This window comes from Lutra lutra, chromosome 6 (assembly GCF_902655055.1).
Source record: "Lutra lutra chromosome 6, mLutLut1.2, whole genome shotgun sequence".
Classification (NCBI taxonomy): Eukaryota; Metazoa; Chordata; class Mammalia; order Carnivora; family Mustelidae; genus Lutra; species Lutra lutra.
The window spans coordinates 98,380,840-98,903,343 of NC_062283.1; the positions used below are offsets into that span (position 1 = coordinate 98,380,840).

At 42.3% G+C, this 522,504-nt stretch overlaps 1 protein-coding gene, 2 long non-coding RNA genes and 1 pseudogene across 8 annotated transcripts; 2 read left to right on the forward strand and 2 right to left on the reverse strand.

The window, feature by feature from the left end:
• Window positions 1–49,589: 49,589 nt before the first annotated feature.
• On the forward strand, window positions 49,590–364,797 carry SASH1 (SAM and SH3 domain containing 1). 6 transcript variants are annotated; one of them, XM_047732173.1, is made up of 21 exons: window positions 49,590–49,711; window positions 217,366–217,494; window positions 260,657–260,707; window positions 260,834–260,883; window positions 287,095–287,135; window positions 289,415–289,501; window positions 291,835–291,888; window positions 292,234–292,346; window positions 299,162–299,263; window positions 324,646–324,778; window positions 329,785–330,131; window positions 335,409–335,483; window positions 336,954–337,097; window positions 340,055–340,190; window positions 341,171–341,340; window positions 342,072–342,281; window positions 343,039–343,189; window positions 347,040–347,153; window positions 357,833–358,944; window positions 360,153–360,284; window positions 361,410–364,797. In XM_047732173.1, the coding sequence occupies exons 1-21, from the start codon at window positions 49,700–49,702 to the stop codon at window positions 361,671–361,673; spliced, it is 3,627 nt and encodes a 1,208-aa protein (XP_047588129.1). In that variant the 5' UTR covers window positions 49,590–49,699; the 3' UTR covers window positions 361,674–364,797. The 6 variants fall into 6 exon arrangements, with proteins under 6 accessions (XP_047588129.1, XP_047588128.1, XP_047588126.1 ...); XM_047732172.1 differs by lacking the exon at window positions 49,590–49,711 and adding an exon at window positions 106,577–106,648; XM_047732170.1 differs by lacking the exon at window positions 49,590–49,711 and adding an exon at window positions 165,776–166,746.
• Window positions 131,168–132,994, reverse strand: LOC125101766 (uncharacterized). The gene is made up of 2 exons (XR_007127917.1): window positions 132,746–132,994; window positions 131,168–131,375 (listed from the first exon to the last, which is right to left on the reverse strand). It is a non-coding gene; the product is annotated as an uncharacterized LOC125101766 (long non-coding RNA).
• On the forward strand, window positions 293,823–295,174 carry LOC125102546 (lanosterol 14-alpha demethylase-like; annotated as a pseudogene).
• A 148,913-nt stretch (window positions 364,798–513,710) lies between the features above and the next one.
• LOC125102567 (uncharacterized) lies at window positions 513,711–517,648 on the reverse strand. Its single transcript, XR_007128152.1, has 3 exons — window positions 517,561–517,648; window positions 514,404–514,472; window positions 513,711–514,128 (listed from the first exon to the last, which is right to left on the reverse strand). It is a non-coding gene; the product is annotated as an uncharacterized LOC125102567 (long non-coding RNA).
• Window positions 517,649–522,504: the final 4,856 nt, after the last annotated feature.

Here is a 522,504-nt window from a genome sequence, read left to right on the forward strand (position 1 = left end):
CTGCAATGGGAAAGAGCCTTTCTGATGGGGACATCCAAATCCAATTCCTCAACTCTGCCACAGGGACAGGGAAAGACCTGTCATTTGAATATGCACCTTGCACCTCACAAAGGTCCTGCCAACATTCTTCAGAGCACTTTTGGGAACCCAGAATTCTATCATGGAAAGAACGATATTGCAAAGAGAAGGAGCACCAGGGTGCAGGAAGTGGAAGGTGTTCGGATATTTAAATCATAGGCTATTAATAAAGCTGTTTGTCTTGCCCTGTGATTACAGTGTGATGATTATGTTTCCAGAGTAAAAGAGAATCATTTTAAAAATTGTATTTGCAAAAAAAGTAAAAAGCGGCTGATTCCCAGTAAAATCAAAAACACTTAAATATCTCATGTTTTCCTTATTCATGAAATATCTATGGTCCTTTTTTAATGATTGCTGTTACATTTTAAAAGTGCACTGACATCCTGTAGGAATTAATTAAATAGTCATTGCCTTTGCCTTAGATATAAACTTCAGACATGATGTGTGAATATCATCCCCAGCTTCAGGCTTGGAACTAATCAGTGTCGTGCGGTGGGTACAACACATTATAAGCTGTAATATGTGTGGTAGTTACTGCAAATCCAGGTCAGCTCTCATTGTGGCAAGCACTAAGGCAATGCAGGTTGCCTTGTGCTGCAGGAATTTAAGAGTGCCCATATTGTTTGTCATGAGCAACCCATCAGCTGAGGATTATAAATCCTTTTCCTATATGCTGTTATTTACCCTGGGATATATTGACTCAAATGAGATTTGACTTATATTGCTGAGAGAGGTGAAACCAGAAAACATGAAGGTGTATTTGTAGACTGACCACATTTCCATCCATCACACTAAAGTTCAGACTTACTCCTAACCGAACCACTGAAAAGGCAAAATGTTATGCAAAGAGAGAGGAGGAAACCTCTTGAGAACTCTTGTTCGGTGCTCTCCCCTCAACTCAGCCTTTTGCTCCCAGTTTAGCTGCTAAGAAGTACAAGAGTGCTAGAGTGCTCTGGTATCAGATAACAATGAGTCATATTTAAATTTGACGCTTGTTTGGAGGGTGTGACAAGCAGAGGGAGCAGGGGGCATCTTGTGGATGACTTCCCCAGCAATTCCAGTGAGATTTAGTGCTTGGTGCTCGGTGATCCTACAGCACATTGCTCACCGTTCCAAAAGAGCACCTCCTACCTCCCATCACAAGTATATCTTTATACATGTCCGCAGCCCATCCTGTGAGCTCCAGTGGTGGCAGACCTGGGGCTCCTGCATCAGTGCTTCCTCAGTGTTGGAATGGGTCCCTGCTCCCCAACAGGGATCTCTGGGAGGGGACAGGATGCTAAGCCTCCCACACACTGTCTCACCTGGGATCCAACTAGCCTGTCAAGGGTTGAATGCTATCCCCCAAACAGCAGCTGTTGAATCTGTACTCCCTGGTATCATAGAACACGATCTTATTTGGAAACAGGGTTGCAGACATAATTCATTAGTTAGAATGAAGTCATACTCGAGCATTAGGGGATGGTCTCCTAATCTAGTATGACTGGTGTCCTTACAGAAAAGAAACATTTGGGCACAGACACATAGGCAATGAGAATGTCATGTGAACGTGAAGGCTGAGATCAGGGTAATGCATTTACAAACTAAAAGTGCCAAGGATTGCCAGAAAACTCCCAGAAGCCAGGGAGAACTCCTAGATTCTTCTTCACAGCCCTCATACTCCTGCTGACCTTGATCTCAGACTTCTGGCCTCCAGAACTATGAGACAATAAATCTCTTGTTGCTAAAGCCACCCAGGCTGTGGTACTTTGTTATGGCAGCCCTCGCAAATTCATACAAAGCCCATAGCCTAGAAAAGAAGGAGTGGAATGACAAGGTTTATTATTATCAGTTCATAAGAACAGAAATGACAGCTTTCTAATGGCAAAATTAATCATTTTTAGATTATTCACTTTATAGCCTTCTGATTCTTAAACTTGTAATTGCCATATGTGGTAATAGAAAGTGGAGTGAGAAAAGGTGTGATGGAAATGTGTTCTTAAATGAGGGATGTATATTACACTGATGGATGGTTGATGGATATATTTGAGAGAATGAGGCCCTATTACAGTAAAACGGGCTCAGAGCTATACATAATCTAAACATATTGGTACCAAGGGCCCAATACATAAAGCTTCTGCTTTGATATTAAACCGATGCATGTGTTAAAAAGATACTAAAGACAAATGTGCCAAAATCATCAGAGACCAGATTTCTATGAGTAAAGAGGAGACCCTTGAACTCACACATTTTGCTTCTGTATCACTGTGACCAGAATTGAATATGGAAAATCAATAATGCTGAAAGGTAGAATTGACAATAAAATGCTCTGTTCTGGAGATTCAGGGGAGAGGATGGGAAGAACACAAGATTGGGTGTCAAATAGAGCTGGGTCCTATTCTTGATTCTTCTGCCTCCTAGTCATATGACCTTCTCCAAGTTATTTAACTCTCAAAGACTCTGTCTCATTACCTGGAAAACAGGGATAATAATACATCCCTCAGAGAACCAACCTGAGGATCAAGGGAGACAGCATTGGTACAGTGAGCCCCAAAATGCTCACTAATGATGTTTAGTGAGTAGCCACTGATAATTTGGTATTTGTCCTTGTTATGACCACAGGCATCAGTTCTGCACTGAGACACCAACCATTCTGGCCATTCCAGACCAGGAGGTCCGTTTATGAGCGTCTAAATGGCAATGACCCTGTAAAGCCTAGCAGGATCATTGAAGTGGCTACCAGACTTTCCCTTCTTCTTTTCCTCCTTCTTTTCTTAACCACAGAGTAGATCCAGATTGTGAGCTAGAGCCCTCAAGGACCCTGGCACAGCATACAGTTGCCTTTGAATGGTTTGAATGAATCCAGGTAAACCCTCAGTTAAAAAAAAACTTCCCATTATAAAGGACCAATGAAAAATAAAAGACTCAGGGCCCTGGGTGGCTCAGTCAGTTAAGCATCTGCCTTTGGCCCAGGTCATGATCTCAGGGTCCTGGAATTGAGCCCTGTGTCTATCCGACTCCCCACTCAGCAGGGAGTCTGCTTCTCCCTCTGTCCCTCCCCACCCCCACTTGTGTGCACTCTCTCTCTCAAATAAATAATAAAAGGTTCTATGATCAGGAAAAGATGATTAAGAGATAAAGTTTTAGAAATTGGGACTGTACGATAGGCTGTTCTTAATTTCAAGGCAGTCTTTAACTCACTGAAATAGAGGCCATGATTTTAAACTTGATTCTAGCCACTGTGGCGTTTGCATGTAGTATCTGAAGAAGGTGGGCCCTGAGTACTGGAAATACAAAATAGGGAGAAGGCCTCAAGGAGCAAAGTAGTTTTCCTAACTATCTCTGCTGCATCCCTGGGCAGACTTTGTCTGCAAGGAAAATAATCGGGCTCCGCTTTGATTTCCATTTAGCAAGCTGGGAACAACCCCAGGTAGTCTGAGGCTGAACACAGTGATTTTGTGCAGAAGGAACGAGCCAACTGACTCATCGGATGTCAAGGCGCCGCTCGCTGAAGGGCTGTGTGGTTTTGAAGCTTCCATCACAAATGCTCCCGTCATCCCGAACCCCATTTTTCCGGCCCCTTGGTATTTGAACTCTGTAAGTTCAGCCCTGCCATGTGTTTTCCTGAGAAGAGGTTAATATTTTCTTATTTGAATTTAGTGAATTACTCCAGGTAATATTCACCCATCCCCTCCTGCTGACCCTTTCTACTTCTATGTTCCCCGTTCTAATTGCCCATTAATCAGCCTCAAGCTTGCCAATAGGAAAACTCATCCACAGGGCTATGAACTTGATGGGATTAGGACAAATGAGCCGGGTGACGTGCAGTGACAGGCTCAGGTTGTGTGACAAGCCTGGAATGCACAATTTGGTGGGCGGGAGGATATCTTTTAGCAGAGGGCTACAGCCAAGCTGCTGATGGGAAATGTCCATTCGTCTTGTGCAGAGAGAAGGTGACATCTTAGCAGCTTCTTAACTGATAGAGAAAACACAATTTGGATCACTTTTACATTTAGTACCCCCAAACCAAAGAAATGTAGACAATTTAAGAGGTAGATGAGACCTTACGCATATCTAATCTAAGTCCCTAGTTTCATAGATGAATAATGGGAAAGGTGTTATGTATAAAGTCACACAGGACTAAAGCCCAAGCCTCCCCTTTCCTAACTTAAGAAATCGATCCAGGTGTAGGAAGCAGATCATTTGAAATACAGTGTGTCTAGATTCCAGGGTTATCCATCCACTCACCCAGAGAGAAAGGGAATCCTTGCCACAGGAAGTACAGACGTAATGGAAAACCAAGGCTCTGCCTTAGTTTCTCCCTTCCCTCTTCTGGAACAGGGCACTTGCTCAGTCCCGAAGAGCTTTAAAGTCTTCCGTTCCCCTAAATAAGGACTTCAGACTCTATCTTCACAAGCTGGGATCTGAGCTCCAACCATCCCCAGCACTGAGCACACCCTGAAGACGGACACTAGAGACTCTTAGAAAATCTGCTGGTTACTGGTGGATGTTTCTCTCTTTTCACAATAAGTGGTTAATTTGACTGAAATGAACAAAGAGAAAGGAACTTCAAACAACAGAGTCACGTGACACAAATGAAGAGTCCACTGATAAGCACCTGTCTTAGTTTGGGCTCCTAGAACAGAGTATAGTAGCCTGGCTGGCTTACTTTTTTTTTTTTTTTTTTTTTAAGACATTTGTTTCTCTCAGTTCTGGAACCTGGAAGTCTGAGATCAGGATGCCAGCACAGTCAGGCTCTTAGTGGAAGGTCTTCTTTCTGAGTCACAGATAGCCATCTTCTGGTCATATCTTCATGTGGTGGAGAGAAAAGTCATCTCTCTCATCTCTTAGTCTCTTCTTATCATGGGGCTCCACCCTCATGACCTCATCAAAACCTAATCATTCCCAAAGTCCCCACCTCCAAATACCATCACGTTGGCAGCTAGAATTTCAGCAAATGACTTTGAAGGGGACACAGAGATGCAGTCTGGAATAGCAACTTACAGGCACCCCTGTGAAACCTTCCTTGGAGACCTTCAAAAATATCTTCTGGCTAGCACTTCTTTGTCTTGGTTATGAAGGTGAAGTTCTACCTCGCGTCCAGGGAGGGAACAGAGGAATCCTTCTTGTTGCTGCCAAACTTGAGACTGGATTTCTTTCCTGTGAAAGAGTGAGAAAGTTAGGGGGAGCCGTGGCTTCTCCAGGCCACCAGCTGCTGTGGAGAAAGGCGTGGCGGCTGGTGAACAGCATTGCCAAGTCTGGTCTCTCCCTGTCATTCCTCTTTTTTTTTTTTTTTTAATTTTATTTTTTATAAACATATAATACATTTTTATCCCCAGGGGTACAGGTCTGTGAATCGCCAGGTTTACACACTTCACAGCACTCACCATAGCACATACCCTCCCCAATGTCCATAATCCCACCCCCCCTCTCCCAACCCCCCTCCCCCCATCAACCCTCAGTTTGTTTTGTGAGATTAAGAGTCACTTATGATCTGTCATTCCTCTTTATCTGGAATGTCCAGCTGCCAATTTCAGACTTCTCAGAGGTAGGAGCAATAACTCTTAAATAAATGTACTTGAAGCACAAGATCATTAACATATATGTGGAGCATAGGACCCCTCCGTGCTCCATATCAGCACGGCAGTCGGTCAGTAGTCCTGTTACTGGACCTCTCTGTTCAGTATCTTCTGTGATGCAGTATCACTTATTTACATGCTGGTCTCCTAGGCGACAGGAAAGCTTTTGAGGATGGAAATGATATGAAAATAGTTCATGGATCTCAACCTGTACTTAGTACAACCTGCCATCCTTTGTGCGATCTCACTTACCCTGGAAAAGACATTCAGTGTTCATATTTTCAGGATTTGAATGAAACCTGAAAATCGACTCTTGTACATTTTGATATTAAATGTTTATTAGAACGCCACCCTGCTCTAACGTTACCCAAAATTTCACAGGATTTTTTTTTGCAGGGGAGATTGTGAAACACTTACAACTGGAAGAGGTAGTCACCGGGATGGTGGAGGAATGAGGAACCCTCCGAGCCTGGAGGGCCAACATTCTACCTACCACGGAGGCCACATTTCAGCATGAAAACTAATCCAGCCAGCAGCTCGCATGGCCCAGGCTTGCTTGCAACTGGCTCTTCCTGTGCATGGCCCTGAACTTACAGAGGCTCTGGGAATGAGCACCTGTCTTGCATATTGCTCCCTAGGCAGGCACTGGTACTAGGCGCATCACCCTAGTCTCAGGCCTGACCTGTGTGACTTACAGTCAACATCGAGTCTTTGGTTCCTCCCTGGTAGTGCATCTCAGCTTCAATTCATTGTCTAAGCCATGGTTCTCCAGGATGGTCCTGGACCAGCGGCCCTGGCATCACGTGGGCACTGGTTAAGGACGCAGGTTCTCAGGGCTTGGTTTAGACCTGCTGAATCAGAAGCTCTGGGGAGACAGGACCTATTACAGTGTTCCCTTTCAGCTGATTTTGGTGTAAGCTTAAGTTTGAAAACCACAAGTCTGGAGATGGGGGAGGTGGGTATTGATTCTTTTTTTGGAAAGTCTGTCCATTTTCTGAAAATGAATCTCTTGGAGCTGCAGCCACACACCCCCTTAAGTATTTCACAAACCATAATCTGCAGATAGCTGGGAACAGTGTCCCCTCCCCAAGCCTGTTCACGTTTCTGGAATGTGAGAACCCCATCACCAGCATCCTCTATCTGGGAGGGAGGTCCAGATAGATAAAGAATGATGAGAAAAAACAAAGGAGTTTAGACTAAAAAAAAGAGAAGATGAAGGATGGACATGATATGTGACTTCACATATTTTAAGGACCATGATGTGGAGGACTTAGAATTATTCCTTATTTATAGGTTAGAAGTGGGACCAATAAAATAGGAGTCACAGAGACCCAGATTTGCCCCAAATGATAAGGAGGAGTAGCCTGATACTCACAGGTTTACGTATAGAACAGGAGATCTAGAGGGGTAATGCATTCCTCATCACTACTCATGTTCAGCCAGAAGTCATAAGATTCTTATCAAGAATATGATAGAATAAGGGCACCTGGGTGGCTCAGGGGGTTAAGCGTCTGAATCTTGATTTCAGCTCAGGTCATGATCTCAGGGTCATGAGATGGAGCCCCATGTTGGGCTCCATGCTGGGTGTGGAGTCTCCTTAAGATTCTCTCCCTCTCCCTCAACCCCTCTCCACCCCCACTCTCTTTCTTTAAAAACTGGGGGTGGGGGGTAGCAGAACACAGGGCACCTGGGTGGCTCAGTTGGTTAAGCATCTGCCTTCGGCTCAGGTCATGATCCCAGGGTTCTGGGATCAAGTCCTGTGTAGGGTTCCCTGCTCAGCAGGGAGCTTCTTCTCCCTCTTCCTCTGCCCCTCCTCCCTGCCTGTGTTCTCTCTCAAATAAATAAATAAAATCTAAGAAAAATAAGAAGGGGGATAAAAAGAATATGGTAGAACAACTTCATTATAAGGCAAGGGCTGTTCTTGATTACCTTAAGGTTTCTTCTATCATTCAGCAATCTTCATACCTTCCAGATAATAAATACCAGCACATATAGGAAGGAAGGAAAGGAGGAAGGGAAGAAGGAATAGTGAGAATAATCTCCAAATCATTTATATCATTTTTATGTTTGGTTCTCATTTATATTGACTATGTAACATCAAGTTTAACTTCCTACAATGTGTTGTGTTGCTACAATGTTACTTTTTTATGGTTAATATGCATCTGTGAACCCATGTAAACTAAGAGGGAGAGAAGCAAAGGGGTGATTCATTGATTTATTCAGCATGTGCAAATGTGTGCTGTCACCAGGTGCTGGTAGAGTAGGTGTTGTTGGGGAGGAAAGAATTAAGTAATGGTTTCTGCACTGAGCTGCTCAAGCTGGCTTGAGTCAGACCACGAAGACAGATCCCTAAAAAGGAAGGCCCCAAATGAATGAGACCTAAGCTATAATGGTTAATATCAAGGCAAAAAATTAATTTCACTAACATGAGTCCTGTTTTCTTCATCTCCCTTTTCAAAAATTACTTTAGCCCTTGATTCCTTCCTTTACAGGTTTTTTTCTTTTCCTTAAATCTCCTACCTTCAGTAATCTTATGGGCTTATCTTGTACCAACTCCAGTCACACTGTAAAAAACATTGTTTTAATTGTTAATTAACATTTTCAAAAGAAGAGGGAAATGTAGATTTCAAAAAAAAAATAGAAATTTGGATAGTACTTTCTTAGTATTGGTTTAAACCAAGAGTTAACATGTTTATCGTTAGCAACTGAGGAAGTTAACTTGTGGTCTCTAAAAGCTGTCATTTGTCTTCAGATTATCTCCCCAGTCCCTGACAAGTGAGCCACTCCAGACTCTCAGGAAAAGTGTTTTTTTAGATTTTTAGGAAGTTTGGAAATCACATTCAGATTCACAGGCCTCAAACAGACTCTGATTTCTGATGATCTGGTGGCCCATCCCCGTCCCTCCCTCCCACCCATCCACCCTTCTAGATGTCACTTGTCACCATATAGTGTTGCGGTCCAGGAGATTAGGCTGGGTGTCTGATTTCATCCTGTGACAGCCCTAGAAATTGCACTATTTGAATCACTCCCTGATAACTATTGTTGACTTCACATTTGTCCTTTTTGCACACACACACACAAAAGTGTAGTCAGAATTGGGTGGGGAGAAAACCTCACTTGGTGGCGTATGCTCTTTAAGTAACATTAGACTAAGGACAGTCTTCCTGCGGACTCAGCCTGTGCTTCCTCTATGCTTTCCTTTGTTTGCTTGTCACTCCCTGAATGCACAGGGGCAGCGTGAGCCTGGTGCTGCACCACAGCAGGAAAGCAGCATGGAGCCCAGCTCCCAGGAGACGGCTCCCCAGTGCCATCTTTGTATATGAAGGACTGCCTGTGTTTCATCTGTTCCAATATTACATATAAAAGTCTCTCTGCCTTCTCTGATGATGCTGTCTGTGCTGAACTCTGTATTTATTAAGAGGGGAAGAATGGAAACACCCATGACAGTTGCTGTGCTATCTATTCAGATCATTTATGCAAATACTCGGAATCACGTAAGCCATCCTTGTGTCCATGATCTAAATGCTACAAATATTGCCAGTGTACCAGTATGTGCAAAGCTGAAAATATATTCTGCACAAGGCTGGGGTTGCTATTTTCTACTTATGCCCCCATTATCTTTCCAGCTGCATAAAAGTTCTTCTCCCTTTCTCTGCCTTCCCCTTTCTGCCAGCATGCCCTCACCATGTCCCTCTTTTCACTTTTCACTCAGAGACCAGGGGCTGCTCTGCCTGCCTTGCTACCCTCTCTTGTATCCATTCCCCTGTCTCTGTTATCCTAGCCACACCTATGGGTTTTGGAGCTGAAAAGAACCACCTGGTCCAACCTTTTAGTTATTATCCATTTTAGGAAAAATGACCTAAAGAAATGAAGCTAATGGTCCTGGCTTTAGGATCATCGTTTGGATATGACCCTACAGCTGCCTCTCTCCAGAACTACCCACAAGGGCACAGTGAGTTTCTCTTCATTTCTATTTCCATCCATCCTGCGCGCACATTCCAGGCTGTTCTTTCTGAAGACCTGCTGCAAGGCTTACTCCTCAGCTCAAAAACCTTCAGGAGCTCTCCACTGCCTCCTGCATAATATCTACACCCCAGCATCACTTAGAACTCCTGTATGTAGCATTCAGTCATCTAGGATTCAAAAGCAAACTGATTCCTTCGCATACGGTGGACCCTTGAGCAGCGTGGATCTCAGCAGTGCTGGTCCACTTACTGTGGATTTTTTTTCAATAGATATATTGGGAAATATTTGGAGACTCACAGCAATTTGAGAAAACTTACAAATGAACTGCATAGCCTAAAATATAAAAAAACTTTTTTTTTTAAGGAAAGGTAGGTATTATTGTGGGACTATAGTATACAGTACATGTAACATACAAAACATGTTGACTGCTTGTTTATGTTATTGGTAAGGCATCCAGTCAGGATTAGGCTATTAGTAGTTAAGTTTCAGGAGAACCAAAAGTTATGCATGAATTTTCAACTGCATGGGTGCCAGCACCCCCAACACCCCATATAGTAAAGGTAAGGGTAAACTGTATTTTCAAATTATTAGTCAGCATAGTTAAAATGCTATAATTTCTCTAATCCACATGTTAATTTTTGTTTATCTTCTTTTGTCATATACAATTATATTCTGTTATGATACACAGCTTAACTGTTATGGTAAGCCATGTAACTGTCACCCACTTGAAAGCAGTTTAATTACATACTAATTTTTATTTGACACAAAAATATAAAACAAAATAAAAATCAAATAAAACTTTCTTCTAGAGCAAGTCTTACTCCCCTTTCTCCTACCCACCCCCCCCACACACACAAAAGATGAAAATTATCATAGACTCATCAAACATTTACTGCCATCTTGTGGACAGGGACACATTATCCCAGCACCTAAATGGAGTGGAGTAGTCCCTTAGCTTTCTTAGCTAAGCAGCCTCTGTGTGAAGGCTGCATGATTCAACCCAAGGAATCATCCTCTTTATTAATTAAACCATTTATCCAGAAAGTGGTTCGTCAAAGCCAGAGAAACCGTTGTTAAAAATTGTTCTTTATCATTACAGAACACTAAACTGGTTGTCAGAAATGTGCACACAAATTATCTTCATTTTCTCATTCCTAATATCTAGGAAGGGGATGAGGGCACTATGTCAAAAAAAAAGGCAACTGGGTGATTTTTATAGGCTTTGCTTCTTGAAGCAAAAAAAAAAAAGCCCAAGTTGTTTTAATTAATGCATTAGCAATTAGAGGTTTGCATCCCAAAGAACACAATTTACTGCTGATGATTCAATAGTCTCCCTGCTAAGTTGCTCCCAGACAAGTAATGTTGAAGCTAAAGAAATGTGTATTTCTCCGTGCGAATTATAAAATCAGTATTTCACAGAAGGAAAGACCAGAAGCCCATATAACAGCCACCCACATATTGGAATTCAAATTAATTCATAAGCAATGGGCATGAAATAGGAAGAATGAAATAAAACATTAAATAAAAACCATTTCACTTTCTGTGGGAGGAGGAGACCCCATCCCTACAAATCTTTCATTCCTTTTATTTGTCTGGCCAATCAATGATCTCCTATTTCAAATGGCAGAGGTGCTCAGAATATTGGCCTTCTGTAGTAAATACAGTCCTTATTCAAATACTGAGCCAGACCATATCTACAAATGTGTTCATGCCATTATTATGTCTCCAGGAAGCTTTATTGTCTCCTATTCGGCCTGTAATCAAAGTCCTATGCGGCATTGAACTTGTCTTAAAGAAATGATTTCTTATATGCACAAAATTAGACCTGACAGAGAACCAGGGCACCTGCAGCAGAGCTGAGCCAGTGGGCAGCACTCTCCCTAACGTGTGCTGCCTCTCTCCTCCCCCTTCCCCGCTCAGCCTCCCCTGGGCTCAGAATCACTTGTGGTTCAAATTTCTTTCTTTCATCCTTGCCTGCCTGTGTTAATTACTCTCCAAAAGTTGTTTACATATTAGCTATTAGATAAGGCCATGCCCATCAGTCAGAAGAGAATTGCATATTAATGTATTTCTTCACTGAATCAAAATTTATTGACCACTTACTATATTGCCAGATTCTATGATAGGCATAGGGATATGAAGACACAAAAGCACTCTCCTCCATCAGTCCAGGCTGAGAGGAATAAAATAGTAAATTGTGACTGAACCACCTGAAAAGCACAATGACAGAAGTAAATACGTGGGCTTAGTAGGAGCTTGTAGTTGCTTAGATACAAGGTGCATGGGGAAGTAAGTAGGGGTGATTATCATGGAAAAGCAGAGGGAAGCCATGTGGTAGAGGAGCTTCATTCCATATTGGGGAGTAATAGAGAAGATAAAATGTGAGGGGATCAAGACTGGAATCAGACTAATTATGAAAACTTCCATGATTCTCAGCAACAGTGATCAAACCCCAAGCCAAGCAGTGGAAATGGACAAGAGTCTCCAGATAGATACTTAGGTTTTAAGAGGTAGAGATAGCAGGACATGGTGACAGGTGGAATATGGAATCTGAAGGCACAATGTTGATCATGAGGCCTTGGTTTCCACCTCAGGTGACTCTGTGAAGCGTGGCGCCATGTTAATGAGTGAGGAAATGGAACTTCTGGGAACAGCTGTGGAAGTCAGTCAGGGCACTGGAACCACATGCCCAGAGACCAGCGGTAGAAATTTTTCAGGAAGGAAATAGAGAAGATCTGAAAAAGACTGATGGAACCTCGTCATAAGACCATGGATTGACTTAGCAAGACAAATCTGAGAGAAGTGTAGTGATCATAAACCAGAAGAGAAAGTGTTGGAGGAGTTAACAGACACCAGGATAAACTAGCGCATCTCTAGCTTGGCTCCCTGTGAAAATCCCATGAAGATTAAAAGCTACCAGTGGTCAGACTACATCCCAGATCAGTGAAAGCTCCCCAGGATCCCACGGTGCCGCTGAGGTGAGGCCACTGATACAGAGGCCTCTTTCCAGAAGCTGGAATGGAAAAGAAATGAGGAAGATTAAAGAGTGCCACCATGGAGGGTTATTTTCAAGACGGGAGTTACCTGAAACTGAAATAAAGGGGCAAAATACTAGTTGAGAAGGAAAAAACAAAACAGGGAAGGAACTAATTGATGGTAAAAATCTAAAGGAAAGCAAGAAGAATGGGAAAGGATTTTGAATTTGCTTTGAATGGAAGGAAAGCTATCTGGAAGTGAGCCTGATGAGAGAAGATGGGGTATACATACAATTAAGTTTGTGGGTGGAAGAGGGAGAAGATTCTTCATTATCAACATGACAGTAATTAAATGCATCTTCAAACAGATCTGTTTGAAATGTGTCCTGCTGTGAATAAACAAACTTGTTAACAAACATTTCAGGAAACTCATTGCAGGAAACCTGGGTGTATAGATTCCTTCCTGGTTTTGCTCTGTCTTCAGTTCCCGATTCCTCACCCCGCCCCCACTGTTACTCTGTTCTCCAAGCAGAGTGGATCTTGCCAAGATAGGTGTGGTTCTCTTTCTCTGTCCATTACTATTCTGCCTTCTTCACCATCTTCACTAATACAAATGATCATGAGCATGTCATCGGGTTAGATTTCAGGAGAAATGGGACACCTGGGTGGCTCAGTCGGTTAAGCCGCTGCCTTTGGCTCAGGCCATGATCCCACGGTCCTGGGATTGAGTCCCGCATCGGGCTCCTTGCCCCAAAGGGAGCCTGCTTCTCTCTCTGCCCCTGCCTGCCACTCTGCCTGCTTATGTGTGCTCTCTGTCTCTCTCTCTCTCTCTCTCTCTCTCACAAATAAATAAATAAATAATCTTAAAAAAATTTTTTTTTTCGGAGAAATCACTTCTGTCATGTGCTGAGCTTGGGACATTTGGGATCAGACAGGACGGAGATATAATGGTGGAGAAGTGAAATATCTAACACGTGACCGTGCTTGCAGATGATAGGCTCAGTCCATTTACTCTCCTTATGGATTTTGCACTGTGTGTGTATGCATTCACATAATATGTTTGCAGAGCTGTATTTGTCTCTACCTTGGTCCCATAACAGTTTTGCCCAGACTGACCCACAGTAGCTCCTTTTAAGATAGGGTGCCTATTACCTAGAAACCAGTAGTTCTGTTGCCGTGCTTCATGCTGCCTCCACATTGTTCTTATAGCATCCTCTGCTGTGAAAATATTTCTGGCTGACTCTGCCAAAAGGGGAGTGTGTTGGACAGGATGCTGTCCTCAGTCACCTTCACCCCTCAGACCAGTATAACTAAGCCGTGCAACACACGGGATGTCAGGTCAATAGGCATGAGAGGTCTAGGACTTTGGGATGAATGGCCAGCCTGGCGACCTCATAAACTGGCTTCCCCACCCTCAACCATCCCCTGATTGTTTCTGCTCTGTTCACCCTGAGCTTGAGAAGTTCAAAGAAGAGCAAAGAGGAGCATTTTGCATTTGATATGTTGAAATTTAGACTCTTAACAAGGTCTATTTTAGGCTTCTGTCTCATGAAATAAACATGATGCACAATAAACTTTTATGATACCACACATGATCTGTTAACAAGATTATTATCTCGTTTTCCTGATAGAATCATCAGAAGCAACCTGGGCCTTTGGGAAAATGCTTTAGGGAAATAGAAACCAATAGAAGCTACCTAAAGATGTTTTCTTAGCTATCTTGAAGACGCTTCTTTAAAAGCTGTGTTTTGCAACAGATAAGGACAGAAACTTCTGGGGTCTGACAGATCCACTAACCACTGACTATGTCACTCTGGCCCCAAGCCTGTCTTCATCTGTGAATGGGCAATATTATTTGCTACCACATCACAAGTTTGTTGCCCTGTGTACCGAAATATTGTAAGTAGAGTAATTACCACAATGTTTGCCTCACGGTAAGGGCTTAGTAAATAACAACTATGATTGTTTTTATTATTATCAGGAAAATAAGGGAAGACAAAAGGAAGAAGTGGGATAGTGGTCTTACAAAGTGAAGAGCAGAGTCTCGTGTTCTCTGTATCCTTGAAATGCCACTATATGGAAGGAAAATTCCTCCCTAGTGTCCGCATCAGGCAATGTTGTTCTTTCTCTGAACTAAGGGGGTTTTGTTTCCGTGTTTGTTTGTGTTTATAGAGACTGATTCTTGGAACTGATCAAGTTTTCCTCTTCATATTTCATGTGAGAAAGCCAACCACAAGAAAATATCTAGGACTGTAGGACATGCTTTCTTAATACTAGGCTCCCTCCTGGCACCATCTGATTATCATAGATTTTATTTTCTCCTTGCCTTGTTTTTTTTTTTTTTTATATTTAAATCTATATTAGGGAGCTGTATTATTATGTATCTCTATGGAAGCTGTTCTAAATCATTTTTTTGGATAAAAGTATCCTTGGTCAAAAATAAATAATGGATAACCATATTTTTTTCCTCTTGAGATTCTAGTTTTGAAAAATCCATTATTTATCCCAGAATTCAGCAAATCAGAACCTTGCTTCAAACCAGCCAAATCATCCAGGAGTGTGCCCAGAATTACTGCAGGGGTCACCTTTAGGCGTGAATGGACCATGCATTTAAAATGGCCCATTCATTCTCCCCTTAGCACAGATGCTGTGGTGGTTGGTTAATTATTTTGATGCTAATATGTGTGTATATCTTTTTTAATGTGGATGCCAGACCGAAGATTTGGATTGAAACCAGTAATCAACAGATGGCAATCACTCGGGGTCATGGTTGTCCTGGGCCAGGTTTTCACCACTGACTCTTAATAGAAGTCCCAATCTGGCCTGGTAGCAAATCCCCCAGTGTCTGTACGCCTGCTCGGAGCCATCCCACCAAGAAAGTCTGGGGCTGCTCTCCTTCCCTAAGAAAACTTTCTTGTATGCACCTGTGCAAGCATCCCAAAGTGGCAATTATAGAAATGTTTTGACCATCTGTGTCCTTGAGAGGACCTGTATTTTTTATTTCTTAGTGTTAAAGTGATGTTTCTAAAGGTTTCCTTTCTTACAAGTATCTGTCTCATGGAGTATCGTTTGGGAATAGCATGAAGAAAACATCAGAGATCATTGCAAACAGATTTGACCTGTGTCAGTAATATTTGAGTGATTCAACTTAATTTCACACTTCTCTATTGAAAACGTATTCTTTTCAAGTCACTGCCTGTGCGGCAAGATGACTTTTCTGGAAAAGCTCACAGTCCATGTGAGTTCAACCTTTTATAATTGTGACATATAATAATGTGGAACATAATGACGAGGATTTTTTCCAGACTTCCTTTTATTGTTTTGAACCAGTTTCATGCAATAATAGGTATGAACCGACGGCAGCTCTCACCGCATTGGTAGCTCAGTCATGCCCCACATCCACTCTTAGGTGCTAAGTGTATTGGGTGGGACTTTTTCAATGAAATAGCTACAGGATTGATAAAATACCCATTTCAACTGGAGCCAGCAAAAGGATCTCATTGGCCAGTGTAACTGAAAATTCAAGGTCAGGAAGCTATTTCAAATGTTTTAATCCTGTGCCTTAATGTCATCAGGAGCACATCTCTCTCACGATCTCTGCTCTACCCTGGTGGGCTGGCATCAGGATCTAGAAGATTCTGTCCACTTGGCAGTCCCAGAGTCTGAGTCTGACTTTCTCACAGTTATAAAAGAAAAGAGATAATCTCTTTCCCAATTGCTTCATAAAAATCCCAAGATTCCTTGGGATTTGCTGGGCTTAAATCACATGACCATTTCTATATTCTTTAGCTAGGGCTGCCGTCACAAAGGACCATAGACTGGGTGGCTTAAACAACAGAAACATATCTTCTCACTGTTCTGGAGACCAGGTGTCCAAAATCAGCAGGGTTCGCTCCTTCCGCGGACTATGAGGGAAAATCTATTCCGTGCCTCTGTCCCAGTTTCCGGAAGCCTTGGCTTACGGATTGCGTTCTGCCTGTGCCTTCTCTGTCTTCCCTCTATCCGTATTTCAGTGTCCAAATTTCCCCCTTTCATAGGCAGGAACCCCCATCATCTTGAATTGGCACCCTGATGACCTCATTTTACATTGATTTTCTCTGAAGAGATTCTATCTCCAAATAAGACCACATTTTGAAGTACTAACGGCTAGGATTTCAAATAATCTTTTTTGAGGGAGTGAACAATCCAACTCCTAACAATCCCTTAAGCACACACTATGTTAAAGGGATCAAAAGCACTGATTTGTCAGGTCTGCATCACATGAACACTCCTAGAGCAAAAGCATCCTTACCTCCATAAACATAAGTGGTAAGAGTAGGAAAGGGCTGGCTTTCCAGGGAAGAATCCATCTATTCCGCCAAAAGAGAGAATCCATAGTGGGCACACAAAAACAGTATTTATCACGCTAAGTATCATTAAATCAAAATAAAAGCCAAAACCTCATACACGTGCCTACATATCACCTACACGTGGCCTTTATACAAACAGCCAAATCAATTACCAAATGAGGGCAGGTACTGGGATATTATTCACATGGAATTAGAGCTGTCACATTTCTCTCTAGTAGGAGGAATCTCACATCCTAGCATCATTCTAATAAAGGGAAATCTCATTTGGCTCTTTAGATGCCGGCATGGGGGAGAGTAAATCTAACAGAAAGAAGATAATATTGATGACCCACTCCCATCAGTCTCCATAGAACAAAGACTCAGCAGGTGTGGAGCCAGGAACATGGTACCTCTTTTTGGCCAGTGTTTGGAGAGGGATGAAGGGAGAAAGGAATGCCCATAAGGGCAGGGATGCCAAATTCATACCAGATGTCTTCCTATCTTCTCCTCTCTCGTCGCAGGAAATATTATGAATCAGTCAAGGCATTTATTCTCACTGAGCCTTGCTGGGGCTTGGTAGAATCAAGGTTGTAGTCTGTGTGTGTGTGTGTGCATGTGTGTGTGTGTCTAGCTGTGTGACTGACACACCCGGGAGTTATTACGTAGTACACATCTTCATGCCCACAACTGGAAGCCCCATGCAAGTCCTTCTCCCATCAAGGTCCAGCAGCCTCCATCAGAATGGGCTCAGGATGTTCAAGACACTTGTCCTCCCACTGAGGCTTCTGCCCTTAAAAGAGTTTCCTGACCTTACCTGTCTTATGCCCATCTTTGCTCCTGGAAGCTCATTTTATATGCATCCAAAGATGCACAAGCTACGTATTGACTATTATGTAGAGTGATATTTTTAATATTATATAACAAATTCCTTGGCTTGGTACACCTCTTGTCTAAATGAGAAACAGTCTTCTTTATGTCAGGAAACGTCACCTCATATTTCTAAGTTTCCAGAGGCTCCGGAATGCATTTTTTCTGACAATGGCTTAGGATACAGGCTGGTGTTTTGCCAGCTTGCTTGCTGTTACTTCATTTCTTTAATAGCATCGTGGTGAGAGTCTTTTCAGAACCCAGAGACTCCAGCCTCAACCCTTTCTATTAACTAAAAAACCCTGAATAACCCTCCATATGGTGCTGCCATGGTATTTGATAAATACCTTGCTGATTATTTATGTGGCTTTATGCTTATTTTGACAGATTGACCACGTTAGTCTGTATTGCCACCAAACTTTTGTCACTGGGTTAAGTGATCTCCTGAATTTCTGCCATGGAAACTTGGGGGAAAATGAGAATCAGGAATGTACAATCTAAAAACAAAAGCAGACAGAAGCCATTCCGAAAAGCAAGAAAAGGGACAAAACTCTATTAGAGCTCCCGGTGAATGTATTTGTACCTTCTGTCAGCAAGGTTCTTAACTGTAAGCTGCTTCCACTACCAGGATCAATAAAGGGCAAGGCCTGGAGATAGTAATTATGCTAATTGGTACTGACTAGAAAACAGGCAGGCTGCAGGATAAGCAGACAGCGTGTCTCCAGAGAAACAGACACATTTGTTAGGGAGGGCAAGACCTGGTACCCTCTGTGAGGTTTCTCCTATAACCGGTTCACTAAGATATACCAAGCGCCCCAGTGAACATCATTTAGGCTCTTGCCTCAGTACATTAAACCAGGCCCTTCTGAACGGTATCAAAGAAATAAAAGACTCAGTACCTGTCTTCGGGAAGCTTACAGCTTAACTTACGCTACAGCATTGCACAAGCACGTGTGTGGGTACGCACATGCACACGCGCACACACACATAAACTGAGAGGTGTTTTCACTGTAAAAGGTAAGAACTGAGAACATAAATCCCAGGGTGCTATCAAGAGAAGAGACCAAAGTCAGGTGGGACGAATCACAGAAAGCCTCTTGTAGGCACCATGCGTAGGAAGGGGCTTCGACTAGAGAGAAGATGAAGGCATCTCAAGGCCTTTTTCTTGATAAGAATTCTAACACAGAAGCTGTGTTATAGTTGTAGAAAAACATCTTATTAGATGTGGAAGTGTAAAAGCTCTCAAATTTCATCTCCATGAATGTAGCATGGATGCCATCTTGGAACTAGTAACTAAACGAGTTAATCAAAATGTATCGATAGGTATCAAAAGAACAGATGAGGGGTTAAATTTTTTGTTTAATGTCCTGCCAGGCTGCTGTGAGATTCTAAACTTCCTAATAAACCTTGACCAGTAAAACTGTACACACAATTTTCTTTGACCCCTTGAATTATATTGAAGTCTCAAGTATTAATGAAGTCTTTAAAAAAATTAGCTAAATGCATGAAAATTTAGAGACTGTTGGAACTATCTGGCCCTGTAAATATCAAATTCATTTCTCTTAATTCCACCTTCCACTCATTAGCTCATTATGAAAGAATCCTTTCTCCAGAAATTAGACTACAGAATAGGAGGTAAAATTTTTCTATTATTTTTATTCCATGAAAGAGAAGTAGGGAACCACAAATTCTACCTATACCCCACGAATCATATTTTGGTATTTAAGGAAAATTCTGACAGTTCTAAGTTAAATGGGTCAGATCCCAAGGCTAAGATTCGTCATAGAACCCCGAACTTCCATACATATATTTTTAAAAAAAAACACATAAGAAGCACAGTGATGTAGAACACGGTCTCTTTCCGAACTGTGAATTCTGTGCACTGGGTATCCCAGGAAATGGGTGGTATGTAGAAACCGATTTTAACTGAAAGCTGTGTTAATGAACCAGTCATCTCCCCTCCAAGGGCTGACTGCAGCTTCCACTATGCAGAAGAGGTGGGGTGGGTAGGCCTAGTATGACCCGGATTATCGCCCAGAGTTTTAGTTCTAAACACTTCCCAGCAGATACTGGAAACGGGGAAATAGGAAACATCGGTCTTCAGGGTTGCATAACTGCTACCAGCAGGGGGCAGCACTGCTTAGATAATCACTATTTTTGCCCGCACTTCTTTCAGAAAACCCACAGGGAAAAAAAGGAATTTCTTCCCTCAACTCTTAGCAGCTCAATCACATGCTAGTGGGCTAAAGCCAAGAATACCCTTGGCCCAGAAGATTTCCATTTTCAAAGGACCAACCCTCCCCAGTAGGTGTGCGCACAACTCAACATTTCCTGCCCACACTTAAGGGTGATACTACTTATGGTCGATTTACCTCTTTATCTTTGCCTTCTCCTTGTTTCCTACTTGTTCCTCATCAGGGGAAGAACCATTTTATAAGAAAACTGAAAACTTAAGACACATAGGAAGCTTCTGTCAATCTTTCTTTCCCCAAAATAAAGTCTCCTGTTTGAAGTAACGCTTCAAATAGGGACTGGGGAAGCACTCCTCAAGAAGGCCACATGTCACCCAATGAAGAGCAGAGATGAAAACATGTCATGGAAGGAAATGTCTCTTCTTTTGGAAAAGCCATTAATTGACCAGTGCTGCCTCCTGCCGCTGAAAGGAAATGAGGCAAAAACAATGGCGTTCCTTGTTCTCTGAATCGTGTTTTATTTTAATGATGTTAACATTTATTGAAAAAATTCAACTTGCTTAGAACATAATAGCAAACCACATCTTCTGATTAACTCTTAAAGCTCAGATTTGGTAGTAAGATTAATTTTAGCCTTATTTTCAAAATAATTTAAAAATCACTAGAAAATTTTGGTTCCATTTTGTAAGAATATATTACTTGACAATAAATTTTAATTCCGATTACATGATGGGCTTTCATTCTGGTAAATTATGTACCCTTAAAATGTTTAATTTAAAATTAGAGACCATTTTCCATAAAGCAAGAATGTTTGGGAATTTGAACACCTAAATATATTACCTAAAAAGAAACAGGGGCTCGTCATCGGAGAGCGATAGTATAGTCACTTATATGAAAGCATCTCTATTCACTTCCTTCTTTTTTTGCACCTTTCCTTTTCTTAGGCACCATTCTTGTATGTCATAATCTCAGACAGGGTGGCATGATGTGAAAAACCTGTGCTTTGAACTAGCTATACCAGGATTTAAAACCCAACTCTGTCACTTATAATTTGCTTGACCTTGAATATGTTACATAACCATACTGAGCCTTTTTTTGTCATCTCTAATATAGGAACAAATTTGATACCTATCTTAGGAGGTCATTAAGAAAGTTAGTAGGGAAAACATGTAAAGCTGCAGAGTAAACACTCCATAATGATAGCTGGGGAGTTTCCTTGAGAAAGCCCATGATAGAAGGTTTCTAAGATGTCTGCCATTAATTCTTTCCCTCCTTATATGCACATGCTATTCCTTACATCAAGAGTCAGAGCCTAATTCCGCTCTTTTGAATCTGGACTGGACTCACTTACCGGTTTGACTGGTAGAAATCAGTAGATGTGACATTCTAGGACTTCCAAAGCAAGGTCATAAGGAGTCTTGAGTTTTGAAAATGGCAAGTCTCTTGGATGCTTGCTCCCATGATGCTCTTTCTCAGAACCCAGCCACCAGGCCAGGAAGCCCAGGCTACATGGGGAGGCCAAATGTAGACATTCCAGCTGACAACCTAGCTGAGCTCTCAGCCAATAGCCAGCATCAACTTTAGGCCACATGAGTGGGCCATCTTGGACATCTAGCCCATGGGGCCCTTTAGGTCTCCCCAACTTCAGTCCTTATCTGACTGCAGCCATATGACAGAACCTGGACAAGAACTATGTAACTGAGCCCAGCAAATCCACTGAACTATGAAGGACAATCATAAATTTTATTTCAAGCCACAAAATTTGGGGATGGTTTGTTACGCATGCAATGATAGATAACTGGAAGAAAGCTACAGGGAATATTCCTATTTGAAAGAGCCACTAGCCAAAACCCAGAGAAACAGCTGGGAGGGAGGAAATCATATTATAAATATTTATCTGTAATTCACAGTTGTGTTCCTCAAGTCACTGATTCACAACTTCTGGAAAAGCTCAATTCAGTTTTTGAAGGGACATATGGGAGTTCAATAAATATTGGTTGGATGAATGAGGAAATGAGTGAAGGAATTTTTTCTATCAGTCCTCTAACAGAAAAACCTAATGACTAGCAGTCAATCAAGAAGTTTCACTAGGAATATCTATTATCTCAAAGCCATTTGGGGATATAAGCCACATTCTAAGGAAGTTCAAGTCTTATAAATATCAAATAAAAGAACATTAGAAATAGTGATCATGTGCAAACCTGTTCCACAACAATGGGCAGACAGAACATGGATTCCAGATGAAAAAATGCACTTGGGTCAGTAGAGTAAGGAAAAGTCTTTTTCTAGATTTGGGATCGACACTGAACCCAGAAATTTGGGTGGACAACAGAAAGGACATTTTGAGTGGGAAGATGTCTTGGAACCAGGGCCAAGAAGGGGAAGTACAGTGGGTAAGGAATAGAGATTTTGTGTTGAAATTAATACTTTGAATGTGAATAAGTGCCCAATATACAGAACCAACACCAATCAATAAGAGGCGCAAACCCTAGCAGGACCAGTTGCCCCATCAGGACCATGAGAGACCAGGAGGTCCCTTTATTGGAAACTCAATGTGGACTGAAGAGAAGAAGGAGGTCAGGGAGTGAGCTGGGATGTGGGCTGAGAAGCCTGTCCCTTGAACTTGGAAGTGTGTGGGATGTCTTACATCTTGTTCCCTTGACCTAAATCTGTACCTGAGGGAACTGGAATGGGGAGGGGGGGCGGCACTCACTCATGGCAGGGAGTGTCTCATAGTATGAGAATAGGGAACCACCATCCGTGTGTATTGCCATGGGCATTTCAGAGGATCGTCATGATCATTGTTATCTCGTTAAACCCTGTAAAGCAGTAGACTAGAAAGCACCAGTGTGGGTGTGGCCTGTCCGAGGTCACCTGACCATTTGGTGGCCAGCCCAGACTCAGATCTTCTGCCTGCAGGACAGGTTCACACCAAACCCTCTGCCTTCCCCAGATTTTACTGTGCCTGGAGCCCACCAGTGTCTCCAAATGACCTTGTTTACAGCCCAAACTAATGCTATAAGGCTGCTCTTTAAAGCTCTCTGAGAAATGGCATATCACTCTTTGTTAGAAATAATGATACTGATTGCTAGACCAAAAGAGTGGATGTCTATCACTGAAATAATTCAAAAAGCTATTTTTGTGGGTCACATTCTATGTGATAAAAACTGTCATTTTAGTTGACTTTAAAGGACACATCCCTCTGTAAATCCATACAGCGTGCAGTATTCTTGGCTGAATGTGACACGTTCCACAAAGAGTGTATAAATGACTCTGATTCAGAGTGGAGGGAGCACAGATAAATAAAGTTGACAGTTCACAGAAGAGGTCTTCATTACTAAATTATTTTGGGAGGTTTTGTAAGTCAGGAAAACTAATCTGCAACTAATGCCCCTTCTGTGTCACTTATCCTATATTCATCTCCCCACACCGACTGTGAAAGAACAAGAACACAGAGTTTTACCTCCCCATCATCAATTACGAATATGTCCTTTTTTTTCCTTGGTGTGTGAAATTGCATTTCTTATAAATTGCCCCGTGCTGGTGCCTTGTGAAGTAAACATCCCAGTTCCCAAGGTATCTGTCTGCCTTAGACAATGAAGGACACGTACCCTGTGGGTGCTCTTAGAACCAGGCTGGCCCTGTGTGTGGCTGCACATAGTTGGGAGGGCAGAGGATCTGGGAAGCCGTGTGCCTGGCTGTGAAACTGTCCTTCTACCTTCCATGCTATTGATCTGTACTGGCTGCTTGGCTTGCAAGCAGCTGATGGCCATGGACACAAATCAAACCAGGCTCTCTTCTGCCTGGCCTCTGGAAAAACATCTTTATGAGCCTCTGTAGCAGTAAGGGTCAGGGGTCTGCTGCAGCCTGAGTGGCAGGAGGACTGGCATGCACAGCAAAGCAAAGCAGGGGGTAAGGCAGGAGCCATCTCTGCATGCCTCCTGGGGACTAGTTGCCGGTGAGAAGAAGCTTCATGCTTGGGGCCAGCAGCTCCGAACCTAGTCACTGCACCTGACCCGAAGATCTGAAAGGATTGTGTCTTTCTTGTCCACCATTTGCCAGATGACACAGAAAGTTGATGTTTATGGAGAAATTTTTATTGTGAAATCTAAGAGACCATCCCACAATAATGCTTGCAACAAAATGGACTTAAACATAACCACTTAAACTGATTTTGAACATTGGTAGCTGCATAGTTGGATGATCTGGAAGAAAGGCACAGCCTATAAAGCCAATCTGTATTTTCTCTTTTTTTCTTCACACATGGCACCTCGTAGGTACCGTTGATAGGGAAACCTATGCAATTTGCTTCCCTTTATAAGTTGTGTATGCAGAGTAGAAATGGTTTGATGGAGTACAAATCAGATCATTCCTGCCCTGTGTAACTAATTGCATTCGGTTTCATTGTGTTTCCATAACTCCAGAAAGGGCATAGCTAACACTTGATGGAACATTTTCATGTAACACTTGTGCTTCCTCAACCAAAATGAGTCTTTTGAATTTACTAGGAATTAAAAACATTATCAGCTATTTGATCAGGTTATGTTTAAAAGAACATGAATTCACCAACATTCAGATGACTCAAAGTCCTAGATTTCTGGGAGATCAATATAGAAGTATTTTTAGGCTGAGTGCATAGGAATGACTTAACTTTTACACTCTTTTCTAGTGTTACAAGAAAAAATGTAGCTGGATTTCTTAGTGTTCCCTAAACTGGGGACTCCCATTAAAGAGATAGAGTATACGTCTTGGTAGATGTTAGCTATTGAATATGAAAGGTGGTGGTGGTGTCCTCTCCTGAGAGTTGAAGTCAGGGGCAGACCTGGTATTCTGCTTCTGAGGTGCAGGGGGAGGACTTCCTGTTACCTCCTTTGTCAGGTGACTGCAGGTGTTGCCATGACTCTAAATCATGCTATGACTTCCCAAATCAAGCCCCAGCCTTACCCTAGACATAGAGGGAGCAATGGAATATGGCATTAACCTTATGCTCATGGAGCTCCAACCTTGACTAGATGGTCTCCCAGATGCATCACATGCCCTGTGTCAGAAGCCATTCCCTTCCTTCTCTTGCCTTCAATTAGGACTGGACTTAGCACATCCTTTTATGTTATTTTTTTTTCCTTTTTTTCTTTTTTTTTTAACATCTTAATTTTATTTTATTTTTTTCAGTGTTCCAAGGTTCATTGTTTATGCACCACACCCAGTGCTCCATGCAATATGTGCCCTCCTTAATACCCACCACCAGGCTCACCCATCCCCTCCACCGCCCTCCCCTCCAAAACCCTGTTTGTTTCTCAGAGTCCACAGTCTCTCATGCTTTGTCTCCCTCTCTGATTTACCCCAATTCACTTTCCCTTTCCTTCTCCTAATGTCCTCCATGTTATTCCTTATGCTCAACAAGTAAGTGAAACCATATAATTGACTTTCTCTTCTTGACTTATTTTACTAAACATAATCTCCAGTCCTGTCCATGTTTATACAAAGTTGGGTATTCATCCTTTCTGATGGCTGCATAATATTCCATTGTATATATGTACCATATTTTCTTTATCCATTCATCTGTTGAAGGGCATCTTGGCTCTTTCCATAGTTTGGCAATTGTGGCCATTGCTGCTATGAACATTAGGGTGCATATGACCTGTCTTTTCACTACATTTGGGGTAAATACCCAGTAGTGCAATTGCAGGGTCATAGGGTAGCTCTACTTTTAATTTCTCAAGGAATCTCCACACTGGTTTCCAAAGTGGCTGCACCAACTTGCATTCCCACCAACAGTGTAAGAGGGTTCCCCTTTCTCCACATCCTCTCCAACACTTCTTGTTTACTGGCCTGTTAATTTTTGCCATTCTAACTGGTGTAAAGTGGTATCTCAATGTGGTTTTGATTTGAATTTCCCTGAAGGCTATGATGATGAACATTTTTCATGTGTCTGTTAGCCATTTGTATGTCTTCTTTGGAAAAGTGTCTGTTCATGTCTTTTGCACATTTTTTGACATGATTATCTGTTTTTTGGGTTTTGAGTTTGAGGAATTCTTTATGGATCTTGGATATCAGCCCTTTGTCTGTAGTGTCATTTGAGAATATCTTCTCCCATTCCGTGGGTTGCCTCTTTGCTTTGTTCACTTTTTCCTTTGCTGTGCAGAAGCTTTTTATATTGATGAAGTCCCAGAAGTTCATTTTCGCTTTTGTTTCCTTTGCCTTTGGAGACATGTCTTGGGAGAAGTTGTTGTGGCCGATCAAGGAGATTACTGCCTATGTTCTCCTCTAGGATTTGATAGATTCCTGTCTCACATTGAGGTCTTTAACACAAAAAGATGAAAAAGCATTCTATATTCATGGATCAGAAGAATAAACATTGTTAAAATGTCTATACTGCCCAGAGCCATCTATACTTTCAATGTCATCCCGATCAAAAATCCACTGGCATTTTTCAAAATGCTGGAACAAACCATCCTAAAATTTGTTTGGAACAAGAAAAGACCCCGAATCTCTAAGGAATTGTTGAAAAAGAAAAACAAAGCTGGGCGCATCACATTTCCTGATTTCAAGCTTTACTACAAAGCCTGGTACCGGCACTGGTACATGGTACTGGTACAAAAACAGACATATAGACCAGTGGAACAGAGTAGAGAGCCCAGATATGGATCCTCAACTCTATGGTCAAATAATCTTCAACAAAGCAGGAAAATATACCCAGTGGAAAAAATACAATCTCTTCAATAAATGGTGCTGGGAAAATTGGACAGCTATGTATAAAAGAACAAAACTCGACCGTTCTCTCATACCATACACAATGATAAACTCGAAAGCACATCTTTTTAAATATTGCCTTGCACCTTATATGGGAAAGAGACATGGCTCTCTTTTTCAGATAGCTCAATTTAAATATGTATGTACTAATGCCTCCAGGGACAATGGTCAAGTTTCATACACTGGGCTCAACAGAGTTGGAGATTGCAAATCCCACTGGTTTGCATGATTTTTATTTTAACTACCAAAAAGGCATTTTTTTCCCTTGAATATTACCAGGGAAATATTTAATTTTCCTTGAATATTACCAGTCTATACTGGGTTAGACTCGATATATTCAAGAAAACTGTAGCATTAGAATTTTCCAACCATGAATGCTAATATCTGATAAAAGCAATATTTCCCATCCTCTCCCCAAGAATGATCTTTGGTGGTGGCAAGATGATCAAGTTAAGGGGTTCTCTTTGTTATGGTTTAACTCCCCCCACACACTCCATCTTAATTGCCTCTGCAGTATGTCCTTCAGGTATCTATGGTACTTTAGCATGAAGTAAATAATAGAAGGCCAAATAGAAACCAGAGTGAAGCTCAGATGAAGATAAGATGGAATGCTAAAGCCTGATTTTAGTGTAGACTTCACCGGAGAGATAAATGATGTCTTTGTGGCCCAAATATTTTGAAATTTTAATAGGCTAAGAAAACACACTGGGAACTGGAATGACATAATGGACTATTATTCTGCCTTAAATGTGCTGTGAGAAGGTTCTGGAAAAGATAGGATATCTACATGGGAAAGAGGAGGGAACTAGAGACTTCAAATCCTGACCACACCTATCTTTGACCCTCAGAAACAGGGTGAGGGTGCAATGCAAGAAAAAGCACAAGGATTGTATCAGCACAAAATGAAACCAAATGTACATTTTAAGATTCTATAAAATCGCTAAGAGTGGGTCATAAATTTGATGTTGATCCATTTATCAACTATGGCCAAGAAATTTAGACCCTGTTGCTGCTGCACATTTTATACTGCAGTTTGCTTAACTTCTCATAGGGGTAGCTTTGATTCCACCAAAATATTGTGAGGTCATTAGAAGCAAAAAGGCTTTTGAAACAAAACGTAACTTAATTGAGTGATCATATTTAACCTCTTCTTTAATGGAGGGGTTAAAGAGAGAGAACAAGACAGTTGAGAGATCCTACCTGAAGGAGTGCAGAACAAGGACAGGCTCTGGTGCATCCAGGCCTGGCAGGAGTGGCCCAGGAGACTGGCTTTGGGCTGCTGTGTTTGTCAGAGGGCATCATCCACATAGAGATGGGAGTTGTCAAGTTCCAGAAACCTATTCTGCTCTTGACACTGTGTAGTTTAGGTAAACTGCCATGGATGGGCCGTGGTGCTCAGGACCCAGCATCCTGATATGCTGATTTTTTTAGTCATGAACAACTGAGAGAGATCGTCTTCTCAATTTTCCTTTTTCAGAGTCTTGAAACGAATCCACCACTATTTTTTCTATCTCAAATAGTGAGGTAGAATTCAGGGTAAAATATAAAGAAATATTAATTACTAAGGAAAGAAATGTCTGCCAGATAGTATTAGATATCCATTCTCTTCTGGCCTTCCACCATTGTCAGTCACTCTTCATTTAACTTTTGCAAAATTTCTGGGCTCCTGTAAAATTAACCGATTAGATTTTCTAACCTAGAGGCAGTCAGGCCTTGTCTGTATCTTCTCAATAGCTCTAACACACAGCAACTTTTAGTTGCTTTAGTACTTTTAATCCAAGGGGTCTCTTAGGTATGCTCTATTTAGATACTTTTGTACCTTCTTATGAAAAAAAAAATGTGGTTGTTTACAACTTAGAAAAGAACTTCATGATGTAATGTAAAGGGCATGGACTTTGAACCAAATCAAATCAAACCAAACCAAATCTTCATTGAATATTTAAATGATCATGACTACGTTGTTGAGACTTTCTGAGATTCTTTTTTCTTTTAAAGATTTTATTTATTTATTTATTTATTTATTTATTTGACAGAGAGAGGGAGAGAGAGCGAGCACACAAATGGGGGAGGGGGCAGAGGGAGAGGGAGAACCTGGGGCTCAATCCCAGGACCCTGAAATCATGACCTGAGTCAAAGGCAGACACTTGACCAACTGAGCCACCCAGGTGCCCACTTTCTGAGATTCTTAATCTGTTAAAATGATATGAGACCAAGCTTGGTATTCAGACAATTAAATGAAATAAGTAGTATATAAAACTCCCAGCAGCTAGAGATGCTGTGGTCTTCACTACCACCACATCAACCATCTCTGCTCATTTCATTAGTACAACCACTGCCAACTGAGTGACCATGGGAAATCCAGGTAATGCTCTGGACCTCAGCTTTCACTTCTGCAAAACAAAGATAACAGTATCTACCCCACAAGGGTAGGGCTCTGAGGATAATGAAATAGTATCATGTGTAGAGGTCTAGGAACATGGCATATAATTCAAAAATTGTCCCTCTTTTCCCCTCTTGTTTAGCAATAGCAGGGAACTCTTCAAGCACTTGTCGGTTCCCAAGCTAATAGTTCACTCTGATTCTGAGGTTAGATGAGAGCCTGCAAGGTCACTGTAGATGTACTGTAAGTTGGACCTAATGTCCAGATTTGTGTCCAGGAAAGATGCACACTCTACTACCAGTCTTACAGGGTCTGAATCAGTCTTAAGGCCATAGAGGAAGCAAGAAATACATGCAGTACATGGATATTCCCCTGAGCAAGGCTCTCTCTTCCTTCAGGGACCCCTCCTGGTCAATGCCCAATACAATGTATGCCCCCACACCTTTCCTTCACCAGTGCTTCTTCTCTGTTCAGTGCTGAGAGGATCTTCCCTCCTACTGCTGTTTGTCTCCTGGCCTTGCTCACCATTTCCCACTGATGGAGACAAGGAAACAGACTACCTTCCCATGCATACTGGGATCCTGTAGCGACCCCCAAGGGCAGCCTGATGCAGGACGAAATGCCCCTGACCACAGCAACTTGACAATTGTCATGTCCTTATACTTCCTGGGGAAACAATAGATTAAAATGAAGACACAGTCTTAAGCACATACATTTTCTTCACCAACAATGGAGACCATTCATTATCCTTCTCTTGCTCCTGTGTTCTATGTACCTTCCTTCTGAAAAGTACGGAGGGTTCCTCGTCTCTGTGCTTGTGTGGCTTTCTAGGGTGGGGAGTAAATGCTTCCTACCAGCTTTTGGTATGTTCACTTAAGGTTCAGTGTGTTTACTATATTCACCCAGCAATGGATCATTTAGGGAAAATTGAGGAGTGTCCCATTTTATCTTGTCAGATAGGCTCCAATATGCATGGCAAGGCCTTTGTCTATTTTTCCATTTTTATTTTTTAGCTGCATCTGTCAATGGCCCCAGAAACTACTTGGAAATGAACATAGGCATTATGTACAATAAATTTCAAGAATGGATACACTTGATATTGGGAGGAAAAGGCCAGTTTGAGTTATGGGGTGAGTGTGTCATGCTCATCAACTTAGGGGGTCTCTGATAATTGATCCTAAATGGATCTTTATCTCTGCCATAGAATTTTATTTGGTCAGATGTGCTGTCTATCTTTTATGGTCCAAAAGCTAAAATTGCAACGGACATGATAATTACTTGTAATTCAGAAATCTCACTATCTGTTGTTTCAACCAATGTCACTTAACCCTGCTGAGTCAGAAAACAACAGCAGTAGACTGAGCATCCTGGAGCCCAACCGTGAGGGTCAAAGTGATTCCCAGGGTGCAAAGGCTTCTGGTTGACCTTGAGTCCAGGAGTAAAGTTACGCACAACACTATCTCATTGTCTACCTATAACTCCAGGGACATGACTCTACCTGCTTATATAGAAAAAAAAAATTGATGAGTTGATGTTTGCCATCAGAAAGAGTAGCTGATGTGACTCTGCATCCTCAAACTCAAGTGAGAACTGAATGTAACTTGATTTCTATTTCCTTTATAGCAACTCTGAGCCCATTTTATTTTTGTCATTATTAGACTCGACTCTCCTACCCGGGACTACACCAGATTCACAAAGGGTTTTATGGTGTCCAGAAAGATGAGGGATCTTGGCTGTGAGGTCTGTAATGGTCTCACCAACACCCCACCGCCCAAGCCCCCAGCGTTTTTCTGACAGCCTGCAGTTCTCAGCTCCTCCCACACCCTCTGGAGGCATGGGGATCTTTGTGGAAGCTCTGAGACCCAGTCTTGGAGGTTGTCCTCCCTGGACACACCACAACTCTTCCTCTGGGGGAGTCCTCTGCCTCCCCAGGGCAAAACCAGGGAGCACCCTTCCCTGAGACCTTGGGAGTTATACCTGCCTCCAGATTAAGAGAAGCCCTTCCTCATATGCATGCACCACCACACCTCACCATGACCCATTTCTCAAAGACATTCTGCTACTCTCTTCAAATTCTGTCTTCCTTTTAGGAATCAGACTTTCAGAAAACAAAAGCCAGGAAATCTTGCTGGTGAGTTCCAGCTTCTGCTGCCCAAGGCAAGAAGGCACAGAGGCATAGAGGGAAAGAGGAAAGATACAGAAAGGGAGAAGGAAGAAAACCCTAAATTAAAACCACCAGGCATTTGTTGGTAACGTGGATGGTAGCACTCAGCCCAACACTGCATTCCTTAAGAGGGTCTAATCTTTTCTTCCAGAACTAGAGGGAACATTGTACGGAAAGAAGGAAACTGGGTCCTGGACTTCCTGTGTTTGTGCAAGGGAGTGTGGGGGATTGAAGTTGTATTTCCAAGGCGTCACTGGTTCCTCCTTTACAGATTACCCTTAATTTCATTTTAATTTGTTGGAAAAGGTAAACCAATTCTGCCTCTTCTTTTTCTTCTTGTAAATCATTTGTGAATGAGTAAAAAAATCACGAAAACCCAAGAAGACTCCCATAACTGCTCTCCATGAGAAAGATGACCAGAGTTTGCCTGTGGTGTCAGTTTTGTGATCCAGTGACTTTAGATGAGTTGGTCAGAGGCCAAAAGGGGCTGAACTTGTGTCCCTCAATTTAAGAAAACACAGTCTGTAAAACCTCACACTTGCAAAACATTGATGTGGCAGATGGCTTTAAGGCAAAAGCTGTTTTCCCCTTCAGAAGTCGAGGTGCCAGGAATTCCTTTAAGTATCAAGATGTCCTTGAAATTTTTTTTAAAAATATGATCTAATTTAGAATCATGGGTTCATGTAGTTTTTCAAAATCCTATCTATTTCATAAAGATACATACACCCATCCTCAGTGAAATGAATGGTAAGCCAGAGAAAACATGAGATTTCACCAATGGGGAAAAAAAGACTCCCTGCCAGATTCTAATAGTTGTTTCAGATGTTTAGGACAGTTGCACAATACTCAAATGACTCACCCCATCCACAAACAAAGTTAGAGATGGACAGGACCATGAGGCAGGACCTGCAAAACGGGTTTTCATGGCGCGGTGGCATATGGGGCGGTTACACCAAGGGTAGCCCTCCTCGGCTTCCAGAGACGAAAAGTAAACAAGCACTCCTACATGTCGCCCCAATAGAACCCTCTTTCTCCTTCTGAATAGCTCCTATTCTGTGGCCAATTTCCCCAGGTCTCTTGGTTTGTAAATATTTGTTTTTGTAAATTTAAGCAGTTACTCTGACAAGGTTGATCCTAATCTGGGGCACTAAGGAAATGGAGAAAATATACCAGATGTAAATAACTGCTTTCCTGGGTCAACTGATATAAATCTAAGCATTTTAGAAAACTCTGCCCATATTAAAATGAGGGGGGAAAACATCTCTGGGCAAAAGAAGAAGTAGAAAAGTGGTGTATTTTGTGTTGGAACAACATGGTGTTGGTTTCTGATGTTCCATACCTGGGGAGTGGACCCAGGAGTGAAACGCCAGGCTTTGGAGGTAAAGCTCCTCTTCTGACCACAGTTATGTTTTACTGTAAAGGGCCACCGCTCACTAAGTCCTATGTAATTAGAAACTCACAGAGAAGGAAATGTCATTAGAATACCCAGGGGAAGGTTTATCAAAGGATACACGGTTTGTGCATTTGAGTTTTGCTTTTCATCATAAGCTGTGACAGCTTCCTTGGATCTAAATATCTGGTATCTTGAATGCGTAAAGGTCATAAGACCACAGAAAGAAATGACCAGACTTCTTCTTGGTCTCTACTGTCAGGTTTTATTTGGACCCTACTTTTCCTTTTCCCTTTAGCTTGCAGGCATGGTAGGCGTGGGGTGTTGGACTTGTCTCCTTACGAATATGTTTCCTTTGCATGGTCCCTTAATGAAGATGGGAACCTTCGATGTCTGAGTTATGCCCACAATGATAACCACAGATCCAGTGCTCTCAGATATTTTAAGGAAGTTATTTCTTCTTCTGTCTCTTGTAAGAAAAAAGAAAAAATTTGAAGATATATATATATGTATAAAATATTTATGAGATTTTCTTTCTTTATTTATTTTTTCAGTGTTCCAAGATTCATTGTTTATAAAGCCTATATATCTTTGTGCAGTAGTTTAAGATCAAAGTTTACCCGTTCCAACAGAGCACACAGAGGATGGATTATTTGGTAGCCGGCTTTGGTTAATATCACCCACAAGAATGCCAAAAGTTGTCTCGCTGAACCTGCAACCTCATACTTGCATTCCAGATGTCCAGTCTTGTGTTACTGTGCACACCTTAAAGTGAGCTGGAAGATTTATAATTACCTGAGTCTTCCATGAAAGAAAAAGGCCAGAAGTTACCTACACCACCCACTGCAGGATTGTTCTTGGCATGGGGACTGAGGCGTGGTGAATTTGTGCGTGGCAGTGTGAGTTGTCATGTCTTAAGTGGCAGTAATGCTAGGGGGTACTTTTCTTCTTGGAGTTATATTATTAACTCCTTGGATGAAACATATCTTGGTTTTGAATCATAACCATGGGAAATGCCCACACCCATCTGGCCTTAACATATGTAAATTCCATTTCTCCCAAGACTCTCAGCTATGAGAAAATGCAACCATCAGTATTATGAAAGCTCAGCTGAAATGTTTGCTTTCCTGTGCTCTGTCACTTGAGCAGTTCAAGTGACACCTTTGACAAGGCAGAACAAGAAATTTATCCCGTCAATATGGAGCCTTTTGCCAGGGAGGCTGAGTTTTGGAGCAAACTAATGGTGAGTTGAATGAAGTATTTAAATATCAAGGGCATTGTACTGAGTATTTTCCTTGTAGCTTTTCATAAAATTAGGAGGAATTTGTAATCAAAGGATTGTAGTCTTGTTCATTGTTTTAGAGTGAAACATGCCTTCTACATACCAAACAGTGTTAGTGATAAATGACTTTGGGTGAATTGTTTGGGTATGAATGTTTCTAATTTTATTGATGAACCGTACTGAACAGCCTATAGGCATACAAGACATGACCTTTGAAGCAATACAACTCACTGACAAAAAGGAACTGTAAAGTCAAGCCAGGTCTATAACACAAATGAAGAATTTCTTGGAACTCTGTTTTGGGTTGTTATTTTCAATTTTCTTTAAATGTTCCTCTTCTGGATTTTATATAAACACATGTATGTGAATATATATATAATAATTATGATATATATTATGATCAGAAGAGCATGATAAAGGAGCAGGCTAGTGTCTAACACAAATTTTTATGATTTTTGACCTGGGCATATTCAGACCTGCTGTTTCCCTTTATGTCATAAAGAACTTCTGAGTTTACGCCACATGAAGTGGTCAAGTCCTGAGAGCCCCAAAGAATGGTCCAGATTCCCTGGCCTCAGTGACACTGGCTGATCATCTTATTTTAAAGTTGAATAAATTGAAGTTCCCCTTACTTGAACAACCCAGAGTGGGGATGTAAGATCACAGACTCCAATGCCAGCCCAATGCTTTTTCAGTTAGTATATCTCCTTTCCCATGGTATAACTTTTCAGTTTGTCTTCTCCTTTCTAATGCAAACTTGAACTTCATTGGAAATAAAAGATTCTGCCACAATCATAGGTGATTTATAGATTGGATGGTATAAGAAATTACCTTCTGGTGGCAACAGTGGGACCCATTGGTCTTCTCTGTGGAAGTATGACCCATGTTACCTTCTTTGATGGCATGAAGTTGACTTTAAGAGCAAATTAAAACACTGGATTCTAAAGTAATCACTTCTATTTAATAAAGAATGCTCATCATCCCTGATGGTCTTAGCCTTTAATGTTATATCTAAGATGGCAAGTCATATTGTATACTTTTGGAGAAAAGAGGGTAGAAAATATTGCACTATCCCCAGGCCTAACTAAAAAAGCATAATTTTCAGATGAATGTTCAAGGTTTTCAGACATTGACCTTTGTTTATCCAAGTCATTCATTCATTTACTTAGCGAGCACACCACCAGTTGTATTCTGGAAATTGAACCATTTCTATGCTCTTGTAATATTTAGATTTTTAAAAATTCATTTGTTTTTAATAGGAGCTCATTTTTGACAAACTAAGGAAAAATAAAAGGAGTTTTTTCCTGCATGCCCTCTGAGCAAAAAGGAAGGTCTCTGCTTCTAGGGGCTGAGAGCTGATGTCACACAGGTCTGATTGGCTCCAGCGTCCTAAGACAACCCGCAGGGCATCAGCAGATGCCGGAGGGCAGGAAGTACACCAGGAGATGAGATCAAGACATTGGTCCTCACCCCTTAGACACCTCCAGCCCCCTGCTCAAGCAGATTCCCAGTTACATGGGAGAAGGTCAGAACTGTAAGGTACACAGCTATCACGCAAATTCAAGCTAGCTTGTTGTTCTGTTAAACCTTGATTACCTGAACTGCCATTTTTAAAATTTTCTCCTCGTTTGGAATTTCTTTGGTCCCTGTCTCTGTCTCTGACATTACACGTTGTTACCCATTCTCTTGGCAGGCTCGTGGCCACTTACGTGCAGGACAGTAGCCTCAGAGATGCCATAGTTGCTGGCAGCAACTCAGCAATCTCTCATGGGCTCCTTCCAGCCTGTGCAGTGGAAAAAAAAACCCACCCAGGAGTGGCCCCAGCCCAGGGCAGGAGGAACTGAAATTCACTGTAGTCCAGAGCTGCTCTGGAGATGGAGTGAATCAAAAGAAATGGAGTTTTGAAAGTCTGGTTTATTTTCAGGGTCTTTGTATCATAATTAATACACCCAACCTCTCTTGTGGTCAGCAGGTTGTTATCTTAACTGCATAGATGGTGAGACACAGAGATTTAATGATGGGCCTGGTGCTCTCTAGTTAGTGAGCCTGGTGGAAGTGAGACGTATACGCCTCTGCTGGCAGAAGCTGGCAACTTCACACATAATGTGGGATGTTCTGTCCCTGCCTTCTCTGTTTAGAGGACCAGAGTAGTTCCTCCATCCAGAATTCATTGGTTGTTCTTTATTCTTGGTGCATTTGAGTTCTGGCATGTCTTCCCTCTTGCAGACTGCTTGTGTGGCTTAGAAGTTCACTTCCATGCTGGATATAACTAGATGATGTTTCCCTTCAGTTCCAATTTAGGAAGTTCAAATTCAGAAGTTGCCTCCAAGTACAGCTTCAAATACCCAAGGCTGTGTGCTGTTCAAGGACAGCGGATGGATTAAGTCCCTGCCCAGCACACAACCTAGCACATAAGCTAACCATTACACAGGCTCATTTCAACAAGGACGGATGACATAAGAGGATGCACTTGGCTGTGGATGTAAAGTACGGTGGGCAGCAGCCAGCAGTGGACATGATTTGGGGGAAGTGGATAGTGGTAACTGGCTAGGTAGTCCTGAGTGATTATCACCACCCAAAAGACCCAAACCATCTTTTTTTTTTCTTTTCCCAAGCCTAAAACCCTCATTTGCCTCCATTCTCTCTCACCACATGCGCTCATCTGAACAAGGCATCAAGCAAGTGCTCACGGAGTTCAGCCTCTGTACTAACTCCACTGTTTTTGCAGAGAACACAGAGGAAGAAGACATGCTCTTGATTCCTGAAGGTCAAAATATAGTGAAGAGACAAGATAGACATACATGAAACGATTAGAGGACAAAAGAATATGTGATTGAGTGGCAGGGTGCATGGTTCAGACATTGAATGGAATAGTGCTTCTGATGATTCTGATAATTGTCAAAGAAGGTTTCATTAGGGAAATGATCAAGAAAGACAGTTGGATTTGAATAGGAAAGGGGCATCCAGTTGAAGGAGATGTGTTCAGTAAATGCAAGGAGACAAAAACAGCCATGGGGGTGGAGCAGAACTGAGTTTTGAAGAGGAAATGCATGTGAGGGACTGAGGCGGGAGAAAGTTGAGCAGATCCTAGAGAGACGGGAAGGCCAAGCTGAGGAGTTTAGACTGGGAGGAAATGGAAGCCATGGAAGGTGTTGGAATAGTGGAACACAAAAGCAGCATGTGAGGATAATTATTCTTTCCAGGTACATCGGATTCTGAAGATTCTGCAGGCCAGTTAGGAAGCTATTGTTACTGAATGTAAGCAGGAGATGACAGTGGTCCCAGGTTAGAGTGGTATAAGCAGAATAGGGGCAAAGAAGCACATTTCTAAGAGAAACTATGAAACACTCATTGATGAATGGAATCCTCTACGGTGCAAACTATGGTTATCTTGTGTAGGTGACAGTCTGTCTTTGCTCAGAATAAAAGAGAAGTCCAAGTCTTCTCCTTAGATCTACTCCTAAAGCCTCCGAACCTTTCTCACACCTCCTTCCCTGTTCCCTGAGTTAACCAAATGCTCTATAGAAAATTTGCCAAACATCAGTACCTATCCTGAATGTTCAGGCCAAAGCTTCTCTTCCAAGCAACACTCCTGCCACAGAGAACATCCTCCTCCCTCAAAGCTACCCATCTCTCACAGCTGGGTTCATGACATGGAGGTAGGTGTTCTCGGTTCTCCTTAGCTGTTATCGAACATGAAACACCCTTCTTCTTTCTCCCTCACTGTCTTAGTTTTATCTCTAGTTAGTTTAGTCCTCGCATCTGTCCCCTCTCTGGCTTTATTCACATCAATTTTCCCAGTGATATCTGGTTCCTTGGCCATCTACTTCAGTGTGAGATGATCAATTTTCCCCTGCAGAGACATAGTTGTATTTGAACTAAAGTCTCTCCTACCTACAGGGAAAACAGGTCCACAGTTCACCTGATAGTATGAAAGAGGAAACAAGCTAGAAAGGCGAAGAAAATCAAAGGGTTGCATGTTTTGTCTGGCAAATTCCAGATAGATTTCAAGGGAAATTTTGAATCATAGAAGGTAAAGAACTTTAAGAGATCCAGGCACGTATTCTATTTGACCTGCAGAGTATTTTTTAATGACTTTCTTTGTTTTCATCTTTGAGCCAACACTTCAAATTCAGAAGATTTGACAGAACTATCCAGAAACACATTTCCTTAAGAAAAGAATCAGAGGGGGATGGGAATAATCAGGTAGAGCTGAATATCGCTCTCCCGTGTAGATGGGGCACGCACTCTCTTCCTCAGCTACATTTGTGCGTACTTATTAAGACCTGAGGGCATTTGAGTTTTGAGTTCGTGACCCAACTGATTTCTTGTTTTATAGAAAAGAGAAACTGAGGCACAGAGAGGTTGATGAACTTTTCCAATATTACTAAAGAGATTGGTAGAAGCATAGAATTAGAACTGAACTTTGCTAGGATTCCTTAACCCTCTTTTTTCTGTCTTTTGGGACTGTAGTTGTTTCCTGAACACAAGACCAGAACGCCTGACAAACTAGAGGAAGGCAAAGGCTTGCAGGTGGGAATATCCTGATAGCTGAAAGAGACACTGAACAGGAGTTCCTGAGAGGAGGAATCGGGGGAAATCAAGAATAATAGTATTTCTCCACCATGACCTGGGATATAATTTTATTTTACTCTATCATACTTACTACTTATAATTCCAAGAAGTAACATATTTCATGATTAGCTTTTTCCCTTTATTACAATTTCTTTACTTAAAAAGAGTGTGGTTGAAAACATGCCAGTTGTGATTTAACGCTGAAGTGTTCGTATTGAAAATGTCCCAAATTTCTAAATGAACCTTACTGATAAAAATGATTGGTGTGTGTCGTCTTGTCCACTTTGCTCTCCTGAGTTCACTGCATTTCCTTAGACCTCTGGCCTGCCCCGTGAGAGTCTCCGTCTTGAATATGTTAGAATGACATTGGCACTTGGCGAGAAGCTGGCAGGCTCCCGCAGACTCAGCCGGGCTGTGATCTCCGCAGGCTCACAGAGCCGGCGGGAGGGGGCTGCGATCATCCTGCTTATCATTATTGATGCGGCTTCAGCGACCTCTGATGCGTTTCTGTCCAGTGCGATTCTGGATGCCATTCAGAAAACACCTGCTGTAATCCTTGCGAGAAATCCGTGTGTGTGCCAAGGCCAGGGGATTGGTGTCGCTCTTGAACAACGTGAAGGTCAACCTCTTGGCTTTCCTTTGGTAGTTAGTTTCATGAAAGTCAGAATTCTTTATTGAGTGAATTTTAATACAGACCCAGCACAGGCTGGCATTTCTACTTCTTGCAGAGTCACATTTTAAATTGCCTTTTATCTAAAATGGCAGATGAGTGGAGATTTTGCAGGGCGTTTGGAATTGGAAGATACATAGGAAACAGAGATGCTTTGTGTTCTCTGAAATACAGGAAAGCTTACAATTAATGTTGGGTCCCTACTTTGACTACTTCACATTCCTCCTCTTCAAAGGAACTGTACCCTTGTGATGGTTTCCTTTTCTTTTAGGGGAGGGCCTTTTTTCCTCCCCTCACCCCCAAACCCTTGAAGCCTTTGGCTGAGGTAACAAGATCACTTCCCTACATGGGCGAGGATGTTTTCACCCTATCATTTATGCTACTGTTTTCAATACAGGTCCTACATTTCTCTCTACCACGTGCGTACGTGAGTCATAAATGAGAGACATAAAGTCTGTAGAGGTATTTGACACCGAGCCCACCGTAGAAGTTTCCATACATAGGAGTTCATCTGATCCGAGGCCACCTTGATAAAATGTGATATAATTGATACAATAAATTAATTGATGATGGTAATAACTAACTAATTACAAGTTTCCTAGGTGTTAGGAACTATGCTATGTATTTCACGGGTTTTATCTAATTTAATCTTCATAGCTGCCCCCATATTCTGCTAAATGAATGATAATAGTCTGTGTGAGTAAAGGTTGAGTTTTAGGCACACAGTTTAAGAGGGATCCCAGCAAACTGAAGAATGCCACCATATGGGAGTGGGGCCATTTAGGGAGAGCAGAAGTCCTTGAACCTGAGCCTGCGGCCGAGTCTCCCTGAAGGCCAGTGAAAGGACAGATGGCTGGACCCACCACTGTGTGCCTCCTCGAGAGTTTCCAATCCAGGGGTCTAAGGTGGGACCCTAAAACCTGCCTTTGTAATAAGTTGCCAGGTGATGCCAAGGGCTGCTCGTCCAGGGAGCACAGCTGGAGCACAGCTGGCCTAGAGCTCAAAACCGTACCTTGCACCGGGAGAGTGGGTCACGTCCCCCGCAGTGTTTTACCCTGGGGGAGACACTGCTCTGGCTTGCACAAATGCCTCTTGCAGCCAGTTCAAGGGCTATAGGACGTAAGCGACGCTGGCTGGGACCTGGCTAATGGTGTGGGTTGAGACAAACATAGGTGGAGAGTGAGGGAGAACAGAAGAACAGATGGAGGGGGCTGCCTGCAGAGGCAGCAAATCAAGGACTCTGGGAGGTGCCCAAGCAAAGAGGGATGAAGGGTTTCTGATTAAGGATTACAAACTGGGGGCCTAAGGCTGAATGCAGCCTGCAGACATGTCCGCAGCAAGTGTCTGGGGCCAGCAAGTGTTTCCTTTGAATGTGACGGAAGGCAGATACCCTCTAGTCCCCCCAGTCTCTACCCTCTCTCAGTCCCCCTGAGCCGTCCACTTGCCCTCACTGGCCTGGCAGCTGGTGGCCCGGATCTGAAGGCCCGTGGCAGTGAAGTACTGGATTAGGTATTTTATTGTAAATAATCTGTCGTATAACTCTAAAGAATGAGAGGAACATCACTAGGTACGCTGATCCCTGTGTGCCCCCATGTAGGCCCTGCACATGGAGACGGAGGCCCCATGCCAAACTGTACCACATGGAAGCCAGTTCTCACATCCCCCCACAAGGCAGTGTTCCTTCCTGGGGCTCTCTCAGTCCCTACCCCATGCTCTCTTCTCATTTGCTCCCTCCAGTGGCTTCCTCTGCTTCCATCTTATAGAGCTGACCACAGTGGTCAAAGAACCTCAATGGGAAAACACACAAGAACTCTGACCGAGCCCACCCGTCTCTCCCCACCCACCCCTGCCCCCATCCCTGCAAATGGTACCCGAGGTCTGTCCACCCTGAGTCCCATGAGCTGTTCCCCAGCTGGGAGGCAAGCGAGCCTCCCAGAGCCTGGGAAATACACAATGGGAAGATGTGGAAAGACCGAGCCATTGAAGGAAGAGAAAGGAGACGGAAGAGTTCTGGGCTGATTACAAAACAACCAGCACCAAAAAGGGTGGATTCTCAGGAGGGAAAGCTTCTATAAGAAGTTGTAGGGCAGGCGCCTGGGTGGCTCCGTCGGTTAAGCCTCTGCCTTCAACTCAGTTCATGTTTCCAGGGTCCTGGGATCCAGTCCTGCTTCAGGTTCCCTGTTCAGCAGACAGCCTCCTTCTCCTCTTCCTCTGCTACACCCCCTGCCTGTGCTCTCTCACTCTCTCTGTCAAATAGACAAATAAAATCTTAAAAAAAAAAAAAAAATTCCAGGGCAAAACTGAGTGAAGAAAAAGGGCCAAAGCAAAGAGAAATAATAAGACCAAATTAAGAAATGGAAGAGCTAGATAAACCCTTAGAATAAATTCTCAGTGACGGACATGTTGCCCTTTGAAACAAAACCAGAGAGAGCCAAAAGTATGGAAAGGCAGTCTTTTCCACCTCTGTCTCTGGTTTGGGATGCTGAATTATTGGCTTTGATTCCCCAGGCAAGCACGTTGCTTTCCTAGTGAGGAGAGTTTAAGGTAGTAGCAGAGGTAACAGCCTATCCCCCTTTCCTTGGGTCATCTTTCCATTCTCTTTTCTCTCTCTCACTTTCCTCCCTCCCAGACTTCCTACAAATAAGAAAGAAGCACTTGGGGAGACCTCTGGTGCAAGTTCCAGTAACAACGTTGGCAGGTGAATTGTCCACTTACAAAGTGAGTCATTTTCTCATAACTGAGATCAGGGGCTGTATCCCTCCCAGGAGAAAAAACACTTATATTGACGTGTTTATGTTTTGGAATAATAATATTTGTCCATGTGAAAATATGTGCGATTCCTTTCTGCCACACCATATGGCTGATTACTATTCATAATCCAAACAGTAGCAGCTGCTGCGGAATTTTGAGAACGACTTTTCTTGAAGTAAAAACAGGCAAACTAGCGGACGTCATATATGGTCTCCACGGTGTCACTAGTGATTCACCAGAAATCTACAATTAATCCAGTACGGTCTTTATGAATAGCTCAGCAGTTCATTTTTCTAGCCACTTTCATTCTCTCCCTCTCATCCAACCCTACCCCCTCTCAACCTGTGCCCTCCAGGGCCAGGCTACCTTGGGAACGCAGATACGCGGTCGCCCAAACCGTTGACCACAGAAGTTCTCAGTATGGTTGTTGTTGACGGATGACAGCTGCCAGAAAAACAAATTGCAGGTCATTTATGCCCTGGTTCACCCTGTGGCTTCCTACGCTGCTGAACCACATTCTATATTTGTGGTTAATCAGACACATGGAGGCATTGAGGCAGTTAACGAACCCCTCTCGGGCCTACTTGGCCCAACTCTGAGGTAATGGAAAATGTAGAGTAGCACTTTCTCCGGACCATTTGAATGTGGTTAGCAGAAACCCTCGAGGTTTAAGAAGGGAGTGATTTTCAGAAGAGGCGCTGGTAGAAACCACCACAATCCACATCACAAAACAGCCTAATTTCATAGAGAAGTATCTGCAAGTCTTCCTTCCATCATGCCATCTCATCATTCTGAGTCCCCCTCAGAGCTGAGAGCTTTAGAAAATCAAAACACTCTTTTTTTCTTTTTCCATTCATGTATCCAAAACATTCCTTATGCTGATTCTACGCATCACAGTGGTAAACATCCAGACTATTTAGCAAAAAAAAAAAAAAGTCCTGACCCAATGTACCAAAACTTAAGCCAACGATGAAAGTATATTTAGATAATTTTCCATTCCGTTAGTTTAATCTTCTTTAATACCCTGTGTTTGCATGATGTATCATGGTTTTCAGGGTGTTTTTCAGGGCGTTTTTGTATATATTATTAGTAATTGAGATTTCTTGTCCCCCTCCCCCGCCTCCAACGACTATCAGGTGACCCAAATCCATGGACGATCGTGAGACTGGGATATTATCTCCGGCCTGGATGCACTGTCCTGTTCTCCCCACAATGGGTATCACTAATTTCCAAAGTGTTTCCGTTGTCTTCCTGCAGCCATCTGTCTTTTTCAGGTGTCTACTGGTCAATTCTCTAAGTACCTGCTGCTTTTATCACAAGTTATAATAGGGTGATTTATCAATGTCATTCTCCTCACTCGCCACAAGAGAGCAACTACAAGATATTATGGAATTGGTCTGCATACTTGGCCTTTAACAACAGTCTCTGATTTGAAATGGCATTTATGCCTCTGTGGTCCCAGAGCTTGTCAAAAGGTCTCTGAGTCAGCCTTAACTTTGCCAGCCTCTGCCTTCAGGGGGCATTAGGTGATTGTTTCATAAACTTCCCTTTCCCAAAAGGAATATCTGACATTTCCAAGTCACTTCTCGTGCTTAGGAGCTGTGTGTGAATGCGTGTGTCTGCTCCTCATTTCTGTGTTTCTTATCGTCATAATCAGCCTGACTCCGGCTAACTGGGTGGTTGCCCTACAGCCCTATAATGTGATTTCAGGACTGAGTAGTCCGAATAGGTTGTTCTAATAGCAGATGCCTGAAAGCCTCTACTTGTCCATCCTCACCTTTCCCCAGTTCCCAGGAAATCTTTGCCCCAAAAGCTCAGTCCTGCCTATTCTCAGAATCCATCCTGACCCACAGGTAGTCATTACTTGAACAGGAATCAGTCCTGCTCTCTGAAGCCCTGGGCAAGCTGTCCTGCACCTGAACTCCGCCCATGCTAAGCTGCTGGGCATGCCTGGGAGGCTGCCACTGCTTTCTGATTTATGCTTGTATCCCCCTGCTGAGATGCAGCTGCCCTACTCCTGCCCACTGGTGGCGCTGCTGAGCAAGCACTTCCCCTTTCGTCTTCCAGTGACTCAGGTGCCTTCCAGGTGTGCCTAGAAACAGAATCACGTGATGATGTTCAAGGGCTGCAGACAGGTTTACCTTTATGGCCCTTCCTTCATTGAAAAATATTAAAAATTGTATTTTTTAACTTAGTTGGATTAAAGACAAATATATTGATAGTATACACGAAAACATTTCTTTGACTTGAAAGTATATTCTTTGCTTCTGACTTTAATTTCTTGAAAAGGAATTAATACATTTACATGGATTCCTAAAAGGACTGTCAGCCCTAGGCACTGTGTTCAATGCACCTGATGGATGAGCTAGCCCTAGCTAGAAATGGACGTTTGGGACAAACCCTTTAGCCTTAGATCAGTGTTTCAAAGTTCAGTCCTTTGCAAACCACATTTAGAGATATAACCACGTTGTTCTTCCCAATACAAGTTTTCACCTAATATTTCTCTTTAAATGTATTTTCTTTGAAATTTTAGCAACTATATTTCATGAGAAAGTTTATGTCACTAGCATAAAACCAGTATAACTTGCTGTAGGAACTGCATGTTTGCATTCCCTCAGAATTTGTGTGTTGAAACCCTAATCCTCAGTGTGATAGTATTTGGTAGTGGGAACTTTGAGAGGTAATTAGGTCGTGAAGGTAGAGTCCTCAAGATAGGATTAGTGCCCTCATAAGAAGAGACACAAGGGAGCTTGCTTTTCTCCCTGTTCTTTGTGAGTCCCCCTTGGGAGGAGGACACAATGAAAAGACAGCTGTCTGCAAAGCAGAGAGTAGGTGTTCACCAAGAACTGAATCCACGGGCAGGTTGATCTCAGCCTTCCCAGGCTCTAGAACTATGAAAAACAAGTGCTGTTGTTCATGCCACCTAGTCATGCTAATTTGGTATTAGCAGCCCAAACAGATTAACACACTTTTCATAAATAGAAAATACTCATTAATACAAATTAACATAAATACATTATGTATTTATTTAAGTTTGCTCAAATTCAGCCCAACTCTAGCGTGCTGAGTTCCTCAGCATCCCTTGTCTTCTACTAGTCCTCATGCAGTCAGTGGTTGGACTAATGACCAGCCCGAAGGCATCCACCCTGGTTACAGTTTTCAATGTATTCCCTGTTCAACCACCATCGAGGTTCCTGCTCCAAACTAAATGAGCCAACTCGACCTCCCCAACTCAATTTAAAAATTGACAGATCATCCCCACCCATCAGGCTGGATTTTCCTGGGAAACATCACTGGCTCTCACAATCTGACTCACCATTTCTCTCTGAAATGGCACTGTCCAATAGAACTTTCTCAGATGATGGAAATGTACTATGTCTGCAATTGCCAGTACAGTACCCACTAGACACATGTAACTACTGAGCGTTTGAAATGTGGCTAGTGTGACTGAGAAATTGAATTGTTACTTTTATTTAATTTTAATTAATTTACGTGTAAACTCTTGAGCCACATATGTCTATTGGCTACCATATTGCACAGGTCAGCAGGAGAGTGTATGATTTTTGACTGTGGCCATTCTTTTTAGGGGTCTAGATATCCATCTCAGAAGTGGTTAGTTCTAAAATTCTTTCCCTTTCCATGAGGCCTATCATGCTACACAGCCAAGCTGAGTAGTGAAATGGATAATACTTAAGCTATTCGATATTAACATCCTAGTGTGAAAGAAGGCTTTGGGAGAAGGTATCATGGAAGGAAGCAGGACTAGGATATGAGAACCCTGTGTGCCACTGGGAGTCATGAGGAGTGGGGAGGGGGTGGTGTTGAGGGAGAACAGAATGGAGAGATTGAAGTATCAAAGATGAACTTCCCCCGACTTTTCAGTCATGTAAAGCTAACATAACCAAGATACAAACTGTATTAATATCATTTTATTTCCTGATCATTCTTCTCTTTTTTCCTTTTAAAATAATTGTCAGTTGGAGTCAAAGGTTTAGCTTCAGACTAAGCAGTCTGCCCAATAGTTTCTCATTGATCTGGTAAACCTGGAAACTACAGCTTTACTGGCCTCAAGCCCCAGGCTCTAGTGTTCAAATCTTGGGACCAACTCTACTGAATCAGATTCAGGACAAAAGCTGGTGCTCCCTCAGATTCCAATGGGGCCCCAGGGGTCCATGACTACATTTAAGTTGACTTTTGAGGAACCCTGTAATGGCACTCACTGGTGTAGCACACACACAGATGACTGTCTGTCCATACCCCCTCACCAACACCCCTTGCCTCCTTACCCTTGGAGCCCTCCAGCCCATGTGGTTTACAACTTCTTCTGGGAGACCACGAGTTCACAGACAATGACCCCATCTGGAACTCATGGAACGGAACAGCAAATTGATCACCTAAGCCAATCATAGAATTCTGTTTCTCTCTTATGGAATTGATTGTGGGAGACTATGTGACCTACGGCTGGCTGCTGAGGGACTCCTGGAAAAACTTGCCTACCAACAAAAAGAGATGCATAGAAGGTGATCTTCCTTCCTCCACTGGCATTGTTGGGTCTGCAACTGAGGCCAGAATCTGGAGCTGTATCACTTACTCACCTGTGACGTACCAAGATGACCTGCTGGCTGGTGGAGGGGCTAGGTGGCCAGAGGCCTTGATAGCGAAGAAGAACAAGCAAGTTAACCCTGAAATGAGTTGCTCTTCCTCTTTGTGACATAATCAACCTGCTAATAAGTTAAGACATTTGGAATTGGGTCTTCTGTGATTACCGGCCAAAAGCATCATCGCTGATGCAATGATGACACAGTGTGGAGTTCTTATTGCCTCTGATTTGACTTAAAACTCCTTTCCACCAGAATATGAGCAGGCTGAAGCCTTAGCTGTCTCTTCTTTTGTGGATTGAAAAACTGATCTTTCCTGACAGTTTATTCTTTTACTTCTGGGATGCCTCTCTGTATAAAATCCTTACTAAACTTGGTTTATTTCTTCCTCTTTGACATGGGAATAAAGAACCAGGAAACCATTCTCTTTCACTAATCAATGATTAACCATAGCTGATAATAAAAAATAAATTCTAAATAGCAATTGGTAAATAATAAAAATAAGACATGGCCATTTGCTACAATGCTTTTAATTACAAATATAAAATATAGTTTTATCTGTGTCATTAGGAGTGAGCCCTTTTTCTGCTAAGCATGGAATGTTGAACACTTACTTAATGGGCATCATTCTATTTCCATCGTGGAGAAGGGACAAATAATAGCAGCTTTAGCCCCAAAGCAAAAACCCTTTGAGGAGTCTGTCTCCACTAATGCATACATTGATATACATGCATATTTCCCATTAATACTAATAGAACCTAATGCGACTGTATAAATCACCTGAATTTTGATGCAGCGTGAATGTGATGTTGGATGATTCAAGATGAACTCACAAAATACATTTGTCTGGGAGCTATTTCTTAATATGCCTTTATCGTGTAGCTGGATTCCTCCCCTGTGACTGAAATATTAATCAAAGGCTGTTTCCCACCGGCTCCCATCTTGGGCCCCCGCCCCGACCTCCTCATGCAAAGAGATGAAGTAGGCTCATCTGTGTCACCGTGTCCCTCTACCCAGGTATCCTTTAAGATTCTACTGGAAGAAAGAAAAAGGGAATGGATGGAAAAGAGAAATTAAGACGAATTTTCCTTTTCGTGGGAAGTAGTGAGCAGGGCTGGGCTGCATTAAGTGTATGCATGTTCTTGAATCTTGGCCAAGGATGAGGAATTGACACATCTTTATTCCCCACTTTGTCCTCACCCATTGTCAGCCATATCGAGCATCATACGCCCAGGCCTCCCGAACAACATTTTTTACCTCCCCTGTCACTGTGCTCTCTGGGAGAAATGCATCATATGTGCCTTCCACTCAGAGCCATGAGAACCCATTCCAGCCAGCTGGCCTGGCTCTTCTGTGCTCTCTCAGATCTCTCTCCTCTCCTACCTGGATTCTCAGCAGAGCAATTGCTCACAGAGACTTGCGTCTCCCCCATCACAGGCAAAAAAGAACAAGCGTACCCTTAAGAATCAGACAGAAAGAAAAACGTGGATTCTAAGCAAAAACGTACATAGTCTGCATTTACTGCTAGACCCCATAATCTTGGGATTACAAAAAATAAGCGCTGGAAAGGATTTCTGGCAATATAACAAAATCAGTTTCCATCTAGCAGCTGCTGCTTTGCGTAGCTGGCAGAGCCCTGGGTGTTCCCACGCGTGTTTCACAGGGCCTGAAAACACCGACACTGCCCCCTCTTATAGGTAAAAATACTGAGGACTATTCGAAGATGCTGCGAACCAGCATCCGTGATTTCTGTTAATAAGTTTGAAATCATTTTGTTACTTCTCTATTCCAAGAGAGTGGTGGACTAATTAAATATAGAGCTGCTGAAATAGGTTTTTAAAATTTACAGTGCCTTCTAATTCCCCAAAGCTACATAGAGCCCTCAATGAATCTCGGGGTCTACTGAAACATTGCAGGATTCGAGTGGTCATTATAATCTGCCTGCACCCAAGGGAACACTAGGATTAAGCGAAGCTTTAATTAATACTAGTTGAGGGTTAGAGGAAAAGGGATGGAGTTGTAGCAGATCTTCAAATCTTACTCAAAATTGAGACATCTTTTTAAAAATGCAACCTTTTTCACACTAGCTATCTGGAGGTATTATTCTGTCTATAAAATTAAAAGTTCCATTTTTAAAAGAAAACATGATCCCAGAATAAAAGAGCTTGTGCGGTGTAACTCTGTTATCTCTGTTGGAAGCAAATACGCTTATTTGGACCATAAAGCGTTGGCTTGGGCATCTTCACCCTGGTGGCATCTTGTCAAATTGTGAACATCAGACTTCGGAGGAACCAAAGGTGGGCCACCACCCACAAAAACAATTGTATTCATTCATCCATTCATTCATTCATTCAGTATTTGGTCCTGTGCCTACAGCAGGAATAAACAGAAGGAGAAGACATGTTCTTGCCCTTCCAAGGTTTCCTGAACTGGGAAGAGGAAACCAGCGAAAAGGCACTGAAAGAAGGGACTGGAAATCTATTGGCACACTTACTTAGGTTGTCTCACATACTCTTAATTATAGCCCAGGTCGCATAGGTAATACTATCCCCATTTTACAGCTTGGAGCACAGAGACTTTAATTAACTGAACCAAGGTCACACAGCATGTGAATGAAGTAGAAATCAAACTCCCATATGTCTGATCGTGCTCTTTGCACGGCACTATTGTTAAACTCAGTGACCCCTGCAAGGCCATCCGGTATCATGCAGGTGGACTTCGACACTTGCCACCTGCCGCTGATTGACTCTGGAAGTATTGCCCTCACCTGTGATGGTGATGGTGGAATCCACATTCCTTCTCTGGAGACACTCTGGAATGGAGAAGAGAATCCAGGAGTGCCGTCCCTAAGGGGATTTGCGATGGCATCATTCTTGAGCAGCCTGGAAGCAGCCCTCAGGCATACCTGAATGAAACTGAGGAATGTCCCCTCTCATCTCCAGGGGAAGAGTGTTCTTCTGACCAGTGAACAAACCAACGTCACTAGGAGTACTTGGAGAGCTCCTTGAGAATTTATTAGGCAGCAGACAGTCCTTGGAATGCTGGAGCTGTGGCAAGAGAGACTGCCTCAGGAACTGGGAGAGTTTAAGACAAAGCCCAGAGAAGTGAGGAATCTTCTTCACCCAGTGCATTAGGAAGAGAAAGGAGCCATCGTGTTCATCAGGGCGCAGTTCAAATGAGCGTGAAGGTAAGATATATATATATATATATATATATATGCTGGGTAGCTTGTTCGGCCATGGGCCCCACACTATTGTCAAAGGAGAATAAATAAGAGGACAAGCCAAGGTTGGTGACTCAACAATGACATGAGAATGAGGACCTTGGGAACCGGAGAAAGTAAGATTTAACTGACAGTTCTTGCGAGAAGACAGGTCTGTAATTGCTTATTCTTGATCCCAGAACCCAAGTGCTCTGAACACTGAAGTTTTTGGTGCCAAACTTGCCTCGAAGTGACGTAAGATGGTAATCTTGATTCATCACTCGGACTGGGAATGCTCACCGTTTTGCTGTAGGAACATCCACATATTTACCCTGGGTGATGGTGGTGGCATTAGGGAATATAGAGGACAGAAATGTATTACATTTCTAAGAAAACCAGAGTCTGAATTCCAAAGCACACCTGTCCCCAAGGAATACAGATAGGCAGCTGTGTTGTGCACTTACATCTATATGATCTCACTTAATCCTCACAAAACTCCCGAGAGGCTGGTATTATTTCCCCCCACCCCCCATTTTATAGGCAAAAAAAAAAAAAATAGACTAAGGAGGCATTTATTTGACCAATTCCAACCAGTAGAAAGTAACAGATTAAGGATTGACCCCCCCCCCCAAAATAAACATCTCAGCCATGTCCCTGTGCCCCAAGCCTGTGCCATGCATCATGCCATGCTGTTGGCAGGGACAGTGGCTTAGCCAGCATGGCTCCAGGGGACTTAGACACTGCCAGCTCCTCCGGATAAATCCAGCCCCTGACCCCAACACCTCCCACAGTTGTCTTGGTTTTCATAACAAGGATGCAATGGCTAGGCTAGAACCTCCTTTTGGCACAAAGTTCTAGAAAGTGTTGCATTAGAGTGAAACAGGATTCCTTTTAAAACTCTGATGTCTCGGGGTGCCTGGGTGGCTCAGTTGTTAAGCCTTTGCCTCTGGCTTGGGTCATGATCCCAGCTTCTGGGAATCGAGCCCCACATCAGGCTCCCTGCTCAGTGGGAATCCTGCTTCTCCCTCTCTACCTTCCCTGTGCTTGTGTTCCCTTTCTTGCTATCTTTCTCTGTCATAAATAAATAAAATTCTTTAAAAAATAAAAGATAAAACTCTGATATCTCTCAGCCTCTTAGAGAGGACACTGTCCTCGAGGACATTGGTCTTAAAGCTTGAAGGGAACTCAGAGTCCTTTGAGAATTTGATTAAAGCTATGAGCCATACAAATGACTCCACAGAGTAAATTATTCATCCTGTTTCAAGGGAACCTATTTATGAACTCCAGGTTAAGAATCTCTGTTCTTAGCTTTCAGGGGATTAGCAAATTGTCCATAACAAAATTCATAGCGAAGTTCAACTTTAAAGAGTGAAGATCATTTCAACTAATATAATTCAATGAATCAGTCAAGATGCAGTTGCCATTAAAGCCTAGAATTTCCTGCACAAAAAAAAGTGTGTGTGTGTGTGTGTGTGTGTGTCTGTGTGTGTGTCTGTGTGTCTGTGTGTGGTGTGGGGTATTGGGAGGAAAGATTGGACAGGAACTGAGATTCTTCTGACTTCTCAAGAAATTTACCCATATAGGTATTGTTAAATCTTTACATTTCTGTTGATCTCTCTGCTCTTACAAGCAATGAAAGGGTCAGTCCTGAAAGCTGGGATTGCATGAGAAGTCACTTTCGGCCCAGGATCTCGTAATGATCTTCTATATGTACATGCTGGGAGACTCTGGTTCTCCTAGGCAGATTCCTTATTATCATCGTCAATAGTAAAACTTGCAAACCACAGTAAAGGCCCAATTATCAAGATTCTCCAGCTGGCACTGTAACTGTATTGTTTACTTTCCCCTCGCTCTTTTGATTTACTGGGGTTCTAAGCCATTATTTTCTAAAACTAAATGTTTCCCAGTCTTTTTATATCTCTGAATTGATAGTTATGATGACCTACTCCCATGGGAATAAAACTGGAAATGATGAATAAAAGTATGTTCATCATTAGCCAGTACAGAAAATAACTCCTTCTCGGAAATTCAGAAACTTAATAATGGCAGATTTTGTTTTTTACATGATTACCTTTATGACAGTTCTGTCACTCCACACCAAGTGCAGTATATTTGGGTGGCTCTTTCCCTGATGAGAGTATCCATGGCTCATGACACTGGGCTGAACTATATTCCTGATTTGTGTGTGTGGTAGTTGATAGAAACTGATGGTGCGTGCATTGCGATGTGAAGTCAAAAAAAAATAAGCATGTTCAGATGAGTACAATGCTCGTATGCCCCTCATTTCCCACATGTTAATAAATAAGATTAAATGACAAATGCAGTGTAGCAAAACTGGCTAAGTTCTTGGCCTCTGGAGTTAATCCAACCTGGGTTGGGATCTTGAATCTATCACTTACCAGCCGAACAACTGTTGACAAGTTACTTCATCTCTCAATGCCTCATTCTCCATAAAATGGTATTAAAAATAGTATTTCCCCATAGAGTTGTTTTAAGGATTAGTTGAGATGATGCATGTAAAGCCCTCAGCACAAGGTAATATTTTCTCTCAGGATGATAATCAAGTCCCAGCTCCGTTCTCCGGTAAGGCCTCTCTCCGTTGTTGTTTGGGCTTAAATACAACCAAGTCTTTAGATGTGCCAAAGTGTGTATTTATTTGGTATTTCTCTCAGCTCTGGATAGCAGAGAATGAGTACATGGAGAACAGGGAAGGCAAATCTCATACTACCCTAGCACTTTGCATGCGAGGAAGATGGAAGCTTCCATGGCAAACGGCTTTTTTTGCAAACAGTATGGCAGCCTAACAGGAACTCAGTGTTCTTCCACTGAACGGAGCTGAATGGGTGAGACAAAGAGAAAAACTGTCCCCTTTTCCACCTGCTTCCTCCCTGGCATCTTGTCCCCCTCAGCTGCGGTTCTGTGGTTGTCACAGGTGAATGGCTCAGATTTGTTCCAGACCAAAATTTCCTAGGGAGGCAGGTGGGTCTGTCCAAGTCACCCCTGGTCCCCAGGAGCCCAGAGATGCCAGGTTCCTCTGAGATCAGCATGGGGATCACCTGTCACCCTGTCACCTTTCTCTGCAGAGTTGGACTGAAGACCCTGCCAGTACTGGGACAGGTTCTCAGTAGCAAAGCCTGCTGGCCCGGCATTATTTTTCTATCAGCCTTGAGTAGCTTTGAGCCTAAAACCACCTGTCTCATTCCATCTGAAATCCAGCAAATATCTGGAAGAAAACAACCCCATTTGGAAATCGGTGGGCGTGTACAGATCCTAGTTTCTTGGAAATTAATGAAATTTCAAAATGCGCATCCTAACAAGGCAGAGGTTCTAAAAGAGGAAAGGGTTATAAGACTTAGCATGTTTAAATAATGGTAAATGGGCCCTCCATCACTTGGTTTGGCAGAAGCTAATGCTTATGATCTTGTGCTCCCTGGAGAGGAGAGGGGCTGTCTTTAGGACAGGTCCAGAGACTTGGCCGGGCTGCCTTTCATCGTGGCTCGTTGCCGGGAAACTTGCAATAGGTTAAAACATTTGAAAATGAGAGTCTCTGTAATAAAGAGCCCTGTATGAGATGCCATAGAAAGCAACATTTTAATGACTATCCTATTACTGGTGATAAAGTAGGGTGTCATTTCATCATATCCCCAGGTGTAAGGTTCAAGTGTAAAATCAGTTAGAATCACTTTACAAAGAGACCTTGCCTGGACTTTTCTGCAGTACTAAAATTTTGTTATGGTAAATAGTGTGCAGAACTAGCAGAAAATACCTAATTCAAAAAAATAATATTAATAACCTTTTCCTGGCAGAGCTATCACTGCCAATACCTTCTAATAAGTAACTATGAATGGAAATTTTCCAGAATATGGATGACATGAAGGAATTTTGCAGTATTATTTTCCCACATCTACTTTTACCACGTTTTAGCTTGTTTCTTTTTCCTACTATTTTTATTTTCTGAAGAAAAGTGCCCAGATTTCTTGTTTACTTGGCCCTCTGGACTTCCTCCTGCTTGTGCAAATCAGGTCTTTAATATTTATTCATTTTTAGAATCTCTTTATTATTATAAGACTTGGGGCCAGAGGAAAAAAAAACACAAAGTATATTGAATTACTTACAGTGGCCGCTAATATTGTTAGTGTAATACCACGAACAAAAACAAAACAATGGGCTGGAGTCAGGACATGTGGGCTTCAACCCATTCGTCTCCTGGAAGCCTGCTGGCATTCTGGGGACGTTTATCTGAGGTGACCAATTGGCTCCACACAGCTCTGAAGGGTCCGGGGGCACTGCCCAGCAGGGTGTTAGAAAAAAGTGTGGGGCACCATTTCTGGAGGCAGCCCCTCTCAGCAATGTATGTCCCCTGTGACCTCGTTTGATCTCTCTGACCTCCCTCACCTCTATCAAGAAGATCGTAATGGCGTCCCCCGGACTATGGTAAGAGAGTTAGGTTAAGGACTTAAAAAAGTCTTGTGCTATGGAGTGCTTTACCCCTGGTGCCTAAAATAGGGTGTGCACTGGTTCCTATGTACCTCCCAGCCCCACTTAGCACCCAACGGCACCAAATAGACTCTGGAGCCAGACTGCCCTGCCACTTACTGGCTGTGCCATCTTGGACAAGTGACTTCATCTCTCTGTTCCTCAGCTTCCCCATCTGTGAGTCACTGATCATACGACTAGCCACCAACCTCACAGAAATACCGTGAGATTTTTTTTTTTAAATCAAGATAGAAATCATGCCCCTATTGTGGCATGAACAGAGTGCTTACTCTGTGTCATCGACCCATCATGCTTTACGTACCTTATCCCTTTTCACCTGCGTGGCAGCCTGTGAGGTGCTGTTCATTTGTAGCCCCGTTTTACAGACAAGAGACAGAGCTTTGCTCATGTTCACACAGTCAGCAGGCAAATGGAGGCAAGGTTCAAATATAGGTCCCCCCAATATAAAGCGTGTGCTTCCCAGCCCTACAGTCTGAGCAGGACCTGTGTCCCCGCTTCCCCCGGAAATGGCATGTGCAGGTCCGAAAGGCTAAGATGCTTCCAAGACAGGTCCAGGCACTCACATCCCTGTGGAAAGCCCTCAAAGATCTTGAGCCCTGGGTGCTCAGGAAGCTTTTTCAGGCTGACTGACTCGCCCACCAGCCCCCTCATTTGCAAACCAGATTCTGGGTTGAGTGTAGCCTCCCTGTCAAGAGGGCACTGTATACTCTGCTTAAAAGTCAAGCACTTTTTAAAACATCTGCTTGAGATTGTGTGGCCCTGATTGAAATGAAAAACAAACTCAGCTTCCAAGCTCGGTGGAAAGAGGACAGGAGAAGAGAACTAGTGACAAACAACTAGTTAGCACATCCCAACAGATGGTTATAATAAGAGCCCAATGAAAAAATAACCCAACAAGTAAAATTATTGAGGTCTTGGCCAAAAGTTATTTTACATTCCAATATGTAAAATATAAAACTTTTTTTTTCTATCAAATGATACAGATCTATAGACCTAGTTGTTGCTAATGGGAAATGATTTTAATTTGTTGGGTCTGTCATGATTCTGCTGTCCCAATGCATCTGACTGCAGCAGAAAGCTCCCAGGCCTTTGTCCTCAGCCCTCCATGCGGCAGGAGGAGGAATAGCTTCCTCTCCACTCCCAGCACCCATGTCAGGACAGAAAACACTCATGCTAGCACGACTTTGGAAAAAAAGTTCTGGTCCAGATGTTCTAGGTCACACAGCTGGTAAGAGGCCATCAGGAGTCAAACCCAGGCAGTTTGGAGGCCACATCCCCCTGCCAGCTCTTCTGCTTCTTGGGGATGATCATTCAATCTTCTTGGACCATAACTTGGGTGCCTGTCTCAGGATGGACTTGTTTACCCTTTCCTAAAAGAACCCTACACGTTTATAATCTCTAAAACCTGCCCTCCCGGGACGCCTGGGTGGCTCAGTGGGTTAAGCCGCTGCCTTCGGCTCAGGTCATGATCTCAGGATCCTGGGATCGAGTCCCATGTCGGGCTCTCTGCTCAGCAGGGAGCCTGCTTCCCTCTCTCTCTCTCTGCCTGCCTCTGTCTACTGTGATCTCTCTCTGTCAAATAAATAAATAAAATCTTTAAAAACAAACAAACAAACAAACAAACAAAAAACCTGCCCTCCCAAAGTGAGCTAACTTAGAGCTCACAGCTAACACTGCACTTCTGGGCTCAGCCAGATGGTGGATGCGGAAGCAGAGCTGGGGAAACGAGCTCACTTGAAGAGACTTTGATGGGAAGGCCAGGTTTATAGGAGCTGTGAGAAGTCAGGCTTGGCATCGGTTATAGGAATGGTGTGCAAAGCATACCCACACCTCCCTTGCCTTCTCAGAGAGAGAGAAGCCTTGCTTAAAGTCTTAGCTCAAGCTACCATACGAAAATACCATAGACAGGGTGGCTTCCACCCATAAAAACAATCATTTATTTTTCACGGCTCTGGAGGCTGGGAAGTCTAAGATCAAGACTCTGGCAGATCCTGACTGATAGATAACTCTTTCTCCTTATCTCCTCCTGTACCAGAGAGGGGAAGAGAGGCCTAGCTCTTTCCTCTTCTTAGACACCAGTGCCATCGTGGGGCCCCACACTCCTGATCTCATTACCTCCCAAAGGCTCCACCTCCAAATACCATCACATTAGGGCTTTAGCCTATGACTTTGGAGGGGACACCAACATCCAGTCGACAGCACTGGGAATAAAACAGCTGCCATATTTACTCTCCCAAAACCATCTTTGACCCCGTTTTTCCATCTCTCTCAGCCCCTACATGTCATTGGTTGTCTCTTCTTAGAAATTACACCAACTCCTTTCTCTCTGCTTTCCGTTCTTATCACTTCTAGTTCCGAACCTCTCAGTCCAGTTCTGCTGATCTCACTGTCCTTCTGCTTTCTCATCCACTTTGCACATAAATGTCTAATCATTTCCTCTTCTGCTTAAGAGTTTGAATCCCCCATTGCCTGTATGATCAAAGTTCTTTATCCCCAAATTCTTGTTCCCTCTAGGATCTGATCTTCACTCGGCTATATGAATTCTCTGCTCCAAACAAACTAGTCTTTCTCTATTCATTAATATGCCTCACGGTTCCCACCTATTACCCCATCAGTCAGCACTGCCCATAGATCCAAGTAAGATGGGTTTTGCTCCAGCTTCACACTCTAGTGGACGCTGCTCTGACCTTATCTTTCTTCTGGGGGTGGAAAATTGTCAGGGATGAGGGGATGTATTCACCCTGAGCCCAAGTCCTTCTGCCTAATCTATGCTGTGGATACCTGAGATCCAAGCTTCCTTGTTTCCGTAGTGCAATGGCAGCTTCTGTGGCCTGACTACACAGGGGTAAGGATTGGGGGTCAGCAGACTGAGCTTAGACTTATAGGTCAGAGTGTTTACACATGTGAATATGAGGAACCTGGGATGGGCAGGGAGGGGACATGCCTCATACCAGGGCCAGGGCCTGGCTCTCCCATCCCACTCCCAAATTCCAGAACCTGATGATTATACAAATTATTTGTCAAGATAAAAGGACAGAGCATGTTTTATTTAACAGTTTGTTATCTTGATTTATAACTTTAAGATAGATAGAACACATTTTATTTAACAGTCTATTAGTTTGACTTATGACTTTAAATATTAAGACATGAGGTACATAGATTCCATTTGTATTTCTGTCCCAGGATCAAATATGTTAGAGACACACATTTCCTCTACTTCCATTTCTACCAGTCAAGAGTTGACCACCTTTACAATTATAGGTCAATTCTCACATTAACCATCAAGTCTTTGCTGACTGCCCCAGCTGCAATGTACTTTTCCCGTTGCTTCATTCACAAAACAGTTTTAGTGACCTGTTAGGTGTTCGGTGTTAGGTTCCATTGGGAACCTGATCCAGCTCCAGACCCTCAATGTGAAAGATAACAAGCTGAAGGAGCTTCCAGACACCGTGGGGGAACTTCGAAGCTTACGTATTCTTGACATCAGTGAGAACGACATTCAGAAGTTGCCGCAGCTGCTGGCGCACGTTCGAACCCTGGAAACTCTGAGCCTCGACGCCTCGTCCATGGTCTACCCGCCCCAGGAGGTGTGCAGTGCTGGCACCCAGGCCATTCAGCAGTTCCTCTGCAAAGAGATCACAAGTAGGCAGAGAGAGAGAGGAGGAAGCAGGCTCCCCGTGGAGCAGAGAGCCCGATGCGGGGCTCAGTCCCAGGACCTGGGATCAAGACCTGAGCCGAAGGTAGAGGCTTTAACTCATTGAGCCACCCAGGTGCCCATGAGGACTTAATTCTGTACGTGACTCCATCCTCATGACTGTAACGGAGCTTCTAAATCCCCTTCACCTTTCCCACCCATCCCCCCACCCAAACCCTTTATCTTCCTTAAAAAGTTTTCAGCTATGCAATTTCTAGGTATACAGAAAACAAAGAATAAAGCAGTGAACGTGTGTATACCTACAAAAAAAAAAAAAACTAAACTAAAAATACAGATATGAAGAAACAGGCCCTTTCCCCAAAGAGTTTACTTGCTACGAAAAGAGGCACAGACATAAACCCCTCCCACACACAATCTGTCAACACTTTCTATGGGCAATACATATGAATTATATTCCAAATAGGACTCTTTCTGCAACCTCCCTGCTAAAACTCCACTTCAAGACATTATGACTTTGATTCTAGACTATGCCACTGCTCTTGGCCTGAGTGTGATCCTACCAGCTGCCATAAGGACCTTCTACCCTGCATAAAACCCTCCAGTAACTTTCCACTGCAATTAAAATAAAACCCAGACCCCTACCTGGCCTCCATGAACCTCTCCAGCCCATCTCCTGTATCTCTCCCTCTCATCTTCAACTAGAGTGACTTCTCGAGCCTTCCCTGGCTTCTTTCTATCTCACACCCCTCTTGTTCCAATCTCAGGGGCCTTTCAACTTGCTGTGCTGTGTCCTATACTGGGAACCCAGTTCCCCTAGATCTTCAGACAGCCTCTTTTTTGTCATCACTCATCTGTTCACTAATAGGAGGCTCTCCAAGTCCCTTACTATCCATTATTCTATGTTAGTTTCCTAAATTTGTGTTTACTATATGTTTCTCCTTCTAGAATTGGATTCCATAGTTTACCCAGAACTGTCTCCTTGGTACACAAAATGCTTCTGGCATATATTTGGCACTCTACATTTTTGTTGAATGAATAAGTGATTGCAATAAAGTGTGATACATTCTGGGTACTGTAGAAGTCACAGGTGGAGCCTAATTTCACCTGAGGTTGGTTTTTACTACAGTTTGGGCTTGGAGAGGTAGGGCTAGTGGAAAATGTGAAGGCATGGACAGGGATGACAATCCATTCGGTCATGCTAATGAGTTTAAACTTTAATCTGAAATGCACAGGAGCTGTTGAAAGCTTTGAGCAGAAGCATATGATCAGACTTCCATCTTAGAAATATTTGGGGCAGGCAGGAGAAGGGGCTAGAGAAGGCAAAGCTACAGGCAGGGATTTAACCCAAAGTAAAGCTTACTATATAGAAGAAGGAAGAAGATCCCTATCAGGAAAACAAGTAGAGCTTTAGGCAGCAAATCTACACATGGCATTCCCCACTCCCCCAGGTGTAGTCAGGGTGAAAAATAGGGTCAAGAGGACAATTGCATGGAGGAAAGAAGGAGATAGAAGTTGGCTCTGGTGACTGCTGGGTTTCCATTAGATACAACCTTTGTCAACCTGGATCCCTGGAGATAATCACACTCTCATGTCCAGAGGCATGTCCTGTATATAATGAACTAACTTCCCTCCTGAGCATCTGGAATGGTCCTAGATGTGGGGTCCTGGTGGAAGAATTGAGGAAACAGTCACTCAATTCATTTCCTGTTTTCTGCAGGTCAGATGAGGACTCCTGTTGAGAGTTGATTAGATGGTGGTATCACTGAGGAATACAGAGATAGAAGCATATTTAGGAGAAAGATGGTGATTTCAATTATAATCACACAGAGTTTGAGGTGAGGAGTGAGTGATGAGCTGTGAAAAAGAAAGAGAAATCAACATAGAATAGTTAGCTGATGCCAAGGGAATAAAGGTGGTTGCCCAGGAAAAGGGTAATCAAAGGAAAGACCAGGGCAGAGCCCAGTGAAGCCTCATTATTTAAAACTTACTTTAAAGCTGCCTGTCTAAAAAGTTGGCTGAATCAGAGGATCCCAGGAGGAAGAACTAGAAGGAGAAGATAGCAGCTTGCAGAGAAACAGTAAACAATTGTGTGTGGTATTAACCAAAGGAGTTTCAAGATCAAAGAGATGGTCAGCAAAGGCAACCATAACAAAGGTGAAACAGGAAATGTATGGAAACATACATGTGGATTTGGCAATATGGAAGTCACTTCATCTAATGGTGGGAAATCACCCCAGTGAGTCTTCTCATTTTGAAGCCAAGTGTACTTATATTTATTATTATTATTAATTAGTAATTATTACCATTTCTACTAGTAGTAGTAGTGGTCATAGTAGTTTCAACAGTTGGATGGGAAAAGCAGGCATGAATTACCCTAATCATGTTCAAAATAATTTTTCAAAGTCTCAGAAGGTATAGTTACAAGATAGATTATGATGGATCCTTCACTCATCAGAGCTACAGCGATCCATTCTATGAGCTAGCTTCTTAAAAGTGGCCAATAGATCCTACATGCAATAAATGATTTCTGTGTAGTTCACCATTAAAACAAAATCCATCTTTTTTTTTTCCCCCAGTGATGTGAATTTAATTTATTCCCATTTATTAAAGCTACTTTCTGGGACTTGAAAATGCTTTCTAAATGTTCATTCCATTTTTACATTCACAATCCATTTCATTCAACACGCCTTACTGCAGATTGAATTGCTGGCTAAATTTGAAAGGGATCAATAAATAGCAGCAAAACTACAGGAGGTCATTTAATTTTTTTTTTTTTTATTAACTGACCCAATAAATCTGAGCCTATTTTCTTCAAATACATCAGCTGGAAATAAAAAATTGCTCTGGGGCAATTTATGAGGTGAAATCTAAAAATAAAATTTTACTTTCATTTGTGGCTATATTAACATGACAAAGCTTCAACAGAGCTTGCTTAGTGTGGAATTTATGGCCCCCATTTGCACAAATATCTTGTATATAACTGTAGAGGAGTAAATGACTAGATTTGAAACAGAAGACAGTGAAACTAAAAACGCAGTTGGTAAGGAAGAAATTCTCTATGTTTAAAGGTTTCAAGCTAGATGTTCAAATTCTGATTTTTAGTCAAAAATTTCGCAGGACTCTTTCATTTTGAAAATCAGCTGCGTCTCCTAGAATTTACTAAGTCTACTTAAGGCAGGAGGAGGGAATTGTTAACCTCCAAGACTGGTTTTCCTTGAGTTCATCTAGACACGGGCTGATTTCGCTTTGGCTACAAGGAGCATCATCTTGTGAGCTGCGGGGGCTGTGAACAGTGATTAATTGGCTAATTAGGATTTCAAAGGGCAGTGATAACAGTGGTGAACAGCCAAAAGTGATGGGAGAAGTTCAAGTCCATTAAAGCGCTTTGCAGTGATGGAGCCTTCCCTTCCTGGGTCTTTCCAAGTCTGCCTTTCCCTCCACCTCCCCCTGTTCACCAGTCCCCTCTGCCCTCAGACTCCAAACCTGCCTCTTACCCTCACCCTCCCCACAGGATCCCTTCCAGTTTTCTTTATCCACTTTTTCAGCCTCTTTTTTTTTTTTAAGATTTTTATTTATTTATTTATTTGACAGTTAGAGATAGCAAGTAAGCAGAGAAGCAGGCAGAGAGAGAGGAGGAAGCAGGCTCCCTGCTGAGCAGAGAGCCTGATGTGGGGCTCGATCCCAGAACCCTGGGATCATGAACTGAGCCGAAGGCAGAGGCTTTAACCCACTGAGCCACCCAGGCGCCCCTTCAGCCTCTTGTTTATAGGTTTCTTTACCACCCACAAAACCAAAACGAAAAAAAGGGAGTCTTTTCCTTTAAAAATTTGTATCTTCCCTCTTTTTAAAAAATTTTTTTAATTTAAATTCAATTAGCCAACATAGAGTACATCATTAGTTTTTGGTGAAGTGTTCAATGATTCACGAGTTGTGTATTAACACCCCTCTTTTTGAATCCAAAAGCACGTTGAGCTTATTCTCTTTTCCCCCAACCTTTGATTGTTCTTATTTGACTGGGGCACCTAGATTTTGTCTTATCTGCTCTGCACCAGTGAGCCACCATATCACATGGGTTCTCAAACTACCAGGACCCTAAGTAGCTTAGGAATAGTGAATTTGGCAGGTAAATCAACAATTAGCATTTTTTCCCCAGAAACTACTTCACAAACTTTCCTTCATTCCCAAATTAAAAACCAAGAATCAAGCAAGTGAATCAAACTCTTCTTTAATTAGGGAACATACCAGCACAGAGCCCACCTGGTGTGACTTGTCTCACTTCAGGTACTTGGACTGGAAAGGAAAATGGGGACACGTCCTCCAAAACCCCTTATACTCAGTGCCCTCCAACTCACTTTGGCCTGCGGTGAGGCTAGATCTTGAACCAAGTGACGCTGTAAGAGCATCTTTTTTTTTTTAAGTATAGTTGACACACAATGTTACATTATGCATTAATTTCAGGCACACAACATAGTGATTCCATAAGTTTCCACATTATGCTGTGCTCACCGCAAGGGCAGCAAACATCTGTCGCCCTACAACACATTATGATACCACTGACTATATAGCCTATGCTGTACCTTTCATCCCTATAACTTACTTATTCTATAACTAGAAGACTGTACCAGCCACACCCCTTTACCCATTGTGCCCAGCCCGCCACCACCTTCCTCTTTGGCAACCATCAGTCTGATCTCTGTGTTTATGGATCTGACTCTGCTTTTTGTTTGTTTATTCATTGGTTTTACTTTTTGGATTCCACATGTAAGGGAAATCATGTGGCATTTGTCTTTTCCTGTCTGGCCTATTTCACCCAGTGTAATACCCTCTAGGTCCATTCGTATTATTGCAATGGTAAAAGCTTTTTTTTTTTTTTTTTTTTTTTTTTTGTAATTGAGAGCCGGGGGAGTAGGAAGGGGCAGAGGGAGAGAGAAAATCTCAAGCATACTCCACACTGAGCAGGAAGCCCGATACCAGGCTTGATCTCATGACGCTGAGATCATGACCCGAGCTGAAATCAAGAGTCAGATGCTTAATTGCTTCATCCGGGTGCCGCAAACTCTCATTCTTTTTTATATACCACTTCTTTATCCATTCATCTATTGATGGACACCTAGGTTGACTATTATAAATAATGCTGCAATAAACGTAAGGACAAACATATATGTTTTCAAAATAGTGCTTTTTACTTTTCATTTGTGTAAATACTATGTAGTGGACTTATTGGATTGTATGGTATTTCTATTTTTATTTTTTTAAGGAACCACCATACTATTTTCCACAGCTGCACCAATTTACATTTCCACCAAACAGTGCGTGAGGGTCCCGTTCTCTTCACATCACCCTCGCCAACACTATTGATCCTTGTGTTTTTTATTTTAGCCATTCCAACAGGTATGAGGTGATACCTCATTGCAGTTTTGATTTATGTTTCTCTGCTGATGAGTAATGTTGAGCATCTTTTCATGTGTCTGTTAGGCATCTGTATGTCTTCATTGGAAAAATGTCTATCAAGCTCCTCTGATAGTTGGGGTTTTTTTGGTGTTGAGTTGTACAAGTTCTTTGTGTATTTGGGGCATTAACCCTTTACCACATATGTCATTTGCAAATATCTTCTCCAAATATCGATTGCCTTCCTTGTTATTGATGGTTTCCTTTGCAAAAGCTTACTTCTTAAAAGATTCACAACTGGTTTACCAAGTTAATACCCAGGGCATTATAATTATGACATATATATGTGATAATACATTTTTCCCCACATAGGAAATATTGAATAAATATGTAAAATCATTTTGCTTCCGTTACCCTATAAATTTGATTATTGCAGGAAAGGGGTTTACATTTCAGATTTTCACTCCCTACATCCCCCTCAATGACATTCACTCTCTCTCACCAAATCTGTTCACTAAACGACTCATGGGAATGGAAGCTTCTCTTATGATTAGATCACCAGTCTGGGGGCTTCTATTTCCAACTTTGGCTCAGTTACACTTACCTGACCCGTTGTTCCTCCTTTCCTTATCTCTATAATGAGAATAATAATACTCTGCAGGGGAAATGATTCTCAGATGAAAGCTAACTGAGTGTTGCTAAATCTTTTCATCGTCATCCTTAAATAGTGCAAGTTTTCTGGGCTTAGCCAAGGTGAGAAGGGAATCATCCTGAGAATTCCCTAAGAAGACCCAAGAACTAAAAATGTTTCTAGAGAGGCAGCTGCAGCAGAGTGATTAAAAGTAAAGACCAAGAGAACCAGACAGACTGGATATGAATGCCAGTTTTGCAACTGACTAAATGGGGGCGTAACAGTGACCCCCTTGGGACTGTAATTAGGATTACACAAATTAATATTTATAAAGCTCTTAGAACAGTGCTTTCAATGTCAAAGTGCTGTACTAATAAAAATTTAGCATTTCTGATTATGCTGGAGTAGGGCCCCTCTTTGTCTGAAAAGATGCAGTTCTGCTCATAGTCGCTCAAGAGCAAAAACCGAGTTCAAACAAAGGGGCTTCAGCTCATGAGAGGCAGAAGTGGCTGATGGAGACCAGAAGAATCCATCAATTGCTGGTCTTTAAACTATTTTGCGTCTCTACCTCCTAAAAAAAATGTTTGCTCATGTAACTCACACAGTTTAAATTTGATATCTGAAATTGTATTATAACTTTAAGTAAATTTATTTTTGTTATTAGGAGGTAGAAAATATGAAATGAGAGAAGATGAGGATTGACTGTAATTGCAAAAAATATATCCTGATTTGATTTGAAAAATAGATTTTTACCTGCCTTATTAAATAAACTGTGACAAATCTGAAAGGAATTATATAAAATGTTGACGTGTGGTTTATCAAATATATCACTAAAATTTTTGGTAGACCCACAAATACATTCCAGTTGCATTTAAAAAGATCACCTTCCATAACCTATACCACTTTGGCTGTTTTAAATTGAGAGCATCTAGGAGTGCCCTCGTGGCTCTGTAGATTAAGTGTCTGACTCTTGATTTCAGTTCAGGTCATGATCTCAGTATCGTGGGATCAAGCCCCACGTCAGGCTCTGCCCTCAATGCAGAGTCCTTAAGATTCTCTCCTTCTGTCCATCCTCATCCTGCTCACACTCTCCCTTTCTTTCTAAAAAAATAAAATAAATAAATAAATAAATAAATAAATAAATAATAATAATGAATAAAAGATAAATTGAGCATCTCTTCCTCCAAGATTGAAAATATCACTTTACCAGCTCCTAGATTTTATAAAATTAGGTATTAGACAGGGAAAGGCAACAAGCCTGGTGTGTTTAAGTTGCCTTAATAAGTCAGTAAAAAGAAACTTCCTCAAACCATTATTTCTCTTTATTTCTTTGCTTGGCTCTCCAAAAAAGGTTACACCCATGAGCAAAGTGCCATAGTAAGATTTGGGACAAGTGATGGGTATGTTTTTATTCTTTCTAAACTGATAGGAACAAATTTACTAAAATCTTTTCTAAAAACATGTGAACCAAGCTCTCTCAAGTAAATCATCCTCAGAAAAAATATAGATGGAAGTTGAAGATATGGAAACTGACTCCTTTTAAAAAGTTGAGCATGTGTAGATATGACTCATAATGGCTCCATAGCTTCTCTCTTCCTCCCAGGAAGATGGAGGGAAGTGGGGGACTCTCTTTATTCCTCAAGGGCTACTGAGATTTGCTGGTTATAGGAAGCAAACAGGAAGATATGTTATGGTTGCTTGTTACATGTCGGTACGATAGACGAACACAACAGAAGATGAGCAGAGCAAGAGGTACTGTTAGTTGTAGGTGGAGAGAAGACTTGTGATGGTTTTGAATGTGAAAGGCTATCTTCAATGAAATTCCATCTATCCCAACCCTTCCCCACCCTCCCCCTGCCTCACTGACAAGTTAAACTCTGTTCCAAGTTGCAATACACCAAGATTGTTGATAGAATTACAGTGACAGAAGTAACTTTCGGAAGGCTATATATGCAGATTTTTCACAAATACAATTCCTTACCATTTGTCGTTTAGATAGAAAGGCTGAATTGCTAAATAACAACCCAATGAGGTGGTTATTGCCTTCTGGTCTTTCTCAAAAAAATTACGGAACTTTATAAATATTCAGAAGCTTTGACTATATCAAAGTGACCAGTAGAACATTGCAAATGAGAAATAGAAAATATTTGCAAGACAATTGGCATTTCATTTTTATAGAAAGCTGTGTTCTGGCAGTAATCGTTTAGCATTTTTGCTTTCATTTTATTTAAAAGTAGACCCAATGGAGAAACTATAGTTTAGAAGAAAAGGCAGTATGAAAAGGAACCCAGTCCCCCCACTACCCTCATCTCCATACATAATGTATGCTTGTGGGAGAGCTCTCTGGGAGAACAAACAGGCAATTGATGGCAATGACTGTTCTCTGTTTGTTCCAGTGATAAAATGAAAGACCCGACTTAACATCAGATTTTTTTTTATTAAGGAACGTAAAGAAAAATTGGCTTATTTGATGTCTTACTGCATCTTAGGCAGTTAACAGATTTGTAAGCATCTATTTTATTTTAGTTTAATCCCAGGAAATATTGAATCGATTTTTTTTTAATTGTAGTAAATTTCAGACATATCTCTCCAACTCTAAAATTTTCTATTTCTACTGTTGCTTTTGCCTGAGGTAAAAATAAATGTGACAATCATAAATGGAGTTAGAGAGGTAATTTATGCCTACATATACATTTAATCAATCAGTCAGAATGCTCATTATTTATGTGCATTTATATCTACTTTTATCTGTTAAAATGCTTTAGGCTTCTGGTAAGAGAAAAAGCGTATCTCACAGAGCAAAAAGACTCAAAATGGGATGCCTGCGGGGTTGGACAATTCCACGGCTCAATTGCGCCATCAAAAATATAGTCTCTTTCTTTCTTCTGTGCTTTCTTGGGCATGTTGGCTGTATATCCATGCTGTCTTCTTTAGGGTTGCAAGATGATTGTCGTATGTATAGGTGTCTCATGAAGGACCTCATCTGATTTTCAGTTGTAGAAAAGACCACCTCTTCTTCCCACATCTTTGTTCTGGATGAGCCAGGAAACCTTCCTCACCAGTCTCCTGTCAGACCTCAAGTCCCATTAGCAAGGCTTGGGTCAGATGCCTCCCCCTAAAACAATCACAGCCAAAGAGAGTAGGATTACTCTGATTGGCTTAGAGAGTTCAGATTAACTTCAAATTCCTTGGGAGGAATGTAAACCCAGCAAAATTTTGGATTAGTGAGCAGGGAAGTTTGGGGGTGGGGGTGGTCTGAGGTGGCAGCTGGCTGTTGAGGAGGCAATGGTACTGAACACATCTTGCCATATATATAAATCAAGGAAGTCTGAATTATTAGTTTGGGAATGTTTGTGGTAGTCCTAGGGATTCTAGCCTTTAAAATGAAAACCCTGGAATTCAGACACCAATTCATTTTATTTTCTTAGTAACTGTCAGGAAGGATTTTACATACAAAGTTGTTTTTGGTCTCTCTCCTCCACTGGAATGTAAATTCCTTGAGAGCGGAGACTGTATCTGTCTTGTTCAGAACTGTACCTCCACCACTGAGAGTAGGGTAATCAAGCCACGTGGTAGGCACTCGGGAAGTATTTGTTGAATAAATGATGAACATTACAAGAAGGATATTGTAATCCCTCTCCAGTCACAATGTGGGAATCATGATTTAGAAATTATATGGCTTAATATTACAAATCAAAAATGTAAAGCCCTCCATCTTTTTATATACATGTGGCTGGGTTCCCGCCCCTGAAATGGGAGACTAGCATGACAGTTATTGTCCACCCTCTCATTAACATGAGTCTGTGACATGGTGCATAGATAAAAGATTTGATTGGTCTATGCTCCATGAGAACCTTAGGGATGGAAGAATACAACTCGAACAACACATCCATAAGCATGAGAGCAACATAAAAAGGCACAGCAGGAGGACCAAGACTGACAGAACTAAAACAAGAAGTACGACTGTAAGAAACATGGCATTCGAATCTGTTTTGATTCGGACTGCTTTGAAAACTCTAATGTAATACATCCCTAAACTCTAAATATATAGATTGTGATGTTCCTGCAAATTATGTTATGAATCACTGAAGAAGACTGGGGAAAGGTACCTATTCTAGCAAAGTTTTTGATATGAACTATTTCAACTTATTGAAATTCTAGCCACTGGACTAACTCATACTTGAGTTAGTTAGATAGTTAGAGCCATCAACCAAATCAGTCTTCAAGCAAGTGTTTGGTGTTCCACCAGTCTTTGATTTTGGTTCTCTCCTATTCAATGTTATTATCAGCATCTTGGAGAAAGACTTCTACATCTTTAATAATCAGCTTAGAAGTCTTTAATAATAAGTGTGCTTATTCAGATTTATTTGTGATAAAAAGCAGATGAAAAGAGAAGAAATGATGGAGAAAAGATCTAAGGAAATCTTAACTGGCTGGAATGACTGATGGTATCTAAGATAAAATCTAACAAATAAATGCAAAGCTCTTAACTTTGATTAAAAAAAGAAGAAGAAGTATTGCCAAAGCACAAGACACAATTGCTCTGGCTTAGCAACAATCTACAAAAGAGACTTGAGGAGGATTGGTTGATTAGATGAGAAATGTCTTCCCTAAATCTAATGCAAGATACATTGATTTAGCCTAAAATGTATCCATTCAACAAACCATTTTTTAATAAAGCACTCTGCACAAGTACTAGCAAGAAAATTGAGGTATAACAGTTAATAAAAATAATCCCTATCCTTAGGGATATCCAGTTTATGATAGAGATGAACAAATTCAAACTACAATGTAGGGCTATAAATGCAAACATGTAAAATAAAGTCTAGGCCTCAAAAATCACAAATAATCCCCGTGAACAAAGACTGGTCAGATCACAGTAGAGTTTTGTAATTAGAGGGGGAGACGAACCATGAGAGACTGTGGACTCTGAGAAACAAACTGAGGGTTTTGGAGGGGAGGGGAGGTGGGAGGATGGGTGAGCCTAGTGGTGGCATGTATTGCAGGGAGCACTGGGTGTGGTGCATAAACAATGAATCTTGGAACACTGAAAAAATAAAATTTTTTAAAAATAGCTATAAAAGAAAAAGATCGCAGTAGAGTTTTATACTAAATTTTCATCACACTTTTTATTTAATAGCTTCATTGAGATATAATTAATATACATATAGTTCACCAATTTAAAGTGTATACTTCGGGCCACCTGGGTGGCTCAGTCGGTTAAACATCTGTCTCTTGAATTCAGCTCGGGTCGTGATCTCAGGATCCTGAGATCAGGTCCCATGTTTGGTTCCATGCTGAGCTTGGAGCATGCTTAATATTCTCTCTTTCTCCCTCTCCCTCTGCCCCTCCTCACCCTCCTGTATGTGCGTTCACTCTCTCTCTCTCTAAAATAAAAGTAAAATAAAGTGTATACTTCAGTTGTTTTTAATATATTCACGAAGTCGTGCAACCAACACCACCACCTAATATTAGGACATTTTATCTCCCATAAAAGAGACCCTGTAACTGTTAACAGTAATTGTCTATTCCCTCTGAACACCAACACTACCACCACAGCCCTATGCAAACTCTCATCTCCATTCCATCTTTATAGATTTGCCTGCTCTGGATATTTCATATGAATGGAATCATACAACATGGGCTTCTTTGTGATTAGGTTCTTTGACTTATCACAATGCTTGGGGATTGATCCACTTTGTACCACAGATCAGTATTTCACTTTTTTTTTTTAATTGTTGAGTAATATCCCGTGGTGTGGACATACCATATGCCATTTATCCATTTATCACTTGATGGACATTTAGGTTGTTTTTGCCTTTTGGCTATTATGAATAATGGTCCATTTTTTAGTTTTTGTGCCAACCTATGTTTCATTTCTTTTGGGTATATACCTAGAGGTAGAATTGTTACGTCATAGGACAGCTCTACATATAACATGTTAAGGAACCATCATAGAGTTTTTTCAAAGTTGCTGAGCCATTTTACATTCCCACCAGCAATGTATGAGTTTTCTCCACAAGCTTTTCAACCCTTGTTATTGCCATCTTTTTGATGTTAGCACTTATAGTGGGTGTGAAGGGGTATCTCATTGTGGTTTTGACTTGCATTTCCTTAATGACTAATGATTTTATGCATCTTTTCATATAATTATTGTCCATTTGTATGTCTTACTGAGAAAAATATCTACCTGAACCTTTTGCCTGTTTTTAATAGAGTTATATTTTTATTATTAAGTTTTAAGAGTTTTCTATATATTCGGAGTACAAGTCTCACATCAGCTATATGGTTTTCAAATATTTTCTCCCAGTCTGTGGGTTATCTTTTCACTTTCTTATTGATAAAATTTACAACACAGAGTTTTTAATTTTGTAAAATCTAATCATTATTGCTGTTTGTGCTTTGGTGTCCTGTCTAAGAAACTATTACCTAATCCAAGATCATAAAATTTACTTCTGTTTTCTTCTAGAAGTTTGATTTAACTCTTAGATTCAAGTGGATCAAGTGTATGATCCCTATTGAATTAACTTCTTTATATGCTGTGAGGAAGGGGTCCAATTTCTGTTACATGTGGATATCCACTTATTCTAGGATCATTGGTGGAATTATTATTCTTTCCTCATTTAATTATCTTGACACCCTTGTCAAAAATCAATTGACAACATGTTAGGGTTTATTTCTATACTCTCAGTTCTATTCTATATGTCTATCCTTATGCCAGTACCACACTGTCTGGATTATTGTATCTTTGTACCAAGTTTGAAATGGAGAAGTGTGACTCCTCCAACTTTGTTCCTTTTCAAGATTATTTTACCCATCCTCAGCCCATTTCATTTCCATGATCAGCTTAGGACAAAATATTTTTAGAAGAATATTGATAAAGAGGAGCAAACCAGAGGACATGAGAAAATTTTCAAAAAATTTGTGCTGTTTAATATGCAAGGTGAAGGATAAAAGTGGAGCATGAGAGATGATTTCATGAACTCAAAAGGTTGTTGTAATGGAAAATAATTCCAGCAAGTTCTTTGTACTCCAGATGGTGAAAATTACTGAAAGGAGAACCTCAGTTCAAGGATGAACTTTATAACCACTAAACTTAGTCATAAGTAAATCAGATTTTCTCATACTCTCATCTACCTATCCCTAAAAAGTCGAGCCAAAGCCATATGATCTATTAATCAGTAATGTTGTGGAAGAAATTTCAGCATTGAATAGAGGATATTATGACTCTATGCTATGTGGATATGAATAGCAGTGAGAATGTAGACATTGTCACTGGGCACTATCTCAATTAATCCCCCCAAACCGTATGAGATGGGTACTGTTATTATCTCTTTTATTAGATAAGGATAGAGGCTTATCCAGGTATAGCAACTTGCCCAATGACACACAGTTAAAAAAGGACTGAGTGTACCCTCAAACCCAGTTCTGTTTCACACCCAAAGCCCATGAGTAATAGATCATGTAAAAGGAGAACAGGAGCTGTTTCATTTGCAAGTCTGGTCATTGAGGAGGAGCGTGTTGTCAAGGCTGAGTTTGAGGTTCTAAGTATTAATAACTGCAGAGAGATATGCTCCCATATTCTCACAGAAATATGGAAGTCCACAGGTGCTAGTAGCTATAAACAGCAAGCTCACTCATTCAACAGCGGTAAGCATCATGTTCAGATGTGGGCTCAAGGTTACTTGCTCAAGACACTGTGGTTTGATCCCTTTTTGAGGTGAGTCAGAGGTAGCTGACTCCAAGGCTTTGAGTCTGGATTACCAGAGAACAGAATTGAAATTAACAGAGAGGAAACCTGACAGGAGACACTAACTTGGGATTCTTTGCTTGGTGTGTCAGATATGTTAAACAGGAGCATATAAAAAGTACTTTTCAAAAAGCATACAGTAGAACATCCAACTGTGCAGAAGACAATTGAAATGTGGGAATTGAGCCTCAGATCACTAGATAGGATTGGCCTTCAAGAGATGGCTGGAGAAAAGAAAATACTAAATCTCTAGTCCAAACACTATAAGGAAGGAAAATCAGAGGACTTGGCATTTAGCTTTGTGTCCTTCAGCCCTCCTCTGCATCACCTAGAATTTGCAGCTCATATGCCTAAAATTTCCTCAGGTCAATGCCCCTTGGAAGGAATTTAGCTAATGTCTCCTTAGGTGGGACTCTGCGCTTGGCACCAAGCTAAGAGCTTTTGTGGAGAGAATATTACTGGTGTTTAGAACAAAGTCCGTTGCAGATGGTACTCTCTTCAGATGAGGAAACTGAGACTCCAGGAGGTTAAATAAGCTGCAGGTGAGAACACAGCAAAGATGGAAACTTCGTCCATCTGACACCAAGCCCACGCTGCCTGAGATGCTTGAAGGTGCCTCACTGCAGCCAGGACACTGCTCTTTCTGAGCCTCCAGAGAAGAAGACCAAGGTCTCTTGACAGGCTGGAGCCCTCACCCACCCAACTCCCAACTTTGTTCCTTCCTTCTTTCCTTCCTTTAATTCTTCCAACCATCTGAATATCCATCCATATTCTTTTAAAAACATGTCGTCGTGTAAGTGCTAGGTACCAGTTACTGACAATACAGGGAGGAACAAGATTCGGTTCTTACCCTCCTGGTGCTTACATACAAGAGAGAGATAAAGAAATTAAGTGACTAATTGCACATTGATTTAAATTAGCCAAATGCAGGTACCTGGGTGGCTCAGCCAGTTAAGTGTTGGCCTTCCACTCAGGTCACAATCTTAGGGTCCTGACGTCAAGTCCTGCCTGGAGCTCCCTGCTTAGTGGGAAGTCTGCTTCTCCTTCTCCCTCTGCCCCTCTCCCACCCCAGCTCATGCTGTCGCTCTCTCTCAACTAAATAAAATCTTTTCAACAAACAAGTAATCTAAATGCTCCTCCACTTACTGATTTCACAGAGAAAGAGAAGAGAGTTCACTTAATAACATTTGCTACAATATAAGAACCACTAAGGTTAATTAAAGGGTCCTAAATTTAGGTTTAAAGCAAGACCAGATTCAATAAGAGTTCCTTATTTCTTTTGGAATGTGCATTCTGCATTGCAGTCTTTCTAGAATACCTTAACCAAAAAACTAGCAAACTTAGCAAATCTTTTCTTTAATGGATTCAAGTGGTTTGTAAGTTTGAAGGTGTGTGTGTGTGTGTGTGTGTGTGTGTGTGTGTGTGTGTGTTTATACTGAATATCCATATTTGGCTACTGCCAGTGAGGTTTTTGCAAGGCAGCTGGGGTTTGGCATGACCCTGACCATCACTGTAGGCGTGTCTAGCCTTGGCTGTGGTTAGAAGGTAAGAACAAGAAGAAGGTAGAGGTGGAGCTGGACCCAAGGCCAAGTAGGAAAAAAAGAAGCAGGTCCTTGCAGGACCTGAAAATCCTCTTTTTAAAGTGTTTTGAAAGTATCTGAAATATTCTCTAAAATTCACCCTTATTGGGTTCATGGGTTATTTTTGGCCCAAGAATAGAATTCGTTTTGGAGGATGTGTTAAGGGACTCCTGAAAATGCATGGGCTCTCCATCTTCCTCCCTCAGCACCACCTCCATATGATTTAGACTCAGGCTTCAAGCAAAAATGATGGACCACGCCTCAGCCACTTGCGTCACAACTATATGTGTCAATTTTAATCATGTAACTAAACTCAGTTCTGCAAAATCGCAATTTTTGAAAGGCAGTGGGTGGGTGAGAGGGGAGACAAGGAGGTTATAGGTAAATTAACACATCCTGATTGCTGACCTTACATAATCGTATGCTTAGTCTGGTCAAATGTAATCAACTCACTGAAAAGAAAGACAAAATCAGAAAAATAAAATCTCTAATCAAAAAGGTATTTTTCTGTTACTATAACCCCTTATTGTCCCTTTTGACCTACTCAGTTATGGAGGGATAACTAATGTATTGTTTTTTTCAGCATGAAAATCTTCCACAGAACATGCTAAACTGATTAGAAGCTGCATAATTTTTAAAATATGTATTTGTGCTTGGTTTTATAAGCCTAAGTTATACACTAACTCCTCAGTTTCCAGGCTGTAATAGCACATCCAGGAGCCCTATAGTTGACTCTCGTATATTATGATGAGTCAAACCCACAACTCCTTATTTCTGCCCACTTATCTGAAGCGACCAGTACAAACATGTTTCTAGCAATTATAATCAGTAGTAATAGTAAATGCAATAGTAAGAGAAAACTCATGAGCCAAGGCTTTGCATCTCAGAAGATCCCCTATTCATTCCAAAATGGCCCTGAATATTTTTTTCTTGACTAGTTACATGATATTTCTAGATCTTATGTTTTTCTTTTAAGCCTACAGGTGGATAAGTCAAGATTTGAAATGTCTCTCACAATTAATAAAAATATAAGATACTTGCTGAGACACAGAAAGCTCATTCTCTTCTTTTTATATTTTAAGATTATTTCTTTCCATACAATGACGCTGAAGGATGTTGTTCATTCATTGTGAATGTCAGGATTCAGGAAATAATAACCTAATATAAGAACTATTAAGAACTTCACAGCACCTTGAACTTTGCATCAAGATTGTAAGGGTATGGTGAAATGGTGAGGAAATTGTAAGGAAATGGTGGTGTGAGGAAAATTATCCCAAGATGTCCTAGAAGTCATGGACTAGGAACGCACATAGATAAAATTAAGATACAGGAATCATTCCATTTATTAAATTGATTTAAAATACAAAAACAGAGGTGCCTGGGTGGCTCAGTGGGTTAAAGCCTCTGCCTTCAGCTCAGGTCATGATCCCAGGGTCCTGGGATCGAGCGACACATAGGGCTCTCTGCTCGGTGGGAAGCCGGCTTCCTCCTCTCTCTCTGCCTGCCTCTCAGCCTACTTGTGATCTCTGACCATCAAATGAATAAATAAAAAAATTTAAAAAATCTTAAAAAAAAATAAAATACAAAAGCAACCAAACAAGGGGAAAGAGATGGAGTTAGTCCATGAGGCTAGGATACAAGCAGATGACAGACAGCACCCCCTACCCAAATCCTGGATTATGAAGGTCCATAGGTCTTGTTCTCTGCACTGATGGGGTGCTTTGGGGCCAGAGCTGAGGCATGAGCAAGAGAGGCTGCAGACAGAAGTACCTTCTGGGCCAATGGCACATACTTGCTCTATCATGGAGATACAGAGAAAAGGATCCTGGCCAATATCTGCAGCTTGCCAATTATCTTGCTGAACAGCCATAGATTTTATTTGCATTTTTTGAGCACACCTGCTGTGGGGCCAGAATGGGACCATATAGAGGGTCACCAATGAGTGGTTAATAATGTAGGGGTAGCATAGCTGTCAGCCCAGAGGCAGCATGATCAAGATTTATGATCTGATATTCCTATCCATTTCTATCTATAGGTAACATTCTTATTTGTTTCATTATACAGCTCATTTTTCTATTTATATGTCTTAACATATTTTAAATTACTTTCTATCTGTACTTAACACATGCTGTGAATTTTGCCTGTAGCACATAAGGAACTAGCTTACTTATTATCTATGCCTAAGGATTTCATCATTCGTCTTGTTTTCTTGTCTTCTGTAGCAGAATTGAATGTTCCAAATAATATAGTAATCTCCCATCATAAGTGGTGTTGATTTTCAAGGCAACTTTCATTCCCAAGTTCAGCAGGACGCTGGAGAATTGAAAGGCCACCATGCAAACAAAAACATTTCACTTTTATTTCATGGAGTTCACTTATTTACTATAAAACCCAAGATTCCTAGGCATAATCCAACATTTTTAGAAACTGTGGTATAATGAGAAATGAGGCTCTCTAAAATTTCTTTGTGTAGTCAACTTGCCTCCCTATAGTTACTCAAGAGAACCTGAAAATACTCACAAGAGCCTGAAAATACATGGCCCTCCTTTTCTCTCTGATTCCCCCTTGTTCTGGCTTTCTGGCTCTTCCCAGAATCCTACTTCATGATGGGTCTGCCATGTTTCCTACCTCATATTGTTCATAACACAATTCCTGTGGACACCATTGACATAGGATACCATGAGAATGACACACCCTAAAACTGGGCATGATGGGGCTTTGGCTGAGACCTTCTACCTGCTATTCCTGGGTCTGAGAACTTCCCTACATGGCCTTAGGGGTTGCTATTTTTTTCTTTATGTTTTTGCTAAAATGTTACCTTTCACTGAGCTTTCTGTTATCACCTTATTTAAAGTGCACCCATCACTTCCCCCGAAACACTTCCTATCCTCTTTTTCTTTATTCCTTTTTTAAAAGATTGTATTTTTTTAGCAATCTCTATACCCAATGTGGAGCTCGAACTCAAAACCTCAAGATCAAGAGTCCCATGCTCCACCAACTGAGCCAGCCAGGCATTTCCCCCACTTTTTCTAGTTTGACTCCACAGCACTTTATTGCTCTCTAATATACAATTAAAATTCTCCACTGATTTGGCCATTTGTCATACACATTCCTATCCCAGTTACACACACACACACACACACTAGTAAATTCGATAAGAGAAGAGATTTATGAATTTTGATCACTGCTCTATTTCCAGGACTAGAAAAGTATCTGGCATATGGTGGGTTCTCAGTTCATATTGGTTTAATACATCTTCTCCACCCCATTATCACAACTATAGATCTTTCTCTTCTAACTCCATTTCCATGCCAGGTTAGTTAGAGGAAAAATCAATGTGGGTCACTTAAAAAATAGCTCCAGAAAATTACTCTGGAAAACATTGTCACTCTATGACCAAATTTGCAGGCAGATTACAGGAAGCTGGGCAGGGTTAAGAGTCAATTGAAAGCAGAGAAACAAATCGTGGAATACAGCCAAGTACCAAGTATCCACTTACCTATGAGTTTGCCATGCCAGAGGGTTGGCTCAACCAAAGATTTTAGAATTATATTAAGCTCTATCACTGGATCCCCCTCTGAGGGGCTCCACAACATATTTGAGGCAGGGCTTTCTGTTCACTGATTCCAACCATATTTGTTTGAATGAGAAAGTTATTTCCTTGGTGTAAGGTAAAGGTGGTTGTTCTGTAGAAACTTGTGATGGCTAAGTAGCTTAAGGGTGTTGGCGCTTCCTCAAGGAAAGGATAGCATTGTGTGGTGCTTCTGATAGGAAAATCACACCGACCCACTCTCACCATGACATGGCCTGGGGATATTCCGCTAGAGAGGGCTGGCTCTGCGCTGACACTCCCACATGCTCCTAGACCAGCGCTCATCACCACCTAGGATGTGGATCTGAAGAAGTCCAACCAGTTGAACCACTGCGGAAGGGAAGCTTGCTGACTCTTTTAACCTTCTTCCTTTCTAAAATCTGGACTCCCTTTCCCTGTCAGAGCTCAGAAGCAGGTCTCAGATATTTTGAATGCTGCTCCAGGTCCTGCTCTGACTTGTTCATCAATCTCAAGCTCGTCTTTCTACCTCCAGCTTTGTCCTTTCTCACTGGAGGTCTTTCATCTGGAAAAGTGGGAACTTGCTAATCAGTCTCTCAACGAGGACACAGAAATCAGCTCAAAAATGCTTAACCAAAACAACTTTGGGCAATGTTGTCTGTAACGGTGCTTTTTTTTTTTCTTTTTCGAACTTTATTCTCTCTTCTGTCTCCCTCCTAAACGGAATGCCTAGATAGCCAGAGAACGCCCCCCCCCACCATGTCTTGACTTCACATGATACCTCAGGCATGCACCACATGGGAAGCAATGGATGTCAGGCCCTCGGCAAGTGCTTGTGCACCTGCCACCAGCCCTCACGCTGTCTCTCTGGAAGCTGCGTCACTTCAATCTCCCGTGACATTTACATGTTACAGTAAGAGAGTTGGCTTGTCCTGTGGGTCATTCTTTCCCATAGAAAAACACAGGGTTAATGTCAGAGAAATATCATTCAAAGGTTTTAAACTAAGCAATTCCTGTGTCCAGCTGGAGGAGTGTTTTTGTTGCCTTGTTTTCTTTTTCTACCCTGAACCAACATCTCATTGACGAAGAGAGTCACTTGTATGTTCACAGGCTGGGATGGAATATTCTAACAGTGTCCATCAACATTTGGCCCGAGGCTGCACTGCAGTGTTAGTTGTCTAAGTGTTAGTTAAATGTAGAGTAAATTCAAATCTTCGCTATTTTCATAGAATAATCACTAATGAATATAATCATGTTCCAATGTAATTTGTTTCATTTGCAAGCTGGCAGGAACGAAGAAGGCAGCTTTCTTTAAAGATGATTAGACTATGGTTATTAGGGTGAGGTCATTGGTTTACAATTAAGTCATTTTTTTTCCCTACGGTTATAATAATAGTGATGGAACCCAGAATCTTGTAGCTTGCTCTTTGGCAAAGGAAGGAGATCAAATTTTCTGAGTTTGGGCTGCCTTCCCTGGGCTGAGGAATAGTTTCCCACACCCAAGGCTGCTGGTGGGTAACGGCCCCCTCATACCACAGGCATTACTCAGTGTCAGGCCTCTGTGGGCCCCAGCAGCTCACAGTGCTCTCCAACTTGGAGCAGAAGCCTCTACAACATCATTGAGAGGAAGATATTTTAAATTTAAGTCCCAGATTGGACTTATTGTCACCTGATCTACCCTGTGCTAATAGGTGGAAGAGATAGTCTTCAAAGGAAGAATAAAAGCACAGCCAAGGATTTTGTGCTCCCCATGAAAGGAAAAAAATCTTCCCACTGGGGTCAGGAAAAGTTATCAGCCTCAGACCTCTAGGCATGGGACTTAATTTCCCATATCATTATTTTTGCCTGCATAGTCACCATTTTTTTAAAGTTGTGTTTTTATCTCTTTTCCTCTCTTACAAACAAAACATTTCATGGCCTCCACAGACCTATTTTTGGCAAGCTCTAAAAAAATCTGAAATACTTAAAGCCCATCATAGGGGAAAATAACCACTGGAACCAAAACCAGTACATTCGAGGTACTAATTGTACTAATTGAAATTCTGCTGCTCCATCAAAGAATTCTCCATTCTGTTCTTGGGGTTTAGATGAATAAATAGTTTGGGGAAAGTCCTGAAACAAGAATTGAGACTCGTGTCTTCATCCCGTCCATGTTGTTAACTAGTTGTCATGCCCTGAAACAGTCACTTAACCCAGCTGAAAATCTAGATTTTGTGTGTACTAAGACCTCCACCTGCCAAAACCTGTCTAAATGCCTGCATATAGATAAGGGCTAAAATCATACATTTTGCGGTTGCACTTCTAGACTTTTCCAAAAATACATCCTTTGAGATGAGAGCTATCAGGCACATGACATCTCCTCCTGCATTTAAAACTTGAGATTTACGGACACTGAATTTTGTCTAAAAATTTCATAGTAGTATACCCATTGTTGACTCTCAGGGTACTGTTTATATTCTGCATAAATATTTAAACAGAGAATTCTGAGCACCAGATTGTCATCAAAGAAAGAGTTAGCTGTAATATCAGATAGCTTTACAAAGCAGTAAAGTTTCATGATCAAGAGTGTGGGTTTTGGAGTCAAATGGTTGGGATTCAAATCCCTCTCCTGCCGCCTGTTTGCTCTGTGACCTTGGGAAGTTGACTTAACTTTTTCGTGCCTCCAGCTTATCTATACATGGAACTAATTCCATTACCTCTCTTCTAGAACTCTTGTAAGGATTCACATAAATACGGCTTTTATAGCAATCAACTCCACTGTTGGCATACAATAAGCATTCAATAGACATTAGAAACTGTTTTTACAACCTGAGAATTAGGTCCAAAATGATGAATATGACACCCTCATTATTTTCAATTTTTTAATGACTTCAAATCTAATAGAAAGAATTAAATAAAGCAGCAAAGAGTGGCCTTTGTTAGTCTCTTGGTTCCTTAGTTGTTTCTAAAGGTAGATGTTTTTAAAATTATTTTTAGAAATATGTATTTATTTACATATTTGAGAGGAAAACAGAGCACAAGTGGGGAGACGGGGAAAGGGCAAGAGACAAGGAGACCCCTCATTGAGCAGGGAACCCAGCACAGAGCTCGATCCCAGGACCTTGAGATCATGACCTGAGCTGAAGTCAGATGCTTACCCAACTGAACCATCCAGGGACCCATAAGTGTAGACATTTTAAAATAATGTAATACTATTCAGGATTAACTATAGTCATCTGGGCTCTTGCTATGCAGTTTGCAAAAAGCAAATGGCAAGGACTGACTAGTAGAACTAAATGGTAATTGAAAAGGGACATTTTTCTTTTTTTCTTTTTTTTTTTTTATAAACATATAATATATTTTTATCCCCAGGGGTACAGGTCTGTGAATCGCCAGGTTTACACACTTCACAGCACTCACCATAGCACATACCCTCCCTAATGTCCATAACCCCACCCCCCTTCTCCCAACCCCCCTCCCCGCAGCAACCCTCAGTTTGTTTTGTGAGATTAAGAGTCACTTATGGTTTGTCTCCCTCCCAATCCCATCTTGTTTCATTTATTCTTCTCCTACCCCCTTAACCCCCCATGTTGCATCTCCACTTCCGCATATCAGGGAGATCATATGATAGTTGTCTTTCTCCGATTGACTTATAAATATTGTGAAAATGTCTATGCTACCTAAAGCAATCTACACATTTAATGCAATTCCTATCAAAATACCATCCATTTTTTTCAAAGAAATGGAACAAATAATCCTAAAATTTATATGGAACCAGAAAAGACCTCGAATAGCCAAAGGAATATTGAAAAAGAAAGCCAAAGTTGGTGGCATCACAATTCCAGACTTCAAGCTCTATTACAAAGCTGTCATCGAAAAGGAACATTTTTCTTTATGGATTTAGTTTTAAATAAGATTTGGGGGAAGGTAAGTTTTATCTATTCATCAAATAAAGCACCTTCATTATAGAAAACATGCTTATTTGATTCCATTAGACAACCGCCTTTAACATTTTTATGTTATTTACATAACACAATTTTTGTTCCACTATTATAGTCATGCATTACATCCTTCTATTTTTATTAACCTTCTTTTTTTACCTGAAGACTGGTCTTTGGCCTAATTTTAAGGGACCATTTTCCTTCTGTAAATAACCAACTAAAATCAAGTCCTTGTGATTCAGAGAGACCAAAAAGGGTGGGAAAATATGTGAATGACTTCTCCATTCCAGTGGGAACCTGGATGGAAACCCTCTTTTTAGAAGCCAAGAAGGCAAAGTTCCATTTTTTCTTGGCAAGACACTTTATGAGATTCTGAGTGTCTTTGGACTCTGCACTTTGGTAGCTTGGAATTAGCCTGAGAACACTTTCATGCCCCAGTGATCTCAGAATCTCTCCCCTAACAACAAAGACCCTGATTTCCAGTGTTCAGTTGAATTTCTCAAGGCCCAATAAAGTGTTGGTTTGTATCCATCTCGAGTTCTCTTTTCCTTGTCCCTCACACACTGATGTTTATTGTAACTTTCACAGAAAGAGGGTTTATTACTCACAAGATAGTTTACGGGTTAAGGGATGACCTTAATATCCTGTTAGTGTTTCTCTTAGAGAAAGTAGCTGCCGCTCTACAAAATATGTACCATATTTTATTCTGAACTCTTCTTTTTATACTCTTTTTTTTTTCCTGATACTCTTTGGTTGTTTCAAGATCCCACATTCCATGGTAAATACAATTTTCTTTTCAGGATAACTACCCAAAGTCGTAAAATAGTTTTATTTTACCCAAAGAGGTAAAATAGTTTCTTCCTTAAAGACTGGGGACTGGGGCCAACTGTTATATAAACCCGTGTTCTCTAGTGTATTGGCTCTCAAATGTGCTAAATTGATCCCTTACTGATGGTATAAACCCTGTCTGTTGGCCACCCTTGCAAACAAGATATTACAGCTGGCAGATTATATGGAAAACTTGGAAGTGATTAGAAAACTGGAAATCCTACTTTAAAGCTGGATGTAACTGTTAGTTCTCTGAACGATCGTGACTGCCATTGTTGAACTTTATTGATGTGTTGCCTACTGGGCAGGTTATGGGAATAAATGGTGAGAAGTGATCCAGGGTGGCCCATCATTTAGTTCAATCAAACCTGATCCTCTGACTTAGGTGACGCAGAGAGACCTGCCCCCTGGGTGGCTTGTGTGTTGCCTTGGCTACAATGTGGGGTCTCCCTTGGAATGTCCAGGCCCATCTCAGGGGTACACCCTCTCTCTAATGCTACTCTCAACAGCTGATACAAGACCATCCTCTGAATTCCCCAAAGCACTTGGAGACTGGGATGGACCATTTAAAGAGGGTCTTACTAGATGACTGAGCCCAGCAAAAGGAATAGGGGAGCACAGAGCTCTAGGGTACATCCTCGGCATAGAGCTTACTCATCTGCCTCCATTCCCAGCGGTAGGCCCACATCCATGCAACAAAGTCATCCTTCCCTTCCTCCCCTGCAAGGCCTGGAAGCATGCTTCAAGGCCTGGAAGCATGCTTCAACCTCTGGAAGCCCAGATCTAACTACTTACTAAGTTCTGGTTTCCTGTCCTGGAACCCAGGTTTTCTCTGCATGCCTGACCTGGAATAGGTCTTCTCTTCCTGCAGAAGAGATCATCTTTGATTCCTAGGGCATGGCCTCTCCCGTGGCCTCAACAGGACAACCACGGCATAATGCCACAGTCAGGTGTTGACAGAGGAACACACCCAGGGGCAGGAAGCTGTTTTATTGCAAATGGTTATGACGGTCATGCCAGTGTCAAAGATACACCCCAAGAGGGGGCCATTGTTGGTGGGTGCCCAGGAGCTACTTGTAGCTCTAGTAGGAGGAGGCAGACAACAGTACGTGAGCAGAATGATATGTAAGGTACATGCCATTGGCCTCCACTTTCTTCAACAGGGAGGAAGGACTCTTGAGTCTATCATGTGACAGTTGCGAGAAGGATTTGTGGCTGCTGCCATTGCTGTTGTTCTCCTGGCTGGGGTTTCCAGAGGCTGCTGCTTCAAAGGCAGCTGGGCCACTATTGTGCTTCTTGTCACAGCATTCCTCTGAGCATGGGCCCCCGGAGGGTGACCTGAGAAAAGTCACTCCCCTGGACAGAGGAGAAGCTGGATTCTTGTTCAGCCTGGCTGTTGGGGGAGAAGGGGAAGAGCTTCATTGAGCTTGCTCACAGGTTCTGGGACCTGGTGTGTGTGTGTGTGTGTGTGTGTGTGTTTGACGACAAGCTGGATCTCAGCATTCCATTTTTTTCAAGTCCACATTCCATTACCCCATGTTCAACTCAGTTGGCTTCCAGGAGCCCTCCCAAGAGAAACAGCTGTTTGATGCCTTACAGAGGAAATTTTAAAAGCTCTTGAGGTTTAGAATTTTAGAATCTGCAGGGTTGATAACTTCCTCTCTGCTTGTGAAAACAAACAGCATTAACTTCTCTCTCAATACAAACACAATTCCAAAATGCATGGCTTCTCTTCCAAATGCGGTTCTATCAAAGAAGCAAAGATGATCCTGGGTAGCTTATAATGAAGCTGTAGACGCCACTAATAAGATCAGTTCTTGATATGATAGCATGGGTATTGTTCATGACACTATAATTGACAAGTGATAGGAAGATGGAGACCACATGATTGCTGCTTGAGACAAGAAAGTTTCCTATCTCACCCCTGAAGCACAAAGCACCCATCTAACAGAAGGGACAAGGGATTTGGAAATACTGTTCACTTAGAGTAATTAATTCACCCACAGGAAATACCTTGTTGGTTGTTTCTGCTAGAGTTCTTTAGTAAGCCAAGTTACAGCACCAGAAATATAGTTCATAATAATTGAAGGATATTTTTTCTTTCTTTTGGAAGATGTTTGCTAGAGGGATAGTGTTTTATTCTGAATTTTTTTCCAGTTTGAGAAAAATAAGAACTAAGCTTTAAAGTATCTGCTTGTCCCTAACAAACATGTGCACGCACACATACACACACACACACACACTCACACTCATAATTTATTCTGGTTCAATTTCTTTCTCTCTATTTCTCTCTCTCTCTCTCTCTCTCTCCTTTCCTTTCCTTTCCTTCCTTTCTGTTCCTCTCCCTTTCTCTCTTAGATCACCCATATCCTTGAGGGTTGACAAGCCAGTAGAATCAGAAATGAGAAAGAGCTAGAATGTAGACCAATGGATAAATAGAAGTATTTACATTTTTATTTCTTTTATCATCCAGCCCATTCATCTTCTTCTGGATGTGCTTCTTTTTGAAAAGGCTATTTCCAATAGACTTGTTTATCTTCCCGCAACTTCTGCCCCCAGATTTGAACAGTGAGATAATGTTTTGGGGAGGTACTTCAAAACAATGGGTAGATTTTTCTGGGTGATGAAAATGATCTGTATTAGCATGAATACCATTCATTTGTGTTATTTTGAAGATTCTTCAATAAAGGGACTCATCTATATCAAGACTGCTTTATTCTTGATATAACTAGTTTCTCATCACTAGCCCTTAGTGCCAAGAACAAAATGATTTCCAACACTCCTAAATATTCACAGAGCTGATAGACATAAAACAATACAGGAAGAATTCTGTAGTGACAAAATAAAACATATTACAGACAAGATTACTTTATATCAACCACTATCAGGGTTGCAATATATTTGTTGTAACCTGTAAACAAACAGATGAAAGATCTTCAACCTCCAAGGCATTATGAATATTTTGTAATGAAAAAATAAACTAGTTGAAAACAAAATGATTGGTAAGTTTAGCTAAAAGCTTGCATTGCTACTAGTTTACTAGCATCCAGAGTATCGCACACTTTTTCTTATTCCTTTCAGTAAATATTTATTGAGTTTTTACTCTGTACTATGCATTCGTACTAAGTGTTTGGAATATAGATGGCCCCAGTTCTCGGGGAGTTTACAATCTACAAGGGAGACAAATAAACATTTCCAACAAAAGTAAAACTGAAAATAAAGGAGAAAGGCCAAGAGCAATACAGTGGAATATCTGTCCCTAGAGACAGGATGTTTATTTTAGTCAGTTTGCCATGGTCTAAAATTTGGCTTCATAGGCTCAGATACCTTAGCATAAATCGTTTCTCAGTAATAAGTAATGGGCCAAGTAACTAGAATTGTTACTAGCAAACTAGAATGCCAGTTTATTAATTTGTCCTGGGAACTAGAACTCCCCAAGGAACCAGACCCTAAGTCCAATAGCCAGCACACCACAGGCTGCCACAGCAAGAGTAAAGTTCTAATCAGAAGGTTTCTTGGTAAGCATGAAATAGAAGAAATTAATATTTGATGCAAGATCAAACATTTATGATTTATAAGAAATTATAATGATAGCCTCATGAATTTATCTCCTAAAGTGTGGGTAGACCTGACACTATGGATGGCACAAGGCAAAACTTTGAGCAAGAGCTCACAGTGGGCAGTAGTGGCAACATAGCTATGGCCAAAGTTGGCCCACCCAGCATCCCTTTTTGAATGGGTGTGGCCAAAGTTGGCCCACCCAACATCCCTTTTTGAATGGGCGTGGCCAATCTTAGCCCATCCCATGCCCCTTTGCTCTCCAGGCCTGCTGACTGGCTGATAGCCACCATGTACACAGTTGTAGCCATACCAGAAGTCTGGTCTTGTAAGGATCTGAAAGAAATAATATATCTTTATGAGTAAAAAATTAGGTATAAAAGTGAAGATTGATTTGGAAGAGTCAGGGTCTATTCACTTAGAAAATCCACCTCTGCAAACCAATCATTAAGTGAGGAACATGATTTTATACTAGTCCATAATGCACTGCTGTCCTGACTCCTCTCGTGCTGGCCATACTCACTTCTCTCTCCCTGGGAAATCCTAGACCTTACCACATTCCAGCCATGAGAAGACTCAAGTCTGAGACTGTAGCATCTGTTCTGATCGTGGTGATTGGTAAATATTATCAACAGGGCTTTCTTTTTAAGGCACTTTTGATATAACTCTGATCTAATGAGTTATGTATTTCTTCTGCCATTTAACTCTCAATGCTAATCCCTTTTTCTCGAATTTTTGGCAGAAACCTCATGATAACCCCTAAATAGTGACAATTGATACCAGCCAGAAACAATTAAAGTTCCTTTTACAATGCTCTATATATTACCAAATAATGAAGCTGAACAGAAGCCTTTCTCTCTTTAGCAATACAGCCATCTAGGGCATTCCCAGAAAGAAGCTCTAAGGAAGAAACCCAGTAAGGACAGTAATGAGCAACTGTCACAGCACAAATCCCCAAAAGACTGGAAGAGAAGGCAATCAAGGGATTTTCTCGTTTGGTTATTTTATGTTTTGTTTGGTTTGGTGTGGTTTGGTTTTGTTTTGTTTTTTTTTTTTAAAGATTTTATTTATTTATTTGACAGAGAGAGATCACAAGTAGACGGAGAGGAAGGCAGAGAGAGAGAGAGAGGGAAGCAGGCTTCTTGCTGAGCAGAGAGCCCAATGCGGGACTCGATCCCAGGACCCTGAGATCATGACCTGAGCCGAAGGCAGCGGCTTAACCCACTGAGCCACCCAGGCGCCCCTGGTTTGGTTTTTTAATCAAGAGCCTATACAAGCCTTTCCCCAGGGAAGAGTTGAAATATTATTAAAAGGAGAAAGAATGGATACTCAGTGAACAACAAACAACAAATGCATCCTCAAAACTTATAGCTCATTGAGGGCATTAAAATTGAGAATTCATGCCATACAGGGATAGCTCCTCAAAATCTCCTCGCTCCTGATTTAGGTACATTTGAGGGGGGAAAATCTGTTCTTGTATTGTTTTTAAAGAAGCAATAGCATATTTGACTATGGAACTCAGTTTTCCATTAATTCATTATCAGCTGGTATGATGTTGCCCTCTAGAACATTTGCAACATTTTCAATTTCATCAAGCCAAAAAGACAGTTTATTAAGGCAGTCACTTTCCCCCATGAGTCTCAGAAGGAGATTCATTTGGCTTTAAACCATCTTCATATAATTTGTAGCTGTGGGCTTCCCAGGGGGAAGATATACAAAGGACACTGTGAGAAAATATGCTTCTTATTTAAGCTGTGAAGTGTCAATAGAACTATCTTCAGCTGACAGTCAATGACAACCACTGGGGATGTGAAAAGCAAACAAACAGTGTCTTTGGTCGCATTCTGTCCTTTTAAACTAATTTGTACAAGATCTACAATTAGGATTCAATATTTTGTATACTGAGAAACATAGCGTGTGGTTAATAAAAATTTAAGAATTTTTCTCAGACCAGCCCTTGCTCGCAGTGACTGTTTGATGAATGACAGATGACAGAATGAATGAATGCGTGAATGATGAAACGAGCAAGCCAGCAAAACAAGAAAGCTCACAGATTGAAAAACTAAATTTACCTTTTTAAGTTATCGCCTAGCAAAAAGTAAGCAGGTTCTAGAGCAGCAAATGCCATCTTTGCTGAATGCATAACTGACAGTATAATTACCCTGAGAGAAGCCATTGCTCTGAATGAATACTAAGTGCAAAGACTATAGATGTGTGTATGTGTGTGTGTGTGTGTGTGTGTTTGCGCGCCTGCGCGCGCATGCGTCTGTATGTGCTCGTGCTCGCTCACCTATGGGCGCAGTAACAGAGAAACCAGAGGAACTGGGGAGTGGCACTTCAGAGCTAAAAAGGAGTTCCTGCATAAACAGTCTGTGTGATCTCAAGCGGAACAATCCGTGTATCCAGGAGGAACCAAGGTGCGGGGGGAAAAGCAGAGACAGGCTTTGGGTCCAGGCAGATAGGGGTACCAATCTGCAGCTTAGCCGCTTACCCGCCCTTTGACCTTGGCCAATGTATCTTGCCTCCCTGAGTCTTGATTAACTCACTCTTCAAGTGCTGATAATAACACTCCCTCTCCCCGTTGTTACTGAGAAACTGAGGTAATAATACAAACATTTGTAAAGCGTGTATTATACGCTGAGCAGCATTCTGAGCATTTCATGTACATGGCCTCATTTAAACCTCACAAGAACCCCCTTGAGACAAGAATTTCCCTTCCCAGATGAGGAAAACTGAGGCAAGGGTTAGGGAATTGCCCCAAGTATATGGCATAGGGTCTGCACACAGTTGGTTCTCAATAGGTAATAGCAGCCATTATTTATTGCTAAGAGCTTTACATTTATTCTCTCATTGGATCTTCTGGACAACTGTATGTGTTTATCGTGTGCCTGGAGGATAGCGGGCATGTAATGAGTATTTGCTGGATGAAAGTGAGAATCCTCCCTGCACAGAATTAGCTGAGGCTTACATAAGTAACCTCCTCAAGGTCATAAAGCCAGAATGTGCACCCCACACACCAACCCTGTGTGTGTGTGCTCTTAAACATGCCAGTTGTTTATGGTCTGTGTGTCCATCTCCCTGGGATCAGAGAGAAGAAAGACCCGGGTAGTGGAAGGGACATATCAAAACCATCGGGAGCTACTAAGAAGGAACACCTCCGGTGTGCTTAGAAAACATGGAATCTGTGGTTTTTCCTTTCTCTCACTCTTTTTCACTCCACTCTTGATCTCTGTCTCAGCCCCTAAAAAATCTGTGCTCTGCAGCCTCTGATTTCTAATTCTGGCAGGCAAAGGGAAAAATATTAGAAATTGTACTCTGAACTATCCATCATTTAGCTAAGACTTCTTAAGGGTTCTTAAGTAATCAGGCATTTGAGGTTTTGGATTGTATTTGAGGGGAAGAGGGCTTTAATGAGGTGAGTGAAGAAGTATGTGATCTGTTTTAATATACAATTCCCACATGCTACAAACAGCAAGGTCCCAAAAACCCAAGTCTTAAAAGAAAATTGAATAATATTTTACTCAAACTGTTACATGCTGACCTGTAAATGAATGTTAATATTAAATTAATTGCCTTTACATGCATCATTTCTATCATATAGATAAGTGGACAGAGCTCCCAAAAATGGTTTCTTTGATTTAGAATGAAAGAATAATGGGTATTTGCTTCTAGCTTGGCGGACTAATTATTGAATGCTGTCATTCTTTCTGTTTCAGTACCTTGAAGTGATTAAGCAGGGATAAAAGCTAAAATTAAAAAGAAAAGCCCATTACCAAATACTAAACAGCTTCAGTAACTTCTTGCCACTCTCTGAAGGACATTCCTGCCTTGTTATGACAAGGAATTATTCATAATGTGTGCCTAGCATATAGATTGCATCCTTTATTTGAAACAATAAGAGAGTCATCCTCAGTAGTTGATGGAAATAAATAGGCAGGCAAAATTTAAAGGGAAAAAAAAATAGACCAACCGGGAGGCCTCGATAATAATTGCTTGTCACCGTAACATCAAGTAGTCCATCCTTTTAGGAACTCGTTACGTGGCTAGGCCATTATGTTCTCTGAGTGGAAAAAAAAAAAAAAAAGTGCAGTAATTCACAGAAAAGCAATGACAGTGTTCTGCTGGTTTACCTAATAGTATTGACTAGACAGGAGAATGGTGGCTTGAAAGCAAAGAGTGATTCTATATTTGAAATTGTTTTGCTGTCTTTTTCACCCAATCAGAATTTTTCTCATTTAAAAAATATCAATACCTTTGAAAAATATCAAAGAGACCTCCACCCGCGTTTTGATCTGACTATAGAGTGCACAGCTTCCAGATTCCTGCCCAATCACTCGCTTAGTGAAACGTCTGCTGTTGCTGGGAGGAAACAGGGAAGAGATGCTATGCTTTAGTGCCCCTTGCTGGTAAACCTGAAGAAAATCTGAGCGATATGATTGCCAGAGCCCAGGTTGCTATTAGTGATGTGCCCCATCCCACTCACATGCCCAGGAAACCTAGTTGATTTGACCTAAACATATGGAGCCAGTCTTAAAAATAATTATAAGGATGAGATGATGTATCTGCAATGCACATATCCTCTTAGGAAAAAAGCTCAATATAAAGACAAACTACATGTTAAATCTTAGCTTCACTTCAAAATAAATCCAGGCAAATACATTCCTATGAATGCACCCTTATGACATAAGAAACTTTCCTAGGCCCAAAGCCTGATTTGTGCCTGATGTGTCTCCAAAAATGTGTATGGTCTTTCAAACCATAGCAAAAACAATAGGTACCAAAATAATACCAAATGGAATTCTCAGTTCCAATTAACTCCCAAAAATGATACAAAAACTTACTTCTATTGGAGAAAAAAGGGCATATCTATAGTAATGCATTAGATCATTGATAATTACATTATAATTTTAACAAGCAGGTTCTGATTTTGGTGAATTTCTTATCCATTTGCCGTTTTCTTAAGGATGTAATAATACTACTTTTATAATTTAAAAACAATAGCCATAACATGGCTACACTGACCAGTTGGCTACCAAAGCTAATTTCATTCTTAGGATTCCATAGTGAGCCACCAGACCTAACACCCCAATCTATTTGAAACACCATTAGGGGTGGGCTTAGAATTAGATCTCCTCCCCTACAAGGTACCCATCAAGAGACGAGATTCAGAAGATCCAGTCCTGGGGGCTTGACAAAGACTGTTCAGGCAGACTAAATAATACAGAGATGTATAGTGACCAGCCCGTGTGGTAATCTTGCAGATGTACAGACTAAACTCATATCGATTGCATTGGCATAAACATAGATGTATAAATCATTGGAATAGAAATGAGAGTCCAGAATTTTAGACTCTTTAATTTTGGTCAGTTTAGTGATGTTCATTAACAATTCCAAAACAATTCAGTGGGGAAATGAATGATCTTTTCAAAAAATAATGTTGAGATAACTGGATAGTCACATGCAAAAGAATGAAACCAAACACCTGCCTCACACCATATATAAAAAATTAACTCAAAAGTGACAAAGGATCTTAAATGTAAAATCTAAAACTATAAAACTAGCAGAAGAAAATGAAGGAGTAAATGTTTGTGATCTTAGATTTGACAATAGTTTCTTAGATAAAACATCAAAAGAACAAGCAACAAAAGAAAAGGTAGGTAAATTAGACATCAACAAAATTAAAACTTCCATGCTTCAAAGGACACCATCAAGAAAGTGAAAAGACAAAACACAGAATGGGGCAATGTTTTGCAAATTATGTGTCTCATAAGGAACTTGTATCTAGAATATATAAAGAATGATTGCAACTCAGTCATTGAAAAGTTTAAAATTATTTGCTAATATAAAAAAAATAAGCAAAGAATCCAAATAAACATTTCTCCAATGAAGATATACAAATCACCAATAAGCACATGAAAATTTGTTAGTTATTAGAGTTATTAGTTATTAGATAAATCAAAAAACCACAGTGAGAAGTATTTAACATCCACTAGCATGGTTATAATCAAATAGATAATTACAAATGTTGATGAGGATGTAGAGAAATTGGAATCCTCAGTCATTGCTAGTAAGAATATAAAATGGTATAGCCATTTCAGAAGAGAGTTTGGCAGTTTCCCAAAGGTTATATATGGAGTTCCTATATGACCCATAAAATCTACTCCTAGATATGTATACACACACAAGATACATATGACAAGAGAAATAAAAACATATGTCTACAACTTGTACATGAATCTTTATAGCAGCATTTTTAATAATAGCCAAAAGATGGAAACAACCCACGTGTTCATTAACGGATGGATAAACAAAATGTTATATGAATGTACATTCATATAATAGAAAATTATTTGTCATCAAAAAGAATGAAGTACTGCTATGTGTTACAACATGAATTAAACCTTGACAGCATTATGTTAAATGAAAGAAGCCAGACAGAAAAGGCACATATTGTATGAATCTACTATATTAAACTGCTAGGCCTGTCATAACAAAATACCATGGACTGGGTGGTTTACACAAGAGAACTTTGTTTTCTCATAGTTCTGGAGGCTAGAAGTCCAAGATCAAGGTGTTGTTGGCAGGTTTGTTTTCTCCTGAGGTCTGTCTCCTTGGCTTTCAGTTGGTTGTCTTCTCACTCATGTGGCCTCTTCTCTATACACAGATATCCCTGGTATCATCTTCTTATAAAGGTACCAATCCTATTGGATCAGGTCCCTTATGACCTCATGTAGCCTTAATTACCTCTTTCAAAGCCCTCCAAATACAGTCACATTGAGGGTTAGGGCTTCAACAAATGAATTTAGCAGAATATAATTCAATCCACAATATCTACTTATATGAAATGTCCAGAATAGGCAAATCTATAATGACAGACAGTAGATATTGGTTGTCAGGGGTTGGGGGGCAGGGTTGGGGGCGATAGGAGGATTGGAGTGATAGCTGAGGAATGCAAAAGTTTCTTTTCGTGGTGATGAGAATATTTTGAAGTTGATTGTGCTGTAGTAGAACAAGTGTGTGAATACACTAAAAGTCATTGAATTATACATTTTTTAATTATACATTTTATTTACTTATTTATTTATTTTACAGGAGGGAAGGGGCATAGGGAGAGGGAGGGAAAGAGAGAGAATTGTAAGCAAACTCCATACCTAGCATGGAGCCCAACCCGGGCTGATATCATGGCCTGCGCTGAAATCAAGAGTCAGATGTTTAAACAACTGAGCCACCCAGCACTCCTTAATTATACATTTTAAATGAGTGAATTGTATGCTATGTGAATTGTATTTCAATAAAGTTATTACTAAACACACACACACACACACACACACACACACACTCCAAGGGGGCTAGAAGGGCCATCAGTAAAGTCTTTAAGAGGTAGCAGGAGTCCACTCATAAGGATGAAGTTCAGAGCCAGGACTAAAGTCCTTAAATGTAGACAAAGAAGAAAAAGCTCACTTCTGATCCTAAACATTAAATATTCAAGGCACTTGGGGCAGAAGAGCAGGTATCAATCAGATCGGGGGCCTGTGGTCAAGGCTGCCCTGGCTACAAACTTGGCATGAACTTGATTGAATCCCAAAGTGTTGGCCTAGAGCTCCTTGAGCTCCTGCCAAGGCCTGCATTCACCTTAGAGACCAAAGAATGATGTCACCACCTGGGGAGAAGAGAGCCCTAAAGTTGGGAACTGGGCGGATTGTGAAGCAGGGCCTGAGGTAATCTCTCTTGTGTTCCCGACTTCCCTCCTCCATTTCTTTGAATTGGAATGTTCAACTTCAGTGAGCATGTAATCCTTCTGGTATTCTTCTCTCACGAATTCTGTGTTTTCCAAGCGGAAGTCTGCCAAACTGCATTTCTTAAACACAAATGCTACCCTGTCATTGTCAGCTTGCTTACTGATCTTTTCCACTGGACTTCAAGATCCTAGAAGACGGGGACTGTTACTTTTATCTCTACACCCCCAATAGCTCACCCTTAGCTGAGCACTTAGAAAATGATCCATAGAAATTTGTTACATGAATGAGTAAATGAGTACTTGGCTTTCCCATTTTTAACTTGCTAGAATGCACATTAACTTCTTGCTTATGCTAGCCTGAGTCATTGTCAGAACCAGTAAAACTCAGGAATCCTAACCAAAGCGCTGATTTATTTTTTACCATAGAGTTAATATAATTTTTTAAGGTTTTTTAAAAATTTTATTTATTTGACAGACAGAGACCACAAGTAGGCAGAGAGGCAGGCAGAGAGAGAGGGAGAAGCAGGCTCCCCGCTGAGCAGAAAGCCCGACGCGGGGCTCCATCCCAGGACCCTGGGATCATGACCTGAGCCAAAGGCAGAGGCTTTAACCCACTGCGCCACCCAGGTGCCCCTAGAGTTGACATAATTATCAATAATAATGGTTTAACATTTATTAAACATGTCTGGACGGGGCCCTATGCTAAGCAGTGTGTGATCATTATCTCACTAAAGCCTCACTAGAAGCCCTTGAGTAGTTATTTTTATTCCCCCCATTTTATAGATGTGGAAACTGCAATTCACAGAGGTTAACGGACTTGTCCAAAGTCACAGCATTAGTAGTATTGGGGCCATGATTCAACCTCAGAACTCCGAAGTGTATGCACATATCCTCTATGTAATTATGACTTCTCCAAGTTTTATTTTGCTAACACACTCCTCGCAGAGGTAAGAGGAAAAAAGAAGCAAGAATTGAGGCTTAAGATTATTCACACTTTTCAGGCCCTGTCAGAAGGCTTCCTGGTCTCTCCAGGTTAGCGCATCCCTGCTTGGGTTCAGGATCACGTACAGCTTCTCCGCAGACTCAGGCCACAGTGTTCTCAGACCACCTTACTTCATAGGCAAAAATCACTTGCCCCAATCCAAGCAGCTCCGTGCACTAAGGAGACCATAAAAAGAAGGCATGCATAGAAGGTCTGGGTGGGCTTCTCTCCCTGGATCGTAAATTCAGTCTATAATCAACCAAACCCAGAAAGGCTCTCAGATTCTTTTCACTGTGTACTGACTCAGAGCTTCCAACTTTCATTGTATCCTCTTTCTTTTCCCTTATGCGTTTTAGCTGCACTTCACAGAGTTCTGCACAGAAGGAAAACTCAATATAAGTCTGATGCTTACCAGAATGGAACATTCTGACATTTCAAAGCAACAAGCTCAGCTTGAGGTGGTTCAAAAAGACATGCATCAAATGTCCCGAAAGTTGTTATAAGAGATTCAACAGCTTTCACATTGACCTCAATAAACAAAAGTGTTTATTTCATGGTTACTATGTCCCAATGCAAACAGCCTGCTGTTTTTCCTATTTTCCATTCACTTCTGTTACCTTGGCCGTGTGTATGTCATGACTGGACAGCACTCAAGGATCGTCGTCTGCAAGAGTGAAGGTGGTGTTCATGCCCATAATGGGGCAACTCCTGTTCCAGGAGAAGTTGGAGTCATTAAAGACCAAGGTCTATGATTAGGAAAGTTAAAACAGAACCGAGGTTAATCTCCAACAGTCAGGGAGATCATTGTATCTCACACTAAGCCAAAATTCTAAGAAGGAACAGGGTTGCTGATGATAATTGTGTAAAATGTCCTCAGATTCAAATGAACCTTGTGGACAGAGAGAAAGGAAGTCTAGGCATCTCTCTGAGATTCTTCTCTCAGAGCAAAGGCAAAATGCCCAGCTCTCCTACTATCCTTACCAATGAACGCGGGTCGGTGAGCTGATCCTGTCAGAGACCGGGTAAGTAATGAGGCAGGGCTAGGTCTGTCCTACTCATTATTGTGCCTCCAGAACCCAGCACACACCTGACTTAATACATTTTTATTAACTTCATAAATGAACTACAAGGTCAATGGAAAAGAAGAGATGCCTGGAAAAATATGGCTAGGAATGAACTCCCCTGGCACAGAGAAGACCTTGGATCTCACAGAGAGTGCCCTTTACTCTAAGAATGAGCCAGACCTTATCTGCTGGGGAAGGCTTTTGCTGGATGATAAGATCTTTTAAAGACTAATCATTTTAACTTGCTTTAAAAGCACTATAAAGCTTGGCTTTTTAAATGATTCCTAGTTTTTGATTTCTGAACAAAATAGCATATCTAAGAACCAACACTTTTCTTTAGTCCATGATTAAATATAATATGTGTATCTACTTGAAATACACATTTTGAAAATAGCAGGAGAGGGGCACCTGGTTGGCTCAGTCGGTTGGGCCTCTGCCATTAGCTCAGGTCATGATCCCAGGGTCAGAGTCTCAGCTCAGCAGGGAGTCTGCTTCTCCCTCTGCCTGCCACTCCCCCTGCTGGTGTTCTCTCTCTCTCTCTGTCTCTCTCTTCGTCAAATAAATAAAATAAAATCTTAAAAAAAAAAAAAAGATGAAAATACCAGAAGAATTGAGGTTAGAGGATACCATTTCCATGATGTTTCTTTTACTTCTCATGACATTTGAAGAAGCTTTTTTGTTTTTCAATTATGTGAAATTCATTGGAAAGGATTTATAAATTTGAATCTAAATTATTATTAAATATCACTTATCACATTAATCATCTTATAGTTGCCTCCCATCTTCCCCCCAAAATCTTAGGATACGTATTGCACATAAAAGTATAATAACATTAATCAGCTCCTTCCAGGCCTTTTCTTGGATCTGCAATAATAGTTGTTAAAGCTCCTAAAAGAGTTTTGTAAATATTAATGTATTATTTCAATGTTCTACCACTGAGGTAATCAGCAGGAAGATTTCCACCTGGTTTTGACAATGGAAAATCGAGGGTAAATCACTAGCCAGAAAGGCAGCCTGCCCATTCCTGAATTTCACCCAAACTCAGACTCCCATCAGAGGGACCGGCCTTGGCCCTCGGGTCTTCCTGAGTCAGAAGCACAGCAGATAGACTCTTACTTTCTCTTATCCTCTGCTGGGTCCCTTAAGTCCTTGCCTTCCTCCCACTTTTAAAACGGGTGCTTATCTGCCTAGGAGAAAGCAGAGGTGAGCAGAAGATTTCAAGCACCCGATGGAAACGCAAACGGGGCAATGTACAGTAAGCAGAAGCAAGCATGTCGAGAACGCGAAGCCTGGGAGAAGGGAGGGGACTGGGTGCATTTCGCAGTCTTAGCAGAGCATTGCTAGATACAGGTGGCCGCAGCAAATTGCCTGTCAAGAGATCCGCTTCGTAACGAGGCCAGCCATGTAGAACAGCCACCATGCCATGAGGACACTGTTGCCGGCTGGATCTTGGAGGCGTCCAACCGCTGCGGGAATGACAGTCCTGTGCTCCCCAGCAACAGCCATGTCCCTGGGGGGGTGCGGAGACAGACAACAGGGTTCGTGCCACCAGCGATCCCTTCATACTGCCGCTGCCAAACCATCAGTCAAACAAGGAACGGGAATAAGGGAAGGGGGGCAGGGAATGAAGTCAGGCATGGGGTGCGGGGTGGGGGTGCGTAGGAAATGGAGAAGAAGAGCACCCATTTATCTTCAGGATCCTTCTGCCATCTTGGGTTAACAGTGGGGGGTGGGGGGCGGTGTATACAGCAAGCTAAAGAACAGAAGGATTGTATAATGCTAGGTCCTGATTGTGCTGTTCTCATGTTTTCCTTGGCTAGGTGCTCTCAGATGTCCCCCAAAACACTGTCCTCTTTTCCAAGCTCGCTCTCTCTCTCTCTCTCTCACACACACACACACACACACACACACAGTATGTTACTTGTGTCTCTTCATCTCTGGGTTTAAAACTGAAATGACGGTAGGGGGGACAGTGTTGTGGTCAGTGTACTGACCTCCTTTCTCGCCATTTCGCTCCCGTGCAAGAGATGAACGTTCCAGATGGCAAGGCAATTTCACTCTCAAAGTCAAGGTCAATTTGCAACACGCTGCCTGACACAGAGGAGAACCCCTTTTGCCTCCTGGAGCCACTATTCTACCCGCGACGGGGTGACTTCACACTGAGAACATAGGCAGGTGCAGGGGCACGTTGGTGGAGGCTCCTTGGGGCCTCAAGGCTGGTTCTCAGCACCCAGGCACCCATGTGGGCTGGGCAGTGCTGAAGTAGGATGCGAGGCTAACTGCGGGGCTGGCCGCTGCAACTTTTGGGGGAAATCTGGTTGCAAATCAGATTGATCCCAAAGACCACACTGAATAATGAAAAGGTCAATGAAAGGAGATTTCAAGCTTCAGAAAAAGGAGATTCTGAGCATATAAAATGAGGTAAACAACCAACTCTGTAGAAAAATGCCATGATGTTAGGACTCGAGCTTCAGAGAAAGGCAGTGGAGACGTGGATCCTGAGAGAAAATTCTTAAGTGGGAAGAGATCAGAAACAGGAGAGATCACTGCAGGGCACTTGAAGGCAGATTCCTTGGCAGGTTCATCTTCAACGTCTTCAGGGTACTTGGTCCAGGGCGGATGCCCAGGGAGACCCTGATGAGTCCAAGAATGAATTCACAGTGGCTGAAGCCCTCACTAAAAAGGCAAAAGGTTGTAGGCTACGTCGTGTTTCTCTTTAAAAAAGCTTATACCTGCCTTTGGAGAGCCCAGCCTTCTTGCATTCTTAGGCATGTTTTCTAAACTCATGTCCTGGGGAAGCAGAAGGCAGTTCTCAGGTTCACTGAGCTAGAACAGCATTTTGATACAAACAGACCTGGGCCCGCTAAAAGAGTTATGCACTTGGCAGGACTACCACCTTGAGCTCAGACAGAAAGCACATCTGTGCCTCATTGATAATGTAATAACCTACATTACATTTTTGGCCAAGAGCACCTGTGCACAGCCCCGAAAGTCAGCCCAGGGCAACCATTCCGATGGAGGTGATATTAACAGCTCTCATTAAAACTGACGACTCGCGCGGTGCCCAGTAGTGCAGCCGCCGTGCAGCTGCCGGGAGGCGTCTGTCTGCATTTCCATAACCAGCCTCCATTTTCGGAGTTCATAACTCAACCATCGAAACAGGCCTTGCATTGAACTGAAACCTGAAAAGAAAATGATCTCTGGGTTAAAGAGAATTGGACTTTCAGAGCCGTAAAGGTATGTCAGTTGTCCCATTTCTACGTGTTCCACTCTGCGTTATACGAGACGTTACCGTTTTCCTGCCTCTGTCTGCACAATGGAATGAGAAGATGGCATAAGGACGCAGAGGTGAATTCTGAGATGGTTCAGGGACAGCGTGAATGTGTTAACTGTTATGAACAGGATTTGGGGATGCTACAAGGTCTGGTGTGAGGGGCACTGACACTGGCATGCCAGCCAATTATCCTAGGTGGGCACCTGCGTGTTTTGTGTCCGGTTACCTTCCCAGAATGAGGAAGTGTGGAAGTCTCGTCCCAGTCCCTCATCCCAGTCCCGGTCTCCACCGGGGACTTTAATGAGGTCGCATGTGGCTGGATCTTTTTCACTTTCAACACAGCACCGCTCCCTGATGAAAGAGGGAGCCGAAGACATACACTTCACTGACGGCGATTTGAAAGGACTCTGTTATCTTTTATTTTGACACAAAGCGTGGCGAGGTGCCATCCTGTCCTCAGCTGGGCAGGTTCACGCTCAGTTGTCGACATACCCCTAGAGCTGTCCCACTGAGAGGGCAAGAACTACCATTCCTACAGAAGTATGAAGGATTATGTCCATGTAAGATCACTTTAAAATTACAGGCAGATTACTTCATAAGTTCTGCCTTTTTAACAAGGATTGGCTTGGTAAGAAAAAGGTCATCACTGTCTGCGATCTCCTTTCTCCACACACAATAGGAATTACATTAAGGCAAGAATCAGATCATGCAGCTTCTCTGCCTCAAATTCCTCAACGGCTTCCTACTGGACTTAAAATGAAATCCATACCCCTTATCATCTCCCAAGAGGGCCCGTGGGAAGAGCCTTGTGACTCAGGTCATACCCCCACTCTCATGCTCTCCACACACCAATTACACTTGACCTTTCCAGTTTCTTAAGTGCACCAACCATCTCCCCCCGCCCTGAGACTTTGCATTTATGACTCTCTTTGCCTGTAATGCCTTTCTTCCCATATTCAGAATACCGGCTTCTTCACATTCTTCCAGCTTACATGTCCCCTCCTCCCAACTGCTCTGTCTGAAATGGGTACCTGTTCCAGCAGTCACTAGCTTGGCTGGCTGTTGGTTTCTTTTTTGAAACTTAGCCCAGTGATTGTTTACTGATCTGCTCGTGTACTTGTCCTTTGTCTGTGTGCTGTCTAAAAAGTATGCTTCATAAGGGTCATCACTGTATTCCCAGCGTCCAGCCTGTAGTAACTGCTCAGTTAACATTTGTTGACTAAGTCGAGACTTATATAAAAGGTGATGGATAGATTAAGCTTCTGTTGGTTGACTCAGCAGCCTTACTCTCTCTGTAGTACACACAAAAGAGTTTTTACATACTCTCTTTACATAACCACACGTTTTACAAAGTTAGCTAGGATTCCCACCCCAGAGGACAGTCTTCAAAGTTGAAGGAATCAAGAGATTCTGTTCTTTTACATCTTTCTCTGCTTTATGGCATCATAAAATAGTACCTAGTTTCTATAAAGACTTTATGTAGCTAAACAGAAGGCACATGCCTCTTGAACGTCTAGGAACCAGACTCTTGACTTGATTTGCTTTGAGCTCCGGATACTGAAATAATAAAAGCAAGTTCTGTACATGTCAAGGATTAAGTGCACAGTTAGGGCCACTTATTAATAATTCTGTAAGTTTTTCCTGCACTATTAGTGATTAATTATGATCTAACAGGTAATAAGTTTAATGATGATGATGGTGGTGATGATGTCTAGAATTATGTGCTTACTCTGTACCAGGCACTCTATGAAGCATTTTATTTATAAGTAAAATGATCTACAATGTAGTGTTTCATTTTCATGGATAGTATGATATAACTTATCTCTGTAGTAGTAATAGAAATGGTGACCAGAACAGCACTAACAACAGACATAGCTGGGGAAAAAATAAGTTCAATATTGTGGAAACCTTAAAAAAATAGATTGGAGAATATTGATTGATGTTCTAGCTGGGCCTGATCCTCTCAGACCATCCTGGATGGGATTGACTGAAGCTGCCAAAGCTGAAGAAGGAGAAGGAGAAGGGAAAGGAGAAGAAGAAGGAAGAAGGGGAGAAGGAGGAGGAGGGGGAGGGGGAAGAGAATAAGAAGAAGGAGGAGGAGGAGGAGGAGAAGAGGAAGAAGAAGGAGGAGGAGGAGAAGAGGAGGAAAAGAAAAAAAGAATCTTGGACACAGACCCAAGCTTTCTGATGCCAAGTCAGTGTCTATGACTATATCTGGGAAATCAGGGTTAACCTTAGGCATAGACAAAGTGGGTAGTAAAGAATTAAAAATCCATGGGGTGCCTGGGTGACTCAAGTTGGTTAAGCATCCAACTCTTGGTTTTAGTTCAGGTCATGATCTCAGGGTTGTGAGATTGAGCCCCACATTCGGCTCCCCACTGAACCTGGAGGCTGCCTGGGATTTCCTTTCTCCCTCTCACTCTGGCCCTTCCCACTGCTCAAGCTCGATCTCTCGCTCTCTCTCTCTCTCTCTCAAAAAAAAAAAAAAAATTTAACAATCCATGATTTCTCCAACTGAACTTATCGAGTGCTAGATACTCATGTTTTTGAATGGCTCTAGAAGTTTCTTAAAAGATTTAATCCCCATATTAGGAGTGGCCGTACAAGCTATAATTATCCGTAATAGCTTTCTCTGGATTACTTTATCAGATTCTTTCCTCTCTGCCACTTGCTGAAATTTGGTTGGCTGCAAGGAAAAGAAGAGATTTAGATAAAATAAGAAGAGTATTGCATAGTTGGCAAGTTACTTACTCTCAGTTTTCTCACCTGTAAAATTGGGATAATAACCTACCTTATGGCATCTTTGAGGCAATTAAGATTGTGTATGCAGAGCATTTGGCACCATGTCTAGAAAGGACCCGATGTTAGCCACTGCTTTGCTTGTTGTTAGTGTTATCATTCCTAACAGTGCTCCAGTAAGAGAAGTTCTGGGCACCAAAAGTCTTGTTTTGGTTGTTTTGAAAGGGAGACTGTAACAGCTAGGAGCAAGCAAGGAGCAGAGAAACACAGGTGAGGTAGTGGAAGACTTCAGACAAATCTCACCAGTTCAGTAATTCTTCCAGTAGGACCTCCATCTGGCCACTTACCTCACTGAGCTTCCTGGTCTGTAAAAGAAAGATAATGTTCACTCTTCCCATCTCAACAGGTTGTCATGGATTCAAATGATACACTTCGAATATCTTAATAAATATTACTTTCACACATGTTTCCCTGGATTGACTGTCACTTCCATCAGATCAGTGATTCTCAACCCTACCTGCACATTAGTACCAACTAGAAGCTTCTAAAAATCCCAATGTCCTGGCCACACCCTAGACTAATACATTTGGAATCTCTAGGAGTCAAACCCAGGCTCAGTACTGTTTTGTTTTATTTTTTTCCCCTCCAATGTGATTCTAATATCTGGTCAAGGTTAAGAGCGAGAGAATCAAGTATTTTTCAGACTAGCACAGTGATAAGGAGTCCCAGAGTCCCTCCATTCCCACAGAATCAGCTTCCAAGAGAAGGGTCTGGGAGTCTGTATTTTCAACAAGCACCCCTAGCTGTCTCTTCTCAGCAGGCAAGTATGAGAAACACTATGTTGGATCAGAGTCTGAGAATTGGAAGGAATATTGTTTAAAGTCTTCACACTTGATTCATCTCTAAACCATGTGAAACTTTATGAATCCCATGAACAAAACAAAAGGCAAACGTGTGTTAACCAACTATGTCAAGAGTAAATAATACAACTACTAGCTCTCTTATTGCCAGAATCATCACTGACCCCTTTCTAGAGTTTCAGGAAATCTTAACGGACAGACAAGATTTTCAGTTTTTCAAAACTTTCCTTGATTAAGACATTTGGAATGGCAAGACATGCGTTGAAAGAATTCTTTGATTTGAGAACAAATACTTGAATATTGTGAGATAAAATAATAAACTCAAGTTTTGGTGTGACAATGGGAATGGGACAGACGTAACCAAGTATTTATTTTGTCCCTCAAAAAGGATATATTGCACAGCTCTGTAAAGCCTACGTTATTACTTTTCACTCTCCTGGGAAAGCTAGGTAGGTCAGGTTTAATGTAAATAACATTCAGACAAGCTACTATGGCAAATATGAAGGAAGAAAAGTTAATTAACTGCTGATGTCCAAGTTGCCAAACTCAGCTCAACTGTGTGCACGGCAAGAGGTATTTCCACTCCTCCTCACTATTTTGAAAGCATCAAACTCTGCCAGAATCCCTGGTCTATTAGTTTCCGCTGGACATTCTAGCACTGTCTTTGAAAAGTTAAGTCTTGCAGAATCCCGTTTTCTCTGGGGCCACATCCACTTGCCTGGCCTACGTAATGAACTTGAAAATCTTTCTTCCTTCCTATTTCCTGCACTGTTTGAGTCCAGCCTTTGTCTCGGCTTTGTATGAGCCATAAATACTGTCAGTATGTTGAGACTGTGTTTAATTCTAAGCTTGTTAAGAAGAAAGATAATGGAGATTGATTTTAATGAATATCTAAGTTCCGAACATTTGCATTTCCTTTAAAATGGCTTTGTAAAATTTGCTCTCTTACAAACTTTGCCAGACAAGGCATTTGGGAAAAATGATGCTGGATCCAGTCTGAATTTTATCTTTGGAAACCATATCAGCTTGCTCATGGAATACTGCTTGTTTTAGTGTGCATTCCCCATCCCCATTCCTTAGCCTCTCCTTCTGTTTCTGAAAAAGTGCTCTCACTGAGAGAACCAATGGAGCCTAACTTTTTATGATATGAAATAACAGTACATTCTTGCTGTGTTTGTTTGTATTCGGGAAAAAGTCCTTCTAACTCCTAAAAGGGTGTATTATCCATGCTTGGAGTGAGTGGTTCAGCCACTAGAGGCGTGGCCCCAACTCTTATGTTGAGTCAGTGTACATGATGCCCAGACTGAGAAGGGGGCCATGGGTATTCCCAAGGGTGTGCCCCCACACCACGCTTCTTTAGGTTTTTGTTATTGTTGTTGTTTTAAAGATTTATTTACTTATTCGAGAGTGAGAGAGAGCAGGGGGAAGGGGAGGAGGGGAAAGGAGGAGAGGGTGTCTTAAGCAGACTCCATGCTGAGCGCAGAGCCTGACATGGGGCTCAATCCCAGAATCCTGAGATCATGACGCGAGCTGAAACTAAGAGTTGGACGCTTAAGCAACTGCGCCACCCAGGCATGCCTAGCTTCTTTGGGTTTAACATGTGTTTGTATTTTGTTTGCTTTGTTGAATCATTTCTGTGTTATATTGTATGTTGGATTCAGGGTTTGGGGGGGTGGCAGAGAGCAGAAAGATAGTAGGAATTTTTTTTTTTAAGATTTTATTTATTTATTTGACAGAGAATGAGAGAGAATAAGTAGGGGGAGCTCCAGAGGGAGAGGGAGAAGCAGGATCCCCACTGAACAGGGAGCCCAATACAGGGCTCGATCCCAGGACTCTGGGATCATGACCTGAGCCAAAGGCAGACGCTTAGCTGACTGAGCAACCCAGGCACCCCAGATAGTAGGAATTTTTTTTAAGCTAAAATTGTATTGCCACTAATGGCCTTTCCCCATTGTGAACCATTAATGGCCTCTCCCCATTGTCATGCCATTCCCAATGCCCATTTCTTCCAGCTCTCACATTCTTCATCTCTACAGTAGTTGATTTGTTTATGTGAGCATTTGATACACTGTAGGACGCAAGACATAACGCTCCATCATTGTTCAGAGGATGCCAATGTGTTAGTCTGCTGGGGCTGCTATAACAAACTACCACAGAGGATGGACTAAACCAACAGAAATGTATTGTCTCACAGTACTGGAGGCTGGAAGTCCAAAGTCAGGTGCCAGCAGGGTTCATTCCTTCTGAGGGCTAGGAGGAGGCATCTGTTGTAGGCATCTCTCCTTGGCTTATAGAGGGGCTATCTTTCAAACCACATGGTGTTCCCCCTGTATGCTTACCTCTGTGTCCAAGTTTTCCCTTTTTATAGTCAGATTAATGCCCACCCTAATGACCCCATTTTAATTTCATTACCTCTGTAGAGATCCTATCTCCAAATAAGATCACATTCAGAGGTACTAGGGTTAGGACTTCAACATATGAATTTGGGGGAGACACAATTCAGCCCACAAAACCCATATTAAACATAACTTCTAAAAAAATGTTCATATATTAGGAGCACCTTGGTGGCTCAGTCAGTTGAGCGTCCAAGTCTTGATCTCAGCTCAGGTCTTGATCCCAGGGTCGTGAGTTCAAGCCCCACATTGGGCTCCACACTGGGCGTGGAGCCTAGTTTTAAAAAAATGTTCATATATTACCAAATCATAGCTGGGAAGGTTTATGGAAAGAAAACCCTCATTATTATAACGTTCTCTGTAACAGGACTATACTGGTATTCCTGAGCTCCTTTCTATAGGTAGGTAGGGACTTCCCACAGTTGTGAAAAGGAAAATATCACAGGTTAACTCTAGATCTTTGCCTAGTCTACAATTATTATCCGGTGCGTACAGAATTTCTGATTTATAGTCATAGCTTCAGTGCTCCTGGGAGTCAAACTCCAAAATCCAAGAGACATTTCATGGGGCAGAATTTCTCCTTTGATCATTTAGGCAGGTAAGAGGATACAGAAACCAATGCCTTCCTTGTAAGGACAAGGATTCAGAGGCCTAGGAAAGAGAAGCACCCAGTAGCAGCCCTGGAACTAGCATTTGGACTCCACAGATGAACTCCATATTCCTTTACCACATTATATCACCTACCCCCTGCACCAGACATCCCCACCTTTGCATCTATCAAAGTTACCCATGCCTCACTGACAACATCTGACTTCCCTTACCCATTTAATTTTTTTAATTAACTAATCATAATAAATATGCTAAGTACATTACTGATGCCCATGAGGAGGATCAGAATTCTGGAGTATCACTTAGATCATTGTTTCCCAGGAAGCCTATGAAACCAAAGGAAAACAAAAATCTAGGGGTCTCATTTGTATAAGGTAGTAGGTTTCTTTACCCTTCAGATCCAACTGCTTAGCTAAAACTTGGCTTTGCCATGAAAATAAATACATGCTTCAAAGTAGAAAACAGATTTTAGCTGTGTGGCAATTAGGATTTACTCTTGAAAATGAAAGAAAGGCAAGGCCTTTACCTCTGCTCTACCAGGTCTTGGTTAACGCATCGGAACTGATGGTTGAGGTGTGTATTTTAGAAGCCACCTTCCTAATTCAGTCTCTTTGCAAAGAAGCTGTGGTCTGGGCCGTGGCTTGCTCAGAGGTCCCCAGTTAAAGAGATCTGGGGACACGTCTCTTTAGGTCCCATCCAGAATACTTAACACCCCCTTGTAATGCTGCTTATGGTTATTTAGCACACATATGAGCTACTGGAGGCTTAATTCCTCCTGCTCCACAAAGATAAGAGAAAGAGTAGCCCCAGCGTTCATTGGTGGGTGACTTAATATTTTATGATATAGTTTTGCTAAGGCACTCTCATAATATTAATTTTAAGGAACAGACTGTGTTTTCTAAATATATAATTTAATGTGACTATTTTCTGACACCTCGCTAATGTTCCTTATACCTAAACTCCTCTGTTTGTGCTCTATGGGGAAATGCCAGGCACCCTAACTTTTAATATTTTAAAGTTCTATGTAAGACTTCTTTAATTAAAAGTCAGGTTTTCTTTTAAAATCCTAAGATTTTCTTTTAGAGTCCTTACAAGTTAGGGGGGGGGTTTTCTTGCCTCTTCTCAGGGTTATTAAATTGGGCTAAAGTATAAACCCTAGCTGTGTTTTTTTGCATCTACAATCCTGGCATGTGGGCCAAGCCCACAGAGTGGTCTCAGAACAGAGGGTGCTCCAAGAGACAAGCAGTTTGTGCGGCATGGATACTAATTCTAGAACATTAAACTTATCATGTTAAATTGATTTCTGGATGTTTCTCTGTGGAAGTCTTGGAATAGTCCTCCCCTTCCCTTCCTTGAGCCAAGAAAATTCTGAACCAGAACAATTTAATTTCAACGTGTGGAAAAACTAGACTCAATGAACCAAACACAGTGCTGAGAGAGTTTGCGGGGGGAGGGGGGACAGGGACATTCTGATCACTTTTGTGTGTTATTAAAATGTCCGAATTTCTGTGTAAAAGTCCTGTGACGTAGACACACGCTTTGTTGCTGAGGATCATTTGCGAGCTTTGTCTTAAAGTCTGAGAGCCTTGAGAGCAAAACCTGCTTTTTGTGACATAGTTATTGTGTTATATGTTAAGCATCTGGAAGGAGCCCCAAGGAGGCCTCAGGAAACAGTTACTGCCTCTTGACTTATCATCCTGAAGGCGATTTGTTTTAAAGTTGATAATCCCTAGAGCTACAAGAGTGTCCCACATCTGCCCTGAATTGAAAACAGATTCCCATTAAGAGCCTTACATCAGTGCTGCGGATTCATTCGATCTGAGTCAGAAAGGAAGTCGGAGAACATTCGAACGTATGGCCTGATAGCAACACAGCAGCTCCCTTCATGGAGAACCAGGACTGCAGGGTATGTAGGATGTGCATTTTCAAATTTTAAAACTGTTTTTCGGTGTGGAAGTGGGCTTCAGACCCTTAGGTGGGACGATTCGGGAGGGGATGACGGTAGCTACCAGGTAAAAAGTAACTGTCAGCATCTGGGCGGCTCCGGGCTTCCGAGGAATTGCTCAAAATTCCAGGAGAGGCCAGAAAGCCTCCGCTGTTTCAGAGCTCTTCTGCCAGATTTTGCCGGGTTTCCATGACTTATCGTTTATATAAGATATATACCTAGAATTATGTAGATATTTATATAAAAGATCCCACCCCCGCCCCCGCCATCGCCACGACATCAAGACTCTAACACGGTTTTGTGAGCCAAGAAAAGTTTTTACTGCTAAAAAGCCAGCGCTTTTCCAACCTCTGCTTATCTATGCAATTATTTTAAAATCTTTCCAGTCATGCTAAGAATGAAGGATGTAACTATGTACTCCCTGTTATAAGCCTCAGGGGACTGGGACCATCTGATGAACGATGTAGCATTTAATAGCCTCCTGCTGTTTTCTTCTCCACTTTGTTTGGGTCTTCTCGGTTACAGCAGTATATTATAGTGTGAAGTTGATTTCCTTTTGAATGAGAAAGGAGGTTAGGCTTGTCCATTAAAGATGATGAAAGGAAAGAGAAGCCTACGGTGGTGATGAGCAAGGGTCTGAGGGCCTGGCAGCCTGAGTAGGCTGAGCCCTCCAGCCTGGCTCCTTAAGGCTGTTCTGGCTCCTTCTCCAACTCTGGACTGGGCTTTCATGCGTGGAGGCCCGGCAGGTTATTTCCAGAAGTCTATTCTGCTTACCATCTTCTCTGAGAAGCTCCGGACAGTGCCTGGCACCGCAGATCCCCGATGCACGCTTGTTGAAGGACAACAGAATAATGAAAAGGAATCCTAGAAGAAATAGCAGTCTGAACATAGTGACCTGGTCCACCTCGTTAAGTTTGCCCTCAGCTTTTTTGGTAAGATTGATGCCCAGAGTGAAGCAGAGAAGGTGATGGGGGACTGAGGGCATAGCGCTAGCATGCCAGTCTGATTCGGGGTTGTGGTATTAACAAAGAGAGGAAATCTGAAATAGGAGTCTTGAGAGGTAACAATCGTGCCTAGGAGAGTGTTCGGGAAGCCGAGGACAGCTGGTATGGGAGGAAAGGGGCAGACGCGGCCGCTTGTTGGTGCTCCTCACAACCGTTCTGACCGTACAAAGCCTGCCCTTGTTACATGTGCTTCCCCTGGTTTCAGAAACAATAGGTTACGAGCAGCCCAGTTGGCAGGTAAGATTCTCCACACAAATGCCAAAACACTCTTCCCTCTTGACTGGTCACCCACAGTTCTTAAAAGGAAAGGGTTTTTCAGATGCCAAAAACTGAGTGCAAACTGTGTCATGGGACTCTGTCCTCTGAATCCCAGCAAGACAGAGGCTTCCTTTTAGAAAAGGAAGCACATTTGGGTTTTTGTGCTGGAGGATGCAAAAAGATGTATTGATTAACTTGGACAGAAAGGGGGATTATTAGGCTTAGAAACATCGCTTCTGTCCTATCTAAGGAGAATGGTAAATGAGCCTTGGAATCTATAGAAATGCTTCTAGTTTACACCAGCTGCCTCTTTAGGAGATAATTATATATATAATTAAGATATTATATATTAATTAAGATATATATATTAAGATATAGATATCTTAATTCACTAACCTACTTAATCTCAACCACAAAGGTTTGGGAAGAAAATAAAAGCAGTGTTGCAGATGCTTCCCAGGTGAAACCTGTATCATAAATTTAACTCCCATTACCATTACGTAATACATATTTCCAAAAAGCTCCCTGCCACTTTTTGAGTAAAAAAATAAACAAATGTTCATATCCCCTTTCCCTGGCCCATATTTGAGCATCAGACGTGTCACTAAGGGGCTATGCCACTGAGCCAATTTCACGGCCTCATTTCTCTCTAGAAGTTTTGTAAGCCATTGTTTGGAATTCAGAACACATTATTCCCCAGAAACAAGCTCCTAGCTCGACTCCTGAATGCAAATTTACCCCCAAAGATGGAGAATGTGTTACAAGTTTCTGGAAATGGACCGTAAGGACCTTTACCTTTTTGTTTAATGACACTAGGGAATAAATTTTATGATGAACTATAATACTGCTTTTGAAAACATTTTTAACTTCCTTGAAAATTAATTCTTGGCCTCATACTCTGCTCCTTTCTTTATCTGAACCCTAACCACCTGTCCTAGGTGCTTTGTCTCCTGTTACTTCCTCAAATGGCACTCTAGGTTGGAATCTTAGCAAATTATTTGTCTGTAGTTTTGCTCTTATAGTTTCTTCTCATTTTTATTATGTTCAGTCAGCCAGCACATAGTACATCATAAGGTTTTGATGTAGTGTTCAATGACTCATTAGTTGCATATAATACCGAGGGCTCATCACAACACATGTCCTCCATAAAGTTTCTTTTGCTTATAATGTCTTACTCCCCTTCTGATTCCTGGCAAACTCTTCATCAGCTCAGACATTAACACAGTTAAAACTCCTCTGTGAGGCCTCCAACTCTTACCTCTCTGCTTCCTTGGTCACAAACCCCTCTAAAAAGACTTTGCACATAGCTCTTGACCTTCTAAATCACCAAGGATCACAGTTTGAAAATATGCCCTATGAAAAGTTAGAAATTCCCTCCCACCTCTCCTGAATTTTGAGAACACCTTGTAAGGACCACAATATGCTAACATTCACCACATTATATTGCAATTTTTAATTTGTATGTCATCCTCTTGCCTAAGCTGAGACCTCCTTAAAGACAGGGATTTTCTCAGTACTTGCTACAATGCCTGAAACATAGTAGATAATTAGCAAAAGAATGGATGGATGGATGGATAGATAGATAGATAGATAGATGGATAATTAGATGGACAAATATGTGATTAGATAGTGGCACTTGGGTGGCCCAGTCGTTTGGGCATCCAACTCTTGATTTTGGCTCATGATCTCAGGGTCCTGGGATCAAGCTTGCATTTGGGTTCCATGCTCAGTGGACAGTCTGCTTGAGGATTCTCTCTCTCCCTCTCCCTCTTCCCCTCCTTCCTCCCTCTCTCTAATAAATAAAAATAAACCTAAAAATTAAAATAAAACAAAAAATATGTGATCAGATGGATAAATGGATGGTATGACTGGATCAATAGATAGATGAGAGAATGGATAGATGTATGGTTGGATGGATGGATGGATGGATAGATGGGTGGATGGATGGATGGATGGAGTACTAGAGAAAAAGCTGGTTTATTTAAAGGAGGGTGGAGAGATATACAAAAATGCCTATGGAATTATGGATCTTTTAGACAGTTTCAAGGGAACGATATTGGTGGGATTTGTCCATTATTATTTTATTCATACTGTTTTATAAGGTAGGGATTATGAGTAGTGGGAAGAGAATGGAGCTTAGAGTAAGAATAAACAGGTTCCATCTCTAGCTCTCTACTTCCTAGTTATGTGGACTTGAGCAGGTAGTTTACCTCGCTATTCTCACTTTTATTCATCCATAAGATGGGAGTAATACCTACCTTTGAAGAGTTTTTGTAAAGATTAAATGATAATCCATCTGAAAGCTCTAGTCTAGTCCTTAATCCATACCAGGTTGAAGACAGGTGCTAGTAAAATATCACTCTAAATCTGAAATGGCAGACAGAGAACTTGAAACCAGAAGAAACCTGGCCCGTGTCTAGCCTTGTCCAAATTAAAAGCTGTGATGGAGGGAGAGGTAACACTTCTATCTTCAAAACCAGTGAAGGTGGGGGGCAGGGATTATGAGAAAGCTGTTTTAGTTGCAAAGGAAAAGGAAGAGAAATTGCACCGTTGAGAAACTATACTTCCAGGATTAGAAAAAGGCATTATTGTGTATGTATGTGTAAGTGTGTACACACTACAGATATACTTCTATGCAATTGCAACCCCAAAAAGTGCCTTGTATATTTCACATACTTTACATAAATACTAATGATAGTGATACATTCCTAACTAACACTTAACTATACCACTTACCAGGTACCAGGCACCCTTTTTACACATTTTAACTTATTTTATCCTCAAAACAGCCCTGTGAAGTAGTCACATAAAATCCTTACTTTACTGATAAGAGGGCACACAACTGGTCACATAAGCATCATCTGCAGGAGCCAGTGTGTGGACCCAAGCAGTCTGACCCCAGAGTCTACACGCTTCACACAGGAATGTCCTCACAGCTGATGTGACTCTTGGCACAGATCAGACGGCCAACTCAGCTGTCATAGTCAACAACGCTTTGAAGTCCCCTTTGGTGGACATCCCTGTGGATATACTTTCCAAAATACAATTTAAACACCTGAAAAGTTAGAGTGGCAGAATTTTATAACATGGAAGGACATTTGGTTTGTTATGCCCAGACCAGCCAGCTGTGAGTTTTCAGAGAAAGTCAGCTTCAGAGTCACGGGTCAGAATCTATGCGGACAGACTGGTGACAAGGATCAGATGATCTTGGTGGCCCACAAAGCACTGTGGCAGCAAAAGGACTTCGCCTTTATTCCAGATAATGTCAGAGGAATTCTAAAAAAAGTTCTTGCTGGAAGTTTGTAGACACTGTGTTGACACTCCGATAGTTTTCCAAATATGGAAATAAAGCTAATCATACTTTACTCATTTTTTTTTTACCAATAATCATCTGTTTATCTTTTTTTTTAAAAGCAACAAAATATAGTCTTTGAACACTCTCTTTCTGAACTTTAGGATTTTATTTATTTGTTTATTTAGAGAGGAGTGTGCATGAGCTTGAGCAGGAGGAGGGGCAGAGGAAGAGGAGGTGAGAGAGACCCCCAAGCAGACTCTGCACCAAGTGTGGGGCTTAATGGGGGACTTAATCCCACAACCCTGAGATCATGACCTGAGCCTAAATCAAGAGTCAGACGCTTACCTGACTGAGCCACCCAGGCGCCCCTGACATATTCAGCTACTCTTGCGTCATCCTTGAATGCTTACCTCTCCCCCAAATCTCTCAGAACAATTTTGATTCCATTTTTCCCTATCAAAAATAGAGACTTGCTCAAATAGTTAACACATTTAACAAAGTCCACAAATTCTGATCCAAAGACATGTTAGGTAGGCAGAAAGAATGTAAGTTCTCCCCTCTTCTACTTGTTTGAACTATTATAAGTGTTGCCATAATTAATATAATCACTATGCAGGTGCTGTAAAGTTATCTAATTCTCTTGGTATTTTAGTCATTCCATTTGAAGCCATTCACATGCCCCACTGATGTTTTGAGGCATGGTTTTTTGATAAATAGGAGGTAGGCTTGTTAGAGAGGTGGCCAGAAGTTTAGCCTCCCTCCAAGACATCCAGTGAATGACCCACTTGAATCCACACCTGTGACTCAGAAGAACTGGAAAAATACCATTTAACACTTAGAATCATGAAAATCAGGAGCCAGGAGGAATCCAGTCTCCTCCCTGGATTACAGTGAGGGGAGAGGAAGAAGAAGAGGGAGGGAGAGAAGGGCAGTGAGTTGATTCCCTAGGTCTTTGTCTTCATTTTTTTTTTCTCATCACAGTCTGACTGGAGAACATCTTACCCAAAAACCCATTCGTGTAAAATCCGGTCCCCTTTGGAGTTTTTTGCATCTGTTCAGGTGTCCTGGAAATAAATATTAAATTAAATTAAGTTTTAATTTCATTTAAATTCTGAATAAAAGGCTTTGCATCAATGGACCAAAAGAAGTCTACTCTCCAAAAGTAGGTCAAATAGAATAAGGCACTTTCAAGTATCCGGAACAATCCCATCATTTAAAAAAAAACCCTGCAAGTTCAGTAAATACCTAATAGAAATACAAAATCAAGCTAGAAGTGGCCTTAAAGGAGCAGATTGTTTTAAACCATTTAACTCTTCCAAAATGCCAAGGAAATATAGGACACTAAAATGAAGTCCAGATTCTCAAACGGAGGTTGAATTTTAAGCAAACTCTTCATTGGACAAATGGATATTTTGGAAATGGTTTTAGGCCAACGAGTTCTCTGGCAGGGCTATTGTAGACATGGGAGGAGAGTTAATGAATATAAATCTCGCAGCCCAGTAATACACAGTGGATACTCACTAATACTTTGTTGAATGAATGCTAAATAATTCTGGACTAACTTAGCCAAGCCAACTCAGCAGTCTCCTTCAGCCCCTGTGGGCACCTTAACATGGGTTATTTCATGGATATGAAAACAACACTTTCTGGAAAGAGTGATCCTCTAGAAAAGACTGTCCCAAATTTTTAAGACTTGTTTCCTAACCTTTTACAAAAGGTTGATATCAGATATATTAACTCTAATATTAGAGTTATGACTGATTAGGTTGCTCTGAGAGTTAAATGAAGTCATTTTCATTCATTCATTCATTCATTCATTCATTCATTCAAGAAATATTGATTGTGTATTTTCAGTACGGCAAGTATCGTTCTGTGCTTGGGAGATGGAAGTAAGCCAGCAGATGAGGGCTTTGGCTCATGGAATTCATGTTTTCCACAAAACACTTGGCATTCAAGTACTGCAGCCACCTAGCACAAGCACCCTCTTCAGGGTGGGCAGCAAAGTGCCCAGGAAAGAGCAGCCGGCTTAGAAGTAAGACTAAGGATTCAAGCAGGGCACTGTGGTGGCTCAGTTGGTTAAGCGTGCAACTCTTGATATCAGCTCAGGTCATGATCTCAGGGTGCTAAGCATGGAGCCTGCTCAAGATTCTCTCTCTCCCTCTCCTTCTTCCACTCCCCCTCAGCCCTTCTACCCCTGAAAAAAGAAAAAGAGAGAGAAAGAGAGAAATGAAAGCAGACCCCACTTGAGCCCAGACTCCATTTCTTACTAGCTGAATTTCCTGAGAAATATTTCCAAAACCATAGTTCTTGTCTGTTAAATGGATATAATAATACCTACCTGGCAAGGATTCTATGAAGGTAGAATGAGACTTATTGTGTATAAAGTACCACAGGATCAGACAGTAAAGGTAATCCTTCAGTACCTTCATGAAGAAGTTGATCAAGAAAGAGTCAAAGAAGAAAAATATCTGGGAATAAGAAGAGTTGAGAGCAGTTGCTACCTCTGAGCACATTCCACAAAGGAGGTGTTTTTCATCCATTTTTGAGGCAGACTGTTGACCTGGAGGGCGTTGAAAATGTAATAATAGAACACAGGAGAAGCATGATGTCTCATTATACGTAGCAGATTGAACATATGCTCTTTTTCCCACTCTCTCCTCAAACCCTGGTAAAATGGAAATAAGGAGAAAAAAAAAAAATGAAGCCACCAGAACAACAGTGATTGGGTGGGGAGGGTGGATAATAGAAATGAGAAATGCCAACGGAAGTTGGAAAGATTGAGGATAGGTTGAAGGAAACCATAGCAACCAACATAGTATACAATGAGGAAAACAGAATTAATTACTTGGGGTGTACAGTCTAGAGAATAGCCATAGGAACAAGCTCATTGGAGTCACTCAATCTAGGAAGATTCTGGGAGAGAAGACAGGGCTGTCTTGTCCTCTACAAGGCCAGGAGGTAGGGAAGGGCTGAACATAGGAGGATTGTTTAGAAGCCTATATGTATAGGGAGTAATGAGAACCCTGTGTTCCCCAGCCCCTACCATCCCAGGCCTGTCTGGGCAGCCACAAAGCTGCACCACTGCACTCCCCATCATAGCAGAAGACTAGAGAAGGTCTGGTCTCAAAAATGGCTGAGGGAGGGATTCAGTCACTACTCTAAAAACAAGGGAATTAAGAAAATCTACGTGCTGAGAGGCAAGATTTTTCCAGTTACTTTCCCAAATTTAGCCCCAATATGCTGGCAGCCAGGGCTGTAAACAGCCTCCCCCCACCCCAATGACCACCACCAAGAGAGGAAATGGGAGGATTCCTCTGCATTGAAACCGTCACTGCCCAACAGCAAAGATTTATAAATACTGACATTTGGGGATCCCCAACAAGAATCTGGGCCCTCTATCAAATCAATCACAGTAAAGCCTACAGCAAAAAGTCCCACAACACAGGGCTTACAATCTGATTTCTGGTGCCCCAGTCCTAAGTGAGAACAAAGGATCATCAAACAATAGGAGAAAGTAGATGAGTGGGGAGAATGAACTCAGAGGTGACAGAGACAATGTGGGAAGCAGAACTGAATCAAAAATATACAATGAGTGGCCTCAGTGAGGCAACAGAAACAAAACCAAGAACAGATACAATAAAAAAGGAACGTTCTGGTGACAAAAACAATATGTAGAAGGCTTAGAAGATAAAGTTTAGAAAATCTGTCAGCACCAGATAGGAAGCAGGACAGAGTCTAAGGAAATTGGATGATAGTCCAATGGGGTCAAATGTCCAAATAATAAAAGTTCTAGGGGGCACTTCAGTGGCTCAGTTGGTTAAGTGTCTGACTCTTGATCTCAGCTCAGGTCTTAATCTCAAGGTCATGAGTTCAAGTGAGCCCCGTGTTGGGCTCCATATTGGGGGACCCTACGTTTAAAAAAAAAAAAGTTGTAGAGAGCACTGGAAAAAACAAAATAGAAGAAATCGACAAAACAATACAAAAATTTCCTAGAAGTGAAAGACATGAGTTTCCTGATTAGAAAGACCCACCCACCACCCAGCATAGAGACTAAGATGCATCATTATGAAATTTAGAACACCAGGAATAAATAGGAGGTCCTAAAAGCTGCCAGAAAGGAGGGGGGAATCCACATAAACATCAGGAATCTGAATGACATCAACTTCTCAGCAGAAATGCTAGAAGCCAGGAAAGAATAATTTCCAAATTCTGAGGCACCAATGATTTCTGACCTAGAAACTTACAAACATGTGAGTAAACTAAAAGTATATAAGGGATCAAAACACTCACATCACTTAGGCACCCTTTCAGCAGACCCCTGGAAGACATGCTCCACCGAAATGAGGGAATAAGCAAAGCACAACCAACCCAGAATGGGGTTCCACACGGAACATCTCCAAAAAAGAAAGGAAAATGACTGGTACACAAATGGGTTCTACCGTGTCGCAGGGTGTTTTATATTCTGTCAGAAAGTTTGGAGCAGAATAGTGGATACATATAGAGCACAGCAAACAAATTAAAAAAGAAACCTCCAAGGAAAAATAATTAATGAGAAAAGAAATATGATTAGAGTATAATATGACTCAGTTGTTAGCAGTATTTACTGACAACAAGGGAAGCACTGAACGTTAATAGAACCGTAAAGCAGAATATAAATGTGGTGACCTTGACAATGCTCAGCTCAGACCTTCCTTCAAAGGCTGATCTGCTTTGGGGAGTGTGTCCCCTCTTTGGGACCCAGGGTTGTCTTCACCAGGAAAGGTGGCATGGCCAGCTTCCCAACCATCACCTGAGCACAGCAAGGGGACCAGTGCCAGCCACTGCTGCCCAGGGCTGGACTTCTCCAATGGCCACTCAGTCTTTATACCTGGCCTTGAATTTCTCAAACTACTCTGAAGTCTAAGGCTCTACCCACCTGCCTCTGCTTCCTTGACCCTCTCCATGGGGTCAGGTTAGCCAGAGAGCTACCCCTTTATCCTCACGGGCACCTGTGCCAGGGGACCTTGTGCGTTTCTAATTCTACCTTGGTTTCTGCTTCTCAGAGGACCCAAACTAACACAATCACCATATTGGGAGCACAAAAGAAAGAAAAAAATGGGGTGGGGGTAAAGGTGGGGCTACGGGTGGGGGATAGGATGGATGGAATGTTAAATCATTATTTTTTCATTTTGGAAAGTCAACACATAATGTCTACATGCCTATAATGGGGGAAAAAAAGAATTAGCTGGATAAGTACATGAGTTAGAAATGAGGAAGATGGGTGCCTGGGTGGCTCAGACGTTAAGCATCTGCCTTCGGCTCAGGTCATGATCCCAGGGCCCCAGGATGGAGCCTTGCATCAGGCTCCCTGCTTGCTGGGAAGCCTGCTTCTCCCTTTCCCACTCCTCCTGCTTGTGTTCCTTCTCTTGCTGTGTCTCTCTCTGTCAAATAAATAAATAAAATCTTTTAAAAAAAAATGAGGAAGGCAATACCAGAAAGGAACACAAATAAAATAATTAAAAGTGCTAGGAGTGGCTGTGTCAGGAAAGGAGGGTTGACGTGGGGAACTCTAGGCGTGGGGGAGAAAGAGGAGTCCTGACTTGAGTACTGTTTGGCTTCCTAACGGATGCTTACTGAAGCACCTGGCTGGTTCAGCAGGGGGAGTGTGCAGCTCTTGATCTCAGGGTCATGACTTCGAGCTCCATGGTGAGTGTAGAGATGACTTAAAAAAAAAAAAAAAGAAAAAAGAAAAGAAAAGAAAAGAAAAAGAACTGAACATTCCCTCATAAATAAATAAATAAATAGATAGATAGATAGATAGATAGATAGATAAATATCTATTGCTTGCTAAGCTTTGCCTAATATTAGGATGATGAAAAGCACATAGATATCATAGATATGTATAAATATATCAAACATTTAAAATCTGTATTTAAATGTATTTAAGTATATATAAAAATGTCCATCAAACATCTTTAAATATATATTTTCTATTTTCAACATACATTAGAGGTATACAGTATCTAAGGACGCTTGATGCAGATCGTGGCAAGCTATAACTAGCCCTGCTGTTCTTGTTTGCACGCTCTCTCCCCAGCTCACTGCCCCGGGAATCAGAAGCCGGCCGCAGCCCCTGCCTTTAAGCAAAGTGCATTTCTCTGAAGAGAGGACACAAGGACAGGAGTGTCCAGGGTACCCCAGGAGGCAGGGAGGGACTCCCAAGAAGGAGACCTTACAAGATCCAGGCCAGCTGCATTCCACCTTGTCCGGGGACCCCACTCCAGAAGGTTTCCAGTACGCTTACAGCTGAGCCCCGGGTTTAGTTCCCTTTCTGCCGGCTATGACCCCCCAGATAGCGAGTGCCATACTTTTCTCTTGGTGGAGTGGCGGGACTGAGGAGGGGACAGGAAGGAGAAAGAGATAAGTGCAGAGCACCCCCTTCCTCCTCCTGGTGGCCCCACAGCCCCACAGCTGTGACTGCTGCCCTGCGGCCACCTGGGCCTAAGACAGCTGCTACCGAGGCCCCTGGACCCCTGCCACATACTCACATACTTTCCTCCTGTGGAGCTCAGGCCAGGGGGAGTGTGTGTGTGTGCGTGTGTGTGTGTGTGTGTAGCTCAGGCCAGGGGGGAGCGTGTGCGTGTGTGTGTGTGTGTGTGTGTGTGTGTGTGAGAAAGAGAGAGAGAGAGGGAGATAACACCTCACATGTCCATAGCTCTTCCCTGCGTAGTCAGAAGCACACATATTCACTCGGGTCTCAGAGTGGCCTCTCCTCACCTCTCTCCAGTCTTGGAACACATGAGGCAGCGCAGGAAACACTGACTTGTCTGGAGGAGGAATTGTTCTTGATATTTTTGTAAAAAAATGCAGTCAAGAGCGGGGATGAGGCCGCACCGTGACCCCCGAAGTGCCTGCCCAGAGCCCAAAGAGTTAGCCACAGTCTGTCAGCAGCAGGCACAGGATCTATTTCAGGACAAGGGACAAAAGCCTTCCCAGTTGCAGATGCACGAATCTGCCAGAATAGTTTTGATGGGGAGAACCATTTTTTCAATTATATAAAAGTAATACATGCTCAATTGTATGAAATTAAGACTTGGAAACAAGTACAAAAGGGCCATGGTTACACAATCCAGAGGCACTCACTGTGGGCCTTGTTTTCTTTCAGTCTCTTTTTTTTTTTTAGGTCCTTTCCAGAGCTTTGAAATTTTATTTTATGCATAATTTCATATCCTGCTTTTCCACATACAACTTCATCAAATGCATTTCCTCATACCAATAAAAACTCTCTGTAAGCATCTTTTTTTGAAGTCTGTGTAATATTCCAGCTCACAAATGTAGCCTGATTAGTCCAATCATTCTTTGTGAGGCTCTTTAAATTATTTCAAGATTTTCTAATTAGAAATAATGTTGGGATGGACTTTTGGCATATACATCCTTGTCCTCAATTCAGATTATTTCCTCAGAACAGATTCCCAGAAATGGAGCTGCTCAGTCAATTGGTATGAACTTTTTTTAAGGCTAAGTAAATCTTTTTTTTTTTTTTAAGACAGATTGTGAAAAAATTCATTTATGATTTAATGATATTCAGATTTTTTCAGAGAAAAATGTATAAACCAACAAGCACAGGCTCATGGTCCAGCTTAAGAAAATGTATACTTATACAACTAAAGCCACTCAGTATCTTTCCCCTATCACATCCCCTCCTCACCCCCAAAGGTAGCCATTATTCTCAATCTGTTTTCTCATAGATTTTTTAAGGAGCAGAACTCCAAGGATATGGGCTCTTTCTGTTAGAGAATAAGAGAAAACAAGTTGGGGGTGAGGGTTGAGGAGAGAGAGAAAGAGAGAGAGAGAGAGAGGTGGAGGGAGAGAGGGAGAGAGAGGGAGAGGAGAAGGGCTGGAGGGAGAGAGGGAGAGCAGGGAGGGAGAGAGAGAGATTTGTTTTGCCTTGAACCATATTATCCTGAAGTGAATTTTCTGAGGAAATTGTTGGGAGATAAAATTTAAGCAGCTTTGTATTCAATCCATATTGTATTTATGGGGTGCCCATATCAGAAAGGACATTTGCGGGACGCCTGGGTGGCTCAGTTGGTTAAGCGGCTGCCTTCGGCTCAGGTCATGATCCCAGCGTCCTGGGATCGAGTCCCACATCGGGCTCCTTGCTCAGCGGGGAGCCTGCTTCTCCCTCTGCCTCTACCTACCACTCTGTCTGCCTGTGCTCATGCTCGCTCCCTCTCTCTCTCTCTCTCTTTCTAACAAATAAATAAATAAAATCTTTAAAAAAAAAAAAAAAAGACATTTGCTCACACTGAACATATGTGACGCTACCTCCTTCTCCTCACCCCCAGCCTGCTCACCTCCTGTCCCCACTCACAGGAATCAGACACAAATGCTGAGCCACACAGCAAGGTCTTAAGTAGGGCTGCCTGCGTTTGAATAACTTCCAAGTACTCCCCATCTGTAGCCTTAGAAAAGTTGCCTCACCATGTCTAAAGTCCCATTTCTTCATCTGGAAAAGGAGGGTGAAGCTAATATTATCCACCTACTACAGTTGTAGCATGGCTTAAACGAGATAAGCACCTAGCACACCACGGGGTATATAATATTACTTTATAGGGTGGCCCTGGGAAAGGTTTGGGGGCCAAAGGAAAGCTGTTTGCCAGAGTGGTAGCCAGTAAACCTTTTACAAGCTTTTGCTGAGGGAGTGATATTGACATTACAGTTGATGCTTTTCCAAAAGCGGTGAAAGGCTATGTATTTTTCTCTTTTCCAAAATTCTTCTTGGGTTCGAAGATTTCAGAGTAGGGTCTCATACAGGGGATTCCGGTAGAAGTTTCTCCCCCTTTTATTGACTTTCCAAGTGAAAAGTGAAATGGTCTAGACATGTTATCAGACCGGGAACCCTGGACTTACTTTTCCCGTGTTCTAACCAACTGAGCACAGGGCCTCCGACCATTTTCATTCTGAACACATCCAATCAAGGTGATCCGAGGTCTGGATTGTAGATTTGGTGACTTGTGATGATCAGGTGCCTCAGGTGCCTTCTCTAGGACCAGCCCTCTGGTTACTTATGCGGGTTAGAGATTCAAGAGATTATATGGGTGAGGGATTAAAGTTTAGCTCAAGAGCAAACCTTACCAATAATCTAGCAATGGTCAATGGTTGTTCACTTTTTTGCATGAGGACCGTCTGTAAAAATATGATTCCTTCCTAAAGAAGATGTCCTTCCTCTAAGAAGTGCACATATGCCCATTCACAGAAAATAGTGGAAAACGTCGAGGGATTTTAAGGCTTCCCTGAAGCCAATTCATGGATTCTCCTGGAAGGAATTCTGATCTTACAGGGAACTGAAACCCAGGGAGGTCCAAGACAAGCCCACGGTCACACAAACATTTAGCAGCAGAGGCAGAATTACAACCCAGGTGTCCCATCAACCAGTCTCCTCTCCCCCTCTGCCTTTTCTCCAGGTGCTCTGCCAGCCCCGTGCTGTACTGAGAGCCTATACAGAGGGGAAGCCCAGAAGGTCACATTCAGGGATAGGACATGAGTCCACGGGCTGTACTTGTCCTGGGTCTCTGATGCCATCATGATGGAACTCAAGATCTAGACTGTACTCCTTTTTTCTCAAGATGTCAGTGCAACAGCCAGCATGATAGCTTAAGGGGTCCGCTCCTAATGGCCTCTCAAGAATCAGTGGGTGGTTGTGGGTGCCAACATGGTCCAGTGTGATCCTTCCTCCACGCTCAAGATCCACGGTGCGGTCTGGGTCAATGACTCCTGTGAATTAGAGGTGCTCTAGGAACAAACATTAAGGACGTGGCAGCATATTACACTCAAGCGTTCTTCAATCATGCATCTGTCTCTGTTGGTGTCCAGTGACCCCTGCTCTCTCTCCTTCTGAGCGTCTCAGATCTTTTCCAGGATTCCCTGTGGCTGCGCATACCCCCTGCCGCATGGGCACAGACTCCCCTCCTGCCACCTGCAGCGTCCCTATGACATTCATCAGAGACTGCGACTTGTTCTTCTCAGGTTGTTGCCTAATTCCATATTCAATCTATGCTAATGTTTTCTTTAAACACCTGCCTTTAAAATTATTTTATCTTCTATCTGTTTTCCAAGCTGTTACTTCACTTCCTGTTTGGTGTGAGCGTGTGTATGTAATTTGTGTGTGTGTGTGTGTGTGTGTGTGTATGCCTCTGTTGTTTACAACACCTCCCAGTTGGGGATCATTTGTAAATTTAGTTAATGAGCATTTAACACATCCCCTTTGATGAAGCTGTTAAGTCTGGCTTCACACTGGCACCCCACCAGACAGCTCTCTTCTCCTGAGCCATTTGTGTTTACCTATTCTTATCTACTTAGTTACGGTTTCTTGTTTATTGGCGCCATATCAGACTAACCTTTCGTTCTGTCTGGAAAAAGTAGGGCTTCATTTTTGTGAGAAAATGCTTCCTTCTGTATTCAAAGCAAGTTTACTTGCCTGGTGGGCTTTCATTTTCGCCGAGCAAAACATACTGTAGACAGAACAAATATTTCATGATCACCTAGGTGGTCATGCCCATGGCAGGAACATAGGACACTATGGCTGTGGGCTTTTGCAAAAACAAATACCCAACTCAGAACCTGTGGGCTCCAGCTGGCAGAGTTTTCCTGGATTTAATTATAACTTGATCTCTGAAGAGGGAGTGTGTGTCAAGTGTCCTTTTCAATCACTTAGAGAAAGCAAAGTCAGTGGCCACGCAAGTCCAGGGATTTGCCTGTGAGATGAGCCCTCATGGCTGTCCCCTTGAGAAGAGGATCACAGAAGTCATAGTCCTGTCACTCACAGAAACACAGAGCTGTCTCCTCTGCTATGGGCCTAAAAAGAAACAGCACACAGATGTCTCAAAGATCAACTCATTAAAACTCAATGCAATCAAAAATGATACAATAAACTGAGGGAGGGGAATGAACAAGATATTCCTCTTTACCTAAAGCAGGAGTAATCTCCCAGCTTAGAAAAATCCTCCCGGGGGCACCTGGGTGGCTCAGTGGGTTAAGCCTCTGCCTTTGGCTCAGGTCATGATCTCAGGGTCCTGGGATCGAGCCCCGCATCGGGCTCTCCGCTCAGCAGGGAGCTTGCTTCCCTCCTCTCTCTCTGCCTGCCTCTCTGCCTACTTGTGATCTCTCTCTCTCCGTCAAATAAATAAATAAAGTCTTTTTAAAAAAAGAAAGAAAGAAAGAAAAAAGAAAAAGAAAAATCCTCCCAATGCTTTGTTTCTGATCTACCACCCACGAGTTCCTCCCTCACCTTTCCATGACTTCGGGAATAACATCATGTTCTACAGTTTCCTACCTCACAGCCAATCCTGCCAACCCCAGACACAGACACACAGAGAATACACCCCCCCACACACACAGGCACACACTCACCAATGTGGGGCCATCAGAAAAATGACCCAGTCACAGTTAGGTGAAAATCTCTAAAATCTCTCTGGTTCTCAGCTGCTTCTAAATGCAAACACAGCGCAAACACAGCATGTTGCCCCCATCATTGACATCAAAGCCCAGGCTCCCCAAGCAAGCTGGACCAGGGAGAGCTCACCTTCCAGCCTTTAGGTTACTGGGGAGGCTGGATTTCACCCAGTGTGCAATTTCTCTCTCCTACTCTGCAAACACAATCCAGAACACAAGGTCAGTTTCAAGGGATTGATTGGGCTCATTCCCACTCCAGATCACCTGACAGGCTCCATAATTTAAGAAGCACTTTATACTTTGAGTTCCTAGTAGGCAAGAAAAGAAGAGGGAGGGAAGCTGCTCGTGTTGACTCAGGGTTGGGGAACCGTGGTGAACCTTGTGTAGACAGGGCCATTGGCTCATTCAGGTGTAAAGACAGCATTGGTCTCCCTCCTAGAGCTCTATCCTCCTCTTTGTTTTCCTTTCCTGTTGACTTGTGGGTAAAAGGCAGTGAAGTGGTGAAGTGGTTAGACTTGGGGGGAGTAGAGTGGGGATGGGGGTGGCCCAGGAGTCTCCAGACTTGTCCAGTAGATTTGGGTGAAGGCATCCCAGGCTCTTCACAGGAGCCCATGGTAAAATGGTAACCTTGGCCATTGTCCAGAACAAGCTTAACGAGAAGGCTTTTATGCAAAGATTTCTTTTTATGCCCAATTAGCTTCAGAGACTTGTTAACAGTTATCAGAGATAATTGTTACTGATAATCTGAAAAGCAGGAACCTAAATATAAGCACAATGAGGATTATATGTTGGGCAGGGGCGGGTGGGAGATGCTACTTCGCTCAATATATTTTATATATATATATATGTGTGTGTGTGTGTGTGTGTGTGTGTGTGTGTATGTATACACATACATATATATATTGTGTATATATATGTATATACAAATATATTTGTCCTGCCTGCACACACTTGTTAGAGAGCAACTGTGAATGAAAACAAAAGCCATAAATTCTGTGAAGAAAGTCCACATTTTAATACAATGTTCAGTTTTTTCTTCTTTAAGATTTTATTTGAGAATTTGAGAAAGAAAGCGTTAGCATGAGTGGGAGGGGGGCAGAGGGAGAGGGAGAAACAGGCTCTCCGCTGAGCAGGGAGCCCCACCATGGGGGCTCGATCCCAGCGTCCTGGGATCATGACCTGAGTCGAAGGCAGATGCTTAACTGACTGAGCCACCCAGGCACCCCCAATGTCCAGTTTTGATCGGTGATTACAACCAACACCCTGAGCTTCTAAGTCTCTGATTTCTAGATGGATGGGTAAGAATTTCCCTTCTCTCTCCCAGCTAAGAACTAGTAATTAACTAAAAAGTTGTTACTATAGATTTTAATGTTTTATGAAAGGGGATAAGGCGTCTGATCTTCCAGACTGCTTTTTTCTCTACATGATCCTATCCCTCCACCATCCCAGACGTTTTCCTGTTGTTCAACATGTGGTGTCAGAGCCAGAGGGTCCAGAAATGACCATAATAATATCACTTCTTCTTATATAAGTATAGGGGAATTAATTTTGTGCGAGTGTGGTGCTGATTCTCTTTATGGACATTTAAAAATATTGTTCATGACCTTTCATGTATTTTTCATATCATAAAAACACTTGCGAACATGATGGCACTTACTTTGCTGTCACATTACTGGCCCCCCTTGGGAGACCACCAGAATATCATGAAGTGTTCTGACCCACATGGTCAAGCCTGGAGCCAAGTCATCAGAAGGATTGGCCCCCAAACACTCTTTCATTCACAGAAAGTGCAATTAAGGTGACGTCACACTGAAGAGGCATGATGTACCATTTTTCAATGTCTTTTAAATATCAACTAAACCCAAATTCCTGCAATTTCTGAACCTTAAAGGGTTATCAAAACTTGGACTATTTGCTTTTCTGGAATAAGGCTTAAGGTAGTGTAAGTTCTATTTACCAAAATGCAAATGACATCAGAAGAGGAAAACAAAAAATGTTTAACTTTATGAAGAAATGCCAAGGCTGGGGCACCTGGGTGGCTCAGTGGGTTAAAGCCTCTCCCTTCGGCTCAGGTCATGATCCCAGGGACCTGGGATCAAGTCCTTCATCGGGCTCTCTGCTCAGCGAGGAGCCTGCTTCCCCCTCTCTCTGCCTGCCTCTCTGCCTACTTGTGATCTCTCTCTCTCTCTCTGTCAAATAAATAAATAAAATCTTAAAAAAAAAAAAAAAGAAAGAAAGAAATGCCAAGGCTCTTAATTTGGCTGAGAGTCAGTGAATTTCTCCCCTAGCATATTTTATCTCACATTCCTTTCGCTGGCTTGCTTTATGGCTTAAATGGATCAAGATTGTCCAGGCTACTGAGATTTCTCAATCCAGAACAAATATGGAATGTTTGTTTCTTATCAATAAACTGAGAAGCTTTCAAAGTAAAAGGGTCAATAGCAAACACATGCTATGTAATAGCATTTCCACTCCGGCGAGTTTTGTGGCCACTGTTCGTGTTCAACCAGCTGGGTTGATGTTGACAGATCTGGGAAGTCAGTGTCAACTCTCTCCTGCCCTTAATCACCTAAAGTTCTTCTTTCGTCTGGGAATGCCATCCTCTTGAGCCTGCTGCTTTTTCATTCTTTTTCCTTCTCAAAAGAGAACATGCTGTAATATTTTCCTTTCTACTGTGGCTACAGCTCATCTGTAGCTCGTATCACCTTTCCTAGTACGTTGGTACCTCAACCCCTCTTCTCCATTTCTAGAGGAAAGGATTGTCCATGGTTAAAGAAATTTCAAATAACATCATGCAGTTGAGGGAGATGTTTTAAGGGATAGGAAAGTAAAACTGCTCAGCTTAAGTGTTGAAAGATCCACTCAGTAGGTAGACTGGGTCACTGAGATCAGATCTACTCCCATCTCTTCTGTTTCCCAGAATCCTAACCCTCCCTGTTCTCTGAGCCAAACTCCAGATATGGGGACTCTGAGGCCATTTTGCAGGTGCCTTCTGCCCTCCTTTTCACCAACTCAGGTGGACATCTGTAATTTCCACTTCCCTGCTCTATTCTCCCTTTTTTGGTAACAGCATCTGATTATCCTTTGCTGCCCACTATTGCCCATTATCAGTCTATGTGGTCAAATGGAACTAAATCCATCTTCAGCTCTAAGATGCCCGCAGGATGGAGGTCTGGTGGTCCATTAGACCATCATATTCCCACGGCCTTTCTACTTGGTTCAGGGAAGGGCCCAGCAGATTGGAGCTGATCTCAGGAATTTTGCTGGAACTCCTGAAGAAGAAGTTCTTTCTAGTTTCTAAGATGGTTGATTGAATCCTGGAGCTACTGATGACTATCTTCCCACCACTGCCTGCCTACGATTAAAGCAGCACAGAGGAAAGCAGAGCTTAGGTAAGGAGAGACACACAGATCCCCCAAGGACATCCCCAAGCACTGGACTGCTCTTGATATTTCAGTTATGGGGTCCAATAAATTCCCCTTGATTTAAACCAACTGGGTAGGGTGACTTGCGACACGGAAATCCCACACTCAGCTGGCAGTCCAGACACAAGCCTTGCCTTCCCCTTCCTGCAGCTCTGTTTCATGGTCTCTCACACTAACCCCAGCACCTCTCCCATCCACAACATCAGAGGGAGCCCAGGAATTAGTGACTTCAAGCCTTCGGCATCCAGGACATCCAAGGGGAAAGGAAATCACCACTTCAGCAGCTGCTGAAGGAGCCCTTCCAAGCATGAGGGTGGGAGAAGCCCAGAAGCTGAGAGGTACAAGGAGCATGGCCCCAACCCAAGAAGCAGCTACCCCAGGCTAGGGTTCAGAGAAGGAGGGGACAAGGAGACCCTAAACGTTGAAGGAAGGAGTATAAAAGCCACACCTGTGCTGGTCAGTGCACGTGATGATGGTGACAGTTGTGATGACAATGACACATGGCACTGGGGACAGTGTCCCACACCAACTCCTTGTCTAAATCTGACAAAACTAAGTGTGGTAAGAGAAAAACCTAAAAATTTGGCTTGACAGTGTACCATCAAGCCAATTACAGTCACTTATGTGGAATGCATTCCATTTATTCCTTAATTACCATGAAACATAATAATGATTATGTACTTCGTTAAGTATGTCAGATTAATTTAATTTCTTAGATCTTATTTGATGGCGTCTGTGAACACGATACATTTGTGCTCTGGCTTCCCAGTCCATTTATACACATACAAATGGGTCTTCTGTCTACAACTTTAAAAAATTCATCATTGTTGAAGCATTTCTACTTGAAGAAATGAGGGACCATCAGTTGATAAATAAATGGCACTTCCTACAGTTTCCTTATCAGCAGAGAGGCATCATGGCCATATCTTGGGCAATTAGGGTCCAGTGAGGATCACGGTGTAGACCATTTGCCTATACTTATTTGAGACAAAGTCAGGTGAAGAGGAATATTATGAAGAGCTTTTGTGGGTTTTTTTGTTTGTTTGCTTGTTTTTTAAGATTTATTTGACAGAAAACAAGGGAACACATAAACAGGGACTCGATCCCATGTTCCTGGGATTGTGACCTGAGTTGAAGGCATACACTTAACCATTTAACTGACTGAGCCACCCTGGTGCCCCAGGAAGAGCTTTAAAAAAGAGCAAGAGGTTAGTGCAAACAGGAGGCTGGCTAGTAGAACAGAAAAGTCAAGAGCGTTGAACAGGCAGGCCTACCTTTACTCAGCCTCTCTGAGCCTCACTATTCCAATATGTGAAATGGGAGTCCTAATTCCCACCTCATGGAACTGAAGCGAGGGTTACAGAAGAGGAGGCAGGACTGTCCAGTAAATGCTAGCAATTATCATCTTTAGAAAAATATGCTATTTAGCCCCAACATAGCCTGCCAAAGAGGGAAGACCATCTTATTCTTTCCCCCTGAATGGTGCTTACAGGAGAATTATGGTTCCCTGTATGACTATGAGCCTCAAACCCCAAATTTTAGTTTAAACCATATGAATTTATTTGTATAGGTCAAAAATGGTCCTATAGGCAATTCCGTGGGCTTCAACCTGATATGAGTAATAGAAGTTCCTTGCGTGCATCTGTCCATCTGTCCATCCTCAGTGCCTCCGAATCGTAAGAACCATTCACCTTCTGTGATGACGTAGGCTAAGCTGTCTCCAAGAATGCTAAGCAAAGCTGACTCTTGGGGTGGGGGTGGGGGGACACATGAAATGGAGGGAGAGGCAAGACGTGACCAGTCTAGCGAGTATGAAATGCTCTTTAAAATCAAATGAAAGCCAAAAATAAGGGCTAAGAATAAGAAAGCCGCGGCTTGGGGCATACACTATTTATTGTAATTCTTATCCTTGTCTGCCGGTTTTCCAGGGGGCTGTTGGGGATAGTAAAAGGAAAAGAACTGAAAAATCTGTGGCATAGAACAAAGTTTAGAACCAAGAAAAATAAATGCCAGTATTGAAAGGAATTCGGTTATTTTAAGTTCCTCCTGAAATAGACCAATCAGTGTCTGAAACGTTGGTAACAAAATCAGGCAAAGAAAAAAAAAGGCACTGAATAGGGAGCAGGAAGGAACTACCTTTGTAAAATGTACTTAATGAAGTGTTTTTAAGTGTTACTTGAGATTAGAAGGTAGATAGAGCTCTTCTCTGATGATCTTTTCATAGACTCATGCAGCTGGAAGAAACAGTTTATTCTTATTTCCTGCCTCAGGGAGCTATATAAATAAGCCATCCAATTTGAATGATTATCTAATTCATTTTTTTTTTTTAAGTTTTAAACTACATTCTGCCCTGAGTTCTGAGCTCATCTGTCTCCCCTGCCACAAGCAGAGGGTGACACGTAGTCCCCGACCCTGCTTCATCCTGGAATATGACTAAGGAGCTATCTGCAAAATGGGATTTTTATTGGTGCATGGGTATTACTACAGGTATCAGCAAAACTCAGCCTTCCGTCTCCCCTGAGTGCACTGGCAGGTAGGCTCTAGAACTCCAAGGAAGTCTCTAGATGTCCCCTGCACCTGGGAGAGGCCTGTGAAGGACTCTAGCATTGAGTTTCATGGGCCCCAGTCACTCTGGATGTAGCTATAGCCAAAGCTAAGTTTTGGCTCCTTTCTCCAGCAAATTAGCCTCAGGGCTGAGCAACAAAGGCGACTGATAGTGAGTTCAATCAACCACAGGCTCTAGACCAGGCTGTAGAAGGTCTACTCAAACCAACAGCCATCCAGGGAGGTGGATTACATCTTCCGTGATCTTTAAGAACCTAGAAGCATGCACTGACCCTGGGTATAGGTTCTAACAGAGTGGCCACAGAGCACCTTGCAAACCCTAGAGGACCCAAACCCTACAGGTGGTCAGTGGTGCTAGCGATGACCCTTCAGGGGTGTTCAGAACCAAATCGCCCTGGGGCTAGTAGTGGAGAGGAGAGAAGCCCATTTTTTCTTTTGCTGTGGCCCCTTGCATGCAGCGGGTACTCTGTAACCTCTGACATGGCCCCCGGTTGGCTTACATGCCTCTGTTGGCTAAATGCCCAGTTTGAGGAAGAGTACTAGGACCGTCTGTTTTCTTCCTTTCAGAATGAAGTGCAGTGATTGCCTTGCAAGGGTTTTAGGGGAGTCTTGGGACTCCACTCGCTTGGAGTGGACACCGGGCAGCACCATGAGCAGCTGCTGTCCCCTGCACCGGGAACCTCAGCCCTTCTCTACAGCTGCTCTCTCCCAGGCTGCACGGCAGATGCTGGAGCCAGAGAGCTGGCTAGCCGTGGAGGGGGAGGGAAGGGAGAGGGGAATTTGAAAAATCTCATTTATGCCACTGATGCTAGTATCCAAACTTCCTGAAATGTGCATGCCAGCGCCCTTGGCCTGCCTAAAAGGCACAGCAAGTTAGAAACCCAGAGGAAGCCATCAGCCAGAGCTCGCCACAGGTCACAAAACACTGTGCTCCCCATTCTCTGCCCGCTGTGCTGTTGGTCTTGACCTTAGGATGGCCATACCACTCACCTGGGGAGGAGGAAAAGGGAAGGTCTAGTCCTTACCTGAACTTTGGAAATACTTGCTATTCTTACACACTCAGAGAGCATTAAGATTCATCACGGAGCAAGGGAAACCTGAGACATAGACATTAGCCCAATTTGGATGGCTGAATGTTTCTAGGAAAATCTTGTGACTTCTAATAGGGTTCTTGGAATGAATGGCTCTGGGAAGGCCAAGTGGGACTCTCTTCCCCGGAAAGTGTGATATGCCTTCGTCTACCACACCTAGGCTGACTGTCAAGCAAAGATACCCACGTGGTGCTGGACATTCGCTTATACGTGGGGTGGTACACTCAGATTTCGCAAGGAGACATGCAGTTCCAGGACCACAAATTCCTTCGTGGAAGTGTTGGCCATGTGAGAAGGCAGACAGGAATTTGAATGAGGCCACGCAGCCAGGAAACTGTCATAGCGCTGGTGATCTAACAGAGATCAGTGGCAGAATCCAGGAATGGTTGCAAGTGCAAACTTCAGTGTCAGAATTGTACAAATCTTGGATCCTTCCCTTACTGGGAGAAGTTCTGAGATGCTGGGGTCCTTTCTCACTGGGTGAAGTCCAAACAGAGATATAGTATATTGGTCCTTTCTCACCAAGATGTAGGATGATTGAGTTACAACTGGTAAAATAGTTACTTAGAACCCGTCCCAGAACATAACCAAGTACTGAATACATGGTGGTTGCTGTTATTTTTATATTTGTATATATACAGAAAGATTGCATGAAGCATGGAATTGCTAATGCTCACCTTTAAATAATAACCTGATAACTAGCAGTGGCATCCTGTGACCCCCAGCTTGCCTAATTAAACCCCAAGTCCCTATTGATAATGGAGAAAGGGTAGAGCAAAGAAATTGGCTTGAAAATTAGAATTGCCCTTATATCTTATGGGGGGGGGAGGTGGAACACCTGGAAAAAGCACCAACTTTCTTTCTAAATAGGTCCAGTGACTCAAAAGGGTATTCAAGCTTCTAGCCTCTGCTCTCTGTGCTACACATTGCTACACATTAGCTGACATTTACCTTTCCCAAAAAAATGGGATTTAAAACCAACCAGCACAGCCATAGAATCTGGTTCCTACTTTTGAAATAGGCAAAGAAAAATCTCATAAATGCCTAGTAAGTCCTTTGTACTAAGAAGACATTTTCACGCACACAGGGCTGCCTTTTCTTTGATTATGGGACATTCTAGTCCACAGTCCCTGTTTCAATAACATAATAAGAGCATTCTTAGATCTGGAAAAATCTGGGATTGTGTCTCATCCAATGTCTTCATATAGATGAACAAAGTAAGTCCCTGGATAATGAAGTAAATGAGGACCCACATTCCCAGCTAGCCACTTTGATGGTGGCGTAAGTTAGCTTTGGGGAAAAAGTAACCCTCAGCCGGGTGAGCAGGCTCATTACTGGGGCATTTTGAACCCTTTGGAGAAAAGAGCTCTCTGTTTGCACACATGCAGGCACGTTTCTTCCTCTCTCTCTCTCTCTCTCTCTCTCTCTCTCTATTTTTCTCTCTCCCTCCTTGCTCCCAATTTTGCTTTGTCCCCAAAATTCTGATACTCTCCTTCAGAAAAGGAGCTGAAGTAAACAAATCAACAATTGAGGCATTTTTTGAGCAGAATAGATCCATTATTCTTGGGTGAGCAGATTCCAGACACTGATTTCTGTCCTTAACTCAGCTTCTTCTCCCTTGGAGACAGGAAAAAATGGAGAAAACGTGAAACTAACAATAGCACTAAGTCTTTTGACTTCTTTTTGACTTCAGTCCTGATTGACTAGGTAACAGTCCCACGGGGGAGAGAGGCATCTTCTCAGTGGCACATTCAAATTAAGCAAATGGTCAGCACACAGGTGGAGACAAGTCAAAGTGCACTTTCCCCTACTTAAAGAAGAATGCCAGGAGAGTAGTACAAAACTCTTCCCGGCCTGGCTTTCTCCCACAGACCCCAATGCAGGTGAGGGCAGGCTGATCACAGCAGCACCTCACCTGTAACCGCCCCCCACCCTGCCTCTTTGTGAAATCACTACCCTCTGACATCCTAACACACTGTGTTCCATCCTCTGCGCTAAGGCAACAGAGACAACAACACTGCAGGGCTGGTCATCATTTTGTAAGCATTGGGAAGCCAACAGCTGAGAGTTCTTTAAAAAAAAAATGAAATTTAAATTTCTGTATTACTCTAATACCACTTCCTATATGTGTTGACTTGATTAAGCCTTTATTGAATTCCCATGAAAAACTGTTGGAGATCCTCGCTACTTTAAGAGAGAGACTATTGGTTCAAAAGCAAATTTCTATGAATATTTGTATATCCTTAAATACATATTTTTATATTAATAATAGTAACATTTGGGGTGCCTGGGTGGCTCAGTGGGTTAAAGCCTCCGCTTTTGGCTCAGGTCATGATCCCAGGGTCCTGGTATCGAGCCCCGCATCCGGCTCTCTGCTCCGCGGGAAGCCTGCTTCCCCCTCTCTCTCTGCCTGCCTCTCTGCCTACTTGTGATCTCTGTCAAATAAATAAATAAAATCTTAAAAATAATAATAATAGTAACATTTAATTAGCATTTACATCTTGGGCACTTTACACCAATATCTCACATGACCCCATGGACTCCATGGTACTTCTAGCCCCCCTTGACTGATGGGAAGACTGAAGTTCAGTGCTGTTGAGTAACTGACCTGAAGACCATCAGCTTTGACTATTGCTCTGTCCGGTTCTAAAAGTAGCACTCTGGGACCCCCAGAATTCCCCCTATTTATCCAAAGTTAACACAACATTCAGTGTCCATTTGGGGTCAGTTTGGAGAAAGGAGATAAGAGCAGGGGAAAGAATCATGCTGAGAATGGGAGTCCTTGCATAGAGGTTCTGCCTTTGCCTCTTGTTTAAAGAATTTGGAGAATTTAGCAAAATATTGAAGGCACCCATTTCCATCCTTGTGAAGACAAAGATCAAAGAGCCAAAGGTCTGCAGCTGCAGAGGCTTTAACCTCTGGGTAGGGTTAACCTGAGGGAAGAAGGCTCTTGGAGAAGAGAATTTTCCTTGTTGCTGCATTCTTACAATTTCTAGTATTTCCACATGATCAGGACCACACTTCCTAAGTGAGAAGAAACTTCTGGAAGAACACACTGATGAGAGCCTGTAACGTGAATAGGGTTCATTCTGCACAGAGAAATGATTCTGGGCCCTGGTGCGACCCTGTCCCCAGGAGCCACTGACCTTGCAGAACTACAAAGGAGAGGCCCTGTGGAGAGTCACTCCACTGCTGTCACTGGGGGAGCCATTTTCTTCCTTACTTTGTTTATGTTCCTGAGGAATGATGATGATAAATACCATGGACTAAAAACATTATGTTTGAAGATAGTCCATTATGGGTTTATATATTAAGCAACAGTATTTGACTGTGACACACTTTAAGATGAGAGCAATGATACTTACTTTGAAGATACGGTGGTCAAATTTAAAAGAAAGAGGGGTGCCTGGGTGGCTCAGTGGGTTAAAACCTCTGCCTTCGGCTCAGATCATGGTCCTTGGATGCTGGGATCGAGCCCCACATTGGACTCTCTGCTCAGCAGGGAGCCTGCTTCCCTCTCTCTCTCTCTCTCCCTCTGCGGCCTCTCTTGCCTGCTTGTGATCTCTGTCAAATAAATAAGATCTTTAAAAAAATTTTAAAAGAAAGAAAATACAGGATTTCCAGTTAAATTTGAGTTTCAGATAGCAATGAATATTTTTTTTAGTATACATAGGTCCCATAAAATATTTGAGACATATACATACTAAAAAATTATTCATATTTTATCCAGTAACCCTGTTGAAACATCAGTGTAGGGGCACCTGGGTGATTCAGTGGGTTAAGCATCTGCCTTGGGCTCAGGTCGTGATCCCAGGGGCCTGGGATTGAGCATCCCTGGACCACTGGGTTCCCTGCTCAGCAGGGAGTCTGTTTCTTCCTTTCCCTCTGCCGCCCCTGCTTGTGCTCTGTTGCTCTCTCTCTCTGTCAAATAAATAAATAAAATCTGTAAAAAAAAAAAAAAAAGAGAGAGAGAGAGAAGTCTACTTAAAAAAAAAAAGAAAGAACGAAACATCAATGTAACACTTCCTTCAGGAAAACTAGTACATGGCTATAATTTATAGTTTTTAAGGACCATAACAATCATTAAAAGAAAATAAAATGACTTACTGACCTGAAACAAATTTTACCATAATTTCTTATTTGGCAATTTCCCACTTTGTTATTTTTTAAGTTGTATTTATTTAAAGTGATCTCTACACCGAACATGGAGCTCGAACTCACATCCCCAAGAACAAGTCTCACAGGCTCTTCCGAACTGAGCCAGCCGAGTACCTGACAATTTCTGACTTCAAATCAGTCTATATATTTGCTATGAGAACCAGCAGATAATCATATTTTCTTCTGAGTTGAAATATGATTAACTAATTCATAAATAAAGCACACAGAAGTTTTTGTGAGCATTTGAACTATTCTGTATATAAATGTTCACGTGTTAAAGGAAGGAATTCCTTCAACAATTGCTCACGGGGCACTCACTTTATGCTAGACTCTGCTGGAGGTGTTTGGGGGGCATCAGGGAAGTAAATGAACTCCTCTGTCCTCTTGGACTTTACATTCTGGAGAATGTTTTTATGAGGATGTGTGTGAGTTTTAAACTATAGCAAATTCCAGGAGGCTTAGTAATATGTTAGGGAGCGATCTGACATTGTAAAAGTTTCTTTTTCAGGGTACCTGGCTGGCTTAGTCGGAAGACCATACGACTTTGATCTCAGAGTCATGAGTTCGAGCCCCACGCTGAGCATGGGGATTACTTGAAAAAAAGGATTTCTTTTTCATAATTTAGACTTGAGAGATGGATATGTATTTTTTCAGCATTGATTGGTGCTATAAGAATTATACCTCCATCATTTAAGTCCTTTGAAAAGCTCTGTGGGGTTTTATGCCTGAAAATTGTATCCATTTAAGAAGCCTTTGAGGTGAGAGGTCCAACTGCACTGGGAGAGCAGAAAAAGCAGTACAGTCATTCAGGATGTTTAGTTACAAAGTCTCAAATCTTAAATCAGAATAAATTTACAGGTGCCTTTCCCCACCCCACCCCACCCCACTTTTGGGTTGAGGTTTTCAGGAGCAGAGAATTGTCAAGAAGTTCGAGAGGAAATGAAATTTTAAGTTTCTGGGGCCCATTTTCATTGATGCATGGATATCTGCTTAGCAACACATTGTAGTTCTTACTCACACTTGAGAGGTAGTAAATTGCTTTTGGGTAGAAATGAATTAACTCTTTCCTATGACTACATTACCATAGCATGCTGTCAGAAGTGATTTAGTAAATGGAATATAGAAGGCTTAAAACTTTAATATCGTTCCAAGAAATAAATTGATTAATGTGTCCCTTTTTCATTAGTATGATCAGATTCACAAGATAATTTTATGCTGATACTCATTTTCATAACCTCTATTGCCTATCTCTGCAAGCTCAAGGTTGGAAAGACATTTACATTTACTAGTCTGACCTTCGGCATCCATGAGATGCTTATTCCCCTCTATAACATCCTCACCAAATGGTACAACATTTTTGGGTGTCCTAGACTAAGTTTCAGGGGCTCAGGGGTCTGGCTAAAAAAATACAAAACAAAACGGGTGCCTGGCTTGCTCAGTCACTGGAACATCTAAGTTCGAGCCCTATGTTGGGTGTAGAGATTGCTTAAAAATAAACAAACAAACCAACCAACAAAAAGCTTTAAAACAACAACAACAACAAAAACTCTCTTTGTCTCCCAGAACTAAAATATTCTGTTCCTTTTAGTTAGAACAAGGAAATAAGGCCAAAGTTTTAAAAAACCTGCAGCTTTGTAAAGAAGAATTTCTTGTACTTTTTACCTGAGGGAAGAAAAAGACCTTTATTACTGGTAATCGCAATTTCTATATCTAAGATAAACTAACATTCTGTATCTAAATAACATCTGTATCTAAACATAGCTGACCTAAGGGCGCCTAGCTGGCTCAGTTGGTGGAGCATAGGAGTCTTGATCTCAGGGTCATAAGTTCAAGCCCCATGCTGGGTGTAGAGATTACTTAAAAATAAAATCATTATGGGTGTCTGGCTACTCTCTTGGTTTTAGCTCAGGTCATCATCTTAGGTTCCTGAGATCTAGCCCAGTGTTGGGCTCTGCCCAGAGCACAATCTGCTTAAGACTCTCTCTCCCTCTCCCTCTGCCCCTCCAGCCCTCCTTTTCTCTCTGTCTCACTCTTTCTTTCTCTCTCAAATGAAATAAACAAATCTTCAAGAAATAAGATAAAATTATTTAAAAATGAAATAAATAAAAATAAATAAACAACTGACATAATTATTATGTGCCTAACACTGGCTATATCATTTTTATCTCTTTTCTTAACCCAAACATTTGTCATTTAACTTTCCCAAGACCCTTAAGCACCTAGTACTATTATGATCTTAATTAACAGAAAGGATCAAAGAGAAAAGCAGAGATGTTAAGTAATTTGCCTACTATTTTAACATCAGAGAGGATATTCAGAATAGTAGAATCCATTCCTAATTTTCTAGAATTTGCCTCTATGTTTTTGTCAGAAAGTTGGAGTTGGAAATCTTAGATCCACGGTGTTTTTATTACTTCAGGCTTCCTCATTCTCAAATTTATGTGTCTCCACACTGCATAAAATAGTCTATATTTACATACAACTATGTATCTGTATATAGATAGTAACAAATGATTGCAACTAGTCTTCTCCCAGTTTGACCATGGATAAGGTGAAGAAGATAAAAATGTGTTTGATTCCAGGCACCTTTGTACTTTAAACTTGAATAACAACTAAAAGCATGGCTCCATCCAACAGCAACAGAATACGTATTTATCTCATGCACAAATGGAACATTCTCTAGGATGGGCCATATATTAAGCCATATAAAAAGACCCAATTAAAAGAATTGAAATCATACAAATACATTTTCTGACCATGATGGAATTGAATTAGAAATCAACTGCAGAAGAAAATTTGGGAGATAGATTCACGTATATGGGAAAAATAAACAGCACGCTTATAAAAACAAAACAAAACAAAAAAACCAATGGATTAAAGAGGAAATCACAAGGAAAACTTGAAAATGTCTTGAGATGAAATAAAACAATACAGCATACCAAAACTTATGTGATGCAGCTAAAACAGTGCTTAAAATGCAATTTAGAGCTACAAATGTCTAATTGAAAAAAGAAGAGGGACACGGTGTGGCTCAGTTAAGCATCTGCCTTCAGCTCAGGTCATGATCCCAGGGTCTGGGATTGAGTCCTGTATTGGGCTCGCTTCTCCCCCAGCCCACTGCTCCCCCTGCTTTGTGCTTGCTCTCTCTCTCTCAAATAAATAAATAAAATCTCAAAAATTTAAAAAAAAAAAAGAGGAGAGATCTCAAGTCCACAAGAAAATCTCCCACTTTAAGAATTTAGAAAAAGAGCAAACTAAACCCAAAGCAATCAGAAGGGATGAAATGTAAGACTAGAGCAGAAATAAATAAAATAGAGAATAGAAAAACAATAAAGAAAACCAATTAAATCTAAAGTTGGTTCTTTGATGACATCAACAAAGCTGACAAAATTTTAGCTAGCCTGACCAAGCTAAAAAAGGAGAGAAGAATTAAATAATTAAAACTAAAAATGAAAGGAAGGCCATCACTACCCACCTTACTGAGATAAGAATTATAAAGGAACAGGGGCACCTGGGTGGCTCAGTGGTTAAGCCGCTGCCTTCTGCTCAGGTCATGATCTCAGAGTCCTGGGATCGAGCCCCGCATCGGGCTCTCTGCTCAGCAGGGAGCCTGCTTCCTCCTCTCTCTCTGCCTGCCTCTCTGCCTACTTGTGATCTCTCTGTCAAATAAATAAATAAAATCTTTAAAAAAAAAAAAAGAATTATAAAGGAACATTGTGAACAACTATTCACCCAAAATTAGATAAATGAAATGACAAATTCCTAGAAAGATACAAGTTACTAAAAAAGACTCAAGAAGAAATAGAAAACATGAATAGTCTTGTAATAAGTAAGATATTAAAATAGTGATTTTAAAACTTTTCACAAAGATCCAAGGCCAGGTGGATCTACTGGTGAATTCAACAAAACATTCAAAGAATGAATACCTATCCTTCCCAAACTCTTTCAAAAAACAGAAGAGGAAAAACACTGCTCAACTCATTCTAAGGTCATACAATAAAGCCAGTGTTACCCTGATATCAAAACCAAAGACACTGTAAAAAAACCTACAACCAGTGTTTCTTACATTCATGTTTTCTATATGAATATAGACACACATCCAATATTCATATCATATATGAATAAAATCATAAAAATCCTCAACAAAATTTTAACAAACTGAATCCAGCACCTGGTTTTCAGTGAGGATCCCAGGACAATTCAGTGGGAGAAGAGAGAGATGTTATAATACACCAATATCCACATGCAAGAGGATAAAACTGGACTTCTTCCACACATCATACACAAAAATTTACACAAAATGGATCATAATCCTAAATGTTAATTATAAAACTCTTAGGAGAAAACATAGATATAAATCTTTGCAACCTGGGGTTAGGCAATAGCTTCTTAGATATGACATCGAAAATTCAAGTGACGAAAGAAAATACAGATAAATTGAACTACGCCAAAATTCAAAACTTTCATGGTGTAAGCAATACCATCAGGAAAGAAAAAAGACAAGCCACAAAATGGGAGAAAATATCGGCAAAACATATATCTGATAAGGGACCTACATCCGGAATAGATTAAGAACTATTGCAGTTCAGTAAGAAAAAGACAAGCCAATTAAAAACTAGGCAAAAGATCGAACCAGTAATTCTCCAAATAAGATGTCTAAATGGCCAAATAAATGAACAACAAGATGCTCAATGACATTTTTCATAAAGGAAATACAATTCAAAACCACAACGAGATACTACTTCACACCCTCTATGGTAGCTCTTATCAAAGAGAGGGATGCCTGGCTGGCTCTGTCAGGAGAGCATACGACTTTCAATCTCAGGGTTATGAGTTGGAACCCCATGTTGGGTGTAGAGATTACTTAAAAAAATAAAATCTTTTGAGAGAGAGAGAGAAAGAGAGAGAGGAATGCCTGAGTGGCTCAGTGGGTTAAGTGTCTGTCTTTAGCTCAGGTCATGATCCTAGGGTCTTGGGATAGAGTCACGCGTAGGTTCTCCTGGCTCAGAGGGGAGTCCGCTTGTCCCTCTCCCTCTGTTTGCCACTCTGCCTACTTATGCACTCGTGCTTGCTCTCTCTCTCTCTCTCTCTCTCTCGCTGACAAACAAATAAATAAATCTAAATCTAAGTGATGAGGAAGTGGAAAAATTGGAACCCTCCCTCATAGCTGGTGAGAATTGAAGATGGTATAGTGGCATTAGAGGAACAGTTGGGCAGTTACTCCAAGATGAACAGAATTCCCACATGACCCAGCAGCTGCACTCCTAGGGAATGTACCCAAGAGAAATGAAAACACTCTGTCCACCTAACAACTTGTACAGGAATGTTTCTACCAGCATTATTCATAGTAGCCAAAAAGTGGAAACAATTCAAATGTCCATCAACTGATAAGGGGGATAAATAATGTATATATATCCATGCGATGAAATGTTACTTAGCAATAAAAAGAAATGAAGTATGGCTACCAAAAAAATATTGTGCTAAGTGAAAGTCACAAAATGTCACATAATATGATTCCATTTGTATGAACTATACTCAGTGAGCATATTTATAGAGACATAAAATAGATTAAAGGGGCTTAGGGCTTGAGGTGAGGGACAGGGGCAAGAAATGGATATTGACTATTAATGGGTACAAGGTTTCTTTACAGGGCCATGAAAAAATTCTAAAATTAGGCTGTGGTGATAGTTTTATGATCCTGTGAATGTGCTCTATACATTAAATTATAACCTTTAAATAGGTGAATTGTATTTTATGTGAATTGTATCTCAAAAAAACTATTTTAAAAGAAAAGGGCAGGGCATCTTATTCTATTCTTTCCTAAATCAACAATACTCACACAATCCCTCAAATATTTTCAATAATTTTTATTGTCACTCTTTTAAGGCCAAGCTTAAAAAAATTCACAAATTCTAGAAAACTTTCTTAAAATAACTTTTATGTTCCACGCTGACCAGTTTGAGTGGACATTTCTCCAGAAGGTAGTCAGCCATCTAACGCTGCTTATGTAATCTTGGTAATTGTTCTAGAGTATTCCCATTGACATTCCTGAGCTACAACTTATTTCAAGTCCTTTACCTTCATTATGTACTGTTGTATGGTTCCAAGGAAAGCTGATGATTCCATTTGCTCCTGAGTTTACAGTCTGGAGCTCATTGAAGTTCATGCTCAATTAGTGAAAGCTTTGACCTTGATCTTTACTTCAGTTAGGGTCCAGGCAGTACACAGCAAGCTGGTTCAAAAGGTTTGACAGGAACTGAATGAGGGCACTATTTCACAGAGGTGTGGGCAAACTTAAGAAACAAAGGATGGTGGAGCACCACATACTAGCAACAGCAGGAAGCTTTTTCCACCTCTAAGCCCAAAGGGAAAACTGGAGAAAAGAGTTGTTAAATCAAGGACCATAACCCTGGAAAAATAGGGTCACCTCTACTGAGCCCCAGGCTTGGAGGAACATAGCAATTGCCAAACACTCGCGTGAGGAAGGGGACAGACAGGAGTGCCCTACCTTCTCTCCTGCTCTCTTACCATCCACCATGAACCCAACCCAAAGGAAGCCAGAGAAACAGGGAGTCAGACTCCCATCTGTAGATATCAGCCTCCCACGGGACAGATAACAGAAAAGACATGAATCTGGAGGGGCAGATGGAGACAAATTAGCAAAGCCCTGACCCACAGGGGTTCCTAGCCTCTAAGCACCAAGGTTCCCACCTCTAACCAGAAGCCTTTTCTGGATAGTCAAGGAACATCATGGTGGCCATTCCTCTGTTTCTAAAACTTTGGGCCCTGTCAAAAGCAGCCATTATTTCAAACCTCCACTAGTTTTCTCCAGGAAGTCTCTGACAATGCTAGCATAGGAGAAGAGTACCTCCCCACTAGTACCTATAGCCCTTCAACTGGTTTACAAAAGTAGACTTTCCCTTCTGCGTTCACAGCCTCCTCTCTCTGGAAACACAGACAGGTTCCTGAGGGCTGAGTCGGGGGTGGATTTTCTTTCCCCTCCTTCCAGTCCCTCTGAGACAGAGGCTGTAGAACACATCACCCAGCAGCCCCCTCAAAACTTCTTCCAGCTGATAATTATCGTGTGTCAAGTCTTTTTATACTCCCATAGGCAGAAAAAACTCCTTATTGGCCTTTTCATATTTATTTGACCCTTGGACAGGAGTGGGATGAAGTTGCTCTAAGAGGAGCCTTAATATTTTGAAAACCAATTACTGTGCTGTACTTGTAATGCGGTGATGATCTCAGAAGCCACACCGGGCCAAACAAGATGATTTGTTCCTACAGATAAGATAGCCTGATGTTTCTCCCTTCACATTTCTTTTGTCATTAACTTGCAATGGGTGCATCTTAGATTTCCATGTGTACGGGCTTATTTACACTCACACCTCAAGGGCTCTTTCCACTGTGACCCCATAGAGAGTACCCTAACTTTTCTGTAGTCCTAATTTAACAATGTAAAGACCTATTTATCTTGTTTCTGAGTTTGCAACAATGTTCCAAATCCTTAAGGTTGCCAAAAGTCTGACCTCTGTGAAACTGAAACGTTGTTAGCTTCACTGTGACTATTTTCTTGAACTATAGAATCATTCAGTAGTTTCTGAATTCTGAAGTTTTCCTCCTGTGTCAAATTTAAAGGAAAAGAAGTAGGAAATGTTACCTAAGCAAATTGCTGATGCCATGGTTCTCAGACTCTGGTTCCCAAAAACTATCTGGGAACTTGTTGGAAATGCAAATTCTTGGGCCCAGCCCAGACCAGCCAACTGACTCAGATACTCTGGGAGCTTTCCAGAAGTTTCTGAAGCTGGGTAAAGTTTAAGAACCCCTGACTTAGTATACAAAAGTAGGACATGGGACGTGTCCTAGTCTGGGCTCTCTACAGTGCCTAAATAATGGGCGTCACCATTAAAAGTGGCTTTTGAATTACGATTACCATGCCCCTGCCGTGTTGCCTTTGTTTTCCTGTCCAGCGAGAAGGCCACATGGGGCTGCTCTGAGTTCATCCAATGGCATCCCAAGCAGTCAGCCCAAGTCAGTCTCCAAAACTAGTTGCTCCCAAGGAGTGGGAGGATTTTATCCTGGCCACAGGACTTAATACCTCCAGGGACTCACTTGACACAAGGCACTCAAGTAGATAGGGACAAAATGACTAGACGTCACTATTTTTAAACCTATGTGGTGACAGTACCTCTTTGCTGTCCTTGAATGCCCCCAGGGAACTGGCCTCATGCCACATCTTCAGCATAACCCTCATAGGCAACTGGAGAGGAAGCTAGGAGTCTTGTCCTGAAAAAGTTGACTGTATTAATGGGCTGCCAAACCCATTAAATAATGGTATCCTCCTGGAAGAGGGCAATTATGAATCAGGTTCAACAGGTGCTGCAGTGCTTCCTACATCCTATTGTATTTACTGCTCTTCCACCCAATGCTGATCCCAGGCTTCAAAGGACAGTGTACGATGTGTCCTGAGAATCCAGAATGACCAGAATGACCTGTTACCTCCCACAGGTTGCTCATGGGCAGCTGCTTTCTGAATTAGGTTCTTTACATTTTTGCTCAGCCTCTTCATCAGCTTAACTTGGCTGTCTTTCTTCTCGAAAACAAGGCACTTGGCTGGTAGAATTTTGCTCACTTGGTCACTTGGCTCAGAGTTTGGTGACTTTTCTATTAATGTTTATTCACCAAGTATATTTTACTTCATTTTCCCTGCAATAACGCAGCTGACTCCAAAACGTCCAAGATGGGCCAAGCACTGAAGAGGAGCCATGATTCCAGAATTTCTGGGATGATATGAGGATAGAAAATAAGGAAAAGACACAGCCTGAAGGCCCAGAGACTTAGCATGAGGATAAGCAAGATGTACAACCAACCACGCCATCCTATCTTTTAACTTTTTTTTTGCTCTATTGGAATCTATCTTTTGCTCTGGGTTTCTAATCTCTATGTCCCTATGTAGGCCTCTCTCTCTGCTGTCAAACAGGTGTGTGTGTGTATGCGTGCAAGCTTGTGTGCCCATATGTATTGTGTGTAAACAAGTGCATGTGTGTATGTGTGTTGCATCTTATACAAAATATAATAATGGCATTTTACCATGATAAAGACGTTGTAAAAATGTATAATAATGGCTAACATTATGGCATTTCTGAGAACTTACTCTGTTATAGGCCCTGGCCGAAAAATCTTTCTTGTGTCATAGCAGTTTTTCACCAGCGACTGGGTAGCTTTTTTTTTTTTTAAAGATTTCATTTGTTTATTTGAGAGAGAGAGAGAGAGAAAGCACAAGCAGGGGGGGAGGGGCAGAGGGAGAAGCAGGGAGCCCGATGCAGATGCCTGTCTGGATCCCAGGACCCTGGGATCATGACCTAAGCCAAAGGTAGGCATTTAACCGACTGAGCTTCCCAGGGTGCCCTGAATCTTGGTATCTTTTTAAAAAAATGTTTTTAACTTGATATCTTTTTAAAATATGTTCTGCTCTTCTTTCTTGTTCTCCCTTTTCTCGTATCTAGAAAATGGAATGGCTCCTTTTCAGTCTATAGGATTCTCTCCTTCTCTGTGGCCCCATCAGAAATGGTTGAGTTGCTTGTTGTGATCCCAATTTGGGAAAGAGAATAGGGACTATCGGATGAGAACTGAAGGTTATTATAATCCAAAATAAGTGATGGGGTAAAAATGCCAAATGCCCCAGGGTGGACTGTGTAAGATCGTCTCGCTTAGACAGTGGCAAGGGTCAAGCAGTGGTCTGCCGGCCTTTCCCTCTATGAGTTACAGAAAAGCCTTTGCTTATAAATCAGTGGAGCGGAAGGTCACACTAAGGGCTTGCCCACACCAGCTTGTTTACTCTAGGATCAGAAGCAAGGCCTCACTTAATCTCAGTTATCCTAGGGCTGCATATTTGCCACCTTCGCCCATCCACCCACTAGCTCTGGCCCTAAATGACTCCTAGAATGACCATGGCCCCTGGCCAGCACAGACTGTTCATCATTCCTCTGTCAGCTGGAGCTAGTACATCAGGCAGGAGCTGTCAGAAAAATACAATTATCTTCATGCCAGTGGTAGATGGGGACTCATATTGCTGAAGGGAAAAGACCAGTTCTTCTACTCTTGCATTAAAAGGCTTTAGTATGCTGCTTCACTGTAAATATGGGACCGGTGACCTTTGCCTGCCTACTGGGCAGGTCGATGCGCTGAACACACAGTCGCCATATAGGAGGGCCCTGTTTCTTCCTTGTACAAGGGAGAACGAGGATTGGCCACTTTGAAGTGATTATTATTCCATCCTCCATTTAAACACTCAGTCCGGGCGGATTTAGTGAAGAAATGCTACGTTCAATGCACCATGCTATGGGAGATGCAGACAAGTTCACCAGAGTTTAGGATCCAGGAGAGGATTAAAAATATATATATAAACATAGTAAAAGTACATGGTCAGAACTTGACTTCTAGAATGAGAAAAGCCCTAGTTCAAATTTCTGCTGTGTCTTTTTTTTTTTTTTAAGATTTTATTTATTTATTTGACAGACAGAGATCACAAGTAGGCAGGGAGGCAGGCAGAGAGAGAGGAGGAAGCAGGCTCTCCGAGGAGAGCCCGATGTGGGGCTCAATCCCAGGACTCTGGGATCATGACCTGAGCCAAAGGCAGAGGCTTTAACCCACTGAGCCACCCAGGTGCCCCTCTGCTCTTTTTGATAGGTGGTTCTGTATCAGTTGGAAACCCATTAGCAAAAACTTAAATTCAGTCCATACAGCATATATTATATGGAGGTTAACTCAAAATAGAGCATAGACCTGAACATAAAATCTGGAACTAGAAAGTTTTCTGGAACAAAACATAGGAGAAAGACTTTGCTGGGCAAAGATTCCTTTGATTAAAAAAAAAAAAATGATAAGAAGATCCATAAAAGAAAAAAATGATGTTGGACTTAATTGAAAGTAAAAATTTTCCTTGAAAAGCACTAACAAATGAAAAGACAACCACAGACTGGGAGAAAATATCTGCAAAGCATATATCTGATAAAAGACTTGTATCCAGAAAATATATTCGGAGATCTCAAAATTCAATAATAAGAAAACAGGGGCGCCTGGATGGTTCAGTCAGTTGAGCATCTGCCTTCAGCTTGGGTCGTGGTCTCTGGGTCCTGGGGTTGAGCCCCGAATTGGAGTTCCTGCTCAGTGGGGAGTCTCTCTCTCTCTCTCTCCCTCTCTGCCCCTCCCCACTGCTCCTTCTCTCTCTCAAATAAATAAATAAAATCTCTTTAAAAATAAAATAAAATAAAATAATAAGAAAACAGCCCAGTTTTTAAAATGGGCAAAAGACTGTACACAGAACACATGAAAAGTTCCTCAATATCTTTAGTCATTAGAGAAATACAAATAAAAACCCAATAAAATACCTCTAGATATCCATTGGGATGTCTTTTTTTTTTTTAAGATTTTATTTATTTATTTGACACAAAGAGAGAGATCACAAGTAGGCAGAGGCAGACAGAGAGAGAGGGGGAAGCAGGCTTCCTGCTGAGCAGAGAGCCTGATTCGGGGCTCAATCCCAGGACCCTGAGACCTTGACCTCAGCCAAAGGCAGAGGCTTAATCCTCTAAGCCAACCAGGTGCCCTGGGATGTCTTTTTCTAAAAAATTACTTATTTAAGTAATCTCTACACCCAATGTGGGGCTCAGACCCATGGCTCAGAGATCAAGAGCTGTATATTCTCTGATCTGAGCCAGGCAGGGACACCCTATTAGGATGTCTTAAGAAAAAAAAAAAGAAAGAAAGAAAGAAAGGAAGGAAGGAAGGGAGGGAGGAAGGAAGGAAGGAAGGAGGGAAGGAAGGAAAACTGGTAATACCAAGTGCTGGCAAGACAGCAGCAAGGGGTTCTCTCACACGTTGCTTATTAGAACACCAAATGATACAGCCACTTCAGAAGAAAGATTTGGCAATTTTTATCCTATGTAGCAATCCTACTCCTAGGTATCTATCTACCCACGTGAAATGAAAAGCTATATTCACACAACACCTGTCCATGAATGTTTTTTGTTGTTGTTTTTATTTTTGCTTTTAGAGTTTTGTTTTTTTTTTTAAGATATAATTATGAGAGAGAGAGCTGGCATGAGCAAGGGTGGGTGGAAGGTGCTGGGGGGAGAGGGGAGAGCAAAGGAAGCTAGAGAAGCAGATGCCCTGCTGAGCAGGAAGCCCGAAGTGGGGCTTGATCCCAGAACCCTGAGATCATGACCTGAGCCGAAGGCAGAGACCTAACTGACTGGACCACCCAGCTGCCCCTCCGAGCATGTTTCTAAGTACTTCGGTTCATAACCAACAAAACCAGGAATCACCCAAGCACATTTCAATGGTTAACGAATAAACCGCCGTACACCCATACAGTGAAACATCACCCAGCAATAAAACAAAACTACTGATACAGGCAGCACCGCAGATGAATCACAGACGCTTCACAACCCTGAAATGCTCAGTGAAGGGATCTAGACTCAAAAGGCTGCATGCTGTATGATTCCACTTAGGTGGCACTTTGGAAAAGGCGAAAGAGGAAGGATAGAGATCAGATCAGTATTTTCTAGAGCCTGGGAGCAGGGGAAGGGGTTGATCCCTTCAGGTCGGGGGGCATTCTTTGGATAATGAAACTGTCCTATTTTTTTAATATTTTTATTTAATTCCAGTTATTAACATACCATGTAATATTAGTTTCTGGTGTACAGTCCTGTGACTCAATATCTGGATTGTGGTGGTGTTTCCATGGTGCTTCCATGACTATAACATCACAGCTCTGTACAGCCGAAAGCATGAAATTTACTGCATGGAAATTACACCTCCATAAACAAGACTTGGAAGAAAAAGCAGCAGTATGGTGGACAGCCCTTCCTGAGCACTTAGTTGTCAAAAACTACGAAGATGGTATTAAAACAAATCAAAACACTACTCTGGCACTTTAAGCTGAGTGAGGGACCTTAGGCAAGTTTTTGTAACTTTCATAAATACTTATTTTCTTATCTTTAAAATGAATTATATATATAGAGTAGCATTGCAGAAAAAATATGTTCTGAGAATTAAATGCCATACTGCCCGAAATAAAATTAGCTGACTGTGCCTGGCATATTGGAAGGACTCCTGAAGTTTTGACCATTAGTATTATTCTTAATGGAGAATCTTGTAGGTGAGGGCAGTGGGCTGGGCACTAAGAGTAATAAGGAGAAAAGACCATGAGCCCCTGCCCACAGGCAGCTCACAGTCCAACAGAAGAGACAAGGAAGCAAATGAACAATAGAAAGGCAATGTGTTAAGTCCTGTAAGTGGGAGGCTGGCAGAGATACTGTCTCTGAATTCATGGAGAAGGAGGAGGCTCTGACTGAGGGAGAGGGCGGCGCTGCCAACAAAACTTCCAGAGGTGGGGGTGGCTTCTGACTGTGTCTTGAAGGACTGGTTAAGTCTCTGCAGACAGGGAGCCAGTGAGATGTGGAGTGACTGAGAAGACAAGGTGAAGGAGAACCAGAAAGAAACACCCCTCTGTCCCCCTCCCAAACACACATCAAGCAGGTCATGGGAATTCATGGCAGGGGAACTTTTGAGCCAAACCTCCAAGTTGGCGTGGATGCTGTGTGGGGAAAACACATCAGCAGAGGCTGGGGGGAAGCTCACATAAGCTAACATGACATCCTGATTCTGACGTACTATTCTAACGTCCAGAATGAGTAGCTCTTTTGGAAAAGAGCTTTCATAAACTCTCCTGAACCCCTTCCAGTGTCTTCGATTCACCTGGAGAAAAGTTATCCTAAGCTCCAGTTTAAAACCTCTTGGCTGCAGTTTTCCTTCCTGCTTCTTTGTGAATGCATGGGGAGGATGGTTCCAGAAAAACTTGAAGCTGTGACTTTGCCTACTGTTTGAGGTATAGTGCATGTCTTTCAGTGGCCTGTGCTTCTTGTTACATTTAAAGACAACTAACCCTCTTTTGGGTGCAAAATACCATTGTGAAGCTATTGGAAAGATTTCTGGCAAAGAAGGAAAATGGTGGGAGCGGGGGAAGCTGTACATCGAATGAAGTGGGCCTTTGTTTGTATAAATAGATAAACCTGTGTCGAGACTCTTTGCCCTTCTACTGTCCCTACAATCCCTCAACAGGTGGCATGAGCTCCTTGGCATTTGTAGAGCAGATGGGATGTCCTTTTAATGTTGTTGCTAATTGACAAGGCCCTCGGTGGTTGTGCGCGTGCAGCTGCGTGCCTGGTTTAGGGTGGGCGGCAGAATTAGAAACTGCTACCTGCTCCTTCTGGTGGAGGAGTGAGAGCTTTAACGTCGTCAGCTGGCCAGAGCACACTGTGTGAAGTCCCAATCAAAGGGCTTATTTTGCCGGATTTATTTCCCTTAATTTGCCAATCCTTCCCACTCCCTTGCATAGCTCTGAATGTCGGACAACCTGAACAAGGAAACCTTGTTCCTCCAAAAATTACCTTTAGCGTAAGCTCAGTGTTTTCCTGTCCAGATTTTCAAAAGCAATTCACGTTGCATTAAATTTACACCAGAAACGAGCTTGTGCTTCTCAGAAATGGTCTAGAGAGGAAGTGAAGGGGCTGGAAAGTAGCTCAACCAGTTCTTGGAGTGGACCAGGTATTCTTTTTTTTTTTTAAATTTAAATTTTATTATTATTTTTTTAAACATATAATATATTTTTATCCCCAGGGGTACAGGTCTGTGAATCGCCAGGTTTACACATTTCACAGCACTCACCATAGCACATACCTGGACCAGGTATTCTAATCAGAGGTCAAACAACCCAGAGTCAGAAGTCCTGTCCCAGTGCAGCCATAATTTTTGCAATTCTCATTTCATAAGCCATATGGTGAGTAGATGCGGCCCCACTTCCTGGAGCGAACACACGCAATGCCACGACCACAGCCACGTCCTTCCTCACTCAGCATCCACGAGAACCCTGCATGCTAATTAGAACATTTTTGTTTATACAAAACAAATCAGAAAACACTTACTTGATCAGTTTGGAAGTGGTCTTTTACACTGTATTGGGTTCCTTCAATTATTCAGCTTCTTGGAAGAAAACAAATCCCAATTATTAATCATATCCTATTAGATCAGACTTGAAAACAATTTATATGGTAATGAGGAATTTACAGAGCCCACTGAGTATATCACATTGTGCCTGAGTCCAAGGGTTATTTCTAAGACACTTGTGCTCATTTTCCTGTAATCAATGGCATACATTTTCCTTTTACATCCTCAAACAAATTTTGGAAATAAATGTCTTACTGTTCTCTTTCTCTCTTGTCCCAACACCATTACTGTGTCCCTAACTCAAAAGGAGAGACAAGAAAGAAAAGATCCATTTACAATACCTTATTTTCTCCAAAGCCCCAAGTTTATTTTTTAAATTTTTTTTATTTAAATTCAATTTAGTGAACATATATTGCCATATTAGTTTCAGGGTTAGAACTTAGTGATTCATCAATTGTATATAACAGCCAGTGCTCATTACATCACGTGCCCTCCTTAATGCCCATTACCCTGTTACCCCATCCCCCAACCCACCTCCCCTCCAGCAACAAATCAGTTTCTTTCTTAAGGGTTAATAGTCTCTTACAGTTTGCCTCCATCTCTGTTTTTATCTTATTTTTTCTTCCCTTCCCCTATGTTCTTTTGTTTTGTTTCTTAAGTCACATGTATGAATGAAATCATATGGTATTTGTCTTTCTCCAACTGTCTTATTCCACTTAGCATAATACCCTCCAGTTCCATCCATGTCATTGCAAATGGCGAGATTTCACTTTTTGATGGCTGCATAATATTCCTCTGTGTGTGTGTGTGTGTGTGTGTGTGTGTGTACCTCATCATCTTTATCCATTCATCTGTCAATCAACATCTGTAAGCCCCATGTCTATTAATGAACAATAGTATAGATGATTTTTTAAAAAAATGTTAATGATCTGCCTTCAAGGGATTAAGTGGGCTACTATTTATCGTTAGTATTAAATAGAACTGAAATTAAAATTTTAATATCCATCATTACCATTTTTCAGGGCTCTCTTTGTGACAGTATTAAGTGCTTTTCTATGTCATAATATTAAAAGTAGCTAATATTACGGGTGCTTGGGTGGCTCAGTTGGTTAAGCGTCTGCCTTCAGGTTGGGTCCTGGAATTGAGCTACAAGTCAGGCTCCCTGCTCAGCAGAGAGCCTGCTTCACCCTCTCCCTCTGCTGCTCCCCCTGCTTGTGCACTCTCTCTCTCTCTATCAAATAAATAAATAAATTCTTTAAAAATAAAAAGTAGTTAATATTATTAGTATTATTAATATTATTATTGATAATTTATTATGTGCCATGCATGGTGCCAAGTTCTTTAGCTCTCTTATTCCTTTGATCAACATATGTCATAGACATTATCATGAACCCTATTTTTTTTTTTTAATTTTTAGTTTTTAACCCTATTTCATAACCAAAGAAAGTGAAACTTGAAAGTTGAGCTTGGCAGGTCTGAAGGCAAAGCCTGTGTGCCCCTTAGATCCTTGTATGAATCCTTAAGTGGACAATTGTGTTCTTTTTTTCCGATGCCTTGATCAGGTTTATATTAAACTGAAGCTAATTTATATCTAAAGGATTGTCTTTCCTTGGTCATGGGAGCTCCCTTGGCCTGTCACAACCTCAGCAATAAGAAAACCTGCCATAACCTTGAACAGTTTTGCCTTCCCAAGTCCTTGTGCTGTGGACCAGTACATTCTTCCCCTTCCCAACTCTGAGGCTACAGTAATCCTTTCGTTCACCCATTTCCTGGCACACCAGTGTTTTCAAACTAGAATCAAAACAGAGTCCAAATATTACTTCTGCCTAGCTTGATTTAAAACATTCATGGGCTTTTCAAGTGATTTTCTTAGAACATAGTATCACTGGAGTCATATCACTGTTTACTATCTGCCATCATTTCACTCTTATCTTTTTCCAGATGGAAGCAGCTTCCATGGTCTTCCCTCTGTTTCTCCCATTTTAGATGGGAGAAGCTGAGTAGACACCCACCAGAGTCCCCGGTGGAGGCAGTGTGGAGCAGACGGGTCTTTTTATTTTTAATTCACTGAATATGAAGGGAGCCACTCTGTAGCTGTTTTCGGTCTAGACAGGATATGATGATAATAGCACAAGTAAAAGTTCATGTATTCCAGCCAGGGACAAATTAAGTGGGTACAGGGCAGAGAGATATGTCATGCTGTTATTAACATCCAGCCACACACTGCCCACTCCCGGGCATGGTGCCCAGATTAATTGGCTTGCCCAGAACGCATCTATGATTAGAAGAAAGCTCTCAGGAAATACTGGGCAGCGTGCATTCGGACTCTCAATTTTCTTTCTCACAGGCACTGAAAGTTAGGCATTTTATTTTATAGACCAAGAGCACCAACTGTTTGACATCATTGGTTTATGAAAAGTTTTGCTGGTTTTCCTCCATAGGTTATAAATATTTCTGGGAGAAACCAGCCACCATATGTTGGGATGATTCAAGTATTATTCATTATTGCCTTTCCGAGGTGCCCAGGCTCTGACTTAGGTGGGGATCGTAGATTTACAGGAAGAGGTGTGTATCTTGAGCATATGCTTGAAAGATCAAAGGGAGGCTCTTTATGTCACATGAGCTGTTGAAATAAAACCCTCGAGATGGCCATTGCTTAAAAATACTGCCATTTGTGCCTCGAGGAATATAATGGTGATCAGACAGGGCACCTGGCTGACTGAGTCCCATTCTGCGTCAGCCAGAAAGGGAAGGGATCAGGAGAAAGAGCCAACGGCACAGAGCAACTTCAAAAATAGTTTCTTTCAGTGGAAAAGCTGAGATGAATAGTAAAGAAGGTAGACTCTGTATCCAAGAAAAATCAAGGGTGAAATTGCTTGTGTTGTGGACCAAAGGCTCAATACTTCTCTTGGAGGCAGACAAGCAATTCCAATGGCCTCTTAAAAACTTAGGCATGCATAAGCCAGTGATATAATTCAGCTCAATAAGGAGCTCTTGTTAATTTACGACACTGTATTTATCATCATACCTGCAAAACCAAGCAAGTTAAACCCTATGGGTGGATCAAAAGAGGTCATTCCTGAATATTTGTTATTATTAAGAAACTTTGAGGAAATATTGAGAAAACCCTTTTAAAATGTGACTCCCAACAGCTCTGGCTTGCTTTTATTGGATGCTGGACCCATTGGGTTCCATTCCTTAAAAATTTGCCATAATACACTCCTATTCCTTTTCCAAAAGGCTACAATAAGTAAACCTTTCTCAGCACACCCCATCATTTAACAGTGAGGCATTCAAGAATTATCATAAGTAATATAAAAGGTTATACTTTCTGAAACTGGGTTTTGAGAACTCTGTCTTTTAGCCTCAGAAACTCAATCCTTCCAATTTTTGCAACTATTTACATAGAGAAACTAGAAGACTAAGACTTTAAGTGAGTACTGGGAGTTTCTGCCTTGGTGTCATGCCAGACACATTGCATTCTAAGGCACTAGTATCGTGGACTTCAGTCTCTGCCACTCTCATTCATTGAAATATTCATTCATTCATTCGTCAGACCATTAGAGCACAATTGTGTCTGGCCAGCATTGAATTTTGTTCCATGAAGGCTTGAATCTGAAGGAAGAAAAGTAGCAGGCATGTTTTGGAAGGCAATGGGGGAGTAGGTAGTGTTTTTAGTGTTTCAAAATATATAATCTATAGGATAGTGTCCATCCACAGTAAACAATAAATGTTAGCCATTAACATTAACTCTGTGTTAATCATCAAACAACAGAGTAACCGCAGAGAGAATTTTTCAATGACAATTTAATTCAAAATTCCAACAACCTCATCCATCACCAGTTTTCATTTTACATTCATTTATTGTTCAAAAAATTTATTTATTGATCTCCTATACTTCAAAGAACAGTATAGACTATTTGCAGATTTTCTTCTCACCTCTGTTCATTTGCACTCTTAATTTCTCAGAGTTCACAATCTCATACAGAGGATTTCTCATGCTGTTACATGTTCTTTACATTAACATTTTAATCAGTGGATATTATCCTTTCAATATCATTCATTTGACAATTTTTCTCTTGTGGAACATGAAGCTTCTTTCCAAATTTTCAATATTATAAAAAATGCAATAATAAGCTCCTGAGTGTCTCATTTTTCCCCCCAATAATTTACTGGTATGCATTCCCTGAAATCTAAATACCAGGTTAGAGGATATAAACATTGTTTTGGATTTTGATGCATCCTGCCAAATTTCTGAATCTTACACTAATTTACAATGATGATTTTCTTTGTACCAGTCACATCTCATTGCCACCTTCATGAAGACATTGTTTGATTCCTAGATGGAAAATTGCGGACCACTCTAGTCTCATCAGGAAGGTACACATAAGCCATTTCTTAGACGGGTTATCTTCCATAACCCACTCATTGTATAAATACCGTGTACTAAGCAGGGAAGATATAGCCCTGCTCCCCAGACTTTTAGCACCTCCTTACTTCCTTAGTCCTTATTCCTTAAGCCTCTTTCTTTTTTTTCTTTTTTTAAGATTTTATTTATTTGTTTGAGAGCTAGAGAGAGAGCATGAGCAGGGGGAAGAGGGAGAAGCAGGCTCCCTGCTGAGCAGGGAGCCCAACCCGGGGCTCCATCCCAGGATCCTGGGATCATGACCTGAGCTAAAAGCAGATGCTTAACTGACTGAGCCACCCAGGTGCCCTCTCCTTAAGCCAGTTTCTATACCTAACCCCCCCCCTTTGGCTTTACAGAATGTCACAAATGGGAGAAACCTCAAATATCTGTTGTACCCCCTTCATTTTAGAGTTAAGGACTTGGCGAGCCAGAGAGATTGTGAACTGCTTCAGATCACAGACTTAGCAGAGAGATCTGGGATGAGATCCTCTGCATAAAGCTGATTGGTACCGCTGCCAGAAAATATCAAGGGGGGTGGCCCATATACTAATATAGGAAAGAAAAAGGAAAACTCAGCATGGCCTTTGGGGAGGTATGACCTCAACATTAATGAAGTGTTCTAAATTGTACTACATCCCTAATGTGCATGTGGCATTTCATGTGCACCCAGTTATCAGAAAACTGGGGAATTACCTACCCAGCCCAGGGGCTGCTTCCATTCCTGGTGCTGTTCGAAAGTAAAAGGAAGGCTACCCTCCCAGAAAGGAAATTAGGGAGCATCGAAATATAAAAGATGAGCTCTTCCAAAGCATTAAGGCTACCCTCTTCAGCTTACAGCATACAAAGTGAAGTGTGACTGGTCAGCCCATACCCTGAGCTCTGGATCCAGTCGTTCTCTCTCCAGCATTTCTTAGAACAGCTTTATGTTCCCCCAACACATACCGCTATTTCATGTCTTTGTGCCTTTGCTTCTGTTGTTCTCATAGCCTGAAACCAAATTAGCCCCCGTCTAGCTAGCTAATTTTGACTCATCTTTCAAGACTTATTAACTCAAAGAATGCCTCTTGTAGGAAGTCTTCCACGATGCCTCCAGGCTACAATGACTATCTAGTCTCAGTTTACAAAGAACCCGTGCATCCTTTTATGGCACTGGGTTGAGAATATTTGTTTCTGTGTCTGTCTCCCTCACTGGACTAAGCTGATCAAGATCAGGATCTGGAATTTATTTTTATGTTCCCAATGCTGAGAGCATAGTAGACATTTCATAAATATTTATCGAACTGAAATTTCGATTTATCGAAAATTTACCGAACTGAAATACTTAAAATGTTTGAATAAAAATCCAAAAATCCACTGAAGGTGGTCTGTGTATACCACAGGAAAATTCTTACAAAGAATACTTAGATCAATTTTGTTGTGTTACTAGGCAGGACAAAATGTGTTGGCAAGAACGAGGTAGTCTATTTGGCCTCAAAATAAGAGAAACCAATAACAATAATTTCTTAAAAATATAAATTGTTAATATCATTACCATCAATTCCTCTGGGATCTTCTAGAATTATCCTGTCTTAAAGTTCCAACCTCTCCTTCTCTACCAGTTCTTTTCTGCTTAACTTACAAATTCACTCAAATATTTCACATCCTTAAAAACCTTTCTTCATGGGGTGCCTGGATGGCTCAGTGGATTGAAGCCTCTGCCTTCAGCTCAGGTCATGATCCCAGGGTCCCCGGGATCGAGCCCCACATCAGGCTCTCTGCTCAGCAGGGAGCCTGTTTCCTCCTCTCTCTCTGCTTGCCTCTCTGCCTACCTTTGATCTCTGTCTGTCAAATAAATAAATAAAATCTTTAAAAAAAAAAAAAAAAACCTTTCTTCAGATTTTGTGGACCCATCTGACTCTCATTTTTCTTCATCCAGTGTTCTCCATCATTCTTCAGTCTCCTGCAATGTAGTTTCTACTCCTTCCCCTGATGCTGAAATTGCACTGGCCCAGTAAGATTAATATTGACCCCCCAAATGAGTATTCAGTTCCGTTGACTTTTCCATTACATTGGACACTGCTGATGTCTCTTTCTTGTAATTCTCACCTCCCTTGACAATGTGCCATGCCATCATGATCCAGCCCCTCTGGGACCGCCCTCATTCAGACATTGTGTCATTTCCTTATGACATTCTCCTGAATGCTGGTATTCCCCAAGTTTTGTCTTTCTCAGTTTTCCCTTCTCATTTATACCAGTTTTATTTTTTTTTACTAGCCATCATATCTTGTGACTCTTTCAAAAAATAAAGATACTTTGAGGGGCACCTGGGTGACTAAGTTGGCTAAGCATCCAACTCTTGATTGAGGCTCAGGTCATGATCTCAGGGATGTGAGATACAGCCCCACATTGGCTACACACTCAGTGGGGAGTCTGCTTCTCTCTCTCCACCCCCCTCCCCTGTCCTTCAGGCCCTCCCCCTGCTCGTGTTCTCTGTCTCTCAAAACATAAATAAATAAAAAATAAAGATACAATAAAGATATTTGAGAAAAAGGAACCCTTGTGAACTGTTGAACTGTAAATTGGTAAAACCACAATGGAAAACAGTATGGAGATTTTTCAAAATACTAAAAATAGAACTACCATTTGATCCAACAGTTCCACTTCTGGGTATATATCCAAAGGAAATGAAAAAAAGCATCTCAAAGTGATATCTGCACTCCTATTTTCATTGCAGCATTGTTCACAATAGTCAAGATATAGAAACAACTTAAGTATATGTCAACAAGTGAATGGATACAAATATGTGATATGTATAAATATAAATATAACAGAATTATTATTCAGCCATCATAAAGAAGGAAGTTCTGCCATTTGTGACAACATGGATCGCCGCTGAGGGCATTACGCTAAGTGAGATAAGTCAGGCAGGGAAAGACAAATACTGTATGATATCACTTATATGTGGAATCTAAAAAAGCCAAACTCAGAACCAGAGTAGAATGGTGGTTACCATGGTGGCAGGGGCCGGGTGGGGGGATGTTGGAGGGGTGGAAGGTATTGGTCAAAGGGTACAAACTTTATTTGTAAGGTAGTTAAGTTCTGGGGATCTAATAGACAGCATGATGATTATTGTTGGTAATACTATTATATATTTGAAAGTTGCTAACAGGGTAGATCTTAAATGTTCTCACCACAAAAAAGAAACAGTAATTATGTGACATGATGATGATGATGGAAGTGTTAACTTAATGCTATGGTGGTAATCATTTTGCAATATATAAGTGTAGCAAATTGACATGTTGCACACCTTAAATTTACACAATGTTAAATGTCAATTATATCTCAATAAAGCTGGGGGCAGAAAGCGGGAATATTTTAGGAAAAATGAAAGACTGAACAAAACAGAGAAGCAGGTAGTAGAAAAATCCAGAGAATGTGGGAAAAGGTAGATAGAAGCCTCCCAGAGTAATTCAATGTTGGATCCTAACAGAAAATCAAGCTGGAAAAGCAATGTGAGATCAGGCAAGAACCTATATGCGTGTGATAAAGTACCTGTATTACTAATCTTTGTAACCACTTGCCTAGATTAGGAGCATGGCTTAAAGACTGCCGTGTCTCAAATTTCACCTTCCTCTAGGCTCCGCATTGCCATTAATTATAAAACCAACCTAAATTGGACAGTATAATGCATCATTTAAAAATATATATATTAAATGCTCCTGAAAACCACAGCTATCTTTTGTTAATACGGAACGCGATGTCAAACGTAATCAGCACTCAATATTTGTTGCATGATGACAGACTGAATGAATTAATAATAGACCAAAATCTCTCTAATTTAAACCAGTAGGAGAAAGACTAGTCAAAATTATGTGATATTCTCAGAGTACAGGAAGTAGTATAAACATAAGTATTATACATGAAATGTTTGATAGTGCTTTTTAAAAGATTTTATTTATTTAATTATTTAAGTTTTTATTTATTTATTTGACAGAGAGGGAGAGAGAGAGAGAGTGCATGTGAGCCCTCTGTGGGGCTCGATTCCATGACCTGGGCTAAAGGCAGATGCCCGACTGACTGAACCACCTGGGCGCCCCTTATTTACTTAGAGAGAGCACATGCCAAGTGGGGATGGGGCAGTGGAAGAGGGAGGGAGAGAATCCCAAGTAGACTCTGCACTGAGCATAGAGCCCAACGTGGGGCTGGATTCCACAACACCAAGAGCACCACCAGAGCAGAAATCAAGTCAGACACTCACCTGACTGAGCCAGCCAAGCACTCCATTTATGACACTTTTAACCAGTATTAGAAGGTTATTTTGTGATGTTGGTTTAACATCTTCCCATTTCTCTTTTTTTAAGTTGTATCCTATTGATTTAGTAGATCTCTCTCTCTCTCTCATAGTTCAAGAGCACATCTGGCCCAGTCTGGGATGAATCATCATGAATGGTGATGAGCTGGTCTAGAGTAGATTTATTTATGGATTTCCCAGTGAATGGTTGATTTGCTATGACTTAGCTTTAGCCCCTTAATTTTGCCTTTAAGTAGTTATTACAGAAAGAAAGAAAATTTTCAGACAGATATTGTTTTTGTTTGTTAGTTTTGATCTCTCAAAAGTAGCTGTTTTTTGGAGAATTTTTATAATCTATGCTACTGTTGAGGAATTCTTCAGCAAAGGAAGATTTGTATTTTTCATCTTTTCTTCTTTCATGTGTGTTCCATTTAGACCAGGAAATTGACATTTCAGCCCAGAAGACTTAGGCCAGATGTTAGTCCACTGGCTGAAAGATGGATTTCCTGCCCTAATAGGTGACCTCTGAAAGCAAAATAGGCTTTTTCTTAATGGATAGACTGTCCAAATGACCTCATTTCTTGAACAAGTGTCCTTTGTTCAGTGTCTCTTTGCTTTTGGAATCAACATCATCTGATTTTTTGAGAACATTCATTAGATAAAGAGTAGCTAGCACCTAGTTGTTTCATTTATAAGGCATAGGGAAAAAATTATACCCAGACAATCCATTTTTTGGTTCCTTTAAACATATTTGGGTTCATTGAGAGGGAAATGGTGCAGAAAATCTGGTGCCTGCTTCCCCATATTAATATTTCTTTTAGATTTCAAACTTATTCAGCGCTAACCGAAGGAACACAGCCTGTTATGTGCCTCCCTAAACAGGGAAGTGTTTCTCTAAGTTGGACCAGGGCACTATTTAAAGAAGTAGCTATGACCCCCATGTCCTGTCATTCAGATTTCTGTCTCCATATGTGAGAAGCTCATTGAGACTTGCCCATGGCACCACTTCTCTTGGTGAGTTCTTCACTAAGTTCATTTATTTATATCTTCAATTGTATAAGGCAGCTCAGAAAAACTGAGATAACTGAGCCTTTGTGTTTGTGTGTGTGTGTGTGTGTTCACGTGCCCATGCTCTCATGCCTGTGTTTGTCACAGGAAGCGCAATTGGAAAGAAAGTACCCGAGAAGGGACAATGGCCTTGAATGACGAGGGGGAAACCGTGAGATTTACTATTCATGGAAAAGAGGGGAGTCAGATTGCGTGAGAAGGAAGATATGTGTTTCTAAGATTCTAAAATGATAGAATTTTATAGCTGAAGGGAAAGTTGAGGGGTTTTTTCTTCTCTTCCAGGAACAGGAATGGGAGTTTTTGTTTGTTTTGTTGTTGTTGTTGTTTTTGTTGTGTTTTGTTTTGTTTTTAAATAGCTAGGAGATAAATTTTACTTCTGTTAAATCTTGCTCCTTATGATCGGAAATGTTGGCTTCTTCACAAAAGATATAGAACAGAGTCAAGCAGAACCATAGAGAGATTTAATGTCAGCCTGGGCAGTACATCTAAGACCCGTAGTTCTCCCTCAAGTAATTTATATAATAAATGCGTGACTCTTTTTTAAAAAGTGAGCAGCAAAAGGGTATCACGCTCTTCCTTTGTTTTAATGAGTCGACGTGAATTTTTTTCAGAATGCTATACTCAGCGCAGTGCTCCCCTCTTTTTAAAATAATCATATGCAAATGTCTGTAATCATAGGTTATTTTGGGTTGTTGTTCATCTGAAGTATTTTGGCTAATACTTCAATTCCAGATAAGATTATAATTGTCTTCTATGGTTACTGGGATTAATTATGTGAGAAACTTTTGTCCCACGTACACATACATAATATTATGGAACTTAAAGAGGCAGAGCAATGGTTTTAACTGGAGATTTTTAATTTAATGGAAAAACCTTATTTTTCACAAGTGTGTTTAACAAATAGGGACAGCTAAGTAGGCATTCTTATACAGTAAAGTTTATAAAATAGACAAGATTGAGGAAGCATTTCAGTTGGTGGGTGATACTTCCCAGCTGTGCCTTTAAACCTTTCCTTGCATAATTTGGAAATACTTAACAAAATCTCTTGTCTCTTATTAACACATTCCCCCCCCCTTAACACTCTCCTAAGCTAAAAAGATAAATAGGAAAGAGTAGGATTCCAAAGACAATTCCCTCTCCATGCTTCCTGTTTTCCTCTCTTAGGTATCAAGTCTCCACAGGACACTTCTCATATTAGTTCAGAAGTAGTTTCATGCGTTGACATCTTCTGGTTCTTTGCCTTAAACATTGTAAAATCACTATTGGCAGCCCACAGGAATTGTCTTAGCTTCTTGTCATATAGGGTACCTTACTGAATAGTTCAGAATCCTGGTATTTTAGAATCATAAATGGCTTTAGAAATTATCTAGTCTGACCCTACTATGTAAAAGGAAATCTCAATCATGATACTCTCATGCCTGACGGAATCATTCCCGGGCAGACCCTTGGTATTTACACAGCATCAACACAGACAACAACCTAACTGGCTAGGCTAGGAACATAGCTAATCAGAGTGGAAGAAGAGATTTCTGACAAGAGCATTTCTTTCTAGCCCTGAATCCTGGTTTTACTTATTTACCTTCTCTCCCTAGCCTGAGATCTGTCTTCACTTTATTTTAATTCCTCTTTAGTTTGCTCTGAGCTCTTTTCTCATCTCTCTTACTGAATATTTTGAGCTGAAGAGGCTTTTAAACAGGTAATGCTTAAGCAGGGGCTTGGCTCACCTTTAAGGCATTTGTGAAAAAAATTGTTTGGGATTATTGTCAAGGGGAAAAAATGTGGCATTTTAGTCTTTGCTTAAAGTTAGATCCCCGAGGCATTGTGGAATGCCCTGAGTTGGAGTGCCAGAGGGGGCTGCTGATGGTAGGCAAAAATTAAATGAGCTTATCTATTTTCAGTGCTCAATTTCAGAAGGCAGTATGGTAAAAAATAAATTGGACTATTTATAATCTTTCAGACTTAATCTCTATCTAATCTCACATTTTCTGTGCAGACTATGGTGTTGTCTTAAAAAAAAAAAAAAACCCAAGTATTTAAATGAAGCTGTGCTCCTAAAACATGTACTATCTTATGGATAATACATTTTAATTCCAATATTTAATTGCTGTTTAAAACCAAGTGTCGGATTTGGGGATCTGAATTCACAAGATTTAAGGCAAAGAACCAGAAGACTTCAACTCATGAAACTACTTCTGAATTCATATGAGAAGTGTCCTGTGGAGACTTGATACCTAAGAGAGGAAAACAGGAAGCATGGAGAGGGAATTGTCTTTGGAATCCTACTCTTTCCAATTTATCTTATGCGGTTTCTTTTACCAATCTAATGGTATGGTTTTTCAATATATTTTATTTATTTTTAAGACTTTATTTATTTTTTTGAGAGAGACTGAGACAGAGAGAGAGAACAAGCAGGGCAGAGTAAGAGGGACAAGCGGACTACCCATGGAGCAGGGGACCTGATGTGGAACTCAAGCCCAGGACCCCTGGGATCATGACCTGGGCTGCAGACCGACACTTAACCAACTGAGCCACCCAGGTACCCAATGTATGCTAAAACTTCATATTTCCTTAACAATGTGTTCTTTTTTCCTTATTCTGACGCTTCCATAGTTCCATATGGCACTCAAATGTGAACAGATAACACAATCACCTGGGTGGGAGAGGGCAGGAGGCTTGTTAAAGTACAGATGGCTGGTTCCATTGCCCCCAGATTGTCTCATTCTGTAGGTTTGGGGCGGGCCCAGAAATGTGCATTTCCAACAAGTTCCTAGGGGATGCCAATGCTTCTGTTCTTTTTTATTATTATTTTTTAAAGACTTTTATTTATTTACTTGACAGACAGAGATCACAAGTAGGCAGAGAGGCAGGCAGAGAGAGATGGGGAAGCAGGCTCCCTGCTGAGCAGAAAGCCTGATGCGGGTCTGGATCCCAGGATGCTGGGATCATGACCTGAGCAGAATGCAGAGGCTTTAACCCACTGAGCCACCCAGGCGCCCCCAATGCTTCTGTTCTTAAGTCTGCATGTTGAGAAGCAGTGATCTAGATAAAATATTGTAAAAAGTGCTGGTGGTAGAATTGACTAAGACAGTGGCAGTGGAGATCAAGAGAAGTGGATGAGTTTCACAAGTATTCAGGAAGCAGAATCAAGGGGCACCTGGGTGGCTCAGTGGTTAAGCCTCTGCCTTCGGTTCGGGTCATGATCTCAGGGTCCTGGGATCGAGCCCCGCATCAGGCTCTCTGTTCGGTAGGGAGCCTGCTTCCCCCTCTCTCTCTCTGCCTGCCTTTCTGACTACTTGTGATCTCTGTAAAATAAATAAAAATCTTAAAAAAAAAAAAAAAACTTCCCCCTTTTTTAAAAAAAAAAAAAAAAAAAGGAAGCAGAATCAACAGGGCTTATCCGTGGTGTAGACAGGAGTATTGGTAAGCGAGGGGAAGGACCCAAGTTGGTCTCTTGACTTCTGTAGCTTGAATAAATAGATGGATGTAACAAGGACTGAAATGGGAAATGAGCAGGAGGAGGGGTTAGATCGTGGTGAGAAATCATAAACTCCATTTAACTAAAATATTTTTAAAATGTCACAGGCGATGCTTGACCTAAAGTAGATTTGCAGTAAATGACAGATGTTGTTCTTGCTGTTCTTACTATCCTGACTGTAAAAACTGACCGGTCCTCATCACCCCCACCCTGCCAGAGGTGACTCTCTGGTCCTTTAGTCAGCAACTACATTCCAAGACTAAGAATTACCCCTTTGTATAAGAGTAAGGTATAAACAAGGAAGTTTATAGCTATCACCTCATGCTAGGAGTGGTTAGGGGAAGGAAAAGCAAAGGGAGGGAAAAGGGGGAAAAGTTTCTAATTCATAGAGAATTATTGCCCTCATTATTACAAATAACCTCAAAACAATCATATTACATAGATGGAATTATCTCATTTTACACATGAAAAAAATAACTTGTCCAATGTCTTATAACAACTTGAGTGAAAATCCAAACCCAATTCTGTCCTGATCCCATATATTAACTCCACCTTTAATGTCAAGCAATAGACTGGTTATCTTTCTTATGTCAGAATGACGACCTAAATAGGGTGCAGGTAACACCCTACAATTTCTAGACTAGTTACTTTTAACCTATTAAGATCCTGACTCATAGCAAGAACCACTTTTTACACAGGAAGCCATATTTACATTTATACATATATGCCTGCGTAGATATATACATATGTGTACACATATATATGTGCAATGACTAATTTTTAAGAAATAACAGTGAGACAGGTATTATCAATATTTACTCTCTATGAATACATTTTTTTAAAGATTTTATTTATTTATTTATTTATTTATTTATTTATTTATTTATTTATTTTGATAGAATCACAGCAAGAGAGAGGGAACAGAAGCAGGGGGAGTGGGAGAGGGAGAAGCCGGTTTCCTGCTGAGCAGGGATCCCAATGCAGGGCTCAATCCCAGGACTCTGGGATCATGACCTGAGCAGAAGGCAGACGCTTAACAACTGAGCCACCCAGGTGCCCCTATGAATACATTCTGATGCTCTTCATTCCTTGCAATAAATATTTATTAGGACTCACAGAATTTTTTCATAATCAACTTTTGGGTCTCCACTAGATTTCTGGAAAATCTTCTAGATCCCTTTCTTGCCTTGGAATTCATTCACCAACACCATAACAATTCCAATTAGCTAGATGAGAGTGAGTCCTGAAATGGAGGAAAGGGAGAGTAGGATTCCTATGTATTTTGATCATGATGCTGATGATCATTCTCTTACATTTGTTAAAAAGCCCCTAAAGAAATTTTTGAAAGTAATGATTGACATTAACTAAAGGAGAAAAGACTCAAATTTGGGAGAAGTAATTGGACTCATTTTGAGTATATGCATTATGAGGTTGAGAGGACAGAAGTTCAGCTTCACTTTTTAAATGGCTAACAGAATTATTAATGTTGTAGAAGTCAAATAGTGACTCCTCCTCCACAGTTCTTATTTATCCATAGACAGCAAAATTACAGGTATCGACATCCCCCCCTCCAACGCCACCAAATGTTACTTATTATTGAGCACTGAGAAAAAGAACTTTAATATCTAGGGTAGGGTGATTTCTAGAAGTGCCAAAATGCTGGTTAAGGTTTAATTATATTGATAGGTTTATATGTGTTGTTACAAAGTACCTATCTTTAGATGACCCTGAAATATAATATCACCTCTGAGGAGTTGGATGGTAATTAGTTAGGCCTTGCCTCATCTAGGATTGGGAAACTATAGCACAGAAAGGTTAAATGCTTTGCCCTTAGGTTCTCTGATGAGTCAAGAAGAAAGAGTCATGGTTGGTGCTGGAAATTTAGCCCTCCCCAACGCAGCCTCTGAGAGCGTGTATCTGGTATACCTCCTGCATCAACCCAGGAAAGCACTAGGCTGGCCATGTTGACTCAGTGCCCAGCACTCCTCACCCTTCAACATGATGCCTACTTACTCTCAAGGGAAAACTTTCTCATTCTTTTTCTTGCCTTTCAAAAGTCAGGGATTTCCATCATCAGGGGTTATACTGCTAAGTGTAATTACTTTTGGAAAAGTTTTTTCAGTTTTGAACTTTCCTGTAAGTGCTATATATGCCCATTTGCATTGATAGGTGTTTCCAGTAATTATTGCTTTAGGAAGGGGATTTCAAGGACATGATCTTATTCCCCTCCTTGTATGTGGACTCAGAAGGAAAAGCAAAATGAAAACCTGGAGAGGCCTCTAAAGCAAGTAAGGGCTTTCTGCCTGGGGCATCTCACCTGCTTTTTTGTACCACTCAGTCCTTTCACTTTGGAGCTGTTTCTTTGCATTTCTTTCTTTCTTTCTTTCTTTTTTTCCTATTTTTTAAATTTTATTTATTTTCAGTGTTCCAAAATTCATTGTTTATGCACCACACCCAGTGCTCCATGCAATGCGTGTGCTCTCTATAATACCCACCACCAGGCTCACCCAACCCCCCACCTCCTTCCTCTCCAAAACCCTGTTTGTTTCTGAGTCCACAGTCTCTCATGGTTTGTCTCCCCCTCTGGTTTCCCCCCACTCACTTCTCCTCCTCTTCTCCCAATGTCCTCCATGTTATTCCTTATGCTCCACAAGTCAGTGAAACCATAAGATAATTGACTCTCTCTGCTTGACTTATTTCACTCAGCATCATCTCCTCCAGTGCCCTGTCCATGTTGATACAGAAGTTGGGTATTCGTCCTTTCTGATGGAGGCATAATACTCCATAGTGTATATGGACCACAGCTGCTTTATCCATTCGTCTGTTGAAGGGCATCTCGGTTCTTTCCATGGTTTGGCGACTATGGCCATTGGGATTATGAACACTGGGGTATAGATGGCCCTTCTTTTCACTACAACTGTATCCTTACATTTCTTAACTGTTTGGCAAAGTGATCAGTCACCAAATCAGATGTGACATGTATTTTCATCTCCCAGAGGAAATGCTCAGAGTGGGTTTTGAAGAACGAATCAGAAAAGGATAAATACCTCTACAGGGCTATTTCCCTCATAAAATAAATCTGTCATGGACCTTGTCCTTGGGAAAACACACACATGGGACCCAGAGTGTGTGTTGGCTAAACGGTTACAACCGTAACCTGGAGTTTTGAAAACGGCCTTTCCCTATGCCCTCGCTGTAAGGCAACCATTAAAACCTGAAGCTCATTTTCCCTAAATAGCTGAAACCCCCGGCAATGGAGGGCACTGTAAGCATCCAGGAACCAAACTGCCCCGCTCGTGATAAAAAACGGTGCACACGGGCGCCTGGGTGGCTCAGTGGGTTAAGCCGCTGCCTTCGGCTCAGGTCATGACCTCAGGGTCCTGGGATCGAGTCCCGCGTCGGGCTCTCTGCTCAGCGGGGAGCCTGCTTCCCTCTCTCTCTCTCTCTCTCTCTCTCTCTCTGCCTGCCTTTCTGTCTACTTGTGATCTCTCTCTCTCAAATAAATAAAATAAAATCTTTAAAAAAAATAAAATAAAATAAAGCAACTTAATCTGATGGGAAGTACCTTATAAAAAAAAAAAAAAAACGGTGCACACAATGGCTCGTGCCCAAGCTTTCCCACTTGTTCTGGCAAGTCCTGGCTGCGGGCCGCAGAGTTTTATTTCCTGAGGTCGCTCGACTTCGCGAGGGGCGAGGTGCGGGTTGTTTAACCACACCGACGACTCGGGGGAACTCTTTCGGCGAGAGGAGATTCAAGATCTCGAGTTGCTGGGACCGAAAAGGCTTCAGTGAATGGCGCGATTGGGAGCCTGGGCCGGCGGGAGCCGCCGCGCGGCTGCTCTTTCAACAGGCGATTTGTTCTCCTGTCTGTGGCTCATTTCCATGCAAAGAGCCTGACATCAGAGCACCTTTTGTTGCTAAACGCTTTCTTTCGCGTCGAGGGGGGAGAGTCATGTGGAGCTGGAAGAGCTCATTTTCGAGAGAGGGGTCCCGAGGCGCGCCCGCCCAGGGGCAGAGGCCCCGCGCTCAACCCAGCGGGGCCCTGCCCAGACTTGCTGGAAGGGACGAGTCGAGCGCCTTCGCCAGCCCGTCCCGGTCCCAGGAAGAACCGCCTTTGCAGCGGCTTTAACTGCCGCGGGGCCGCGGCGCTCCCCGCCGTACCACTCGGTGGTGCGGACTTTGCCTCCTGCTACCCCGCGGCCGCGCCGAGCCCGGCTGAGAAAGTTTCTGGAGTTGTCAGTAGCGCGGCCCGCTGCCGCCTAGAGCCGAAGTGCGGGCGCCTGCGAGGGGGCCCCCGCGGGGTCGCCGGGGCGGCCGGGGCATGCGGCGCGGGGGCGCGGCTCGCTGACGCGGCGGGCGGGGACCGGCGCCGGGGGGCCGGCCGCGCGCTGGTGCGGAGCAAGGGCGCCCGGGGGACCCGACCCGGACGCACCGCCGGCGAGCGCGCGCGCGGGACGAGGCCATGGAGGACGCGGGAGCAGCCGGCCCCGGGCCGGAGCCCGAACCCGAGCCGGAGCCCGAACCCGAGCCGGGGCTCGAGGCGGGCGCTGGCATGTCCGAGGCGTTCTCCCGGCTCTGGACCGACGTGATGGGCATCCTGGTGAGTTACCTGGAGCCGGCGGGAGGGGCGGGGCACAGGCCCCCGGGCGGGACAGCTCTCTCCGCGACTCGCGCTCCGTTCGCGCTCGCCCGAGCTGGCAAGCCCACTCCTCGGAGTTGTCCTTCTCTCGCTGTCGGTCCCAGGGGGGTTGAATACACACCGTATAGGATTTCAAGCCCTAATTAAAAAATAACCAGCCCCAGATCCCATCAAAGATGTTTCTTTAAACAATCGGGTGCGATGGTCACCAGTTTCATCTGGGACACCTGCTGAGAGGTCGGTGTGGAAAAGGCTAGAAAGCTTCCTTCAAAGAGTAGATGTAAATAAGTAGTACTTGGCTGTTGTGCTTTCACAGTTGGACTGGGAAAGAGGCTGATGGGACTGATGTTTATCTATCTCTTCACCATTTGTTGTCTGACCACGAGAGGAAAACAACCATCTTCTCAGAACCGCCCAAGAATGCCCTTACTCTGTATGCAGTTTTTCAACTTGTAGCATTACAGGATATTTATGTTTGGAACGAAAAACAATAGGACTTATTTCGCTGAATCTGTATTGTCATGTATTTTGAAATGCCCAGTAACTAAAACCGCCCATGGATTTGGCATAATTTCTGGAAAATAATTCTTATGCATGGAGGATGAAGCTTTCACTTGTTCAGGGTTCAAAACCCTGGGGAATTAGTAGATGTATTTTGATGGAGCTGTAGGTAGGCAGGTAGCCCGGAATCAGATGGGTGGGCGTTATTACAGTCAAACATCTTAATCCACACAGGAAGAGTCAATTTCACTGTAAAGATTTGGAATTGGCAGTTGTCTAAAAAGTCTCTCTATTTACTTTGGGGTCTTATCTTTCTGATGGAAGGTGTAGTTTTTGAAAAGAAACTCTCCTTTGGGGTTGATGAGAAGTGTTGCTGTTTTTGTTTGTTTGTTTGTTTGTTTGTTTGTTTTTGCACAGGAATTAAGCACTTGGTCTTTGGAGTGAGTGAGGCTGGGTCAAATCCCCACTGTCCCTTTTTGACTGGCTGCTTGACCTTGGCCAAGGTATTCAACCCCACTGATTTTCAAGTTTCATTACCTGCAAAATGAGGCAAAGAAACGAGATCTTCAGTTTCATTACCTTGCTTTAGATTCTCTGAGTTTTAGTTATGTTGATGTATATCTAGTGCTCAGCATACTGGCATATAATAGGTACTCAATAAGTGATAGCTGTCTATTTTTCCCCCCTGCAAATAGTCCTGTGTCTCATCTTTCCAGACATCCGTAAGTCTCACCTAACTCATTTTTAGGTGTTCATTGGTGTTTAGGAAAACCAGGGAAGACTGACTGAAGATTTCTGCTTTTTTCACTCTCTAGTATTTAGAAAAAGTATGTTTTTAAAAAATTTTAAATCTCAAGTTTTTGCATTTTCTGAACTTTATTGATGAATATGGGCCTTTAGTGAAATTTCAGAAAACCCAATGAATACTTTAAAGTTATAGTGATAGATTGTTTTTTATGTCAGTCAGGCAGGAACTTACCTTGTTATTTCTTTCTTAGATCCTGCTCTTTAAATTTTTAGTCACTGAGAAAATTGGTTTGATAACATCACATTGCATCCCTTACTCGGGTGTGGCTATGGAGGGGAGTGCTGAAGGGGCTCATTTAAATGGGAGTGTGGGCTCAGGGTTGCTTGGTGGGGGTGGTTGGCAGGTGGCACTTTTTGAAGATTTGCTTTCCCTTCCCTGGCAGATTCCAGCACTGTTGGGTCAGTTGTGACAGAGTATTCTTTGGCTGATTTAAAAGATGGGGTGGGACTGGAGAAGCTCAAACCTGTTATTCAAAAGGCAGATGTAGGAGAAAAGAAAATACATACTTCTTACAGAGCCAGTAGTTCAGTACAAGGCTGGAAAGAATGTAAATGATTGTCCCAAAGCAAGTATGTTCACTTCTGCTTTCCCATCTTTGAGACAATCTTATTTTCCTTTAGGGGTAAACGTGGGCATCAGGGTTGTTCCTTAGTAAAATTCAGAAGAAGATACGGTTTATCTCTCCTTTTGCATGTCTGTAAAAAGTCACCACCTTCAAAGGATCTTTAATCTTTCTGCTTTTAGAAAATAGTCATTCACGTGTTTAGAGGAAACTGTCTTTCTAGAAATGTATCAAGACAATTGACAGTTGACTTTCTTTGTTCTTTCTGAGATAAAAGAAACCATTTCCTCCATTTTTTGAATAAGATTTGCAGTCTGTCAGCCTGTACAGGTGAAATGACTTGACCAATGGCACAGACACCTTGTTAGTGACAACGACAGACTGTACCCCAGTTCTCAGTATAGGCTGATGCCATGATACTGCCCAGTTAACTGTCCCAGATCAACACAGCAAAAATGTAATTACATCCAGTATTTTAGGAAAATGCTATTTGGACGCATCTTTTAAAGGATGGAACTTGAGGGGAGTAGAGGTAGTAGGGGAATTATACATCCAAACATACTTGCAAGGCTTCAGGCACAGTAGCTACTTTACTTTTTGGATTCCACGAAGTGTAGAAATCAAACCTCCAAGCCTGTTGAGTTAAATATTTTTTAGGTGAATGAGCACAGCTCCCTTTTCCAACTTGAGAGGCACTGAGCATCCGCCCCAGGGATTTTGTAGGTTTCTAACCCTCTGGGGTATAGATCTCAGTAAATACAGGATGGTTGTTGGAGTTCATTAGGATACATTTTGCATTTAAATTAATTCAGTCCTGCACAGTACTGAACCAACCAGTTGCTTTCAGATAATTTGTTAACAAATGCTTATTTAGAGAAGAAATAGTAGTATAATTTATGGCATGAAAATGTTGGAGCTGTGCTAGAATGAATAAATGCTAGTAAGTGAATATGTAAATAGAGAATTCGGAGAAAACGAGTTTACCAAAACACTAGCCCTTGTGAGTGCCTGGAGGGCAGGGTCAGTATTTTACCCCCCACCCCTTTTTAAAATCTCTGGTACTTGGGACTTACTGGGTCCTGACTATAAGGTTTTATTGAATGGAAAAGGAAGAAAGTATATACTTCTGAAATGCAAGAGCCACATCAAAGCCCAGTACTGTAGAGACCGTACCTGCTGCAATGGGGTAGATTTATGAAGACATTAGTAAATTCTGCTCTTCTTTGAACTACCACTCGAGCAGTTTCATCATACAAACCAGAATCCTGGTGCTTCCACTGGAAACAGTAATGACAGATTGTGAAATGTTTGTAAACCCTGAACAATCAGAGCATGGCTCTCTTGTGAAATTTGTTCTTCAGTTCCCTAACTCCGCCCCATGTGGTCCGCCTGGGTTTTCAAAGCATGTCACCTTTCACGACGACTTGCTTACATTTCTGCGGAGAAGTGTGAAGCAAGTTAGGATCCTATGGGATTTCTCTCTTCTATCTTTATGTTGCAGACACAACATTTCTTTTGGGGGGGGGGGCGGGAAAGGTAGTGGTTTTTATGAGTAGGAACTGCTATAGTTATTAGATATGGTAGATCACTTTTCTGGCACTGATTATCCGTTCCGTAAGTTGTGATGGTTCTGATTTTTCCTTCAGAACTGGACGACTTCTTACAGCTGAGCCAGTCCTTGAAAGCTAGTTGCTAACTGGAAAGGGAGGAGAAGGGAGTTAGTAAGTGCCTATTGTTTGCAAGATCCTGCAAAATGCACCTCCCCCAAACCTTATTTTTCCTCTGTTCCTTGCTTGGTTCCTACAATTTACACCCATTTCCTAGCAGTGCTTAAGAGAATATCCATTGTATGGCAATACGGTGGACCGTCCCCCATTCTTATGCCTATGTACACCACAGAAAAGTACGTAGTAGACTTCAGTCCAAAAACTGTTAGGTTTATCCAGTCTTGCTATTTACTGAAGAAAGTCCTTAAACACACACACACACACACACACACACACACACACACACACACAGACACACTCCTTTCTCTCCCCCGCTTGCTTTGTAGTTTTAGGCAAAGTTTGGGGGAGGGGAGATGTTAGTAAGATCCCCAGGGGGCTTTGCAAACTCCTTTGAAAGCATTAATTTACGTATTCTTTGGGCGGTGTCTCCTGTTTAGCCCATCAGCTAATGACTTAATTAATTTTAGGTCTTGGAATTTGAGAGTCAGCCCCAGTTTCAAATATTCTGACTTCATCTTAATTTTATGTTCCCGTTCGCCAGCTGAGAGCCTCGTGGTTTTTATAAGTGCATTTGCAGGGTGATGGAGCACAGGGAGCAGAGACCTTGGAAGTGAGCCCTCCACCCCCTCATTTAGAGGAAGAATTAAAGGCTCAAGGTACTGAGTAGGGGCAGAACTCTATAGCCTCCTGATTTTCAGTTCTTTGCCAGAGACAAAATTAAGTCTCATAATTCTGGCTGGAGTCACTAAATCTTCTGCTGTGGGAAGAGACCCCTGCCCAACAGTGACCTTTCACGCCTCCCCCCACCCCCCACTTATCGCCTTCAGCGGCCATTCTCTACCTTGTAACCCCTTCCCTTTTCCACTTCATTTACCACCGACACTTGTTTTTCTTTGTTTACTCCAATTTCTGATGATAGAATGCAGCTGGTGGGGGTGGGGCAGGGAATGTTCCCAAGCACTGGGTCCCACTACTGTCCTGGGCCCTTCCCATACTTCCTAGATTCTCTCCTGTGACCAGTGAGCATTATTGTCCCCATGTCACAGTGGAGACGTACACATGGGTGTCCTCAGTCACACAGATAGTAAACAGAAGCTGGGATTTGGATCATGTGTTGTTTCCCAGAAGATAACCCCTACTAGCAGAATTATGGTTTATTCTTTCACGTATCTATTTAGTCAGCCTTTTTGCTTAAGCTATTGAGCTAAGTACTAGCGACACTTGCCCCCTGTCTTCCAGAAAGACCTACTTTTGTAGGAAGACCTGCAGCAGCCCCCGCGTCCCTCGTGTGAAGAAGCACTCAGTCCCGCAGTGCCGTGGGCACGGAGTGGGGGCCCGGGGCAGGGGCATGGTGCGGAGGGAGGCCACTTTCCAGAAATGCCCTTCAGTTGGGACTGAGACCGTGAGTTAGGTGTTAGTTAAGAGCTGTTCCCCGGTGAGGGGTTGAGAGGTAAAGAAGAAAGAAGGGAGGGATGGGTTTCTGAGCAGAGCCAAGGGGAATAAACATGAGGTAGCACGGAGCCCGGAGGTGGATACAGTCATTTTCTGGGCTCCTGTGAGCAGCCAGTGCAGAATTTGACAGACACCCAACACGATCCCTTCTGTGTCTTACAGAAGTAACTCTGGTGGGTGGTGAGTTGGCCATGGTGAGACCTGGGCTAAGTGTTTAGGGAACATACCGTGTGATGTATCTGGCTTCCATTAGTCCCCATAGTTCCACTCAGTATCTCTAAGTAGTCAAGGGTTGCTCTGTGGTCCCTTTCAAATGGTGATTCTCTTAAGCTCACAAGTAGGCTGGGTTAGTGCAAGAGATCTTTAGAGATGTTGTAGTCCTAGGATTCTTTTTTGTTCTGAAGAAAAAGATATCTAGGCACATATATGCGTACACATATCTATCTACCTGTCTTTATCTGTTGAAGTGAATGATGTGCTGTTCCTTAAAGAGGGGAATTATTATTTGTAGCAATATGCACAGGGTCTCACAGCTGACTGATCTTTAATTCCATCTTCTAAAAGCTAATTCCAGAGAACAGCAAAAGAGAGAGAATATTAATTCATATTAATTCAGAATATTATATTCTGAATTATATTAATTCAGAAGCAGATCTGTAGCTCAGTTTTACAAAGGACATAAGAGGAAAACCTGTAACTAGTAGCTTGTCTAATGTATTCTTTGTAAGGGTGCTTTTGGCTTCAGACTTAACCATAATACTCTCACAGTGATACATGATGGGCTTACTCATGGTTTGTGCAAGTTCTTATTATACAGTAGAAATAAAATGGATCTCAGAATAGTGGATTTAAATGGGTAGAGGCTAAGGCTCTGAGAACTAACTAAACCATTTAATGCCCATGAGTACAGGCTAAGACTGACACTGTCAGACTTAACCAAACCTTCAAACTAATTTTGAGGTAAAATGTATTTTTGTGACCATTTGGATTTGTCATTTTTCAGAGGCTTTGCTTATTGATTGATTGATTGACTTTCGGTAATGAGACCCGAAAATGGTTGCCTTAGCTGTACTCCCAGCCAGCTGTCTAGTGTCCCATCTTTTGTTCCATAATATGTTTCACTGGATGGCATTAATTCTTCATTAGATGAGATGCTTCATTGAGATAACCTCATTTGTATTTTTCCTTGCATGTCAGTCAGGTAATAGAGACACTGTAGCACAGATGCTGGGTACCCAGGCTTTTGGGTATCTCTGAGACTCAGAAGACAGACGCTTGATAAGGAGACAGTTTTTTTCCTCTCTGTAATCAGTCATTTCTTCTCTGAAGGGCTCTCTCATTGTCTTTCACCCTTCTAGAGTGATTGGTAAAAGCATGAATATGTTTGTATTTATAATGAATGCTCGTTGGATTCTTATGCCCTCTCACCAACGTTACGCTGTGACTTTCCTTGGTGTGTGTGATGCGGATTTGATTCAGTCAGTTTCGGTGGGCCATTCATTGCTCGTTAGTTTGATTTTACAGCGCGTAGTGTGAGGAGGGTCTAGTGTGTCTACCCGTGACTCTATGCTTGATTACGTCTTCATTTTCTCTCCTGCTATTCAGGTTAATAGTGGAATAAAAGTGAAAGGAAAAAAAAATGCATTTGATTTTAATTTTAATGAAAAGTGCCATTTGAGAAAAAGAATGAAAAAAAAATCTTGGGATGTATCCTGAGCTCTAGTTACTTTAGAATTTTATCCTAGTTAATTTTGTGGACTTTTATACACGCACACACACACACACACACACACACATATATATATATAGAGAGAGAGAGATGGATATAGATATAGATATATTTAAGTTTATGTATTTAAGAAATCTCTACACCCAGTGTGGGGCTCGAACTACAACCCCAAGATCAAAAGTCATGTGCTCTTTCAACTGAGCCCACCAGGCACCCCTGGACTTTAATATTTAGACTTGCTGTCAACCAACAAGTATTTTATTAGAGCCCAAAAAATGTTTATAAGCTTTTTGGGATGCTTTTAAAAAGGCAGTGTTGCAAAATTAAGTTATTTGTAGAAGAAAGGAATATTCTAGTTTAAGAATAAGGCTCTTTGCTATAGGCTTACACTCATTTTCAGAGGATTTTAAAGACCTCACTTACAGAATAAAGTATTGGCAATTTTACAGATGTCTATATTTGGAAATACCCAGGGTTAAAAAAATTTTTTTTTGGAAAAAGACAATGAGATACCCCTACACCCGTATAACAATGGCCAAAATGTAGAAAACCATCAACACCAAATGCTTAAGAGGATGTGGAGTAATAGGAACTCTCATTTATTGCTGATGGGAATGAAAAGTGGTTCAGACACTTGGGAGGACAGTTGGGTGATTTCTTAGAAAACTGAACATACTCTTACCATCCAATCCAGCAGGTGTGCTTCTTGGTACCATAGAAGTTCAAAACTTATTTTCACACAAAAACACACACAGATTAGTTTATAGCATCTTTATTCATAATTTCCCAAACTTGGAAGCAACCAAGATGTCCTTCAGTAGCTGATTGGATAAATAATCTGTGGTACATCCAGACAATGGAATATTTTTCAGCCCTAAAAAGAAATGAGCTATTAGGCTATCAAAAGACATGGAGGAAGCTTAAATGCATATTACTAAATCGAAGAAGCCAATCAGAAAAGGGTTCTGAATCTGTGACATTTTGGAAAAGACAAAATCGTGGAGACAGTGGAAAGATCAGTTTTTCGGAGGGTGTTCGGGAAAGGGAGGGATGAGCAGATGGAGTAAAGAGGATTTTTATAATGGTGGATACATGTCATTATAAATTTGTGCAAACCCATAAAAGAGAAAGTACAATACCGAAAGTGAACATAATGTAAACTTTGGATTTTGAGTGATAATGAACTGCCAGTGTAGATTCATCAGTGGTAGTAACCATACTACTCTGCTGGATCTGATGGGATTTTTGTTGTTGGTGTGTGTGTGTGTGTGTGTGTGTATATATATATAAATATTTTTTTAAAGATTTTTTAATTTTAGAGAGAGTATGAGAGGGGAGAAGGTCAGAGGAGAAACAGACTCCCCGTGGAGCTGGGAGCCCAATGTGGGGCTCGATCCCAGGACTCTGGGATATGACCTGAGCCGAAGGCAGTTGCTTAACCAACTGAGCCACCCAGGCGCCCTTGTTTTTTTTTTTGTTTTGTTTTGTTTTGTTTTTGTTTTGTTTTTTTTTTGTTTTTTTTTGTTTGTTTGTTTGTTTTTTTAAAGATTTTATTTATTTGTTTGACAGACAGAGATCATAAGCAGGCAGAGAGGCAGTCAGAGAGAGAGGAGGAAGCAGGCTCCCTGCTGAGCAGAGAGCCCGATGCGGGGCTCGATCCCAGGACTCTGAGATCATGACCTGAGCCGAAGGCAGCGGCTTAACCCACTGAGCCACCCAGGCGCCCCTGTTTTGTTTTTTTTAAAGATTTTATTTATTTATTTGACACAGAGAGAGAGGAGAGAGAGAGAGAGAGATCACAAGTACACAAAGAGGCAGGCAGAGAGAGAGGGGGAAGCAGGCTCCCCGCTGAGCAGAGAGCCCGATGCGGGGCTTGATCCCAGGACCCTGAGATCATGACCTGAGCCGAAGGCAGAGGCTTTAACCCACTGAGCCACCCAGGCACGCCCCCTCCCCTTGTTGTTTTTTTTAACAACAACAGCGCAGGGCTTGAATTTACCCTGAGATCAAGAACTGTGCTGAGATCAAGAGTCGGACGCTCAACCGTCTGAGCCATCCAGGCGCCCCGATGGGTTTTTTACAACACTATGAAAGCAATTGTCCACCTATCCTTTGACACTGACCACAAATTTGACTCAAGTCTGGCACTGTCTGCCTCAGGTTAGAGGCTCAGTCCTGAAGAGTATCTTTACTCCAGATGAGTGTAAGCCTATAGCAAAGAGCCTTATTCTTAAGGGCTCAATCCCATGATCCACGACCAAGAGTCAGACATTCAACCGACAAAGCCACCAAGGTGCCCCAATTATTTTCAAACACTCTTAGTTTAGTGGCTTCTTTTTTTTTTAACTTTTAGTTTTTTTTTTTTGTTTCAGACAGCTGGGCGAGGCGTCTACATTCTAGCACATCTTAACAATCACTAGACAAATGAAAGACGGCTGACTTATATGTAAAAAGGCAAGGGGGAAAGGTCATGATTGTCTAACAGGGAATCTGAATCCCCAAATAAATTATCTTACAAAAATATCAAACTTGCTTTTCTACATTTGTACTGTTAAAAATGAAGGAAAAAAATTCACATTAAAAAAAATCTGTAGGCTGGTATAGCGAGTTAAGATAATCATTTTTACATACTAAAGTAGGTCCTTCAAATAAATATCTTAAACAAATTTTAAGTCTTTCAAAAAAATAGGTCAAGTATTTATCTTATATCTTATATCTAAGGTGCAGGTCCAGGTGCTCACCAGAGCTTCTGACAAACCACTACGAATGGGAGGTTCCGATGGCCCCCTCCTCAGGTTAGATTACTTTGCTAGAGCAGCTCATAAACTCAGGAAACCAACTTACTTACTCAATCAACTGGTTTCCTTACTAGATCACCAGATCACCTATTTATTATAAAGGGCTCTCACTCGGGAACAGCCAGATGGAAGGGATGCATGAGGCAACGTGTGTGGGAGCTTCCATGCTCTCTGGGGTGCCACTCCCCATAACATCTTGTGCTCACTAATCTGGAGGCGCTCTGAACCCTGTCCTTTTGCGTTTTTACAGAGGCTTTATTACATAGGCATGATTGATCAAATCATTGGCCATTGGCTATGGATTCATTTCAGTCTTGAACGCCTTTCCACAGGCCTGCAGGTGGGGGTGGTGGGTTGAGATTGAAAGATCTGACCCTCTGATCTTCTAGTCTTTCGGGCAAGCAGCCTGATCTTGAGGCTTTCTAGGGACCCCACCATAGGGCACTTCATTAGCATAAACTCAGGTGTGCTCAGAAGGGCCTCCACTGAACTGGTAAAGACAGTCTATGGCTCCAGAAATTGTGGAGTTTTAGGAGCCTTGGGCCAGGATTGGGAGAAAAGTCAAGTACGTAATATCTTATTATAAATTACAATGCCACAGTGGGAGATGTTGATAATGGGGAGGCTCTGCGTGCGTGTGTGTGTGTATGTGTGTATGTGTGTGTGTGGTGGGGGGGCAGGGGGCTGGGAGATCCTTGCACCTGTCCCTCGCTTTTGTTAAGAATCTGAAGCTGGGTGGCTCAGTGGGTTAAGCCTCTGCCTTCAGCTCAGGTCATGATCCCAAGGTCCTGGGATCAAGCCCCACATCAGGCTCCCTACTCAGCAGGGAGCCTGCTTCACCCTCTCTCTCTCTGCCTGCCTCTCTGCCTACTTGTGATCTCTCTGTCTTGCAAATAAATCAATAAAATCTTAAAAAAAAAAAAAGAATCTGAAGCTAGTTTTAAAAAAATGAAGTCTTAACAAAAAGAAGTAATGATACATTTTTTAAAACTTTTAAACAGAAAAGAGTAACAGAATTAGAACATTTAGAAACAAACTAATTAAACATCTTAGAAAACTGAAAGATTGTTCTGTAGGGTAGTTAAGAACAAAGGGCGTAGTTCAGACTGTTCGGGTTCAAATCCTAGCTTCAAATATTTGGTGGATGTGAGACCTGGCAAGTTCCTTAACCATTCTGTGCCTCAGTGTCCTCATCTGTAAAATGAGGATCAGTCAATTATGGTGAGATGAATTGAATCACTAAAACTGCATGGCATGTGGTAGATCATAAATGTTCGTTTTTATTGACTATTAATAGTTGGATCTCCTTTAGTTAGACAGCAAATTAATTTTCCTTCACTTTTCATCTTTAGATGGAGGGATGATCTGATTTCACATGCTCAATTTAGAATTGATATTAACTATTGATTTAATTTATGTGAAATCCCTTTTTAAAATACATAGCTTAAAAATAAATGTATAAGGGCGCACCTGGGTGGCTCAGTTGGTTAAGTGTCTGCCTTAGGCTCAAGTCATGATCCCAGGATCTTGTGATCAAACCCCACATCAGGCTCCCTGCTCAGTGGGGAGTCTGCTTCTCCCTCTCCCCCTTGCTCTTGCTCTCTCTCTCAAATAAATAAAAAAAATCTTTTAATTAAAAATAAATGCATAAATCCGGGTTATGTGTTAGGAAATACTTGTTAAAAATATTCCCTATACTCAAGAGTAAAAATGTATAAGACTTGTGAATAGGCAGGGTTTTCTGAAGGCAAGAGGTATTTGTAATGAAAACATATTTTCTGGTTAAATGGAGTTCAAATTGCAATAATATGAGATCTTTTTTAATAGTTGACTTGTTAGAAACATGTAAAATATCAAAAGCATCCACTTAACTAATGATTTTTTTTTTCTTTTTTGAATGTTGGACTCATGTGAATGTATTAGATCTGCTTTCATTATCTTGAGCTTTTTCGTGAAATATTTTCCCAGGGTTTCATTAAATTGATCACTGTTTCTGTCAGGATTGCCAGCCATTTATTCTGGATGTTTATGTCTTCATTAGGAGTCTTCAGTGTCCAATCAAGAATTTATGCAAATATCACATGGGAGTGTCCCCACTGGACACATTTCAGTGTGAATATGGTAGAAAATGAGATTCGCCGTGGTTTGAGGAAGACTTGTAAGCTAGTCATGAATAAGTCTGCCACTTATATACTACATTTTTATTTTTGGGGAACTTCATTATGACTCTAAAGAAAACTGGAAGGAATTGGAAATCTTTGGGAAAGTCTATAAAAACCATGAACATTTTGTACTGGAAAGATGAAACATTTCATTTTAAAGGCATATTTTTTCATGAATTACAATTTAATTGAAAACTTTCTACAAAAACATAGCATTAGGACAGAGTCTACTGGGGGAAGGTCGTTGCCGCCTTCAGCAACACGTTACTCCAACTTATGTAACATGTGGGGTCCAGCTGGTGACTTAACGAAAGCCCCTCATAACACTGATGCATGTGGTGATTTGCCTTGATTGGGCTATTATGAGATTGAGACTCTATGGTGAGCTTTAAAGCAAGTAGGTATCAAATGATTCATAAGTGGTACATGAAAGATACAGTAAAATCCATGTGATGTAACTTTAGCATTAGCAAAGAGTCTGTGCTGTTTCAACAGAACAGCATGTCAGCTAGTAACCCCCACATTCTATATCAAAGGACTCCCTAGCTTCTGTCACCGAAGGGCTGTGCATTCCAGACCTTGTGTCTTTAGAAGGCAGGATGCCTTCCGTGGTGGATGAACTTCCATGGAAACTGAGAACAGAGACAAATAGAGCTAATTCACTCCTTAAACATGAAGAGATTTTTAGCAGATCACATCACTTACTCTAAGAGGTGCTGCTGTAGAAATTAGATAACGATATTTACATTGTTATAATTCCTTGCACTTCACCGTGTCTTTACATACATTGATGGTTTAAAGCTCTTCCAGCCATCAGAGACCCATTCTTGTTGGCAACCTCTATTCTTCAACTATGTGCATAAGCTTGGGTTCTCAGTTTGCTTTTTCAAAAAATGCTGACATTTCATTGCCCCCATTTCACTACCCATAATGCAGCAATTGCTAGTTGATTTTGACTTCTGCAAATTTTAGACTTCTGAGTAGATCTGTTAGATGTGAAACCCTGAAGTTGTGTTTTTGCAACTGTTTGCAAATGGCCGCCTGAACTAGACCAGACCCAGATGGATGTGGGCTCTACTATTCTTTGAGCAGAGTTTGGGGGTAGAGCCAGAAGGGGATCTGCAGTCTGTGTTTTCCCATTTTCCACCCAGGCTGCCTGGTTTCTTCTGCAGTCTTGGGTGTCAGTGTGGGTGTAGGTCAGGATGGCATACACTTAGGGCTTTGAGGCTCACCGCTTCCAAGGAGGCAGAGAGAAACACAGAGGTCTGGTGTGCCTCGTTCTCACTAGGTTGCTACACATTCTGGAACAACACCACTTGATTTCTCATGACTTCTAGTTCTTCTATTGTGGAAAACAGGAAGGCCCTCTTCCCCAGCCCTGGGAAAGGCAAACTGTCCTGTTGTCAGCCAAAAAGTTTTTCAAGCTGCAAAACAGTTTGTTTTTGTCATAATAGGTTTGACTTAAAAAAAATCAAAGACTTTTTTGGAAAGACACATAGGCCTGTTGTTTGTATACCTGTGGACTGACTTGCAGGCAAGTATGAGGATGTTCTGTTTCAAGTCCTTACATAGGAAGGGGAAAATCCAGGGCAATTGTTGCTCAGAGGCACTGAGTTACAGATGGTTCCAGAGAATCAGCCAAAGACCAAGCGAACGAGCCAAAGCAAGATTGGTTGGAGGCCTGAATTTGCTAGTTAGGTCAAGATAAGTACTGAATTATGCAATAGCGCTGGCAGCCAGGATTGATGAGGCTCCGAGTGTTGTTTTGGTAGAAAAATGACTTAGCAAAATGCATGGGGGTAGGGGTAGGGACACACTACCTTTTGTTCCAAGAAGGTCCAAATCAAAGCAAGCTTTATTAGTGCAAAGGAGAGCAGGGGGCTGTTGCGGCAGTGCCTTAGTTGTGACTAGGGGTCCCTGTTGCGCAATGATGACTGTATTTTAGACTCTGAAATATCTTTTAAAACTCAAAGTGATCACCTTTTTTTTTTTTTTCTTTTTCCGTTAAATTTAAGTCTCCACTCCTTAGACCATTAGCAGTCATTGGTTCATTGGCTTCTGGTTTCCTGATGTTACGTGTGTCTGTTGTCCTGTATGGGTTTCTGTGTTTAAAAATATGGGTGTATATTCTTTGTGGCATTGTAGGGAGAATGTCAGGGTAGAATCCAGATTTTTTTCTTCCAACCGAAAGATCGTAGAAATTCAGTTGTCAGCAGATTCTTTGGAGGACCTTCTTTACTGATTCCTACACTGCTCTGCATTCTGTGCTTCCTTGATGCTTCAGGGCTCAGTGGCTAGAACAAAGAACATTCAACAACTTACTAGCCAGTCAGCCTTTGGAATTATTTCCTTCCCCAAGGATTTTGGAGCTTATATTTTTTTGCAGTAGTTAAAATATTTTTCTCTGAAACTTGACTGCTATAAAGACTTGTTTATGAAGCCTTTTTAGCAAAGATGCAATGGGACAGAAAGACTGCATGACCTAGTCATGATAAGAACAGTATTGACGTTAGCTGATATTTATTGATCATGTATTATGTGCCAAACACTGTATTAAGCTCTTTTTATGCATTATCTCATTTCTTTTTTTCAATTAAAGTATAGTTGACCCAATCTTATAGTAGTTTGAGTTGCATAGCATAGTGATCAGACAACTCAGTGTGTTTTCCTATGCTCCCCCCAAAGGTAGTTCATCATCTTGTCACCATAGAACGCCATTATGACACCATTGTCTCTATTTCCTATGCTGTACCTTTCATTCCTATGATGTGCTCATTCTGTACATGGAAACCTATACCTCCTGCTCTCCTTCACCCATTTTGCCTATCCCTCCACTTCCTCCCTTGCCTGAATAACCATTAGCTTTTCTTTGTATTTATGGGTCTATTTTGCTTTTGTTTTGTTTTGTTTTGTTGTGTTTAGATTCCACATATAAATGAGATCATCATACTTGTCTTTCTCTGAGTTGCTTCACTTAGCATAGTGCCCTCTAGGTCCATTGGTGTTGTTAGAAATGGCAAGATTTCACTATTTTTTTAACGGCTGAGTAATATTCTAATGTGTATATATTTCACATCTTTATCCACTCATCTATCAGTGGACACTTGGATTACTTCCATATCTTGGCTGTTGTAAATAATGCTGTAATAAATAGAGGTGGGCTTGTATCTTTTCAAATTAGTGGGTTTTTTTTCCCTTTGGGTAAATACCCACTAGCGAAATTTCTGGATCATGTGTTATTTCTTTCTATTTTTAGTTTTTCTGAGGAATCTCCATACTGCTTTTCACAGAGACGGCACCAATTTTTGTTCCCACTAGCGGTGTACCAAGGTTCTTTTTCCTCCACAACCTCACCAACATTTGTTATTTTTTGTCTTTTCAATTCTAATGATTCTGATAGTTGTAAGGTGATATTTCATTGTAGGTTTGATTTGCATGTCCCTGATTAGTGGTGTTGAGCTTCCTTTCATGTATCCGATGCCCATTTGTATGTTTTTTTTGGAAAATAACCATTCATGTCCTCTGCTTACTTTTTTTTTTTTTTAAGATTTTATTTACTTATTTGACACAGAGAGAGAGAGCGATCACAAGCAGGCAGAGAGAGGGGGAAGCAGGCTCCCTGCTAAGCAGAGAGCCTGATGCAATCCCAGGACCCCAAGATCATGACCCGAGCCAAAGCCAGAGGCTTAACCCACTGAGCTACGCGGGCACCCACTCTGCCTACTTTTTAATCAGATTAATTTGTGGGGTTTTTTTGGTGTTGAGTTATATAAGTTTTTATCTCTTTTGGATATTAACCCTCGATTGGCTATATCATTTGCAGATAATCTTCTTTCATGTAGTAGGGTTGACTTTTTGTTTTGTTGAGGCCTTCCTTTGCTGTGCAACCCTTTTTATATTGGTGTAGTCCCAGTAGTTTATTTTTCCTTTTGTTTCTCTTGCTTGAGAGGACATAACTAGAAAAATGTTGCTAAGCCAGATATCAAAGAGATGACTACCTATGCTTTCTTGTAGGAGTTTTATGGTTTCAGGTCTCCCATTTAAGTTTTTGTGTCATCTCATTTCATTGTCCAAATGACACTGTGAGGTGGTCTTACGGGTTAAATCGTGTTCCCCAAAAGAAGATATGTTAAAGTCTTAAGCCCCTCTATCTCAGAGGGAGACCCTGTTTCGAAATAGAATCTTTGTAGCTTTAATCAAGTTAAGATAAGGTTACTAGAGCGGGCCCTAATTCTGTGTGGGGATATTTGGACACAGACAGAGGGAAGGTGATGTGAAGGCACATGGAATATACGTAGATGGAGGACTGGAGCGATGGACGTGTACACATCTGTGAGGAACGCCAGGGATTGCTGGCAAGCTCCAGCTAGGAGGGAATGATTTCCCTACAGGTTTCAGAGGGAACAAGGCCTGCTGAAACCTTGATTTTTGGTCTGCTAGGCTTTAGAGCCAGGAGACCATAAATTCATTTTTGAAGCTACCTGGTTTTGGTACTTTATGTAGTAGCCCTGGGAAACTGATACAGTTGGGTGCTTTGTTCTCTCCTTTCTCCAGGGAAGCAGCTGTTGGGAAAAGGTGGAAAGTATTAGGAGAGTAGAACTTTGTCCACTTTTAGTACTTTGCATGGGCCAGTGATTTGACCAGCAGGAAAAGGAAAATGGAGAAGATAGAGAAGTAGTGAGCCCCAGTAAGTGCCTGACGATGGCAGCACAGACCTCTGGGCGACAAATGTTTACTGGGTGTGGGTGGGTTCTACTCGGGGTGTCGGAGACAGACTCCTCTGTTCCCCTCCCAAGTGCTCAGGGAGTAACAAGTGTGACAAAAGATGAGGAATGAAGTAAACTTGGGAAGAGGAAGAAAATGTCCCATTTTCCACGAATAAGTCCTCAGCCCAGTCCCTATGGCTTTTCCCTCTTCTCCTGCTCCCCATTATTATTACTGCTATATAGACAGTTGACCCTTGAACAATGCAGGGGTCAGGGGCACCAACCCCCCACAGAGTCAAAATACACATACAACTATACTGATAGCCTACTGTTGATCTGAAGGCTTACCAGTAACATAGTCAATTAACACATTTTGTATAAGTAAGATATACTGTATTTTTTAAAAAAAGATTTTATTTATTTGAGAGAGCAAGAGCAAGCAAGAGAGAAAGAGAGCCCGAGCAGGGAGCCTGATGTGGGGCTTAAGGCTTGATCCTAGGACTCTGGGATCCTGAAGGCAGGGTCTGAAGGCAGACGCTTAACCAACTGAGCCACCCCGGTGCTCTTTATATACTAAATTCTTATAATAAAGTAAGCTAGAGAAAAGAAAATGTTATTAGAAAATTATAAGGAAGAGAAAATGCATTTGTAGTACTAATCAAAGAAAAATATCAAAGAAAAATATATTTTAAGGATACCAGTATCCTTCAAACTCTTCTGTCTCTGTGCATTCATTCCATTTTCCACTTTCAGGACAGTATGAATACTGGAAGTTTCATGAGCTGTTCAGCCCATTATCATAAGCTAGGTTTTGTGTTAGATGATTGTGCCTCTCTGTTGGCTTATGTCAATGTTGAGGCTGCCTCAGCTGAGCTCTGATGTGCAGTAGGTTAGACTTACGCAGTGCGTTTTCAACTTAGGATAAATTTACTCATTTAGTATTAGTTTATTGGGATGCAGCCCCGTGGTGAGGCTAGGATAACCTGTATTCCATCAGGACTGTGCTAGGGAAGAAGGGATAGAGGTTTCTGGATGAAATATTGACCTCTGTTTGAGATGCCTTCTGGTACCACTCCCTGCTCCCCCCCTCCATCAGTGAGGCATCCTTGCTGTGGTGCAGGATTTGGGGAGTCAGAAATCACTCCCTACTCGATCGCTGAGGGTTTGGAGTGAACATAAGAGAGGATATGAGGAAGTGGAAATAATTTAGATTGTGTTCCCTGTGGATTCTTCACTGGACATTTTAATTAAAATCCTGCAGGACATTCCATTCTAACAGGTTCAGACCTTGGAATAAATTTGTTTTAATCCTCATCCTTCATTCAGAATCAATGCCTGCACAGAAACGTCTCTGTAAAGTAAAATAAAAATGGATGGTTAGAAAAGTAAATTTTTTTTTTTTTTATAGATCATCTGTAGCCCATCCTGTTATGTTAGGAAGGGACTGTTCCCTGTAGTACATTACTGTAGATTACTTTTCCAACTTGAGTTCAATGATTCAAGCCAAAACCTTCATCACTTCCCTTTGGAGGCTATTACACAGCCCAGCAGACATCCTATTAAGCTTCTGATTCGCAGAGGAAAAGGAAAGTTTTAAAGTTGAGACTGAGAAGGAAGATGATTCATGGTCATGAAAGAAGAAATCCCCCAAAGTTTTCAGAGATGGCCCCCAGCTGCCACCCCTTCCTCTGGGCGTATACTCACCAAGCGGCCCCAGAAAGTTGATGGAGCGAGCGCATGAACCAGAGTATAGTCCCTTAGGAGAATCATTAACTTGGAATCAAACCCAGCAACAGGCCAAAAAAAAAAAAAAAAAAAAGGAAAGGAAAAAAAAAAGAAAAGAAAAAAAAGGGGTGCAGACACTTTAGTGTAGTGTGGGAGTTGAAATGCAAAAGTTGGCTGTCCTGACCACATATAGAGTTTATGATTCAATATTTAAGAAGACTATAAAAGCAGAAATTGTTATAGTTGGGGCAGGAAATGACTCAAGACCAAAAGGAAGATTTCTGTTGAAGCATGGTGAAGGTGAGATAAGTTAATTCCGGCCAGTGGCTCTGCCCAGGATAGACTGGCTTGCTGACACAGGGCCTGGAGGGAACACAGGTTAGTATGAGCACTGTGCCTGAGAGTTCTGATAGCAGAAACTATTGCAAAAAGAGTAAAAATGACATACAAAGTCAAGGGTGTCAGTATTTACAAAGTAGAGAACATTCTATGATTAGTGAAATCCTTTTTTCCAAGTATTTCACTATGCCCCATTTTGACCAGACAAGTTCCTGGCTGCTTCCCTGTCAAATGACTTACAGTTCTGGACTATTCTTATAGTAAATAGCTTGAAATGGCAGAGTCAGTATTTCTCTTCTACATGTGCTTTAATGCCCACTGTTTGTGTCATTCGTTTGGTAGTTACAGCCTGTGTGCCATTTTCTTTTTGTTGGGTCACATTCTTACCATCTTTTAATTTTTTCCTGAGACCTGTTGGGGTGCCTCATGTTCCCTACCAAGATGCTGTTGGTTCTCCTGCTGTAGGATTTTCTAAGGAGGGAGGTAACACTGTAGTTCTCTTCCCCCAACCCCTCTCCCCTGCCCCATAACTGCAGTTCTTGTTAGGAAATCAAATGCTGTTTCCCTACTTTCTTTACCTAGTATGCCTTGCTACCCCTTGCTGTTGTCATTCAGTTAAAGGGAGCTTCAGTAGAGAAGGAGAGATTGGGCTAGAAAGATAGGAATAATTTGTTTTAATTGAAGTGTAGTTGAACACATAGTGTTACATTAGCTTCAGGTGTACAACGTAGTGATTGTACACCTCTCCCAATTGTGCTTTGCTCACAAGTGTAGCTGCCATCTGTCCCCATACAGCACTGATACAAGATCATTGACTGTATTCCCTGCATTGTACCTTTTATCCTTGTGACTTAATTTATTCCAGAACTGGAAGCCGATATCTCCCCTTCACCCATTATCCCCATCTCCCTACTTCCCTCCCCTCTGGTGATCATCAGTTCATTTCTTTATTCATTTGTTTCATTTTTTAGATTTTACATATAAGTGAAATCATATAGTATTTGTCTCTGATGTATTTAATTTAGCATAATACCCTCTAGGTCCATCCATGTTGTTGCACATGGCAAGATTTCATTTGTTTTTTTATGGTTGAGTAATAATATTCCATTGTATGTATCTTCTTTCTCCATTCATCTATTGATGGACACCTAGGTATCTTTTCTATTGTAAATAATGCTGCAGCGACCGCAGGGGTGCATGTATCTTTTCAAATTAGTGTTTCTGTTTTCTTTGGGTAAATACCCACTCGTGGAATTACTGAGTCATATGATATTTCTATTTTTAATTTCTTGAGGAACCTCAAAACTGTTTTCCCTAGGGGCTGTAGCAATTTGCATTCCCACCAACAGAAACAAGAGGGTTCTTGTTTCTCCACTTCTCCAACACTTGCTATTTCCTGTCTTTTTGATTCTAGCCATTCTGCAGGTGTAAGGTGATATCTTCCTGTGGTGTGGATCTGCATTTCCCTGATGGTTAGTGGTGCTGAGCTTCTCATGTATTTGTTGGCCATTTGTCGATCTCCTTTGGAAAAATATCTATTGGGGTCCTCTGCCTAATTTTAATCAGATTTTTTGGGGTTCATTTTTCTGTGTTGTGTTGCATAATTCTTTATATAATTTGGATATTAACCCCTGCAGGGATAATGTTTTGAGGAGGGGATGTTTAGGAAAGGCAGAGACTGTGCCCAGGAAGTTAGTTGTATTGTATAAATACAAGAAGGTGTAGATACTGGGAAGGAATGAAGCATAAGATGGTATAAGAAGGAAGTTCATTTACTTGGATGGTTTGTCTGTACTTGGGGGGGGGGGGGGTGATGGCAGGTTTCGAAGTGCCTGACTTGAAATGCCTGGACTTTGTATAATAAGTTTGACTGGTATTTAAGTTTGGGCCTGGACTTTGTCATTTCTCAGAATGAATGAAAATGAGGCTTTACTGAGGTACTCTTGCCCAAGTAAGTTCTCATCTTTCCCCTTCATCATCTATGTAATGGGCTCTGATGGATTGTGGAATTCACAGGTGGCCTAAATCTGGGTGTTTGGGATTTCTCATACTGCCTTATCTGTGTCTGTGGCTCCCCATTTTGATTGCAATTTTCTGAGAGAGAATCTGTCCTACAGCGCACAGAAGTGTGTATCATTTGAAGAGATGACCATGTTGGAACTGAGTTCTTTTGAGCTAGACCATGGAAAATGGGTAAATCATGACTCTTTCTTTACTTGTACCTCTTTAAAAAGTATTCATCACTGGGGCACCTGGGTGGCTCAGTGGGTTAAGTGTCTGCCTTCGGCTTAGGTCATAATCCCAAGGTCCTGGGGTGGACCCCAGCATTGGGCTCCTTACTCCGTGGGGAGTCTGCTTCTCCCTCTCCCTCTGCCTGCCACCTCTGCTTGTGCTCTCTCTCAAATAAATAAATAAAATCTTTTTTTTTTTTTAAAGTGTTTATCACTTACTACTTTTTTTTTTTTTTTGAGATTTTATTTTTAACTTCTCTCTACACCCAGTGTGGGGCTCGAACTCAGAATCCTAAAATCAGGAGTCACCTGCTCCACCAACTGAGCCAGCCAAGCACCCCATGTTTAAGATTTTATCACTTACTATTTTGAATTGCCATCCCAAATTCACTGTGAAACAAAGCAGGGTATAAACCCTTATCTAAGATAATTATATAAATACATGGTATATTTGTGCAGTTTCTTCTGTACAAAGCCATCAACTCCTTGAAGGCTGGACAAGCAGTTTGGTTTCCTGGCTATATTTTATTTTATTTTATTTCATCTTTTTAAAAAATTTTAGATAGTTAACATTCCATGGCTGGATATAAATAGAGTGGTCATGGAAGGAGCTGAGAATGAGCCAGAATGGGGAAGGAGGGAGGCACTTTTTGAAGCAGGGAGAACATCAAAGGTCCTACGATGGACATGAACTTGGTGAATTCTAGGAACAGAAACAAGGCCAAAATGATTATTGTTTGGAGAGCAAAAGAGATTTGAGAGTGGGTCAAAGAGACATTCAGGCCAGGTGACACTGGCTATTTTAAGGGTTCTATTTTAAGCAGGATTGGAAGCCATTGGAGTTCTTCTTCTTTTTTTTTTTTTAAAGATTTTATTTCTTTATTTGACAGATAGAGATCATAAGTAGGCAGAGAGGCAGGCAGAGAGAGTGGGGGAAGCAGGCTCCCCACTAAGCAGAGAGCCTGATGTGGGGCTCTATCCCAGGACCTTGAGATCATGACCTGAGCGACCTGAACTGAAGGCAGAGGCTTAACCCACAGAGCCACCCAGGCACCCCATCATTGGAATTCTTAAATTAGCTTATATTTTTAAAAGATCACTGACAGTGTTATTGAAAATGGACTATAATGAGGTGTGGGGGTGGCTTGGACCAGACTGTCGTCCAGGAGTTGGAGAGAAGCACACAGACGTAGAATAGGTTTTGGAGGTAAAGCCTCTGAATTTGGGCTGGTGGTTAGCAGGGCAGAGAATTGAGGATGGTGTTTAGGTGTTTTGCCTGATCATTTAGGTAGACTGTCTCTGGTTGTGAGGGTCAAGGTGGGGAATCGAGATGAACCCAATACCAGTTGGCTAATTTGTGGTGAGAATTTAAAACTGCCGATCAGACTAGACTACCCTGATGTTCTCTTTTCTATAAGGGAGTCCATTTGGGAAATTTAATTAGGACCAGAGGTGCTTGGAGGTGGGTGGTCCATCCTGTTTCCCCCAACTCTGCACCCCTCTCAGCTGGGCCTCTAGAATGGGCCAGAATCCTCACCCACCCTGGAAGGTGCTAGAGGTCCTGTCACTCACGTCACTCACCGCCAGCTCTGTCAGCAGGAGGCGGTGGAGCCTTGTCCCTCAGAGCAGACAGTGGTACAGTGATGCAGGTTTCCATGCTGGGGTGATAGGAAGGGGCTAAGGTAATTGAAGGGGTGGATTTGAGAGATGTGCATGAGAGAAATGATGAAACAGGGCAGCTGGCTTGAGGTCGGGTAGGATGAGGGAGGAGACGTCCTCATGCTGGCATGTCAGTGAGCCTCAGCTCACGGGTGCAAGCGGTGATGGGCGTGTGGTGGGGAAGTAAAAAGAATGAGTAGCCTTCGTGTGCGTATATTCTTCAGCTGACTTTTTAAACTTAGGGTCCCAGTCTGCTCAGTTTTCTCGACATTTCTAAGGGCATTTGCTCACTTAAAAGAGTCCTTCAGGGCCCCCCTCTGCCCCCAACCTTTTCCACGATGCATGACCCACATGTTTTCTTCTAAAATAAGATGTGTTTTCACATTAAGCTCATTGCTCGTCTGGGGCAACGCGGTGACTAATGGTGTAAGTAGCAGTCATTTGGCTGCAGTCCCTGGAGCTCACTGACGGCCGTGGGCAGACAAGATTGCTCTCAGGTGTTTGAGAAAAGTAGGCCCTAACCTCAGACCCCGTGGTCATGGTAGAATCCCAAATGATCATTGATGACAAAGGGGAGAGATCGCTTCTTATCCCGATATCTGCAGTTGGTATAAACACTAACACACATGCAGTGTCTGGTACTTAGAAGTAGGATTCCAAGTAATATATTTTTTTAAAGATTGTATTTGTTTGTTTGACAGAGAGAGTGAGAGACACAGGCAGAGCAGCAGAGGGAAAGGGAGAAGCAGGCTCCACACAGAGCAGAGAGCCTGATGCATGCTCGATCCCAGGACCCTGGGATCATGATCTGAGCCAAAGGCAGTCTCTTAACCAATTGAGCCACCCAGGCGCCCCAAGATTCTAAGTAATATTTAAATGGAGCGTTGTCTTTTAAAAGCTCACTGAGGGGGAAAACTGTGTCAGACTTAATTAAATGCCTCAAAAATTTCCAATACCTCTGTGGCACTGTTCCTAAAAATAAAATGCTTAACAGATAGAGCTATCCTTCAGCTTTGTTTAGACAATTAGTTCTCAAATTTTGGTACTTAGTAATACTTGCTAAGGTGTACTGAGTACTTACTGTGTGGCAGGCATGGTGCTCAGTATTTATTATCTGCGGGTGTGTCTCTAGGGCTTCACACAGCTGTGAGATGAGATGTAGGGACTGTCCTAGTCACCACATTTTATAGATCAGACCAAGTGAGGTTAAGTGTTTGTCCATGGTCACACGGTGCTGCAGCTGGGACATAAACCCAGGAATTCTGGCTTCACGGCTCATTTTTGTTTCTAGCACACTCCAATGTGTAGGTGAATCTTTATTGCTTTTAAATTATTCCTCTTTCCTAGGAAGAGCTATGAGCCATTGCCACCCTGGAGATGTGGCTATGTCTCTGATGGCCAGGTCCTGGCTTGCCGGAAACGTCCTTCCTTCTGTGTGACTATGCCTGGCAAGATGGTGGACAGGAAGATGGGCAGGTCGGGGAAAGGGGAGACAGTTTTCTCTACTGGAGTGTAATGAACAAAAATTACATTAGGTTCCCTGGAGCCTGAATTTATTAAGCTAGCATAGGGTAGAATGTCTGTCAGAGTGCTGTGTTCGAAATTTTGAGTTACTAGAAAGGCAAGTACCGTTTCATCTTGAGAAGGGGCTGGGTCCCCAGTGCCCTTGGGACTCCCCTGATCCTAAAGAGAATTTCAAAGAAGGAGCATAAACATGAGATAGAGAGGTTGCAGTTGATTTAAGCAGAGGGGATGGGCATGGGGAAAAACAACATCTTCTCTACTCATTCTCTTACCTTTGTTCTTCTTCTATAATTTTTCATGCTGTGCTTGGTGCGTGTAGACACTCTTATATGTGGGTATGTGGCCACTGGGAGGGATTTTCCCACTTCAGCATCTTTATTCATTAAACGTCTGTTGAGTGTCTGCCATGTACCAGGCACCTGGATAAGTTTAGAGGAGACCCCAGGGTACATGGTGCTGACTGTGGAATTTCCTCACTAGCCAGGTGAGTACACACCTGAGTAGGCTTGTTCTGGACCATGAAGCTTTTTGACCTTTGGTTAGGGAACCTGCAGAAGAGTACGTGTGTGTGGAATGTAAGAAGCAAAACAAATGAACATGGGGGGAGGGGGAAGGGAAAACTAAGAAACAGACTCTTAACTATAGAGAACAAACTGGTGGTGACAGGCAGAGGGGGGAGTGGATTAAACGGGTGATGGGGATCAAGGAGGGCACTTGCAATGAGCATTGGGTATTGTGTGTAAGTGACAAATCACTAAATTCTACACCTGAAATAATATTAACTAATAATCCTCTAACTGATATTAACACTTTGATTTAACTAACATGAGTTGAAATAAAAATGGGTGGGAGAGAGGGTACTGCCTGTCTTACTGTTATTTATTGTGAATATTTTTTCTTCAGCTGAGAGCTTAGGGAGTGAACAGCTTAGTCCTTAGAGCAATCCTCAGCTGGGGCAAACCGTGCGCATTCTTACTTGCAAATCCTGATCCATCAAGCCATCTCTCAGCCTTGCTTTTTACGTGTTCTGCTGCCAAAAAACCATTCAGCAGAGGCCCTGCTCGGGTGGGCAGGGCCCCAGAACAAAACAGTGCTGCTCCTGTTTACATCCTCTGCCTGAGCCACCCCTTTCTCTGGAGCGGGCAGGATTTCCTCAGGAAGCTGTCCTGGTGGAGGGTGGGCCAGGCTTAACCAGGATGTGATGACACTAGGCCCCCCCTTTCCCCTCCCCCTCCCCCCGCCCTCTGGGAGCTGTGCTGAGGTCAAGCCTAGATCTTGGGTCCACCCTTTCCAGTCTGTAAGTTCCAAGGCCTGTTCTCCTGCCCACAGGAGGGGGATGGTGGTGACGGATTGGGTTTGTGTCCCCCTTGCACGTGGGTTCTTTTCCCTATTTCATTCTCACTCATGGTACTGGGATGAAAAGCTTGGGAGGAGCACCCCTCAGGGGCCCTAGAGCAGCTGTGTCAACACTTCCAAGCCCCAGCATTTCCCGCGGTGCCACGGGCCCAGTCACTTGAGGGCTCCTGGGTTCACGGTGGGCCCAGCCTCAGGAAGAAATGATGTGCCAATGTGTTTGGCCTGGCTGAGCCCCCAGGTATATGTTTCCTCCTACGTGGTTGAGTGAATTATTCCGCGGGACACCTCTGCAGCTTGGGGGTCCTGCACGGCTAACTGATACTCATTTTCATTTAAAAAATGTAATGGGAGGGGCTGTCTTGTGTGGAGGCCTAAGGGGAGGCCTGTATAATTTAAATCAGCGGTAAGGTTACCTAAGGTTTGTTATCTGCCCAACTGCTCCAAGCCCATTTTTCTGAAGTGAAGTCAGGTTTTGGAGCAGGTCATCATGGATCTGAAGCCTGGGTCGGTGCTTTTTAGCCAAGTGACAGTGAACACGTCTGTCACCTCCCTGAGTGTCTACACCCCCACTAGAGTCATACCATTAATATAAGCTACATTAGGTCTTGTACGTTTTAAGTGAAATAACGTACGGGAACACCTAAAATACGTGATATAGCCATGTAGATGTTCACTAAATATTAGTTTCTCCCCAACTCATTCTTCCAGCCTCCCCAACACACATGCACACGCTCACGCATGCCAGATTCTATTTTTTTTTTTTTTTTTAAGATTTTTATTTGAGAGAGAGAGCACATGTGCACAAGTGGGGGTAGGTGCAAAGGGAGAGGGAGAAGCAAACCCCTGCTGAGTGGGGAGTCTGACATGACCTAGAGCTCCTATCTGGGGCTCAATCCCAGGACCTGGAGATCGTGACCTGAGCTGAAGTCAGACCTTAACCAACTGAGCCACCCAGCCTCCCATCTGGCCCCCATGCTAGATTCTAGCGTCAGCATTTTCTACAAACTTGATCAAACGTAACAAAAGCAGATCATTTTAAAGGCATCTGTGTGATGCACGGAGCTCCATGTTGTTAGTCTGGAAGACTGCTGAGCTTTTATTAAATGCCTACCTGTGGGACCTTGTGGTGGGCACTGCCCAGCGTTACAGGTGCGCTGCATTGAAAGAAGACTGCGCACTGGTCTGGCTGGTCCGTGCTGGGGAGGTCGCCCAAACGTGCATATGTGAGACAATCAGGGATATCAGATGCATTCCAGTCAGAGCGACTGCACAAACACCGAGGGAATATGCAGCATAGGAGAGATAGGCCTGTAGATAAATTCCTCTGCTACGAATGAGAAAAAGGCTGTTTTGGAATCTGGGTTTATTACGGGTTTCTCAGATTCTCCATCTTATTTGTTATCTGTAGTCCTATCTGCTTCACCCATTGAAACGGTTTCTACCTCGACACAGGTGATTTCATTACAACACCAGGAAATATTTTAAGCCGGACAACCCAGGGTGGTTGGTCGTGATATTCCAGAACATTGTAAGTGACAATGGCAATTATTAATGACAAGAGCAATTATTTATTGAGCTCTGAGTGCCAGATACTATGTTGAGCACTCTGCATGGCTTAGTACTCTCATCTATTCAGCCTCGTTGCCCTATGACCAGATACTTCCAAGGCACGAGGAAATTTAATAACTTACCTTTTGGAGGTTAGAGATCGGCATATTAACAATGGTGCCAAACTGGTTCTTTTCCTTTTCCAAAAAAAGAGGAAGAAACCCTAAAACAAACCAAACCAAGAAAATCCTCCACAAAAGTTGATAAAATAATTTCTTAATAACAAATAACTTTTTTTTTCTTTTATAAGTGGAAGGTGGAGGTGAGGAAGTGTTATAAGGATAGAGAAAATGATCCTTCAGACGTCTGCTAGATAAAGTGTTCTGAGGTCTTTTAAGTTTATTTTGACATCTTTGATTAAAAAACAGATTGTGGAATATGGACTAAATCCATTGCAATTCTAAGAAACAAATAGGAGATTAATTATTGGAGATTCAAGGGTGGTTGGCAAGATTTTGAATCAGGAGGAAATTCACACAGAAGCAGTCTGTGGAAAGTTTGTAAACATTTGTTGCCACATTCTAGTCCTGGAGTTAACCACATTGGAAGTTTTGACCCCAGGCTTTTCCTTTTCTTGTCTTTTGCCATCTTGGTTTCCTTCTGTTAAATTCTCTCTCTGCTTTGGAGATATTTAGGGTCTCTGGTCTTGTAAAAAAATACATTCCAGCTAATAAGGTATTCTTTTTTTTTTTTTTAAGATTTTATTTATTTATTTGACAGATCACAAGCAGGTAGAGAAGTAGGCAGAGAGAGAGGGGGAAGCAGGCTCCCCACCGAGCAGAGAACCTGATGTGGGGCTTGATCCCGGGACCCTGAGATCATGACCTGAGCTGAAGGCAGAGGCTTAACCCACTGAGCCACCCAGGTGCCCCATAATAAGGTATTCTTGAAGGAAGACCTCAACAGAAGAATGACAGCAAATGAAATTTTATAATGAAAAAACAATGGGTGAAGTATATGGCCAGTGCCTCACATTTAGTATCTCTCCTTGGTTGTCTCCTTAAATGTTGTTGTCAGAAGGCCAGCCTCACGGAATGGCTGTAATTCTCTTTTTTCTTCCATATTTTATATCTTTTAGTGGTTTTGTTGCCATCAAGAGGGGGCTGGGAGAGAAGTGCCTCTTGTCACTGGGCAGATGTTTTGGAAAAAATGAAGCGAGGTTGAAATTAACTGGCATGCCTTTTTAGATATTTTCCTGAAATATTTCTATGGAAAATCAATTTGGCTTTTCTGCATTTTTGCCTGTGCATGTCACATCAGGCTTCTGCAGCCGCACTTGTCTGTGGGGAAATGGGAACAGGATCTGACCTGTGGGGAGGTGGGAACAGGATCTGACCCCAGAGCAAAGGTGCTTTATGGGTTCTTGGTGCTCACAAATAAGGAAAGGCAGGAATGGGGGCAGGGAGCAGTCTACTCATCAGTTTATCCAACACCTGCACTCTGTGACCAGGAAGGTGGTGAAGAACCTGCAGTGGGAGGACAGTTAACTCTAGTGGCCTTTTGAGAATCTTTATTATCTGCATTTAAGACCTGGTTTGCTGGTGGAGATTAGAAGATCTTATTCTGGGCTGTTCATTAACAGAACCAATTTCTCCACTAGGAATTCACAGAACATTCTTTCTATATGCAATACCAAGAAGTATTTGGAGTTCTCAAACTAGCTCTACTATGACCTAGAAAGATACAGAGACTGTCTTGACATAGCCCTCACTCATTTTTACAAAATGGAATACTATGGACACTTCTTTTTGGACTTAGTGAAAATGCTTAAATTGCAAATTACATGATTGCACATTGCACAAGGAAGCCCAGCATCACCATGATTTCAGAAACACGGTCATATAAAAACCTGCTCCTGGGGTGCCTGGGTGGCTCAGTGGGTTAAAGCCTCTGCCTTCGGCTCAGGTCATGATCTCAGAGTCCTGGGATCGAGCCCCACGTTGGGCTCTCTGCTCAGCAGGGAGCCTGCTTCCTCCTCTCTCTCTGCCTGCCTCTCTGCCTACTTGTAATCTCTGTCTGTCAAATAAATAAATAAAATCTAAAAAAAAAAAAAAAAACAAAACAAACCAAACCTGCTCCTGCTGCCATGTTCTTTGACTTTCAGATTCGCAGCCTAGAGCCAGTTCTTTGAAAGGCTTGTCTATGTAGGTGAAATAATTTTCCCTGGGTAGTCGCTGTTTTGCAATATTACGCTTACTACATTTGACTTTCTCACATTAAAAAACTAATAAACTACATAAACATAAAAGTTCTATAAGTGTTAAAACCAACACCTCTTAGGAGTTGGTTTTTAATAAGCTTATGTAATTAACACCTTGAACTATATATTCCATTTGTTTCTTTTGAAACCATACAAAGAGAACAGGATGGTACACATACAGAAAGCACTGGCATAGTTAATATTGGCTTTTTAAATTATGATGAAGTCATGGATGTTTTAGAAATTAAACCTTGCCAGTTACTTTTAAGTCTGAGAACTGAGGAGTCGATCCATTACCGAGAGAAAAATAAATCGGAACATAAAGCAATATATAAGTTGTTTATATTCCTGTTCCCAAGGGCCCGAGCATAGTGCCTGGTACAGTGCTTGCTGACTGACAGTTTTACTCCATTCATTCATTAATCCAGTCTAAATTTATATTGAGATTCTTCCAGACACTGTCCTGAGCACTGAGCAGTGAACCAAACTTAGGAAAAAATTCTGCCCTTAGGGACCTTACACTTTAGTTAGGGGACGGGACTAAAACAGGCATGAGATAATATGCCAATGAGTTTAGATGATGAGAAGTAGGGAGGAGAGAAGAGTAGGCAGAGGACGGGTCAGAGACTCTTTGCCTGAGAGGTGGGTCGCCATTGTAGCTAGGGCATTCTTAGGAAGAGGGTTGTTGAGTCACTTCTGTGGCAAGTGAGGGAAGAGTGGTGAGGGCCGCCAGAGGAGCAGGTCCCCGGGCCAGGTTAGCTGACAGGTTTTGGAGTGTTGGAGGAGAAGCAAGTAGCCAATGTGGCCAGGCAATAAACCTGAGAGGCTCCGGATGGGGCATGAGAGAAGTGGGGCTGGGCACAGATGCTGTGGACCTTTCGGTTCATGGGGGAGGGGGGCTGCAGCCTTTACTCTGAGGGGGACTGGAGTGTGAGTGAGGCTTTTGAGTAGAGGGTCAAGGATCTGACTTAGGTTCAAACAGGATCTCCCCGATACTGTGTTTAGAGGGTGCCTGGGGTGAGGGGGAGGCATTCGAGTGTTTGATGTCCCAGTATAAAAATGGAGCTGTTGCATTGGGCTTTGCCAGTGGAAAAACATAGCCCATCCTGACAGAGTCAACATTAAAAACAACAATTAGAGGACCCCCTAAGAGACTTGTTAGTATACTTTTTTGGTGGCTTTTCCCCCCACAGTGTAGCAAACAATTAAAAATGTATCCACATCACAGAGAAAAAAAGTGAAATTGCTCTTTTTTATAGAGCAATTGAGGAGCATAAAAAAGTTTAGGTAGGTGGTAGACATGTGATTAACCTATAAATCTAATAGCTTGGATAGGAAGGAGGAGGGGACTGTGTTCCAGCAAACACTGACCTATCCAGTTGTTAAAAGTAACAAGATTTGGCTGATAAGTACATAAAAATGTTCATTCTTAAGTAGTAAGTGAATTCCTCTTTAAGAAAAATTGTGTTAGAAATATAAACATTAGGGGCACCTGGGTGGCTCAGGGGGTTAAGCCGCTGCTTTCAGCTCAGGTCATGATCTCAGGGTCCTGGGATTGAGTCCCGCATCGGGCTCTCTGCTCTGCAGGGAGCCTGTTTCCTCCTCTCTCTCTCTCTCTCTCTGCTTGCCTCTCTGTCCACTTGTGATCTCTCTCTGTCAAATAAATAAAATCTTAAAAAAAAAAGAAATATAAACATTAGATTTTATGAAAAAGCCAGTGGTGATGTTAGTAAGTTCTCAGCTCGTGAGCAAATTGGAAAAATGAACATTGTCAATCTAGTGATAAGTGGCTTGGTAAAATGATGTGAATTCATGTCAGGTAGGCTTTTTTTTTTTTTTTTTTTGGTGCTTTTAGGCCTAGGATGCCTGTCAAGTTTACCCTGTAACTCTGTATAGAATATGGTACAAAACAAATAAATTTCATTCTCAACTTCCAAGGTGTTTTTAATCTAGGACTAAGAATGGATCCATGTGCCAAGGATGCTTTCTCAGAGATCTTTTACATTATATTCTTGGTGAATGGAAAAGTCTTTTATGGTGAAAATTGAGATCATCTTGAGGGGAAGTGATGTAATTAGGAAAGAACTTTTCTTCCCAAAGAATTGAAATAAAAATATGGCCTTCGAGTCATGTACTGTTTTATATGGGTGCATTCACAGATGGACAGACACCCAGATCCAGATCCTGATAATACCCACCTGTGTGCCAGGAACGAGAAGGAGGATTTTGCATGGCTGACCTTCTCTGAATCTGGTTTTTCCTATAGGTTACATGTCAGAATGTGCACAGGGTGAAGCCAGCAGATTTCCCATTCACCCCACATACATGCACAAGTGGGCTTTTGAGTCCCTAAATGAAGTCCTTAGAGCACAGAGTGTTGTTGTGAGTGCCCTTGAGCTCAAGGGAATGGATGGAAGAGCAGATAGCAGAAGCCAGGTCGTGAAATGTGCTCGAGGAGGGTTGGGTGTGCAGTGAAGAGTTGTTTTGGGATTACTTGGGAGTTTTTCCAGGGCATTGTGTGAATTGGTTCCTCCCTGACATCGGAAAGAAACCACCCAGTTGGTGTCACGTGATCGAAGGGCCCTCAAATAGCCTCTAGTGTATAGGAACAGACGGGTTTCCATTTGGTCATCAGGGCTCATTCCCACCAAGGGACTGTGCCTGTTTCCTTGGCCACAGCATTGGTCTTATATTTGTTCTCTGACACTACCTGCCCGAGCAGCATTCCAGGTGTGTTTTCCTCCTGGTCTACCTGGTGGGGTTGGATGGGGAGGATTCAGGCCACTATGGTCCTGATCTCTTCAGTGCCTCTTCACATAGTCATTTCCAAACACTGGCCTTTTCTGTCAGGGTGTGAGAAGAACATAAGACTTTAGGGACCTTGAGCCCCTTGCACCAAGGAACTTTCCCTGATAATCTTTTAGTGTAAGAATCTTCCATCAGGTTCCTACGAGATCCACGCCCATCTGCATGTTAAGAATGGTCAGCGATAAGTGGTAATAATCAGAAATCAGTTCTTCCCATGAAGAATCCTCCACTTGGGTTTCCTTCTTTCTCTCCTATTTCCTGTCCTGCCATGTCTCCACGCCGACTCTTCAGCCAACTGACGGGGTAACTTTTCCTCTTGGAACAGGTGCGGCTGTCCCCTGACTCCGGCAAATTATATGTATTTTTTGTCCCTTCCGCCTGGAGACATATTCCTTGTCCCTTCACCTCGTTCTTCATTTGTTCTTCTTTTGAATGATGTATTTCGAATGTCTCGTTCACTAGACTCATTTACTGCTCTCAGGTTGGTGGGGACAGAGACTGAGACTAAAAGCTCATCATTACATATGAAAATGCCAAATAAATGTTATGGAACCGTCAGTTCTGTTGACTTCATTCCTCCCTTCCTTTATGCACCACACAGACACTTCTTAGGTAAGGTAAAGGCTGAGTATCACTGTGATGGTATGAGGTGCTGAGGTTGCAAAAATGGGTAAGACCCAGCTCCAGCTTTCAAGGACTGTGAAGTCTCCTGGGAATAACAACCGTGTAAGCAAGTAAACGTCACTTTAAAAGATGCCTTAAAATGGAAAACTTCAAATAGACACCAACATAGCATATTTTAAAGATCTCCCATTTCCCAGTGCTAATATTAATTGGTCATGGCCAGTCTTGTTTCGATCTATACCTGCACCCACCTCTTCCCCTTGCTTCCATGACTTTATTTTTTTTTTAAGATTTTATTTATTTATTTGACAGACAGAGATCACAAATAGGCAGAGAGGCAGGCAGAAAGAGAGGAGGAAGCAGGCTCCCTGCTTAGCAGAGAGCCCAATGCGGGACTCAATCCCAGGACCCTGGGATCATGCATGACCTGAGCCAAAGGCAGAGGCTTTAACCCACTGAGTCACCCAGGCACCCCTCCATGACTTTAAAGCAGACTGTTGATGTCAGATCATTCCATTTGTAGGTGAAATGTGTGATTGGCAGTGATGCAGTGAGAAGGCCCTGTCCATGCCAAGTCCATTGTGAAGGATGGGCTGCTGTCTGCAGGGCCACTGGGTGAAAGAAGGTGTTCAGGCAGAAGAAACAGCATAGAGGAGCAGGGATGATAGAGTGTGGCACGGACTGCTTTGATCTGGCCCAAACTGGTGTATGGATAGGGAGGTGGGAGCCATGGGACAAGTCTAGAAAGGCAGACAGAACAGATAAAAAGGCTCTTGTTTTGTATTGTATACAACAGACTGACTTTGTCAAATCCTCACTGGGAGACACTTAGGGCTTTCAAGACCTATATTTTATTTATTTATTTATTTTTTTTTTAAAGATTTTTATCTATTTATTTGACAGAGATCACAAGTAGGCAGAGAGGCAGGCAGAGAGAGAGGGGGAGGCAGGCTCCCCACCAAGCAGAGAGCCCAACTCTGGTCTCTATCCCAGGACCCTGGGATCACGACCCAAGCCGAAGGCAGAGGCTTTAACCCAGGGAGCCACCCAGGTGCTCCTCAAGACCTATATCTTAAAAGTCACAGTGGGCATGGGATCTAGAACGGGGTTTGTAAATGAGATGAGATTGGAGAGAGGGTGAGTACCTGGTAAGTTTTGTCCACCACTTGAAACACAGCTAGGATTAGGATGGAGAGACATTTTGAGACACTTGAGATATGGAGAGGTATTAGAGAAAAGATGTTATACTGACATTGACTTATTAATGACACATTAGTATAATTAGTTCTGTCAGACATAGTGACCTCTTTGAGGGTAAAGGGATGACCCCTGAGAGTTTGGTGTGGGGTAGCTGCTTGAGGCTAATCTCTGGAGTACTGGCATCTGGAATGGAAGTTTGGGGAGCTGGAGAGTTCCTATTGAATACGTAGGAAGAAGCAGCATAGGCATTTGTCTGCAGCTAAGGAGTTGGAGAAAGAGTTTTGAGAGTTATCAAAGTAGAAATTAGGGGCATCCAGGTATGCATTATGGGCCCTTTGGTCAGTGTCCTGGGGCTTGCTGGCCATCTGAATTGTTATCGATAACACTATTTAGGCAATACTTACCAGTTCTTAAAAATGTGGAACTTTGGGAGCATCACCAAAAAAGAATTTAGTTGGGGCGCCTGGGTGGCTCAGTGGGTTAAAGCCTCTGCTTTCGGCTCAGGTCATGATCCCAGGGTCCTGGGATCGAGCCCCACATCGGGCTCTCTGCTCAGTGGGGAGCCTGCTTCCTCCTCTCTCTCGGCCTGCTTCTCTGCCTACTTGTGATCTCTGTCTGTCAAATAAATAAATAAAATCTTAAAAAAAAAAAAAAGAATTTAGTTGACAGTGAATGGTTATAAGTATGAATCCTCTTTGTCAGTCTTGATCAGGTCACCAGGACTTCCAAATCTCTCTAAGGAAATCAGCCATGACGGTCAAGTCCAGTTCTGATTCCATTTATTATCATGCTCCTGACTCTTTGCCCAAGCCACAGCAGAATAGAATTTTCTTAAAATATGACAAACTCAAATATTGTACAAGGTTTAACAACCAGAAAATTCAAGATAGTTTTGAGATTAATCATTTCCAAATTTCTAGGAATATTCTAGATCACTTCCCTTTACCCTTTACCAATCAGGTCATCATTGGCCAAATGCTTGAGAATGCTCAATATCCTCATGATTATTTGCCAGAGAAAGTGCAGAGTGTGATTCATACTCATCAAAATCTGTGACTATGGTGAGAAATGTGACTTCATTTCCACCCAACTAGCTCACTCTGCTGTTCTTTCCAAATCTGTGGTTCTATTAAGCTCAGGGCAATTTAGAAGTGAGAAATGAGTTTAGTCCGCAGTTGCCATCTGCTAATTCCACATGTCCATTTTGAGTATGAATCTGTACTTGAATTTTTTGGAACAAATTGTCAACGTTCCAGTCATTTCCCTTCATTTTCGAGTTTTGAGGCTTTCTGCGAAATGTTCTTTTGAGCCACTGATAGATAGCTTAGCAAATTGGATCTTTCAGGGTCTTTAATTCCAAAAACACCTTACACAAAGCGTGCAGACCAGGAAACCCCCGCAACAGGTGTCCACGACTTAACCATATGACCACAGTGAAATAAACTAAAGACCATACTTTGCTTTTCTATTAATAATAATCGTTCATGTTTCTTGATTTTATATTGTATACATAGCGCCAGCAGAACACCTGGGGTGTTACAGGTGTTCGACAAATATTATTTGAATTAATGACATACCCTATTAGGTATTGATTGAAGAGCATAGTAATTATCTAGCCTCAGTCACTTTCTCCATCATACCTGACAGTTAACATGATGTCTCTCTCTCTCTCTCTCTCTCTCTCCCTCTCTCTCTCTCTCACACACACACACACACACACACACACACACACAATCCCCAGGAGGGATACAGAGGAGGCCTTTTTTAAAATCCCATTTTATTGTAGCTACGCCTCTCCATGGTCAGGAAACAGAGTTCTCTTACTTAGACCGAGCTTTCCACATTCCTTCTGAGCTCATAATCAGAGATTTTACTCTCACTGTGAGTGAGATTCTGGTAATCACATTTTTGCTCAAAATCTCAAGCCTTTCGTACCCTCAGGTCAAGCAGGCTGCACTGGGCCTGAGGGAGGAAGATGAGAAGAAAAGCCCATGTTTCTGCTGTGACCTTAGATCTGTCCAACCTCTGATGGCATTTCCCTAAGAAAACAGGGAGCATGAGAAGAGAAAAAGGGAAAGCCTTAGGGAAGCATCTACTTGTCCCAGTGAGCTGAGGAGGAAGGGTTGAGGGTCAGGAGGAGGCCAGTGGGCCACAGGGTTCTCGAATAGACTCCTGAGTGAGAGTCCCGGCAGGAGTGCCCCCTGGGAGGCAAAGTGCCTTCAGTGACTTTTATCCTTTTGGTCACATATTCACTGGAAGATACCGTTTACATTGTGATCAAGTATGATCATGCATAACCAAAACAAACATGGTAGGAAACAGTATCTTTGCTTCATGTGCTGCACGCCACCCTTCTCTGTCTTCTGGGCTGTTCTGGGCGATGCTGTGCAATGTCATTTCAACAAATGCTGGGCTCAGATGTCTCCATTTATAGTGGGACTCTGCTGGCTTAGCACCTTGTCAACCCAGAAGCCAGAAATGAATCCCAGCGGCCATGTCTTCTAGACTGATGGTTGGTGGTGGGTGGCAGGTCTCCATGGCGGCTCCCACGTGGTCTCTGTCCACTCCCTTGCCTTGTTGGTGTGAGGTGGTGCCCAGACCTGCCACGAGTCCAGATCCTGCCAGATCTCCTTCTCTTCCTGGGAGCCTTGAGCCAAGTGTGTGTGTAGATCTGTTGCAAGGAGCCCTAGCTTCTCTCACAGGTCACCCACGGTGTCAGGGCTTCAGCTGGTGAGAAACAGATGTGGATTTTAGTTGTCTTTGTGCCATTTCAGTATTCTTGGGGGATCAGCCCTAGATGGGCTGCAGCCCTTATCAGCCCTTGATCTGCTGGGGAAATACCAGTGCAGTTGCTTTTCCATTTGGAAATAGGAAAGAACTTAGAACTTAACTTACACTTGTGTTTATCTCATTTAAAATGCCTATTTCTATGTGCATCTTTAATGTCAATAGATATAATTTATATTAATAAGTACTTAAGACTTGTAAGTAGATATATGTATTTATAAATAATTATCTTATATCATGAAAGTTCCATGGCCCAGTTGTTGTTATTTATTTTTGGTTTTGGGCTTTGTGTTTTTTTGTTTGTTTTTTGGGTGTGTTTTTTTGTTGAGAGTGTTGGGAAGGAGGGAGTGGTCAATGCTGCCTGCCTGGGGTCCTTCCTTCTTCAGGAGTGGATTTATGTTAATCAGAGACCTCAGAGAACTGGATGATAAAGAATAGTGAGGGCCTTGGGCACCAAAGTCATATTTGCCAAAGGAAGAATTAGACATAGGGCCTGGCAAGTACTTGGTGTTTTTGGAGAGGAGCAGTGGAAGACGTGAGATCAGCCCTCCGGCCACCTGCAATGTGGGTGTGCCCCCAGGGCCTTTGCATCACCACCAGCATGATCTAATATTGTCCTTTAGTGTGTATTTTTGGTTGTCATGTGTAAAAAACTTTTTTCTGAGACAGACTATATTCCAGCTCCAACCATCTTGCAGAAATGCTGGGAGTGATATCTCAGAGAAAGCTATTTGAGATCATTCTCTATTCACTGAATTTCTCCATAATGACATGGCAGGGTGGGATAACAGAGCTGGTGCAAACAGTGACATTGTTAGTGAGTTGGACAGTTGACTAGTCAGGGCCAGGGTCCCCAACAAGAAGATAAGGAGTTAGTGATGAAGTCTTAGAATATAGATAAGGTTCAATGACATAGAGTTTGGAGCCGATGGACAAAAAAGAATTCTTGAGATGTCTTTGGTGCAAAATGGTGGTTTATTAAAGCATGGGGACAGGACCCATGGGCAGGCAGAGCTGCTGCCCCAGGGTTGTGAGGAGTGGTCTATTATATGCTTGCAAGTTGGGAGGGGGTTAGGGATGGCATAAGTCTCTAAGGAATTTTGGAAGCAAGGTTTCCAGGATCTTGAGGGGCTAGCAATTGTTGGGGAAAAGATTATTCATCACCAGTAATAACACCTTTTTGTGAGACCTTTAGATGTATAGCAGTGGGCCATATGCTTGGGAATGATTGTCAATAGTATCTTGGAGGGTTTAGAGATAAAGGAAGTTTCCAAGGGAATTGTTAAAGTAGACTTACAGGATCCTGGTTGAGGGTCGGTCAGGCTAGGATTGCCCTTTGCCCTTAGCAAAGCCTTAAGGTAGGGGTAGTTGAGTCTCTAGAGGAGTGCCACTCTGCCTGTTTTAAGGGCTTGTCAGTGGGTAAGGAAATTTAGTAATTTTTCGTCTGCCTCTTTTTCCCACATCATTCCCCCCTAAACAGTTTTGATCCTTAAATCTTTAAGGTTGTTGAGGTTGAAAGGTGGCATCTTCTGTAACTTCTTCCTGCTGAATAAGGGCGTAGAGCTGTCCCTACCTACAGGTCAGTATTGGTCAGTTGAGGAATGTGTAGGGGAGTTATAAAAGACGGAGGCAGCTGAATACAGTGAAGAAGTAAAGAAGTGTCTCTGTGTGTGGTAAGGGTCATCCGTGGACGTGAAGTCGTTACAGCAGTGGAGTCTCAGCACCACGGAGAGAAACACTGAACAAGGCAACACATTAAGATTAGTAAGGCTATAAGAATAAGAAGTCCAAAAAAGAGATCTTTAATCGTTGACTGTAGTCCTCCTTTAAACCAAGAGCTTAACCAATCACTGAGAGAGAAAGAAGGATTTTGTAGAGTTCCAGTTTTGGGTATTCATATCTTGTACTATAGTCTGATGACATTTTTGTGATAATCTGGGATGTACACACATTTTGTTTTGATGACTGTACATGTGCCACCCTCTGCGGCTGTTAGGACAGCTAAGGCTATTCTATTTTGTAAAACTGCTTTACACATTTGTGTTTCAGTTATTTAATAGAGAAATGCTGTTTTGAGTATCACTAAAGTCTTCAACCATGTACTTGTTAGTAAGACCTTTTATGTGTCAAACAACACCCTCCAGTCCCAAAGGGGGAACAAAAATGGATGTTAGTTGGTCACCAATGAGATACAGAATGAGTTCACCATTGTTTTAAGTTTTGGAAGGTTGGTCAAGTTGGTAATGATTTTAATAATGCATCCATGATTCCAGGCAAAACCCATAGTACAGTGGTCTATCCAGCCTGGGGGAAGCCATGAACACGAGTCAGAGCCATATAACCATTGGGTCCTGTTAGGAGACAGTCCTCCAATTCTGGGTTTCTGTTACTGCAGTCAAGATATCAAGAGCTATTCAGTTTTGGAGGGCCATCTTTTTAATTTTCAATAAAAGGCAGTCCATTGTTTCTTTGTAGGGAATAAGGGAGTTATGGCTAGATAATAGGTTTTTTTTTCCTTCCAAATTGCTTCGTGGACATGTAGGACTAGGAAAGCTATTTGGAGTCAGTATTAATATTTACTTTTAAGGCTTTGGCAATTGCAAAATACTAGTGAGCACTATGGCATACCCAACTTTTCTTATTCTTTTTATGAAAACTATTGTCATCAGTAAACCAATTGCCATTTGTATTTTTAATAGGGGCATCTTAAATCTGGCCAACTAGAGTAAGCAAGATCAACAGCCTCTGAATAGTTATGCTCTATAGAGAAGTACAGTGGTCAGGTCCAAGCGTAAGGGTTGATGGGTTTAAAGTCTGACAGGTTAAATATTATTTTAAGCATATCTGTAAGTGTAGTCTGGTATTTAATAAGTTGGCCTCCATCATCCATTGGTGGCCTTTGGTTTCTAAGACAAATCTGGACCTGATGTGAAGTCATTACAGTTAGGGACTGTCCCATAGTGAGATTTGAGGCTCCTTTTACAAGAGCACTGTTGTATGCTTAGCTAAAGCCTTTGTTTGCAATTGTACCTTAATAGAGGTGGGTGAGATTTGAGGCTCCTTTTACAAGAGCACTGTTGTATGCTTAGCTAAAGCCTTTGTTTGCAATTGTACCTTAATAGAGGTGGCTTCTAGGATAAATATGACTGAGGGATGAAACCATTAAGAAGCCCTTTCTGAGTGGTCCAGCCGTAACAATATCCTAATTACAAAGGATCACTGGTGAGTGGGAGAAAACTTTGTTAAGAGATAAGGGGAGTCTCACATGCATCATCCAATCCAATCATAAAGAAAGTGGGATCATCTATTATCTCCACAGGTCCATAGTTAATCCTATGGGATGGAGTATGCTTCTGGCTTTAGGCAATTGCATTATTCCAGCCACACACAAGGTGATAGTTAAGTTATACAGTTGTTGGGGAATCAATCCCATTTTCCAGTTGTTTAATCATGTGTTATTGGGGTCTTGTTACTATCCCCACAGAATAAAAAGCAAGAAGATTGTCTAAACAAGCTATTGTGCAACTTTTCTGAAGTTTACCTCAAATTGTGTAGCTTAGTAAACAACATTTAAAGACAATCCAATCTAGAATTTAACATCCACAAAGATGTGTTTTTAAAACAGAATTTTTCTCCTTAAAATAACGTTCATTTCCAGAGATGGCCAAATCAGGACTAATTTATTTGAAAAAAAACAAGTCCAGTTTTAACTGACTTGACCTGATTATTTACATAAGCTCAGCAAGAACAGTGAGTGATCATGTAGGTCTTTTAGAATCTGCTTTGCTGGAACTTCTTATAAGGAATCTCTAGGTTGAACTTTTAGTAACCTTTCTAGGCCGGGAACCAAGCCAAGTACTTGCCATCAGACATGCTAGCAATACCTGTCGATTTGGGCAGATTCCTCTTTCTGAGGTCCCCAAAGTATCCTGGGGTTCCTGCACCTGCTAGGAAGTGACATTCTTTCCTCATTTGGTGAGGCTGCTGGGAACTCTGTAAGCAGGGTATAGATCAACAGTTCCAAGGGGCTTTATGGCTCCAGGTTTTATAAAGTCAACCTTAGTTCCTTCAAGCTGTCTGGTCATATCTGAGTCTATGCATGTCTTTCTCAAATATGACATTCCAGGCAAAGCCTTGGTAAAATAACCCATGTTTCCAATGGTGTCCTGTTACAAGGAGAACAAATTCATATTGCACTTGTGCAAATGACTGGTTGCCATGGAAGAAAGAATACTTACTGAGACCTTTTGAGTTTCAGAGGGTTCAGTAGAGAGAAAAGTTGAATGATTTGTTTACAAATGAATATTTTTACATCTCTGTAAGTCACAGATATCTTAAGAAAAATTTTTCTTAGTCTGGAAGAGCAAACATTAGAGAACCAGCAATGTCTAAAATAAGAGACCTAACACTATAATCTTTTAGTTCATTTAGTCCCATGTTACTAATTCTGGTTTAGTTTGAATGCAGCTTTAGTTAGTTCTGCAAATTCTTACCCATTTCAGTTTAATATATTCAATAACTGTATTTGTCCTGAATGTCCTTTATATGAATCTCCTTTAAAATAAAAGTCATTTTACAAGAGAATTAGAACAATTATAAATGACAAAAAAACTCAGAAGTAGACATTGTTAATGATCTGATATGAGAGTTTGCTATGACACTATAGATAAGGAAACTCAGTTATCCTGCGAGGCACTGACATGTAACACTTTTAACAGCCAGAACCAGAATGTAACATACCAAACAAGCAAGCCTAATTAGTCAAGACTTTGTTCAAGATTTAAATCTTAAGGAAGTTTGTTAAAACCTTTTAAAGCACATGCCTAAATAGGATTAGGGATATTAAAGATCTGATAAAACAAAACATAGAAACTGGTTTTTCTGGGTAGTCAAAGAGAAAAATATTTACATTTTCTTCTTAACAGCGGATCAATTAATCTAAGAAAACTTTGTCTTTTTTGAACACAGAGAAAGCAGACTTTCTATACCAGTGTCTTTTTAGAATTCATTTCAATCTTTGTCCGTCCTGACCATACCTAAAATTCCATTCAAAAGATTTCCCTTCACAAACCTTCTACAACTTTCCTTTGCATTCAGGTTTTGTCCCAAGCCATTTCCTTCCAAACAATCATCTCATTCAGGACAAAATTACCTTATTTTCCTTCAACAAAATGCATTCCCATTCCTCATATCTTTCTTACATATCTCCTACTTTTCCACATAGAGTTGTTTCCCTTATTTCCATCAGTCATAGTTACAGTTAGCAGAATTTTGTACTCTTAGAAACACCTTAACATCTAGTGATGGCTAAGTGTTAGCCATTTGTGAACTGTTACAACAGAATTCTTTAGATGGCAAATTTATGAATCAGTTAAGCACAAAACATGTTTACCAACAGATTTAAATATTCTTAGTTTCTTTGCAGTAAGAAGTCAAAAGCACAAACCTACGTCCAGTATTCAGTACTTTAGCACTTTATCCTATTTGGAAAAGACCTAGATGTCCAAGAAATTTAATTTTGTTTGTCATCCCAGCAAAACTTTAAACTTTCAGGTTACCAAAGACTTTGAAAGCTATCTCAGCAATTACCCATGAAAACTTTAAGACAGACAATGAACCATCAGTCTAGTCATCTTTTTGCTAACAAATTGCAACAGATAATATGAGCTTATTTGACCTTTAGTAAACCTTGATAGAATAAAAGTTTCATGTTTATTGCTGATAACTTAAAAGACATGTTTATCTTAATTAAACCAACAAACTTAACTTATTTCAAATACTGAGTTACGTTCCACCTGGGCCCACTCCACTTGGAATGTTTACCTGAGACACGGGTGGGGGGATCTGGAGTGGGAGGTGTTAGGTCCAGGGACTGTTCTTCTTGCTCCCTGACCGTGAAGAGAGAGGGAGCCGTGGTGCAGGAGGCACCGGGGATGGTGTAGAGGCCAGTCATGCAGGCTGCATTCAAGTTGGTGCAGAAACAGGAGACGAGGGAGACAGAGGAAACAAAGTGCTGCTAGGAGGCAGAGAAAGGCTTCCCGGTTTTAGAGCTCATCAGCCAACAGAGGAGCAGACGCCACGTTTTCCCACGAACAAGTGGGGGAGAAGTTAGGCAGTCCATGTCAGGCCAGAGAAGACAAGGAATTTCCCCAAAACAAAGGGAGTTTTGGCAGCTGCATGGGAATATTCCTTAAAGTCTCCATCCCGAGTTAGACTAACCCCAGTTGGCACCAGTTATAGCCATTAACATGGGAAGTGAGTGAGGGAGAAGCCCCCACATCTATTAGGAGGAACATAGATAAAGTCAGAGTCCCCTTTGCTAGGGATGGCCTGTGTATCCTCCAGCAACCTGGGTTTACTAGGAGAAGGCCTATTTAGATAATTATCCAATATGTCAGCAGGCAGTTTACTAGCTGACCCATTTGGGCAAACACATTTTGCAAAAGGCCCTTAGATCAGGGTCTTGGTGTAGAGCAGTGAAGGCCTAGGTATGAGCAATGAAGGTATCGTAGGTCCATTTGCCCTGTTTCCTGCAGAGGAGACCTGATAGATCCCACTGAGGCCATGCAGTGTTACAAGAGCTCAGTCCTTTCCCAAGTTTTACAATGCAATTTGTTTCCAGTGGGTTAAAAGGGCACACCAAGGTAGAGTCCTTGGGAACCGAAGAAGCCTACTGAGGCCATCCTCCCAGAAAAGTAAAGAAGGTCCATTACCAAATCCCCCCCAACTCCTGGGTGGTGTCCCACGCAGGATATGTCAGGTTCCCCTGTGTCCTAAGCAACCGGAGGCGTCCCTCACACAAGACATCGCTGTTGATCCCAATCCTGCCTTCCCTGGGAAGGCATTCCTGCCATAAAAGGCCCTGGAGGGATGCCGGCACTCTTCCCCTACCCCATCGCATCCTAGGCTGCTGATGGGTGCCTGGTGAATGGACTAAAATACCGTTCTGTGCCGTGCCATTTTCTGTCCTGAAGCTTGTGTACTGTTCTCCCATTTTAACCCATGGAAAATACTAGAAAAGTTTTGCAAGGGGAAATTACCCAATTTCGTAGCTCTAAGTAGTTAGTAGAGGACACTGACAAGAAACATTAAAGACTGAAATCCATCATGGTCTAAGCGACTTTCCAACACATGTGATCCTTACAGCCAACTTCCCTTATAAATGTCCCCAGTTGCGTTTTATTTCAGTCGGGTACTGGTTTCAGCTGGTTCCCCGTGGAGGTCCCATGGCCAGAAGTGGCTAGACCAGGAATGTGGAGGGGATCACATTAGATCAATCAGGAGGAAACATCACATAGGAGTCTTAAGATTGGCAGCCGTCCTGGTGACTTAGGTGGCTGTCCTGTGCCCAAGACAGACAACTTTGTATAAAGAACAGAAATAAAGAGAGGGCATCAAGTTTCCATTCTGGCCAGGGTACTAACTTCCAGCCAAAAGGCAGACGTTCTCCTTCCCGTAGAGTAGCCACAGGCTAGAGGAATACAGCCTGAGCAATCAACATTAAAGTGTTCCAATAAGACCATATTGTTGAAAAGCCCCAGGAATGAGAGTCAAGGAAGAAGAGAGAAAGCTTACCAATTTTGCACCAAAGCTCAGAGTCCAGATGTAAAGACTCAAAGACCCTTCATGTTCACCAAATGATGAAGTCTTAGAATATAGATAAGGCTCAATGACATAGAGTTTGGAGCCGATAGACAAAAAAGAATTCTTGAGATGTCTTTGGTGCAAAATGGTGGTTTATTAAAGCATGGGGACAGGACCCATGGGCAGGCAGAGCTGCTGCCCCAGGGTTGTGAGGAGTGGTCTATTATATGCTTGCAAGTTGGGAGGGGGTTAGGGATGGCATAAGTCTCTAAGGAATTTTGGAAGCAAGGTTTCCAGGAGCTTGAGGGGCTAGCTGTTGTTAGGAAAAAGGTTATTCATCACCAGTAATAACACCTTTTTGTGAGACCCTTTAGATGTATAGCAGTGGGCCATGTGCTTGGGAATGATTGTCAATAGTATCTTGGAGGGTTTAGAGATAAAGGAAGTTTCCAAGGGAATTGTTAAAGTAGACTTACAGGATCCTGGTTGGGGGTAGGGGTCGGTCAGGCTAGGATTGCCCTTTGCCCTTAGCAGAGCCTTAAGGTGGAGGTAGTTGAGTCCCTAGAGTAGTGCCACTCTGCCTGTTTTAAGGGCTTGTCAGTGGGTAAGGAAATTTAATAATTTTTCTTCTGCCTCTGTGTCCCACATCAGTCAGAACAGCTAAGATCGGACAGCAGTGACACCCGGTTTTGCAGTTGAGACAGGAGCACGCTAGCATTCATAGAAGTGACTTCTACAAAAACATCCTAAAATAAGACAATTAACTATAGAGCATTTGTCCCTACAACAGGCAAGCGGCACTTAAGACATAAACCGCCAGATGTCAGCAAAAAAAAAAAAGAAAAGAAAAAGAACTGATATCAGTATGTGGACATTAACCAAATAGGTACACAGATACGTCACCAGAGCCCTGATTGGCAGGACTCAGCACACCTGATTGCTTAAGATAGTTCTGCAAAAGAGCTCATCAAACCCCCTAAATTAGACACTCTAGGGGTAATCTCTTTGGTCCCCTCACTCTCTGGACACTTTATACTCTTGCTCAATAAACTTTGCTGTGCTGCCCACCACTCTTCATCTGGTCTGCTTCTTCATTCTTGGAAGCAGCATGATCAACAACCGCGGGCACTGAAGACAGATAATTCCTATAACAGCATCTCACGGATTCAGTGAGGCTGAACAAGGAAACCAGAATTAAAGTCTTTTTTATGGTAGTAGCAGTTTCACCTGAAAGGTTGCTGAAAGTGTTTATCACCTCAGAATCTTTAAACAAGCTAATTAAGAATGAAAACACATTGTGAAGTCGTTCAAGAAATCAGGCTTTGTTGTTGTGTAGTGATTTCTTTCTGTGGATTTAGTTTGTAGGGAACCAATGTACTGACGCATTGCTCTGTCCCTCTACAAAACAATAGGAAGCAATGTAAATATAACGTATATTTATATTAAGGAATATATATATATATGGACTTATTATTATAGACAAAAGGGAAGAGACACACTAAATAAATGAGTCAGGAGACTTCTCTTCTCCTCAATGTTGGGAATTACGAGCAACACATTGAGTTTTCCTTCTGGGCTCTGTCTTTATAGATACATAAAATAGCAGGACTACAAGTTCATTTGCATTCATTTGCATGTGATCTGCATATAACTATACAGATTACATTGTATTTCCTGGTGTTTTCAGGATTTTTTCCTTTTTCTCTTTTTTCCTCCCTTAAAGATTGTCAAGATATCTGAACCATAAATGACATCTGGGAAAGAAAAGAGCAAAATAACAGAAGTTAATGATACAAATGCTTTGTTTCATAGTACTTTTAGTTTTCACTTCTCCAGAGACAGAAATACATTGGGGTAAATATCAGAAATACTGTTACATCAGTTGTTGAGAGAACAGTGCTGTTTCTTTTCTCCTTAATTGTAACAGCAGTCTACCAGATGTGAATTGTTCGGTACAAATGCCCCTTATCTCTCTGTCTTTATGTTGGTTGTATAAAAGAGGAGTGTTTGGTATACATGTATGCTTTAGCTTCATGGGAAGATTACACAAGATTTGTTTTCCCTTGACCTGCCACTGGGAGTGAGACCACAGATTTAATTTAAAGCTATACCAAGTGAAGTAGATGGCCCTATGGAAGGATGTTGTGACCTGGTTTTATAATAAGAAAAGGAAGGAGAACTTGAATTTGCATGGAGTCTTTTTTTTTTTTTAAGATGAAAATGGGAAAATTCTTATAAAAAGATCATGGGGCACAAAATTTCACAATTTACTTAAAAAAAAAACAACTTTTAAGGAAATAAGATTTCCCCGTTCCTAAATTTGAACCCATAATACTTCAGTCTGATGCATGGGAACCAAAGGGGGAAAAAAAGAAGTGAAACAAATTAGGCAAGTAATAACTCTAGAGCAGAAACAATGAACACCTTAAAAGAAACAGAGTTTTAAAAGGAATCTATTTCAGTGTATTTAGAGAGAGTTTAAAGTCATGGTCTAAAGTTTATTCTGTAACATCAGTGCCTCTTGACATCAGCCTTGTTGAATGTTGAGTGAAATGTGAACTTCATGTTCTCAAAGGAAAGATGCGGGAGATATGGTGCTATTAAGCAGCCAGCTGCATTATTTAAATTCCCTGTGGACTGATTTTGCAAACATTTCTGGTAGAAGTGAAGGTTCTGACTGAATAAGTCTGTGCTATCTCAAGTAGGAACAGGTTGGACAGAAATGGTACAGAGGTTTCCAGGTAGTCCTGAAGGAACATGGGTTTTGAGAGGATAAAGAGAAAATCATCTTGTGGTTGTTCATTGGTTCCATTTGATGGAGATGAATGGGATTCCTTTCTAGGGATGGCAGACAAGACTTATTTTTTAGAAACATGTTCTTCTAAGTTTTTTTCTTTCTTTCTTTCTTTTTTTTTTTTTCTGGATAGAGGACACAGTGGGAGAGGGAACACAAGCAGGGGAAATGGGAGACAGAGAAGCAGGCCTCCCACTGAGTGAGGATCCTGATACAGGGCTTGATCCCAGGACTCTGGGCAGACACTTAATGACTGAGCCACTCAGGTACCCCAAAACATGTTCTTTTATTCATTTGGTTTTCTTGGCATTTAAGTCATCAAAACTGATGAAAATGGAAATTTGGGGGACTTCTTGCACATCTGGAAAGCGATTTGGGAAAACAGAGAGGCAGCTGTGCCACTCTAGTCTAAATTATTGTCTGCTGAGCGCCGAGTAAGGAGTGGGTAAGCAGCACGTTTCAGGGTGTGAAGCGTTTGCTGTCTCTGGCCCACATTGAGTTGAGCAGCTGCCTTTTTTCTTATGAGCAACAGAAATGTTTTCCAGGTCCCCAAGTTATTGGGGAATTGAGTAATTTGGACTGAGAAAGAGGGACTTAAACTTTCTCACTAGTAGCAGAAAACCTTTGATCGACAGCTTGGAACCTTGAGAAGCAAACAGTTGGTTTTGAAGGTGTTACTTGGGAAAAGGGGACAGAAGGTAATTTGAACAAAGCCATGTAAATAATTAAGAATTTTTTTGGAGTGGACTTAATTTTCCAAGAAGACAGTTGACTGTGTTAAGTTGTAGAGTTCAGCTGGTTATTTTTGAGAAGCCAGAATTCAAAATTGGAGCGGCTTGGCTAGAACAGAACAATTCTTAGTGCCTCTGTGTGAGAGAGAGAGAGAGAGAGAGATTGAGTTCCATTTAAGAACAGCAAGCCATAGGAAGATGTGCAGCTATAATCTGTAAGGCCTCTCACAGATGCACTCAGGCATTAGAAGATGTGGGTTTTATATTTGGTCAGAAGTGGCAGGCATGTTTCCCTCCCTGGATGGATGGAGGTGGATGTTTCTGGATGAAGACAGGATAGCATCATCTTCTCAGGAGACTTGACATGACTCTAAAAGGCTTAGGAGGTGCCAGGCGCCCCAGCGGTGGGGGACCCCAGTGGGCTGTGGCCGGGTCCAGACAATCACTCAGAGAAGGGGGTTCTTGGGTGCTGTGGCTGCAAGTCTGTTCCCCCACCTTCCAGTGCACACTTTGAAGGGAGTGCCTTGGTCTTTTCCAGTATATACCAGGGGCAGGGACTAAGGAAACCAAGGGTCTTGAAGAGGAGGGGGCCCCGGAGGACTTGTTTCTTTGGGGCATAAGCAGATATGCTAGGTTGACAGAAGACAGCTGGCCAGGCTGTGGACTCAAGCTCTCACCGCAGCGGGCCCTGAGCTCTCATTCTCCTAGCCTGGGCTGCCAGGAATAGCCAGCGTTCAGGACTCATTTCTCCTGGTGCTGGGGCTGAGGTTGGTGGGCTGGGAGAGGACCACTCTGAAGGGAAAGCGGTCACTCTAGGAAGCTGCTGGTTGCTCTTCTGGCTGCCCTGGGCCTCCCTGTCTGGGGGCCCAAGCTCCTCCCTCAGCCCAGCGGGATGGGGAGCAGAGGTAAAGTGAAGGGCCCTGAGGTCCAGGCTGGCAAGCTGGGGGTTTATTTTGTCACCGGGTGATAGGGTAGCATGGGTGATTCCCAGGGAAAGGACAGCTGGTCAGCTCTGTTTAGCAAGGTCACTTTGGTAGCTGTGTTCGTGGCAGAACAAAGTGGGGAAACGGACAGGGTTCGTGTGGTTGATTTGAGGCGAGTCAGGGCAAACCGTGGGACCATAATTTGATTGATCAAGCTGTATTGCAGGAGCATCACCTTAAGATGCTCTGGTCTGGCCTCCCTCCTCCCCTGTGATTCTGGTTCCAGGCAGTTTGACAGCAGTCAAGCGAAGACCACCAGGCTGACCACCCCTGGACCTTTCCTCAGAGGCCCAGCAGCGGATTTCTTACCTTGACTAGTCATATTTCCCTATTGGAAACTTGACAGTAAACCTACTGAAGAGGGGGTTAGGCTCCCAGCTCCTCTACTGTGTCCTTACAGCCTGTTGTCTGAGATAGACAGATGGACCAGTGGACTGAATGGGAATGACTTTTGCCCAGACATGTTCAAACTCAAGCAACTTATTGGTCTTGGAAGAGTTCTTCCTTCTTCAGGGAAGAGCCCCTAGCTCTGCACTGGGATTTGGAGGCAATTAACTCAAAGGAGAACATTTTACTGGTGGAAAAGGAAGAGGGTTTTTTTTTTTTTTTTCTCTAAAAAAAAAAAAGAAATAATTTCTTTCTTTTTCGCCTGTCTGCTGGTTGCATAAAACTGATGAATGCACAGATATGGGATAGAGATTGCTCTGACCCAGGCCTCTTGATAAGGCCTGAAGGTCTTCAGCAAACAGCCTTGGGGGTGAACTCTGAATCCCCCCGCCCCGCCCTGCTTGCATTGGATTGTGTCTGGCGGGTTTAGACAAGCATTGCTGTGTGTGATGTGACAGGACTGTGCTCTGTAAGCTGGCACGTGTGGGCACCTTCTAGGCTTGCTCCGAGTTGTGTTTCTTTGGTTGTCTTGGTAGCGCCATTTATTCATACCAAAGAAAGGACAGGTTGGGAGGTAAAAAGGGGAGGGGAAATGTTTCTCTGAATGAATGAATGAATGAACAGAACAAATGGCATAATTTACAAATGTAGGCAGCATTTGGCCTCGTGAATGTGTTCAGACGTGCATTTGGGCATCAACTCCCCAAAGGGAAGACTATAGTCTGAAACATTATCTTGTAGTGAATATTAGGAGCTAATAGTCCTGTGGGCCAGGTGGACTGTGTTCCTTCATTAGTTCTCACTGCGCCATAGGTACTCAGTGCTCCAGAGTTACCGGAGATTAGGAAACCCGCCTCTGGCTGAGAGCTGTTAGCGGTCGCAGAGCTGAGTGCAGACCCAGGAGGGTGGGGTCCAGAGCAGTGGCTCAGGCCACAGACGGCTTTCCTCTAGGTAAACTGGTAACCTGTGCATGTTTTTTCTATTTCTTGGAATAACTGAACGGATAGGGTGCTCTTTTCAAGGGTCTCCCAGGAGGGCGTGGCACAGGTGTGTCTCAGACGCAGCATCCCTCATGGATCCTCAGTTCTCTGGTTCTCCTGAGAATTTCTGGGAATGCGGTGGTCCTGGTAGCAGAATTTCTCAGGATCTTCCCAGGAGGTTCTGGTACAGCCACTGATCGGGCCTTAGGGAGCCTCTCCCCTGCACCTTCTCGGCAGGTGCTCCCCTAAGGGTTTCTGAGCCCTGCCAGGCAGGCAAAGGTGTGAGTTCAAGACCATGGCCTCAGCACCAGGCACTCCTGGGCTGGAGGCTTGGATTCTCTGCTTGTTAGCCTTGGAACCCTTGGGTGGTCGCTCAGCTTCGGTGACCTACTCTGTGCACAGTGAGGAACAGGTGGGGCGTTCAGCCGGTAGCCTGAGGGTTAAGAGGTGTCACGTATGAAAGTTAGCCCGGCGCATGCTCACAGCATAATGAATACCAGCCGTGACTAGGGAAAATACATGGAGAGTGGGGACGGGAAGCGGTTGGTATTTTTGCAGGTGGACTGACTGCCTTTGTTCTCTTCCTGTGTCTTCCTCCTACTCTCCTCGCCCCAGGACGGCTCGCTGGGAAACATCGATGACCTGGCACAGCAGTATGCAGATTATTACAACACCTGTTTCTCCGATGTGTGTGAGAGGATGGAGGAGCTCCGGAAGCGGCGGGTTTCCCAGGACCTGGATGTGGTGAGTGGGTGGGTCTGGGAATATGCTTCTGGCCTGCCGGGCTGCTCCGTGTCCTGCCCCTGATCCCGCATGCCCTCCAGGCCTTCTAGCGGTCCTGGTTGTGCCTGGAGCATCCCTCTGTAAGCTGCGGTGCTAGATCCGGGTACAAAGGTCAGATCCCAGAGGCTGAATCATCTAGCTCTGTGGCCATCAGATGAATTGGGTGTTGGCTGAGATGGCACGACCCAATCTTTATAGTCATGGAAAGACTGAATTTTATGTTTTAACTTAAGTGACAAGTGTTTTCACTGTTGGCCAGTGTACACTACATTTTTATGGCCTCTGAGCCCAAAGAATGTCTAGGTTAGATTTTTCCTGCCTTCTTTTCTCCCTTCCTTCCTTAAACAAAATAGAATTTGAAGAAGCCAGTAACCACCCTAATTTCTCACTTGGTAGTTACTGTGTTGGTATTTTAGCAGATCCCTGCTCAGTGTTTTTCTGGGCATTTTTACATCAACAATATAATTCTTGCTTTTTTACTTAATATTTTATTATAGTTCTTACATGTCATTAAGACCTTCATAATCACCATTTTTCATGGCTCTGTCCTTATACTCAGGGGTTGAAATTCATTTGGCTGTTTCATGAAGACCATTTTGGATTAATGCTGCATTTGAACTTGCATGTGATAAATAGTAAATAAATAGCTTAGGTCTCTCTTTGTAATCCATATGTGTGCTAATGTTTCCATGTTGTGCATTTGGTACAAAAAATCTTATTGATGTTTCTGTGCTTGTTAACTTAAATTTTAATCATATATTCTATTTGGATCCATTCTAGTTCAGTGCTTTTCACATTGTTTTATTTCACTAGGCTGACCTCATGACCCCTTCTGGAATGTCTCCTCATCCAGACCAAATCCTTTTTGACCACCTTTTATATATTGGTGAGGGAGGAAGGGCCACATGGATCTGTTTTGAATAAGAGTCTCTCTGCCTTTAGGGGCACCTGGGTGGCTCAGTGGGTTAAAGCCCCTGCCTTCAGCTCAGGTCATGATCCCAGGGTCCTGGGATCAAGCCTGGAGTCGGGCTTCCTCCTTGGCAGGGAGCCTGCTTCCTCTTCTCGCTCTCCCTGCCTTTCTGCCTACTTGTGATCTCTGTCTGTCAAATAAATAAATAAAATCTTCAAAAAAAAAAAAAAAGAGTCTCTCTGCCTTGCAAAACAGTTTGAAAACTGCTGATTCAATCAAGTCTTTATTTATTTATTTATTTATTTAATTTCCATAAATTTACTTAGGGTAGGCATTAAAGAAAAAGCAATAATTAAGAAACTCGGAACAAAGAATTCATTTATTAATAACTCCTTTTCTGTTATAAAGCACCTCTTAACATAACAGACCCACCAGCTAGTTTAGGCACCTCTGTTTTCTGCAAGTGAACGTTCTTCACTTCTATAGTGAGACTCTGGTATTCCTGTGGACTTTAATTTCTTTCCTTAACTCAGCCTAAGTGAAGATTCTTCAGGTCAGGAGTAACAGTGTATCATGACTATCAGATACTTACTGATTCTCTTTCCTTTTTGTTTGCTTTCTGAGCAGTCGGCAGTGGTGGGAGTTATTACAGTTGAGTTGATTGAGCTGAGAAGCATCAGTTGGGGGCTGAGAGCTGTCATCCTGGAGCCTGACATCGGCGCCCAGGCGGGCGTGTGGGCATCATCATTGCCCAGGGCATCTTTCCTATGACTTTGTCCTCTGGCCTGTGCGAATGGCAGGGTTGCTTCTTCCTTTTCAACAGAAGTAACCTCGTGTGGCAGAAGATGCCGCTGAAATTAATTAGGTTCTTTTAATGGGACATTGTTAATGAAAAAGGACTTAAATCCCCACCCCCCCCCTTTTTGGTGGGGGGCAAGGTTGCCGCTGAACAACTTAACTCTTGGATATTGTAATTTTGACCTTGAATGATAGTCTGGTAGCATACTTTGTGGCTTCTTTGGATATTTTGCCTTGCAAGGAAATGGTTGCTATGGATTGGTGCGTGATCCTTGATGCAGTTGCTCTCCCAGAAGTCTAGCTGGTTGAGTTGGGGTTACCATCACCACCGCAAGGTGTTTAGGAACCTTGGAAGGCAGCATCTGCGTAGGAAAGAAAGCCTGCTTGGCAGTGGGATAAATAACTTCTTCCCATTTAGACAGAAGGGCTTAATTTGGTGTGCTCTGTTCCAGAGCTGCAAAAGACAGTCTGGGGGAAAAAAAAACCACCACATGAGCTTAATTAGTTCTCATCCAAGGTACAGGAATGTGGTGGTGGGTAAAATTGATGGGAGCTCATTCGAGCCAGGCTGGAAACTTTGTTCATCCTTTAAACAGTAGTTCATGAAAAAAGTGAGATCCCAGATGGGCATATTCAGAGTCCTTTCTATGAAATTCCAGGCAAGTTGGAAAGGTCAAGGGGAGCTCTTGAACTGCTAAATGCCAGGTTAGATGTCATGTGTCCCATATGTCATTCACATAGTTCAGGAGAGTCTAGAAGTCTGTGTAAGATATGCTTTAAGGTCATCTATCATTCTTTCAGGCCACCTATGCAATACTGGCAACATATTGCAAGTTCTGTCCTATGGTGGTTAGCTCATCACAGAGAGAGAGTTCATTTTCTTGAGAAGCTGAAACTTTCAGTCCATGATGCTTCTTTTATTGCATTATTTTACTTTATGTTATGTTATTTTTCATTATTTTATTGCATATTATTCCACTTTCAGACAAGTAGACAAACTTCTTCCCCATTTTACTGTTGGAGCAGCTTTGTGTCTGAGGACCTGCAACATTATACTCCTTTTGGTGTCCATAAGCAGTCCAGTGAAAGCTGAATTGAGGTGGTTTGGAAAAGAAATAATCCACCAAAAGCAGTAAGAGGAGTACAGTGGAAGCGTACAGCTTTTTTTTTTTCCCCCTAGCAAGAGAACACGACAGCTAGAGTGGGGAGACTGGGGGAGTAGAGGGAGTAGGGGTTGGGTAGAATCCTAAGCAGGCTCCACACAGCTCAGAGCTAGACATGGGGCTTGAGCTCATGACCCTGAGATCACAATCTGAGCAGAAATTAAGAGTCTGATGCTTAACCTACTGAGCCCCCCAGGTTCTCTGCCTTTTATACAGAAAAAAGTAGCATTAAGTTTGTTGTGTCTGCTGTAGAAAAATCATTCAGAGACAGCCTTGAATACAGAGTTTTGAACTATGGGTTGAGTCAGTTTATGACTTCATTTCATTTCAGATTCTCTTGGTGAATTTTGGCAATTGGGGGAATGTTCTATAGATAGAATAGGTATCTGGATATTTGTGTTTGGCTTTAAAAGTCAAGAAATGCGTTGTCTTTAAGAGCTAATTACATGTCAACCAGAGAACCAACCAACCAAAAAGGCACCCTGCCCATTTAGTCAGCGATGCTTGACTTAACCCTGAAAAATATAAGGTTTTGATAATTATGTTAGTAATTAACTTTCTGGACTGAATATCAAGCTACTTTTCCAGGACCTAATCACCCGGCTCCCTACTAGCATAAAGCACTTCTTTGATAAAGTGTTTGCGGGGCCGATTAGTTTAGATGAAGGCAACAGAGAGTACAGATGGGTGAACGTTCAATAGTATAAACAGGGATTATGATTCAAATTTATAACTATGGAGAGTTTTTATTTAGCACCAAACAGGCCCTAAAGGAACAGTGTGTCTGGACCCGAGCCTTTGCCTCTGTTGGGGACTGGGACATGAGTGCTTGTGAACAGCAGGGAAGCTGCCCATATTTCCACACATTTGGCACGTCCCTGAGCACTGCCTGTTATTTTGGCTGGGCAAGTCTGCATTTGGAAATGATACAGCTTTCCAAGTCCATAATGGGCCCATCTCTAGTGATGCTAAGTCCGACATCTGTCAAAGTGACACAGCGACCAGGAGAGGGACACAGGCAAGGTGGGCAATTATGACTGGCCATATCAGCTTCCTCAGCATCTGTGAGGTTTTGAGTCTGTCTGGGTGTGGACAGAAAACAAGTGTGTGTGGTTGTCGGTGCAATACAGCCATGACGGAGGAGTTCCTTACTTACAGGGGGACCCTATTGACAAATGTCAGCCCAAGCCCAGCTTGAGCTCTGTGCTAGTCGTGATCCCCTCTACGTGTGCACCAGGAAATGGGAGCCCAGGTGGAGACTCAACGCAGGTCTTCAGGGACCAGGGGTGTAAGTGAAAATATCGCATATTATAACAGACAGATGTGACGTCACAGCTGTTGCTAATGGTATAGGAAGAGTTCTGGGGTGTAATTATTGTTCCTTGAAATTTAAAAAAAAATTTTTAAAAGATTTTATTTATTTATATGACAGAGAGAGACACACCGAGAGAGGGAACACAGCAGAGGGATGTGGGAGAGGGAGAAGCCAGCTTCCTGTGGAGCAGGGAACCTGATGTGGGACTCGATTCCAGGGAACCTGGGGATCATGACCTCAGCCAAAGGCAGACATTTAATGACTGAGCCACCCAGGTGCCCCGTTCCTTGAAATTTTAATAGTCTAACCTCTTCGGATGTAATTCTGGCCTCATTAGAGGCATGAAGAGTGGGATCTGTCATGACTAGAGGTTCTTCTCAGCCCTTCTTCAGACTGCACTGCCCCGGCCCCAGTGGGAGTCCTAGCCCCCACCGCCACTTGGTGCAGCAGCAAAGGGAAACCCTGTTGGACTCGGGGCCTGGATGTGGCTGTTGTGTTTACCTGGCAAGTTGGATAACCTCCCTCAGCCTCAGCTTTCCCATCTATACAGTGGGGGTAAAAATATCCCATAAAGGTATTGTGAGGATTAAGTGAGAAAATTGCTATAAAGCACCTTGCACATCATGATGAATGCCTGTAACTGTTCATTTCTTTTCTTTCCTTTCTATTCCTAGTTCAAAACCATTCTGGTACCACTGAAGACTATCCATTACTCATGCTTCATTAATATGTATTCATAGGAGTACACAGGTTATTTAGCTTTTTGATATTAAACATACATAAACAGCATATTGTAATAAACTTCCGTGCCTCTTACCCAGCTTCTACAGTTGTTAGCATTTCAACATCCTTATGTTACCCTTACTCCCCGTGCCCACTTGATTATCGTTGTTTTTGCAGAGTTCTTTTTGCATATTGAAATGTACAGTTCTCAGCTGTATGATTTTGTCAAGAGAATGTATCCATGCCATGCACACTCTAGCATGATACAGGACATAGTTAACAACCCCGCCAAGTTCCCTCAGTCCCTTCCTGGCAAATCCGTGTTGAGTTCAGGGATTTTTGTTGGTCTGTTTTGGTCACTTCTGCATCCCAACATAGGGAACAGTGCATGGTGTGTAAGAGGTGTGTGATTAGTATATGTTGAGTTCATTTATTATATAATTATTTTTAAATAATTTATGAACATTAACCTATATCTGAGATTTTGCCTTTCTAGAAAGACCAGTAAAAGATGTTTTCCCCATCCACAAAGAGGTCACAGGTTAGTTGGGGGCATTAGACAAGTAAACAGATAATAAAAATGCTATGCTGGGGTACAGGGAAGAGCCCCTGGCCCAGGGTAGGAAAGTCAGAAAAGACTTCCTGCGAGAGTTGATACCCAGGCCCACTCATTAAAGATGTAGAAGGTTAACTTGATTTTGGAGTGGGGTGGACAGTGCAGAAGAACTTAAGGCAGAGGTTCCAGTTTTTGCAAAGGTCAAAAATTAGGAGAGAAAAATGTGGCCTTTAAGGCAATTACACGAAGTTTACTGTGGCTGAAACCTAAGATCTAAATGATGTGGAGAAAAATATGCATGGTCTGCTTTCTCAGGTCCTTGGATTATTAATGATACAGAAAGATAGGATGTTCTGATTCATCACCGTTCACAAGACAAAACAAAAATAATTGCCATTTTGCAACAGCTGGCTGCTGGGTCAAGGTGAACTTGTGGTTCCACACGGGCAGACTTAGTCCAAACTCTGTCTGGGAACGGGAGAGAGTGGGGTGTGTTGTTTTATCGACTTCTCTTTTGTTACTTGCTAGAGACAGCAAAACACATGGAAAGCAGGTTTCCTGTGCTGCCTGAGGATTCCAGGAAGTGATGAGGGAAGGCGAGGTCGCCCCCACCTGCATGAACAGGCTGCAGGTGTCCGGAGGGAATGCGGCCCGCCCCAGGAGTGTGGAAGCTCAGAAGGCAAATGTTCTCCTTGGACCCGTATTCTCTCTTGCAAAGGACGGCAGTGTGATCTGTGTGGCAGAGTGTCCCGAGTTTAGATATTCCATTGCTAAAGCCCAACCGTTGCTCTGAAAAGCATTTGTTTTTGTTTGGTTTCATTTTGTCTTCAAGGATAGGGCTTGCCAGCTTGGAGCTACTGGTGATTTGCAGATTGAAGGCAAAAACAGTGGGCATTAGACGTTGGGTCTGAGCTACGCTCTGCTGCGCGATTCACATACTTGATGACAAAATACACTGAGGCATTGTGTCTTAAGCCCCATGGTGATACAGTTCTCTGCTCTGGCTCCTCTCAGACAAAGTCGCATTTATCGTCCGATGCCCAGTAGCAATTTAGTCAGCGTTTTTGTGCACTGCACCGCGCTAACACGGATGGGCAGGAACCGATCTCTCGGCTGCCAGATTGGATCTCGGCATCCTGGGCCGCTTGTCATTTAGTTTTGCATCTGTCCTTTTACACTTAGAAACCTCGGTCGACTCTTGTATAATTTGAGAACAGTTTAGGTGCGTCATATGTGATATAAGCGTCTACAAGGCGGGAGGTCTTCATCAGGTCTTTCAAATAAGGTTCAATGGCATCAGCTTCTTTTTTTGCTCCTGAGCATTGAGAAATTACTGTTTTGTTTTTTTTGCATTTTATAAAACACAATATACCTAGGGGGTTAAAAACCAAAATAGCATCTTACTCAGAATAAAAATGTTTGCCAGAGAGGGAAAGAAGTCTGAGCTTCGTGGTTGTTTTCATTTACATACAACAGAGGATTCCTAAATGTTAACCACATTGGCGGTAACTGGGGCAAAAAGCCAAGGAATTCAAGTCAGTGAGGCCACTTTGATGGTAGAATCTGGGTTTGGGAGGGTGTGGCCAGCCTTTGGGAGGGGAAAGGAGCATTCCTGTTTTTGGAATCTGGACGTTTCATAGTGGAGCGAACACCGTGCCCCCCCCCCACCGCACCCGCCATGTGCCTTGCTGGAGCCCTGGGATGTCAGCATCAGGTCCCCAAAACTGTAGTGGCATCCATATGTTTACATTTAACACATAAGCACTTTTAACATGGGAGAGTGCCATGTAATTTATTTGTGCATATGCCAAGGGAATTATTGGCTGTTTAAACGTGTGAATTTGTAGCATGCTAGCGGCAGTATGGTCTTGCCTTCAGACACAATGTAAAGGAGTGTGATGCATGTTTATTTTCAGGGCCTGAGTGGGTTTTGTGGCTGGATCTATAATGCCTATAATGATGTCATCATCAAAGGTCTAAATTTAAGGCCTCTGGTGAAGACTGAGTATCTCAGGCCAAGCGGCCCACCTGTCCTTCTAGGCTCTGTTTAGTGTTGGGGGTCTGAAATGAGATTAGACAGGGACAGGGCCCAGACAGGGAGTCACCTGGGGCCAAACCAGGAGCCTTTGCTGGTGTCGCCATGCACAGTGGCCCTTAGCCTCCTAACCCGTTGGTCCGGACTTTAGACCAGTCTCAATGTAGTTCCACTATACCGGCCTGAGTGAGGACAGAGAGGCTTGGGCCCTGTATATTTGATGTAGTTTTGAAATGTTGGTGAGGTCCAGAGCGTATGGTCAAGAACGAATTTTAAGTCAAGGGGCCAAGACCTGTGGGCAGAATCCATGGGCAGAATCCATGGGCAGAAAGAGGCTGCTGCCTGCTGCCTACTGATCTGGGATTGTGAGGAGCAAGTGATTATATAATTTGGAGTTGGGGGGGAGTAAAGATAAGGGACATTCCAAAAGGAATTTCAAATGCTAAAGAAGACTCTAGGGATGTCTGAGGCCTATCTTTGTCAAAGGGGTTGTTTTTCCCTCCAGGAAAGCATTAACAGGAAGGTGGTTAGGAGCTTCCTGGAGGAAGGTTACACGCTGCCCACCTCAAGGATTTGCCAATGGGCTGCAGGTTATAAGGACGTTAAGTTTTATCTGCATTTCCTTGTGCCTCTGTTTCCCACATCATATTGATCTGAGCCTCTTCTTCTAAGAAAAACATCACAGGGGAGCCTGGGTGGTTCAGTTGGTTAAGCAGCTGACTCAGGTCTTGATTTCCGGGTCTTGAGTTTAAGCACTGTGTTAGGATCCAAGCTGGGTGTGGAGCCTACTTTAAAAAAAAACACATCATTACACCCATTTCAGCAGTATGTATGTGTATGTATGTGTGTGTATATATATATACACATATATATAATTTTTTTTCATTAATCCGGAGCTGCCTTTCCTTCAATTTGGAAGTTGTAGGAATTTTATTTTAAGTAGAAGAAAGCAAGATGGTACAATGTTGAGCTGATATCTTCAACGCAGCTGATCCTGTCAGGCTTCTGGCTTTTCAACCATTTGGGTATCTGGAAGGACACAAACTAATTTGGTGGCTTTGGAAAATGCATCTCCATTTCCTTTCATGTCCCATTATACTACTCAAAAGAGAACAGTAGTTTCTAGCTTTTTTCTTTCTTTTTTTTAACTCTGACGTAACAGCCTGGGTAGTAGACATGGAGGTTTAATTTATCAACTACAGCAATGACATTCGAGTTCAGGCTCAGGACTAAGCCAGTTTCTCCATGTCTGGCTGTTCTGAGCTTTGTGCACAAATCATTTATTTATAAGGGATAGTTTGAGAGACTTTCTGCAATTATTTACCATGCGAAGATTCTCTAAATTTGTGCTACGGCAGTGCTATCCATCTCATGGGCCCCAGCAGAAGCTGGTGGAACTTAATCAAAAATAAATCAAGGGCAAGCGCAAACCAGATTGGAAGCACATCATGAATATTCGTGAACATCTGGATGTGTTTGTGGGGATGTGTGTTATTTTTTTAATGTGTGCGACAGCCAAGGCATGGCTTCTCAACAGAGATGCCAAGAGGAAGACACATTTCCAGCTGTGATTTCAAAGGGTTATTTTTGTTTGTATGTGTATGTCCTTTGTCCTTAGGGTGTGGGTTTTACTCTTCCAATATACTCCTTTGATCTTGTTCATCTTCTGGAATCTGTTTTGGTATTTTATCTGAATTCATTGTTTGACTCATGAAGACTTAAGCCTTCCTAAAGGAGAATTTTTACTTAAGGAAAAACATACTCTTTAATATATTTTTTACGTAAAGATCTTATTTTAGAGAGAGGGAGGGAGAGAGAGAGAGAGCGAGTGGTGTGAGCAGGGGGCGGGGGATGTGGGCAGAAGGAGAGGGAGAGGGAGACTCTCCAGCAGACTCTGGGCAGAGTGCTGAGCCTGACGTGGAGCTCAGCTGCATGACCCCAAGATCATGACCCAAGATGGAACAAAGAGTCAGATGCTCTACTGACTGAGCCACCCAGGTGCCCCTCCTGTTTAATATTTTTGATGAATCTTTTAAATGCTGGTGATATTAGGATACTTATCAATTAGGCTATTCTGCATCACTGCTCACAGCATGACTTAACATGTCACTCAATGTACTTTATCTGTACATTGTACCTCGCTAGAGTACTGCCAGTAACTAGAAAGTCAGGGTGAATCCAGTACGAGAGGCCATAATAATAATTATGCTGATAATTATCACAATAATCACATTTTAAAAGTCCATTGGAGTTTATGAGGCATCCACATCTACTACCTGACTTAGTTATTTTAATAACCCTATGAGATGAATATTAATGATCTTACGATTTTCAGTGGGCCAAGGCAGAAACGAATACTCCTAAAGGGAGGCTGTATTGCCTGGAAGAGAAGACTCAGACTCAGACCACCTTGCCCACCCGCCTGGATAGTCGCTGCCTGGAGTCTCGGTCCGGGCAATGCCTGAGGGGGATGACGGGGCTTCTGCACCAGGTTGTGGTAAAGACAAAATAAAGGTAATGTTTGCAGTACCCTCCGCAGAATGCATGGGTACAGGTTAGTGATCAGTGAACATGTGTAACAAATATCATTTTTGTTATTTATCTCAGAAATACTATTTTTTTTAGAAATACTAATTACTGATAAGAGTAATAATCATAAAAATAGGACTTGTCTAAAGTCAAGCAGCTAGTAAGTATCTGGAAAGGGGTTTGAGGCCAGAGGTCAGTGCCAAATCTCTGAATCGCCCCAGATGACTCGCTGACCTTGCTTTTTACTCTCAAGAGATTTTTCTCAGTCTTCTTCCCAAAAAATGTGGATCCTGATTTACAGATTAGATTATGTGCTTGGGTAATAATAATATGAAAGTGAAAGTGTAATAGCACAATATTATAAGGCATAATATAAAATAATAAAAACATAACATAAAATCATTTTTATTAAACGAATTACAACAATAGACTCGTAAAAAAATTGAAAAAAACCTACAAAATTCTTTCAAGTAGAAGTTTAAAGTTTCCTAATACTCACTTACCAAAGATGGCTATTCGGAACAGTTAGGGTTTTTTTTAATTAAGAAAAATTATTATTGAAGTATAGTGACATAAATATTATATTAGTTTCAGGTGTACAGCATAGTGATTTGTCAATTCCGTGCCTTATGCAGTGCTCACCATGACAAGTGTAGTTACCGTGTGTCACTATACAAAGTTATTACACTGTTATTGACTATATTCCCTATGCTGTACTTTTCATCCTTGTGACTTACTTATTTATAACTGGATGTTTCTACTTCTTACTTCCCTTTATCTGTTTTACCTATCCCCCCACTCACCGGCCCTCTGCAACCATGTTTGTCCTCTGTATTTAAGAGTCTGTTTGTTTTGTTTGTTCATTTACTTTGTTTTTTTAGATTCTACATGTAAGTGAGATCATGCGGTACTTGTCTTTCTCTGACTTATTTCACTTAGCATAACACCTGTAGGTCCATCCACGTTGTTGCAAATGGTAAGATCTCATCCTTTTTTTTTTTAATGGCTGAGTAATTGTCCCTTGTGTATATTCCCTTGTGTATATATACGTAGACATAGGCATAGATATAGACATATATGTATATCACATTCTCTTTATCCATGCATCTGTCCAGTACTTGGTTTGCCTCTGTATTTTGGTTGTTGTAAATAATGCTGTAAATAGGAGTGTAAATATTTTGAATTAGTGTTTTTGTTTTCTTTGGGTAAATGCCCAGTAGTGTAAGGGACTGGATCATACAGTATTTCTCTTTTTAATTTTTGAGGATCCTCCATACTGTTTTCCAGGGTGGCTGTACCAGTTTGCCTTCCCATCAACAGTGCACGAGGGTTCCTTTTTCTCCACATCCTTGCCAACACTTGTTATTTCATGTCTTTTTGATACCAGCCATTCTGTGGTGTGAGGCACTATCTCATTGTGGTTTTGATTTGCATTTCCCTGATCAGTAGTGATATTGAATATTTTTTAATGTGTCCATAAACCCTTAGGTTTTATTTTTTTTTATTTATAAAGATTTCATTTATTCGTTTGAGAGAGATACAGAGACAGATGGGGAGAGAGAGAGAGAGAGTGCACAAACAGGGGGAGGGGCAGGGGGAGAGGGAGAGGGAGAAGCAGACTCCCCACTGAGCTGGGAGCCCGACATGGGACTCGATCCCAGAACCTGGAGATCATGACTGGAGCCGAAGGTAGACTCCCAACTTCTGAGCCACCCAGGCATCCCAGCTGTCAGCTTTTAAATAGTTTTCTGGGGGCTCCTGGGTGGCTCAGTGGTTTGGCCTCTGCCTTCGGCTCAGGTCATGATCCCAGCGTCCTGGAATCAAGCCCCGCATCGGGCTCTCTACTCAGCAGGGAGCCTGCTTCCTCCTCTCTCTGCCTGCCTCTCTGCCTACTTGTGATCTCTATCTGTGAAATAAATAAATAAAATCTTTAAAAATAAATAAATAAATAAATAGTTTTCTAGAATTTCACAATTATTTTCTATTTATTCTCTTTCCACACCTTAATTTCTCTTCTTTTTGTACACACAGAAATATATGCTTACAGACAGACAGACATGTTTTACCTAGGGTAGAACTAAGCAGCAAATTAAAAGAGAGTAGACTAGCTGCTTGAGACAGTCATTGGATAGTGGTATGAAGTAAATGAAGAGACAAGACATTGAAAAAGTAGGCAGAAGAACTCAAAAAGCTCAGCAACCTGGACTATTTAGAATAGGGGCAAGCAGCTTTATAGATTCTGTGGGCAATCCAGAATTTTTTAAAAATCTCTTAAAATTATATTCCCTACATTGTTGTAGAACACAGGGGATCCTAGACTTTAGGAAAATTAAATTCAAGAAGGTAAAAATAACACGAGACATTCTACTGTACATTTATATAATTACTGTATATTCAGTATATTTAGCAGAATAACCCAATATTAGAGGGTTTATGATATTGTAATTTTAGTGTGTTCTAGAATAACTGTTTGAGAAATGGCTAAATGATGGCTTTCAGTATTCTTCCTGAAAGTGAAGGCAGGGAATTGGTAAAATCAACAAAACAAAAACAACATTTACTGGATCTCTGGTGTGTTTCAGTAACATATTTGGTGCCATGAGGAAGCTATTAGTATCATGAGGAAGTTCATGTTGCAATGGAACAAGACAGCCAAGGACAAGATTCTGTTAGTCACAGTCATAAGTGGGCGATACAGATCTGCCTACAGCATATTCTAGCTTTCCATCCATTCATGTGGAGCTACGTTAAGCAGCAGGAAAACAGAGAAGGTTACGGTGGCCATGCTTGGTGGCTGGAAGGCTTAGCTGAACTGGTTTGGAAGAGCCAAAGTCCCTCGGGCTCTGGCCAGGGCTCTACAACATGAAGTCAACTGAAAGGCGGGCTTCTGAGTAATCGGGACAAATCTTGTATAATTGCTCAGCTCATGCTATGCCATAAGCTGGACCAACAGAAGTAAACAGCTAACTAAGCTTTAGGTGAATTTAACAGGGCTGAACTCATAAGGGCACTTACAGTTTGAATGATAATGCCAACTACAGTAATGACCAAGGTTATAGATATATATTGTTTTTCCAAGTAGATACTTTGTTTTAATTAAACTACAGCTGATTGTGTTCTTTACAAAACATTTATTGAATGCTTATCATAGGAAAGCGTATAGTACATTTTTGCTCTCTTCAGTACACACCCATAGGGCTTTTAATAAATGACTTTATACTGAGATAAAATTCACATACCCAGAAATCCACTCAAAATTTTAAGCATACAATTCGCTGGTTTTAGTATACTCACAAATGCAGTGTTTACTACCATCTAATCCCAGCATTTGTATTGTTTTCATCTTTCTGTAGTGAGTGTATAATAACATTGTTCACTACTGTAACTCTATGGTTAGCTAGTACAGTTCCAAGAATGTAGCAAGTGATCAATAAATATTTCTGGATTGAATTTATGGCAATAGCTGGGCAGTTTGGGATATTTGGATACCTGTCCTCTAAAAGCCAGACTTTCTTAATCCCCTCTTGCTTTTAAAATAAGCATGAATCTTTTAAGCAAGAAAATTTTGAAACATGTAGTTCTGGGAAAAGAGTGCCTTTATTACAAAATGAATCCATTGGCTAATAAAAAAATAAAATATGTTAAGAGAGTCAAACTTCTGATTAGAGGAGAAATGGCTCCCAGTGAAAGTATATTTGATAATAAAAAGAAATCTCTTTCGTGCTTAAACTTGGCTTTGTATCTATTTTTTAATATGGTTTCAAGGGATAAGCTACTGTCTTAAAATGGGTATTGAAGTGTGAAAGTCCAGGATCCAAGGAGGACAGTCTTCATAGAAACTGGACGGTACTAAGAAAGTGTATTTCATATTCCAGTTCTTTTCATACTGACTTACCCTCCCACCTCCCCTGTCATGGTCATGTGGTTGCTTGGGCCAGCTCTCCTGTCGGGTGTTCTGTGTATGCCATGTGACAGTCAACTCCAAGATGGCAGCCTTCTTTCACAGCAGAGTCCCCAGTAAGATCGCATGGAACTGCAGAATGGCAGAGAGGGGAAAATGGTAGCAATGCAAATGCTGGAAACTGGGTGAGACTCATGAGAGAACCAGTAGTATCTCTTCACAGGCTGGGAGGCGGTAGTGGATTCTGCCCAGAGCATGGCTGGACTGAAAGTCTCTAGTTGACACATCTTTCAGCCAGTGAGCAGATGCTCAAACAGGTGGGGGTGGGGCTAAGGACATACTCCTTCTACCCCTTGCCTCTTCTCCTCACTCCCATGTCCTCTTTGTACTGCACACTCTGGACATAGGTGGTTCCATGCCTGTCCCTCCAGCCCTAGTGTCCTACTTCTTCCCTCCTGCCTTTGATCGTGTGTGTGTGTACATGTGTGTGTACCTGTATAGGTGAGCGGGTGTGAGCAAAAAATGGTGGCCGGGATTGTAGAATATACCATAAAGAGAAGGATGAGCAAGGAGGAAGGAGACCAGAGAAAATGCAGCTTCTGCCCATGCCCCTTCATGCCCTCACCGCCAACTTCAGACATATTTGGTTCAGAGGCACAGAGAAGAACAAGACATCCTGTCCCTACTCCTGCCATGGTCTACTCCAGGGCTTGTTTGCTACAGATACCAAGGAGCTGTCCTGCTTACCTGTTACCTTTGTCCTCGCATCTGCTTCTCAGCATCTCACCCCTTCCTCTCCCATCTCCTCCTGCCTTCACTTCCTCCTCTTACCACCTGGTCCTCTGTCCACCTGGAACCCATCCTTGCTCTTGAGCCTACCCCTCCCCCACTGCCCAGGTCAAAGTGTCCACCAGTAATGCCTCCAGGGTGTGCACCCTTGTTCACTTCCTCAGGGGCAAATTCATCTTGAAATCTCTAAGTGGATGTCAACTCCATTTTCCTGCAAAACTTTTTCTGTAAGGCAGGTAGGCTCTACATTCTGTACCCCAGCACATCATGAGAGAAACTAGACTGCGAGGCTTGCCCTGGGAATGTGCCCATTTTTCCTGACATTAAAGCTCAATGTTGCATTAGAGAGAGAGAGAGAGAGAGAGAGAGAGAGAAATTGGCAAGGCAATGTTTGGAACCCAACCTGTCTTGTGCCGGGTAGTGGCCTCCACGGTAACATTGAACTTGGGGATATTTTCTCTAGGTGGAGATGTGTTTATGCCCATGTCACGTTGACTTAGGATGAGACAGAGGATAAGACAGGGCTGAAGAACAAGCCAGATGGACATGCTTCTCATTGTTGAGTGCCTGTCATATGGCCCGACCCAAGGAGATGCACATTTTGAACACAAGCCAGCATTTTAGTCAGATCTGAATTTGTTAAGCAACTCTTCTATTCATTGACTTGTTTTTTTTTTAAAGATTTTATTTATTTATTTGACAGAGAGAGATCACAAGTAGGCAGAGAGGCAAGCAGAGAGAGAGAGGAGGAAGCAGGCTCCCTGCTGAGCAGAGAGCCCGATGTGGGGCTCGATCCCAGGGCCCTGAGATCATGACCTGAGCTAAAGGCAGAGGCTTAACCCACTGAGCCACCCAGGCGCCCCATATTGACTTGTTTTTAACTGGAATGTTTACCTTATGATCCTCAAGGAATACCTCTGAAGGACTTCATTAGGAGGCTCAATGTGGACATTGCTAATGATGAGTGATACCTGCTTGTGAACGCAAGAGATAGAAAAGAAGATCTCAGTCAACGCAGTTGGCATTTTTTTTTTAACTTGCTGTGTTATGTTAAATAGTGTTACTGTTGGTATCATATTCCTAAATTCAGGGCTCCAGCTCAGAGTAGTGTCCAGTCCATCAGCACCCAGCAGAGAGACCACCGACATGTGCATTGCTCCTTTTAGGACAAGTTACAGGTGATTGTGGAACATTAGTGCTAAGACAGGGGGGCCTTAGGAATACAGGTAGTCTGGGATGGATCTGGTCCTGGGGGATGGGCCAGGCAGAAGGCTCTGTCTGGGAATGTCAGTGAAGGCAGAGCAGACTGGGGAGAGTCCAGGGGCCAGGACAACAGGCCCTTCTCAGGTCTAGGAATGCATTGTTCATATGGGTGGTGCTAGTGAGGAGGGTTGAACTTTTTGTAGATTAGCTTTTTAGTTTTACAGTTAAAAGTTATTTTCACAGAAGAATGTAGTACATATAAAATTTACCACCTTAACCATTTTAAGTGTGCAGTTGGTGGTATAAGGTATAGTCTTATGGTTGTGCTGTCATTGCTACAACCCATCCATAGAAAACTTCATCCTGTAAAACCAGAGCCCTGTGCCTGTTACAGCTTCCTATTCCCCGCTCCCTTAACCCCCAGCGGCCACCATTCTACTTTCTGTCTCAATGGACTTGACGACTCCAACTACCTCATATAATTAGAATTCTGTAGTATTTGTTCTTCTGTGACTGGTGTGTTTCACTTAATATAATGTCCACAAGATTCATCTGGGTTGTAGCATCTGTCGGAATTTCCTTCTTTTCTAAGGCTAAATAATATTCCACTCTAGGAATATGTGACATTTTGTTTATCCGTGAATCCCTCAGTGGACAGTTGTGTTGCTTCCACCATTTGGCCATTGAGAGAGTGATGCTGCTGTGAATGCGAGTGTACAGCTATCTCTCTCAGTTCTTTGTAGGTATACACCCAAAAGTGGAGTTGCTAGAACTAACAGTTAATTCCATTTTTGTTTTTTGTTTTGTTTTGTTTTGTTTTGTTTTGAGGAACCTCCATACTGTTTTCCATAGCAGTTGCACCATTTTACAGTCCTACCAACAGTGTGCAAAGGTTCCAGTTCTCCGCATTCTAGCCAACACTGTTCTTTTCTTTCCTTCCTTTCTGATAGCCATCTTAGTGGATGTGAAGTGGTATCTTAATGTGGTTTTGATTTGCGTCTTCCTATGGGTGAATGATGTTGAGCATCTTTTCATGTGCTTGTTGTGCATGTTTTCTTTGGAGAAATATCTATTCAAGTCCTTTTCCCATTTTTGAATTGGGTTGTTTTTGTTGTTGATTTGTAGGAGTTCTTTATATATGCTGCATATTAATCCCTTATAAAATATATGATTTGCAAACATGTTCTCCCATTCTCTGGGTTGCCCTTTCACTCTGTAAATAGTGTCTGTTGATAAACAGAAATTTTATACTTTTGATGAAGTTTAATGTATCTATTTTTTCTCTTGTTGCCTGTGATTTTAGTATTCTATCCAAGAAATCCTTGTCAGAGATAGTGTCATGAGCCTTTTCCCCATGTTTTCTTGTAAGAGTTTTATAGGTTTAGTTCTTACAGTTAGATCTGTGATCCATTTTGAGTTAATTTCTGCATATGGTGTAAAGTACCCCTTTAGCTTTTGTTGCTGTGCAGTTTATACACAATCGCATCATTTCAGGAGATTTGTTTTGAAGAAAAACAGTCTCTGCTTTTCTTCCACCTCTTTCCTTGCCTGTAAACTGTTGATCACCCATGACACTTGTCACTGTGTCCTGCTCTAGAGCCACCTCTCTGCATTCTTTTCCTTGGATCCCCAAGGGAAGTGGCCCTTGTTTTTCTAAATCCCCACTGCAGTTTTAGCATACTTCTCCTATGGTGCCTGTTCTTTCTGCCTTGCACTATTATTCATATTTGTCTCATCCCTTTGACCAGATTATAAGCAACTTATAATTGCATCTTTCTCTCCATGTATCCTTCAGAGCATTGGTCATAGTACCTGGTGCTTCATGGTCACTTGTACCTTGCAGAGGCCAAGGATTATTAACCGACTATCCCATCATGAAGAGCTGTAAGTAGTAGTATGTGAATAGCAATATTGAGTTTAAATGTTCTCATGTTTCCATTTTTGCTTAAATGAATTCTCGAGTTCAGTTTTATTTTCTTAAAAGTGTCCAAAATGCTATGAAAACTGCCATCAACATAGTAATAAGAGAATTAAAGAACAATAAAAGGCTTAGAGAAGGGAGACATTTTATACCAGTATCACCTTGGGGCCATGTAAGAGATTTCATACCCAAGTGACTTCGAGTTTGTCCTTAAAAACTGCAATCTATATTTGAAACCAGACAAGGAGAAGGAGATTTCTTGTGCTTTTAATAAAGTTGTACTGCTAGAGGCAGTTACAAAGCAGGTATTAGATGACCAGTCTGGGCACTTGGAGAGTCATTTTCTCTCCAGTGACGGAATACACTCTTAACTGGACACTCATAACAGAATACACTCTTAACTTGACATGGATATTCGTGCTTCTCCCATCAGGATGTTGCCTGTGGAAAACCTCCTGGCGTGTGTCAGTTGGAGGTTGTGAATGACCTGTGATAGGGTAACTGAGTTTAGAGAGTATTTGTAGGGTAATCCTGATGAGTACCCACCATGAGAAACTGCCAGAGTATCAAGGTAGGAGTTCTTTTGTTATAAGAAAAAGGTGAGGGGTACCTGAGTGGCTCAGTGGGTTGAGACCCAACTCATGATTTCAGCTCAGGTCATGATCTTGGGGTCCTGGGATTGAGCCCTGCATCAAGTTCTGTGCTCAGCAGAGAGCCTGCTTGAGATTCTCTCTCCTCCTTCTACCCCCTCCTTGCTCTCAATCTCTCAAATAAAAATAAATCTTAAAAAAAAAAAGACAGTGTTGTGGAAATCAGTGCTCATGGTTATATTTTTAACAGTTGCATATCCAAATAACCAAAGAGATTCCTTACAATCTGGAATAGTTCTTAATCAGTTCTCTTGAGACAAGAGCCATACCTTCCTATAAACTAACAAACCATATTACCAGCATTACATTTTCTTTCTAGGACAGTCTTAGTTATAAGATGCACGTAAAGTCACATTCCTTAGTAAATGGAAACCTCATGGGGTAATAAACAACCACGATGCATTAGAGGTAATAAGTGTTCTGACATGGGCTAGCTATGAGGGGGGGGGTTCTTCATCGTAAGCCAGTTTGACCCACTGCAGTGTCACAAGCCACCCAGAGGTGTAATATAAAGCTTTGCCCACACATCTGTGACACAGACATAAAAACTGCCTCCTGGGTCTGTATTTTCATTTAAGCAATTTCACGAATTTTAGTTAACTCTGCAATCTTGTGACTCAGTCACTAAGTATTGATTGAGCACTTTACCAGGTGTCCTGGGGTCCAGGAGAAATGCAGTATAATTTTTTTACCACCATTGAACAAACACACATGAAAATGTTGAGGACAGGATTCTGTGTAGTTCAGTGTTTCACTGTTAACTTCATTCAGTGCTACGGGGTCTTCACCATGTGCAGGGCGACATCTAAAACTGTATGGAATTAAAAATATGTCATTTGGGTTTTTAGTGATTTCCTATGTTAAATTTTAATTAAATTAATATGAAGCATACAATGCCCCTTACAGTTTCTAGTTATTTCCAAATTCATTCTCAAAGACCATAATGGGAATAATTTCTTTGCAGGCTACACTCCCGATGGATTTTCCACTTTTTTAAAAAATTTTATTTATTTATTACAGAGAGAGAGAGAGAACAAGCCAGGGGAGGAACAGGGGAGAGGGAGAGGCAGACTCCTTACTGAGCCTGGAGCCCAGTGCGGGGGCTTGATCCCAGGACCCTGAGATCATGACTTGAGCCAAAGGCAGACACTTAAGCTCCTGAACGACTCAGATGCCCCTGCACTAGTTTTTTTTTAAATCCTTAATCTTCATTTTGGTATAATTCATGTTGTTACAAAACCCCTTTATGGCCTGAAGCTAGACGGAACATCGGTGCTTGTGACTCGTTACGACTTGTAGTGGAGGCGTCACAGAATATATGTCTGCATAACCGTATTTCAAAATATTTAGGAGAATTGCAGTTTTGCAAGGTAGAGGGATTATTGTAGCTAGAGTTGGCTTTCAGGCTTGAGAAAATCACTGTTCACTTATGAAATGATTAACAAGCATCCTGTGTTTGTTTTTCACATAAATTCCAACCCGAACCTCACTCTCCACTGACAATAGAGACCGGTGTCAGCTTAGCTGCTGGCACTGGGCGAGGGGGACTCTTCGATAAATTACAGCTACACTTAAAGCATCCGTGAATGGAAGAAAAAGAAAGTTGCTTTAAAGATGGTATAAAATGGGGACACCCAGGTGGCTCAGTCACTAAGCATCTGCCTTCGGCTTACCCTGGGGTCCTGGGATCGAGCCCCGTATCAGGCTCCCTGCTCAGTGGGAAGCCTGCTTCCCCCAACCCCCTGCTTGTGTTATCTCTTTCAATGTCTCTCTGTCAAATAAATAAATACAATCTTTAAAAAAAAGGGTTAAATGATATAATGAAGTAGTTATTGTTTGGGTTTTAAGCTTATAATTGATACCATAGTTCCTTCAGTTTGCAGTGAGTCCCGAGAAGCTAGACTACTAGAGCATGAAGCATATAGGGAAAGAATCACAGGGAAAGAGGCATTTCTTCAGGGAAGCACCTCAGTGGCTCTGAATAATCCCAAGATGTTAACGATGCTACTCTACAGGGACCTATTTTGGAAACTCTGTGAACCTGGCATGTGGACTTGATTTCTTTTTTTTTTTTAAAGATTTTATTTATTTATTTGACAGAGAGAGAGATCACAAGTAGGCAGAGAGGCAGGCAGAGAGAGAGGAGGAAGCAGGCTCCCTGCCGAGCAGAGAGCCTGATGCGGGGCTCGATCCCAGGACCCTGGGATCATGACCCGAGCTGGAGGCAGAGGCTTTAACCCACTGAGCCACCCAGGCACCCCTGGACTTGATTTCTTACCCACCGCACAAAAGTTAGCTCTACTTTTCCTCGTTGGAGCTGCGTCTCTTTGGATGTTAAGAGGGAACAGAAGAGATGCTTTGATTAGGAGAAGGATAGGAGAGTCGTGTTCCTAGAAAATTTGATTTCTCACTAGTGCATTTGATTATTGGGAGGAGGAAGAGCCGTGGGAAGGCTGTCACTGCAGTCTACATGGACAAAAGGTAACAAAAGCCGGAGCAAATAGACCAGGTGTAAAAATACACTAGGTGTGGAAGTGGAAACGGGTACAAGAAGCATTTCGTTGGAGGAACTGAGAGCTTGAGTGGCTCTCCGGGAGGGAGAGGATGAGTGAAGGCGCAGGGAGGTTGGTGTGGTTGTTAACAGGTGAGACGGGGGAGGGGCTGCGGGTACAGTAGAGGAGCCCACCTTGATGATACACAGAGATCGAGGTCCTGTTGGACATTCTTGTAGAGCCAACCAGCCAGGGACTAGAACATGGTGGCCTCTGATTTAGAGAAGCCCCCAAGTTGGGGAGATAGTTTCGGGAGACTTCCTCATCACTGTCTTCCCGGCACCTAACCAGGATGGCCTTCAGGGACTAGTTAGCAGGAGGTGAGTGGAGGCAGTGGGTGTAGAAAGTTCATTCATGAAGTTTGGCTCAGAAAAAGCAGATGCGAGAGAATGGACCGCCCTCCTCTGTCCTCCCCTCCTCCTGTCCTCTCCCCCCACTTCTTTCTTTCTGTGGGGAGAGCTGCATTGGTCTGTGTGCCACAAAGAAGAGAAGAAAAGAATGATGATGAAGAAAAAAATAAAAAGATAAATAGGTGGTGAATTGCTCCCTCTTTTTGTGAAGTCTGTGTAAAAACGGATGAAGTGTGACCTTCCCTCTTCGGAGAATGAGAAGTACTTAAAGCTCTGGTGGCTGTCTGTTCCTCCTGTTAGCAGGAGGACATCATTCATATTTGCAGCAAGCAAAAGTCATCCCACAGGGTTTGTTTTCAGGCCTTTGTCAGTGCTAAAAAGGAGGGTAATTGTGCAAGGAAATAGAAGAAACACCCAAATAATTAGGTTTGAGATGCGAGACATGCTAAATAGCAGGTCATAAGGCACAGTTAGAAAGCATGTAATGGGGGGAATTTCCAGTGTCCCTGTGTGTCTGTGTGGCCATTGTTGGATGCAAGTGGTTTTTAGTAGGTAATTGAATATTGGAGACTCTTAGGCAGGAAAGCAGAGTGGTACGGGGTGAATTTAGGAGGTAGACGGACAGGAGTGGTAATCCTGGCTTTGCCGTTTTATTAGGCGTGTGACTGGGAACAAGTTACTTAATCTCTCCAAGCCTCAGTTTCTCCATCTCTAAAAAGAAGGCACACATAATCTCTACCTTTGAACGTCACAGTGAGAACTATGGGAAGTAATGTTTTAAAAAATGTTTTAAAAAATCTACCCAACAAATGTTTATTGAACACCACTATGTGCTCGGCAGTGGGGCTGCAGCAGTGAAGCAAACAGGTAAAGTGCCTGCCCCATGGAGCTTACATTCTGCAGGGTCCAGGAGGACTTACTGCATTTCTCAAAAGGTAGCATTTATCAGGCACCAAGCAGGCTGGCTGGCTGTGCTTAGTAGGAGCCAAGACTGTCGACACCACAGAGGGCAGAGTGTTTTCTTTCTATGATGACACATGGGTAGAGCTTCCATTGACAAATGAATTTTAACATGGGTGCGTAGTTTTAATTTGGGAAAGGAAATCCCTTAGTGCTATTGGCATGTGCATGTCAGCTGGACAATTTTACATGTCGGTATTAATCAGTGATCATCGTTTGTATGCCTAGGAAATTCTGATTACTATGAAAGGGCCTGGGTACTGGTTTTCATATACTGTGATTCTTCCACCTGTTAAATAGTAAGCACAAAGGAAGAACATCAGCTTTCTCATATTTGATAGCTTTGACTCAGGCTTTTTTCTAAATCCCACCCCCCCACTCCCGCTCTGCCAACTCCCCTGGAGTGTCCCACATCTCAGGGACAAAACAATATTGAGGGCGCCTGGGTGGCTCAGTGGGTTAAAGCCTCTGCCTTCGGCTCAGGTCATGGTCTCAGGGTCCTGGGATCAAGCCCCGCATTGGGCTCTCTGCTCAGCGGAGAGCCTGCTTCCTTTCCTCTCTCTGCCTACCTGTGATTTCTTGCTCTGTCAAATAAATCTTAAAAAAAAAAAACAAACCCAATATTGAGAAAGCAATACTGGAAGAACAGTATTGATTTTGCAGGAAATATACTATAGGATAGTTTTTTTATTTGTTTTTTGTTTTGTTTTGTTTTAAAAGAATGATTTCAGTCAAAAGAGGATCACTGTTCAGGTTTGCCTGAGTCATTTGGTATGGTTAACATTGTTGTGTCAGAGTATAGGTATTAGAAAGGTAAATATGAGTGGTTTTGAGAACATGCCAGCACCTGCCCCTGCAAACTTCAGGAATTTGAAAATTGATGACAATCATATGGGAGCCAGCAGTACCCAGGTGGTGCGGAGCTGCCACAATGGCTTATTAATTATAGAAGGGAGAGCCTAGGTAGCAAGGAGGCAGACCCCAGTGGCTCAGCCACTGGAGGAGTACGGCTGCTTTGGGGAACTATCCGAAAACCTCTTAGCCAAAGGCAATCCATTAAACCTACCCACTCAGTCCTAGGATTCCCTTTGGCAAAAGGAGGCATTCTTAAAGAGGGAACATGGGACCTGCCTTCATCCATTAAAAATAAACCTCTTATTTTTCCAGAAGCCAGAAAAGCTTTATGTAATTATAGTCTAGAGAGGTAAAGGTGATCCCACATTTAAACCTACACCCATCAAAGGACTTGACTTAACTGACCAGGCGAGTCTGACCAGGGCTGTAGAGAAAGACATTCTGGCCTTGGTGTTTACAGATTCTAGGGCATCCCACAAGACACGCCCTTGTGCCCTCCGCTGGTCCACTGCACCATGACTCACTCTTAGACCTGTACATGACATCTGGACAGACAAGATGCGAGATATTTCCTTTTTTACCCCCTTGAATTTCTTGTTTTCAGGAAAATAGATGAAACGAAGCAAGCTCTTTGAGGTTTCCCTGAAAACTTGGCATTGACTACAACTAGTTTTTTTCCTTTTCTTTTTAAAGTGTCTTTTATGTTCTGTTCAGTAATCCCCACCAGTTGTATGCTCTTTTTTTTTTGAGGGATTCTTAATGAAGGAGTGACGGGTTTTACAACAGTCCACAAGAACGCTCCCGGTTTTGCTCAACTGGTAGATAGATTTTAAAAATAGTTCTTGAATTCTGCAGTGTGGTATGCCATGTGTGAGCTTCCAGGACAACACGTGTGCTGCACATCCCAAAAACCCTTCACAAGTGTTACCTCGTCAAGCTGCAGTTTCTGACAGGTGGCTGGCTCCCCTGTTACTTGCAAGGAAAGGGAACGACTGCGCATGTGCCTTCTGCTCAGAACAGTGGCTTTGTTGTCTTGGTGTTGGGCTGCCTCCAGACAGGATGAGTCTTCCTTGAATTGCCAATGGAAGAGTTAGATACCCCAGTATCTTCTCTGGGACATAGATAATTATGGAGCAAGGTTCAGTGCTGCCCGTAGCTACTTCAGATCTTTGCCAGACAAGGCCAGTTATTGGTAGCAGGATCAGAATCAAGCAGGAGAGGCTGGTCCTTGGGTGTAGATCTGTCCATGTTGGGGAGGCCTCGTGGTTTGGTTTGACTGGAAGGCTCAGGTCTTCAGTAGGAAGTTTAAGTCTGGGCAAGCAGCAGGTGTTGGGGTTCCCCAGGACAGAGTTGTGGGGGCAGGGGCAGCCCCAGGAGAATGAGAGCAGCCTGAGTTGGGATGTGTATCTGTTGTTTGATCTGTGAGCATGTGGAAGGGACTCCGTGGCCAGGCTGACCATGGGTGGGGCAGAACCCCTGTCTTGGGAGAAGACTGGGATTATTGTACAGTTATCAGAACAAAGCTTTGAGAAGGAAGACAACAGCAAAGCAGAAACACATGGGTACAGGCTGAGGAGTAGGGAAGGAGGACGGGGACTCAGAAAACTAAGGGTGGCCTGGTCATCAGCACTGGGACACTGACCGGAAGAGCCAGTAGATGTTAGCATAGCAGTTTAAGGATATGCCTCCTGGAATCAAAGAGACTTGCCACCTTCTAGCATGTGGTCTTGGGCAAGATACTCAGTCTCTGCCTCAGGCTCCTTGTTGGTCAAATGGAAATAGTAAAACATCCTACTCCATGAGGTTTTTAAAAAGATGAAATGAAATAATACCTGTAAAGTGCCTTAGAATGGTATGTGGCATCAACTAGCACTTGAGAAACATTGGCAGTGATGGCAGGGAGAGTGGTGATGGAGATAGTCATGGCGATGTATCAGAAAGTGCTGAAGAAGTGCCGGCTCCTCAGTGCGGGTTGGGCCCGGAACATGCGCTCAATTTAGAGGTGGTGATCCCATGACTTCCCGAAGGGACAGGAAACACGATGCAGGGTGAGCACTAGCCTTGTGGTCTTAGCATTTGGTAGCATCTGGTGTTAAAGGGGTGTGTTGACCAGGTAACCCCAGGGCTTTTGTTGCTGTTCTCTCTGTAGTTATTTGATGATACCTGGTGTGAGGGATTCAGCCAGTCAGGTCAGTTTTTTTTGTTTTTTTTTTTTTTTTAAAGATTTTATTTATTTATTTGACAGAGAGAGATCACAAGTAGACAGAGAGGCAGGCAGAGAGAGAGAGGGAAGCAGGCTCCCTGCTGAGCAGAGAGCCCGATGCGGGACTCGATCCCAGGACCCTGAGATCATGACCTGAGCCGAAGGCAGTGGCTTAACCCACTGAGCCACCCAGGCGCCCAGTCAGGTCAGTTTTTAAAATACAAACCATTTGAATATAATTATTTCAAAGAGGATTTTTAAGAAAATCAGCATATACTCTTATGTATTTCCAACCCACTCCGTTCAGTTTTTTCCCCTGGTGGACTGCTCAGGATAAACAGGGACAAATGGCAGCCTCTGTGATCCTTAACCAAACCCTGGACACATGTGGCAGAAGATATATATAGAACTTAACATGGTTTCTGTCTTTGTTTTGCCTTACTGCTCAACACACTGTCTTTCTCTTGCTTTGTGGATCAAATTATACCATGTCATGACCCAGGGATTAAAAACATAACAGAAGTTGTAATTCAGTAGATCAGTGTGTACTGATTTCCCATTATGTACAAGGCTTGAGGCTTTCTGGGCTGTGGCCTCTCCACTCCAGTCTCCTGTACCCCTTTTCACTTGTTTATTCATCCCGCAGGTGTTTCTTCTGTGGTCATTTAACCTCTGCCAGGCCCTTTGCTAGGTCTGGGGTTGCGACAGAGCCACCTCAGTACAGAAACCTCCCGTGGGTCCGTGTGGATGGGTGTAGACAGTTGTCGTGCAGTGTGGGTGCATGCTCTGGTGGGAACACCGAGGGCTTAGGGGATCCCAAAAGGTCCAGGGAGAAGAGGACATCTTTACTTCCCCTGAAGTTCTGTCGAAAATATTCAGTGACTTCTAGATTCCAAAACATGCACATGCGGCTTTCCTCCAGCATCGAACCTGGCCTGGCATTTACCCCTTCCTGCCCCTTACCCAGTCCCATGTGCCGCCCCACCTACCATTCTGCCATTTTTGGTGGCATTGGAGGGCTTTGCTTATTGCTCTCTGAAGACTTTGTGGCAAAGAGCTGAAGAATCCTCTCCATTTCCAAAGAACTTTTTCTCTGTAGGACATGAAGCATTTTCATGGGTTGTTAAGGTCCTGTGTCTGGTGATTAAAATTTGGGAAATTCAAAGAGACACTTCATAGTGACTTTCAAAATGTTTCTGAGACATTTAAAAATTTGTTCAAGGATACTAAGAGCTTCTTACTCCAGCTTGGAGTTTTGTTGGCGAAACTCTTGATGCTTGGGTTCTCTTGCTGTCGAATTTTATGGAATGAAAAAATGCAAATGTTAATGCATTCAATTTTCGTGTTGTTTTAGGAATGGACAGGGAAAGAGTGGTAGCTTAGAAGTGATACCGTATCATTCCTGGGAGTTCATCTTCTTTTTAAGAGATCTGATGGTAACCTGCATGACCCTTACTCTGTTGATTCTCAAGGTAAAAGTCGTAGCTCTATGTTCATTCCAGCCTTTGTAGAGAGACGTGCAGTAGACACAGTCAGCCCTTCTGTACGGTTTCCCAGGCAATTGGTCATCATCTTTGGACTCACTGCTTTTATCTGTTCTGCTCCGGATGCTAGGAAAGAGCCATCCATCTGTTTTCTGCCCTTTGAGACCAGGTCCTGATAATGTTTCCTGTTTGTACTTTTCTGAAGTTTTTATTTGTTGCTTTTCCTGAGGAAAAATTGTTATCTGCTAGGGGAAAATTGGCTTACTATTTGTGGACATGCACATTTTTTATGCATATAATATGCATCATCTCATATGAAGTAACCATTTTTTCATTAGCAACCTGATGTTTGTGTGACTGAGGCTAATTAACAGATGATAGGACGATACCTCCAATTCTTTCTGCTTGTGCCACAGAAAAGGAGAATTTGGCAGGGCAGTTTAAGAAAAAGGGAAAGTAAAGCAAAATTTCTGTGGGGAAAATTCTTAATTACTGACATTTTTGAAACCTTAGTAATATAATTCAGTTTAAAACAAGAGAGTACTATGATATGTGTGTGTGTTGAATAATGTAGCTTTAAATGAGTACAAGAGAGTACTATGATATGTGTGTGTGTTGAATAATGTAGCTTTAAATGACAAATGCTCCCCAAATGCTCTGTGTGTAGGAAAGAAATTGGTCATCATGTGTGATTAAAAAAAAAATCCATCTGGGGTGCCTGGGTGGTACAGTCAGTTAAGTGTCCAACTGTTGGTTTCAGCTCAGGCCATGATCTCGGGATCCTGGGATCGAGCCTCGTGTGGGGCTCCACGCTCTGTGTGTGCTCGAGATTCTCCCTCCCTCTCCCTCTCCACCCCCCACTCATGCTTGTTCTCTTTCTCTCTCTAATAAATAAATAAATCTTTTTAGAAAGATCAATATAGATCTTCTATGCCTTGGATATTCAATATCCCCATTACGGTATGGCATCTTGACAGTTTGCTGTGTATTCGTATAAAGTTTGAACCAAGTCTGACTCTAGGTCTGTAGGAGGAATAACTTCAGGAAAAAAAAAATACATTTTAAATAGAAACATTTTTGTTTTGCTTTCTGATTGTAAAAGTACATATAAATTGTAGAGAAATAAGAAAATACACCAAGCCCTGAAAAAGAAGATAAAGATTATGCTTAAGCCTCCTACCCCCACCTCGGATATAATCACATTTTGGCTTATTTCTTCCCAGACTTTTGTCTGTACATATGTATTCATGCAACAGATATTGAGTACCCTCTAAGTGCCAGGCACTCTGCTGGGTTCTGGGGATATACCAAGGAACAAGACATACAAAGTTTCCTACTCCAGTGGAGTTTTACATTATATATATGTACATTTATATACCCAGATATTAGGGTCCAGCTGTATGCCCAATGTGCCTGCTTCTGTTCCTCAACCTTCTGTAAGGAACACCCTCCCCTTATTAACTATTCTTTACTATTGTGATTTTTAACAAAGACATACCTTTTTAACTTGTGAATGTACCATAATTTATTTATCCCCCAATATGAGCTATTTAGGTGTTTTTCACTTTTTTGTTATTCTAAAAGTAGGTGACCATGAACGTCTTTGAATATACATCTTCACTTTCATAACTTACTTCCTTAAGGTAGAGTATTAGATACTTAGATTAGATTAGATTAGATATGAGCATAACAGGTTGAAAAGTAGGAACATTTTAAGGACTGCAGAAGCGCTGTTAAATTATCATCTGAAAATACGGTATAATTTGCCCTTCTACCAGCAGCATATCTGTGGTTCTAAATTTATGCTTCCCAGTATTTATTATCGGGAGAAAGAAAACTTTACCAGTTCAATTGGTGAAAAGTAGTTTCATAGTGTTTTAAATTGTATTGCTTTGATCATTTCTAAGAACACACATATTATTATATCTTTCTGTGACTCAGCTCTTAAAAGTTACTTGCCCATTTTTTCCAATTTAAAATAGTTTTCTTATTTATTTATCAGAACTTTTTCCTATATTGAGCCATTTAGTCTGTTATCATGTATGTGGCAAGTTTTTCCCTTGGAGAATATATACTTTTTTCAGTTTCTCCACCAAACAAATTATGAGAACGGAAATGAAGGGGAGGTCCTCTTCTTGATATGAATGAGACATTGGATTTGAAGTCAGAATCAACCTTCCTAGCCACAGAAGCAGTGGCTCAGGTGCTACGATAGCAGTACCTACAGGCAGTAATGCCCAAGAAACACATTAGAAGAGGTGGGGGGGGTGGGAAGTTGGGGGAACCAGGTGGTGGGTATTAGAGAGGGCACAGATTGCATGGAGCACTGGGTGTGGTACAAAAACAATGAATACTGTTATGTTGAAAATAAATTTAAAAAATTATAAAAAAAAAGTAAAAAAAAAAAGGCAAAAAAAAAAAGAAACACATTAGTTCTACAGACAAAGCTGTCATCAGTGCCATGCTGGGTGCAAGCAGGCATGTGTGCATGGGGAGTAGTAAACTCTGTACTAGCTAAATGGTATCCCACCTTACCCCCTCCCCCACTGCAGTAATCATGGTGCATGTGGATTTAATCAGTTTCCAAAAAATGAGTGCCATTTTCTATGTGTACTTAAACGTACATATAGATACATTTTCAGGTTGTAGAAAGAAAAAGTTGGATCTCTTAGTTGTGGGAGAATGAATGAGATCCTGGCAAACAGCTGCTGTTCTGAACTAGGAGACAGATTTATGTTTAAAGCAGAGTAAACTATGCAACCAGGTAATAATTTTGAGCAATGAAGTATGTTTGATACAGTTGCAATTAAAGAAACAGATAAATCACAGTAATTTCAACATGGTACTTTGGCCATTCAATAAATCGGTATTTTAAATTTCATTTGCTTTTGAACTAAGTTCAATAATTTATAAAGTAAGTTGTTCAAAGATTAATGCTCAAAAGTGAGGAAAATCACTATACAGGAGCAGAAACATATCATTTATGTATATTACATTGAGAATTGGTCTGCCTGTGTTTCCATTATAAACCTGACTTTTCCAACATTTATAATACAGCAGTAAAAAAAAGTTGGCCCAGGGCTAGAATTTGGTATTTGTCTCAACTTTCTGATATTCCAATTTTTATTTTATCCTTCTTTCTCAAATACTATGACCTCCATCTCTGCATTTTTAGAAGTTTACATCATTAGCTAACACTGTTAATTCCAAAAGCTCATTTACTTTAGAAATACAAATGTGTGGGTCATAATTTCAGAATGTACTGGATTGTCTTTGATTCTGAAGCTTTTCAGGATGGTTATAAAACTTACAAAGATGGTTTCAAAATACAAAGAGTGAAAAAGAAGGGTAGTTCAATGTCACGATAGCACCTTTTGATTTAACAGCTACAAAGACAATAATAATGCTCTAAATCATGACAAAATGTGAGCCGGTCTGTTATGGCATTCATTTAAATTTGGCATCTCCAGTTTGATTAGGCTACATAATTTTTTTTTTTTTTGTAAAATCCATATTCAGACACCCAGTCTGCTTACTAATCAGTTCAGATGTTATTTATATGGTAATATGGGAGCTTTTGGTTTTTTATATTCTCAGGTGTTTTTCTTACTTGGCCTTGAGCTCCTGAAGGTCAGTGCCTATTCTTTGTACTCTTGGTACCCAGCATGTCAACTAAGTACAGAGTTGGCACTTGGGAATTATTGGTAAAATAAATGAGTATGTTTGTTCAGTTATAGGCTGTCACCAGCTTTTGAAGATTATCCGTTCCAAAACATTAGAGTCATTGGGTTAGGACGTGTAGTTCATTTTCCCATAAAAACATAATGTAAAAGGTAAATGATCCCATAGCAGCTTTCTTAACTTCCAACAGTTACACTCCAGAACAAATAATAGAATCACTGTAATGGGACAGAGGTCTGAACCAGTTTCTGAAGGAACCCCCATCCCAGCCTCAGATGGTACCATGGTCCTGCTCAAGCAATAATATAGATTTTACATATTCTAAATAATTTGTTTTGTTTTTTTTTAAATATTGTTAAACCCGTCACTTTCTGTGTGAGAGAGTGAGAGGGAGAGAGTGAGATAGGGCATGAACAGGGAGGAGAGGGAGAAGCAGGCTCCCTGTGAGCAGGGAGCCCAGTGTGGGGCTCAATCCCAGGACTCTAGGATCATGACCTGAGCCCAAAGCAGACCCTTAACTGACTGAGCCACCCAGGTACCCCGCTAAGACAATTTTTATCACTTTGTTGTGTGAGTAAAATTCCTTAGTAATCACCAACCATAGCATTGAAAGCTCATCATTAAAAGTTTCTAAGTGATATAGTTTATAGTCATTTCAAGTATATAACCTAGTTTTTTTTTTAATTTTTAAAGATTTTTAAAATTTATTCATGGAGGGGATGGGCAGAGGTGGAGGCAGAGGGAGAAGCAGGCTCCCCAAGGAGCAGGGAGCCCGATGGTGGACTTTATCCCAGGACGCCAGGGTCATGTCCAGAGCTGAAGGCACATGCTTAACCATCTGAGCCACCCAGGTGCCCTATAACCTAATTTTTTAGAAAGTTATTTTCAAGTAAGGAAGCATAAGGTTCTATTTTTCCTTAAGTTAAAAAGATTTTATTTGGAAGTTTTCTACTAATTCAATATTTAGTATTTTCACAAATACTCTGATTTAATTTTCTTTATAATTCTTACATATTATTTACAACTGTAATAAATGTTTTTCCATCCTGTATTCTCCCCACTGGTCCCAGTATGCAGGGTGCTGCCCTTGTCCTTGTGTCCTGGGAAATGGCCCTGGGCAGCCATCTGCCCTCTGCTCCTCAGAAGCCCTTCCCATGTTTGCATTTTCCTTCCCTTCTTACAACAGCCCTGGTTCTTCCAGTTGATCCTGTTTATCTGACCCCCTTTTCAGACACCATTCTCCTGGTTTTCATTAACTCCCAGAAAATGGGGCATCCAGAGCTGAGCACAGCTCTTCCAATGTCCTCTACCTGGTGTCAAAAAGAAGGAATGTTACAGGACCTGTGATTTAGATGTTGAGTACAAATGACTCCCATGAGGGATCTTAGGCATCACTGGAATTTAAGCTCCATGGAGGCAGTGACTCAACTTGTCATTGTTTTATCCTTGACCAGAATAGTGCTTAGCACATGGCATGTGCTCATTAAACAGTTGTAAATTAAGGAAAATTAGATGAAAGAGTTGGGAAGAAACAGAAAGAAAGTGAGGTAAGTGCTCCCATTTAGTTGCGTCTGTTAACTTTTGTGTCATGCCAGTCAGTCCCAGTCAGTGACCAGTTGTATTCAGGAGACCATTTGGGGAGTGTGGATCACTCTGCACTGTTGTCCCAACAGTGAGGTTGCATGGACTCATGGGTGGTGATAGCTTCAGGAGTGGCCCTTGGTCGTGGTATCCACCCCACGATATGTACGCAGGGCCCGTTCGTGTCCGTAAACCAAGTCCTGCTAGTAACATGAACAACTGAATTACACAACTTTTTAGATTCTTTTTTAAAGGATAATTAAAATGTCTTTACTGACGCTGTGCCTTTTAATATTTACATGTAAATGACATGACACTCTCGTGTTAGCTTTTGTTCATAGTAAAGATGCACTCTTGAAACAGGACTCATCTTTTGGAGTGAGCCGTTATGATGGTTTGGTCTTTTTCCCAACTCTATGCAGGATGCTTGGTAGGTGGTTCGTACTCAACCATGGTCAAGTTGTAGCATAAAAGACGTAATACGGTATTTCCTAAGACAGATTGCAAGTTAAAAGCAGCAGACTACCTTGTTTGGAATGAGGCTCAGGAGCACCACTCTGGACACTCTTAGATTCAACTCTTCCTGAATTTAACCAGTTCATCTAACTTTCACAGACTCCCCTGTGTCTTACCACAGCTGTCCTTGGAGATGGGAGAAGCCTTCCTGCTGTCTCCTCAGACTGAGTTCTCTTCCTGTGCTGGGCACTCCCTTGACTCCTTTTAGTTGGCCTGGGGAATGTACACTTCCAGATTTGTAAGCTCCCTCCATTTTCAGTAGGGGGTCCCAGAACTACCTCTAGTATTTAAAGGGTGAGGTCCTTTGTGGACAAAAGGAGCTCTGCAGGGACATTGCTCCTGATGTTGGCCACTGTGAGTTACTGTCCTCTCTGCCAGAAGCCAGAGGAGAAATTCTCTCTCACAGGAAGAGCCATGTGTCCCATGAATCCTCAAAACATAAAAGTGTGGATGATGTCAGTCTTGTAACTGATTACATTTCCTTTTTTGCTTTAAATGTTAGAAAACTTAGCCCAGAATGCGTGGTCCATCTCTAGTGTAGGGTCCCTTCGTCTGCATTTCTTAAATATCTTAATTCCTCGACCGATTTCCCTTACTTTGTATCATTTTTGTTAGTTAGCTTCATCTTAGGTAATGTTGAACTTAAGTTTTGTAAGTCACCTTAAATCATTTTTTTAAAAACCAATGCAGTTTAAATAAATGTGTATTGAATACTTGCATAATGTAGACCAATACAGTAAGAAGATCTAATCATTTTACCACAGAGTATTAATGGCCAGGCGGAAATTGCCACTTTTGGTTTCTTTCTTATCAGTATTTGCAAATTTACTGATCTGTTCCTTATGGTTGGCTTTTAAGGTTGAAGAGCATTCAACTGTGAAAACTTCTTTCCTTAGAAACTTTCTTCTTTGATATGGGGGAGGAGAGAGAATTTTTCCATTCACTTTCATTCATTAGAATCAATGTCATATGCCAGGCCATGAGCTTATGGGTGCCTGAAAAATGGCTAACATTTTCGGTTTCATGTGTGAGTGATTTGGTTGAAACTGGTCATCAAAATGTGAAAAGGTACACAGTGCTGGAGCGAGAACTCACAGGCCGGTGCAGATGTTGTCCTAAAATTGGCTCAACACCCCAACATTTTCTTCTTAAGTTCTTACAGATCTAAGGTGTCGATCTCTATCTTTTTTGAAAATACTTGCCTGATGACTGATGACTTTTACTTATTGATGTAACTTTGCAACCCCAAAGTAAATCTGAAATCAAAGCATAGAATACATGTCCTAGACAGTGAAGTTGCAAACAAAAATTAAAAGAAGAGTCAGAATTACTGGCAAAGTCATCCATTTTAAAGAAATGAGGTGAATTCATGCCCACCACGCACTTCCGTCATGCCAAGTCTGAGTCATCCTGTCTCCTTCACTGCAGTCTCTTCATGCGGGGCCTGGCCCATCAGGAGCACTGCATAGTTTTTGTTGGACCGTGTGGTGTGTCTGTGGGTACAGCCAATCCCTGTTAAGAAGGCATTTGCCATCCAGGTGAGGGAGTAAGATACAGACCAGAGAGAAGAGTTGCTATGCATCAATACGCCTAGTAAGTAAGCCATGTAGCTCGTTGCCCTTAAGACTGAACTTGGGCTTATCACTGAAGGCATGGCCTGGCAGAGAAGGTAAAATGAGAGGTGGGTTTGGAGTTGGATCTAAAGGATGACTTGGAGGATGGACAGGATGAAGAAGGACATGCCAGGTACTACGGGCAAAAGGGAAACACTGGGAGAGTGCACAAAGGGGACCCAGCACCCATTCTCTAAGAAGAGGGTGTCCATCAGGCCAGTTGGCTGAAGGGCCGCTTTTTCAGAAACGTGGATTTTATACTGTCAATATTGTGTTTCTAGAATTTTGGAAAGATTTTAGAACAGAGAAATGATACAGAGTACAAACCAGCGAGCTTCTCACACTGAAACGAGCATACAGAACATCTGGGGATCTTGGTAAAATGCAGATTTTGATTCTGGTCTGGGGTGAGGCCCGAGACTGCCTTTCAAAGAAGCTTCCAGGTGATTCTGATGCTCATGTTGCACAAGCCACACTTTAGAAAGCAAGGACAGAGTACTCTTTTAAGAAGATCTATTGTCCGTAGGGATTGGATTGGACCGTGCTTCATCTGAGGTAGGGACTGCAAGTCTAAGAGGAACCTAAAGATCACCAAATGGTCCATTTCTTTTCATCACCATTGCCAAACCGGGCAAAGTAAAACACAACTGAGGTCTGAAGGTCTTACTGTGGTGGAGGCAGGATTGGAGCACAGCCCTCCCAGCTCACACTTAATACTTCTTCTCCCTTCTGCGGGAGTGGGCGGGCATCTGGGAGGTGAGGGACCACAGAGAAACTGATGCCTGCAAGTTTGGAATGGGATGGCTGCACACCAGAAACCTTGTCAACGGAGAAGGAGAAGCCCCTGGTAGCTGATTTGCCAGGGAGTGAGGAAACTCTGAAGAAAGTGTTGAGGCTTATGGTAAAAGGAACAGACGCCCCACTGCTTTCCAGAATGGAGAATAAGTCAGACAAGAGGGGAGCATACTTTGCCAGCTGGGAGACACCACAACTTTTTAGTCTTGTAAAGTGATCAGTACCACATGAGTTTTAAAATCCACCCCAGGCAGCAACTTTCCCCTAGCCACTTAGAGCCTGTTCCCTCCATTAGCTGAGCACATCAGTGATGGGCTGTGTGCCTCACTTGTAGGCTGAGTGTTGCCGGGCATGTGGTCCTCTCGCCTGTCTACCTCCTCCTTCCTGTGCCCAGCGTAGAGGAGGAGAGCTTGGCACTGAGCTGAGCTGATAGGCGTCTCATGGTTTTCCTCTTGGCTTTTGGAATGAGAGGGGGATTTATCCCACCTGCTTTTCCAGGTGTAAATTTCATTTGGCTTTGAGCACTGGCATTAAGGGAAGGAGAAGTGTGGATTTCCACAAGAAGGTGGAAACAGTGTTGGAGTGTGGACGAGGGCATGGTATTTGTTTTCCAGGACCTTATTCTGCCCCAAGTGGGTTTTTGACTCTGGTGTTTCACACCACATGCCAGAGCCTAGTTTTATATTTGACCCAGGCCCTGTTAGTATGGCTGTGGACGTGCTTGTGCGTGTGGCCGTGCATACACACGTGCACCAGAACGTGTAAGCACACGTGTGTTCCTGTGTTTTGGTTTTGGCAGACTCCTGATTTCATTTGGGAAATTTGTTCTGTTTTTGCTTCTATGTTAGACATAGTAAACTTTGAGGGAATTACTGTTTCCAGAATTGTCCAAGTTGACAAGAAATGAATTTGAGGTTTCTTTTCACCCAGTTATTTTTTGTCATCTAATTCCTTAAAAAAAAAAAAAAAAACTATATGGAACTACAATTTTATCTCTCTTAGTCAAAATATGAATGTTAGATGATTTTTAAAATCATTATGGACCTTCACTATTAATCAGAAAAATGCAGGCATAGTTTTCTATGACACTTATTACTAAAAATTTTAATACCTCAAGAAGTTGTTTTAATATAGAGCATGACATAATTTGAGAAATTTAAGTTTTAATATTCCTAAGAAGTATTTTTGTTTAGTTGTTAGGATACAACTAAAATTATTACCAGTTTTAATTTTTTGAAACTTTTATTACATTCTTTAGAAGTATCTGAAAGCAGTATGTGTTTGACAAATGTGTTAAAAATTGAGGAATACTGGCCTTTGCAGATGTAACCATTGGTGTGTAAGGAATCTTTCAGATGTTTATTTTTTTCTTTTAAAGATTTTATTTGTCAGAGAGGGCATAAGCAGGGGGAGCGGCAGGCAGAGGGAGAAACAGACTTCCCGCTTAGCAAGGACCTCCCCACCTAGCCACGTGGGACTGGATCCCAGGACCATGGGATCATGAGCTGAGCTAAAGGCAGACGCTTAACCGACTGAGCCACCCAGGCATCCCAGAGATGTTTTCTCATACATTTATGAACATATACATGCAGATAATTTTAAAACATACGTGAAATCTAAAGATTGTACTTTTTTTTTATAATTTATTTTTTTTTTATTTTTTAAAGATTTTATTTATTTATTTGACAGACAGAGATCACAAGTAGGTAGAGAGGCAGGCAGAGAGAGAGAGAGAGGAAAGCAGGCTCCCCGCTGAGCAGAGAGCCCGATGTGGGACTCGATCCCAGGACCCTGAGATCATGACCTGAGCCGAAGGCAGCGGCTTAACCCACTGAGCCACCCAGGCACCCCTAAAGATTGTACTCTTAAGCTGAATTTCTATTAGAAGAAAATAATGAAGGTAGTGCAAGACTACATGCTCTTAAAAAAGGTAAGCATAGGAATACAAATCAAAACCACAATGAGATATCACCTCACACCAGTCAGAATGGCTGAAATTAACAAGCCGGGAAATGACAGATGTTGGCGAGGATGTGAAGAAGGAGGAACCCTTCTACACTGTTGGTGGGAATGCAAGCTGATGCAGCCACTCTGGAAAACAGCATGGGGGTTCCTCAGAAAGTTGAAAGTAGAGCTACCCTTTGACCCAGAAGTCGCACTACTAGGCATTTACCCTAAAGATACAAATGTAGTGATCTGAAGGGGAACGTGTACCTCAATGTCCACAATAGCCAAACTATGGAAAGAACCTAGATGTCCATCAACACACGAATGGATAATGAAGATGTGATACACACACACACACACACACACACACACACACACACACACACACACACAGGAATACTATGCAGCCATCAAAAGGAATGAAATCTTGCCATTTGCAACAACATGGATGGAACTAGAGGGTATTATGCTTAGCGAAATAAGTCAATCAGAGAAAGACAATTATCATATGATTTCTCTGATATGAGGAATTTGAGAGGCAGAGCAGGGGGTTTGGGGGTAGAGAAGGAAAAAATGAAACAAGATGGGATCGGGAGGGAACAAACCATAAGAGACTCTTAATCTTACAAAACAAACTGAGGGTTGCAGGGGGTGAGGGGGTTGGATGGTTGGGTTATGGACACTGGGGAGGGTATGTGCTATGTTGAGTGCTATGAAGTGTGTAAGCCTGATGATTCACAGACCTGTACCCCTGGGGCAAATAATACATTATATGGTAATAAAAAAAATTTAAAAATAAGCATAGGTAACCTGAGCTGAAGGCAGACTCTTAAGTGACTGATCCACCCAGGCGCCCCCCAGTATTCATAATTCTTAACTAAGGTACCCACATGTGGCATAATGATGAGCAGTTGAACCCATAGATAAAATTCCATGCATTCACTTTATTTTTTAAAAAGTTAACTAAGTTGGGACACCTGGGTGGCTCAGTTGGTTAAGCAGCTGCCTTTGGCTCAGGTCATGATCCCAGCATCCTGGGATCGAGTCCCGAGTCGGGCTCCTTGCTCAGCGGGGAGCCTGCTTCTCCCTCTGCCTCTGCCTGCCACTCTGTCTGCCTGTGCTTGCTCGCTCTCCCTCTCTCTCTCTGACAAATAAATAAATAAAATATTTTTTTAAAAAAGTTAACTAAGTTATAATACCCTAACTTACAATTAATAGGTTCTTGTTCAGCTATCATTGTTGTGCGGCTCTCTGGATTCTCATAGAGAACATGGACCAAAGTGTGGGGTTATATCTCCCTAAACACTGCTTAGAATACTCAGTCAAGTGCAAAGTCAATGAGCATATCATACTCAAAAAGTATTGGGGATATATTTATACTTGGGACACAGAAGTGGGTACTGTTCTAATAAACTTTTTTATTATGTTCAATTTTGAATGCATTTCTTCATGTTCTTTTGTAACATTTAAGTAGATTATATAAATCTGTTAAATATGATTGTTTTCTGTAATGACCAAAGAAAGGCCCCCTGTGCTAGGAAAGAATCAAATTCGTGGTGAGTGATGACTTACTCAAGATGGAGTCATAGAAATTAAGAAAGCCTGATCACTAAATTATAAGGTTAAAAATTCTGACATTTCATGATAAGGTGTCTGGGGTTTTTTTCATATTAAAGTGGGTTGGAACCAAAGCACGCGTGAAGGTCTAGAGGAAACAAAATTGACCATGAGTAGATAGTTATTAAAGTTGGGTAATAAGAATTTGGGAATTCATTTTACTATTCTCTTTATTTTTGCATATTTGATATTTTCTATGATAATAAAGTTCAACAAGAGAGATCGTAATTGTAGCTTAAAACATCGAGATACTTTAACCTTAAAGTGATAGGTTCGGGGTGAATTATATTCCAAGAGGTGCTACTTGAGTAAACTCTAAAAATGACAAAAGAATCCTAAAGGCCATTGTCGTGAACAAATAGACTCATCTGATTACTCATTCAGAGAACATAGGCGAGTTCCTTGGTAGTCAGTATGGCAACTAATCTCCAAAGTGGGCCCTCCTGGTATCTCCCAACCCAGGGCTGTCTTCCCATGTGACTTTGCCCCTCCTCTCACTGAAAGATGGGGCCTGTGTATGTACTCTCTTGCACCCGGGAGAGCTTGTAACCCCAGCAGAAGTGATTGTGCCCAAGTCTAGGTTATAAAAGGTGGTACAACTTTTGCCTGGCTCTCTTGGTATGTGTCCAGCTTCTCTTAAAACCCAGTGTCCTGCTATGGGGAAGACAAGCAGCTACATTTGGCACCCCTGGACAGATGTTCCAGCAGATGGCCTCTGCTTGGGTTCCAGCTGTTAGCAGCATCAGCCTCCAGACTTGGGATCCAGCAAGCTTCCTAACGATTACAGCTCCAGCCGTCCGGTCACCTCCACCCTTTGAACCCACCCAGCCAAGGCCCCAGACACCATGGGGCAGAGAAGAGCCTTTTCTGCTTTCCCTTTTCTGAATTCTTACCCACTGAATCTGTGAAGGAAAAAAAGTACTTGTTGGTTTGTGCAACTAAGTTTGGGATGACTCGTTACACAGCAGTGGTAACTGCATCAGCACGCATTATTGAGGAGAATCTTACTTCTCAGTGATCGTTTTTTTCCGTAACATGTCCAGAAGACACATCTTTACTTGATAACTGTGTTCTGGTTATTCACAGTTTTTACTATTTCTATCAACACGATGACTTCCAGATCAGGAGTTAGATTGGAGACCATCAGTTGTTCCCCAGATAAAGTCATTTACAACCGGACAGTCAGGTTGTCAGTTCTTATTCCCCCTTCCCCCTTCCTCAGGACTTCTTGTCTTGCTGGAACTCTCTAGAACCGTGGCCTTCTACCCACACCCCCCGCCCCTGCTTACGCTGGTTGAATTGGGAGCGAAGAAGAGGGCAACCTCATGTGTAGATGGGGAAGGGAACGTCAAGAAGCCTTTCTCTACCCATTTTGAACTGCATCCCTACTCCTTTACTATGTAAGCAACACCCTCTATCGATGCACACGTAGCTGGTGCTTCTTTTGCCTGACTTCATCGCACTTTTCACTTCACATTGTATCTTGAAGAACAAAATGCCCTATTTTTCAGTGATAAACAGAATGAGAGTGTCCAGCACTTCTTTAGGTGTATGATACGTCAACCAAAACTTCATTCACACTCTGCACATGGGTGTTTTATCCAGGCGTATAGCAGACGCCTGCTAACTTCAACTCTTATTTGCAATGTTGCATTTCTCAGGTTTGACGGTTAAAGGAACACATTTTAGTACATCATACATGAAACTGTACCCCCAACCAATTTCCTAACAAGTCCCCCAAACACAGTTTATCATTAGTAACAGACCAGCGTGTGAAGATAATTGTTTAACATGTTACTTCCTGGTCATCAAATGTTTAATGTGGTTGTTGACAAGCACCTGCTTTGTATGTGGGGGAAATGTGCATTTTGCATAACGCACTGTAAATGTTCCGTTTATGATATGGAGTAACAGTCGATTCACTCAATAAATAAAACTTATTAGGAAAAATGCAGATAAAAGTACGCACTACAAGCTGGTAATTTCCTACCGTGGACTATTACCTGGTAAAGTAGAGACTAAGAGCTTGAGGAACAGGTTAGAATAGAGGAGGGAGGAGAGTTAATCAGTCATTTTCTTCATTGGTTATGGAAGGACATGGGCTGGAGTTGGGCGTTAAAGGGGCTATTTCAGGGAAAACTTCAGAGGCAGTAATGGAATTCTGTCATCTTTTTGAGGTTCCCACACTGACTCTGAATGGGAAGATTTAGGATGAAAAACTACAAACCATACCTTTGCTTACTTCCTGCTGTTTCAGTTTATAAATTTCTCTATGTGATGCTAAGACGTTAGGTAACAGGACATCATGACTGGTCTCTGAGTACAAGGAATCTCCCCAGTACATATCTCCCATGTTGATTATACCTGAGTCTGATGTCCTACCAGTTGGACTTGGAATGTAACTCAAACAATTGCATATGTTGCTTTGTAAAAACGGTGTATCAAGTCTGGGATAGAAATCTAAATTTGTCCATTATGAACAAAGGTGGCGATGAAAACCAGGAGGGTGTTGAGCAGAGAGAATTCTATGAGGCTTTACACCACTCTGGTGTTTTCCATAACAAATAAAGCCCTGGGACTGGGGGTGAGTGAGTTTCCAGTCCATTAAAGTACTTTTCTCTTTTGATCTACTTGTCCAAAATCATCCGAGCATGTTCATTTTATAGTCAATAAACATACTGGATTCCCATTACTTACTTACATTTGTAAATGTACTCTGAGTTATACTCATTTTAATGTTTTGTTGCCAAGTTTCTTAAAATATTAGCCTAGTTTCATAATCACGCTAGTAATAAAATAGACAGCTTCAATAAATTGAACAGTTGGACCAGTGAGAATTCCTCATGTGAGATGACCTGCTCCCACATCCCGAATGTTAGCCGGGATTCACAGAACCATCTTCCTATGGTGCATGTGCGGACCTGAAGAATGTAACAGTTCTTAAGAACGCAATAGGACTGTTACATTCTTCAGGTCCGCACATGCACCATAGGAAGATGGTTCTGTGAGTCCCGGCTGACAGAATGCAATAGGAGGGGCATCTGGGTGGCTCAGTGGATTAAAGCCTCTGCCTTTGGCTCAGGTCGTGATCCCAGGGTCCTGGGATCGAGTCCTGCATCGGGCTCTCTGCTCAGCGGGGAGCCTGCTTCCTCCTCTCTCTCTGCCTGCCTCTCTGCCTACTTGTGTTCTCTGTCTGTCAAATAAATAAATAAAAATCTTTTAAAAAAAATGAACGCAATAGGATTATTGGAAAACTCATAATTAAGCTGATATTGCAAACTTGTTAGTCATAGTACTCCTTCCTCTAAAACTGCTTGTTGGCCTGCTTGTGACAGCTCAGCTGGGTACCAGCCCGGACTGTGCGCCACACTTCAGTGAGGACCTCCACTTACACCTGCTTAGACTTAGAACTCTTCTCTACCTGAGAAAAGCATCAGTGTCCTACAGTGCAGCTCTTATTTTCCCATAGTGTATTCTATTACTTCTGATAGTGCAATTTTCCTATTGTGCTGCCAGTGCTTATTTCAATATATTATTTTCATCATAGGTCCCTGGTTTACCTCTCCCCCACCTTTGTTTATTTTTTTTTAACCAAAGGGCAAATGGAGTTTTTAACTATAAAATGGTTTTATCTCTAAAATGATTCCTTTCTTTATGATTTGATGATTTTTGATACTGTCATGCATTTATTTCCTCAATTAACTGGGTGCTCAGTATTGTGTTTTGAATTTCCGGCTAGGCCAGTTCGTTTGTATTAGAGGGCTTGGCAATTTCTGGGGCTGCACGAGAGTATCAAGTGAGCTTTCCGTCTTCCTAAAGACACTTAAAACTAGCCCTGCGCTATGGAGACTCTGAGTACATTTAGAATTAAGAATCAGATCAGCGCTCCAATATTTTTATTATTATTATTATTAAGATTTTATTTATTTATTTGACAGAGAGAGAGGCAGCGAGAGAGGGAACAAGCAGGGGGAGTGGAAGAGGGAGAAGCAGGCTTCCCAGTGAGCAGGGAGCCCGATGCAGGGCTCGATCCCAGGACCCCAGAATCATGACCTGAGTGGAAGGCAGACGCTCAATGACTGAGCCACCCAGGCGCCCCTACAACTCCAACATTATTGAAAAAGAAACAATGCAACTGGATCCCCATAAATTCCGCCTCCCAGTGATGGTCTAATCGCATCCAGAGAATTATTTCACCCTTAACTGTCCGTGCCCTTCAGTGGGATTGTACTTTTTTTCTTCCACAGTAAAATTGTCAGCAGCGTCAAGTGGTTTGGGAAGCAGTTCAGTTTTAAGACCAGAGTTCTCGTTTTGAAAACACGTTAGTTTTTCCAGAAACTCTGTTTATCTCTCCCATCTCCTCCCACTGTATTCTAGTGTTTCCCAAATCCCCCATCTCTGCGTACATATCTGTTTGTCTTTCTGGTGTCTGCCACATTGGGAAGTCTCATTAAACCCGCATCTGTTCTCTTTTAGGAGAAACCTGATGCCAGCCCCACGTCACTTCAGCTGCGGTCCCAGATCGAAGTAAGCACAATGACTTTAATCATCTATTTTTGCTTCTGCTTTTTTTTTTTTTTTAAGTGATATTCTGTACAAATCAGAGGAAGCCTGCTGCTCTAGCTGCGCTGACACTGTGTCTCTTTCTCCTAGGAGTCCCTTGGCTTCAGCAGCGCTGTGTCAACACCAGAGGTGGAAAGAAAGTAAGTTTCCTTCCTTTTGCCCGGGATCAGAATTTCTAAGTAGGTCCATCCTGGTGAAAGTTGAGTGGGTGATCATGTTGTGTCTGTGCCGTGGAGCCTGAGGTCATGTTCCTTGCACAGGGTGTGTGTGTGTGTGTGTGTGTGTACGCATGTGTGGGTGGATAAGAGTGTGTTTTGTAATTCAGTTGGTGAAGACTAAGGATTCTGCAAGAGTTACTGATGTCACACAGCTTATTGTGAGTGAACCCCAAATAACTGACTGGAAATGAGCAGAGAAAGGAAAAGGACGGGTCCACCAAGAGGGGTTTTCTTCTTTTAAAATAGTCTCCAATACAGGGTGAAAGTCATAAAGAAGCAAGGTACAAAAATACAATATATTCCAGAATAAAACAATTGTTAAAAACAAAACAACTCTCTTCACATGTGACTTTGGTGGGTACCCTTAAAACAAGAATAAATGCTTGTGACAAAATGGTAAATGTTTCTTAACCTTTCCTGTTAAAGGTGATATTTTTGCTTCTTTGTCCTGACTTGGGCCCTGTAATCTTTACTGTCATGGAAGATAATTCTATGTTATATCTTATATCCGCAGTGTTTCTTTTAGGCAGCTTTAAAAAATGAAACAAAACAAAACAAAAACAAAGCGAATGGGTTGGTGTTTTTTTATCTTTTGTTTTCTATAGCCTTTCCCGTTTCTTCTTTATTCCATCGTAATTACACTAGAATGTTCTATTTATGATCTTCCGAGGTAAAGAAATTTTAAGAAAGTCCTCATCTTCAAACAGATGCTTCCTTTGGTATGGAACCCTTTACAGTGTTTGGTGCCAGGAGAAGCATAGAAGTGGTTTAGCAATAAAGTATTTCTGGAATGAAAGCACACGTTGGGAGAGCGTGTGTGTGCTTTACCACACAGCTCTGCCTAATCCATCCACGTGTGTGCTGCCGGCTCAGAGGCAGCTTCCAGGAGGGAAGGCTGCTTTGCCAAGGCTTCAGTTCTCAAAAGGTAGTGCAGATTTGGTTCAGACTGAGGAACATTGGGAGTGACGAGCAAAAAGCAAACCAAGGCCATTTCCCATTCAAGGTTAGAGAATGCATGTGCCGCTAACATGAATCTCCTTTGTCTTAGTTGCGTGAAACCTCCCACCAGCTTAGTAATGTGGAGGCTGAAGGAGCTCAGAGATTGGAGTTGACATTGATTTGGCAATTGGTGGTAGGGTGGCAATAAATTGAGTTGAGTATAGGCAGAAGCATGGAGTTAATGGAGTAGAAGTTCTTCTGACCTAGTTTGCTACCTATTTGTCATGATCTGGGCTGAGAACTCAGGTGTTCTTCAGAATCTTGAGTCCTTTGGGAAACAAGAAATGTTTGCCTTTTCTCCTAAGAGGAAGTGACTCACCAAATTTGTACTAATCTTAGTTAGGCTGGGTATTTCTTCTTCCCCCCAATTGTGGGTAGTCATTCTTTCCGTGTTTACATCCTTCACTTAGTAAAATGTGGCGTGGCTCTTGTGGCCAAGAGAGAGACTCTCAGCCGCCTCTGAGGTTAAGAAAAAATTCTGAACACACACAACACACAGTACTGGTGACAGCCCCAGCCTCTCCCATTTATAAATCTGCCATTTTGCTTCTGTTCTTTTAAGTGGTTTACTTGAACCTTGGTATTTCTAAGTAACTTAAAAGTTGTAGCCCATTTTGTTCTGTATTTCCTGTTGAATGCTTTTTGAAAACTCTGGTACTCTTGTTTTACTTATTTTAAAAAAACTCTTGAAAAATCTTAAACTTACTGTAAAGGTGCAAGAGTTGTGCAGTGAACTTCTGTATAACTTTTACTTAGACTCAGCAGTTTACACACTCTTATTCTCCCTCCTAGACACACACACACACACACACACACACATAATATTGCTAATTACGATTATTGCAGAACAATCAGAGAGTAAGTTACAAACTCTGACTCTCACTTCTCAGTACCTCAACCTGTATCTCCTAAGGACAAAGACCTCTTACAGAACTCTGCAGTGTAATTACCAAATAGAGAAATTTGAATAGTGATTTTCCTAATCTATAGTTCATGTTCGAATTTCTCTAATTGCCCCAGTAGTGTTTCTTACAGCACTTTTTTTTTTCAATCCAGCACTTAAAAAAAAATGACTTATCACATTCACATGTCCTCTCTCTTGTCATATTTAATCTGAAAGGATTTCTTGGCCTTTCTTTGTCTTTTATGCTACTGATGGGTTTTTTAAGAGGGTAGGCTAGTTGTTTTGTAAAGTATTCCTCTGTCTGGGTTTCTTCTTGGGACTCAGGTAATGCAGTTTTGCTGTTGCGTTCTTCCCAGTAAACTGCATCATGCTATGAATCTGTCCCATTGTTGGTGATACTAATTTTGATCATTTGATTGTGGTGATGTCCATCGGGTTTCTTCTGACAAGTCAGACTTTTTCCTTTGCAGTTAGTAAATATTCTGTGGGGAGATGATCTGAGACTATATAAATGCCTTGCTCCTCATCAAACTTTTACCTGATGGTTTTAGATTCCTTTAATGACTGTCGCCTAAATCAGTTTTTACAGTGATGGTTACAAAATGATGATACTTATTCTTAAATTGGTAATTCCTTTGGATTAAACCTTCCAAAAGATTTTCTTTCTTTCTTTCTTTTTCTTTTTTAAATAAGGTGGGCACTCTAGGTTAGATTATAAAGTGAAGAGTTTTGTTTATATTGAATTATTTGATTTTTTTTTTTTTTTTTTTTTTTTACTTGAGAGTGCAATTACTTTGAAATGCAGAATCCTGCTAGTCCTCTGATCAGAATGCTTGCTGGTGGTTTTGTAAGCCAGAGAGGATGACCTGGTAAACCCGCTGGTTGTGTCTGGTGAGCGTCCACCAGGTATCTGCCAACCAGAATATCCTTCTGAGTTAGCAGTGTTGTTTTATGGGCAGAACTTTTCTTCTGCAGTCAAAAGGCAAGAGAACTCAGGCAAAAGTAGGCAAATCCTGCAGCAGCCTGCCCTTAGAGCAGAGGCCTAGATGGAGCGACATGGGAGTCCAGTGACTGGCCTTGTGGCTCCTGTGGCCTGAGCCACAGCCCCTCCCCCACCAGTACCCCCTCATGTCTCAGGGGCCACAGGACATCTTTTTCTCTCCCTTCTCCCCCAGTTAAAACCTGAGCCAAGGAAGGAATCAAGTGTTCATTATAATGCAAATACCTGATTTCTTAAAAATTCATCATCTCTCCCAGGGGTATTTACCATTTAACTGGGTTTAAAGTCTTGAGCTACAAGAATTTAGTTCTGATCAGAAGAGACCAAGGGGGTGGGTCTTGTGGGGGTGACAAGCAGTGAGAAGTCAGACAAGAAGTAAGGATATACCTAACATCACTGCAGCTGCGCCCTCTGCCAGGTGGGGCTGATTGGCTGTACTTGGCGGGTAGATATGTGGGACCCACAGGATAGGTGCGGCTGTCCATACGCAGAACAGGCCTGCCCCCACCAGTCTGACATAGGCTTTATTCCTCCTTTTCTTCTTACGTTCTATGTGGTCTCTCTGTGCTTTCACTGAAAATATTAAAAAATGCTAAGGGAGCTTTCATTTCAATCTCTTCTATTTATATCAATTTACCTTGCCTATCAATGAGACTATCTACTTTATTACAACAATCTTGGATTTGTGTCTACTGGCTAAAAAGCTGAATGTTAGCTATATTTTTTTGTTAGCCTGAAGAATATCTGGAGAGCAAGACTTCTTTGCTGGGGAAATTCTACTTATGTATGTATGTATTTGACAGAGAGCGCACGCGCACAAGCAGCGGGAGAGGCAGAAGGAGAGGGAGAAGCAGACTCCCCACTAAGGCAGGGAGCCCGATGCAGGACTTGAGCCCAGGACCCTGGGATCATGACCTGAGCTGAAGGCAGACGCCCAACTGACTGAGCCATTCAGGCGCCCCCAAAATTCTTTATAACTGTGTCTGTTGGGAATGCATTTAGCTAGAAATCACAGGAAACATGACCTATAGTGCCATAAAAAGAACACAGCGTTCATTGGCTACCTCCTCCTTCCACTGGGTGATCTAGGGGCTGGCACGGAGGCTCACCTGAGCCTTCAGGAACCCAGATTGTACTGTTTGTTGTTAATCCCTTGTTTTAAAGTGGCCACTGCATTTTCCAGGTGGGAAGGAGAAACAGGGTGAAGAAGGTCAAAGGGCAAAAAGCGACAGGCACATCCTTTAGAACGCTTTCCTAGAAACCCTGTCCAACACATTCCAGTTCGTCTCACTCATTTCTTCAAGCCGCAGCTGTTCACTGAGCACCGGCTTTGTGTGCCAGCCCCCATTCGGGGCTCTAGGATGTATGATGAACTGATGTGAGCTGCGTCAACACGGACAGAGATGTCGTAGAAAACATTTATATGCTTTCAGTGGTGCTACAGAGAAGAGTAAAGCAAAGAAAGTGAGCCCCAAATTGGGGCACTTGTCCACCATTGCCACCAGAGAGCTTGGAGGGATGTGTGTTTTCCGCTGACTACTTTATTGCCCTGAACAAGATGGGTGTCTTAAGGAAGGAGGGAGCCCAGACATTGGGCAGGAAACTAGCACTCTTTTCCACAAGAACCTAACCTTTTATTTGTACGTGTATTTCTGAAACAGAGTAATCTGAAAATTAGCTAGCTGTCTAATAAATAAGCTCTGTGTCAAGATGATTTAGATTCATTCCTTTCAAGGAAGCCAACTATAAGGGAGCCCATCTGGTTATTATTTCTAGGTGTGTATCTACATTGGAAGTAGCCTTTAATAGGGTTGGTTCTGCAAATTGGACAAGAAAAAGCAGGAGATAGCCGGTAACGTTGATTGAGCACTGAGTATGGGCCAGGAACTGATCGAAGTACTTAACATTGACTGAGTTAATCCATCATCCCTGTGAGGTTTGCTATGATATTATTCCCATTGGCAAATGCAGAAACTGAGGCACAGAGAGGTTAATAAGTTGCTCAAGGCTACACAGCTAATTAAGTGGCAGAGCCCAGATTTGATCCCAGTTGAGAACCCAGGCTCCTACCATTAAGCTATAATTCCAGAGTACTTTTTTTTTTTTAAAGATTTTATTTATTTATTTGACAGAGAGAGATCACAAGTAGGCAGAGAGGCAGGCAGAGAGAGAGAGAGAGAGAGAGGAGGAAGCAGGCTCCCTGTTTAGCAGAGAGCCCGATGCGGGGCTCGATCCCAGGACCCCAGGATCATGACCGGAGCTGAAGGCAGAGGCTTTAACCCACTGAGCCACCCAGGTGCCCCTCCAGAGTACTTTTAATTGCACTGCTTATGCAGATAGAGAGGTTAGGGGCAAATTGAGTTCGTTAGTGTTATATAAATAGCAGCAGTTCAAACCTACACTCCAGTAGTCCTCTTGGAGGTAGGGGGAGACTTTCCTTGCATTTGAATCTAAGTTATATCTCAGTTATTTATTTATAGAGGCAGGAAGGTCCAAAATAAATCTCAAAACTTCACCTTCGCCAATATTTATAGGCTCTTTTCTACTAAGTCTTTCACCAGAGTTGAAAATTCACTGATTTAGTTTCACTTCCTTTCATTACCTATGACTACCCTTGAACTATTTTATGGTGAAAAAGTCCAAAAATATATCGTAGACGGACGAGGAAGATAAGTCAAAGGAGGGCGAGCCAGCGGAGCAGCACTCTGTGGTCCAGTGAAATGGATGGCATCTGGTTTACAAATGTTCTCTGCGGGCGTTGACTCCGTTTGGACACTGCTTCCCTCTCGGATTTGTTTCGTCTGGCAAGCTGCTAGTATATACTCTTTTGATGGCCTCCAGTCTCCTTTTCTCCCCACCACAAAATCCCTGTTTCACCTCCCGCTTGCCATGTGCCCTCCGGGAAGTCACCCTGCTTGTGTCACTGTGTTCTGGTTGCTCGCTCTCTCCTGCTCCTCTCCAGATCAGTTGTGTCTCTGAACTTGCCTTCCTGCCCCTCACGGGGGGCCCCTGCCTGCCTGACCCCCGGCCTCTTCTTTTCACCTACTCTCCAGGCAGATGAAGTTCCTGTGATTGCCCAGCCGGGCCTCGCACGCCCATGGCGTCCTGAGCCTCTGAAATGGTTGCTCCCTCCGGTGGGGTGCCCCGTCCCCACTTTCACTGTCCTCCCCACCCCCCTTAGCTGGGCAGACCCCATCAGACTTAGAATCCCAACTCTGGTCATGGCTCCTCCCAGAAGTCTTCCCTGATCCACAGTGTGAGGGTCCAGTGTCCTGCTCCTGGGCTGTGTAGCCGCACACAGTCCTGCTATGATTAGAGTGGACGGAGGTTACAGGTGGGTGTGTGTGCATGTGTGTGTGTGACCTTACACTCCGAACCCTGGGTCTTTCACAAATGTGCTTTGTTCTTCTCCCTCCCGTGGAAGGTTTCTTGCCATTCTCGAAAACCATAGTCCAACTTCTCCCCCTGAACTTGGCCCCCACAGCCCGACTCCTGTCTCCTTCGTTCTTGTCGAAACGCTGTCTGAGGTCAGTGCTGCAGCGATAACCAACCCAGAGGCCCCTGCCAGCTCACAGATCCTTGTTGTATTTGGCAGGACTGCCTTTCCCGCGGGTCCCACTTCTCTCCTCGCCCTTGGTTTGGTGCCTGTGGCAGCTTCTAGTTTCTCCTCACTGCATGCCCAACCTTGGCAGTTCCCTTTCTTCTGCCCATTTCCTACTGTGGGTGTTCCCCTGGGGCTGTGTACCCAGCCTGCAGGCTCTCCCCAGGTACTCACACCCAAGGTTTTGACCTCTTGTGTTGGGGCACCCTCTCAAATCCACAGCTGTCCCTCGGCCCCGTTTCCCAATCTGGTGACGTGCCCGTTGCCACAACTTGCCAGATGCCGGCTCATTACTGTCACTCTCACCCCAGGTGCACGTCCTTACAGCAGAACTCCTCACCCCTTCTTAACCTTCTTTCCTTCTCTGACAACATGCTCTTTGATCATATGTCCCCTTCTGTCCTTGGGACCATTTTCTGCTCTTCACACAGACTTGAGTCATTATCTCCTGCTTTTCTTTCGTGATTCCAAAACCTCAATCATCAAATCCTGTTGCTTCTACTTCTTTATTTTTTTTCTTTTTAAAAATTTTATTTATTTGAGAGAGAGTGTGAGCACAAGCCAGGGGAGGGGCAGAGGGAAAAGCAGGCTCCCAAGGAGCCCCACACCACGGGGCTTGATCGCAGGACCCTGAGCCAAAGGCAGATGCTTAACTGAATAAACCACCCAGGCGCCCCTGTTGCTTGTACTTCTGTAACTTTTCCTGTGTTTCCCACTGCAAGTGATACCTTTAGTGCTCTTTTCATGAGCCAGAAAAGTACATTCAGGAAATGACCCCAGATTGGTCTCCATAAAGTGCAGTTAGACCACACTGCGGTGAGGCATGCTGAGCTCTCCGGCATGGCACCTATGAATTAGGGCCTCTGCACATTTGCACTTGAAAAAAAAAACCCATAGTTCAGCCCGGGCCCATCTTTATGGCCACGTCTCCCACCACCAGCCGCACAGCCCCCCTGTCTTCATGCCTCCTGGGCTGTTCCACACTCCTGCTTTGAAAGCATCTCCTTTCTTTAGATCCTCTTTTAAGAACGACTTCTCCAGGGATGCTTTCTTGGTCCTTTCCCTGGCTGTAATCTTTCCACCTGTTGGAATCCAGTGACATCTGGCACGGTGATGTCTCTGTATTGTAACAGGTACCATCATCATAATAGTGGTTATTGGGTTATTTCTATTATCGGACACCATGCTAATCACTTTTACTGTATTTTGTCATTTAATTTTTCATGGACTCATTGATGTATGTACTATTTTTGAGACTAATTGGCTTGCCTAAGGTCCTAGAACTGGAGACAAGAAACCTTACCCAGTCTGAATGCCAGGACGGCCTTGGGGTTAAGATGCTCTGTCTGATAAGCGGACTCTCTGGGTTCACATCCGGGCTGTTTCTTACCAGCGCCTCAGCTCTTGGCAGGTTACTCCATCTCAGTGTCTACGGTTTTCATGACTGTAGAACGAGGATGATCAGTACAGTACATACCTCCCTTACTGAGCTTTCCAGCACCTACTGAGTGTTCAGTAATTTGTCTGCTGTCTATCTCATCAGGCCCAAATTCATGCCCATGCCCGTGGCTCTCGCTTTGTATCCTTTCCTAATCCCACCCGGCCCAGCTCACGTTCTTCTCTCTTTGAATTTTCTTCAGTGTCCGAAAGAGTTGTTTGCACAAAGCAAGCGCTCATTGAGTATTTGCATGGAAGTCCTTGATGGCTTTAGTTCTTTGAAAGAAGGTTAAACTGGACTGTCCCCAAGACTGGAATCCAGGAGATGTACTTCGCTCTCCCCTGTCCCCTGGCACGTGCCAGAGTCTCCTTCAATGGATAGCAGTGGAGTGAGAAGCCAGTGCTTTCTGCTGGTGAATATTAACGTTAAAAAGACAACCTTGAAACATTTTAAAAACATGTAGTGCAGAGAATAGTGGCCCCCACAAATCCCCAAATCTGTTTCTAGGGCCTGCTGTCCTTTCCCCACCCAGTTCCATTCTGTAATCGTGTTCAAATCTCCTCACGTTTTTCCTCTGTTAAATAGAAATGACAGAACACAAAGTACCTCCACATAAAGGTACAGCATCATGGATTGCACACAAGATATTACAGTTTTTTTTTTTTAAATCCTTAATTTTAAAACTTGGAGTTTTGTTAGAAAAGTACATTTATGTTGTTTTCTTTTTGGTAATAGGTTTATTGAGATCTAATTCACATACCAGGAACTAGAGGGTATTATGCTGAGTGAAATAAGTCAATCACAGAAAGACAATTATCCTATGATCTCACTCGTATGTGGGATTTAAGAGACAAAACAGAGGAGAATAGGGGAAGGGAGGGAAAAATAAAACAAGATGAAATAAGAGTGGGAGACAAAGCATAAGAGACTCTTAATCATAGGAAACAAACAGGGTTGCTGGAGGGGAGGGGTGTGGAGGGGTGGAATAACTGGGTGATGGACGTTAAGGAGGGCATGTAATGTAATGAGCACTGGGTATTATATGCAACTGATGAATCACTGAAGTCAACTTATAATAATATGTTAACTAAGTTTAAATTAAAAAATAATTCGCATATTATGATTCATAACCTATAACCCATCCATTAAAAGTATGTAATTCAGTGGGTTCAAAAAAATTTTTTTATTTGGCGGGGTAGGAGGGGTAGAGGGAGAGGAAGAGAGAGAATCTCAAACAGACTCTCCACTGAGCACAGTGTCTAACAGGGACTCGATCTCACAACCCCAAGGTCATGACCTGAGCTGAGATCAGGAGTCAGACGCTTCACTGACTGAGCCACCCAGGTGCCCCAAAGACTCGTATGTGTTTTAAGTGACCAGCTTAGCATAATGTTCGCAAGGTTCATCCATGTGGATTCCGTTTTGTTGTGTGAATATGCCACATTTTGTTTATCCATTTATTGATGGGTGGACACTTAGGACTGTGTTGACTTCTTTGCTGTTATGAACAATGTTACTGTGAACATTTATATACAGGTTGATGTGTGGTCATTTGTTTAGTCATTTTTAAATCTGCTTTAGTGAGATACAGTGTATCTGCCACGTACTCACCTAGTGAAAATACTCAACAAGGTGTGTAACCTGTTCACAGAATGGCACCACCATCACCAGAGTCAATTTTAGAACCTTTCATCAACCCAGAAAGAAACCCTTTAGCTGTCACTCCTCTATGTCATGATGACCCCTGTTCTCTCTAAGCAATCACCAATCTAATTTCAGTCTCTATAGAATCACCTCTTCTGGACATTTCATAGAAATGGGGGGAAGTGCATTTTTGAAAGAAAATTGGTTTATTACAGCTCCATTAAGAGTAGACCTTGGAATCCAGTTCTTGGTAACTTTGTCTCCAGCCTCCTTGAAATGTGTAAGATATTCTTCAGCTTTTAGTAAGTCTTCTCCTTTTAGTGAGTAACTCCTTTTAGGACTCCTTTAGTAAGTCCTTTCAGTAAGACTTTAGAAAGTCTTCTCCTTTTATTAAGTTCCTGCTGGGGACCTCCACCCTGTTCATCAATAAGAAAGTCTCTCGTTCCTGAAGACGGGTTGGAGAAGAAGAGCTCAGGCTCCTTCCCTCGTGAACACCCTCGAAAATAGGGTCTCTGCCATCTGTGGTTCTGTAGACTTGTGCGTGACAAGGTGGGGCTCTCTCTGCTCATTTTCGTTTGTAGAAGTAAGCACTAAAACCCGCAGGCTGTGCAGTTATGGAATAGACCAGATTCACTGAGAATTGCTGATGAGGTCTGCAAGTTTGTTGGGAAATCCAGGTCAAGCCGTGTCCCCTGGAGCTGAGATGAGTGCACCCTGTTTCCACATCCTGTTTGTGGCAGGGCTGCGGGCTGGGGAGAGGAATGCCAGATCTTTCCCATGGGGGACGTACACATGTGCACTGGGATGAGGAAACCACATGGAGGTGTGTCCTTCAGAACAGCTTGCAAGTTGCTTCTGCCCTGTTCAGGTGGATGTATCCTTGCTGAGTGCCCACTGTCCTCCCAGGAGATGGAGCCGGGCACTCGTGGCTTGTGAGCACAGAGCCACAAAGGGGACCAGAGGTCGCTTGGACTGCCAGTGTTTGAGCTCAGCAGGGTGGGAAGTAGAGGCAGAATGGCAAGTTTAGGTTTCAGAAAACGAATGGGCTGCACCAAGAGCCAGGCATTAGATTAGTATGTGTATTATGCATTCTTTCCCTTTGATCCATTTACCAAGAGCCGTCTGCCAAGGCTGTGGGCAGGAGGGCAAGGTCCCTGTCCCAGGGGCTGGAGCGTTTGGTGTGCTTGCTGTCTGTGATGGCCGTCTGCTTGGAGTCACCCCTCCGGGCTTCAGCTGCTCAGTGATGAGTTAGAATTGGGTGGTCTCCTTTCCTTCTCTGACCCAGTCCAGAGCACGCCCTGCAGTGGCCAAGTTGGCGTGGCCCGTCTGCATGGGCTGTTCTGCTGCTGCTGCTGGTGTTGGCCAGACCGCGAGCCTGCATTAAGCTCTGCTAGTTGTGGGGTGAGAAACAGTTTATTTAAATTCTCTAAGCCTCAGTTTCCTAAACCATAAAATGTATGCAATAGAAGCTCTTTCTGAGGCTGGTCATGTGAGATACCTAGTGCGGTGCCTGGCATATGGTAGGGGTCCACGTCTCGCTCGTTGTCTCTCCATGGCCTCTGTGACGTGTGGTATCGCCCGTGGCCATGGTCACATGTATATGGTTTTCACCCTCTCTCTCATTCAGCGGTGTCCTGCGTAGAGCTCCCCAGTGGCTCGGGCCACAGAAAACATGCTCCCACTATGGGAGCTTTCCTTTCCTTTCCATACCCCAAAGAGGGGAGGCTAGGAGATGACTGCTATCCTCAGGGAGCCCATGCAGTCGCAGCGTGCCGAAGGACGTGTTTGTGCGGGTGGCTTTGCATCCGCACGCGTGTGTGCTCTGTCGCATGGCATATTTGAGGGGCTCGACATTCCAGAATGCAGGGGCTTGGGGTAGGAGCAGCTGTGCTAGAATTCCCCACCTCAGCTGTTCCCCACTGCAGACTCTCCTGCCCCTTGCTTCATCTGGTGAGCGAGCCCCAGCTGCCCGGCCCCAGCTGGAGTCCACATGCCTAGGCTGTGCACGCCCCCCCGCCCCGGGGGTGGGGTGTGTGCAATGGCTGGAGATAGGCTTCCACTGCCAGGAGGAACTTAGGATGCGAGGGGGCTGTGGTTTCTTCCGTCTCCTGCAGGAGAGGTGAACAGGACACTGGGCCAAGGGGGTGGGGTGCGGTAGGGGGAGGCAATCAGTAGATAAATAGCAATACTGTCCGGGCAAGGACAGGGAAGACCCCTATGGTATCATGCAAAGTAAATGGTAGCTAACAGTGAAGGAAATGGGGTGGGGTCTGCGGGGGGAAGGGGTCAGAAAGGCTAAAGGGCTTGCCAAGATCACCATCACAAAGCCTGGGCAGGCAGAGGTGGAATTCTCACATAGATCCATCTATCTGCCGGGGCCAAGCCTGTTGTCGCAGATGCCTCCACGCAGACCACAGACAGGTGCATCAAGAAAGACCTGTGATGGGTTGGGCTGTAGTGCAGTGCAAATGAATAAACATTTTCCAGATTTCTGTGGTGTGGATGGGTTTGCTAGGTGCTGGAAAGATGCATGGGATGGGAAGGTAGCTGTCCTCTTAGGAGCTACAGAAGTCATGACAACACGATCGTCCTGTGCCATGAGGGCTGCACAGCAGGGACTGGAGGAGGATGGCCAGCTGGGCCCTGGGGGCTGGGCATCACCACAGACACTAGAGTTTGGTATCAGACTGGCTTCTGTTGGAGAAGTGGACGTTAAGGTGACGATATTGCAGGGTTTTGACCGCTGGTGTTTGTTGGGGCTGGCTGCTCTGTGTCAGATGATGTGGCCTGATGTCACATGCAGGCCATGTGGGGAAGGGGAATGAACTGCCACCTGCAAACACGGACACGTCCTCTCTCACCGCCTCCACGTGAGCCTCCAGTTTCAACTCGCCAGGAATCTGCAGGAGCAGCTGGTGTCCTTCCCGAGATGCTCAGCAGCCCCTGCCCTGGCACGATCCAAGCACGGGGGCCCTGATTGCGGCCCCCCACCCCCGAGTGAGTCCCGGCCCCACCATGACACGTGTCAGGTACAACAGGGCCTCATGCCCCGCACAGACTCTGAAGCACAGAAAGAAAGTAGCCGCTTTGCCTCTGCTCTCCGCAGCTCCCGTGCAGGAGCTCCTGGGACTCCTGCTGACCCGGCACAGGGCAGCGGAGGGGACTTGGGAGATGTGATCCTGCGGAGCTATGTTGACAGGCTGCACATCCACCACAGTCGCCCACAGGAGTGAGCACTGCAGGGAGGGGGAGGGGTTGGGGAGGCGGAATTAGAGGGGAAGGGAATTCCAGACAGAAGCAAGGGTGTGCAGAGGTATTTGAGCACAGCACTCTGGGGGTGGGCAATGCTTAGAGTCTGTGCAGCCCCAGTGCCAGCTCGGGGAGGTCTTCAGAGCAGCTCAAGGATTGCCTAGTGGTGGGCTTTGTATGTTAGAAGGACCGTTGTCAATGTGAGCAGATTGGTCTGCGAGCCCCCAGGAGGATAGGGAGACCCATGGTCTAGGGGATGGATCCTGAAGGTCTAAAACTTACCAGAACCTTTGTTAGGCTTCTAGTTTTTAAATTCTTCCATCCCACCGGCTAATTCCTTCATTCAGTCTTTAAGGAGTATCTCCTGCATGCTGAGTACTGAGGATGGAAATGCGGTACTCAGGACTGCCCCTGACCCCCAACCTGGTGTCTACAAGCTTGGCTGCTGTGTGGTCTTATTGTAGTCTTGTAGTCTGAATTGTCTTCTGAAAACTGCACTTGTAATCCTGCCTAACTGGATTTTGGAGACCTTGGAGTGAAGGGTGCAAGGAGGAAATGGAGAAGGGAGGTTGGGGAATGTGTTGCCAGTGTCTCCTGGATGCCACCGACAGTCGTGGGCCTACCCACGCATCACAGTTAGCTGGAGAGCTTGTTGGAAAGACAGACCTCGGGCGCCACCCAGGCCTCATACATTGACTTCTCCAGATATGGAAGTCGGGAGTCTTTAATAAGTTTTCCAGAAGGTTCCTAGGCGGCCAGCTTAGTGTTACAAATCACTGCCAAAGCCAGTTTCTTTTCCTTTGGGTCCACGGTCCCTGCTTCTGCTCCACATCTCAGTCGGCCGTGGGAGCGGCGGTGGCACCCACCTGCACCGGTAGAGGGCACATGTCATCACGGTGACTCTGGCCCTGCTTCCCAGAGTCTCTGTCAGGTGCTGATGCGTCACTTCAGATAAAGCCTCAGGACCAGAAGGGGGAAGGATGTGAATCAATCCGAGAGCAACGTGAGACCAGCCAGCAGAGTTTGAGGATGGCGATGTGACAGGACATGTGTGGGAATTTAAAAATGAGGTCTGAACCATGACGGAAGCTAACTAGACTTATTGTGGCAGTCGTCTTGCAATGCATCCAAATATCAGCTCATTATGTGTTACTCTTAAAATTCATGTGTCCTGTGTCAGTTATATCTCAGTTAAAAAAAGGAAATCTGAGGAGCTAGGAAAGCCAGAGTTCCCATCTTCACAGTGTTCCTAACGTAACAGTTTTCCATCAGTGGTGTCTGAAGGAATCGAAGGTGGGGGTATGGCAGCAGTCACAGGGGAAAGGACCCCATCCTTTGTGCTGCCCACCAGAAGAAGTAGGGCAGGTGGACAGCTTCCACAGCCACGTCCTAGATGGTGGCTGGCCACTGTGCCTCCAGCTTGTGACCAGCAGGGCGCAGAAGAGCCCTCCAGTCCTGCAGCTGCTCCAACTCTGTCCTTCAGAGGCAGCTTCACTGACTCCCCTGCTCCCCTCAGAGCAGCTGACAGAAGAAAGGCAGGCAGCCCTGGCCCCCATGCCCCCCACCCGGGGCCTCTGGGCCCAGACAGCACAGTGGCCCACATGCCCAGCATGGCCCGGGCAGTGGTGAATGGGAGCCGCTGTTTGTTTCCACTGAGAAAGTTCTGACCCGCTTCCGGAGCCATTGCCATGGAAACAGACTGAGAATATAGTTGAATGGAGCCTCTTTTCCTGCCATCTCCCCTCTCCCTTTCCCCGCTCTGAGGCGGAGGCTCTTAGGGGCCGGCAGTCTGGCATTCCCTGCAGGTTCATGCACAGTTGTTGTTGTTGTTGTTTATAAAGATTTTATATATTTGTCAGAGAGAGAGACAGCGAGAAAGTGCAAGCAGGGAGAGTGGCAGAGGGAGAGGGAGAAGCAGGCTCCCCGCTGAGCAGGGTGCCCGATGCAGGACTTGATCCCATGACCCTGGAATCATGACCTGAGCCAAAGGGAGATGTTTACCCGACTTATCCACCCAGGCGTCCCATCACGCACATTTGATAAGAATACCAAAGGCTAGGTTTCCTTACCATGCCAGCCTCCGCTGGAGTAAGGGACCCCATATGCACCTGGTACCAGGCAGAGTGGCAGCCTGTGGTGGGAGCTATTCTTGTGCTGAGCCCGTACCACGCATACTGATAACCACCATGGGGACATGCAGTGCTTCCCTGTCCATCCTGCTGGCCTCACATCTCAGCCATGTTTCCTTGCAGAAAAGCCTTTCTTGAACCACAGATTTATTACACGTACACACCAGATTTTATTATGTTTTCAAAGATTTATTTACTTACGAGACAGAGTGTGTGTGTGCTTGCGAGCACAGAGGGGTGGGGTAGAGGTGGAGGGAGAGTCCCAAGCAGACTCTGCACTGAGCAAGGAGCCCGATGCAGGGCTTGGTCCCAGGACCCTGAGATCACGACCTGAGCCAAAACTGATGCCTAACTGACTGCGCCCCCCAGGTGCCCCCTGTATGTGCTAGATTTTAAAGGGCAAATAGAAGGGAAGGATATTTTTGCCTCATTTGCAGAGTGCATAGCCATCATTAGAAAATGCGAAGAAAGCTACTTACAGTACTTTTCTCATTTTATAAAAACTAGCTTTTGTGGTGAAAACAGTGCCCTAAAATCCTGTTTTATTTTGCTTTTGACAGTAATTCAGTAATTCTTAAGATGTAAGGACCTAAATAAAATTCACATCAAGGCCATAAAAGGAAGGTATTCATTTTTATTGGTTGCACCAAAGGCAGACAAAACAAAAGAGAACTTTATTTCCCTTTCATTCAACACCTTTGTGTATCTGTTGAGGAAAAGTCAAAAATCAGAGCTTGACCCACATCTGCGGATGTCAGTGGCCAAGTCACAAACCTAAGTTGGCACTTTCAGTGCTAATAATAGGAGAATAGGGACATACTTGAGGCTCATGGTTTCATATCTGGCACTGTGAATTGGGTGGTGATTCAGACAGGAGAGACCCTGGTCTTCATGAATCTGGTGTTTCCGTGGGACCAACACTGGAGTGGGGCCAGGAGAGCTGAGCTAGCTCTGTGATTTGCCGTCGGGTAAGTCACTTTCATGAACTTGCCAGGCTTCCATTTTTGCATCTGTGTAATCAGCCTTTTCATGGTCTCTGGGAGCCTGAAATACAGTGGGATCGATAGGACTGTGCTGGGTAAACCCAGACCAATGCTTAACCCGGTCATTTTTACTACTTTTATTTTTTTTTTTTTAAAGGGAGAGAAAGTATGCACGTTGGGGGCGAGGAGCAGAGGGCAAGAGAGGGAGAAGGAGACTCCTGAGCAGGCTCCATGCCAGGCACAGAGCCCAGCATGGGGCTCAATGTCACAACCCCGAGATCACGACCTGAGCGGAAATTAAGAGCCAGACATTGAACCAACTGAGCCACCCAGGTGCCCCTGATCATTTTCACTCCTTAACCCACTGAATCTTTTAGGATTATATTCAGTCATTTGTAACTGAACCTGACCACACTAATGAGGCAAACGGGGGCCTGTTTTCTTCATACAGCAAGGAGTCTGGAGACTGGTACAGTTGCTCACGGAAGTATTTGCTCTCCACCAGTTTTAATACATGATTTTCATCCTTATGATGAAATGATGACTTCTCGAGCCTTGTGTCCATGTTTCAGGAAGGACCGAGGGGGGAGGGGCAAAGGGCAAAAGTTATGGGAAAAGGTGAGTGAGTCTTTGTCATTACGGAAACCCTAGCTTTCCCAGAGACCCCTCCCTGTGAATATTCAGCTATATCTTCTCTGCCAGAAGCTCCACTTGGCCTCCACCAGCTGCAAGGGAGTGTGGGGAAGTGAGTGTTTTAATGGGGTACCCTGTCGCCCAGACAAATCATGGTTCCCTTAGTAAGAAAGAAGGTAAGAGGAATTTGGGACAGGAGGCCACTGGCCCTGCAGGCAATGGGCACAACTCCGCCCTTCTCCTGAGCACGTCGATCTAATCTGCCTCATTCTGTTGTGAACTCCTGGAAGGTCCAGACCGTTGCCCTTTGCAGACGGTATCTGTTGCCCTCAGCAGGCAGCAGACGGCTTCACTGTCTACACCCAACAACAGATGCCAAACCGAAAAGCACGGTTGGTTGGTTTTGTAGGAGACTGAGGAGTTCCTGACCTTACTGGACTTACCTGCACATACTGAACTTCCCTAGAAAACAGTATCATACACCATCTGGTGTGTCACAGGGACACGCTGACGGGTCACTAAGTTTGCAGGAATCGGGAAGGCGTTTGTAACTTCTCAAGGCTGGGATACAGTGGTGACCTTCAACGTTACCACATCAGGGCGGCCATCCATGCAGCATATATTTATTAAAGATTTTACTTACTTACTTACTTATTTAATTATTTATTTCTCAGAGAGAGAGAGAGAGAGAGAGAGAGTGAGTGAGAGGGACAGAGAGAGAAAGCACAAGTGTGGAGGGGGAGTGGCAGAGGGAGAGGCAGGCTCCTGTCTGAGCAGGAGCCCGATGTGGGACTCGATCCCAGGATCCCAGGACCATGACCTGAGCCAAAAGCAGACACTTAACCAACTGAGCCACCCAGGCTTCCCTGTACAGCAATTTATTTTATCAACTTTCTTAGCGAGGCCAAACCCACAAGGTGACAAATAAAGAGTAATAAACCCCAGATGGAAAAGAAAATGCCCACGGGGGGGGTGTGTGTGCTAGAAATCAGGGAAGATGACCATGTGCTCTCCTAGATTCTATGCTCCATGCCCCAGGCCCACCTCTGGGCACGTGTCCAGCTCTGCACGGGGCATCGTCCTGGCCTCAGTGAGGTTGCTGTCCAGACACAAACAGGTTGTGCTGTGGAGAGGTGGCATCTGGCTATGTTTCAGGCACGATACTTAAACTTCTGCCCAGGGTGCCTGTGTGCTCAGTGGGTTAAAGCCTCTGCCTTTGGCTCAGGTCATGGTTCCAGGGTCCGGGGATCGAGCCCTGCATCGGGCTCTCTGCTCAGCAGGGAGCCTGCTTCCCTTCTTCTCTCTCTGCCTGCCTCTCTGCCTGCTTGTGATCTCTGTCTATCAAATAAATTTAAAAAAAAATCTTTTAAAAAACCCAAACAAAAGCTTCTGCCCATGTGCTCTGTTGTTAACATTTGGGACAGTTACCATTGGGTGAACGACAGAACACAGATCTCTTCCAGTGCATCTCTGTGGTAGATTTCAGATTCAGCAGGGGTGGAGCCTGTTGTTGGCCTGGGAAGCTGGTTGGCCACCCCCGGGTGCCAGGGAACCAGCCCCTTCCATGTCAAGAAGCTGGAGGACCTCTGAGCCAGACTGAGAGAGACTTGGGTCCGCAGCCGTCCTCATCGCTAACGTCTTGGTGGTGGTGCTTTGCCTGTACAAACATGTTCTAAATTCCATACAAGTCATAGTTCACGGAAATCTCTAGAAAATCTATGCGATAGGTAATACTATCCCTGTCTTGCATAGAAGGAAACTGGAATTCACTGGGACAAAGTAATTTGTTCAGAGTGACTGGTTGGTGAATGGTAGAGCTGGGCTTTGAGCCCTGGAGGTGGGGCTCCAGAACCAACACTGTGAGCTGTGATGGTAGGCGGCTTCCTACAGAAGAAGCCTTCCTAGCTCTAGGGAATGTCGTTCACATAAGGATACCAATCATTGGCCCATCCGTCTCTACCTCGGCAGTCATGTTCAGTCACTGGCGTGTGTGTGTGTGTGTGTGTGTGTGTGTGTGTGTGTGTGTGTGTGTGTGTTTAATTCTCGGAGAAACGTGGATTGCTTTTGTCTAGTGCAATTGAGAAGTAGAAGAGGAGTCCCGTGTCCATCCTAGCTATTTGAGGGAAGTTGGTGCTAGAAAGAGAGAGAGATAGGCTTGATTTGCAGCAAAGATCGTGTTTAGATACCTCGAATTTCCATCTACCTAATATAATTAGCAGGGGACTGAAGCCTAACAGAAACCGTTTTTGCTATAAGTTGCATGCCTGCATTGACTCTCTCTCTGTATTCTTCTGAGTAAAAGACCCTTTTGAGACATCTTGTATAGAAGGAATAAGTTCACCTACAGTGATTCTGATGGCAGTTTTCATCCAGAGATGACAAAAGAGGGTGGGGCAGGAAAAAAGTTAATGTCCAAACTCATGGCTGGAAAGTATCAGACTTTGAAAGTGGCCTTTCCGCACTTTCTCAGGGGGAGCATTGGACCGGTATGGGGGAGGGCCTCTTCAAATTGGGAATAAACACTGGATGGGCTTTGAGCCCATATCCACGCATCACAGCCTTTTCTCTGGGAGAGTAAAGGTCACGCCATGGGCTGGTCCAGACCACTTCCATGACATCCATCCGTCCCGGAGAGCTTCTCGCCATTCACCAGTTCTTCGGTGTACCCTGTGCTGCCTGCAGTGAGTTAACTTGGTGCAGTTCGTCAGGAGGACAGCAGGGAATAAACAGCTGGGAGAAATACGGCGCCGGGGAACGCGGGTGGAAAACCACCGGCATCACGTGTAGTCATCACTGCGAGGAAAACGGTGGATTGTGAGAACACATGAATTGCTTGTAGGGAGTGTGGTCAAGAAGAGGAATTGGGGACGGCCATCTGAATCACTTGACGGAAGTCAGTGCCAAAAAAAAAATTAGAAGAAGGAACTGTGGCAATTTAGAAACTGCGAGAGCCCAGAATAAGGGACACAGAGGTGACCTTGTAACAAAAGCCCGAAGGTACAGGCTGGGAATAGGCTGAAATGAAAGAAAAGGCCTGTATGGGGAGTGTTGTGACCAGGGGACAACATGTCACCGATGTTGTCATTGTTGTTAATAATCTTAGGATTCTAACGACATATACCAGATTTGAGCAATAGAATTACCTTCAATCTGAGCCAGCAAGTTTGCAAGGTAAGTTCTACTATGTGCATGAAATCCTGCACCTGTTGTCTGGGTAAAGCAAGAGAGACACATACGACACAGAGTTGACCCTGAGAGTGAGCCCCTCTAGCAGCATGGACCCCTTGTGTCTCCTGTCTCATCCTCGTCCTGGCCCCATGGCTGGGGAAGGATGGGGAGCCTTGAATTTTTATAGCTGACAGTAGATAGTCTACACAGAATTTTGCTTCATATATATTTTTATGAAATAGGGGAGATACGTCCCTATGATGAAAAATATCTTTGCTATCCAAAGGATAATAAGAAATACTAAATTAAGGAGTCTCCTGCTTTATACAAAATGCTTTGTCACTAAGCAAAATATTTAAGGAAGGCATATCAACTTACAAGGAATAGTCAACGTATAAGAAATAACATCACCACATAAGAAAAAAAAATCAACTACTAAAAAGCTCCTCAACCCTTTTACTTTCTCGCTGCCTCCCCCTCATAGCTCAATAGCACAGATGGCTTAGTCCTTTTCCCGCATCTTGAGGAAAACACTCCTGGCTTTGGGGACTGCCTCTGTTGCAGGAAGAGACCCAGACATGGCAAAAACCCTGATTCAAAATTCAGCAGGAAAGAAACTAATGAAGAAGTGTATTTCTGGAGACTCAAGATAAAGGAAACTTAAAAATCTCTTAAGTATAGGTTTTCCAGTAATGGAGAGCACATGTTCTTTTCTTAGAAATTAGGTTATAGCCATTTTTTTTTTCTTTTCTTTCTTCCTTTTTTTCTTTTTCTTGCTTGGTTATAATGAAGTTTCTGGACAGGCCATCAAAACAAAAACACGAGGTCTATTTTGGGAACTGCTGTATGCCGGGGCATTCGTTATACTTCTCTGTTGTGTCAGGCTAAGTACATCACAGGAAGACTGAGTTGTCTTTGCCTAGAGGCACCTGAGACTCTTTGTATACAAATAGACACGAGCAGAAAAGCGAGCCTGAGCCAAAGTCCGTGGCCTCCTTTACTCCAGCAAGCAGACAGATCTTTCAAGAGCAGCACAACCAAATCCTGCAATTCTCTTGAAATGCTTGGTTCTCATAAACCCAGGGGCTGTGTTCACCTTTGGGGTTGAAAACCTGCTCAGTCTTCACAGGTTCTTCTTAGTATTGTTCTTCCATAATTCACCCAACAACTGGTTTCGTACACATGGGACGTATTATGAATTTCTGTTATGTAAATGAGAAACAGTATGGTGAGGTGGGCGAGGCATTGGGCCCCTCCAGTGCTGGAGACGTGGCTTCCAAGCCCAGGGTGTCCCTATCTGGCCCTGAGTCATTAGCCACGTCATCACTCCCAAGCCTCAGTGGTCATCCTGTTCTGTGATGGGGATTGCCAACAAGAGGGTTGTTTTTTTTTTAAGAGGTAGAATTCCATATAAATTTAAAGTATTTCATTCTGACCTTTGTGTTTCTCCTTCTCTGTGGCCCCATGGAGAGCTCTACTATGAAGCAAGGCTCAAGAGAAAAGAAAAGAAAGCAACCTAGAACTTTCCCTGTATGACATTTGGAGCAGCAATATAGTTTCTATAAAATCAATTTTATATGATTTTAGCCAGAAAGGGTAAAAGCACACTCCTGGTTTTTCTTCTCCCCATGACTGTTTCCTAAGTCCCATGGCTCCTTCACCTTCTTCTCCTGACCCTGAAGATCAGATTGCCGTTGAGCCCAGTGCTCATCCCACATCTCTTCACTGTGTTCTCTTGGTCTCCTAGCTTTAAATATGCACGTGACTTCCAAATTCTGATTTCCAGTCCTGAGCAGTGCCCTTGAACTCTAGACTCGCATACCCAACTGTCCCTTTAATATCTGCACAAGGATGTTCAGGAAGCGCCTCGGACTGAGGGTGTGTAGAGTAGACCTCTTGCTTTCTTCCTCTGCTCTTTCCCTACTCAGCCTTCCGTGTCAGGGCCACTGCCTGTCATGCCAGCACATCACCTAGGTCTCTCTTCACCTGTCACCTTTTCAGAGACACCTTCTCTGTCCATCCCAGCAGGAATTCTCCCCACTTCCTGACCTGCACCCTCCACCTCGCTTCTCACCCCCATCTTTTGCTCCAAGAGCACCTTCAGGATCTTACCTATCTTATTTACTGCTACATTCTCAATACCTCAAAGGATGCCAGACTCGTAATGGGAGTTGGATGAATGTTTATTGAAGGGAAGAAAACGAATGAATGCGTGAGAAGAAAGGAATAAAACAGTTGAACAAAGAATTTGCTAAAGACAGAGGTACGATGGAAGGAACTGGTTAAGTGCTGGGATGCTATCCCTTAAATTGTTTTGTTTTAATCTTATTTATAAATTCTTTATTGAACTTTATTTGAGTTCAGGGAGTGTTAAAGTTAATTTAGAGATTGAGGAAAAAGTATTTACACTTGGGATCTAATAGTAGTAGTTATTGATGAAAAGGTACTTCTAAGATTGGGTCCAGAGACTAAATGCAAAACTCAAATTATTTGATACTTATGTAGATGTTCAAAGTTCAGCAGAATGCTAATTACTGTATCCTTGTCGGTCCTAGTCATGGAAACCCGGGACCCTGTGCTGAAGTTCCCATCCTTTTTACCCTGTTGACAGTGAGCATGATGGATAGAGAGCGAGGCTGACAAACCTGCTTCCAGCCCAGCCATTCCCAGGCCTGCGGCTTCTGGCTGTAAGAAGGTGCTCCGAGGAGGCCTCTTTGGAACTGACTCCTAAGCATTAATTTCTTCCACCAGGAGATCAGTAAATGACCCTTTCCACCTGCTGCCATCCAGGTTTGGAATCTGGTTACATCACTGACTTCTGCTCCTGCCGGATGAATTTTACAATCAGTCTCAAGGAGAAAGATGGCATTTCACATCACTGCTCTGCCTGCCAGCCTCTGTTTGCAGGGACAGTTCACTGCGTCCAAATTAAACTTTATATGGTGTCATTTCCCCCCTTTGCAAATTGATGAGTTGGGGAGCTGCACACTTGGGAAAAACGGACTTGCTGTTCTTTGGCCAGTATCTAGATTGTGAACTTGTGAAACCTTAAAAATAAAACCCTCATTTGGCACCGCAGGATGAATAAAGGAGCTGTAGTGCCATCTGCTGGCCACCTGGGGGAAACGCAAACATTCGCTAGAAGAAGCACCTCTTCTAATGAAAAGATCCAAAGTGCCAATCTGAGGATAAATTGTTAAATATGTGTGATAATTTGAAGAAAGTAGATACATATTTTAAAAATTACAGGCTAGCATTTTATAGAGGAAAATGCATTTATATTTTGTGATAACTGTGAAATAGTGAGAGCTTACCTTTGTATGCAGTGTGGGTTCTGAAATATATTTGTGGTAGAAGACATTCCCATTTGTCAGGAAGAATGAAAAATGGGTTGGAAAATAGAGATTGGCCTTTGAGTTCTTTAAGAATAGGATGTAAACAATTTTCTGGACATTTTTTCTAGAGAGGAAGAGTCCAGCATCTGATGGAAAGACAGCTGGGCTGCCCATGTCTAGGGAGAGCTCCCTCTTGGCCTCTAACCAGCTGGTGGAAGCTTGGACCACTCCTGTAACTTCTGGAGGTCATGTTCCCTATTGAATTGGGATTGGATTCAATGATGGGTAAAATTCCTTACAACTCAGTAAGGGACTATTACTGTAATCAGCAAAGGACTGAAGGAAAGTAACGTTTCTCTAGGCTATTTTCCCCGTGAAAATATTTATTTATTTTCACTTATTTTTGTGAGAGAGAGCAGATCAGTGCATGGGAGCATGTGGGGGATGGTAGAAGAAGCTGCAGACTCCCCATTGAGCAGGGAGCCCAATGCAGGACTGATCCCAGGACCTTGAGATCATGAGCTGAGCCAGAGGCAGACACTTTACTGGCTGAGCCACCCAGGCACCCAAAAACATGTCTTTTAGGAAAAGTAAAAGTTCACATACATATTTGTAATTTATTACATAGTTAAGTAGTTGATCAAGGGCTAGGGGTATTTCATGTCTTTGGTCCTTAGCAATTAGGTCAAGAGTTTCCTTGTACCTTAGAGTGATTTTAAAAATAACTGTGCTGCTTTCTTTGCTGTAGCAGGTAAGGCAAAAGCAGGGGATGACTGTGCTGGGAGGTGGACTGGTGCACCTTACTATGACTTTGAGCTCAAAATGCAACAGAATAAAATTTGAATAAACAAAATACAGGAATGCAAACTTCAGCTCACATATTCTTCCTTTCTTTCTTTTTCTTTCTTTTTTAAGATGGATTGATTTTGCAGTGAGAGAGCATGGAGTGGGGAGGGGCAGAGGGAAAGGGACAAGCAGTCTCCATGCCGAGCAGGGAGCCTAATGCAGGGCTCGATCTCCTGACCCTGAGATCACCACCTGAGTCAAAACCAGGAATCAGTCCCTTAACCAACTATGCCACCCGCACACCCATATTTCTTTAGAAGGATCTTCTGCTTTAACCCCAGCTAGCTAGCCAGCTCCCTACAGTCTGCTCCCTACTGCCACTTTGCTGTGCCCGTACCTCCTTACCTCTGTGGCCCTGAGCACTTAAATGACCCACAGCTGCTGTTGCTTCCTTTTCCCCATCCTCCACCCCTGGCCCTGCCCTCCCCTTCCTCCTGCTGTTGCTTCTCCTGTGTGCCTACTTCTTTCTTCTTCGCTCTTGTTTGTCACATCAGGAGTCCCATTTCTTTGTAATCACCCATGTACCTCACTCATGATAGCATTCAGTACATTTTTGCTGAATGAATTAAGAATGGAAGTGTCTGTTTAAGTAAGTCTATATTTAGTCGTTTTCATTTTTGCGTGGCTTAGAGGGCAGAGAGGAGATCCTTGGAGCTAAACCTTGGCAAATTTCAGTAACAGGGTAGGTTTTCCTTACATTTTCTATGTTCACAGCTAGTGGTGATGGGAAAGAATGCCTTCCGGTCTAGCGCTCATCTTCAGCACCCGAGATGCCTCCCCTGTTTCTTTCTGAGCAATTCCCCTCACGGACAGTAGAGGTCTGTTAGATTTGTGTGAGAGTCAGCAACGGTCCTCTTCTCTCAGCCTTTGGCTTGGAAGGTGCTTACAGGCCCAGCTGTTGTGCTCACCTGGCCCCCAGCAGTCAGCCGGCATCGGTGGCCCTGCCTTGAAGAGAGGTGTGTTATCCCAGGTGGCTCTGCATGACAGAAAGCCCCATCCTGCTTTCTCTGGTCACCTCAAATCGTAGAGGTCCTTTTCACCCATAAGGTGGGCCACACATCGCTGTTTGCGTGCTCTTCTCTTCCTCTGGTCGCCTCAGTGTAACACAGTTCTGGCCTCCCAGCCTCTATCTCCCCATGCGTTCTCCCATCAGGAATGAGTTTTTGCCACATGCCCTCCCCACCGCAGCCTTCCTGGCAGGTGAACGTAGTTAAGATTCAGGTATGAACCCCCTGAGGATCCTTGTGTTTCTGTCCGGATACAGGTTACTTCTTCCTGACTTTCCTTATCCACACTTGTACACCGAACTTACTACCCTCTAGGTTCTGGACCCGCCCAGTGAAAGGCTGTGCTCCACTCTCCTCTGACCTTGAGGTTTGAACTTGCTTTGGTTTCTTTCCTTCCTAATTTAAGTTGGTATCTGTCTATGTGTGTTCTAGAGAAACAAGTAATTGGTTTTGGGTTGTGTTCGTGTTCCAAGTTATTTGGATCTGTCTGTATTTGTCACAGGCTGGCAGCCGCAGTAGGGGGCGTGTGGGCCATTCTGGTGTCCAGACACATGTTGATGAACTTGGACACATTTTTAAAAACATGGAATTATTTGCCATCGCTTAAAAATGTGGAGCTGCTTTTTTGCTTTTGTTTGTTTGTTTTTTAAAGCAGATTTCCTGGCTTCTCTTCGAACAGAGGAGGATCTAGCAAGGCAGATAGCCTGCCTGCCAACCATCAGCTGCCGTCTCCTCCCTCTGTGTGGGGCGTCTCATTGCCCACCTTTCTCCTGCGGCCGACCGCCCTACTCAACGCTGGCCTGAGCAGCTGGCACTTGTGGTCCTGGGCCTGTATTTTTACTACGATCTGCTTTCTCTGTCCCACTTACACAAGAGACTTCTCAGTGGCAGTAACTTAACGTGTGGCTAATAGTTCACAGAAGTGGATCATCAGGTGATCGTCTAGTGAAATCCATTCCCTTCATTTAATAGAGGTCGTACCCCGGAGTGAGTCTGCAATAAATGTTGACAAATGGTTCCTAAGTGTGTTTCTAGAAAGGCAGCAGCTGGCTAGATAAGGCTAGTGGTAAATACTGTATCAGAATCTCCCTGGCTCATCTAGGTGGTGATGATGCCGGGGCGGCCGAGATGGGAGGGTTTTCGGTCCTCGCACAAAGGTAAGGCTCCCTAGTAATCAGACATGTTTTTCTTTTCTAGGAACATTCTTCCTAAGTCAAACTCAGAAGACAGCTCTGTAGGTCAGTATTCCTTTTCTCGGTTTAACAACCTAAATTATTTTAATACTTTATAGAACACAGAAACTGTGAACACAACAAAAACCACAAAGAATGTTTGCACCCAGGAAGAAACACTGTTAAGATTTTGATACATCTCTTTCCTCTCTTTACCCCTGCCTGTATGTTTCCTTTTAAAACTAATTGGTTTCATTCGCTGCATATTATTTTATAAGTTCTTTCAATTGAATTCCATTCAATTGAGTAACATCCTGAGCATTTTCCCACATCGATTAAATATTCTTTACAGTAAAATTTTGAAGTCTGTAAATTCCATCATATGGGATGGGCCACAATTTAAATCAACCATCTCTTGTTTGCTGAACATTTAAGTTGTCTCTAATTTTTGCTCTCAGAGAATTGATTCTATCTGAAAAATCCTTCAACCTATCCCTAATCATGTCCTTAGGATAAATCCTTTGATTTGGAACTTTTGAATCAAAGACTATGCACAATTAAGGTGTTAAATATTTTATATTTCCTTGATTGTAAAACCCACTCTTGATTTAGTAACATCTTTTCTGTTGGGTCAGAGCAAGTCTGGCAAGGTCGTTATGATAAGAAGCATAAGTGCTCGGATCAGGTTTTGATTTGGGTTTGAATAAGGAGTCTTCAAACTCAGTGGTTAGGGCCTTGAGCAAGTCACTTGCTTCCTGAAGTGTCCACTTTCTCATCCACTAAATGGGAACAATAATACATCCTGTTTATTGCCATATTAAGTGAGACAAGCCATTAAAGAACAGGGTGCCTGGGCATGGTAAGTACTCAGTACATGTTAGCTGCTATTTATTTTTCAATTTGCACCTTCATTTTGGAAACATTAAAATAGAGGAAGGGGAGAGTATATTCTCCAGGAAAAGAAATATGTCATGATCCCGAATTGCCTGAGAGGAAAGCTGAATGAGTGATGGCCCTCCTTCTGCTCTCACTTTCTGTGCTAGTATTTGCTGCAGCTGGAAAGCAGCAGGTGCCCTCACACCCCCCTCCGAGGTTCCAGGTACCAAGAAAGTCTCCTCGCAGCAGGCGTGGGCTTCATTCCAGAGCTCCAGGGACCGTCTGCACTTACATGAGGGCCTTTGGTGTTCCCACACGGTGCCATACAGAGCCCGGGAGCAGCCCCAGGTTGCCACGTGTCTGTGCTGCATTGGCCAGCACCACCAGTCTAGACCTTGGAAACCAGCAGCCCATCTCTCCACTGGGCCATTTCCAGTGGCTGCGTAGCAGCCAGGGACACCGAGTGGTGACAGTGACAAAGCTGTTGCTGTGCATGTGCCCCGTCTGCATGAGACCTGCTCTTTCATTTCATCTTTAAACACAGGGCTAGTCTCTTACTTGCTCTTTTCCTTTCCTTTTGCTTTTTAAAAGGCATTGTAGATCAGCGATGATCGGAACCCTAGCGAACACTGGAGATGTCTAGCTACGGCAGTGAGATGGTTTTCCCCTGCAAACAAGGGCAGCTGTCCCCAAAACAGTCCAGGGGGTGAGGGTGGAGGAGGGGGAGGAGGGAGCTCCGTTGGGAGCTGTCACAGCAGGATGGCAGTCTGCTTTTCTCGTCATTGTACCCCAGGTCAGCTGCAGATAGTCGGTCAGTAAGTGGCCTGAAAGCCAGAGAGGCAGGAGCCCGCTCTCCCCACCTTGCCTACCCTGCAGCTGCATCCCCTACCTCCCAGCAAACTCGATGCCACAGAGTAACAGCTCAGGTCAACCCCACGGGCTCCCAGAGCCAGCTCTGAGGACTGACGGACAAGCACACCCAGGACATAATCACCCTCCTGTCGTCTTCATTAGGTCTGCAACAACAGAAATAAATCAAGGGGAGATCAACAACAGGGATAATGACAAAACAAAGTTCACTTCTTAAAGTGTTCCATTTGTGGTTTCGTTGAAATAATTGTGGCCGAGACCCGAGGGGGAGACTCGACCGCAAGACAAGACCGGGCAAAATTAGACACACTAGTTAAACAACATCAAAGTGAATACACGAATGTGTGTTTTGCCTGCCTTTTTGATGTTTCTTTATTTCTTGTCTTAACCCCACTGCTCTATTACTTGCTGCTAGGAAATTTGCATTTCCTTTAAACAACTTTTTAGGCATTTCCAAGTCTTTCATAAACCGAAAGAGAAAAACTGTCTTTTTGTGAAATCAAAGTATTCTTATAAGCTTTGAATTATAAAGAAGAGGCTACTTTTGTTATTAATGAATTTATTGCTTGTGCCTTTTTTTTCCCCTTTTATTTTTAAAGGAAAAGGAGATTGGAAGAAGAAAAATAAGTATTTCTGGCAGAACTTCCGAAAGAACCAGAAAGGAATAATGAGACAGACTTCAAAAGGTACTGTGCCACAGCTGGCGGACAGTAGGTCCTTTTAGCTCCCAAATGTTGAAAAGCCTGTGCCCACTAATCTAACTGGAGGCGGCCAGTCAGAAGCACTCGTTGCCTGGGCCCGCAAAGATTCCAAGTTTTCTGACAGTCCTCTCGTGACTTTTAAGACTTCATCCCAGTGGGTTTCTTTTTTTTTTTTTTTTTTTTTTAATCAAAGAAAACAAAATGAGGAGAGTTGGCAGGTCTTCCTTTTCATAGATCTGAGAGCAAAGACCAAATCTTTCGTTTTCTTGGTCACACCAACCTCAGGAAGATCTTTACTCGCCAAGATCTATCCCAAAAGGGTTGAGCAAGTCAGAGCGTTTGTTAGTTTTGGACCCATCCCCCGGCCCTGCCACTTGGGGCCTTTGCAATCTTCTGGACTGGAGATGCTTTTCTGTGGCAGGCCAGTGACAGGGTTGTTGCCCCTGGAAACTCTGTCCCCTGGTCTGACATCATGGGAATTTGCCCGGGCTGCTTTGTGGAGGGAGCCCTGCCCTCCTCTTGGCCGTGTCTTTGTTGTTGTTTATATAGTAAGTAAATATGTCATCCCTTTGAGGCCCAGTTATATAATTTATGTTTCCCCGGTGTTCAGAGGGGAAGCAGACACAAAGCCGTTTCTCCATCCCAGCCCAGCCGAGCAAGGTTATCGCGAGATGAACGTTCTTAGTGGCTCACCAGTGACTGTTTGCGTTTACAAAATCACAGTGTCCTCCTCTGTTCAGAATGCTGCTCCAGGTGCTCATACACGTGGAAATGAGACACGTGGACAAGGACGGCATGTATGCAGTCACACACCTGGGACCCCAGCCGCATTGACTGGGGTTATTCCAGCTGTCCTGGTTTAAGGCTGATTCTTCAACATTCCCAGTTTTTACTTCTGCTACCACTTGCAATTCAAAGTAAATCTTGGATCCTGACGATGTCTTATTTAGAAAGAAAGGAAGGAAAAAGAGTGAGAGAGAGAGAAGGGGATGCAGGGATCGAGGGAGGAAGCCAGCAGTTTACTGGCTCATGTGGTTTTTTTTTTTTTCAGAAACCCACCCAGCTCCCTGGCATTCCCTCCACCCTCGAAGGTGACGCACATAATAAAATGAATCAAACCAGCAGGCTTGTCTCCTAACCCAGCACACACTGTTATTCTTCCCAGACAAGTAGATGAGTGGTGAAGAGAACTTGGAACTTTCTGGGCTGATTGATGACAAAATGGAAATGAGATAGGGAAACGCAGGGGAACATAAATTCCAAGGGCTGGCCCTGACTGCAGTGGTTTCCTCTGGGTCTGCAGCCAGACTCTCTTACTGGCCCTCGACGCCAAGGGCACATCAGCCGTGGCCAAGATCCTAGTGACATCGAAGCTGGTGAAGCCTGTATGAGAAAGAAGGGGCAGGGGAAGGATGAGGAGCTAGAAGATGGGTTTACTCCCAGCCAGTGCATTACCACACGCTTCCACTGACCTGTCCTTCCTGACATGCTAACCAAACATACACAAGCTGGCGTGGCTCACATATGTCACAGGTAATGGCAATCTGTTTGCTTTTCAGGAAAGCACTTTCGAAAGGTCCTATAGGGGGATTCTCTTCGCCTCAGCAGTTCTGGCTGCCTTCAGTTTTGGTTTTCATTTTGTTTTGTTTCCTTTTTAGAGGAAGGGTTGGGGGAGGGAGAGAGAGAATCCCAAGTAGGCTCCATGCCCCATGCAGAGCCTGACGTGGGGCTCGGTCTCAGGACCCTGAGATCATGACCTGAGCCAAAATCAAGAGTTGGACGCTTAACTGACTGAGCCTCGCAGGTGCTCCTGGTTGCCTTCAGTTCTGAGTGGGAAATTGAGTTCTTCTTACAGTTTGAATACGTATTTATGATGAGACTTTCATTTTTTTTTAAAGATTTTATCTATTTATTTGACAGAGAGGGAACACGAGCAGAGGGAGTGGGAGAGGGAGAAGCAGGTTTCCCACTGAGCAGGGAGTGCCAATGCAGGCCTCCATCCCAGGACCCTGGGATCACGACCCGAGTGCAAGGCAGACGCTTAATGACTGAGCCACCCAGGCACCTCTGACAAGACTTTCATATATATGCATTTATAATAACCTTCCTTCCAGTGAACCAAAATGCTCCCTACCTGTGATTTTATTTATTTGCGCCTATCCTCTTAGGAACAGTGGTCAGATTGCTTTATAGGAATCTAGGATCTCAACAGGCCACAGGTCTCATTCTGCAGCTGACTCTGTGCCCTTAATATTAGGAAAAAGGGGTCCCTCCCACTGCTCTCAAAAAGATTTTCTTCTTGTTCATATTTGAAATAGAAGGACACAGAGGACCATCAGCCGAAGGAGCCTTGGAATGCTTGTCTGCTCTAGGTGGGTCTTTAAATCAGGTCTCTGCCCCACCTCTTACTCCAGACTTCCTGTCAGCTTTCTTCCAGAACTCTTCCACTAGGCCCTGGATCAGAAAGGCTCCAATCATTTTGAAGGATTTGTTTCTATGGTAACATCCCTATGTTCTCAGAGCCTGTTTCTCAGTAAGATGGGCTCGTGGGCTTCCCCAGAAGTAACCCAATGGCTCCTGTTGCTCAGCAGTAACGTGCAGTGTGGGACAATGCCCCTGAACTTTCTCCTCTAGTCCCGACCAGTGACCTTTCAGGATTCAGCATTCTGTTTTATCTTCCTTTTTTTCCATTCCTGTCTTTTGTCTTCATTCTCTAGGAGAAGATGTGGGCTATGTTGCAAGCGAGATAACAATGAGTGATGAGGAACGGATTCAGCTAATGATGATGGTTAAAGAGAAGATGATCACCATTGAGGAAGCCCTCGCGAGGGTAAGGGTGCAGAGGCTTGGTTTACGTTTGTGAGAACTTGACCCACTTATGTGGAAAAATGTTTGTGGAGTTTGGGGAGTTGCTGTAGACTGTGTCCCCCTTGCCCCAATCCACGTGTTAAATTCTGATGCTCAGTGCAGCTTTATTTGAAGGTAGGGCCTGTGGAGGTGTCTAGGTTCTAAGAGGGGAGCCCTTGTGAATGGAATGAGCTTACAGAAGAGGCCCCCAGAGAGCTCCCACACCAGAAGATGGTGTTCTGTGAACCAGGAAGCTGGTCCTCACACAACACTAAATCTGCCAGCTCCTTGATCTTGGACTTCCCAGCCTCCAGAACTATGAGGAATTTCTGTTGTTTATAAGCCATCGATTTATGGTAATTTGTTATAGCAGCTCTAGTGGACTAAAACAGGGGCCTCAAAAGTACAGGAATGTATTACTTAAAGTAGTATTTTGATGCTACTTTGGTGGTCATCAAGTACCTATGTTATCAGATGAAATACCAAATTCCATTCTATTTACTTAATACAAGCATTCCATGTTGTGAATTTTCATTTCTGTATTCGGTGACTACACACATGAATGAATGGCAAATATTTTTGAGCTTTGGACCACTTTAATGAGGAAAATGATTCTCTGAATGCCATTAGGAAATACATAAGCCTTATAAAAAGATTGACAGGAATATAATAATGATAAAATTATTAATAAAAAAACAAAGTGAAACTTAATATAGTACAACTATTGTAAACTTCCATTCTATAAGATGCAGGGCTAAATTCTGAATAATTCAAAAGTTAAGCCTTAGGCACACCTTAAAATTTTACTTACTTTTTCTTCTAAGTAAAGTATTGTATTAGTATTAATATATTTATTTCTAGGTATTAGTTATAGTTTCATGTGTCATATTTTTTGCTCTGAGCTGAATTAAGCACTGAAAGAAGCCTGACTAATCCTCAGGTACTGGAGTCGCATTTATGATAGAGAGAGAGCAGTGAATAAGAGATTACCTGCTTGGTTGTTGCCTAGCAAACTGACTGATGGAATCTTGGGTTTCCACTTAGAGTAGTTGGCTTGGTATTCTGTAAGCAGTCCTAAATTAGGCAGGTTTAGAAACAAATGAAAACTTTTAAGTCACTAAGGAATTATTGAATGAGTTATGACTTGACCATTAAGCAGAATCTTAAAGACCCAAAATCTTGAAACCGTGACAAGCACATTCGGTTTAGTTTCCTGTACCTGACTTTAAACCTCAATAGTTTAAAAAACAAAAAGCTTTATGTATTGTTGAGACAGCCTTCGGGGGGAATAAAGCACTTGAAGGGAGTGGGAGATGAACAGGGTTTAGTCAGAGGCCTGAGGGCCAAGGCCACCTCCAGATGCCCACCTGCTGGCTTCTCTTGCTCTGTCCATTTGAAGGAATGGAGGTGAGCTTGGTCCTTAGTGTCTCTGGTGGACCAAAGTAGTGCTGGACCAGAGATGGAGCAGGTGACAGGTGGTGACTTCCTGTCCTTGCTGCAGATCCACCTTCACCCCCAACCTAGTCTGTCTATTCCTCCACACCTTTGGCCACCCGGCCCAGCTGCCAGTGGAGGCAGAAAGTCCACTATGGATTTTCTATCCAGTTCCATTCCTTGAAAGTGGCTTCCAGCTGAATACCTAGAAAATACATGGGAGACACATGGAACTGTATTTCGTTTTACCGTGGTAGACCAGATGTTCACGTACCTTCTGGGGAGGGATGCTACTGCACTGCTCTTTTAAGAAGGAAACATGAGGGGTGCCTGGGTGGCTCAGTGGGTTAAAGCCTCTGCCTTCAGCTCAGGTCATGATCCCAGGATCCTGGGATCGAGCCCTGCATCGGGCTCTCTGCTCGGCAGGGAACCTGCTTCCCCCTCTCTCTCTGCCTGCCTCTCTACCTACTTGTGATCTCTGTCTGTCAAATAAATAAATAAATAAAATCTTTAAAAAAAAAAAAAAGGAAACATGAAGGTCAGGATGCAGAAGATGCCTGCAGTCATCTGACTACATGTGTGTGGGAGGAGAGTAGCATGTGATGGACCTCCTCCAGTGTTTGTGGAGCAGAAGAAAATACGAGAAGTGGCCTTAACATAGTCACTTTTAGGCAGCTCATTTCTATAACTGAAAAGAAAGGAGTCTTTTCTAAGTTGGGGAGAAAACAATTAGTTTGAAGCACCTTCTGAGTTGATGATGTTAACAGCTGCCCATCATTTATGTGGAAAGGAAATCGGAAGTTGACTGGATGAGAAGGTGGCACAGCTGTGTGTGTATTTGGGTAGCGGCCTCAGCGGTGCATCTTGTCTGTCTGGGGCCCGGGGTGGGGCAGGGGCTGCAGGGGCTGCGGGGGCTCCCCTGCCTAGTTTCAGGACAGAGCTCATCAAGACATCGAGAATATTTTCTGTAAGGCAATCCAGAAACACAGATTGAAGAACAAAACTGATGACGTTTTTTAAAGTCTACTAGCTTCTGCACACAGCGATGGGGGTCCTTTGACAGCTGATGAAGTAGCGGGGAAACCTTTTGGCCTGCTCTTGGCAGGGCGGCATACAGCCTCAGCTACTAGTGCCTGGATGGGCTGCTGTTTTGGCCAGAGACAAAACACTTCATGAAAAATGTTATTTAGAGCAGAAAACAGTCTATGGAAAGGATCTGCTGCTTTTATGACTAGCTCAGGGATCTAAATTTAGTTGATGATTATACTAACAACAAAAACAAAAACCTTAAGACTTAGACCTCCTATAATGACCATGATGGGAATGTCCTTCAGGACCTCAGGTGTATGTTTGTCCTGCTGTCAATCAGATACTTAAAGACCTATGGGTAGAACATCTAAGTTTACTCCTGACAGGACAACCGAGTATCAGGAGAGAAATTTGCCTGTGTGCGATTTGGAGCGGAGAGTATCCCCAGTACATCCTTGTATTGGGGAAAATTTTATCTAATGTCAAAAACAGTTTGGTCCATTATGCTTTATTTGTGTGGATTTGATCTCATTGATGGATACTTTCCCCCTGGGAAGTATACAGTTATGATTCACACACCTGAAAACCCGTTATTGATACCAACAGATTAAAATGAAAAAGGCTACAAGGAATTAATATGTAAAACACTACCATAAGCTGCAAAAAAAAAAAAAAGCATTTGAAGAGAATGAACTTTACGAAACACTTCTGTATTTCTGTATTTTCTTTGAGTGTGTAATTGAAAAAGACAGCAGCTTTCAAAAAAAACAGCTTAACTTATGATTTTTATATTTTATTAACTAGTAGTTTCATCAAGTCTATTGGTTTATCGAACATTTTCTAATAGCTTTATGATGGATATATACTATATGCGCTTTAAGGAAATCAAGCTTATTCATAAAACAAAATTGTGTAGGGGGAATCTAGGTAATTGGCATAGTCTACGTAACACAATTTTTAGGAGCGTACATAGCTCTTGGCAAGTAAGTTCAGGGTACTTAGATCTTGGGCTGGTTTTGCAAGGTTTAGAAGGCCCAAGAGATACCTAGATGCCACTGGGTATTCATTTGTGTGGGTGATTTTTAGTGTAAAACTCAGTTTTAAAGCTTTGGCTAAAAGAGAACACTGTTGTTTTGGTATGACGGTGCTCAGCAGTGATGGAGCTATGTAGTAGAAAAATATGTCCTTTGACATTTTAACTGGAAGCACTGTCTCTAGGAAATTGAGGGAGATCTGTAACCATGATTTGATAATCCTATTTCCTAAAATATAATTATGAATACAAAAGACTACTCATGTTAACTTGATCTAATTCCTAAATATTATGTATTTATCCATTTGATAAATGTGTGTCTGTTTCCATAAGGTCACACCTGTGTGAAAGTCCAAAATGAAATATTTTTTTTTTGTTTTTAAGTATTTATTTGTCACTGACTTGACTGCCGCTAAATAAGGGAAGGGGACAGGAAAGCCAGAGGGAAAAGCTGGACAGAGATGTGGTTTCAGGAGAAATCTAGCCTTACCCCGATCCCATAGGGAGTGGGGAGCTCTGGAAGGTGAATTGCATTGTGGAGTTGTCCTCCCAGAGAAGAAGAGACTTGAAGCTGATTGGGGAGGAGGAGGCAGCCCTCTAGGCATCTGTGGGAAACATCTCCTCTCAATCATGGAAAGTTCCCTAGAGCAGGGTGTAAATGTGAGCCACATGCACAGTAACTGAGGAGTTGGGGAACACTGGTGTGAACGGAGTCTGGACATCTGGTATACCAGAGCACAAGATTAGGAACTGGGAATATATATATATATATATGTATATATATATGATGATTTTCCTCGCAGCAGCTTCTATGCATCAATCACAGAGATTTGGACAACCAGAGAGGCTCATGGAGAGAGTCTGTAGGAGAACAACAAGGTGATTGTAGTTTTTTGTTTTTTTTTAAATAGGTCCCATGGGTGAAAATTGGAGAGGATTTATCTCAGAGAAGAATGTAATCACCATCTCCATGTATATGAAGGATTATTAAACAACACATCTTCAGAATGTACTGAAGAGTGTTTTGTTTTATTTTGTTTTAACCTCTACTGAGGACAAAATAAAAGGAAATGAATTTAACTTGCAGCTGGAGGGGATTGGGATTAGATACAATACAAAAGTTCTTTTCTCGTAGAAATGGGAACATTTTAGGATCTCCTCAAAGGTTTCTAAAATAGCATTAACTGACTGAAGATGGCCATCCCTCTAGGAATCATGCCATAGACTTCAAGTATGAGAAAAATATAAGACTGAAGAAAATAGGATGTGAAAGAAGTATTTGCTCCTGAGACAGACACATGCTCACATACACACACACACACACAGACATAGACATGCACTTGCACACTTTAAAACTTCTGTCATGTTAAAGCTAGACATTTGCTTCAGAACATCTAAGTTCTCAGATGAAATCATCAATTGTCTTTCCTCTGTGAAATTATATTTAAGCCAAAACTTCTTTGGGAGCAAAGTAGAATATAAAAATGTAGTTGTAAAAGTAACTAACCAGGTTGCATTTTTCCCCTGTAAGATGCACTTAGAATTCTTTTTAGAGATCCTGTTTTATAACTTGGAAACATAGCATTTTTAAATTAGAAAATTAAAAAGCAAGGTAAATTTGGGTAGAGTGTGAATTTGAATCTCTCTCTGAGGAAGCCTTGCTACTCTCAGACTCCAGAGTTGATGAAGGACAGGGACAGATAGAAGAAAAATATCAAATCTGTTATGATCGACTAGTTAGGAATTTGCTTTGTTTCAATTAAAGATGAAGCTCATTTAGTGGCTTCTCGAAGTTAGGCCTAGGTGCAATATGGAAGTATGGCAGAGACTTGGAGAAAACAAATGATAACCGTGTCTTCCAGTCATGTGGGAAGAATGTAGCATTTCAGAAACCAGAAAATGTGGAAGGAAAGACCATTCTAATATATAACTTAAATATACCATAAAGATTAGAGCAATATCCATGTCCCTAATGTACTAGAAAGATTAAAGTGCTACTCGCAAATAGCAGAAGTTCAAACCCCTGGAGCTGACATGAGCTGTGAGCTCTCTTTTATTGGGAACCACAAGGCTGTGTTCGTCATGAGTCTGTTGCTTTGGTACGGGTGCTAAGTTTTGTTGCGTTATCTTACATAATTCTAGTAATAGTTCTGTGAGATAGTTTATTGTCATCTCCATTTTCCAGATAGAGGAACTGAGGCACAAAGGAGTTAAGTAATTTGTCCCAGCGTTCCAAGCTGATACTTGGTTCTGCAGCCAAGCTCTTACCCATTAATCAATACTGTCTGCCTTCCCATGTCTATCTCCTGTCACAAGTATGTGCAGCAAAGAATTTCATGGTAGAAGTGATAGTTTGCAAAGTTGCCTTTTCCCTAGAGGGATGTTGTCAGCATGGTGGCTTTGCCATGTCCACACGGCTCCAGTGGTTGAGGACAGTCCTAGCACCTTTTCCTGGGCTCTTCGGTCAGATTGTTTCTGTTTTTTGGCGTCTTGATTTATAGAACATGATTTCATCAGTGTGAAATTCATAACTAAAAACTGCTTTGTAATAGAATTTTAATACAGTGGTAACTTAACTGTATTGTGTTGCAGAGTTAAATTTCTATGTGTTTGATGAAAGCACGCCTAGAACTTCTCACATTTGCCATTCTAAAAGACCTTTCTGTTCGCTTAAACTTGTCCACTTCCTATAATGTTTCACTTGTCTATTTCAGAAAGTAGAAAGGGAATTTCCAAACCCAAACTGGAGATGTCTCGGAACATACTCTAGATAGCTCATTATTTTCCTCTCCTCCACAAGGGTCCCCAATAAGGCTCATAATATTTGTTAGGTGAGAACAAGGAATTGGTAACTTGAAACAGTCAGTAGCAAGAAAAGCAAGTGACTTTAGAGAATCTGTTTCAGGCTTCCACCTCTGTTTCACCAAAATGCCCATAGTCTACCACGTTGTGTCTTCGACAAAGACAGGTAATTCAGAGGCCAGGCTACAGACAATTTCTGTTTTTGAACTTACAATTGAACTGAGAAAGATGAGTATTGAGGCTGGAGGGTCTTGGAGGGAAAATCAAGGTTCTTTTTAGAACACCGAATACAAAGAATCTGTTGTGTCTGTCAGTTTGATGTAGATGAAAAATCACAGGGTAGGGTGTGCGTCTTCCTCTCAGTCTGGGGAACCTTGTCTTTGGCTGGCACTGAGTCCCCAGGAGCGGCATGAAGAAAGTGCCCAGAGCATTCTCACTGCTGCCTGGTAGGCAGCCCTGGCCATTATTTCCATGTCAATTTTCATTTTCTTTCGTTGTAGCTCAAGGAGTATGAGGCCCAGCACCGGCAGTCAGCGGCCTTGGACCCTGCCGACTGGCCAGACGGTTCTTACCCAACATTCGATGGCTCGTCAAACTGCAATGTAAGTTTATTGTTTCTGAGCAACTTGATCACTTCTACTACAAAATAGATTTTAGCCAACTTCTGCCTTTGAACTTCCTTCTGCCACTACCAGCTCCCACCCGGATCTGAAAAGAAGCGTCTCTTCTGACGTGTTACTCAGTTTTCTTGATGGACTTATCTGCAGTCAAAATAGTGCTGTTGATTCTGTTATTTCATAATTGTGGTAAATTATATATAACTTAAAATTTAACCTTAAAAACATTTTTAAGTTAAATTAATATTCAGTTCATTGGCATTAAGCACATTCACGTTGCTGTGGCATCATCACTAAAATACACATCCAGAACTTTCTCAGCATCCAAAACAGAAATTCCATAACCATTAAACGGTAACTCCCCTTCCATAAGTTTAGGAAGCCACCATTCTACTTTCTAGCTCTATGAGATTTGACTATTCTGGATCCTTTATGTACATGGAATCATACAATATTTGTCCTTCTGCTCTGGTTTATTTCATGTAGCATAATGTTTTCAAGGTTCATCCACATTGCAGCATATGCCAGAACTTCATTCCTTTTTTAAGGATAAGTAATACTCTACCATATGGATATACCACATTTTGTTTATCCATTTGTTTGTTGATTGACACTTGGGTGTTTCTACCTTTTGGCTGTTGTAAACAATGCTAGTATGAATATTAATATATGAATATCTGTTCGAGTACTTGCTTTCAGTTCTTTTCAGTATGTATCTAGGAGGAGAATTTCTAGATCACATGTTTATTATACGTTTACTTTTTAAAGGAGCCACTATACAGTTTTCCAGTATGGCTGTGTCATTGTACATTTCTGACAGCAATGTGTAAAGGTTCCAGTTTTTTTTACTTCTCACCAACACTTGTAATTTCCCCCTTTTTTGTTAATAGCCATCCTAATGGGTGTAAAATGATGTCTTGTTGTGACTTTGATTTGCATTTCTCTAATGACTAATGATATATATATACATATACATATGTATATATATATGAAATATCTACTCAAGTTCTTTGCTCATTCTTGAATTGGGTTGTTTTATATTTGTTGGCTGTTGAGTTGTAGGAGTTCTTTGTATATTCTGGCTATTAATCCCTTATCAGTTGCATGATATAAATAGTTTCTTTCATTTTAGGGTTGCCTTTTCACTTTCTTCTTTTTTTTTTAAGATTTTATTTATTCACTTGACAAAGATCACAAGCAGGCAGAGAGGCAGGCAGAGAGAGAGAGAGGAGGAAGCAGTCTCCCTGCTGAGCAGAGAGCCTGATGCAGGGCTCAATGCCAAGGCCCTGAGATCATGACCTGAGCTGAAGGCAGAGGCTTAGCCCACTGAGCCACCCAGGCATCCCAACTTTTTCACTTTCTTGATGTCTTTTAATGCATGAAAGGTTTCTAAGTTTGAAGTCCAGTTTCCCTTTGCTCTTGTGTCCAGTTTCCCTTTGCTCTTCCCTGTGCTTTTGGTGTCATATCCAAGAAAGCTTTGCCAAATCCAATATCATGAAGATTTTCTCTTGTTTTCTTTTCAGAGTTTTATAGTTTCAGCTCTTAAGTTTAGGTCTTTGGCCCATTTTAAGTTCATGTATGTATATGATAATTGCATACAGGTCCAACCTCATTCTTTTGCAGATAGATACCCAGTTTTCCCAGAACCATTTGTTGAAAGGACCGTTCTTTCCTCATTGACTGGTCTTGGCTTCCTTTTCAAAAATTAATTGACCATATATGCTAGATTTTATTTCTGGGCTCTCTTATTTTATCCCCTTGGTTTATATGTCTTTCCATTGTAGGTATTACACTGTTTTGATTAATGTAGCTTTGTAGTAAGTTTTGAAATCAAGACATGTGAGCCCTCTAACTTGATTCTTTTTCAGATTGTTTTAGCCATTCAGGTCCTTTGAGAGTTCATATGAATTTTAAGATGGGTTTTTCTTTTTCCACAAAAGATGCCATGAGATTTTGATAGAGATTGCAGTGCATCTGTAGTTGATTTGGGTAGTATTGTCATCTTTTTTGTTTGCTTTGGTTTTTTTTAGTATTGTCATCTTAATAGTAGGAAGTTCTTCTGATCTATGTACCTAGGGTATCTTTGCATTTCTTTATGTCTTCTTTAATTTCTTTCAGCAATGGTTTGTAATTTTCAGTGTATACGTCTTACCTCCTTGGTTAAGTTTATTTCCAAGTATTGTATCATTTTTTTAATGCTTATTTTCTTTTTTCACATTTTCATTGCTAGTGTATAAAAATGGAACTTATTGTTGATCTTGTGTCCCTCAACTTTGCTGAATCCATTTCTTAATCTCTAACAGGTTTTGTGTGGTAGAATCTTTAGGGTTTTCCCCATAGAAGATTGTGTCATTTGTGAACCGAGACAGTTTTACTTCTTTTCTAATTTGGATGACTTTTATTATTCATGCTATTTTATTTTTTTTTAAGATTTTATTTATTCATTTGACAGAGAGAGCACAAGCAGTGGGAACAACAGAGGGAGAGGGAGAAGCAGGCTCCCTATTGAGCAGGGAGCCAGACATGGGGCTCTGTCCCTGGACCCTAGGATCATGACCTGAGCCAAAGGCAGACATTTGACTGACTTTACCCAAGCGCCCCTATTCATGCTGTCTTAATGTGACCAAATGTGCTTCCTAGGAGGTCCACAGGGATCGTGGGAAGAGTTTCGAGTTTCAAGCAGATATCTTGTGATGCCATCATCCAACTACAGGGAGTAAGAATGGAGAGAGTTACCCTTTTTCATGTATTATGTAATTGTTTTTTTTTGTTAGGTTCGTTCTTTCTTAAAATCTGGAAGCAACTCTACCTCCATGTCTTCAGCTTCTTGTCTCCTCTCGTCTGTGCTCTGTACTGGTAGTCATCGCTCCAGAACATACCTCTCTTCTTGCAAGCTCCTGTTTTCAAAAAGCCTGCTGGTTTTCCAGTTCTGTAAGATAAATTCCAAACATTCTGGCACACTCGAGACACTTTGCAGTCTGGCTTTAGTCAATATGTCTGCTCTCCTCTGCCACCCCCATACCCCTAATAGCCTCCACTCCATCCACACTGGACCCTGCCTGTGTTACTGAACACACCTTGTATTGTCCACACTCCACTTTAATTCAGGCAATTTCCTCCGCTGAGAATATCTTCCTCCAGATTTTTCCAGGTAAAATTCTATTTGTCCTTCAAGATAAAGTCCAACTGTCACCTCTTCTGAAACTTCCTTTAGCCTTAAGTTTATTTTATTGCTTCCTATTCTATGCCTTGTTAAACTAGCATTGTACATGAAGCCTGACCTTTATCCTAGAGTATAGGAATTCCTCATACACATTGTAGCCTCCTTGGGAATCATGAGCTCTTTGAGCAAGAAAGGCATACTGCATTCCCTTAGTGTCTCCAGTGAGTGTCTCAGTGTCCAGTTCATATGGCATGTTCAAAAAGAAATATTCAGTGGACAAAGTTGTATTTATTTATTTATTTTTAAAGATTTTATTTATTTATTTGACAGACAGAGATCACAAGTAGGCAGAGAGGCAGGCAGAGAGAGAGAGAGAGAGAGAGGAGGAAGCAGGCTCCCTCGGGAGCAGAGAGCCTGATGCGGGGCTTGATCCCAGGACCCTGGGATCATGACCTGAGCTGAAGGCAGGAGCTTTAACCCACTGAGCCACCCAGGTGCCCCCAAAGTTGTATTTAAATGTTCATCTCCCCCGGCTGCTCGAAGAGCATGTTTCATGTCCTACACTACACTTCTTTGCATCTAAGCAACAGATGATGGCTTGTCAGAAGTAAATGTAAGCTTTCCATTATCTCCTTGTCCCTGATTTCCTGAGTCAAGCACCAGATTTCCATTTCAACTAAAAAAAAAAAAAAAGAAAGAAAAAAGAAAGTAAAGAAAAAGAAAGAAAAAAACCCAGGGGATTGTTAATTTGAAAGCCCTGCTTTGTTGCTTTTGTGTGAGAGACTGAGATGTTACCCTTTATAATAATAAATGTATCCTATGCTAGCCAGCATTGTGTGCTGGGACTATGAGGTGATCAAAAGAACCATGTTCATGGATTTCAGTGTACCTTTTTCGTGTCTCATATCCCCTTGTCCTGAAGTCTAGCATAACATAAATGTAAATCATGAACCTAAAGAAGCATGAAGAATAAATACAGTAACTCAGGACTGATGCTATTCAAAGCCCGCTGCAGGAGAACACAAAGACCCAGCTGTCCATCGTTGGGTCTTCTAGCGTCAGGCTCACTGTATTCTGTCCTGATTAATAGCATCTGAGTCAAAGGGGAGGTTCTAAGACTAACACAGACCTGTGTTTCTGACACACACTCACACACTCAGCAGGGAGAGAGGCTCATCACATTTAGGAAAAGTTAATATAAATTAAGTACGATAATGGTTTTGAACGAGCTGTTCAGAAAGCATTCATTATTAGGTATTGGTTTTTAGTTATTAGCCACCTTCAGATGGTAAATCAGAACCATCACCTTGGTAGAAATTGTCAGAAGAAAGTGGGTACTTCTTAGAAGTTGGACGTTCATTCCCTTGAGCATATTTTTGTTCATTGAGGAGACATCTAGAAAGCGCTTGCTGTATACCCGGCTTACTGCCATAGCTAGTCAGGTTACAAAGGTAGAGGAGCAGGAGACATGGGCCCTGCCCGCCCTGACGGAGTTTCCCCAGTAGCGCAGAGGTTAAAATCACCCCCACATGTGCTCACACAGACTCACACAGATGTCATGTACACACTCACGTTATTAGCTTCTCAGCAGACCGTTTCTTCGTAGATGATGCAAAAATGAATTCAGCCTGTTCTAGTTGGCACCCTCCATTTCCAGTACAATCTTCCAGAAGCGCCGGAGCGACTTTTTGCTGAGAGATGTAGGTGAAGACAGGCCATTCGGCAATGGAGTTTGCTGAAGCGATATTATTTACGCTGCGTATTTTGCTAGCTGGCTTCGCGCACACGGCCGCACCCATTTCCAGTCACGCTGCACATTCCTACAGCTGACCGCCAATGGCACTGAAGTTTGCTCGAACTTGATTGCAATCTTAATGTATGTAACTCTCGCCCCCTTACCCTACCCCACAGCCTGTCCTCTGTTTTTATGGAGACTCAGCAAGAAACTCCAGCCAAGATATTCCTTCTCAATTATGCTACATTCGCCTGATAGCAGAGTAATTAATTTCAGATAATTCCCGCTGTGTCCTCCTCGAGCCGCCGTGGGTTAGACGCTTTGATTATCTTTTGTGCGAGAGCCCAGGCTTTTCAGTTGCCTATTGATTCTTTTCTAGACTGAGATGTAAATAGCTCACTGGCCAGAGCTGGGAATGTCCAGGCCATGAAAGTTTCAGGGATCACAAGCCCTTTGTCACGAGACTCAATGCCTATATTGATGCCTGTCGTGCCTTAGGATTTCATTTGCACTGATTTCATAGACTCCCACCCCCATAACTGACATTAGATCATTGCGTGTTGCTTCACAATAAATCCATATTCACATTCCTGGTTTCCAAGAATGTAAAGTACTAAAGATAGTTACCAGGGGAAGTGAAAAATAGCTCTCTCTTTGCCAGAGGAGAATGTGTTCTGTGCTGTTTCTCATTAATAACAAACTTCTGTTGTGAGTGTTAGAGTTTTTAAAAAGAGTTTCTGGTTTGAGTCCTTCACTTGATTCCTTGCTAAATATCTGGACATACATTTTAGTATTTTTCATTTTAGTTTGATAAATTTTGTTTTCCTTTGCCTCCTATAGGGGGAAGTTTTGGGAGTTCTCCTTTTCAGTTTTCAACTTTTGTGCCTTGAGGCTCAGTTTACTTTCTCGTTAAGAAAACATTTAATGAAATGCTGTCCATCCTCTGGGGGTTTAGAGATTTGTACACAAGGAGTATGTTTTAGTAAATCATAATTTTGATATTTCTACCAAATTGGTAGGTAAAACTTGGTGATCTGTATTTGGTTCTCAAATATTAAAAATGCTTGCAGTGAAACATCTTTCACAAAATGTTAAATTGTAAATTGTTTAATTATGATGCGATATAAGTTATTTTATGAGACTGACGCGCTGCCTACTGCACTAAGGAGGCAGGTGAGATATAAGTTATTTTAAAAATATATGATGTTAAAGAGAAATTAAAGCAACAACAAGGATAAGAAGGCACAAGTCCATTGTAGACATTTATTTTGGTCCCGTCTGTTTGTTTCACTTGATACAAAATGTGTTCCAGGAAAAAATTGGAATTCTGTGTCTATACTGGAGCTCTTCACTAGGATGAAGCAACTATGGTGAAATGTTCCGTGAAGGGAGTTATTTTGTAACACAAGCCATCGTTTTATAATTGATCTTCTACATTTGGGGAAATTTAGTTGGGAAGTATTTGTCCAAGGAGGGGTCTAACGTTCTAGCTGAGGCATAGCAACACCTTTCATCCACCTGTGCGCTCTTCATGGCCTTTCCTTGCAGCCAGCTCTGAATATATTTTGCCACTAACTGGGTTTGAGGCACAGGAGAGCCATGGGTTGAACTGTGTCCCAGAGTTTGGGCAACAAAGACACATCAAGTGCTCACTTCCACTTCTAACAAAATGCTATTTTAAGTGTTTCCTTGTCTGAGGACTTTCAAAGTCTCAACTAAAATATCCCCATGTGATGAGATGTTTTGGTTCACATAATGCAAGACGGTTAAGTCTTTTTGGGGCTTCCTAAAATTATAAACTGTAAACTTGTACCTCATTGTCAGGCAGGTTTTACTTAGCCTTTCAGAGTCCTTTCACCTGCTTTTCTTACAGCCGCTGTTGCGTGCAAGCCAGAGGCTTCAGGTCTGGTATTTCGAAAGGAGAAGCTGCCACAGCCTTAGTCTACACTAGAACTTCCTAAAAGATAATGTGAAGAAAGCCAGGAGAGCATTCCACAAAGTCACCCTTTTTTTTTTTTTTAATATTTCATTTATTTATTTGAGAGAGAGAGAGTATAAGCCAGGGGAAGGGGCAAAAAGAGAAGGAGAAGCAGACTCCCTACTGAGCAGAGAGCCCGATGCAGGGCTCGATCCCAGGACCCTGAGACCATGACCTGAGCTGAAGGCAGATGCCTAACCGATAGAGCCACCCAGCTGCCCCCAAAGTTACTTTTTTAGTGGTTCTTGTGGTGAATGGCTTGATTTCTATTATGGCCAAAGCGAAGACTCACAGTTTAATAACCTAACACAGAATGTAGTGGGAGAGCCGAGCCCATGCACATGGGGTGCGCCTTCATGGACAGATTGACCTGTCCTTCTCATTCAAGGGGCATCCATATATTGATGCTCTTAAGAGTCTACCTATTATGGGGTTAATCAGATTTTTTTTTTTTAACTTGGCTATCTTAATGTGTTTATTTTGAATATGTTTCATTTACTAGGGTGGACTTCTAGACAAGGTGTTTAGGTTAAAATTTATAGAAGTTTTATACTTTAGAGGTGTTAGTGTTAGAAGGAAATATAAATCAATACCATTAACTTCCTCATTGGGGAAATCTGACCCCATAAGAAGAATTGTTTTTTATGATAACACATGATGAATTTACAAAAGATTTTCCCACCTATAGATATTCCTAGCAATTACAAAAAATATGATTTTCATATTTTGCTTACTCTGAGTGGATATTTTTGGATGCATGAATTATATGAAGATTCATATATACTACAGAGTGAGAGCTGGCATTATAGATACTGTAAAGATTGTCTGTGAAAATGGTTGACTTCGCAATAGTGTCTCCGCTATACTGGTTTTTAACAAGGAAATTTAAGAGAGGGTAGATTCCAAGCATAAAAATAACTAAATAACTTATATTTCTGGATAAACTGTGTTTTTTTTGGTGGGTTTTTTATTGGCGGGGGGGAGAGGAAGTTGGAGGAAGGACAGCAGGAGGAGAAGAGTGAAGGCTCCCATCACAGGGCTCAGTCTCATGACCCTGAGATCATGACCTGTACCAAAATCAAGAGTCGGACACCCAACCAACTGAGCCACCCCAGGCACCCCCTAAACTGTTTGCTTTTAAATAGTGTTTGCATTTTTTTCTTTGTATCTCTTTTCCTAGAGAACTTTTTTTTTCATGATTCTTCATATATGGGTTTCAGCTTAATAGAATTCTAATTGGCAAGGTAACTTTTGATTTGGGGCTGGAAGATGGTTCTGCTCATTGAAGCTTTAATGGTTGTATTAACTGGGCTGGAAGACGGGATCGGTGGATGTGTGCTTCAGCTCCTTATTTCTTAAACCCAAGAGCCTTACTCGTTTGACTTGTAATATGACCAGGAGAAAGAGAAATATGGCCACCGATGATTTGCCAGAGGTATGCCATGTATACCCTGTGTCCCTGGGACAGATGTCAGCAATTCCTTCTATGACATAGTGCCAGAATAACAACCACTTTTTTAAGTCTTTCTAAATGTTAACTATGTTAAAAATAACTTTTATTGATTCTGGTCTTTTAATACATACTTGCAGCCTTCAGATGATTATTCAGACTTTTATAGGTACTTTCTGTAAATTTCTTTTTTATTTGGCTGGGTGGGAAGGTACAGGAAGAAACATTACTCTTAATTTCAACAAAAGTGCTTTTGAAACTAAAGTGCAAATAAAACAGAGACATATTAAAATTCCCTTTAGAAGGGTAAAAGGGATGATTCTTGAGACCTGCAGCTTGTGGTGAGTCCAGGAGACAAAAAAAATCAGACCATTGGAACAACACGCATAGTGAAGTCTCTTGAGAAAGATGAATTTTGCCTTAACTGCATGTAAGCTGACCGAGAACTGTTGTTTAGATGACTCTTTGTCATTAATTCCACACCACCCTCTCGTCCCCAGCCTTCTCCCTGGGACGGAGGCCAAAGTTTGAGGCATACATTTTCTGGGAGCGCCTGAAGATCATCCTCTCTAAACAAAGTTAGCCCAGAAGCAGGCTCTGCCCCGGGGAAAGCTGGGTGCTTGCCCTTGCCCAGCATTCTGAGGGGAGGGGCCAGTTAACTGGGACGCAGCCTTTGGGTTCAGGTCGGCTCTACCCGCTTCCCACCCCCCATTATCGCTGCCTCTGTGGGAAAGTTGTCTCATCAATCTGTGCCTCCTTTCTCATCTGGAAAAGCAGGGACAAGTATACCTATGCCGAACAGGTGTTGCAAGAATTAAATGGCACCAAGTAAATACCCAGTGAATGCCACTTTCTATTACTTCATATTTAGATCTTTTACCATTAACAGTTACTCTTAAAATATTTGAGTTCCCATGAAAGTGCTATTTTTTTGGCTGTGTCATTAATATGCCCGCAAATGCGCACATATCACCGCAGATCCGCTAGAGCTGCGAGAACAAGCTGCGTGCAGCCAGCCTGTGTTAGCTTAGCTGTGCTTTTTAGCAAACACACAATCAGTTCGTCTTCTGTTTCAGAAGGTGTTATTCTGTGAGTGGGTGTAGGGCTGGGTGAGATATGATTTCAGTGATCATGTTGTGCTTTGTGATTAGCGTTTGGGGAGAATAAGCAGTTAATTGTAGGGAAATTACCTAGGGCCTGGCTGTGCTGAGGGGGACTCGCTGAGTGTGTGGGTGTGGGCTTCCGGCTGGTCATGGTGGAGAGCTCGCTCATGGCCGCCCGGAAGTCACTGCGGATGTGGCTCTTTGTACCCGGTGGACTGACCTGGCACATCTCTCTCTTCACCAGTCTGTAGGGTTACAGAGAGTTGAGGCTGCTGAAGGGTATCAGGGGCCCCCGTGGGAAAAAAATAAAATAGTGACAAAATAACCAGGTACTACATAAGCTGAGGGAACCTATTTTTAACATTTAAAAAATTTAAGGTTGCTTTTGGATACATTCTGTTGTGTGGTTTCTTTTATTTGGTTGAGTCGGGGGGAAACTGGAGTCACTAGCTTTTGGCATATAAAAATGGCAGATTTATTTGTCCAACCCAATACCTGAATACCAGACAGTATGTACCACATTTCCCCTGCCAGCTGATCGCATCAAAGTGAAGATATTTGTAGTGGAATCTGGGTTAGGGATTGGCATTTAGATTTGCAACAACTGTTTTTGTTTTGCTTTTGGAAGTAACCTCCAGGAGATTGGGGTAAGAGAGAATGTTCATCACTTATTAAATGAGATTTATCGCATGTTAATTCCTCCTTGAATTGTTTGCCCTAGTGCCAGATCTTATATAATGGGTGGGTTAGGAAGATCCCAGCCCTCACTGTAGTTTGAGAGTAGGAGCTAGACCAAGGGCCACCTGTAGCCCAAGCCAACTGATGTAGGTCATAGGCTGCCCATCACTTTGTTCAAGTCCATTTGAATCTTAAGTTACTAGTTACCTGTTTTATCAAAACTCATGGGGCACCTAGGTGGCCCAGTCCACCCAGGACTGGGATAAGTGTCCAAATTTTGATTTTTTAAAAATATTATTTATTTATTTGACAGAGAGAGAGATCACAAGTAGGCAGGCAGGTTGAGGGGGTGGGGCAGGCTACCTGCTGAGCAGAGAGCCCGATTCGGGGCTCGGTCCCAGGACCCTGAGATCATGACCTGAGCTGAAGGCAGAGGCTTAACCCACCGAGCCACCCTGGTGCCCCCAAATTTTGATTTTTGACTGAGGTCATGATCTTGGGATCCTGGGATGGAGCCCCAGATCAGGCTCCCTGCTCAGTGGGGAGTCGGCTTGAGGAGTCTCTCTATCCCTCTCCCTCTGCCCCTCCCCCTGCTCACTCTCTCTCTAAAATAATAAATCTTAAAAAAAATAAAATTCTTAGCCCTATAGCCAGTCATCAGACAATGACACTCTTTTGGATAGCAATATTTTGATACAACCAAATTCTAATTCAAATTCTGTTTTCAGAATAAAGTCTGTCGAAACATCCCTTGATTCTCTTCTTCTTGTCCCTTGTTCCTCTCCCTTTGTACCACATACCTTCTGTCATCCCTTACCGATTGTACCATTACTGGTATAAGGCTGATAGCATTGTATAATTAGTTCCTAAAAGAAGTTCTTACCTGCACTTTGACCTAGAGTGTAGGTGAAAGAACACTGCCATGAGCATTCTTTGACTCCTTCGTTGTGCACACATTACTGAGTCCCTACTACGTGCCAGGCCCCATACACAGGGATTTGTATTTGGCAGGAACAGACAGACAAGGAGACAGCACCGATGAGGATTTAATTGGAGTATTTCTACCTAGTGCATTAAGTATACACACAAAGTCCATTAAGCGCTAGTGAGGAGAGTGTGAGAAGCCTTCCCAGAGAAGTTGAAGCCAAGTGAGAGCTCGCCAGAGAAGAGAGAGAAGCATGTGTCAGGTAGAGATAGCAGCAGGGCTCAAGCTTCCGTGAAGAGCTGGGGAAATCTTAGAACCTGGAGCATAGGAGGAGACGGATTTAAATGATACAGCTTTTTTTTCTGTATCAGTACTTGGACCTCTGGGGTATAGATCCTAGTTCTTTGTTCCTTACTTAAAAATTGGTTCTGCAATAGGTTGTTTGGGTCCTCTCTTTCCTTCAGACTACAAATTTCTTTCTTTTTTTTTTTTTAAGATTTTTTATTTATTTATTTGACAGAGAGAGACCACAAGTAGGCAGAGAGGCAGGCAGAGAGAGAGAGAGAGAGGGAAGCAGGCTCCCTGCCAAGCAGAGAGCCCGATGTGGGACTTGATCCCAGGACCCAGAGATCATGACCTGAGCCAAAGGCCGCAGCTTAACCCACTGAGCCACCCAGGCGCCCCCAGACTACAATTTTCTTAAATTAACATCATTAATGTTTTTCATCTTGTCTTTGAAGTCTCCTTAACTGACTTCATGTTCTTATTAAATTATTTTATAGTGTGAAGTAACTGTTAGAATTTTTCCCTGCTCCTTGAGTTGTATTTTCATCTGATAGAGAGATGGGATCAAAAGATGGGATCTTGGGCGCCTGGATGGCTCAGTGGGTTAAGCCACTGCCTTCGGCTCAGGTCATGATCTCAGGGTCCTGGGATCGAGTCCCGCATCGGGCTCTCTGCTCAGCAGGGAGCCTGCTTCCCTCTCTCTCTCTCTCTGCCTGCCTCTCTGCCTACTTGTGATCTCTCTCTGTCAAATAAATAAATAAAATCTTTAAAAAAAAAAAAAAAAGATGGGATCTTTATGTTCTCCCATGCTTTTTCTCTCTCTTTTTTTACCCTGGCTCGTAAGTTTGAATGGTCATCATACTTTTCCTTTCACCTCGATCATACCCGGCTAGCTCAGGTCAGATTTTCTGCACGTGCTGATATAATGAAGGTCACTTTTTGACCTGTTTGTCATGCTGTCTGACAAGAGATTGTTTTCCTTCTTCCAGGCTACAGTTAAGGGCTTTGTTTTGTGGTCCATTCATGTTTGTTGTTGCTATAGCCTGATGTAATGGCCCAAGACATAGGGATACCCCCCCGAGGGGGAGTATGGTCTTTGCTAGCATACCTGGACTCCGCCATCTCTCTCCCAAGATTGTGTTAAACGTGCTGCACCACAGTTCATGCCAGATGGTGTGGGGAAATAGGTAGGCCACATATAGTCTGCCTTTAATTCATTTTTCCAATTCTGGTGAATTTCTCCCCCCCCCAATTCTAGTGAATTTCTAAGAGGCTTTATTTCAGTCAGAATCAGCCTTACTACTAACTTTTCATCCTTTCACTTATAAGTCTCCTTGTAGCAATTTCCATTGGCCCTAGATCCAAAAAATTGAAAAAAAAGAGAGCAACAGAATTTAAATTCCTTCAAGATTGGAAATTCCATGGAATAATTCTCAAGATTCCTACCGATGTAGCTTTTAGAGTAGTGAGGCCTTTTCTTTTGGTCTTCAGAAATTTGTTTCCTCCCTCGACCATGAAATTTTATTTTATTCTAAGACTTTATTTATTTATTAGAGAGAGAAAGAGAACACAAGCAAGGGGAGCAGCAGGCAGAGGAAGAGGGAGAAGGAGGCTCCCCGCTAAGCAAAGAGCCCAATATGGAACTCGATCCCAGGACCCTGGGATCATGAGCTGAGCCAAAGGCAGACGATTAACCCACTGAGCCACCCAGGAGTCCCACCATGAAGTTTTAAAGCTTAATATATTAGATTATATACATTTCCTTGTTTGGGTGCTGTTGGTGGAATATTTTGCTAGTTTTTAGTAATTTTGCTTTTTGGAGGCTGTTGCTTATTTTATTAGTTTTGTGGGAAGGATATTCTGTGGTCTGGTTTTCAGCAATCATCATGACCTGATAGCCAAGGAGTGGACCACAAACAACATTTCTAGCTCCGAATGATTCTTTTCTAAGGATTCAGCCTTGATTTCTTCAATTAGGAAGTAAATTTGCTTATTGAAGCAATTCAATCGAAATAAGTTTGCTTATTATTTGTTCTAACAGACATAAGGGTAATTATGTTAAGATCATAGCTCATGACCCTACGAGGTAAAATTGGCCTGTCGGCTTGTGACTTCAAGAGACAATTGTGCTGATCTATAGCCTAAGATTTGGTGAAGGATCGAACTTGGTGTCTGTACCTCCCCTCCATTACCATGTAGGCAGTTTTCTCTATTTTCTGTCAATTTTCTATAATTTCCCATCATCATATGCCTGGACAAGTTTGTTTGGCAGCCCTGTCCAAGAAGCCGTCATGCCTGATCCATGAATCAATCTGTCTCAGATGCCATGAAAGTAATCTGACTTTGCAAACACCACCCAGTCCCTTAGGACATTTACCGCTTTTGGGATGAAAACTTCTATCGGCTCCAGAAACTAGAGCCTCAAACACATATGTAATTGCCCTACTTGGCAGTTCTGTTCTGAATCATCCTTTTTCCATGGCACAGGCTATGTGAGAACTGAATGCACTTGAGAACGAGTGGGTTTGGTGTTTTGCTTTGGTCTTCACTGTGCTTGGCACCATAGAGTGGCTTTGGGTAACACTACCCCACTCTTAACAGAGGGACCTGGAGAGCTCTTGAGTGCTTCCCATCATATCTTTGTTACCTTAACTCAGCTAATTTATGTGAGCAGTGGGGTTCTCTGGCCTATGGGCAGGGTGATAAAACCTCTGGCAGAAAAATCTTCCAGACATCTACAGAGTAAAGGGAGAATTCACTTCTCCTTCCTCCGTGTATCTTTCTCATCTCTATCAACCCCTTTGAGGAGAAGGAAAAGCATTCTCTCTGCTCCATGGCAACTTGAAGAGTTGGGATGGCTGGGCTGACCTGTCGTCCCAGTCTGGGATGCTTAGTTATGTATCCTAGAGTCGTGTTTTTTCCCTCCTCCTGTGGGGAAATCAGCAACTTTATTTGGGGCTGATTTTTTAAAAATGCAAAGTTCAGGAGTTTAAGAAAAAGAATAGAACTTACTGTGGAATGTAGCAGCCATTTGCTATTTCTTTGGTTTTTAGTTGGTTCTTTAAACAGTTTCTTAAATGAATTAAGTGCTGACAAGCCTTTGCCCCTGGGGGACTGTATTATTACCTCAAATTCTCACATACTTTTTACAAATAAAAGTATCATATAATTATATTCTCCTCTTTCTCTTCTTTCTTCAAATCTGGCGACAACTAGTTAATTTTGAAACTGCCAGAGAAATTATTTCAGTGTTATACTGCACCTCTGGGAGAAGAATGGAATCTCCTCGTTTTGTCCATATGCTGACAAAAATCTCCTAATTTCAGAGGGCAATGATGTCACCAGCTAATGAGCAAAATATTTCTTACTAAACAGATGAGTCCTTCCCTGATTCCTTTGTGAAATTAAAAGAAAAAAAAAACCCACAATGTGTTTCATATTGTCTGTAGTTACTCTGACAACTCATAAACACTTCAAAATGTAATTCTGACTTCTTTGGCAACTGAGACTAATTTTTTCGTAAACACGACGAAAACACATTAAACGGATGGCTGGACCTGGAAGACCCCTGCCATGAGCCGGTCACTGATGATAGTCCTCGGTGCTGGTCTGGAATGTCCCCTAGCCAGAGCCAGTGTGCTGCCCCTGAGGTAGGGAGTGACCTTGAAGGCATCACTTTTGGACCAGCGGAGGCTGATGAGGCATGTTGGAGAGATGATGAAATCAAGCTTGGAGAGGAGGAGGGCCGGAAAGCTGCTGCTGATTTGTGTCACATGCTGCTTAGCAGGGCGGCAATAGCCCCCGGAGCAGGATCTCTCTTTGCCTGTCCAAAAAGGCAGGCATCTAAGGTCAGGGGAACAAAGAAGTGAGCCTCAGGGCTATCTAAACACTGGCCTTTTGGCATCCTGAAGGAGCCCAGAAATGCCCCCACACTCATGGAGGTGCCCCTCCCCTTAGTGAAGCATGCCTCAGTTTCCCCAGCCAAAGGTGAGTTCTCCCACTTCTGAATGTGCATCTTTGTTCTTCTTCCACATCTATCACAGCTGCTTGTGCTTATCAAATCTCTGGGGGCTCTCTCTGCCCCCCCCCCAGGCATCTAGATTAGAATCTTTGCAGGCCCAGGTGGAGGTGGCTCACTCCTATTTCGGTTTCTTGCTCTTCCTTACACCTTGAATCAGTGCGTCCGTCCATTGATTTCAACCAGGAAATACCTGTTTATCACAAACCCAGGTCCTATTTTAATTGTCTCAGTGTAAAATATTGTAATGCTCAGTGTTGGCCATTGTGTGAGGAAGTGGGCACTCTTTTCTCCCCACCTAAGATGTTATTTATTTATTTATTTAGCACACACACAAAAGTTTGGGGGAGAGCAGAGGGAGAAGGAGAGAATCTCAAGCAGATTCCCAGCTGAGTGAGGAGCCGGACACGGGGCTTGATCTCAAGACCCTGAGATCACGACCTGAGCCGAAATCAAGTGGACACTTAACTGACTGAACCACCCAGGCACCACTGAACCACTCTTTTTATACTACTTATGAGTTTAAAAATAATATAGTGTACGGTGTTTCTCCTGCGAAAGGTGTTAATATATATATTAAAGGATTTAAAGCTATGTGCTTTTTTTCACCCAGAAATTCCATAATCTATCGTTGTTGTTTTTTTTCTAAAAAGAAGAATGTGTTAGATGTGTTAGAAATTTTACAACAGACTCTTCATTGGAGTGTTGTTTATGATATTGCAAAATTGGAAACATGCCTATGTCCATTGATTCAGGGCGTTAAGAAAATCATGGCTGGCTTCTGTGAATACTAATGAATCGTGACTATTTTGTATTTTATTTGTTGGACATTTGTTGACATGAGAAAATGTTCAAAACATGTTAATAGAAAAAGCAGATTTTTAAAACAGTTTGAACAGTATCCATTGAGAGCTCCAAGGTTTCTCTATGAGAGAAACCTTTAGAGGCAGTGGTGCAGCTCAAAGAGGGTCATGGCTCTCAGTAGGCACTTGTTTCTACGTACTGTGTGTTCACGTGAGGCTGGCTCTGGGGACCCAGAGAGTGACTGTGAGTGTGGGAGACTGTGAGTGTGGGAGGTGGAACAGCTGAAGATCACAGAGTCATCCTTTTTTGTAAACACAACACAAACATAGAAACCTAAGGGTGTCTAGTGGGGGGGGTTGCACACATGCACACGTGTGTGTGTGTGTGTTTGTGAGAAAAGCAGGGGGGTATAAGCCAAAATACAAGTATTTTTTTTAAGATTTTATTTGTCAGAGAGAGCACAAGCAGAAGGAGCAGCAGGCCAAGGGAGAAGCAGGCTACCCACTGAGCAAGGAGTCTGATGCGGGACTCTATCCCAGGACCCTGAGGTCATGACTAGAGCCGAAGGCAGACGCTTAACCAACTGATCTTTTCTATCTGAGTGTGAGAGGGTGTACGTGATTTCTTTTTCTCCTTCTTCTATATCTGAATTTTCCACATTTTCTAATTAAAAGTATATCACATATAACCAGAAATAAACATTATTGAAATACAGTCACAGAAACGAGTAGCCCAGTGCCCATTGTCTTCATGAAGTTTAGTGAAGGATGGAGTTATGCATAGATAACCATATTCTGGGTTGAGTCCTATGACTGTGTGTGCCCTGCAACCACACAGCATAAGGAAGATGAAGAGGAAGGCCAGGAGGGCTTTCCTGGGGATGTGACACAGGGACTGAATGTTGAAGGATGGGTAGGAGCTAGAAGAGTAGATAGGATGAGCAGAGATGTTCCCAAAAAAGGAATCCACCAGTGCAAAGGTGTGCAGGCAAATGAGAGAGAAGAGTACTTGAAGGTGCTCTGAGGAAGTCAAAGGATGAGAACCAGATGCTCCGAGAGGCCTTTCCATGTAGTATCTGCATAGAGACACACACAGAAACCAGAAAGCAGGACAGGACTCTAACCATGCAAAGTCCTACACTCCACAATAAGGCATTTGGACTTTACTCTGAGGACCTAACCAGCAGTTCCTTAGAGTAGCCATCAGATGCTCAAACCTGTCCTCCACAAATTTGCACACTTCTTGTGTGTTAAGTTCAAGCCCACTACCCAGCAAACAAGACCAGCGATGTCCCTTCTTCATAAAGTGTATTCCCTGGTTTCCAACTGCCCTCCACCAGGAGGCTTCCCAGGGTGGCCTGGCCCAGCCTAGTCCTTCACATATCCCAGAGTTTACTCAGATACCGCAGATGGGCCTGGGAATGATGGGCTTAGAGGGAGGGGTCTCTCCCCCAAGCTCCTCACAGAACCTGGGGCAGCCAGTGCCTGGCTTCTCATGCATCTTGCACTGACACCATTGCCCACCAGGCTTTAGGCCTCAAATTCAAGGTCTCTTTTTACCTTCTCAAGTGTTCTGGGAGGCTTATCATGCCCTGTTTTATAAATGAGAGTAATTAAGACACACACAGTTCACAAGTGGCGTAAGAGGGACCTGAGTCTGGCTGTGCCAGATTCCAGAGTTCCGGCTCCTAATTCTGCTCAAAATCTTCTCTGCATCTAAACAATCTGTTCGGGGCATCTGGGTGGCTCATTCAGTTAAGCCTCTTCCTTCAGCTCGGGTTATGATCTCGGGGTCCTGGGATCGAGTCCTGCATTCGGCTCCCTGCTCAGCCAGAAGTCTGCTTCTCCCTCTGCCTCTGCTGCTCCCCCTACTTGTGCCCTCTCTCCCTCTCTCGCTCTGTCAAATAAATAAATAAACCCTTTAAAAAATAAATAACCTGTTCAGACCCAGCCTCAGATGTTGGCCCTATCATTAGCTTTCACATCTTTTCTTTGCCTTTGCTATGTACACAACACCTAGAACAGCAGTTTCTAAGCAGTAAAGTAGGTCTTGCTTGAATTCCCATCAGTAATAGACCACAGCTGTAATAAGCGCTTACTGAGTTCCACTTGACTGTACAGACACAATTTTTAAAACAACGCTTCAAGATTAATGTTATCAGATGAAATTTGCATAGAGGACTACCAAGACCCATAGAAGTGAAGTGATTCACTGAAGGACTTGGGAATTGAAACCCAGGTTGTTCCAGCTCCAAAGGCTTTTGGCTTTCCTCTTCCTTTTACCCGACTCCCATTGGGGCATAATATGTTTTCTTCGTTCGAATCAAGTAACCAGGAAATTCAACCAAGGACTTCTGCTGACAGTTTTAAGGATCTCTAAGAGTAACGTCGCGTCCACTGTGGTTGGCGGTCTTGGGTGAAGAAAGTGCCCATGCAGGATGGGGGATCTGGGAGCAAAACCATGACGTTTCACATCCTGTGTCTGCCATTTACTGTGTGTGAAATTAGGTCAAATGTGTCAATACTAGCACGGTGCCTAGAAAGTATGAGCATGCAGTAAATAGGGGTGTTGGAAGATTAATGTCAGAAAAGCACCTGCCACCGTTTGGGGCACATGTGGGTCCCCAGGAGGCAGCGGGGGAAGGGAGTCTATATGAAACCAGAGAAGGTGTAGGGGAGCGGATTGGCAGAATAGGCAGCATTGGGAAGGTGTAGCACACCCTTGTGGAGAGAAACAATAGAAAAGTCTGTTAGGAGCAGCAGGAGACACTTCTGGGGAAGAAAAGAAAATTGGGGGAGAGGGGAATTCATGCAGTTCTTGCTGAAGAGTGAGAGATGCCAGTAGGGCCTAGGAAAAGGGGATGGGGCTCTGGTGCTCTGTGGCACATCCTGGGACCTCTGCCTGGTAAAAATTGTGTGTGTGTGTGTGGGGGGGGTGATGTCCTACCAAGAGAGGCAACTTTGCATCGTACATAAATAAAGGCCCACGTGAGGAGAGAGGCACCTAGGACTGAGCAGCTCGGGTCGCTCAGTGGGAACACGTGACTCACCCGACTGCATGACTTTACTCCTGAAATCCTGACAGGACTTGCACCCTGTGCCTTGGAGACTTCATGCAGGTTTTCAGTCCTGTCTTGTTAGGTGACATTCTGACGAGATCGGGCACGTTCAGGGTGGTATGGCCGTAGACGTTAGGTGACATTCTGTTTCAGTAAGAGCATGTGCCCGTGGCTCACCAGACATCCCTGAGAAAGTGAAGTGATCATCTTGTGACCCAGGCCCTCTGCACACATTTCTAGAATGTAAGAGAACTCAGCTGCTCTGAGGTGATCATTGAAACAATTTGGTAAGACAGTTTTAGAAGCATCACTGGACAGGCAATATCCTGCATTTACTTGAGTAGTTTAAATAGAAAAATAAAAAAGGAGTGGGGAGTGACAACTCCAGGAGAAAACCAAAATCACAAGTTTTAATTCAGCAGTGTCAAAAATAGCCATTGGAAGGTGTCTATTTTCAATTGAGACTACTCCCTTCAGAGGGTGTTTGGAAGAATATCTGCGAAAGAGAATCTTTTTTAAGTTCAGTCACTTGTGAGTGTTCGTCCTTGTCCCGGATTTGCTCAGATTCCCGCGTTCTTTTTCTCTCTCTCTCTGGAATTCCATAGACAGTAATTAAGGAACTGGAGGCCAGTGGGAGGTCAGGGAGCCTTCGTCAGTGAAAACAGGGATTGTTTGCCACGTACAACACTCCCTTTTTTCCTGGTGGTGAATAGGAGATTTGCTTAGAGCCGATGACTTATGCCTTTCTTACAAGTTATGCAGTTAGCAGGGAAGTGGGGAATCAGACGGCAGGCAGAAAGCAGCTAATTGAATCCAGTGTCTTCCCTTTTCCCTCCTTCGGATACTAATCTGTGCTGGTGGAGCCTGTCCGATCATGTAACTCCAAAGGAACATGTTTGAGGAGTGCCTCACGCTCACTCTGAGATTACAGAGCTGACGGAGCCACAGTGAAGCCGCTGTCCGCGGGGAGGGGGCGGGGGTGCCGAGCTCCGCGTCCCCCGCACGCCTGCTCCATGCCGAAGCCGGTAAGTTCGCCGGCTGCGTTCCCCGCGAGGGGGAAAACGCGCTTGCTGTCACTGCAGGGAGAGGCTTTTTGGGTGCTCCTGGCTCTGATGGCTTTCCTCTTTTCTATGCACATTCTTGAAGATGGGTCCTTCTCTCCTTCCCTGCTGTGTAACCCTGAGCACTCTTTTCCTAGCATGCTCACCCAAGACGAAGATGTAGTGTTGGGGGGAGAGGAATGAATATTATTTCTTGAGAATGAAACGACTCTCAAGAGATTGAGTGTGCGTGGTTGGAGCTCAGCTGTCAACCGTGGAGGCTTTCAGTGTGGAGGGCTTGACTGCAGACAGGCTTGTATGATCGATCGGCTTCCTTTCCTTCCCTTAAGCTTCATGCCACTGACAGTACGGATCTGGGAAGTGGAAGCATCTGTGTCTGGTTATGCACCCGGTTAACCAGGAGGCATTGTGTGAATTTCATAAGCAAATTCGTTTCCAGTTTCAGGATAGGTTCAGGAATACTTAAATATCTCATAGTATTATGTGTGTGGCTGCAGGGCACATACACGGACTTAAGTCTGGCTGTTAATTGGGACAGTGTGCTGAGTGTTTGGAGCTGGGGAGGCAAGCTGAGTGTATTTCTGCAAAAGGCAAAGTTGTACGTTATCCTGTGCCCAGCGTGGTCTCGAGCAGTCCCCGAAAGGGTTCTGGTTGCTCTTTGCAAGTTCAGTTTAACTTCTATTATGGAACAGTGCTCCTCTGCCTGCAGGACCGTGCTCTGTGGCTTTTGGAAAGCGTTTGTCACAGCGTGTCATAGTTGCAAAAAATGTTTTTTGTTTGTTTTTTTTAACTGGGTCCAGTGAAGTATCTGTTACTGACTTCCAGTGAACAGGCTTGAGAGTAAGGGGATGCTTTTCATTTGCTATCTACAGATGCTATTAATTGTGCTCCATTTTCCTGATGATCCTTCATGTAGCTGCGTTATGAAAAGTTCTCCACGCTGGCTCCATGTCTTTCCTATTAGAACATTGCAGATGTGTCAAGGACGCACATGTTCCAAAAGAGCTGAGAAGGAAGGAGGCTCCACCCTCCTTCGCCTGCCAAGTGGGCCCCATAGGTTCCTGCTTCAGCACCCTGGCAGGCAAACGGTGTACTATCTCTTTAAAGCGGCCATAGTTTTGTGCCTTGGCTTGGTCAATTTGTTATGGTTTAAAACTGTGGAGCCAGCTGTCTGCAATCTGATGTCATGTTGCCATGGAAACCAGAAATGAAACATTTAAGCATTCACCACAGAATTACTACATATAGCATTAGCCAAAGTAATTAAAAGTTGAGCCATATGGGGTTTCTGGTGGAAAAATCTGCCAGAGAGAGGCTGGAAATCCAGTGTTTCTATTTGCCATAATGTAAATCCACTTTTTTCCACATCCTTCGGTGGAATACGTTAATGGCCTTTTACGACTCTAGTTTAGAGGTGGGGAGTTTTCTACAGATGATTTAGTTTTCACCTTCTCATTTACACAATGATCAAATTAAAGTTTACTTTTGTCCTCTGACCTGGGGCAGGACAGGGAGAGGAGGAGATACCATGTCTTGTTACAACGTGCATAAACATAGGTATTTCTTCACTTGAGTTTATTTAAAACCCGTTTCCTAGTAGTTCTGTTTAATTCTAGGAGTCTATTTCTTGGAATCAACCATTTTATATGTAATGCAGATTTCCTTCATCTTTTACCAAAGTTCCTCCAGGTGTGAAGATCTCACACTCTTCTTAATTAAATAGTTATTTTTAAATTCTTTTTTTTTTTTTAATTTTTTTATGTGACAGAGAGAGAGAGATCACAAGTAGGCAGAGAGGCAGGCAGAGAGAGAGGGGAAAGCAGGCTCCCGGCTGAGCAGAGAGCCCGATGTGGGGCTCGATCCCAGGACCCTGAGATCATGACCTGAGCCGAAGGCAGTGGCTTAACCCACTGAGCCACCCAGGCGCCCCAGTTATTTTTAAATTCTTACACCGTCATCTCTGCAAGTGTAATTTCTGAATAAAAAGACATGACAAGGGGCACCTGGGTGGCTCAGTGAGTTAAGCATCCTCCCTCGGCTCAGGTCATGATCCCAGAGTCCCGGGATCAAGCCCCAAGTTGGTCTCCCTGCTTAATGGGGATTCTGCTTCTCACCCTCCTTCCCACTCATGTTCTCTCTTGCTGTATCTGTCTCTCAAATAAATAAATAAAATATTAAAAACAAGACATGACAAGTTATTTTCGGTATTTAGGAAGTGGTGTGTACTTATTTAAAAGGAGTAACATGAAATGAGGAATTTAAGCTTTAGTCCCCAGTTCAGAAGAAATGCAAGCCTTTTACAGAGTCTTTATGTTAAAACAGCTGGAGAGAATTTTTTAAAGGCAAATATTTCACAACTCCTTTTCCTCTGGACTCAGAAGGAAGTGAGAAGTCAACACCTCTCTATCAATAAAAAGCAACCTTGGGCTACACCTGTTTAACTCCAGTGACTTCTAGGCTGATTCAAGGGAGGATATATCTTGATTGACTTCGGTTTTCTCTTATATTTTTCTTCATATACATTGTGCTCCATCTGCCTTGTTTAGTGTCCAAACCATGATAATGAAAAGTTACTGGTTGCTATGATTTGTAATTTGTCAGTGGCAAACACTCCCAAAATCTTCGTTGTTTTTTTTTTAAGAAAATTTTAAAAAGCTAGTTCAAAGTTCTAAAGAGCTCCTATTTCTCAAAAGTAGATGGAACATATGAAAGCAATTAAACAAGTACCTGGAATATGTTATTTTTCACCATGCTGAATCAGGACAGAGGAAAGTAGGACTTGGGGAAGGGATCTTTGCTTTTAATTCTGTTGTACTGGTTTAACTACTTCATTTCTTCCTCAAAAGTTCCCTGAAGTGGCATGTTTCCTACATATGATTCGTCTTTGTGGTATGCACAGGCACACACAGCCCCCTCCCCACCCCCAGCCAGCAGCAGTAACAACCCCCAGACCAGGTACAAGATACACACACACACACACACACACACACACACACACACACACACTACTGATACTCATTCTCTAATATAGCTTCCTGTGTCTTGATTATAAACAACCTGTGCTCACTGCGTTTTTTTCATTTGACTTCTTATTTATTTATTTTTACTTCAGAATTTTTTAATGTGACAGTTACATACATATTCTAGGTTTGTCTAGGTTTGTCCCCTATAATGTTGATTCTCCTTCTGTTAGAATTGCTTAGCTTTTGAGAGCCATCAAGAAAGCATAATATTTTAGATGTTTCTGTGTAATTCCATGCACTATGGTTTTGCTCGGGTGCTGATTACCCAGAATGAGGGCTCACCCAGTTCTCATTGCTCTGGTTGACTGCTCTGACCATTTTCATCACACATTGACAGTTAAACCAAATAAAAAATGAAATTCAAACTAAACAATACCATTAGGTATCAGAAGCTCTACTTCCTGTTTCATTTAAATTGTTTACATTGTAAAGTTTTAGACCAAACAGGTTAAACCTCATTGCCAGCATGTGGTTCCATTTCTCTTCTTTATGCTCAGCTAAGCAGTAGTTCACTTTAATTCTGAAATGAAGATGCAACATCTCATCAAGGAATTTTTGAAAAATTGAATACAGTTCACGGAAGGGAAGCCGGAGAAATCACCCCTGTCCAGATGACTTGCCATTTCTGGGTTATCATAATTTTTCTTCAGTGGGTGAATGGTTTGCTTATAGTCCTGCAGTCAGAAAGTACAATGGCCCTATGCTGGGAGCTCCAGGGTGAGGACAGAGGCCAGGAAATGGGTTGTATTATGCCTTACGTAGCGCCACAGTGCTACAGAAATATTTGTGGACTCGCAACATGTACCCCATTTAATTCATGGAATCTCCACCTTCTTTACCCTCGAACCACTGTTCTCTGCTAACCCTCGTGTACCTGTTCTATTGTCGATTTCTTGTGTGTGGGCGGGGCGTGGCAATAGCTTCCTATTAAGCCCGTTGTTCAGAGGGGTGGATTTTGTTTTGCTTTGTGTTGTTATAGGAGGCATTTCTGCCCTTACTATTTCTGTGAACTAGCTTTGAGGAAATGGAGAGAAGGGTGTTGCCAGGCCGTGTGGGATGGGTTAGGGCGGCTGGCGGGCTGCCCTGGGTGCGTGGAGGCCGCACGCTCCCGCCAGCCCTGCGCTCCCGGGAACCCCAGAGCCCCCGGCCCAGGCAGCACGGCCCCTGGAGCCCCGGATTGCTTTTGCTTTTTCACATTTTGAGCAGATAAAACAGAGGAAGCTGCATATTGAATGCTCAAGCTGACTTGGAACCGAAAACCTCATTTTGTTCACAAGGAAAGGATTGTTTTCACTGGGGTCACTGCTGTGGAGAGATTTTTTTTTCTCTCTGTAATGTTTGATACTTGAGGGAAAACAGCTGGGTTGAGCATACTTGATTCGCTGCAAAAATGAAATGGGATGCTGGGGAATATGCAGTATGGCTGAAAAGGTCAGCTTTTTCCCTTGTCCCTCACAGAGGAATGCGGGGTCTGTCCTCAGGCTCGCCCTTCTTGAGCGCTCAGAAGGAGCCGGGAGAGGAGGAAGGCATGGCTGAGGTGTGGCAGGCGTGCCTGGCGAGTGGCACGGAAGGTGGCTTTTTGCCTCTCTTCCCTTTTCCTGCCCTGCTGTTTTTGATTTGGCGGTGGGGGGAGGGGGGCTGGAACAAGTCAACAGAGCTTGGGTTTGGAGGAGTAGCTGATGACCACGTTAAGCAGTCGTGATGGGCCAGACAGATGAGAGCCAGGCCCAAACTGCACAGCAGGGGGGCTGGAATGACCAGGCCAGCCTGGCAGAGGGCGCCCTTTCCAAGTTCTTCTAGAGGAGGCCTGGGCAGCTGCTGAAACAGACATGACCCATGCCAGTCCAGGGCCCCGGGGTGTGTCCTGGGGCCCGGGGCCAAGGTCTCCAAGGCATGAGGCCCTGGGGTGGTGTGTGCAGCTTCCTGAAGGGGGGGGGGCGGCAATTGGAGGTTGCCCCCTAGGCACAGCCGTACTGCTGATGGAGCTCAGGCTGGCACGAGACCAGGCTGCCCCCTGCCATGGGCCACCAGGGCAGAGGGCTCTGGGGCAGTGATCTGATGAAATTCTCCTTTGTTTCTTTGCCAGTCAAGAGAACAATCAGATGAGGAGACCGAGGAGTCGGTGAAGTTTAAGAGGTTACACAAGCTGGTCAACTCCACTCGCAGAGTGAGAAAGAAACTGATCAGAGTGGAAGAAATGAGAAAGCCGAGCACGGAAGGTAAAAAAAAAAAAAAAAAAAGCACGCTCCGCCCTCCCTGCTTGTTCCAAATTAAGTCAGGCAGGGTCAGCTCCTCAGTAGAGTCTGATTTCAAGTGGAAGCTGGATTGCAATCCGGCTGAGGCTGCAGAGAACACCTCAGGTCTGCATGCAAGCAGGGCGTGGCTCAGCACGTTCCAGATCCTGGCGTCCAGTGGCTGGGGAGGCTTAGTATTGTTCATGTCACAGCGATGGGAAATGGCTGGTGTGGGACAAGGAGGTCTTTGCAAGGTGTGGTACAGCTTTCATGTTGAGTGTACACCCCTGTACATCAACTTTGCAAGTTCTTCCCAGCTGCAGCCTGTGTGGCCGAAGGATGATGGTTCTTGCCCATGGAGTTGATTCCAGATTTGACATTCATCCATCTCAAACAAACATCCAACAATCGAGGCACTTAATATCCTTTCACATCTCCGAGGGATGATTTGTTCTTCCTGTAGAGAGTCTCAAGACTTGGTTCAGATGGGGCTCTAAGGACCTTCCGTTTTAAGTGGGACATAAGAGCTTTATTGCTGGCTGAGCGGCTTGTCAGATGAAGCAGTAATGTCAGGAGGGGCACGAGCATGGATTTATTGGAGTGAAGAGTTAACCTTTGAAGTGTGATTAGGACAGTTTAAGTCTCACCCATATTCGTCACTCCCGTTGTGAGCAGTGTGCATTTGCCGCGCCTTGTAAGATTCCCCCGAAAGGGTAAAATAAAAGAAGAAGTTTTCCTGTTTGGAAAATGATAAGGGAACTGGGAAAAGAAAGTACTGGAAAGAATAGGTCTTATTTTTTTAAAAGCATGTGACTTGTTAAAATGTCATAGCTACATTTTGAGGAATTTCAGAAATTTAACATGTAGATTTGAAAATGATCATTGAGAGGCCTTTTCGTCATACATAAATAAAACCAAGGCGTGGAGAGAACTGGGATTTCCCCTGATTTAGGTGAGGGTTTCCTGTTGTTTTTATTGCTGCTTTTAAATTTCTGTTTGCTGTAATTATTTATCAGCTTAAATCCTCTAGAGAAATATTGGAGGTGAGGGGTTACTAGGGGAGCGTGGAGGCGAGAGAGAAGAAGAAGGGAGGAGGGGTCCTGCTTACGGGCAATTTCACAGAGTTGTGTCAAATTCCAGGTTTCATGTGGGTGTCTTCTTGCATGCTAATTCTGCTTGCCTTTGGGTGCAGTGCTGATTTTACATTTGGCTGTTTTAACCCCTGCTTGACAGTCGTGGTTTCCACAGTACAGAATATCAACTGATTTCCTATCAACAGCAGCTCTAAATGAAATCACACACATTGTGTCCGTTGGTAATAGTAAGGAGAACCGTAGAGAATTGCCATCATTCAACCTTGGGCACCCCATTTGCCAAAAGTAAATCTCAAATACATCAAAGGAATTGTTGGGTCTTGCCTATCAATGAGGACACGGGAATGACGTGTGGGGTCCTCTGCGCCCGTCCTCAGCTGCCCGTACGTGCAGTTTTCCTACCTTTCCTGCTATCTCTGAGAGACATAGTTGACAAAAGGGAAAAATAGACCCAGAGGGGTAGCTTTAGGGTAAAAAGTAATAACTACATGGACCTCTGGCCCTGAACTGTATTTCATGTGGTTATGAACGAGGTGCCACCGGCGGACGAGGGAGGAAATGCGCTTAAATCCCCTCTAACCTCTGATGTCTGACGAGTCGGGTCACTGGGCTGCCACTGGCTGGGCTTGTCGGCTTTGCCAGGAAAGGTGTCAGGTGTGTGCCACTTAGGCCATCTGCTTAGGGCGGCCATGACTAGACCATAAACTAGAACCATCCTCCAGCTCCTGTGGAGTGGCATTCTCCCTGAGGTTCCTCATTGGCAGAAGAACAGGTACTTGACTGTTGCTTCTACAAAGCAGGAAGGAGTCACATTCCTAATAAGCCCTCCCTCACTGCCGCAGGACCTTCAGAGAGTTGAGCCTTTCTCTTCCTACGTGTCTGCACCAATACCAAGTTGTCAGAATGATGATCCGCCTTTGCCGAGGGCATCCTGACTGCCCGCCACTCTTCTGTACACTTTAGGTTTTATGTTCCTTTTAATATGTCATCCTCAACAGCCACCAGAGCTGGCATCAGTACCATGCTCATTTCACAGGGGAGGGAACAGACACCCCTGGAGGTTAAATCATCAGGGTCACTGAGCCAGCTGGCAAAGGCCCAGAATTAAGTCCAGTCAGCATGGGCTCCCCTCTGCTCCCACCCCTTCCCCACCCCTCAGCTCTGGAGTCCTACAAGAACCAGGAAAGATACAATCGCTCACCTAGTCTCACCCTTGTGACTGAGTGTCAAGTCCTTGTCCAGGGCACGGATGACCCTAGACAATAGCCAACCATAGGCCAGGTCAGTGCCCTTCAGCTGCCCTTTATTGTGTGTGTGTGCGTGTGTGTGTGTGTGTGTGTGTGTGTGTGTGTGTGTGTGTGTTTTCCTTAAAGCCTATACCTAGCTACCCTCTTCCCTCATTGGCCCAGCTTATATGTGACCCAGGAATGAATCATTAGCTTTTGTACAGTGCTTCTTAGCTTATAACGTGCCTTCACATATTTCTTTTCATTTAATTTTATCCTCTTCAGTAGCCTTGCAGTATGTATTTCTAGGATAGGCAGACATTTTTACAGGTGAGGAAACAGAGAGATAAAATTATTGCCCAAGATCATGAAGATGGTGAGTGGCAGAGTCAGAGCTGGAATTGGGGCATGGATCTGTGTCCTTGGTGTTAAGTTACCCCATACCCTAGCCCCATTGCCTTCCACATTCTGATCTTAGTGGCGAGGCTAGATAAAGGTATGTGAATGACGATGGGGCCTTGCGTGTTGACTGCCATTCTTCCAAAGGATGGTTGTACTTGGAGGTGCCAGAATGGGAGCAGCAGTGCTCTAAACCCAAGGAATCAAGTCCAGGCTGGGATTTCAGGCCTTGGAGCCAACCCAGGCAGAAGAAACTCCACCAGGCAAGGCCTGCCCTCAGCACGCAGGCTGACGCAGCCACTGGGGAAGAATTGGCCACTTTTCCCTCCAAAGTTCTTACCAAGTGCAGACTTTTCAGAACTAGGAAGCAGAGCTTTAGGTCCCAGACAGATGCATACCAGTTGGTTCCAGACTCACACCTGTCATGGAAGTCTTCGAAGCTTGGATGCCAGCCCTAAAGAGTCCAGAAAGTCTCCAGACCACTGTTGGGTAACAGGTCGTTAAAATGGCCAGCAGACCCACCTGAATTCCCCGAGACCCCGTCAGACTGTGGGTAGATGAGGGCCTTGCACACCTCCGTGGACACCTGGGCTCAGTGGAAAGCCATGGTCTGTGGTCTGGACACATTTGTAGAGGAGTCTGGGGTGGGCTGCCTCTGCCCCCAGGCGTTGCCTCTCATCTTGGCCCCATCTCTTCTTCCCAAGAGCAGAGGGTGGATTTGATCTAGAAGAGATTGCCATGTTTACTTCTCACAGCAGGACACTTGGCCTCCATACCTTGTATGTCAGGTGTCCTGAGGAAAGAGCAGGAGACTTTCCCAATTTTTGTGCACTATCGCTGGTCCAGCGAACATCCCCTCAGAACCCTAGACTTTTAAACTCTCGTGACAGATCCAGGACTAATCCTCCAGGGAATACAGTTGTGCTGCAGATGATGGAGAGCTCCAGACTGGAGATGGTCTTAAACCCACCCCCCCACGCCCACCACCATCTCCATGACATCAGAATCAACCTTGGGTTGTATTTCATAACCACAGTTCTGATTTTCATGACATTTGTAATAATAACTCCCACCAGTTGGAAAAGTAGGAAGCCTTTAGAATTCGAAAGGACTGCTACCAGTCCTCTGCCCTTCCCCTCTCTGCAGTGAGCAGCTCGCTCTGACATCTACCCTTGTGCAGGCACCCTCCCCCCAGCTGGTGTGTTTAGGGCCATCCCTCTGTTCCAAGGAACTTTTTATTTTTTCCTTTTCACAGTTCAGCTGGTGGAAAGCTGCAGTGTGCAAAAGTTTCCTTATAATTAAAGGGACACAGCCAGTCAGGATCACTACACCCACAGTTTGACCTACTTCTTTTTCACATCTGTTCACATAACACACACAGGAAAGAACTCCGTTTTCCTGCCAGTGAGTCCAAACCTTTCCACTGGGCTCCGGAGGGCCTGGCTCAGCACCTTGCTCCAGGGAGGGCTCAAGAGCTGGAACCTTGAAACAAAGCAACCGCCTGCTGGGGCTGCCTGCGTGGCCGGGCCCTTACATGCCCTTCCTGCCTCCAGCAGGCCAGCTGATGGCCACGTCTGGCTGGAATTACCCGGGTCCCTAACTTTTTGTGCCTGGCTTGTCACCTGGGTACCATTCTTCAGTTACATTTGCACGCTGTGACCCTGTCTGGTGTCTTTGCACCCAGACTGCCTTGGTGATTTAAGGACCTCGGTGGCAATAAAAAAAATCACTGTCAGCCACGTGACGTTTGTCACACTCTGTAAAAAACCAAGCCGATTCAATAGCAGGGCCCTTCAGACTGGGGAAGGAGTCTGAGTCCTAGCTTCTAAGAACTGTGCTTCCAAACTGGGGGAGGGTTATCCAATTTGGAGGGGGAGGAGGAGGGTGATTATCTTTAAATTCTCAGGGCTAAGGAGTGTGGTGATAATGACTGACTTGGTTTTTCCAAGTGGCATTTTGAGTAGGTTTCTTAAGGTGTTTGTTCTACAAAGATAGTTAAAGGAGAAGAAAACACACCCAGTACCTTTTAACATTAAGCTTGTGTGAAACCATGCATTTGCACAGTTTGCTTATTTTTTACATGCATTTATTTGAGCGGGAGCTGGGTTTACGAAGAGGGGAAGTGATACAGGGAGGGGATCACTGTGGCGTTCGTGAGGATTTGTTTATTCTTTGTAGGGCAGGGGCTGTAAGGAAAGGAAAATCTGGGTGAGAGGACGTGGAGGTGTATTTCCAAGAGACCATGACCCTCTCCCTGTTGCTTTCCCTCCAGGCGGGGAGGAGCACGTGTTTGAGAACTCCCCGGGCCTCGATGAAAGGTCCGCCCTTTACTCCGGAGTGCACAAGAAGCCATTTTTCTTTGATGGCTCTCCTGAGAAGCCTCCAGAAGATGATTCCGACTCTCTCACCACATCTCCATCATCCAGCAGCCTGGATACCTGGGGAGCTGGCCGGAAGCTGGTCAAAACCTTCAGCAAAGGGGAGAGTCGGGGCCTGATTAAGCCCCCGAAGAAGATGGGGACGTTCTTCTCCTATCCCGAAGAAGAAAAGGCCCAGAAGGTTTCCCGCTCCCTGACGGAGGGGGAGATGAAGAAAGGGCTCGGGTCCCTGAGCCACGGGGTAAGTACCGACGGCATCCGCCTCTGTGACAGCCACCGGCGCCGGCACCACCTTCTGGTGTCCCTGGAGGAGGTTCAGAGTGTCCGCAAGCAGATCCGCTTGAAGAAAACGGATACTAATTATTCCTGTTCCCGAGCTCTTCTCTGCCAGCGTCCCTCCAGGAGAGGAGTCCACAGCAGCACGTGTGAGCTGCAGCTGCTCCGGCAGAAACCCAAAGGGGGCGGGGGCTGCGGCGCCCCCAGCAGGCGGGCGCGCGGGCGTCCCGCGGTCAGCGAGTTCAATATCACCTACGTGGTGGAGCGGAGCCTGTACAGCCACCTGAACCTGACCCAGCTAGTGCGGCCGGCCTCAGACAGGACCCTGAGCAAGGCCGAGAGGCAGGACCTGAGGCGCTGCTTGCTGGAGGAGGACGAGGAGACAAAGAGGAAGTGGGCCGCCACGGTCGACCGCTGCACTAAAAGGGTTCTCTTGAGAATCCACCAGAAGTCTGTGAGTCCCGAGGTGGTCGCCGGGACGGCCTTGTCATTTCTGTGAGGTGCAGTCAAGCATTATGGCCTCTCCTCCGTGGGGCCTGGCGCCCTCCCCGCTCTTCTGCTCCTGACTTCATGACTTCGGGCTCCATTCTGCCATCACCTCGCTTCCTAAGCCCGCCTTCATTTGGCAGTGGCTTCTTTCCCATCTGTCCTCTTGCCGGTTGAAGCTGTTTGATTTCTGATTGAAACTAAACACTGATGCCGATCCAGGGAAGAAGGGCTTGCAGAGCACAGGGCTGGGGTTTGGCCTCCGCTAGGAGTGGCTGTCTTGATTCTCAGCCATCCCATCACTTGACCTCAAAGAAGCTGATGCAAAACAGAAGGATGTTTTGCCCTTAGAAGACACGTTTATTCATTCAGTTAATTAAAACAATAGAATCCAGCTCACGGAAAGATTGTCATCAACACAATCACCGATTTGGTGATTCGAAAACATTGTCAAGTACATTTCTTTTATTAGTAGTGCCAACCAGAAAGTTCTTTGATGTAGAGGGGGAAAAATATTCGAGCTCTTCTGTTTTGCTTAAACCTATTTGATGGTCTATCTATCTACTTAAACAGAGGGGTGAGCATTTAGAAATATCTTCCACTGCCCCATGGATTCTTCTGTACATAGTGAGGAATGAAGGACCCACATTCAGAAATGTTGTCCAGTTTTAACTGAATTATTAGAGACCTAGTAAGATTGCTTTTTAGGGCATGACTTAGGTTGAACTTAAGAATATAAGCATTTTCCCCCTGAAGTTCCTGCCCAATGTTTAACTTGTGCAGGAACCCATATAAAATGGCACAGAATGAGGAGAGTTGTGGCCTTCCTGCCCACCTGCCAGGTCTCCTAGTGCCCTTTTCAACCCACTGGAACTGCTGGCTGCGTTCCCTGTAAGGGTCTGACAAAACAAACTGTAGCACAACCTCCCATGGGGACTTCCCTGGGGTTCCTTCTCATTCCCCAGACAACTGCTGTAACTTTTGTTCATTCAGTTGAGTTCTTCTTCTTGTGGAAATGGAGACCGATTGGTCCGTGCCATCCCTAAAGCAACCTTCCCTGTTCCAAAATGATCCATAGGTCCGTCCTAGCCTTGAGGTTTTCCAGATGTTCCCAGACGTGTTGACTTTTTTGTTGGAGCTTATTTTCTGTCTCTTTTCATTCATTCAGATCTTCTAACACTTTAAAACTGTGACAGCTTTCCTTCTGGTTCTTTCTGTATGTCATGGCAATAGTTTGTGGTTGGTTCTATGTTTGTTGTACAACAGAATTCTCTTTCTCACTCCTTCAGTTCTGACCCACAGAAAAATGCTGTGATGAACCAATCTTGGCATAATTTATTAACTTGAGAGGGGCTCTGCCCAGTTCTCTGCACATGACCTTGACAGATAAGAGCCACCTCTTCTCTCTTAATTGGTTACTCACCCCCATGAACTTAAATCATGTCATATGGAGAATTTTTCCACCTTGAGTGCCTTGTATTCCTCACACGTCCCTCATCTTTATTGCCAGGCTAATAATGTAACTTCTATAAGACTTTCTCGAAGTTATATTTCTAAGATTTGTACTAATGTAATTGTGGGCCAGTGATTAATTCTTCACTGACCTTGAGTATGGACATGGGGCAAGTTTCTTTTCAAGCGCCAAGTTTTTTCCTGCCTTATAAATACAGTGGCACTGTGTAAACTCCATCCCAGATGTCACTCAAGGCTGGATATTTGTAAGGTGCTATGGGCCCGAGGTAGTACTGGACAGCTCTAGTACTTGCTGATATATGTGTTCAGTGCTGAACTAGAAATCTGCACATACCACTTCAATCTAAGTATATCTGCACAAACAGGAGGACAAAATTTAATTTTCTAATTATTCAGAGAATGTAAAGGGAAATAATTTGCCTTTTCACAACAGAATGTTTGGGGGTTATCTGGTTTGGTTTAATGGGATTAATTTCCTTGTTTGGTTTACTTGAATAGTCCTTCCCATCCTTCTTGTCATATCACCTCCACTTTATCTGAAAGTGCACAGTTTCCCTTACTCTTTAAACTTGATCCTTTTGTCCTTCCAAAAATGCCATATTTGCTTGATGAAACCTCAGGGAAATGATAATGCTGTACATTCACTGGAAATGGTCACCTGTCTTGCTTTTTATTTGGTCATTCAGTTTTTGTGTGGGGAAACAGGCATGCATGATACTTTAGAATTTTGTCCATTTTTAAAGTTCAACGCCCCATGCCCACCCAAAACATTTTTCCAACTGCATGACCATTCCATCAACTGGCTCTCCTCATCCACAAGCATCTCTCCCAAATTTTCTTATTGTTAGCTGTGTAGGAGATGGAGGAACTTAAAACAAAACACCTCACTTAGGTTTCAGTTATGTAGATTGCCAAAGGCAAAGAGTGGTTTACTTTCTTTTACGATCCTCTCTACAGTCTGTGTTCTCCATTGAAGGAGTGCTGTTTCGAGAATGACTTGGTATTACAGAAAAAGCTGAAGATTCGTTCAAGCGACATTTCTTGTTACATTCTTTGTCTCTCCTCCACTGATAAAGAGTCTGTGGCAGACACATTTGCATATCACTGGGAGAGGTTAGAGTTGATAGCTAAGAAACACAGTCCACTCTTCACTCTGAGCTTTTTATTTTAGGAATAAATGCCTACAGCTGGCATACGAAGACACAAATGAGCTTCTAATTTACTGCAGTAAAGTTTCCACATGAATTCTTTCTGAGTTATTTCATATGCATCAGAAAGTACATGCTGGGCTCCAGTGTTGCAGTCGATGATGAAATTGAAAGGGAAATGCAGAAGCCATAAAACGATGAGGCATCTGGGCGCCATACTGTATCTGTGAAGCCCTGAGTCACAGGAAAGGAACTAGGAGAAAATCACTGCCTTTGCAGAAATGCATAAATCTCTTTGGAATTAGAAACTAGAAAGGGAAGGCAAACGTTAAAAATTAGCCTTGAGAGGTGGCCATAAGCTTGCTTGCCAAGTTGGTGGATTTGGTGAGTGTTTTGGAATTAAGCGATCTTTCTTGTTTTATAGAATAGAATACAGTCAGGTTACTATAAGGGAGATCAGATTGCCCATTGATATGTTATATAAAATTAGAATTATGTCCAAGGTAGGTAACTTACAACAGCAATGGCAGCTTTGGTGAAGGAGAAGGACAGTTGTGTGGCCTCCTGAGTTGGGTTATCCCGGAGTGTCCCCTGCCGCCTTCTGTGTCTCCTGGCCCCTGACTGCCATGCCTGGCAGCTCTCACTTCTTGGTCTATTCCTAGGAATGGAAGCTCCTAGAATGTGAGGACCTGAACTGAGCTTCAGTCCTTTGTTTGCATATTTAGAACGTGACTGAGCCTAAACCAGAGTATGCTAATTGCCTGGACAAACTCCCAAATCCTCATGGCAGCCCTGGGAAGTGGAAGCCCAGCATTCACACAGCAGGTCTGCTCCTCGGGGGCGAAGCAGAGTTCCGAGAGTCTGCTCGAAGTCCTTTACCTGTCACGCAGCCAGTAAGCGGCAGGACCAGGGCCATCGGCGAGATTCCAGAAACCGTGGCATTTTTCTTCCTGGACCTTTCTGCTTTCTCAACTCAGTTACTATATATCTCAAGTGTATTTATTCTAAACAGGAAATGTTTATAGTCTACATTGTGCTTTTCTGTTCATTTCTTCCATCAAACAGCTGTTAACTAGATTTCTTTGAGAAACGAGTAATATAAAATATTGGCACCCAGAGCTGCTATTCAGCTTTTATTACCATTTGCTTAAAAAGTAAATCAGCTGTAACAAAAATCAATGTGCTTTGAGTCTGTCTTACAGATTTTTGGGGTAGGGGTAGGTGTGGCCATCAAGTAGGTTTCACTGGAAGAACAACAGAATTCAAAGCAAGTTCTGAAATATAAAGTTGCTGAAATATAAGCAGTTCCATAAAGATTGAAACCAACTACAGGACAAGAAGGTTTTCATCCTTTATAACACGGTGTCCTTCCTATTGGAATTAAAGAGTGTGGTCAACAACGGTCACTGAATCACCCTTTTCTTTCCGGGCAAATGTGGTGTCTTCACACACTGAGTGAAAGGGTCATAATTAGTTAAGTTGGGCAGTTAGATGGGAAAGTTAGCAGCATTTTTGGCTAGGTCAAGGAAGCAGTGAGTGAGTAATCCTCTTGGCCTGATTGGACTACTATAAACATAACCTTTTTTCCCCTTCTCAGCGATTTAAAACCAAACAAAACAAGAGTCTTAGAAAAGCCTGCTGTCAGTGGCTGAGCCATATAGGATTTCAGGCCTGGGTTTCCAAGACCACTCGGAGCACATGGGTCCCCTAATACATATTCCCTCGTATCACTACTGTGTGCAGCCAATACCGGGGGACTGGGAGGGGGTCTTCTATTGCTAAGCGACCGGGAATCTTAGAGCACTTAACACATGGGTGGTTTTTTGTTGTTGTTGTTGTTGGTTTTTTTTTGGTTTTTTTTTTTAACCAGTTGGTTTTTGCATGTTAAGGGGATTCTAGACCTCTGGGGGGAAGCCCAGTTCAAGTGGCCTCTGGAAGGACAACGTGAGGGAAATTTCCTTAAAACATGAATCATGTATTTTTTTTTCTCATCATTTCTTGTTTCCTACTTTCATCCTGTAACATATTTGTGATTCAGTGATTGACCTGCAAATGGGAAATGGGTTGGGTTGGTGCACTGTCGGCTGACGTAAACATAACTGGATTATTCCTGCCCTACATGCTCCTTTCCACAGAGAACCTGCAGTTTTGGAGGATTTGACTTGACGAACCGTTCTCTACACATCGGCAGCAACAATTCTGACCCAATGGTGAGTGTACGTCAGAGGAGCAGCAGAAAAGGTTTAGATTCAAGTCATGTGGCTGACATAGTTTCCTATTTAGTGTCTCTGAGAAACGATAGTGGGTAACATCGGTGATCCTACATCGTGTTTGGAAAGAAGCCCTGTTGTACCCATCTTAGAGATGCTCGGCTGTTTCATGGGGAATGAACAGTGACTGCCTCCGTGCCCGTAATGCCTCTGCATTCTTCTCAAGTCATAAATCCAGTGTTAAGTTTGGCTACTGTGGTCCTACCCACTTGAGCACACATGCCCTTCATTCACACTAGTTGCAAGTGCACACGACCAGGACGTACAGGTTGTGTGCCAGGATGGAGCCCTGTGATGGGGGTGAGAGTCTGCCAGCATTTCTGAGACACCAGTCTCATCACAGGCCAAGTGCACGGCCTTGTAGGAGTCTAAGTCTTTCTGATCTGGGGTGCCCTGGAAAGAACCCAGTCTCCTTGGGCCCAGAACAGATCAGACTCTCCAGAGCCAAGGCTCTAGAGGCCTCAAACCTGCTTCTGGGTAACCGTGGGGACAGGCCATCCCTGCGGTGTACATATTCTGCTCTCTGAGGTTTCCCTTGTGAGGCTCCAAGGATGTAGGTGAATTTTACCTACCGTTTTATTTTCCCCTTATGCATTTTGTCAGAAACTATGAAATTAAAATTCCATGCTTTATATTTGTTTATATGTCATGTGTCAGCTAAAATACCCACCTGTGATTTTCAAAGTGTTTTGAGAATTTCCTGGAAGAATAACAATATTTTATTTGGATATCAAATTTTATTGATTCATAAACCAGTAATTTTACATAGCCACTCTTTAAAAAAAAAAAAAAATGAGAGAGGAAGTATGATTTCTTTTTTCCTCCTCAGAGGAAAGTTGGGTTTGTTTGGGTTTTTTTTTTAATGCCAAATAGAATGAGAGGTGACCACAAGTCTAACTTGTTCAGAGAAGGAAATGTACATACTCTTAGCACTTGACCACACAGAGCTCTAGAGTGATTAAGTCCAATCAGCCATTGCACTTCTGGTGACTGAGATTTGCCATTTTGTTCTTTTCAATTTCCTGGGGTGATTCTGTAATACCCTCCTCTTCTTCCCCCCTGCCAGGATTATGTGAATATAACCACTCTTTATCAGTGAAATGAAGTCCCTTTGGATATCTAAAATGATGAGGAAAAGTATCATCAGAGAAGATTACACTAAGGTTAAAAAAAAAATAAGTGACTCACATCCCACTTTAAACAAACGGGCAAAAGCCCCTCAGTGAGTAGCTTTTAATTTTCAATCAGACAAGTAACATAGCACTGAGTTAACACAGGAGGGCATTTCAAGATCCTGGGGGATGCCAATATTTTTCTGAGAGGTAGAACATTAATGGTTTGAATAATAAAAGCTGTTTCTGGGTGTCATTTGTCTGTGGTTAAAGGTACTTAAAACACTTTGCTTTGCAGAGTAAAGAAGGAGATTTTGTGTACAAGGAAGTTATCAAATCACCCACTGCCTCCCGCATCTCTCTTGGGAAAAAGGTGAAATCAGTGAAAGAGACAATGAGGAAGAGGATGTCTAAAAAATATAGCAGCTCAGTCTCTGAACAGGTATGGAACTCCTGAGCCGAGAGCCGAGCCAAGGACAGATCAGTCTGAGATCCGATACGTGCTAAACACAATGCATCGGTGTTAACCAGGCTCTAGGACCATGCTTAGGTCTGATAGACATTTATTCAATAATTTATTCAAAAGATTCAGTCACTTAGAGTGGTTCATGCTCAGTGCTGGGAATCCACGATTTGGGCCCTGTCTTCTATGGACACACAAGAAGAAGACATGTAAAGAAACAATTATTCTTAGTGCCATAAGCACTTAACACTTGATGCAAAGAAAGAGTTTTATTTGTGGAAATATTCCTTGCTACAAAATGGGTGTTACCCAAATCAAAGCTAAAAAAGACAGTCAAGTTTCCTTAGCAGACTTTTTAAAAAAAGGTATAGCAGAAGTTGCCCTCAAAGCTCCGAGGGGGTTGACTCCACAAGTCTTGTGGCTGCAGGGCTGCCCACGGTGGTGGTTTCTGCAGGGGTGTTGTCACTAACTGGGCCTCTCTGTGGCCAGAAAGTTAGCACAGCATAGACCCCCTCCGGTTGTCTCCCTTCATCAGGAGAAATAGGACGAGTTCCTGTGTGGGTGGAGGGAATAAAGGCATTTATTTGGAGAGCTGGGCCTTGAGGTAATTTTGACCATTTGCACCTTTATAGCATTCGCTTTGTAGTCTGTTGAAGTATCTGTGTGGGAGATGTTTGTCTACTTGAAATAAGTAGGTAATGCCGCTCTATCTACCAGATAGAGACCGGGACAGCAGACATTTTTGCTCCGCTGCTGCCCTCTGGTGGAAGTAGTAAGCTAACAACCGGCATCTGCCTGCCGGCATCACCAGCAGCAGCTAGCCAGTGGCCTGCACGGGGATTCAGACAAAGCCCACAGGGTGTCTTCAGCATATTACAGTGGTTCTCACCGGGGGTGGGGGGTAATTCCCCTCCAATCCCACAGCAACTGGGGCTATTTTTGATAGTCACAGCCAGGTGGGGGTGGGGCGGTGGGGCTGCCGCCAGCATCGAGTGGAAAGACATGGGGATGTGGGGAAACATTTTACACCAGCTCCCCACAATAGTGATCCATCCGGCATGCTGACAGTGCTCAGGCTGAGAAATTCTGGCTTGTTAGACCTCCGGGGGAAGTCTAGGCTGCCTCCTGTATGTCTTCTCTCCATGAATATTTTTCCTTTTGTCCCTGTGGGCTTGGGAGCAGCGGCCATGCTGGGCAAACTGTGCACTCCTGAGGCAGATGGCCTGCCGGTCCCAGAAAGCAGCACCATGAAACTCCAGCACTTCGTTTAGTTTGCTTCTCCAGTGAATTGAAACATCCACTAAAAGCTCTTGTACACTTCTATTCTTAGTTGGGTTTCTGCTTTACAGATCAGGAGCATAGAACTTTAATGTCATTTTGAGCCGTTTTCTATAATTTTACTCTGTAGCAGGCTTGTAGGCTCTGTTCTCTTTTTTAAAGCAGTCATTTCATGTAAGTGGGGGGAGAAAGGGATAAACGATCAGCCTAACCCTTTTTGGAGAGAGAAAACTATTGTTGCCAAGGTTTTGTTTTTTTGTTCAGCATTTTAGTAGAAACATAGCCATTTTGGTAAAGATCTTCACTCTGTTCCTACTGTATGCCCGGCACCTAGAACAGCACTCGTTCTTGTAGCTAATCAGTAAATATGTGATGAATAAGTTAGTGAAAGCGTTTGAGAACATACCTTATCAGAGATGCCTGCTTTTTTTCAAAATGTGTGCTGTTTTCAGAAGCGTTAAAAAAAGATAACTGGACAGGTGACTTCCTTTGCTGATTCAGAAGAGGAATGAGAATGTGTGTGGGAATTCGTACTTGGTACCTTCCGTTACTTCTCAGTGACGGCAGCTCGTTTATAGTTGTTTTTGGGGTTATTTTCTCCCTGTCCCGAACCTGGTAGACTCTGTATGTAGAGAATGGGACTCCTGATCTCAGGGTCGTGAGTTCAGGCCCCATGTTGGGCTTAGAGTTTACTTTAAGGGAAAAAGAAGTGTTGTGGATCAGAGGCTGCCATTACTGTTGTCCTTAAATGTTTGCAGGACCCGCAGAATTGCGTTAGAGCCCTTCTGATGATTCGGCACTATGTAAATAACAGGTTTCGTTGAGATGGTTTTGTGCTCACATGGCTGTGGAATACTCCAGAAAGTGGTCTGTTTTGGCAAGTAAACCATGCGGACTGCAGACTTTGTGAAGCATGCTATTGTCTGTCCCTGTAGCACCATCAGGCACACGAGCGTGCTGCACTTGTATGTGCAAGTGACCGGCTGCCAGGCCAATGCTACGTAGCCTCGCCAAACGTGAAAAGTACTGCTGAGTCACAACTGTCAGCATCCTGACTCAAAAGGGGCCTCACAGCTTTGTACTAACAACACACAATAGAAGTAAAAGCAGCAAAAACCAAATGATGACACAGAGAAATTTTATTACCAAAAAAAAAAAAAAAATGGTATTTTTGCTCTATTTGTATTCCCAATTGGCATTTCATTAGCTAATTTCAAGAATTCATGTAAACAGAAAAAGAATCCGGCCTTTTTCTTTTCTAGGTATAAGCATTTCTGATAGATTAAATATTTTCTGATGGCACTTTCAGATACTACATTACAGGTAGACTGTACTTGATCTGCATTCAAACTGCAGCTTTATCACTAGCCTAGAGATGACACTAGAAGTCTCTAAGCCTTTAATGAAATGTTCTCAGAGGTAGATTTTTCTCAGGGATTTCAGGAGAATCTATCTGAGCCTGAAAAATGACTGAGTTATGTGAGCCACAACTCTCAACTGTAGCGAGGGTATAGATTAAAAAGGAGAATATCGGGTATGGAATCAAATATGGTTATAAAAATGGCTGTGATTGCCTTAGCAGAGGGTTAGTTGCCTCACATTGTGAGATGACGTCCATGCACCCTGACGCAACTTAATTGTGTTGGAACCCATTCCAGGACTCGGGCCTCGACGGCATGCCTGGCTCCCCTCCACCTTCACAGCCGGATGGTGAACACATGGACAAGCCCAAGCTCAAAGCCGGAGGGTCCGTGGAAAGTCTTCGCAGTTCTCTGAGTGGGCAGAGCTCAATGAGTATGTTTGCTTTATCATTATACGTGCTTGCAGCTGGCGTCAAAATCAGCCTTTTGCCGAGTGTCTAGAGGCGATTTAAGGAGTCAGACCAAGTTCCAACCTGTAGGGTGCTGTTAGAGACAGACCTGCAAACTAGGTGGGCCAAGGGGCATGTTTGTTCAGGAGCAGAGCTGTATAGCAGGGGCATAGGAGAGGGGGTGATGAATTTTGGAGAAAACAGCACTTCTGAGGAAGGGTCTGGAGAAGGGAGAGGAACAAGTCAAGGGGAAAGGCTCCTTAAAGGACCAACCAAGGGGCACCTGGGGGCTCAGTGGGTTAAGCCTCTGCCTTCGGCTCAGGTCATGATCTCAGGATCCTGGGATCGAGTCCCGCATCAGGCTCTCTGCTCAGCAGGGGGCCTGCTTCCTCCTCTCTCTCTGCTGCTCCCCCCCACTTGTGCTCTCTCTCCTTCTCTCACTGTCAAATAAATAAATTCTTTAAAAAAAAAAAAAAGGACCAACCAAAGGCGGGTGGGGAGAGAGAATTATAAATGTTATACACGTAACAAGTGCTCTTCACACCAGGACTCTCGGGGGTGTCGGCTGCATCGGCTGAGGGTATTGGGAGGGGGAGTGTGGGAAGAGAGTAATTCAAAGCAGCTGGTCTGAGGCAGGTTCCTTGACTTCTCTGAGTTTCCTCATTTGTAAAATGGGATAAAAACAGTAAGCTGGAGAGGTTAGGACTGTGGAAAGCTTGTGGTATCCTCTATTAGGGAGTCTGGTTCGTAGAGAACTTGCTGGATTCCCGGTCTAGTTAGGTGGTTGATTAGGGATAACAGTCAGCAAACTCGAATCCCCTGGCCTCCTAACCCAGCCCTGCTCGGATCCTGACATATGCTTATGGTTTGTGACTTCCCTGTTCTGTCCCTGAGTTTTGTGCCTTTAAGCTTTGCTGTGTGGACGTCTGTATTGACCCTTGTTCTTCCTATTTTTCCTGCGCAGGTGGTCAGACAGTAAGTACCACTGATTCCTCAACCAGCAACAGGGAGAGCGTCAAGTCGGAAGACGGTGATGACGAGGAGCCTCCCTACCGGGGTCCGTTCTGTGGGCGCGCCAGGGTACACACTGACTTCACGCCTAGTCCCTATGACACGGACTCACTCAAGCTCAAGGTAGGTCTCTGCCTGGCCTCAGAGCGACTCTCCGTGTCTGTAAGAGGTGATCTGTTTTCCTTGCTGTTGAATGCTGGCTTCCTGTAGTGCATGCTGGTATCTTGGCCACAGTGATAAACTGGTATCATCTGTAGAGAAAAACAAGTCAGAGACCCAACTAGCACTTACAACAGAGGTGGGGTTTGTGTTATTCCTCTTGTCATCTCCACCTCTTCCCCTAGCCCTTACCTGTGACCTCAGCTTCCTTGTAGAATTCAGTTGCCCGCCACCCTCCATTTTCTTCATCTAGCTGGAAAACCCTTACTGTCTTCTCTGTGTGACCGACCAGTGATGTTTAACGGGACGGCTGGAGCTGCACACAGTGTATGAAGCAGTTCCAGAATGGGAGTGTGCTGGCCTTTGCTTAGTGGGTGGAAAATCTTTCTCTAGGAGGGGGGAGTTGTGGATGATGGCCAGGCATCCAGAAAGCCAGGTGCCCACGTAGCCAAAAGCACCAGGACAGACCTGAGCCACACTTCATCTCATGGTACAGGGGGTGGAGGGTAGGAGACCTCAAGCATGCAAGGAATCTGGCTCTCTGCTAGGCTCCCAGTTATGTAGAGTGATTTGTGGAACCCTGACTCTGGCCTTCAGTAGCTTTCCTTCTACATGATGATGAACACATGTAACAGATGCATGGTTCATGCCTAGAGATGGAGCTAATGGAAAGATCTCTGTTCCCTGGGCCACAGAAAGGAGACATCATCGATATAATCAGCAAGCCACCCATGGGCACCTGGATGGGTCTGTTGAATAACAAGGTCGGCACATTCAAGTTTATCTACGTAGATGTGCTAAATGAGGAAGAAGAGAAGCCCAAGCGCCCCACCAGGAGGAGGAGGAAAGGAAGACCACCCCAACCCAAATCTGTGGAAGATCTTCTGGATCGGATCAACCTGAAAGTCAGCTTCTTCCTGTTCCAGTCACACGTGGCACCCTATTGACTTCTCCTTTTCCTAAATTAAGCAAGGGCGCTTTCCGGGAAGGGGAGGGGGTGACCGGTGTCATCCAGCAGGGCAGCCCATTACTAGGACGAGTATCCATTACTCGAAAGACATAGGTACCAGTATGCTAATGCTGCTATTGACCTCTGCTGGGGGGACCACCCAAGTCCCGGGTCAGAATGTGCTGCTAGCCCCAAGAATAGCTTTCAAAGAGCTGTGAGCACAAAGCCCTGGGCCCCCCAGGCCTTGAGGAGTGGCCCACTGCCCCCCAGCCCCATTATTCCTGGGATCTAGTGCGCTGGGGCCCCAACAGGAGATCCCGTGTCCTTGCAAATTCTCTTGCTCCTGAGGAAGTCACAGGGCTTTGAGTTGGATTTTGGTAGCTCTGTAAATGAAGGGAAAGTGACCCCCATGGTTCACTGCGTGGCATTAAAGGCATCAGTCAGGGCAAAGGCCCAATTAAAATGTGAGCCAGTGGAGTCCATCTCAGCCTACAAGGTACAACTTCTTAGCCCGTGATTAATGAGATGCCCCGCTGGCCTGCTAAGCCGTGCAACTGGGAGGTACAGAACAGATGATGAATGAGTGTTACGAATCTTCCAGTTAGCACAAAAGTGACTGCAGAAAGGGTTCAGGGCTTTGAGGCCGGGTGTTGGCCAAGTATCCCAGAGCAGCACTTGCTGACTCCCCGTGTCTTCTGTTCCTTCCCTCACAGGAGCACATGCCCACTTTCCTGTTCAATGGGTACGAAGACCTGGACACATTTAAGCTCCTGGAGGAGGAGGACTTGGATGAGTTAAATATCAGGGACCCGGAGCACAGGGCTGTTCTCCTGACAGCAGTGGAGCTGTTGCAGGAATATGACAGTAAGTGCCTCCCAGCACCCAGGCGTCCCTCGTTAGCTTAGCCACATGCTGGGGTCCCTGGAGTCACTCTATTGGTCCTGCTCCATCCCAGGCCAGGGTCCGTCTTGCATTAGGTCAAACGGCACAAAGGCGTGAATTCCCCATGTAGCCATTTTGGTTGATGAGAGGGCAAAAGACCTTCCTGCTGGTGCCTCTCCTGGCATGTTTCTAGGTAACATGGGAGGAAACACTCTCTCCTTTGTCCTCACATGGCAGAGGCCGCCTTCAGCCTGGTGGGCTCCACAGCAGGTCGTTGGGCTGCCAGGGCACCAAAGGAGCAGATGCACTGTGAGCGTCCTGCCAGCCAAGGGCCCATTCCTCCTCAGAGCACTCCAGAGTTGTTCCCTTATCAAAGGGGAGGGCTAATGAGTAAATGACACTCATCAGCTTCCCCTGAAGCAGCGATAACTACCTGAGGGGAACTTGGAGAGTGGAGAATCCCATGTTTTACGGTCTCCGCCGAGGCGAGAGCTCGGCTTTACAGTCCATGGTGGGGAGTTCAGTGAGCTCACGGCTTTTACAGTCTGTTTGAATACATTGTATCCTCTGCTCCATTGACCTAGTCTTATCTGCTCTTTATTCTCCAACATGACATCAGAAATACCCCTGAAATTATTCATCAAGAGGGGAGTATCTTTTCTAGTTATTGAATTCAGATGCATTTTCTTTCAAATGTTCTGCTTCACCAGCTAATAGCATTTCTATTGCTAAAAGACAAACCAAAACCATAGTTAATGGTGGGGAAAAAAGTCTACATGACTGGATGTATCAGGCCCAGGAGACATAGAAGTGAGTGAGTACAGTTAAATTCACTTCTGCTTAATCGGTCCTCCCCCTGCATTAACTGAGAAACACCGAGGACCACACACCATTAGGTAGGTATCTGAACCCTAGATAAACATACTGCCTTCGAGGATAGATCTGAAGAGAATTGTGCTTCATAGTTAATCCTACTTTATAACCAGGTCTCTTGGGAGGGGAGCTGTCTCTTGGGGTGGGGCCATGTGGCCTGGTTGTGGACAGAGAGCCTGGTGTGGCCAGCCGGCCGTATTAATATCAATGTTAAGTCGTCTACTCTCTTGGACCACATCTGCTCTGCTATTTGCTCTTCCTCAGCCACTGAGAAGAGCTGGCTTATGAACCCTATCTGTTATGTTTCCTGTAGCATTCAGAGCATAGGGGGAGCGAAGCTACACACTGAGGATAAGACAGGATGGATCTGGGCTTCATCTCTTTCCTGCCACATGCGCTCAGAGTCATTGCCCCTCCTGGGAGCATGTCCTGAGGTTGGCACCAGGAGATATTTTATAGGAGGGAATCTGCCTTTCATGATGCATACTCAGAAGTCTAAGGAGGGCTCTTTGCTTCTTTATAAATACCATTTCAGAGCTGTGCTGGGCCATTGCTTAGACTATCCCCAATCTACAAAGTAGCCCTTCCTGTTCCTGGTTCTCAAAGGCTTCAAGGGCTCCGGGGTGCTGATGAGTGCCAATGGTCTGGATCTGGACCTATCCTAGGATTATAAGACTTTACATTCAGTGCAGTTAAATTTTGTTTAAGAAGTAAAAACCTAAAGGAATACCATAGATTTCTGGCAAACTAAATCTCTGTGCACTAGATCATCTAGAGATCTACTGAGATCTTACAGCTTTTCTAGCTCAGCTACTCATGAGAGCAAGAGGCACATCTCCAGCATCGTTTGGCAGCAGACCTCCCAGTCACTCTGATTGCTCATCTGTGCGTGGGGAGTGCAGGCCTTCATGCAGAGTTCTACTTGGAAAAGACTGTCTGATAGCATTTCCTTGCAGTGACACCAAAATCACTGTCCTAAGCCTGCCAAATAAAAACTCTTGTTATATAATTTTAAGAAGAATTTTAATCAGCAATTATTTCTAATATACCAAAAACTACAGAGAAAAAACAAATCCACATATCTACTTCTTAAATCCAACTACAGCTAACAGTTTGGCCTATTTGCTTCAGTTTTTTAAAAAATACAAGGAACTGTTTAAAAGCTCACTGAAAGGCCTGTTATCCAAGAATCCATTCCCTCTTCTTTCCCAAGGTTATTCTTACTCCCTGTGTGTATGTGAGATGCAGGAGGGCTTTAACCGAAAGTCCCTTCAGGTCCAAGTTCAGGTCATGCCCACACAGGGTTTCAGCCCCCCAAACCCAATCCTCTGAGCTTCTTTGCCTATGAGAATTTTCATGGTCCTAGCTCACCTTCTTTCTTCTCCTTTATACCTTGGCATTCATGCTAGTAAGTGGGGGAGAGGAATGGCCTTGAATCTGCCATCCATCTGAGAGCTTGTAACAGGGGCAAGTGTTCTCTTTTATTCCCATCGGTCAGCACTGTGGAGTCTGTTTTGGCTGCGGCGGTACAGTGAACTGTCTCGCCAAGGACAAACTACATTGATTCCTCTTCTTGGGTTGTAACTGATAGCTGAAAGCCCTCATTTTACATGTATCATTTTCCTAAATAACATATTAGACAAGGACAAAGGCCACTTCAAATCCACAGACTCTTCCACGTAATGTGGACATCACTCTAGAATGTTCCACTTTATGGTGGGGGGGAAGGTTTTGCCGTTGTGCTTCCATTAATTTTTCATTAGTCATTTAAAAAATAGCACTTCTTAACTTGGAGTTCTACTTCAAGGGCTTACTCTGCCATGATTAGTGTCAGAAAACGGTTTCCATGTGAGAAATGCAAACAGGAAGTGGAGAGTGGGCAGGAGGGACAGCTGGCACATTGTGGAATGGCAGTCATCTGCCTTCCTACAATTCATTGTTTAATGACCTGAGAAACAGGATCAGATTTCTGGGGTTTTATTTTTTTAAATGTATGTGGTCGGGGGAAGGGCAATGAAGAGAAAGGAAAATAAATTTAAGCCATTTATGCAGAAAATGTTTTTTTGGTCTCTGTTTTATGTGACCAAGTACTTTCTCTGCATAATAATACAAAGATGTTCTTCCTGTAACCTCACTCCCTGTAAGGTCTTATGTGCCCACTCTGTAGAATGGGTGGGTGATGTCACTGGGTGATGAAGGCCCCCCTCCCCCTTATTTCCCATGTGATTGACTTTAGGCACGGTAGTTCTCTTTAAGGGTTCTTTTAGTCATCCACCTGAAGAGTGTTCATGACTCAGTGTCCCAGTTAGGGGGATTCCTGAACCTTTCCTGTCTTACTTTTGTACACAGGGGATAGAAATGCTGACCCCAAACAAAGAAAGGGCAGAAAGGAAAGAAAACCTCCTAACACACTACAAACAACAAAAACAGAAGGATTTAACATGTGTCCCTATCAGGTTCATGTCCCCATTTGCCAATCTTACTCCTGTTGAGAGAATATGAGAGCCAGCGCTTATCACCAAGACCTAAGAATGCTCCCAAATTGTAATAAAATTCAATATTTCATTTACCACTTACTTTCACATTGGCTTCCAAATTGGGAAAGCTGGTAACAAATAACTTGGAAGACAAATCTTAAGATAACCTGCTTATGAAAGGGGAATATTCACTCTTGGCTCCCAATCCATAGTACCATCCCTCAGAAAGCTTCCCAACTGTCCACACAGTGCTCTGAATTCTCCCTCTTCCTGCTGGCCTGAAGCCAAAGCCATCCTCTGGGTAATGACCTGCACAAAATCTGTTCTGAGCTCTCCCATTTTTATTTCATTTACTTTAAAACAGTTAGCTCTGTTCCAGAAGTTCAAGGCCTAAAAACGTATGGGGATAGCAGGATAAAATCAGGAAAACCTTGGCTTTTCTCTCCCCTTACGATTCCCTGCTGTGTGTTTACCTTCTCTAGGTAACAGCGACCAGTCAGGATCCCAGGAGAAACTGTTGGTGGACAGCCAGGGCCTGAGCGGATGCTCTCCACGAGACTCAGGATGCTACGAAAGCAGTGAGAACCTGGAACACGGTAATGTCCACACAGATAATTACAAATGCGCCTTAATACACAAACCACTTGGGTCATTTATGACTCACTTCTTCCTCAGCCTAAGCCATGCTTTTGGGGATACTGGCAATAGGGAGAAGAATTTTTCCAGGATCACTGGTGCTTAATTAAGATTCTTAAAAAGACTGAACAACTCTCAAGAAACAAGGCAATGGATGTTTTTGAGAAACAAGTGGTCTTCTCAATCTTCCATCCCAGTTCACACATAAATGGAGAATTGAAGACACCTGTGTGTCAGAGAAAGGAACCTCAACTTCCTGTTGCCCTGAGGCTCTTGGAGCCTGAGCCCCGAGGTAGATCATGAAAAGAACCATAGGGTCTAGAACCAGAAGTTCCAGTTCTGAGGGGTTTGAACCCTGAATAGAGCATTTACAAGGCCAAGACTTCAGTCAAATGACTTCATGCCTCTGAGTCCCCTCACCACTGAAATAGTAAATGAGTTTCTTTCTTATAGATTGTTCTAAGAGCTAACCAAAGTAAGGATATCTTAATACCTGACATTTATTAAACACCTACCATGAACTGGGCAGTCAGCCCGAGCGCTGCAGCCCCCAGTGTTGGGACACTGCCCAGGGACAGGCTGACGTGTTCTCTCGTGGATCATGGCTGTAGGCACTCCATGATGAACAGACAGATTCTAGCAGTGGTACATTAGAGATGACAGTGCAAAAACATCTAATTCATTCTGAAAGAAAGTGAAAAGACTGACTTTATCCAAATATTCCTGCTTCCTTTCCGTGGAAGCTACATCTCTGAATAAATACAGGCTAGATGATTAAATCTTAAAACACTACATTTTTTTTAATTTTATTTTTTATAAACATATATTTTTATCTCCAGGGGTACAGGTCTGTGAATCGCCAGGTTTACACACTTCACAGCACTCACCATAGCACATACCCTCCCCAATGTCCATAACCCCACCCTCTTCCAACCTCCCTCCCCCCATCAACCTTCAGTTTGTTTTATGAGATTAAGAGTCACTTATGGTTTGTCTCCCTCCCAATCCATCTTGTTTCATTTACTCTTCTCCTACCCCCTTAACCCCCCATGTTGCATCTCCTCTCCCTCATATCAGGGAGATCATATGATAGTTGTCTTTCCCTGATTGACTTATTTCGCTAAGCATGATACCCTCTAGTTCCATCCACATTGTCGCAAATGGCAAGATAAAACACCACATTTTTGTTTAAAAAAAAAAAATCTCAAAATAGACATCACCCAACTACACGCATCTGATACGGTACTTCCTTCTCCCTCAGAGAGCACAACTGTGGCTCAGCGTTATGGCCCCAGACTTCACAGCAGCAGACCAGGCCCACCCATGCTGTCCTCACCGGAAGGGAGGATGTTTTTGCCCTTAGTTGGGGTATGAAGTGCTGGACTCATGCAGATGACAAACGCAGCCCGAATCTGTGGTTCCCTTTTATAATCTGTCCGTCACAGTTACGCACACACAGAAGATGTTCAGTAGACAGGTTTTGGAACCACAGGACCAGCCATAAATTTCACTTTGAAAAGCAGCACAACAGTATGCAAGCCAGGTAGAAAACTGCCACAAGTCCACAACTCCCACCAAAAAGCACTTTAGAAGCAAGACGTTTTCCAAATACGTGTGACTTTTTTTCCCCATCTTTTCTGCCTGGTCCACTTGACAGTTTAGAACATGGTCAGTATCTCTGCCCAACGCCACCCCCATTCAAATCTTGAACCAAGCTGTTCTAGTTCTCACTAGGAAAGTATTTTCACTGAGTGCCAAGATGAATGTGACAGTGCTCGTGAGGCAGCCCATAAGCCCTGGTCAGTGGCGTCCTATGTGCCCGGGTCCCAGGAGGTAGGCCACGGGAGGGATGGCAGCTGTGGGGGACAAGGGGTACCCCAGCTTTGCCTTGAGCCACCTCTACACCTCAGCTTAGATCTTTTTGTAAATGAAGCTTCATTAAAAAGGGTACTCTTGCTTTGAAAATACCTGATTTGAAAAGTACAATTTCCTGAGAAAGGAGTATTCTGTTACCATTATGAACTCGGCAGGAATGTTTTCCTTCCTGACCTCTCCTTCCTCCCTGTCTGTAGTCAGTCTCTACTCTGCTCCTCCTGACTGCCATGGGAGGCAGTATAAACTGCATCCAAAATACCTGCAGCTGTAAAACCTAAATTGTGTGTCTCCTGCGTCCTCTTCTCTTCACAGTAAAAACCAGCATTTGAGTGTTGGGAGCTATTAGGTCCTTAAGGAAAACAATTTACCATCTAGACCATCCATTCAGGGTCACAACAGCACCAGTATTGGAAACACCTTGGCGGCTGTGTGGCCTGAGTGCAGAGCAGTTATTGAGGTGGAGGGTGAGCTGACGGCCACGTGTCCGTCATACTTGTTTCCTCCCTGTCCTAACAGGGAGGCACTCAGTAGGGAATTTCAGAAGATTCCTTGTCTCAAAAAGGCGGCTTATGTGGAATGGGGCCTGGGGCGTCCCACTTTACCATGGGTGGCTCTGGCTTCCTGTTCTGGCCCCCAGAGTCCCATTAGAGCAAGATCGGTAGTAAAGGATCCCCTGTACTTATGTCAATCACAATGAAGACCATCATGAAAAATGCCCAGGGGTGATAGTTTTTAGCTGTCACTGGAATCCTTTCAAGTAGCCCTTATGTTAAAATACTGAGCACCGACTGAACTAAAGCTTCTTAAACTGCAGCTTGCAATTCATTAGTGGATTGGAAAAATCATTTTAAAGGGTCATGAAAAGCAGTTTTGTAAAATAGAATAGAATAGAAAATACCAGGGTGTGTTCCAAAGGTAAGACTGGTATTGTTAGACTTGTAATCTTTTTCCAGTGTGGATGTGTCTCTGTGCACATGTGTGTATACTGGCTGAATGTAGAATGTGTTTCTAACTCTCGGTCAGAATTTAAACAAATAGATTGAGAGCCATCATGGGCCCTAAAACCAGGACAAGAGTGTGGGGGGGAGGGATAGCGATCAGGCAGAGTGCAGACTTTAAGGAGACACTCACGCTCAGGTACAGCAGCCACCTACCCCCTCCACCCGTGCCCCGGGCACTTTGCTCACCTCACCCTAATCCCGGTTCTGATGAGCATTTTGGGGACCTCAAACTTTGATACATGAACTCTGCCAAAGTGTCTTATCAATTTGGGGAGATAGTGGTTCTCCTGAAACTCTAGTGTTACAGCAGCCTCAGTTAAGATGGGACTGAAAACCCACCTGGAGGACTTCCGGGAAGAGGGCAGAGTAGGTGGATCCTAAGCTCACCTTATCCCATAGACACAACCAGGTGACAGCCTCATCAGTGCATCCAACCCAGAAAACACCCCACAGATGGGCAAGACAGACTTTCCAGTTCACTGCTGAGAGAAGGACATAGCAAAAAGGTAGGCGGGGTGGAGACACGGCCAGGAACTAAATTCCTGGGGAGACTAACCACAAACAGGAGGGACGCCCCATGCACTGGAGAACTGAGAACAGATGCCACACTAGGCACACTAGACAAGGGGGACCAGCAATGGAAGATGGCTTTGAAAACCAGTGGGTTTCAGGTTTGTGGGTTTTTAACAACCAGCTGGGCTGAACTGCAGGTACTTTAAAAATCAGTGGCTCAGCTTCAAGAGAGCTGAGGGGGATAGGAAATAGTCCTTGCCCTTAAAGAGCTAGCATAACAAACAAGCCCGCCAAGATATGGCAGAGAAGCAGCAGTTTGAAAAGCACCCAGAGTATGCGTGCAGGAGATTTATTTACTAATCTCAGAATGGCTGCTGGAGAGACTGGGCTCTTTAGGAGATTTCTCCAAGAACAAAAGAGCAGGCAGGTACCATTGCCTCCATCCCCACCTCAACCACCTGTAGGAAACAGTGAACACTCTCCAGCTACCTTGCTAGCACCACACACACAGCCCCTGCGTTCTCCTGTGGACTTGCCCCATCCAGACCATCTTAGTTGGCAGGACTCCTTCCAAAGTGGATCTCACCAGGACCCAACCTAGAAGCAGCCCTGGCAGGGACTTTTGCTGCTCCAAAGTGACTCCCGCCCCACAGAGAGGGGAAGATAACCACACACCCCCAGTACACTCAGTCCCAGCAGCCAAACCTTCTAACCAGCAGTGCAGGGTGAGTGCCCTATGGATTGGTGCATCTGTAGCGCTGGCAGCCATCTGGCCAGACTGCCAGCCCTGTCCACCAATAGAAGCTTCTCAGGACAACACCTAGAGAACCCCCTACAGCTGAGTGTGACAGCAGCCCTTGCAAACAGGCAGAGGGCAGGCATCTGGTCTGACTGCCAACACCACCCAAGTGAAAGCCCATGACCACCCCAAACTGACTCTTAGCATAGGGACCAAACGCAGCCCACAGCAGCCGACTGGACTGAAGGCAAACTGTTGAGGCTCAGCCGCAACAGTAGGGTTTAGGCAGTCCGCACAGAAGACCCCCTGAAGCTCCTGGCTGAGGTGAAGAGGGTACCACAGAACCTCTTCTTTGTAAGGCTACTTAAAGAGACATAACTGACTCCCCTAATAAGCAGAAACAAATGCAGAGTTAGACAAAATAAGGAGACAGAAGAATATGTCCCAAATGTAAGAACAGGACAAGAATAGGACATAAATACAGCCAAAGAGCTAAATGAAAGAGATAGGTAATATGCCCAATGAAGAATTCAAAATAATGGTCATAAAGATACTCACTGGGTTTGAGAAGAGTGGAGAATCTCAGACCTTCAACAAAGATAGAAAATAGGAAAAAGAACCAATCAGAGATTAACTCAATAACTATAATTATGTGCAATTATAATACACTAGAAGGAATCAGTAGTAGAGTAGAGGAGGCAGAGAATGGATCAGTGAGCTGGAAGACAGGACTGGAAAGCAACTAGGCTGAATCATCAAAAAAAAAAAATGAGAATAGGTTTAGGACACTCGGTGACATAATCAAGCATAATAACTTCACATTATAGAGATCCCAGGAGAAGAGAGAGAAAAGGGTGCAGAAAACTGATTTTAAGAAATGATAGCTGAAAACTTCCCTCATCTGGGGAAGGAAACAGACATCCAGATCCAGGAGGCAAAGAGAGCCCCCAACAAAATCAGTCCAAGGAAGTCCACACCAAGACACATAATAACTGGCAAAAAGTAGTGACAAAGAGACTTTTTAAAGCAGCAAGAGACAACAGTTAACATATAAGGAAAGCCCCATAAGGCTATATCAGCTGATTTTTCAGCAGAACCATTGCAGGGGCCGGAAGGGAATGGCATGATATATTCAAAGTGCTGACAGGAAAAACAACAACAACAACAACAAAACCAAAAATACCCTACCCAGCAAGGCTGTTATTCAGAGTATACAAATGGAAGTTCAAGGAGTTCATCACCACTAACCCAGCCTTACAAGAAACACTAAAGGGAATTATTTGAGTGGAAAGCAAACACCATAATCAGGAGTAAGAAAATGATGAAAGGAAAAAATTTCAGAGGTAAATACAAAAAGTAGCAGATCATAGTAGTATGTAAAAGTAGTAGATCAATCACTTATAAAACCAGTACTGAAATTAAAGCACAAAAGCAGTAAAATCTATTGTATCTATAAAAATCAGTCAAGTGATTCACAAAATAAGATGTAAAATATGACATCATACACATAAAACATGGGGTTGAGGGAGTAAAGATTTAGTGCTTTTAGAATGATTTCAAGCTTAAGTGACCATCAACTTAATATAGACTGCTATGTGCATGGGATGTTGTATATCAAACTAATGGTAACCACAAATCAAAAACCTATAATAGACATGTAAAAATAAAGGGAAAGGAATCCAAGCATATCACCAGAGAAGGCTATCAAACCACAATGGAAGAGATTAAGAGAAAAGAGGAACAGAGAAGAACTAAAACAACTGTAAAACAAGTAACAAAATGGCAATAAGTACATACTTAATTATTACCTTGAGTTTTTGGATTTTTTTTTAAGATTTTATTTATTAAAGAGAGAGCTTTACAAGCACAAGTGGGTTAGGGGCAAAGGGAGAAGCAGACTCCCACTGCTCAAGGAGCCTGACATGGGGCTCGATCCCCTAACCCTGGGATCATGATCTGAGCTGAAGGCAGACACTTAACTGACTGAGCCACCCAGGCACCCCAGTAATTACTTTGAATGTAAATGGACTAAATGCTCCAATAAAAAGGTGGTGTGACTGAATGTATAAAAAAGCAAGACCCATCTATATGCTACCTACAAGAGACTTATTTCAGACCTACCCACATACAGAGTGAAAGTGAAAGGATAGAAAAACATTTACCATGCAAATGGAAGTAAAAAGGAAGTGGTGTGACAGTATTTATATTGGAACAAATAGACTTTAAAATGGATAATGTAACAAGAGACAGAGAAGAACACTACATAATGATAAAGGGAAAAATCCAGTAAGAGGATATAACATTTGTAAAACTTTATGCACCCAACATGGGAGCACCTGAATATATAAAACAATATTAACAGACATAAAGGAAGAAATTGGGAGTAATACAATAATAGTAGGGGACTTGAACACCCTACTTACTTGGATGCACAGATCATCCAGACAGAAAATCAGCAAGGGAACAGTGGCTTTGAATGACACAATGGGTCAGATGGACCTAATACATATATTCAGAACATTCTACCCCAAAACAGAATACACATTCAAGTGCACATGGAACATTCTCCAGAATAGATCACATGTTAGCCCAAGAAACAAGTCTCAGCAAATTCAAAAAGGTTGAGTGATATCAGACATCTTTTCCAACCACAGCTAGAAATTAAACTAGGAACTAGAAACTAGAAATCTGGAAAGAGCACAAATACATGAAGGCTAAATAATGTACTAATAAACAATAAATGGGTCAACCAAAAACTCAAAGAGGAAATGAGCAAATACCTGGAGACTAATGAAAATGAAAACACAGTGGTCCAAAATCTTTGTGATACAGCAAAAGCTGTTCTAAGAGAGGAGCTTATACAATATAGGCCTACCTCAGGAAACAGGAAAAAAATCTCAAACAACCTAACCTTATACCTAAAGGAGCTAGACAAAGAAGAAAGCCCAAAGCCAGTAGAGGAAGCAAAGATCAGAGCAGAAATAAATGAAATACAGACTAAAAAAAATGGAACAGATGGAATCAGGAGCTGGTTCTTTGAAAAGATAAGAAAATTGATGATATCTTTAGCTAGACTCATCAAAAAGAGAGGACCCAAATCAGAAATGAAGGCAAAAGAACTGGCACACAGAAAAACAAAGGCTATTATGAAAAATTACATGCCAACAAATTGGTCAACCTAGAAGAAATGGGTAAGTTCCTACAAACCTAACCTTCCAAAATTGAATCAGGAAGAAAGAGAAAATTTGAACAGATCACTTACAAGCAGTGAAATTGGAAGGCAATTTTGCTCACCACTATACCATCAATAACGCCACTAGCAATGACATTGAATCAGTAATTTAAAACAACAACAAGGGGTGCCAGGGTGGCTCAGTAGGTTAAGTGTCTGACACTTGATTTCCACTCAGGTCATGATCTCAACGGTTTTGAGATCCAGCCCCACATGGGGCTCCATGCTCAGCACGGAGCCTGCTTAACATTCTCTTTTTCCCCTCCCTCCCTGACTTGCGCATGTACAGGTGCTTGGTCTCTAAAAAAAAAAAAAAATATTTTAAAAAACCAAACTCTCAACCAAAGAAACCAGAACCAGATGGCTTCACAGGTGAATTCTGTGAAACATTTTTAAAAAGAGTAGGGGGCGCCTGGGTGGCCCAGTTGGTTAGGCATCCAGCTCTAGATTTCAGCTCAAGTGATAATCCTCAGGGTTGGGGGACTGAGCCCAAGTCCAGTTCCATGCTCAGAGGGGAGTCTGCTGCTCTCCCTCTGCCTCTCCCCCTACTCATGCGCTCTTTCTCTCTAAAATAAATATATTTTTAAAAAACAGTAAAAATAGAATTATCATATGATCCAGTAATTTCACCACTGGGTATTGACCCAAAGAAAATGAAAACGCTAATTTGAAAAGATATATGCACTCTTTAGCTTATTGTGGGATTATTTACAGTAGCCAAGATATGGAAGCAACCCATGTCCACTGATAGATGGATGAAGAAGATGCAGTATATATGTTCAGCCATAGAAAAAGAATAAAATCTTGCCATTTGCAGCAACATGAATGGACCTAAAGGGTATAATGCCAAGTGAAATAAATCAGTCAGAGAAAGACAAATACCATATGATTCCACTCATATGTGGATTTAAGAAACAAAACGAACAGAGAGAGACTATTAAATACAGAGAACAAAGGGGAGGTGGTGGGGGATGGGTGAAAGAGATAAAGAGGATGAAGAGTACACTTGGTGAGCACTGAGAAATGTACGGAATCGTTGAATCATTGTATTGTACACCTGAAACTAGCACAACAAAGTGTGGAGACTACGCGTGAACACTAGAAAGCCCACCACTAGAGCACTGGGGCACAGTGACCTCTGAGTTCTAGTAAATGTCGAAGTCTTCCTGTAAGTCCCCAAGATTTTTCCTCTCCTGTTAATAACCTTTCCACATCCAAACATTTTCAGGAATTTCATTCCCCAAACTGTTTTTGGATTGGTAAGGATTTCACAGATAACACTGGCAGGCAGACTTAATGCTTTTTCAAAAGAATCAAGGAGTACCTGCTGAGGAATGACAGAAGGTGGCAAACTGTACTTGACCTGCAGGGTGAACCCAAGGATCTTTGCAGGACAAGTAGATGTGGAAGTGCAGTCTATACACTCAGCTTCTATTAATAGCCAAAGGGAAGGAAAGCCATATATCTAAAATGTATACTAAAATAGTTTTAAGAATTTTCTATTTTAACTGATTTTTACACTTTACGTTTAGCAGGATATGCTTCATGAAGAAGTAATTTCTCTTTTCCATTTCACCTGTGATGACTAAAAAAATGGGACCGTGGTCAGTATCCTTAGGAGTAACAATGACCTGACATTCTCCATGTAACTAATGAAATAATTATCTATAGCGCTTAGCATGTTGCTAACACAGGCAGACAGGGTCTTAGGCCTCACATTATCACACATAAGGGAGGACTGAGGCCATCTGACCATGCATCTGCTTTGCCAAGTACAGAATACTTCATGTGTTGATTTAAAAGGATGGGGCTATTTATAAGTCTGGTTGAGGCGGCTCTTGTTTTTATCCATCTTAGTGTCTGGAGTTATGCCTGACATCATACATTTAGTATTATCAGTTTGGAATTCGAGTTTGGTAGAAAACGGGAATCCTGGAAGGAATCTGATTTTCTCTGCTGATAATGGCCAATCCATTAGTAATGTCACAGTGCCCTGGCCTTTTCTCCTTGTTCCTTCTCCCTCGGTTGTACAGCACACAGAGGCTTTATGAGAGAAGGTTTTTCATTTACCTAAAAGTATCCATCTCCAGGTTCCCAGAGTGGGCACCATATCTACTCCTTCCTAATCCAGTCCATCTACCACCCAATGTCTCCTCACTGCTTTTTTATTGAAAGGCTGAGATTGCTTAATGGGGAGATGTCAAATTTTCTAAATTAAAATATTTCATTAGAAATGTTTACTGAAATAATAGACTAGGAAGAAAGCCTTTCTTTCAGAGATTACAGTATGCCTTTTCTTTGTATCTTCCAAACCTGATGTGGGTTTAAAATTTGTGTCTTTTTCTATTGGCCTGGAATAGTAGGATCATCTGGGATATTCTCAGGCATTTCAACCCATCGTCAAAGCAGACATCAAACATGGGATTAACCGAAATATAGCAAAGGACAGTTAATTATGGAGTGTCTGTGTTAAAAGCACTGATGAAAACTAAGCATTTAGCACAGGGCCTGACCACACAAAGCAAATTCTCTGTAAAGCTTATCAAGCAATACTAGCAGTTGACCTCAACTTAACAACCATCAAATCAGTAGATGATGTCTGGTTAATCAGTTCAATTACCAGCCTGATAACTGATCTTAATCAGGGCTGTTGCTCCCCTGGAAATTAGAACCATATTAGTATTTTACAGATTATCTCAGGCAAAATACTTAGTGAAGCTTGTTTACTGACTTATACCAAGATGGGCTGACTTGTTTGTAGGATGCACACCAACAAGCCAGAGTAAGAGGGGAGAGCTTAGAGAAAGGTGTACTTTGAGAGTTCTGTGGTCACCAGTAAACGTTAGGGTGACGCAGGTAGAATCCAGTCCACCGGCCCTTCGCAGCCTGACCTCAGGAAATTGGCCTCCCTGAAAGAAATCCTCTCCTATGCTTTCTAAACTGCGTACAGATGATCAAACTCTATTATTTCTAGGCCTAATGTCTAGATTTATTTTACTGCCTGACATAGCCTATTTCTTTTCCTCATGACAATTAATTTCAGTCTCTATGGGTCCATTAATAAGTCTGAGAATTCTTTCTAAAAATAAAGATGGGGCCATAATAACCTTCTGTCACCCAACGTCCTAAATGGTGATTTTTCTGTCCTTAGTATCATTCAGCAATGGGACACAGGAGTTGGAGATATCAATTACATCAGCATGTCTTTACACATTAGTCTGACTGATTTGTGTTTTTGGTTTTTTTTAAATGACTGTAAGATATTTCCTTGTCTCACAGGCAAGAGTCGGAAGACTGGCCTTCTCTCTGTCAAGTCGTCAACGGAGTCCAGCTTAAAGTCATTCAACAGGAATCAGCTGGGCCACTACCCAACGCTGCCTTTAACAAAGTCGGCCGATGCACTGAAGCAGGGGGAGGAGAGCAGGCTGGGCAGCAGCCTTACCCCTCGAGCTTCCAAGTGCTGTGACCAGCCATGTGGGACTGGTCCGAACAAAAACCGAAGAAGCCTCCCTGTTTCCATCTGTCGGAGCTGCGAGACCCTGGAGGGCCCTCAGGCTGTGGAATCTTGGCCTCGATCCCACTCCCTGGATGACCTTCAAGGAGAGCCTGCTGCTGAGAAGGATGTGCCTGGCGAGGTGACAGACCCCTGCCCTCAGACTGTACCACAAGTGCCACAAAAGACAACCCCCTCCATCGCAAAGGTTCAAAGCCCCAAACGAGACCCTGCTGTTGACAATGCACTGCTACTGACCCAAAGCAAGAGATGTTCTGAACCTCAGAAGCCAGCGACTAGGAAACTGGAAGGCTCCACAGCACCCTCGCCCTGTGGCGCATCCCCTCCTCCGTGTCTGCCCAAAACCTACGATGCCCAACATCCCGGAGTCAAACCCAGTTTAACAAGGATGCCTCTTGAGGGTCACAGGAAAGGACTCGATTTTGAAGGAACGTATCACCCCCCGGGCACCAAAGAAGGCCTAGCTGCTGAGCAGAGGGGCCCCGAGACAAGAGCACAGGCCAAGCATCCGGCCCAGCCTCCGCCTGTTCCTGCCAAGAAGAGCCGAGAGCGCCTGGCCAACGGACTCCACCCGAGCCCCCCCGGCCCCGATGCCCCAAGCCTGCCTGCGAAAAAGGGCAGCCCCAGTGACTGTCACTCACCTCAGGCTTCCAGGCCTCCCTCAGGACAGGAGCCTGGCAGCCCCCCGAGCACAAGACCACCGCCCTGGCTCTCCGAGCTCCCAGAGAGCACAAGCCTCCAGGAGCACGGCGTGAAGCTGGGCCCAGCTCTGACCAGGAAGATCTCCTGCGCTCGGGGAGTCGATCTGGAAATGCTCACGGAAAACAAGTTACGAGCTGAAGGCATCGATCTCACTGAGGAGCCATACTCTGATAAGGTACTGAAGGCCATAAGGGCCTCTGCTTCTTTAAGTCAGGCAGCCTGGTGAGAAGAGCTGTACAGCGGCCCCACAGAGCCGGCCTAGTGGTGAGGGCACCCCCACCGACACTCTGCTGGGGGTGGGGCGCGGGGGGGGGCGGTGGCGGGGAGGCAGGTGCTAGCATGAATGGGAGCCACGTCCAGATGAAACACAGAGTCTTGGACTTATCCTTTCTTTTCTTTTTCTCTCTTCTTTTGCTTATTTTTCATTTTGGCAGCTGTATTTTGCAGGGAGAGCTGGTTCCAGAAACGGCTGGCTTACTGGACAGACTTGTAGTTTCCAATGTTTACGAACCTGTATGTTTATAAATGTTAACAAATCCCCATTTCATTTCCTATTTGTAAAATGGGATTAATAATAAGCTGCACAACTACCTTCTGCAGGTATTATTAGGAACAAATAAATGTGAACACACTCTGAAAATTGCAGAACCCTTTTCAGCCATAATTATATTGTATACTTATCTGTATGAGTGATGGGGGAATGATTATGAGATCTCTCACTGTACCAGAAACACCGAGAAAACTCATATCATGAAAACTCACTGCTTATTTGAAAAAAAAAAAAGAGAGAGAGAGAGAGTAGATCTACCAATACCAAAATGATTCTGAAGACAAATGATAATAGATGTAGCTGTGCATTACTCCTAAGAATGTGTATTCTTTAATAACGCATTCCTGGGAGTCCTGGTTATAAAACTCTTTTGACCACAAATCCCTTAAAGTACGATCCTCCACCCCTTGTTCCTCCTCCTTGATCTTTAGTGAATCAACCCCTCTGAATGGAAGGTAGTGAGAGCTGTTCTCTACAGTAAGCACTAGCCGACGACCTGACAGGGTAAGAGAGATGCAGCACCAACAGTAGATGCCCTGTAGGGCGTGAGTGTGCCCTTCTCCCCTGCAGACTGGGAGAGGGTCTGCAGTACTGCTTCTGCTTTACCTACATTTCAAAATATTTCCCTAGAATTCACCGGTACCAGAAAATCAAAATGTAAACCCATTCTCTCTAAAACATCCATCCTGACTACAAATACATTCATTTAAAATGAAAACTGTTGGTGCTACTTTCCAGTAGCTACCGGTGTCTTCCCCTACCTCGTGTTTGCTGTCGTTGGAAGAAGAAATTCCCTGCAGCCCTTGATGCCATGTTTCTGTTCCCCTCTGCAGCATGGCCGCTGTGGGATCCCTGAAGCCCTGGTGCAGAGATACGCCGAGGACTTAGATCAGCCCGAGAGGGACGTCGCCACCCACATGGACCAGATCCGCGTGAAACTTCTGCGGAAGCAGCACCGCATGGCGGTGAGCGGCTGGTGCCTGCGGTGCCCCCAGCTCGACTTTTGAAGCCCATTTAGTCAGAGCGCTGATGAGCATGCTGGCAAACATGAAGTAGCCCTGGGAGCATGGCCACTATCAAAAGGAGACACCTGGAGGGAAAGGAATACATAATTAGCCTGCAAAGTTTTAGAAATTCAGTTTGGGAAAGAAGGAAAAATGAAAATGTTCTATAATCCTAGCAGTATGAAAAGTTCTTAAAAATCTGTCTAGTCATTTTTTCTGCACATGTAATGGTAAATGAACAGGTCTGAAACCCATTTTCAGTGATCAGATCATGAATCTGTTCCTGAACATGCTTTTATCAGTATGTCAAAATGCTCTAGTAAATGTGCCCTCTTTTAACCAATCCTACATATATTATTAAATTTTTCCCCAACTTATTTCAAAAAACTTAGTAAAGAACTCCCTTGTTAATATAAAATCTTTGTATAGACTCCCAAGGTTAATTTCTGAGTATATATATATAGTGCTTTAAGGGGGTTTGCTTACACAAGCGTATACAAGATCTCAAGGACTTGCACAATTGATAGTACACTACCTTCCTGAAAGAGAAGCACCTGGTCTTCTCGGAAGTAGTGTGTAAATGTCCATTTCCCTCCCCTAGTCAACACTTGGTATCACTGTATTTTAATTTCTTTATAACTACATGGATGAAATATTTAATTTTCTGGTTAATGTAGATTCAAAGTACAGTGGAAAATCTGTTTTGTAAAAACTCTGCCTATAGACTATCTTGTCTGCCACACACCGCACAGGCCTGCCTCTTGAATTACCTAGGGATTTCCTTGAAGGAGACAAAATAACAGGTATAGAAATGCTTACAGTTTGGAGACTTGGACACATAATTAGGATTAGAGTTAATTCCAAGTACTTTCTAGAACCTGAAAAACTTCCTTGAAGATATGTCTCCCCTTTGAGAAGCTGAGAAAGAATTCTCGAGGCTACTCTTGGTCTCGGACATCTCATGGCACGAGCGCTTTCCAGTAGTCTGGCAGTGTAGTATTTGAGTGGTGCTCCTTTTAGTAATAGAAGGAGCCCTCCAGCGGCCTATGTCAAGTCTTTATAAAATTGCTTTCTTTCTTTATCCAGATCCCAAGTGGTGGACTCACAGAAATCTGTAGAAAGCCCCTCTCTCCCGGATGCGTTTCGTCTGTGTCAGATTGGCTGGTTTCCATCGGTCTGCCCATGTACACCAGCGCCCTCACCGAAGCCGGGTTCAGCACACTGGGCCAAGTGCCTTCTCTGTCCCACATTTGCCTTCAGGAGGCCGGCATCACAGAGGAGAGACACATAAGCAAGCTCATGTCTGCAGCCAGACTCTTCAAACTGCCACCAGGCCCCGAGGCCATGTAGCCAGGCCCATAATGGAGCTCCCTGGACCAGAGCCACCCTTTCACTGTGCTTATGCTAATGCAATTCCTCCTCCTCGGGACATGCAGACCAGATCCAGAAGAATGGCCTAGTGTATGGCCACACAGAGCATGAAACCTTGGCGCAGGACTGATGACCCTCTCTTCTCCAGAAAAGCCCCCTTGAGGAAACTGGTGTGGTTCTCTTTGACCCCCAAAGAAAAGACAAGCACTTATTTTTATTTTCAGAACACAAAAGGACCAGGAAGCCAACCTGCCACACATGCTGTGCCTCCAGTCTATCTTGGTGTGCTGGGAAGGCTGGGAGCAGAGGGAGGGGCAGCCTGTTTCGTTTCTGAGAACGCCCTTGCCCTTCTGTCTGTTGCCCTGCAGGATACCTGAGGGCCAGACAGGCTTTAGCTAGGCCAAAGTAACAGACTCGGGAGTTCACTGTACACTATTGACCATGCCTGTTTGTTCAAAAGTAAGAAAATCTGGCTGCACTAGGGAAAAAAAAAAAAAAAATCCTGTTCTCCTTTAAGTAAACAAGAGACATTTTAATAATTGCTTTCTAGCAATCAGCTTTTATTTGCCTTAATATAAGCTTTGAAGCAGTTATCCTAGTGTTAACTACCCTGTAACCATAGTTTCCGATCTTCAGCTTAGACTGCCATCTAACATATGTGAGAGGTTTTCAGCAAAAAACAAAAATGGGCTTTTCTAATTGCCTCACTCTAACACGGCTTATTTTGTAGGGTGTTTATCAGGCACAAAGTTCATGTTGGCTTTCAGTTTTTACACTAACTACAAATCCAGTAAAAAGCTATCTGAAATTCAGAGATGGGGTGTGTACGTGAGTGTGCGTGCACATGTGGGTGAGCGTGCGTGCGTGTGTGTGTGTGTGTGTGTGTGTGTATAGCAACTACCTTCACTTTAATCAGTTTAGTTTTGTTTACCATGTTGGTCATCGTGCTGCAGTATTGACTTGGACTCCTGACCACGTCCATCCCCAAATCGGCTAACAGATCAGCTTTGCAAAGTCACTGGAAGGTTGACTATTTCAGAAAGATGTTTTTAAAAAGGGAAGCAGTTTGTAAGCTATTTTTAAAAAAATTTTTTCTAATTTTCATAACTCAGATACCATTTTCCTTCCTTATTGAGAATATTCTTTTAATTCGGATAAAAGTTCATTTTGGAGCCAGATAAACAACGTTAGCTACGTATTAGGTATTTGCATATTTTCAGTTGTTTTCCAGCTGATTGTAGCGTTTTCCATCCTTTTTTTAGTGTGGTGTCTGATTTTTCTAGCACATAGAAATTCAGGCAACTAAATTAAGGTTTCTGTTGCTTACTAAATGAATTTCCTTTACATTCTTAATCATGAGAACTATTTTAAGCACTGGATGTGATCATTTACAATAGAAACACTTTGAACACAAAGCCTTGATCAAAAACTCTTAAACATTTCATCTGCTCATTAAAACGATTTCCCTCGCGGGGCGGGGGGGAGTGATTTCATTTACAAAGCCGTCTTCAGCATTTGCTCTCTGTACTTGGATCCATGTTTCTGAGGAAAAGGAGATGTTCTCAGGTGATAAATTTTTTCATGCTTTGGTACACATTTAAAAAATATAGGTCTCTTCAATAATATTCACCTTCTAGAAGATGCCATGTGAAGAAGTCGTGGAAATGCAGAATAAAAAGCTCAAGCTGCCAATTTTCTACTGAAATCTTAAGAACAGCCCATTTTACCACCTTGTGTTGTGCGCACAGCCCCCCGTGGAACGTGACTGGGTTGCAGGGCTACCTGTGCCCATGCCGGAGATGCGTCTCTCTTGCTGGGACGGACGTGGGTTCGAGGATATGCGCTCCTCACCCAGCTGCCCAGTGCCTTGGCCCAACATTCTGCGATCCTACTCATCGTTTAAGCTGGCTGCGCCCAAGTCCCGAAGTTGATCATAAAGGAGGAGAAATCTGTGAAATTTCCCAGTTAGTTCATTTGCAGTGTAAGGTTTTCATGTCAGTAAAAGTGGCACCAGAAAAGGGAACATCCTAGAGGAGTTTTTTGAGAATGCCAAACCATATTTTTGTCACTCTTCTTTGGAAGTCATTGCCTTTGCATAGAAAAATCAAATTCAGGGACCATGAATGATTTTCAGTGGGAAGATCTTCCTAACAGGGGGTCTGATGAGGTTTTTACTTTATTGTGCTTTAAAAAATTTTAAAAAGAACCTTTTTTTTAATTGTTAGTATTTGTTTGGACTTCTTTTGCTTTAAACGTTTAATTTGATCCTAGAAAATCCTGAATGTGTGTGTGTGACTTTTAATGAAGGTGGTTTAGGGGCCACCTGTCAGAAGACAGGTGTGAGGCATCAGCAATATCCTGTTTTAATCAGTTGCACTTGGTACAGAACGTTGAGGAAGGGTGAAAAGTGTAGTCTTTGGAAAGCACAAAAGAAACCTAGAAAGGCAGTTTGGCTCAGGTAGCTACACATCCGTTGTGTGTAATTTTTAAAGCTGTCTAGAAGAAATGCAGCCAGCCCCAACCACTATTTACATTCCCAGATAACCAAGAAGCAGATAGATTTTCATGGCCTTCCATAGCAGCCCTATTCTCTGTCCTGATCCCTTGTGTGGGTGAATTTGGAAGTTACTAGTCTATGGCAAATCAGTTCCTGACATAGCAAAATTTGCTTTCATAACTGCAGCAAAAGAAATCAGTTCAAGTCAATGCTGCATGTGTGTACTGTATTATTTTCACAAAATATAGTAGTCCGAGTCCGAGTTATCTTGATTTTAAATTGATAGAGAAAACAAACTGTCAAGCAAGTTATATAACAACTAACAACATTGCACTTTCTGTATATGAAATCAATATTTAAATAACTTATTTTTCTCCATTGCTGTTCTTAAACATTGTAAGTAGCTGTAATATACCAGTCCCAATATGTCCTTGCGATTGCTTCAGCCCAGGAAAGCTGTGTATTGTTTTAAAAATTGTAAAAATTGTGACGATTCATTTAGCAAAGAGAAAGGTGGACAGAAGGGTTTTCCTATGTATCAAAACTTGTCTATAATTATGTCATCTATGTACCTAGGAAAAAAATAAATTTCTTCAGTTGACTATGCCTCTCGTTGTTTCTTGGTATTTCAAAGATGGAGAAGAAGTGAAATTTACAAAGTGTATACAAACATTTGTAGAACTTTACTTCTGCGGCATCAACAAAACTCGCTAACACACATTCCTTCTCTTTGCCAGTTTATTGCTTTTCCCAAATATTGTATAATCAAAGCCTATAACCACATCTTCTGAGACCAGAAGGAATTTTGGAAGTCATCTGTACTCTTAAGCCCGTCAACTTTCAAATGAAGAGCCTGAGTCCATGTAGGTGGTTGACTTGCCCAGTATTACAGTTAAATGGTAATAAAACCTAAGCTTTTCATTGAGAGAAAAAAAATTTAGGTTGGGATATTATAGAAATGGACTTGACAAAAATCATTTTTCAACATTGGTGTATCAAAATTGATATAAAAACTTTTTTTAATTAGGAGGGGCTATGTAATAAAAATTTTGAGTGGGTAATACCCATACTTGAGAGTGAAAAAAAAAAAATCACCCTCTCCCTTCCTCCCAGCCACCTGTTTGTCTTTGCAGATGAAGAGCATAACCAGTGTTTGCATTTCTTTTCAGAACTGCTCCATGTATTTACAAATATAACTCTATATTTTTCCCATAGAGGAATGACATATTCTTCATACTTCCTCACCTTGATTTTACATTCAATGTATCTTGGAGATCTTTTCATATCACAACTCCTCCATTCTCTTAAAGGCTGTATAACATTGTTATGCCAATAATTTAATCACTATTCAGTGGAAGGATAACAGCTTGCCATTACAAAAAAGCTGTTAGGAATATCCTTGTACTTAGGTCACTTAGCACGTGGAATTGTGTTAGAATTATGCGTACTTTAGATTTTGATAGAATATTTTAAATCCACTGGTAGATTTCACTAAAGAAAGCTTTACTATGATAGATTTTATTTATAAATCACTATCTCACTCTCCACCCCGTAATTCATTTTGTAAATAGGGATGTCTCACATATTGTTTGGGTGGGGGTTCATCTGAGCTACATTGTTTTAAAGAACTAACCATAAGTCTCCAATGTTACTTATCTCACTCTGACTCCTAAAATTCAACAATTCAATTGGAAGAAGATTCTTTTTTCTTGTGACTTCTAAGAAACCCTGACCCAACTCTTGGTGTTAGGCGTTAAGGACACTCCCTATATGGATACTTATGTTGCATTCACTTAGAAGTTACAAAGCACATACATTAGGGAATGGAGAAAACAGAAGGGTGGTTGTCATTCTTTAACCACAGGAGCCATTCTGGAGACCTCAGAACCATGGCTTTCTTACTCTTAGCTAGGAGGACCCACTCAGAGCACACTGCACACAGTCCTTCCTTGGAGGGCGTTTGTGAGCATGAGGCAGAAAGCACACTCAGTTGTAGGTCAGGACCCTGCAGGAGCTTCATCTACAAGCATTCCCCTCACACAGCGCCCCGCCCAACGCTACACCAGAGAAAGGGGATTTAGCTGTCTGCTCCTGGGCCCTTTAACAAAAGAACCTGAAGGCCCTAATCAAACCACGTTGGAGTCCAATTGTGGAAGGACCCCGGAATGTGTGTGGGAGCCTCAGCAGTTCAGACTGATTGGACTTTTACCACCTTCCCCATTTATTCTTAACACCTGGGTAATGAATAAAGTCACAGAAGTGAGAGAAATGTATGCAAAGGGCTGTGGGAACCAGAGGAAAAACTGACTCAGAGAGAGAAAAAGGTCAGGGGCACCTAGGTGGCTCAGTGGGTTAAAGCCTCTGCTTTCATCTCAGGTCATGACCTCAGGGTCCTGGGATCGAGCCCCGCATCGGGCTCTCTGCTCAGTGGGGAGCCCACTTCCTCCTCTCTCTCTCTCTGCCTGCCTCTGTGCCTACTTGTGATCTCTGTCTGTCAAATAAATAAAATCTTTAAAAAAAGAGAGAGAGAGAGAAAGGTCAAAGGAGGTAGCTAATGTGAGTTATAACGGCATGCCCGTGTGCCAAGAGCATCAGACTCAGAAACACAGAGTTTGAAAAGCACAAAAAAATAACTGAGAAATTATCTCCTGCGTCTCCAGACTCCTGATCCACTTGTTTCTCATCCTGACTAAATTATCTCTTTCCCCATTCAACAGAGCACTTGGAAACCACCCACTGGGTCCCCCTCTCTAGACCTTTCAGCACGCTTCCAAACTCCCCCACATCCTCACCTCGTTTTTCCTCCTCACTCCAGCCTAGTCTAGAGAGGTGTCCCTCCATCTGTCTAATCCTACCGTGCTCAGGGTCCTGTCCGGAGACCCCCTCAGCCATCATCTCTGTAGCTTCCCCTTGAACATGTTTGCAAGCCTGGTGCTTGGCTTTCCAGGCCTTTTCAAACCCCTTTTTTGGATAATACCACTGCATTTCTGTTGGGAGAAGGGCAGTCCTCACATTTCAAGGGTTCCTGGTATAACCTTTAGTCATGGTGTCCCCCAGTCCTCTCCCAGTGGTGAGAACAGCTCTTGTCAGGCCATTCAGCCTCCATTACCACAGAATTGGGCTCTGCAGTTCAAGGTCAGGCACAGAGCAGCATAGGAACTGAACTATCTAAATGTGGTGCCCAGGAAGTTCAGCAGTGGAGGACCCTAGGTCTTCCTGTCCTTTCCAAAGCTTGTTCAGCCTTTCTTTTGTTTGATTCCTTACGCCATTTGGCAATCAAACATCTCTTCTCAGATACCCCTAATATTCGAAAACTGAAGACTCCCACTTTGAACTTCCCAATGAAACAAATATTAACAAATGTGTACAAACAAGGCTTAAGCTACAACTTGGCCCCCAGTCCTCCACTGACAGAGCTCATCCATCTCCAGCCACTCTCAGCCCCTCCTCTGAATTAGGCTGATTTTTAAGGGGCAGACACCTTCTGCGTATCCCCAACTGATGGCAAGCGTAGACAGAGTCATTAGTAGCATTCGGGACTGGAAGGAAAATCAAACTTATGATAAACTGGCTAATGAGGATCCACATGTGGGTTCTGAAGAGCTGACTGTGGGTCCCTGGGGTACCCCAGGGATCATCCGCAATTTGAAAACACCTACTGTAAGCCTGTCTTTAAGGTGCAATGGGAGAGGCAAGGCAATGGTGTGCAAAACACTTAACCACAGAGAGATTTTAATCTCATCAGAGAAACAGGTCATGTGAAATATGGAGAGGACTGAAAATAAGAAGGAGACAATGCAGCTTTTCCGTGCAAACAAAACAAAACACCACTGGACCAGCTGATATAAGAGTGATTTCTCTACTGTCTTGGGAGTAGGCATTTCGAGCATTCACTCCCCTGTTATTTAAGAGGATTCCTCCTGGTGCCTGACGTACATAGGAGGGAGTGCCCCTCGCCACCCCCACCCAGTGTGGGACACAACGCAGGCTGCACAAGCTGGCCTGAGGCTCCCCCTATGTCTGCATCTAGACATACCCACGCAAAGCCCTGAGCACAAATCAGGTTCCCGGGGTCTACAGTGGGGTTCCCTGGCCGGGATGTTCTGCCCTTGCTGCCTTTGCCCAGGACCCACCGTGGCTTCCTGCTTTCCGGCCACGGCACCTACCTGGGTTCCAGTCCATTTGCTGGTGGTTGGGTCCCCTCCGAACCTCCGGTGCCTGTGACTCTATCTCCTTAAGCTGTTCTCTGGTGCTTTTACCAAAAATATTGAGTTCTGCTCACCTTAAAAATAAAACTGCCAGTTATTTTTCCAGCAAAAGAAAAAAAAAGATATTTTTCCAGAAAGATATTCCATCTGGGAATAGCAGGCAACTGCAACCCAGGACAAACCACTACGACCAAACCGTAGGAAAGTCCTCAGCACGAAAGAGACCCGTGCTCTTTTTTTTTTTTTTTTATAAACATATATTTTTATCCCCAGGGGTACAGGTCTGTGAATCGCCAGGTTTACACACTTCACAGCACTCACCATAGCACATACCCTCCCCAATGTCCATAACCCCACCACCCTCTCCCAACCCCCTCCCCCCATCAACCCTCAGTTTGTTTTGCGAGATTAAGAGTCACTTATGGTTTGTCTCCCTCCAATCCCATATTGTTTCATTTACTCTTCTCCTACCCCCTTAACCCCCCATGTTGCATCTCCACTTCCTGATATCAGGGAGATCATATGATAGTTGTCTTTCTCCGATTGACTTATTTTGCTAAGCATAATACCCTCTAGTTCCATCCACATTGTTGCAAATGGCAAGATTTCATTTCTTTTGATGGCTGCATAGTATTCCATTGTGTATATATACCACATCTTCTTTATCCATTTGTCTGTTGATGGACATCTAGGTTCTTTCCATAGTTTGGCTATTGTAGACATTGCTGCTATAAACATTCAGGTGCACGTGCCAACTTCGGATCACTACGTTTGTATCTTTAGGGTAAATACCCAGCAGTGCAATTGCTGGGTTGTAGGGTAGTTCTATTTTCAACATTTTGAGGAACTTCCATGCTGTTTTCCAGGGTGGTTGCACCAGCTTGCATTCCCACCAACAGTGTAGGAGGGTTCCCCTTTCTCCGCATCCTGGCCAGCATCTGTCATTTCCTGACTTGTTAATTTTAGCCATTCTGACTGGTGTGAGGTGATATCTCATTGTGGTTTTGATTTGTATTTCCCTGATGCCAAGTGATATGGAGCACTTTTTCATGTGTCTGTTGGCCATCTGGATGTCTTCTTTGCAGAAATGTCTGTTCATGTCCTCTGCCCATTTCTTGATTGGATTATTTGTTCTTTGGGTGTTGAGTTTGCTAAGTTCTTTATAGATTTTGGACACTAGCCCTTTATCTGATATGTCATTTGCAAATATCTTCTCCCATTCTGTCAGTTGTCTTTTGGTTTTGTTAACTGTTTCCTTTGCTGTGCAAAAGCTTTTGATCTTGATAAAATCCCAATAGTTCATTTTTGCCCTTGCTTCCCTTGCCTTTGGCGATGTTCCTAGGAAGATGTTGCTGTGGCTGAGGTTGAAGAGGTTGCTGCCTGTGTTCTCCTCAAGGATTTTGATGGATTCCTTTCTCACATTGAGGTCCTTCATCCATTTTGAGTCTATTTTCGTGTGTGGTGTAAGGAAATGATCCAATTTCATTTTTCTGCCTGTGGCTGTCCAATTTTCCCAACACCATTTATTGAAGAGGCTGTCTTTTTTCCATTGGACATTCTTTCCTGCTTTGTCGAAGATTAGTTGACCATAGAGTTGAGGGTCTATTTCTGGGCTCTCTATTCTGTTCCATTGATCTATGTGTCTGTTTTTGTGCCAGTACCATGCTGTCTTGATGATGACAGCTTTGTAATAGAGCTTGAAGTCCGGAATTGTGATGCCACCAACTTTGGCTTTCTTTTTCAATATTCCTTTGGCTATTCGAGGTCTTTTCTGGTTCCATATAAATTTTAGGATTATTTGTTCCATTTCTTTGGAAAAAATGGATGGTACTTTGATAGGAATTGCATTAAATGTGTAGATTGCTTTAGGTAGCATAGACATTTTCACAATATTTATTCTTCCAATCCAGGAGCGTGGAACATTTTTCCATTTCTGTGTGTCTTCCTCAATTTCTTTCATGAGTACTTTATACTTTTCTGTGTATAGATTCTTAGTCTCTTTGGTTAGGCTTATTCCTAGGTATCTTAGAGTTTTGGGTGCAATTGTAAATGGGATGGACTCCTTAATTTCTCTTTCTTCTGTCTTGTTGTTGGTGTAGAGAAATGCAACTGATTTCTGTGCATTGATTTTATATCCCGACACTTTACTGAATTCCTGTACAAGTTCTAGCAGTTTTGGAGTGGAGCCTTTTGGGTTTTCCACATATAGTATCATATCATCTGCGAAGAGTGATAGTTTGACTTCTTCTTTGCTGATTTGGATGCCTTTAATTTCCTTTTGTTGTCTGCTTGCTGAGGCTAGGACTTCTAGTACTATGTTGAATAGCAGTGGTGATAATGGACATTCCTGCCGTGTTCCTGACCTTAGCGGAAAAGCTTTCAGTTTTTCTCCATAGAGATTGATATTTGCGGTGGGTTTTTCATAGATGGCTTTGATAATATTGAGGTATGTGCCGTCTATCCCTACACTTTGAAGAGTTTTGATCAGGAAGGGATGCTGTACTTTGTCAAATGCTTTTTCAGCATCTATGGAGAGTATCATATGGTTCTTGTTCTTTCTTTTATTAATGTGTTGTATCACATTGATTGATTTGCAGATGTTAAACCAACCTTGCAGCCCTGGAATAAATCCCACTTGGTCGTGGTGAATAATCCTTTTAACGTACTGTTGAATCTTATTGGCTAGTATTTTGGTGAGAATTTTTGCATCTGTGTTCATCAAGGATATTGGTCTGTAGTTCTCTTTTTTGATGGGATCCTTGTCTGGTTTTGGGATCAAGGTGATGCTGGCCTCATAAAATGAGTTTGGAAGATTTCCTTCCATTTCTATTTTTTGGAACAGTTTCAGGAGAATAGGAATTAGTTCTTCTTTAAATGTTTGGTAGAATTCCCCCGGGAAGCCATCTGGCCCTGGGCTTTTATTTGTTTGGAGATTTTTGATGACTGTTTCAATCTCCTTACTGGTTATGGGTCTGTTCAGGCTTTCTATTTCTTCCTGGTTCAGTTGTGGTAGTTTATATGTCTCTAGGAATGCATCCATTTCTTCCAGATTGTCAAATTTGTTGGCGTAGAGTTGCTCATAGTATGTTCTTATAATTGTCTGTATTTCTTTGGTGTTTGTTGTGATCTCTCCTCTTTCATTCATGATTTTAATTATTTGGGTCCTTTCTCTTTTCTTTTTGATAAGTCTGGCCAGGGGGTTATCAATCTTATTAATTCTTTCAAAGAACCAGCTTCTAGTTTCGTTGATTTGTTCTATTGTTCTTTTGGTTTCTATTTCATTGATTTCTGCTCTGATCTTTATGATTTCTCTTCTCCTGCTGGGTTTAGGCTTTCTTTGTTGTTCTTTCTCCAGCTCCTTTAGGTGTAGGGTTAGGTTGTGTACCTGAGACCTTTCTTGTTTCTTGAGAAAGGCTTGTACCGCTATATATTTTCCTCTCAGGACTGCCTTTGTTGTGTCCCACAGATTTTGAACCGTTGTGTTTTCATTATCACTTGTTTCCATGAATTTTTTCAATTCTTCTTTAATTTCCTGGTTGACCCATTCATTCTTTAGAAGGATGCTCTTTAGTCTCCATGTATTTGGGTTCTTTCCAAATTTCCTCTTGTGATTGAGTTCTAGCTTCAGAGCATTGTGGTCTGAAAATATGCAGGGAATGATCCCAATCTTTTGATACTGGTTGAGACTTGATTTAGGACCAAGGATGTGATCTATTCTGGAGAATGTTCCATGTGCACTAGAGAAGAATGTGTATTCTGTTGCTTTGGGATGAAATGTTCTGAATATATCTGTGATGTCCATCTGGTCCAGTGTGTCATTTAAGGCCTTGATTTCCTTGTTGATCTTTTGCTTGGATGATCTGTCCATTTCAGTGAGGGGAGTGTTAAAGTCCCCTACTATTATTGTATTATTGTCAATGTGTTTCTTTGATTTTGTTATTAATTGGTTTATATAGTTGGCTGCTCCCACGTTAGGGGCATAGATATTTAAAATTGTTAGATCTTCTTGTTGGACAGATCCTTTGAGAATGATATAGTGTCCTTCCTCATCTCTTATTATAGTCTTTGACTTAAAATCTAATTGATCGATATAAGGATTGCCACTCCTGCTTTCTTCTGATGTCCATTAGCATGGTAAATTCTTTTCCACCCCCTCACTTTAAATCTGGAGGTGTCTTCGGGTTTAAAATGAGTTTCTTGTAGGCAACATATAGATGGATTTTGGTTTTTTATCCATTCTGATACCCTGTGTCTTTTGATTGGGGCATTTAGCCCATTAACATTCAGGGTAACTATTGAGAGATATGAATTTAGTGCCATTGTATTGCCTGTAAGGTGACTGTTATTGTATATTGTTTCTGTTCCTTTCTGATTTACTACTTTTAGGGTCTCTCTTTGCTTGGAGGACCCCTTTCAATATTTCCTGTAGAGCTGGTTTGGTGTTTGCAAATTCTTTCAGTTTTTGTTTGTCCTGGAAGCTTTTTTTTTTTTTTTAAGATTTTATTCATTTATTTATTTGACAGAGAGAGAGGGATCACAAGTAGGCAGAGAGGCAGGCAGAGAGAGAGAGAGAGAGAGGAGGAAGCAGGCTCCCCGCGGAGCAGAGAGCCCGATGCGGGGCTTGATCCCAGGACCCTGATTCATGACCTGAGCCGAAGGCAGAGGCTTTAACCCACTGAGCTACCCAGGCGCCCCTGTCCTGGAAGCTTTTAATCTCTCCTTCTACTTTCAATGATAGCCTAGCTAGATATAGTATTCTTGGCTGCATGTTTTTCTCATTTAGTGCTCTGAATATATCATGCCAGCTCTTTCTGGCCTGCCAGGTCTCTGTGGATAAGTCTGCTGCCAATCTAATATTTTTACCATTGTATGTTACAGACTTCTTTTCCCGGGCTGCTTTCAGGATTTTCTCTTTGTCACTAAGACTTATAAATTTTACTATTAGGTGACGGGGTGTGGACCTATTCTTGTTGATTTTGAGGGGGGTTCTCTGAACCTCTTGGATTTTGATGCTTGTTCCCTTTGCCATATTGGGGAAATTCTCTCCAATAATTCTCTCCAATATACCTTCTGCTCTCCTCTCTCTTTCTTCTTCTTCTGGAATCCCAATTATTCTAATGTTGTTTCGTCTTATGGTGTCACTTATCTCTCGAATTCTCCCCTCATGGTCCAGTAGCTGTTTGTCCCTCTTTTGCTCAGCTTCTTTATTCTCTGTCATTTGGTCTTCTACATCGCTAATTCTTTCTTCTGCCTCATTTATCCTAGCAGTGAGAGCCTCCATTTTTGATTGCACCTCATTAATAGCTTTTTTTATTTCAACTTGGTTAGATTTTAGTTATTTCTCCAGAAAGGGCTTTTATATCTCCCGAGAGGGTTTCTCTAATATCTTCCATGCCTTTTTCGAGCCCGGCTAGAACCTTGAGAATCGTCATTCTGAACTCTAGATCTGACAAATTACCAATGTCTGTATTGATTAGGTCCCTAGCCTTTGGTACTGCCTCTTGTTCTTTTTATTTGTGGTGAATTTTTCTTCCTTGTCATTTTGTCCAGATAAGAGTATATGAAGGAGAAAGTAAAATACTAGAAGGGTGGCAACAACCCCAGGAAAAGTTGCTTTAGCCAAATCAGAAGAGATCCCAAATCGTGAGTGGGGAGAAAGGGGATAAAAAGGTTCAGAAATAAAAAAAAAGAAACAATTAAAAAAAGAATACCAATAAAGAAAAAATATAAAAAGGAAATATATATATATATATATATATTAGATAAACTAGTTAAAAAACGTTAAAAAAGAAAAGGGTAACAGTTAAAAAAATTTAGCAGAAGAAGAGAAAAAAAAATTGAAAAAGAAAAAAAAATTAAATTAACTGCAGGCACCTGGGTGGCTCAGTGGGTTAAGCCGCTGCCTTCGGTTCAGGTCATGATCTCAGGGTCCTGGGATCGAGTTCCGCATCGGGTTTTCTGCTCGGCAGAGATCCTGCTTCCCTCTCTCTCTCTCTCTCTCTGCCTGCCTCTCCTTATACTTGTGATCTCTCTCTGTCAAATAAATAAAATCTTTAAAAAAAAATTAAAAAATAAAAAATAAATTAACTGCAAGGCTAAAGAATCATGGGGAGAAAGCCATGAGTTCCGTGCTTTGCTTTCTCCTCCCCTGGAATTCCGCTTCTCTCCTTGGTATTGAAACTGCACTCCTTGGTAGGTGAACTTGGTCCTGGCTGGGTTTCTTGTTGATCTTCTGGGGTAGGGGCCTGTTGTAGTGATTCTCAAGTGTCTTTGCCCCAGGTGGAGTTGCACCACCCTTACCAGGGGACGGGCTGAGTAATCCGCTCAGGTTTGCTTTCGGGAGCTTTTGTTCCCTGAGCGCTTTCCGTAGAGTTCCGGAGGACGGGAATGAAGATGGCCCGGGGCCCCACTCCTCAGTGCGCCCTCAGAGAACAGCACCCAATTACTCCCGTCACCCTGCCTCCGGCCACGCTCCGAGCTGACCGAGCCTGCAACCGATTCAAGGTAACCCTGAGCTGTGAGCTCACTCCTCGGCTCTGTCTCTGTAGCTGGCTTCCCCGTTCTAATACCTGTAAGCTCTGCAACACTCAGACACCCCTGATCCTTTTGTGACCCTGCGAGACCTGAGGCCACGCTGACCCCACGTGGGCTTCACCCCGGTTAAGCCTCTGGAGCGATGTCCCTCAGCGGAACAGACTTTTAAAAGTCCTGATTTTGTGCTCCGTTGCCCCGCCGCTTGCCGGGAGCCGGCCTCTTCCCCTGTGGTCTATCTTCTTGTCGCTTTGGATTCACTTCTCCGCCAGTCCTACCTTTCAGAAAGTGGTTGATTTTCTGTTTCTAGAATTGCTGTTCTTCTCTTCAATCTCCCGTTGGATTTGTAGGTGTTTGCAATCTTTAGATAAGCTATCTAGCTGATCTCCCGCTACCTGAAGTAATCTCAGCCTGCTACTTCTCCGCCATCTTGAACGTCCCTCCCTGCCTATCACCCGTGCTCTTTTATAGAGAAAGTCAGAGTCGGGGGAGCTGGTTACAAAGAGTCCATTGGAGAAAACTGGGAGCTGGAAGTATAGCGGCTTCTCATTGGCTGTGTTGTGCTCATCTCTCATTGGCTGCGCTGTTGCCAGGGAAGGAGCAAAGCCTATCTTCCTCTTGCTGGGTATTAAAGGAGTTCACACCTAGAAGGTCCATCTTTTCCTGTTGAATTTGCAGTTAACCACGGGTGGCAGGGCCTGGGAACTCTCCTCTGCCAAACCTCCGGCCCCCATTCCCTTAATTCATTTTCACACTTCCAAGGCCATCCTATTTGTAGGAAATTTCCTCAAATTTCCGTTATCACCACTAGCTTTTTAAAAATAAAAATTGTGCTTATTTATCTTTCCCAGCCTCAAGAGTTCTTGACACTGACAGCTCCTCAGAAACTGTGTGTCTAACTGAAATTTAAAAAAAAAAGAGTAAAGACATCAAAGACTCTTTTTGTGTCCGTTTTACCATCCCGCAGCATTGTAGTAGACACCGGTTTCAGTATTGTTGAAAGAACCTTGCTTTTGGAGGCCCATTAAATTCCACTTCTTACCTGGAATTCCTCGGGGGTTCAGGCAAGTCATTTAATCTCCCTGGGCCTTAGTTTCCTGGCTTGCTAGCCGGAACAATAATTCTTACCTCACTGGACTACTGTAAAAACTAAATGAGACATTGAAATGGGAGTAAGTCTTTTTAACAAATGGTGCTAAAACAACTGGATATCCACTTGTGAAAAACTGAAGTCTGCCCCTACCTACCACCCATCATATACAGAGATGACTGTGCAGATCCTGTGTAGGAGTTACACAGACCCAAGTGTAGGAGCTAAAACAGAAAACTCTTAGGAGAAATATGAAAGTAAATCTTCATGGCCTTGGATTAAGCAAAGGATTTTTGGAGATGATAAAGAAAAGCCCAAGCAACAGAAGGAAAAAATACATAAATTGGACTTCATCAAAATTAAAAACTCTTGTGGGTCAAAGGACACCATAAAAAAAAAAAAAAGGTAAGCCATAGAATGGGAGAATATATTTGTAAATATAAGAAGAAATGTAATCCACACATGAAAATTAGATTCAAAATGGATGAAGGACTTCAATGTGAGAAAGGAAACCATCAAAATCCTTGAGGAAAACACAGGCAGCAACCTCTTCGACCTCAGCCGCAGCAACTTCTTCCTAGGAACATCACCAAAGGCAAGGGAAGCAAGGGCAAAAATGAACTATTGGGACTTCATCAAGATCAAAAGCTTCTACATAGCAAAGGAAACAGTTAACAAAACCAAAAGACTACTGACAGAATGGGAGAAGATATTTGCAAATGACATATCAGATAAAGGGCTAGTATCCAAATCTATAAAGAGCTTATCAAACTCAACACCCAAAGAACAAATAATCCAGTCAAGAAACGGGAAGAGGACATGAACAGACATTTCTGCAAAGAAGACATCCAGATGGCAAACAGACACGTGAAAAAGTGCTCCACATCACTCGGCATCAGGGAAATACAAATCAAAACCACAATGAGATACCACCTCACACCAGTCAGAATGGCTAAAATTAACAAGTCAGGAAATGACAGATGCTGGTGAGAATGCAGAGAAAAGGGAACCCTCCCACACTGTTGGTGGGAATACAAGTTAGTGCAACCGCTCTGGAAAACAGCATGGAGGTTCCTCAAAAAGTTGAAAATAGAACTACCCTACAACCCAGCAATTGCACTACTGGGTATTTACCCTAAAGATACAAACGTAGTGATCTGAAGGGGCACGTGCACCCGAATGTTTATAGCAGCAATATCCACAATAGCCAAACTATGGAAAGAACCTAGATGTCCATCAACAGACGAATGGATAAAGAAGATGTGGTATATATACACAATGGAATACTATGCAGCCATCAAAAGAAATGAAATCTTGCCATTTGCAACAATGTGGATGGAACTAGAGGGTATTATGCTTAGCAAAATAAGTCAATCGGAGAAAGACAACTATCATATGATCTCCCTGATATCAGGAAGTGGAGATGCAATGTGGGGGGTTTGGGGGGTAGGAAAAGAATAAATAAAACAATATGGGATTGGGAGGGTGACAAACCATAAGAGACTCTTAATCTCACAAAACAAACTGAGGGTTGCTGGGGGGAGCGGGGGAGGGAGAGGGTGGTGGGGTTATGGACATTGGGGAGGATATGTGCTATGGTGAGTGCTGTGAAGTGTGTAGACATGGCGATTCACAGACCTGTACCCCTGGGACTAATAATATATATTTATTAATTTTTTTTAATTATAAAAATAAATAAATACAAGCCAAAAAAAGTTGAATGGATAAAGAAGATATGGTCCATATATACAATGGAATATTATGCCTCCATCAGAAAGGATGAATACCCAACTTTTGTATCAACATGGATGGGACTAGAGGAGATTATTGCTGAGTGAAATAAGTCAAGCTAAGAGAGCCAATTATCATATGGTTTCACTTACTTGTGGAGCATAAGGAATAACATGGAGACTTTGGGAGAAGGAAAGGGAAAGTGCATTGGGGGAAATCAGAGGGGGAGATGAAGCACGAGAGACTGTGGACTCTGAGAAAGAAACTGAGGGTTTTGGAGGGGAGGGGGTGGGGGATAGATGAGCCTGGTGGTGGGTATTATGGAGGGCACGTATTGCATGGAGCACTGGGTGTGGTGTATAAACAATGAATCTTGGAACACTGAAAAAATAAAATTAAATTTAAATAAAAGAAGAAGAAGAAATGTAATGTTTTTTAACTAAGAGGATGTAATTGCAACAAAAACGAACTCTGTGGTAAGACACCATCCCAGCTATCTGCTATTAGCTTGTTAGACTAACCATGCCTCGTCCAGCACGATCTCATTTGTAACATTATGCTGGCTTCAGGTGGGTTCCAGATTAAAGTCAAAGATTAAAAATCAGAGACTATACTCTGCTGTTGAGGCAGCATATGATTCTAGCATTTCTATAAGAATATTCCACATTTTACTCTTAGGAAGTCAGCTCTATAGTTTCTGGAGAACCGGAAGACTCCCACTCAAAATGTCCTCTGGCACCTCACTGGTCCCCTCAAGCATGTGACACTATTTGTCCTCTGATTGGTGGAAAGCAAGGAGAAGGTGGTAGAATCAGTTGTTTATTGGACAAAGCACTAAACTGAGTGCTTGAGACAATTTACATACTTTATTATTCAGACAACTCCAAGTGATCATTTATTATTATCTTTATTTCACCAAAGGTAAGCCCCATGACAACTGGGATTTTGTTTTCTTCCTGTATTCCCAGCACCCAGCATCATACCTGATACAGGGGGGTGATGAATATGTCCTAAATAACAAGACTCAGAATTCTAAGTTAAGACCCTTTTCCAGACTTTCATAGCCAGTCAGTACATCATTATCTCCAGTGACAACTCCCCCTGAAGTCCCTGAACTCGGCACATTTAAATCTCTTCACAAATAGACATCTTAACCTTAATACATCCCAAGCTTTCAGGTACTCAGTTCAAAACTCTTGGCCATACTTGGCCTCTTTTTCTCTGCAGCTTGTCAGGAAATCCCACCATCTCTGCATTCACTGCCTCTCCACAAGCTGGCCACGTCTCTTCACCTCCCCTGTGACCTCATTGTCAGAGACACAGTCACGGCCACCTCTGGCCATGTTGTCCCCCAGCCTCCTGCTCTTCCCGCCCCCATCATCAGTCACCCTTCCCATGCCAACTAGCTCACAGTGCTGAGTGACTGCTGGACTGAATGTGCTCCTCAACATTTCAACATCGATGTCATGTGACCCAAAGTCACGGTGTTAGGAGCTAGGTCTTTGGGAGGTGATTAGGTTTAGATGAGAGTGTGAGGGGAAGCCCCGGGCTGGGACTAGTGCCCTTATCAGAAGATGGACACACTCCAGGGTTTCAACTCTCCACTTTGCGAGGACACAGTGAGAAGGCTATCCTCTACATGCCACAGAGAGGGTCCTCACCAGAAAGAGAAGCCCATCAGGCTTTGACCCTAGATTTTCCAGCCTCTAGAACTGTGAGGAAATAAATTTCTGTTGTTCAAGCCACTCAGTCCATGGTACTGTTTTTTTTTGTTTGTTTTTTAGGATTTATTTATTTATTTGAGAGAGATCGAGTGCCCAAGGAAGCAAGGGGAGAGAGAGAATCCCAAGCAGACCCCAAGCTGAGCACAGGGCCGGACACTCGGCATGATCTCACAACCCTGAGCTCATGACCTGAGCTGAAATTAAGAGTCAGATGGTTACGTGACTAAGCCACCTGGGCTCCCCTATGGTATTTTATCTTTAGCAGCATGAACAGACTAAGACCCTGTTAAAATATAAGACAGATCATGGCACTCCTCTACTCAAAACCCGCTACTGGCTTCTTTCTTTAAGAATCAAGGATAAATTCTTCACAGTGGCCTATAGGGGTCTATGTAAATTTTCCCCCTTTTCCTATCTGGTCCCCCCAACCCCATTATACCGTTCCAGCTGGCTAAGTCACCCATACAGGTGTTCCTTCTGGTCCTTGAATCTCTCAGTTGGCCTTGTGCTTTAGGACTTCCTAGGGTGTTTTCCTCCATCTAGAATGGCTGGTAGGGTCACCCTCCCACCCAAATCCTCATGACTAAATCCCCCTGAACTTCCTACTGCAGATCTTTGCTCAAAACTGGCCTGGCAGAGCCCTATTCTGACTCCACCATCTTAGCTTCACCTTGGCTACCACTCCTGATTCCCTCATCTGCTCTATTTTTAGCAGTAGCATTGATCACTTTCTGGCATACTACTTGGTTTATTTCATTTTTCCGTTGCTTATTACCCATCCCCCCCCCCCCCCCGCTACAATGTAAGGCCCTGGAATGCACAGGTTTGCTCTCATCTGCCCTTGACACGTTGTATTTGTTGAAGGAGTGACTGTCCCTGAATCACAAGTTCTTGAATCCTAAATGTTCAAACTGTAGAGAATCTGTTTTAATCCTCAGGTTATAGGTGAGGAGACAGGACTCTGAGAGGAGACAGGAGTGGCTGAGGTCATACACAGACAACTGGTGACAGAGTAAATCAATAAAGGGGAGTTAGAGAGGAGAAGGGCGTTGAGGGAAATTGGAAGGGGAAGCGAACCATGAAAGACTATGGACTCTGAAAAACAATCTGAGGGTTTTGAAGGGGAGGAGGGTGGGAGGTTGGGGGAACCAGGTGGTGGGTATTGGAGAGGGCATGGATTGCATGGAGCACTGGGTGTGGTGCAAAAACAATGAATACTGTTACGCTGAAAATAAATTTAAAAAATTAAAAAAAAAAAAGAGGCAGATCTTCTCCACCTGTCAAAGGCTCCACTGGGGCATGTGAGCCTCTGTGGCTTAAAAACAGTTATCAGGGCAAACGCAAAGATCCCAGAGCTGCAGCCTGGAAGCCCTCCCGGAGGAAGCAGCGGATGAGAAGTGCGGCCACCAGAGGGCATGGATGCGCCACGGTGAATGCCCAACCTGCCGATTTCCAAGGGAGGAAAGTGCCCACCCAGCGCCGCTAGAGGGAGCAGCGGTGCCACCGACCCCGAAAGGAAATGCGGCTTGGGGAGGAAAAGCAGGATTTCTGACTGTCCTACTTACCAGGGATCTCCAGACTTGTAACCAAAATACTTGTTAAAATGCCTTTGCAGAATATTGCTGGTAAGCTGGTAAAACTTACAGTCCGCTTTAAGAAAACACTGTGGAGCTCTTGGCTTCCGCCTTTTACTCCTTTCATTGCTGGAGCCAGACGACCTGCCTCCCTTTGCTGCATCTGGTGGGGCTGAAGGTCTGCGTGTGCACAGGTGCCTTCCCGCCTGCCGTAGGAGGGATTAGGTGACCCTAAAACAAAATCCTAAACTTTAGATGTCAAACAATGGGTTGGGAGACCAGACTGGTTTTTGTTTGAATGGCGTTTCATAACTGTGAATGAATAGCCCAGAATAGCTAGCTCCACATTGTAAGAAGAGAAGCAGCCCCCCTTCCCTTCCCCCGATGCTTACTGATCTTTTATGCACAAGAGAGCGTCTGACCTTCTGACCTTTAGGCTATGTGGATGCAGCAGACATCATGATCCCGGTTTTGCAGCTGAGGGACCTACCCTCACACAGATGTCGGGGAAAGAGAGGAGCTTTGACCTTGACTTATTTTATTCTGATGCCCTTTGGCTTAACCACCCCTGAATAATTCCCTGGTTTCAGCCTGAGCAGCAAACTGAAATCACCTGGTGTATCTGTCCGTGTTCAACCAGAAAAGCAGAACCAGTAGGAGCTACCTATTAAGAGATCTGCTGCACACATGAGCTTTTGCGATGGTGGGGGCTAGCTAGGCATGTCTGAAATCCATAGCCCATGATGGCAGGAAGGGCAGGCGGAAGGTGCTGTCCTCAGGTTTCCCCAGGGAATCCTCTGCTCTGTTCTTGAGGCCTTTGAACAGACTGAATCAGGCCCACCCAGTCTCCTTTACTTAAAGCCCACTGATGTCGGACTATAATCACAGCCACAAATAGCTTCACAGCAACACGTGAGTTAGTGTTTAATTGAGTCACGGGGACCAGAGCTGTGTTAATGAGTTCGGGCTGCTAGGACAGAATACCACAGACTGAGTGGTTCATCAACAACAGAAATCTACTTCTCCCAGTACTGGAGGCTAGAAGTCTGAGATCGGAGGGCCGGCACGGTCAGGTTCTGCCAAGAGCCCTCTCCCAGATTGCAGTCTACTGCCTTCTCACTGTATTCTTATGGAAAGAGAGAGAAGCAGCAAGCTCTCTCATGTCATCTAATGGCACTAACCCCATTCTTGAGGGCTCCACCCTCAGGACCGCATCTAAACCTAATCACCCCCAAAAGCCCCACCTCCAAATACCATCACATTGAGGGGGTAGGGTTTTGACATATGAATTTGGGGGGAACACAAACACAGTCTGTAACAGGAACCAAGATGGCCAAGTTGACACATCAAAAACACCATTATACCTCAAAAGCTTTCGAAATGTAGGTTTTTTTCAGCCTCACCCCAAACCACTTAAATCTGAATCTCATGGGATGGAACTTGGACATTCATTTTCTTTCCTTGATTTAAAATTCCCCATGATACTCTGATGCATAGGGAGAGTTAAGAACTGCGAGTACCATCAGTGAGATGAGGGCCTTCGGAATTTGGACCGAACCACAGTACTTGGTTTTCTGTGCTGGAATCACTGTGGAGAAGCCAGGGACCATCCTGGAGGGAGCACACTCTTGTTCTGTGTTTGTTTGGTGGTCCTGTGTGGGGACCTCCACTACTCAGCCTCAATGTCATCATCTGGGAAAAGAGGAGAATGGGAGGAAAGGCTCAAATTGCCCCACTAACCTTTACCCAACTGCCATCCCCCCTTCTTTATTTCAGAATCTCAGATTTGTTTGGCCTCACTATTCCCAGTCCCAGGAGATGAGTCGTGATTGGCCCAGACCAGGCTTTGGCAGTGGCAGCCCCCTTCCTTGGACACTCCTTCCAACAGCTTCCCTTGCAGCCACCATGGGCATTGGACCCACTTCTGAACAATGATACACAAGTGAGGTTGACCTTGGTCTTTGGGGTAATATTTCCTTCACCCATAGAGAGCAAGATCCTCCTTGTGTTCCACCTGCTGTCACGAGGGGTGTGAGAGCCTGACAGGTTAGCACCCCATGTGATGGCAGCCAAGGGACAAAAGCCCACCTGCAGAGAGGGGATCTCAGAAAGACAGACAAAGATTGGGTCCTCGATGCCAGGGTACCATGACCTACCTGTGACTATAAATCTTTGCTGAGAACACCTTCCCCAATTAGCAGTCATCCAAGTCCAGCAGCCGCCCATCTCATTCCAGGGACCTGGTATTTGTGGAGCAGATGGTGAGATGTTGGAGATGGAAGAGTCTCAATTCAGTAACCCAGCTGAGTTTGTACCACACCTCACTTGAAGTGTCTCCACTTGTAGAATGCTTCTTATTTATCATAGACTCTTTCAGGAGCAGCAATCAGTCTTGAAAGTAGCATTCAGACCTTCCACAAATACAGCTCTTCCCTACTCGAGTCAGACATGCCATGTGCTGCAGCCGGTGCGACAAATCGACCAGGAACGTGAGGGTAAGAGGATGAAGAAAAGAACTCGAGAAGTAGAGAGATGGGGGCAGGAGGAGCACTGAGGAGGATGTCCAACAGTGCTAAGTTTATTCAAAGCATTAAGGCCATATATATAGTGATATTACAATAGGAGAAGCAATACATCTGTGTCTAGTTAAACAACCACAAGTTCCCATAATAAGTTTCACACTTAACTATAAGCAGACCTCGTGACGCCAAATGGCTGATGCCAGTATAACTGTTCTGTATTGATACAGCAAACCTGAAAGTAATTTATGGGCTGTACTAGGGCAGCAAGGACCAGCCATGAACTTATGACCCCGACCAAACGGTTTCTGACTAGCAAACGTGTGGGAAGTCACATAGGTGAGCGCACAACACATAGCACAGACCCTTTCTCAGTGCTACTCGACTTTATCGACCTAAGCCTTTTGTTTGGCTATTCAGCCTTTAAAGGAGGCACAAGTCAGGGCCTGGTTTGGTCCTCGTCTCAAGCCTTATCGTGGACTCCCACAGTCATGCCTCTTCAATGACTCTGGGATATTCCATAGTGATTCCCATGTTCATCTTGGCTTGAATGTCTTCACCCTTCTTTCTCCGTCTGTCTGAGTCCCACCATCTTAGGTCTAACCTTCCCTGGGAAGATGTGAATGACTCATCTACACCCCTGCTTTCCTGACAACGCAGAGCCCTGTGATAGTACCCTTAGTTAGAGCATGTGACCTCACAAACAAGAGCCCTGAGGGAGGCCTCTGGATGCCCACCACATCTGCAAAGCATCCTGTTTCCTTTTATTTTTTTCCAGTTTGCGGAGGTATCGTTTACCTACAACATTGTATGAGTTTAAGGTGTACAACCTGATTGGATTCGGGTATATACCGTGAAACGATCACCTGAATAACTCTAATTAGCTTCTATCACTTCACACAGTTAAGAATGTTTGCCCCTTGTGAGGAGACTTTAAACATCTACTCTCTTAACAACTTCTTGAGACACAAAATATTATCATCCGCTATAATACTGTTTCTGTTGTAACTCACATCCCCACAACTTCTTTATCTGATGACTGGATGTTTGTACTTTTTGATCCCCATTACCTAATCCACCCCACCTTCTGCTTCTGGCCACCATCAACCTGATCTCTATTTTTGAGAGTTTGGTTTTTTTTAGATTCCACATGTCAGTGGGATCATACAGTATTTGTCTTTCTCTTGTCTGGCTTATTTCACTTAGTGTAATGCTTTCAAGTTTCATCCACATTGTCACAAATAGCAGGATTTCCTTCCTTTTTATGGCTTAGTAGATTTCCATAATATATCTTCTTAAATTTCATCTGTCTAGGGACACTTAAGTTGCTTCCATGTCTATTATAAATGCAAAAGCCTGTAATGCAATGAACATGGGAGTAGATCTGTCTTTCTAGGATAGTGATTTCCTTTCCTTCAAGTGTATACCCAGAAAAAGAACTGCTAGATCCTATCATAGTCATTTATTCCCTTATTTCTTCCTAATAAATCAATCCCTCATAAATCAATTCAAAACCATGTTTGAAAGGGCCCCAGAGTGGCTAAAGTTCTGCTCAATGACACTGTGCTCTCTTGTACGTGCTGTTCAGTTTCCTTAAACATGTCACTCATCTGAAGGACCAATACTAGAAGGAAGAGAATACTGCTAACAGTTTCAAGGTTGTTCTATCTCTGAAAATAACTACCCAGTTTGATCTCCTTTACAATGTGAGATAGTCTTTTTCTATCAAATTTTTAAAAAAGATTTTATTTACTTATTTGAGAGATAGAGAGAGAGCACACGCACATGAGCAGGGAGCCTATATGAGGCTTGATCCCAGACCCAAGGATCATAACATGAGCTGAAGGCAGATGCGTTAACTGACTGAGCCAGCCAGGGACCCCCTCCCCTTTTTTAAAATTAATTTTAATTTATTTAGTCCACATTTGCCCAAATTATAGGGCATCCTGTATCTTTTCCTAAGACATGCCTGAACAAATTCCTGAGTATCCCAGGATGTATTCAACTGCTAGAGGCGTGTCTTGCTTCCCAACAGTAGGCTAGGCTCAGAGCCAGAGAAGCCAGTCAAAGATGAATGCGTTCCAGCTTTCTGCCATAATTTCTTTTGCTCTGGGGTAACTGTTGAAAACCGTGTCTTTATGGTTCAGTGTGTCCTTGCTTTAACCACTTCAAAAGAACTCAAAAGCCAAAATGATATTTTATTTTGAGGGAGGACAAAGGACAATCCCAATCTGTCCAGTTATGTCTGTCTGAGGCATAAAGCCCCTGAAGAGTATTTACACTTAGCCCCACAGGATGCTCTCTGTGTCTGGTTAGTTTTACTGGGGGCACTTTGAGCCTTCAGTCACACAATCGGCCCAAACCAGGCAGCAAATGGAACTTCTGGTTGGGGGGCACTGGGCCCAGGTTATCACCTGGACTCACACTTCCCCAGAACTGGGTTCCTTACTGGGGGCCCTTGGTGTCCTTCCCCGGTGGACTCATCTCTGTGGGGTTCTATCACATTGCATTCCCAAAAGTGAAGAGGATGGGAGACTCTCTTTCTTTCTGAGGTGGCAACTTGGTCCCTATTCAAATTTACCCACCTTCCTCTAAGGGAGCACTCTGCATAGCAAGGGATATGTGGGGACTGAGTTGTTCAGGTCAGAAATGTCTTAGGGTAGTTAGTGACAACTTGCCTTAAAACTGAAGCACCTTGTGGTGCCACTCCAGTGACTGCACACAGGGTGACTGGTGTATCCACTGAGCAGAGAACTAGCCGATCCTTTCCTTTTCCGCAGCAGCTTGAAGATCTGCCTAGTCAGGCTCTTAAGAGCTCAGACTGAACTCTGAAGGGGCTCAAGTGCTCCCCGCTACCTCCACCCCCCACACGGAGTGGGAGCTCTGGTCACAACTGAATGGAATCACATGCCAGGAGTCAGCGACAATCAGACACTGGTTCTCCCCTGGAGTTCCTCCCTTCCAGCAACGTCCAGGACAGCAGACCTGAGAAAGATCCACTTGCGAGGAGGGACACAAGGCCAACCTCCTTCTGGAGGCCAGGAAAACAACTGAGAGCAGGCTGTCCGTGCTCACTCCTCTGTCACATGGAGAGGTGGTGGGACAGGGCTTGGAGGTGCCACACCTGGGCCACTCACTGTAGCTCTTCAGAAGACAGGCCCATGCCACTCTCTTGTCCTCGTACATAGCTCTTCTGGGATTAACTTCAATCCTTTCTCCCATCGCCCAATGTCATTCCTCACTTGGCTTCCAGAACCCGCCTCCTGGCTTCCATAGCAGGTGCGAAATTGAAAGTCTCTTTCCAAGTGGTGTTTCTGGGGCAGTGAGTAACAGGAGGGTTGGAGGGAAGGAGGATGAAGGGGGAGAGATTCAAAGCTGCCCTAGACCTGGGACCTAAGCCTTTGGCAAGAAGGTCCCCCTTTCTCCAGGTTCAGGCTCATTGACTCAGAAGTGTTCACTATTTCCAAAACAGACTGAGTGGCTGTCAGGGGCCTTGTCAGGACATATGAAGGCCCCACTTTTGAGAGCGGGAACACCCCATGGTGGTTTCTAGAACAGATTCGGAGCCTTCTCCCTGGACATAGGGACAGGGTGTCAATTTCTTCCATCTTCCTAGGGGAAGTTTCCAAGAGTTTTCCAAGAGCCCTTTCAGCTGTGGTCTAAATCCCGGGCCTTGGCACCACTCCAGGGAGGAACCTCATTTACTTTGGCACCTGGGCACTTCCTATTTCTTCCCCAGCCCAGAACGTATGGAATAGGGCTTTGCTGGGAGGCACACTGTAGTACTTCTCTGGGCTGTCAGGACACAGGGAGCCTGTGGCTGCCCAAGTCCTCGGGGACCTCCCCTTCTCACTCCCCTGTTGGCTTTGAGGTTTAAGGGAGTTGCCCAAAGAAGAACGTTTGATGAGGGGTTCATGCTTGCTGGATTGTGGAGGATGTTACAAATACTCACATTTTCCTTGCAGATATTTTTTTCCCCTCCAAGGCTAGAAAACATGTATAGTGTTCATTTTGGAGCATCTATTCAAAAGGTTCATGAAAGAATGATTTTCACAATCAAGAAATTGATTTTTTTTTTCCTTCAGGCTCATGGGGAGCACAGCCAGTTGAGGCCAGATATATGCCCGATGCAGGCAGGAATGCTGGTTTTGCTCCTAGCCCTCTCCAAATGTACAAATTGGACAATTAATTTACTCTTTTATTTTTGGCAGGGGCAGGGAAGGAGGACATGCCAGTTCCCATTACTTTACCACAGGCTCTCCCAGAGATGTATTAATTACTTGAGTGTCACGAAGGCTACCAATTGTGCTGGGACTCGGGCTCTCTGCTTCAGCTTCTTGCTCTCATTTTCCACCCAGGAAATGAGGACCGCTGGGTCATCATTAAGAAGAGATCTTGGTTGGGGCGCCTGGGTGGCTCAGTGGGTTAAGCCTCTGCCTTCAGCCCAGGTCATGATCTCAGGGTCCTGGGATCGAGCCCCGCATCAGGCTCTCTGCTCAGTGGGGAGCCTGCTTCCCCTCTCTCTCTGCCTGCCTCTCTGCCCACTTGTGATCTCTCTCTGTCAAATAAATAAGTAAAATCTTAAAAAAAAAAAAAAAAAAAAAAGAAGTAGAAGAGAGATCTTGGAGCCTCTCCTTCGGTCAACATGCATGGAAGCACCACCACAGTTCACCAGAGGCCTCACCCCTGCCTCATCCTGCCCAACATCCCCAAGAAAGCAGGGTGCCGAAGCCCACAAGAGCTGGCCCTGCTCCTGGGGATTGGCCCAACCTGCTGGGCTGTGGCTGGGGTGCACAGTATCTCACAGGACTGAGTTCTGTTCCAGTTTCCCTCATTCCTCCCCAGTCAGGAACTGGCTCATGTCTCTCAGAGGGACAGTGGCCAGAATTAAATTTTCAAACTTAGTTGCCTTATAGAATTTTATACATGGTTTTATTCTTGTTTTTGACATCATGGCCTTTTTCTTGGCTTCAGGAGGGAATGGGCCTGAGGTAGAGGTGTGTTGGAACTGGGAAGGGGTGGAAATCAAGGGGTCATGAGAAGAGATTCTGTCCCTACTCTCTCCTCTTGACTTCATATATGTTGCTTTTATTTCTGTTTAGGATAAAACCACCAAAAAAAAAAAAAAAAAAAAAAAGAAAGAAAGAAAGAAAGAAAGAAAGAAAAGAAAAAAAAAGTAACCTGGAGTTTAGAGGGTTTTGTTTTCAGAATTTAAAATAGAGCATTATGTTGGGGCCCCTGGCTGGCTCAGTCAGGGGGGTGGGAGGGTAAGCATGTGACTCAATTTTGGCATTTTTTGGGCTCCCATTGGGTGTAGAGATTATAAATAAACTTGAGACATTTTTTAAAGTAAAGCTTTTCACCTGTCATTTTTTTCTCTTTTTTTTTGTGTGTATGTGAAAGCATTTACTTTGAATACATCTGCCTTCTATTCATTTCCCCCAAATTTATTAAGAGATAATTGATGTATAACTTTACCTTAGTTTTAGGTATGCAACACAAGGATTTGACATTTGTATATACTGGGAAATGAACGCAGTAAGTTTAGCAAACACCCACCACCTCACTTGGTTACAAATATTTTATCTTGTGACTAGAACTTTTAATATCTACTCTTTAGCAACCTTTTTTTTTTTCCCCTAAAGTAGGCTCTGTGCCCAGCATGGGCCTTGAACTCACACCCTGAGATCAAGGCCAGAGATGAGATCAACAGTCAGACACTTAACCAACTGAGCCACCCAGGCGCCCCATCTCTGCAACTTTCAAATCAATCATGTAATTTTTTTTTAAATGGAGCTTTTTAATGGGGCGGAGGGGCCCTCCCCGCTCCCTGCTCCCACAGCTCCAGAGCCTCTGTCACACCACACTGTAATTACTTGCCTCCTTGGCCATTTCTCTCACTAAATGGAGCTCCCAGAGGCCTGAACTCCTCATTCAGCACAGTGCCTGGCACACACCAGGGCTTGACAGACATTTGTTAGAGGAAGAGAACACGCCAGTAAAGTATGCCAACACTTTTTCTTTTTCTTTTTTTTTTTTCTTTCATTTGTTAGGAGGCTGCCCCACAGGCGAGTGGAATTGGGCAAAAAGTAAACAAGCAGCCTCTGGACTTGAGGTCTGTGTTCCAGCCCGTGCTGGCTACTCTGGGCCACCCTGCCCTATCTTCTGGGCCTGCTTTTTAGGACGTAGGTTTCCAAACGGGATGACACAACCAGAGATGTCAGCTTTGTCTTCATCCTCGCCAGCCAAGTGGTCAGCAGGTCCGCTGTTCTGTCCAGCACCACCCATGCAAATAGATGAGCATTTCCTCTTGGACTGATTCACTTGGCCTGGGCTCGAGTAGAACCATGTGACTTCTTCCACCAAAAATGAGGAAGTATGTCATTGTGTCATCAAGAGAGGGAGCACTGTGAAGCTGGAAGCTTCCGTCTTCCTCACTTTTAAGGTCATAGGCAGTTGTGTCTTGCCGGCCTTCTGGAGCAGAAGGCGGTAACTCCAGTGGGGGTGAGGCACAAGGAACAGCAGAGGCCCTCGGTGGGGACTCGCTCTGAGAAGTGCCTATAGCTTCCACAACAGTACTGTGTGCACATGGGATCATGGGGTGGAGGGGGGGTTGAGGTGACTGGAGCCCCTGGTGTGAGTCTCAGAAACACCTGCCTGGTGTGTAGTGAGGTTTAGGTCAACCTCAGTGTTAATGCTGGAATTACTTCCTGACAGGGGTTCCAAACTTAGGAACTTAGGCTCCACAGACTTAAAGAGAATGACATCTTTCTTTCCCCCAAAAAACCTCTTAGAGAAATGTAGTACGTTCTTTGATTGTGAGTGTCAGCAACACCACCAGGAACAGCACCCTCAAATACAAACTATTTTCAGACCACCTCACAGCAGTGACAGAGATCCCACAATGTCATTTCCAGTCACTGCTGCTTAGAAATGATGTCGCTTTCAGACCCACTGGTAGGTCTTGTTTCTTTAATGCATTAATAAAGAAGCATTTGAGGTATCTGTCAGGGTTCTCCAGAGAATCAACACCAATGACTTATTATGAGGAACTGACTGACATAGTTATGGAGGCTAAGAAGCCCCATGGTCTGCCACCTGTGAGCTGGAGACCCAGGAGAGCCAGTGATATAGTCCTCAGAGATGGAGGATAGATAAGAGAAGTCCCAGGAGAGGTCAGGAGATGATACCCCAGCACAAGTGGTCAGACAATAAATTCGCCCTTCCTCTGCCTTTTTGATCTATTCAGCTCCTCAGTGGATTGGATGAAGCTTACCAACATGGCGGAGGGCAATTGCTTTACTCTGTCTACCAATCTGAATGCTAATCGCATCCCCAAACAGTCTCAAAGATACACCCCCCAAAAGTGTCTGGTATCTGGGTACTCTATGATCCAGTCAAACTGACACATAAATTAACCATCAAACTATATGACAAACTGGGTTATTTAAAAAGTATTTTTACAGGGTGCCTGGGTGCCTCAGTTGGTTATACATCTGCCTTGGGCTCAGATCATGATCTCAGGGTCCTGGGATCGAGCCCTATATTGGGCTCTCTGCTCCCTCTCCCTCTGTGCACTCTCTCTCACTCTCTTTCTCTCTCTCTCTCAAATAAAATTTTTTTAAAAATCTTAAAAATATATATAAAGAATTTTTGTTACTATATTTCAATGTAATTGATTTCTTTGTAGTTCTATGTATTTTAGATTATGTATTTTTTAATTTTTAGATATTTATTTATTTCAGAGAGAGATGGAGAGTGCGACTACGCACAAGCAGGAGGAGCGGCAGGCAGTGGGACTCGATCCCAGGACCCTGAGACCCAGGCCAAAAGCAGACACTCAACTGACTGAACCACCAAAACATCCCTCAGTTATGTATTTTAAAACATTATCTTGAGAAGAGACACACAGACTTCGCCACACACCAACACCTAAAAATGTTAAGAACCTCTAAGAATAAATTCTCTCCCATTGGCCACTAGCCTCTGGCTACTTCCTTGGAGGAAACAAATCCTTCTCAAAATTATACATTTCATTGTATATTCTTTCAATACATTTAAGGGAAGGAGGGGTATGCCATTTATCAGTTTATTGCCCCTTCTGGTTCTCCTTCCATGGCTTGTTGGGCCACAGAAGCGGACACTTAGGTAAGCTGTTCTTTGTCACTGATGCTAAACCCTAACAGTAGAGGGCGCCAGAGAGACCACCGCAGGAGGAAGGGGCTTCTCTTCCTAGAAGCCAGCATGCTTCCCTTTTCTTTTTGCTCCTACTGCATGGCCACCAGAGGCATGGGGGTGAGTATCTAATGGTATTCACCCCCTCAATTTTCAGTGGCACCCCACAATTGTGAGTTCCATGTGTTCTTTCCTGCCTACCAGTTATGACCCACCAGCTCCCACAAAAAGCCTCCAGCTACCAGCTGGGGAGAGAAAAATGGTCTCAATTTGGTGAGTTTCCATGCTGAGATGCAAACTCAGTTATGTTTTTTCTTATTGTTTTGTTTTTTGCCAAGGCTGGGTGCCCTCTACTGCACAGTGTCATTTCCAGACTAAAGATGACTGCATGGATCTCCATCTGGAGATCCCCAACATGAAGGCCACAGTCTACATCCCATGGAAATGTTGGTTTCATTCATTCATTTGCTCATTTATTCATTCAACAAACATTCGCTGCACATATTGACTACCCTATGCTAAGTTCTGTATGCCGACATTCACAGAGATGGCCGAAGCCCTGATCTCCAAGAGTGAAAAGAATAACGGCAGAGGTTGACAAGGGAGAAACATGTCAGATGATGTCAGAAGGCATCTCTGAGAAGGTGAGGCTTGAACTGAAGTTTGGGGAAACAGCCAGCCAGGAAGAAATGAAGGATGGAAGTGTGCACAAGCAGAGTGACCGCTGGTTAGTGGCCTCTTGGCCTCTGGCAGAAGTGACACCCTATCGGTTATGAGACATGGCCTGATTTTTCAGGTTTTCGAGTGTAAAACAGCTGCACATCTTCGGAATGGCAAAGCAGAGGATTGAGGGAATGAAAATGCAGTTGTAGAAAGGCCACATGTGTGGAAGGTCTGGACAGCATAATAATAATAATAAAAGGAACATAAGCTTTGGAGCCAGACTCTGGGTTCAAATACAGACTCTGCCACTTACAATCATATAACTGGTGCTGGTTACTCAGCCCAAAGAGTCATGGTGTCCTCATCTGGAAAGTGGGGATAATTATTTACCTTGTAGAACAAGATAAAATATGAAAAACTCACACTGGATCTTAAGACCACAGCTGGGAGCAAGGGGGAGCACGAAGAGCCACAGTGTGGCTCTTCACTGGGCCAGCCTGGAGAGCAGTCCCCAAGCCATCCCTCTCCTGAGCAGTTCTCAAAAAGGGATGCTTCATGGTATCAGCACTTCACAAACTTTTCGGACCATGCATGCTTGTCAGTTACAAAATTTTGAATGCACGCCCCAAATATAGGTGTATGTATTTACTAACAGATTACGTAAAAGTTTTATTACTCCGTTAATATACTTTACCCATTACAAAACATAAACAAGATGGAAAAGTACAAGACAAAGACCAAATAATTTAAATGAATTGTCTTACTTTATGAGTAGTGCCAAGAGTATTTGCCCTCTCGCCAACCAGAAACCCCATTTTCTGTCAAAGCACTCCGATCATAAATACTTCGTTTCTGAAAATCTTGATTTGCATTTTGTGATATAGTGACTTAATTTATAAGCTTGCATTTAATGCCATTAGCTGCTAAGTAGACCCAAATGAAAGAAGTATGTCTTTGGCTTAGCTCACTAAATGATGACAGTCACCAGTGACTTAGTGAGGCCACATGGGTGCCTGAGGGCAATGGAACGATGTGCCTTCTCCTTAGACATGCCCAGAAATAAACAAATACATATAAAACTAGGGTGCATTCATGTGTTCAATGTTCAACAAATCCAAGGATATTAACTCAGTGCAAAAGTGAAATGGAAAATTCTCTTACCAGTGCCTTTGTTTCTCCCTGCCCCCAGCCATCCCTGGGAACAAATGAATTTTGCACTACCTCCCCAGCACTGGCTGGCTATTTTGTGACATGGCAGCTGATTTCTCACAGAGCAAGTGAGAGATCTGAGAGATTGAGGCAGGAGCCGAGGTGCCCCTTGTGACTTTGCCTCAGAAGTGACACCTCGCCGCTTCTGCTGCATTCAATTCAGGTGTGCCTTGATTCAGTGTGGGAGGGGGCTACAGAAGAGCAAAATCCTCAGGCAGCATGGGTCTTTGGGGACCCTGGCAGACTGGCTATGGCAGAACGTGACAGAAAAATGAGAGAGTAAGCCAGGGAAAAAAGAGAACAGAACACCCAGAAAACAGAGAATCCAATGCAGCAAAGTAACAGAGAAGTCCCAGGACGGGACTGCGTAGCGAGCTGAAGATGGAACAAGATCACATTGTATGAAGAGGATGGAGAATACTGGAAGGAAGGTTTCCAAGAAAAAAAGCAAAGTAATAAAAAAGACTCTCCGATATGCTATGTATCTCAAAAAGTTGGTTGATATATAAACAACTTAATAGGAGAAGATCAAGCTTTCCACATATAGAAAACTATAAAGGGAAAAATGGACAAGGCAATTGTAAGCCCAGGAAAACAAAACATTTTGCAAGTAAGAAAACATAATAATAGTAGACTGCTTCGGTTTTACAGTGAATAGTATTTATATGAAGATACTAATGTCAATACCTTTATTGATCTAACTAAAAATGGTACGTAAGTATTAGGAAGATGGCAAGAGACATGGGGGATGGGAATATACAAGCACTAAATCTTCATTTAGCATAACAGAAAATCAATACGTAATGTCCAACTTTTAAAAAACTCACACAAGCATACTATTTAGAAATCTAGAGGTCAATATCAAACAAACCAGTTGAAGAATTTCAAGTCATCTCCTCTGGAAATCAGAACCAGTGGTGTGGGAGGTGGAGGGGCAAGGCAGGGACCACTGTTTTTTGTTATAAACCATTTACTACTATTTAATTTTCCTTGCTCCTATAAAAAAGAAGTCTAATTCAAACAATATGTATAAAGTAGGACTCCTAAGAACTAGCAACTAGCATTTCCAAGTTTTTGCATCATGTTTTAAAATTACATTTGTGGCTGCATGTATATTTGAAGAATAAACAGACATTGTGATGAATATATAAATGTTTTTACAATATCATATATAGCCAATTATGGGAACTAACATGGATTGAAAATATAGAAATAAATGACTAAACTACCCATTAAAAATAAGTATATTCAACCCTTTCAGAAATCATAGCTGTGGCCCTCTGGTTGTACAGTTTCTTCCCTTTCTGCCCATTTCTAGATTTCTTAGTCCTGTCCCCAGGACACCTGCAACGCCTCCTCCAAGATTTTAATGCCTTGGCTCTACTTCCACTCCTCCCTCCTGCTCGACATCCCACAGCTCTGGATCCACACTTCATTTATGAAATTTTAAGCTTCTGCCTTGCATTATTTATGTCCATGTCTTAAAGAAAAGGTTTGTATTCCAATTAGCAGCTTTCTCCTATAAATCTGCACCCTCCTTTGCACCCCCTTTACTATATATTCTACACTTTTTTTTAATTGCTGACATATTACAAGCAGTAAGCTCCCTGATCAAAGTTCAAGGCTACCCATGGTTATTCTATAATGAAAAAAGAGTAGCTTTTAAAAGTTATTACCCGGAAGCTTAGGGTACTTGTTAATATTGCTGGGAAGCTAGAGGCTCCTAGGGACCATGTGGATGAATACTTCGGTCAATAACCAGCTTTCCTCAGTGATAAATTCACGTCAGCGTTACTCCTTTTTCCTGCTAATGAGCTTCAAAAATTCAAGATACTCGAACAACAACCTGAACACAGACCTCTGCCAGAACTACAACTTTTTGTCAGATTTACCTTTTTTTTTCTTTTTAAAATTTAAATTCAATTAGCCAAGTTATAGTACATCATTAGTTTTCGATATAATGTTCAGTGATTCATTCATTAGTTGAGTATTATTACCTGACTTTGATACAAATGTGTTTGATTAAATCTGCAAAGGTATAATGTTCTTAAATGAAAAGCAAAATATACATAAAACATGAAGATGAACAAAAGAACTCAAGGGAATATCTTACCTGTTTTGCAATGGCAAAGCTCCCCTTTCCCTTGGAGTGCATGATGGCCCACGCTCTCTCCTTTGTGCCTCAGAGCCATTTTTGGAAAGGATGAAAAGTGAGTACATTGAGGTGAGCCCTTTAAGGACTTACCTTGGGACCCTGAGGGGAAGGGAGGACAACACACCACTCACTAGAATAAAGGGTAAGCATATATCTTTAATTATTAATTTAATTTTTTAATTAAATACAAAATTGTTTGCATTTAATTTTTATATTAAAAGTAATTAAATAACTCACATTATATATGAATTGTCACTGACATCATCAAGTTCATGTCAGATGCATCATGTCTGAGGAAAGTTCCACACATGGCAGTGGGGGTGTGTATGACCATGACGCCCACTCATTTCAACTACTTGAAAGTAGTTTTCAAGATACTGAACTGAACTGAGCCTCACAGAATAGACAGGTGAGCACTAATGTGAGTGTAGTGGACAACCAGGAAGTGGCAATGTGGACATGTGACCTTGGGATGCTTTCTCTGTCAGCCCTATCATGGTAAGGTAAAAAATTACAATAATCTAATTTCATCCTGTAAGAAGTTGATAAAAAAAAATTCAAAAATTTCAAGAAAAGATTTAAAAGACGGATTCCCATCTATTATCTATAATTATGAACCTTAACAAATGTGTATATTGTGCATTGGGGATTGGCAATGAGCTATAAATGCTTCTTGGAAGAGCAAGACATACTTAACCTGCGCATCTAGAACATGCAGACAGACCTCTATAATTGGTATACTAAAGGGAATGATATTTGTTGCTAGAGTTCTAAGTAGGATGTTTATGGAACTATTAAAAAAAAAAACTAGGACATTATATATTGATTTTCTGCTCTGCTAGATGAAGATTTCATGCTCCTATATTCCCTATCCCCATGTCCCTTCTTGACATCCTCCCAATAGTTGTATCCCATTGTTAGCTAAAATCAGTAAAGGTACTGACATTAGTATGTTCTTGTAAATAATACTCATTGCAAAACCCAAGCAATCTACTATTGTTTTCATTCTTGCAAAATGTTTTGTTTTCCAGTAGTTTTCATTGGTTTGCTTTCTTTATACTGAGACTTCATCTTCCCCCATCAGATTATTTGTCAACCAACTTTTTTATGCTTAAGCATATCAGATGATATATAATTTGATTATTGTTTTTTCCTGGAGACCGCTCCCCACCAGCACCCTCCACCCTCTGCAAACAATCTGGACTGTTCGCTCTTTAAGCCTGCTACACTGCATTGTCCTGTATCATCCTAGGCTTATTAGGGGACTATGTGGAAAAGGGATTACAGCAAGATTGTCAAGGGGATGGTTTTCGATAAAAAAGGAATTCAGATTTCATTAAGTTATTGGAGAACCATAAGAAGTGACAAAAGGAAATCTGTTTGAGAGAATCACTACACAAGAGCAACCCATGGTCAAGGAACTCTTGTCTATCCTCAAGTTCAGCTCATAGCTTCACCCAATCTTTCCTTGGAACCACTGTCCATACACTAAGGCTATAAAAAATATGACCTGGAATAAATAAAAACAATGCTGGTCCCAAATCTAATGTTGAAGCACTTATGATCAGAAGAAAACAATCTCTGATTTAAAAAAAAAAAAAAAAAAAAAAGGTTGAGGGGGCACCTGGGTGGCTCAGTGGGTTAAGCCTCTGCCTTGGGCTCAGGTCTGATCTCAGGGTCCTGGGATGGAGCCCCGCAACGGGCTCTCTGCTCAGCAGGGAGCCCGCTTTCCCCTCTCTCTCTCTGCCTGCCTCTTTGCCTACTTGCGATTTCTCTCTCCATCAAATAAATAAAGTCTTTAAAAAAAAAAAAAGAAAGAAAGAAAGCTCAAGGACAAGGAATTTTCAGGGACCAGGAATTCGTGGTCCGGCCAATGTAAATCTCAAAATTTCATCACATATTGCACTTCACAAAATCCATGTCAGAGCAAGCCTTTATTTAAAATGTAAACCCTGACATTGGAAATAAGGCCAATTCAAGAGATTACAAAGACCTGATTTGAATTTCAAAGGGGAAAGAGAGCAGGAGAATATTTGTTCTGCTGGCCACACCCATGCAGGTAGAAACAACAACCACTCCTCCAACTCCTCCATTCTTTGGACACTCTCCACCTACTTTCGTCTAGTCTATGCTTTTGTCATTTACATATATTTTCATAACTATTTTATTGTTTTATAGCACTTTATAATTTTCTAATGATTTCCAAAAAATCTCATGAGGCCTTTGAACAGTATATGGGGTAGATGTAAGGTAGATGGATAGGGTTGGCTGTCTAATTCACATTTTTATAGGTAAAGAAGCTGGGACGAAAGAGATTTAATGGCTTCCTGGAGTTCAATAGCTGGTCAGTGGTCTCAACAGCTTGGAAAAGTAGTTTTCCGATTGTCAATAGTTATTTTGGTCCTTTCTTCCAGAACATCTTGTCTTTCATTCTTATTTCGCTTCCAATTCTGTTTCCTTCTTCTCAACATGGTATATATTTATTATTACAAGCGAAATTTATTGTTTATCATATTTATAGTTTGTTTTCTGTTGTTAAAAACTTAAAAATAATTTTAATGACCATAAAATTGATACATTAATGAGTTCATTATGTTATATAAATATACATTAAAACATAATTGCAATTTAATATATTTTAATAATTACATAAATTTGATCATTTTAAATAATTAAGTCATGCTTTTAAATAATGAGTAGTTTTACATATACAATTATTTTTTTCTCAAAATCTTGTCTCTTTACTTGCATATGGTTCCCGACCTTCTCGCCCTGCCCCTCCCCGCTGACCCCAGAGCTATGGGTGAGGGGCATTCCCACCCCTGAAGTAGCATCCAAACATATCCCCCACTTTCCTGTTTTGAGGTTCACGTGGGCCTCAATTCCAGAAAGCCAGTTTCTCACATTCTGAATGAGTATAAGAAATTAGGAGGGCTTAAGGGAGGGAAGGCATGGTTCATCCACTTCGCCAGAAGATTCTTTGGCTTTCAAAGGTCTCGCCATGGGATCTATAGAAACATCAAGCTTTGTATGTGTTTTCAGTTCAATCCAATGATCATAAATTTAACACCCCTGGAGTCTCCAGGCAGGTGCACCTCCACTGACCGCTGTGGGGCTGAGCCAGCCCAACCGCACCAGGGAGCCGAGGCACCAGGATGGGGGTCCTGAAACTGAGGCCTACACAGGGGCATGTCATTCTGTGCAGCTGAGATTGCCACTCGGAGCGTGGTCATCAGGAAGAATGAGAACTACTATCTCCTGCTGGAAAGTGCTCCTGCCGGTTAACCCGCACCATTCAGTCTTCCATCTTTATTGCTTCCTGTTCTCTGAGTCCAGGTCCTTGCTCCTCCAGGGCTACAAACACGGAATGTCTGAAAATCACCAGGACAGCGTCCCCAGCATCTCCCTGTTGGACAAAGACAGATCTCGTGGACCTATCCCCAGCCACATAGTCTGCCTGGGGTCAGTCTGTGCACATGTTTTGTTTAACTTGTAGTGTTTTTTTAAATGGTTTACAACAGATACCAAAAATTTAGAATGAAGAGTCACAGAAAGTCCTGATTTCCCATATCTTTTGAAAAATGGGTATTCTGCAAAAAGAATGAAATCTTGCCATTTGCAATGACACAGATGCAACTAGAGGGTATTATGCTAAGTGAAATAAGTCAAAGAAAAATATCCTGTGATTTCATGGGAAGGAAAAATAAGATGATAACATAGGGAGACAAACCCTGAGACTTTTTTTTTAAGATTTTTAAAAATTTATTCATTTGACAGAGATCACAAGTAGGCAGAGAGGCAGGCAGAGAGAGAGGAAGGGAAGCAGGCTCCCTGCTGAGCAGAAAGCCAGATCCCAGGACCCTGAGATCATGACCTGAGCTGAAGGCAGAGGCTTTAACTGAGGACCCTGAAATCATGACCTGAGCTGAAGGCAGAGGCTTTAACCCCCCTTAAGAGACTCTTAATTATGGGAAACAAACTGAGGGTTGCTGGAGGGAAGGTGGGTGGGGGATGGGGGTAACTGGCTGATGAGCATTAAGGAGGGCATGGGATGGTAATGAACACTGGGTGTTATACCTCTGGAATCTATAATACCGTATATGTTCATTAAATTTAAACAAGGAAAAAAAATAAGAAAAATTGGTATTTCAGCAGCCATGGCCTCAAATTCCTATAAGGCAGCTGTTGGGGATGGACTGGGCCAGGGTTCCCTAGTTCACCCGTGTGTCCGCCCGCCAGAGGGGATCTCCAGGCGCTTCCCTGGTCCCCAAAGGGTGGGAGTGCATGATGCCTACCCCACTGAGTTCTCCTAAGACCCTCACTCCCTGCTCAGCCCGGCTGCCTGCATGCTTTAGTGGCTTTGGGGCATTTGTGTGCGCTGGGGAAGGGTCAATGCTTGTTCTCTGTGGCCTGCTTATCCTTGAGTCACCACCTTGTTCTGCCACCTTTTGAGGCGGAGCCGCCCCTTACCCCAAGTAGCCCTGATTTCATCCCCCCAGCTCCCGGAAATAGCTCCTATCGCTCCACATGCGCTAGGACTTTCCTCAAGGATGTTCTCAGGGAGAATATCTGGTGGAAACCGGAAGTACCCAGCGGGGAAACTGAGGTTCAGAGCAGCAAGGCTGTCCTGGGTTAACTGGAGCTGGCAGGTGTTGGGGCCGAGGGACGCGGGGCACGGATATGTGCCCAGCTTTCTCTGCCCCGGCGAACAGCTTCCTTCTCTTGCGCTCCAGAGCCACCTAAGTGAGGGGGCCCTGCCCGGCTTCACGCCTAGATCGGGTCAGAGGCGAACAAAATAAGCGAGTGAAGGAAAAGGGGGCCTGAGAGGGAAGGAATACGGGCATACACAGCACATGGCGAGGAAAAGGAAGGCGAGGCTCACTGCTTTCCCACACTGCCAAACTATGGCGCAGGCACGAAGCAGTCGATTCTGTGAATTGTCCGGGGGCACGAAGTCACTCAAAAAATGCCATTTGCAGGACACCTGGGTGGCTCAGTCGGTTAAGCCACTGCCTTTGGCTCAGTTCCTGATCCCAGAATCCTGGGATCGAGCCCCACATAGGGCTCCTTTTTCAGCGGGGAGCCTGCTTCTCTCTCTGCCTCTGCCTGCCACTCTGCCTGCTTGTGCTCTCTCTCTCTCTCTCTCTCTCTGACAAATAAATAAATAAATTTTTTTTTTAAAATGCTATTTGCCAAAGGAACTCACCACTTACATTCATTTAGCCCTCCTAGATGTATAATTAAAAAAGCAAAACAAAACAGTAAATATAGAAACTGGCTCCCCCCCCCGCCCCCCGCCAAGTGAGTATCTTTATATCACTTACTGTGTCTCTCCCCGTAGCAGAAGGGATTGCTAGACGAAAACAGGCTTTCTCCTCTTCCTCCTCCTGGCACCGGTTGCATTTCCGGGTTTCGCGTGTAGTTAATGGCGGTCATGTGACTGGGTCCCAGCCAATGGGGTGTGAGACGAAGCAAAGCCAGCACCTCTGGCTCTGGTGCGTACAGCCTGTTGCTTTTCCCTCTTCCATGGTGACCTAGAAGTATGGACTGCAGAGTGCACAGGTTGGAAAGGAGACTGTCTCCTGAATTATTTCGTTTTGTGTGTAGCATTTGATAGGTTCGTATCCCTCCTCTACCAGTAAGGGACAAATTATTTCATTTTTCTGTGCCTTGGTTTTCTCATCTACAAGTTAGGGCTATTGATAGAAACACCCTCTTAGATCTATTAGAAATATTAAGTGAGTTAATATTTGTAAATCCCCTTTAAGAGCGCTCTGCCTATAGCGGACACTGCATAAAGAATATTCAATAAGAGGGGCACCTGGGTGGCTCAGTGGGTTAAGCTGCTGCCTTCGGCTCAGGTCATGATCTCAGGGTCCTGGGATCGAGTCCCGCGTCGGGCTCTCTGCTCAGCGGGGAGCCTGCTTCCCTCTCTCTCTCTCTCTCTCTCTCTGCCTGCCTCTCTGTCAAATAAATAAATCTTAAAAAAAAAAAAAAAGAATATTCAATAAGATATTAAAAGCTCTCTAAATGTTATATTAGCCTCTATGGCTCTTCTAAACATTTTAACAAATTTCTTTGGATGATAATGAGAATCACCACAGCTGGTAGTTTGGTTTGGTTTGGTTTAAGGATAGCATAAGATTTATGAGTTTCAGCTTGGGTGTCAGATTGGTTGGCCCCAGGTTCATATCTTGTCTTTGCCACTCTTTAGCTGTGGAACATTAAAATACTACTTAACTTCACTAAATCTCAATTTTCTCATTAATAGGATCATTAATACCTACTTCATAGGGTTTTTTTGGGAGGGTTAATGAGATAAAGATTGTAAAAATTCAGTCAGGTGCCTGGCACATAGTAAGTGCTCATTAAATAACATTGCTGCTAGGCAGTAAGAGATTACGAGGCCAGGTTTGAGAAGGGCTGTCCAGAACAACTGTAATTAATCTCTGAACCTTTTTTTTTTTCATTTTCACGATGAGATAATTTTACTGGATTTGATCGTGATTTTCAAAACTTTTATTTTTTTAGCTGCAAACTCTTCAAGAATAATCTTAGATAAACATTTATTTTAACCTAGATGGGAATAGTGGGATAGAGGTCAGGCTGGAGGAGACCCACTGGCTTTCCCTCACATCCCCTCTCCAAATTGTCCCTGAGTTACCTCTGTGGAATCCTAGGGCTCCTCAGCACAGTTTGATCATTTATAGGACTTGAAGTTCTCTAAACTGTTTTGTTCTGGCTCTAGTATTTTATGACCATGAGGACTGGCATTCGGCCATGACATAGAAGTTAAAGTTGAAATTACTCTCATACAACCTGTTCCCTATGCTAAGTCCTCTTCTGACTTAGCACATTTCTTCCATCATTGACTTTCTTAGTCTCCAGTTAGACCCCCTGTCACAAGGAACAATCCCTCCCTTCACCTGCTTTTACCACGGGGAGAGACTGGGGCAGGAAGCTGACATGATGCCACTGCCCAGGCATCTCAGGCCCTATCTTAGGGCCTGGCCTCTAGACAAGGAGTGGACCCACACTAAAGCCAGAGGCCAAGTTGCTGACAGCTAAGACCCTTGGCTAATGACAGGGCATAGTTTTAAAACAAAATTATCTATCATGAGAAAAATGATCTCTTTCAATGCTTCAGTGCTTTCCTTCAGTTGATAGTTCAATTACCACTCATATTTTCTTCTCTAGCTCTCCTTATTTATTCAGGATAAGCTGTCCACAAAACTCCAGTCAGTTCTGACTGGGGAAGAGGTGCTCCATTTCCCTCATATTCAGAGCAGGTCACTTGGCTGCTCCAGCCGTCAGGGCACTTCTGCTTCGAATGAGATGAAATTCAAAGACTCCTTGGCCTCAGACCTCATCTCCTACCACTCTCCTCCTGGCCCTTGCTGCCGCCTTGACTCTGTGCTTCCTCTGACATCAGAAGCATCTCCTCTCACGTTCTGTTTCTGTGTCTGGAAGACTTCCCTCTGGAGAGCTGCAGGACTCCATCCTTTATCAACATCCTCCCCAGGGAGGCTTCCCTGACCACCTGATCTAAAAAGAGCATCCCCAGCCTCTAGACCTGTACCCTGCTCTTACTTCAGAGCTCTCATCTCCACCCTACATAGAATGGATACATATATTAGCCAATTCCTGTCCTCTGAAGCTTCTCAGCAGAACAGAGATTTGATCTACTGAGTCCACTACTCTATTGTCTGCTTCTGAAACAGTGTTTGGCATGTAAGTGCTCAATGAAAACCGTCAGATGAGTGGCCAGATGACCTAAGCTGTTCCTTGTGCATGTGCATCGAGGTTACAAACTCACAGCCCCGCAGGGCCATGTTTGAACATAAATGCACACAGAGGAGGAGTGGGACCAGTTGGCTTCAGCTGCTTGTGTTGTGTTCAGGTCTAACAACATCTGGATGTCTGTCTTTTTTAAGCTCATGCTAGCCCAAAGAATGAGCCAAACATCCCCTTAGCAGGTAACTCACTATAACCCCAGATTTATGTTCATTATCTTAACCACAGCATTAGGGTGACACCTCTGGTCCCCACTCTTGCCTTGACTCTGAACTTCCAGTCCCCTGTTCCTTAGCCTTACATGTTCTTCTCATGGTATGCTGGCTGTATGACGTGACTGTGTCAGTATGTCTTAGCTGGAACTCTGTTTCCCAGAATCCCCTTTCTTGTGTGGTTCTGAGTTTGAGTTAGTCAAAAAAGAAACTTGAATGAAGCATGTTTTGGGAGAATCAGATGCTGAGACGCCAGTTACCACCAGTTGCTTTATATTTCCCTGCTCTGAGTTCAGCTCCTTTCTCCGCCGCTGGCCGTGCTAACTAACCAACAGCAACCCTGCCCCCCCCCACTGGATATAGAGACAGCAGACCTCACCACCAGCTCTCCGCTGTCATTCCTTTCCATTAGCTGGGCATGCCTGGCTTCCTGGGTCCTGGCAAGCTCCAATTGTCCATCCACACTGATGCTTTGGGAGGGCTGGTTAGGGGATTCTCCCTGAACCTCCAACTCTCCTCACCAGACCTTTACCTCTCAGCTCCTCCTACAGTTTTGTCAGATCTAATTCCTGTAATAAAGACCTATTCCAAGTACTCTCCTTCCTCTTCCCTGATGGGACTTTCACTAATACACATGAAGACTATGGTGTACTCAGTCTGCAGATTAATGATTATTTTTCCAGTTTTCAGCATTGTTTTAAATACAGATACTTTCTGTTTGAATACCTGATACCCCTGCCTTCCTCCTCCTCCTTCTTTTTAGAAAGAGACTGAAATCGAAAGAGAGCATGCACAAGCCAGGGTTCAGGAGGGTCAGAGGGAGAGGGAGAGAGAGAATCTTAAGCAGGCTTCACCCTCAGCACAGAGCCCAACGTGGGGCTTTATCTCACAACCCCGAGATCATGACCTGAGGTCAGATCAAGACTTGGAGGCTCAACCGACTGAGACACCCAGGTCCCCTCCCCATGCCACCTTCCTCTTCTAAGTAGCATGACTTCAATGATAATAATGTAATATAACATATCAAATGTGTATCATAATTTGGTATTTCCCAAAATATGTTCTAACAATTTTAGATGGCATATAGATAAATGCATTAAAATTATTTTAATAAATGGTGTGAAGTAGGAAATAGAACTAACATAGAAACTCACTTCACGGGTGTCGTTGCTCAAAATGGAGCCACATTTATTTAGATTTTAGAAAGAAATGCTTGGAGAGTTACTGTGAAGATATGGTAGCCATCATGAAGAAGCTACGAGAACAACTGATATTTGGGATGCTCTGATCCAGTTACTAATGTGAGGACCCTGGTGACCTCGATCCTACCTCCTCTTCCAGGGCATGTAGTTACGGAGGCAGATGGCTGCTCCCTGCGTGCAATGAGAGGCAATCTTCCAGATCATTCAAGTCCTCCTCCCGGATGACCCATCCAGCTCTAGCCTGTCTCTGGACCACTGCCAGCCCCTCACAGTTCAGCCTGCATGCTTTCTGATTACTCAGCTCCTCTCCAAACGCCTGTAATCACTCATCCGTTTATTTCCACCACTTTGTTCCCTCACTACTGTATGCCTGGTAAGTTTTCATATCATAGTGTTTTCAGTCATATATCAACTGGGAATTTGAGGAAAAAATGTTCTCCATTGCAAAAGAAGTAAATGCTCATTGAAGACATTTGAGGAGTAAAAATAAAGTGTAAAAATTTATCCTTGCTCACCTGTTGCTTTCACTCAAACCTCATTGTCCAAGGCTGGTCTCTTCCCCAATTTGATGTAGATTCTTCCAGGATTTGTTTTCATTTTAAGTATTTATACATAGGATTTTAAAAAGTAAAATGGGATGTTCTATGCTAACTATCCAAGACATTCCCTTTCATATTCCCCAGTAAATCATGGCTATGCTTCCATGTTACATACAAGCCCACTTCATCTTTTTTTTTTTCCACTTCATCTTTTTTAATAGCTGCATTGAAAGTTTGCAGTATAGTTTTTTCTTTCTTTCTTTTTTTTTTTTTGTTTTTTTAAAATGATTCCTAAAGACCATTGAACCACTTTCTATCTATAACAACACTCTTGGAAGAGCTGAGTAAATAGTCACTCAGATCATTTTCTGTGTTATGTGGTTCAGGTGAGAAACCCCACTTGAGAGAGACTGGATCTCAAATACAACTTTGGATGTTCATCCCGCTCTTGCCTGAGGATTCCCTCAGATTTCTCATTTCCTCCTTTTCTGATAAGCCACCTGTCCTGTGATTTGTGGCCTCCTCCATAAAGCCTTCTTGCGTCAATAGATGAGATCAGTATCCCTCCAGATAAACACAGTTATCACGTATGTACATCCATAGGAGAAGAGGAAAAAAGTCTTTTCCTCTTCCCTCTTAGGTTCTATGACTGGGGCTCTTGAAATTAAATCGACAAAAGTTAGATTAACAAGAAAAACAGAGTTTATTAACTCGTGTAGTGCACATACATATGGGAGAGACTCGTGATGAGTAACTGAAACTTGGGACTTATATAACATCTTAACAAAGAATGATAAATATGTAAAAGTGACAAGACCAAGGCATCTAGGAGTGGCAAACTGTGGGAAGATATATCTATATAAGGAAACTAATGGAAGAAAAGGGCCGTGTGTAGTAAGGTTTGCTATGTAGATTCCATGTCTGGGCTGGTCAGAGTCATTCTGCCCTTCCTTGTATAGGGAAGGCACTTTTCTCATGGGAGATTTTGGTCTTACTTTTAGGCGGAAAGGGGAAGGTCAGAGAATTCTTTCTGCATCTGCTGTTTCTTATGTGTCTTCAGCTCAGAAATAATTCTTAAGCTACAGTGGCCTGTTTTGGGGGAGCATACTTTGATCCCCTACCGTGCATATAAGGTAAACTAAACTACCATTGCTTCCTCTAATATTAGCTTCTACTATTAAAAATTTCAGCTATTAGGGGCACCTGGGTGGCTCAGTCGTTAAGCATCTGCCTTCAGCTCAGGTTGTGATCCTGGGATCCTGGGATCGAGCCCTGCATCAGGCTCCCTGCTCTCCCACTCCTCGGCTGTGTTCCCTCTCTTGTGTCTCTCTCTGTCAAAGAAATAAGTAAAAAAATAAAAATAAATTTTAAAAAAATTTTAGCTAATATTCACTAAGTGCATTTTACATGCCCAGCGCTGTGCTAAGCGCATCACATGCTCAGGTACCTATCGGAGACCCAAAGTGCTTAAGGAAACCTGCCCCCAGTCCTCCAGCTCGTACATGGGAAGCAATCAGGAATCTAACTCAATTCTGTCTGACTATGGATTCCCTCTGCTTCTCCCCAACCTTAGCACCACTTTTGAGCTAAACTAGGCCAGGAGTTGGAGTGAAGTGATCACTGTGTTTGCATTTTGCTGTGCCAAGCCACCGCCCCATGCCCCCTCACCCCGCAAGGCTCAGAGTCTCCGGGTGTTATCCATCTTCACTTGTTAGCAGTGCGAAGTGAGGAAGGTCTTTACACACACTGGGCCTGGAGGTCCATCTGAATGATGACTCAGCTGCGTTTATGGCCCTGACAGCCGTTAGGCCCTGAGTCGAGCACTCTGGACTGCTCGATAAATCCCTGTCACAGGGATTGCTGATGGCTTGTTTTCTTTCCTTTGCTGGAGTATTTATAGAAGAACTTCTGGCAAGCTCCAAAATGTAATACTCTCTGGAGATATTTTTTGGACCTTGAAACTATATCCTGCAAATAGGGGGGAAAAATCGCTAGGATTTTGGATAGGGCTGAAGTACTGATTTGTAAGTACATCTCTGAGAACTCAGCTGTGCTTAGCTGAATCCCATAGCATCCCTATCCAATTCTACCACTATTTAAAATAAGCTATTAACGTATTTAAATAAACTGTGGCTAAAGGAACAATTTAAAAACCATTTGACTAATTTTATTGCCCAAAACAAGTTGTTGAATTACTTCAAACTCTCCTCAGAATCCAAGAGTCAAACAGGAAATTTAGAAACCGTGTAGGCCAATACCGCTATTTTTTAAAATAAGACAGAGGGACAGAGAAAAGAGTGAATTTGTCTGAGATCACAAAGCCAGTCTTTGTCTCTGTTATAAGTAAACAAATCAAACTCAATGACTGTAATGGATGCTTTTGGATGTGGTTGCCCTTTTCCTCCATTTATTGCTTTCCTTTCTGGTATCTTCAGTTCCTGGCATAATACAAGCACAATGTACAAGTGCTCAAGAAACCTTTACTGAGTTGGACAATGTGTCAGAAGCACATTTCCAGATACAATATTTGCTTTTATCAGTGACTGATCCAGATAATTTTTGAAAATAAAAAGACATGTTTACTGTAAAAGAAAAATTGTACCAAAGTGAGTTAAGCAGTCTAGAAAGACTTTAATACTAATAGGGGAGTGAGATGGAATTTAACTCTATTGAAACAAAAGATAGGAAGAATTTTTAAACACTGGGGTGCGCTAGTGAACAAGTCCTAGAGGATGTTAGTGGGGTGGTTGGTCATGTGATTAGATCCGCTATTAGGCTCCTCTCACAAAAACTGGAATATAGGCGCCAATATTTCTTAGTGATTACATTTCAAAGGAATGGTTTTCAGGTCCTTCAGAAAGACATTCTTGGGTGTGGCCAAATGCTAGGAGAAGATTTACATCTCAAATGGAAAGGGAAAGAATTTATGATGGCAAAGTTTCTAAAGTAAATGCTCTAAGCAGGTCAGGGGTCCAGAGCCAGGAAGAAGTCTGTATACAGTTCAGTCAAGCTGAGGGGAATGGTAATGTTGTCTTGGTCAGTACTTCTTGGTAAAGAAGTAAGCTTAAACACATGTATTTACTTCCGCTCTCTCTTAAAACCCCAATCAAATGCTAGCAAAAATATTTTTGTTAAGGCATAAAACCACAAGGACAAAGAGAACAGGAACAGAGACAATATTAACAAACTTTTGGAAATTGCAAGGCAGATAAAAGAGCAGAAACTGACTGTTGGTAGGCCAGAAGGTTAATTCTTTAACTGGCTGTGAGGGAACACCAGGAAGCAACCTAATTTACATCACAAAACTCCTCTAAATGTTTCTGATTTGTCTATAACCGTGGACATCTGGATGCAAAGATAGAATTAAAAAACAGAGGGATTGTTTGAGTAGCAGAAATGGAAAAAAAAAAAAAAAAGCCTCGGTCAAATGGGTGGAAAACAAATTTGAGGAAATCTAATGCAAAAAAGAACAAAAAGACCAAGAGATTAAAAAAAAGGGGGATAGAGTCTCCAACTCTTGATCTTGGGGTCATGAGTTTGAGCCCCATATTGGGTGTAGAGATCACTTAAATAGATTTTTAAAAAACTTCAAAAAAAATTTTTTAAAGGAGAAAATATAACAAAATTAAAGAAATGATCCCTGAAATAAGTATCCTGAAGAAGGAATTCTAGAAATAGAACAAGGAATATAGAGGGGAGGGATTAAACAAGCAGATAAATCAAGATAACTTCCAACAGCTTCCAGACTAAAAGGGCCCACCAAATGCCTAGCACCATTGATCAAAAAGCCTCAATGCCATGATGCATCATTGTGAACATCTAGAATGTTAGGGGCAAAAAGAGATCCCCGAAGTTTCTAGAGAAGAACAAAATTGGTTGCATATTTTTAGGTCCCCCAATAATGGGTCCGTGATCAAAGGAGCTGAGACTGATACAAAGCGAAGGTCAAGCAAAGCTTTATTTTGCTCCAAGCATCGAGAATCAAACCGACTGGCCTGGGCAGTCTCTTAAAAAGAGGCAACCCCTCTCTGCCTTACAGACTAGCTTTTATAGAGCAAAGGCCATGTGGTTGAGCCTGGCCACACACAGGTGGCCAATGAGATTGTAACACACAGAGAAAGCTTCATGGTCATGCTAGGTCACACACGGGTGGTCAATTGAATTACAATTTACCCTATAGTAGACATTTGAACTAGCCTATCACCTTGGTCAGAATTGGCCCCAAAAGGCGGGGCCCATACTCCTGGGTAGCTAAGGAGACAGTATGAACCCCCACTGGTTGGATATCTCCACCTGGCCTGACCCACCCTTGTATTTGGGCTTTGTTACCTGGGACTGGCTTCTAGGACTTGCTTTTAAGTAAGTCCTCTGGGGGGTGGGGAGGGACAGGGACAGTTTAAGTTTTACTGCATAAACAATAAAGTGACTGTTTAATCCAAGATGGAATCGCTCTGGCTAAATAAGTCCTTACACATATAAAGAATGAGCATGAGGGTGCCTGGGTGACTCAGTTAAATATCTGACTCCTGTTTCAGGTTTTTCAGCAGGGGTTGTGATCCTAGGGTTGTAGAATTGAGCACCTCCCCCCACCCCTCTGAGCTCTACATCACACTCTGCATTCAACAAGGAGTCCATTGGGATTCCTTCTCTACCTCTTCCTAAGCGCCTCCCCCGATCGCATGTGCGCTCTCTCTCTCTCTCTCTCTCTCTCTCTCAAATAAATAAACAAACCTTAAAAAGCATGAGGAACCATAATGATGGCAGCATCGAAAGTGAAAAGACAGTGGATTAAATTCCTGCAGGAACATTTTTTTGAAGAAAATTTTTTTCTTTCTTTTTTTTATTTTAAACATTTTATTATTTGAGAGAGAATGAAAGCAAGGGAGATCACAGAGGGCAAGGGAAAAGCAGACTCTCTACTGAGCAGGGAGCCTGACGCAGGCCTCTATCCCAGGATCCTGGGATCATGACCTGAGCGGCAGGCAGACACTTAATCGACTGAGCCACCCAGGTGCCCCAGAAAAATTTTTTCTAATAGCGAATTTTTACCTTTCCAAGTTACCATTTATATATGAGGTTAGGCTTAAGAGAGTTTTGGATGTTCTAAGTCCCCCTAGATTTTACCCCTCACATGATTTTTCCCAAGAAATTAACATGTACCACCAAAATAAGGGAATGAACTGAGAGAGAGGAGGGCCTGGAATACAAGAATGAGGAAATCCAATACAGGAAAGAAGAAAAACGAGTCTCTGGGAGGACAAGGAATGTTAATTCCAACATCCCAGGTGTAGCCAGCTTGGATGGCAAGTTTAGATGACAAATACCATATGATCTCACCTGTTTGTGGAATATAAAAAAGCCAAACTCACAAAACAGAGTAGAATGGTGATTACCTACAGTTTGGGGGAACGAGGGACATGTTGTGGTACAATCGTGCAACTAGCAGATAAGTAAATCCTGGAGGTCTTATACACAGCATATGACTATAGTTGACAATATTGTATTATAAACTTCGAAGTTGTGGAGACTAGATCTTAATCGTTCTCACCACAGAGAAAGAAATAATAATGATGTGATCGAGATTATCACATTAAGATGTGATTACTAAAAGAAACAATAACAGTGTGGCCAAGGGGCCAGTGAATGCTAAGGGGTTAATCATACTGCAGCATGTAAATGTGTCAAATCAACGTGTATCCACCTTAAACTTCCACAGTGTTACATGACAGTATCACAGCTTTAAAAAATGAATTTTAAAAAGGCAGACTAAAAGATTCCATGTAGTGTTCATTATGGAAATTGAAACGGTAGAGTACCTGAAAAGAGATTTAACTGTTTGATGATGATTTGGGGCTTCAGTTAAGGATAAGGTCATAGAAACTTGAGAAATTGAATATACAAACAGACAACAGCCAGACCAGATATAAAAATAGAACTCTGACCCACAGTCTGCAGAAGTCAACCCAGGAAACTAACCCGTGAACTACAGTTAACCAGCTCTGGAAGCTGGTTTGCTCCCTATAAGTCAGTCTTATAGAAAGTCAGACCACTATCTCCCACAGCTGGTTCAGGAGGGCAGCTCAGAAGCCCTGGCCCAATCAGACCCAAACAGGCAGGACTTGATTAATAACTGACAGCTTCTCTAGTTTTTGTTCCTGCTTCTGGTTTGGGCTAGCCAGAGAGTGCCAAATATGTGCCCCGTGACCAGTCACAGGTGTCCCCCACTTCTGGTTAGCCCACCTGCAGTTTCCCACACCAGCAGCCTCTGGTCAGGGCCCATCTGAAACTGTCACTTTTTTCCACCGTGAAACTTTCTCATTTCACTGCCTGCCTTCCAGTTTCTGCCCAGACGCGAGTCACCGTGAACTGACTCCTTTGCATAGCGACCTCTAAATAAATAGCCTTTGCTTGTTCTCATTTGGCTGGTATTTGTTTATTTCCACAAACCCCAAGCCAAAAAAACCAAATAAACAATTTTTAAATGCATGGGAAAGAAAGAGCAATGATAATCTATAAGACTTGGCTATGAGTAACACTTCCGTAATCAAAACAATGTAAGCATCATATTTAATGCTTACATTAGGTTCATATTTGAACCTATGTTTTTATTTGCTTTCATCAGCAGGGTGTATCTGTTCCATTTTACTGCAGGAGACAGAAGCCACTAAAAATCTTTTCCAGAAAACACAATATTATTGTAATGTAATTTGTATGTAATAAAATACATCCATTTAGGTGCAGAGTTCAATGAGTTTTGACAATCGTATTCACCCATGTGACCACCGCTACAATCAATGACATTTCAGCACCCCAGAAAGTTCCCTTGTGTCCCTTTCAGTGCGATCACCCCTCTACACACCCAACCCTAGGAAACCACTGATCCACTTTTGGTCGCTATAGATTAAGATCCCCTATGAAGGAATTTCATTTAAATGGAACCACCAGGGGCACCTGGGTGGCTCAGTCAGTTAAGTGTCTGCCTTAGGCTCAGGTCATGGTCTCGGTGTCCTGGGGTTGAGCCCCGCATTAGGCTCCCTGCTCCTTGGGGAGCCTGCTGCTCCCCCTGCTTGAGCTTTCTCTCTCTCTCTCTCAATTTTTTTTTTTAAATCTTAAAAAAAAATAAATGGAATCACACAAACTATTGTTTTGCCATTTTCCATCCTCACCCACAAGGGCTGTGAACCAGTGCCAGTGGAGTCACTAGAGCTGGAGGGGACTCTAGTAAGTGCCTGGAGGTATCTCTTTGTGGTGTGGCTTTGTTTTGTTTTAGGTAAAAAGAACCTGCTATTGTTTCTAGTGTTTTCCCTGTCACTTAAGACTTGCAGCTGTTTCATTTCCTGGAATGGGTGAGAAAGACCAGGTATCAGCAGACAATACATTTCAGGATGTCACTCCCAAGTGTGGGATTTAAGTTAGCCAATTTAAGTTTAAACGGGGACCTTGCTTAGTACGAGTGTCTGGACTTGTTCAAGTACAAGGTGAGAGGTCCAAGCACAGATGCCATGATAAAGATCCGGTGACTCTATGAGCCTGATCAGCTCCTGTCCTGCACAGATTATTCAATGTACTAACCACTTTCTTTCCATAAGTCTTTTTTTTTTAAAGCCACGATATTTTGATGTAATTTACAAATGGTAACATTCACCCTTTTCCAGTGTGCTACAGTTCAATACATTTTGTCAAATGACTGTGTAGTCCTATAACCATCATGACAACTAAAATGTAGACTTTTCGTGTCATTTGCTAACATTCCCTGTGCCTCTAGAGTCAGTCCCCTTCCTCGCTGGAATGGTTGACCTGATCTGATTTGCCTTTCCCAGACTATCACATAATTAGAAGCATCCAGTATGAAGCCTTTCTAGATTGGTTTCTTTCACTTACCAACATGCATTTGAGTTTCATTCCTGTCACGTATATCAGTAGTTCGTTTCTTTTTATTGCTGAGCAGTATTCCATTGTATAAACATACCACGATTTGTTTATCTACTTACCTGCTGATGTACCTCTGAATAACCTCTCTTTTAAGCAGCTATAAATAGTTGCATATATCTTTCTGGAACATATTTTTTAATTTCTCTTAGATAAATGCCTTGGAATGGGATTCCTCGATCAGATGGTATGTCTAACTTTCTAAAGACCTGCCAAACTGGGGGTGCTTGCCTGGCTCAGACTGGTAGAGTGGGGGCCCCTTGCTTTTCAGATCATGAGCTAAGCCCCATGTTGGGTTATTTATTTAAAAATAAATAATTAGAAAGGAAGAAGAAGAACTGCTAAACTGTTTTCTAAGTTGGCTATACAATTTTGTGTTCTTACCAGAAATTTATGAAAAATTCATTTGTTCTAAAACATCACCCCCGGAATTTTAGCCATTTCCGTAAATATGTAATGGTGTCTCCTTGTGGTCTTAGTTTGCAGTGCCCCCATGACTGATGATGTTGAGTATCTTTTTTGGGGGCTGCGGGAGGTGGATACAGAGGGAGAATCAGAAGGAAATAGAGAACCCCAAGCAGGCTCCACACCCAGCACGGAGTCCGAAGCAAGGCTCAGTCTCACAACCTGGGCATCATGACCTGAGCTGAAATCAAGAGTCAGATGCTTAACCAACTGAGCCACCCACCCAGACATTGCAAAGCCAAGTATCTTTTTAAGTGCTTATTTACTAACATCTCCTCACTGAAGTGCCTGTTTAAAATTTTTCCTGTTTGGGGGAGTATTTGGGTGGCTCAGTCAGTTAGGTGGCTAACTCTTGATTTCAGCTCAGGTCATGATCTCAGGGTTGTGAAATCAAGCCCCAAGTAGGGTTCTGCACTCAATAGGGAGTCTGCTTGAGATTCTCTGTGTTTGTCTCTCCCTCTGCTCTCTCTCTCTCTGTCTAAAAATAAATAAATAAATCTTAAAAAATAACATTTCCTGTTTTTTTTTTAAGGGGTTACTTCTTTTTATTATTTAGTTGTAAGGGTTCTTTATATATTCTGGATCCAAGTCATTTTTTAGAGATGTGTTTTGCAAATATTTCTCCTACTTTGTTGCTTGTCTTTTTATTTTCTTTAAGGTATTTTTCAAAGAAATTTTTAACTTTGACAGAGTACGATTTATCATTTTGTCCATCCCAATGTCACAAGGATTTTCTCCAATGTTTTTCTCTAGAAGTTATATACTTTTATATTTAGGACTATGATCCAATTTGAGTCCTGTTCGTATTTCTGTATATGGTATGAAATAAGAGTTGAATCTGTTTTTTCACTTGGTGTCCAGATTTTCTAGCACCATTTGTTTAAAATGTCTTTCCCCACTGAATTACTTTGGCACGCTGTCAAAAAATGAATTGGTCATATATGTATGGGTCTTTTCTTCTCCTTGAAGTGTCTGTCATAGTAATTCGAGCCTCAGAGAACGAACTGAGAAGTAGTTGCTCATCTTCAGTTTCTTGGAAGAGTTTGGGTAGAATTGGTATTCTTTCTTTCTTAATGTTTGCTAGGATTCTCCAGTGAGGACTCTGGCCTTGGAGTTTTCTTCATGGGAAAGTTTTAAAATATAATTTAAATTTCTTTAGAGATCTAGAGCTATTTGTATTATCTATTGTGTGTGTGTGTTTATGTATTTTGGTACATTTTCTATTTCAAGGAATTTGTCCAATTAATCTCTGTTATCAATTTTTTTGGCATGGTGTTTATTACTATAAGGTAGTTCACAAGAACCCCCTATCCTTCTGATTGCTTTCTAGTACTGCTTTAGGTGCAATCCCACAAGTATGGGATGGCATGTTTTCACTTTCACTAATTTTAAAATACTTTATAATTTACTTTTTTGTTTCTTCTTTGAGTTTCTAAATATTTGAAATTTTTCTAGTTAACTTTCTGTTATGAATTTTTAATTTAATTTTGGTCAGAGAACTTTGTATGACTTGGACACTGTTACATTTTTTGAGACTTCTGTTATGTAACTGGAATATAGTCTGTCTTTGTCAATATTCTGTGTGCACTTGAGAAGAATGAGTATCCATCCTGCTGTTCAGGAGACTGTTCTGTAAATGTCAATTAGGTCAATTTGGTTGATAGAACTGTTCAACTTTTCTGTATCTTTACTGATTTTATGTCAACTTGTTTGATCAGTTATGGAGAAGGGACTGTTGAACTCTCAATTTTAATTGCAGATTATCTTTTTTTCTCCTTTTTAGTTCTATCAGTTTTGGCCCATGTATTTGGAAGATCTATTATTAGTTGTACAAACATTTAGGATTGTTATGTTCTCTTGATTAATTAACCTTTATCATTATGAACTAACCTTTTTATCTCTGATGATATTTGCTGTGAAATCTATTGTGCCTGACATTAATCTAGAAACTCCAGTTTATATTTTTCTCTTATTTATTTGTAGTATTAGCATGATACATGTTGTTTTCATCTTTTTATTCCAACCTATTTGTGTTTTTATACATAAAGCACATTTCTTGTAGGCAGCATAGAGTTGGGTCCTTCATTTTTATCCAGTTGGACAATCTCTACCTTTTAACTGGAATGTGTAGACTGTTTTCATTTAGCGTGATTATCAATCCTTATAGAGGTTTCTGGCACTCTTTCTCCATGTCCTGTCCCCCACCCTCTGCAGTACTCTGCCTCACGAGTTCCAGCCAATTCAGTCTTTTCCAACTTCAAGCTCTGTCTCCTCAAATAAAGTAAGATTGCCACACAACTGGGGATCTCACTTCACATGATTCATGATCCAAAAAAGGCTTGAAACGGATAGCTAGGATGACCCCTGGGTTCACCTCATGAATTTCCTTTCCATGAGAAGTCACAGTCCTGTCTTGCCTGGTGTCTAATATCTCCAAACTGTTCCCTCACATATTTGGTTTAGTTTCCTTGTTGTTTATGGTGAGAGGATAAGTCTAATCCATTATTCACCATGGCTAGAGTGGAGGTCTCCCATAAAGTATCTCTAAGTTAAGCAAATTGGCTAAGAAGATCTAGACGTTTATGGTATCAAATGCTTATTATAAATTGATATGAGTATCATTTAAATAAAATGGAGGTGTGGCACCATGCTGTCTACTTCTCTATTATTCCCTCACTTACTACCCGTATCCTAGCATGGAACTGTCTCTGAAGGTAATGGGAGTTGGCCTCCTCTTATCTCTTGCATCTTTCTGCTTGCAAGTGTGACACACATGTGTGGACCCACAACCCAGGATTCATAGTGTCCCAGCCTTGAGGATAGTTTTGCTTCAAGTGCCTTGGTGGGATGCAGCTATCTCCCTGTGCTCACATAATTTTGGAATTAGCGTCCCTTCTAACAAGCCTCCAGAGAAGTCTGTATTCTCTTGCAGTCTCAAAAGTGCCAGAGGAGAGAGTACAAATGATTGCTGCTTTGTGCACTCTGTCTGGTATGTTTACTCTTTCCTCTCCACATCCTCCTCTTCTCCTTCATTATCATTTTAATGGTGACATTTAAAAATTTATTTCAGCTTTGCAATTTGTAAGCTCTGCTCCATTATTATAATGACTACAACAGTGTTGTGATGAAAGTAATCATTAACTCCTACTCTATAGAAAATGAAATTGAACTATATAAATGTTACCAAACTTGCCCAAGGTCAGGCATGTGTTAATAACAGAGCTAAGATTAAAGTCTTCTGACTCCAGAGTCCACGTGGCTTTTTCGCCACACCACAATGTCTTTCCTGCAGCCCCTCTGGCCTTCAAAACTCATGTTTGATTTTTTTTTTTTCTTTAACTCCCAGAGACTTTCAATCTCCCTGGATCGCAGAGCCATGTTACTTTTATAAAAATGTTGGGAGAATAGCGATAGAAATGTTTGTTGCTGCTGCTTCTGTCCTGATGAACACATAAGGTTCTTAAAAGCTGTGCATAAACCCATTCATTCATGAGTCCAAAGCATTACTTTTGAATCAGTTTATGCATCCATATTTATGTAAAGTTGATTTTCTCTAAGGAATGGTGTGTGTTGGTGGTGTTAGTTCAGACTTTGGGATTTTTTTTTGGCACTCTTCTTACCATTTCATTCCTCTCCAAAAGCTTTGTGCTTTTGGAACATGACAGAGTTAATAATGTTAATAAACTAACTCAGAAAACAGCAATACAATCTGGCCCACAGATGTGGGGTGTGTTTAGCCTACACACTGATTTTATAAAATGTGAATTAGCTGCAAACTTGAAAGCCAGGGCATTTCACATAAAAATCAGAATTTTCACACCATCTTGAAAAATCAGAGAATCTTATAACCGTGGGCCTCCCAACCCCTCATGATATCACTTGGCCACAGCTGAAATTTGGCTGCCCTCTTTTGACTGAGCACCTGCTACTTGGTTGGTCACAAGTTCTATTCCCCTGTTGTCTTATACTGGTCTCACTTCATGCATTTACTTTACCTGCCTTGAGTTTATGATTTTGGCTGCACACTAACAAACTTTGGTTGAGGCTAAAATGTCTGTACACAATCATGGTGCCACCTGTTGGTGAAGAGCATGGATGGTGGGCTTTTGCTCTGAAAGGGAGTTTCCTTCATCTGTACGGATGGTTTTGAGTCAAGAGTTTGTAAACGGAGAAGTACTTCTGTTTATGAAGTAAGACTATAAGTATGACTATAAGTATGACTATATAGCAGCATAAATACTCCCCATGTACCCCACACCTGTGCACCTGCAACGGATTATAATTCAACTCCAGACCTTGCCAGGTCTTTCAAGGAAGCTTGCGTATGTGGGTATGGAGAAGCAAGTGCGTGTGTGCTGTGGGACATAGGAAGTACAGAGGAATTAGCAGCCTGCTTCCCTTGAAGATTCCTCCCAGAGATCTAGTCTGGCAGGAATTTGTTCATTTGGCTTTTTTGGAAGAGGTCCCATCTTTTCTGCATTGCTGTTGAACATCACTTCTCATCACATAGCACAAAGAGCACAACATCTGGAATCAAAACCTTGGTAACAGTCATGTTTCTGCTATTTACTATTTGATCTGGATCAAGCTACAAAGTTTCTGTGGTTTTTGGTATTCTCATCCAAGAATCGGGATAATAACGACCGTGCAATTTAGCAAGGTAGTTGTGTGACAGTCTATGTCAGATGAAAAACAGCATTGGTAAAAGACACGAATTATGCCCCACATCATGTTTACGGTTGGTTTACATAGTGCTTCAGGCTGAGCGGTTGAAACTTATTTTTTTAATTTAGCAGAAGTTAATGCATTTTTAAAAAACAGCTCTCTCCTAGGGTTTCAATAATGGAATGCCATTTGATCGAGTATGATGGGCTTATGTACACAGCTCTGTTATTCTAACATCTTGGACCTGGGCAGACCTCAGTCCTATGGGCAGAACATAATGACTCATCAAATTGAAGGGATAACAGCAGTAAAGCTTTTCTCTGGGCCTCTCTGGTTCTCTTGCTACAGCCTCTCCCCCTGCGAGTGGTCAGCCATTAACATGGCTTCAGTATCACATTCTTGCAGGTGACTCTTTAGGACCTCCCCTAAGATCAGTGTACCTTTGATTATCTGAAAGATATTTTCATTTGGATTTCTCTTTGTCATTTCATAGTCCATGAATTCAAAACCCAGTTTATCTCCTTTCCACAAAAGAAGCCCTTCTGAAATCTCCTGTCAGTGGCGTCAGTGTTCTCTCAATTAGGTGTAATTGGATTTATTCAGTGATCACCATAGGCTGGGTTTAGAACCTGTGACCATCTACCTTCCCCTTTATTCTTGTATCTAGACCTGATAGATTTTTTTTTTCAGTATCATTCACATCTCTCCTTCCCTTTCTATTTCATGGACACCAAGTCTAAGGCCTCCTTACTACCTCTTAGATCATAATGGAAATCCAGCCTAAGGGTCTTGAGATTAAGCTTTTCCTGAAAACCTTTCTTTCGCTTCCTGGGGATGACACCATTAAATCTGAATACTTCTGCCTGTGTTAACGCTTTCTGTATTCTAGATGAGAAACGGGTCTCATATCTCATCAGTCACACCCTCCCTCTACTCCCTCAGCCTAGTCTTGGTGTGCAGGCCTACTGCAGTTGGCTTTGCTTGCGTGTTTTCCATGGATGCTCTTCTGTGTCTGTCCAAATCAGACAAGACCTTAGAGGTTTAGTTAGATGCCACCCCCTAAAACTTCTCTGTCTTGGCCTTTCTGTACTTGTTTCCTACTTCCTGAACTTCTAGAACAGTAACAATCTGTGCCATGCATTTCTCACACTTATTTCTCCATACTTCGAATGACTGTTGATTTATTGGGATAAATGAAATGAACAATAGATTCAGTCAGGTTTTGACAAGGCTTCATTTACTTTTCAATACATACATCCCTTTTGGGTTGGTAAGTTGAATTGTTTAATAAGGTGAATAGAGGAAGTGCTATAACCTACTTAAGCAAGTAAAAATTGAGACCTGATTTGATGAGTACAGAATGTACTTTAAAAAAGGGCAATGGGACAGGATATTTGACATCAGGCCTGTTCTAGAAAAATTTAATGTATTTGGACAGAAATCATTAGACATCCTAAATTCGTTGTGTCTTTAATATTTAAATGCCACTGGCCTACAAGAGAGGATATCAGGACAGTATTGGCTATGGAAACTGACAATGGGATTGATTGCCCAAAGAAGGTGACAGGAACCTTCTGCCCACACAAGTACCATGTCATTTTTCCATGAACTCGGCCTGCAGTGATTAAGTGTGTGTGCTTGAGAATGCTTCCAAAGGTTTGAGCAATCCATCTGGCAAAAGCATTTGACACTATGGGACTTGTTATTGTGGTACTGGGCCAGCACCAAGACTTACTTAATTGCATTAGTCATCAAGCAGCAGTGCCACTAATCCTGGATCGTACTGAGTGCCATCTGGCTTGTGTATTTGAAAGACCAAACAAACAAAGCTGAAGAACTACAAGCTTCTCCCATATTTGAGCCTGAGATCTAGAGGTTATGACCCCAACTCTCAACCAGTTCTGTGGTAAAACTTAAAGTGTCCTTCCTGTGCAACAGAGGCATAATTTAGGCCAAGATGACAAGAGTTGAAGGCTTCCAAAAGGCCTCATCCACCCAAAACACAATCGCCTGGCCACATGCTAAAGTTCTCCAGATCCCTATCATTAGAGTGATTTCTGTACATTTGAGCAGTGTCTCCAAGAAGTTCCATTAAATGCAACTGCATTGCCTGGAATTAGGTACCTGTTAACCCCTTAGTTCTCTGCTCACATCTGTAAGAAATAGCTAGCTTCCTCAGGTTGGACACTGAGGGCACTAAAGTCAGTCGGGTTGGTTGTTTTGAAAATGCAGAAAGTGCAAAGGTTATGACCAGGAGATATTGTTGGCTAGAAGTATCTCAAGGATGTGTTCTGGCCATAGTAATGAAGCAGAAGATGGATGATATGGAAGAGGAGGGAACTTCTTCCTTCAAGACTTTGCTCATATCTGGCCCGACATCCATACCCTCACACACTAGATATCATAAGACTAGAGCCTAGCCATTATTTTGTAAAGACTCTTAGCTTTGCCATTGACACATTAGAAACTTACTCAAAACTTCCTCCCAACTCCCTAAAATTTCAGCCAAGAAAAAAGAATTGAAAAGGCAAAGCAGAGGGGAAGATAAAAAACAGACATGCTGTTTTCAAAAAACCAACTTCCTTCTTTCTCTTAAAAATCTCCTTTCCTGCAAAAGGTTGCCCTATTATGAAATAGTTTGTACTTTTACCTTAACATCCCCTTGGAGTCCTCTCTGTATTCCTTTGTGGTATCTTTAGGATAAAGACAAGGGACCTCCTTATTGCCTGGGGCAGGAAAACTAAAAAGGTATTTATAAGTATTTTAGGCCAAAGTTCATGATGGAGACCTGTATGAGTGGGTTGCCTCCCAATGGATGAATAATTGGCTAGAAGCAGTATATGGGGCTCCGTTGAGCAAACATAAGGTACAGGAGAGGGACACAGAACAATGGACCACAACAAATGATTCTCTAGAAGCATCTTACTGCTCACTCTTGATTTAGGACACATAGTTTCAACACCATCTGAATATAAGATTTTGGTTTACTTTATTTTTTATTTTTATTTGTAAAGATTTTATTTATCTATTATCTATTATTTGAGAGAGAATGAGAGAGAGAGAGAGAGCATGAAAGGAGAGAGGTCAGCAGGAGAAGCAGACTCCCTGTCAAGCAGGGAGTCCAATGTGGGACTCGATCCTGGGACTCCAGGATCATGACCTGAGCTGAAGGCAGTCGCTCAACCAACCGAGCAACCCAGGTGCCCCAGATTTTAGTTTACTTTAATGGGCACGTAGTTGTTAGTATAAATGTCAGCTTTTGTAAAATTCACCTTTATGGTATAAAATAAATACTAGCCCCTCTCACTCCCTCTAACTCTCATTTTTCTACCTTATGATAAAATTGGCTTTTCTATCAAGTCTCTGAGAGGAAAATATCACTGAATAAGATTACAAATATGATTCACATGCTTATGAATTTTTTTCAAAAGTGGAAATCAAGGCAAACTTCATTTACTGGTCAAACAAACCAAGGAGTTGTTTTTCCACAAAAATGAACTTTTAGATGCCCTGATTACATAAACTAAAAAAATGTTTCCCCAGCTAGTCTCCTCTAAGAGAATCTTCTGGTGGATGTGATGCACTCATCTGTTGCATCCAGGTTGGCCCACCTTAGCCCTCTCCTCCCGGTACAGAGGAGAGCAGACTGATTTCAGCTGGTACAATAGAGTCACTGGCTCATCTGGTCAGACGTCACGAAACACTCAGTCAGGATAGGCAAGATTTTTTTCCTCAAAATGATCGCGTAGATCAACCACTCAGACTGCACCGCAAAGGTCCTGTAAAGGACCAGGTTTAGAACACCTCAGAATCATAGAAGTGCTTCCATTGCAACTCATTCTTCACCTTGGCAGGCATACATCCTCAAGTTCAGCTCAGGACTTGAAATGACCAAGAGACGGGGATGAAGTAGATTTGGCTCCATGGGCCGGGAATGGATTCTTGGCCGAAAACCCAGGGCACTGACTTGAGTAGTCAGATTTCCAAAATACAAAAGGAAATAGCAAGGGGAAAAGGAGAAAAGAGAATCGTGTGTGTGTGTCCCCAGGGGTGTGTGTGAGTGGGAAAGAGTGAAATGAAACAGATTGAAAACCACACCTGGCCGCCCACATCAAATCTCTTTTGAGCCCTCATGTGTGAGGCTTCTGGTTTGTCTCCTCAGATTCACTTTCCAGCTTTTCTAATGTGCTCTTGTCCTGGAAAACTGACACATTGTGGATCTCATCAGTGGGTTCTCGAGCCCTCTGACTTCTAGTAGGTTTGATCAATGGAAGGCACTGGTGGAAATTCTGAAAACTTGAAGAGGGTGAAGTTGTGGTTGGCAGAGGTGGACTGTGGCTTCCTGTGAAAGCCACAGCTCCTGCCAGTGTGGCTTCTCCATGCTGCTCTATCTGGGTTCCCATTACTCCACTACCATTTTGCCCTTCAAACCTAAGGGTGGGTGGTAATGGTGACAATGGATCCTTACCATTGCCGGTTCTGGGTCAGTGTAAAAACACTGCTCTCTGTTGGTTTCCTTGAATCCCACCTACACATCTGCAAAGAATCCCTTTATTAAATTCTTTCCAAATCAGATTGTTTGAGTGTGCCATTGGTTTCCCATTAAGACTTGGAAAGATATATGTTCTAAATACATGAATTTTTACAAAGTAAATGATGGAAGTTGAACTTATGCAAGGCAGCTTTAAATCATAGTGATAGTATGTCCAGTTTGAGGGCTATAGATGGCAAAGAAACCAGGTCATCCTTTTGTCTCTGCACATAACACATCACAAATAGAAAAACCAGTGAAGTAGGAGTCGGAAGATTCAGGATCTATCTAGAATTTACCCCACAGTGGGTGTATAGCCTTAGTCAGTTCATTGAACTTTTGTAGTACTCTGTTTCCTCATTTATTTAAGGGAATTAATCTGCTAAATGTTCTTCTCAGCACTTTCAGGAAGATCAAATAACACAGAGTTACCTGTAAAAATCCTGTAGACTGGCAGTAATAATAGCTCCTTTGAAGATTTTTTTTCCCGAGTCTCCCAGGAAGAATTAATTCTCTTTCCTCCATCTTCCCATAGCAATTGATTCAAACAAACCTCCATTAAAGCATCCATTCCATAGTATTGTAGCTGAGTGCTTATAAGCTTATTACTTCTGTTAGGTGATAAGCCCTTTACAGATTGTGTTCCAAGCCCCGAGTGGGTAACTTGGCACATAAAGATCTCAACACATGTTCACTGAAAAAATGTATATGCTTTCTCTTTTATTCTCATCTCTCTGGGTTTACACCGTCACATCCTTGGGCCATGAGGACCATCCCACCCATGACTTCTGGGAGTTGCTTTAACTACCATATGAGTTGCCTTAACTACCATACATACCCACATTTCTCGAGCCAGGAATATGCTATGAAAGAAGCCCGAGCATACAACGAGCTATGAATTGTCTGGTTTGGACCAATGAGCTATCTCAATCATTTTGTTTTTACTCAAAATTTAACTATTTGTACAGAACATTCTGTCAGTCGAGAGAGCTTTGAAGCAGGACAGTATCAGAAACCAGGGACTCAGAGTGGGCAGCAGATGAGTAAGCTGAGGAAGCGTCCTGAAGAGAGGGGAGAGGGAGGCAACATGCAGGGAAGTGAGGGGAGAGGCTACACCACCACTGACAAATGGCGGTTCCACTCAGCTGGGCTTTATAGGCCCTAGAAGCCAGGGTTGTGTTTTGTTTCCTAACCTTAGATTCTGTGATGCTGTGTCCTGCTATGTCTAGCTTCAGTGGGTTTCTATTTCTTTGTAATCCAGAGCTCTGACTGGAAGACCTCTTCTTAGTTTTCTTTCATTGTCTTGGGTTGCTGAGAAAGTGGAAGAGCGATGCCTGGCATTATACCAGCTCTGCTCCTGGGGGTCCTGGTATGGCCCCTTGGCATTTGGCACATATAGCTTGTGGGCTTGCCTTATTCCTTATCTCCATGGGCTTGCTTCTTGTTCTCAAGGTCTTTACAACTTGGATTGAATCTTCTTTCCCTTCTATCTACTGAGCAGATGTCCCCTTTCCTTTGTCACGAAGTGTTCACAATCATCTTATTTTTCACAATCATCTTATATTTTAACCACTGTATTCCCATAGTTCATTGAGCCTTTTCTCTGCCTCATAAGTTCTCACGTGTCACACAACTCCTCATACCCCACATATATCCAGGGAACAAAACAGACTAAGAAGAGCAAGCCAAGAATGAAGCTCTTAAGCAAACAGCATAGCGAGGCGCTAGGCTCAGGGAACCTCTGGCCTTCACCTTCTCTCCCACATCTGAGTTTGGGCCTATCTTTTGGGGGCTCTTGGTTGACAGTGATTCCAAAGGACAAAGACCACACTGAGTCCAAAAATTACAATTGATTTGGAACACATTATTAATTTGCTTCTGGGATGTGATGATGAAGGGAGCCCTTAAATCACTTTTTGGGGGCAACTGAGAGCCCCATGAATTCCTGTGAGAGTTAGAATCAACCAGCCCCTTCCCTGCACTGAGGATGACAGAGTTGTGAGAGGAAATTCTCAGGCCCGGAATCTAATGCTTGGAGACAGAGCCCATCATAAGGCCCTATGTTTACCATCAATTTCTGTAGCAGTGGTTTGAGAAGTACTGAAACAGAGTGGGGAAAGCAGGAGCCCCAATGAGGAAGAGGAGAAAAATGGCCCTTTAAAAAAATGGCAGTTGATGGGCTGTTTTCTCAGGGTGAAAGTGTTATTTTTTAGCAGCTAGCTTGTTGTTTTTGTTGTTTTTAAAGATTTTATTTATTTGACAGAGAGACAGAGCGAGCGAGAGAGAAAGAGAGAGAGAGAACACGAGGCGGGGTGGAAGGGAGCCTGACACGGGGCTCGACCACAGAACCCCGGGACCAGGACCCAAGCTGAAGGCAGATGCCCAATGACTGAGCCGCCCAGGCGTCCCACAGCTAGCTTGTTTATAAAGTAGTTTCTGTGGAAAAATCATATCCTATGAGCTACAGTTTAAGAGCCTGCCTTCTGCTTTTAGGAAATTTTTACTAATAGTTTCATTAAATAATTATCCTTTATAATAGATTCATTTACTACTTGATTAATTATTAAAGAAATGAAGTAACATCCAGTTATTAGAGTCCACTAATTGCCCTTACAAATATTGTAAGTTGCAAACTTTCTGGAAGAAATGGGCTTTTATTTTTATTATTACTTTTTTTTTTTTTTTTGCTTCATAATGTCTTTCACAATAAAAATGATAGTGCAGAAGAAATATTGACAGCATGACCAATGGCTTGGCCTTACTTCCAAGGATCATAAGTGATCATCAGAGGTTACGCAATGGCACTTCAGAGAGGGAAAAACCGAAGGAGGAAATCGGAATTCTTTGGCCAGATGTACCATTTGTTTGGACCAGACCCTTTCACCATCTCGCTCCCATGTCCGTGGCTGGGGATTCATTGCAGGCAGCTGCACCGCCTTTCAACACGTGACCAAGCCGACATCCTTCAGGCTCCACAGTGATGAATTTCACCTCCGGTTACAAAGGGTCTGCTTCTCTCTTGAAAGTGAGAATCCAAACCTTGAAGTTTATTAAAAAACTTTACTGAAGGAGCGCCTGGGTGGCTCAGTGGGTTAAAGCCTCTGCATTCGGCTCAGGTCATGATCCCAGGGTCCTGGGATCAAGCCCCGCATGCATCGGGCTCTCTGCTCAGCAGGGAGCCTGCTTCCTCCTCTCTCTCTGCCTGCCTCTCTGCCTACTTGTGATCTCCGTCTGTCAAATAAATAAATAAAATCTTAAAAAAAAAAAACTTTACTGAAAACACAGCGAGTGAGAAAATACAGTTCAATGTCATGGGTTTAAAAAACACACATATTGGGGAGGGTATGTGCTATGGTGAGTGCTGTGAAGTGTGTAAGCCTGACGATTCACAGAGCTGTACCCTGGGGCAAATAATACGTTATAGGTTAATAAAAATAACACACACACACACAATACACACACAATACAGATATAGGTAATAATAAACGCATTTAACCTGTTGGTCCCTGGTGAGCTATAAATCAAGGCCTGAAATCTCAGAACCCCGGGTCGTCCCATGAGCCCTGGGAAGAATGGCTTCGAATCACATTCTGGTGACATTACAGATGAGGCACTGGTCAAAGGCTGTTATTTAATATCTCCAAACTTGAGTTTATCTGCAAGAGAAAAAAGGTCAGTGATGTTATCATTCCTCAGTGTTATTTGGAATTTAAATGGATATTTTATAAAAGCTCAATAATTTGCTGGTTGAGGTATTCTCACATATATGACTGTATATTCCAATTCATTGCAACTATGTTTAACTCGTGAGGTTATGCAAGCCAAATAGTGGTGTCTCACTTAGTTTGGGCCGCTAGGCCAGAATACCATAGGGTCGCTTATAGACAACAGAAATTAAAATCTAACATGTGACAAGTGAATGGACAACAGGAATACCAATATGTTAATACAGACACTGAGCTTGGCTCCTTCAAGCAGCTCATGGTCTCGTTGGAAAGGCAGACAATCGCCATCCAGAATGCAAGGTCTCTGGTAGCAGTTACCACTGGAAAGTAGTGAGGGGATGGTAGAGGCCAGGTGCAGCAGCTTATTACTTTCTCTTTTAAGAAGAGTATTTTTCACAATCTCCTTTGAGATAGGTTATGATGAAGATGGTGAAATGTGAGCTGGATTGGAGAAATATTAGTTTTGCAGCTGGCTGGATAGCTAGACCCAAAGGCTATTAACAAGTAGGCAGGTGAACCTGTTGAGATTTCCAGTGGTGGACCATGGGCTCTGAGGCCTTGTCTTATTTAGCTTTTATATTAGTGGTTTAGTAAATCATAGAAGGCATACTCATAATAGTAGGCATAAGATACACAGTTGCCAGAAACAACTAATTCAAGTGATGATGGAATCAATATTTATAGCAATCTTAATATGTTGTACTTGCATCAAAATAAATCAGATCCAAAGTTGAAAGGGAGGACACCTTCACTTATGATTGCAACATTGCATCCTTTTAATACACCTTATCATTTGTGCTGGTTATGTCAGTTTCTCTTCCTACAACAAGGGATCCCAGAGTAAGACGGCTGATAACAACTTCTCATGGGGCCTCATTTCATAGGGGGTGCTGTGCAGCTGCTAGGGGCTGGATAAAGGGAGCAGACTGGACCCATGCCTCAGTCTGCCTTCTTACCATGACAGAAGTAAGGGAGGTGTGTTAATCAGTTTTGTTTGAAGTTGAAAATGACATAAATAAAACTCCAAAACCAAAACTACATCGCCTGTCATACTTACAAATGCCAGAGATAAACCTGCTTACAGCCTAGTTGGAGTCAAGTGCTCACTGTAGGGAGAAATCTGCCTCTCTCAATCTCTTGACTTTTGTTTCCTGTGTGTTGTAGTCATTCCACAACATGTTCTTACCAAATGGTGACATACAAGACCTTTAACATCCAGGACTTACATTAAACTAACTAGCACAATGAAAACCCCTTCCCCACTGGTTCCAACAGAGCCCTAAGCTGGGCTCCCCTTGACTTGTCTTAGATCACATTCCTAAACTAATCTCTGTGGACAGGATAGGGTGGCCATATCTAGGTCATGAGCCCATTCTTGGTTTGAAGAGGTTAATAGCAGTAAGTTAGAACTATTTCTATCCCAAACACTTGAAATAGTTCCCGTATAAAAGAGGAACTCTATGAATAGAAGCAGAGGGAAATGGACACTAGATGGGCAAACACAACAGATGTCCACCCTGGAGGAAATATTCCCATTGTACTATTCATGATAATACTAGATAAGACTGGATAGAATATGGCTAGAAGAAACAGAGATGAAAAAAACAAGGGGAGGCATGAGAGCTGCTTTAAGGTTTGTGGAGAGTCAATGAACAGTCTTCATGGAGAAGAGGGCCCTGATTTGATTTCTTAGATTCAGAAGACAGAAGTAAGATTGTTGGTTAGAAGATGCTGGGAAGCTAACTTTAGTTCAATATGTGAAGAGACTTTATAATGACTTAAGTTGTCCAACAGTGGTCCCTGAGCAAGCTCTCCCCAAAGGGAGGGACTGGTAGGAATTCCTGGGGATGAAGAGCCTTCCATTGGGTGGGAAGCTGCATTAGATGACCACCAAGGTATCTATTTTATCTTTAAGATCCTATAACTCTTTGATCTTTAAATAGCATAGCAAGCATCTAATGTACTACCTTGACAGCCTCGTTAGAATCTAGCTATTTCAAACTGCCAAAGACCTTGGAAATTTGAACCCTTTGACCAAGTTGATTAGGAATGCCTGTACACATGGTTACATGTCAACATTTGTATAAATGTATTTTCTGTTGGTGGAAAAGCCCAGATAGATTCTGGGGAGTCACTTTGTGCATTTCTTGGCTTAAGTTTAAGCACTAAGAAGCCTCAGAAATGCTCCCTATAGCCTGACCTGGAGATTTCTATTTATAAACACTTTACACATTATGACTGAAGGAAACTGGTGAAAAGAAAGGAAGATCAACTTTATTTTCTGCAACAAGCAGATCTGATGAGTGTGGAAAATTCCATAATAAATGTTTCTCTAATTTATAGTCTCTGAATAATGATAATGATAATCATAATGATTATAGTTTTCATTTATTGAGTGCTCACTGCTAATATTAATATCTAACATTCATTACTATTACTAAAAATAGCTGATCTCATTTACTGGGAATGATTTGAAGGACTTCACATGTATTATCTCATTTAATACTCATAAGACCTCTTTGAGGCAGGTATTATGATATTGTCATGTTATCAATGAGCAGATGGAGGTGCAGAGTTTAATAATTTGCCAAGTTCATACAGTTAGTTGTAAGAAACAGTATTGCAGTGCGCCAAAAATGGTTTCATATGTATTATCTTCTTTAAATCACACAGCACCTCAATGAAGGAGATGTGAATAGTTCTGTTTTATAAATGATGAAAATGAGTAGCAAGAAGTCACTTGCTAGCTAGCAAGTAGCTAATCAGAATTGGAGTTAATCTGCCCCCAGAACTTGTGCTTTACTCTCTCCCATATCCCAGAATCCAGAATGGCCAATGCACCTCTGTCTGGAGTGGTTCTCGATTCTGGTATGAATTACTTTTCTTAAGATTCTGCCACACTCTGTTGGAAAAAAAAAAAAAAGATTCTGCCACACTGCCTCCTGATGATCTGGGGCACAGCTGGTGACATGCAGTGTCCGCTCAGCTCCTCCTGGCTTCCAGAGAGTGGGAAGAGAATCCCAAATTCACCTGCATAGTCTCCAAAATTTTAGTTCCTTGGGGGACACTATGGTCTATTATCTCTCAGCCAGTGGGTTTTCAGGGACTCCCCACAAAACAGAGTTTCTTTACTTTCTGCTGTCAGGGACCCTTTGGGATTGCCAACTCTTTGCCAGGATGGCAGGTTCCATTTTTCCAGAGTATATATTTTTTTTTTTTAAAGATTTTATTTATTTGTCAGAGAGAGAGGAGAGCCAGCGAGCACAGGCAGACAGAATGGCAGGCAGAGGGAGAAGCAGGCTCCCCGCCAAGCAAGGAGCCCGATGTGGGACTCGATCCCAGGATGCTGGGATCATGACTTGAGCCGAAGGCAGCTGCTCAACCAACTGAGCCACCCAGGCGTCCCCAGAGTATATGTTTTTATGTAGCAATTGACAAGGATTAAAGAAAGAAATGACAATCAGTGACCATGATTTATCTCATTAGTGTCTTATGTCTTGTAACAACTCTCGTATTTTTAGTTCTGTTTGGAAGAAAATGAAGCACCTGGCCACCCAGGGGCATTCGTATCTTTATAATTAATCTTTCCATGCGTCTGAGGTAGTGAGTGATTTTATGTAGATTAAGAATTCAAGAATAAAAGTAATCTCCCTAAATCATCATGAATTATGTGTATGACATCTAGAATCTCTGTGAAAGCATGTGTTCAGAATCTCCGTTTATCTGTTTGATCCTCTCCTTATATTTCTTACTCCATGTTTTAATCTGCCCTTCATAAATATTATTATGCTGAATACAATGACTTTCCTGGTGAATATGCTAGAAACAGTTCTAAAATGGTGTTAGTGACCTGGGTTCTGGGTGAGAGAGTCATTCCTGAAATGGTCTAGGGGAAAGAGTGTCCTGAGCCAGATCAGCATAGGAAATAGCACAGCCAGTGTGGAGAACTGGACCAAGGTCATGGCTGGGAAGGCAGCAAGCTAGGGGGCCAGGAACAGAACAGAAATAGAGAAGGAGCTGTAATGTCAGCTCCCAAATAGGGATAGGGTCCTAACAGATTTGTCAAAAAAGTATGACATCCCGTGTATTTTGTATCTACATTTGTTTCTGTATTATAGTTTTCATAGAGGTAGAAAATAAAATGTCTGAGTTCTTTGCAGTGATTTTTCCCTTGTGCCATCTCTACTTGGATGGTATCCTTTCTGCTCATGCTCATTTCTTCTAGTGGCAATTTTCTCAAAATGAAACTCAGTTCAGAACTTCCAGATGAAGGAATAAACAAATGCATAAGAATTTAGAGACTCAATGCAAATGTGATCTTAGTCCTTCAGTGTTGCCGTACCAAGTTTATAACTTCATCTGTTGTTATCAGCTCAGTCTTGGCTGTTGCTTTTATAGAGAGACCATCCAGGTCTCAGCAGAGGACACCCTCACCCCCCATCTGTGGTTCTGCTTTCTGTGGTTTCAGTTACCCGTGGTTAACCACAGTCCGGAAGCAGATGATCGTCCTTCTGACGTAGCATCAGAAGGTCAACAGAAGCCTAATGCTGTGTCACCGTGCCTGTGTCACTGACCTCACCTCACTCATCACTCAGGCATTTTGCATTTCCCATCATCACAAGAAGGGTGAATGCAGGTCAATGAGACATTTTGAGAGGGAATACATTCACATAGCTTTTATGACATTACATTGTTGTAATTGTTCTATTTTATTATTGGTTATTGTTAATCTCTTACTAAGCCCAATTTAGAAATTATATTTTATCACACACACACACACACACACACAGAGTGTATTTATAGGGTTTAGTACTATCCACAGTTTCAGGCATCCACTGGGGGTCTTGGAACACATCCCCCACAGATGAAGAGGACACTACTGTACATAATTTCTGAAGCCCATCCAAGGACTTCAGAAAGCACGAATGCTCATTATTTAGTTCATGATATCTGATCTTGAAGGAAGGAAGCTCAAAGACTTGGCTGGTGGTTATTTACCCGGAATTGCTAACCAAGCTGAAAGAGCCACATAGACCCAGCAATGTTACAGAGAAATTTGCCAAATGAGCTGAGAGATCAATGATACTTTATTAATTAATCTCGTCTTAAATACCTTGGCTCTTGGATCAGTATACTCTTACACTTTGCTTTTTCAGTATTTACCTCAGAGGTCCTAAAGTATTTTTGCTTACAGGACATGTGGTGATGGTATTATTGGTGAAATAACAGTGGAAATAAATGTGCTCATTCACACTACTCAAAACATGTAAGGTGTTCGAGGAACATTAACCTGAAATTTCTCACCAAGCATCTTGCTTGTCTCTGCCCACTTACATAGAAATCTGGCACTACTCTTACGAGTAATTGTCATCTCTTCCCTGTCACTACCCTCCAGAATTAAGGTTCAGATGCAGAATGGGGTGAGGCTTGAGGAACAAAGACCAAGTAGCTCAAGACTGACTTTCCAAGCAGGACCGCAATCCCTGACTACATGGTGCTCACAACGTGCTTTGGGCTTGGGCAAAGTGGCTCAAAGGGTAAGGGTGGGCTGAAAAGCAACAGTGGGTATTCTGTGGATGAAGAGAAGAAATGCAAGGGAGAAGCATCATACCGTAGTGACATATGTTGGTTCCTCAGTAAATCCAAATGCAATCAGGTACTGACTGAATGCATATCACTGTGCTCAGAATCAAGCATTGGTAACATTTCCATGGGAGTTTAAATGGCTCACTTACTGAGTCCTCCAGAGAAATCTGTTAGAAGCACCCTATATGGCTCTGAGGTAGATGGTCAGTGAGACATCCTTCAACATGCTGTTTTAGGCATTTTGGGTTTGATATAGAAAAAAATAGTTTTATCATCTCTGTGTGTATGTGTGACTTGGTAATGAACTTTACCATTTAATAAGTGATTATATTACGGTACCATTTTTTTTCTTTGCAATCATACTGAAAAATGTTATCTGGGGAATCAGCTGTAAAAGCTTATGGAAGATAAGTACTTTTATATAAGTGAACCAATCTGAAAATACAGGTGAGAAAGATTGTGTTTTCTTGGAGACTTGGAGAAGCTAGAACGGGCTGGGGGTGGAGGGCAGTTAGTAATGGGGGGTTCGGTGAGCATCTGGCTACACCAGCCCACAGAGGGGCTCCAGGGGCAGGCATGGCAGGCACTGGGGTCAGTAACTGCTTTGGAGTGAATGGACTCTGATTTATTCTGAGACAAAGCAGAACTCCCAACTCAAGGGCAAAAGCTGAAGAATGAATTTCAACCTGTAGTTTGCCTGTTGTTCAGCTGAATTTTATTGGCTCAGTCACAACTGTAGATGCTCTCATCCCAGTAAAAGCAAATAATTTTTGGATGTCTATATATGAAGAGTTTTCACCTGGTTTATGGAGTCGATGCCTCAAAGAGCTCTGTAAAATGGGAATCCTCGCCCAATCATGTCCAAAAATCTCAACTGTGACTAAAAGTTTCTGTTCAAACTCAACTATCCTTACTCCCAATGTAGTATCTGGAGTTCAGCTGTGCGATCCGTATCCTGAGGAAATAGTTGTGTATTCATTATTTAGGTTGATTTTAAATTTCTTCAGAGATGAACAAAATTAAGATGATCCACAGTAAGAGCTATTCCTAAGAAATTGGTAGAATAGTCTTTTAGAAATGAAGTCTGCCACAGAAATTGCTAATATTTTTGTAAATCAAGTTAACGGAGCCACTGGATAATGTTAAAAAATATTTACTTAACTGTGTTTTAAAACTCCATTTCCTGGCATCCAAATGTTTAAATAACTGCACCATGGTAAACATGCAAGTGTAATTTTGCTAAAGAGTTTATTTTGGCCAGAAGCCGTCACATTGGTTAATTAGTAAAAGGATGATGTAGTCTTCGGGGAGAAAGTACTTAAATATGACATTCAAAAAACCTTTCTAAACATTAATGTTAAATCTTTAAAATATTTAGAGAGAAAACTTAGGGATTTGTGACACTAGGGAACTTGCATAAATTTCTTTATCTGACTTCAAAATAATTATCATGAGATTTCTATGATTCATCCAGCCTGAAATAAAATAATGAGCATGAAATAAAAGCAGGGAAATTGATAAATACATGCTCCCCTTTAGGGGCTAAAGGATTTATTTTGACAGCATTTCCATCTGTACCAATTGTTCTAATAAAGATAATTTGCATATTTTAAAAATTATGAGATTCTGCTTTTCTCCTTTATGGAACACACCCATCAAATAAGACAATAAAAAAAACCTACAGAGCCCTCCTAAAGGTTTTTAATTTTTAAAAATATGCCTGCACTTTTTCTGCCAATCACTGGTAGTGCAAACAGTGCAGTGCTGTGGCAAGAGCCTGAGGTTATTGTAATAACTGAGGGAAAATAAAATAATGCTCTTGAAAGCTCTTGGCACATAGGAGACCCTCAATAATCAAGTATTAAATTCTTCATGGAGCTGGAAATGTATGGAAGAAACAGAATTTATTTGGAAATTTTACTTCGAAAAATCTTAAAATTTCCCTGCTTCCAAACTTTCAACCAACATATGTTGTGTCCTTATGCATTTGAAGAGACCTTGGAACCACGTGCTGTTTTCCCCTAGCAGTGTAGTTACCATGCCAGTGATTAAGAGCAAGTGTGGTTTATTTTGTCTTCATTAGCAAGAGCTGACGAGGAACCTAGTTTTCTTAGTTTCAACTAAGAGAGGAGGAGTCAGCTTTGATTGACTTGAAATACTTACTTCAGTTTCAGTGATACAGTGATCTGGAGGCAAAGCCACCAGATGAATCAACTGTTTCTAAATTCTCATGGAAGATTTGCACAGATACTCCATTTTCACCTGCAAAAATGTCAGATAATTCTATTGTGTATAGACCTTCTTGGCCCAGCTCCTTGGTCCCATATTTTCCTTTCATGTAAAGGAATTCTATATTAAAAAGAAAAAATAACTGATGACTAGTTTACTGATTGTTTGAATATTTTTATCACAGACCTTGTTAGTTTTCTTTGAGGAGTCTGTTTAAAGGGCAAATAAGCATGCTCACCTGTGTATTGAGAAGAGGAGGAATGAACACTTACTGTTCATTGAACAATAATGATGACTGTGTCCAATGATTTGTGAACTTGAACAAAATCTAGCTCTTAATCTTTCCAGCTGTATCAAGTTAATAATCATGATTAACATCTAAATAGCTTTAGGGTTTCTATAGATTTCTTAACTTAGAGAATATTAACAAGGTATTGGGGAAGCCGTAATATTTATCACTGTAACACCTACATGTTAAACTTAAATATCTCTTGTAGCAAATCCATCCCACCCATCCATCCATCCACCCGCCCACTCACTCACCATAAATTGTACTGAACACCATGAAAAGGTTAGGGGAAATGAACTCTCAAGAAATTTGGAGATCCCAGATGTGAGAAATTCCAGATGGTAATGTAAGGAAGGGAAAACTTCTCTGCCCTCTTAGGTTATTCCCTTAGCCTGGGTACTGGGAATTAACAGGTCCTGGGAATTATCTGTTAGCAGAACAGGTTTATATCCTATGCACATGGGGAGCCTCACAGAAAAGAAGTGAAAACCCCCCAAAGTGGTTAGGTCTGGGAGCTTACGTACCATTTTAACAAAGGATGACAAATTGCACAGAAGTGTCAAGACAAAGGAAAAGGGATGTGGACTTGTAGGGCAGTAAATTGTGGGAAGGTAAATATATGGAAGAAAGTAATGGAAAATAAGGGTTATTTATAAGGTTTGTTATGGAGACTTAAATCAGTGTTTTCTCCAGTGATCAGTCATGTTCTCTTCCTGGGATGGGAAAGGAGAGAGGGTCCACTTTCACAAAGGGAATTTTATGCTTGCTTTGAGGCAGAAAAGGGGAGGAGAGAGAAATCCTCCTATGTCTGCTGTTTTCTTAATTGCCTTCAGTTCAAAAGAATCCTTAAGTCAAAGTGGCATATTTTGGGGGTGGCATATTCTGATTCTATTCAATAGCAAAAGAAAGCAAACTCAACAGAGATCCTATTCCGGGTCTCCTTCTTACTACTCGTGTCATTTCTTAGGTTTAATTTCTCTGACACTCAGCTATTTTACCTAAGATAGAGATGATCATTCTGATCCTGCCTATGAGGTCAGAATACAGACTGAGAACTGTGTGTGAGCCCTTTGTAAACTGTTAAGAACTTTACCCATGTTGAGTATTACATATTAAGTGCTGAGTGTGGTGTAAACTCCATGCTAGTTTTTCTCAATTAAGCAAAAAGCGCTGCACCTGGAGAATCTCTAGGTGGGCTACAAGAGAGGTTACCTTCTGTTCTCTTGAAAAGATTGTTTCTTTTTCATATCCCTAAATCTATATTAATAGCCTTTTTCCCTTTATTTCAAAATATATTATGACATCCTTTTAAAATTACAGTTAAGATTCTTATGTGCTTTCCTCCCCAAACCGTTACCCCCAGTTGGCAACCTTTGTTTAAAACATAATAAATAGTTCTCCAGAAAAGTATTTGTGATGGCTTAAGCCCAGGATAGGCCTCCTGGAAGAAATGGCACTTACACTGGGCACGGAGGGAGAGATGGCTCGGTCAGAACAGAGAGAGAATGGTCTAGAATGAAGCAAATCATAACTAAAACAAAGAGATGGCAAGAACAGAGGATGCAGGGAAATAGAACTATAAAAATATCTTAAAACATTTTCAAATATAACCCCAAAGGTAATTCAATTATTTAAAAATGGTCCCTTTTGAGAAGTCAGTTCAATGAAGATCTTTGCTTTATGAATCCTGGCTCCTCTTGTTTTATTTTTTATCTTTCTGAAGAAAAGAACATGATCTAATTAAAGTTTGAAGATGAAGGTAAGTGTCAAAATGGCTACATGTAAGTCCTCTCTAAGAATTCTATTCTTTCATAACAGAAAGCAGTCTTAATTTGGCTGAATGCCATGGTGATTTTTCTTTTCAGTAAGAGCTTTGGGCAAAAAATAGTTATCCAACCCTTCTTCTGAAAAATGCAGCAGAACTTGTAGAATCAAACGAAACAGGCTTTTTAGACACAGGCAGCCAAGTAATTCCTGAAGTTGCCTAGCTCTGTTTCAGCAGTGAACCAAGGAGGTGCACCTTGACAGAGTTTATTTTCACGTTGGCAGACAGGAAAGGACAGTGAGATGCTTTCCTGCGCTACTTCCCGTAGTGCAGATCTGTCACTACTCCAGGCTCAATAATGATATGAACTAAGCCTTTCTGGAGACATTTGGGATATAAACGATTACCACACATGTGCATAGTCTCTTTCAAATCTCTGTGTTCAATATAAATGTCACATGTGTTCTTCCTCCTCTTTGGAAGATTCTAGGAGTGCCTGGCAAGAAGAGGCTGCTGACTGGAGTCCAGAACCAAGCTAATCAACTCTCCTGAGTCAAAACAGTGTCTGAATGATGAGTCCCCAGGCAGATACCAGGAATGTAGAACATGTGGTGAGTTTGCATATTGTTACCAGGAGCCTCTTGTTTGCTCTGCTGGCGAAACCAAAAGCCAAGAACTTCCTGGGGAACCAGAAACTCTTGGGTCCTAATGCAGTTCTTTGAAAAGCCCTTTCCCATTCATTCGCTCACAAATGCATATTGGCTTATGACCCTGTGGAGTCCTACCCTGTAGAGTCTGTTGTGCTGGGGGCTACAAAGGACAAATGATTATAAACATTTCAATCTCTATCCTAGAGGAGTGTTTGGTTTTGCGGGGGGAGAGGCATATAGTCCAGACTTCACCCTATGGGCACTGGAAGCCATTAAAATGTTTAGACACTAGCGCAACAAGATTGTGCTTTAAAAGAGGCAAGATTTGAGTCAACGCAACCAAATGGAAGTTCTTTCAATAATCAGTAGCCAAGAGATGATCGTGGCCTGAACTAAGGCAGTGGAGTAGAGATGGAGAAATGTGACCAGGTTTGAGGAAGTACCACTGGAGATCTTGACCATTAACCAGATGTATAGGGGGGAAAAAAACCTATGACAGGAACTCCACAGGAGAAGAGGGTGAGCCCATGTTTGGAGGAGAGCTGGATATAACATTGGGAAATAAAACTGGTGACCTGGTTTCATTTGATTAGGGCAAGAAGTGGAGGGGATTTTCAGGGAGAAGCATAAGGATCTAGGGACATGAGCTTACTATACAATAAGGCAATGTTTTCCACAATGGATCATGGCTTGTTAGTGGGCCAAGAAATCACATTAGCAGGTTTTGTTGTCCAGTATTATTTTTAACTTTTAAAGCAGCTTTGTTGAAGTATAATTTACACACCATAGGATCCACCTATTGTAAGTATACAGTTAACTAATTTTTAGCAAATTTATGGTTATAAAGCCATCACCATAATCTAGTATTAGAACATTTCCAACACCACACAAAGTTTTACCCTCATAATTCATTCAAATCCTCAGCCCTAGGCAACCCCGGATCTGCTGTCTCCTTATATTTGCATTTTCTAGACATTTCGTATAAATGGAATCATACAATAGATAGTCTTTTGTGTCTAGCTTCTTCCATTTAGCATGTTTTTGAAGTTCATCTATGATGAACATGTATCAAGAGTTTCTTTTTATTGCTAAATAGTCCAATATATGGATATACCACATTGTGTTCTCCAGTTGATGGGCGTTTGGATTGTTTCCAGTTTGGGGCTAATATCAGTAATGCTCCTATAAACATCTGTGTATAAGTGTTTGGATGGAAATATGTCTTTATTTCTCTTCAATATATCCTTAGGAGTGGAACTGCTATATCATATGACTATTTGGCTACATTATTTTTGAAAATGGCTCTTCCATTTTACATTCCCAGAAGCAGTGTATAGGTTTTTCAGTTGCTCCATACTCTCCGGCTGGTAGTGTTAGTCTTTTGATTATGACTCTTATAGTGGATCTATAGTGGTATCTCATTGAGGTTCTAATTTCCCTAATATGGTTGAGCACCTGTGTTTATTGACCAGTCAATATGATATGACCATACAATATGATATTGTCATATCTTTTGTGCATTTTGTAATTGGGTTATTTATCTTCTTATTGTGGAATTATGAGAGGACTTGATATATTCCTTTATCAGGTATAAGATTAACAAATATTTTCTCAGCAAATTTTTTTTTCCAGGCTGCGACTTGTCTTTGCATTTTCTTAATGGTGTCTTTTGAAGCACATAACTTTTTGATGAAATATAATTTATCAATTTTTCTTTTATGGATTTTGCTTTTGGTATTTTCTCTAAGAACTCTATCCAACCCAAGGTGACAAAGATTTTCTCTTATGTTTTCTTCAAGAAGTTTTATAGTTTTAGCTGTTACGTTTAGGTCTATGATTCATTTTGAGTTAAATGTTGTATATTGGTATGAGATAAGAATATAACTTCATTTTTTTTTTTGCATGTAGATATACAATTGTTTTTAACAATGAGTATTTTTAAAAAAAAAACAATGGAAGATACTAGAATGCAGCCCACATTGTTTTATAAAATGTATACATATTCCATGTGTTTTCTGAGTTGTAAAAAATAAGAGGATTTATTTTTTGGTTCATGATCAAAATATCTCCAAAACTACTGCATTATGGCTACCAGGGTATAGATTGCAAAAATTGGGGAAGAAGGAAAAGGGGAAGGTAGGAAGATATTGAGAAAAATGATCATGAGAGAACAAGCCCAGAGTCAGGACTTATTTCCAGGACGATGACCAAGCATAGAGTGATAGGAGCTGGTGAGGGTCCTATCATGTTCAGTCACTCAGGCTCTAATAAAAGCCACCATGAGTGGAAGAAATCTGTGAACATGCAATAAAGGGAGTGTGTGCTTCTCACATGGAGGATTAGAGTAAATTCTTCAAGGGAGAGAACATTTGAGTTGGACTTGTGAATGAAGAGTCCTTGTCAGGCACCCCAGGGAGGGAAGCACAGGGAAAAGCAGGGGTCTGAAAATGGATAGATCAATTGGAAAGAAAAAAGCCACTAGTCCCTGAGGTAAGAAAGGATAGAAAAGTAAGTCAATTACAAATGACTCTTCAGTCATTCAAAGTCTGTATTCTTTAATTCTTGAAGACTCACTTTTCCCCCCAAGCAATAAGCAATATATATATATATATATATATATATATATATATATATATATTAGTATTGCTGGTAATGACAGCCTGTCCATACTTCTATTTTTTTACTTTAAAAAAAAATCTATAGCATCAGGAGAAGTTAGAATACCTGGCCTGCTCCTTGGTGGTATTCTTCCTTCCCCACCCAATAATCCATGTCAATATTTAGCTCCTTTCAATATTAGGACATTCTTCACAAAGTCAAGCAAAATTAATGGCATATTTATGTAGGCTCTTTACTCCAATTATAATTTGGGTTCTTTCAGGATGCTCAGTCGGTTAAGCATCTGCCTTCAGCTCAGGTCATGATCTCAGGGTCCAGGGATTGAGTCCTATATGTTGGGGTGGTGGGGAAATCTCTGCTCAGCAGGAGTCTGCTTCTCTCTGCCCCCCTACTTGTGCTCTTTCTCTCAAATAAATAAATTAAACCTTAAACAAACAAATAATTTGGATTCTTTTCCTGAAAGTTAATTTCCACATAGAAGCCAAAAACCTGAGGTGTATGCAAGTGCGTATATTTTTTTTTAGTTCACAAATACGTAAAAAAAAATCCCTACTTGATATCTATAACAAATATAGGTGTCTACCATCACTTTGCTTTTACTTTTGGCCTTGAACAAATATAATTTTTAAAGCCTTGATTGCTTTACCTGTAAATTAAGAAACCTGGACTATATAAATTTCTCTTGCCACCATAGAGGCATGACCATTTTAGGCATCCCTATAGACATCTTCAGTGTAACTTATATTCACTAATGCAAGCCAAGATCCAAAAGTAGCAGATAAATCCAATAGGACAGAAAGTGTGAATAATAACAGTCATCCATACACAAATTGATACTTCCTTTCACAGTAAACTTTAAAATTCTTAAACATATGGAATACATTGTATTTTCTTATGCAACCAGTTTGTAAGAGATGTGGTTTTCCATCTTAGGGCAGTTGCACACTTAGTCATTTATTCAGTGAGTCTTTCTGGGCCACATATGGCATGCAGAGTACTGCCCTGGGTCCTGTAATGGGCACAGACACCTGAACATGGTCATCTTATGATCTAAGGGAGCTAGGACAGGATCATAAATAAGTACAGTACTAGTCAGTACAGATGATCAATAGGGCAGGGGGTCACAGATAATAGTTACTATCAAGTACAAGGGTGTGAATACTCATTTCCACATGTGATGAGAGAGATCCCAGAGGGCGGGACTGGAGAGGAGCCCTTTGCATCCTAATAAACACTTGCTCCCAAGAATGATGCAGACTACTTGAAGGTTAGATCATCTTGGCAGAAGAGCAAGAACATAATTTGTGTCGGTATGAGCCCATGAACCAAACAGTTTTAACTTTTAGATCTATAATCCTTGACAGTGTCCCCTCAGAATGCTGTAGGGCATTTTCTGTGAATGACCCTGATCTTGGCCCTGCTTCTGCTGTCTCATGTTTTCATTTTCAGCTGTTAGTTTAGACTCAGAGCTACATCATCAAAGTACAGGAACTACACATAGGGGTTTAAAAATGTTTACTGTAAATTGAAATAAAACTGGGGAAATAAATGGTGTTTTAGTATGCCATTTTAAATATCACATTTCCTCTGGGGTGCCTGGGTGGCTCAGTGGGTTAAAGCCTCTGCCTTCGGCTCAGGTTATGATCTCAGGGTCCTGGGATAATCCCCGCATCGCATCGCATGGCATCAGGCTCTCTGCTCAGCAGGGGGCCTGCTTCATCCTCTCTCTCTGCCTGCCTCTCTGCCTACTTGTGATCTCTGTCTGTCAAATAAATAAATAAAATCTTTAAAAAATTTTTAAATATTTCATTTCCTCCTTTTTAAGCTGGCAGAAGTCATGACTTAGTTTATTGAATATCTTTAAAGACTAACGCATGGATTTTTCCTGACTTATATTTAGTCTTTAAAAAAAACTAGGTTGTTTTAAAAAACAACAGCAACAACAAACTATGTTGATTTGAAACCCAGTTTTGGAGGCTGGTAGAGACAACTTATAACAAGCATGTATATGAACTTATATACCTGCTAGAAAATGGTACTGAAGGGAGAAGCCAGGACTTGGGGTCAACGTCTAGTTCTGTCATTAACTAATTGTGAAGCCTTGAATGAATCTCTTAATTTTACTAAACATAAGTGTTCTCAGTCACAAAATCAGGGCACTGAAATAAATGATCTCTAAATTCCCTTCTAGTTCTTATGATTTTTGCTTATATTTATAATTTCTTCTGTATAGAGGCAAATCCCCAAGTTTCATAGATTGATATTTACTCCTTACTACAAATACCAAGACTGTCTCTGTAAATTGAAACGGATCAGCCCGGGAGGACTGCTTGCAAAAATTGATGTGAAATGGTACATACATGTGTATGGAGAGCTGAAGACTCAAGAACAATGATTATCTTTTTCCTTTCTATCAGCATCAGTACTAATCAAATGGTTGAATTAGTTCAGAACCCTTTGCAAATCAGCCTTGGTTATTTGCAAATGAGGAAGTTCTGAGAGAGCAATTGCTTAGCATTTTGTCTGAGAGCTGTAAATAGAATATGAGTTAATTGCTCAATAATACAAAAATAATTCATCTCACAATAGTAGAGTGGAAAATGTAGGCAATTAAAAAGAAAAACAGAACACAAGCCAGAAAAGCAATATCCAGTGGGAGACAGAGTTCTTTAATCAAGGACATTTTCCTGGGTGTCCTGAAATCATTCCAGAGGCAACTGTCCCCTCGGCCAACATTCAAGGCTGGTTCTATTTGTAGGTTTTTAAAAGAAGCAATGCAAATGTTTCAATAACATGTTTGGGGTATGGTAGGCCTGTATTAAAGGATTATTTTGCCATGAGTCCAGTTGCAAGGAATGTGCTCAACGCAGAAGAGGTATTTCCAGGACTTTGTCCCTAGTGATAACAGGCATTCCTCCAGCAACTGCCACAGAACACACTACCAGATCTCTGAGAAGTGATTTGCTGGTCATGATGCCTGGAGAACCCCTGGATGAGAAGATACCTTGAAGGAAACTGCCCCAGTAAATACACACTCTAATTACTGAGTCTGTGCTGACCCTGAGGCTGTAAGGAAAGCCTGAGGCTTTGGATTACTCTAGGACAAGAGCCCATCACCTGTTCTAGTGATAAGTCATGTTTATTTCCTCAAATCTGTTAATTGATAATTTGGGATGGGGAGTAGGCAGGGTAGGGGTGATGCCAAGAGGACAAGTCACTCAGTCAAGAGGGCCAAAGGATGAAAGACACAGGAGTAAACAGTTTTAGACATAAGGCAAAGACAAGTGGTATGATTTGATGGACAGAACATGAGCTTGGAAGCTGGCGGCACCCAGGACCCAGGTGTTCATCTTGACCCCAGCACTTCCCAACAGCCTGACTTTCTGTTGTGGTCTCTTCATCTGTAACTCAGAACTAATAACCCCTCCCTCCTAAGATTTTGTGAGGATGAGATAATGTTGTAAAGGGCCTCAAGTACAGTGAGCATTTTTTTTTAGATTTTATTTATTTATTTGACAGAGAGAGAGCACAAATAGGCAGAGAGGCAGACAGAGAGAGAGAGAGAGAGAGAGAGAGAGAGGAAGGGAAGCAGGCTCCCCACTGAGCAGAGAGCCCGATGCAGGGCTCGATCCCAGAACCCTGAGATCATGACCTGAGCCAAAGGCAGAGGCTCAACCCACTGAGCCACCCAGGCGCCCCTACAGTGAGCATTTTAAAATGACCTTTCCCTCTCTGCCTCCAGTATGGTTACTGGTTATGATTACTGGGTCCCCCCAAATGTAAATGTTGAGGTCCTGAACCCAACACCTCAGAATATGACTGCATTTGGAGATGGGGTCTTTATGGAGGTTAATTTTTTTTAAAGATTTTATTTATTTTGACAGAGAGAGATCACAAGTAGGCAGAGAGGCAAGCAGAGAGAGAGAGAGAGAGAGGAGGAAGCAGGCTCCCTGCCGAGCAGAGAGCCTGATGCGGGACTCGATCCCAGAACCCTGAGATCATGACCTGAGTGGAAGGCAGAGGCTTAACCCACTAAGCCACCCAGGCGCCCCTCTTTATGGAGGTAATTAAGTTAAAATGAGGGCCTTAGGTGGGTCCTAATTCCATATGATGGTATCTTACAATAAGAGAAGGTTAAGACCCAGACACACAGCCAGAGGAAAACCATGTGAGGGTACAGAGAGAAGACAGACATCTACACACAAAGGAGAGAAGCCTCAGACAAAACCAATCCTGTTTAATACCTTGATCTTGAACTTCTAGTCTCCAGAATTATGAGAAAATAAATTCTGTTGTTTAAGCCACCCAGTCTGTGGTATTTCTTATGGCAGCCCTAGCTTACCAATATAATATCACATAGCTAACCGCCACCCCACCCCCAGCAAAAGGGCACATGGCAAAATCTGGCCACAGCAGGGAGAGAAATCTAACATCCAGAGCAGCTGTAGCTGGTAGGTAACGGTATACTAGGGACACCTGAACTCACGGGAAACCATTTGGCCTGTACCTATGTGAAGGAAAAACAAATACTCTGAATGCAAATCTGGTCAGCAAGATCCTAACACAATGTAAATCTCTGATAAAACATAAACTTTGACTTATGCATAAGGGAAAATACAAATTGTAATAGTGGTTATGTTAAACCATTTATACATAAAACCAGGCAGTATGGGAATTATATGCTGGATGAGACTAAAGTATTTTGTTATTGTTGCTGTTATTATAAAGATGATTAATCGTTATATAATCAAAATCTTAAATAGCTTACAGACCCAGGGGTGTTGGCTTCATAAAGTGTTTCAGTTTGAACCTTGAGTGGACATGAGTCTTCATTCTGAGAGCCTTTTTCTACCAGTCTAACTTCTTGGAAACTCTCAAGAGCCTGCCTGCTTCTGGAGGAAAGGCAGGTGAATAAGGATGCACAGGGAATGACTTTCAAAGCAGTATCTCCTGTCTGGAACACACTTAAGTGTTAGTTATTGAAATGCTTTAAAATGCCTTTCTAATGTGCCGAAGGACTATTAAGTGAGCTTTGGAGGTCTCTGTACTTTCTTACTGATCTGATTACTGTGGGCCTTTTTACAGAGACTGAAGCTCATTTTATTTTAAAAACCGTGAAGTGAGTCTGGAATGTAAATTCAAGCTCTCAACAAACAGCATTCCCTCCTCAGGGAATGCTACCCCTGTTGCCTCTAGCCTGAATTTAGGGGAACTCAAGCCACTGAGGTAAAACATATTAACATTTTGCCAACATTGCTTCAGTAAGAAGGAAAGGAGGAAGGATGGGAGGAATGATGAGACAAAGGAATAGGAAGAATAAGAGAGAACAAGGAAGAGAGAGAGTGTGCTTTTAGTTCCAACATGTGAAGAGCTTGAAAGTCACCATTCCCATTTTTCATAACAAGAAAAAAGGCAAGCAAACTGAAAACTGATAACTTTTCTTGGATCCGTTGGAGAACTGAGGCTACAGGGCAAATGGCCTTCACAAAATTGGAGAGATAGGCAAATAAGGAAAATCACAGTCACCCTTAGCTTACTGGGAGAAGAGGTGGCTAGAGCTAGTAGCTGGTAGGAACACTTAAACGGTCATTTTGACAAATTGCTGTAGGCAGAGTGTGGACTAACTTGAGAGTTAAACACTCTGAGTGGTTAATCTTAGGGAAGGCTCACACTTGTGCATTTTACCTCCAGGAGTCCCACAGGCTCCTCTGAAAAAGATCAGAGAAAAATTCTCTCCTGTCTTGAAAATGAGGAGGGGAAAAACAATCCTTTAAATTATGCCCAGAGGAAAAATAATCACTTTGAAATACACACAGAATATTCTCCATGACAAAGAATTCTCCTCCAAGGTGAACTACTTTATCGATCTGGAGAGGGCAATTAGATAACTCTAGGCCTCTCCACAGGCCTACTCCTCTTGTAGCACATAAGGGGAGGGAAAAAAGTGGCTAAGAAACACTTCTGGAGCTCAAGACCAAGGGATTCCATCCCATAGAAAGACTGAGATTTAATCATAAGGTTAAAGAATGCTTCCCCTCCGTCATGTCTTAACACCACATCAACAGGGCTCCAGTATGATAATGGTGGATTATGACTAAAAGAGCTATAAGGGCTTCTATTTGAGGAGTTCATAGGGAAATGCAAAGATAACAGGGGAGAGAAACAAACAAGGGGACTAGAAGAAACTGAAGCCACTAGCACTAATAGTTACAGAAAACATTAGCTCCTAGCCAGATTAACATAGAACTTCACATTAAAAACCCAGTTGTCTCAGTTCCTATTACCTAATACATCATGTCTGGCTTTCAGTAAAAAATTACAAGGTCTTCTCAAAGGAAGAAAAAACACAATCTGAAAAGAGAAAGTAAGCATCAAAACTAGACTCAGATACGTTACAGATTTTGGAATTACCAGCTACCTAATTTATCTGGAACACCAGGCTGGCTCAATCAGTAGAGCATATGACTCTTGAAATTTGTGTTGTGAGTTCAAGCCCTATGTTGGTTATAGAGGTTACTTTAAAAAAAATTGTTAAAATAAATAAAAAATAAATAATAAAATAAATTTTATGACTAATATATTGAGGGTTCTAATGGAAAAAGACAATAGATGAGAACTGATAATTAATATATGCCACGAGATGGAAACTCATTTGATGAGGCTAGCATTACTGTAATGCTGAAATCAAATAAAACATCACAAAGAAGGAAAACAATGGACCAAATGTCTCATGAACATAGATGCAAAACTGCTCAAAACAATGTTAGCAAATCAAATCCAATATGCATATAAATGTAAAATCTGAAAACTATAAAACTCCTAGAAAATAGAAAAAGAGAATATCTATATGACCTTGGATTTGGTGGTAAGGTTTTAGGTACAACACCAAAAGTGTGATGTATGAAAGAAAATATTGGTAAGTTGGACTTTAATAAAATTTAAAACTTCTATTCTATGAAAGATACTATAAAGAAGATTAAAATATAAGGCAACATCAGAGAAAATATTTATGAAATACATGCCTTTTAAAGGGTTTGTAACCAAAATATATAAAGAAAACTCAAGAAGAAAACAAACAACCCAATTTAAAAATGGGCAAAGAGGGGCGCCTGGGTGGCTCAGTGGGTTGGGCCGCTGCCTTTGGCTCAGGTCATGATCTCAGGGTCCTGGGATTGAGTCCCGCATCGGGCTCTCTGCTCAGCAAGAAGCCTGCTTCCCTCTCTCTCTCTCTCTGCCTGCCTCTCCGTCTACTTGTGATCTCTCTCTCTGTCAAATAAATAAATAAAAAATCTTTAAAAAAAAAAATAAAATAAAAATGGGCAAAGAATCTGAACAGGCACTTTACCATATGAGATCTACAGGTGACAAATAAGCATATGAAAAGATGCTCAGCATCATTTTTTATCAGAGAATTAGAAATTAAAATGATAATGAGATACCACTTAGTAGAATGGCTAAAATTCGAAACCCTGAGAACACTAAATGCTGACAAGTATGCAGAGCAGCAGGAAATCTCATTCATCTCTGGAGAAAATGCAAACTGGTACAACCACTTTAGAAGACAGTTTGGCAATTTATTTCAAAGCCAAACATAGGCTTATCATAAAACCTAGTAATTGTGCTTCTGGGTACACATGTAATTGAGTTGAAAGTTTATGTCCACACCAAATGTGCACATGCATGCTTAGAGCAGCTTTATTAGTAATTACCAAAAACTGGAAGCAACCAAGACGTCCTTCAATAGACAAATAGATAAACAAATTGTGGCACATCCTGACAATGGGATATTATTCAATAATAAAAATTAATGAGCTACTAAGTCCCTCAAAAATAATGAGGGAAATTCACATGCATATTGCCAAGTGAAATAAGCCAGTCTGAAAGAAGAATCCATACTATATAATTCCAACTATATGACATTCTAGAAAAAGCAAAAATATAGAGACAGTAAAAAGTTCAGTGGTTGTCACAGCTCAGGGGAAGGGTGAGAGGGATGAATAGGTGAAGCACATGGATTTTCAGGACAAACTATGAAACTATGCTGTATGATACTATAATGGTGGGTACATGACAGTATTTGTCAAAAACTGTAGAGCTGAACAACACAAAAGTGAACCTTAATTTATACTATGGACTTCAGTCAATAATAATGTATCAAAATTAGTTCATTCACAAATGTTCATTGGTCTATGTAACAAATGTACAACCAAACTACAAGCTGTTGATAATTGGGAAAACTGAAGGGGACAGAGTTCTATGGGAACTCTCTGTGTAGGTACTCAATTTTTTAAAAAGATTTTTATTTATTTATTAGACACAGAGAGAGAGATCACAAGTAGGCAGAGAGGCAGGCAGAGAGAGAGAGGGGGAAGCCGGCCCTCTGCTGAGCAGATAGCCCAATGTGGGGCTCTATCCCAGGACCTGAGATCATGACCTGAGCTGAAGGCAGAGGCTTAACCCACTGAGCCACCCAGGCTCCCTGATATTCAATTTTTATGTGAATCTTAAACTCTTATAAAATAAAGGAGAAGGAAATAAGGAAGGAAGGAAGAAAGGAAGGTAGGAAGGAAGGAAGGAAGGAAGGAACCATTAAACATACAGAGTTCCCCAAACCCATCCCTCTTTTTCTCTCTACCCCAAGAGGTAACCATGTTCCCAAAATTGGTGTATTTTCCCATGTGTCATCATATATTTATAACATATGCATACTTTTATATATAATATGTAGTATTATTTTAATGTTTTACAATCTTATATAAATGACATACTATACATATTCATTTTATATTTTTTAAGTTTTTATTTATTTGAGAGAGAGAGAGAGCATGCAAGAGCATGAGCAGAGAAGAGGGGCAAAGGCAGAGGGAGAAACAGACTCCCTGCTGAGCAGGGAGCCTGCTGCAGGACTCAATCCCAGGACCGTCAGCCAAAGGCAGCCACTTAACCAACTGAGACACCCAGGTGCCCCTGTACATATAAATTTTAATCAACTATATTAAAGTATAATTTACATACAAAATAAAACCAATCCATTTTAGTATGCATTTTGATGAATTTTGATATATGTGTGGAGTTGTGTAACTCTGAGTAATACCCTTACTCACTTCTCTTCCCTATTACTTGACCCTTGGCAATCACTGATAGGCTTTCTATGGTTATAGTTTTGCTTTTTAAAGAATTTTACCTAAATAGGAATATATCTAGGCCTTTGTTTCTGGATTCTTTCACTTAGCATAATCCTTATGATACTCATTCATTTGTGTTTATCAGTAGTCCAGTCTTTTTTATTTTTGAGTGGCACTTGTTTATAGGACTCTCCCAGAATTTATTTGTTCCTTTACTGGTTGATGGACATCTGGCTTTGGTCCAGTTATGGGCTATGGGCTTACTTACTTGTAAGTAAGGCTGCTAGGCACATTGTGTACAAGTCCTTCTGTGGGTATATGCTTTCATTTCTCTTGGGTGAATACCTAGGTGTGGAATGGCAGGGTGATTGTGTAGGTTTATAATTTTAGGAAACCAACAGTCTTCCAATGATGTTCCAATTTACATTCATAGCAGTGTATGATAACTCCAATTGCTTTTCTTCCTTACCAACACTTAGTAGGATCAGTCTTTTACATTTTAACCATTCTAATAGGTGTAGAGTGGTATCTCGTGGTGGTTTTGGTATGCATTCCTTAGTGGCCAATGATGTAGAGCATCTTTCACGACCTTATTTGCCATCTGTTTTCCTTCTTTAATGAAATGTCTGTTCCAGTCTTTTGCCCATTTGTGTTTGGGCTTTATATCTTCTTATTGTGCTGTGTGAGTTCCTTATACAATTTGGCTACAAATTCCTTATTAGAAAATATTTGCAAATATTTTCTCCCAGTTTGTGGCTTGCCTTTTCAGTCCTTAAATATCTTTTGAATACTGAGAATTTTTTAATTTTATGAAATCAACATATCTTCTTTTTCTTTTAATACTTTGTGCTTTTAATGTCCTGATTATGAAAATCCTTCCTAATCCAAGGTTACCAAGATTTTCTCTAATGTTTGCTTCTAGAAGTTGTATATACTTTCAGCTGTTACTTTTAGGCCTACAATCATTTTGATTAATTTTTAGGTGTGGTATGAGATAAGGAACAAAGGTAATATTTTTTTACATAGGTATAGCCAATTATTCCAGTATTATTTGTTGAAAAGATTATCCTTGCTGCCCTCTCTCCCTTGGTACCTTTGTCCAAAAAGCAAATCCATTGACTGGGTAGGGAGGGAGGATCAGAATGAAGAAGTGAGAAGTAGGCCGTCCCTTTCCCCAGTAAAACAGTCATTTTACTGGAAGAAGTTATTTTTAAAAACTCAACCATTTAGTTCCTGGGAACTATCCTAAGCGTACACAGGAAATGAGGAAATATGCATCTAAGGAAATCTACTTAGTTTGGTGAGAGCAAGAGTCTGTGGCATCTGAGCCATGATTTGCTTCCTTCCTCCCCACCTTCAAGCTACATCGAATGGAAACACTCACTGCCTTTCATGCTCTACTTCAGGCAGCTATAGCCAAGAATTATATGGGGGCTCTTGCTCCCCACCATATCCTTGAATATGGCTGCAACTTCACCCTGGGAGAGGCAGGCTGCCTGTGTTTCTCCCCCTACCCCCTGGCCCTGTGCTGCAGAAACTCTATTCCTATCATACATGTCCCAAGAGACTGAGGCTCTCTTCCTTGACTATACTCATGGTGTAGAAACACTGTCTCAGGATCAGCAGTCTGGGAACAATGGAGCCTCTTCTGTATTTGCTCATAATGGCAGAGGTTCCAAAGGAGCAGGCAAGCCAAGAAGGCCAGAGATTAGCACCTGCCCCCTTCAGCATCCATTAGTACAGCAAGGATGTCACTGCCAGATAAGGAGGTCATTATCTGTACCTCAGCTCCTCTGTAGTGGTTCAGCTTCTGTCCAAAGAGAGAGTCAAGCCTTAAGAACTGAATGGCAAGAAATTAAATAACCTAGATGAAATGAATAACTACTAGAAATAAACAAACTACTGAAACTGATTTCTGGAAAAACCTGATATCTGAATAGATTTCTAAGAAGTAAAGAAACTGATTTAGTAATTTAAAAACCTTCCCATAAAGAAAGCTAAGTCCCAGATAGCTTCACGGATGAATTCTTCTAAGCATTTCAAGAATGAATACCAATCTTTCACAAAACCTTTTAAACACATAAAAAAGGAACAAATATTTTCCAAATCATTCTTTGAGGCCGGTGTTAACCTGATACCAAAACCAGATAGAGACATGACAAAAAGAGAAATCTACAGATTATTCCTTTAGTATGGAGGCGAAAGATCCTCAGCAAAATATTAACCAGCAGAATCCACGCAACGTATAAAAAGGGTGTCAAGTATCAAGAGGGATTTCTCCCAGGAATGCAAGAGTGATCTAATATATGAAAATCAATATTATGACTGCTATTCACAAAATAAATGACAAAAACCATATGTCTACCTCAATAGGCACAGAAATATAGATGTTTTTCAAATGGCCAATAAGCACAAGAAAAGATGCTTAACATCTCTAGTCATGAGGGCAGTGCGAATCAAAACCACAATTAGATGCCACTCTCCACCCACTAGAATGGCTATAATAAGAAAACAGACATTAAGGTATGTTGGGGAGAGAATGTGGAGAAATTGGGACCCTCAGTCACTGCACAAAGATTGTGCAGCCACTTTGGAAAACAATTGGCATTTCCTCAGAAGTTTCAGCAGAGTTAACATATGATCCATCAATTCCTTCCCCAGGTGTCTCTCTCCAAGAAAGTTAAGACAGTTCTGTACATAAATTTGTCTGTGAATGTTCATAACATCATTATTCATAATAGCGAAATTGTGGAAGTAACCCAAATGTCCATCAACTGATGAATGAATAACAAAATGTGACATACCCATGCAATGGACTATTATTTAGCAATAAAAAGTAATAAACTACTGATTCATACTGTAACAGGGATGAACTTTGAAAATATTATGCTAAGTCAAAGAAGCCAGACACAAAAGGTTAGATGTTGTTTGATTCCACTTACATGAAATAATCAAAAACAATCAAATCCATAGAAACAAAATAAACTTCTTAGTTGCCAGGGAGTGGGGTAAGTGGGAAAATGGGAGTGATTGATAATGTGTATAGATTTCTGTTGGGGGCAAACAATGTATTCTAAACCTAGAATCATTGCACAACTTTGTGACTATATTAAAACCAATCAGCCATCTATGGTTGGGTCTACTTATGGACTCTATTTCATTCCACTGATATGATTGATCCGTATGTCTATATTTACACACATACCACACTGTATTAATTACCTCAGCTTTTTAAGAAACTAAGTCAGGCAGTGTAAATAGTCCAATTTCACTCTTCTTTTGCAGAAAAAAAAAAGGCTATTCTAGACCCTTTGTCTTTCTATACACATTTTAGAATTGGCTGGCTAATTTCTACAAAAAGTCCATTAGAATTTTGATTAAGATGCATTAAAACTGGGGCACCTGGGTGGCTCAGTGGGTTAAAGCCTCTTCCTTTGGTTCAGGTCATGATCTCAGGGTCCTGGGATCGAGCCCCACATCGGGCTCTCTGCTCAGCAGGGAGCCTGCTTCCTCCTCTCTCTCTGCTTGCCTCTCTGCCTACTAGTGATCTCTGTCAAATAAATAAAATCTTTTTAAAAAAAAAGGTGCATTAAAACTATGGATCAATTTGTGGAGAATTGACAACAGTATTGAGTCTTCCAAATCAGGTGCATGACATATCTCTCCATTTATTTACATCTTCATTTATTTCTTTCAGCAATATTTTATAGTTTCCTGCATATGGATCTTACACATCTTTTGTCAAATCTCTCCCTCAGTAATTTGTAAGTGATTTTTTAAAAAATTTCAATTTTGAATTGTTCATTGCTGCCATATTGGGATATAGTTTAAACTCTCTGTAGTGATCTCTATCTTGCAACTTTGCTAATCTCATTCTAGTAGCTTTTTTGGCACCTTTAGTCAGATTTTCTACATAAGTGACCATATCTGTAGATAAGGATAGTTTGCTTCTTCCTTTTTAATCTGGGTGCCCTTTGTTTTGTTGTTGTTGTTCCCTTATTGAAATGGATGGGACCTAAAATACAATGTCTTTACAATGTCTTATAGAAAGAGCAAGAGCAGACATCCTTGCCTTCCTCCTGATCTTAAGGGTAAAGTTGTTAATCTTTCACCCCTACTAAATCCATAGGATTTTGGGTTTTTTTTTTTTTTGTAGATGCTCTATCAGGGTGAGGAACTTCCCTTTTATTCTTAGTTTTTCTAAGAATATGTATCAAGGATAGATGTTGAATACTGTTAAATGAACTTTATGCATCTATAAAGATAATCATATGCATATAGATGCATATAGATATGCATCTATAAAGATAATCATATGCATCTATAAAGATAAAGATAATCATATCACTATAAAGATAATCATACTAAGATACTAAAATAATAAGATTTTAGTATCATAGTATGGTGAATAACATTGTTTTTTTTTAATTGAAGTATAGTTGACATACAATGTTACATTAGTTTCAAGTGTACAAGATAGTGATTCCACAAGTCTATATATTTTGCTCACCACAATTGTAGCTACCATCTGTCACCACAAATGTTATTACAATACCATTGACTATATTCCCTGTGGTATACCTTTTATCTCCATAACTTATTCATTCCATAACTGGAAGCCTATAGAGCCCACTCCTCTTCACCCATTTTACCCAACCCCCCACTCTCCTTCCCCTCTAGTAACTACCAGTTTGTTTGTTCTCCATATTTGTGGGGCTATTTCTGCTTTTTGGGGTTTTTTTGTTTGTTTGCTTGTTTTCTTTTTTAGATTCTACATGTAAGTGAAATCATATGATATTTGTCTTTCTGTGTTTGACTTATTTCACTTAATATAACGCCCTCTAGGTCCCTCTATGTTGTCACAAATGGCAAGATCTCATTCTTTTTTATGGCCGAATAATATTCCTGTGTGTGCGTGTATGTGTATTTGTCTACAATGGATACCTATTGTATATACAAATATATATATATATACATATATATATATATATATTTATCCATTCATCTATTGATGGACACTTGGGTTGCTTTCATGTCTTGGCTATTGTAAATAGTGCTGAAACAAACGTAGAGGAATGTATCTTTTTGAATTAGTGTTTTCATTTTCTTTGGGTGGATACCCAGTAGTGGAAACACTAGATCATATGGTGTTTCAATTTTTAATTGTTTAAGGAAACTCCATTTTTGGAGTTTAAGGAATTGTTTAAGGAAACTTTTTTCCACAGTGGCTGCACCAATTTACATTCCTACCAATAGTGCACAAGTGTTCCTTTTCCTCTGTAGCCTTACCAACACGTGTTATTTCTTGTCTTTTTTATTCTACCCATTCTGACAAGTGTGAAATGATACCTCATTGTGACTTTGACTTATATTTCCCTGATGATTAGTGATGTTGTGTATCTTTTCCTGTGTCTATTGGCCATTTGTATGTCTTCTTTGGAAAATGTCTATTCAGTTCCTCTGCCCATTTTTTTAATCAGATTATTTGGGGATGTGTTTTTTTGTTTTGTTTTGTTTGTTTTGGTTTTGGTTTTGGTGTTGAGTTGTATAAGTTCTTTATATATTTTGGATATTAACCCCTTATCAGACATATCATTTGCAAATACCTTCTCCCATTCAGTAGGTTGCCAACATCAAATTTTGAGTGTTAAAAACTGACCTTGCTTTCTGAGACAAACCTCAGGTCATCTGATATTATTCTTTATATTTTGTTGGATTCATCTTGTTAAAATGTCATTAAGAATTTTTACATTATGATCATGAAATATATTGGTCTATAGTTTTGTTTCTTATAATGTCTTTTTTTTTTTTTTTGAAGGAGGATATATATATTTGCTATCAAGGAAATGCTTTACTCATATAAATTGTTGGGAAAGTTTCCATCCTGTTCAATTTTCTGGCACTGTGTCTTCCCTAAATTGACACTAAGGGAGGTACATGTCTTCTTGTAGAGGAGTGGGTGCTGTATCATCCTAAAGCAAGAGAGAAGTGCTATCCTTTACCAGACAAAATGGGCCATTTCCGGAGACCCAAATGGTTTAGGAGAATCTAGAGATTCAAAATGTTCAAGTGTGGCCCTGGCATTCCAATTCCATTTTTCAGCGAATTCAACCTTCTCTACAGCCAAGAAGGCCCTCTGGCTCTCACAAGGTAGCCTTCAGATGCTGATGAATTTACTGTCAGCTTTCATTGTCTTTCCGAAGCCCTGATTGTCCCTAGGGATAGCCCTCTCTCATTCGTTATACCCTTTTTCTCTGTCTCCCAAATGCTTCCAACATTGCAGCTGCCAGCACATTTCCTTCCATCCGTAGAACATCTCAGTTCATCACAGTGAAAATGTGAACATTTGTGTGCTAGTACGTGCCAGGATCTACCGGTCACCACCACCACCAATGGGAGCTGCATTGCCAGCTGCCAGCAGGTGATCCAGCTCCAAAATCTCATTTTAAAATCTGCTCTCTTGGACCACATTAGCTGCTTCTGGTCAAGTTCCTCAGAAAGCAGACTCTGATAAGAAGTTCGCTGACAATAGGTGTGTTAAGGCATCTCTTAGAAATAAGGAAATAAGATTTGGGCCAAGAGAAAACTTGAACTGCGATGCAGTTGACAAAAGAGAGTCTTCTATTTTGTGGGTCATTCTGAAGCTAGGGCTGACCCTGCAGAGTCATCTCAAACTGAGGTAAGGTGGATTGGATTTTATACCTTTGCACTGACCTGAGATGGCATGAGGGCTGCTCCAGGGAAACAGACCTTGGAGATTTTGTGGCTATGAATTTGGAAAAGAAATCCACGTGTACAAACAGTAGGAATTCATTCTGGATGTCTTAAGGAAAAAGAAGAATTTAATGGAAAGACATTAAAGTTTCACTGAGTTGATGTAACAGTCAGGGACCAGGAACATTCAGGATTAGACAGCAAGAACCAGATGGTCCACACATCACTATTTCACTGAACAAATGATTTCAACAGTACTCATTGCTTTTGCTGGAGTCAGAGAGGATTTCAAAGTTCAGGAGACAGCATCTGCTTGGTCTCTGTGGGAGAGAAAAGGAAAAAACACTGGCAAGAGAGGGCTTTCTGTTTCTGAGCAAGGCTTATAAGTATAGACTTTGGGTAATTCTATTAGGCGGGGTTCATGCTGCTGGTGGGTGACAGATATGGGGAGTAGAAGTACAGAAAACTGAAAGTAACCACTATCCAGACAAGCCCCATTAATAAGTATTAATCACCTAGAGTCAGGCCTATCCCTGGATCCACTCTTCCTAATTTAGCATGTTGCTAAGAAAAGTGGGGGATACCAAGGACAGGAGTAAATGATCCATATACAGATTTTCTGTTTAGGACCATTCTCATCAGTGCTTAAGAGAACTTTCTGGAAGGCAATTTGACAATATATGTCGAAAGCCATTTAAGAGTACAAACCATGTTACCTCACTGCCTAAACGTGGAGAAAGGGAGCATAACTTTTCAGCATTTCACAGTCTGGCTTTGGATTGGTCATATTATTTTATAACTCGTGGAAGGTAAAACAAAATTTAAGTTGAAACAAAGATATTTTTGTTATGCCTCATAGTAAGAACATCTCCTTGAGCCCTAAGCCATAGTAATAAATTGACAGTGCATTGTGTTAATTCATGCGTTTCATTTTGAAACAGGGCAGAATTTGCTCTTGGAGGTACTTTCCTCTCAGCATATCTGTTTCATCAGGGTATCACTGTGTGGTCTGTGGTTTGCCAGGCTAGGCACCCACCTAAGCGATGTCTCTGTGGCTGTCTGTCCCAAGTGGGTGAGTGGATACAGTGCGGAGAGCACTCAAGATATGATCCAAGTTAGAACCTACTGACTAGTAGTTGGTGCTAAGCATGATTAGGTATAATACTGGTTTTCTTCTTAAATCCATAATTTTTGAGCATCCTTGTGTCCCTGTGGATTTGTCCAGGGAGGGTGTTGATACAAAGATGAGATAGATGTTGTCTCTACTCTAAGGACTTTGTGATTTAGCGCAGAGGGCCTATTCTTCTTCATAGGCCCTTACCTATTGGGGTACTTGCTCTTTCCTTCTTCTTTTGGATTAGATTATAGATGTGATGCCCAGTGCTACAGTAGCCACACTGTGATGATGAAGTAGCAGTTGCAGAGAACAAGAAGCCAACGTACTTAAGAATGGCAGAGGGAAAATAGGAAGAGCCTGGCTCTCTGATGACATTATTGAGCCATAACTGAGACCACCAGTCTCTTAAGTAAACAATAAAAGTCATCACGGTTCAGAACAGGTCTTTAGTTACAAATATAAGTATTCCTTGCTTTTTCAAATGAAATATTCAGAAGCCACGGCTTTTGAGTCTGAAGCCCTAGTTTGAAATTTTACATTAGGTTTACCTTTTTCCAATAGTAACTTGCAAAGGTTTAAACATTCCCACCCAACTCTGTTGGTACCACTTCTGCTGTAGAATGACTCTTTCTCATTTGGGTACATTATTTCCTGAAAGGAACTGAGCCTGGTGATTTTCTTATGATAAGTAAACTAGACATTTCAGTAAGGGGTAGAACAAATGTTCACGGAAATCAGAGTTGGAGATTTTTCCTTCCACACAAGAGAGATACGGACTCTTTGTAGCACTCTCTTTAAAACTGATTAATAAAAGACTATGCTAAATGTTTCCAAGGCTTGTTCTGAAATGATTCCTTCAATTAGAGCTTCTTTCCTTTTGGCTTCTTTAAAGCTTTCTGGTTCCTTTTTTTTTTTTTTTTTTTTTTTTTAAACTGAAATCAAGAAGCCTTTAGATTTTTCTGGAGCTTCAGGTTCTTCTGCTTCTGCAGCTTGCCACTTGAAGGGCAGAAGAGAAGATAGTTCAAGACTATACCTCTGACTTTCCTCTTTTGGCTTTCAAATTCATGAGCTCATTATACAATGAGGTGGGTGACCCACTGGGCACAAGTTTGTGTCTTCCTTCAGTGTGCAGTGCCTCACGCTCCCTCCTCTCCTCTGGCAGGCCAGAGCCTGCATAATTTTCCCTTAATGACTCCCATTTGGTCTGCAAATGACCTTTGACTCCTGCCCATATCCATAGCGCTATTGCTTGGGAGGCTTCACATTTTCTTCATGACTGCCGATCACATGTGGGCACTATTACTTAAACATCTGTAGGAAATGAAGTAATGGGCCTGCTAATATGCTTAATGGCCTTAAGAACATTGAAAACTAATGTGCGTAATGATCATTTCATTCATAGTTGCCCTTGGAATTATGGGTGACAAGACCATGCATTATGCTAAAGCAAAAATGGCCCAGATGTCACTGCAAGTGTGAGGGAGGAGAGTAAGAGAGAAATATTACAGCAGCATTATAGAATTTCTACTCAAATCTGTCTTCATAGGAAAGAACTACATTATCAGAGAAGAGAAGCAGCCAGCCAGGGGACTGCCACTGGCTTGAAGGGATATAGCTCAGGGGTGGAAGAGAAGTCCTCAAATACCAGGCTGAGGGAAGAACCCTGTGAGCCAAACCAGTCATATGGGAGGTCGAGATGCTTCTGAGAAATAGGGAGTTTCTAACTGGGAAGATCATTCTTTCCTTTCCTGGTTACAGGCTGTGTGTCAGACCTTTCAGGACTTCCCCTTGTCCTCTATTCCTCAGGGCCCATTGATCATAAGTAATTGGATTAGTGAATTCAGAGCACCGCCTCAGGAATTAGCTCAGCAGGAAAAGATACTTCAGGTGAGGCTCTCTGGAGGAAAACCTGGAGGATCAGGGACAGTTGGGCCACTTGGTGCCATGGCGTGTTCTTGTAGTGCCCTTGGGCCACTTAGGCAAGCTTTTGCCAACTTCAGAAGGACATAGGGATGGCATTGGAGAGATGATTAGAAATAACATTCTAGACTTGGAAAATCAAATTCATAGCAGCCCTGGGGCCCCTTTTGCAAATTCTACTGCCCCAGCTCTCCAGGAACCCTGGAGGGGAACAGGATAGTTTTTCCATCTCCCTCAGGGATCTGAACCCTGCCTGTGGCCCAGACAGGAGAGGAGGCTTAAAGAAGAGTCACAGGAAGTCCTCAGAAAATGAAATCATTGTGGTGAAGAGCTATTTGCACTCCCACATTCACTTCAGCATTATTCACTATAGCTAAGACGTAGACACAATGCAGGTGTCTGTTGATGGATGAACGGATAAAGAAAATGTCACACACACACACACAGAGGAATATTATTCTGCCATAAGAAAGAAAGAAGGAAATCCTGCTATTTGCTACAACATGGATGGGTCTTGAGGGCATTATGCTAAGGGAGATAAGTCAGATAGAGAAAGACAAATACTACATTCTCACTTACATGCAGAACCTAACAAAACCAAAATCATGGAAACAAAGAGTTGAGTGGTGGTTTGGAGTTGGGGATAGGAGGAAACATTGGTCATTGACAAAGGAGACATTGTCAGCTATACGATAAATAAGTTTTGGGAGCTAACGTACAGCATGGTGACGCTGATTAGCAATGCTGTGTTACTCAGTACTATGAGTCGTGCACTCCACAGAATGAGCCAGCCAGACACCCTGCACTGGTTGGTTGTTGGGGACCCCTGAGGCTCAATTTGGTCCCAGGCAATTCGGAAATTAAAAAATTAAGGACTAAATAAAGTGATGACGAATAGTAAGTCTTCTTTTTTTTTTTTTTAAAGATTTTATTTATTTATTTGTCAGAGAGAGAGAGGGAGAGAGCGCAAGCACAGGCAGACAGAATGGCAGGCAGAGGCAGAGGGAGAAGCAGGCTCCCTGACGAGCAAGGAGCCTGATGTGGGACTCGATCCCAGGACGCTGGGATCATGACCTGAGCCGAAGGCAGCTGCTTAACCAACTGAGCCACCCAGGCGTCCCTGAATAGTAAGTCTTCTTAATGGCTCTGGATAATCCAGAGAGAGTGCAGCCAGCACACTTCCTTAAAGCTCCAATATTTCATTTATTGCCCCACCACACCTAAATAATGGATTTCACAACTGACATCTGATTTCTTCATATTCGAGTTTTTCCCTTGGAAGGAGTCTATGAAGTGAACTCTCCAAGATGAAAATAAAATTTTACTTAGAGACTTTATTTTCTAAATGGTTTTTTATTTTTTATTTTTTTAAAGATTTTTTATTTATTTGACAGACAGAGATCACAAGCAGGCAGAGAGGCAGGCAGAGAGAGAGGAGGAAGCAGGCTCCCTGCTGAGCAGAGAGCCCGATTTGGGGCTCGATCCCAGGACCCTGAGATCATGACCTGAGCCGAAGGCAGCGGCTTAACCCACTGAGCCACCCAGGTGCCCCTAAATGGTTTTTTAATACTCTTTATTCATCACTCAGTTTTGAGGGTCTGTTTAAAAGGCTGAGATACATATAAATTAGAGCATGGAATTTTTTTTTTTTTATCTGTAGCTAAGAGGAGCTTCATTTGTGTTGACATTCTAGGAAAAAAAGGTCATCTTTAAATTATAATGCAGTAATACTCTGTATCCTTTTCTTGAAATAAAGGAACAGCTGAAACTTGGCTTAATGGTCCCTATTTTCTGACACCTATAGTTACTAATCCAGATGTCTGGAGTTGTATTTGCATAGATCAAGATTTTCTGAGGGGCGGTTTCCCCTGACCCAAAATACATAATTTAGTGAAAGGCAGCTAAACCATGTTAAGAATAGGAATTCTTTCTTTAGGTATCAAATACAAGTATAGTGGTTTAAAATGCTGTGATTAAGTATAAGAAGTTAAAGTGGAAAGATAAATGTATAAAATTTTACCAGTGTTACTAAATTTATTTTAGAATCTTTAAAAAAGTATATGGAAGTTCTATGTGCCTAGTGTTTTAGTGTGTTGTCATATTTAGTTCTATCAGTTACCCTACAAAGTGGACCTTATTAATCTCACAGAGAAGAAAACCAAGGCTCTGAGTATATAAGAAACCTTCTCAAGGTCACAGTCATACATGGGAGGGCCAGGACTCTAGTTCAAGCTCATTATCTTCCCGCTACACTATGTTCCTGTCCATAGGAACGGACATAGAAAATCAACCAAGACAATTATCTCCTTGCCATGAATATTATATTAAATTGAAGACAGAAAAATCAGCAGCAGCTTCTACTCAGAAGAAAATCTCCTTTTCCTGATCTGACCTCATCTCTAAACCTCTGTGGTTTCTTTTTTTTATATGGCCATCATCACATAAGGTATGTGGCTGTGGCATTGTGCTAAGGCAAAAAGGCAATGCCCTTGACTGAAGAAATTGTCCTAAAATATTAATAGTGGTTGTGTTTGGACTACGGCAGATTTACTCCTTATCCCTATATCTCATGTTAAAATTAAATCTTTAAGATCATAAATGTAAGGGCACCTGGGTGGCTCAGGGGGTTAAAGCCTCTGCTTTTGGCTCAGGTCATGATCCCAGGGTCCTAGGATCGAGCCCCACATTGGGCTCTCTGCTCAGCAGAGAGCCTGCTTCCCTTCCTCTCTCTGCCTGCCTCTCTGCCTGCTTGTGATCTCTGTCTGTCAAATAAATAAGTAAAATCTTAAAAAAAAAAAAAGATCATATATTTCTAAGTTTTTAAAAGTAAAAAAGATGTCTTTAAACAAGAAAAAAATACAGGGTTAAGCAAAATAAAGGATTCCTACCAAAAATAGATGAGTATTTGGGGAAAGTCCACTGGCTTATAGAAGCCCAACTTGTAAACATCCCAAAATGTTAACAGTTAGCATTCAGAGTTAATTTAGCTTTCATCACTGACTTGATTTAATTTTCCTCACAGCCTTTAAACGTACTTCCATGCATCTTGTGGGGCCATGTGACCATGGTTGGCCCTCATTCTCTGGCTATCAAGGATTCTTCTTGCTCAATCTTGTTGGCTTTACCTTCCTGCTCTTCCTGGTCCTTCATCTGCCTCCAGGGTTTTCCCAGGACAGTGATGGGTTGACTTTGTCTCTTCCTGCTTTCAATTATTAGATCGGATTATACTCAGAAGTTTCAGGGTACACTCTTTCTCTGAACACATGTATTTTCATTTTCTCTTATTATAAAAATCATATTTTGGAAGCCTTAGGGGAAAAAATATGTAAACCAGGGGTGCCTGGGTGGCTCAATCAGTTAAGTGTGTGCCTCCGGCTCAGGTCATGATCCCGGGGTCCTGGGCTAGAGTCCTGTATTGGGCCCCCTGCTCAGCAAACAGTCTGCTTCTCTTTCCCCCTCTGTCCACTCCCCCTGCTGGCGCTCTCTTTCTCTCCAATAAATAAATAAATAAATAAAATCTTTTTAAAAAATAGATAAACCAAAAGATGAGGGGAAAAAAAGTGCCATCTTGATATAATCACCCAGAAAAGCTTTTGTGTATATCCTTCATCATTTTGCCTATTTGTTGGGGGTGGGAGACTAGTTGTTAACAAATTGACCAGTCTTTTAAGTTCCAAAAAAAAAAAAAAAGTCCTAGTTTATTATTATTTTTTTTTAATATTTATTCAAGAGAGACAGAGAGACAGTGGTGGAGGAGCAGAGGAAGAGGGATAAGCAGGCCCAGCGCTGAGCCCAGAATCTGACACGGGGCTTGATCCCAGGACCTCCAGATCGTGACCCCTGCCAAAACCAAGAGTCCGATGCTTAATGGACTGAGCCACCCAGGCACCCCCAAAATCCCAGTTAAAATAAAATGGTTCAAGGGTGCCTGGGTGGCTCAGTCCTTTAAACATCTGCTTTTGGCTCAGGGCGTGGTCCAGAGTCCTGGGATTGAACTGCATCAGGCTCCCTGCTCAGAGGAAGCCTGCTTCTCCCTCCCCTCCCAGCTCAGTGTTCTTTCTTGCTATCTCTCTCTTGCTCTCTCCTCGAATAAATAGATAGGAAAAAAACATCTTAAAAAAATAAATAAACCAGAATGGTTCAGTCTAGATGTAAAATGAGAACTTAAGGCATTGTTTTATTATACTGTGATTATTTTCAAGACCCCTCTCTACCACTCAAGCCGCTCTCCAGTAGTTCACATTAAATATCAAAAACTAAATTTGCCTTTTAGCTTCATCGATCCGTCCTGAAGGAAGGCACTTTTCTTCCTTCAACTCACTTTTGATGTCCACAAAGGAGCTTCCTGTGTCTCCGCCACTGTGTCCACCGTGTCCAGGACTTACTGAAAGAGGAAGCTTCAGACTTTTCCCTACCTCTTTGCCAGCTCTCCTCTGGAAGAAAGAGAGACTTGCTTGATAGGACAGAGTGGGGAGTCCACCGGCTGTGGAGCGAACCAGTGCAGAGGTAGAGCCTGACCTCAAAAAGTGGGCGTGCATCTCGTTTCTCTGTCCTCCTGGTTCCCTTTCCCCCTGTGGGAAGGCAGCAGGAAGGGCAGCTCCTGTTTGAGGTTCTCGACTGCACTGCTTCTGGCTGCGGGGACCGCCAAGCTCAGCTGGGGAGGAGAAGGAAGCCTCGCTCGCCCTCCTGCCTCTGCTGTGCTCTGGGTCCCCCATCTGTCACCTGCGTGTATATAAAATTGGTTGGAGTTTCAGAGGAGGAAGAGTACGGTTAGCAGCACCCCCAATCTCAAAGATGGTCTCTAAAATACACTCTGTATGCTGTGAGGTCCACCTACGTGGGGTGTGTGTGTGTGTGTGTGTGTGTGTGCACGTGCATGTGGTATAAGTATATATATATATATGTAATATATAGATTCTTTCTCAAAAAATTGAAATACAAGTACATTTTTCTAAGTTTCAGAGAGATGTTTCAGTTGCCTTGGGGGCTCCATAATTAAGCTTCCTAGAATAGTTTCAGAAAACAAATTTGCAGCTATATCAAAGCTAACCTAAACTTAGTATAAAATTTAGCAAAATGTAGGCTGGGTAGAGAGCCATTCAGATGTGTTCTGAAACCACCAACCTGTGCTCACTTAGATGTGAGCACAAAAGCAGATTTAATTTACTGAGAGTTGACAGAGGTGTTTTTTTAGCTTAGGGCCTGACTAAGGATTCTCTATTCCCTCTGCCTTTTTTTTTTTTTTTTTAAGATTTATTTATTTATTTTAGAGAATGAGAGAGGGAGAGAGAGAGGGGGCGGAGTGGGAGGAGGGCAAAGAGAGGAGAGACAGAGGGAAACAGACTCCCCTCGATGGGTGAAGCTCAACTGGGGCTCACTCTCACCACCCTGGGACCATGACCAGAGCTGAAATCAAAAGTCTGACGCTTAACCTAATGGGCCACCCATGCGCCCCTCCTTCTGTCCTTCTGGTATCTCAGGGCCTCTAAATGCCATGAAGTTCAAACTGTCCAGTAACCATGCCATTCTAATCTGGGATGGTTACTTATGGTCAGCTTGCCTGGATCGTAGAGTGCCCATAGATTTGGCTACACATTATCTCTGGGTGTGTCTATGATGTGTTCCCAGGTGAACATTAGCATTCCTGTTGGAGGATTCGGAAGACCCCGTTTTCCCTCCCTGATGTGGGTGAGAATCACCCAATCCATCGAAGATCTGTATGGAACAGAAAGGCAGAGGAAAGAAGATTTGGCCCTTCCTGCCCAGTTGCTTGAGCTGTGACATTGATCTGTCTATGTGTCAGGCCTACAGACCCAGGCTGGACTCTGTACCCATGGCTCCCCTGCTTTTTCAGGCCTTTGGTTTCAGGCTGGATTGCACCACTGGCTCTCCTGGGTCCCCAGGTTGGAAGCCACAGACCATGGGACTTACAAGCTCCATGATTCCATGCACCAGTGCCTTATAAGCCACTCTGTGTGTGTGTGTGTGTGTATCCTACTAGATCTATTTCTCTGGAGGGCCCAAAGAACACAGACCAACACACGTTCTAAATCCCAAATGGAGTCTGTTCTTTTCCAAGAAAGAGGCATCTCACCTGAGACAGAGCTGTGGCCAAACTGCCAGAGGTCCAGACAGGACAGAAGGATAATAAGAGAAAAAGGATATTCTCAGAAATTAATGGAACAAACTAGGGGTGTGGCCCTGCCCTTTGCTGACGCAGACATGAGAATGCATAGATGGGAGAGGATCTGAAAGCTGACCAAACACAATACTTAGTGAATGTGAAACTGATGTGCAGAGTCTGCATGAGGCTTTGTGGTAGCTGGCGACCCATGTGAACACGTAGACCCTTGTTTCACTAAAACCAGAGCTGCCCAGAAGCCCTACAACTTGAAAGAGGGAACATCTACATTACCCATAAAAAAATGGAGATGAGAGAAGGAGAGAAAGAGAAATTGTCAAGGATTTAAGTAATGTTTGCAACCCTCAAAACACTTTCTGTTGCACAATCGGCAGTAAATATTGGGCCCATTATGTAATTTAATGTTTTGTTCAGCCATGATTTTTGCAGGTTGGGTTGGGGTAGAGTAGGAGATTGAAGGAGACTGGTATTTATTGTTGCACAGGATCTTTTGAAATGGTGGAAATGAGTTTCTGTTCATCCCCTCTGAAGAGATTCCTGTTTTCCTAGGAAACCCTGGAATCCTCCCCAATGATGCATCGTAGATTGGACTGAGCTATATGTGCAGGAAGTAGACTGAGAATGAGAACCACAATGTTGAAAGGAATTGTTATTTGGTCTTGTTTGTTTTCCTTCCAGAAATAAAAATAATATATAAAACCCTAGCTGCCCCCTAGTACTAATTGCATTGAACTTAGACATTATTCAATGACCAATGTGTAAATAAGTCCCATTCCTTTTACAGACAGTGATTTAAGGCCCTGTATATTAGTCATATTTATCTATGATTCCTGCCACAGAGAAGAGCCCTCCAGTAGCTCTTACATTACAGAGAAACTTGGAGAGATTTTGTGAATTAAAAGGGTAAATTTGTTGCCTAAAAGAATCCTGTAACTAGCATACATTATGAACAATAAATCTCTTAATGAATTTTTTTCCTGAAATTTTACTTAGAGCTTGAGGTTGGAGAATTTAATGTAATGTTATCGGGCTAATGGTTTTATCTTGGGATTACTTAAAGTAAATACATCTCCTTAATTATTAGAGGGTGCTAGATCCCAGACAGATATTGTGGAGTCTGGAAGAGATGTCCCTGACTCTCAAAGAGCTCATTCCTGGAGGTTAAAGAAGATGGAAGGGCAACAGGGACAAATCCCCTTTTAAGTATCAGACTCTAGTAAGAGGGCCAGTCCTACATGAACTAGTAGTGATAAAATATTAAAATGCTAAGGGTGATTTACAGTTTCACTCATATTGTTCTTTTTTAAAAAAATCTCCCTCTTTATCCTATATCCTCCTCTTTTCCTTGTCAGGTTTGGCTCTACTTTCTCTCTGCTTTTCTTTTTTTTTTTTTTCCTTTTCCATTCTTCCATCTTGTTTTGGTTGATCTAGATAGGCCACTTTAAGATGTGATAAAACCACAGCCTTTGAAAATATTATGACCAAACTTTCAGGAAAGCGGTTTCACAATACCACCAAAAGACATGAATATTCAGTCTTTGAGCTGGCAGTTCTGACTCTAGAAATTCCTCTTAAGGAAATAATCAGAGATGATAAAAATAATAGTATTTTTTGAGTTCATATTGTGGGCCAGGCATTGACTTTATGTAATTAATTTATTTAATCCTTACAACAACCTATGATGTATCATTCCCATTTTGCTTGTGAGGAAACTGAAGATCAGAGAGATTAAGTAACTTGCTCAAGAACACAAGCTAGTGAGTAGGGGAACTTGGATTTGAACAATGGAAGTCTAGCTCCCAAGACAGCACTCAACCAGGACAGTCCCCAAGGTGAGACTCTTAGGTAAGTATATTTTTTAAGGTTTAATCTATTTTAGGGAGGGAGGATGAGGAGTGGAAGGCAAGGGAAAGTCTTAAGCAGACTCTGTGCTGGTCATGGAGCCCAATGCAAGGTTCCTTCTCATGACCCTGAAATCATGACCTGAGCTGAAACACAAATCTAATCCTAACCAACTGCACCACCAGGCACCCCTACGGCAAATATATATAGATATATATTTTTTGCAAATATTTTTGGCAGGAACTCTGTCTATATAAACAATTTTATTAAAAATGTGTTTCACAATTCACTGGTCCATGTAAGGTCTAGAAAATAAAGATTATCAATAAAGATTTAGAATAAAAGGTAAAGAAGAGATACTTACATCTGCGTTTATTGTCCCATCAGAATAAGATTCTTTGTGGTGTCCAGGCACCATCTCCTCCTGTGAGGATTCAGGAACATCTCTCCATACTTTATTGTCAATCTTCCATTCAGCTAGTTTCCTATTTTCTACCATGAGAGGAAAATAACAAGACTGTTATTACTACCATGCAATGGCTCTTCTGATGGAAACAACATAGATCTTGTGTCCTCTACAGGGCCCTAATACCATTTATTTCACAGCTTTTTTCATCATTACTCAGGACACCGCATCATCGTCCTCCATCACCTGTGAAGGCTGCTGCCGGCAATTCTCAACATGTCGCTGGGCTCTCTGGGGTGACTGAGGCAGTGCTAGCATCAGGGAACGCATAGTCCTGCCACCACCCTGCTGTGGATGCTGTAGATGAGAGGAGGCTCTGTAGTCAGAACACCTGTGGGGAGAACTGATGAAGTGCCCCCCACCACCACACACACACTAGATTCCAAGGGCAAGCAGTGGCTCCATGGTGACCATTGCACATCTGGAGCCCCAACTTGTCTTGTGTCCTCAGCGAGTAGGATAGCCCCCCTCTCAAAATAGATTATAGAGCTGCATATTTTTTCTGTTAGAAAAATATACAATGTTTGATGATTTTTTTAAAGATTTTTTTTTGTTTATTTGACAGACTGAAATCACAAGTAGGCAGAGAAGCAGACAGAGAGAGAGAGGAGGAAGCAGGTTCTCTGCTGAGCAGAGTTTTTATTTATTTGAGAGAGAGAGAGTTTATTTATTTATTTATTTATTTATTTATTTGAGAGAGAGAGAGAGTGAGAGCACAGGCAAGTAGGGGGGAGCGGTGGAGGGAAAAGGAAAATCTCAAGCAGACTGTGCCTAAACACAAACCCTACATGGGGCTCAATCTCATGACCCCTGGATCACGACCTGAGCCGAAACCAGCAGTCAGCTGCTTCACTGACTGCACCCAGTCGCCCCACCACCTCAACATTTTTAACAATAAACTGAGCATACTTATAAGAGTTCCTACTCAAAATAGTTTTTTTTTTTAATATTTTATTTATTTATTTGACAGAGAAAGAGATCACAAGTAGGCAGAGAGGCAGGCAGAGAGAGAGGGGGAAGCAGGCTCCTCGCTGAAACTGCAGGGTCCCAGGACCCTGGGACCATGACCTGAGCCGAAGGCAGAGGCTTAACCCACTGAGCCACCCCAGATGCCCCCAAGAGTTCCTACTCAAATAGTTTTCAATGTTTCAAAACCCGTGATTGCCTGAATATTGATGCTAGTTTGATTTTATTAACATTCTATCACACAAGGCAAATAAAACTCAAAAACAATGGCAAATCTTACCTAGAGAGGACTTTCATAAGTCACCCAATCTAAAGAATTACTCACTCCTCCCACTCAGAGGGGCCCCTGGCAAGTAGTTTCTGGCAGAGAGTTGACAGCTGAAGAACAGGAAGTTGACGGTACTTGAAAAAGAATGACTTGAATATCAAAGGATTAAGAAAAGATCTTATGAAATAGGAGGGCAATCCTTGAATCTATATGCAGAGAAAAAGACCCTCTTTCTCGTTGTAGTGAAAGTCAAATGTGAAGAATGTCAAACTATGCTAAGAGATACTTTGTTGGAAAGAAAATATTGTAACCCCCCAAAAGGCAAGTGAGCCTAATTCCTCCTTTATCTTAAGAATTCTTGTGTAGATGAAGTGATAACTGCAAAGTTTCAATGTCATATGAAAACTAATCTTCATAATTTAGCTTCATTTTTCAAGATAAGAGCCTAATAAAACTTTCTTTTTTATTTGTTATTTACTATTAAAGTTTCTTCCCTTTCTGTGCAGGTTCACTTTTAAGAAGCTCTTTTCTGGTACCAATTATTCTTGGATAATGAGACTTTTTGTACTTTATGCTGTCATAGCAGAGGCTAAATGGGTGTAAGCAAGGCGGGACGGCTTTGCTCGTCTTCAACCTCACTTCAATGAAACAAAGTCTTCAAAGGACCCACAGAGTCAAATGCAGTGAGTTGAATTACTTTTCAACTGGCTTCACATCCAGGTCTAGCTCCTCATGACCAGCTTTGATGAAGGCCTGCTGGCCCCGCAGGAACAAGTTCCTGCTGACAATCCTCAGTTTTGTAGAGACTCAGTGAAGACCCTGTTCTCCAGGGCAAACCGGGCTGATGTCAGGAGTCTTTACTTAGAAAGTCATTTTCTCAGAAAATTCTTCTAACTAGATTAGAAGTGTAAGGAAGGGGTTCCTGGGTGGCTCACTCAGTTAAGCATCCTACTCTTGTTCTCAGGGACAGGGGATCAAGCCCTGTGTCTAGCTCCACACTCAGCATGGAGTCTGCTTGGGATTTTTCTTTCTCCCTCTCCTTCCACCCCTCCTCTCCGCCCACAATTACCTCTAAAATAAATAAGTAAATCTTTTTTTTTTTCCCCTAAAGAAGTGTAAGGAGGGATATCAGCTGGCTCAGTCAAAGAAGCATGAGACTTTTGATCTTGAGATTGTGAGTATGAGCCCTACATTGGGTGTAGAGATTACTTAAATAAAACAAAATAAAACAAAAAAGAAGTGTAAGGAAAGTGACCAATATTAAGGATTAAGCCTCCATTTGGATAATTTACTTGGGAGAAATCCCACTGAAACTGGGCAGATATCTCTTTAAAAGAGTAAAAATTATAGTTAGATATTTAAACACCCCACACAAAAGTAGAATCTTTCATACATACATGGGCAACCTGCTTCTTAGTCAATTTACCCCCCTCTTGGATGCTGAAGTAAAATGTGATTAATATCTCCATAGCACCTTTCCTAAAAAGGTTACAACGAAAAGACATAATCTTTGTTTCTGCTGAACACAAACTGTTTGAGTTTCTTAATGATAAGCTGTGCTACCTTATATCTATTCAAAAGAGCCAGGATTCCATTCTTCACAGTCAAAAACTCTATCCCATGGTTAAAGAAAAATTTTATTAGAGGACCCTTTGTCAATAGTCCTTAAAATAACATCAGTTAAAAGGGATTCTTAGTTCAGAAAACAAAGATTTGAAAAAAAAAAAAAAAACAAACCCACAAGTCCATTCAGAGATTGAACTATAGCTAAATTGTCACTAGTCCCTATTGGAATACAGATAATGCTAGCATTAAAACATCTTAATACTGGGGTGACTCTGTGGCTCAGTTGGTTAGGTATGGGACTCTTGAACTCAACTCAGATCTTACTCTCAGGGTCGTGAGTTCAACCCCTGCATTGGGCTCCACACTGGCCATGGGCCTTGGAAATTGCTCCACAGTTTTAGTGCCCCTCGGGCAGGGGACTTAGAGGCCAGAGTCCCTCACACAAGCTCCTCTGAGGTTCTGTACCCTCCCTCAATCACTAAATGTTACAATCTCACTACTGTTTTCTTCTTGCATTAAACATTCTCTTTCCTCTTCTCTCTCACTCCAAAACTGGATACCTATCTCTCTTTCCTTTTTTCAAAAAATCTCTTAATTTTTTATTTCCAAAAACAAAACCCAGAAAGGGAGGTTGTCTTCAGGCAATTTCCACCTGACTTTGAAACATAAACTTCCCTGAGAAGGAAAAATCCCAAAGTTCATGTCTCTTCTTGGAAAAGGATTAAAAGAAAAGCAGGAAGAGCCAAATATATTTCAATAATTATCATTTATGATGTGGTTTATAATTTGATAAACAATATGACATAAAAATGCAAAATAAATACAGTGAGTAGCCTGATGAATGGGGATATAAAATGGTGCTAAGAAAAGTTGTTGACAGTCATACTAACTGAATTGCTTTGATTTGACCCGACCTCAGCTGATTTGACCCAGACATAAGCTGACCATTGCTTATGTTAACATGACTGCTGAGTTTCTTTTTTCTCCCATTCAAAGAAGAATCTCCACCTTTGATACTGAATTTTGGCCTTGAAATCAATTCCAGCAACATTCAGTCTTCCTCCAAGAGTAAGCATGTAGACCAAATTCCTGTCAGAACCACCAAATGCAGATTCTTGGACTTTCTCCAAGACTACTGTTCCCTGCAGTATTGATGAGTTTTTGTGGTTACAGCACACCATACGCTCGGCAACACATAATCTTTTCAGAGCCAAATATTCTTTCTGTCACTGGACAGTTAAAAATCTCCAGCCAGGGGGCACCTGGCAACTCTGTCCTTAAGCGTCTGTCTTCGGCTCAGATCATGCTGGGATCGAGCCCCACATTGGGCTCCCTGCTTGGCGGGAAGCCTGCTTCTCCCTCTCCACTCCCCCTGCTGTGTTCCATCTCTCACTGTGTCTCTCTCTGTCAAATAAATAAAAATAAAATATTTTAAAAAAACATTTTCCAGCCAGGAATCCATCCTATTCTAAAGCACATCACATCGCCCTCTTTCTGGTTTTCTGATTTCCAGGGGCGTGTCCATTGCCATACCTGGGCAGAGCGGGGGGGGGGGGGGGGGGGGGGGGGGGGTTGTGGTGCGGTGGAGGGAGGGGTGAATAAGAGGGTTACTTCCCTGATTGGCCCCTGACTGGCGGCAAGCTGCCTTGCTGCAACTCTGGTTATGGCCATCAGCATCACACCATCACAGTCATCTCATGAGGAAGTCTTTGCATCCAGGAGATAAGTCAATTACTCAGAGGATTCTTCTTTTGGAATGTTGAGCGCACCTTGTCTAACTCCCTTTGGGTGAAGCTCTTCTCCAGCACTTCACCGGGAGGACAACACAGCTCCTTCTCTTCAGCATTTCTTTTGCTTCTGAGAGCTCACCTCCACTCTGCAACCCCATCTCTCAGTGGCTCAGCTCCATTTTGATATTGAGGGGTTTTTTTTATTTTTGGTTTTGGTTTTTGGGTGGTAGGAACCTGTATACCAACTTTTGGAAATTCTGGACAAAGCGTGTAGAACAGAGTGGGCTATAACTAGGGTACCCTTGCAAATCATCCATATTGGAACCCTGTTGAGAGTGAAAAGGATGCTATTCAGTTGTGCTAAAACAGGATTTAAGCAGAACCAGCCTGGGCAAACGGAAAAGATGTTCACCTTAGTGATAACAGGCTCTCTAAGAAGTGCCAGAATGGCCAGTTTCTCCTTCCTTCTTCCCTTCCCTTCCTCCATTCCCCCTTCCTTCCTCCCTCCACTCGATTCTTCTTCCTTCCTTCTTTTCCTTCCTTCCTTCCTTACTTCCTTCCTTCCTTCTTCTCTTGGACTTATCTCTTCCTTGGGCTTCTATTTCTGCTGACCATTGAAAAATTGGTCTTACCATTAAGAAGAAATTGATTCAGATCTAACATAACCCAGCTTCTCTAGGGGCAAAGGCTCAGGTTCTTAGAGAATCTCTCCTCCTTCCCTTCACCTGGTAATATCTGGGTTTTAGAGAAGTTTGCTGAAGATTGTGCATTTAAGGGGCATCCCCCAGTCCAAGGCTATTGGTAGTCCTTGCTGTCCTTGCTGACCTTTGGTTGGAGGGCCACTCAACTGTCTAGGTGACTAGGCATGGAACTCTGTACTTACTGGGTCTTCAGCCTACATGGCTGCAGTAGAATACCTCCCAGTTTTCTTTAGCATTCTCAAGGCCCAGGGTTCACCTGCCTGGTCTCTTGGCCCTATCATGGTTCCCAAGTGCTACAGTTCTCCTGAGGCTTGCCTCTATTTAGAATCAGGCCACCTTGAGATCCTTGGGGATCCTCTTGTCTCCTTTTGAAGCTCTTCTTGGTAGATCTACGGCCCAGGGAAAGTCTGCATGCTTGCCAGGCATAGGGGACTATCTGAACCCCTGAGGCCCCATAGACTCTGGGTGGAAAGGGTGAGAAAAGGGGGAGTTGTTCCTTAAGCTGTTAAATCCATGATACACTAACCATCTGTTACCTAGTTCACTGTTGTAACTCTTTTAACTTTATAGAGTGGGTGCTATTGATCCCCCCCTCCCCCGGGTTATGGATGTAGAAATAGGAACGGAGAATAAGTAACTTGCCTGTGGTCACCCAGAAAGTAAGGAGCAGAGCCAGGATTTGAGTCCAGGCAGCCTGATAGCGGGGTCTCTGCTTTGAACCACTGTGCAGGGAGAAATTTGCGGGTTAGGGTGATAAAATGTAATTATACAACAAAAAGTTTCTCCTCTAAATAAATTATTTAGGTGTTAAGGATTCTTCTGACATGAACACATGAACACAAACTCTGACACTGAATCCTCTGGAGAATCTAGGTCAGCCCTTTACTCTATTAACCTGGTTTTTTATTAAAAACCAGTGTCTGGGGGCACCTGGGTGGCTCAGTGGGTTAAAGCCTCTGCCTTTGGCTCAGGTCATGATCCCAGGGTCCTGGGATCGAGCCCCGTATCGGGCTCTCTGCTCAGTGGGGAGCCTGCTTCTCCTCTCTCTGCCTGCTCCCTGCGCTTATGATCTGTCTGTCAAATAAATAAATAAAAATCTTAAAAAAAAAACAAAACTGGTGTCTGTTATTATTACTGATGATTGAGGCAACAACAGCAGTAAGTTTATTGGCTTGCTGCTTGTAAATCACTGATATGATAGTATAATAAGTAAGTGTGATTTCTTCAGAATTAGGTATGCTGATCTCTGGTATTTCTCTTCTTATAATTTTAATAGGATATTAAATATTGGAGTAGTTTTGAATGCCTTAAGTATATTTTTGAATGAAAAGTTTCCTTGAACACTTGTGGTTTTTCTTGTCTTTTTTCTTTTCTTTCCTTAACAAAGCAAATATTTATTTCAGATACAGAGAGAATAGTCACTCTGTCCTCAACATTTTCTTATCTTCACATCTCTAATAATCTTGTACTAATTCCAAAGAACACTTGTGCAATTTCTGGATCTTCTGAAATGCATCCATTCATTTCCTGAAGCCTTGGAAACTCTGTTTCTCTACAGTCCTCCCCTCCTCAAGCCTTTGTTCATTTTTTTTTTTTTTTTATTGCCTTTTTGGTTTTGACCCAAAGTTTTCCCTTCTCTCCAACCTCTATGTTTAAAAAATCTTATTTTATTTTCCGGTTATTGGGTGAGGCTTATTTCCCCAATTTTCTGTCTGTTTTTTCCCTGGGTTGTTTCTGTGATTCAGTTTCTGGACTTCAAGTGTACAGTTGCCAAATTTGTGCTGCTATTGACCGTAAAATTCTGCCCAGTCACCAGGCTGTGAAGACGCAGATGCAAAATTGCTCACTGCCCGCCTCCGGAGTGTGTGGTTCCAGAGCCAGAGTCCAAAAGCAGACTTTCGCTTCCAGGGTCCTTAGATTCGGGAGCCTGTTCCACATACATTATCTATGTGACCACCTGAGTAGTTGTCTCCTGAGAACCACCTCGATCCTCTTACTTGTTTAAATAAAGTTAGCTTCATTTTTCATTTTGATGTAACTTCCACATTGCTACCACATAAAGAATGTTGTTTCTCTTTTTCCATGGGTTTTTATATAATTGCTATCCTAACCCAGCAGTTCCAATAAAGCCACAGAGGCATTGGCTTGTTAGGTAGGTAATATACACGCACAGAGGTATATTTAGGTACATCACTACATAGGCGTTGCTCTCTTGATTTAAAAATAAGCAGCAATGGGGCGCCTGGGGGGCTCAGTTGTTAAGCGTCTTCCTTTGGCTCAGGGCTCGATCCCAGGACCCTGGGATCGAGCCCACATGGGGCTCTGCTCAGTGGGAAGCCTGCTTCTCCTCTCCCTCTGCCACTGCTTGTATTTCCTCTCTCACTATGTCTCTGTCAAATAAATAAATAAAATCTTTTTTTAAATGATTTTTTTAATCTTTTTAAATCTTTTTAAAAAAAGATTTTATTTATTTGACAGAGATCACAAGTAGGCAGAGAGGCAGGCAGAGAGAGAGAGGGGAGGAAGCAGGCTCCCTGATGAATAGAAAGCCTGATGCGGGCTCCATCCCAAGACCCTGGAATCATGACCTGAGCCAAAGGCAGAGGCTCTAACCCACTGAGCCACCCAGGTGCCCATAAACAAAGTCTTTATAAAAAAAATAATAATAATAAGCAGAATTAGCTTGCTGAGCCTGGGCTGGAATCTGGAGACTCAGAATCTGGGCAGAGGACAGAAAAAGCATTGTAAGAAAAAAAGTTCATTGTTCTATTCTGTTTACTTGGTATGTTTGAATTTTTCTATAACCCCTATTAGTTATTGAAATATCAAAAAAAGAGAGAAGAGAAAAGAAAAGAAGAAAGAAAAGAAAAGAGATGGAAAAGGCAGTAATCTTTGCAGAAAACAAAATAAAAGCCTTCATTTTGTCCAAAGGAGTTAACGACACAGAGGGACCATACAGAGAATCGATTTGGTAGGTAGTGAAATAAAAAACAGAGAATATTGACAGCTGACATATTCATTCATTTCCCTTGTGATTCTCGTAGTGCCATCGTCAGGAAGGATCAGAGCTGGAATCTGGCCAATGCGGTGTGACCAATTCCCTTTATACACTGTATATGTGCTCAACTGCCCTCTAGTTTACAATCTGAGAATTCACTTCCTGTCCTAAGTCATCCACTGGTCTGGGGGAACCCAGCTGTGACATTCTCTGTCTGACCTTGAGCCCGCCACACTTGCAAATATCTCTCTCAGATTGGGACAGAGACCCAGGGGACTTTGGCCCAGAGCCAGGTAGGGGCTACTGCAGTTGACTTTCACAGGACCCCTGCAGAGTGGGCTGGCTGACCAGCTGGTACACAGCCTCAGCGGAGATGATTCTGGGAGGTGATTGGTTTCTTTGCTTCCATTGTTAACCCTTTTGGGTTGCCTCATTTCAGAGCGTTGTGATTACACTTCTTCAATTTTGAGAAGATATGTTATTTTCTTTCTGGCTGCTTATTTTTCTACCTTTTGGGTATTTGTCCAACTTATCACAAAATATAGGTGTTCTTAATATTTTTTCATGTGTCTAGGTCCCCTTTTGTGTGCTCCTGTGTTTAATGATGATGCTTCCCTTTTAACCAAAGTTTATATACTTATATAGCTACACTTCTCCCTGATCCTTTTTTTCCCCTTGCACTTTTTAAAAATTGATTTTGAAAGTTTATTTTTAAAATTGTAATGAGTAGACTTAACTTAATGGAGCTGTTTTAGGCTTACAGAAAACTGAGCAGAAAGGACAGACTTCCCATAGGCTTTCTTGCTTCAGTTTCCCTTATGATCATCTTGAATCCTTGGAATCGTCGTGTGTTTGTTATAACCAATGAGCCAGTACTGACACATTATTGTTAACTAGCTTCCGTAGTTCATATTAGGGTTCATTCTTTGTGCTGTGCATTCTGTGGGCTTTAACAAATGCATGCTGACAGGTATCTAACATTATAATATCATACAGAATAGTTTCACCGACCTAAAAATCCCCCAGGGCTCACCTATTCATCTCTCCCATCCTATCTCTAACCTCTGACAATCACTGATTATTTTTAATTGTCTCCATAGTTTTACTTACTTCTTTCAGAATGCCTTCAATGTTGGAATCATATAGTATGGACCATTTTCAGACTGACTTTTTTGATTTAGCAATGTGCATTTCAGGTTCCTCCATGCCTTTTTGTGGTTTGGTAATTCATTTATTTTTATTGTTAAATAATTTTCCCTTTATGGATGAACCATACCTTGTTCACCTCTATTGATAGCTATCTTGATTACGTCCAAGTTTGACAATTAAGAATAAGCTGCTGGGGGGCCTTAGTGCCTCAGTCAGTTAAGCATCTGACTCTTGATCTTAACTCACGATCTCATGGTCGTGCGTTCAAGCCCCACACTGGGCTCTGCATAAGGCTCGGTGTGGGCGGGGAACCTGCTTTATATCAATCAATCAATCTGCTGCAAACATTTACAGGCAGGTTTTGTATGGGCGTAAGTTTTCAACTGGTTTGGGTAAATCTCAAGGACCACAATTACTGGGTCATATGGTAAGAGAATGTTTAATTTGTAAGAAACTAAGCTGTCTTGCCAAGTGGCTGTACAAAGTTACATTCCCACCAACAATGAGTGAGAGCTTGTTCCTGTCACTGCACATTCTCACCCAGCATTTGGTAATATCAGTTTTATATATTGTAGCCATTGTAATAGGCATGTAGAAATAGCTCGTTGTTGTTTTCATTTGCATTTCCTAATGACATATGATGTTGAACATCCTTTCATATACTTTTTTTTTTTTTGCCATCTGTATATCAGGTTTGGTGAGGCGTCTGTTCAGATCTTTTGCCCATTTTTAAATTGCGTTCTTTTGTTTTCTTATCATTACGTTTTAAGAGTTCTTTGTATATTTGGGATACAAGTCCCTTATCAGATATATGTTTCCCAAACATTTTTTTCCAGTTGGGGGCTTGTTCTCTCATTCTCTTAACAGTGTCTTTGACAGAGCAGAAATGTTAAATTTTCATGAAATTCAGCTTATTAGTTTTTTCTTTCATGGATCATGCTTCTGGTGTTGTATCTAGCAAGTCCTTGCCAAATGCAGGGTCCACAGTGTATTCTCTATGGTATTTTCCAGAAGTTTTATAGTTTGCAGTGTACATTTAGTACTGTGATCTATGTTGAGTTAATTTTTGTGAAGAGAGTAAGGTCTGTTTCTGGATGCTCTTTTTCTTTCTTTTTCCCTTTTTGTCTTTTCTTTGCAAGTGGATGTCCAGTTGCTCCAGCACCGTCTGTTGAAAAGACTATCCTTTTCCATTGAATTGCCTTTGCTCCTTTCTTAGAGATCAGTTACTTGATTTGTGTCAGTCTATTTTTGGACTTTCTATTCTGTTCTGTGTCCTATTTGTTATTCTTTTGCCGATATTATACTATTTTAATTACTGTAGCTTTATAGTCAATCTTGAAGTGGGGTTGTGTAAGTCCTCTGAATTTGTCCTTTTCCTTCAATATTGTGGTGGCTATTCTGGGTCTTCTGTCTCTCCATAAAAACTTTAGAACTATTCTGTCTATATTAAAAAGTAACTTGCAGGATTTTGATGGGGATTGCACTGAATATGTAAATCAAGTTTGGAAGAAGTGACATCCTGACAGCATTGAGTCTTCCTATCCACATACATGAAATATTTCTCTACTTACTTAAATCTTCTTTGATTTATTTCTTCAGAGGATTTTAGTTTTCCTCATATATATCTTCTATATATTTTTAGATTTATACCTAAGTGTTTCATTTCGGGGATGTTAATATAAGTGGTATACGTTCTTAATTTCATATTCCAATTGGTCATTGCTGTTATACAAGAAAGCAATGAACTTTTGTATATCAGCTTTGTATCTTGTGTCCTTGCTATAGTTGCTTATTGGTTCTAGGAGGTTTTTGTTGTTATTGCTGATTCTTTGGGATTTTCTACATAGTTAATCATGCTATGCAGAACATGTGAACAGACAGTTGTATTTTTTCCTTCCCACTCTGTATATGTTTTATTTCCTTTTCTTGTCTTACTGCATTAGTTAGGAATTTCAGTACAATGTTGAATAAGAGTAGGAGAGTGGTATACTTGCCTTGTTCCTGATATTAGAAGGGAAGTATCTAATTTCTCACAATTAAATGTGATGTTACCTATAGGGTTTTTGTATCTGTTCTTTATCAATTTGAGGAAGTTCCTCTCTATTCCTACTTTGCTAAGGGTTTCTTTTAATCATAAATGGGTATTAGATTTTGTCAAATGCCTTTTCTGAATCTATTGGTAGGCTCATATAATTTTTCCTCTTTAACTTGTTATAAGGATGGAGTACATTAATTATTTTCAAATGTTAAGCTAGCCCTGCATACCTGGATGGTTTATAAATTGTTTTATACATTGTTGGACTCAATTTGCTAATATTTTGTTCAGGATTTTTGCATCTGTGTTCATGAGAGATAGTGCTCTGTAGTTTTCCTTCTCATAATGTCTTTGTCTTGTTCTAGTATTAGGGTTACACTGGCCTCATAAAATTAATTAGGAAGTATTCCTCTTATTTCTAGTTTTTCCTTACTTCTGCTTACTTCTAGCTTTTTTCATAAGCTCAGCAAGAATGAGTAATCTTCAACTCCTATCTATTAAACACAGGCCTGCTTCCTCCCATATGTTGCATTGTATTTTATGTAAGGGACAACTATTTGCTTTCAATCTTTTAATCACTTTGTGGCCTTACGTTTTATATTATGACTTCTTTCAGTAAAACCCCCATTCAAGCCAGCAATATCTTATTATCAGGAATAGTATTAAAAAAATGTTTTTGAAATTCATCCTTCCATTGACAGTGGTTCCCAAGATTAATTGTCAATAAATGTCTATTTGTTTGGCATCATTATAAATCAAGCAAAGTAGCTTTCAGAAAATTTCCTTTCATAGGGATAATGCTAGACTGAAGAGATGTATAATCAGAAAATAAGCAGCCCTTTGTAAGGAAAATTCCTTTGAATAAAACTGCCTTCAAGATACTTTGCAACAGCAGCACAAAAGAGCTTCTGCAGGAAAAAAACAAAAAACAAACTCTGACTCTAATTCCAAGGCCAATGACACCACTCTGTATATAATACAGTTTCTTTTGTGCAAAAGTAAGAGCATGAGGGGAACAAAGGGAACATTTATGAGAGCCAACATGATCAATTTGAAGAAAATAGCAGCTAGAAACTGCAATCCAATTTTTTTTCTGTCTAGAAAATCAATGAACCACAAGCATCTAATAAATCGGTCAATTATACACAGATGCCAGACTCTACAGAAGATGTAATATTAGGTTTTGCAAATCATTACTGTCTCACAGAGATTTTTATGACAGTAAGTTCCACTGATTAAAATGTCAGTATAAACATTGCCTTTCATTCAAATAGCTAGTACAGACTCACCCTCTGTAATGATGGAATGTAATAATTAGAGAGTGGGCAAAGCCCGCATGTTAGCAAACAACAACAACAACAAAGATCAGACTGCTCAAAGAAAATTAAAGATCCGGTGAAACGAAATTGAGGTAGCCTCAGGCTTAGGTCCTCAATGAAAATACCCAGAGCAACACCCAGGTCCCTGGGATGGCAGTCACTGGGTGTGTTTCCATAACAATTCTAAGGGCTTGGCTGGGCACTCATCACTGGGGTGACAGCATTAGGACTTCTCTTGAAGGGGAATTTAAAAAATGGTTTTGAATTAAAAAATGATTTTAAACTTTTATCCCTAATTTTTAAAATTGGGGATTATCTTTAAAGCCTTTGAGTTCTTTTCCCAGCCTCATTGCCTAGGCTATGGCAAGTTCCCTGTGATATTCTGTACTCAGAATAAGAGAGACCTAGGCAGAGACTTCCTGACTTACATCAGGCTGGCTTAGTTTCCACTCACTAGACACAAGGTCCTAAGAGGGACTCTGGGCCCCAGTGAAAAGTTTTGCTCTCTTTTGTTTTTTTCTTTTGCAGGGAAAGGGTGCTCCCGACAACAATGGACCAGGTAAAAATCATTGCATAGGATTTGCCCTGCCCCCTTTTGGACCTTACCCCTTCATTTGTACTGTCTTTCCCCATTTCCCCATTTTGCACAGCCTAACAACGTGGAAAACATAAGGGAAATCTTTGCCTTCAGTCTCCTTCCACATTCTAAGGTAAAACTCAGCTGAAAATCTATAGGAGGACTAAATTTCAATAATAAGATATTGTGCCCAATGCTTGACTCCAGATAGTGATTGACCTTCTCTTCCAGACTGCTGTGGACAAATGGCTATTAAGAACTGAATGTTTGTGCCCCCCCAACCAAGTTCATGTATTAAAGCCCCAATGCCCTTGCGGCCACGTTTGGCAACGGGATCTCTAAGAAAGTAGTTAAGGTAAATGAGGTCGTAAGGGTGGAGTCTTGATATAAGACGATTTTTTTTCCTTCTAAGAAGATACATCAGAGAGCTCTCTCACACCCTCCCTCTCTCTCTCTCTCACTCCCTCTTTCTCTTTCCCTTCATTTCCCTCCCTCTCTTTCTCCCTCCATTTCCCCCCCCTTCCCTCCCTATCCTGCCTTTCTCTCACGCAGTTTCTCTCTCTCTTTCTCTCTCTGCATGCATGAAGACATAGCAAGAGGGCAGCTATCTGCAAGCCAGGAAGAGAGCTCACTCACCAGAACGTTGATCTTGAACTTCTCGCCTCCAGATTCATGAGACAATGAATTTCTGTTGTGTAAGCCACCCAGTTGAAGGTGTTTTGTTATGGCAGCTCCAGCAGACTAATATAACAGCATCACATTCCCTCAGAGAGGGAGATTCCCTCTGTCATGGAAGGACAGATCATCACAGAAGATTCCTTTTGTCAGACACAGATGGTATCAGCCTTGGCAGTCCTAGAAGCCTGTAATAAAAAACACCATATCACTGCCCTTCATGTCTGGAATAATGGTATTTTTCTGTGTCTGGAAATCCTAAGGTAAGACAGCATTGTTAATGTGACTTCTGAGTAATGACGGCCCCTGTGTCTGCTTAGCTTATGTTGTGGAGACTGCTCAAGCCCTTGTCACAACTACTGATACCCTGAGCATTGTCATAACATCTTACAGGTGGGGCACAGATGTTCAGTAACTTTCATCAGGGCTAAGCAATCTGTGGGTAATCAGGGAAGATACCATAGGGGTCGGAAACTGAGCTCTACCTTTCTCCTTGATCTTTGGGTGCCACTTTTGGCAACAGAGTAGAGTTTATTTTGATGTATTTGCCCCATCAGAGTCTGTGATTCTTCCTGGCACTCCTTGCCAACTCATTTGTCTGTGGCTGGACCCTTGCTAAAGCTGTGACTGAATGACCTCTTCCCTTTAGGAGCAGCTTGGGGGTGGGCATAGTACATGCAGATTATATAAGGAGAGACACATGCATACGTTGGGCTGATTGTGATTTGTTCATTTTTTGTAATAATTTGTGATACCTTGATTGATTCATTCTTATTTTAGTGCTTTGGTGGTTACTGCTAACTGTGAATATTCTTTCTGTCCATTATTTTGTGATCTTTCTTGTTTTCTATCCTCCAAACGAACATTCTCAAAGAAGATTTTTGACTCAAATATATTTTGAACTTATTAGCCATTGTTTATGAAGTACAATACATTGAAATCTAATTTCTTGTATTGTTAAGGTATTATCAATGGGGATGCTATTCTGGTTATTCATTTAAAAATAAATTTCTAGGGGTGCCTGGGTGGCTCAATCCTTGAGCATCTGCCTTCTGCTTGGCTCAGGTCTTGATTCCGGCTCCCTGCTCAGCCAGGAGCCTGCTTCTCCCTCTCCCATTCTCCCTGCGTGCGTTCGCTCTCTCACTGTGTCTCTGTCAAATAAATAAATAAAACCTTTAAAAAATATATAATCAAAATAAATTTCCAAGGAGCTTCACCTTCATTCTTCTCTATGACTTTTCAAATGTTAAGTGAATAAACACAGTAGGTATCTTCCCTTGGAACACAGTACTAGATTTAGTGGAATGGACACCCCTGGGCTTGGACTCCTTCCATTTCCTCTCGAGCAGTTCTGTCAATAGTGTATCTTACTAATGGATAAAATGTTGACAGTTGGTGCTCTGGAGTTGTTTGCCAATCTCTGTGGTATAAACACTGCCCCCTGACCTATTTCAAGCCACCAGCATGGTGTCAGTAAATGTGGCCTTGGGAGCAGATGCAGACCGCTTCCCATCTTCTGTGTGGTATGGATATCAGGTGTAACTGTTTCATAAAAAAACAGACTTTACCCTCTGCACCTGATCTTTGATCAGAGACCTGCTCCTAGGGGTTCCTTGTCCCTTAAATTAGCCTTTGTTCCCTAACTGTGCATCTCTGATGCCCACACATGCTCGCCAAACATGATGGAGAAGATATCACAAGGCTTTTAAAAGCCCAGCAAACTCTGACAGTCTTCCTGCACCCACCCCTGGGCCACATCCTCTACCTCTTTAGTTCAAAAACAATACTTCACTATAGAAAACCAATTTTGCCACATTTATTTGATCCAGTTTATTCGTTAAGTGCTGATAAGTACAATTTTCTGCCTCAGTGGAAGATGGAATAACGTCGGTAAAAGAGTGCGACATAGTCAGTTTGGTTTATACAAAGTAGAAAAAGAGCAAGAGAGACTTTCCATTGGCTGCTCATGTCAAAAATGAGCAAAAGGTTAATCATGCCAGCATATGGCCTGTGCAGTGGTCTGTGGTGGTGGCAGGCATGATGGGCTTCTCTGCGGGGCAGCTCTGTGCTGCAGTTTGGGGGGTGGTTCCTGTCTCTTTATCCTCATGCCTACCTCTCCAGCAGTCCCAGAAGTTCTGTGGGCTGCCCACAGTCCTTGGAATAAAGTCCTTTTCTGCTAAGTTGAACAAAGCTGGCTTTTGCCTGTGACTAAGAGCTCAGGCCCTAAAGCTAGGTTCAAATCCCACATGTCCTACCTACTAGATTGTGTCCTTAAGCAAGTTTCTCTCCATGACTCGGGTTCCTCATCTCTAGAAGTGGCCCGGTACATCTCGGGGAGTTACTATGAGGCTTAAATGAGTTATGACCCATAAAGCCTTTAGAATAGTGCCTGGCACACAGGGAGCCCCCCAGAACTGTTAGCTATTATCATCATAGTGGGTATATTTTAGCAAGAATTGTTGACGTCAACCAGCTCCAAATACAAAGGAGAGACAAATAGCCATTAAACCATTACTTTTTATGGCACATATTTTAAATTTTCTCAAACATCAGAAATCTCTTCGTAGTATAATAGCTTCAAACCTGATACAGAACAGAGAATGTGTATTTAGTTTTTCCGTGACGATCAGCAGTTTAGAGGGTGATCGCTCTTTAAATCCAGCATCTGTTAATGTTTAAACCCAATTCATAGTTTTCCTCAGAGCACATGATTTGGGACAAAGACAACAACAAACTAAAGTGCCAAAATGGGCTCACTAGCTGCTTTGCATAAAATGAAATGATTTGAACCAAATCTCTGTATGAACTGCGTATGTACTCATCCCACTTCCGCATTAACAGAAACTTTTACTATTATTCTCCAAATTCCCCTAATATTTGCCTTTTCAAATTCTGGAATGATGATGCTAATTTTAATGTTACAGTCTTATTTCCCTCTTGGCAAATTCATTGTTTTGCTTTAGTGTTCTAATTTTTTTTTTTTTTTATGTTTCCAACATTTCTAGCACATGGGCAATTTAAAAAACTCTGGCTTTTTTCCTTTTTTTTTTTCTTCTTATTCTTGTTCATTTTGATTAAAAAGAGTAGGGAGGAGGGAACCCTTGCATTTTCCAAGTATATTTTACAATTATCAAGTTGACTACTGCCCTTTCTAGCAACAATTCGTTTATTCATTCAACAAATAGACCCAGGATTCTTATCTTGAGCAGGGCTGGGCTACGTGCCAGGGATATCTTGATGGACAAGTCATGACCCCATTCCCAGAGAGTTTACAGATGAGTAGAAAGACAGAGAGACAGGCACCTCTCTCCGAAGGTGAATTCACGGTGCTATGAGAGCACAGCAGACAGGCACCTAACTCAGCCTCAGGAGGTCAGGAAAGAAGTCCCATGGGAAATGGCATTTAGCGGGAACCTGTAGAGTAAATGAGTTAGCCTAGTAGACAACAGTGTTCTTTAGCCTGCTTGGGGAAGGGTATACAGTTAAACTATATAAAGCTATGAACACATTTTATGAGTCTTTTCCTTTAAAAAAGACAATCACAATTTTTAATGTCCTATAAACATTTTATTTTTTTTTGACAAAGAAGATATAAATATAGTAGGGGCCCCTGGGGGAACCAAGTTGGTTAAGCATCTGCCTTAGGCTAAGGTCATGATCCCTGGGTCCCACATTGGGCTCACTGCTCAGTGGGGAATCTGCTTTTCTCTCTTCCTCTGCCGCTCCCCCCCTGCTCATGCTCTCTCTCTCCCTCTCAAATAAATACTAAAAAATAATCTTACCCAATAATATTTTTTAATATATAAGTATAGTAGATTGCAAATGGAAAACTTTACATGTATTTGCAACATAAATTGTACTCCTGATTTTAAAATACTTTTTTTTTTTTTTGAGGGGGAACAGAGAATCTTAAGCAGACTACCCCCTGAGCATGAGTAGGATGTGGAGCCCCACCTGGAGCCTGACTCAGGGCTGGATCCTGGGACCCTGAGATCATGATCTGAGCTGAAATCAAGAATTGACTGCTTAACCAACTGAGCCACCTAGGTGCCCCTAAAATACTTTATAAACTCATCTTAGTCAGCTCAGGTTGCTGTAACCAAAAAAAAAAAAAAAAAAAGCCACCCGGCAGAGACTGGCTGACTTAACATCAACCATTTTTTTCTCAAGGTTCTGGTGCTTGAAAGACTGCGATCACAGTGGCAGTGTGGTCACGTTCTTGGTGAGAGCCCTTTTCCTGATTTGTAGAAGGCCTCTTCTTGCCATATCATAATATGAAGGAGTGGAGAGAGTTCTGGTGCTTTATCTTCTGATGGCACATCAATTCTATCATGGGGGCTCTGCCCTCATGACCTTGTCTAAACCTAATTACCTCCCCAAGGCCCCACCTCCAAATACCATCACATTGGGGATTTGGACTTCTACATGTAGATCTTTTTTTAAGGTTTTATTTATTTATTTGAGATAGAGCAAGAGAGCATGAATGCAGGGAACGGCAGAGGAAGAAGGAGAAACAGGCTCTCCGCTGAGCAGGGAGCCCCACTTGGGCTCAATCCCAGGACCTTGAGATCATGACCTGAGCCAAAGGCAGATGCTTAACTAGCTGAACCACCAAGGTGTCCCTACATGTAGGTTTTGAGAAGAAAAGCATTCAGTCCACAGCAATACTTTATTGTGTAGTCATGCTTATATTTTGTTTTTCCTGTGTGAGAAATAAATAAGTTCATTTTAGTCACATGGTTTTCTGGGAATAAATCAAATTCATTAAGAATGAAACAATGATTTTTAAGTCCAATAAACACAATAAACTACAAAGTATTTCTTTAACTCACATTGAAAATTTATACATAAAACATGCTGTTTTTTAAGAACAAATTAGGAGTAACAATATTCTTTTCTTTTTTTTTAAAGATTTTATTCATTTTTCAGAGAGAAAGAGAGCACAAGCAGGCAGAGGGAGAAGCAGGCTCCCCGCTGAGCAAGGAGCCCAATGCAGGACACGATCCCAGGATCCTGGGATCATGACCTGAGCCGAAGGCAGCCGTTTAACTAACTGAGCCACCCAGGTGTCCCTGTTTTCTATTTTTGCTCAAGATACCACTGCAGTGTATGTAGGTGGCTATTTGAAAGAATAACATCCATGAGGACATGTTGCTCCCATACCTTATTTTTTTTCTGATACATACAATACAAAAATATATTCCATTGTGTTTTTCAGTTCTAACATACAGAAGCATGATACATCAAGATCATCCACTCTCACCGAGCTTGCCTCTCTCTCATTTCCATGATACAGTGCCTTGCTGGCTAAACCCAAAGCTAGGTCAAACTTCTCACCTGCAAATTGTGGAAAATATTCTTTCCATCAGGTTGACTATCAACACTTTCTCTCAGCCACAGATCTCGGAAGACACTCGGTCCTGTTCTGTCACCCTACTCGGTTTCCCTGGGAAGTTTATCATTCTCCTCTGTGATGGTTGTTTTCAGTGTCCCATCTGCCTGACCAGCTCATGCCCCTCTCAGCTGATGACTTTGCCTTATTTTCCCTGAAGTGACAGATATATGGCAGAAACAAATCTCACAGTCATCAATGCAACTGTGAGAAATTACATTTGGTTTTCTATAACCTAATGGAGTTTTACCTCTCTCATTCCACGGATGGCAGAAAACTGAATTCCAGGTTCTTCAGCAACTTCAGGATTTTCTCAGTACCTTCAAACTCAGTCCACTTGGGACTATTGTCTTCCCTTTATTCTTCTCAAAGTGGCATTTAAGATCCAAGGGGCTTACATTGTATAATCAAGAGGAGACATATATTCCAGCTCCGAACACTGAAAGTCCTGGAAAAAATAACCAACCTAGCAGCAATTTTGATCTAAAAATAGTGTTCCCCACTAAAAGATACTAGGCCTTCTAAATTCAAGACTACAGGGTTTTGACTTAATCTTTTCAATATGTCACTGACACCACAGATACTGCTTCTCAAGCATGCTGGAGATGATTCAGCATAACTACTCATTCCACTTATCCTAAGCTACACACAAAGTAATTTAAGATGAACAATAAGAGTATTTTCTAGCACTATGATTATGAAAGTACTATAAAAATTATTTTTGGAAGAACTCTTCCTGCTTTTTAGAAAATAGCTATACTATTTCTATATTGTGTGATCCTAGAGTTATTACTTACTTTTCTCTTTCCCTTCTATTTCTCAATTAGTGTAAATTTGTTATACAAGTATACATTTAGAGCTTACCACCAGTCTTTATGCTGATGTCTTTCCTATAATTTTGGTTATCTGAAACACATTTCCTAGTTTCTTAAGAAGTTACTCATAGAAACAGTATTTTCTGAATTCTTGAGTTTTTCTGAAGTTTTTATTTTTTAAAATCATCTCTGCACCCAACATGGGGCTCGAACTCACAACTCCAAGATCAAGAATCAGATGTTCTTCCAACTGAGTCAGTCAGGCACCTGAATTCTTGAGTATTGACTTCAGTTTGTCTCTAGTCATTAGTATTTATAAGCCATTTTAGCTGGATATAAAATCCTTGGCTCCCATGTCCTGGAGCATCTTAAATATGTTATTCCATTTTTCTTCTAGCATAAAGCATTGCTCTCAAAGATTTTGAGGACAATATGATTTTATCTCCCTCGTGTAAGTGATCTTGTCTTTTGCTGTGTCCCCAAAAGATTTTTTTAAGTCCGAAAATTTTATTAGAATACATTTCAATATGTATTCTGAGTTGTGTTTTCCCAGGATTGTATGATTTCTTTTCAAAATGTAATATCAATTTCATTATGATTGTTGGTTAGTATAGAATAGTTTTTTCTTCTCTCCCTCTCTTTCTCTCTCTCTCTCTGTCTCTCTATTTTGTGTCTCTTGTTATTTGTCTGGTTCCTTAAATTGGGTTTTTCTCTTTTGTTATGTGTATGTGAGTCTTCTTTGCCTGCCTTCTATATTTGTCATTTTCTTTCTTATCTTCTTTAACCATTTTAGACTTGAGTTTTTTTGTATTAAAATGGTTACGCTTTTTAATCTTCAATTTATCTTAAAGCATTATGTGTGCTACTTATCTCTTCTATATTTTTTCTGGCTTAGACTTTATTTTATAAATAAATTCTTTCTTTTGAAGAATTTATTTATTTATTTGAGAGAGAGAAAGAGCAAGAGAGAGTGAGAAAGAGCATGAAGAGGGGCAGAGGCAGAGGGAGGAGAGCAGACTCCACAGGAAGTCTGATGTGGGTTTCGATCCCAGGACCCTGGGATCATGACCTGAGCTGAAGACAGATTCTTAACCTACTGAGCCACCCAGGCACCCCCAGAAATAAAATTCTGTTCTTTCTTTATCATTCTTCCCTGAGCTCTATCTCATTTCAAAGTTTTTTTCCTGATTTATTTTATTCTTTTAGATATTGTATCATTTTCTTGATATGTTTTATATTGTTTTGAAGTATTAGTTTATGTTTCTCATCTGTTTAAGAACATGACTCTCTGGCTTGCTTTCATTGTTTTTAGGGATGCTATCATGCATTTCCTTTTCTTTCTTCTTAAAATAACTCTGTATGGGATTTGACCTTAATCCTCTAAATTGCTCATTTTTATATGAAATTAATATTCTTGAACTTTAGATTAACATTTCCAATTTCATGAACCTAGAACTCCCCCTCCTGTTGTTGTTATTCTTGTTGTTTTTAGAGAGACAGTGTGCATACGCACAAGATGAGTAGGGATAGAGAGAGGAGAGAGAGAATCTTAAGCAGGATCCACACCCAGTGCAAAGCCCAGTGACGCGGGGCTCAGTCTCAAGACCCTGAGATCATGACCTAAGCCAAAATCAAGAGTCCATGACTTAAATGACTGAGCCTACCCAGGTGCCCACCTTCCTGTTGTTTTTGTGAAGTGTTTGAAAAATACAATGGCAGGTGCCTAGGTGGCTCAGTTGGTTAAGTGACGGCCGGCCTTTGGCTCACATCATGATCCCAGAGTCCTGGGATTAAGTCTGGCCTCGGGTTCCCAGCTCCATGGGGAATCTGCTTCTCCCTCCGACCTTCTCCCCTCTCATGCTCTCTCACTCTCTCTCTCAAATAAATAAATAAAATCTTAAAAAAAAAATACAATGGCTTGCTTTCCGAGGTTTCTTAGCTCTCTTCCTTTTTCCTATTTTTTTTGCTTTTAAATTCTCTTTTTTCTTTATAATAATAATTATTATTATTATTATTATTTAATTATTTTTATTAACATATAGTGCATTATTTGCCCCAGGGTTACAGGTCTGTGAATCATCAGGCTTAGACATTTCATAGCACTCACCATAGCACATACCCTCCCCGATGTCCATAACCCAACCCCTTTTTCCTATCTTTATACAGATTTCCCTTTTTCCTTTGACTCTTCTAACCGTCTCCTGAATAGTTGTGATTTGATTGCCAAGAATTTCACCTCAGTGAGGGGTATGGTCCTCGAAGGAAGTTTTTGCTAGTTAGTTTTAAGAACTTAGAGGTCCAGACTACTCCAGTGACTTAAGACCTCATCACCTGCTATGATGTGTGAAACCAGCCCCTCCGAGTTTTGGCTGCTGTTCTCAAACTGTCTTGCAGAGCATTCGGATAAGTACCTTTGGTTCTTCTGGAGTTCTTATGTCTGTTTGTTGCTCATTGCTTTCTGTTGCTTCCTCCTTCACAAATGCTGATTTCCTGCAGGTTTTGAAGCTGTCGGGATAGAGCTCACTTTTATTTTGGGGTTGATGAGGTTACCTTTTTATTCAGTTTTGGTGTCAATGTTATCTATGGATTTTTGTTGTTGCTATTTGAATTTCTGTGTGCTTCTATGGGTGGAATTCGGCAGATTAAAAAACAGAAGCCTCTTCTACAGCTATCTGCCCCAACTTCCCCCAGTGAAATCCTTTAAAACCGTAACCAGGAGGGGTTACTCTCTTCTATCATTTTAAAAACTTTGTATGGGGGTGCCTGGGTGGCTCAGTGGGTTAAGCCGCTGTCTTCGGCTCAGGTCATGATCTCAGGGTCCTGGGATCGAGCCCCGCATCGGGCTCTCTGCTCAGCAGGGAGCCTGCTTCCTCCTCTCTCTCTGCCTGCCTCTCTGCCTGCTTGTGATCTCTGTCTGTCAAATAAATAAATAAAATCATTAAAAAAAAAAAAACTTTGTATGTATTGCATTTAGAATAAAAGGCAAAGTCCTCACCATGACTTAAAAGGTCATAAATAACCTGGCCTCTGCTTACCTCTATTTTATACACATTTCCACGTATTCTCTTCACTTGTAAGTTCACTGACCTTTTGTGATCTTCTGTGACAAAAGGTTGTCCCCACCTTAGAATTTCCTGTTTGCAGTTTTTTTTTTTTCCCGTCTAGAAAATTCTTTACCCAGCTGTCCTCATGGCTGAATCATTCTCATTCTTTTTTTTTTTTTTTTTAGATTTTTTTTATTCATTTATTTGACAGAGAGAGATCACAAGCAGGCAGAGAGGCAGGCAGAGAGAGAGGAGGAAGCAGGCTCCCTGCTGAGCAGAGAGCCCGATGCGGGGCTCGATCCCAGGACCCTGAGATCATGACCTGAGCCGAAGGCAGCGGCTTAACCCACTGAGCCACCCAGGCGCCCCTAAATCATTCTCATTCTTTAGCTCTCGGTACAATTGCCATGTCCTCAGAAGGAACGTCCCTAAAAACTTTTTTTTTTTTTTTTAGGAAGAGAGAGAGCACGCACATGACTGGAGCTGGGGGTTGGGGTTGGGGGGGGGTTGATCCAGAGGGAAAAGGAGAGAATCCCAAGCAGTCTTCATGCTCAGCACTGGAGCCTGATATATGACTTGGTATCATAACCCTGAGATCATGACCTGAGCCAAAATCAAGAGTCAAACACTTAACTGACTGAGCCATCAGGCGCCCCTCCCTGAATACTCTTTCTAAATTATCATTCCCCTTCCCAGTATAGTCATTCTCTGTCCCGTCATGCCATTCATTTCCTCATAGCATTTATCCTATATTGTCTTACTTATTTGCTAGGTGTTTATGTCCTTCTCTTTGTATTAGTCTAATGTACACTGTGGTATGTCTCCAAGAAGCCTTTTTAAAAATGAAAGTTTATTGCCCCAGTTATAGGAATCACTTCCAGAAAACAGCTCTTCATTGTCAGGTTTCTTCAGTGAGTCCCTTTCCAGTCCTTTAACCTCCACTCTATAGGGCTGTCTCAGCTTCAGACCTCCCTGTGGGGTCAGCTCCATTGAATCTCCACTGTTATTCCATCACAGCCCTACATAGCTTGCCTCTGTTGCCATCCATCCCACAACGAGCACAATGAGTAGGACTGTGATGGTCACAGGGACAGGGGATCTGCATGAGCCCAACAGCAAGGCTTCCCATTTACTAAGTCTGGTCTAGCTACTGCTACAGCCAATGGTAGCAGTAACTTGCAAGTAACAGAAATAATCCCTTCCTATTAAATATTTTGGGAGCTATAGTTCACACTATTAAGTTTTTGCCCTCTGGCTTCTCCCAAGAAGATACCTAATGGAATCCAAAGAGGTTGCTCATGGAACTTCTATTAAAAATGTATTCAAGGGACATATAGGATGGATAGCTGTGAATGCTATAATATACTACCCAGACTTTCCTTTAAGAGTGGAAGTGCTGTGAACAGAATTTTGCTATCAGCCCCCCTGAGGAAGTGACTCACTTTAGTTGTCTTACCTGAATTACGTACTTCCTTTCCAGGGAAACCCATATGCTATTATTGGTCACTGCAGGTTTATAAAGGCCAGCCCCATTTATCCAACTTGGATCAAGTCTCAAAGATACCAAATGGCCCAACTTTGCCCTCTGCCCAATCCATAGATGTTGATCCCAAAGGCACTCCCTAATAATCTCCTATATGAAAATAACTGTTTCAGAGTCTGCTGCCGGGGACCCCAACCTTTAACAATTAGTAAGAATTGCCTTAGGCTTTGCATGGCAGAAACCCTACCATCATGGCTAATCCAAGTAGTTGGTGGTATAGCTCTAAATAAACGGTGCATTCTCTGCATGCTGGCATCAAGAAACTAGGTTCCTTCCAGTTTTCTGCTATGTTGCTACTGGACTATGGATTTCATCTCCATATAAGGAGGTGGTTGCTCCACTTCTAGGCATCATTCTCACATTCTAAGGAAGAAGGGTGGTGAGTGAAGAGCATAAGACAAAGGAGCATGCCTTTGAAGACTTTCAAAGAAGTCCTACTTTGCAACTTACAAATATTTCTTAATGGCTAGAATGGGTCATTTTGCCATCCTTAGCTGCACAGAAGATTAAGCAGGTATTTTGAACAGGGTACACTATTGCCCTGAACAAAAGCAGGGCTCTGATAGTTCAGAATAAGACAGAATGAAATTATTAGACAAGCAGCTAGTGGTGTCCTTCCTGAATAGCATGTAAACTCTTGGAGAGCCAGAACCTTACCTGTTTTCTTCACTTCCGTATCTACAATGTCTAGGTCAATCAATGCCTGCCCTGTAACAGTAAGCAAGTAGTTGATGATTGAATCACTTTTACTTTGATTGGGATGTACTTCCTCTTACCAGATCATGTTGGAAATACAGTAATCAGAAGAATGTGTGGTTTGACTAGGGGCGAGGAAAGGAATACCATAAACAGAAATTAAATTTAAAAAAATTTTTGTGGGAAGGATAGTGAAGTACTAAGATTAAATAATGTAATTGGTCCTCTGTTATTAAATGAAAAGGACTGCAAGATTTCCAATCAAAAACAGACCAGTATACAAAGCCTTTGACTAACTTTTGAGGAGCTAGGATCATTTGACTTTATATCCCTGGCAATGGTGTAAGAGAGAATCCATGAACATCTGCTGATGAACGTTGGTAGAAATAAGTGTTTCATGGATTAGAAGTAGTCACAATTCTCAAGTTCTTATGTAAAATAATCTCTTGAATATTTGAGAGAATGCAAATGTATAGCTTAGTCATGTAAATTATGATATTAACACGTATATAATCCTAAGAATGTAAGAAATGGAAGCCAAGTTGGCTCAAAGAACTTTGAATTTATAAAACATTGTTAAAAGGAGTGTATGGGGACGCCTGGGTGGCTCAGTTGGTTAAGCAGCTGCCTTCGGCTTAGGTCATGATCCCAGCGTCCTGGGATGGAGTCCCACATCGGGCTCCTTGCTTGGCAGCGAGCCTGCTTCTCCCTCTGCCTCTGCCTGCCACTCTGTCTGCCTGTGCTCACTCTCGCTTCTCTCTCTATGACAAATAAATAAATAAAATCTTTAAAAAAAAAAAAAAAAGGAGTGTATGTGTTTTTGTCAAGAAGTGCTAAGTACGATTTCCTCATAATCTTTGTATCATACTCTAGTGAAGTAAAAAATAGGAGTTAGTTTAACTAAAAGAAAGAAGGGGACAGCTAGTCAGGAAACTAGGGTTTCTGTCTGTTTGCCTGACTCTCTCCTTAATGCCTTGAAAACAATTATGATGAGACATTGGTACATTGAGAAAGTCAGATTTGGTAATAATTTATCAAAATACAACTTATAAATCCTTTAATTGGATTTGTGCTTAGGAAAAATGGAAAGAGACATGAGAAAACTTGAAAATATTTGGCACCAATCAACACACTACTCAGTTGATTAGCAAGTACTTTTAATTTCTAAACCTTTGTATATTTCAGGGGGGATTAAATTTGTCAACTTTTAAAATGATTAATAATATTCATTTAAATTATTTAAGTTTTATTTTCTTTAATTAAAATTATTTTTTAAAAATTTTAAAATTAAATTTATTTGAAATTTATTTAAAATTAAATTTAAAATTATATGAAATTAAATTATTTTATTTTATTTTTTTTTTAAAGATTTTATTTATTTATTTGACAGACAGAGATCACAAGTAGGCAGAGAGGCAGGCAGAGAGAGAGGAAGGGAAGCAGGCTCCCTGCTGAGCAGAGAGCCCGATGTGGGACTCGATCCCAGGACCCTGAGATCATGACCTGAGCCGAAGGCAGCGGTTAACCCACTGAGCCACCCAGGCGCCCAAATTAAATTATTTTAAATCATTTAAATAATAATTTAAATAAATAAATAAATAAAATCATTCATCAAAATACAGCTTCGAAAGAGTTAGTTTGCATCCAAAGAAAAGTCCATTTTATAAGCTATTTTCATTGAAAAACAGGGTGCTTATTTATAATTTATTTATTTTTAAAGATTTTGTTTATTCATTTGAGAGAGAGAGAGAGTGCACAATCAGGGGGAGAGACAGGAAGTGAGGGGGAAGCAGGCTCCCCGCTGAGCAGAAACCTTGCCTTGGGGCTTGATCCAGGACATGGAGATAGTGACCTGAGCCAAAGGCAGACGCTTAACCATCTGAGCCAGCAGAATGCCCTGAAAAACAGAGTGTTTAATCCACATTTCGAGAAGCCTAAATCTGGAGGCCTTTTTGATCAGTTTTCAAATTTGAAACCACAACATTAAAATGTGTTAAAACCTTTGGAAAATGTTTGTTAATCCTGTTAATAATTTTCTAAACTTCTATTTGAAAGCACACATATAATATATTCAAATCAGCTGCGTAATACATTTAGAATCACAAACCTTGGACACATGTGTAAATCGAACCCAAACTGTGGGCCTGAAGGGTATAAATTCGGAGATGCTCACTTGTCTATGCACATGTAAAGAGCTGTAGGGATAGGACTTCCAGAATGATATTGGCATGAAGACCTAAGTCTCATGATGTATGAAGGGAAAAGGAATCCATATTTTAATTCTGACCACTCAGTGGGGCAAGACTTCTAAGACCCCTGACAACCAGGGAAACCAAGGATATCCTTTTATCTCCTGCATGACAGGTCAGGTGTGAAAAGGCTCACCCCGAATAAAGAGCATAGGGAAAACATTTAGGGTTGCCAAGGAGGGCCTCTCAAGCACATTTTGACGTGGTATCACTGACAGTTCTATTCCCTTTTGGACCAAACCAGAGTCCTGGAGAGACTATGGTATGGTGACCCCAACAAAAAGCAAGTAAACAAACCTGGCAGTCCCAGGTTCTCTGTGCAATGGAAAGACACAGAACATCAGTGCCTCCAGCTTTTACAGAACGACACCCCCGGTTAGGAAGTAGGGCAGGAACATCCATTCATGGCTATCATGTGGGCAACATTTGGCTCCTAATACATTTGGGGCATCTGGCAATACCAGCCACAGCTGCCTTGGAGTCATAAAGCCAAAGAGAAATCTTATGGAAGACAGGAATTTATGAGATAGCAGGGAGAAGGAATTCAAAAGGGCTGGGGTTCCAGTGAGGTCACTGATGGCCTGAGAAATAAATAATAAAATGGAGGCAAACCAGAATCCTAGATCATAAAGAACTTCCCATTGTTCTTGTCAGAGATCTAACCTATAATGTTTCTCAGTGTGATCTATAGACCACCTGAATTAGAATCACCAAGGATACTTGTTGAGGTGGCAAATTCCCAAGGTCCACTCTTTTTTTTTAATTGTAATTTTAGGATTTCATTATTTATTTGTATCATGTTCTTTTATTCCTTATTATCCTTAAGTTCTTACTAGAAAACAAAGCTTCTTTTTTTTTAAACCCATCTTTTTTCTTCCACCCCCTTTTTAAAAGATTTTTTTAATTTATTTATTGATTTGACAGAGAAAGAGAGAGAGAGAGCAAGAGCAGGAATAAAAGCAGGGGGAGTGGGAGAGGGCGAAGCAGTCTTCTCACTGAGCAGGGAGCTGGATGCGGGGCTCAATCCCGCATCAGATCATGACCTGAACCAAAGTCAGACACTTAATGACTGAGCCACCCAGGCGCCCCTCTTTCTCTCTTTTAGTGTAGTAGAATACAGAGGACATACAACTTATCATTTAAGTATTTTAAAGTGTTCAATCCAGTGGCATTAAGCACATTTACACTATTGTGAAACCATTACCACTATTCAGTTCCAGACCCTTTTCATCATTCCAAGCAAAAACTCAACACCGATCCCCCACTCCTCTCAACCCCCTCCCCACCCCCCCCAACTCTGTTCCACTTACTGTCTCTGTGAATTTGCTGAGGGCCTCTCCTGACCCTAGTGGGTCAGACTCTTAGAGTAGGTATGGGCAGAACTGACTCGAGAATCTGCATATTTAAACATATTTCCTAGGATTTTTACATTCTGGGACACTAAAAAAAAACCACAATGTAAGGAGTTACCCTACACATTCATTACTCTAGATCTTGATTTTTTGGGGGGGGCGGGGTGTTCACTGAAATACCTTTTAAGTGAAAATACCATTATTATCAGTCACCTAAGTATGAATGAACTTACCAGATGATTTCCAGTCAGAACAGTGATATGAGACCCCAGGCAAAAGCCAAGGGTGAAGAGGGAAACGACTACATAGACATTATTCCCTAACCCATCAGTGGGTCACACAGATAGAAAATGCCCACACAGACAATCTTTCATGGTAAAGAGTAATAAAAAGACATGGTTAAGAGCAGAGGGAAGTTGAACAACAGAGACCCAAAGCACAAGATTGAATCACTAAAGCAGTTTCTGGGATCATAAACCCCACAGCTGTGTCCTCAGAGACTTTCATTTGGAGCAATCCAGAAAGTTGTTTCTGATTTTACTCTTTCCCAAAGGCTTCTCCTCTCCAGCTCAACTTTCCTGGAAAGCTAGGCTCTTTCTTTTTCCCTTGTAGTACACATATACTACGTACGTGGGGGCAAGAGGGTCACCGAACTTAATAATAACTCACATAATGAAAAAATAAGATTTCTTTATTTGGTCTGTAATGAATACAGTCTTCCTCATAAGCTCCCAGTCACTGGCTAGCAGTAAAAAATATTAATAAAATGCCTAATATGATTTATTTTTTGATGCCTAATATGATTTAAAATCCACTATTTTATGTTGGCTCTGTATTAAATCAGATAGTTCTCTCTCTCAGATAGCTCTCCCCTCCCCTGCTTCTCTCCCTATGATTATGACAATAAATGAGGAAAGAAGGGACACCGAGGGTTCTTAAGCAAGGAGTCCTGTAGTCTCTGGGGTGATGTCCTGTCCACTTGATTCCCAGGCACCTAGCTGGTCTCTGAAGCTGAGGTGTGCAGTTGTTGAACCTGTGGTCTATCCTTTTGGCTTGGGCTCTGCTCCTAGCACCACTCCCCATGCTGACTCAGCTTCACTTTGGCTCCTGCTGGTTGCACACCCCAGGTCTTTGCCAGCATCTCCAGCCAGCCAACCGAACTTTCTGTCCACTCCCAATCTTCACTGTGGACTCACTTGCCCATGGCTGGCCCATTAGATCTCAACTCAACATCCACATTGTTCATGAAAACCAAGGTCTGCCTCTTCCTGATCATGCCACAGTATTTCACTGTTATTTAAAAGTATAATTCTATGATTTGCAGTTATCCCCAAATTTTAACCCTTGTTTAAATGTATACCTTACTACGAATCTCTAGAATTAGTCATTGGCTATATAACTCTTCCTCATCCCCAAACCCCAAAACTCCGATCACGCTTTCCCTTTGTCCCTCTCTTGAATATCCCTTCCCAGTAAGATACGAAGTCCACTAGCTTGCTCTGATTTGTGGTATACTAGATCTGTTTAAGGTTGATATAGTAATGAGTACCTCAAAGGAGTTTACTTCACTGTCTAATTCACTCTAGTGGTACCAGCTTATTTTCCTATTTGCTTGAGAAATTTCAGTAAAAGAAATGAGCAATATCCATTCCACACATATTTACTGATCACCTGCCATGTGTTTACTACTATGCTAGATGACGATGAATATAGCTTCTTACAAAATGAATAAGGTCTCTGATTCCACAGAGGTTATTTTGCTCTGTTCCCTCAAAGGCAAACTGAAGCCATGTTGTTGGCCAACCAAGGCAATCATGAGGGGTTTCCTGGGACACAGGACTTTAAGTGCTAATACTGAGTCAGTATTGGGTCAACTGGGATGGTTGGTAACCCAATCCTATCACCAGGGCTTTTGTCCTTGGCTTTTGTTCACTAGGGAGCAGCTCTAAGTTTGTTTTATCTTTATTGAACAACTATCAGAAACAGGACAGTGAGTGAATTCCTGTCCTATGTCTCTTTATATGAGAAAGAAAACCTTTCCAAAAGCCACTTGGCAGGATTCTCTTTTTATCTCATTGGCTGGGGTAATGTCATAAGCTTAAGCCTATAGTGATAACTCTCAAGGGATATGAATTATTATAATTGACCAAGATTAATCAATATTATCTCTTGAGATTGGGAATGGGCCTATGAAGCATATATCTTACAATGTGTAAGCACATACTAATTCTATTAGAAAGGAAGAAGAAGAGACAAGGACTTCTCTATAGACAAACAATGGCACTACTCGCACAATATTAGGAGACTTCTGTTGCTGTTGTCCATCCAGTAGGTTCTGTATTTGTTAGATATCTACAATCTAACCATTTTGAGTATTCCTATTTAAGTTTGTATGGTTTGCAATCACATAGTTATATTTGTAAAATCTGAAGTATAATGGCAAAGACTGTAAAAAATCACTTCCCTGCCCTTCTGCAAAAAATTAGTAGAAAATTAGACAAAACTGCTGAAAATAACCATCACAAGGCACTAAAGAATGACCAAAGGCAGGCAACAGATTGAGGAGTGTCTTCTCATGAAAAATTGCTATTGTATCAGGTAATATCAACCTGACGCTGCTCCCATCTTTTCCCTTTCTCCCGCTTAAGTATTAAAGACCATTATCTAGTAATGGTGGATTTGTTTGTCATAGATGGTGAAAATCTGGTTGTTTCTAGTTGAAGGTGGCATATTCCATTTGGGGTGGGGAAACAAAATTTGTAATTTACCAGTCAGAATCTACTGTTTCAGTCGAAGTCATATGGTTACCAACTAGAAATTTAAATGTGAGATACAGGAAGTGAGAGTTATAGAAGGGCTGGCTTAAAACTCTCCAAAGATCTCCAGATGATTGCTAAACTACATACGCATAGGGGAAATCTCAGAGAATGCAACAAAAAGTGAGATCAAAAGAGATTTGATAATTTGCTGTGCTTTTGAAAGCATTCCCAAACCTACACATAGCCTGAGTGAAGAAGGACAGCAGCTTTATGGGCTCAGAGTGGCGGAATGTAACCTCTACCAAAGAGAAAAGAGAAAATTCTTCCAGGAAATAAAGAATGAAGAAAACTTCCCATCTCATTTTATGAGGCCAGAACTTCCCTGGTAATGTAGCCAGAAAAATATATCACAAGGTAAAAAGAACAAGGCACACAACAATATAATTCATAAACATATATGCAAAAATCCTTAACAAAACATGAGTAATGGAACACCTCCAACATACAAATAGGAACTAGATCATGAACAAGTGAGGTTTATCACAGAGATGCAAGATTGGATTAACATCCAAAAATCAATTACTATAATATACCTTTAATAAAGTCAATGAATAAAATAGAATCTAATAATAGAATAATGAATATAATGAATCCTATAATAGAAAGGAAAGTCTCAATAGACATAGAGAAAACATTTGGAAAATTCCAACGTTTATGATTAAATTTTTTTTCAAAAGGATAAGAATAGTTGGGAATTTTGTCCATCTAATAAAAATCATCAACAAAGAAAGTACATGTGAACTAATCTTGCATGTAATGGCAAGAAACGGCATGCTTTCTATCAAGGATCTGGGACAAAACTTCTCTCACCACTTCTATTCAACATTGTACTGAAAGTTCTAGCCAGTGAAATAAAACAATCAAAAGAAACATTAAGCATATAGATTGAAAAGGAAGAAGCAAAACTTTCTTTATTCACAGAAAACATGATCATATATTTAGAATATTGTAGAGAATTTCTAAAACACTACTAGAACTCATAAATGAATTTAGAATATCTATATACCAGAAAGAGAGTAACCTTAGATTTTAAAAATTTCATCTGTAATCACATTTAAAATACTTCAAAAAAATTTAAGATTTCAAAGTCTTTGTACTAAGGACATAAAACATTACTAAGAGAAATTAAAGAGGACCTAAAAAAATGGATATATACTATGTGTGTGGATGAAGAAACTCCATATTGTCAAGACAGCAATCTCAAATTGATCTTATCATCAGTCCAATCTGTGTCAAAATACTAGCAGACATTTTTTATATGTGGAATTGACAAGCTGACTTTATTTTTTTAAAGATTTTATTTATTTGAGAGAGAGAGTGAGTGAGAGAGCACGAGCAAGCAGAAGGAGAGGGAGAAGCAGGCTCCACACTGAGCAGGGAGCCAGATGAGGGATTCAGTTCCAGGACTCTGGGATCATAACCTGAGCCTGAGGCAGACGCCTAACCGATTGAGCCACCCAGGCGTCCCTAAAAAGCTGACTTTATTTATTTATTTTTAAAGATTCACCTGTTTATTTTAGAGAGAGAAAAAGTAAGCACAAGTGGGAGGAGCAGAAGGAGAAGGAGAAAGAATCTGAAACAGACTCCAAGCTGAGCACAGAGTCCAATGTAGGGCTCCATCCCAGGACTCTGAGATCAGGACCTGAGCCAAAACCAAGAGTTGGGTACTCAACCAACTGCGCCATCCAGGCTCCCCCAATAAGTTGACTTCTAAGTTTACATGAAATGCAAAGAACGTGGAATAGTCAAAACAATTTTTGGAAGGAAGAAAAAGATTGGAAGACATTCAACACTTGCTCTTCAGACATATTATATAACTTTGGTAATCCAGACTGTATGGTATTGGCATAGACACAGAGATCCATAAAACTGAACTGAGTCTAGAAATAAACCCATGCAATTATAATCACTTCATAGTCAATGAATTGCCAGGTGATTCAATGCAGGAAAGAATAGTTTGTTCCAATAAATGAAACTAGAATAACTGAATACATGGGAAAGAATGAATTTTTTTTTCCTCATGTGATAGACAAAAATAATTTAATAATGAATGATGGACCTAGACAAAAGAGCTGATGCCATAAAACTCCTAGAAGGAAAAAAAAAAAAAAGGAAAAACATCTTTATGATTTGGTTTAGGTAGAGATTTCTTACACAGGTCTAGAAAGCATAAATTGCAAAAAAAAAAATGGAATAAGTTGTACAGCATCAAAATTTAAAAATGTATGCTCATTGAAAAAGAATACCAGCAACAGATTGGGGAAAATATTTGTAAAACATATATTTGAAAAAGGGATATAAAAAGAACTCTGTAATTCAATAATAAGACAAGTCAATGTACATATGTCAGTCATATCTTAATAAAGAAGTTTAACAAAATAAAATAAAATAGACCAAAAAAATGGGCAAAAGAGTTGGACAGATACTTCACAGTAGAAGATATGCAAGAGGCCAAAACAAATGCATGGAAAGCTGATCAACATCACTGAATATTGGGGAATGCAAATTAGAAACACAGTAAGATTCTTCTACACACCTATCAGAATAGTTCCAATAGAGAAATGGAACAACTGAATGACAGTCCCTCAAAAAGTTAAACAGAATTACCATATAATCCAGCAATTCCACTGCTAGGAAAATGCCTAAAATAACTGTAAACAGATACTCAAACAAATAGTTGTTCACCCATGTTCATACAGCATTGTTAACAATAGCCAAAAGGTGGAAACAACCCAAGTGTCCATCAGCAGGTGAATGGATAAATAAAATATGATCCATCCATACAATGGAATATTATTCAGCCTTAAAAAGGAGTGAAGTTTTGACTCATGCTACAACATGGTTTAATCTTGACAACACTGTACTAAGTGAAATAAGCTGGACACAAAAGGACAAATATTGTATGATTCCACCTAAAAGAGGAATCTAGAATAGGCAAATTCATAGAGACAGAAAGTAGAGGGGTGGTGGCTAGAGTCTGGGGCGAGGGGGAAGGAATGGAGAATTAGTATCTAATGGGTACAGAATTTCCATTTGGGAAGATGAAAAAGTTCTGGAAATGGAAGTGATGACTGTACAATATCATGAATGTACTTCACCACTGAACTATACACTTTAAAAAATGGTTAAAATGGTAAGATTTATGTCATGTATATTTTACCACTAATTAAGTTGCACCCAGCCCTAACAAGATGTGGAGCTATGTATGGTGCTTTCCCCACACCAACCAACAACTCAGTTGGTGTCCAATTCAATTCAATTCTGGCATTACCTATCCAGAGATAGTATCAGATTCTTCAGGGTAAGGACCAGTCCCACAAGACTGTCCTTCACTTCAGATGCCAACCACAAGTTTAGTTTGTTACCTATGCCCTGGCTATTAATCAGAGATTCCCAGAATCTCCCCCTTGGGTTCAACTAATTTGATAGAGCAGCTCATAGGATTCAGGAAACCAGTTTACTCAGTAGGTTATCAGTTTTTTACAAAGGATATTGAAGGATATGCATCAAGAGCCCGACGAAGAGACATATACATAGGACAAGGCATGAGGGAAAAGGCAGAGCTTCCTAACATGCCACTCTCCCTAACCTTTATGTGTTTGCCAACCTAACAGCTCTCCAAACTCATCCTTTTGGGGTTTTATGCAGGCTTCATGCTTGATCAAATCATAGTCCACTGGCTATCAAATCACCCTCCATTTCCTCTCCCCTCCCTGGAGGTAGTGGGGAGAGTTAGGAGACTGAAAGTTCCAACTCTAACCACAAGGTTGGAGCCCTTGGGTTACCAACCCCCAACCTCAGGTGATCTAGGTGCTTTCCAAAAGTCACCCAATTAACATAACAAAAGACACCTCTATCACTATCCTCACTTAGGAAATTTCAACTGTGTTGTGAGGAGATCTGAACAAAGAATATCTACAAAAATATGTTCCTCATAAATTACAATGTCACAACCATAAAAAAATGGTTAAAATGGTGAATTTTTTAAATGGTAAATTTTATGTCATGTATGTTTTATCATAATAAAAATTAAGTACAAAACTTAAATGAACAAAATACTACTACATGCAACAGTACAGATGAATCTCAAAAATGTTCCACAAGCGAAGGAACAAGGGAAGAAAGTACACTTGAAGATTATGTATGTAGATCTACAAAAGCAAAACTTAGTGACAGAAAGTAAATCAGTGGTGGCCTGGTGTTGGGGTAGGAGCAGATTTAGCCTCTGCTAATCACATTTGGGGAATGATAGAGCTGGTCTAAGATATGATTGTAATGTTGGATTGCGGGACTATATAATTTTACTAAATCATATGAAAATACACAATTAAAATAGGTGAATTTTATGGTATGTAAGTTATATCTCAATTAAACTAAAAAAATTCCTTGGCTATTCTGTTACCATTGCAAACTAACATTGATTAAGCTAGTCTTCAAATTATAAAACTTCTTTCAAATATTTTTTAGTTCTAAATAACATAATTTCAAGAAGATCTCATTTATGAGGAACTTTGTAAGGACAGAATATAATTATTTACTTTATTTTTTTAAGATTTTTTTAAAAAATTATTTGAGAGAGAGAGAGAGTAAGTAAGAGTTGGGAGCAGAGGCAGAGGGAGAGGGAGAAGTAGACTCCCCACCGAGCAGAGAGCCTGATATGTGGCTTGATCCCAGGACCTCAAAATCATAACCAGAGCTGAAGGCAGACACTTAACTGACTGAGCCACACAGGGGCCCATAATTATCCATTTTCTGAGGAAATCTTTGACTTATATTTGGCCATATAATCCAGTTTCTCCTATGTAGTGTTTCTACAGATGTTAGTTTGGTAGTGGGAGGTTTTAAGTTTGTCTATTTTCCCCCTCAGGTTAAAAGAAGAAATACTTTGGGGCACATGGGTGACTCAGTTGGTTAAGCATCCGACTCTTGATTTCCCCTCAGGTCATAAGCTCAGGGTTGTGGGATTGAGCCCCGCGTGGAGCTCTACTCAGCTTGAATCTGCTTGGGATTCTCCCCCACTCCTGCTCCTCCTCCTTCTCATGCTTTCTCTCTCTCTAAAACTAATAAATAAATAAATAAATAAAATCTTTTTAAAAAGGAACAAAAAGAAATACCTTATTTATTTATTTATTTTTAAAGATTTTATTTATTTATTTGACAGACAGAGATCACAAATAGGCAGAGAGGCAGGCAGAGAGAGAGGAGGAAGCAGGCTCCCTGCTGAGCAGAGACCCCGATGTGGGGCTCGATCCCAGGACCCTGAGATCATGACCTGAGCCGAAGGCAGAGGCTTTAACCCACTGAGCCACCCAGGCGCCCCAAGAAATACCTTATTTAAATGATACTTCATCTTAACAGAGTTATTTACATTTTTGGGCTGATATATTTCCCCTCCAATTCCTAATTTAATGCATAAGTTCATTTCCCAAACAGCTAATAGGACACATTTTTAAATAAAGGCTCACACTTAAACTTAGGTTCAGTTGTGAAATATGTTTTGCTTTCTGCTATTCTTGACACCCTCCAACTATCTCATTACTCTTGGCTTTCTTGATGGTGCTTCAACATCAAAACCTTCCTGTTTTCACTCCCATTGCATTAGTACCCTAAGTAGACTATTAAATTAACTTTAGAAACTAAGCTAGGTTAATGCATCTGTTCCAGATAAAACAATTACTTTTTAACCAGCTTCCTGAAAGAATTTAAGGGGATATTCCAACAGGGGGAGTTTCAAGTAGATCTGGTGATTACAAATATTTCCGAGGAGGCAAGTTTTGGATGGCCTTCATAAAGCAAGACAGAGTGAATGTCAGGGGCCTTCCAGGAAGGCAGGCACTGCAGAGAGATTAAGTTATAAGCCTGATATCAACAGCAATAACAGCTATATGAAGCTATTCATCTTTTGAGAAATCTAATACCCATGAGCTATTTTAATTCATTTATTAGGTTGTGGCTGGATTGCACTGTGAAGTATTAGTATGGTTTTCTTCTCCCATGTATTTCCTTTTTCATTTGTGTCCTCACTTGTACCCTGCAGCATGAACTCCAAACCCATAATGATCCAGAAACCAAGCCTCAAAGAAACCATTGACCAAATATGAGGCTCAAAGATTTGAATTAATGCTTTTTTAGCCAATCCTGACCTTCCCTCCTCCTTTCCCTCCCTACCATGCTATGAGTGCAGGTGGTATTAGGGCCTGAAGGGAAACATAAGTAAGGAAGAATGAGGCAGCAGAGGAAGCTGTGGAGAATTGGATTTTTAGTAAAGAAAGCAATCTTTTTTTTTTTAATTTAATTTTTTTTTTTTTTTAAGAGAGAGAGTGCGAGTTGGTGGGAGAGGGGCAGAGCACAGGACAGAATCTCAAGCAGACTCCCCACTGAGTGCAGGGCCTGACATGGGGCTTGCTCTCAGGACCCTGAGAACCAAAATCAGGAGTTGGACGCTTAACTGACAGAGCCACCCAAATGCCCCAGGAAAGCAGTCTTTTAAAAGTTCTTCAGTACTTCTGATATCTTGGTCTAAGTTGGAGGCAGATTTACCAAGAAGCTCAGGAAAACCCCTCCAGCACAGCCCTTTTGCATGGCCTGGAAAGGGCTCTAGCAAGGTAGTCACATGGTCAGATTTATTTTATTATTATTATTATTATTATTATTATTATTATTATTTTGTGGAGAGTAAGTTCTCAGAGAGAGTTTCCAACCATTCTACATGCCTTTGTGGGGGGAGGAGAAATTACTTTCCTCTACCCTTCTCGGGTTTTGGCTGAAACACTACTGTAATAAAAAGATGAACAGAACAACAAACATCTAATAACATGTAAACCTCCTATATAATGAGTCAATCTTTAAAATGATCCAAACCACCACTACCTTAAATATCATCTTTAGGTGAAGACAAAGTTTTAGGGGTAGGGGGAGGGAGGCAGTTATGGGAAGTGACCAGGAAAAGCACAGTAAATAAGGGGTGAAGTTGTTCTGTAGATTTAGGTCATTGCCTTCTCCACTGAGGGGAGTTTCTAGATATTGAGTCATCCTGCTCCTCCTGAACAGTGGTCACCTTGACTATGGTTCCAGTCATCTGTGGTCAAGTGTCTGGAAGCATATGAACCTTTTTCTGATTTAAAGACTGAAGGTAACTAGCAGCCTAACCCCATGTTACATGCCTCTGTCATTGACCTTTCTCCATCTCTTCATGTAGGTGTTTTATCATCTCACTGCGTAGGCATTTTATCACCCTGATCATCACAAGAAGGCTGTGTACAATATATTCTTAGAGAGAAAGAGAGACCACATTCACATAAATTTGTTGCAGTATACTGCTAAAATTGTTCTATTTTATTATTACTTATTATTGTTAATCGCTTACTGTGCTTAATTTAGAAATTAAACTTTACCATAGGTATGTATGTATGGGAAAAAACATGGTTTGTATACAGGGTTTGGTACTATCTGTGGTTTTAGGCATCCACTAGGGGTCTTGGAACATATCTCTATGGGTAAGGAGAGGGACTACTGTATAGAGAGGGAGACACCATTACAAATGGATAATTTTCCTACCAATGCCAATTTTTTTTTTTTACAAAGGGTAACTTCCACTCATTTTTTTCGAGCTTCATCTGCGTTTGCTATTTCTTAAAAATAGCAAGCTTAAAATAACATGCCAAAGAAACATAATCTGCAGTGGTATATTTTACCCCTCTTCACCTTAACATATAACAGGCAAAAGTTTTAGGTTTAATAATGCATTAAAATCAAGAGGGAAAAAACTAAGTTCAAGAAAATAAGAGCAAAGGACTTAAACTGAGATGTCAACAGAAGCTGTTAGATATTTAACAGTGACAATTAAGAGTGGCTTCTTTTTCACTCTGCCATCCCTTCTGCTGTACTTCCCTTTAGGTAAGATGGTGTCAGAGTGGTTGTGGACATTTGGGCATCTAGCTGAGGGGAAGTTTTGTTGGTGAGTTTATTTAGATTGGGGTTTGTTGTGATGCAGGGTTCACAGTCACCTCTGGGTATAGTCATATAATCGCTGGCTGTGCTAATGCAGTAATGGCTTTAGGGTTCCTCCTCCTGCCTTTGGCACCATTCCCCTTGTGACATGACATGAAGGTGTAGGGCAGGGGGACATCTCACTATTTGATCACAGGGCCCATACCAGCACCTTGTGGGTAGTACAGAAGAAACATGGTTTCAAATGTAGGGAAGCTTGTTGCATGAAATTGTATATAGGTGTTGCCTTTGATTCCCACTGATCAAAACAGAATTCTCTCCTATTATGACTGTTCTCCATAATGCAACACATAGGAAAACAACATGGATTTTCCCCTCTTCTGATGGGGATTTTATAAAATACAATTTTTCAAAATTCCCATAATAGAGCAGAAACTTGTAGCTACACTACAAAGAGCAACTTCATCTGTGTGTGGTATCACATGATTTTTTATCCTGGACATTTGTCAGTCATCCATGTGAGAGAAAGGACTGGATTGTCTTTCTATTTTTCTGTATAAAAACTACTACAAAATTATTGTCACATGAAGAGATTATCAAAGTTTATGGAATCATAATATGTAAGGAAAATAATATAATAGCAGTATTTCATGCAGTTAATAAAAATATTGTGTAAGTTTTCTGGCTTTTGTTAGGATGATGGTGTATATCAGTGTATTAGTCAGAGTTCTCCTGAGAAACAGAACCAATAGGATATACATAGATGTATACAAGAGGTGTTTATTATAGAAATTGGCTCATGGTTATGGAAGCCAAGAAGTCCCATGATCTGTATTTGCAAGCTGGAGAACCAGGAAAGCTGGTAATATAGTTTAGTTTGAGTCAAAGGCCTGAGTACTGGGAGGCTGATGGTATAAGTCCAGATCCATGACCCCAAACCCAAGAACCAGGAATGCCGGTATCCAAGGGTAGGAGAAGATGGATGTCTCAGCTCAAGCAGAGAGAGAGCAAATTCGCCCTTTCTCCATCTTTTTGTTCTATTTGGCCCTCAACAGATTGGATAACACCCACCCATGTTGAGAGGGTCATCTGCTTTGCTCAGTTGAATAATTCAAATGCAAATCTCTTCTGGAAACCCCTTCACAGACGTACCTAGACATAACATTTGAACAGCTATCTGGGCACCCCATAGACAGTCAAGTGGACACACAAAATTAACCATCACAATCAGCTTTACAAAGTTCATAATTTCTTATAATTGTTTTTGTCATCTTAAATAAGTATCAGCCTCTCATACCTAATTCTTTTTTTTATAATTTTGTATTCTTTAAGAGGGAATCCCTCCAAGTTGTATTCATTTGGGGCCAACAAAAATCAGTCATTGTTCCCCTCATTAGATTATTTTTCTTTTCATTCGGTTTAGGCTGCAGGGTCTGCCACAACACCCTTCTTTTGCAAAACACCCTTAACACCACTCCCTTCTCTTCATTTCCCTAGTAACACCCCAGCCAAGGCTAAGCAATAATGAAACAGCTTCTCAGCATCTGCACACAAGTAACTGAACTGGGCCATGGGAAAACAGAACACTGGGGCTGACTGGGCTCATTTTAGATTTAAAACAACCCATTTCAAATGAGCTCAACCCTTTTCAACAATCCTTCTTCCCCTCCCTTCATGTGCATGTTTCCCACTTTCTGAAATAATCATGTCACAGTACATTCTTCTCCTTCAAGCCTACCTCTTCATTGGCCATGTCTGCACTCTGAGCTGCCTCAGATCCATTGCCTTGATAAAACAGAAGCCACCGCCCCAGACATTATTTCTTCACCAGGAAATTTCTAACACATGCCCTATGTTCAGTTCTTCAGAGAGCAAAAAGATCAATACTGTAAAATGTGAAATCTGTATCCTCTTCATTTACCTCTCCCTCCCACCAAAAAATAAAATAAAATGCAAAATCTGATCTAATCCTCTATGATTATTCCAGTGGCTTCCCATGCCACCTACAATAAAATTGGAAACCTTTGCTCTTGTCTACAAGGACTTCCATGATCTGAAGTCATTCTTCCTGTCCAGTTTCATCTCCTGCTTCTATCTCTTTCACTGTGCTCTAGAGAACATCGGATTGCTTGCTAATCCTTGAACAAGTGAATTCCTGCCTTGCAGACCCTGTACTTTCTGTTCCTCTGTGCGATGTACTCCTTCCTCAAATTCTCCGGTAGCTTTCTCCTTAATCCCCATTTATTCAAATCTTCTCAAAAGTTATCTCTTCTCAAAGTCCTTCCTTGAACACTATCTAAAGTAGTACTTCTTAGCCACTCTTTCGGTCTTTTCTCCTTTTAACACATATTACTACCTGGTCTTCATATTTATCTGTTTGTTTGTTATCTGTTTGTGTGTTTTCTGTTTCTCTCCCCTAGAATGCAAATTCCATGAGCGCAAGGGCGTTCTCTCTCTCAGCTTCTGCTGTATCCCAGGGCCTTGCAGAATGCACAGCACATACTAAAAACTCAGTAAGTGTTTTGAGTGAATGAGAGAATGAATTATCTCTTTGATAAACTCCTATCAGGTTTCTTTCCCACTGATACCTCTGAAACTGTTAAAGTCACCAATCAGCTACACCTTACCTCTCCGTTACTTTCTTGGTATGTAGGTAAGTTAAGGTACAGCCTAAGCTACTATAACAGATACCCCAAAAGATAGTGATTCTAGAGAGAGGTTAACTTCTTTCTTTCACAACAGAATCCAGAGGGAGGTGGGCAATCCACAGCAGATGGGCAGCTCGGCTTCATAAGAGCATTCAGGGATCAAGGTTCCTTTCATCACTTTCTCTGATATTCCTTAGAGTATAGTCCTCACGTGCATGATTAAAGCTGGGTCACTTCCATGTCCACATTCCAGTTATGGGAACCAGGAAAAGAGGATAGAGGAAGGCACAATCTATTCTAAGGCCAAATCTAGCAGATTGCTTAAATTTTTTTTCTTACAACTGGAACTTAGACACATGGCCCCGTAGCAGCAAAGGAAACTGGTGAATGCAGTCTCTGTATGAGTGGCTATGTGTCCAGTTAGAACTCAGTGGTTCCTATTATTAAAAGGACAACAGAGAAACTGATTGCAGTGTACATTAGCAGAGATGGCCAACATCCTAGGAACATTTGCCATGGCTGATCATTCTGTCCTTCTTGAAATACTTTTGTTCCCTTGGCTTCTGTGACATTGCCCTCTCCTAGTTTTCTGGTTTTCTGCTTACCTCTTTACCATTCTCAGGCTCTTTGTTTGTTCTAGTTCTTCTGTTGGATTTTTTTTTTTTAAGTAGGCTGCATGCCCAGTATGGAGCCCAATGCAGGGCTTAAACTCAAGACCCTTAGATTAAGACCTGATCTAAGATCAAGAGTTGTACACTTAACTGATAAGCCACCCAGGTGCCCCTTCTGTTGGGCTTCTAAGTTTTGGACCAAGGCTATGTCTGTGTCATCTCCTATTCTGTCTGTCTATATTGTTCCACAGATAATTTTATGCAATCATATTATTTTATATGCCATTTAGATAGAAATAACTTTGAATTTATGTCTTTAGCCAGGACCTTTCCCTGGAGCTCTGAACTCATATATCTAACTGCCTATTTAACATAGCTGACCATTACTGCTCATTGCTTCCCCCACACTCTTCCCTCCAAGCCTCTTGTTCCAGACTCCTGCACCACAGAAAATATTTTCACCATCAATCCAGTTGCCCTGGAAAAAGTTTAGGTGTCATCCTTAGCTTTACTCTTTCTTTTACTACCCACTGGCCAGTACTAGGCACTCAGCCTCCTAAAAACAGATCCCAGATGTGTTACCTTTTTTCTATTCTCATCACTACCACCCTGAGCAAAGCCAGCATCATCCCTCTCCTGGATTCCTCATCTCTCTTTTTCTAATCCTGCCCCCTGACAACCCACTTCCACATAGCAGCCTGAATGATCATTTAAAAACATGGATCAGTACTTTTGGGTAGGACAGCTTGTAAAGCATCCAACTCTTGATTTCAGCTCAGGTTGGGCTCTTGGGGTCATGAGATCAAGCCCTGCATCAGGCTCAGTGCTCAGTGTCGAGTCTGCTTGAGACTCTCTCTCTCTCTCCCTCCTTCTGCCCCTTCCCCTGCTTGCTCTCTCTCTCTCTCTAAAAAAATAAAAAATCTTTAAAAATTTTTAAAAATAAAAACGTGAGTCAGGTTATGTGCCTCCCCTAACCTCTCCAGTGTTTCCCATTGCACATAGAATAAAAGCCAAACTCTTTACCCTGGTCTACAAGACCCTGTAAGGATTGACACCATCTACCTACTTCTCCAGTCTCACCTCATGTACTTGCCGTCTTGGTGAGCCCATTCCCACCATAGTGATAGTGGCACAAAACAAGGTCATTTTCATTTTAGTGTCTCTGTATGGGCTGTTAGCTATGCATGGAACACTTGCTTTCCACATCTTCCCCAGGGCAGCTTCTTCTCATTGTCTTGGTCACATCTCAAATGCCAGCTTCTCAGAGAAGCCTTCCTTGTCCACGGAGACTTCAGGGGACTCTCTGTCTCAACCCATAACTCTCTGTCATGCCGCACTGTCTTGTTTTCCTGGTGGTAGTTACTACTTATGTAGCATAATCTTTCTGTGAATCATCCTTCTCCTCACGTGGAATATAAATTTCCTGAGAGCAGGGTTTGTCTTGGCTGCACTGTACCTCCACAGCCAGGCATAAATTGGGCCCTCAGTAAGGATCTGCTGAATGAATGCCTGGATATGGCTCACATTTTGACCCATTCTCAGTATCTTCGGAGTGTTTTAAAGACCATGACAGTCAGAAAAAAGATTTTATATTTCCAGTGTCAATTAAAGACATTCCGTACATCTTTAAGACCATGAAATCTACCTAGTCTTTGACATAAGGACAGAAAAATGATACTCTTATTTGGCAAATTTACCAGAAGTATTTAGGACAGACCACAGTTTGTAGTACAGGGGTTCTTAATCTCGGTCCATGATCCCTTTGAAGGTCCATGGGTGAGCTGAAATTATTTGCAAAAATTGTATGCATTTTTGGGGGAAGTGTGTTCATAGATTTGTCAGAGCCTCAAAGAGGTTATGCCCAAATAAATTTTACTTTATTGTAGAAAATGTATTAGAGACAGATTCATAAGATCTGTTTTTATGTTCTAGTGTTGCCACTTGCAAATAATATAAATTTGTGCCAATTATGTAATTTAATTAGATTCTACTTTCTTCATCTTTAAAAACATTTTTTTTTTTTTTTACATTTCGATTTCCATGTACCTGGCATCAGATAAAAGTGTATTTAATTTCATCACTAAATGCTAGGTGCTTCACTGTAACTTATGGGTAATGGCAATGAGGCTCAGAACACACTCAGATTACTTGCTCAAGATCACATTTATCTCCAGGTAAGTTCTAGATCAAGACCCATGCTTATTCCACTCTCCAAATTGTCTGCTATTTAAGAGTTCGCACTACCTTATATTTGGCAATACATTTTTCCTGGGTAGGATAATTTCTTGCATCACCTCACTACATAAAGAGAAAAGCAGCTAGCTGGTGATGGGTTTCTTCCACCAGGTAAGTCTCATTCTCATCCTGAACCAGTTAAGAGCTCTGTGAGCTGAGGAGGATAGATCTTATTATCCATTCTTTACAGAAGTGAAAACTGAGGTACAAAGGGGTTCAGTAATTGACCTTATGTCAGAAAGCTAGTAATTTGCAGAGCTGGAAGATTATGCTTCAAATTCTAATATTTCCTTACAAATCCTATTAAGATGACCTTGGGAATCTTTATTCTGCTAAGATTTTTTACTGGAGAGCTGACTCTCTATCTTCATAGTTCACTTTTTGGCTGTTCTTCAAAAAATTATTTTAAAGTACTTTGCAAAGCTTGAGCAATATTTTTCTCTGGAAGACAGGAAGGTATGTGACATGCCCATTGAACAAGGACTAATGACATTGTTAAGAACTGTTAAGAAGGGAGGGAAAAGGATATCACTTCTACATCGATTTCAGCTCTAACACATTAACACTAGATGATGACCTCTAAAATGAGGAAAGGGCCAACTTAACACTGTGAAGTGACAGAGATTTTGGAAATGAGGAATCAAGTTTGGCCAGAGATTCAACTCTGTAGCTACATGGCTACACAGCTGAGTAAAAGTAAAAGGTGAACTGAGAAATCATGTAAAAGCAACTGGTGAGTGTGTTACTTCAATTTTTTCTCTTTTCACTCCATCAATACAAATAGTCTATTACAATTTGTTAAACAAACAAACAAAACAGAGAAAATACTGATACACTTTCCAACAGAGCCTTTAGGTGCCATCACAGTAGCCAGTCCTTAGGGATAGCTGTGCAGCGCAACTTTTGATTTTTAAATGCATTTGTCCTTGGGATGCCTGGGTGGCTCACTTGGTTGGACGTCTGACTCTGGGTTTCAGCTCAGGTCATGATCTCAGGGTCGTGGGATTGAGCTCCACATTGGGCTCCTGCTCAACAGGGAGTCTGCATGAGATAGGCCTTCAATGTCCTGGTCAGGAAAGGGCAGGTGATAACACCTGTTATCAGCTCCTGACTATTTTCAGTGCGTTTTGGCCTCATATACTAGGGCAACTCCTCAGCTGCCTTCTTTTTTTTCTCTCCTTTCCCTTGTGCTTCCTTTTCCTCCCTTCTATCAATGCCTTAGTCTACTGACCAAGTATCTCATCCATTTCATTCAACACATTTGTCTTGGAATACTTCTGGCTGTCTCTAAAAATCAAATCAATCTTCAAAGGATGAAGGTATGTGCCCTTCAAGAAACTGACAACACAAAGGGAAATTCAGAAATAAAAGGCCCAAAGGGGCATAATGAAGATGTTACAGTTTGAATGATTTCCCTGGCCTTTTACTTTCCTTTGCCTATAGCTCTTTTGTTAACTTTGACATAGAAAGCATTTCAGGTTCATGGGGGCTGAGCTGGAAGACAGAAAAAGAGAGAGAGAGAGGAAAAAAAGCAGGTTATGAGAAACATTTTTCTTGGCTCTCCCACTCCAGGTCCAAAATACTACAGCTCAGGGAAGTTTGGAAACACCCAGATAATTTGAGGCTTCTCTAGACTGAAGAGGAAAAGACTAGATCAATCTCTCTCTCTCTCTCCTTCTCTCCATCCTCTCTCTGTCTCCTTCTCTCTCTCCCCCCTCCCTCCTTCCACCCCACTCTCCCCATCCCTACCAACCATTAAGGATACAAACCAGGAAGCAGGCTCTCATTAGGCACTGGATCTGCTAGTCCCTTGATCTTGGACTTCCCAGCCTTCAGAACTGTGAGAAATAAATATTTGTTGTTTAAGTCACCCAGCCTGTGGTATTTTGGTATAGCAGCCTGCGTTGACTAAGACAGGGGCATTCTCAGAATGGAGGATTTGTTCACACTCTCTTGGAACAGATGCGAGAGATATAAGCCTTCTGGAGAATCACTGGATTAACACAGTGCCAACAAGTCATAGGTTAGAAGGGGCTGAGGAAGGATTCTAAGCAGAGGAGGCCTGAAATGGACACACTGAGATCCAGAAAAGTTCTGGTGGTGCCTCAAGGTAGTGTCGGGCCAACAGAAGGTGACTGGCTATTCAGAGCTGGTGGTCACATCATGCAGGGTGAGGAGCCTTGGCAGCAGAGGTGGTTAAGCAGATGGCCCTCCACTAGGAGCCACACCAGTAAGAAGCAGAAAGCAAATGGAGAGGTGACCAGCCATGGACTGCAGTGGCCGGGGGGGTCACCAGAGCATCACACCTCCCTTGATGAAGCACTAAATGTTCCCAACACAGAACCATCTTTGCTGGGAAGAGGAGGGCCTTTGCAGGAATTTGCACCTTGAATTTGACTGAATACTGACCCCAAAGTGACAAAGCATAGTAAATGCAATGGGAAAGAGATTGTCTCCAACCAGAAGAGGCTGAGTTGGAAGAGACTCGTGCCATCCTCAACCTCTGCTGCTCTAGGGAAAAGGCCTCTGGAGTAAGATGAGATCAGTTAACAGGAAGTAAAGAAAGTGTCATATTTTTATATTTTAAGCGATGACATTGGGATTTAAACAAGTATCCATAATTTGAGGGTGACAACACTCATTTGGATTAACAATTTTGAAAAAAAACCCACTCGATTACTTTATTTTCATGCTTTTTAAGCAAGGCAAATGAGCCCATCAAATCACTAACTAATTAAAAGCAAAAAAAAATCATCTTGTGATAAATGATTGGGTTGGAATTTATGTTCGTGCTCAGCTGCATGAAAAGCACAAGGCATATTTCATAATAGACCAGTAATACTGCATTACACAAAGTTCTACATGAAGTTCATCTGCAAAAGAATTATTCAGCTAGTTACTGGAAATAATGTCTCTAGAGGCCCCATGTAAGTTCCCACTTTGCCAGGCTGTTCTTGTCCCCTAACAGACTCCTCCATCTCCCTGGCCTGTCAGCTGGCTTCCTCCCCACCAATAATGTGCATCAGACACAGTCAATGTAAAAGCTACACAAGGAACTCGTAACCATGACTTCAGAGTCCCACCACTCTGGGACCAAAAATAGTGACCAATTGGGTCATGTATCTTATTCATTATATTTGCCTAGAAGCAACTCCGAAATCTAAAAATCACTTTCTGGGGCACCTGAGTGGCTCAGTCTGCTGAGCTTGATCTCAGCTCAGGTCTTGATCTCAGGGTTGTGAGTTCAAGGCCTGCACTGGGCTCCACGCTGGATGTGGAGCCTACTTAAAAAAACAAACAAACAAACACTTTCATACTCAAAGGGGAGTGATTGGTAAGATAACTTTCAAAGTCAAGGAAAAAATATTCCTTTTGGAATTGAATTGAATATTCAACTTCACTAAAGATTTTAATGACTTTACTCCTTATAGTATATAACAAGCAATTTAGCATTTAATAATGCCTTACATTATTGTCAAATTTCTTTGCTTATGACAATCCTTTCTTCCTGAAAAGATGGTGAATTCTTTGAAGGCTGAACCTCTGGTCTGAACACCTTTCTGTTTTGCATTGTGGTAATTAGCAGAGTGGTAGGCACACAATAGTGCTACTTGCTTATTTATTACATGATTGAAAGGAATATATTAATTTTAAACTATATTAACATAGATTAAAGGTCTAGTCAAGAATTTTTATAGGAGGGGCGCCTGGGTGGCTCAGTGGGTTAAGCCTCTGCCTTCGGCTCAGGTCATGATCCCAGGGTCCTGGGATCGAGCCCCACATCGGGCTCTCTGCTCAGTGGAGAGCCTGCTTCCTCCTCTCTCTCTCTGCCTGCCTCTCTGCCTACTTATGATCTCGCTCTCTGTCAAGTAAATAAATAAAATCTTAAAAAAAAAGAATTTTTATAGGAAAAATATAAACAAAAACTTGGATGCACTATAGAACCTCTTATGAGCATGGTGAAAAATAAATCAGCTAGACAATCCGCTCTAAGGTTAACGTAATAATTTCTACTGCCAAGAGATCTAAAAATATGGCCCAAACAACAATCTGCACTGTTAAAGCAATAAAGCTCTTACCTATTAAGGTAAGACATTCAATGCTTGGACTTATTAAGAATGTTTTTCTTTGATTATAAACAAACTTAATTTTTAAGGCTTTTCATGTAGACTAAACAAAGACTTTTTAAAAAAAACATTAATTTATTTGAGAGAGAGAGAGAGAGAGTGTGTGTGTGTGTGTGTGTGTGTGTACATGAGTAGGAGCAGAGGCAGAGGGGGAGGGAGAGGGGAAGCAGACTCCCCAGGGAAGCCTGATGTGGGACTCCATCTTGGACCCTGAGATCACTACCTGAGCCGAAACCCAGAGTCGGACACTTAACCAACTGAGCACCCAGGCACCCCAACTGAACAAAGACTTTTAAAAAATTCACTATGGAAAGAAAAATGCCTGTTAGGGGCCCTCCCTTTTCTCAGAGTTGGAAGAATTGGACTTGCACCGTGTTGTGTTAGGACTATGCAATAGTGTCTGCAGCTATAGTACCTTTTTGGATAAGTGATTTCTTTCTGCAAAAAGCTAAGGCATGCCTGTCTTTTGCACATTCCCTGTATTAACATTATTTTCTCTGCAGCATCTGTTTAATTGAAATAGAATCAAGAGTTTCTGCTGAACACCTGCCTAAGATCTAAGAGGCCTATGAGCACTGGCACAAAGGGAAGAATCTCTAAGGAAGCTTTGGACAAACGACAGTTGGTTTCTTGTGATTGAGGTCCCCCATTCTTAGCAACAATGCAACCACAGATTTCCACCTTTCTTCTCGGGGTAGGCTCACCATGGTCCCCCAGACACATTTTTGTGATCTTTCTCAGTCTGTTTTGTTACTTGGAATGGCCTCTGGGCTACTGCCCAGCTATAAATCTTACTCACCCTGCAATCCAGTTCATGTGTCTTCTCTTCCAGGGAGCCTTCCCAGACCAGGTCTCCCATAGGTAATATTCGTTATTCTTATGGTTTTTATCTTCATCTGTAAATGGGGAAGACAATAGTACTTATAGCACAAAGTTGTTGTGAGGATTAAATGACTTAATTCATGTAAAGGGATTAGAACATGCTATAAACATACTGGTGTTAACAGTTTGGCTATTATTATTAATTACAAAATATCTGATATTTAAGATATTTTGTCCCTTTTGTTGAATATTTTCTTTCTTTCTTTGCTTGCTTCTGTGTTTATGCTTTATCCCCACAAGAGAGGGAGAAGAACAATGCAGGTTTGTAGCTGGAGAGCACCCTTGTTCTTGATGTGCGTGTAGTTATGTGCTGCACACTGGTGAGTGTTCAGAGAACCCAAGACCAAGTCCCATGGACACAATGACTGAGGATCCACAAGCCTGGAAACCCATGAAATTTTAATCTTATTAAAACCTTGTTCACCACTCATTTGACTACACAATTCCAAGGCAGAGAAACAGATCAGGCTGGCTTGTGACTTCCCATCATTGCAATAGGGCATTCCAACTCAAAAACTTTCCTGGAAACAGTCCTACTGTTAGCAGGGCAGTGAAAGAAGAGGATGCAAACATCGCCCAGTGGTCTTCCAGAGCCAAAGCTCAGGGAATTTGGCTTTCCAAGAGAGTGAATTCCTCAATCCCTGAAATGAGCAACAGTGCTGAAGATAAGGGGTACTTCTGTCAAGGGGAATGGTAACACCAAGCAAGACTCACGGGTTCATTTTCCTTTTATGATTCCATGAGGCGTTCATAATCATAGGGAATGGCTGAATTGCTGATTAGACTGAGGGTCATGGAGGTGATGAGGATTCCTTCCTTCCTTCGTTCTCTCCTTCCTCCCTTTCTTCCATCTTTTTTTTTCCTTTTCATAATATATTTCTAATGTCAAACATTTCCTTTGATGATTACTTGGATGTTCTAGCCTATACAGACCTGCCCTCCATTCCCCCTACCTCTAATCCCTAACTGGCCAGCCATGGAATAATGAGATTTGACTCAATGAACTTCATTCAATTCCTTCATATTAGAAGCTAACTTTTCTGTCAACAAATATTTATTGAGTGAACAGCAAGTGTCAGCACTAGCCTAGGTTCTGGGGAAAGAACAGTTAATGAATGAGACAAAATCAGGATATTTATTTTCCAGGGAAGGGAGATGGGCACCAAATGAAAAATATCAACGTTTCAGATTATGGTAAGTTCTATGAAGAAAATAAAAGGAGGTGAAGGGAATAAGGAATGTCGGTGTGTGTGCACATTATGTATGGAGCAGTTAGGGAAGTCTGCTTTGATAAGGTAGTGCTGGACAGAGACTGGAAGGAAGGTAAAGGGCAAGCCACGTACAAATCTGGGGAAAGAACTTTCTAGACAGGTCCACAAATGGAAAGGCCCAGATAGAGGAGCAAGTTTTGTTTGTCTGGCGAACAACGATGGGGCAGGATGCGCAGGGAAAAGTGATAGGAGATGAGGTCAGAGAGACAATGGGGCCAGATTGCAAAGGGTACGGGAATGACTTGGGCTTTTCCTCTGAGTGTTGTGGGAGCCATGGGCAAGTTTAGAGCAGAGGAGTGACATTCTGGCTGTTGTGAGGACGGTAAATAGAAAGCGAGAGGCTGGGAGCAGGAAGGAGGAAAGGCAGGAACTTCTGGTGGCCATTTAATTGCCACCTGTCCTTTCCTATTTTAGTACCAGAACCCTGATTATTTGGTGGCAGCTGTGTGCCCAGCTGAAATCTCTGTTTCTTGGATCTCCCTTAGAACTGGACCATAGTCCTGTGGCTATGTTCTGGCCAAAGAACTGTAAGAAGATGATGGGTAGCATTTTTGGAACAGTGTTTAAAAACAACATACTCGTTTGAGAGGACGTCTTTTTCTTCTTTTGCTTCCTCCTGTTGTGAGCCGGGAACATAAACATAAGGGCTGGAGCTCCAGCGGCCATCTTGAATCCTCAGGTGACATTTAAAATGAGGATGGTGGAACAGAAAACTCCCACAGCTCTCTGATGAGAGTATGGAGATGCCTCACCCGCTCTTGCCCTGCCTATTTCTGGACTCTTTTCACAGGGAGAAATGCACTCCCGTGTTGTTCAAGCCATTGTTATTTGGGATTTTTTTTAGTTCAACTCAACTGAACCTGAATATAACTGATATCAGAGCCCACGGCAATGCTCCAGGTGACAGAGCTGAAGTCAGATTCTCATTATGTTTTTGAAGGTAGAACATTTAGGATTTGCAGACGGGTGAGACATGGGAGTGAGGGGAGGAGAAGAAGTAAGGAAGACTTCCAGGTTTTGCGTCGAGTGTCTTGATAGTGCCATTAATTACAGAGAGGCAGAAGGCTGGAAAGAGAGCATGTGGGGGTGTGGGGCTGGATTAGGGCGGAATCAAGAGTCCAGAGCAGTGACGAGTTGACCTTGCTAGAAGCAGGGAGAGACACAGTGAGATGGGATGGCAGATAGAAAGCGTGGGCCGTACATTGGTGGAAAAATGGGAGGCGCTCCTGTCCAATGCTTCCATTTTCTCAATAAAGCATGAGGCCAGGTCATCAGCTGAGACTGAAGGGATGGAGGTAGAGGGTGGAGATGGGAAGAGAGAGACAGAAGGGTGAAGTAGTCATTTTAGATTGTGTGTTTGCTGGGTAGCAATGAGCGAGCTTCGCTGGACATTTGGGCTAATTTAAAGTGAAGCAATTACCCACACTGTGTGTCTTTCTGCAGTCCAGTCCGTTGGCACCGTTGGGTTTCACAAGGTATTTGCCAGGCAAGTACGGACCATATAAAATGAAAGAACGTAGGGAATGAATGAAGGGGTGTCTGCAAGTTGGGGATCACAAGGTAGGATCAGGAATCAAAACTGGAGAAGGAAGCAAGTGAACATACAAGCGGAATGATGGATGGAAAAGTTGAGGGTTCCTGAAAAGGCCGAGAAATGGCCAGAGTGTGGGCACCCGAGGAGCTAAGCAGAAGGACAGGAGCTGATGGTCGGAGGGGGCTACTGTTGAAAATGAGGGGTTCAGATGAGAGAAAGGAAAAAGTCACTGAAGAGAGAAGGGATGGAGAAGTCCAAGGTACTGGATGGAGGTCAAGGTGTTAAAGTATATTAACTATAAGACTAAGAATAACAATGGTTCATAAATTCCTATAATGAGTTGATTTATAAACGGTTTGAATAAAGATACCATTCATCAGTATAAGTACTTTAGATAAAAATTTTTTAAAATTTTTTTTGGTTTTGTTTTAATGGGACATTTATAGGACTTCAAAGAGCAAAGTTTTACCCCCAAAACAAAGTTTTACCCCCAAAAATACAAGGCATTTTTTCCCATGTGGAACTTCTTTGTTTCTTGGTTTCTTTCCCTTCTTGAGTTTTTATTTTTATATTTTTTTCCTTCCTGAGTTTTTAAAGGTGATTGGTCCATTAATGCAATCTTTAAAAACTGACTTGTTTTTTTCTTTCTAAAATTCATGTCACAGTGTGTTTCTTCGAAGCTGGGCCTCATCCCCTTGTCCTTGCCTCATAACTTTTTCACAATTGAAAAAAAAAAACACTTTTTCCCATATTTACTTACTTTTATAGCTGTTTATTTCCTTTCTTCCTGCCTCATCTCCCTGTTATAACCTCACTCTTGCTCACATTCCTTTGTTGAGGGGAAAGAACTGGAAGCTTTCCCAAATTGTTCCGGGAGAGAAGTCTCTAGACCCTAGGCAGGCCTTGCGAGCATGCAGGACCTTGCACAGCACATCTAATGAAAAACATTCATCTCACAGGGCCAGGCCGCAGGTACAGGTCTGATTTGTCAAAGATGGTCTCTGAAACATCATCAACATTGCTTTGCTTTCCTGCCCCTCGGTCCCTCTTCATTAACTCAAAAATTATTAATTGAGAGCCTATTCTGGGCTACTCAGTGTGGTGATTAAAGTAATTCGCATTAATGGGCAATGACTGACTGGCTCAATTCTCTCGGGGGCATTCACATTTCTCAAATGTGCATATTAATCCAAATAAATCTCTGATTCACAGAATAAATGTGAAACAAACCATTAAGAGTCTATTCAGGATTTTTGGTGACAGAACAAAGGGACTTCCCTTCCCTTGGGATCCCAAAGCAGCCTTCTGATCCCTAAAGAAGTGGGCTAAGATAGAGAACTGGGAGGTAGAATGTGTGTGTGTGTGTGTGTGTGTGTGTGTGTGTGTGTGTGAGAGAGAGAGAGAGAGAGAGAGACACGACCCACCTCATCTCTAACTCTCTCCAGCTTATGATCTATGTGTCTTCTTCATTGTTTCAGAGCAGGAGCGACAGGTACGTATGGATTACAGTTAAATTCCATTACTCTTAGATTATAAACTCTTGCTTTTAGGATCCTATTCCCCAATTTTCCACGGAAACGTTTTCAGATACCCACCTTTAAAAAGGTTTTCAGGAAAACCGTCTTAGCTTCATAGAGGTCCTGGCTGCTGATTCTTCCTTGCCACTGGTCCTCTGCTATTGGAATGAGAGAGGAGCCAGAGATGAGGGCACCAAAACCCAAGGTGTCCGTTTCTCAAGGCGGCCTGGGCTCAGTGAACTATATCTTTTCCTGCAATTGCTGTGCAAATTATGGGAAGAGGATCCCGGCTGGGAGATAGTGCAGTGCAGTGGTTAGGATGGTGGGCTTGAGGGTGGGACAGATATGATGAGTGTGGCTCCCAACCCAATTCCTAGGAGCTCTGTGTCCTTGGGCAAGTCACTTTAGCCTCAGGTGGTGTGGCTTCTCTATACAGCAACAAATAATTCTTACTGAAAGTGTGGCTGATGAGAGCAGCCCTTTTGTGCATCGCCTACCTGTTGCCAGATCTGTGTGGGATGTGGTCTTTCTACCTTGGG

Bases quoted from the DNA above. Each gene is read 5' to 3' on its own strand.
- SASH1 (XM_047732170.1), top strand. From the start codon at position 166,609: ATGGAGGACGCGGGAGCAGCCGGCCCCGGGCCGGAGCCCGAACCCGAG. The intron at 337,098-340,054 runs GTATGGAACTCC...AACCCATTCCAG, and splicing joins GCAGCTCAGTCTCTGAACAG to GACTCGGGCCTCGACGGCAT. The intron at 343,190-347,039 runs GTAAGTGCCTCC...TACCTTCTCTAG, and splicing joins GCTGTTGCAGGAATATGACA to GTAACAGCGACCAGTCAGGA.